This window comes from Cetorhinus maximus, chromosome 5 (assembly GCF_964194155.1).
Source record: "Cetorhinus maximus chromosome 5, sCetMax3.hap1.1, whole genome shotgun sequence".
Classification (NCBI taxonomy): Eukaryota; Metazoa; Chordata; class Chondrichthyes; order Lamniformes; family Cetorhinidae; genus Cetorhinus; species Cetorhinus maximus.
In genome coordinates, this window is record NC_135883.1 from 6,956,159 (window position 1) to 7,444,473 (window position 488,315).

Below are 488,315 nucleotides of genomic sequence, written 5' to 3' on the forward strand. Positions count from 1 at the left end.
TATTCAGCACTATTCTCAGTGCGCGATATTCAGCACTATTCTCAGTGCGCGATATTCAGCACTATTCTCAGTGCGCAATATTCAGCACTATTCTCAGTGCGCAATATTCAGCACTATTCTCAGTGCACAATATTCAGCACTATTCTCAGTGCACAATATTCAGCACTATTCTCAGTGCACAATATTCAGCACTATTCTCAGTGCACGATATTCAGCACTGTTCTCAGTGCGCGATATTCAGCACTATTCTCAGTGCGCGATATTCAGCACTATTCTCAGTGCGCGATATTCAGCACTATTCTCAGTGCGCGATATTCAGCACTATTCTCAGTGCGCAATTTTCAGCACTATTCTCATTGCATGATATTCAGCACTATTCTCAGTGTGCAATATTCAGCACTATTCTCAGTGCGCGATATTCAGCACTATTCTCAGTGCGCGATATTCAGCACTATTCTCAGTGCGCGATATTCAGCACTGTTCTCAGTGCGCGATATTCAGCACTATTCTCTGTGCGATATTCAGCACTATTCTCAGTGCGCGATATTCAGCACTGTTCTCAGTGCGCGATATTCAGCACTATTCTCAGTGCGCGATATTCAGCACTATTCTCTGCACGATATTCAGCACTATTCTCAGGGTGCGATATTCAGCACTATTCTCAGTGCGCGATATTCAGCACCATTCTCAGTGCGCGATATTCAGCACTATTCTCAGTGCGCGATATTCAGCACTATTCTCAGGGTGCGATATTCAGCACTATTCTCAGTGCGCAATATTCAGCACTATTCTCAGTGCACAATATTCAGCACTATTCTCAGTGCACGATATTCAGCACTGTTCTCAGTGCGCGATATTCAGCACTAGTCTCAGTGCGCGATATTCAGCACTATTCTCAGTGCGCGATATTCAGCACTATTCTCAGTGCGCGATATTCAGCACTGTTCTCAGTGCGCGATATTCAGCACTATTCTCAGTGCGCGATATTCAGCACTGTTCTCAGTGCGCGATATTCAGCACTGTTCTCAGTGCGCGATATTCAGCACCATTCTCAGTGCGCGATATTCAGCACTATTCTCAGTGCGCGATATTCAGCACCATTCTCAGTGCGCGATATTCAGCACTATTCTCAGTGCGCGATATTCAGCACTATTCTCAGGGTGCGATATTCAGCACTATTCTCAGTGCGCGATATTCAGCACTATTCTCAGTGCGCGATATTCAGCACTATTCTCAATTCCACAGGTACTGAAGCAGTCCATGTCCATATGTAGCAAGACCTGGACAAATGGCAAGTAACATTTGTGCCACACAAGTGTCAGGCAATGACCATCCCGAACAAGAGAGATTCTAACCATTTCCCCTTGACATTGAATGGCATTACCATCTCTGAATCTCCCACTATCAACATTCTGGGAGTTACTATTAACCAGAAACTGAATGGACCAGCCACATTAATGTTGTGACTACAAGAGAAGGTAAGAGGCTGGGAATTCTGCAGCGAGTAAGTCACCACCTGACTCCCCAAAGACTGTCCATCATCTACGAGGAACGAGTCAGGAATGTTCTGGAATACTCTCCAGCTGCCTGGGTGCATGGGTCTCCAACAACACTCAAGATGTTTGACACCATCCAGGACAAAGTAGCCCACTTGATTGGCACTATCCAACACCTTAAATGTCCACTACCTCCATCACCGACACACAGTGGCAACAGTGAGTATTATATGCAATGCAGCAACTCACCAAGGCTCCTTCGACAGCACCTTCTAAACCTGTGACTCCCTACCACCAAGAAGGACAAGGGCAGCAGACACATGGGAACACCAGCACCTGTAAAGTCCCCTCCAAGCCACACACTATCCTAACTTGGAATTGTATCACCGTTCCTTCACTGTCACTGGATCAAAATCCTGGAACTCCCTAACAGCATTGTGGATATACCTACATTCACTGCAGTGGTTCAAGAAGACGGATGACCACCACTTTCTCAAGGGCACTTAGGGATGGGCAACAAATGCTGACCTTGCCAGCAATGCCCTGATCCCATGAAAGAATAAAAGAAAAATCACTCTTTCTGTGAATCCAAATGGGATCATGACCCATAATTTACACCTGACCTAAAACACCACCTTTTCTACCTAATTTCTTGTCACAGGGCAGCTATTTTAGAGGAATAATGTTAAAGGGTGGAAATACTGAAGAAATAAGAACTTCTAAGAACCTGACGGTGCAATAAGAGCGATGTAGTTTTCAGATAAATACATTTAGTCTTCCTTCAATTTTGTCCATTCAGGGTAGGTAGCAAAAATTTTCAACTTTTTTGACTTTAGTCATGCATGGTGCAGTTGGCTATTTCATTTACTTTGTGTTGTGTTGGCCCGTGTACTTTTGGGGAAAAAAACCTCTCTTTTTGTTGGGTGCTGGTCCCTTTAAGAATTAGGTTTCTCCAGAAGATGATTTTTTGTAAAGGCAACTTGCTTCCAGTAACTAATCATGTGATCAAGCTGTCTGGACGATAAATGTTTCATGTATGAGGAGAGCTGCACTTCTTCAGTGTGTACTCAGTGAGAGCCTTTATTGAACTGACCTAAGATGTCTGCCCCTAAAGACAGGGTGCCTCATGGCCAAGTCACATGACTATGGCAAGACAGTTAGTCAGTGCAGCATTGCATTTCCAAAACCCAAACATCTTCTTTTTCATATAAAAAAGATATAAACATCCCCTTTTTCATATAAAAAAGATATAAACATCCCCTTTTTCATACTAAAAAAAATAGAACACCCCATTTTTCCCAGCAAACAAAAGGCACCTTTGTATGCACAAGCCTATGTGACTGTGAGTTGCCCAAGTTATCCACTATATATCCACCATTTTCATGCATTGACGACTGTTTGGCCAGTAGAGCACATCTCTTGCCTTCCTCAGAGTCGATTCAATTCCTAGATCGCTTGCATGGATGTACATCTCTCCTCTCATCTCCTCAGAGATAATGATTCTATTTCTTTTGTCCTTTTCAGCATGTGTTCCTGGGTTCTCACTGTCTTCTCTGCTCCTTTTGCCGGGTACAAAAATCTATTTTTTTCACTTCTGACACCATATTTCATGCCTGACGACAGTTGTATTACTTCAATGTGTACTCAGTGAGAGCCTTTATTGAACTGACCTAAGATGTCTGCCCCCAGAGGTAGAGTACCTCCTGGCTGAGTCACATGACTATGGCAAGTCAGTTAATCAGGGCAGCATCACATTTCCAAAAGCCACACAGAGTTTAAAAAAAGGGTAAACAAGAAGTTAATTATTTGGTGGGGGGCAAGGAGAATGGGTTCCTGGGTGTGGTTCTCTTTTCAAGAAGTTTAGTTTTAGAGCAAGCTGACTTCAGGGGACATCTCTTTTTTTAAAGTAGAATTCAGTTGAAATTCTGTGCGCTGGCTAATGGGGTTTAAACATTTGATAACAGAAGGACTCTAACTGTGAGTTGGACTTCTGGAATAGCCAAGTTAAGAGAGAGTTATTCCTAGGCGCAAGACTCCAGAGTTAATGCACATTAGAACCAAGGGAGTTCTGACCTGAAGTGGCTACGTTTAAGATGCTAGTGACTCCTGTTGAACTGGGAGTCTGCAACCATGGAACAGTTAGAGGAGATTTGAAGAGAGAGCTTTGATGTAAGTGGAATGCCCAAGAACTCAACTCTTATACAAATCTTTGAAACAGCTCTCTGACCAAATGTTTAATCCTCTGATATGTATCTGACTCAAGTTTTTTTGGAAATATCAGTCAAATGGATGGAGAAGGAAACCTGAGTTAAGAAGTTCGGTTGAGAGTAAAAGTAACTGTTCACTGTACTTTCAATATCCTGAACTCGCTATTTAAAATAATATGTGGTTACTATTATTCAGGTTCTTTGGTTTTTGTGCAGTAAAATTATTTTGTTTAAAACAGTGAACTTTGCGGCTTCATACTTTGAGGATTTCCAAAGATTTTTTCTGCTTTCTACCGAGTGCATAAATGAACGTGGGATTTGAAGTGCTCCTGTTACCTTGCTCCTTCCTTAGTGAATACTTGAAGGAATTAATCATTCAGAATACTTTTATTTTGCCTTGATCTTCAATTCAATTTTAATCCCGTTTGCTTATCTATGCTGTCCTCCTGCTGAATATCTACATTTTCTGTAGTAGATGTTCCTGAGCTAGTGAATGGGTAACATGGACAGTTTTGTGTTGCTGCTGCTTGGCATAAAGCTGCTTGCTGCTGAGCTGCAGGAGGGTTAGCCTCTGGATTTCAAGAGAAGATTCTGCGGGCATTAAAAAGGACCATCTTATTTGAAGGAACTAAGAAAGGTTGTGCTATACTAGTACAGTTAAACAAACTTGAAATTGGGGACAAGCACACTGCAGTAAATTTTCTGAATGTTTTTTTTTTATTCTAGTACTCTTAAGAGATGGCATAAGCAATATATTTCCTGAAACAGCTGAACCAAAGTAAAATTAATTAACTTTGCCAATGAGATGAAAGTTCTAACCAGGTTCAAGGTGCTCAGTACAAATTAATTCCCAAAGGTCATCATTCCCAGAGTTACTGGAAGAGATTCGGGGGCATTAATGATCATTGTAAGGCTGTCACTGGACACAAAGGTATGAATAGACTAGGAACAGGAAAAGGAGGAACAAAACAGACTCAGGTGATCAGACACCCTTTAGGGTAACTTGATTTCAATGAAAAGCAATGGGGATTGACTATAGGGAGTGAACTTGAAAATTATCTACATAATAACTTAGTAAATGTTAGTCAATGCAAGTTCAGAAAGGGAACATTCTGTGTGCTTGAAGTGTAAACCTGGGTGGACTATGATTAAACTCTGACACAAGGTACTCAAAGTTCCATATGAAAAGTTAGTCATTAAATTCCAATCTGTTAGGAGTCAAGAAAGGCATAAGAAATTGTATAAAACAAAAAAAGTTATAAGCTTCCATTTTCTTTCAATTTCCTAAATCAATATAAGTTGACAAGCCTATTTTGGAAATACTGAATGTTCAAAATATATTTCATGTGGATTGGAACAATTCACAAAAGGATGATTGAAAAGTTGTAATTCTTTTCTGCTTGGTATTTTTTGATGCTTGGATAGTATTTGCGAGTTCTGGTATTAGTACAGCTACTCATTGAGTTTCATGTTTTCAGATTAAAAGTACAGTGTAACTGAGAGGAACAGCACCATGCATGATCAACTGTAATTGTATTGTCATTTAAGATAGATTAGCTAAAGATCACTGTAATACTAAACAAATGGATTATTGGATTTATCTAGAAGATACTAGTGAAATGTAAGTGCTGCTCCAAAGACAAAGGGAATGCGGTGAAAAATGCTTGCTGCAGTTTTATACAGATTTGGATAAATGACAAAGGTACAATAAACAACATGCATCAGACTGTCCAGACTGGAACTTGCATAATGCACATGAATGCACAGGTAAACACAGTTCTGGCTTTAGGCCCGGGAACCATCTATTTTCAGATTGTAGCTGAATGTAAGATTGTTAGCCCTGAGTTGCCTTGGGATGTTTTATTATGTTAATGGGGCTATATAAATGCAAGTTGTTGTTGTATATTGCTTATCCCTTGTAAAATGAGCAGGGGTGGAAATGTGAATGCCTAGATTTTTTTTTTACATGATCAAAGTGAGGAAGTGATGAGAAAGGACAATGTTTGGCCCCAAGGCTGACGGGTTGAACAAGTGTGCCTGTGGCTTACATAACATCCAATTAAACTGTAAGGAAGCATTTTGAGAGGTCATCCTATGATAAGGTGCTGTATGAAAGCAAATATTGCTCCTAGTCCTTGACAGTATTTTTCAGAAAAGTGTTAGTAAGAAATAGAGTATTGCTGAAAAAAGAGACATGTCTAAGCTTTTCGTCTTGCACTCGTGAGAATACCAATATAAGGGGGAAAATAACAATTTATACTCTATGCGAAGAGAGTGCTGATTGGTTGGCAAGTGGTACTGTCATGGAGAATGCACCACCAGTGGAATCATCTCCCCATGCTGGATCGAACGCCCACATTGGCATGATTGAATGCTGATGTGTTCCACAACAGCACATAAAAGGGCTGCACTTTGAGGGGAAATCCGCAGTTAGTGCACAGTAATGTTGTGCGGCGTTCATGAGGGCCACCTGTTGGACTTCAAGGTTGAGGTGTGTTGGCGGAGGGTGGGGAGCGCAAGAGCTGCCCTGAAGTTGAAGGTAGTGCACAAGCATGTGCGGTGGCGGGGTGGAGATAGAGGGAAGTGGCCATGCATCAGGGAAACCTTAGATAAAGTGACCATTCCTCTTCACAGCTGAGACAGTTCAGGCACAGCTACATTGATATGCTTGGAGTCGGGCCTCTAGCTTATCTGCCCACTCAGGCAGTGCAGAGGCCTGGATGTGCCACCAAGTGCTCCAGAGCTTTTCACCCCTCGGGCACAGACTGCAAACTAATGAGCGTTTTAGTGGACTGCGGAACAGTTTGACGACTGGGCGCGTTGTACAATCTCCTTGCTAAAGCTGGCCATGGAGCAGCCACTGGTGGAGATGCTCACAGCCCCTTTGCAATGTCACCATCCCAGTTTGGACCAGTCTTCCCCATGGTTCAAGCTAACAGTGCAGCCTTGCAGCGCAGGTTAGGAGAATGACTGTACCTGAGCTGAGAGCACAGCATGCAGTCCAATGGGCAAAGCTGCTGCCAATCGATCAGGTGGAGTGGGCAGAGTTGGTTGGGCAGCCATGCACCACACTAATCTCTGGCCATCCAAGTGGTGGCCAGCACCCTCCAGGATGCTTTAAGAGGCCTTCAGATTTAACCAAGAGAGGTTCTTGGTACACTCAAGCTAACCCAGGCGTCTCTCTCTTTCATCCTGTAGGAGGAGTACATCAGGAGCATGGAGCCTGGTAAATGCACTGTATGCCTCGTGGCATGATGGAGAAGAAAGTGACAGAGGCGCCTGGCTGCATAGAGGGAGGAGCAACACCCTCAGGAAGAAGGGGCTCCCGCACACGCCGCACAAGAGCCACAGCGAGGCATCATTGGTCGGCACCTAGTTAGACCCAGGGTCCATAGACACCGCCTTTCATTCCAGCAGATGACCAACAGCCAGTGTCGCTGAAGGCTCTGCATATCTGGGGAAGTGGCCGGCCACATCTGTCGGCTGCTGCAGGATTTGGTGCCATGCGGACATGGAGGGCATCCACTGCCAGTGGCCGTGAAAGTGACTGCGGCGCTCCATTTTTGTGCCAGCGGCTCCTTTCTGGGCTCCACAGGTGACCTCTGTGGGATTTCACAAGCTTTCACCCACAAATGCATCCATGAGATCACGGATGCCATCTTCATGAGGGCAACACAACTTTGCGCATTTTGCCCGGGACCAAGAGAGCCAGGATGTGATTGGATTTATCCAGATCGCGGGTTTCCCACAGGGGCAGGATGTGGTCGACTGCACTCACGTGGCGCTCAGATCTCCGTCACAGCAAAGGGTCAATTATATCAACCGCAAGGGCTTCCATTCGCTGAATGTGTAGCTGGTAAACAACCACTACAAGCGCATCCTGCAGGTCTGTGCACAGTTCCCAGGGAGTGTCCACGACTCCTACATTCTCAGTCGGTCACAGATTCCTGACATCTTCCTGGACCAACAGAGGCTGCAGGGATGGCTCCTCGGGGACAAGGGCTACCCACAGAGGATGTGGCTGATGACACTTGTGCGGCGGCCTCAGACTGCAGCAGAGCCGAAGGTACAACAAGTCAACTTGGTGGGGCCAAGCATCGCGATGCTGAAAATGAGATTCCAGCGCCTGGAGCCCTACAATATAGTCTATAGAGGGTGTCGTGTCGCGCATCGTCGTCGCCTGCTGTGCCCTTTACAACCTGGTGCTCCAACAAGGAGAGGAGCTGGCTGAGGAGGAGATGGAGGAGCTGGAGGTCTCCTTTGATGAGGAGGATGTCGATGGTGAGGAGGTCCTCGAGGGCAAAGTTGACGGCGATGAGGCCATTGCACTGGCCAGGTGAGGCAGACGTTCTTTGGGAGGACCTCATATCTGCTAGATTTGTGGAGGATGATGACAACATGCAGTGAGGAGACACCATAGATCCTCACATTGCATCAATGAATGTTTGACTCCTGTCTGGCTGATGGCAGCACACATACCCTCTGTGATAAAGCTCCTGTCATTGAGATGCAGTGGAGGCCCTAATAGTTGCTCGATTGCAGGAGGATGATGATGATATGCAGTGAGGACACTCCATAGATCTTCACATGGCCTCTGAGAATGTCTGACTCCTGTCTGGCCAAGGGCAGCTCGCTTGCACTCTGTGATCAGGGTCACAGAGACGCAGCCATGAAACTAGAAGAACCTGATCCTTTGTCAGCCTTCAGCACCTGACCCCTTCAGGAGCACACCATCACTGGTCACAGATGCTGAAGAGATGGGGGCTAGTCCCACCTTAAAGGAGCTGAGAGCACAGAGAGAATGACAGAACTCTGTAACGCCTGCCCACAACATTCTGGCAGCAATAACAAGCCCCATCGAGGTGCAGCCATCACTAATATGTCTCGGAAGAGTGATGCCGGACCATTGCTTTGGTCTGAAAGCTGCACAGAGTACAGGGAAGAGGCCCTGAACTGTGACACCTGCCTTTATCTTGTGCAGAAAGGTTTCACATGAGCGACATGAACACTGCTGGGGAGACAGTGGTGTAGCGGTATTGTCACTGGACTGGTAACCCAAAGACCCAGCACAATGCCCTGGGGATCTGGGTTCGAAACCTGCCACAGCAGATGGTGGAAATTGAATTTAATAAAAATTCTGGAACTAAAAGTCTAATGATGACCATAAATGATTATTGTAAAAACCCATCTGGTTTCAGTTCTGTCCTTTAGGGAAGGAAATCTGCTGTCCTTACCTGGCCTGGTGTACATGTGACTCCAGGCCCACAGCAATGTGGTTGACTCTTAAAATTCCCTCTGAACAAAGGCAATTAATGCTGGCTTAGCCAGGGATGCTCACATCCCATGAACAAATTAAAAAAAAACTTCAGCAGAAGAGAAAGGCTGAAGAGTTCTCTCTCTCTTGGAACGAGTGAATTAACCGGTTCAAGAAGTCAACGTACCAGAAAACTAATAAAGAATCAAGGTCTTGTAAGAATTACATCTTAACTTTCCTAATCCTGCCGCTGTGTCTTGATGCTCCCCGGGCATCCACAGCAGAGGTGGAGGCACCCTGCTGACTGCTATGCCCTGTCTGTGATGACCTTGGCAGGTGTCATCTGGAGGGCCGAGATGTGTGGGGCCCCGGCCTGCTTTTGGGATCCTGCTGTGTGGCAGTGGCTCCCTCCTTGGCCTGTGGAGCTGGAGCTACTGAGGTCACAGGAAGAGAGGATTTGGATGGGCCGAGTACTCCCGGAGTCACCTGGATGGATGGCCCCATGGGGTAAACCTGCTGATCCTTTTCCCTATGGGTGCCCGAGGGCCCCTGGCTGACTCCTAGAGGAGAAGGGGTTATGTGAGATTGGGCTGCCCTTCACCCCTCTCGTGTACACACTGTTGGAGGCCTACTATGGTGTCGGCGATGGAATTCAGCCCGCGCAGCAGTGCAGGAGCGACGTCCTGGACCAAAGTTGCCATGGCGGCTACCATCCTACCAGTGTCGACCTCAGTGTGTTGGCATGCTGTTGCTATCACCTTGGCCTGAAGGTGGACGGACTCCTCCATCATGCCTTGCAATCTGAGGAGTGCAGCGGACATCCCTTCCTGATGTTCCCGAGCTTGCCTTTGCAGCTCCAGCAACTGTGACATGACCGAGTCCAGAGGCTCATCATCTGACTCAGACTCAGCAAATTTTGGCCTCCAGCAGCCCTCCGAGTGCCGGGGACCTGGGAAGTCCCTGCCTCCGCCTGCAGTGGATCAGACAGTGCGATGTGCTCACCAGATTGTGATCCTGAGGCTACCCCTAAAGCTAGGTCTCACCGAGGTGTGTGTCTCTGCGCTGGCGGAGGGTGTGAGTGAGCGCTGTGATGGGACTTCAGGGAGGTTGTCAGTGGATTCCCCTTCTGAGCTTCCTTTGGGACTTGATTGGAGGCCCTGGGTCGTGGACTCTCTTTGCTGTTCCCCAGATGTGCCTGTGAAAGCAAGGAGAGATAATTAGTGCATGGCAGTGGCCAAATTAGAAGCAGCTTTTTGCTGTACTTGCGAGTTACATTGAGAGTGACTAAACCATTTTTACATTGGAGTTTTACACATGGATAGGACAAAGAACTTTGAATATGTTGATGATGTGATCTCCTTGCTGGATCTTTGGTAGCTGCCACTTAATGACAAAGGAGTTGGGTGCTGAAGTAAAGCATTGATAACTGATATCAGTTTCACAAAAACCAAGATCATGCCATAGTAGGAGGAACAGAGGAAGATGATGGAAGACTGAGGAAATCGGATGAAGCAGTCGGGGAATAGAAAGCCGGTTTATACAATTGGGAAATTACATGCCTACTGCATGTAATTTATGATGAATAGATGGAGGTCGGTTTAATTTACTAAAGAAGCCACTCGTAAAGAACTGGAGCCTATGTGGTACGTGAAATGCTGTATATCTGAGGTTTGTCTCCAGATCTATGTGGAACTCGGATGCACACATATTGGAAGATTTTGGAACGTGCAGTTGAAGGGAATTAGCTTTGGGAACAGAAGGAGAAGTTTTAACATGAGTGAGCATGTGTGACATTGAGCATGGGAACAGGTGGGGGCTTAAATTGGGCAAAATTTTGCATGCATCAGGAAGCCAGCTTTAACTTCTGAAGCACATTAGGCTGCATGCCCTCAACCCCCTCTGAAGATGCAGGTTGCCAATTGGGTTATGTTAATCGCTCCATTTGAGTGATATTGACATGGTTTTTTATTATTTGTTTATGGGATGTGGGTGTCCCTGGCCCTTGTTCAGGGGGCATTCAAGAGTCAACCACATTGCTGTGGGTCTGGAGTCCCATGTAGGCCAGGTAAGGATTGCAGATTCCCTTCCCTAAAGGGCATTAGTGAACTTTCTCTGGTACATCGATGATTACTTCGGTGCTGCTTCATGCTCTTGTCTGGACATGGAAAAATATATTAATTTTGCTTCCAATTTCCACCCCTCCATCATTTTCACATGTTCCATCACTGACACTTCCCTTCCCTTCCTTGACCTATCTGTCTCAATTTATGGTGATAGACTGTCCACCAATATCCATTACAAGCCTACCGACTCCCACAGCTACCTCGACTACAGCTCCTCGCACCCCGCTTCCTGTAAGGATTCCATCCCATTCTCTCAGTTTCTTTGCCTCCGTCGCATCTGTTCTGATGATGCCACTTTCAAAAACAGTTCTTCTGTCATATCTTCCTTCTTCCTTAACCGAGGTTTTCCACCCATGGGGGTTGACAGGGCCCTCAACCGTGTCTGGCCCAACTCCCGTGCATCCGCCCTCACACCTTCCTCTCCCTCCCAGAACCATGATAGGGTCCCCCTTGTCCTCGCTTATCACCCCACCAGCCTCCGCATTCAAAGGATCATCCTCCGCCATTTCTGCCAACTCCAGCATGATGCCACCACCAAACACATCTTCCCTTCACCCACCCTGGCGGCATTCCGCAGGGATCGTTCCCTCCGGGACACCCTGGTCCACTCCTCCATCACTCCCTACACCTCAACCCCCTCCCACAGCACCTTCTCATGCAACCGCAGAAGGTGCAACACCTGCCCCTTTACTTTCCCCCTCTTCACCGCCCAAGGGCCCAAACACTCCTTTCAAGTGAAGCAGCATTTCATTTGCACTTTCTTCAATTTAGTCTACTGCATTCGTTGCTCCCAATGCAGTTTCCTCCTCAATGGAGAGACCAAACGCAGACTGGTTGACCGCTTTGCGGAACACCTTCGGTCTGTCCGCAAGCATGACCCAGACCTCCCTGTCGCTTGCCATTTCAACACTCCATCCTGCTCTCATGCCCACATGTCTGTCCTTGGCCTGCTGCAGTGTTCCAGTGAAGCTCAACACAAACTGGAGGAACAGCACCTCATTTTCCAATTAGGCACTTTACAGCCTTCTGGACTTAACATTGAGTTCAACAATTTTAGATCATGAACTCTCTCCTCCATCCTCACCCCCTTTCCGATCCCCTTTTTTCTAATATATTTTTCTTTTCCCACCTATTTCTATTATTATTTTTAAATTTATTTCCACCCATTGATTTATCTCCACCTTTTAGCCTATTTCGATCCCTTCCCTACCCTTCTAGGGCCACCTGTCACTTGCTTATCCTGCTTTCTACCCTTAATGTCACCATTAGCACATCCTTTAGCTAATATCACCATTGTCTACACCCCTTTGTCTATGACATCTTTGGCAATCTCTCTTTTGCCTCCACCTATCACTGGCCCCCTATCCAGCTCCACTTGTCCCACCCCCCCTTAAACAGCTTATATTTCACAACATTTCTATTTCTTTTTAGTTCTAATGAAGAGTCATACGGACTCGAAACGTTAACTGTATTCCTCTCCACAGATGATGTCAGACCTGCTGAGTTTTCCCAGCTATTTTTGTTTTTGCTTCAGATTTCCAGCATCCGCAGTATTTTGCTTTCATCTTAGTGAGCCAGATGGGTTTTTATGATAATCGGCAATGATTTCATGGTCGTTTTCAGACCATGAATTCAGATTTTTAGTGAATTCAAATTTCACCATCTGCCGTGGTGGGATTCGAACCCAGAGCATTACCCTGTGTCTCTGGAATACTAGTCAGCGACAGTACCACTATGCCACTACCTCTCCACCCCCACCCCTTTTACTTTAAGCCCACAGGTTTCCCGGGCTTCCTGGAACTCGCCAATGAAAGCGAGGCAGCAATTGAGGGGACTGAAGACACGGGAATGTGCAATAAGTACTCTGTCCTCAATTCTGCTTTCTTACCTGCTGATGTTGAAGGGTCTGTTAAAACCAACATCACCCTTAATTGTTTTGCCTCTGGATCCTGTAGCCAGGACTCTGATGGATACATTTGTGGGATCTCTCAGTCGGTGGCACACAAGTACATTAGATGGCTAACTGTTGGCTTCTCTGACAGGGATGGCAGTTTTGCGTCATTGATGGAAAAATTGACACTGTCACTGCGTCAAAATCCTGGAACTCCCTTCCTAACAGCACTGTGGGTGGACCTACACCACATGGACTGCAGCGGTTCAAGAAGGCAGCTCACCACCACCTTCTCAAGGGCAACTAGGGATGAGCAATGGATGCTAACCAGCCAGTGAAGCCCACATCCCTTAAATGAATTTATTTTAATATTCATTTAAGTTCATCTTTTTTTTATAGTCAGCACCCAGTACTCCAGCCATTGACATATACCAGTCGCTCATTAACCTCTGAGAACTGCCTAATATCCAGTTTATTCCTCCACTTGCATGGTTTAAACTTGTGTATGTGTCATCCTCAACCTCATACTGAAAGAATATATGAATAGGAATTCAATCCAACTCGTGAATTATTTTACAAATCTCTATCTGGTCACCTTTCAGTCTACACTGCTTTAAAGTGAATAAACTGATTTACGTAAGCCTATCTAAGTAGTTGGAAGTTCCTTAAGCCAGGAACCATTCTTACAGTTCTCCTCTGGACCTTTTCCAAGGTCTGTATATTCATTTTCATTTTTGATTTATTTTCACTGAGTAGCTGCAGCTCCATAACTGGCACCTGCCCACCATCAGCATGCGTCCACGGCTGCAATCAATTTTCTGACCTTTATCAGGGCATGCGCCTGGAGGGATTGGTAGGGCCAGATCGTGGCTGCCAGCCTCTCTGTCTTCAATGGAAGGTATATTTACTTGAAACTTTTGCACAAGCTCGTGCCTTTGATTCTAGGTTTTAATTTTTAAATATCCCTTCTGTTGCCAGAGCAATGCTGGATGCCAGGGATAAACAGGTGCCCGGTTTTGTGGTGCAAATGATGGCACATTAGTTGGTTGATGCACTTCTGTCATTTAAATATGATTGCAATATGGCCAGGGACATTGTTTGCCACATGTCAGTGCTGGGCTGGGAGGACTGTACAAATGGTCAGGGACCCAGCAAAACGTCTTTCCAATCCATTTTCCATCTCACGGCATTCCTCAGTCCCGCTGATAAATTGGTAGCGGGAATGTGGAAAAAAACCGGCCAATGTGTTCATTAAAAAAGGCCATTAATTAATTATGAATTAATAATAGATATATCTTGCAAATTGTAGATGTAATAAAGTAGCAATCCTGGCTCAGCAACCACTGATCCTGTGATCCTGACCACTGTCATTTGAGTAAAGCAGCATTCATAACTGCTTTAATAAGGAAATTAATGTAATTTCTTGGAGAAGGGCAATGGCAAAGACTATGGGAAGCAAATGGAAGTCATATTAGACTAGGTAGTTGGCAGGGAAAAGGCTCCAAAGTATAATGGTAATAGTTCAGTATTGTGACACTGATGACTCTGTGGTTTTTGTATGAAATCCTTCTATTTTTTTTCCCACCTAGCTCTGACTGGGAAACATACCACCTGTAGGACAGAGGACTGCTTTTGGATTTCTGCCAGTCTTCAGCCAGCCACTCGAAAGTAAATGACTTCACCCAGCAATGACTGCCTTTTATCAAAGAAAATCCTTTCCACAAAGATGTGGCTAAGTTCAGTAGCCCAGATATAAAATACATAACGCACTAGACCATTGCGCTTTCACGATTTGTCTCTGAGTAGATCAGTGGTATTGTAAGTTTGGGAACATAAAGTCTAAAAGATGACAAGATGTAAAGGATTAGATGTAGAAAGGACGGGAAATTTGTAACCCAAAGCAAGGTAGGATATTGAGACCAGAGGGCCATTGGAGCATTTTAAGGATGGATGAGAACGAAAGGACGGTAGACTAAATTGAGGAAAGCTAAGCTTGACTGCGTGAGTAGGAAGTAGATACTTGGACCAATTATCAAGTAGAGAACATTATGCTAATCTTCCTGTGAACTTTTACATTTTGAATGGTTTGTCTTTAATTAATTGAAAGCAGCATTATTTGGCATTGACATTCTGAACCTGAAGACACTAACTAGCTTAAAAAAAAAAGTTGGCTTCACTGGATCCTTTCATCTTCTCACTGTTGAGTTTCTAATCTGATTTCGTTTCCTCCAATTAGGTATTGTCATCACAGCCTAGAAATAACTGTTTTACCTGGAGGCAATGTAAAAAAAAAGGTAATATTTTTGGGGATTTTGAGTTCACATGATTGGTGCCTGTTGAATGCCCATCATTTAATTGCTGTAGGACTTCTGTGCTGGCAGTGCACAATACTATGCAATGTTGTTAGGCTTGTTCTTCTTATAAATTTGGGGAGTGTTGGCTGTCGAGGGGAAAAATTGCAAAATTGCTGTCTTTGTGCATCACATCTGCAACGTACTAGTTTTGCCAATGCATACGTGTGTCTGATTGGTAGCTTCTCTCCTATTAGGATATAATGAGTGTCTCACAGGCAGGTTCTCTCCTGGAACCCTGTAAAAATCAGTTTGTGTTGTCAGAAAGTTCATACAAATTGAATTTCTTTTGGTGCTTCTTTAAGGCTTGATTTAATGGAAGAGGCCAAATGTTCTGGCACAGCGGATGGTAAATGCTGAGCTGTTCAAATCCCAGAGGGAAACCTGAAACAACTGCTATAACTATTTTACAATTTGTATTTATTTCAAGATGTGTGTCTTGAATTCAGTAGTAATAAGACCACCGAGTCTTATAGGTTCTTACAATACTAAATTAAACCTTTATTAATTAAAAAAAAATGATTTTAAGCACGTACATAGATTTACAAATTACTACTATGATAACTCCTAGCTCCCCTAGTTAATCTAAGTCTCAGTTACACCTCTGTTAAGACAACAGCAAAAACAAAATAGATCTTAACAGACCCAGGCAAAGCACCACACAATACCTTGGACAGGAATGTTCAAAGTGAGTTTTCTTAACTTCAGTTCTTGCATACAGCAATTTGGGAACAGCAGCTGGAGGCTTTTCACACTGGTTAGATCTTAGAATGCCTTCTTTCCTTACACATAACCTCATCTCTTTTATACAGGTTCCTCCTTTTTTAATGTAAATCCCATTGTCCCAATTTCTATAAATGGTAAAATGGTAGACTGAACTTTGTAGTTCCACAAGGCAGTATAACTGGTTCCACCAGCTAGAGGTTCCTGTCACATGACTCCCGCTTCTCCACATTGTCTTTGACAAAGGGTGTGTATCCCAGTCTGGGTTTCCAAGATAGTTAAATGTTCCAACCATTAAAATTGGAAAGGAAGGTTGCGGGTCCTTTGTCTTAACAGACACACCTGATTGGCCAGGTATAGCTTATGAAATGCAGATGGGCTTTGTAAAGTTCTCTTTGAATTTGGTCTCTGCAGCCCACAGGGATGGTTAATGTCGCTTCAGAGATCATGAGGCACAAGTTCCTGCGATACTGCCATGATAGCTCTTTTGTTCAGGGTCACAGGCAGACGTAGCTTTAGCCTTTTTAAAAAGTCATTGTCCAGTTTTTTATAATTTTAGAAATTAGCATGAGGATATCCATATCTATATTTTATAAAAATATACAGCATGAGGTCTTAGTCCCATTACAAGTCACTTTGGCCACATACCAGCTGCAGCAAAGAGATTGGACAATACAATTCTGTAGCATTACTGGTTTTTTCAAAGCCCACAGCATCACTGCTATTTGGGCTTCTGTGTAAACTCTTTGCTGTATAGGATTAGCTGAAACTTTATTCAATCTCGGCAAAGCCCTGGTATGTGACGTGTAGCACAGAATCATGCACAGCAAATGCAACTCAAATTGGCTGCTGTGTTTGCCTCCAATAAACAACGACTTTAGAAGTAATTTATTGCTTGTGAAGTGCTTTGGAATGTCTAGAGGTTGTGAACAAGGCTTTAAAAATTCAAGTTTTGTTTTTATCCCAGCCCACATTGTTATAACTTCTACTAGCGTACAAACCTTACAAAATTGCGCACAAGTACCATCAATTTCTTTCCCACTATTCTGTGGTCTATAGATAGACCCCCAATATGGTAACCCAGCCTCTCTTAATTCTTAACTCAGACAGACTCTGAACATCAACATCACAAAGTAAACTCCTTCATGGACTGAAATTCAATATCTTTCTAACAGACTCCCCTTGTCACTCTGGGAATTTTCCAGGATCTGAATGTTTGGTCCCAATCTTGCGTGCGGTGGCCTATGTGGGATCTTGTGGGGGTGGGTGGGGTGGGCCTCTGCACATTCCTTAAGCTAGTGGAGCTGGGATTAGGGATCCCTAAGACCTGTGTCCCTGGAGTCAACATAAAAGTCGTTTGTAACCTTTATCCTTCGGATATTTCTAATCCATAGTTTAATTTAACCCTTTTTTTGTTTTAAAACAAAAGATTGCTAGAGTCCATTGCTGGCTCAGTGAAAATTTCCTGCGAATAGCTAAACCAGGCACACATGTTTCTGACTTTGATTTCTGGTGAGAAATCTATGCTGAGTCAGTCGTTCGCAGCTAGAAAAATAGAAGGAGCACCGCACTAAACCTCTGCTCCCAGTGTAAGCAGAGGGAAAGCCAGCCAGGGTTCATGCTTCTCAGTGCTATCTAGCAGCTTCTGCTGGAAATGCATGTGTGGACACAATGGGTAGGCAATCATTTTCCCATGGTCAACAGCTTGCATAAATAATGAACACTTGTAGAACATATTGACAGTTGTAAAAGCAAAGAACTGCTAATGCTGGAAATCCAAAACAGAAATACCTGGAAAAACTCAGCAGGTCTGGCAGCATTGGTGGAGAAGAGCACAGTTGACGTTTCGAGTCCTCATGACCCTTCAACAGAAGGAGGACTCGAAACGTCAACTGTGCTCTTCTCCACCGATGCTGCCAGACCTGCTGAGTTTTTCCAGGTATTTCTGTTTTTGTTTTTACATTGACAGTTATGTTTTGCTATTACTTCAGCAAGATATTGGTATCACCTGAAGGAGAGGGGGCAATAGTGCTGAGACAAAAAAACAATTAAGAAAAACACAAAATTATCCTCGATCATTAGTCCCGCATATAAAGTGTGTATGAAGGAAATGAAAATTGTAATCTGGTTTTGAAGTTCACCTGACATTGACAAACTACATGCGGTTGTCATCTGTTTTGAAATCCTTGGTTGGATTACAACATTGTAACTCATTTGAATATCTTCTGCCTATAAAATGTGTAGCTGTAAACATTGAAGTGAGGGGTAGAATAGTACTGTATATAACAAAATGTATCTGCAAATCATAAGATCACAATTATTAGTTAGCCAGAAATAAAGGGTTTAAGTACATTTGGTGAAAAATTGTCATGTAACAAGTCTTTACATGTGCAGTATTTATGCACAAATCTGCTCATTTGCTGCTAAATCTCTCATCTATGCCTTAAGTCACTTTTTGGCTATTGCTGTGCACTTCTGGCCGACATCCCATGTTCTGTCTTCCGTAAACTTGAGGCCATTCAAAACTCTGCTGCCCCTACCAAGTTCCATTCACCCTTCATTACTGTGCCCACTGATTTATATTGGCTCCCGGTTGTCTGGGTTTTGAAATTCTGACCCTTGTTTTCAAACCCTTATGTGGTGTCACCCCTCCCTATCTCTGTAATCTCCACTAGCTCTATAACCCTTTGAGCTATTTGCACCCCCTCAATTCTGGCCTCTTAAGTATCTCCAATTTTAATTGCTCCATCATTGGTGGACATACTTTCACCTGCCTAGGCCCTAACCCTTGGAGAGTTGGTGGCATAGTGGTATTGTCATTGGACTGGTAGTCTCTGTAATGCTTAGGGGACCTGGGTTCAAATCCCACAATGGCAGATGGTGGAACTTGAATTCAATAAAAATCTGGAATTAAATGACTATGAAACTACTGTCAATTGTCGTAAAAACTCATCTGGTTCGTTAATGTCTTTTAGGGAAGGAAATCTGGCCTACATGTGACTCCAGACCCACAGTAATGTGGTTGACCCTTAAATGTCCTCTGAACAAGGGCAATTAGGGATGGGCAATAAATGCTGGCCTAGCCAGCGACACCCATATCCCATGAATGAATTAAAAAAAAACTCTGCCTCTCTACCTCTCTTTCCTCCTTTAAGATGCTCCTTAAAACCCATCTCTTTGACCAGGTCTCTTCCCTAATATGGTTATGTGGTTAGGTGTCAAATTTTGCTTTGCAATGCTCTGAAACAATGCCCTACTACCTGAGAGGTGTTCTACGAATACTGAAAGGCCTGGATAGAGTGGACGTGGGGAAGATGTTTCCATTAGTAGGAGAGACTAGGACCCGAGGGCACAGCCTCAGAGTAAAGGGAAGGCCTTTTAGAACAGAGATGGGGAGAAACTTCTTTAGCCAGAGAGTGGTGAATCTATGGAATTCATTGCCACAGAAGGCTGTGGAGGCCAGGTCATTGAGTGTATTTAAGACCGAGATAAGATAGGTTCTTGATTGGTAAGGGGATCAAAGGTTACGGGGAGAAGGCGGGAGAATGGGGTTGAGAAACTTATCAGCCATGATTGAATGGCGGAGCAGACTCGATGGGGCAAATGGCCTAATTTCTGCCCCTATGTGTTATGGCCTAAGTTGTTCTTGTTGCAGGAGAATCACAACTCTGGTTTGGGGAACTCATTTCTGTTGCTCTGCAATATTCTTTCGCGCAATTTTCTTTTCTAGCCCCGCTGATGTCACATGAGTCTCCTTGATCAAATAAACCCACCGTGGAATTAGCCGTGAAGAAGCACTTTGTTTTTTTTTTAGGGATATAAGGCTATATCGTGTATCCAGGCATCATTCCATCTCTCCTGCTGTAAGGACTCTAAGTGATATTTACAGGGTGACTGAATAAGCTCCACCATTATCATTTTGTAGCCGAGAAAGATGGTTCTGTTGGGACTTAGCAGTAGTTCGTGCTTCACCTCCAACCACAAGTTGGCCAAATTCTCATCTGTTCTGAAGAAGGTCCAAGTTCAGTAGGATTTTAAATTTCTGTTTTCTTCAGCAAATGTGCCTAAGCGTTACATTTCCTATTGTTTACAGGGATATTTCCTCTTGAGTTTGCAGACGTGCATTTTGAGGAGGATGAAAAACATGCCATCAGAACCATCAGTCTTGGAGTTCCCACTCTGCAAGACTTGAGCACGTAATCATTGCTACATTGCAACAGTGATGACACTTCAATGTGCCATTGACTATCGGGTGCTTTGGGATGTGCTGAGGTTGTGAAAGTTATACATAAATGCAAACTATTGTTGGTGTTACTTGAATAACACCGTACTTAGTTGAGGATTCTGCATTTTTTTTGTGAGAAGGCACCCCTCAGTCACGTTTCAAATTGCTGAGTGAATGCTACAGCAGCATTTTAAAAAAATGTTTAATTTGCCACACTGCTGGGAAATTATTCACTTCTCAGACAGTTATCCTTAAATTATTTTCTTCTATTTCTTTGAAGGGTTTAGAATTTTGTTAGACTTTGTTTGAGTAGTAGTTTTAAAAACGATTAAAGACCATTCAGAACTGAGGGAAAGCATTTCAGGCACGTTTAATTTGAATAAGTGTTATGTTTAAATTGAAACTCTACGCCACTAAATTTAATTCCTGATATGTGCCCTTTGTATGTGTCCTTCATCAGAACTGTGGGTAGGTGGACAGTTTTCTGCTTGTTTGCCTTTTATATCTTCCAGAAAGTAGGTGCTATTTCATTTCTAAATGTAATTTTTAAATGAATATATCTCTGTGTGTGTATATATATATATATATACCAATGCTTAGCACCGGTTTTTAATCTAACTGAAACTGTAGCACCACATATTGTACAAGTCAGCATATATATATATTTTTAATGAATATATCTGTGTGTGTGTGTATATATATATACAAGTCAGCATATATATATATATTTTTAATGAATATATCTGTGTGTGTATATATATACAAGTCAGCATATATATATATTTTTAATGAATATATGTGTGTATATATATATATATATACAACTCAGCATATATATATATATTTTTAATGAATATATCTGTGTGTATATATATACAAGTCAGCATATATATATATTTTTAATGAATATATCTGTGTGTATATATATATACACAACTCAGCATATATATATATATTTTTAATGAATATATCTGTGTGTGTATATATATACACAACTCAGCATATATATATATATATATATTTTTAATGAATATATCTGTGTGTGTGTGTGTATACACACACAGATATATTCATTAAAAATATATATATATGCTGACTTGTACAATATGTGGTGCTACAGTTTCAGTTAGATTAAAAACCGGTGCTAAGCATTGGTGCACAATCACTGAAATAAGTGCAGTTGTGGTGGTCCAGCTTTGAACAATCAAGTCAGTTTTAAGCTTTCCAAAAAAACTATCTGGTGCAGTATTTTTTTTTGAGAAAGGGAGGAAGTAATAACTTCCTCTTTCTGTATCCACCCCCCCTCCCTCCCCTCCCCTCCCCCTTGCATCCTTCGGCGTGCTTGCTACACGCCTGATGCGTGAGTGGCAGCCGCCTCTCCTCTGCCATTTGACAGGAGGCTCTGAAGCTCAGCCCAGCAGCAGCATGACGTTCCCCCTTCGGGTCATGTCCAGTCCATGGTAATGGCTGGGTCCCTGCCTGCCTGCCTGCCTGCCTGTGAGGGACTCGGGAGTCCGGTGTGCTGGTGATTGGGTTTAAAGTGTCGAAGGCATGAAGTGGACGGGAGAGCTGCCGGGCGATAGGGGCAGGCAGGAATAGCCTGGGTTATTGGTACAAGCATCCTGAGAGAGAGGGAGGGAGGAGGAGAGAGGAGAGAGGGAGAGGGGGGTGGAATGCAGAGGGCAACTCAGCCAGCGGAGTCGGAGCTCTCGGTTTGCTGCTTTGCAGGTCAGTTACAACACACTTAACAGATTCCTCCATGTGAAATGTGTTTAATAACCAGGGAAAGCCACTTAACTGAGAGTCCACCTCGAAAGGCAGGTTACCCAGGGCAAGTGGGGAGGATTCCTCACCCCACACACAGAGAGGAGAGAGAGGGAGAGGGAGAGTGAGTGCAATCCCCTTGGCTGCAGCCCTTCCTTAGGCTGTACACATCAGGGAAACTGACCAAACATGTGTCCACTCTCCTTCCTGACTTGATGCAGCTTTTTTTATCCCCCCACCCCGGGTACGCTTCTCCTTCGCTGTTTGCTACGTGCTGTTCGGTGAGAATTTAGCATCCAATGGCTCGAAGGTCGGAGGCTCCTTTTCAGGATTGTTTTTTTTTTTGGCTGGAGCGAAGCGAATGGGCTTTTTGCTGCTTCAGACACCGAGCCCTGGGCTCAGGGGGTGGGGTGTGTGTGTGGGGTGGGGAGAGGAGGATGGTGATATTACAGATCCGTTCTGGCGGACGGATTTTCATCAGTTTCAACACACAAATGATTTTTTTTTTGTTACGTAGGGGGTGGGAGAAAGAGGGCGATTGCTGCTCTATACTTGCTCTATACTGCTCTCTATACTGCTCTATACTGCTGGCACCAGGCTGCTAGAGCGAGAGAGGCACATCATGGTGTGGGTGTTGCGCTAACTCGCCTTTTTCACTCCTATGCCCATTGAATTCGAGAGGTAGCGTCCACTGCAGGGGGCACATTGCCAAGGTGCTGGGTTCCTTGAGGAGGATGTTAAAGGCTGGGTGGTTAATTTGCCATTTCATGGCACTGTAATAACTCTGCTGCTCAGCCTTCTCTCCACATCCGTCAATATCCTTTCAATGTGGAGTGTGCACTTCCTTAACCTAAACTAAAAGCAACATACCGCGGATACTGGAAACCCGAAATAAAAACCCAAAGGGCTATCTATGGAAAAAAAAAACTCAGCAGGTCTGGCAGCATCTGTGGAGAGAGAGAGAGAGAGAAACAAGAGTTTCAGGTCCAATATGACTCTTCTTTGGAACTCAACTTTGTTAACCGTTTGATTTGTAGGGTAAAAAGTTGAACAGGTTTCCCCCCCCCAGTTACCATCTATTCTCCTATCTAAAGTTGAAAATGTTTAACTGTCATAGCTCCTCAGTTAGAAATTCTTTTTCAGTGCAGCAGTTTAGTGCATTAAAATACTTATTCCAAATATTGTGCTTTTTTTTCCCCTCCATGTTATGGTTTGTGTACAAGTATTTAAATGATTACACTAATGATGCCAAAAAGCACAGTTGTATATATGTTGGTAAGCCAGAGGCTCCACTTGCTCAGTGTTCTCTCGAACTACCTTTTGGGGATTTTGTTTCCAAAGTTTTTTTTACTGATAAAGGGAAACATTGGCTGTGGCTGTATCTTTTTTTTCCCGACAACTAGTCCAGCAGCAGGAATCCATGCATCCCTTTTTTAAAAAGGGAACTCTTATCTTGTGCAGCTACATTATGAGACTCCTAGGTAATGACAGGGTATATATGCGGTGCAATACTGGATTTAGTGGTTTGGTAATTAAAATTGGCTGGATTAAAAAGGCAGTTCACTGACCATTAATTTTTGACTTGATTTCACATTACTATGATTTTGCTTCTCCAGCTGCGATGTATAACAGTATTTTTAAAAAAAAACTAATTTGAAGGTTTAGTACCCATTTTTAATCCTTTTCTGTTTCTTGCTGGGCGTCAGGTATTTCGGAAGGATTTAGCTAAATTTTTGGGCCGCACAGTTCATCTTCAGAAATAAACCAGAAGACGCAATGAGTAAAAGACTCCCGTAGTACACTTGTGTTCTGGTTAATTCTTGCCTAAGCTGCATTAATAGAACTTGCTACTAAACGCCCCCTCTATCGTATGACCCTTTACACCCACCGCAAATGTTTAGCTGAACATTGAGGGTATTTTCAATTTGAATCATCTATAATGACAGAGTTGAGCCCAAGAATTCAGATCAAAGACTAATTCTTGGTGCAGTATACCGACGTCTCTTGAAATGGAAACTTCTTTATAAAATGTTACCACGAAGGCAGTGTTCTTTATACTTCACAAAAATTACAGCAGCCGGAAGGCAAGATGTTCGACTTGCTGGCTAGTAGATTATAGGCATTAGTTATTTTTTAAGCTGACGTATGGCTGGGCAATTTTCTTGCAGTTAAGCTGTGTTTTGGTGTGGCATATGTACAGTATCTGTTGGTGAGTGATTATCAGCTTGTTTTCATGTGAATGGGAGCAGGTGACTACAAGTCACTGTGTAAATAGGCACGGTTAGTGTAATTAGGACAATGTGACCTGAAGCTGTGAGGCACCTGTAAATCCTGAACACACAAAGCACACACCTGAGCAATATATACTGCAGTTTTTAACCACAATTTATAACCCACGTTGGCAATATTAGCATTACTAGATAACCATCCTCCAGCACTTCGGAGGTGAATGATGATAAAACTGAGCTGTGTATATTTAAATTGAGTAGGAATATTTGATTGGCATGCTTTTTGTAGTGCAGTGCCACATGGATCAGTTCTGGGGCCAGAGCTATTTATAATCTATATTAATGGCTTGGACGAAGGAACCAAGTGTAATGTATCTAGGTTTGCTGACAATACAAAGGTAGATGGGAAAGTAAGCTGTGCAGAGGACACACAGACTGCAAAGGGATATCATAAGTTAGATGAGTAGGCAAGCAGGTGGTAGATGGACTATGATTTAGGAAATTGAGTTACGTCATTTTGGTAAGAAGAATGGAAAAGCAGAATATTTTTAAATAATGAGAAACTATTAAATGTGAATGTTCAGAGGGATCTGGATGTTCTTGTGCTAGAAAAACAAAGTTAAAGTGCTAGCACAGCAAGCAGTGAGGAAGGCAAATGCTATTTTGTCCTTTGACGAAAGAGGCCTTGCTGCAATTGTTTGGTAAGATCATCCCTGAAGAACTGTGTACAGTTTTGGCCTCTGTACTTAAGGTTCATTGGATTAATTCCTGGAATGCAAGGGGTCCTATGTCCTATGCCAGCATTTATTGCCCATCCCTAAATGCCCTTGAGAAGGTGATGGTGTGCTGCCTTTTAAACCATGGCAGTCCATGTGCTGTAGGAACACCCATAGCAATGTTAGGAAGAGTGTTCCAGAATTTTGACCCAGCGACAGTGAAGGAACGACGATACAGTTCCATGTCAGGGTGGTGTGTGACTTGGGCAGGAACTTGCAGGTGGTGGTGTTCCCATGCAGCTGCTGCCCTTGTCCTTCTTGGTGGTAGGAGTTTGTGGGTTTGGAAAATGAATGGGCTTATTCTGTCTGGAGATTAGCTCATTGGTGAGGTGATCTCACTGAAACACATAAAACTTTGCAAGAGCTTGACAAGGTAAATGCAAAAACATTGTTTCCTCTGGCTGGAGTGTCCAGAACTAAGGGATGTACATCTTCGTGTAAGAGATCAGTCATTTGGAATTGAGATGCGGAGAAATGTCTTCACTTAGAAGGTTGTGAATCCTGGGAATTGTCTACCCCAGAGGTTGTGGATGCTCAGTCATAAAAGGAAATCAAGGAATATGGAGATTGGGCAGGAAAAGGCATTGATTTCAAGGATCAATTATCATCTCAGTGAAATGGCAGAGCAGGCATGAAGGGTCACATGGCCTACTCCCGTTTCTATTTCTTATGTTCTTATTAAGACTTATAAGCCTGAGATTTTCCTTTTTTGGTACAGTTTATGCCAGAAATAGGGTTCATTGCAAGGTTATACAAAGCAAGAGAACTCTATTGTTTGCATCTAATTTACCTATCAGCCTATTAGCATAGTTTTATGTGTGGGTGGTGCATGAGTGATGGGAGCGTAAAATTGCATGCAAGTGAAACTTAAAGGAATAGGTGCAATTAAAGGGTATCTTAAAACTTTGGAACAGCTTCATAAAATTGTACAAGACATCCAGAACTATTAGTAGCCTTTGCTAATGTTGAAGAGGTGAGATTAGATAATTTAACCGAGTCTGGAGAGCTGAATCTAGGATCTCATTGGTGTGCATGGCTCAGCTATTTGTTGCCTGAATCAGCTGTGACTTGTAATTATGTGGATAGTAATTCACATAAATGCTTCCTCCTATGGTGGATTTTGTAATACAAATGTTAGTCACCGCTCATCAGCCCAAACCTGAATGTTGTCCGGGTCTTGCTGCATATGAATACAGATCACTTTAGAACGCAACTCCTCGGATACTAAAGCAGCACCACACAGATGCCAGGCAATTACTATCTTCAACTAGAGACAATCTAACCATCTCCTCTTGAGTTCAAATGGTATTACCATCACTGAATCTTCCATTATCAACATCCTGGGAATTACCATTGACCAGAAACCTAACTGAACCAGCTGTATTAATGCTGTGGCTACAAGAGTAGATCGGAGACAGGCAATTCTGAGAGTACGTAACTCACCACCTGACTCCCCAACGCCTGTCCACTAACTACAAGGCATAGGTCAGGAGTGTGATGGAATACTCTCCACTTGCCTGGATGAGTGCGGCTCAAACAACACTTGGGAAAGAGACCACTTGATTGGCACCCCATCCACCATCTTAAACGTTCACTCCCTCCACCACTGACAGTGGCAACAGTGGGTACCATATACAAGATACAATGCAGCAACCCATCAAGCCTCCTTTGCCAGCATCTTCCAAAAGCCCGACCTCTACTGCCTAGAAGAAGAAGGGCAGCAGATGCATGGAAACACAACCACCTGCAAGTTCTTCTCCAAGCCACACATCATCCTGACTTGGAACTATACTGCTGTTCCTTCACTGTTGCTGGGTCAAATTCTGGAACTCCCTTCATAACAGCACCGTGGGTGTACTTACGCCACATGGACTGCAGCGGTTCAAGATGATAACTCACCACCACCTGTTTGAGGGCAGTTAGTAATGGGCGATTAATGTTGGCATTACCAATGCTGCTCACATCGCATGGAAGCTAGAAGCTACATATATTCACACAGAGGGCCCTGTCCTTTGCAAACAGAAAGAACATGCCCTTGCAGTGTGCCTTTTTTCAACCAAGCAAAAGCTTGGGGTTCAGCCATTCTCTGGTTCATTCCCCATGGCAATGCCTTGACCATTCAGTTAACCTGCCTGGCTTGAATGTAAACAAAAGCTTGGCAGTTAACTGTTCCCTGATGCATTGTCCATGGCAATGCCTCTAGCAATCACCAGTCCACTCCCAAATCAAATAGCACCTTCTTCTCTTGCAGCATAAATTGTTGGTCTTGGTATTCTTGTGAATTTGTCCGGAGGAGTGCAAGACCAAAAGCTTTGACAGCAACACTTAAGTAGGGAAGTTTTGCTACAGTTGTATAGGGCATTAGTGAGACCACATCTGGATGGTGAATACTGATTCATTTTCAACCATTTGAATTACCTGTGGATTATTTTACATACACAAGTAATATGCCAGTGTCTGCCAGAGAAGTTAGTGAAGAAGGTTGCAAGGAAATAGTGCTCAGTAAAGTGCTCAACTATACCATGAATGGCTGATCTAAGGAGTGTGAAGATGAGAAACTGCAGTAGTACTTCACGTGTAGAAAGGAAATGAATGTAGATCAAGGCTGCCACCTATGGATTTTGAGGCACTATTCCTCCAAGGTTCAGAGAGAGATTGTTAAAGGAACTTCATTGAGGGAACATAGGGTTAATTCCTCTAAAAGCAGTAGCAAGAAGCTATTTTTAGTATCCAAAGGCAGAAAGAGCTGTGATGTGTATCTCAGAATGAGAAATGTTCCAACCAAGGTTCCTTTCATTCCATGGTCAAACCCAAGTAAATCTTGGGAGCAAGTACATGTTGATTTCTTTGAAATCAAGGGAAAAAGTACCTTGTTTTGGTCAACAGCTGTAGCAAGCGGATAAATGTTGAACCTTTGCCCAGTACTGCAAGCACTCCAAACTGTTGAGGTTTTGAAAGTTATTTTGCAAGATTTAGGTTGCCAGAGGCTTTGGTGTCAGATATTGGTCCACAGTTTACATCAGAAGAGTCTGAAATATTCCTGAGTAAGAATGGAGCCGTACACACTTTAATACCACCGTGTCACCCTGAATCAAATGGTGCTGCAGAAAGAAGTATAGAAATTGTGAAGAGGTCTTTGCAGAAGTATTTGCTAGGTGACGACAAGCTAGGCAGTAATTTCCATGTTTCTCCCTGATACAGGCTAGACTTACAGAATAACCTCGCAGCCTAAGACAGGTTGCTCACCTTAAACATGCTTCCAGGACAAGACTTAGTTTGCTTAAGCCTGATGTTAATAGTAAACTAAGAGAACAGCAAGTGAGTCATGACACACTGGGCATGAAACAGAGAGTTTAGTGTTGGTCAGAAGGCCATGGTGAAAGACCACTGAGGTGATAAGGAGAAGTATGTGTTTTGAATTATTGTAAAGAGACTAGGCGTATTCACATATCTAGTGAAGATTGGAGAGAGACTTCATTGGTGCCATGTAGATAATTTGCATAAGAGAGGAAACCTGATAAAGGGACAGCATGAGAAACCTCCTACAGTCCAAAGTGAAAGTCTGGAAGAAAGTGAAAGTCACAAAGACACTAAAGTTTGCCAGTATCTCAGAATCTGCCAGTAGAGCAATGTGAGTCAAGAGTCTTTGATTCAGACAAATCTATCCGTGTCATAGACCCAACCATTAAGTGGAATTTGTAGTCAAAGTTCAGATTTGACACAGTCAGAGATGTTGAGAGAACAGAGTCAAGCTAATGGGAAATGGAAGAAGATACCCAGACAGGAAGAGAAAGAAACCAGATAGGTTAATTGAATGTATATAGGAAGGAAGAAGAAAATATTTCTGTTCATTATTTCTTGTCAAATGATATTTTCGTTAAATATATACTGGTGTTAAGGAAATTTTTTTTTAACATCTAAATTACTCTGGCCATTTTGGTCCTATATATGTGTTAGTTGTGGTTGCAGTTAAAAAGAAATATGCAACCCAGCCTGTTAAGTTTCAGGGAATGTTGATGTTGGCTTAGTCATACAGTAGTCTGGAAATTTATGTACATATATTACTTTACATTTTAATGTACATTTTTTGAACTGGGGAGGGAGTGTAGCGTATTGTAATAGCTGAGCATTTTGTTATATTGCTCAAGTTAGTTCATTAATGGCTGCCGACAGTCAAGCATGTTAGTCTGAGTGCAATGCACAACAGCAACTGCCTTTGTCTGTTCTACAATGCAATAACTTAACTAATCTTTAAGCTTCTTTCCCAGGACCTCAATACTTTGGAATTCCTTAAGGTCTAAAGTATTCCCTTCTTTATATAATGTACAGCTTTTTAGAAAGAAAGGTTTGAGGTTAATTAATTACAGCTTCCCCATTTACTTCTCCTCTCCAACTCTTTTGACGATCTCCTAGAGTCTTCAGCCTTCATTTTGGGTTCACTACTTGACAAAAAATAATGCTGATGTAAAATTCTGATGTGATTTTATTGCCAAAAATCAATGTGATGTCAATCTAGATGGACCAAACGTGGTTGTAGCAAATGGAAAAAATATATTTTTTCTCCTCCAGTTTGCTGGAGCATGGTTGGTCATGTGGGCACAGAAGTACCCCATACACGTGACTGTTTCATGAGTTATCCTGGACATTGTGCCATCAGAGTATTGAAATGTAGAAGGCATTGCAGCTGAACATTGTAATGATTGCATCTGACATGCACGTTCCAATCAGAATTTCTATATCAAAAACAGAAATACCTGGAAAAACTCAGCAGGTCTGGCAGCATTGGTGGAGAAGAGTACAGTTGACGTTTCGAGTCCTCATGACCCTTCAACAGAACTAAGTAAAAATAGGAGAGGGGTGAAATATAAGCTGGTTTAAGGTGGGGGGGGGGTCGGTGATTTAAACCAGCTTATATTTCACCCCTCTCCTATTTTTACTTAGTTCTGTTGAAGGGTCATGAGGACTCGAAACGTCAACTGTGCTCTTCTCCGCCGATGCTGCCAGACCTGCTGAGTTTTTCCAGGTATTTCTGTTTTTGTTTTGGATTTCCAGCATCCGCAGTTTTTTGTTTTTATCTCAGAATTTCTATATGTTGAGCCAAGAGTATTTGTGCTCGATCATTTCCCCCTTGTCCTACTTGAGGGGCATGGAGAATGAGCAATTTGTCTTGTGGCTTACCTTGTTTTTAGTGTAGTTTACCAATGTTATTTAGTCCTGGATAAATGAAATGGGAGTTGAACTGAAACAAGTATAGGCATTACCTGTGTATTCAAATTATTCATTTGGTCTTTGGTTTGACCAGCCTCTAACACCATGTTAGTGAGCATGGCGACATTGAGATAAGAGTAGGTTGGCAATAATTGCATCATCTAGAATCATTGCCTATAGGTGATGAACAAGCTTGGATGTGGAGAAAAGTGAAAAAGTTGTGGAAGCCTATTCATTTTTCAAGCTCAAATGCCTCAAAGCACTTTGATTTCTGTAAAAAATGATTTGAATTTTTTGTCTGGAACTGTACATTGCTTTCCTTTATAACTCTTCCTGGCTATAACTAAAGTGCATATAATAAGTGTCATTCCAACCCTTCACTGCAATTTATCTGTAATGTAGCATTTAATTTATGCCGCTGTTAAATATCTAAGCCTAACACTGTTGCTTTTATGAACGGAAAACAGAAATAATTGTTTTTTGCACAGCCTTCCTTAATTCCAGGAAGATGCATTAGTTTTGCTGAATTACAGCCTATGGGGGATTGTATCTACAGGCGAGATTCAGCTGAAAGACTACTTGCTGTTACATTCAATGCCACATGTCCAACCGTCCATCCCGTCACTGTTGCTGAGGAAGTTATGTAGAGAACCCACACCTTTTCTTCTGTACCTGCCGAGTACTGTGAAATCTTTCGGCTCCTGCTAAATATCGCTGTGCAGTGATAAGTATATTTTAATTCCAACGTTGCCACCTTGCAGATGACTGTCCTCCGACGGGCAAACCTCTCCACCCCTGGGTCATTCAGCAAGGAATCAACAGCTGAAATGGACTGAAATATGTCTGTCTTATCTCACTTCAGAGGCCTGGATTGTGCTGGGAAACCTGGTTGCCCCCACTCACTGATAAACCTTTTTGAAACCCCGTTTGAAATTTGCGGTGCTGAAAATTTGCCATATATTTTTTTAGTATCAAAATTCTTTTGATGGTTTCCAACATCCAACAGTGACTGTGCCTGCCACTAAATGATGACCACTCTGCTATGTTACGGTAACTTGGTAAAGCAAATTCTCTCGCGTTGAATCCTGGGATTATTGAGTGCTTTGGGTTTAGCATTCTGCACACCTCTGTTTAGAACTAGCTCCATTGTTTTATGGTGACTGAATAAGCATAAATGTTTATTGCATAGAGTGTGGACATTTTCCATTATTTTCGCTAGGTGTCTGTGATCGCATTCCTTCCATTTTCCTGTAAGAATTGCAAATTATTAGCCTTGATATGCAGAAAGCATTGAAGGAAAGAATTAGCTGAATTACAGCCTATGGGGGATTGTATCTACAGGTGAGATTCAGCTGAAAGACTATTTGCTGTTACATTCAATGGCACATGTCCAACCGTCCATCCCGTCACTGTTGCTGAGGAAGTTATGTAGAGAACCCACACCTTTTCTTTTGTACCTGTCGAGTACTGTGAAATCTCTCCTACCTTTTCTATCCCCGGCCATCCTAAGTTGCCTCCTAATCACTGACGTACTTCCGTGGCTAATTAGTCCACAGCAAGATCTCCCAAATATTAAGATAAATGGCCAGTTAATTCGTTTCAATGATATGGTTGAGGGTGGGGGAGAAGGGGTTGACCAAGAAGGGATTGAGAGAGAATTACATTGACATTACAATACAAAGCAGGCCATTTAGCCAAACCTATCCATGTTGATATTTAACTTCCACGTAAGTACTAGCCTTAATTGCATGTGCCCATACTGCTTCCATATCTCTCCTCTTTGCTTCAGCCACCTACACTTGATTGTTGACGGCCTCTCTGCTTCACTTGCTAACTCTGCTGGTGTGTTACACAGCCTCTGAAACTTCAGCGCATAACAAAGTTGCTCTCCGTGCTAAACCTCTTATATTAAATCTTGTGTTTATGTTTTCAAGCCCTCAAAAATCAGAAACAGCCTGTTTATATCCTGTTCCATTCATTGACAATTTTAAAGACCCATAAATCTCTTGCCCCAATTTCTCAAAAATCTGTCTTCATATTTGCTTCAGAAGTGTTTGAAAATGTAATTTGTTGCGGATATTCCTGCTCTAACCTATTTCTCCTTACGTTTTGTGACCTTTTGGTAGTCACCACCCTTCCTTTTACAATTGCCACTGCTTAAACTCCAATTAAACCACTCTGCTTTGAATTCCCAGTCTAGCCCAATTACTCTTTTTGAAGTACCATTTTCATTCGTTCTTAACTCAGTTACCAGTTGATTTTGTAATGTGTTCTCTGCTTAAACTTGTGTATTCGCACTATTATCTCTACTAGTGGATAATTAATACATGGCAGATTTACAAAGGCAGTTTCCATTATAAATGTGGGTAAAGGAATTTATGATGTGAATATAAATTTAGGAGTAAATTTCATGAATTAAAAATGGGGACTAAATTATGTCTGCGCACTCTGGCTTGCTTTCTCTTGGCCTCTAATCCTGCTTCACTTGAAGATTATGTTTGGCCTTCACTCCCTGTGTGCAGAGCCACCGGATGTTGACTAATATGGTCATATTGCAGTATTTTCACTGAAAATATTTCTGAAGAGCATGACAACAATGGAGAAAGGTAACTCCCAAAAAGACGTTACACATTTGCAACCATGTGTACTGCCTCAAATGCATCGTAGTGCTCTAATCCAGAAAGCAAGTTGGTGAAAGATGGAACTGGAGCCAATCTTGGTTTCCACAATTTGCCGAGTTACACATTAAAAGTGTAGCTCCCAACCTGACAACCACAGTTTTAGTCTGTGTATTTATAAGGGCTCGAGTGAATCCTCAGTTAATGCCCAGCGCCTGCATGCATTTAACATGCATATGCATTTTATTAACAAATCAATAGAAATTTTTGGTATTATTGTGCATCATTATAAATCAAGTGTCCACAATAAACTGCTCAGTTGGCGGGATACCAGGTGTCGTGTTTATGAAGTAATGGATGCTGTAAGTAATTTTCAGTCAGGTCTTCTGGATGTTTATTCTGAAAAATCTTTGTATTGTCAGGAAATCAAAGCTATTTGTTTACCTTTCTTGTATTTGGGCATTTTCAGTTCTTGATCATATATGCTCTTTTAAATTGTGAAATCCTGAAGGGATAAAGCCAATAGTTGAGAACACTACCAGGGTAAGAAGAGTAAATGTGTAAATCAGGAAGTAAAAATTAGGTGATGACAAACTTGGATTTCAAAAGGCTGAAGATTGTAGGAGGAAGGACAGATTTAGGTAGAGGAAGAGAGGTCCAACTTTGAGATCTTAAGAAAGGAGCAGACTGGAGCAAGAGCGTGTGTTAATAGTCTTCAGTACCGTGGGTTTGTAGAAGTTGGAAGAACATGTAAATTTCAAGTTTTGAAGGAACAGGGACAGTTCAGTGAAGCACCAACTATAAAATTATAGTGAAGATTAAAGTGAAGAAGATGGAGTGCAATTGAGAAAAGCAGTGGAGTGCCTCTTCAGATACAGGAGTAATATGGAACTCATTGTGTTCAAGGCTTCATAGAGTGTTTAGAGGAAAAGTAGTGTTTGACACAGAAGACAAAACAGGAGTGGGAGTCTCTTGTCGTTTGAAGTAAATTTTCCAGATCAGTTCTGCCAGGGTAGTTTAACATTCAGCCCGATGCTGATCAGAATGAATTGTACTTCTTGATAGCTGGACTTGAATTTACAGTTGTGTGCCACTAAGTTGATCAAGACCTTAGGTAAACAATTTTCATTGTAAATCATACTTTACTTTGCGCAGGCTATCATAATGTATAACAAATCAAAGAAATTACTCCACTTATAAAATGGGAAGATAGCAATTGTTCTAAGGGAATGAATTTAAAAAATACACCCTCCTCTCAAAAGAAGTCTGTGAAGAGAATATGTTAAAGCAATGTAAAAGATTACTTAACATATGAATTAAAATAATATGCAAAAATATTTATGGCTAAATTGGTGTAAAGCGGGTGTCAGATTGTTTTGTCAGATTGCTAAAAAGAAAGATCAGAAATGCTATATATAATACATTAAATTTTTAACTCTGCTGTGTTGCCATGGTTATGAAACATCGTGTGGCAGCACGGAGGTTAAGATTATAATAATTTTTTTTACCTTTGTAGTAGGAAGGGTGAGATGACTACACAAAAAATTTTCACTTGGAGTGTTTCAACAAATGGAAGACAAATTCTTGAATATTACAGTTCGTGAAGAGCCAGACTGAAAAGGTCTTGATTTTAACATTTATTTTCACCATTTTGTAATTGAAATCAAACCAAAAAAAAAAAAATTTTAGATGCATTTATAAAGTGTAGTGTCCAGGAAAAATCATGTCAACTTGGTAATCATGGGGTTTGGTGGTTTTGTTCAGTTCACCTGTTCAGGAAGCAGTGTTTCTCAGCCTTGCCTACTCATTAAACGTTCAACATTTTAAATGTGGAACGGATGCTTTGCCAACGTGAGCATCCTAGCACATGCAGAGCTTCGTTCCCAAGAGGACAGTTAAATGTTTCAACTAGCCAGGAGTTGAACAGTGGAAACAGGGTGGAACCTGAACCACAGCTGCCTGTCTCAAGAAAATAACTGCACTGTAGGTGGACATGAAGATTGGCTTGAGATAATTCGGGATTGTTCAAAAGGGGGAAAATGTCTCGTGCAATGCCAGTCAGTAGGTGGACGGGCAGTGGGAGAAGGATAAAGTTGACCTCGTTTTGCCTCCCAAGAATGAGTTGATAAACATTGGCGTTCTGTTGATTGTGATAGGTGGGGAATATTGACATAAAAAATGGAAATTGTAATTATGCCAATGAGAATTTCTTAAGCACAGTTTTGGTCATTTTAAAATCCAGCAGCCACATTGTCATGGACCAATAGTCAGGAAGAACAATCTGTTCGGAAATGATTTTTGCAGATCGCTATCTAATTGATGGTGTGTAAAACTGACCTGAAAATATCACCAAGAATCATTGCTTGCAATTGGAGCTTATTTATGATTCCTGCTCTGAGACCAGATGGACAGTGCATGAAGAAATAGGTCTTGCTGTGGGATTGTGCAAGAGCGCCATGTATTGCCACTTGTGCTATATTTGGAGAAGCATTTCTGCAGAATTAGCCAGAGGCACTTGGGTGTGATTGACTCCACTTTGTTTCTATTGTGGGGTGGATTGCACAGCACTGGAACACAACAAAAGCAATTTACAGATTACGTCCATGTAATTGTTTCAAAGCCAGGCTTTGTGATTTTTAACCCCGGTTTTAATCCCTGCATTTGACAGAATAGGGCGAAGAGGGGTAGAGTCCCTGTACTCTGTGTGCACTATTGCCACTATTCCAGCTCCTGAATTTCAGGAGACTTGAAGTCCTCTGCCTCGGCAGTCAGGTCTCATAAGCATAGTCAAAGGTTGGTGTCTGATGATGTCATGTGGACTCCAACATGACTTTAACCTTGGGCTGGGTAAGGTGCACACAGTACTGACCACACCAGGGAATGCTGCTTTGAAACAGATCCAAGGCTGCAAAAGGCCCAGGCAAGTACATTTTTAAATTCTTCTTGGGTTTTCTTTCTGGGATGGTGTAATATAAGGGGTTAACATGGTGTCCCAATACATGCAAGATTGGATCCAGGCACCAGTCGACCCAGTCGACCTAGATGCACAGACATTATCTACTGAAGGGAGTCGGAGCCGCACTGTCAGTTATTGTGAAGGAAGAAAAACAAGTATCATAAACAAACTACCAAGAGTCCTTGAAACAAAGTTAGGAGGTCTGTTATCAGCGCATGAGACAGGCTCTAGTCACGCTATCTGTTGTCTGTTCAGATGACTAATCGCCAGATGGGCTACTCAAGGTTTTTGCGTAATTACTCGGCGAGTAGCACATATATAAGCCTGGAAAGTCCCCAGTTTGATGAGTCTGCTCCGGGTCGAGTTGATCGCCGAGCGTGGGTCACAGGTGACGTTGCCGCGGGACTGACGGCTCCCAGTCCTGATAATTCGCGGAACACGACCATAGTTAAGCACACCAGACCCGTTGTGAGTTCGGACCTGGTCTCTTCCTCTTTTAATCTCAATAAATGATATATTAGTAAGCTAGTCTCTTGTACTTTGTTTCTGCATCAAACTACCCGCCTGCGAACCTGATCCGTGAAATTTCTTGGAACATTTTGGCGTAGTCGGCAGGATCAATCGCAATTGAGGAGGGATTTTGATGCGAAACAATGTTTGGGAAGAGGAATAAGAAACCAGAAGGGCAGGCCGAGGCGGTTGCGGTCCCAGGATGGCAAGGGCCGTGGCATAGTGTAGCGGCCTGTTTGCGGAATGGTGGGGGGCGACCGGAAAACTGGGAGGCCGAAGGCGTAGGAACCACCCCAGGGTCGCTGCTGTCCACCCTGGAGAAAATCCCGGTCCCCTCAAGGAACCCCTTGCCAGGGATCCAGAGGCGGATGTGGGCTTGTGCGGCGGCTTGTAAGCAGCAGTCTGACAGGCGTCAGAAGTTGGAGGCTGAAATAGCAACCCTTAAGCATGAGCAGGGGCTCAGTAACGGGGATGCCTCCGTGTTAAGACAAGAAATTATAAAACTAAAGGCAGAAATAACTGCACTAACGGAATTAGCAGGGCGGGCGATCACATATTTGTCGTCTAGTAAGCGGAAGAGTGAGCGAAAGCGCCCGCGATCCGTGAACCCCACTCAAATAAGGGCGTTTGTGGCGCAGCTAAATAATGGGGCCGGCTGGGATATTGACCACTGGGACGGGAATATATGGGAAAATTCGGATGATAAGAGAGGCAGAGGCGCTAAACGCCGGTGCCGGGCCCCGTCAGGGGAAGATGAGCGAAAAGACCAGTAGGGAATTGGGCCGAGCCCCGAAGTAGACCTACCATGATGACAAAATAGAAGGAGGGATTGAAGTGGAAGGGTATGTGCAAGTGACGAAGGCCCCGGGAGGGGGGGAAGTAGAGTGCGACATGACTAGGTGGTCCGAAATGAGAACCGGCCATACGGCCAATCGGTGGAAGGGAACTTAGAAGAAGGCCCAGACCCTCAAGAGACATGAGCCCGCGTCTTCTCGTTGCCACAGGTCCGGACGATGGCGTGGCTACGACTCCTGAACGTGATATTAACTGCTGGGGTCCTGGTACAATGTACGCCACACCCCCGGTTGACGGACGAAAGCCCGCAATTGGAACCAATGGTTGGCACGGGCGGCACCCCCGAACATATCATACAATGGAAACAAGATAAACAAGAGCGAAAACAGGACAATTTCACATGCCCCCCCCGGACAGGCATGCGATATCATGAATATTACCAGTGACTGTACACTATTTAGATGCTCCAAAAATTGTAATAAATCCGGCCGGGGCACTACGTGTACGGTAGTGGCCCCCAACTGTACGCTAACTATTTATGCCCAGGTGACTATGTGTTATTGGAACAGAGCCGTGAAACGGTGTAATGTGGAGAATGGTACTAAATGGACTACTACTACCACAGATGGAGAAATGTGGATTGTTAATGGGACAACAATCACTGGGAGAGGCCAAATGGCTTGGTTGGTCAAGGGGTGGCCTGGCGTTGCGCCTCCCCGGACAACTGTCCCTGACATACGCCACACCCACTTGGCCCCCATAGCATCGACTTGTCAGACAATGGCCAGCACTGCCGCACGAACCAATGTACATTGGCAAGTCCGACTGCCAGTCATACCCGAATGTAACCCTAAACGACGACGACGAGCATGGTACGATACATTGTTAGGAGGGGCAGGGACAGTAATGGGGATATCCAATGCTATAGACTCTGAAGTAACCCGTACTAAATTATCCAATGCGGGGCAAGCAACTGCACAAGGCCTGTACACTATTGGCCGATGGATGCCGTCGGCCATGATGACACAGAAAGAAACTGCACGAATTTTGCTGCATTCCTTAAAATGGGAATTGGACGTGTGGGATTCGACTCAACAGCTGTTCCAAAATCTTACTGCACAGCTGAACTGGACATTTTGCGGTATCCAAATGCTGCATGCCCATTTGCAAAAGGAACGATTTTTACGAATAGTCACTTCACCTAATGCTCAGGCCTGGAACGTATCTGAGAGATTATGGATGAACACCTATCCGGACAAAACATGGTGTAATGCAACGCTGTGTAAAGGACATTTTGTAACCTTGAATGTAACTGATTTTGTGACTGTGTGCCGATATTATGTATTGCCGGTCATTACCTCTAATGGCAAAACAAAAGGGGATTGGTTCAGTCCGGACACCAATCTTGCAGTGGCAGGTATTGCTGCACCCTTGGAGTATTTCGCTAGAGCGTTTTAAACAGGCCCTCGATCGCTCGGAAGAGCTAAAGCAGATATTGCAACAACATCAAATCAATGTTACCCGGGTGACTGTGTCCACCTTTATACATGGCCAAAGGGTAATACACGCTGCTCGTGTAGTAGAGGTGGAATCCGCCCATCACTGGTGGGATCTGCTCAATGGGCTGTCAACTACGGCACGACGTTCTCTATTTCCTCCGTTGTTCGGTATAATTGGAATTTTAGTGATTCTGACCTGTTGTAATATACTGACCTGTATGTATGTTTGCCATGTACGGCGGCAACTGGAACAAAACATGTACATGTTATAACAATGTATTGCTTATCATTATGTATTTGTATAATCGTTACATGTATTGGGCCAATCAGTGGAATGTAATATAAGGGGTTAACATGGTGTCCCAATACATGCAAGATTGGATCCAGGCACCAGTCGACCCAGTCGACCTAGATGCACAGACATTATCTACTGAAGGGAGTCGGAGCCGCACTGTCAGTTATTGTGAAGGAAGAAAAACAAGTATCATAAACAAACTACCAAGAGTCCTTGAAACAAAGTTAGGAGGTCTGTTATCAGCGCATGAGACAGGCTCTAGTCACGCTATCTGTTGTCTGTTCAGATGACTAATCGCCAGATGGGCTACTCAAGGTTTTTGCGTAATTACTCGGCGAGTAGCACATATATAAGCCTGGAAAGTCCCCAGTTTGATGAGTCTGCTCCGGGTCGAGTTGATCGCCGAGCGTGGGTCACAGGTGACGTTGCCGCGGGACTGACGGCTCCCAGTCCTGATAATTCGCGGAACACGACCATAGTTAAGCACACCAGACCCGTTGTGAGTTCGGACCTGGTCTCTTCCTCTTTTAATCTCAATAAATGATATATTAGTAAGCTAGTCTCTTGTACTTTGTTTCTGCATCAAACTACCCGCCTGCGAACCTGATCCGTGAAATTTCTTGGAACAGATGGGAGGAGCAGGAGTGCTTTTCTGGTCGCCACAAAGAATCTACGGTTATCCAAAAAAAATGGAGACTTCTAACCTAGGTTCCTTACAGCTCTTAAAGAGGAGGTTGTTTCATCCGTTGAGTCTTGTTTGGAAACGCATGCAGGTTCCACTGAAGGAACCTTGTGCTAAACTTGCACAATCTAATCACAGTGAACTCACATTTGTTGTGGGCAGGAGCTGGGAAAGTTTAAATTGTGGAGTTATTTGCTCCAATCAGTAAGTGAGTTTGAAGAAAAGCTACCTTGTCCCCTCAGATTTTTCAGGCGCTGTATTATATAAAGCCATTGTACGCAGTACAAATAGAAAGTCATCTCCAGTTAAGCAAGTAGCTTTATCTCCCAGGAAGTGACCTGCCCTTTGCATAAACTAAAAGATTTCATTCTGTTCACAGCATCTTCATTCAAATGAATACAATCTCAAGGGGTCAAAATACAAATTGGAGTCAGCTACGCACTAATCGATTGATCATTAAGTGCTGTTGTTTTAGAATGTTCATGTCACTGTAAGTGAAGTTGACAACGCTTTGTTCTGTATCCTTTGCTAATATAGGTCCAATATGAGCTATGGAAAGTTGCTGAAGTTACACTGCTTTCACTGAGGGTTCCATTGCAGCATGAAATGAGCCAAACTTAGTACTTTGGCAACACCTGCCAATGCAAATAGTATTGCAGTTCATTGGTGTTCATAGAGTGAAAGTTCAAGGAGGTTGTGCTACAAATATAGTTATAGTCGCCTCACTTATACCAATATGCAAGGAAATTTTCCTCTTGCTCTCCATCTGCCAATTTTCTCCTCATCTCTTCTCTCGTGATGGCATTTTTTGCTGAAGTACGATTTTATGGATGACATTTTTAAAAGCTTTGTAAAACAAGAAATTGTCAACCGAGTCAAACTAGGAGATGAAGAAGGGCCGACAAAGCTTAGTCAGAGGCGGGTTTTAATGAGTGTATCTAAGGAGGAGAGAAAGGAGAAGTGGCAGATGTTTAGAGAGGGTGTCCTACAGTGTATGACAACTGAAGACATACTTGCTAATGGTAAAGCGAAGGAAATGGGGTCTGCAAATGTGGTCAGGATAGAAGGAACAAATAGTTCTTGGAGGGTTGTAGACATTGTTGCCTCCCATTTCCTTTTGCTGTGCACAACCCATTTGTTGTGTTATGTGGCAAGTTTGTCCCCTGTGTGGTATATTCCCGATTGTTGTGCACCTGCCCAACTTAGACCTAACATTTGTTGTAGAACTGCAGAAGGTTACAGAGATAGGGAGGGTGCGGCCATGAAGTGATTTATACAAAAGAATACGAATGTTAAACCAAAGGGATGACGGGACTGGCAGTCTATGTAGTTCAGCGAGCACAGGCTCCGTGGATGAGGGAGATTTGGTATGTGATAGAATGGCAGTGTATTAGATGAGCTGAAGTTTATGGTACTGTCACCGGACTCATATTCCAGAGGCCCAGGTAATGCTCCGGGGACCTGGGTTCAAATCAGATGGTAAAATTTGAATCTGATAAAAAATCTGGAATTAAAAGTCTGAGGGATGACCATGAAACCATTGTCGATTCCAGAGAAGTACTCCTGCTCCACGAATGTCCTTTAGGGAAGGAAATCTGCTGTTCTTCCCTGGTCTGGCCTACATGTGACTCCAGACCCACAGAACAGTGGTTGACTCTTAATTACCCTCATTCAGAGGGCAATTAGGGATGGGCAATAAATACTGGCCTAGCCAGTGATGCCCACATCCCATGAACGAATAAAAAAAAATCATCCCACCTGAGCCCACAGTTGTTGTTAATAATGGATTTGTATAATGGATTTGTCCATCTGCATACATTGTCTTAAACAATGGATTAGTACAAGATGTATTCTTTATCTGAACACCTGTATTACACAAGTGCCTTATTCATTAGGCCCTGTACTTGACTTAATCAAAGACAGTTTGTTTTGATAGGCGTCTTGGCAATATGACGCAGTTTCTTCCCACAGACACTCTCATGGCATGTTTAAAATATGGATAGAAATGTTAGTAGAAAAACAGAAATAAATGTAATCCATCTCTCATCAACTATCTGATTAATTACGTATTGTTCAGTTACAGAGTAATTGAATTGATACTTCTAATAATCATCTGTTGCTGGTCGGTTGCTACTTTACTCATGGTTAATGTAATAAAATATTGCATAGTTTGGCAGCAGGTGTTCAAGTCACAACATGACTTCTTTTAGATAAGGTGTTAGTACAAAATGGTGGCTTGACCTTGTTAGCCTGTCGCAGAATACAGCCTCTTTTTATTTTAAAAAAAGGGCAAGTTAAGCAGGTAAGCAAAGTATATCAGATATTAGCAGCTCTACTAAAATAAAATCTAAAACCTAGGCCTGTTTACAAAGGCCTCTTTCCCAATGCTTAATTGAAGGAAACTGCAGCTCATTTAGGATTGGATATTAGACCAGCAGTCATAATCTAATTAAATGACAGAATAAGCTCAAGGGGCCGAATGCCCTACTCTGCTAGGTCATATGTTTGTATGTACATATATATGTAAGCAATCTGACAAAACTGAGATAGCGGAGGGGAAGAGAGAGTGGTGGAGAGGCAGCTCTGGAATGTGGAACCTGACCTATGTTTTTGATTGGTGGTACCCAAGGAACAGCACGCAGGTCAGGAAAATGAAGGGGACCAAGGATAGATTCTTGGTGGACTTCAAAGCAAGGATCCCACTAAAATGTGGCACCGCACTGAAGGGTTCTCAAAATTCCCACATTTTTCATATCATCAACAAGGATATGACTTTTGGACTTTTATGGCAGAGGACCCAACTGCTGAGTTGGAGGCTAGGCCCATGAAGGCCTGGGACTGGACATGCCCGGGCTTGTTGAGTGCAGTGTGGATTGTTGCCTGATACCAGACAACGAGAGGAGACAGAATACGCGTTCTTCCCTTTGAAACAATCAACCCAGAGAAAGACTTCATCTTACACGAAACTAAAGCCCATCAAAATCTTGCATAAATAATCGCTACTAACTACTAAGGCAGGAAGGCAACAATCAATGCAATTATGCGAACCCATCAATACTCCACATATACAATGGCTTTCAGTTCAAGACTAGTGACGGGGACAGGAAGACAACGATAAACATCATGCGAGCCCATTAAAAACGACGAGACAACAATCACCTGAAGAAGCCCAAATCAGACAAAGAACTAACCTTGATTTGGTTTCAGATAAGAAATTCGAAAAAACAGTATAACTGGGCGACCAGTTACAAAGGTGAAGCTGACACAGGAGGGTGAGCAGTATTTGAGCGGTTGAAGCAGAGTTTAAACAGGGAGAGGGAGCTGAGCCAAGTGGAGGAAGGAGATCTGGAGGTTTGCAGGCCCGCAGGCAACATCACGGCGAGGGGCACGGGGTGACAGGCTCAACCGAAGACAACAAGGCCGCAACCGCAGCCCTCCACGAAGATCGACCACCCACAACCGCGCCCTCCATCCAACTGAAGAACCTTCACAGATTCCACAGACCAGGACCACGTGGGGACGGCAGGCCCCAGAGGACACAAAGAGCGTACCCCAAAACTGCAACCGGCTTACCTGGCTGGATTTCGAACTGTCAAGGAACCCTGGGTTGGTGAGCATGATCCCTGACCTCTCCTAGTTCAATTTAGTTAGGTTTTGGGGGTGGGACAAGGGTAAGGGGATTAGTAGCGTGATTTTTCCTCGTTATTCCGTGTGTTCCCCATTCTTAACTAAGTGTACTTTGTAAGTCTGTATAATCTCAGTGTAATCCTAATGTTATAAGTTCATTTGTGACTTCAATAAACCCAGTTTTTTTTTCCTCTTGCACCAAAACCAGTTGTCTGCTGCACTTTGTCACAACCCCCAAATAAGTCCAAGGTCTAGAACCCAGGGAGTGGGAGTGATTCGGACCGCTCAGAAGTCAGAGATGAAGCTGACACACACGCCACCACCCCCTATGCACAGCAATCTGAAAGGTAGTGTGCAGGCCCTGTTCTGTGACAAGCATGGCCACACAAAAAAATCATGGCGCCATGCACTGGAAAAATTAGGATGCACAGAACGACAATATTTTAAGGGGACGTTGCTTCAGCAGTTACAGTGCAGGTAAGAAGAGAGCCATTGCTGGAGGTGCTTGGATTAGGATAAATGTGCATAAAATATTGCTTTTGGATACCCCATTATAGAAAGGCATTGAGGATATTGAGGTAGAAAGTTGTTTCAGATGGTTGTTTCAAATGATGCAATGCAGGCGGCATTGAATTCCCATTCTGTGCACGATGTTTCCAGGGATGGAAAACTATAGTTACGAGGAGGGATTTGACATTTTAGCCATTTCTTCGCTCATGGAAATTGGCTTAATTGGCTTTAGAGTTTTGAATGTTTACAAAGGGTTTTATTTGAACCAATAATGAAAGACTGTTGCCTCTGTCCTAGAGCCTGGAAGGCCATCAATTAAAATGGTCACTGAGAGTGAGGTGAGATTGGTAGATGTTTATGTTATTCAGAAGATTATTGTAGTATAGAATACTTAACTACAAGATGTAGTTGAGGCCGAGACCATTGCATCTTTTAAGGGAAAGTGGAAGATATGAGGCTCCGAGGAGCATGTGGAACATTGAATTTAGTTTTGAATTATTCTGATAAAGAACCAGCATGCAGACAGTTGGCCGAATGGCCTCCGTGACTGCTTTAAACTTCTGTGGTTCTATCACACTTTGTTAATTCAACAGATCATGGCTGAACAGCAATCTTTATTAAAAAAAATACAGCGACTGAGGGCCAGTTGTTTCCTACTGTTTTTCCCCTCATTTAAAGACAAGTTGACACTCCTCAAGGAGACAAACCAAGAAGCTGTCAATCCAGAGAAAATTGCAATAGCATTCAGTGACCTCAGGATGTGCACATCAAGATCAGTTCACTGCATGAAACACCTGAGCAATGGCCTTAGAGAGCCAGACTGTTTAACAGTTCTATATAACGGCTGTACCCCAGATCACATAGAAATTTACAGCATTGAAGGAGGGCATTCAGCCCATCGTGCCCGTGTTGGTCGACAAGGAGTAATCAAGCCTAATTCCACTTTCTAGCTCTTGGCCCGGAGCTTTGTAGGTTCCGGCACTTCAAGTACTTTTTAAATGTATGAGGGTTCCTGCCTCTACCGCCCATTCAAGCAGTGAGTTCCAGATTCCCACCACCTGAGTGTAAAAATTCCCCTTGAATTCCCTCTAAACTTTCTACCTCTTATCCTAAGCCCATACCCCTGCTTACGGACCCCTCAACCAAAGGATATATAGAGCTTCCCTATCCAATTTATCTCGATTTCTCATGATTTTATGCACTTCAATTAGGTGTGTCCTCAGGCTGCTCTGTTCTAAAGAAACCCACCTTAGCCAATCCAATGTATCCTCATAACTAAAATTCTCCAGTCCAGGCCACATCCTTGCAAATCTCCTCCATATCCTCTCCAGTGCAATCATACCTTTCCTATGACAAGACTTTGTCTCCGGGCGTGATGTCCGGTTGAGGCAAAGGGCCGTAAAGGTGGTGCTAAACGGCACCGGAAAGTCCTCCGAGATAATATCCATATCTTTCCGATAGTGATGTGACCAGAATTGCAGCAGCTATGGCTGCCCCAGTGCTTTATACAGTTCTACATAACTTCCTTGCTCTTATATTCTGTATCTCAGCCATTAAAGGCAAGGATCCCATACGCATTCTTGACCACCTTATCTATCTGTCCAGCCACATTCAGAGACCTGTGAACATGCACTCCAATGGCCCTCTTTTTTTTTCCGTCTTGACAGGTTGCGGGCATCACTGGCAAGGCCAGAATTTGTTGCCCATCCCTAATTTCCCTTGAACTGCGTGGCTTGCTAGGTCATTTCAGAGGGCAGTTTAAGAGTCAACCACATTGCTGTGGGTCTGGAGTCACAGGTAGGCCAGACCAGGTAAGGATAGCAGATTTCCTTCCCTAAAGGAATTTGGGAAAGAGATGGGTTTTTACAAAAATGGATGATAGTTGTCATGGTCACCATTTCTGAGACTAGTTTTGTATTCCAGATTATGTTCCCCTACGCTTTTCAGTATCTGATCATTTATTGTGTATTCCCTTGCCTTGTTTGCTTTCCCCAAATGCATTACCCCGCACGTCTCTGGACGTAACATTTATTTGCTGTATGATTCAGTGAGACTTAATGGTGGGTTGCCTCTTACTAATTAAACCTTTCCAAAACAATTTCAGAAAGTAGCACCATAACCTGACACCCATCTCATGAAAATGACTGAACTGGAAGTTTGTTGAGCACATTGTTTCAGGAATTCAAACAGGTTTTCACAGTCCTTGTTTATTTAGAAAACTGGCTATGAAAGGAATGCACTTGATTTGGAATCTGGAATCAGTAGAAGAAAGTGTCTGAAAAATTGTTCTGGTGCTTCTGTTTCAAATAGAGTGGGAAGAATTTTGAGCAACACAGAGATCTGAAGACTGACACTTGTACTGTGAGTGCTCCACTAGGCAGGCACAGAAATTAACTTGATGATACCATCATTAAGTTAGCAACATTGCACCAGTATCCAGATGGACTCTAAATTGCCTATTATTTGCAAACCAGAAAGTATGCAACATACGAGCGAGTAGTTGCTTTCCATTAATTGTGTGAAGGGCAGCTGTGCTTCCCGAGAATAATTTTGCATCCTGCGTTTCTAACTTTTTATTGCCAACTGCAGGATTCTAGGTTCTCACTTCCAGAGCTGTTAACTGTTGGAAATTGGAACCGTGATTCATTCCTGATTCTCACCACCTGTGCTCACAGAACAGGAATGAAAGTGATTTGCAAGCTTCAGATTAGCTGTCTTCACATCCCAGCGAGACAAAGCTGCGTGGTGAGAACATGGGGGAGTGAAGAAAGTGGCAAGATTTATGCAATAATTACTGAGTAACTTCACATCATCGCTGTCGTTCATTTTAAAAACGTTGTCCGGGAGTGTTGAGCATCCATAAAATGACCAGAGACAGTAACTTATTGCAGACAAAAGTGATTTTAACACTTTTTTTTATCCTTCCAATTTTGAAGTTTAAGTTAACTTAAAAACACGGCTATATTAATCAAGTGTCATGTCTATGTGATAGTCTAGCTTCCTTCTGTTAATAGGATAACTAACGCCTGTCCACTTGTACTATTACGATCCTGTTTGGGACACCTATCGTTTCAAGAAGAAATCTGAATAACCAGCAATTAACTGACAGGACAATGCCACAAGATTTTGCGTTTTTAAACAAAAACACACTTTATTGTATATCAAGAAGAATTAAGCCAAGCACGCTCAACTTAACACTATAGCTTACAAAGATTTAGGCTATAAATTCAATGCTACTTTCTACTTTATCCCACTCACAAGAGTTCCCTTATCTTACAAAATATTGAAGGTTCATTCATGTTTTCTCTGGGACTAAATCTTTTTTTTATTCATTCATGGGATGTGGTCTTCGCTGGCTGGGCCAGCGCTTATTGCCCTTCCCTAGTTGCTCTTGAGAAGGCGGTGGTGAGCTGCCTTCTTGAACCGCTGCAGAACCAAAGGCATGTCACAGCTGTCCAGAACTCAGCTATTCACAAAGGTACAACATTTCCTGGGGGTTCTTCCATTCCATTAGCTTCTGGCTAAGCGATCCTCTAATTTCTTTTCAGAAGTCATGACTCTGGATTCCACAGCTCAAGCATGGGCCTCCCTGCTACTCATATACAGTGGCTTAAAACACCAGTAAATATCCTTGGTTTCCAACGGCCCACTCCACTGCTATTGTTTCAAATGGCAACCAAGCTGATTACTTCCAGAACTCCAACTGCAACAAGGTTAACTGTCTTAATTGAGAGCATTACTATAGATTTCTTCCTTTAGCTTCCAGTTAAACAAATCCAGTTGTTTTTTTTTTCTCCTTACCAACTTTGTCTTATACTGAATACCAACTCCTAATTGTCATGGATGATGCATCGAGCATTTACTCTACTTCAGACATAGGTTTGGCTTAATCTGTCGATTTGCAAGGAGCTGCAAGTTATATAAGACCCAAAGCTGACATGGTCTCTTAGCTGCTTTTCCAAGCACCGACCCGTCATGCCTGTTGGCATTCACAGAGTTAAATTCAAAACAAAGAGTCTCTCTAAGCTCCACCCATCTCCATGGCCTGTTCCCAGACAGAAATGCAAATTAACTACTTTTTAATTACAAAGTTTTCCTTAAGTTTTCCAAAGATTGCGGGTACAAGTGGTGGAAATGAGGTTTCTCCGCAGGGTTGCTAGGTGTACTCTCTGGGACAGGGTGAGGACTTCAGCAATCTGGGAGAGCCTTGGAGTAGAGTCGCTGCTCCTCCGGATCAAGAGGGGCCAGTTGAGGTGGTTCGGGTATTTGATAAGCATGTCCCCTGGTAGGCTCCCACTGGAGCTGTACCGGGCATGGCCCACTGGGCAGAGACCTCGAGGCTGACTCAGGACACGCTGGAGGGATTACACCTCTCAGCTGGCCTGAGAATGCCTGGGAAACCCCAGGACGAGTAGGAATCTGTGGCTGAGGAAAGGGAAGTCTGGTCAACCCTGCTCAGCTTACTGTCACCTCGACCCTCACCAGGAGAAGCGGTGAGAAAATGGATGGATGGGTATATATATGACAATGGACAGTGTGAGGTCTTAGTCCATCACAATATCATCTCGTGAAATTATTATGTAGCTATCTGTAAGCAGACAATTTTGATTCTATTTGCTTCTGGTGCTAAAGGGAGATCTGATAGTGAATCCATATATTTTATTTTCTAAAATGTAAAATGTTTCTGCATTTGGTAAACTGATTTTTGGAAGTTTGAGTTAGTCATAAAGGATGATTATGTAGAAAATTAAGAATTAGATTTAGTAGCAGAGAAAAAATTTCTACTTGATCGTCACCAGTGAGTTGAAAATAAAATTTGTCACCTGAATGTTTCTGTTTTGGATTTATTTGTGTAAACCCAAACTCGGCTCTCCCAATTTAGGCTTAAGTACCTCTTGACTATTTCTTTATTTGTCAAAAACTCTGCACGGTCCGCTCCGCACAGGCAGTTGGTGACCCAATGAGCTGGAGGTTTAATGTGCTGCAGCATGGTTTGGTAGGTTTGAAAACTCGATAAGGAACATATGCTTCCCTACAGGGAATGTGAGAAACTTGGAATACAATTCACCCAGTTCCAATTTCGCAAGTGTAGAGCTTGGAGCAGGATTGCCTGCTTGCCTGTGCTAGCATGGGAAGATAGAGAAGTGGAAGGCAGGATTCATCGTTTGGCTTCTCAGTGCATGACTCCATTTCTTGCCTCTGTTGTAAGAGCATGCAGACCCAAAGAAACACAACGCTATTCTTGGTTCTGTGTGCATGTTGGAATTGTCCTGCATGGTGACAGCAGGATGCACACAATACAAGCTGCATCAGCGGCACCTGACATTTATATATCTTTTCTCACGTAGAGAACAGCAGTTTACAGCATTGATAAAAGGGTTGGGCACTGAACAGCGGAGAAGGTCAAGTGCTGTGGTCTGGGCTGAAATTATTAGCTTTAGGAACAATGGCAGGGTCATGTTTCTCCAATTGATAATGGAAGTTGGCAGATAATTGAATGACCCAGAATTTGACTTTCAATAGTCATGTCCAAGCCATTAGAATGAAGGCAAGTAACATGCAAATGACAAAAGAAGTGCTTTACTCACCAAGAAAAGTAGATGAATGGGTGGACTGTGCAGTCATGTGACATTTTGTGCAGAGCTTTATGCTGCAAAAATCCTGGTGGATATTTAAAAGTTCTACTGCAACTCATTTTGAACTGTACGAAGGATATTGATAAAAAAGACTTGCTTTTTAAAATGAAAAAATGTGTTGAATACAGCGGAAAACTGTAAATGATAGAGCTCTGTACCAAGCAACGTTACCCCATGGCCACGTTTTTTCCAAGCACATGTTAAGCTTACCATTTATAATATGATTGATTTTCTGTTTTTTTCAAGCAATGTTGGTTTGCATACCCTCGTAAGAACATGTTAGCAGTTATGAGAGAAATAAAACTGACCACATTGATCTACAGAGGAATAAAACTCTTGTTTATATTGTGAAATTGCTTCAGTGCTTTAAACTGTCTTATATGCACACAAACCAGCAACATAAAATTCACTTTGTTTTTCCGAACTGACTAACAAAAGAATGGCCAATACTGGCAGGGGCTGCTTGTTTGACTGTGTCAGTGGTGGGCATGGAGTACCACCATTGAGATGGTTTCCTCCATGCAGTTAGAAGCACAAGGAACTAATTTTGATTGCAGTGGTGTAATTTTGCAATATAAGTGTATCATATGTACATTCTGATATTTTTGTCCAATATTTGAAAAGCAAGTTGATGCAGCCTTATACTCTACCAGTTGATTTGCTTATAAAAAGCCTATCAGCACTATCCTATATGACTACGGGAGCTGATTAACTACCTGCAAATGAAATTGATTATTTTGTTTCAAGTATTTTCATCAATCTGTCTATCGAGTAAGCGATTGGTCATGTTGCTGACTGGGAGCTTACAAAGTTTCAAACTCTTTCGAGTTATCAACAGTCACAGATTGCAACTCTTTCGAGTACAATCACAGTTCTTGGTTTTCCGGGAGTGGGTCATAAACCCACAACCCTCTGATTCAAAGGCGAGGGTGCTATGAACTGAGCCACAGCTGACACCAACCTGAACTTCCACTTGAAAGTAGTTAATCAGCATCTCAGAGAGCAAATGCTGATTTTAACTGAGAGCTACAATGGAAAGGACATCCTTTGAATATTGCATACGTTCCCTACTTCAGGGAACAAAGAGATATTAAACCTGTTTTCAAGGCAAAATGCCTGACAAAGATTGTTAACAGTTTGTCAAAATGGGCATCACAAGAACTGTTACCTCCATCAACAACACACACAATGTCCCCTTCCACAGTCATCATTCACGATGATTGGGAACATGATAAGGCAACATTATTTCATGACCAGTTGCACTCCTGCAAAGCTTTCGAAATTTTTTAGTGCTTTAAGTGAAAGTTAATTCGAAAATTATAAGGCCTTGATTAAAAATAGTTTGTTTTCTATTAAATGCTGACTGTAAATGGGGAAAATATTTGTGATGCCAGTGAGGCTATAGTTCTGAGGATGCCCATTTTGACATACCGTTTACAATCTACATTTTACTTTGTGCAAATCTAATATGCCTTTCGCTGTGATAATGTTAATATGGAGCTCACTGCAACAATGTTTGTGGACACCCTTGGGGCACACGTCTGATCCCTGACAGTTTTCGTGTCTGAATAGCTTTGGCTTCTGTTAGGCTCAATGGCAATTGCTTTCCTCCAAATGGAACTGAAAAATAAACAACCCAAGGGTTTTTCTCTGTGATCAGTTTACTTGACAAAGCCACGAATGATATCAGAAGAGCACAATGTCTTCAAGAGCAGTTGCTCATTCCAGAATTAGCAACATTTACTGTCTGCTTAGAGTAGGTTAGTGAGTAATACTACTGGCGTGGAAGTGAATTGAGTCTGACGTGTTAGAAACCAGGGCGAATTTAATCATTTTCTTTCTTTCTTTCTGGTGTAAATGGATGAGAGGTTCTTTGCCTTTTATGAAATCCAACTGAAGCTGTTTCTGTAAATGTGGTGCCCTAGTAATTTCTACAGATCTGTTTACGTTCACAAGATGAAGTGCAATTCATGAGTTACTGAAAACAAAGTTTTTGAAAGATAATCTTTCAGTTTTGTGGTTAGCAATAGTTTATGTGAAATCATCGATATATTCTGTGATGTGGTTTGAGTGGTTTAAAGTACCCAAAATCATTTTCTCATAGTCAAACATGGCAGCTATGATTGTGATGGAGATTGTTTAAAATCAATTGAAAAAAGTCGATGAATAGTGATAGTTTAGGGTGGTGTTGCTATCCAGCAGGAAGGTAATACAGATCACAGGGAGCACAATGCACAATAATATAGCAAGTGGGTATCACATTGCGGGGGAAGAATCTTTATCATAATCTTTCATGGGGCGCCCATCCCCTAATTGCCTTTGAGAAGGTTCCACCTTCTTGAACCGCTGCAATCCATGTGGTGTAGGTACACCCACAGTGCTGTTAGGAAGGGAGCTCCAGGATTTTGACTCAGTGACAGTGAAGGAACAGTGATATACTTGGAGGGGAACTTGCAGTTGGTGGTGTTCCCATGCATCTGCTGCCCTTGTCTTTCTAGGTTGTAGAGGGCGTGGGTTTGGAAGGTGCTGTCGAAGGAAAATGATGCAAATTCTGTAACTTCTTCTGTTCTTTTCATAAGAAACTGACTGCTTTATAAATTTCATTGCAATGCTCCTCTTCAAATAGTGATTTAATGAGCTCTCCAAAACATAACATTTGCAAAATTAGTGGACCTTTACTTTTCATTTAAAATAATGTCGTGCAAACTTTCTATTCTGAACGTATTTCTGAAAAAAGAGACATGTAGAAGCTTTTCATCTTACACTCATGGAGAATGCACCAGTGATGGTGACTGAGTTAACTGTCATGCATTGTTTGAAATTTAAACCAGGCAGCTTCACCTAGATTGGCCAAGGCATTTCCCTGAGGAATGAGTCAGTGAATGGCTGTCACTTAATTTGTTTAGTTGAAACAGGTCTAATGTGTGTACATGTTCTTTGTATCTGCAAAGAACAATGCCCTTACACACATAGCACCCGTTTCAGCTAAACAAAATAAGTGACAGCCATTCACTGACTCATTCCTCAGGGCAATGCCTTGATCAATCAGGGTGAAGCTGCCTGGTTTAAATTTCAAACAATGCATGGCAGTTAATTCTCAGTCACCATCACTGGTGCATTCTCCATGAGCAACGCCTCTACCAATCAGAGTCTACTTGCCAACCAATCAGCACTCTCTTCACCTACAGTATAAATTGTTGCTTTCCCCTTATATTGGTATTCTTACGAAGTGTCCTGATGAGTGTAAGATGAAAAGCTTCGACATATCTCTTTTTTTCAGTAGAATTCAAGTTCTGTAGTGCCAAACGGCTATTCTGAAATAAAAGCAAAATACTGCGGATGCTGGAAATTTGAAATCTATTCTGAAAGAAACCCTCTAGAAGCAGAAATTATACACAATGCAAAGAACTGGCTCAAACAAAGCCTAATATTGTTTAATTGTTCATGAGGTTGGTGGTTATTTTGGCAATTTTTTCCCTTACTCTCCTCCATTCTGCTTAAAATAAGGGCCAATATTGAAAGCTGAAAGCGTCTTAACTTTTCATTGTTCAGAATCTCATTGCAAAGCCATGTTCTTGTTTTGTGAGATTAAATTGGCAAAAGTAAATACCATGGGTAAACCCATATTAGATGGGCCAATTTCAGATCTGATTACTACCACCATGCCCAGAGCAATCAAGGCAACTCAAGAGTTCAACTGAATTCAACCCTGTAAGATATAGGGCAGGAAGGTACCTATCTAGCCATATTCTTTACATGGTTTGGGTCGACGCTGAAGTACTTAAATGATGAAATGTGTATGTACATCAGTGTCTGTAATGTAGGAATGGTGTATTGGTTTGTAATTTTAATATAATTGTAATCTAATATTCTTAGCAACGTCTCGCCCACCAATTCCCTGCTACCTGCTGAATTTGTTTGTCTATTTTTGTTACTGCATGATTGTCGTATGTTTCCCAGTTTTTAACCTCATTACCTAGTTTATATATGATTTTGATGCCAGTCACACTTCAATTCAGCCTTTGCGCTGAGAATATGTCTCTTGAATAAAAGTGCTCTCTGTCTTTTTCTGAAAACTGGATACATTTAACAGACTTCAATATCTGAGAGAGTTGACCTTGCTGTTTCTACTTTGTCTAATTTAAGCACCAGTTCATGTAGAGTGGGATTACAGGCTGCTGCAAGTGTGCTGGAATAGATCTTAAAGGAAAATGCATCAGTGTATCTATCATAAATTTGCACTGAGGTCAGTCCCAAACAATTGTTTTTTTTGGTTTATGCATTTGTGATCTTTTTATTGGTAATTATTTCTATATATTCAGACCACTCTGCTGCTTAGAGAGCAAGCAGTTTGCTACCTGCTATGCACCACTGTTTCATGTTGACCATATACCAAGATGTGACCCAGGCAGAACATCTCATCAGAGTTCAAAAACAAAAATACCTTGAAAAACTCAGCAGGTCTGACAGTATCTGCGGAGAGGGATACAGTTGAAGTTTTGAGTCCGTATGACCCTTCATCAGAACTAAGACATATAGAAATGAGATGAAATATAAGCTGGTAGAGGGGGGTGGGAGGGACAGGTAGAGCTTGATAGAAGGCCAGTGATAGGTGGAGGCCAAGAAGAGACTGCCAAAGATGTCATAGAGAAAAGGACAAAGGGGTGTTGACAGTGGTGATATTATCTAAAGGATGTGCTAATGGGGACATGAAGGGTAGAAAGCAGGATGAGCAAGTGACAGATGGCCCTAGTGGGGGTGGGGTGGGGGGAAGGGATCGAAATGGGCTAAAAGGTGGAGATGAAACAATAGATCGAAATAAATTTAAAAATAGGAGGGAAAAGAAAAATATATTTGTAAAAAAATTATAAATTATTGGAAAAAGGGGGATCGGAAAGGGGGTGGGGATGGAGGAGAGAAGTTCATGAAGTTCACGTTCCTCCTGTGCAAATAACTCTGGCTTCAAACCAGGTCCCCTGTCTTTGTGGTGTGGCTCGGAGCGAGAACTGAATGGAGGGAGTGTTTCAACCTCGAGCCTTTCCGACGTGTGACGCTGTGTATTCAAGCTCCAATGCACAGCGCCTGATCTCAGAGAGACTAAACATACTTGGGTAAGATATACAGGTAAATAAAGAAACCCCAGAATGGAAACTGGAGCTCCTGAGAAACATGTGTAAATTGGAGAGGAATTTGGACCAGGGCGGGTGGCATTCCTCATTTACTGCAATAAAACAAGTTCATCTGGGTAAGAGCTCCTTGTGCTCAACCCAGCAGAAAGCATGCACTTGTTTATGACAATTGTTGAAATTAGCATTGCGTGCTAAAACAGTGAAGTGTATGGTTTCGAATAATTTGAGGAACTAGAAGAATTTGCATGGATTTGACCAACCACTAGAAAATGGTGTGGCAGTTTCAGTGTAAACAAGGGATATGGGCAGCTCCCAGTATTAGACGTGAATTTGCTATTCCATGGCTGATCTGCACCTCAATTCCATTTACCCACCTTATGAGCTATATCACTTGACACCCTTGCCTCATTAAAAAATCTGTCAATCTCGATCTTGAAAATGTTATTTGATTCCGTATCCATTGCCTTTTGTGGTGACAGAATTCCATGTCTCTCCAACTTTTAGATTCCACTCCTTGTTCTGGATTCAGAGGAACTGCTTTTCTATATCCGCTCTATCAAAGCCTTTTATTGTTTTAGACACCGCGATTAGATCACTTTTCACCTTTATAAACTCAAGAGAATACAGCCCAAGTTTATGCAATCAAGCCTAGTAATTTAACTCTTTAAGCTGTGGTATAACTCTGGTGAATATGTGCTGGACTCCCTCCAAGTCCAACATATCCAAGGCTCTGTACAAATGAGACATAACTTCCCGTTGTATTCCAACCCTCTTTAGATAAAGAGCAGCATTCTGTTAGCCTTCTTGATTACGTTTTGTGCTTGTGCATTAGCTTTTAGCAGTTTGTGTACAGGAACACCTAGCGCAAATTTTTTAGCTTGGGGAGGGGGGGGCGGGTGCACGCCAGACCCGCTCGAGTGTAAAATGATGCGCGTTGATGTTGGGTGCGTGTCCTGATGTCAACGCGCAGTCACGCAATATTTCATTTGGTGGGCGTGCGCCGGGGTCGACAACGCGCCCGCTGTCAATTAAAAGGCCTGTTAAGGCAATTAAATGATCAATTAAGTTGAATTTTCCGTTGCCTGTCCAACTTTACAGTTGTTGGGCAGGCGAAAAGGCCAAGCGGCCTTTGCACTTTAAAGGAAACTTCATCCTCGGGGGTGGGATGAGGTTTCCTAAAGCAAATAAAAAATAAAATAAAAATGTTAAAACTTAATTAATAACATGTCCCTGCTCATGTGGTAGTGTCACACGAGGGGACCAGTTTCATTACATTTTTATTTTCTTTAATTTTTATTATATAACTCTTCATCTCCCTGAGGCAGCTCAGGGAGATTGTGAAGCACGCTTGCATGCATGAAGGTCGGACTCGCCCCGCCGAACCAACCCGACATGGGTGAAATTCTGCCCCTAAATCGCTTTGCTTCTCTGTAACTTGTAGTCTCTAACAATTAAGAACATATTCCAGTTTGTCTTTCTCATCCAAATTGGATAACCTTGTACCTTCCCACATTGAACTCCATCTACCACATTTTTGCCCATTCACTTAATCTGACTCAGTCACTTTGTCACTCCCTTCCATCTACATGATTTCCTGCACCTTCTAATTTAGTGTCAGCTGAAGACTTGGGGATACAACATGACTCCTTCATCCAAATCATTGATATGTATGGCCAAAAGCTGGGACAAGTACGGATCCCTAGGGAGCACCGCTGGTCACATTCTGCCAATCAGAGTCCATTTGTTTTATCCTTAATCTCTCTCTTCTGCCTCCCAAAAATTATCCATCCATGTCACAAGCAGAATCCATGATTCTTTTAAAAGTAAATTGGATAGTTGTTTGAAAAAGTAGAATATTGAACATTTACAGGGAGAGTGCAAAGGGGTGGGATTAGTGACTGATGTGAAGAATAACATGAGATGGGTTGAATAGTCTGTTTTGATGCTTCAATATTTTATGATTCTATAATGTGGAAATTGGACTAATTCGAGTTCTGGTCATCCCATTTATTTGAAATTACAGAGCAACAATCACAGAAAAAAGATAACATGTTGTTGGCGATAATGATTGAATTGTGGTGATACATGAGAGTGAAAAAGAGTTAGTATTTAATTAGCATCTTATATGTAAAATTTCTCAGCCCTTCACGCAATGAATTATTTTTAGTTTGCAGCAAGTATGAATGCTCAATTTATTCTTGGATTTACTTGAAGGGTATAATTCATCTTTGTGAAATCAGAAGAGTTCTTCGGTGGAGCCAGAAAAGTAGGCTATAAAGTTGTAAACTAGAGGGCTAGCTATAAAACTTTGCAAAACTCCAAATTTATTGGATAAATCGCTGAATGAGATAGTGAGTGACGTGTTATTTAGTTATTCAGCTGGGAAATTGACAGGCACCTTATTCAGGATAAGGCAATAAGATATAGTGGAAAATAGGATTTTTGTTTTAGTTGTTAGCTATGGTCCTCTCAGATTCTTGCAAACAAATGGGCCAGAATTTAATGTCCCGTCCGGCCGTGAAACAGTGTGAGATGACGTCAGGCGAGCGTCCCGACATCATTGCGCGCGCTTACGCAGTTTCTCGCTTGGCGGGTGCGCTTCCCACAATTAAGTGGGCAACTAAGTCCATTAAACAGGCCAATCGACAGCGATTTTTCGTGGCCCGTCCACTTTTATGGTTGACAGATGGGCCAATTGGCCAGACGGCCTTTTACGTTTTTTGCTCCAAACCTCAATCCAGGGCGGGATGAAATCTTCATGGGGAAATAAAATAAAAAGAGATATCTGGGGGAGCTGTTTGTGTTTTTAATGAGGAAAGCTTTCAGGCGCTTAATTGTGCTGCATGGACATATTTTGCAGCATTTTAAAAAAAATTGTTTTGTCTATTCTGTGGAGGTCTGCAACTTTCTGACTGCAGGGAGTTCACGGGGAAGCACTCACCAGCACCCGCGGGGATGTTGGCGCCCACCCCCCCACCAGCAGGTGCTGGGCCTTTCTAGCATGGGTTTCATGCCGGCTGCCCGTTAATTGGCCAGCCAGCGTGAAATCACAGTCGGAGGTCCGTTTCCCGTCCGCTCCCGGGCCCGCCAATCGAGCGGAAAATCCAGGCCGTGGCGTTTTGTCCCCGCTGGCCAACAGGTGAAAGATCAAGGTCAATGTGCAAGCCACAAGCAAGACGGAAAAATGCAGGAAAGAGAAACAGATAAATCAAAAGGTGATATGTGGATGGCGAGCTTGAGTATTATAGGCTTGTAGATTTGTGGGAAGTTAATAAGTCCCACATTTTTTTTACATCCTGGAAAAGAATGACCTGGAGCAGGAGCCAGATAATGGATTTTGCTTTCAATGCAGTGACGATGGATGGAGGAAGAAGAGCTTAATTTAAATTCCAGTACGTAGGAAAAGGACAAGTTTTCCCAAACCAGATGATTTGTTGACCCACTGAAAATAAATCCAAGTGCAATCCAACTTTGATACCTTATCTGATGTAATCTCTAAGCTTCTGTAATTCTCTGGCATTCAGCTGTTCCCATAAAAGTTAATCTTTTGAAGTCTATTATGAGTTTGGCTGCATGCACGAAGATGATGCACAGAAATGCAATATTTCCGTGTAAGTTTCTGCACTGTCCTGTTGCTCCCTCATTAACATGTGCCAAACAGTTTGAGAATTACACTAGATTTTCCTTTTTTTGTCAAAATTTCACATTCACTAAGAACTGATTCAGACTTTTGTTTGCATTGGCGTAGGATCCAATTACTTCTGAAATAGGAACAACAAAAATTGGGCATTTTAATAGAAGTATCATTCCTAATATTAATCTTTGTATTTGGGTATTTATGCACATGAGGTTAAAGACCTGCATTCATACAATACCTTTCAGGACATCCCAAAGTGCTTCACAGTGAATTAAGTTCTGTTGTAATATTTCAGGCTATTACCTTAAACATTGTAAGTTCTGTTCTGTAGATTTAGTTTTTTTAATATAATGTTTAATTAATTTAGATTTTAAAGTAGGCTCTAAATGCCTGAGATTTTTATCTTCTGTTGGCTTACTGCCAAATTGAAAGCATAACCTGTACATTCTTGCCAGGGTGCACAGGGATTTTCAGGATCCCTGGTTAATAACCTTTACCTCAGCACAAATTATGTGTCATAAATTGTGCATGTCAAAAATCAGCCTACACTTCATCTTTGATAGTTTTCTGAAGATAATAGGAAATGCTTTCCTGTTACTCCCTTCTGTTAAGTTCCAATAGCTGTTCAGAAATGAAGACCACAACTAAGACAGACTCCTTCAGACAGAGTTTTATTGCTCGTCATAAAACTCTCCACAGACAGAACTAGTCTCAACTATTATCCCTTTTGTACAACCAAATGGGTACTTGGTTAAACAAACTAATAATTTAGCAATTGAACTTCTTTAACTGTTTCCTTCCCTACCACCTTGTACCATCAATGCCCACCCTCTGCAATATTTTGTGATATATCAAATAGGTTAATAAAAATAGATACTGTACTGACTGATGTGAAGCCAGTATGCAGTGTGATACGGATATGAGGATCCTGTAACTATAATACAGGGTTCTTGGAAGAAATTTTAAAAACTCTCTGTGGGGGCGAAGTTCTTCCATCCATGTTCTTTCATAAATCTGCAGTAGAAATAGTAGAAACCAACAAACACCAACAGCCTATATATCCTGGCAGGTATCGCTCCCCCTGATATAAGAAAAACGGTAGCCAGCAAGAAAGAGCAACTCCGTCAAACATCAGATGAGAGGCACCCTCTACATGGTCATACAGCTACACCCAGCCGCCTAAAGTCAAGGAAGAGCTTCATGAACAGTGTTGTTCCATTACAATCAACCCCATCTGAAGCCTGCATCGCCTTGTGGAAAGACCGGCTCACCAGTCTCGAACAACCCCCAGCGATGGAAATTCTACCGGATGAAAGCCTTTCCCCAGGAGCTAATTGCAAGTGGGCAACCTGGAAGTGCCTTAACAGACTTAGGACTGGTGTAGGTCGTTCAAAGGTGTCACTAAGCAAATGGGGATATACAACCAGCCCAATAACTTGTGAATGTGGAACTGAGCCACAGACTATGCAACATCTCCTGCCATGCCTACCGCTAGAGGAACTCTGCACTGTTGCAGATCTTGCCAAATTCAACAACAAGGCACAAAAATGTGTCCAGTTTTGGCTGGGCCATGTATAGATTGTCGGTGGACACGATAAGAAGAAGTAGAAGCACTACAATTAGATGCAGCATTTTCTAACTCATCCACAGGCATTGGTTTGCTTTAAACATAGGAAAAGCAGGACTGCAGTAGGCACAAGATCGCCAGGTAATTATGGATGAGAAAAGCCATTTGGCCGATCTTAATATATCTATCCAGCAATACCCTACAGTCTCCATGCCACACTGCAACATTACAGAATTAATTTAATTCTCAGCTGAATCCATGCAGGACTCTGTTCCTTGTGTTGATCAATTTTTGTGTGAAGAAGAATTTCTCGAAATTATCCCTAAATTTGCCTTTTAATAATTTGAAACTTTGTCCCCTTGTTCTATTCACTTTTTTTTTAGCTTTAATTAGTATTCTCGATACATGTTCTCTGTGTTGCTATCTTGTACATCCGCACAACAGTGTCCCTCATACATCGTTTGAAGATGAGAAGCCCAAGTTCCTCCACTCTCTTGTCTCATAACTCAGATCTCGAACACTAAGGATTAACCTCTTCTAAGCACCACCTCCAGTGCTTGAATGTCTGTCTGTCTTGTGTTTCAGCACACGATGTCGTACTCAAGGTTCAGTCTGACTGGAGCGCTGTACACTTTGATCATGATGATATCTGGCTTAACATTAACTGCTTTGGCTATGTAGTTTTACACCCTATTGGGTTTTTGCTGCTGCATTGCATTAATTGGACATGGTTAGTATCTGGCGTCTTTCAGCTTCACCCATAGCCAATTTAACGCTATTCTTTACAGTTTTATAATTTACCTTCGTACGTGCAATATTTTGCAATTGTGTGCATTAAATATAATCTGCCATTGATTTACCCATACAATTTGTCCAAATTAGTTTGTAAATTCTAAGTTGCTTTCAGCTGACCCTCCCTGGTCAGAAGGATCAGTAAATTTGATCACTTTGCATTATGTTTCTGTGCCTTTGTCAGTTATGTAAGTAAGAAACAACAGCGATTCCTGGGAGAGCCACTCGTTACCTTTCTCTGCACTCCCATACTACCCTGTCGTTATCCTCAAAGGAGTCCTCGTTATTGTTTACCCGTCAGCCATTTTTTAATAATTTACTCAAGGTTTATCTCGAATCCTGAGATTGAAGTTCAACTAGTGATCTTTCCTGTGGAACTTTGGAAGTCTTGAAAGAGCTTTTAAATCTGGCGTCAGCCACTTGCTGGGGGAAAATAAAATTTACAGCCAAGTTTCAATTTGTTTATGCTTTATTGCATACAGGCTTTGTTATTTCATAGAAACATCGAAACTAGGAGCAGGATTAGGCCATTCGGCCCTTCGAGCCTGCTCCGCCATTCATTATGATCATGGCTGATCATCCAACTCAATAGCCTGCTCCCGCTTTCTCCCCATACCCTTTGATTCCTTTCACCCCAAGAGCTATATCTAACTCCTTCTTGAAAACATACAATGTTTTGGTCTCAACTACTTTCAGTGGTAGTGAATTCCACAGGCTCACCACTCTCTGGGTGAAGAAATTTCTCCTCATCTCAGTCCTAAATGGTCTACCCCGTATCCTCAGACTGTGAACCCTGGTTCTGGATTCCTCCACCATCGGGAACATCCTTCCTGCATCTACCCTGTCGAATCCTGTTAGAATTTTATAGGTTTCTATGAGACCCTCCCTCATTCTTCTGAACTCCAGCGAATATAATCCTAAAAGACTCAATTTCTCCTCATATGTCAGTCCCGCCATCCCAGGAATCAGTCGGGTAAACCTTTGCTGCACTCCTATAGCAAGAACATCCTTCCTCAGATAAGGAGACCAAAACTGCACACAATATTCCAGGTGTGGTCTCACCAAGGCCCTGTATAATTGCAGCAAGACATCCCTGTTCCTATACTCGAATCCTCTGGCTATGAAGGCCAACATACCATTTGCCTTCTTTACCGCCTGCTGCACCTGCATGCTTACCTTCAGCGACTGGTGTACAAGGACACCCAGGTCTCGTTGCACATTCCCCTCTCTCAATTTATAGCCATTCAGATAATCTGCCTTCCTGTTTTTGCTACCAAATTGGATAACCTCACATTTTTCCACATTATACTGCATCTGCCATGCATTGGCCCACTCACTCAGCTTGTCCAAATCACACTGAAGCATCTCTGCATCCTCCTCACAGCTCACCCTCCCATCCAGCTTTGTGTCATTTGCAAATTTGGAGAAATTGCATTTAATTCCCTCATCTAAATCATTAATATATATATTGTGAATAACTGGGGTCCCAGCACCGATCCCTGCGGTACCCCACTAGTCACTGCCTGCCATTCGGAAAAAGACCCGTTTATTCCTACTCTTTGTTTCCTGTCTGCCAACCAGTTTTCTGTCCATCTCAATATACTACCCCCAATCCCATGCGCTTTAATTTTACACACTAATCTCTTATGTGGACTTTGTCGAAAGCCTTCTGAAAGTCCAAATAAACCACTTCCACTGGCTCCCCCTCATCAATTCTACTAGTTACATCCTTGAAAAATTCCAGTAGATTTGTCAAGCATAATTTCCCTTTCATAAATCCATGCTGACTCTGTCCGATTCTGCCAGTTTTCCATGTGCTCAGCTATTAAATCTTTTATAATGGACTCTAGAATTTTCCCCACTACTGACATCAGGCTGACTGGTCTATAATTCCCTGTTTTCTCTCTGCCTCCCTTTTTAAATAGTGGGGTTACATTAGCTACTCTCCAATCTGTAGGAACTGTTCCAGAGTCTATAGAATCTCGGAAGATGACCACCAATGCATCCACTATTTCTAGGGCCACTTCCTTAAGTACTCTGGGATGAAGATTATCAGGCCCCGAGGATTTATCGGCCTTCAATCCCATCAATTTCTCCAACACCATTTCCCTACTAATACTGATTTCTTTCAGTTCCTCCCTCTCACTAAGCCCTGTGTTCCCCAACATTTCTGGTATATTATTAGTGTCCTCCTTTTTGAAGACAGAACCAAAGTATGTATTTAGTTGGTCAGCCATTTCTTTGTTCCCCATTATAAATTTCCCTGTTTCTGACTGTAAGGGACCTACATTTGTCTTCACCAATCTTTTCCTCTTCACATACCTATAGAAACTTTTACAGTCAGTTTTTATGTTCCCTGCAAGCTTACTCTCGTATACCCCTATGTTCTAACCATATGCCTGGAAGCTCCACTGGCTTTTTATCCTGGAAATCTTCCTAATATCATGGGGAATAAACACTTAAGGGCCCAGAATTATTCGTGCTTTGTGTGACTACAACATTTATTTCCAAATTTTGTTTTCAACACACACAAAAATTACATTCTTCAATTTTTCTAAGAAAGGAACTCTTCAGTCCTGCCCTGCAATGTTGTTGTTTAGAGGTTCCTGGAGGGGAAAAAAACAATTCGCTGGCGAACATCAAATCCCTTATAATGCCAAGTTTGGCCAGCAACTGCCCTTCCAACCTGTATGCCTGCGTCTTTTATTTTCATAGTTATAAAATCAATGATGGAATTTGAGTGACTGGAGGACCGGGAGTCACGAACAGATCAGTCTGGATTCATCTGATTACACTCCCTGTTTGACTCTGGTGTAACTTACTTTTTAAACCACAACATTTAGTTCAGAAAACTGTTGACCACCTAACACTAAGCAAGTCTACTGCCATGATTTGTATTTAAATTAATGAAGTCTGAAATGGGAACCAATTACATGGTCAGTTTTCTGCTTTATTTATTTGTAGCAAATAAAGCTTTGCTCTCGCAGTCTATGTCAGTATAGTTTCGGGCCTGTGGAAATTCGAGCAGTAATGTCACTGGTACACATTGCGATATTGTCACCTTTGCCAACTGTCACTTGAGTCTGAGGACCACCAACAAAGATAAACCCACTCTCGGGTCAGCCATGGCTCAGTTGGGAGCACCCTCGCCTCTGAATCACAGGGTTCTGGGTTCAAGTCCCACTCCAAGGCTTGAGCACAAAGGTCAAAGCTGACAGGCCAGTGCAGTTCTGCGGGAGCGCTGCACTGTCGGAGGTACTGTCTTTTTGTTGAGATGTTAAACGGAGGCCTGATCCATCTGCTCAAGTGTGTTGTAATGGCACGGCGGGTGGTAAATGCTGAGCTGCTCGAATCCAGAGAATCAGTTTTAATGGGCCTCTTATTTCATGACCATAATCAATTCAAATGGACTAAATCCAACAAATTTGTTGGGAGAATCTCTGGTAGTGAATAGTAAGAAATCTAATTCTTTGTCCCAATCCTTTGGGTTTTCATGGCAATAGGTCTTAATCATGGTTTTTGAGAGTCCGATGATATCTCTCTAAAGCTGCCTGTGTCTGTGGGTGGTAGGTGGTAGACTTTAATTGTTTGATATACAAACTGCTGATTATATCCTGGAAAATTTTAGGCATGAAGTTAGAACCTTGGTCAGATTCTATTTTAACTGGTAGGCCATAACGAGTGAAAAACTGAGTTAACTTTTCCACTACCACCTTCACTGTAATTGTCCTTAAAAGAATAGCTTCTGGAAATTGGGTTGTCATATCCATGATTGTCAGGATATGTTGATTTCCTGCTTTTGTTTTGGGCAATGGTCCTACACAATCTACGAATACCTGACTAAATGGTTCTTCAAAAACTGGTATGGGTATTAAAGATGCTGGTTTGATTACATGTTGAGGCTTACCTACTGCCTGACATGTATGACACATTCTACAAAATGGCACTACGTCTTTATGAAGTTTTGGCCAAGTAAAATGCCTGTTTATCGATGCTTGGGATTTCCGTATTCCATGTCCTGCCATGGGAATCTCGTGTGCTACTTGCAATCTCTCCTTATGATATTTGGGCGGTACTGCTATCTGATGAACAACTGCCCATTCCTCATCTGCAGGCCTGTCAGGGTGTCTCCACTTCCTCATCAGAACTCTTTTTAAGGTAATGGCACTCCGGAACTCCTTCAGACTCAACTTCAGTGTGAGCTGACTGTGCTAACTTGTTTAGCTCTGGATCTGCTTTCTGAGCCTCATCTAAGGAAGACATACCAAACACTTCCTTTGAATTATCCTCATCTGTGAATAAAGTTTCGGCTACTCTAACATCTGCTCGTGGTATTTTGTTGACCTCTGGTGAAGGACTTTGTTTAGCCGTTGCTCTGGTCACCACACACGATGGAAACATACCAAGAACTTGTTCTTGTAACTGCTCTGTCTCTTTAGCCTCCTTTGGACTTTGTGATTATGGGTGAAGCTATAACCTTCACTCCTGCCAAATCATTCCCCAGGAGTAAATCAACTCCATCCATGGGTAATTTCTTAACTTTTGTCTGTGTGCTTCAGGGACCAACTCATATTCAGTCAAAATGGCTATTCTCACCACATCATAATCCCTAGAAAACTCCTCTGACAGTGAAGCTTAAATTTCCTGTCAATTTGTTCTGCATGGGCAATGTCCAGTTTGTCTTTGACCAATACATCTGTTTACCTATCTTCTCAAATGAAATAACGAATGCTTCAACATTTCTTTCTTCAAATTTTGGAAGAGCTTGTACAGATGTAAACATTTCCCCACTGGGTTCCGATCTGGACATAAGTCCTGCCTCACCTTCTGGTCTCTCTCTTTTTTAATGGTCAGCTTTTTAAACTGGTATCCCCTTTCTTTATCCTTCTCTCTTGGCTGGAATTCCGCCTGTTCCCTTTGGAATGCCCTTTCTCTTTCTGCTGCCTCCAGTTCCAGTTCTTTTATTTGCAGCTGAATTTGAGCCCATTCCGATGAATCACCCCTTGAAGAACTCTGTCTCCTGGGTAGTCCTTCCAGTTTTAAATGCTGTGCTATCTCTTCGATTATCTCTGCCTTCCTGGCTTTTGGGACCCCTTGTAAAATTGTCAGGGACGTCTCTTCCACTTGCAGGAACGTTTTAGCAGTTTCAAGTGCCCCCTTATTTTTGACAGTGCAAACTTGGTGTTTGCTTTTAGCTTTTATTACTTACTAAATCTACACCCAAATCGTCATTGTCTTTTGTTCCAAAATATCCCAGACCCGAGCTCCCAACGACTTACTGGGGATAGTGCGCTGTAATATTAAGCCCCACTGTTACCCAAGCCGAGGAAATGTGAAAAGTTTGATTAGACCATCAAATTGCCCCAATTCTACCTACCTGTTTAATTTAGGTTAACAGAATACAAGCACCAGGTTTGTAAACTTAACAAGTAAATAACTGTTTATTAAACAACTTGTCCTTAACCAGTGGCAAAAGAAAGAGATATGAACTGTTAACCTTTAATTCTATAACTTAAACTCTACCCCTTCTTAACCCCTATACACAAACACACACACACACATATACACATATAAGACATACAAAACATGGATTTTAAGGGTGAGATAAAACAGTTCAATAGCACTAATCTGGAGTATGGGATTAGATGGATTGATTTTGACTGATGTCTTCCCAAATTCCTCGCGGTTTGTTGTTAATGACATGAGATGGTCTTCCAGCACTTTCAGTCTGTAATTCACAGGTTGAAAACTTGCTTTTCAATGTCTCTACTGGTGATTTTTCCCTTTTTCTCTTGACAGGGGGCTTTTCAGAGAGAGCATGTTACAGAGATTTGAAGAAAAAGCCAGCTAGCTAGCCTTATAGATTTACTGGAATCTTACACACACAGGAGAGAGAGGTTTTAGGTGTGTTCTCTTTGCAGGCTAGGATCTCTCTGCTCACTGCTATCACACAAAACCTTGGCCACCTTACCAGGAGCCAATTAAAATGTTGTTGCTAGGCAGTTCCCCTTTCTGGCACCATTTTGTCCAACCTGGCACACTCTGTTCCAGGAGATAGCAACACTGTATATTCTACATCCTGTTCCAATGAACATGTCTTTCAACTGCAACCATGGTAGTTTTTAAAGCCACAGTCCCACAGAAATAAAAAGAAAAAGATATGTTCCTTAAAAGAGGGAAACTTGAAGCAGATGCCAGAATGTTTTTGCAATTTGTATAGTATGAGGAGCGGTTCTGAAAACAGGAAATGATGTCCTCGAAGACTTGTGATGATTTTGTAGTAAAGTAAACATTTATTAAAAGAATAAAGGAAAATAAAACACAATTACACTTAAACAAAAGAATGGCTTCACACAGTAAACGGTACTTTAAAATAGCTCCACAAATCTTAACTTAACTACCCTCAGAGCTAACCTTTCCCTTTTCTGTTCAGCAACTATCCTTACAGATCTCAAAATCTATAGAAGTCCAGTAATTTTTCCACACGGTGTTTTTTCCTTGAGGCTGACAGCAACTGGGTCTTCAGGTCTGACCTTGTTCACACTGTCTTCTTGGAGTTCTGCCCAGCTATCCTGCTGTCTTCTGGGAGGTCTAAGCAACTACTCCCTCACATAGGCTTCAGTATTTCCTTAATGCGTTCCTTCCCTTTGATCTATTAGCTCAACCAGTCTCTTCAGAAATGCTTTCTTCCCAGAATTGATTAAACTGTTCTTTAATTTAGCTCTTAGACATGTAAAAACTAACTTACCCTATCTTTGCCTTATTTCCTTACAGCTTTTTACAACCTGCATTTATCCACTTTGAACAACAACAACTCCATTCAAAAACACTCCTGTTATTCCTTTATGTAAAACTCTGATTGAAGTTCCTCTTGGTTCATTAACATATCAGAAAAACTTCCTACTGTTGACTTTGGACCCTTGCCATCACTCTAGCTCTTAATCCACTTACAGTACATAAGAAAATATTGCCAGTTATTGCCAGAAGAAAAAATATTACAATTTCTTGTTTTCTTGATTAGTATGTAATTGATTCCATGACACTATCTCAAAGAGGAGCAGAGGAGTTATCCACAATGTGCTGGCCAATATTATCCCTTAATCAACATCACAAAAAACGGATTGTTTCGTCACTATCACTTTGCTGTTGGAGGGAGTTTGCTGTGCACAAATTGGCTGCTGTGTTTCCTCCATTAAACAGTGACTACACTTGAAAAGAAATCCATTGACTGGAAAGTGCTTTGCGATGTCTGCTGGTTATGACAAGTACCATATAAATGCAAGTCTTTTTTTCACCAGACCAGTGCTTTGTTTGCTAAATAGTTTTTTACACTTTGTTTTCCTTATTATTTCCTCCATGAGATATTCACTGTCGCAGTGAGAACTTCAAGCTCATTTTCATGTTCTTTGAATCCTTTCAATGCAAGTACCCAATAAAATTAGCACTGCTTTGCTGAGTTCAAACTTCCTAGTCTGGACACTGCTACGTCTGATCGGAGGTTGTCAGGTCAGCACATACGCATGGTTCCAGTGAGCTGTGTATGTGGATAAGTGAGCTGTCTTGTCAGCTTGTAGCCTGGGTCAGGCCAAATAGAGAGAAAATAGTAACTAAAGATAAAGGAGTAACTAGAATGGGTGACTAAATGCAAAGAGGCATGTCTTAAGGACAAACTTAAAAAGACAGAGGGAGATTGAAAGTCGGAGAGGTTACAGGAGGAATTTCTCTTTGGGGAAACAGTGGGGAAGTGTTGAAAGAATTATCAGACTCATTATCAACCCGTTGAACGGCTTCAGGAATGCTCCTTCCATGGCCAACAAGTTCTGGAATGGGACTTGAACCTGGAGCTTCTGGCTCAGAGGCCGGGGTGCTACCTACTGAGCAAGAAGATCTCCCTCGGGGCAGGGATCGTTAAAGATGATGCCTACCATCTTCTCATTATTTAACTAAATATTATGGAATAAATTTTCATCTTTAGTAGTCTGATAGTATTCATGTTGCGAGCACTAAAGAGGAAAATCAACCCCATTATTTTATCAAGTATAATATAACGTGTCACGCGTTACTGTGATAATCACTGAATCATCTATTTAATTAGTATGAGCTGAACACTAGAAATTATATGACTTACTTTTCTCTTTTGTATATTTCTTTTGTGTTTGATGTTTTGGGGACATTCTTTTGTGTGGAAATGTGAACCATTGTTCAGTCGGAGCCACTATAAAGTGCAGCTTAGGTGTGCTCTCGAGCTGAGGGCAAACTGCTAATTTTTTGTGGTGGGAGGACACTGAATGTTAAAAATCTTTTGTGCGCATTAGTAGGAGCGTGCTTGTGGGATTTGGCTCTGCTTCAGTGTGAGACAGGTTAGTGTGTGTGTGTGTGTAATTGCCGTGCTGTGGGGTGACTGGAGCTGCTTCACTCTTGTGCTATAGATTTCTTCAACCCTGGAGAGGGGAAAGGTGGAACTCAGCGTGTTGTACAGTGGAACATGTTTCCGATAATGCAATAGCATCAATTTGCCCTACCGACAATCTATCCACAATGGTGCTTGGAATTGAAAATCCTGTTTTTTTTTCGAGACTGTCTTGCTGAATGTGCTGTCAAATGCAGCATTTAGTGGTTACAGACCTCATTTTATAGAATGTCATTTGCTATACCTTCAAACTCAATATAAGCTCAATTGAAAGGAATAGGGTTCAGAGCCATTCACAGTGTTAACCTTTCTTGTGGAACACAGTAGTTGCAAATTGCTTCACCAAAATGCCTACTTTTCAAGAGGTATTAATTCCCGCAATGATAGTTGATCTCCCATGATACATAGGATTAAAATAAGGTTAGGGGCTGGGGGATCATTTTGAGTTGGGTTGTGAACGGGGATGTAGTACATGGTGTTGGGGAAGGCTAAGATTGAGCAGAGTTGTAGGCCATGGAAAGAAAATGAAAGAGAGGGTTGTGGGAGGTAAGAGGGAAAGTAAACCTGGGTTAGAGGCTGATCAGCGGAACAGAGTTCCGGATAAAACAGAGTTAAAGATTTGGAGGGGAAGTGGATAATTGGAGCAGGACTACGGTATAGAAGCGAGGGGAGAAATGGAACCAGATCAAAGGCTGTATGGGGAGGGGAAATGGAACAGGGTTACAGGGCTGTTGGAGTGTGTGGGGGAGGAGGGAGAAATGGCTGTCTGTTAAGAGTCTGAGAGGGACACCAATGCCAACGCCCTGAGCAAGCAGCCAAATCACTGCCAATGCATCAGCACAGTATATCTCGCTAGGGTTGGGGAGGACAATGGAGCAATTGATAGGAGGAAGGGGTGGTGGTGGAGGAGAGGGATGTGGCATACGGAAGAGGGAAGGGAATAAAAGAGGTGGATGGATTGATAGTGGAATGGAATGGAAGGGGATGACAGGGAAAGAATGAGGAACAGGAACAAACAGGAAGGGGGAATAGGAGGAAAGGAGAATGGAGAGCAGGAGAGGAACTTGAAGTGGAGAATGGAGAATGAAAAAGGCATGAAGGGGAGCAGAGAGAGGAGCAATGGGACAGGGAGGAGCAGAGCAAGGAGGATGCAGTGGAAGTAAGATGGGGAGGTGGAGTTCTTCCAGAGGAAATTTTTTTTCGCATCTGTGTATGACAATGTCAATTTTTGTAATATCTATCAAAGACTAGGTGAAAAGAGCGTGTACCAGGAACCTCCTTTGGAGTTCTCCTTATTGGCTGCTGTAACTTTAGAAGGTTGGTACAAACGTCAGGCAAATGGGGTATTGAGATTTTTAGAGTTTCAGTACCTATTACAAATCTATCTTTAATCATGTTCCTAATCAACATAGCCCCGTTCATTTTGATTGCAGCACGAACAGCTAGAAATGACAACACAATTCCCCAAAGATGGAGTAGCTCATGTATTTATAGCACCATTATAAACAATTACAATACATGCATTTGAGTGGATGCCAGTTTAACAGATTCAATGGCAGAGAGCTGGATAATTGACTAATTGTCAGAAGAATGTGAAGTTGGCATTTGCTGGTTAAATATGGTCCCTATTTTCTGTGCTGTATGCTAGGGCTTTACATATGTTATATGTGGGGGTCATTGGGGGGTGGGGGGTCATTGGGGGGTGCAGTAGGAAACTATAAAGGCCTGAGGAAAGCTGAATGGAAGCAGGCTGAACAGTAAAATAATGGAAGAGTGGGAAAGGAGCACAGGCTATGTCCAGGATGGCTGATTAAAGCTGTGGTTACACACCTTCTTGTCCAAGGACCTTTAATATCCCTGCTTGACTTGAGTTCTGGAATCGCAGTTGCACTCCAAGTATTCCTGGGAGTGAGTGTCGTGATGCTGTGATTCCAGTCCCATTCAAAAATCTTACAGGCTGTTTACTACATTACGACAAGACATTCAGGTGATGCCCCTGCACAACCGTAATGGGGCAATTGGGTTTCATGGGAAAGGCTAGGGCATGTTGGCATGGTGTCGGGGTGGTGGAGACTAGGTGAGTGTATAAAACAGTGCTTGTGGGAAGCAGTGACAGCGGCTGAAGGCAAGGGAAATTGAAACTCAAAGTAATCAATTTCTCAAGAAAAAAGTTTCGTATTCATTGCTTCCCATGAAGGCGCATAAATATTTCACAACGGGCACCTGGATTTTTTGTGAAGCAGCAAAGGAATGGCTTTTACTGTTCACCTTGCGTCCAGTTGCCCAGAGACTCCTCTCAGGCTCGTAAGCGGAGAATTCTAGTTTTTGGTTTCCGATCCATGGTGGCATCCTGTCCCAGGGGTACCTGGCGCTGGTGAGTGGGGCATGCAGCGGGGAGGCTGGCTAACCAATAAGATTGGAAAAATCCTCCCTGAGACACGCAGGCTGCGATTGAATCTTCTTTTGTGTATCTTTTACTGCTTTCATTTAAAGGTTTTACTTAAAAACTCAAGCCTCTCACAAAAGCCCAGGGATGGAATTGACATTTTTTTCCCCAGTCCTCTGACACTGCTCAATTTGAATTGCGCAGTCTCGGCATCTGTGACCTACCTCGCTTCCCAGCAGGCAGCAGGGTGGTTGAGTCAGCTGCCGACGAAATACGTTTCCTTCGGCTTCCAGCAATGGCGGAGCTGAAGAAATGAAGAAAAAGAGAAAGTAAAAAGAAGAGTGGAAGTTTAATAAGTTGAGAAAACACAGGGTTGGCGGGGGGAGGGGTGCTGCTAGAAGGAACAGAAAGTGTAATGCATAGGTGAAAATGTTCAGAATTGCACTCTTCAGGCAGGGACCAGAGCTATAATTCTATGCTTTCAAGAATGAGGGTTGAAGAATTGGGGCTACAGTGTTGTAGCTTTTATCTCTGCAGCTTCCTCCTAATAGCATGGGATTACAGCATAACTGCTTCAATGCTGAATAATCAAAACTTGAACTTTGGCCTTGAATTATTCTTCTGCACTAAATGTGCACCATATTCTATTTCTCTCAAATAGTGCGTTTCGTCTTCCTAGAGGGGAGACAGAGTTGAGGACACAGAAACCCTCATTGATTTGAAACAAGAAACTGTGCTAAAATTTTTAAGATTGTATGGCTATGCTTAGGATCTGCAATACGACTTCTGTGATGTCTGAAATGGCACAGGAGTGGTTCTTTACTGACACTGGGGTTGATTTATGTTGTTTTCAAATACTTTAGACTGCTGACTATAATTATGCTTCCAAATGGGCAAGAATGCTCAGGAAGTAAATTTACAATTAGGTTATTAATATTCATTCTTCTAACCTCTGCTCTAAGCTGCTAAACTGATTTTTAAAATTTATCACCGTGGTGCTCGTAACTTTGCTCAGCATTAGGGTTAACGTTGTAAATGTATTGTTAACAAAATCTTGTCCCACCTTTTTGGGTAATTACTATATTTACTAAGCACTATAGTTGATGGGAAATATTTTACTCAGTGGTGTTCCTGATTTTATGAGCTAGGTCAATTATTGTCAAAACTTAAGTTTACCAATTGTTGTAACAGCACATTTATCTGACATAAACTCCATGACTGTAAGACTTGGATGTATGTAATAAAAGTTGAGGGCATGGGTGAAATAAAGTCAGTCGAGTAAGATAATTAGATTATGTACCCGCACTGACATGTCTGCAGGGGAATCCTGTTTAGTTGCATTAGTGCTGGTCGTGAGTAATTTTTCAAGCTAACATGACAACATGGAACAAAATTAGCAAAGTATTAAACCAAAGCTCTCATTTTACAGAAATCATACCCTAAAGATCGGCAAGATGTAATTTAGAGATTTTGTATTATACTGCTCCATTAAAAATGTTTTAGTTGTTTGAAGCTTTGAAGGGCCCATACCTGCTATCTGAATCCCTCGGAAACTAGAATGCTCTGCAGATAAATCAATGATTTATTTTACTGAAGCGATGTTGTAGAACAAATGGATCTATGAGACTGATGGTCTGAAGGGAGTTTTCAACTGACAACCAAAAGTTTAATAAGAGAAGTTTAATTAATTTTATTGCTGCTTAATCTAACTGGATGTTTTTTAAGTATATGGCACTCGTGAAGTGAGATAATTCATTCGTACGAGAATTCATTGTTCAGTATGTCCATGAGGAGAAAGGTTGACAAATGTATCTGAATATGATTCAAATGACGGGAGAATAAGAAGGACGTGGAGGTAGATAAACACAGGCAGTGTCTTGAAATCATTCCTGATATGCGTTTTGCCACAGTGATTAACTGTAATAGACACTTGAATAAAATGATTCAATTTAATGCAGAAAATGGTAGAAATACTAAGAGAAAATACATCCTTTGGTTCATCAGGACTTATTCTAATACAAGGTCAAAGATGGGAGAAAGTGAAGGAGTTTTTTTTCAGGAAGGAGGAGGTGAAGGTGCAGAATCCAGGTTGTTGGAGTAACTGCACTGGTAATAGGGGCTTAGGTGGGGGACCGGGTGGTGGAGGGGCTGAAGGGGAAAGAAATGTCCAGGGAGTAGGAGAGAGATGGGTCAAAGTGGGAAGCAGCATCAGCGAAATTTTTCGGAACGAAGTGAAAGCAGGAATCCATACTAAAACCAGCAATGAAATGGAGGAACAGGTCAGGGAGGAGGCCCAAGATAAACTGGAATGTAGCATGTGCCATATATATCCTATAAAAATATAATGACAGCTGGATTGCTTGTGGATTCATTGTGATACTGGAGGCTGTGCATGAAATAAAGAGAATCTGTCCAGAGTGAAACTAGTTTGGTGTTCAAGAGTGAAGTCTAAGGATAAAGCATCATCCTCGTGACCGTTTGAGGTATAAAGGGGATTGTACGGCCGTCTTAATGAGGGGTTAATGGGGCAAAAGAAACTGAAATTGTCAAAGCAATACCAAGAATCGGAATTATTGGAGATGCAGGCGAATAGAATCTGGATGAGGGAGAGAGATTAAAGTTAAGATCAGAGGAAACTAATTTGTTTGGAGATGAGAAAACTGAGATAAGGGATCTTCCAGCTCGGGCAGGCCTGTTTGTAAATCTTGAGAAGATGGCGGGTAGAGAACTACCCAAGCGATTAGGTCTTGGCCATCCGGGAAATTATATTTTGATGTTGGGTTGTGGGATCAGAGACGAGAAAGAAATTGGAAGAGGAGTCAATAGTTGTGTTGCTCAGGTACAGATCATTGCAGCACAGCCCTGTGTATGTCAGCTGACTTCAAAATGATGTTAGGATTGCAACAAATAAAACAGAGATAGAAGTAAAGAGTGTACAGAAATTCAAACAGCTAGTATTGCCATAGTGGTTCTCAACAGAAAGATTGAGAAATGCAATGAGTCCAGAAGAAGAGGATCCAGGGATGTTGTCGATGGGAGAATTGGTTGAATCTGCGAGGGGACCGAAAACAAAGTGATAAAGTTGGCAGACAAAGAGCTTAGTATAAAATAAAACGTTGAGCTCTATATATTTGCAAATTTTTCTTTATGGAGGTGTTGGCATTGAAGCTAATAATTCTGCTGAGACCAGATTCTTCAGGGCCAGAGGGGGGAAGATTGGAAATTATGTTAAACCTTTTTTTTGAAAAGAAGTTCTCCAGAGAGGAGCCAGTGGGAGGCAAAAATGGAATGTGAAGAAAGTGAAGGGGAGGAGAGATCAAAGGATTGTCAGGCACCCAGTAATTGGTTGAGCTTTCCATGTGATGTAAAGGACATTTTTTTTTCCATTCAAATAATGGTGAAGCAAAAAAAAAAGACTAGCATTTATGTAGCAATCTCAAGATATCCTGAAGTGTTTTGAAGCAAATGAAGTACTCTTGAAATGTAGTCATTGTCGTACTGACTGAAACACAGAAGCCAACTTGTGCATAGCAACCTCCCACATACATGAATGATATAAATGACAGATCTTCAGTTTTAGGTGCTTGTTGGGGGCTAAATGTTGGCAACAACATTGGGAGAGTTTTCCTATTCTTTGAATAATAATGTGGTATCTTTTGCATCCACCTGAGGAGCAGAGGCAACTCCAACAGTGCAGCATTCTCTCAGTACTGTACAGAAGTGCAAATTTTCAGTTCCTTGAAGTGGAGCTTAAACCTCCCTGTCGCTTGCCATTTTAACACTCCACTCTGTTCTCTTGCCCACATGTCTGTCCTTGGCTTGCTGCATTGTTCCAGTGAAACCCAACGCAAACTGGAGGAACAGCACCTCATCTTCCGACTAGGCACTTTACAGCCTTCCGGACTGAATATTGAATTCAACAGCTTTAGATCTTGAACTTCCTCCTCCATCCCCACCCCCTTTCCGTTTCTTCCCCCTCCCTTTTGTTTTTTCCAATAATTTATATAGATTTTTCTTTTCCCACCGATTTCCGTTATTTTTAAATCTATACCTGTAATGCCCTGTTAGTCTTTCCACCCCACCCCCACTAGAGCTGTACCTTGAGTGTCCTGCCATCCATTCTTAATTAGCACATTCGTTTAGATAATATCACCACCTTCAACACCTCTATGTTCTTTTGTCTGTGACATCTTTTGATTATCTGCTCCTATCACTGCTTGCTTGTCCCTACAACCACCAACCCCCCCAACTTCTCTCCCCCCACCCCCCCACCTTAAACCAGCTTATATTTCACCCCTCTCCTAATATTATTCAGTTCTGTTGAAGGGTCATGAGGACTCGAAACGTCGACTCTTTTCTTCTCCGCCGATGCTGCCAGACCTGCTGAGTTTTTCCAGGTAATTCTGTTTTTGTCTTAAACCTCCCGCCTTCTGATTTGGAAGCAAGAATGACATCACTGAGTTAATACTGACATTTAAACAGAGGATGCTATGGAACTGCAGAGTAACCAAGGTAGCAATAGTATAGATTGAACTGAAGCTGGTAGTGAGAGGAATTTAGATCATTTGTATCAAGAAGCATGGCAAAGAGGGGTACAATTAATGAATTGGGAAAAAGCGAATAGAGGATTATGATTATCAAATGTAGACCTGAGAGGAAGAGTTTCAGTCAGAATCAGTATAGTGTGAATTGGAGCTGAAAGCAAATGTTGAGAAATATTATCTGTCAGAATGGACTTTGACATACACAGAGTTGCAAAGAAGAAGGTGCAGTAATAACTGATGATGAATACAATGAAGGAGATGAATGGAAATCGTAAATGGAGCCGGCATTTTACAAAGCCCGGAAGAGAAGCGTCAGGGAATTAAACATTAGAAATGGAAAAAAAAAAGCAAAAGCTGGATACCTGAAATGAAAATAGAAAATGTCAGAAACCTTGCACGCCTATTAGCATCTGAACATTACCATCATTTTCTGTTTAATTCAGGTTTTCAGCATTTGCGAGAAAAGGTTAATGTTTCAGATGGTAAGCTGCTTGTCAGAATAGTGCTGATGCTGTTTCAAGTTAACGCTTTCCCAAACGTCTTTCCCAGATGACTGTCTTGTTTGTATTGGAATTTTAAGTAATAAGGACAGATACAAATCAAGATAACCGAATTCTGTGTTGAACACAATAGCTTCTGAGCTGCTAGGAATGACTGAAATGTCATGTTAAGAAAGGCGATTGATCTCGGATGAGGAATACAGAATGTGATATTTCATCTTTACAGAACAGAAGCAGGCCATTTTGCTCACCAGTTCTATTCTGGTGTTTGCTCTCCACACAAACCTCTGCCCATCATTCTGCAGATAACCCCATCAACATATCCTTCTATTCCTTTCTCCTTCATGTATTTACCTGGCTTTCCTATAAATGCATCTACGAATTTGCCGTAGCTACCCACTAAAGTAGCAATTTCCACATTCTAACCAATCTCTGGATAAAGAAGTTTCTCCTGAATTCCCTCTTGAACTTGTTGATGACGATTTTAAATTTATGGCCTCTAGTCCTGATCATCTTGTAATTGAAAACATCTTCTCTACACCCACCCTATCAAACCCTATATCAGGTATCTAAAAGGATTGCAGTGGGTTAACGAGCATTTAATGAATAATGACATGAGTTCAACAAAGAAGCAGATGACAGAAAAGAACATGAAAAAATTAGGATAAATGTCAAAAACAACATTAGGAAGGCAAAGGAAAACTATGAAATTCAGTGATCAAGGAATATAAACAGTAAAGCATTCTACAAACACAGATAACATTTACTTCTCTTACCTGTTCAGGCTTGTTTCTCGCTAGAGTGCTCCTTCTTTTGTTCAGCTTTAAACTTACTGGGTAAGAAAGGAGTCCTGCACACAATGGCCAGAATTTAGTCAGGGCACCAGGGGCCTCTGTGATGGACATGGAAGCTGGGAGTAACCCCACACTGGCTGTTTGTGGGACTCTTGGCTGCATTTTTGCCCCATATGGCAAATAGTTAATTGTTGTCAAGCTCCTGTCCAATTAAATGATGAGAGCCCCCACCCTTCCAAGAGCTGCCAGTGGTGATGGGAAGAGGCTCTTAATTGGTAACCAAAGTGGCTCAATTAGCCTGTGGGCCACCCACCACCTTTTCTGCTGCTGGTAAAATGCCATCATGGGGGGAGGGGAGAAGGTGAAGGGCACTTCACCCCTGCCTTCCCTCACCATCCTACAGGCCCCCTGCCTCCCAGCCTGTCCCTAGAGAGGACTTCAGACTTATTTTCTCCAGATTTCTACCCCACTCTGTGCACCCACCACACTTGCCCATCCCCATGCCCCTCAACTTACAAATTTAAAGTTCAAATGACAGCCCGATATGTCCTTTCTGATAGGATACTGGTTCATGTGGAGCCTGTCCCAGCTGGACATCTCCTTCCTGAACCAGTCTTTCAGCTGCGCTTTCAACTTCCTGATCTCTCCTCTCCCTGAGCTTGTAGTTCATGTGGTAAGCTTGAGATTAATGTCCATGAGGTTTTTAATTCAGTGCCTAACTTCTAACATTCCCTAAGTAAGCCCTCTTCACTTTTCTCCCTTATGTTATTGGTCCCAACATGGACCATGACAATGGGGCCTTCCCCCTCCCTTTCCAATTTCCTCACCAGTTTTTTGTTTTCTTTATTCTTTTCATGAGATGTCGGGTCACTGGAAAGGTCAGCATTTGTTGCCCAACGCCAATTGCTCATGAAATGAACATTTCAGAGGGCAGTTAAAATTCAACCACATTGCTGTGGGTCTGGAGTCACATGTAGGCCAGACCAGGTATTAAGGATGGCAGATTTCCTCTCCTTAAGGACAGTTGTGAACCAGATGGGCTTTTACAGCAAACGATGATAGTTGACATGGCTACCATTACTGAAACTAGCTTTCAATTCCAAATTTATTTATAATTAATATTAATTTAAATTCCACCAGATGCTTTTGTGGGATTTGAACTCATGTCCCAGAGCATTAGCCTGGGCTTTCACATGTCCCAGAGCATTAGCCTGGGCTTTCACATGTCCCAGAGCATTAGCCTGGGCTTTCACATGTCCCAGAGCATTAGCCTGGGCTTTCACATGTCCCAGAGCATTAGCCTGGGCTTTCACATGTCCCAGAGCATTAGCCTGGGCTTTCACAGCTTCAGCTAATATCACCACCGTCAACACCCCTTTGTCCTTTTGTCTATGACATCTTTGGTAATCTCTTCTTTGCCTCCACCTATCACTGGCCCTCTATCCAGCTCCACCTGTCCCACCCCCCATCAACCAGCTTATATTCCACCTCATTTCTATATTTCTTAGTTCTGATGAAGAGTCATACGGACTCGAAACGTTAACTGTATTTCTCTCCGCAGATGCTGTCAGACCTGCTGAGTTTTTCCAGCTATTTTTGTTTTCCTTTCAATTACTAGTCTGTTGGCATTACCGCTGTGCTATCATCTCCCACTTGATCTGAGCTGTCCTTATCTTTGCACCAGTTAGGCAAAACACCCCACTGGACACGTGGTCACAGCTGCAGAGGGCACTATCTCTCTTCCTGATTATCAGGCTCCCGATGACTGCAATCTTTCTATTCTGCTGTTTTCCTTTCTCCACCCCCAAGGCCATCACCCACTTCCTCCCACCCCTCACCCCGCTGCCTCCTACTTAATGGTGCCATGGTTAGTATTCTGTCACCTGAGCCGCAGCCTGGTTTCTTAATTCACAGATAGCAAGCAGAGTATACATCTTGGGCAGAACCAGTTTTTGTGGGACCTCTTTCTATACCTCCCTTACTCCTGCACACTGGCTTGTGACTCCATTTGTGAGAAAATTATGCAAAAAACATAATTCATATATATTATATATGATATATATATATATATTCATAAGTCAAAAAAACATAAAAAACAAACTTATTCCTCTCCCTGTTTAAAATTTGGGAAGGTATGCCTGGGTTTTGCTTGATTTGTCTTTCCAGCGAGGATAAACTCTACAAAACGCTTGCTAAACATCGTAATGATTTGGGCACAATTTGTGTTTGAAGAGTCATTCATGGCCTGTAAAAAGTATCCGGCTTGATGAACCGATTGGTCTTGTTTTACAAATGAAACCAGACAAAGGAGTAGATGCGAAACTATCAAGAGAGCAAGTAGGGATGACCAAAGGTTAGCCCCACTGTAATGCAGTTTGCTTCAATATTCAGAGGCTTAAAGATTACATTTGCAGTAGCACCTTTTTCGTAGAATAAAATAGAGCTATACCACAAATTTAATCTTTAAGCTATTAACTTGAATTAGTAACAAAAACAGAAAATGCTGGAAAAACTCAACAGGCCTGACAACATCTGTGGAGAGAGAAACAGAGTTAACGTTTCGAGTCCGTATGACCCTATGGTGAAATGCCAACTCTGAAAAAAATTTTTGTGGGACCAATCAGCCTCAAACCCTGAAAAAATTCAGGGGTAGGATGGAGTGAATGGCCTCCCTCTGTGCTGTAATTTTCCTTGATTGTTGAAGTGGCTACAAACACAGGGATACTTACTGATGCGAGCTGTTAAGTATTTGGTTAATGTTGTCAAATCTGAAGGACGGCCAGCGGGGATTAATAAATATTGTGTGCTCGAGTAAAGGAAAGCACTCCTGTAGATTTGCAGTATATCTGCTTTTGCCTGAATAGAGTGTTAATACAGTACTTAATGTGCAGAGTACATGAACTCTGGCTGTTTGCCCTGCTGTACTGTCAGAGAAATGACTGTGTTCAGCCCACGAAAAGTTGATGTATGCCCCAGTGTTGGACTGGTTTGATTTAGTGAGTTTCTCTAAAATCTAATGTAGCAAGTAATTCATCTTGTAAGTGATTTGCTTCCTAGTTAATATATGCTTCTCGGGGAGAATGGATTTTTCTCTTTAAATTTGGTGTTTTAGTAAGACCAGTTAAATAGCATATTTTTAAACATTATTTTTTGTTCAAAGGAATTCAGTGTTCATTTGTACTGTTGTGAGTCTTGAACTTGTGACCAGGCATTCACTGTGGCCGCACAGGGACCTGGCCAAATCACCCATGCATCTCAGTCTTTATTGTGTGTGCGATGCTCTGGAATTTTTCACTCCTCTGCACTTGGCGTTGGTGCTTTGCTCTTCAGTTGCTGATTGCAAAAATCGGTAGAGTGTTGCTGTAGTACGATTTGAAAATGTTCTTTCCAACTGTCCTTATTAATTCCAGAAGTCGTAATTTATTGGAGCATAGTGGCTCTTGTCAAAAGGAAAAGAACAGGGAATGTTGGGAATTCAAAACAAAAATAAGTCTGGCAGCACCTGTGAAAGTTCAGTTGACTTTTTCAGGTGTGTACACTTCACCAGTGCTGGAAATAGCTCTTGTTCCATAACTTTCAATGCAGTTTAATTTACTTTTGAACTGTTATTACTAACTTTGGAACCTATCTTTCATTCTGCGACTTGACTAGGTCAGCAGAAATGCCGTGCGTGCTGTACAGGTTTCTGTCCTCTGCAGGTCAAAGGTTATCAGTAGGACTTCTGGGTTGGAGTTATTATTGTGGTCACACTCTCAGCTCAATGCAGGAGCTTTATCGGGTGTGTCGCTTGCTGTTTTCCTTGTCGGTAAGTCGAATGAGACTGAAACATTGTTAGTCGACACACATCTGTAGTGCAGAAGGAAGATGTGTCACCCCAGATATACATTCTCAAAACAATTAGTTCCTAGCTCTTTATAAATAATATAACAATATAACATCCCTCTTTCTTTTAAAAAAAAATATAATGGCTCTATATCAATACAATTGTTCCAATTGTTAATTTTTTTTCTACACTAAAGAAGATTAACAATTGACTTTTAAAAATAAACTAGACACCTTACCAGACTTTTATAGCTTGTTTTTATTTCCCCTCAGTAAATCATTATTCACGGTATGGCTTAAGTGATAGGATGTCATGCCCTATCTTGTAGATTTGGCATTTCCCTTTCTCACTGATGAGTTGGCACGGTGCACAGGCGATGTTGCTGCTGGCATTGTAGGAGTTCTGCTTGATGTTGCCAATGTTGTGTTACTTGCTGGTGACATTGTTGATGCTGTACCACTTGTTGGTGATGCTGGTATTGTTGTCTCACTGGTTAGTGATGTTGTCAGTGTTGTTGATGTTTTTTCTTGCTTTTGTGACAACCGAGATAGGGCATCTGTTAGCACTGTTCCTCTTCCTGGCTTGTATTTCAGAGGGAAATCATAACTCTGAAGCCTCAAGAGTAACCTCTGCATTCTTGCTGGTGCTTTACGCAGATTTTTCTTGTAGAGCTGCTCTGCTGGACGATGATCCACTATGAACTTTCTCCCAAAGAGATATGCATGGAACTTTTCACATCCACACATGACTGCCAAAAGCTCTCTTTCCATCTTGATGTATAAGGTCTCAGCTGAGGTCAGAGCTATGGATGCGAATGTATCCAAAGATTTACCTCTTGTATTGGGGTTTACCCTCTTGTACTCGGGATGCTCCAGTCCTTTTGTAAAAGCATCTATATGCAGTGTGACAGGTTTCTTTCTGTCATAGTATGACAGACTTGCCGCTTGCAACTTGTTTGAGTTTCTTGAATCTCCTCTCGTGTGACTCTGACCACAGGCACTCAGCATCGTCTTTCATCAGCTCTTGTCGGGTTTGTTCTGTGTTCTGACATGTGAGGTATGAAAGAACTCATGGACTGGATCAAGCCAAGGAAACTTCTCAGCTCTTTCTTGTCTCTTGGAGCTTCTATCTCAGAGATGGTTGTGACTTTTTCAGGACTGTCAACGGCGAAGATTTCTAATCAAACTTCACATTCCAGTGGCCGTTTCTGCTATCAGTCTTTGCTGAAAATCTTTGCCCTGCCAGTGCTGGTGTGATTTTTTTTCCAGTTTTGGAATAGGGGAGTGATTCCTCTTTATTGCTTGATTAAGATCTTTGGGATCCAGACAAACGTTAAGCTGCCCATTTGGCCTCACGATGGAATTTACCCCATCTGAAGGCTTGGTGACTCTGGTGATCACCTTTTCTTCCATCTCTTGGAGTTCCCTTCCTTACAGTTCTGTTGGTACTTCACATGGGCGATGAATCACTGGCTTCATCGCGACATTGACAGTGATGTGATACTCAAAATCATCGAAATGTCCACCGTCTCATCAAAACACTGGGTACATTTGTACCAGATTCAGATTTGTGCCAGATTTGTACCTGGTGCAATGAAGAGTGCAGTAGGGCATGTCAAGAGCAGCCCCAGGTATACTTAAAAATAAGGTGTCAATTTGCTAAAGCTACAACACAGGGCTATTTGTGTGCCAAACAGCAGAAGCAGCATGCGATTGGCAGAGCTAAATAATCCCACAATCAACGAATCAGATCTAAGCTCTGCAGACCTGCCACATCCAATCGTGGATGTTTTTTAAAATTCATTCACGATATGTGGGCTTTGCTGGATGGGCCAGTATTTATTGCCCATCCCTAATTGCCCCTTGAGAAGGTGGTGGTGAGCTGCCTCCTTGAACCGCTGCAGTCCATGTGGTGTAGGCACACCCACAGTGCTGTTAGGAATGGAGTTCCAGGATTTTTGACCCAGCGACTGTGAAGGAAAGGTGATATATTTCCAAGTCAGGATGGTAAGTGACTTGGAGGGGAACTGCTGTAACTATGTTGGTGGTGGAAGGTGTGAATGCTTGTTGATGTGGTGCCAATCAAATGGGCTGCTTCGTCCTAGACAGTGTCAAGCTTCAGTGATGGTAATGCCATTGAACATCAAGGGGTGATGGCTAGATTCTCTCTTGTTGGAGATGGTCATTGCCTGGCACTTGTGTGGCGTGAATGTTACTTGCCACTTGTCAGCCCAAGCCTGGATATTGTCCAGAACTTGCTGCATTTGGACATGGACTGCTTGACTTGGACAATATCCAGGCTTGGGCTTAGTGGTGGACAATTAAGCAACTAACTGGAGGAAGAGGCTCAAAAAATACCCCCATCTTCAATGATGGGAGAGCCCAGCACATCAGTACAATAGATGAGCCTGAAGCATTTGCATTCAGTTTAGCCAGAAGTGCCTCGTGGATGATCCTTCTCGGCCTCCCCCTGAAGTTCCCAGCATCACATGCCAGTCATCAACCAATCGAATTTCGCTCCACGTGATATCAAGAAATGGCTGAAGGCACTGGATGCTGCAAAGGGAATGGGTCCTGAAAACATTCCAGCAATAGTACTGAATATTGAGTGTGGAATAACCTGCTCACTGACGCCCAGTTTGGGTTCCGCCAGGGCCATTCAGCTCCTGACCCCATATTACAGCCTTGGTCCAAACATGGACAAAAGGGCCGAACTCCGGAGGTGAGGTGAGAGTGACTGTCCTTGACATCAAAGCAACATCTGACTGAGTGTGGTATCAAGGAGCCCTAGCAAACCTGGAATCGATGGGAATCAGGGGGAAATCTCGTCATTGGTTGGAGTCATACCTAGCACAAAGGAAGATGCTTGTGGTTGTTGGAGGTCAATCATCTCAGTTCCAGGACATCACTGCAGGAGTTCCCCAGGGCAGTGTCTCCGGCCGAACCATCTTCAGCTGCTTCATCAATGATCTTCACTCCATCGTAAGGTCAGAAGTGGGGATGTTCGCTGATAAATCCACAATGTTCAGCACAATCGTGACTCCTCAGATACTGAAGCAATCCATATCCAAATGCAGCAAGACCTGGACAATATCCAGGCTTGGGCTGACAAGCGGCAAGTAACATTCATGCCACACAAGTGCCAGGCAATGACCATCTCCAACAAAAGAGAATCTTACCATCTCCCCATGACATTCAATGGCATTACCATCGCTGAAAACCCCACTATCAACGTTCTGTGTTTACCATTGACTAGAAACTGAACTGGACCAGCCATATAAATACTGTAGCTACAAGAGCAGGGCAGAGGCTGGGAATGTATGGATGCACTTACACCACTTGCACTGTAGCTGTTCAAGAAGGAAGCTCACCACCGCCTCCTCAAGGGCAATTCGGGATGCGCAGTAAATGTTGGCTTAGCCAGAGATGCCCACATCCTGTGAACAAATAAATTAAAAAAAAATTCTTCCTTGCTCCTGATCAGATGTTCTACCTTCAACCATCATTGTCACCTCCTTCACCTCATAGTTGCTGAGATAAGCTGCAGCTCTTCACAAATGCTCAACACAAGATAAAGGTTGTGCGCTTGTTTCTCACTCATCTTCCTGACCTGAATGGTATTGTGAATTTCTTTTCTCTGGGGATTGTTGCAGCCAGCCCTTTTCACGCAGTTGTATGGCTCCAATGATTACTGTGTCCTCAAACTCACGGGGCAACATTTTGAGCTCAGCAGGTGGGCGCGCGTCCCATCCCTTTCGAGCAGAAAGCGACACGCGTTAATGTCGAGCGAGCGCCCTGATGTCAACGTGCTGTTGCGCCGGAGTCAGCAGCGCGCCCGCCAACAATTAGAAGGTCTGCGAAGGCCATTAAATTATCAATTGAGTTAAATTAAAGCAGCCTTTGCTTAATTTTCAGGAAACCTCACGGGCGGGATGAGGTTTCCTAAAGCAAATAAAAATAAAATAAAAAATAAAAATTTAATTAATAACGTGTCCCTGCTCATGTGATTCTGTCACCTGAGCAGGGACTTGTTTTATTACATTATTTATTTCTGTATTAATTTTTTTTAAAAATGCTCCATCGCCCCGAGGCAGCTCTGTGCCTCAGGGAGATATGAAGTGTGCACTTGCGTAAAGTTCACGCTCGCCCTGCTCGCACTCCCTGCCTGCACGGGCAGCGCTGAGCACTGCTGCTCGCGTTTCACACTGAGCGGGTCTTAATCGGCCCGCCAGTGTGAAACTGCCTTCCGGCCTCGCTTCCCGACCTCTCCCACTGAACCCACCCGTCAAGGGGCAAGATTCTGCCCATTATCATCCTCCAGGGTATAAATGTTTTGGTTTTGTTTTACTTTTCGTTCGCCCTGTTGACCTGCCTCTGATAAATCATTTACCATCTTTTTTCTTTGTTCTGCACGTTTTTTTTTTCCCCAGTGATTTGGATTTCCACAAGTTCTGCAGTTTGATCCAAATGCGGGACAATTCCTTCTGTTGATGAACTTGTGGTTGTCCACATCTCTTGCACATGTTTCTGTCTGTCTGGTGTGCATTTTTTTGCTGTTCCTTCACTGCAATAACCCTGCTGCCTTTTCCTTAACTGAAATGAAAGTTAGCCATTCGGGTAGTCAGATGCTTCATTTGTTTATCCATTTGCCTGGTAATTTCCACCACCTGATATTGTGAGTTTGTCCTTTCCGATTAAACCTTTTTTTAAATTTTGAGTGCGCAGAGCCCCAAATGAGCTGACCTAGTAGCATTTCATCTTTGTCCTTGAATTTACATTTTCCGGCTGTATTTTTCTGTCTTGTTAGGAAATTGTCACCAGGCTCACCTGATTCCTGCCTCAGGCTTTGAAATTCACATTGGTAGATTCGATGATTTGACTTCGGCTGAAGAAGTTTGCTGCATTTTTGAAAAAATTGGGTTGCTGCTGTCGTTTTCACTCAGCTCCGAGCTATTAAACGAATTTAACCCTTTCTCTCCACCCAAAAAGGATGTAGCTGACCCTTTGCTCTTCGCTAGTGCCTTTTAGAAAGCCACTGATTGTCAGTCTGCACTTTTGTTTAAACTTTAAATGCCTCTATGACATCAGCAGCATCACAATTCATCGTAGGCTGTAGCTGTGCGATCATTGCTGCTACAGCAGCCATTTCATTTTGGCATGATTCACTCAGTTTTTCCCCTCTCTCTCGAGCACTAATTTGGGTTGCTTTTTCAACCTAATTCAGCATTAAGTACATTTAAAATGTTTGGATTTCTACTTACGGGTTGCTACCATGTTATGTCTTCTGGCTTCCATAAGTTAGAAATAAGCACACTTTAACTTCAAAATGCTGGAACTTCGCCCAGTGTATTTCTTGCTGCTCTTCATGTAGCTGGTGGACTGATAGACTGAGACATTATTACCTGGCACCTGACGGTAGTGCAGCAGTAATATGTGGCACCCCACATGCACATTCTCATAATAATTAGTTCCTAGCTCTTTACAAATAATATAAAAATATAACAAAAGGTTTGAATAGATGAAATGCCCGTCTCCCACCGACGAATAATTGGGTACAATGTTGCTCCTGTATCTCGAGGGGTTTCATGTGTTTTTTCTTTGTGCAAACTCCTACAGATGTTTCTGCACATCCAGAGACCCTCTGCAAAATCAGTTCATACTGGAGACCATTTCTGAACGTTGTTCCCCTGGGATCATGCAAGTATTAGCAAAATTGAATGATCCCTTCTCATTTCCTTGAACAATACTGTCTGTTACCCAGAGGTAAGCAGCAGGAAACTTGCCTTACTTATATTGTATGTCGCAACATAACGTGCCAGTAAATCAGTCAAATCTGAAGGCACTAGGGACCCCCTGTTTGAAGACCAGTTTTGTAACTGGCAATTGGTAAATGAAAATCTAGTCTTGTGGATTTGCAACCAGAAAATCAAAAGGTTAACTGGAGATAGTGGATCTGAAAGTTCTCCAATGCAAGATTAGGATCATGTGTAAACAGAGCAGAAAGTCTTCATGATCTTGCATGTTTTCCTGATGTAAAAACCTGTTCTGTAATCTTCATTTAATGGTATGGAAAACAAAACTTCAGCTGGCAACAGCAGTGTAGTAGTGGCAGTTCCTGGGAGCTGAGATGACAAGTGCTCAGGCTTACGCTTTAAAAGTGAAGCTGTGTATTCAAGGGCACTGTAGGATTTTCTGGAGCATTAACAAGTGATTAAAAGGTAAATCTGACTAACATGGAAAATTTTATTTCAACAATAATCGGGTTAAGGTGTCTGTGCATTCAAAGAACAGTGGCCATGCTTTCTTTGTCAAATAGACTGGCGCCTGGACAATACAGTACCATTTATTATATGCAGTATATGTTTTACATAGTGAAAATTGTTTCTCTTTTGTTCCATACAGCTTGACTACAACCTCACATTTCTGTCCCTGATAATAAGGTGGAGAAGCCAGTGTCTTCTCTGTTGCTGCTATAAAGGCACTCTACAATCATCTGATACCAGGTGCATATTGTGGGAAGGAACTGGTTGCTTATTTCTATGTCTGGATTAAAACATTTTTGCTTCCATAAAATGCTCCACCATGTGGCTTGGTGGAAAATTTGCAATTTTAAATAAATCCAAACTCTTGATTTTCATAAAAAAACAAAACACTGTGGATGCTGGAAATTTGAAATAAAAACAAAATCTGATCTGTTATTATTTATCATGAGTTTCATTACCTTGGAGTTGGAATCCTGTGGTTCCAACCTGAGTGTTCCTGTCTCTATATAGTCTCTGATATAGGTCCGTTGTACTGTACCATGGCTAAATGTATAGAATCAGCTCAAATTCATAGTATCCAGCTTTATGTCTTAAGACTCCACGGAAGTTTGATGCACACTTAAAGAAATGTAAAATTAAAAGTATGTAAACAAGCCTCGGGTTTCTAGGTTTTATTTTAGTTCTCGTGTGAATGGTGAATTGAGGTGTGCAAGTTTGCAGTGAAATTAAAGTTTATTTTTCAAATGCTCTGTGTTGTAAAGAGATTTGACATTCTCCAAAACTCTCCTATAATAGTGAGTGATCACTTACTTTTGCCATAGTCTATGATTAATTGGCCTTAATAAAGGTTCTTCAAATGTTGGTCAGGGAGCTTTGCAGAGCCAATTGTACTGGGATGATCTGAATCTTTTTCTTCATCTGATGACTAAGGTATTGCTGATGGGTCTCTTGAGCTTTTATTTGGTTGTAACTTTGAACCAAGATCCCGGTGCATGACAATATTTGAGAAAAAATATGGGGTTCTCTGGTGGCTTGGCCTCCATTGGTTTGTCAGCCAATACTCTTGAAATAGGTTAACTGGCCTTTCATCTTTGTGCATTTAATGGGCTCACTGTGTGCAAATTGGCTGTTGTAACCATTGGTGGAACTTGAGTTAGTGCAATGCCTTCATCGTTACACCATTACATTACTCCCATTGTATTTGGTAATCCTCTTACCACATGATGCTTTTGTGTTTATTTGAAGTATGCAGTTTTTCATGCTCTGCATCTAATTGCCTATTTGAACTGCAATTACTTTAATTGATGGGGAAAAAAAAACAGTTTTAAAGGCAAAGGCCTGGTGATTTACTGAAATCTCCTCCATCAGGTGATTTCATGTTTTGAACTTGTTGTTTTGAACTTGTTGTTTTGAACTAGGTTGGGAATGACCTGAGAAGGGGTCACATTAATTGTTACAACCAGGATAGGAGGGCTGCGCTGTTTCTCTAGCGCCACCACTCCACAGGTCGCACCATTCGTTTAAAAGTTTAATTCACTCATCAAAATGTCAATTATTTGCCTTCGCTACTGTTAGACCCAGAATAAAAGAGACTTTAACCAGGCTTCTTTCAATAAACTCAGAATGATTGATTTATTATAAAACAAAACATCTTTTTTCAAACAAGTTGCAAGAACTGGTTAACACACGATTGGTAACCTGGAATTGTAATTATCTATCGCGTTTAAAATTCCCAACACACACACACACACACACACACACACACAGGACAACAAATAGGGTCTCTGCAGAGGTTGGTGGTTGAAGAAAAAACTTTATAAAAAGGATAAAGTTCGCAGGGACGCTGTCAATCTGGTGCGCCCTCATGCAAGATGGATCGCTAATCCCAGTCGATGTCTGGAGGTTCTCACCAATGGAATCTCAGCATGGAGGAAAATAGAGCCGAATCAATCCTCCTTTTCTCAGTCTCTGAGCTTTCCAAATATCGACAAGTTCCCCTGAGATGAGTATTGCTAGCTGGATACTAATAACCACACTGTATTTCAAGCAAGGCAAGGAGAGCCTGAGCTGGGCAGCTTTTCCCCTTCTCAGTTCATTCCCAACTCAGTTCAAAACATAAATCTCCTCCATCAGGTGATTTCTAGTAAATTGCCAGGCCTTTGTCTTGACAGCTGTTTTTTTACATCAATTAAAGTAATTGCAGTTCAAATAAGCAAGCAGGCACCCCCACCCGCCCAAGTGCCAAGCTGGTCAGGTTATTTCTTGTAAAAGGCACGCTTGCTCCAGTCCAAGGTGAACTTATGACCTCCTTTTAAAAAAAAACAAGTTAGTTCTCAAGTGTCCAAATAATGCAATGTCCTTCCAAATTTTTAAAGTAAGTACAGCTCTTGCAGATATGGTTCCAACATAATCTTCAATGCTAATAAATATAAAATGTAACTTGGCAATTCAATGTACACTTCCAGTAAGGCGAGCCAGAGGGTTGCTTTCTGAGTTTGCTATGGTAGAGGGAGTAAGGAGGGAGCACCAGATTGACAGCGTCCCTGTGAACTTTATCCTTTTTATAAAGTTTTTTCTTCAACCACCAATCTCTGCAGAGACCCTATTTGTTGTCCCGTGTGTGTGTGTGTGTGTGTGTGTGTGTGTGTTGGGAATTTTAAACGCGATAGATAGTTACAATTCCAGGTTACCAATTGTGTGTTAACCAGTTCTTGCAACTTGTTTGAAAAAAGATGTTTTGTTTTATAATAAATCAATCCATGCTATGGACTAAGAAAGCATGTTAGCACTGTACAACTAAAACAAGGTCTGTCAGCATATGTGAAAAGAGAAGGTGGATGAATGTTTTAGGTTCAAGCCCTTTTGTTGGAATTACTTTCTTTGGTATCTCCAGTTGCTGAGGACCTGATGCTTAATGTCGGGATTTTTCTGTTTTTGATTTATTTTAAGTAAATCACCACGTTGTTAATTTTTCTGCTGTTTGTTAGCTGTCCCAGTGCCTGCCTGAAACGATCAAAACTTCTTATCCATTTTCTTTACTTTGTGAAGTTTTTTTTAAATCCGTGGATTTAATGGAAGTGATGCTATAATTCGGGTCTCTATATCTTTATGTGATGCCATAATAAATAGTTAGATTTTCTCTTTGAGGGTCAAATTTCTTGTGCACTGAGAACACAAATTCTTTGGTCAGCCAAGCCCTTACCATTGCCTATTCATTACTTTGCTGAATATTTTACTCCAATTTTTCTTTATTTTTATTTGTTCACATTAGAGTGGAGTGACAATCCACCGGTGTATTTTCCCAGATCCGATTTTGAGCATTGTGTATAAAGACTCAGCTGCTCCGCTGCTTTTGAATGCAAGAGCTACACAGCACATGTTAATAAGCCTCCAACATTAGAATTCGACAGTACCTGCCATCAGCACCTTCTGTCTTCAGCCTCCGTTACACAAGCTCCAATTTCCTGACTCCATAGCAAGGTCATGATTATATATTTAAGTGGTAACTAAGGTTACACCCCCGCTTCAGAAGCCTGCCAGTGTTCACTGTTGAGGCTTGCACATGAAGAGTAGAGATACGCCATACTCCAGGATGAGCTAGTACCTTCCATTCGTAAGGAGGGAAGAAAATTAGCAGTAAAAAGTGGAAGGAAGAGTGGTTTGATGTTTGTCGTAACAGTTAACTGAACCCTTTTAATTTATAACATTGGATTTTCATCATTCTTTTGGCGTGGTCTGCACTGTACAGTTACTATGCTTATTGAAGAACACAATAGATTATTCTTTTCTGTTTTCTTTTAAACAACTAGCTGTAAGGCACCTTGCTGTTGCCTTTTTATGGGGGTTTGGGATACATGTGTCGGTATCCACTGCATTAATACATCAGCAATTAAGCCAACAAGACACCCGAGTGCAGATTTGTGCATCGGATGTTAGAGTAGAGAAGTGCTAGGGTTTTATTGAAAGTATTTTTTGAAATTTAATTTTGGTGCATTGTATTTGAAAATGAATTGAATAAATTGAGGCCCTGTTTCTCTGACACTGCAAAACATCAAAAGAAGCATACAGTACTTGGAAAGAATGCATGTATCAGCTTAGACAATAACTACAATTATTTTCAACAAAAATGTTGCTTTATCCTTTGGAAGTCGGTTTTTCATTTCTTTTTAAATCAGGTGCAGCTTTAGAGATTGGTTTAATTTGTACATTACATTTTCTCCGTAAAAATGTGTTTTTGACACACTAGCTCTGCATTAAATAAGTATAACCAGATAAGCCTTAGCTCGAGCTATTAAAGCAAAGATATGCCATGGTGCAAGGTCTACCTGTAAGCAGATTTATACTTTTAAATTATAATTAAAATAAGCTTCAAAGCAATAAACTTTACAAGTTTTGAATTGCATGGAAAAGTCCTTTTTATGATCTAATATCCTGAATGGTATTGCGCTGTGGGCCATCAGCAGCAGCTGAATTGTACTTGAACACAATCCATAACCTTATGGCCTGGCATACCCCCCTCTCTACCATTACCCTTGAGCCAAGGGATCAACCCTGGTTCAGTGAAGAGGGCAGGAGGGCATGTGACGAGCAGCTCTAGGCATACCTAAAATGAGGTGTCAACCTGGTGAAGCTATGCCATAGGACTACTTACATGCCAACAGCATAAGCAACAAGTGATAGAGTTAAGCAATCCCACAACCAACGGATCAGATCTAAGCTCTGCAGTCCTGCACACCCAGTCGTGAATGGTGGTGGACAATTAAACAACTCACTGGAGGAGGAGGCTCCACAAATATCCCCATCCTCAATGATGGAGGAGCCCAGCACAGCAATGCAAAAGATAAGGCTGAAGCATTTGATACAATCTTCAGCCTGAAGTGCCGAGTGGATGATCCATCTTGGCCTGTTCCAGAGGTCCCCAGCATCACAGATGCCAGTCTTCAGCCAATTTGATTCACTCCACGTGATATCAAGAAACAGCTGAAGGCACTGGATAGCGCAAAGGCTATGGGCCCTGACAATATTCTGGCAATAGTATGGAAGACTTGTGCTCCGGAACTTGCCGCACCCCTAGACAAGTTGTTCCAGTACAGCTATAACACTGGCATCTACCCGGCTATGTGGAAAATTGCCCAGGTATGCCCTGTACACAAAAGCCAGGACAAATCCAACCCAGCCAATTACCGCCCCATCAGTCTACTCTCCATCATCAGTAAAGTAATGGAAGGGGTCACCAACAGTGCTATCAAATGGCACTTGCTGAGCAATAACCTGCTCACTGATGCCCAGTTGGGTTCCGCCAGGCCACTCAACTCCTGTCCTCATTACAGCCTTGGTTCAAAAGAGCTGAACTCCCAAGGTGAGGTGAGAGTCACTGCCCTTGACATCAAGGCCACATTTGACCGAGTGTGGCATCAAGGAGCCCTAGCAAAACTGGAATCAATGGGAATCAGGGGGAACATTCTCTGCTGGTTTGAGTCATACCTAGCACAAAGAAAGATGGTTTTGGTTGTTGGAGGTCAATCATCTCAGTTCCAGGACATCACTGCAGGAGTCCCTCAGGGTAATGTCCTCAGCCCAACCATCTTCAGCTGCTTCATCGATGACCTTCCTTCCATCATAAGACCAGAGGTGCGATGTTCGCTGATGATTGCATAATGTTCAGCACCATTCACGACTCCCCAGATACTGAAGCAGTCCGTGTCCAAGTGCAGCAAGACCTGGACGATATCCAGGCCTGGGCTGACAAGTGGCAAGTAACATTCGCACCACACAAGGTGTCAGGCAATGACCATCTCCAACAAGAGAAAATCTAACCATCGCCCCTTGAAGTTCAATGGCATTACCATCACTGAATCTCCCACTATCAACATCCTGGGGGGGGGTTACCATTGACCAGAAACTGAACTGGGCTAGCCATATAAATTCTGTGGCTACAAAAGCAGGTCAGAGTTTAGGAATCCTGCAATGGGTTTCTCACCACTTGACTCCCCAAAGACTATCCACCATCTACAAGGCACAAGTCAGGAGTGTGATGAAACACTCCCCACTTGCCTGGATGAGTGCAGCTCCCACAACACTCAAGAAGCTTGACACCGTCCAGGACAAAAACGCCCGCTTGATTGACAACACATCCACAAACATTCACTCCCTACAACACTGACGAACAGTGGCAGCGGTGTGTATCATCTATAAGATGTACTGTAGAACCTCACATAGGATCCTCAGGCAGCACCTTCCAAACCCATGACCACAACATCTAGAAGGACAAGGGCAGCAGATAGATGGGAGCACCACCATCTGGAAGTTCCCCTCCAAGACAATCACCATCCTGACTTGGAAATATATCGCCGTTCCTTCACTGTCACTGGGTCAAAGTTCTGGAACGCCCTCCCTAACAGCGCTGTGTGTGTTGCAGCTTTCTACTTTAATCCCATTTCCTATCCTTTTCTCTGACTTTTAAATGTTTTTTTTTCCTCTTCAAGTGCTCTAATTCCCTCTTAAATGGTACAATTAACTTGGTTTCATTGGCCACTTTCAATGAAGCATTGCCTATTCTAAAAACTTCCCTTTTGTTACTGGGTTACTGATGATAAGAGCTAATCATATTCACCTTCAATGCCCTGAATGTCTCTCTCAGCAGAAAAGGCTAAGTGGAAATCTATAATGAAACTGTACTGTTAATTCAAATGTTTCATGATGGCTATTTCACTTTATTCTTCAAATGATCTTAATGAAGCAATGTTACATCTTTTCCATCTATTCAAAAGCCTTTCTATAATGGCATGTTCAGAACATTCCAATTGTGGTTTCTTGTCTTAAATAGCCATATCATTGCTGGAAACAATGGAAGGAGTCCAAAGAGACTTGGGGGACCATGTACACAGATCATTAAAATGTCATGAACAGAAAATAATCAGAAAGACTAATGGAAGACCTTTATATCTAGAGGAATAGAATACATGTGGGTGGATTCCCATGCTTCAGCTATATAAAACCCTGGTTAGACCACACATGGAGTACTGCGAGCAGTTCTGGGCACCACATCTTAGGAAGGATATATTGCCCTTGGGAGAGGAGTGTAGATTTACTAGAATGATACCTGGGCTCCAAGGGTCAAACAACAAGGAAAGATTAAACAAATTACGGTTGTATTCACTGGAATTTAGAAAGTTAACGGATAATGTGATTGAAGTTTTCACGATATTAAGAGACCAAATAGTATAGATTGGGAAAAACGAATTCCTCTGGCTGGGGAGCCTTTGACAAGGAGGCATTGTCAAAAAATTAGAGCCAAATCTTTTGGGCCTGAAATTAGGAAACACTTCTACATGAGAAGGGTTGTCAATGTTTGGAACTCTCTCCCACAAACGACAATTGATGGTAGATCAATTGGCGATTTTAAAGCTGAGGTTGATAGAACTTTGCCCCCTTATCCTTTGGATACCAAAAGCAGGTATATAGAGTTAGGTCATAGATCTGCCATGATCTTGTTGAATGGTGGAACAGGCTCAAGGAGTTAAATGGCCTACTACTGTTCCTAAGTTCCTATTATCGCCTTGTTTAAGATTCAATGTTAATATTTTTGTCAATTTTAAAACACTCCTATTTACGCAAATGTATTAAAATATGGATAACTTTTATTGCACATGCACGTTGAAAAAATAATTGAATTATAAGTAACAGTCTTCATGAAATTGGGAGAGTATAGATGTGAGGTTGTTATGGTTAGTTTAGTTAGTTTGATCTGCCGCTCAGTTTAGTGAAATGTATGGATGACACATTTCCATGGACTCCCATCCCTTGGGATGACTACAGTGTATGTAATTTCTTGTGTAAACAGTGGCTGATGCATTGTTGTGCTAATCGTAGATCTGGTCAGTCTGATTGTTTCCATTTGAAGTATTTGTTAGGGCAATTTTACCTAGGCTAAGGACAACTGTAAGGCAAAGCTTTGGGTGTTTCTGTCACCAACAGTTCAGCTAGAATGAGCTGCAGTTGTAGATCTGAGTGAAAATAGGATTCACATGAATGGTGAGCATGAAATGATCTTGTTTTTAGAAACTGCTGGTGTGCTCCTTCAAACAGTCATTTCTTTTCTTTCATTAGAATGATTGAGGAGTGTGGAAGAAGAGGGAAGACCATGGCCGAGAAGAGGCAACTATTTATGGATATGAGTGAGTACCTTGCATTTGTAATTCTGAAATAACAGCGCACTAATACTGATGTTCTGTTGATACAGAGCGATGTAGGATGCCCATCAAAACTTGAAACATGAATGTAATCGTTCAAATGGGAACATAAAAACATGCAATTTAAGAAGCCTATTAAACTTTGTAGAGGAAAAAGAAATATATTATTGTGTTGTGCAATGGCAAAATGTACCTTTGCTGTTGCTTCTTAACAGGCAAGTTTTCAAAACTAGCTCCAGCGTTTCTGGGGGTAGGAGAGAGATTGTGAAAATTAGATATTCAGAGGTTTTATTTTCAGGTCACAAAAGGAGAGAAAATGTATACCTTTATGTGGCTGGTTCAAAAGTAGCAGAGAAGTTGCAGCTGGTAACTTTGACAATGGAGTATTGTGTTGAATAGAATAGAACTTTATATAGAAATTGCAAAAAAGACATGAGTTGTTTGGCCTAACCGGTCTATTTTTCAGTTTATCTTCTACTTGAACAGTCAAACTAATCCCACGTACACCCTCTTTTCCCATATCCCGTTCATGACCTTTCCTTCAATTGCTCATCCAATCTATTGTGAAATGTAGAAATGGTCTTTGCTTCAATCACTGACTCTGTGTTCCACAACCTCACGGTCCTCTGAAAGAAATTGTCCTGCTCTCTACTGTAATACTCTCCATTTAATTTTTAATTTAATTCTAAAATGATGTCTCCTTGTTCTAGATCCCCCAACCACTGCAAACAGTATTTTTCTATCTATTCCTTCCCATCTCAACCTAATTTTAAATATCTCTGTCAAATTACCTCTTATTCTCCTTAATCTCCTCTGTTGAAAGCTACCTCAATTTTTCAAGCCTTTCTTTGAATTTGAGTTCCTCCAACCAGGTCAGCATCCTAGTGAAAATATGCTGTACCCTCTTCAGTGTCTTACCATTCTAGCTATAGATTTTATATAGATTCACCATTAAATCTCGACTTGTATGTTCTGTACCACTGAGCTTTGCCCCATTCAAAGAATAATTATTAATTTTTAACCAAAATGTGCTACCTTACATTTGTTGAAATTGATTGCATCTGCCACCTATTTGCTTACATCATCTTATCGACATGCCCTTCCAGTTTCCTTGGATCAGAATGATTTACTGTGCCTCCTATTTTAGTATCACGTACAGATTTAAATGCCACTTCCTCTAGCCCTGTATCCAAATTGTCGATGTGTACAGCAAACAAAAATAGACCCCAAACAAAATGCTACCCACATCCAACCACTCTGAAAAGCTGTCCTTAACTCCTACTCTGTTCCTTTCTTCCTAATCTATTTTTATTTGAGTGTGCTACCTTCACCCAAATTCCATAAGCTTTAATTTTCACCAGTAATATCCAGTGTGGTACCTTTGCAAAGGCTTTTTGAAACCCTGTGTACATGGCATTTCCCCCATCAACCATTCCTGTCACCATCTCCTCAAAGAACTTAGATTAGATTTGTCAAATGCGATCCACCTATCTTAAAAGTTTGTATTGCCTGCTTCTAACTACTTTATCCTGAGCTAGATATTTTGTAATTTCATATTTAATTAAAAATGCAAACATTTTACTAACCGTAAATTTTCAGTTAACTGGCCTATAATTACCCTGTTTATCAATATCTCCAATCCTATGGCATAATCCAATTCCCAGTGGTAACTTTAGTGATGTATCTGAAATTTGTTCTACTTCATAGTTGTGTTACTTTATAGTTGTGGATCTTTTGTCAGTTTCCATGATTATCACAAGTGCAGGTCAAGGATGAATTTCCTGAAATGAATAACCATTTAAACTGTTTGTCATGTTAGTTGAAGGAGAAATACTAGCCAAGATATGAAAATAACTTCCCTGCTCCTCTTCAGATTGTGCCATGGGATGTTTTATGCCCACCCGAGCAGGCTGACATGGACTAAGGTTAAAGCTTCATCTGAAAGGTGCCACCTCCAACAGTGCTGCATTCATGTAGTACTGCACTGGAGTGTCAGACTAGAGGATAGGCCCAAGCACTTGGAATGAGTCTTGAATCCATAAGCTTCTAACAGGAGCTTTTTCTATATGGTTTCTCCTGTTTGTTCATGGGATATGAGTGTCACTCACAAGGTCAGCATTTATTGCCCATCCCTAATGGAGGACAGCAAGAAAAAAAGCTCTCTAGAAAATGGCAATGCGACCACTTGACCAAGACTGACCCCATTTAGTGGGTAGAGGTAAGGAACAGTAGTGATGCAAGAATTTGGTAGGAGTTGTCTGCAGAACACCTGATAGTAGTGATGTAATTGGGAGATGTATAAGTACTGAGACCAAGTAAGCTTATAACAGAAACAATGCAATTATAATGAGAGATTTTGACTTTTACATGGATTGAGAGAAGCAGTACAGATAAATACTAAAGGCAATGTATTTTCCAGAGCACTCTTTTAGAACTGATAAGGAAATGGACTATACTGGTGTTAGCGATGAGCAACAAACCAGGTAACATCTGACAGTGGAGCATTTTCCAAATAGTGAACATATAATGATTAAATATGACACTAAGCTTGAAAGGGAGAAGGAAGAGTCAAAAACAAAACTATTAAAATTAAGTAATGCAAACTTTGAAGGGATGAAAAATATGTTGGTTAAGTCAACTGGGCTGAGCTGTTAATGGGCAAGCGTACAGAAAAACAGTGGGAGATATTCAAAAGATATTTGCTGGAATATGAAACCAATGTACGGCATTAAACGGCAAAAGCGCCACTTGCAGAATTCAGCAACCATAACTAATGCAAGAGGTAAGCGGAGGTTTAGCTGAGTAACAAGCTATAAAAAAAGGCTAACAAAATACAAGGAAAAATGGAAACCTAGCAGATTGGGAGAGCTGTAAAAAAAAAGTAATTGTGTAAAAGGGAATATAAAAACTATTTATGAGTGATATCAAAGGTAACAGCATAAGTTTTATAAATATTTTAAGAGAAGAGATGGGAAAATTGCCGAATTTACTTCCAAAAGGAAGGAGGGTGAAACCAGGTGATGACAGACTTGCCACTTGAAAATTTGTGGAGAATTTTCTAGAATCTATGATCTGAGACAAATTGACTGAGCATTTGGATATGTTTTAGTAGATAAGAGAGAGTAAGTATGGGTTTCTGAAGTGTGGTTAATTCCTGATCAAACCAATTGAACTTTTGGAAGTTATTAGCAATGTGGACTGGGAAGCATCTCCATGGACTTCCAGAAGGTATATGATAAAGTTCTGCACAAGCGATTTATTAGCAAAAATAAGTGTGCCCGGACTAGGATGCAATCTTGTGATATGGGTTGATAATTGGCTAGGAGGGAGGAGGCAGAGAAGGGGATGAAAGGTTTGTTCTCCAATTGACACAATGTGACAAATAGCGATGTCCAAGGATGTGCACTTGGTCCTCTGCTTTTCCTCCATACATATTAATGATTTGGATGAAGGAATAGAGAGTTGTGCAGCCTAATCTCCAGCTGACTCTAGTTCAACAGCATAGTTTATGTGAATGGGAGCAAGATATTGGATTGTGATAAAGGCAGACTGAGTGGGCAAAAGTATAACAGTGGAACTCAGTGAAGGTAGTTGTGAAGTTGTCCACTTTAATTCTGAGTGAGACCAATCAAAATATTTTCTTAGTTGTAAAAAGGCATGGAACTGTGGTTATTTACTCAAGTACTGATTATTTTTACACTCAACTGCATTGAACAACATCTGCCACCTAGCTTTGCTAATTACTTCCATTAACCTAGTTTGGAAAAGATTATTCATGTGGAAATTTTTTACACACGAGTATTCCAATACTTCATCCATTTTTCTCAAGAGTAACAGGAGGGAGGAGAGGCTAGTTTCCCAAGAAACTCAGCAACTCGGCGCATAGGAAGTATTTTAATCAAGATCTGTTAAAAGGCAAAAAATCTTCATCTGAACAAGGCATGTTTTGACATTGATAGCATGCTGAGAAGATTGATGCTGCTATTTGTGATTTTCTGCCAGTTTGATGCCAGTTGAAGTATGCTGTACCTTTGTCTTAAAAAGCTGGTCAGCCAAGGATTTGCTGGTTTTGTCTCAAGTCACTCTCCTCAGAAATGCATCGCAATTACTCTGATGTGAAAATATTTTGTTTAGCCCCTTCACTGTATTAACGAAAGACTATCCAGCATACGACCCTTCTGAAGACTCATGACAACGTTGATATTTACTCTCCTCGTCTTTCCTGAGTTACTTGAACATCAGCTGGGTGGCAATTGAGGCACAATGGTTGATGATGGTGCCCTCCCTCACCCCACCCCTGCTAGGGAATGGGGGAAATCTTCCATGCCTCCGGTTATGTTAAAGAAAAGGAATTGCAAGTAATATGGGGCAGAAGACATTGTTAGGAATGCAATTTTGACATGCTTATTATATTTGGGGGGAATCTTTATTTATGTCAAAGACCATGGCAATCTTAGTAAAAAATTGTGAACAATCGTGGATGGATATGTTTGTGGTAATCGAACTACATTTATGGTAGCCCACAGTCGGTGACGCTGTGTACTGCAGTGTAAAGTTTTGAATTAGCATCATTGGTGGAAAAACCGGGATAGCAAAAAATAGAGACCGCAAAAAGGAGGAATCCGCAAAAAGTATAGAACCTAAATATAAAGCGAGATCATTTAAGCACTTTTTCTTTGTTCTTCACTTATAATGCGATCTGTGACAGTGGTGCAGCCTTAGACATCATTTGTGTTAATCCAGTAATGAAAGCCCTTTGACTGCCACGGATTTAGCACTTTCTCAGCAGTTTTGTGTCTGTCGGTCGATATTGATGACTGACTCTTGTAGTTTATCCTTGGTAAGCGATGAGCAGAATTGTCCATATTGAGACGATGGGAGTGAGTTGCGTGATGGAAAAAAATTTGGCAAACGTGACACATATTTCAAACCCACTTCAACACAAGCAGCTGTCTTTATCTTTTCAAAGTGATGTGCATCAAAGTGTTAGATTTTTAAAACGAAGTAAATGACTGCCTCTGCTAATGAGTGCCACATAACCAGCCTGCCCTCAAGCAATTATTCCACTAAAAGGCAGTTGAAAATTGTTCTCATCTTTGGGTAACTTTTGCACATCTATTGTTACTAGGTATTTATGCAGATCTATCTACTTGTAAATTCTTAGTCTGCTAATGCATGTTTGTTTAAATTTGTTTTTTATTCCAATTCTGCATTCCATTTAGACCTTATTTGTGTTTGTCGGTTAATAGAGGAATGGCAGATTTCAAGGGAAGGATTTTCCCCTTGGGTTTCTGAACCCCGCAGTCAGGCTCAAATGGGGGGGTCAGAAGGCTGGACTGTGTTGGGGTACAGTCACTCGTTTGTGATGTTCCTCGAATTAGTCGATTAGTGGCAAGGGAGTGGGCTTGTTGTTCAGTTAAGGATGGGCGGGTAAGCTCTGGAAGCTGGAGGACCAAAAGAGACCCTTCAGCTCAGAAGCAGCTGCTGGCTTCTCAGGCGATGGAGGGAGAGGACACCTCAAGATGGAGGCACCTTCTCACCGATTTTTTTTTTTAAAGTTTAAAATGAAAAAGATAGAAAATAGAATCAGCAGTTGGGCCACCAATGTGCAGGTTGGGTATGGGTGGGTGGGGTTGGAGGGTGGTGGAACCCCTTCCACAGGGTGGTCTGCAACTGAAGCCAGGCATGTGGGGAGGGCCTCTAAACCTGCTGGGGCATTGTCCCCCCCCTCCCCACCCCCACCCCCAGTCTGCTGCCAGAAGGCCACCTCCGGACACCTGTCTGGCCTCCTGCTGTGTCCGAGGATGTCCTGCCACTCCCCTCCTCTCCTGCCTCCCAAGAAAATGGCCCTGGAGTGGGACGGGAACTGGCACACTGACCATCAGCGCCAAATCCTTTGCCTGCCCACTAGGACCTGGAAACTCAGCTCTGAATGTGGATCCAAGGGAGCGGAAAGCCCCAGATTAATTGGAACAGAATAAACAAGTTCCATTTCAGGAAAAATAACAATCACTGAAATTGTTTTTCAAGTCTCATTATTTTGAAGTGTGGTTTATGTTTTATAATTTTTGAATCTTCCACTTTACCTCCATCTGGTTCTAAATTTCTAACAGATTAAATGTGGCATTTTTAATGATTAACAGCTTACTGTACTATCTTTCAGGAAGAGTGGAGGAATTTGTTAGCAGGATACTAGTCTCCATGTAATTCAGAAATGTAAATGCAAAGTGAGCATAAATAATGAATGCTTCTGTTAGGGAACCTAAATGTTGAAGATTGTATTCTGCCATCCCCAGGCAGATGTGAAAATCAAGGCCCTGGGCATGGGATTTGCTGCATTGCTTGACCATGAATGCCTCAGCTGGGTTGGATTTAATATACTTTACAGCAATTGCCAGCCTGTGGGTTATTCGCTTTTGTTGTGTGTATTACTCAGGGCAAGGGACATTAGCATTGGGAGATTGAATTTTGTTCAATGTTTCAGGCTTCCTGAGTCAGCGCTATGTGCTCCCAGATAATAATGAATAGCACAGGAACAAAATGCACTTTGCCTTGACTTTAAAGCCTCAGCATGGAACTAAACTACAGTTGAACTTGAGGGAACATTACCCATGTTAGTTCTTTGTTGCGAAATTGAGTATGTGTTTGGGGAAAAGTACCATTTCAGGCTCATCAAATGTTCCATTGCAGATAAAAACCACATTTCACGCCTCAAATCTGTTTTGATATTTCTCTGCATTTGAGCCAAGCATTCTTAACCCCACTTCAACGCATTGGGATTGACACCCTGACAAAAATATTCAGCAAGTACATGAAACGAATTTTTAAACCCTTTGCTGTGCCTCCTCATCCGGCAACTGGTCAATGCCTAAATTTTGCCCGTCAAACTGTCTTGTGTCAGCGAGTTAAATTTTATTCACCTTTACATTACCAGACTCCTATCAGAATCTGTAGCTACCAAATGGATTAATTAATACTTTATTACCAATTAGTAAAAAAGTCAGGCAGTAAAGTAATGAACTAACTATTCTGTATTAACCATCAAAACAAAGTTTACAGTGGTGAAGCGGTGTGTATGTAAATAATTAGTAGATTGGGGTAATTGATAAACTAAATCAGTTAGAAAAACTGTTGATTCCTGCCAGAGTAATTCAGCTTTAACTGAGGAATGATTACAAATTTGTAGTTAAGAACAGTGTTTGAGATTAATGTATATATGTGAGATTAATTTAGGATTCAGCTGCTAGGTAGTTGAGAGTCTGGCTAATGTCAACTTTTATTTATATAGCGCCTACAGCATAGGAACATTGTTAAAATTGGACACTGAGACACAAAGAGATGTTAGGACAGATGACCAAAAGTTTAGTTATAGAGATCCCAAAGACTGGTAGGGCTGGAGGAGATTAGAGAGAAAGGAAGGGGGCCAAGCCATGGAGGGAATTGAAAACTAGGATGAGAATTTTAACATGGAGGTGTTAAGCAGTCTGCGAATCAATGTAGGTCAGGGTTGATGGGTGAACAGGATTTGGTGCAAGTTTGGATATGGCAGCAGGATTTTGGTTCAACTCACGTTTACGTAGGCTGGAAGATGGGAGGCTGGCCAGGAGTAGAAATTCTGTTTATGTTAAGGATTCATGGTTTAATTGGAACTAGCCCATCACTTTCCCAGCATTCAGTCTGACTGCCGTTGCAATCCCAGACAAGACCTGCTACGTTGTTATAATCCGGTTAGGGAGCAGTAACTGTTGTTGTAAGGTAGACGAAATTTGAAATCCCGGGTATTTACTGAGAGAATAAAATCACAAGATTTCACAGTTTTAAACAAACAGAAGAAATGTTACTATGCAAAAGTCAACAAAGCAAACAGTCAATACTATCTATCTTATACTCTAACATCCAGAATTAACACGAGGTAGACATGAATTAACAGGCAAACTGTGGTTGAACATACCACAAACTACATAATGAATGGCAGACACCATCAAGACAGGTTCCTCAAATTTTCTCAGCAAACCACCTAGACATCAGCGATCAGTTGCGAGTCACAAAAAATTCTATAAAACTCTGTCTTCCTCACGAGGAATTTCAGCTCCTCTCCTTCAAAGCGCTGGTCTGATGCCCAGCTAACAGCAGTTCTACTCCACCCAAGTTACATGGCTATCATCCTCACCCAAAGGCACGCTATTGCAAATTTCTCTCAGATCTGCTCCTCCATCCAGCCTTCTTGGTCTTCTTTTCCAGATGAACTGATCTACTCCTGAGACTGTTGAACTTTTTGGTTGACATTTCTTTGTTCAGGAGTAATTACAGTATGTCCACTGCTGTCCAGCTGTGTGGCAGATTGGCTAATGCATTCATGGAAGAGCTAGCAAATATTTGAGAGTGAGAGAGAGAGACTAGCTTTGTCACTGAGGAAGGAGAAGATCCCAATCATAGATTCATAGTTCTGTCTTGCACAATGTTTCTGTGTAATGGATTCTTAACTACCAAACAGAATGTGCACATTTTGATAAAGGTAATGCCTCTTTAAAAGACAGAAATTTCCTTAGCTCTCAAAAGTTAGAGATCTTGAGCTTTCAAATAGAAGCAGCAGTCCATTGTTTCAATCGTTATATTGATTGGTTTGACTTCATTCGTCTGCTTCCTCCAGCTGTGGCTCAGTTCATAGTACCCTCGCCTTTGAACCAGAAGGTTGTGGGTTCATGTCCCACTCCCGGAAAGAACTGTGAATGTACTCGAAAGAGTTGAAAAAGACCCTCCACTGCTCAAATTTGGTCAAATCTCTTGGGATTGGCTTAAGGAAATCTATCAAGTTGTTTCAATATCGCCAGAAATTTTCTCTTACCCAGTTAAGTTATTCTCATGATTCGCAAGAAATCAATAGGTATCTTAAGAGAAAAAGAAAAGACTGTGCATAATTATTTGTACTTATTGTGGTTCTGTTGAATTTGTTTGAGAAGAAGTTTGCTTAAAATCATTGATTTTGGAAGATTTATTTCTGTATTAAGAGCATTTATTTTTAACCCATATTGATCCTGTTTCAAAAAGGGTTGAACTTTTTTGATTTATGGGGGACTTTTATCCCACACTTCATCTGCGTTTCTTAAATGAAATATTCTATTTGAATTATTTTTGAAAGTTTGAAGGGGGAACCGATTCTAGTGGGTGTGAGTACTGGGATTTATGAATCTTGGGGGCCTGAGATATTGAAGCAGGAAATGAGTGATTACTCCCCGTGGGGAAACCATTCAACGTTATCCTTCCTCTCTCAGTTGCAAAGCCTGATTAAGCTAAAAAAAAAAGAAAATCATGGGCTAGATTTCGCGGGTGGGCATATTGGTCCTGCCCTACCCCGCCCTGTTGCAAGAGTCGGCCAGCAGCTGACGCACCTAAAGGAAAATCCCGCCCTGCAGCCATAGTGCTGCCAGTCGGCTAAACAGGCTTGACAGTGGGACTTCCTTCCCCAGCCACCCACCCCACCATGGGACAACATCCCACGCTCGAGAGCCGCTGGCCAGCCTGATTGACCGGCAGCTCGAGCTGTTCCAGCAGCAGCAGCAGAACTTGGCAGTGGGCACTACCGGGATTGTCAGCAGGCCCACGCAGAACTTCAGTGGATTCCGGAGTCAGGTAAACCCCTTGCTTTTATGGCTCTGAGGGATTGGGAAGCCTAAGGAGGAAGCAAGGAAAGGTGGATTTTGGAGGCCAGGTGGGGAGGAAAATCGTATTTTGGGAAAGGGGGGTTGCCCCCTCCCCCACCCCCTCCCCTCCAAAGGACATCCTCCCGCTTTCCTTTCGACTTCATAACCACTTAGGTTGAAAAACAGCATTCCCACTTCTGCCCAATTTATTGCATGGGCAGCGCATTCTCGGTAACAAGCACATGGCTTATTTATTTATTTAAAAATGGTTGGTGGGCTGCCGATTCTGACCTCTTCCCACCTCAAGTATTACGGGGGACGGCCCCGGGGTGGGTGGGGAAGGTCGTGGGCTTGCCACCCCTGGTATTTTATGTATACCCCCTGCTGAAAACATGCCCACTGGGGGGTGGGGTGGAAATCCAGCCCCATGTCATTTACAAACGAACTCCAAAAAGCCATCAGAATATTATTGCCTCGCCGTCAAGGGAAAACTCCCACAATGTTTGCTGCCAAAAAGCAATATTTCACTTAATGGAGAAGATTAACTGAGGATTTAATTGAGGTTTCTAAAACTGGTTGGCAAATTGGTAAGAAAGAGGCTTTGAGCATTTTCACTGGAAGAACAAAAGGGGAAGCTTAAAAGAAAAAATGACACATGAGTTATTAGAATGGAATGCATTGCCACAGATGGCTCTTGAGGCAGAAATTCAACAATATTCGAAAGAAAATGGGCAAGCCTTTGAAAAGGAAGAAAATGAGAGGATGCTGGCAAAGGCATCAACATGGATCAGCACTGGCACAGGCAACGTCTAATCTGCAGCCTCCTGCTCAGTCCTCTCTTGGACTTTATGAAAAGGAACCTCGAATATAAAATGCAATTCTAACATCTACCAGAAAAAGAATAAAATAAGCAGAGTTAGAAACTGGGATTTGCTCTTCCTAATTGCTCATCATCTGTTCTTCACTGGTGCAAACGTTAGAACTATGTCCTTGCTCCTGCACTCTATACCACTATTTTCACTGTAGTTTCTTCATGTCTTTACCTAGCTGCACTTGCAGCTAATTATACATTTGAACCTTCGAGTTACTGTTTACTCACAGCATTCAGTATTTTATGTTGAATATGTATTCCCATTCCTATTTGCCACTGAAATTATATGACTTCCCCTTTGTCTAAATGACATTGCATCTTCTCCTTATTTGCTTGTTCTACTAATTTGGTTAGGTCTTTCTAAAATCTTTTACTTGTTCCCCTTGCTTTTACCAATCTTCCGACTTCCATGTAATCAGAAAGTGTTGAGATTCTGTCTCTTGTACACATCCTCTACACATTCTGAGAACAAAATGGCTCTTGCTCAAGCCTGCAGCTGCAAGTGGTTGGCAAACCCTGCATCCAAACATCTGTCCCCCCCAACCGATCACCAAAATGGAATCCTGCTTTATGCCCATTTTGCCTTGTGATCTTTTGTCTTTTTTCTATTCATTTAAGGGATGTGGGGGGTCACTGGGCTGGTTCAGCGTTTATTGCTCATCCCTAATTGCCCCTTGAGAAGGTGGTGGTGAGCTGCCTTCTTGAACCGCTGCAGTCCATGTGGTGTAGGTACACCCACAGTGCTGTTAGGGAGGCAGTTCCAGGACTTTGACCCAGCGACAGTGAAGGAACGGCCGATATATTTCCAAGTCAGGATGCTGAGTGACTTGGAGGGGAACTTCCAAGTGGTGGTGTTCCCATGTATCTGCTGCCCTTGTCCTTCCAGATGGTAGCGGTCGTGGGTTTGGAAGGTGCTGCCTAAGGATCCTTGGTGAGCTCGTGCAATGCATCTTGTAGATGGTACACACTGCTGAAACTGTTTGTCAGTAATGGGGGGGGAATGAATGTTTGTGAATGGGGTGCCAATCAAACGGGCTACTTTGTCCTGGATGGTGTCAAGCTTCTTGAGTTAGAGCTGCACTCATCCAGGCAAGTGGCGAGTATTCCATCACACTCCTGACTTGTGCCTTGTAGACGGTCTTCTCCACCTGAGAGAGCACATGGGGCATTAATTACAAGTTTCATCTGAAAAATGACACCTTCAAGAACGTACCACTGTAATGTCAGTCTAGACGATGTGCTCGAGTCCCTGGAGGGGTTTTGAATTCACAACCTTCCAATTCAGAGTTCAGATTTCTACACCAGAGGCAAGACTGATACTTTTGAGAAGACGTGCAGGTAAAATACAATCTCTGTACGATTCTACCAATGGCAGTCAGTGTTGCGACTGCCCTCAGTTGTTACGTGGCTGACGTCTTCACTTTGCCACTGGGGACACCTTTGACGTTATCTAGTTTGCTGTTCACACATATGCCAAAGAGATCACAAATGCAGTCTTTAGCAATGCCAACAACTTAACTTCTTTGACATTAAGACTCCTCAGACAGCACCTTCCAAACCCACAACCGCTATCATCTAGAAGGGCAAGGGCAGCAGACGCATGGGAGCACCATCGCCTGAAAGTTTCCCTGCAAGCTACACACCATCCTGACTTGGAAATATACCACCATTCCTTTATTGTCGCTGGGTCAAAATCCTGGAACTCCCACCCTAACAACACATGGACTGTCGTGGTTCAAGAAAGCAGCTCACCACCCACCTTCTCAGGGCAATTAGGGATGGATGATAAATGCTGGCCTAGCCAGCGAAGCCCACATCCATGAATGAGTAAAAAAAAAGACAAGTAACAGGGTAGGGAAACTTAATTCTACAGATCCATCACCATGTCCAGAACTCAGGGTATTATCAATAACAAGTGTGCCCATTTGGGCCCCTGTACACCATGTGACCCAAAAAGGGTTTTATTATCTCCATGACCATCTGCTCTCTAACCTCCAGCATAGAATCATACAACTGTGCCCCTGGGAGTCCTCACAATGCCTTAACTTCAAAGCAGGTGCCTCTGCATGCCATAATTTAGAAGTAAAAGAGGGGTGGAAGGATAGTTCCTGAGATACCAAGGGTACCTGCTGCACCCATGGCTTATACCTTTGCATCAACCACGGTTAAAAAAAAACCAGAGGTCATGCTGCAACTGGAATGACAATGGAACATATGCTGGGATCTCAAAGCTCAGTGTCAGGGGTCACCTATGAAGAGCAGCCACTTGGGTCAATGCAGGAGAATGCCTGTGGACCCTTACCACAGCTTTAGACAGTGCTTACATGAGAAAAGGGGGTTGTACAATGTTTAGGTGGATGTAAGTAGGGCTATGACTAGTTTTTTTGAGGTGTATATCTGTGAGTATATGAACATGCATTCTTTCTCTGTTTAAAACAGGCAGAAAGACCACTGCGAACAGTCTTTTCATGTGCACTAAGTTACTGCTGGTTGAAATATTTCACCAGTTGTTTTCTGCTTTTAAACACAAGAGTTAAGATTAATTTATTCCCAAGCAGAGTTAAGAAACTATACAATGGACAAAAGTCAGAATTCTCTTGACGTACCCAATCAGCAATTATTTTCATTGTAAAAAATACGGGGGAGTTTTTTCAAGACATTTAATGCACTTAAAACATTTAAATGTTGTCACTAAGCATTACCGCCTTGGACTGCGTGCTCACAGCACCAGTGTCCTCAAGACATATAGGCCCTGGGAGCTCTGCAGGCAGGTTCTGCACTACTTTACTAAGCTCATGTGAGGTTTAAGGAAGCTGAATTATTGGATTATTGGGTTTAAGATTGCTCTTTGTCTTTTTGAACATCCTTGCTTCTGGCCTGTCATGGTTCTGAGTTGTCATGTATGATGAGTGAACTCGTTCTCTTTCAGGTGAAAGATCTCTATGCTGATTCCTCCAGTCAAGTACATGAAGCTGTAATCTAGAATGAGGGAAAAGGTCGTATGCGTGATTCACGAGGCAAGGTTGTTGGAGAGACAGGGCCCCACGGTTATTTTCCACTGTGCTGATCTTGCGATGAGGGAATTTCCTCCTGTCTGCTCAAGGTTGAACTTTATTTTAAAGGTTCTGCAGACCAGTAATGTGAGATCACAGTGCTTGAAATAAAACAGAAAATGCTAGAAGTACTCAGCATTTTTGGTAGCATCGGTGGAGAGAGAAACAGAATTAACATTCCTGGTCATCAAGGACCTTTTCCCCCAACACAGGTGACGTCAGAAATGCTGAACATTTCTCAGTTTTTATTTCAGATTTCCAGCGCCCACAGCATTTTGCATTTGTTACAGAGTGCTTGATGCAGTTTGCATAGGCCTAAAATCGTGATGCCTTTGATTACAAATGGCATGTATTGTGGCCTTTGTTGGAAGCAATTTAGGTATGAACAGAAAAAGTTCATCAGAAGGAAGATTAAACGGAGAATGTGGGACTGAAATCCCGATCCCGTACCACAAATATGGCCACGCAAAGCCCACGCACTGCTGTTGATCTGAGTGCCTTATGTGAGTAGAGTTCGAGGTTCAGCAATGGGTGCCTTCGTTGCTATTACATAATTCCCACTGGGTAGAGGTTTGGCGAGCACGGTGGAGAGGGATCAAGGGGACGTGGAGGCAACAGAGAAATGCAGTGTTTGCCATCTGTTTGCAGGTGAAGACAGTCTGTAAGCATCTTCACAGATTTGAAATTGTTCCTCTTTTATAAGAGGGCTGATTTCACAGTGACCAAATCATGGGTCTTCAGGTTCTAGGAACACTGCGAGCGTAACTTCATAAATGTACTGTAATTCTGTATTTTAACATTGAGAGGGTTCAGATAATCGTGCCAATGGAAATTTTGGCAGTTAATGCTATCCCACCTCCTTTTAAAGTGTTGGATTATATGACGATGGGCGTCATTACTGCCAGTTCTGCTCGTGAAAGAAATTGCTGTTGCCGTTTCTTCAGGTAACGAGACTCTGTCCTCTCCCGTTTCTCAGCCTTGTCTGTTCATGCTTGCCCCAATTATGCCAGCTGCTTCCCAGACCCTGATAACATTTGTGGTGTGTATATGTGGCAGTATGTTCCTGGGATTATTCCATAAACATAATATCTTTCATTGGCAAATTCTGTAAGTACAAATAATTTTTACAATATTTTTCAAATTCTTTTTACAAATGCAATATCGTACTGACACCATCGTGTTTGTGCGTTTTATTCTGAGGTATTTTATGCTGTGTAATGTATATTTTAATCCATAAGCATTGGCTTTTTAATGCGGAAGGAGATAAATTGTCCCTGGTGATTTAGTATAAGGATCTGCTGCACTAGTTGCTAAACATTATAGAGGTGACATTGAGATGCTGCATGCAGTAGCAGTGGTAAGCCAGTGATTTTTGCATTGATGTAGCGTGCTTTTGTTGCCTTGCTGACACAAAGTTTCATTTTTATTTCCAAGGAAGAGTGGTAAATTCATCACTCTCTTCAGCTTTCCTAGCAGAGCATTCATAAACATTTTTTTCCCAACTGACAGTACACTAGAGAAAACTCTCGTATTTGATTTTAAAATATTGCTAGCCTCCACTTGCGCTATTTAATCTTCTTTCTATCTGTTAATGCCTGTGGCACTTACCTAAAGGATCACGTGATGAACCTCCAAATGAAAATCTGCATGTAGGTACAGGTCATGTTGGCTGAAAAGTTAGACTTGTTGAAGCTGAGGTGCTCCATAACTGGACCTAAAATAGGAGGTGGCTCTCTGTAGGTTTTGCCCATTACTGTTTCAGCCCATTTCCAGATATTGTTTCTACCCAGCCCCATTTTTGTCATTTTAGCCTGTTAATCTGTTGTTGGAAGTGAACTAAAAAAGTGCATCAGATTTGATAGAGCCAAGGACCAGGGTTTCTTAGCAATCTTAATTAGTCTCCATTGCTTCAACTGTTAAGTATTTTCCTTTTTGTTTTCAAAGTTTTATTTTTGTGATTTACAAGTGACAGGAGGATAAAAAGGAGGTATAAGAAAGGCTGGATGTACTTAATGGTAAGTCACCAGAACGGGATGGGATGCACCAAGGATGCTGAGAGAATGCACAAACATACGAACTAGGAGCAGGAGTAAGCCACTCGGCCCTTCAAGCCTGCTCTGCCATTCAATAAGATGATGACTGATTGGATTGTAACCTCCCATCTACCCCCGGTAACCTTTCACCCCCTTGTTAATCAAGAATCTATCTCGCTCTGCCTTAAAAATATTCAAAGACTCTGCTTCCACTGCCTTTTGAGGAAGAGAGTTCCAAAGACTCACCACCCTCTGAGAGAAAAAATTTCTCACCTCTGACTTAAATGAGTTACCACTTGTTTTTAAACCCTGATTCTCCCACAAAAGGAAACATCCTCTCCACATCCACTCTATCAAAACCCCTCAGGATCTTAAAGGTTTAGATTGAGTCACCTCTTGCTCGTCTAAATTCCAGTGGATACAAGCCTAACCTGTCCAATGTTTTAGTAAACCTTCTCTGATCTGCTTCTAAAGCATTTACACCTTTCCTTGCAGTGGGAGACCAATACTGTACACAGTACTCCAGTTATGGTCTCACCAGTGCCCTGTATAACTGAAGCATAACCTCTTGACATTTCTATTCAATTCCCCTCGCAACAAATGACAACATTCTGTTAGCTTTCCTAATTACCTGCTGTACCTGCATATTAGCCTTTTGTGATTCATGCACTAGGACACCCAGATCCCTCTGAATCTCAGAGCTGTGCAATCTTCACCATTTAGATAATATGCTTTTTGATTCTTCCTGCCAAAATGGCCAATTTCCCATTTGCCCACATTATACTCCATTTGCCAGATCTTTTCCCACTCGCTTAACCTATCTGTGTCCCTTTGTAGCCCCCTTACATCTTCCTCACAGCTTCCTTTCCTATCTACCATTGTGGCGTCAGCAAATTAAACAAGCTTACAGTCTGTCTCTTCATCCAAGCCATTCATATAAATTGTAAATGTTGAGGCCCCAGTACAGATCCCAGTTGTGGCACACTACGCGTCACATCCTGCCAACCATGAAAAGACCCGTTATATTATCAAAGCAAAAAACTGCGGATGCTGGAAATCCAAAACAAAAACAAAAATACCTGGAAAAACTCAGCAGGTCTGACAGCATCGGCGGAGAGGAACACAGTTAACGTTTCGAGTCCGTTTGACTCTTCAACAGAATCAAATGAAAAGACCCATTTATGGCTACCCTCTGTTTCCTGTCAGCTAGCCAATCTTCTATCCATGCCAATATATTACCCCCTACACCATGAGCTTTTATTTTCTACAATAACCTTTGATGTGGCTCCTTATCAAATGCCTTCTGGAAATCTAAGTATAGTACACCCAACGGTCCCCCTTTACCTACAGTGCATCTAACCAATAAATTGGTTAAACATGATTTCCTTTTCACAAAGCCATGTTGACTGTGCCTGATTGCCTCAAACTTTTTTAAGTGCCCTGCTATAACATCTTTACTAATAGCTTCTAAGCCAGTGCGGAAATTGTGGAGGAGTTAGTGGTAATATTCCATTCCTCCTTAGATAAAGGGGTGGTGCCAGAGGACTGAAGAATTGCAAATGGTACACCTTTGTTCAAAAAAGGATGTAAGGATAAGCCCAACTACAGTGCAGTCAGTTTACCCTTGGTGGTATGTATGCTTTGAGAACCAATAATCTGGGACAAAATTAACAATCACTTGGACAAGGGTGGATTAACGAGGGAAAGTTAGCAAGGATATGTTCAAGGTAAATTGTGTTTAACTGCGTTGATTAAGCTTTTTGATGAAGCAATAGAGATGGTTGATAAGGATAATGTGGTTTACGTGTATGTGGTCTTCCAAAAGGCGTTTGACAACGTGCCACATAATAGGCTTGTCAGGAAAGCTGAGGCCAATGGAACTAAAGGAGCAGTAGCAGTGTGAGTATGAAGTTGGCAGAGTGACAGGAAACAGAAAGTAGTGATGAACGGTTTTTTGGATTGGAGGATGGTAAACAGTGGTGTTCTCAGGTGTCAGTACTAGGTCCACTAATTTTCATGATATATTTAATGACTTAGACTGGGTGTACAGGGCACAAGTTTACAACTTGCAGATGACACCAAACTTGAAAATATTGTGAACTGTGAGGAGGATAGTGATAGACTTCAAGAGGAAATAGGTTGGTGGAGTGGGTGGACATGTAGCAGATGAAACTTAATCACGTGATACATTTTGTTAGGAAGAATAAGGAGAGGCAATATAAATAGTTCTAGAGGGGCTGCAGGAACAGCCAGACATAAGGGAATATTTGCTGAAATTATTGAAGGTGGCAGGGCAGGTTGAGCAAGTGGTTAAAAGGCAATATGGGAACCTGGGCATAGCGTACAAATGCAAGGAGGTTACGATGAGCCTTTATAAAGCACTGCTTCGGCCTCAACTGGAGTATTGTATCCAATTCTGGGCACCATACTTTTGGAAGGATGTCAAGACTTTAGCGAAGATGCAGAAAAGATTTACCAGAATTGTTCCAGGCATGAGGAACTTCGGTGACATGGATAGACTGGAGAAGCTGGAATTGTTCTCCTTGGAGAAGAGAAGGTTGAGAGGATACTCGATAGAGATTCTCAAAATCCTGAGGGATCTAGACAGAGGAGATAGGCAGAAACTAGTCCCTTTGGTGGAGGGGTTGAGAACCAGAGGACACAGATTTAAAGTGATTGGTAAAAGAACCAAAGGTAACATGAGAAAAAAACTTAGACAGTGTAATTATACATGGAATGCTCTATCTGAGAGGGTGGTGGAGACTGATTCAGTTGTGGGCTTCAGAAGGGAATTGGATAATCACCTGAAGAGGGACTGTTTGCAAGGCTATAGGGAATGGGTGTATCGGAGTTGTTCTTACAGAGAACTGGTGTGGACTTGGACGGAATGGCTTCCTCCTGTGCTGTAACCATTTTATTTGATTCTAAATGTAAAAGCTGTCATTTTTCCATCTTCAGCATCCAGTATTACCATTGAGCAATCTTGGCAGGCACAGTGTGCTCACACACGCCTTTTAGGGATCATGCTGTTTTGCCCCCTACGTGCCCTAACCTGTACACTTATCCTAACTGAACCAGTGTAATGTTCAATTTCATTATAGCCTCTCTAAGGTAATTGACAATCTCCTGCTGAAACCCAAAAGTTAAAGCTACATCATCTGGAAATCTGAAATAAAAACAGGATATGTTGGAAGTACATAGAAAACCCATCAGTATCTGTAAAGAGAAAAGATTGGTAATGATGATTCATGTCTCCATCTTTAATCCTGATTTGTTGTACACTTTGAGGAGTTTCTGTTACTGATGAAGGGGAGCCACTCTAGATGTTCAAATCCACCTTTTCCATTTCCAGATGCTGATTGATCTGCGTATTTTCTGTTCCTTTCTGTTGTCTTTCACCCCATCGGCGTAGTTCAAATTTCAACCAAGGGCGTAACCTCCCGCTCCTGCCAGAGGTGGCAATTGTGGCAGGCAGGGGCACTTCCTTTGGTGTGAATGAAAAAAATCAGTCTCCTGCTGGTGGAAAAATAGTTTGGAATTTTGTTCTTGTGACTTTCAAGGCTGGTCAAGTTTCCTGCTGAGCAATGTGAAGAACCCCATTTGCGTTCATTAGCATCTCATGAATGTTCATTAATAGGTCATCTTGCCAGAATTACATTCCCCCTCCAAGTTAAGTGCCCCACCAGCGGATAATTAAAGTGGCCTGTTTTATGACTGTATATAAGAGGAACACACCTGGCGAGCTTCAGGTCATCCACAACTTAGAGGTCAGTAGACGCTGCTTTTGCCTTCCTTTAAGACTGTCACTGCTACATTTCGGGTGCCTGTAGCACAAGCTGCACCAGGGCTGGGCACAGGGGGCACAACCAGATTGGAAGAGTGAGATGGAGGAGGACTCGGGTGGGGTGGTGGAGGAAAGAACAGAGGGGTAGGATGAGACAGAGGCAGGACTATGGGGGCGGATGACAAGAGGGAAAGGGTGAGATGGAGGCAGGAATAGGCATAGGAACAGTGAGGAACAATGAAAGACTGTCTGTCTGGTTGGTAGAAGTTAAAAGACTGTCTGGGGAAGGTTTAGAGCTGTCCTGGGACTGAGGCCATGCTGTCGGGGGCATATTTAAGAGACTGTCCTGGGGCTGTGTGGGCCATTTTACAGGGCTCTGCCTGGCACACATGTCTTGGTTTCAGTCTTGGATGAGGAAAGGCCTGTCTGGGCAGTGACAGTTGTGCACAGTATGGTGTGCGGGGCATGGTCAGTCACCAAAGGAATTTGGTCCTGGGGGTTTGAGGCATGGTATTGGGAAACAGAAGGCACAGTAACATTCAGGGGAGGCATCTGTATTCTGTATGTTGATAGCTGAAAAGTCATGAGGGGGTGAGTTGTCACAAAGTAAGGGTGCATGTGGCCTTTGGAAGGGGAGGGGTCAGATTACCAAAGGGCATGGGGACATCAACATTTAAGGGATCAGGTGGGGGAACAGGAATATCAGCATGTACAATGATGGAGTCAAGGGTAATGGGGAGGCTGGATACTGACAAGAGGAATGGGAATTAGGAGATGGTGGCTATGGAGGAGGATGGGAGGAACTTGGTGGGTGATAAGCGGGAGGTTGGAAGCTGGTCCCACTTACAGAAGTTAGGAGCAGCATTTTTGCAACTACCGATGTTGGAAAAACAAGCTTGAAAATATTGACAGGGGGAGGGGTCTCGGCATGTAGGAGGAGTTCAGCGCAGCTATCATGGGCTGATTGAAGGGGCGCCTTATTAGTTTCCTGCTCAAACCATGGAGAGCATGGCTCAGCTGAGTGCTGGAGTGCTCCTTTACCGATGGTGCACATTCAAGTGAAAATCCATGAGGTTTTGGTGCTGCAGTGCAGTTTGTCTTAATGGCCATCTGATCCTCACAGAGACATGTGAAAAGGGAAGATGGATCAAACAATCAAGGGCCACGGCTGCTACATAGAAGCTATAAACACTATAAGCTTCAATGTTCCCAGTGCACTGGTCACCATGCTTATAGCCATGGCATAAGTACAAAGCTAGAGTATCAATAGTTACTGTCTAGGCTACTGGAGGCGAGCTCACAATAGCCTGACTGAGGGTCATAGCACATGGGTCTATTGAGCCTAATTAAGACCCTCATCGTGAACGTGCAGTCAGGTCTGAGGGGGAAGCCCAGCCACCTGTGGATATCTAGGATGATGTCAGCCTGCGAGGTTTGACCTGGGGATGCCATGTCTAGATTGACGGGCAGGCTGAGGGTTAGGGTTAGAGACTAGCTTAGGATCCCTGGCTTAGAGGTGGAGGGAGACCATTTGAGGGAAACTGCCATTGATTGCTGAATTGTAACCATTCACAGTCACGAGGAGGAGTGGAGAATGCAGGCTGCAGGCAATGGTGCCTTGTTTATAGCTGTGATTAGAATAAGCAGAAGAAGGGCCCATCACCGATTGGCACAGCTCCGAGAAGACCATCGGCCTGAGGAGCAGGAGCCAGTGGGGCCCCAGAAAGTCCCAGATGCTCCAGAGGAGGGGTAAAATCCACAAAGATGTTTGGCATGGCCAAGGTCTACAGAAGGCAGAGCTCGTACATGGAGATGAGTGAAAGACAGTGCCACAGGCACCTTCGCTTGTCTAAGGATGAGGTAGCTCACATTTGCAATATTTTCCGTGAGGGACCTATGCCACAAGGTCTTGGAGGGCATCCCATGCTGGTTCCTTTTGAAGGTGATCACCACACTGGAACTTTTTTGCCAGCAGATCCTTCCAGGGCTCCACTGGGGACCTTTGTGAAATATCACAATTGGCTGCACACAAATGCACAAGGGAGACGGACCAATGCCCTTCTCAGTAAAGCTGACTGTTATGTCCAGTTCCGCGTGGATGCTGCAAGCCAGGCTTCCAGTGCTGCGACCTCAGGTTTCCTGCAAATCCAGGGTGCCATCGACTGCACACATGTGGCCTTGACAGCTCCCTGGCAACGGCCTTTGAGAGTCACTAATAGAAAAGGATTTCACTCGCTTAACATCCAGCTAATTTGTGATAGAAAAAGCAGATCTTGCATGTTTATGCTAGGTACCCAGGGAGCTCTCACAAGCCTGACATTCCTACTCACTCGCAGGCCCCACAGAACTTTGAGGGTTTGGAGGCGCTTAGCGGGCCGGCTCCTTGGGGACAAAGGGTACCTCCAGATGCCCGTTTGTCGTCCACATAGTGCAGCTGAGGAGAAATGCAATGCAGCATATTCGTCCACAAGGTCCTTAATAGAGCAAACGATTGGCCTTCTGAAGATACGATTGGCCTTCTGAAGATGCGTTTCTGATGTTTGGATCGGTCAGGCGAGGCTCTCCAATATTCACCATGGAGTGTTGTTTGGTATGCACTGCACGACCTTACACTGTAAAGGGGCAATATGTTGCCTGAGGGAGACATTGAGGAGCTAGACCCCTCTGCGGATGAGGAGGATGTTGAAGGGATGGCTCTTAAGAGGGCAAGGAAACAGATGAACCACGTGAGGATGCCATTGCACGGGCGTGACATGGCAGACATGCCCGTGACAACCTTATACCAACAAGATTCCAGGAGGATTTACGTGAATACAAATTGTCACCATTGAAGTTTGCTTCAGCCTTTGACGTGTGGGGCAACATCGTCATTCTCCATTTGAACATCTCCGGAAAAATCCAAAATCTTGCTGATCACGGAAGCAGCATTTGTCACCTTCTACCCTAACGATGAGGTCATCCTTGGAAGGCAGAGTAGCCTTGATGACATGTTCCTGTTGTGAATGTGATTAGCAGTCTCTTAGCGCACATCCTTCAGCAACTCCACATCGTACAGCCCTTTCAACCATGGCACCTCCAAGTCAGTGGGCATGGCAGCTGTTAAGTGGCTGAAAAGCCAAATCACACAGGCATTCTGTCATGTTAGTGTGACACCAGCTTAGTAAGGCGGCCCGAACAGAAATACCATTCTTCAATGGTTTGCGTTTGGACGTTTCAAGAGAGAGCATCATCCAGAGAATTCCATTTCTCCCACTGCCAGCTCTCATTGAAACGCATAGTGCAGAGCCATCATCTTGCTAGTGACCCTCAATCGTCCTTCACACACCTGGACACAGTGACCTTTAACTCTACATTGTGCCGCAAAAGCTGTGAGGGTTGTTTGCATTGCCCTCAGACAGTGAGTTTGATTAGTTCTAAATACTTGGGACCCTGCGATCATCGAAAACCTGGCAAGTTTCTGTCCTGGATGATCTTTGCATTGGTGAGAGACATGACCCAGTTAGTATTGACACAGCAGCCAATGACAACCTTTTCCCTTCATAGGCCCTGCCTTAGGAGATTTGCAAACGCCTCTCTTTGAGAGCATGACAGTCCTTGACATGGACCGGCTCATCACGATGAGCAATTCGCCGGAGCCCAGAGCATGTTTGCCTGAGATTTAAGGCTGGCAATTGTATTAGCCGGTCATCACTGTCACAGATGATGTACATTTCCTGATGACACAGATGTGGAAATAAAGGCTACTCACTGTGGTGGGATTGAGAGAGAATTAATGCAACTGAGGATCCAAATGGGAGTTCGTTGGTTGGTTGGGGGGTGGGGGGGGGAGTTCCTTTTGGTCCCTTAAATGAACGTGGGACATTGAATCAGATTGGATATCCATTGAATCCATGAGACTTGGAGAAGGATTAATGCAACATATTTACAGAGGTGAAGAGTCAAAATAATGAGTGCGCACCTGTGCCACCAGTGTGTATTCAACACTTTTTAATTTTTCATACTGTACCGCTATGTCTAATTACAGCTCCGCTATCTGCAGCTAAGATGGAGGCAGCCTGCTGATTGCTGTGCCCTGTTGTCTGAGATGACTTCAGCGGGTGTCCTCTGGTGGTCCGAGGCCTTGAGGGCCTCGGCCTGCTAAGGGCCTCCTGCTCCAGTGCTGGTGTACTCTCCTCGGCCTGACAAGCCGGATTTGATGGGGTCAATGGCAGAAGGGAGTTAGAGTGGCAGGACAACCTTGGACCGGCCTGGGTGGATGTCCCCATTGTGCCTGCCTGAAGCTCCTCCACCCTTTGGGTGCCCGATGGCCCCTCCCTGACTTCTTGAGGAGAAGGGGCACTTGGTGGGAGGTCAAGGTGCCCTGTCCTCCTTTCACCTAGCCACTGCTGGAATGGGAATTTTGCATTCAGTTTGAGGGAGAGAAGAGTGGGTCCAAGACTAGTATTTTAAACTTAAATAAGGGCAATTATGTGGGCATGAAAGCAGAGCTAAAGTGAACTGGCAAATGAGGTTAAGAGAGAGGTCCATAGAAATGCAGTGGCAGACTTTTGAAGGGATATTTCACAATACACAGAATATATACATTCCAAAGAGAAAAAAACTCCCAAGAGGAGAACTCATCATCCACGGTTAACTAAAAAAGTTAAAGACAGTACAGAAGTAGGGAGGTTAGGCTTCAGTTGTACAGGGCATTGCTGAGGCCACATCTGGAACGCTGTGTACAGTATTGGTCTCTGTATTTAAGGAAAGATATAAATGCTTTGGAAGCAGTTCAGAGAGAGTTTACTAGGCTAATACAGGAATGGGTGGGTTGTCTTATGGGGAAAGGTTGGACAGATTAGGTTTGTACCCACTGGAGTTTAGAAGAGTAAGAGGTGACTTGATTGAAACCTTTAAGACCCTGAGGGGTCTTGACAGGGTGGATGTGGAGAGGATGTTTCCTCTTGTCGGGAGAATCTAGAACTAGGGGTCAGGTTAAAAATAAGAGGCCATTCATTTAAGACCGAGATGAGGTGAAATGTTTTCCCTTGAGGGTCGTGAGTCTTTGGAACTCTCTTCCTCAAAAGGCAGTGGAAGCAGAGTCTTTGAATATTTTTAAGGCAGAGCGAGATAGATTCTTGATTAACAAGGGGGTGAAAGGTTATCGGGTATAGGTGGGAGGTTACAATCAGATTAATTGTGATCTTAATGAAAGGCGGAGCAGCCTTGAAGGGCCGAGTGGCCTACTCCTGCTCCTAGTTTGTATGTATGTATGCATCAATGGCTAAAGTGACGGTGTGCGCATCCAAGTGCAAATCCTGCAGGATCTGGGTCTCCAAGGCGGCTGCCACACTTCGACGGAGACTTTGATGCGCTCACATGCTGGAGCCACAGCACCAGACAGAACATGGACTGACTTCTCTACCCTTCGTTTGCAGTCTGCTGACGTCTGCTAGATCAGCATTTATTCCCCCCCCGCCCCGCCCAAATTGCCCTTGAGAAGGTGGTGGTGAGCTGCCTTCTTGAACCGCTGCAGTCCCTGTGTTGTAGATACACCCACAGTGCTGTTAGGAAGGGAGTTCCAGGATTTTGACCCAACGACAGTGAAGGAGCAGTGACATAGTTCCAAGTCAGCATGGTGTGTGGAGGGGAACTTGCAGGTGGTAGTGTTCCCATGCACCTGCTGCCCTTGTCCTTCTATGTGTGGTCACGGGTTTGGAAGGTGCTGTTGGAAGGAGCCTTGGTGAGTTCTTCACTGATGCCACAGTGCATTGGTGGTTGGGGGGATTGGATGTTGAAGGTGGTGGATGGGGTGCCAATCAAGCGGGCTGCAAGTATTGTTGGAGCTGCATTCATCCAGGTAAGTGGAGATTATTCCATCACAGTCCTGACTTGTGCCTTGTAGATGGTACAGGCTTTGGGGAATGAGGAGGTGAGTTACTCGCCACAGGATCCTTAGCCTCTGACCTGCCCTTGTAGCCACCATATTTCTGTGGCTAGTCCAGTTCAGTTTCTGGTCAATGGTAAACCCCCAGGGTGTTGATAGTGGGGGATTCAGTGATGGTAATGCCATTGAATGTCACGGGGAGATGGTTGAATTCCCTCTTGTTGAAGATGGTTATTGCCTGGCACTTTAGCTGCGTGAATGTTATTTGCCACTTATCAGCCCAAGTCTGAATATGGCCAAGTCTTACTGCATTTGGACATGGACTGCTTCAGTATCTGAGGAGTCGCGAATGGTGCTGAACATTGTGCGATCATCCCCACTTCTGACCTTACGATGGAAGGAAGGTCATTGATGAAGCAGCTGAAGATGGTTGGGCCGAGGGCAGTATCCTGAAGAACTCATGCAGTGATGCCCTGGAACTGAGATGATTGATGGCAAGAACCACAACCATCCTCCTTTCTGCTAGGTATGACTCCAACCAGTGGAGAGCTTTCCATTTATTCCTATTGACTCCAGTTTTGCTAGGGCTCCTTGATGCCACACTCGATCAAATGCTATCTTGATGTCAAAGGCAGTCACACTTACCTCACCTCTTGAGTTCAGCTCTCTTGTCTATATTTGGACCAAGGTTGTAATGAGGTCAGGTGTTAAGTGACATTGGCGGAACCCAAATTGAGCGTCAGTGAGCAGGTTATTGCTGAGTAAGTGCCAATTGATAGCATTATTGACAACACTTTCCAATACTTTACTGATGATCAAGAGTAGACTGATGGAGCGGTAATTGGCCAGGTTGGATTTGTCCTGCTTTTTGTGGACAGGACATATCTGGGCAATTATCCAAATTGTCGGATCAATGTCAGTGTTGCAGCTGTAACTGGAACAGCTTGGCTAGGGGAATGGCTAGTTCTGGAGCACAAATCTTCAGTGCTATTGTCAGAATATTGTCAGGGCCCATAGCCTTCGCAGTATCCAGTGCCATCAGCTGTTTCTTGATCTGATGTGGAGTGAATCGAATTGGCTGAGGGATAGCAACTGTGATCGTGGGATTTCAGGAGGAAGCAAAGATGGATCATCCACTCGACACTTCTGGCTGGAGATTGTACCGACTAATTCAGCCTTACCTTTTGCACTGATGTGCTGGGCTCCCCCATCATTGAGGATGGGGATATTTGTGGAACCGTTACCTCCTGTTAGTTGTTTAATTGTTCACCACCATTCGCGACTGGATGTGGCAGGACAGCAGAGCTTAGATCTGATCTGTTGGTTGTGGGATCACTTAGCTCTGTCTATCACTTGCTGCTTTCACTGTTTGGTACACAAGCAGTCCTGTTTTATAGCTTCACCAGGTTGACACCTCATTTTTAGGTATGCCTGGTGCTGCTCCTGGTATGCTCTCCTGCACTCTTCATTGAACCAGGGTTGATCCCTTGGCTTGATGGTAATGGTAGAATGGGGGATATGCTGGGCCATGAGGTTACAGATTGTGTTTGAGTACAATTCTGCTGCTGCTGATGGCCCACAGCGCCTCATGGATGCCCAGTTTTGAGTTGCTAGGTCCGTTCAAAATCTATCCCATTTAGCACATTATTAGCACCGCTCAACACGATCGAGGGTATCCTCAATGTGAATATGGGACTTCGTCTCCACAAGACTGTGTGGTGGTCAGTTCTTCCAATACTGTCAACACAGATGCATCTGTGACAGGCAGACTGGTGAGGATGAGGTCAAGTTGGTTTTACCCTCTTACTGGTTGCCTCACCACCTGTTGCAGACGGAGCCAAGCAGCTTTGTCCTTTAGGACTTGGCCAGCTCGGTCTGTAGTGGTGCTACCAAGCCGCTCTTGGTGATGGACATTGAAGTCCCCCACCCAGAATACATTCTGTGCCCTTGCCACCCTCAGTGCTTCTTCCACATGGTGTTTAACATGGAGGAGCACTGATTCATCAGCTGAGGGGGTGGCGGGTAGGAGCTCTAGGTGGTAATCAGCAGGAGGTTTCCTTGCCCATGTTTGACCTGATGCCATGAGACTTCATGGAGACCAGAGTCGATGTTGAGAACTCCCAGGGAAACTCCCTCCTGAATGTATCCCACTGTGCTGCCACCACCACCTCTGGTGGATCTGTCCTGTCGGTGGTACAGGATAAACCCAGGGATGGTGAGGTTAAAGTGGCTGCGCTGTAACACATTAAATGTCCCACCTGCTGGTCGTGTGTGACTTCCCTGTGTGCTCTGATGCTTAGACTGCCTGATGCCTTTATGAGCATGTGGGTTTGCAGTGCGTAGAGTTTTCACTTACCCTATTCATCTGTTTGCAGCACTGCAGGGGCCTCTCACCTTTCCTGATAACTTGGAGGCGAATCCCCAGAGAGGTTTCGCTGAACCGTGGTGCAGAGGGCTTGCTCCTCTTTGGTGCCATTGTTTTCCCCTCTACCACAACACCCGGCCTGCAGTGAGCGAATGTCTGTCCGGGTGCCGTTTCAAAATGGCGCCAGGACCTTCAGCCCCGTGAGTTAACGGCAGGGTGGGCAAACCCCTGCTCACCTCACCACGAGGGTCACTCAGCTCCTTGGTGACGCGTGACTAATTAGCTGAAAAGCGAAAGATTGTGTGTGTTCAGCCACCCCACCACCCAGTGGGGATCACACTGACTTCCCCGCCCGCCATCAGACTTAGTCTCCAGAATGGAAAATTTCACCCCAGGCTTCCAGAGGTGAATAAACACTCTGCCTATGAGATGAACATGCATTGTAACCAAGATACAGGCCTCCAAAAAAAATAATGAAGCAAACTCCTCTCCATCCCTTTGACACTTGCGCAAATCTTCGTCTTCATAGCGTTCCATATGCAGAGAAACATACTGATCATGAGCACCTTAACTAATCCTGACCCTGTTGTCAGCCAGCGTCCACACATAAGTACTTGCAGTAAGTATTATCAGATCGTGATTAGAAGCCAGAAATGTTGGTTCTGTTCCAATCTGAAAGATACTGTACTAATTGTAATACCTGATGCTGGCTCAGCTGAGATGAGCTAGTTAAATACACACAAGGGATTGAACCGGGGGCTTTCTTTACACAATTCAAGTTCTCTTAAGGGCTCTACGTACACTTCAATCTTATGGTGGTGTTAAAATATTTTGATAGGATGGGTGGAAACTAGCAGTTCAGGTGCCTCAGCTTGTTTATGTCGCCACATTGGTAGGGTAGATTTTTTATTCATTCATGTGATGTGGGTCTGGAGTCACATGTAGGCCAGACCAGGTAAGGATGGCAGATTTCCCCCCCGTAAAGGGCATTAGTGAACCAGATGGGTTTTTACAACAATTGGCAATGGTTTCACGGTCATCATCAGACTTTTAATTCTAGATTTTTATTGAATTCAAACCCGGGTCCCCAGTGTATTACCCTGGGTCACTGGAATACTAGTCCAGTGACAATACCGCCACACCACCACCTCCCCTGCTGGAGCACTATTTTGCATTTGGTAAATAATTGATTTAGGATATAGGATTAAAACATACCTGTCGGACTATCTAGCCTTGATTCACCCACTGACAGGACTAAATGAAAGCAACAGCCATGGTTTGACTACTAACCTGTTTACTTTTTGTCAGTAATAATAAGGTGCATCTTCTTACAGACTGAACGGAACATATTGTTATGTGGTAGTCAGATTAAAAGCAACAAAGGACAATCCAGCTTTCCACTAAAAATCTCAAAAGCCAGGGAAACATGGCACAGGGCAACTATTGTCTATCTATACCAAAACAATTTGCTCCCTTTTTCTGTTTTTCTAAGTTTGTTCTTTGAAACATCCAGAAAACTAGAGGCTTTGTTGCTGTGCATTATACCAGAAAGTGGGAAAGCAGTGGTTAGATGCAGAAAGTACCAAGGAACACTTGGTTTACCTATTGAAGGGCTGCATAAAATAAACTAAGCTTGTGTGGGTGATAAGCTAGATTTTGCCACATCATTTTTTGTGTTGCTTAATTTTGCCTGATGTTTTGTAGCTGGCTATTCCTATTTTGATTTAAACTGATCATTCTAAGTTTGGCATGGGGTTTTAATTTTTTTTTTGTAAAACGTCTAATTATCTGTGTGCTATAATAATTTGGAAGATTATAAATTAAGTTTGCTATTGTTGTTTAAGAACAAGGATGGATAATTAGCAATGCTAATTAATTTAGGGATATGGGGATGCAATTCTTTTTAACAGAAAAATGGGAATAATTCCTAGAATTCATGAAATTGCAGAAATGTGCCATTTTGAAATGCGATTTCTGATGATTCCAGTTTTAGTGGGTCCTTAATTATAAAGATAAACCTGTTTTTTGTTCAAAGAATTTCAACACTCCAATTTGTTCAATTACTTGAAATTAATATTAAATATTCAACATTTTGTGTCATTATTGAAATGATATTGGAAATATAAAGACATAACATAATGCTTATTTTAATTGTTCCTTATTAGGAAGGAATGTTTTTTATTCATTGTGTTGGCCTGATACTTAAGTAAAATGAAAATAAATAATTGTGAAAGGCTAAGGACCAAGGTCCAAAGGCAGTAAGCTTGATAAAGTACAAGAACAAATGTGGCAAATTCAACAATTGTGGTTAAATGAAGTCAAAACTTAGATGTAAAAGCCTGTTGTACATAGGAAGAAAGTAAGTAACATTAAGGGGGAAAAGTGTTCCAAGATTTTCATGTTTTTGAAGTAATGAGTTAGAGAACTATCCTCACAGTCTGAGGATACGGGGTAGACCATTTAAGACTGAGATGAGGAGAAATTTCTTCACCCAGAGAGCGGTGAGCCTGTGGAATTCGCTAACACAGAAAGTAAAAACAGAATTACCTGGAAAAACTAAGCAGGTCTGGCAGCATCGGCGGAGAAGAAAAGAGTTGACGTTTCGAGTCCTCATGACCCTTCAAGGGTCATGAGGACTCGAAACGTCAACTCTTTTCTTCTCCGCCGATGCTGCCAGACCTGCTGAGTTTTTCCAGGTAATTCTGTTTTTGTCTTGGATTTCCAGCATCCGCAGTAGTTTTGTTTTTGCCACAGAAAGTAGTTGAGGCCAAAACATTGTATGTTTTCAAGAAGGAGTTAGATGTAGCTCTTGGGACAAAAGGGATCAAAGGATGTGGGGAGAAAGTGGGAGCAGCTATTGAGTCGGATATCAGCCATGATCATGATGAATGGCGGAGCAGGCTCGAAGGGCCGAATGGCCTACTCCTGCTCCTGTTTTCTATGTTTTTATGAGAAGAAAAAATCCCAAGGGCATTTCAATTTTCTCCCTCTGGTTTTTTAAGTCTTGTTTTCTCCCAGTTTCTCCACTCTACGTTGCACTGTGCCATGTAGTATATCCTGGGTGATAAATTAGAGAGGTGCCTGTTTTCCAGGATGCCATGTGAACGGCCAATATGGGGTTTATGAGGAACAGTTGAGGCGCATCGTCCCAGTGTTTCCTTTTGTACATCCTACAATTCTCCAATATCCTATGATCTTATTGAAAGGCACTTTAACGTACATTGCTCATTGATAAATGATGAATGAGCAATTAAAAAATCTTAATTCCTCAATATGATGAGTGTTAACTAGTCGAATAAAATTTGCAAAATTTACAATAATTTTATGCGTTTGGCTGTCAAGAGGTTCCAGGGACTGTCCACGTTCACTAAGAACATAATAGGAGCAGGAGTAAGCCTTATGGCCCCTTGACCCTGCTCTGCCATTCAATACCATCATGCCTGATCTGCCTTAATTCCAGTTTCCTGCTTGCTCCCTATAGCGATTGATTCCGTGAGAAATCAAAAGTTACCTGCCTCAGCCTTGAATATATTCAATGATGGAACATTCACAACCATCTGGGGTAGAGAATTCCAAAGCCTCACAACCCTTTAAATGAAGGAATTTCCCCTCACCTCAGACATAAATGATCGACCCTCTATCCTGAAGCTGTGCCCTCATGTTCTCGATTCCCCAGCCAGGGGAAGCAACATCTCAGTGTCCACCCGGTCAAGTTCTTTCAGAATCTTGTATGTTTCATGATATCACCCCTCATTACTCTGAACGCGAGAGATTATCGGCCAAATTTGCTCGGCCTTTCATCAAAGCACAACCCCGTCACCCCATGAATCAATCTAGTGGACCTTCACTTTACCACCTCTTCGGGAAGTATATCCTTCCTCGATGCGGAGACCAAAACACCACACAGTGCTCCAGGTGTAGCCTCACCAAAACCCTGTATGATTGTCGCAAGACTTCTTTATTCTTGTACTCAAATTCTCTTGCTATAAAAGCCAACATGTCATGTACCTTCCTAATTGCGTGCTGTACCTGCATGCTAACTTCCTGTGTTCCACGCACTTTCCGAACATCGTCATTCACAAGCTTTAAGCCTTTTAAAAAAAATTCTGCTTTTCCGTTCTTATTACCAAAGTGAATAACCACACATTTCCCCACATTTAACCCCATCGGCCACCTCGTTTCCCACCCACTTAAACTGTCTTTATCTATTTGCAATCTCTTTGTGACCTCCTCACAGCTTGCATTCCAACCTAGCTTTTAATCATCAGCAAACTTGGATACATTACTCTTGGTCTCTTCGTCTAAGTGATTAATACCATTTAAATTGTGTAAAAGCCAATCTCGTGTAAAAGCCAATCTCATGTAAAAGTTAACCTCATGACTTTGGTGTAAAACAAAATGTAATTTTTCATATGCCTTGTGTAAAAGTTGACCCTAATTTTTCAGGGATCAAACAGTGTTGTGATTATTAATTTCTTACCAGTAATTACTATGGTTCATTAATTTAAAGGTCCCTATGGGAACCTTTGGATTTTCCCTCTGCCAATTCTAGCGGCAATCTCCCAGCCGGTTGACAAGACCAGTATGTACCACGTGACCTATCACAATGCCTTCGGGAAAGTACCTAGCTAAATTTAAGTTGGGGGGGAAAAAAGTGGCAGTAGGAGTTAACGAACATCAGCAAAATGGTCATGTTATCACCCGTGGAACCATCTGACTCTACGCCCTCAGAGAAGCAAAGAAAGATGGTATTTCAGAACTTAAGGCCAGTGTCAGGTGGTGCACAAAATTCATGAAAAGGTGCATCCTAATAGTCTCTGAAAAGGAAAATTTCACAATGTCTGGCATCTGAATTTGACCATAAAATCATCAAATTCCACCTTTTTATCATCGAATATCGAGAAAAGAATGTGAATTGATTAGCCTGCATTGGAAATATGGGTTATGGATAAAACACTGATGAACTGCAACATGCCAGCAAAACAAACACGTTACCAAGATACGGTGAGAAAACTATCCTTGTAAAAACGACCGGCCGTTGAGAAGCCCTAGTTCACAGTGTTTCTATCTCGTATGGTGGATGGCACAAAAATAAAGCCCGTGTGATATTCGAGTGCCAAGCATTCCCCAGAAAGAAATGTCGGAAAGGCATTGTGATCCATGTTCATGAGAAAAGCTGGATGGATGAAGGTGATTGCAAGAAATGAATCAAAGAAGGGTGAAATTTGAGACCAGGAAGGCTGTGCAAAGAAAAAAGTTTGCTCGTCTGGGCATATACAAATCCTACCTTGTTGATGATGTAGTATGTGATTCAAGATCAACCAACACTGACATAGCACTTATTCCTGGCAGTCTTGCAAGTGTTGTTTAGCCCTTGAATGTGTGTATGGATAAACCCCTCAAGTGCAGTGTCCAACACATGTGCAATAATTGGAACTTGGAAGACAAAAGCAGAAATATGCGAGCACCCTCACTTGTAACATTTGTGTCAACGGGTCATAGGCGCTTGATCCCAATGTTGTCAAAAAAAATCATGTCAAAAATGTGGAATATCGAATGCGCTCAATGCTACCGAGGGCAATTACTTGTGGAATGGTGATGCCAAAGCTACCGGTAATACCAATGATCATAATGCCTTTGAAGACGAAGAAGATCCACATGATGATCTTATACGTCCAGGCTATTGGGACAAATTGCTCGGTGATTCAGATAGTCATCAGAGTGAGTTTGACGGATTTCTGAATGAAATGTTGTAGTTAATTTGTTATGATATATTTATATTGTATCGGATGAAATGTATATGCTTTATGTTATAAAATAAATAAATGCTACAGAATTAATATGAATTCTTTAGATCTGTTGGTTTTTAGTTTACTCCACGATGACCGTCTTTATTGAGCCTAAATCAAGCACGCATGTCTACCCCTCAGAAATATTACCCGTGTAAAAGTCGACCCCATGGCTTTTGACCTAAAACAGTTGATCTCTCTCAAATTTGACCTTTGTATGAGTATATATGGTAGCTGAAGTTGCGAAACTCATCCTTGAGGGCCTCTACTAGTTAAGGCTTGCCAACATGAAAATGCACTGTTTATCCCTACTGCCTGATGCCTGTCCTTTAACTAATCCTCCATGCATGCTAAAATATTGCCCCCAACTCCGCGAACCCTCCACTATTTCCCTTTTGTGAAACCAAATTGACTTTGTCTGATCATACTGTGGTTTTCTAATTGTGCTGTTGAAACTTACATCATAATAGATTCCTGATGACAGGCTAACTGCTCCATAATTCTGTTTTTTCTCTCTCTCTTTCCCCTCTCTTGTACAGTGGAGTTACATTTGGTAACTTTCAAACTGTTGAGACCACTCTAGAATCTAGGAAATTTTGCAAAATCATAACCAGTGCATTCACTATCTGTGCAACTACCCCTTTTAGGACCGCAGGATGTAGGCTATCAGGCCCTGGGAATTTGTTGGCTTTTGGTCCCTTAAGTTTCTCTAACATTTTCTTTACTGACATTAATTCCTTTAAACTCCTCATTTATTACCCTCTATTTATGGTCATAACCTCCTTAAACCCCGTCAGTCCTAGTCCAAGACGCTGCAGCCCCTATTTGATAGCACACTATAACTTAGCAAAAAGCCATGTTCAGTCCTGTTGATTTGCATATTGTAAATCCCTTTCCAGCTTTACTATCCACTCTTTATTGCCGTTTGATTGCCATTTTTAAATTTTACAGTAATTCATTATTTTCTTATTTGTGCACCCTTAAAGTTTACTCTCACGCCTTTATTTTATTGCTTCTTCATAACGCAGATTGTTTTGGGGTGTGAGCTTTGTGTGCAACTATACTGATGGAGTTGTGTTTTAGGCATTTTACTATCTACTCTGTGAGGTGTCCCAGATAATTTTGCAACCTACAGGGTCCTGAGTTTGTGGCCTTGCTGGAAATGGTCATATGACCATAAGACCATAAGACATAGGAGCAGAAATTAGGCCATTCGGCCCATCGAGTCTGCTCCGCCATTCAATCATGGCTGATAAGTTTCTCAACCCCATTCTCCTGCCTTCTCCCCGTAACCTTTGATCCCCTTACCAATCAAGAACCTATCTATCTCGGTCTTAAATACACTCAATGACCTGGCCTCCACAGTCTTCTGTGGCAATGAATTCCATAGATTCACCACTCTCTGGCTAAAGAAGTTTCTCCTCATCTCTGTTCTAAAAGGTCTTCCCTTTACTCTGAGGCTGTGCCCTCGGGTCCTAGTCTCTCCTACTAATGGAAACATCTTCCCCACGTCCACTCTATCCAGGCCTTTCAGTATTCTGTAAGTTTCAATCAGATCCCCCCTCATCCTTCTAAGCTCCATCGAGTATAGACCCAGAGTCCTCAAACGTTCCTCATATGTATGGGATCTGTTTGGCTGTTCTCGTGCACCGAGGGGGGTCACTTAAATTGACTTCTGAGGTAAATTTTAAGTATTTGAGATGAAAGAGCAGCTGTCTTGCTAAAGCAAAGAAAAGCTTTTTTTTTGTTGGCACTTGAATTAATTTTGCCATTGTTCAGTTAAGTGGTGCAAACTGACATCTTCTGATGCTTTTCTACTCAGTGTTGCATTATGTAATCCTGGCACACAATCAAAGTCATCTATATGGAAATATTGGATTTTCCATTGTTTTTGCGACAAATTTCAATTGGCTTTGCAATGAAGTACGAGGGGTTACTGGCACAGCTAACACAACGCCAGAAATGGCATGTTCTTTCACCAAATCTGATTGAGTTCAGGGGCAGGATATTGAAGTCGGGGGGTGGGGCCCGCTCGCTGACGGGGGGTGATGTCGGGCAGAACTCCCGACGTCACCCCGCGTCATTTCAATTTTCAGGTTGGCGGGGGCGCAGCTGAATCAGCTGTGCTCCCGCCGACCTGTCAACGGCCTGTTGAGGCCATTTAAGAACTAATTGAAGTAGTTAAAGGACCTGCGACCTTAAGGTTGGCGGACAGGCTGGGAGCCCTGGCGGACTTCAGAAAAAGCATGAAACCTCATCCACGGGCGGGGTGAGGTTTCATGTAGATTTTTAAAAATTTAATTAAAATTGATGGACATGTCCCAACTCATGTCACATGAGGGGACATGTCAGGGAAATTTTATTTTTCTAAATTTAACATTTTTAAATTTGGCGCCGATCTCCCTGAGGCAGCACTTAGCCTCAGGGAGACGAGTGCACGCTATCATGCGCATGCGCGAAAGAGCACACTCCCGGCTGAGGGAATCCCCCCCTCTCTCCCCGCCTGCACAGGGAGCGCATAGCGCTTCCTGGCGGACGTCATGCTGGGCAGGCCTTAATTGGCCCGCTCATGTAAAATGGCGGCGGGCCCCCAATTGGGGGCGTCAATCAGAGGCGCGCTCACACGCGCCTGCTCCTGAACTTCCCCCCACCCCCATCGGTGGGGGGGGGTGGGGGGTGGAATTCTGCCCCAAGTTACCTTCCATATTAAGGACAACTCGACTCCAATAGTAATGGTTGCTGAAATAGTGATTTCTTCACTCTAAACTGTGATGAAGGCAGATCATAAACCCTGCAACATATACTCAAACGCATTTCAGATAAACGCAAAGATTTACATTAAGGTTTTAAAGAAATAGGTCAACCGTTCTTAAGTCCAATGCAAATATTCACATATATTAAAAATATCAATGCAACATAACTTCACATTTTAATAAGGTTTATAACCTTGACTATTGTAAGTTCAAGTAATGCTGCTCTGTACGAAATATCACATTGTTGCACCACTCAACCATTGAAGCAAATTGTGCATGAGTATTAACTATTGCATGTTAAATTTGTGTCTAGTAGAAACTCTTATTTTTACCTATCTATGTGGGAAGGATTCAAGCCAAAAACCAGTGTTATAATCCACCACATCAGGCACACTCCAAAGTAATTTGTTTTTCTAATTCCAATATTTGGCAAAATGAATTTCCAAGTGGGTGTTTTCCATTTAACTGGTAGCAGCCATTAATCCTGTTGGAAGTATCATTAACGTTGTACCGTTAGGCATTGGATCTTTTTAGGGCCGTACATAGGCTGACTGTTGTTTTGTTTTCCTTTCAGGGGCTCAAAATTATGATGTAATCAGGCTTTCAACCTATCGGACAGCATGCAAGCTGCGATTTGTGCAAAAAAGATGCAATCGTAAGTATTAACATAAATTAACATAATCGTAAGTATTAACATAAATTAACATAATCGTAAGTATTAACATAAATTACACCTGTTTTTGAAAGAAAAGAATCGAATTCCTGGGCGGAGGTGAGTTATTAAGGATACAGCGATTGCGAAGTGAAGGGTGGTTTGCTGGGTGTGTGTGGGTCTAATTTCCGATGTATTTGTGCCCAGAGATGCGTGAGCTGATAATGACCTGGAATTTTCAGTCAGTGGTGAAGGGACCTGTGTTTGCCGTTCACTACGCAGACAGCTGCCCACAGAGTTTTCACAGACTCGGAACAGGGTTTTTTCCTGTGAGCTTCTGAACCCCAGCATCAGGCTGGGTCAGAAACCGCACCGTGTGGGGGAAGTTGTCTCTCTTTGATCAGGGCGACCAGCGGCTGGGCCCGTTGTCCAATTCAAGACGGACAGGTCGGCTCTCAAAGTTGGAGGGCCAATTAGAGGCCAACCAGCTCCAAAGGAGCAGCAGGAGGCAATGGAAGGTAAGTGAGGGAAAAGGTGCTTCCAGCCGAAGGTGCTCACTCTGCAAATTTTTTAATTCAAATATAAAATTGGTTTTGTAGCAGGGTCACTGCTGTGGTGGTGGGGGTGGGGGAGGTGCCCCCGCTACAGGATCAGCTGTGGCTGCTGCAGCACCCAGGCGGGGAGGGCTTCTGGACCTGCCCGGAGCACTGGTCTTGCCCTGGCCTGCTACTGGTCGGCTGTCTCCAAGCAAGCAAATTGGCCCCTGCCGCCTCCAGGAACCTGGAGACCAAATGAAGGATCCCAGTTGGCTCCCTTGAATTAACCTAAGTGGCTCTTAATGAGTTGTGTGAGCTACCCAGCACTGCAGGAGGGTCAGCTACCCACCCCTGCTGCCCCTGCATCCCACCGCTGCAAAAATGGCTAGGAGGTGGGGTGAAGCCAGGAAACTAGCACACTTGCCAGCAGAGCAAATTTTAGCTCCTTCCGAACTCCATTCCTGGCCCAGGTGGGGGCTCAAAACTCTGCCTTGCTGCCATTGGATGTTCAATTCAGTGCCATGCTCTCTGTAGGACATCGGTGACTAGGGAAAGCAATAGTGAGGCTCTTCAACCGAGCAGACTGAAGGATCCTTATTGAGGCACACACAATCAAAACTAGGAAGTCATAAATTAGGTTGAAACATTGGACAGAAAGTGAAATGAAGAAAAGGAAATAAAAATGGTATTATGAGTGAGGGATAAAGGAGATGGTCAGTAAAAGTTGAAAAAAATTAGAAAAAATTAATTTGTTTAAAAAATCTCTAATGCTGATAACATTCTGAGAATAAGAGTCCACATTAGAACCTTAGAACACTGCAGCACAGAAAAACAGGCCATTCGGCCCTTCTAGTCTGTGCCGAAATATTATTCTGCTAGTCCCATTGACCTGCACCCAGTCCATAACCCATAGAACCCATAGAACACTACAGCACAGAAAAACAGCACATTGTAACATTACTTTCAGGGTCAGAGATGTTGTGTGGTAGTAATTATGACTTATCACATTGTTATCAATTCACTTTGACCTGAATGCATTCAGCCCTAACGTTTTCTTCCCTGTTTAGTGGTTAAGTGTAACAACTACACACCTTTACATGGATTTCAAGAGATACTGTTATAGTGCAGCTTCTCGGGTAACTTGAAATACGACTTCCAGATTTCTGCATTTAACTGTGCTTGTACAGACTCTGTCCCTTGCTTTCTGACTTTTTCCAAAATAAAGATGTGCACTGATATCCTGCTCGTTATTCTCAACACAATGTCAGGCCAATATCACAGAGAGTGGATTTCCTTAAACAATTACAATGAAGGATTGTAAAATTAACAGCACAATGTGAAGAAATGTACATTAGATTGTGTGAATTCAATGCCAAATCAAGTTAAGAAAGAAAAATGAAGAGGCAAAGAAGAATTGGATTAACAGGAAAAAAGTGGAAAGGAAAAGGTTTTTTGAAAATTCAAAATCTCCACCAATTAAAAATTCTGAAGGAATGAGACTTGAAATCATGATTTTCAGTGCCAGAGGTTGATTGGCTACAGTTGACACTTACAGAATCATTAAACGGGTTTTTAGATTGGAATGTGACGAGTTTTGTTTGTATTTGCTGCTCAAATCCAGCAACTTCATGCCATTCAAGGCATTTCAATGATGAAATGGGTAGCAAGATGTTACTTCAACAAAGCCACTGGTGGAGTGGCACAATTCAGATAGCAACATTTGGATATTCACTCTTGACCACACATCTGCCTTTCAACCTGAAGTTGCTGCACCATTTCCCTGTAGATAATGGTGAGTGACGTCCACCCCACCATTATTTTGACAGGAGAATCTGGGCCAAGGTGATTTTTTTTAAAGCACCAGTTTATTCATCCTCAGTGAAATCCATTATCTTGAAAAGACGTTCATGGCTTCATGGAATCATATTTAAAATTCAAACGCTTCCATGGCTGTGTTTCTGAGCTTGCTGTGCCTAATGTGCATAAATGATGGTTAGATGATTTAAACTTATATTCCCTCCTAAGTATGGAAATCTATGGTGCGAGTTTCTCAGGCCTATTCTAGTGTATGCCAATGAGATTGGCAATAAAAAAAAATAGTGCATGAATGGGTGTAACTTCTGAATAATGCCCTCACAATAAATTTTACTGCTTGTTGCTCACTCTCCACCATCGCTCCAGTTACCTTGAAGTATATTTTCCACCAGAGGATACATCTGTTCGCCTAGAGTAGGATCTTATGCAGAGGTGGGTTGAGGAAGATTGTAGAAAGAATTCGCTGGTCTCGCCAGCGACGGGCATTGCCAACCCACCGTTGGCCGCTCTCCATATTTTCTCGTCCCACCTGAGACAATGCCCCCGCCGCTGGCGAGACCGAAAACCCCCACCCACAATACGCAGCGAATGAAGGACCATCGGATACCAACCTGGAGGGAAAGAATAAACTAAATGAAGCTGTAATCTTTAAAATAAAGTGCTGCCTTTCCGATTGATGACTTATGATTTTTTGCCAGTTGTGATGACTCAGAGAAATTCATGCCACCTTTTATCCTCTAGCACCTAATTATTCCGTGACAGTGTAGCATTTAACAATAGATCCTGTCAAGAGATGAGAAATGTTCCAACCCCAAAGACCTGATTTTAAATGAGCGGAAAAGCGTTCATTTATGAGATGAACTGCTTCGGCAAACATGTTTGGATATAGGTATTGCGAACTCGAGCAAATTGAAATAGGCAGCATATAGTTCATTGCACTTCTCACTCCAGCTATTTCAAATGTAGTTTCAGTCTATTGTGTGTGCCTTATTGTTATGTGCACTTCAGGTTTACACATGAGATTCAAAATCTTTCTCACTTTACTGATTTCACAATGACCTTCCCCGACTGAGATGCAGGTGGAACAATGTGTGACCCTGGTCCATCGTATTGATTATCTAATAGTTTATTTAAAATGTAACCTTGTGCAAGTGGTTCACGTCCCTGATGCTTGGGTCTGGGCACACAAGTCGGCTTACTTCTTGGAAATTCCACTACATGTATATTAAATCTTGTGTGTGTGGGTGCGCCTGGGCGTCTGTGCGTGTAGTTTTATTGTGTTTCCACTATTTAGATTTGTGAAATCAGAAATGTGACCTCAGCCCGGTTCAGAGTTGTGTCATGTGATGGGAAGCTACGATATGATCAGCAATCTGTTGTTCACATTCACTGGAAGCATCTGTAATTCTGTTGCCAAAGATACATATATAACTGGAGGCAATTGCACTTGTCTGAAAATGTTACAAGTTGGTTGCCAGGATCCTGGAGGATATCAGCATGGTTTTCAGAATTGGCCGAAATTTATAAACGCATCAATCTTTCATTGAATGTTCCGATTGATTCTGTGGGATGATGACATTGTGAAATGATTGTGAGGGTGTCGGTTGTTAGAATAAGCGCTGTGTTTTTCTGTTTAAGCCAGGTAACAATTTTAATTGGTTCCTTCATCCTTGTTAAAATTTTGAATGTCCCACCCATTTCGTGATTATTCACACCTTTCTCTTACCTCAGTCAGCAACTTGAATAAGAAATTTGAGTGAAAAAAGAATGCAATTGCATTTTGTCTTTCATGACCTCAGGACATTCCAAAGGGCTTTACAGCCAATGAAACACTTCTCTATTTCATTGGGCAATGCAGTAGTCAATTTGTTCCTGGCAAGGTCCCAGAATCAGCATAAATAATCACTTAACTGTTATGTTCCTTGAGGGATAAAAGTTGGTCAGGTCACTGGCAGAACTTTCCTGTCCCTCTTTGGTTAGGGCCATGGGACCTTAAATATCTGCCTGAGAACGGATGGGGCCTCAGTTTAACATGCCACCCACAAAATAACACCTTTTGCAGTGCAAAACTTTTTCATTGTCACCAAGCTTATGTGCTCAAGTCCTGGTGTGGGATTTGAACACATAATCTATTTACTTAAGTCAATAGTACCACCACTGAGCCAAAGCTGAAGGAGGGGGGAGTTAGGGAGAGGAGAGAAGGAAGGAGGAGGGTAAGAGTAGAAGGAGGTGTAAGAAGAGGATGTGACGAGGGGAGCAGAGAGGAGGGCAGAGATGAGGGAATGAAGCGGGAACAAAGGGGACAGTGGGAGAAGAGTCGGGGAGGACAAGAGGTGCAAGGGGAAAGATGAGGAAAGAGGAAAAGGGAGGTGCAGGAGAAGATAAGGACAAGAACAGGTAGGGGAACAAACTGGAATAGCTGAGGAGGAGTGGATGTGCCTGTATCCTCCTCACTTCCCCTTCATCTACTGTTCTTCCTTTTCTCCTTACCCACATTCCTACTTTCCAACTTCTGCATTATTCCCTGATTTCAGGCAGAATAATGAGGGAACCTCTGCTCTCAGCTAAACAGATTAATGCATATATCACATAAGAACATAGAGAGAGGCAGAAAGAATGGGAAATGAAGGTAAAGTGCCAACATGATTTAGAGAGTGGGAAAGAACAAGCTGTTTGATTTTTCTGCATGCAAAATGCCCCAGGAGATCAACAGCGAAATACCTTGTATGTCACGTAGATGTTTTATTGTTGTGGCAAAGTTGCATATCTTTGGACTCACTACAGGAAGATCGACTACTTATAAAAATCGTGCTTCTAGTATGTGCTTCGTCTGTCTGGCGTCATTCTTTGAGTGTCATTTCTTTGTCTTACTTGGACCTGACTGACTCAAATATCATATTCATAAAACAGCAACAAATCACCACTGAATTGCTGGGGAGTGCATCAGTCATTAAGTAAGAAGTGGGAATGAGTGCTACCCATCTTGAAGGTAACTTTCACAGGAGCTCCTATAACAAAGATATTATTCACTTAACAAATAAAGCATGGCAGAAAGCTCTGGATGGCTTACTGAAGTTTGGAAGGAGGGTTTGAACAAAATGTCTGATTTTAACCATGTTTATTAAAGCACAACCTTTTTGTCAGATCAGTTACAGTTTCAGATATATTTTTTAAGGGAAAAAAATAAAATTCATAGTTTCCGACAGGAGAAAGCAAATTAATATTTTCCTCTGCTTTAGATTTGGTCGTTCTCATCGTAACGCCTCACACCCACAAACAGTTGAGTCAGACTGTCCATTTGATATGGTGGGTAAGCAGCTGTTTTTGACAGGAATCACCACATGCGTTCATGCTACATTTTAACGCCGCCCATTTATTTAACGCAGGGTTACGGGGAAAAGGCAGGAGATTGGCACGAAGTTAAAATGCTCAGAGAGCTGGGGCAGACACGATGGGCCCAATGGCCTCCTCCTGCACTGTAACAATTCTGTGATGATTTAATTTTCAGGAACTAATCAAAAACAATACCCCCGCACACAGTCAAAGAGCAGATTTCCTTCCATCACAATGCAGGCCTCTCTCGCATTGACGACACTGCCATTCTCCAAACTAATTCTAATCCTTTTCCTTTTAAGAAAAACAAAAAGGCAGATCAAAGGCTGGCTTGGAATGTTTCCTCAGTGAAAGAGAAACACACATGGCACATTTTTGTCTGATTTTGGATTTGGTAAAAGATGGCAACCATCTTGATGGAGTTTTCTTCCATAACCTGAACCTTGTTTAAGCTTTGGAAACCCATCCAGTTTGATCGATGCTGCATCGACGTCTTTTTTGTTTAACCAAAATCTCTGTTCTCACAAATTTTACCAGCTCTCCTTCCCTCATAACAGAGCGGGCTGCTCCGAACCTATTTATCACCCTCTTAAATCAGTATTATTTTATTTCCAGCTGTGTATAACATTCACAAAAGCACGGTGTAAGATCAAAGCCGAAAGGAGTTTTAAAAAAAAAAATCAGAGAATTGCTGAAAAAGGAAACAGGCTGTCGAAGGTTTTTGTTTTGCATCTTCAAGAATGTGAGCAGCAGGTGAAACTAGCTGTTTCATGCTGCCACTATGTCATAGCAGCACGAGTGGCAATTTCCACTACTGGGATGCTGCTATTGAGCCAAAAAGCTTCTTTCGATCTGCCGATCACTCAAATGAATAATGTGGTATATGAGTTTTGGTGCTGGTGTGATGTCCGATGCGTAGGTAACACGTCCCCATGAAACAGCACACACTTTTGGTTTTTAGCAGTAGAGCACTGACCATACTCGACTAGCCCATGCTTGCAAAACACGGAGCATAACGTCTAATTTTAGATGTGATTACACGATTGGACATTTGCTGAACAATTCAGAACATGCTAGAAGCTACACTAACAATCAATTTAAGATGATCTGCCTGGCTCACTTAAGCTTACTAAAAAGCTTATTGTATCTTTTAGTAATAACTGGTTGGATATTTCCTATCTCCTTGACGAGTTTGTTTTGGTAGTTCTGCTGCTGTCTAATAATCCAGAGAGCTAAACTGACAATCTGGAGGCATGAATTCAGATCACACTGTGGCAGCTTGTCAGTTTGAATTTAGTTAATCAAATAAATATGGAATTAAGAAAATCTAATATAAGTAATGGTGACCATGAAGCTATCAGATCGATGTAAAAACCCGACTGGTTCACTGATGTTTTTCAGGAAAATAAACCTGTTGCCCTTTAGGAAAGGAAATCTGCTATCTTTACCCAGTCTGGCCTATATTTGACTCTAGATCCAGGGCAATGTGGTTGCCCTCTGAAATGGCCTAGCAAATGACTCAGTTGTACCAAACTGCTACAAAAACGTACAGTAAGAATAAAACTGGATGGATCACCCAGCATCGACCTAGGCAAAGGACTCTGATACAACAAAGGCGCACACAGCCCAGGCGGCTTTGCAAAACCCTCCTCACTACATCTTGGGATTTATGCCAATATTGGGTGAGCTAGTCAAGTAACAGCCTGACATAGCCACGCTCACAGAATCATACCTCTCAGGCAACATCCAGACCCCTTTCATACCATCCCTGGCTATGTCCTTTTTCACTGGCAGGACAGACCCACCAGAGGTGGGGTTTTTTTTAATTCGTTCATGGGATGTGGACGTCACTGGCTAGGCCAGTATTTATTGCCATCCCCTAATTGCCCTTGTTCAGAGGGCATTTAAGAGTCAACCACATTGCTGTGGATCTGGAGTCGCATGGCACAGCAGTATACGTTCTGTACCCTTGATAGCCTTAGTGCTGCTTCCAAGTGGTGCTCAACATGAAGGAATGTTAGTTCGTCAGTTGAGGGAGAGCGATAGATGGCAATCAGCCAGAGATTTCTTTGCCCATGTTTAATCTGAATCCAGGAGGCTTTTTGGGGTCCGGAGTCAATATTAAGGGGTTGCAGCATTATTCCCTTCCGATTGATTTTGCTTCCCTCCTCCTAATAATCTGACACTGAATCACCAACACTCGTGAAATGAGTGGGATCATCATATGCTGCATTTCAGTGGTGTCCACTTGCAGAGTGGATTGGTCTGAAGATCCTGTTCTGATTTCGATGCATGTCAAAGATAAAGTGCAGTGCAGTTGAGGTTAATTTCATGTTGTCTAAGATAGATTTCTATCCTTAGGAATTGCGAGGCAATGTGGGTCTATGTTTTTTGCTTTGACAATTCATCCTCCTTCTCGTCTACAGTCCACCTTGTTGATATATGGAACCTGATTGAAGCTTTTCGGGACAATGGCCTCAACACCCTGGACCATAGCACAGAAATTAATGTATCTCGATTAGAGACCATCATTTCATCTATCTATTACCAGCTAAATAAACGCCTTCCAACCACCCATCAAATCAGCGTGGAACAGTCCATCAGCCTGCTTCTCAACTTCGTCATAGCAGCGTACGACAGGTTAGTGCTCATGTAGCCGTGCACATAAAGGTCGCTGTCAGGTTAGGAGCACTCCATTGTTGTTACGCGTATTTTATTTTTGATGAAGTCACTTTTATCATTCATATGAGAATTCTCAAGTACTCTTTTCCAAATCTTTGATATGATGTCAATTATGTGGAATGTCCCGGAGCAGTTCCATTGTGAGCTGTGCTGGGCCTGAGAAGTCGGATCCAGCTTTGGTTTTCACTCTCTTGACATTTCGCAGCCTGTAGCACACCATCCAGGGTTTGCACTGGAATCGCTCTCCAGCTGGCTTGAAATCTCATCCCACAATGTTTACACTGGAAATACCCTGGGAGTGACTCATGAGGAAGTTCTCCTCCATAATTGACATCATTGAAATGACTGAGCACGGAGGGAGAACCTCTTTGTGAATCTGCGAATTATAGAATGTCACAACACGGGAGGCCATTCAGCCTTTGGTACCGTCCCATCGCTTTAGTAGAGCTATCCAACTTTTCTCACTCCTCTGCTGTTTTCTCATAGCCCTGCAAATTTTTATCAAGTATTTATCAAGTCCACTCTGAGAGCTTTTATTGAATCTGCTTCCCGCACCCTTTCAGGCAGCACATTTCAGATCATCATAACTCGACGTGTAAACAAATGTTTGGCATTGGTCCTTTTGTCAACCACAGAGCCTGTGTCCTCTGGCTGCTGACCTTCCTGCTGCTTAAGCAGCATCTCCTCATTTACTCTAACAAAACTCTTCATGATTTTGAACACCTGAATCACATTTCCCTTTCACCTTCTCTACTCCTGGGATAACAATCCCAGTTTCTTTAGATCGCCACAGAACTGAAGTCTTTTGTCCCTGGTAACATTCTGGTAAATTCCCCTATGACGTCAACATCCCACATGAAGTGTGGTGTGTAGAATTGGCCACAATACTCCAGCTGGTGCCTAACCAGCATTTTATAAAGTTTCCTAGCTTTTCGATTCTGTTTTCCTTTTGATAAAGTCAGGACCCCATACGCCTTTTCATCAACCTTCTCATCCTGTCCTGCCGTCTTCAGAAACTTGTGTATGCCCACCTCTGGGCGTCGTTGTTTGTGTAGCCTTTTTTAAAATTGAACCATTCAGTTCATATTGCTTCACTCATTCCTCCTAGCAAAATGAATCACTGTGCCCATATCTGTATTAAATTTAATCTGTCATGTTCTGTCCATTTCACCAGAAATGGCGCTGACTCATACCGGGGTCCGGTTTCAATAGTGATGGCTACCTTCTGGTTCATCCTTGTTCAAAAAACCAAGAATAAGGACCAAGGCTCACCGAGTTCTCCTGAAGTCTGTTGATATCCTCCTCGCTGTTTACTAAGAGTCTCCATATAGTGCTAAAGTTGACACTTAATCAAAAATGATTGCAGAGAGAAATGTTTTCTTATATGAAATTTGAGTGTATTGAACAAAAGTTGCTTAAGCTTCCCCCATACCCCATAAGATGTTCTGTTCTCCATTAGAATAAAATAATAATAAAACACATAGCAGTAGATTTCTGCTTGCCTCTCTTTGCCCACCTGTTTGACTGTGTGTGTCATAGGTAGATGTTTTTGTGTATATCTGCTTGCATTTTGAAAGCTGCGTAGCAGATTTGGCATCCAAGAAAGATGAAAGACCATGCAAGAGGGAACTTTTTTTCCTTCTATTTTATCACCATTGCTCTTAAAGGCACTGACTCAACCCCACTGGGGTGGGGTTGCAATAGTGTTGGCTGCCCTCTGGTTCATTTTTGTTCAAAAAACCAAAATGAAGAGGCAAAGCTGACTGCTAAAGTTGAAGAGAATAAAGGAGAAGATTGTTAGGAAGTCGTGATTTGGTGGTTCTGAGTTCAATTTAAAACAGCTCAAAATTGTAGAAGAGATAAAAATGAGGATGTTGAGGACCTCCAGAAATGTGAGGACCTTGTGTTGGAGACAGTAAAGTGTGTTTTGATGCAGCAGGTGATGTGTGCCAGGTGGACCAAAGCCACAAGGGAAACCTGGCCACGATATCACAACGTGTGTTGATTATGAGAAGATTTGTGCACTGAATTCAGAAGTAATGAGTCCAGTAACACCTTTAGAAATTTTAAAAATTAAATTAAAACATTTATTAACAAAAGAAAATAATTCAAACACATACATAAGATTATAGTTACTTGATATTATAACAAATCCCAAAATTCCTAATTAACCTGACTCCCAACTACAAACCCCCTTTAAGGCAACAGTCCAACATATAGTTTAAATGTATAAAATCCAATCCAGCAAGGTTACCCCAGCATCCTCTCGACAGTGGAATTCCAAAGGCTTTTTAACACAACTTTAGTTATTGGGGCAGCACTTTTTCTTCAGAGTGGCTAGAGGCTTTTTTCCAAGCCTGTTTCACACAATGTATCTTTTAGATCTTCCATAGCCAACCCCCACATAGCCTTCCATCCTTCTTCATATATGTTTCCCTTTCTTTAATGTGTAAAATCCCATTGTTCTACATGTCTTTGGAAACTTACTTTTCTCATAATATAAAAATCTTTCCTGTCAACATTATGGTCAGCACTTTGTGAAAAATAAAGATACTGCTTTGCTTCACTTGTCTTGTTAGTTGTAAACATTACACCATCCCTTTGAAAATCAAACAACCCCTTCACTTATCTAAAATGCAAATTTCATTCACACCCTACCTGTGAAGCCACATCCTAATTTATCCATCTCCATTTCCAAAATTCCAATCTTGTAATCTAAGCGCCTCTAGTCTAATTAAGTCAGTGACACAGGCAGAATCATCCACGCTCTCACTCACCAGCCTACAATAATATGAAAAATAAGATAGTTTCATGACACCTCCATTCTTATGGAAAAATTAGCCATCATAATTTGAAAAGACGGCTTCATTTTCTCAACCCATCTTACATTTCTTACCATACTTATCTAGTTATACAAACTACTACATTACCAGGTGCATGCATTAACAGAACAATATACAACAAATCCTTTGTATCAACAGAGGTCATTTCAGTCCAGTGTCCAGGTTTTAAATGTCCAGTTTCCTTTGTGCTTTAAACTCTTAACAATGTATCTGCAGTTAGATTTTCTTATACAGGAACATGTATAACCTGTAAATTAAACGGTTGCAATAATAAACTCCAGCTGAACAGTCTTGCAGCTTGGTATCGAAATTTGTCCAGAAATTTGAAAGGATTGTGGTCTGTATAAACAATTGTTTCTGACAAATTGCTTTCAACATAAACCTTGAAATACTGCATTGCTAACACCAGTCCGAGAGTCTCTTCTTTTCAGTGGTCGAATATCTTCTCTGATGTACTTTCAGCCTCTGAGAAAAATATCCCATCGGTTTCTCAAATCCAATTTCATCATCTTATAACATTTCAGCCCCAATACCTACATTACTTGCATCAATCGCCAACTTAAACTGCTTGACATAATTACGTGCTGCCAAAACCGGTGTCGTGGTCAATGCAATTTTTAAACTGTCAAATGCATCCTGACACTCCTGTGTCCATTGAAACTTCTTGTTTTTTTTTTAGTAGTTTAGTCAATGGAGCAACCACACTGCTTTAAAATTTGGTACTAACTTCCGGTAAAACCCACTCATGCCCAACAATCTCAAAACTTCTCGTTTTGCTGTAGACACTGGGAAATTCATGATCGCTTTTACTCCCCATCACTCGGAGCCACCTTACCACACCCAATGGTACGGCTTAAATATGTAATTTGCGTTTTTTGCAAATTCACTCTTAGCCAAGTTCACCACCAAATTAGCTTCTCGCAGTCAATCAAATGGTTCTTTCAGATGTTGCAAATGCTCTTCCCACATTTGACTGAAAACCATCAAGTCGTAGATATAAACAGCACAATTGTTCAGCAATTACTTTGTCAGTCTTTGAAATGTTGCTGGTGTGTTCTTCATACCAAATGGCTTAACTTTAAACTGATACAGCTCATCTGGTGTCACAAAGCCAATATCTCTTTTGCTGTCTCCAATAACAGCACTTGCCAATATCCTCTCAGCAAGTCCATCTTTCTGATAAACTTTGATTGTCCCACTTTCTCAATACAATCTTCCAACCGTGGAATAGGATATGAATCCACTTTTGTCACTGCGTTTAATTTTCGATAATCTACACACAGTCTTTGGGCTGAATTTTGCCGTCGGTGAGCAGGGGGCGGGACCCGCTCGCCGACGCGTAAAATGACGCAGGATGACGTCGGGCGGAACTCCAGACGTCACCGCGCCCCATTTAAATTTTCAGGAAGGCGGGGGGTGTAGCAAAATCAGCTGCGGGCCCGCCGACCTGTCAATGGCCAATTGAGGCCATTGACAGGATCATTTAAGCAATTAAAGGACCTGCCTGTCCAACCTTAAGGTTAGCGGGCAGGCCAGGAGCCCCGGCGGGGAATAGAAAAGACATGAAACCTCATCCACAGGCGGGATGAAGTTTCATGCAGAGTTCTAAAAAGTTTAATCAAGTTATAGTGTAACTTATGAACATGTCCCATCTCATGTGGCATTATCACATGAGGGGGACATGTTAGGGAATTTTTTTTTCTATTTTTAATCTTTTTCAAAGTGGAAGCGATCTCCCTGAGGCTGCACTTAGCCTCAGGGAGATGTGCGCTCTTTCGTGTGTATGCGCGAAAGAGCGCGCACTCGCTTTTAGGGAATCCCCCCGCCCGTACAGGGAGTGCATAGCGCCTCTCGCCGGACATCACGCTGGGCGGGCCTTAATTGGTCCGCCCATGTAAAATGGCGGTGGGGCCCGCTTCTCCGGCGGGGATCAGCTCCCCGCCCACCGGAGATTAGGTCAGGCCCGCCCGCCCGACAGGCAGAAAATTCTGCCCTTTGTGTTCCATCCAGCTTCATAACCATCACAATAGGTAAACTCAAGTTACTGCAACTAGACTCAGTGATGTCATATTGAAGCATGAATTTGTACTTGCTGTAGTTTTATTGGGTTCAATCTATAAGGATGTTGCCTTATTGAAACTGAATCACCCATATCTACATCATGTGTGCCTAGGTTTATCCTCCCCCGTTTATTCCCACAATAGCTTTGTGCGACTGCAGTAGCTTCTCCAAATCACTTTCTCACTTGTCTGGAAGGTAACTCAATATTACATTTAAATTTTGAAGCACCCCCTCATTGTCCAGTTTGATTCGAGAAAAATCAATTTCAGAATCTTTCATTTCCACCTCTTTCTCTTTATCTACCACCACGAATACCTCCTTTTGACTAGCTTCCCTGTCAAAGTACCTTTTAAGCATATTTACATGACACATCTGTTGCTTCTTTTTTCTATCTGGAGTATGTATTAAATAATTTACTTCACTCAGTTTCTTCTCAATCCTGTAAGGTCCACTAAACCTTGCCTTTAATGGTTCACGCAATACTGGTAATAAAAGTAACACTTTTCTTCCAGCAACAAAACTATGAACTGTGGCTCTCTTATCGGCCTTTGCCTTTGCCACCTGCTGTGATACCTTTAAATGTCCTTTAGCTGACTTACTTGCTCTGTTCAATCTTTCTCCTGAAGTTTGTCGCCTAATCCAGGAGATTAATTTCCAAATTCTGATCCACTAACTTCTCCTGAATCAACTTGAGTGCTCCCCTTACTTCATGATCATAGACTAATTCAAAAGGACTAAATCCTGTGGATTCATTAGGAGCATCCCTAGTAGCAAATAACAAGAATGGAATTCCCCCATCCCAATCCTGTGGACAGTCTTGACTATAAGCCCTCATCATAGTTTTCAAAGTTTGATGCCATTTCTCTAAAGCACCTTGTGATTCAGGATGATAAGATGATGACTTAAACCGCTTTTCCCCATGCGGCTCATTACTTCCTTAAACAGCTGTGACTTGAACTCCGAACCCTGATCCGACTGTATTTCTTTCAGTAGCCCGTACCTCGTAGAATAGTTGATTAAATTTCTTACAATTCTCTTTGCTGTAATACTTTGTAAAGGTATCACTCTGGAAACCCAGTAGACACATCCATAATTGTCAGCAAGTCTTGATTTCCACTTTTAGGCTTAGGGAGGGGCCCTACACAATTAATCGGGACCCTGGTAAAAAAGTTCCTCAAATGCTTGAATTGGAACTATAGAGGTGCCAGTTTAATTACTGCTTGAGGTTTTCCTGTCACCTGACATGTGTGACATGTTCTACAGAATTTGACTACATCCTTATGCAATCCAGACCAGTAAAAATGTTTTTGTATTTTCGCTTGTGTTTTCCTAATTTCCACAAGTCCCACTATTTTAATTTCATGAGCTTTCTCAATATCTCATACCTGTATCCAGATGGTATAGCACATGCCCACATGTCCGTCCTTGGCCTGCTGCAATGTTCCAGTGAAGCTCAACGCAAACTGGAGGAACAGCACCTCATCTTCCAATTAGGCACTTTACAGCCTTCCGGACTGAATATTGAGTTCAACAATTTTAGATCTTGAACTCTCTCCTCCATCCCCACCCCCTTTCCGATCCCCCTTTTTTCCATTAATTTATATAGATTTTTCTTTTCCTACCTATTTCCATTATTTTTAAATGTATTTCCATCCATTGTTTTATCTCTACCTTTTAGCCTATTTCGATCCCTTCCCCCCACCCCACCCCGACTGGGGCTATCTGTACCTTGCTTGTCCTGCTTTCTACCCTTAATTAGCACATTCCTTTAGATAATATCACCAACTTCAACACCTCTTTGTCCTTTTGTTTATGACATCTTTTGGTTATCTCCACCTATCACTGGCCCTCTATCCAGCTCTACTTGTCCCACCCCCCCCTGAAACCAGCTTATATTTCACCTCTCTTCTATTTTTCCTTAGTTCTGTTGAAGAGTCATACGGACTCGAAACGTTAACTGTGTTCCTCTCCACAGATGCTGTCAGACCTGCTGAGTTTTTCCAGGTATTTTTATTTTTGTTTTGGATTTCCAGCATCCGCAGTTTTTTTGCTTTTATCCAGCTAATTGAATATTAGCATCTTTTCCTTGCCTTTCAAACTCCTCCTCTCCCTGTTTCAACCTGTGAGTTGTGATCTCATTATTACACAATCTGGAAACAACCCAGGATGTTCTCCCTGCAACATCTCTGTTGAATATGCCTCCATAGGCTGCTCAACCACAGTAGGTGTCACCAATATCTGTGACCCAGCTCTATCATTATCTAAAATAGATTGAACCCCTGTAATAGGCATTTTTTCCACTACTCCAACAATCACCTCACCTGTTTTCAACTTACTTTTTAAATTTACCTTCCACAATGAAATAGGTTTAATGTCTCCACGAATTCCACTTTATTACTACTCTTTCCTGCAACACTCCCTCTGGACAACAAATAGCACTATCCCATAACATTAAGGATTGAATAGCCCCTGTATCCTTTAAAATTTTAATATCTTTGCCTGCTCCACCCTGTACACATGCAAAAACTTTCCCTTCACATAGAAAATCTTTAAACATTTCTGTAACCTGCCCTTCAGCACTCCCTTGGGTAAATTGTGAGCACATTCCTACTTCTTTGCCTATCACTGATTCTTCCTGCTTCACCTGTACACAACCCACTGACTTCTCCTGATTCTGGAGCTCAGAACCCAGAACTTTTATTTCCAAAGCTTTTCTTCTATCCAATTACTGCAATGGGTTTTCCCTGTAGCCTTCAATACATTGAATTCATGTGCCCCACCTTATTACAATGAAAGCACCTCAGTTTACGAGTATTACTTCTATCCTCAGCACCTTCCTTTTTTGGTCTGAAAAGAAACTTCCTGAAAATTTCCAACTGCTCCTCCTCTTCCTTGACCACTTCTATCCCTCTCTGATTTAAAAGGACAAATAAAAGGTTTAGATCTATGAACTAGCTCATAATCATCAGCAACCTCTGCTGCTTGCCTAGCCGTTTAAACCCTCCGTTCCTCCACATGAGTTCTCACTACCAAATCGAATATTTAACTTCTTCCGGAAGAATTACTTCTCCAAGAGCTGCAAATCTTGTCTCTACCTTTCGCCTCCAACTCAAGTTTTTTCATTTGGAAATGAACCTTAGCCAATTCAGCTGACTCACTAGCTTCAGGTATCCCTTCCAATTTCAAATGCTGTGTTATTACTTCAATTATGTCTGCTTTCTTTGCCCCTGTGGTTAAACCGAACTGCAATTTATCCGCCAATTCTGTTAACTTGACCTTAGTTACTTTTTGTAAACCAATCAGAGTTATGCCTTCTACTCCCTGAAAAGCCTTAGCTTGGACAAAGCCATATTTGCAGTCTCACGCCTTTAACATCCCTCAACACCAACTCCCGAGTTCAATATTCTTCTCGTACTCGTAGCATTTAAGATTCACCAACTCCCAGCCAATCAAGGAATTTAAAAGAATTCTGGATGAGCCCCCCCCCAGTTTTGTTATGATGTGGCAGGTGATGTGTCCCAGGTGGTCCAAATCCACCAGGGAAACTTGGCCACGCTATCACAATGGTTTTGCAATTTGTGTGTTTATTGCAAGAAGAATTTTGCATTGAATTCAGAAGTAATGAGTCCACTAACACCTTTATAGCGACTTTAAAAATTAAATTAAAACATGTATTAACAAAATAAAAGAATTCAAATACATACATAAGATTACAGTTACTTGATATTATAACAAATCCCAAAATTCTAGTTAACCTGACTTCCAACTGCACCCCCTCCTTTAAGGCAGCAGTCCAAAATAGATTTTAAATTTATAAAGTCAATCCAGCAAGGCTACCACAGCACCAACTTGACAGTGGAGTTCCAAAGGCTTTTTAACACAACTTTAGTTATTGAAGCAGCACTTAGTGGTTCAGAGAGGCCTTTTTCCAAGTCTGTTTCACATGGTGTATCTTTCAAGATTTTACATGGCACTCTCCCACATAGCCTTCCATCCATCTTTATATATGTTTCTCTCTCTTTAATATGTAAAATCCCATTGTTCTACATGTCTTTGGAAACATACTTTTCCCATAATATAAATATCTTTCATGCCATTATTTTGGTCAGCACTTACTTGAAAAATAAATGTATTGCTTTGCCTCACTTGTCTTGTCAGTTGTAAACATTACATCATCCCTTTGAAAATCAAACAACACTTTCACTTATCTAAAAATGCAGATTTCGTTCACACCCTACCTGTGGGGCCTCATCCTAGTTTATCCATCTCCATTTCAAAAGCTTTGTTACGCCTACATTTTATAATTCCAATCTTGTAGTCTAAGCGCCTCTAGTATAATTGAATCAGTCACATAGAACCACCCACACTCACACCCATCAGCCTACAATAATATGATGAAAAACGTGATATGAAAAATCTTAGTTTCATGACAAGTGAGCCTTTATTTCAACATGGTGTAGGGAGATGGTGTAAGTGGTATATTTGGAAAGTTCACAGGAGTACAATAGAATAGTGAGAGACCAGAAATATTGCAGTGGAGATAGAGTTTGGAAGCAGGAAATGAGGAAGGAGCCAACTGATTCATAACTGGCACTTTCCTGTGTTCTGTCCATGAAAGTCAGCAGAGCCTCCTTAGACATGGAGCAGTATTGAAGTCTTAGAGAAATGTGGGCTTTATAGACATTAAGTGGGGATTTTAAACTCCAGGAGGTGTGGTGATGGGGGACTTAAAATTACAAAAATCATTAAACCCATCTCAATCACGCCCCACTTCCAGATTTACTGGAGGTGGGTTGGGGGGCGTTGACTAATCTGCTCTCCTTAATTTGGTGAAGCTATGTGCCGCTAATTTCACCACAGCTTTAAATTTAAGTGCGGGGATCCAGATTCCCTGGGCTCAGAGGAGATGGCGAGACCAGGTGACTATTCTTCACATATTTATTCTGCCGTGTGTACTGCATTCTTCCACTGTGATGAGCTGGGCATCACGTGGGGGAAAAAAAAAATAATTTCCAGCATCTGCATTATTTTGCTCTTATTATGGTGATTTCTAAATTCCCTTTTGTGCTCTTCCTGGAATGGGAAAAGTGTTTTAAGATTTATTTTACAATGTTGTATTCATATTCTTTCAATAAAAAGTGGAATGGATTATTGAAATTGCATTGCAGTAGAAAATACATGAACAGAACTCTCATGTGCGAGGAGACCTTTAATGTTGTTGGCATGTACGTTCAGTTAATGTTGCTCCAATTCCTGATATGTAACACTAATTAATTCAGTTTTCTTTTACAGTGAGGGTCATGGAAAGTTGACAGTATTCTCAGTTAAAGCTATGCTGGCAACAATGTGTGGAGGAAAGATCCTGGACAAACTGCGGTGTAAGTTTATTTACGATTGCACTCTTCTCCGCTCTGCTCTTTCTGTCCCTCTCACTGGTTGAAGTTTGGTTCGACATGGGCTGGGTGCTCTCCTTGCTCGAGTGGCTGCTGAGACAGTGAGGGCTTGCATGTTTTTATTCGTGGGGGAGCTAAAAGAGTCCAGTTCAATCCTGCTCTCAGCCAATGTCAGTACATGCACGCTTAAAGCAGGAGTCATTGAATAGTAATCAGGAGTGTGAATTCCGGATGGGTTTTTATGGCCTGATTGTTGGGCATTGAGGTGCAAGGTACAGAGACCTTCTTGGTCTCTGGCGCAACTAATTACTGGTCTGAGCTGCTGTGGGAGCCCAGAAAGTGTACACTTCATGGAGGGACACATTTGTGTGTTTTAACTAACTCATCACACTGAGTGCATTAGCTGTTAAAATATATGCAGTGTTACTCTTTATCAGTACAATGCAGAACATGAGCGCTACACGTGGAGATATATTTTCTGCTTGGTTCTTGGAAAAAGAATTGGATTGTTTAGAAGTATGATGGATTAATCAGGGAATTGTTATCGTTTAATATGGCCTCTGCCAGCTTCCTATTGGAGGTTTAACTGATCTTGTTCGGCTTCTAATATCTGCGTGTGCAATCTGTACCTATTGTTTTCATCTAAAATAAAATTGCCATGTTGAGGGAAAATAAACTAAAATAACTTGTTTATATTTAGAAATTAAATCCCTAACCTGCATGAAAGTCTTAAGGGACTATTTTCCCGGATTTGTATTTATCGTGCAAGGCAGCTCTGTATGGATGGTGGAAAGAAAACCCTTGGAAAGATTCCTAGCCACAGATGGCCTGAAAACATCTGCAGTTGGGAGTATAGTGAAGGGCAGTGTCGATTTCAGTCGGTTTGTTTTGTGATTGGCCTGATTCGCTCCATTGTCAGAGCATTGTGCACACATGTGGATTTTGTCTGTATGTTGGCTTTATAAGTTCTGTGTGACATGACTATGGAGAATCTCTGCAGTGTGTTTGGTGGCAGAGATCTGAAGCACAAAACTCTCCCTAAATTGGGCCTAATTGCAGTTCCACTCAAAGGCCGTGGAATGGCTGGCATGGGAAATTGCAAAGTAGATATCTCACTGGTTCAGTTCACATGTCCTCTGAATTTGTTTGCACATCACCCAAAGCTTTTGCTCTAACCTCTGAAGACTTTTGCTGCATTTCAGCTTGTAGAAATGTTAATTTTTAATGCTCACGAATTTTTGAGCGAAACCTTTTACTTTGTCCTCAAATCTTTTATAATATTTTCGAAACTACTACACCCTCGCATCATTGTTTCTCCCAGCTGACTATTTAGATTTTACATTTATGAGTGAGATATTGTCAACGTGCTAAGAGAGATCTATGACCTAGTCTCTCAACTAGGCTGCAGCTAGTTACCAAGCTAATTAAGCTGGACAGCTATAGAAACAAAGAATGGTTGTAGCACAGGAGGAGGCCATGTGGTTGGCCGTCCCATTGCTGGTTGTTTTGCAAGAGCAACTCAGCGAGTCCCACTCCCCATCCTTTCCTTGGAACACTGCAAATTGGCCCCTTAAGGTGCTATTAAATAACTTTTGAAAGCCCCAATTGAATCTGCCTCCAATACACTCTCAGGCAGTGCATTCCAGATCTTAACCACTCGCTGCATAAGAAAGACTTCCTCATGCGCTGTTGCTTCTTTTGCCATTCACCTCATGTTGCTGTTCCCTGGCTTTTGACCCTCTATCAATGGGAATAGCTTCTCTCTGTCTAAACCCCTGATGATTTTGAACACGTTGTAAACTGTGCCTCTCTTTATAAAGTCCTAGATCCCGTATGCCTTTTTAACCACTGTCTCAACCTGCCCTGCCACCTTCAATAATCTGTGCACATATAGCCCCAGGCCTTACTGTTCCTGCACACCTTTCAAATCGCACCTTTTGGTTTATATATTACCTGCCCTCGATTTTCAAATGTACTACTGCCCACTTTTCTGCATTAAATTTTACCTGCAGCCTGTCCATACCCTCTTAAAGTCTATCCATATCCTCCTGCCAGTTCACCAGACTACCAAACTTTATGTAATCTGCGCATTTTGAAATTGCGCCCTGTACACCCTGGAAAAGCAGCAGTCTTAATACGATCCCTAGGAAATCCCACTGCACGCCTTCCTCTCGTCTGAAAAACAGTCATTCACCACTACTCTCTGTTGAATGAAACAGATCCTCATAATTTCAGAAATATTGAGACGAATCCATCCATAAAAAAATACTCAACTATTGCTGTATTTTTTTTTTGATGTAAGTTGTCTTTCTTACAGTTTTTGCACAGTGATTATCTACCTCCTACTTATCCACCAGATGTTTGACATGACCAAGTCTTGCAAGACACACTGGGCGAATGGTCCCAGATTCGCTGTAAGTGCGGTAGTGGGCAGGAAGAAGAATGTTTTGCCCACCAGCCACAGTGGCAGGTTTTTGTACGATATCGTCCCAATCCCGCCTCGTTCGTCATGCATTCCCGGGAAACGCGCCACTTCAATGGCGGGTGGGCTGTCATTTTCCCACCACACCGTCACCTCGCTGCTTCCTCACACCAGGCGCCATATTTAAAGTGCAGCCGCCCGCACACCTCTCAGTGCTTCCAGCCCCCGACTGCTGCACAGAAGACGTGGCCCCGAAAGGCAAGAGGACTGCAGCCACCCCCCCCCCACCCCGATTCAGTGATGCATCCCTGGGACACCTTCTGGAGCCCGCCGCGATGCCCTCTACCCCTGCTCTGGCCGCAGCAGGCACAACAGTGTCACCATTCTGGCTTGGGAGGTGGTCAGTGTCAAAGCTGCACAGAAGTGGTTGGCCATCCAGTGCCAAAAGAGGATGAGTGATCTCATCCGTGCCGCCAGGGTAAGGCACCCATCTCATCACTCGAAACTCACACACTCCCAAGCCTACCGCACATTCCCTGGCATCTCACTGCCAGCTCAAGGGACATCACCGCTCGCTTTCTCTCACACACCGTCACATCTCCATCTGACCTCATCCTCTCTGGAGATTCCCTCCTCTGCCCTCACCCCCTTGAGGCCACTTGCATAGATCAACACGTGTCTCTCTCACACCCTTTCCCCAGTGCAGCCCTCGCCCTGCAGCCTCTTCCCTTGCCTGAGGCCACTTCTTCCCCTTTCCCAAACAAGCCCTAGCCCTGCAGCTGTTGAAAAAACCACCCCCACCTTACGGCTGGTCACGTAAGTAGAGATCTGCCCTTGAGCCCCTCTAAACGTGATGTGAAGCCTGATACTGATGAGCGCGAGTGCTGCCCGATGCAAGGTGGGCAAACAAACCTGGAAATCCTGAGTGAAGTGCAGCTCACCAGGTGCACGTCGCATATGTTCAGTTGTGAAACACGTCGGTGTGCGATCGTGCCAACGTGCCCAGATATATTAAGATGATGTCCCTGATGCCCGGTGGTGGGAAAGGTGGCCCCCATTGATGGGCGGGGGGGTGGATGATCGCAAACTTGTTTCATGACATTGTGAAACCGATTTTCGGCCTTCCTGCCACATTGTCTGCTCATGCCCGCCATGCCGCCCAATGCCAAGGGGCATGAAAAATTCCGCCCATTGCCTTAATGTGAATCTGACTAACTTCAGGGTCTTTCTAACATTAATCAACCACATTACCCAAAAAAGATTAAGTTACATTTATTTGTATTCTTATTTCATTCATGTTGTCATGTGTGTAGGATGAGCATTTGAAAATTCTCAATTATTTAGCAATTCTGATAATGTATCAGCAAAATTCCTCCCCATTACAGTACCAACTGTCCATCATTGTGGATGATGAAGATGCCAAACATTATGTGTTTTCCCAGATTTATTATCATTCAATATGATGCATTGCCTTTGTCCAGATGGTCGTTATCTCCACTATCTGGTATAATGGTGAAGAGCTTCCTCTCACCACCCACCCACAAGAAAAAATGGGCAATAAATAATGGCAAAATAACCGCAGTTCCACGGTGCAGTATTCAGGTTACTTTTATGCAGTACTTGTCTAAAAATGTATTTTGTTAGTCCCAGCACTTTTATTCTCTGCTAGTCATCTTCATTTAATGATTTCAGATCTGAAGGAATTGGAATTTTTAGGAAAAGCTTTCCTTGCTGAGTTTTGTCACTTGCTAATCCCCTTGTTTTCCAGTGCAATGGGCACTGCTATCTTGAACCAACCTCAACACCTACTGATATTCTGATGTGCTTCCCCAGTCATTAGTCTTTGTACATGGCTCAATGTCTATCAATCCTTTGACTGCCCCTGTTGACTGGCACCCCTTCCACAAATATTCACTCCGTCCACCACCAACGCACAGTGGCAGCAGTGTGTACCATCTACAAGATGCACTGCAGGAACTCCCCTTAGACAGCACCTTCCAAACCCACGACTGCTACCACCTAGAAGGACAAGGGCAGCAGATACATGGGAACACCACCACCTAGAAGTTCCCCCCCAAGCCACTCACCATCTTGATTTGGAAATATATCGCTGTTCCTTCACTGTCACTGGGTCAAAATCCTGGAACTCCCTTTCTAACAGCACTGTGGGTGTACCTACACCACATGAACTGCAGCGGTTCAAGAAGGCAGCTCACCTGCGGCCTTGATTCCTTGATTGTGCCTTGACTCTTGCTGACTCTCTCTGTCGATCGATCGACCTACTGATGAATGGATGGATCGATCTGTCTATCTCTCTATCTCTCCATCTGTCTATCTATCCATCTCTCTATCTATCTATCCATCCCCCATCCTTAATCGCCCTGGAGGAGGTGGTGGTGAGCTGCCTTCTTGAACCGCTGCAGCCCATGTGGTGTAGGTACACCCACAGTGCTGTTAGGGAGGGAGTTAAGGGAGGTGGTGGCGTAGTGTTATTGTCATTGAACTAGTAATCCAGAGACCCAGTGTAATGCTTTGGGACCTGGGTTCGAATCCCATCACGGCACATGTTGAGATTTGAAATCAATAAAAGTCTGGAATTATAAGTTTAACGATGACCATAAAAACCCATCTGGTTCACTAATGTCCTTTAGGGAAGGAAATTTGCTGTCCTTACATGTGACTCCAGACTCTGGCTCTTAACTGCCCTCTAAAATAGCCTAGCAAGCCACTCAGTTGTATCAATCTGCTTAAAAGAAAAGTCTCCTCCATATCCTACAAGGTCAGAAGCTCTTGGCCTCAAGCTCTGCAAAGATTAACTCAGATAATCGAGAACATGGATAATGATTGTCCAGGTGACGTTGTAATAATTGAAATATATATTTGGTCACCAATTCGTTCACTTGGCTTTTCTGTTTGGATAGAAATAAACTGTTCAGAACTGATATTATTGATAAAAATACAAATTTGATGCTGCACAAATGGATTTGGATGTCTTTTTGTAAAAGAGAGTCCTGGGGCCTAGAATCTGAGGGATGGGATCTAGACAATTGTGGCGTCAGAGGCATACTTAATGACCAAAAGCGCCACCCTGAGTCCTTCTCTGGCACTTTCCTGCCATGTACACATGAAAACCTTTGACTTGATTCGCCTTTTGAGGGAAGTGGAGGATTTTTCTAAACCCAACTCCCGGCAATATGTTTTCCCTTGGTTGACCTGCACACATTTTTGTACTTTGAAAGCTCTCATTTTAGGGATCGAGTCACTTTTGGGGCCTGATTACCGTGGAGCCCTGGATCCTCAAGCAGGCTCAGGAACATGCCATTTTCCTCGCGTGGCCCTGCCAGGAAATTCCCCAGAACGGCAGAGACTTGGCATAACCAGGTCTTTGCCTTTTTCCTTGTCTTTACACCAATTTTCTTCCAGGAGTTATGGGTGATTGGCAGAACACCCTGACAAATTAAGAGACCTCACTATTGACGTGCTGTAATAAATTCACGTATACAGCCGACACTAAAATCTTAGAGAAAATCAGCATTTTCAGCTGCTTTAAATGGAGTCTAAATAATTTACTGGAAAAAAAACACTCCAATAATTTGGAAAGTGGCTTCTGGACCTTGCAAGATTTCACAGTGATCTTGGATTTCCGTATTAGTCCCGAGTTCATTCACCAAAATCTCACGTTGCAACAATTAGAGAAACAGAATCAATTAGGTTCAGAACTCTATGAAATTACATTTATTTTTTTCCTGTCTATCTCTCTTTTTGCCAGCTCAAAATTAATAACAGTGAAACTAATGCTTGAAGCTAGGGTTGAAATTACATCTGTGAGAATCTATTGTGAGCAGCCCAGTGTATATATTTCTAAACTTTTGTTCACTGGCCTGGTGACTGGTGTTGATAATATTTAATAAACAACACTGAAGAGTTTGCTTCTAATGGATGCCTGTCTTCGATTTGTATCTTTTTGAGTATTCGAGACAACTTCAGCTTCATCCTGTTCAACAGGAACTCGTTTGAGGGCACCATAGCCGTGTTTGCTTGCTCTCTAGTGGCAGTCGTGCGGTAATGCATCTGTGAAACATAGTTTCGAATCATGATGCTTTCATTTTTGCAGCAATTGGGATTCAGCAATAATGTTATGCCGCATGTTGTTTGATCGCATACTATCTGTTTAAGAATCCAGATCTGAGCTTGATGAAACAGACCGGCTTGGATGATTTCACCAAGGCAATGTCGGGGGAAATGCGATTGGCATTGCCAGCTTACCTGGTTCCTGCCCTCCTATTTAACCCTGTTGTAACTGCTGCCGCCTGAAGTTGGCTTTTATGCCCTGGTAGAGGAGGGAAACAATTTCTTAAAAATGTTTACACGTTGACATTCATGTATGAACATATTTAAAAGATGAAATTTTCAACTTTTGGTTTTAATCAAGAGCAGGAATCAAAGCTAAGGAGAATTGGAAAATTTCAGAAATTACTGGAGACAGTGGGTTAGGCGTGACCATGCGGTCAAATGAATTTGGGTTGATGTAACAATGAGCTAATGAAGGCATGTCGGGCTGAATCTTCCAGTGCTGTTAGCTTCTGTAGTTTTTGTGTTCCATGTGGTTCCTCATCTGTAAACACTGCAATCAGTCAATAACTGCAGAGCTGGAATGATGTGGGAAAATATGTTTTTGTTTCCGGTTTTCTTACTTGGCCTTCTGAAGGCACTTAGTCACGCTGTAACATGACCCCACGGAACTGTCTCGCTGTTGTCACCTGTGGACTTAGAGAGAGAGTAGGACCTTTAAATTATTCAGTGCCTCAATCAAAATAGCAGACAAATGAAGTTATACCACTATGTATGCCACTGATCTTTTTGCAAGATAATTTGGAGACCCAAATATTAGCAGGTGATTAAAGTGCAACAGCCTTTAGAGGTGAGTCTGATGATCATCATATGTGAAGTCGATATTTGCGCACTTCACAGCGAGTGTTGCTCAATGTGAGTGCAGCATTCTGACCGCAAAGCTAGGAGTTTCTTGGCTCCTATGACACAATATTGTGTCAGATGATGCATTTGCCCACTAAGCTATTTCTTTCTCGGGAGTGAGTTTAAATGTTTAATCTTTGAGCGTTAATTAGCAGTAAAGATAAAGTGAAATGAGTGAAATATATATAAAAAGTAAAAAACAGGCTCTTGCTCCCAAGTACATTTGTTTTTATTTTTTTTGTAATTTTTCTATCTTCTTGGAGGCGTTGGCTCCTTGTTTGAGCAGGATTATCTTTGCCCAAATAGCTGTTAAAGATTTATGAACCTCAACTGAGTGTGGTGGTCGACTGTTTGACTGCAGAGTCATCACAGCTGAACCTTAACATGCCATCACTAACCCAGAGGCACTGATGCCAGTTTTGGTGCTTCTACTATCGTCCGAGCCAAGGTCAGCTAATTCCATACAAATCAGAGATCCAAACTGGAACATTGCTAATCTGAGCACTTAAGCTTGTTAGAAGTAGTGAATCTTACTTAAAAAAGTGAGAGAGATGTTACAGAAACTCCATGAATGTAGCCGTGGGTTAAAATGCGAGCTTTTCCTTTATCTGTTTGTGTTTTTCCCAAAAGGCTTTGCTTCTTCAGATCCTTCACTGGCTGCCAGGGTGGGAAAATGACCTTTCCTAGACCTCCGCAGTTACTGCCCTTGAAGAATTTGTTGGAGTGTTAAAGAAACGCTGACCAAAATTTTTCCAGATGTTATTTTGTTTTAATAAAATTGAAATAGCTTTTTAAAACATTGACATTTAGTCAAAATGATACTTAAAACATATTGACCTTGATATTTAATCAAATACATTGCGGCACTTGAGGCAATAGATGCTTGAAATTGGAAAGCATTTCTGGTGTTTATCCCTTCGTGGCAGGTTTGGGTGGTACAAGTTGTTTCCTCTGATTCTATAGAAAAAACATGTCATTAATTCTTCTCAGTGGAAGGGGAGGATACAATGCAAGGAATGGAAGAATAAAAGAGAGGAAATTAAACACTTGTTTCAATCATCAAATAGTCAGGGGTAAATTAATGGAATTGAAGCCAGACAACTGTCTAGTCCCAGATGATTTCCACCCGAGGATTTTAAAAGGAAGAAAGCTTGATTCAAAATTTCTAAAGTTCACTGGATTTGGGAAGATGGCTGAAGGGTGACAAGCGATATAATTGCTCCAAATAAAAGGAGAAAGAGACAACCCAAGTAACTGTACCTCCGTTTAAATATTAATGTTGGATCAGTTGCTGGAATCTGTTATCTGGAGCAGAGTAAATGAACACTTGGAATAAGCTGAATAGAGAGAGAGTCAGTTTAGCTCCGTGAATATACGCTTGACATGAGTCAGCTGACGAGGTGGACAGACAAGCATCGGTTGATGTCAAATTCATGGATTTTCAAGAAGGCATTTGATATTACTTATACAAGAGCCTGCAGCCTAAAATTGAAGAACACAGAACAGGGGGTAATCTTGAGGCTTGGATAAGAAGTTAATAGGGAGTAGAGGGGGAGGGGGGACTGGAGATGACAGGGTGATTCAAATTGTTGGGCAGTGTCCTGGTAAATCCCCAGCAATCATTGCTGGGACCCCAGCTTTTTACCTCTCTCTCACACAACTGGCAGACAAGAACGTTGGTGCCTGCTCTATTCCCAAGCCACTGACAGTTTGCCTGTAGCTGACTGCTGGGAAGGATTGCCAGTGTGATGTTCACACCACTGGCTTTTCCTTCCAATGCTGGTTGAAGTTACAGCCTCAGATTGGCACCTGCCCATTGATGGAAGTTCTGAAAGGGAATTGAGTTACGTGGGCCTCAAACTTTGAATCTGCTCTTGCTCCGTGCTATTTCATCATTGTTTCCATTATTAAAATTTAGTAACTTGCTGTTACTCCAGCTTTTCTATTACCGTTCTCTTATTTTTTTTTTCACTATGTTTTACAGATACTTTCTCACAGATATCGGATTCCAATGGAATAATGATGTATATGAAGTTTGACCAGTTCCTCAGGGAGGTGTTGAAGTTACCCACAGCTGTGTTTGAGGGACCATCCTTTGGCTACACAGAACACGCAGTACGAACTTGCTTCCCACAGCAGGTGAGATGTTGGCAGTAATTCAACACTCCATTTTCTAAGAACTCATTGACATCTGACATCAACATTTGCCTGTGCTTCCAACGTAACTATTCTGTGTCTTTATAGTGGAGAATGTTCATATTAAATTGAGTTCTCTGTGGGCTTGGAATTATCAGGATAACACTTTCCAGGTCTTTTGAAAGCTACAGTGTATACAATTGTAGAACAAAATCACACTTGAGTGACCTGCTGGTGCAGTGGGAACCATACTCTTTGTACCTTGATCCACATCTCCTCTGTTGACTGCAAAAACCTGTTGTAAAATTAAATTATGTCGTGTCGATCCTATTTGCCAGTGGTCATCAGTTCACAATAGAATGATCTGAAATTTGACTCAAAAGTTCATAATGGTGGGAAATGGGAAGATCACATCAGTACTTACTTAGCTTTATTCTGCATCTAATCTGGAGTCTAGCTGACTTGAGAAAGCTTATTACAGACACTAGGTAAGTCATGTTGAATATTGAGAACAATGGATTGTGTGCAGCACTCCCAATTCATGTGCGTGGGATTTCTGTAGACGTTTTCCTAACCTATAGGGTTTTTGACCAAAGCTGTAGTAGCAGATTGGCAGAACCGAGGTAAGATTTCCCCCTCCCCCGTTATACCCAAAATGTCATTGAAGTGATGTCACCACATGAAATGTACCTTTTAGGCTATAATTTAAGGCAGTAAGTCACTGTCAGAAGGTAAAGAAATATTTCCATATGTTTTCTTTTGTTCACTAATGTTAATTAAAATGTCAGTGCAAATACAAAGCAGGTTTCTAGAATTATACACATGGCAAATTGTTCTAATGGTTGAATTTGAACAGAAAGGTGTCTCTCCACCAGTTTGGGCAGATATTAAATGTTTGTGCTTGGTCATTCCAAAATAAAACCTGTTCGGAGCTTATTAATGCTTTTTTTCTCTATATTTGTTAAGTGTCTTTCATTACATTTGACAAGTCTACAACATATTGTTCAGTAGGTGAGACCAAGAACTTGCAGCAACTCTATGGTTAAAACAAGAGTGTACTTTGGAAATCCTCCAAACTCTTGATTTATCAATGACTGCATTTACAATATTAACAAATTTTGTAACAGACAACTCAAATCTGTAGAAATGGCCAACAGGATATGCTTATTTTCAGTTTGCTACATTGCCATAGGATCTTATAGACTGAAGTCGAGCGCTGTTCATTTAGATGAAAAGAAACAAGCTGGGCACTTTCTGATAACCTGTGGAGCTAAATACTTTACAGGCACTTAAAAGGAGTACACTCATCTGAATGTGTTCACATACAAAGATCAACTTTTTCAGTGCTGTGGTAATTTAGAAGCCTATTTTTAACTTTGGTAATTTAAAAAAAAACGTTTCTGCGCTTTTAAAGTTCATGACCTGAATTTACACCGTGTGGGCGGGTGCACGATACTCCTAACACTTCACAAAATAATTCACAAATGTGATGAAGTTAGGAGGGGCTCCCGAAGTCATCGCGCCATATCGCAATCTTTCAGGAGGCAAGTGAGTCTGAAAGCATTCAGTCCACCCGACGTCAATTAAAGGGGCAATTGAACTAATTAATAAGGCAATGCAGTTGAAGGCCAGTGAAGGAGAAAGGACCAACGAAGGCGCCATTGCCCTGCTGGCAGAATTCGCCAGGTAAAGTTCTGACCACCTGGACATGACAGAGGTGCAATGCAGAAGAAGAATCCAACTGGAAAGGGAAGACCATACCTCCAGATACAAAACGATAGGCCTTGAGATTGCATCCAGTTGTGTTTGCCTGTCGCACTGAACGTGACTGTGGCCCTAAATTTTTACACATCAGCTTCATTGCAGAGTTCTGTAGGGGAATCTCTGCTGTGTTGTCACAGTCCGTAGCACAGCGCTGCGTAAAGCTTGTCAAGAATGCAAGGATGAATATCTTCATAAATTTCGAAACCAATGAGGATAGCCAGGCAGGGTATTCCAGAGGATCTGGGGCTACTGCTGGCTTCCCAAAGATTCAGGGCACCATTGATTGCACCCGTGGCGATCAAAGCACCTACAGGAAGGCCGGGGGTCCTTTGTGAATCGTAAAGAGTTACTCACTCGGTGTCTAGCTAGTGTGCCATCATCAGCAGTGGATCCTCCAGCTTTGTGGAAGGTATCCTGGGAGTTGCCATGACTCATTTTCTCTGGCACTCCCAGGTTCCAAGGCTTTTCAGCCCCACCCTGCGCGTTTGGATGGCTGGCTGGTGGGGGATAAAGGATGCCCTCCGAAAAGATAGCTGATGACACCGTTCAGACATCCTGAAACTCCTGCTGAAGAGAGGTACAACAAGGAGTCGTGCCTCCATGAGGGCCATCATCGAGGGGACAGTTGGGCTGCTCAAGATGAGGTTGCCTGGACCCAGTCTGGTTCGTTCCAAAATGTACTGGATCACGTGGCACCGCTTGTTGTGTGCTGTGCCCTGCATAATCTGGCTCTTTCTCAGGGAGATCAGATGGAGGAGGAGGTAGACGGGGACGGAGAAGCACAGACGTTCGGTTACGAAGCAAACACAGACTCCACGGATGAACCTGGACAGCCACAGGGCCATGCTGAGGAGTTGAGAGCAGCAGCTTTTGGAAGCCAGGGAGACGAGGGGAGCGCTCATTCAAAAGGGACTTCTAATAGGCTGCCAAAGTCCTCATGCAATGCCATTTCAAAGCTGCAGTTACATCATTGCAAAGACCACAGGAACCCCTCCTAACAACGTCTTGGCACTGTGCCTCCTCCAAAAAATAACAAATGTTAATGCTTAATTACTTAATTACTTAATGGAGTCCTGCAACTCAGTCTCTCAATCTCCAGGCCTGTGAGAGAGCAGGAACAACATGTACTGTGAAATATCCATTAAATTAAATAAAGTGACAGGGAACATCAAAACAGAAATTACATAACTAAATGTATCAGCCATGATCGCCCTGCTGTATTTGGTATGATTAACCTGTTTACGAGTGCTTTGTCTTAGTGCTCGCCCATTCCTGGCAGCTGCATTCGAGACAGGCTTTTGATTCAGACCCTGGTGGCCGTCCTCTGATTGTCAAGAGGCTGTAAGGGCCCCAACTGGGGGAAGGGGCGAGGTGGGGGGCGTGCCTGCACAGTGCCAGGACACTCCTCTGTCGGCGCGGTACCTCCAGACAATGCTGGAGCGGAGGAGCTGCTGAGATCATCATGAGTGCCCTGAGAGGAGTCCCTGGACGTACAGAGCTGCTGCTCATCCGCCAACAGGAGGTTTCCCTGTGCCTCCCTGCTCATCGCAGGTGGACAAGCAGCTCGCAGAGACACCAGGTGCCTCATCCATTGCTGACACCGGCAATGCCCTGAAGTCACTGCCAGTGTGTAGGCTTTCAAGTCTGAACGCAGCCCCAGAAGCCCCTGACTGAGCTGCTGAATCTGGCCCTCCATGAGAGTCGCCAATCTCTCAATGAAGGATGCCGCAGGTTCAGAGCAGAGGGTGACTACAGCGTTCATACCCTGCATGGACTCCCTCCATTGTATAGAACAGGGCAGATCTCCATGTACCTCCCGCTGGACATTCAGCATTTGCCCCCTGATGGATGACTCCAGAGTCTTGTCGTCCGCCTGGGGCTCAGAATCTTTCTGGTCTCCAACACTTTTCTGACAGTCAGAGCCGGTGGAACTCTCTGTTTCTGTCAGCTGTTCAGGCGGTTATGATGTGCTGCGCCCAGTCTGTGCCACTGTCTGCATGGATGCACTCAACCCCACCGAGGTGACGGTAGTTGAGGTGGGGTGAGGATGTGACATGGCAGCATCTGAGGGACCCTCCTCCTCCTCCTCTGATGTCGATGCTGGACCGTCCAGAACCCTGTTTGGTCTGACTGATGGATGAAAAACAGCAGTGAGTATGCATGAGCATTAAGGCTGCAGACTAAATAGCTGTTGCAGAGTACACACGAGCATGGCGCACTTCACAAATATAATGTTGCAGGATATCAAAAAGCCAGTCATCATAATCTTGCACTCCCTGCCCCTGAGCCCTTCATATGTCATGACCTACCCTTCCCCCACCAGTTGAAAGTGCATCCCTTTTACGCTCACCCTCCTCAGAAACCCCTGCCTCTCCTTGACCAGCAGATCTCATCCCCTGCTTGCATGTCAACGCTAGAATGTCCACCTCCCTTCAGTGCCAGTGCTGCTAGATTTGGAACGCATCCACCTGTCTGGCTGTGTTCCAGCGCATTGTGCTGCTGCTGCTTCTCCTGTGAAGTCAAGGGCACAGTAACGACTCCCCTATTCTATATGGCTGAGGTTTACATGCTCCTCCCCAACGTCACTGGTTTATGTGCCCAACACATTGCAAGACTTTTCCCTTCTAGCTGTTTCTGCCATCCTACCTAGTCCTAAACAGCCTCGCTGGGCGCTGATCACTGTTGTTGCTGGAGCTGCTCGTGTTCGACCTTCCAGCTCCATCAAATGCTTGCCCACCCAAATACACTCATTCAAAACGCAAAGTGCCTTTCTTACTCACCTTTTGCAGAGGAGAGAAGGTCATTGACCCTCTTCAGCGCTGCACCCAGATCCCCTGCACACGACCCCACGCCTGTTCTTATTTCCCAGTTTTTACTGTTTCTCCCTTCTGGGTTGGCTCTGCCCTCTGGCCATCAGGCCTCAAATCCCTCAACACGCTGCCTGTGCTGCAGAGATTGGCTGTCGCTGAAGAGGGCCCAGCAACTGCATTCAATTCCACACCACTGGCAGCCCTTTCAAAAACCCCTGCCCACAGCAGCCTCAGTTGGAAGAACATCACCCTGCTCCCCCACACTTGACAGCCCTGGCCCTCTCAGTGAGCACCTTTCCTACTGGCCGGCAGTTAATTGACCAGCTAGTGCATTATTACTGTCAGCAGTCGGTGTTGGGCAGGAGAGGATGTTGCACCCATTTCTGCTCCCGCCAATCCCTACCTGCATGCCAAGCAGAACGTTCAGGCCCATGTGTGAGTAGTACTGGAAAAAATGTCATGGGAGAACGATTTATGTAGTTGCAAGGATGGCAAAAGAGTGTTTCTCTTGACCCACTATGCAAAATGCCGTGGGGAGGTATGTTAATATACACGATCTGTATGCCCAGGGCAACACATCATTTCTCAAGAAGAAAGTGCGTGTGCATTTCCTGTTGTATCTGCTCACATGGTACAAATGATTCCGGCATCTCTACTTGGCTAATAACATCTGAAAATAAGCAATTTGCAGCCGTTTGGCAAGAAGATCCCAGTATCAGGAAAAATACTTCCATGAACAGGCACCTTATCACATCCTTAGACATCCCAAAGCTCTTCACGTCAAGTGGGTTGGCCTTTGAAATTTGCTCTGCAGCCATAATAATCCTAATCAGCAAATGAATGAATAGCCGGGTAATCTACAGAGAGCTGGCATGGGTTCGATGGAATGGCTGGCCCCCCTCCTCTGCCATTATGGTTCTCCAACCTACACCACCAAATAAATCAGGTTAAAATTGATTGTTGACCAGAACATGAAAGGACTTCTTGCTCTTCTTTGAATATTGCCATGGGATCCAGTACCAGATAAGGCAGACTGGACCTGAGTTTACTATTGCATCTGAAAGACAGCACAGGCAACACTGTACTTGTGTATGCAGTCTGGCCCATAATTAATGAACCCACAGCTTTCTGGACTAGAGATTGGTACCCGGCTTATTTGATGGCGCTTTTACCCCCAAGTCAGGAGCTTGTATGAAAAGAAGTAATGCGATAAAGGAACTTTTTTGGAAGGTGTTCAATTTATTTTCTGATATCTCTCAATTAGGGTAGATTCATGTTATCATATTTGGACAGCTCATGGTAGGTTTGGTCCAAAGTGTTTTTAGACGTGGTCACCCCGCAGCTTACGGAAGCGCAGACAGAGAGGGAATGGGTGACCATCAGTCAGAAGAAAGATGTCAGGCAGGTAGTCAGGAAATCCCCAGGGTGCATCTCACTCGAGAACTGTTTTTCTGTGTTGGAAAACAGTGAGAGTGACGGTTCCTCTGGGGAGTGCAGCCACATTCATGGCACTGTGAGTGGCTCAGCTGCACAGGGGGGGAGGAAAAAGAGAGGAAGAGCAATAGTGGTAGGAGACTCAATAGAAAGGGGAACAGACAGGTGTTTCTGCAGCTGTGGATGTGACTCCAGGATGGCATGTTGCCTCCCTGGTGCCAGGGTCAAGGATGTCACTGAACGGCTGCAGGGCATTCTAAAGGGGGAGGGCAAACAGACAGAGATCATGGTACAAATTGGTACCAACAACATAGGTAGAAAGAGGGATGTGGTCCTGCAAGCAGAATTTAGGGAGCTAGGAAATAGATTAAAAAACAGGACCTCAAAGGTAGTAATCTCTGGATTACTTCCGGTGCCACGCGCTAGTGAGTATAGAAATAGGAGGTTAGTCCAGATGAATGCGTGGCTGGAGAGATGGTGCAGGAGGGAGGGCTTTAGATTTCTGGGACATTGGGACCGTTTCTGGGGGCGGTGGGACCTGTACAAGGCGGACGGGTTGCACCTGAGCCGGAATGGGACCAACATCCTTGCGGGGAGGTTTGCTAGTGCTGTTGGGGAGGGTTTAAACTAACTTGGCAGGGAGATGGAAATCCTGAGAGGAGGTTCAGCAGGGGGAGATGTACAGCCAAAATTAGAAGAGAGCAAGTGAGTCTGGAAGGCATAAAAATTATAGGCCAGTTAAGGCACAAGGGAGTTTGGCAAGGTTGGATAGTATTTATTTTAATGCAAGGAGTCTGACGAATAAGGCAGATGAGTTGAGGGCACAAATTAACAGATGGAAGTATGATGTCATTGCTGTCACAGAGACATGGCTGAGAGAGGGGCAGGATTGGCAGCTCAAATTCCAGGATATAGGGTCTTCAGGCGAGACAGGGAAGAAAGTAAAAGAGGAGAGGATATAGCAATATTGATCAAGGAATCAATTACAGCAGTAAGGAGGGATGACATCTTAGAAGGCTCCTCAAATGAAACCATATGGGTAGAACTAAAAAATAAAAAAGGAGCAATCACATTGCTGGGAGTGTACTAAAGGCCCCCAAACAGTCAGAGAGAAATAGAAGAGATATGTAGGCAAATTTCAGAGAAGTGTAAAAATAATAGGGTAGTAATAGTGGGGGATTTCAACTTCCCCAACATTAATTGGGTTAGTCATAGTGTGATAGGTTTAGAGGGAGCGGAATTCTTAAAATATATCCAGGAGAGCTTTTTTAAGCCAGTATGTAGAGGGTCCCACAAGAGAGGGGATGGTCCTGGATTTAATTTTAGGGAATGAAGCCAGGCAAGCAGTAGAGGTATCAGTGGGGGAGCATTTTGCAGATAGTGTTCATAACTCCGTTAGATTCAAGGTTGTTGTGGAAAAGGACAAGGATGGACCAGAAATCAGAGTTCTAAATTGGGGGAAGGCTGATTTTAATAAGATCAGATGTGATTTGGCCAGAGTGGACTGGGAGCAGCTGCTTTTCGGTAAATCTGCGTCAGAGCAGCGGGACTCATTCAAGAAGGAAATAGGGTGAGTACAGGGCCAACATATTCCAGTAAAGACAAGGGGTGGGACCAACAAATCCAGGGAACCCTGGATGTCGAGGGATATACAGGATTGGATAAAGAGAAAAAGGGGAGGCTTATGGCAGATGCCGAGGGCTCAAAACAGCGGAAGCCCTAGAGGAGTATAGAATGTGTAGTTGGGGGGGGAACTTGAAATTAGGAGAGCAAAAAGGGGGCATGAAAAAACATTGGCAGGTAAAATAAAGGAAAATACAAAGTTATTTTACAAGTACATTAAGAGTAAGAGGATAACTAGGGAAAGAGGGCCCATTAAGGACCATAGTGGTAATTTGTGTGTGGAGCCGGAAGACGTAGGTAGGGTTCTAAATGAATACTTTGTGTCGGTGTTCATAAGTGAGAGGGACGACGTGGGTATGGAAATCAGGCAGAAGGACTGTGATATAATTAAAGAAATTAGCATAGAAAGGGAGGAGGTTCCAAGTGGTCTGGCAGGCTTAAAAGTAGATAAATCTCCAGGCCCGGATGAAATGTATCCCAGGCTGTTGAGTGAGGCAAGGGAGGAGATAGCAGGGGCGCTGGCAATAATTTTCAATACCTCTCTGGCCACAGGAGAGGTACCAGAGGACTGGAGGAGACAGTCAATGTGGTACCGTTATTCAAGAAGGGAGGAAGGGATAAACCAGGGACCTACAGGCCAGTCAGTCTAACCTTAGTGGTGGGGAAACTATTGGAAGCAATTCTGAGGGACAGGATTAATCTACACTTGGAGAGGCAGGAATGTATAACAAGTACCTACACTTAAACTGATGTAGCATTTAACATACGTGGACAATAAAGGCATAAAAATAATAGTATAAAAACAAAAAACTACTGCAGATGCTGGAAATCCAAAACAAAAGCAGAATTACCTGGAAAGACTCAGCAGGTCTGGCAGCATCGGTAGAGAAGAAAAGAGTCGACGTTTCGAGTCCCCATGACCCTTCAACAGAACTGAGTGTAGTTAGAAGAGACCTGCCATCCATTCTTAATTAGCACATTTTCTTAGATAATATCACCACCTTCAACACCTCTTTGATCCTTTTGTCTGTGACATCTTTAGATTATCTGCTCCTATCACTGCTTGCTTGTCCCTACAATCACCCCCCCCCACTCAACTTCTCTCTCTCCACCCCCCCCACCTTAAACCAGCTTATATTTCACCCCTCTCCTAACTATACTCAGTTGTGTTGAAGGGTCGTGAGGACTCGAAACGTCGACTATTTTCTTCTCCACCGATGCTGCCAGACCAGCTGAGTTTTTCCAGGTAATTCTGTTTTTGTTATAAAAATAATAGTGTTCATTTATGTTGTGTATATGATGGTAGTAGGTTTGACACACCCAAGCAATATTTAACCTTATTTCAGAATACAAGAGTAAGTTTTTTTTTGCATGATTTGCTCTGTAACATGCTGTCTTGGTTTAAATTTTTTTTTAAACATGTGAAGTATTGAGTGAATGGAAAACAAGTGCAAATAACAAGTTCTTTGTATTTCCACATGAGGGCAATGTTGTCTGTATATTTTTGGACTGCACATATTCAGAAGTCCAGAATTCTCCCTTTTACACCTGCTTTTATAAATCATTTTTGATAATATCTCATCCTTTGCTTCTTGAAGAGGGAGAATTTCATAAATGTCAGCATCAACTTGTCTCTCTGGCCCTAGAGGTGCCAATCATATTTTCAGCCATCTAGGCTTCATGCTTTGGAATTTCCTCACTAACCTCCGTTGCTTCTCCACCTTCCTCTCCTCTGAAATTGTCCTTCAGAACCATTGATTTGGCCACGCTCTCTGCCATCCCTCCTAATATCTCCTCCTTTGACTCCAAGTACATTTTTTAGTTTATGAAGTGCTTTAGAATGTTTTTCAGTGTTAAAATGCTGTATGAATACAAGTTACTGCTCTACTTAATAAATGACAACTGCTTTTTCAGTTTTTTTTTCCCACACTCGATTCTGGCGAGTAAAATCCATGAGGTTGGAAGATAAACGGTTTCCATGTTGGGCTAGACAGTAACTAAATAGGGGGCAGAGTGCGGATGTTACAAATTACTAGAACAGTGTTTTTAGCATTTACTCAAATTATTTGAAGAATCTATTTCCATTTTGGAAACGTACAATTGGTTTGGCAGCATTTTGGATGGAAAAGCAATTCTCTTTTTAATTGCTTTTCCCTTCAGGAACATTTCCAGCTTAACTGTGCAATGTCTGTTTGACTGGATGCAATTCTTACCTCTGCCACTTAGTTTATATGTCTGTAAACACTATACCTAAAAAAAAAATAATGGACAGATTTCAATGAAACAGGTAGGTTATGGCCCAAGGAAGAACTGATTAGTTTTTGGCGAAGATGTGGATCTGGATCCTGGAAATTTTTATAAGATCCATTAACATTGGAAATAGGGCGAATTGACTTTTTAAAAAGAACGCTGTGGGTTATTTCATTTAGAATGTTGTGGATTATCTCAGCTGCTGTGGTGCAATTTGTCAGAACTGTCAAAATGTGAGCAGATTTTTCAGAGCAGTTTGTTGCATGTGATTTTTTTTTTGATTCGTTCATGGGACCTGGGTATTGCTGGTTAGGCCAGCATTTATTGCCCATCCCTAATTGCCCTTGAGAAGGTGGTGGTGAGCTGCCTTCTTGAACAGCTGCAGTCCATCTGGTGTAGGTACACCCACAGTGGTGTTAGGAAGGGAGTTCCAGGATTTTGACCCAGTGACAGTGAAGGAACGGCAATATGTTTCCAAGTCAGGATGGTGAGTGGCTTGGAGGGGAACTTCCAGGTGGTGGTATTCCCATCTGTCTCTGCCCTGTCCTTCTAGATGGTCATGGGTTTGGAGGGGTTGTCTAAGGAGGCTGAATTGGCCTGAAGCCTCCTCAATGAGCTCTTAATAAAAATAATTCTTTTTTCAGCTTTCGAGTTACAGACCATCAACCGGGCAGGGAAAAACCTCGTGGAAGAGTTGAGTAATTGTAATAATGCTGTGTTAACACAGCGTGGCAGACATGTGTGCTCGAGTGAGAGTCCTCTTCACCCTTTCTGTTGTTCCTGTAAATTAGATTCTAATTCAACAACGTAATATAAAAGGAACTGCGCTTATGACTTGTCAGGTCTTCAAACTCTGTCATAAATAGAGTCATATGTGCTGATAAAGTGAAAGATGATAGTCCTGGCGAAATGGAATAGTCCTTCCCTTTGTACTTTGAATATCGAACTCTCCAACGTTGGATAACACAGACGTGAAATGCATTATGCTGCTGAAATAACTCTGTGGAAGCAGACTGCATATTTAAGGAAGTTAATCTGCTTATCAGATGTTGAATTGCGATGTTGCCGAAAACAGGCGTTCAGCAAAGAGGATCATTGTAACACGCACTAAAATAGCTTTACCGTTTTACATTTTCTGTGCATTCGCGTTCTGCTGCAGAAATGTACCCGATAGTCAAACTGAAAAACAGTATTCAGAAAGATTTGTGATAATTGGGTTAACATACATCAATAAGATTTTGATTGCATCGTAAAACAGGAGACTTTTTCCATATATATCCATTAAGTTATAGTTGGGCCCAGAATATGGGATTGTCTGCAACAGTAACCATCAATCAATTGTTGTCAGTGGTATGTGCTGACAGTAGCTAAAGGTTTATGATTGGTAAATAAATCCTGCCAAAAATCATTAAATCCTAGCCTCTTGAAAACTGATTTGATTTTCTGTTTTTTTTTAAACCCAGCGAATTACATCAGAGAGTATTTGAGATTTAAATTAACAGGTTTGATTTTCAGCTGACAGAAAGTCAGGGGGATGTTAATGTTTGGTGGTAAATTTAGTTTCCGCCTCATGATAGCGATTCCCTTCTCCTGAATCCAGTATCAAAGGTCCACCACTGATGCTTGCTGGAGGGGCTAACAATCACATAATTTTGCTATCCAGTTTTTATTGTACATTGCTACTGGAGTTAGTGATGGTTTAGAGCGTAGCTTGCTGTTGTATCTTGAAGCATAATGCTGGCTACCTCAGCAGGTTATCCTGTAGATGTGTCCTGCCTTCAAATTCTTAGGATTTCTTCGGCGCAGTTCTTGGTGCACAGTGTACAAAATGCATCACAGAAAAAAAACCCATAAAGTGGCGCAGGTATCTTTTTTTAACTTGGCATTTTGCCACTGCTGGTAGCTTAAGCACAAAAAGAATAAGAGTTACATTTGTTGTACGTGGGTATGCTTCCTTTTGACAGTGCTCGTTTGATGGTAAAATAATCCTGGACTTTGTGGTAGTAATAATGGTGAGGCTATCAGATGCTCGCTGCTAATTCAGGAATAAGATGCACAGAAACATGTAATATTCACACAGGCTCAGTTGAATGTGCAAATCAGAAATTTGAGGTCCGTTTTTGCACTGCTGCTCTTCAGGCTTCACCACACTCATGGCTTGCTGGGAAACTCGATATTGAAACCTTGGAAGAGCCCGGCTACCCCTAAACAGGCCAGGGCTTGAGCATCCAGACGTAGATGAATTTTTAATGGTGTGATAAGCCTTCACTCCTACCAAGAAACCTCTCTGGCATTGATAACTTAGTTTGAAGAATGCAATTGTGGAGTCTCGTTTCTTTAGATTTTAATCATTTGTTGGAGATTTAAGAAAAATCTATTTTTACGATGCCTTCCACTTAATCCACTTCTTATTTCCATCTAATATTCTCTTTAGCTCTGTATAAGAGTCATACAGACTGAAAACGTTAAGTCTAATCTCTCTCTCTAAAGATGCTGCTGAGTTTTTCCAGCATTTTCTGTTTTTTTTATTTCAGATTTCCAGCATCTGCAGCATTTTGCTTTTATATTGTTATTTCCCCCCCCTGTTTATTTCACGATCTGTACATGATTTTACAATGATTTTAGTATTGTAGCTTACACTTTCTGGTTTAAACTCTGCCTATCTAATTGAAGGTTCTTCAATCTGGACGAGGAGACCCCCTGCTCTTTGTCCTGCTCACATATACCGATGGAAGGCGCTGCACTAAAATAGCTCTCCACTGACCCTAAGTTGCCGTGTAAAAGCCCATGCATAGTCTCCGGGAAGCTGTAAATGTCATGAACAGTGAGTGCCCTTTGTTCACCGCTGACTTCAAACTCGGGCGACAGTGTTAGCCTTAACTCAGTGGTAGTGGTTTTATCCCTGAGGCAGAAAGTTGTAGGCTCAACCACCCCCCTCCGCAACCCCCCCATCAGTCCTGAGATTTGAACAGATCATTTTAGCACTGAGGCACTCTCTGTGGTGTCTTCTTTCAGATATTAAACCAAGACCTCAGTCTGCTTTCTCAGCTGGGTGTAAAAAGAAATTCCACAGCTTTGTTTAAAAACAAAAAAATTGCTGGGCGTTTTCCTGGTATTCCAACCAAGACTTTTCGATTAACACCTTAAAAAATACAGATTATCTGGCCTTTTATCTCATTGCCATAATTCCCTATATTGCAAATGTGACTATACTTGCGAAAATACTTCATTGGTTTTTAGTCAGCCTGAGATCATGACAGGTGCTAGATAAATGCTAGATAAAGGTAAGTCTTTCTCTGGGTGGCAGGAGACTTTTCTGACTGCTACAGACAGGCAATACATCCACTATTGTTGGCCTGAGAGAGAGCTTGGCTTACTGTGCGCATTAGACTATTGGTTCATATTCTGACCTAAGGAATTGGTTAAGCACCAGATAAATCCTCTAAAAATGCTCTGTGGTTTTGTGAATATTAATGCGTAGAAATTGTAAATGTAAAACTGTAATGTACAACGGTTAAGTTTCTTATTTATTAGCGTTTTGAGATATTTTATCCCTGGAAACATTAGATGCTCCCTGCGATTTTCCAGCATTTCCTATTGTGTTACATTGAACAATCTGGTTGGGGATAAGCGTACAGGCGGTGATTTTTTTTAAAAAAAAAGAAATAAATAACCGACCAAGCTCTTTAGAAAAAAAAGCTTATCTGGAGAAAAAGTTGCCCCTATTTCCCAGGTCCTTTTTGGCTAGGACCTCAGCAGTCCCCAGTTCTGTCCCTTGGTTGACCTGCATACTGAACTTACCCTAACTTCTAAGTTGCTGGGTAAACAGGAGACTTGAGCTGAAGATTCATAACACGGGAAATCACATCCTTTGGTTTTCTGATGTCGTGAGCCGTACGTGCGGCAGATGAAGGCTTCACACGGCCATGCCATGTGACCTGGGTCATAGTTTATCAAGGTGCTGCCCAATTTTGGCCAAGTACCATTGTGTCCTAACTGACTAATAATAATAGGCATACACCTGTAACCCGAAGGAAATTTGGAGCTAAACTGTCTGTTAAAGCCGAAATATAATGCACTGATTTGAACAGCACGGGCTAACGATGCCCCTATGTAATAGTTATCGGATTTAATTAATTCTAAATAACTGTTCACTTCAAAAGGACCTGTTAACTACAGATGTTTAAAAAAATTCAAACCAAATGTTTGCATGTGAAAAGTGTGGCTTGCCTATCTTAAAAAAAACTTAGAAACAGAATTGAAGTCAGGTGGGAAAATTGCTCCTTCATTGTTACTGGAAGAATGGAATGGAGTCATTGTTTTGGGCAGGAACCCTGAGAAAGGACATAACCAATATAAGATGACAACATCGCCCGCTTTTAACTGCAATAGGGCCATATATTTCCAGTCTTGTACATAAATATACGTGGTAATAGATAGGTTGCAAGCTATCTTTCGTAGTAAATTACACTTTTCCTGTACTGCATGTCAAATTATCTAGAACTAAACAGTCATATTCTTAATTTTCAGAAAAAAATTACCTTAAATATGTTTTTGGATACAATGATGGCAGACCCCCCTCCACAGTGCCTGGTCTGGTTACCACTTATGCACAGACTTGCCAATGTGGAAAATGGTAAGTTTGAAATATTGTGTGTTAAATAGCAGTATTAATATATTTAGAAATGATTTGCAATGAACATTAGGCTCTGCCTTATCTCAACTTAACCAGTGCTGACCAATGTGTAAAAATGACTAAATAATAAAATACTTCGTAATGTCAGAGCACGAATAGACAAAAATATATGCTGTGCACACGAAAGCAATCCTAGTTACCTTAACACAATGAAACGCATTTTATGGCCATGTCTTAGCACCCAAGGGTGATTTTTGTTTGTCCTTTTGTTCTGTTTTCTTAATGTATTTTTTCAGCTCTTGGATCTCAGCCTTGAGCATATTAATATTATTATAAGCTTTGCAAATAACTGGAAGGTATTGCTGGGGAAAATGTCAATTGCTCAATCAAAAAAAAATGTCCTTGGGGTCAACTCCAAACCTTCAGTGGGCATTAAAATCTCTAGCATATAGTTAGTCATTTGTGGCTGAAAAATATTGTAGTGACCAGAATGGATTTGACTGCTCTTTGACTGCCCTACTGCATGTAAATTGCATTGAGCAATGCTGCCTTAGGGATTTTCCTGCCTCTCTCCTGAACTGCTGCTGATAAAAGAGGGGCAGATATATTTTTGCTGGGGCAGTTGTGGGAAGCCTGCTAATGGCTACAATTGAGGGGGAAGGCCTGGTCGTGGGCACTCCTCCTTCTCGTCTGCCCCAGAACCTAATCAAAATAGTTCATGCCTTGTCCAGAAACAAATTGAGCACATTTTGTTTTGGGGGGAATGGCTGCAGCCCTCCTAATTCTGGTACTCCAACACTTTAATGCATTTTGTCTCGAAACAGAAACAGGCTCCATCTGAGTTATGGAGGTACCTGCCCTGCACCTTCTATAATCCTTGACCCAGGGAAATGAGTCAGGTGATGGATGGAAGGCTTGCCCCTGACTCATCCTCAGTGTGAACTCGTTCTGGAAAGAAATTCATAATCTCACAAGTGAAGTGGGCACTCAGTAGAGCTCATACCTCCACCATGCCGTGTTAACGCAACCCTTCCTTATTGATGCTGTATCTGCAAAGCTAGAAAAAGAAATATTTTTATCAAGAACTTTCATCTCGTTGAGAAGCCTTTGCCGATCTACATCCAACAACCTGCTCTGAAAACTCTGCTCACGTTTTGACAGCTGTGACAGATTGCACCACAGCGGCTGAGACAATCCACAGCATTCTAAAACTATCAATAACATTCTAAATAAATCAATCCATAACATACTTTTTTTAAAAAAAGTCAATTTGTCCTGTCTCCCAATATTCATGGAAATTTATAAACATTCCAGGATCTGGATTTGATCTGCATCTTCAACAAAAACTAATCGGCCCTTCCTTGGAACATATCCTATCTGTGGAAATTTGTCGATTAGTTTTTGAGATATATTGTTACAGACAAACAGACTAATGGGGGGAAAACATTGCACAGAGGTTAAAAAATAGAATCTAGTTAAAAGCGTATGGCATTGTTAAGCTAAAATGTTCATGAAGGGAAAAAAAAATTAAAAAGAGAATTACTTTTTAACCAAACTAATTGTAAATTTCCAAACGAAAATAAATTCTGCAAATGATTTGCAATTCATAACATCCACACGCTGCCGCTTGTTTAGACGGCACAAACAATGCAGTCGAGCCCAACATGGAACTGCTCATCTTCCAGCCTCATGGATTTTACTTGTCGGAATCAAATATGGATAAAATCTGAAAAAGCAGTTGTCATTTATTAGGGCAGCAATAATTTGATTTCATAAAGCATCTTTAACACTGAAAAAACATTCTAAAGCACTTCCTAATCTAAAAATGAACTTGGAGTCAAAGGAGGAAATATTAGGAAGGATGAACATACATATGAACATAGGAATTAGGAGCAGGAGTAGGCCACTCGGCCCCTTGAGCTTGCTCTGCCGTTCAATAAGATCATGGCTGATCTGAATGTATCTACAACCCCACATTCCTGCCCACCCCCGATAACCTTTCACCCCCTTGTTAATCAAGAATCTATCCAGCTCTGCCTTAAAAATATTCAAAGACTCTGCTTCCACCGCCTTTTGAGGAAGAGAGTTCCAAAAACTCTCAACCCTCTGAGAAAAAAAATTTCTCCTCATCTCTGTCTTAAATGAGCGATCCCTTATTTTTAAACAGTGACCCCTAGTTGTAGATTCTCCCACAAGAGGAAACGTTCTCTCTACATCCACCCTGTCAAGACCCTTCAGAATCTTAAAGGTTTCAATTAAATTGCCTCTTACTCTTCTAAATTGCAGTGGACACAAGCCTAACCTTTCCTCATAAGACAACCCACCCATTCTAGATATTCGTCTAGTAAACCTTCTCTGAACTGCTTCTAATGCATTTACATCTTTCTTTAAATAAGGAGACCAGTACTGTACACAATACTCCAGATGTGGTCTCACCATTGCCCTGTGCAACTGAAGCATAACCTCCCTACTTTTGTATTCAATTCCCCTTACAATAAACGATAACATTCTATTAGCTTTCCTAATTACCTGCTGTACCTGCATACTAACCTTTTGTGATTCATGCACTAGGACACCCAGATCCCTCTGAATCTCAGAGCTCTGCAATCTCTCACCATTTAGGTAATAAGCTTCTTTTTTATTCTTCCTGCCAAAATGAACGATTTCACATTTGCCCACATTATACTCCATTTTCCAAATCTTTGCCCACTCTCTTAACCTATCTATGTCACTTTGTAGCCTCCTTTACGTCCTCTTCACAATTTACTTTCCTACTTATTTTTGTGTCATCCGCAAATTTAGCCACCATTCCTTTGGTCCCTTCATCCAAGTCACCTAAATAAATTGTAAAAAGTTGAGGTCCCAGCACTGATCCCTGTGGCACACCACTCGTCACATCCTGCCAACCAGAAAAAGAACCATTTATGTCAACCTTCTGCTTCCTGTTAGCCAACCAATCTTCTATCCATGCCAATATGTTATCCTTACACCATGAGCTTTTATTTTCTGCAATAACCTTTGATGTGGCACTTTATCAAATTCCTTCTGGAAATCTAAGTATAGTACATCCAGCGGTTCCCCTTTATCCACAGCATATGTGACTCCTTCAAAGAACTCCAATAAATTGGCTAAACATGTTTCCCTCTTTACAAAACCATGTTGACTCTGGCTGATTGCTTTGAATTTTTCTAAGTGCCCTGCTATATAACATCTTTAGCAATAGCTTTAGTAATAGGATGGCCAGAGCTTGGTCAAAGAAGTGGTTCTGAAGGACAATTTTAAAGGAGGAGAGGAGGGTGGAGAAGCAAAGGAGGTTAGTGAGGAAATTCCAAAGCATGAAGCCTAGGTGGCTGAAAATATGATTGCTACCAGTAGGCCCAAGTGAGACAAGTAAATGCTGACATTACGAAGTTCTCTCTCCTCAAGAAGCAAAGGTTACAATATTTTCAAAAAAGATATATAAAGAGGTGTAAAAAGAAGGATTCTGGACTTCTGAATATGTGACAAACAGACTAATGGTGGGTGGGTGGGGGGAGGGGGAAATTACCTTTGCCCACATTCAGTGGAGATGGTTATAAGGGAGGAGGAATATGGGGCAGCATTTCCCCCCCGTTGTGGGGGCGGGGTTGTGTGGGAGCAGGTGCGAGTGGGTAGGTTCCCGATCGGCGTCCCTGCTTGGGGGCGCACCGCCATTTTACGTGGGAGGGCCAATTAAGGCCTGCCCGGAAGCTGTGCGCTCCCTGTGCGGGCGGGCGTTGTGGGGGGGGGGAGAATTCCCTGAGCAGGTCTGTGCGCCCTTTCGCGCATGCGCGTGGAAGAGCCCACAGACCCCCCCTAGGGCAAAGTGCTGCCTCAGGGAGATCGGTTGAAGTTTTAAAAATTTATGAAAGGTAAGAAAATATTTTCCTGAGACGTCCCTTCTTGTGACCATGTCACATGAGCAGGGACACGTCCATTTACTTTTACTTAAAAATTTTCCCAACATTTTAAATCCCTCACGAAACCTCATCCCGCCGACGGATGAGGTTTCATGCTTTTTCAGAAGGCCGCCTGGGCTCTTCTCTTCGCCTGCCCCCCCACCAACCTTAAGGTTGGACGAGCAGGTCCATGAATCATTTTAATTACTTTTTTAATGGCCTTAATGGGCCGTTGACAGGTTGGTGGGCGCCCGCTGAACTGAAAACCTAAATGGCATGGGGTGACGTCGGGATGCACGCCCGACATCACCCCGCGTTATTTTACGCGTCGGCAAGCGGGTCCCTGCTTCCCCACTCTCCAACCGGAACGTGCTGCCCGTGATCTTACTGAAGGGCAGGACAGGCCGAATGGCCGAATCCGGCTTTTATCTTCTCGTAATAAATATTAGCTGCACAAACTTAAGTCAACTGATCCTTTAATAGAAACGGGTTGTGGTATCCACCACATTTCGTGCCATCTGTTAGCTGTTAAAGCTGTGAGGAAATCCTCTCCCATCTTTGCATACATATGAGTGACTTGGCATCATCCTCCACAGAAGTACAGTGTATGGTCTGGTTAGCTTTCCTAATGCTTAGTATCCTTTGCATACCCCAGCCAACGCTCATATCTTTTCAACTATCTTTAACCTTATCTCGAAGAATTGGAATTCTTTTTAAAAAAAAAAGTTATAAAACGGTTGAATTCGGAGCATATGGAAAAATATGATTTTCTTTAATCTTATTCCAAAATTTTAACGACTGCTGCAAGCAAATTAAGCTTTGGAAATCTGACTCTGCACACAGGCTTTCAATTAAACACTCATCACGATATTGTGGCTTGTTTTAGTGCACAGTCCTGAATATAATTAAACAATGTTATCACGCAGTTTCAACCCGAGGCAATATGTATTCAAATATACCGTAAAACACCAGCAATTATGTTTCTAAGTTGAGGCCATAATAGTGACCACAACGTGAATCAGTGCTCCTTGAAAAGTCTAATACGGTGAAGCAATTGGGCGGGGGGGAACATTCCGAAGTGCATCAAATACTTCAGTTTTTCCATTTGGCGTAATTTATTTTCCTATTTATTCCTATTTTCCCAGTGTTCCATCCGGTGGAGTGCTCGTACTGTCGCAGCGAGAGTATGATGGGTTTCCGTTACCGTTGCCAGCAATGCCACAACTACCAACTTTGTCAGACTTGCTTTTGGCGGGGTTATGCTAGTGGCTCCCATAGCAACCAGCACCAGATGAAGGAGCACTCCTCCTGGGTGAGTGATAGAATGCACATCGTTTGTAAGAGCATGTTTTGATGTGTAAGTAATTACTTGCATCTCTGGATATCCAAGTTATTCTTTGCAGGAAAGATGCACACTCTGGGCCCACATGGTGTCTTCATCCCCTATTTGCCTTTTCAATTGTACTTACGCATCATGGTAACAGTTTTATATAAATCAGTTTACTGTAGCACCGGATTGTTCCTGCGATCAACATGCTGAATTACTGTTCAATTGAAAATGCTATACCCTTTTGCATTCCCTTCATGATTCATACTTAAGCTACATTTAATCACATGCGCCATCTATTCAATAGTTATGTAGGAAGTTCAGATTCCACTGAACTACATTGTTCCTTGGCTTCCATTTTCTTGTCGTTTACAAATGTGGGAATTTTGATGACTCTAATACTCCTGACACTGCACCCACCACCACCCTGTCTCGTTAATGACCCTTTGTTTTGTGTTTCGAAATATTTTTCTATCTTCCATGGCCCATAATCTCAGCTATTAATCATCGATGTGCAGTTTGTCAAATGATTTCTTGGACTCCAAGCATGATGAGTTGCGTTACCCTGTAAGTAGTATCCCCAGTAGGAGTTAAATACGGCCCCTAATTATTGAATCCATGCTGAGTCCTGTTTTTTTTTCCCAGGGGGATGCAGCGAGAAGCAGAGACAAGTGACATGGCATGTTTGGAGCTTAGATGAGCAAGAGAGGAAAAATTAAGCTAGGTGCATAATAGTACCCAGATTATAGCAAATTTTAATTGCAAATTGGCGGAACTCAGTTGGAGCATGTCTCACTTATGTGTTTGAAAATTCGTTTGGATCAGCACCTGTTTTTATTTTGCAGGGTAAAGGGCATCATAATACAAGGCAATTTTAAAGCTTTTATACTATTATTTGTTTTCTTGGTCAATTTCAGGAATTATTTAAACGTTTCTATGGGTACTCATGAGGAATAGAATTTTCAATGCATTTTAAATTGTTAAGGCCATTAATGTCGATGCAGCGGTTAGTGCAAATTGGCTTTGGCCATAAATGAGAAGATGCACATTACTGCATGGTTTGCCCAATATCAGTTCAAAGACGTTATTCTGATCCAGAATATATTTTGAATGCAAACTCAAGTAGAAATCATTTCACAAAGTCTGCATGTTTTGCCCTGAGATGTGCCAATTAAGGTAAAGTGCTTGGTAGCATCTCACACTGGACGGAGCTGAGGAAATAATCATGTTCATTTGGAAACGTTGGTTCAACTATGGGAAATGCCTTTATTTTTTGTAGTTCAATTTTCAGCTTTGAAAAGGCTGTGAGATTGTATATCAAAAGCAGCGTGCTCCAGAAAGCGCCAATTCTTCTTGTACCATTTGTTGCATGTGAATTTAAGGCACACAAAAAAATTTGGGGCAAGCTTTAGGCTGTTGAGCATCTGTAGAAGTGATGCGTCATGGTCTTTACCATGGGCCAGGTATTTTTCATACAGATCCAGGTTTAAGTTTAGTATTATCATTAGAGTTGATGAAGGATTGCACATTTATTGTTTCTGCACCCAAGGTTAATGTTTGTCTAAAAAGGAAAATAGTGGAAACTGCTTCATTCACTCAATTTTCATCAGCTGCTTCTCTCATTTCCAGGCTAAACCCTGATTGACGAACTGCTTTTTATTCCACTTTGTGGGACTGTGTCATATCTTGTAAGGGTTAAAAATAACAAAACAAAGAAATATTGTTTGACCCCCACACAAAACTGATATTCTGTGTGCAAAATGAGAATTGAATTCGTAGGCCTTCTTTGTAAGAGTGGCCTTTGGTATAGAACATGAAGGAGATATTGAGGTGAGCCCTAAAAAAAAACTAATGGTGTCATTGAAATAGGCCTTTCAGAGTATTTAATTATCAAGTTCTGTGTGTGGCCACATAAATGAAAGAGTCATATCTCAGGTTTGCCTAATGTAAGTTTGTCCTTGCACACTGGGGCGGGGGGGGTGGCGGTGGGGGGGGAACATTTGCATTTTTTTCTCATTCGAGCAATTTTCAGAAAAGTAAGGTTTGGCTCAACAATATACTGAATTTCTAAAAAAAAAGTTGAAGTATTAAGAAAGAAATAATTGCTGAGCAGAAACATAGCAATGACATTGCAATAAATTGTTAAGTTAAAAAAGAGTAATTAATACAAAATGACCAGAGTATGAGAGGGTCAGTGTGTGTCTGTCAGGCTAACTCCCAGTTCAGGATGCTCACCGAGTGAGTGTGTGTGTGTGTGTGTGTGTGTGTGTTAGTGTCTGGTGGTGAACGAGCGAGTGAGAAACCTGAGACTGGGAGTAAGGCAGACACTCTCACTCTCTCACACTCTCTCTCTCTCTCTCTGTCTGTCTCTCTCTCTCTCTCTCTCTCACACACACTCACTCCATCTGCCACATACACACTCACTCACTCCCACACTCCTGCACATGCACACACTTACCCTCTCGCTTCCACATACTCACCATGGCACTGTCTCCTCCCTGATCCCGCTGCAACTAGGCCCTGCAGCCCTCAGCGCATTCACCGCAGCTCATGTTCGCTGCTCCTCCAATCAGAGACTGTCTTACTGGCTGGACAAGCCTGATCTAATGGGTCTTTCTGAATGTTAGATATGTTCAATAATCTAAGATGAACTAAATATCCATCATTGTGTGTAATAATCTTGTGAAATAACTTGCATGACATTAATTAGAGTTTACAATCTACAATTTCTGCACTCCTTGGCAGACCATTTTCAGGTTTTGAGTCACTACTATTGCAAGCCTAACTTCACTGGCCAATAAACACGTTAGGATTCCAACAGCTGCATGCACTAGAAGGGTGGCCTTATTGGCAACCGTATAAATAGGCCTCGAGCCACTTTCTCACTATGCAAGCTTGATGCTGAAACGGGGCGCATTAAAGCTATCCGGTAGGATAATAGCTTCCCTGATCAGACCATTGCTTTCTGCATAATGTGCATACTCATGAATGGGCGCAAGTTTTCAGGTTTTGAGTCAGTAGTGAGCACGTTGGAATTTTGCTGTCATCATCTCGGTCAAAACTTGACGCCAACTCCTTGTTGGCAATGTTGTATTGTTGGTCACCTCGTGAAATACCACACCCTGGAACAGCTTCTCTCGCACATCCAGCAAATGTCATTGCATTTCTGCTCACCACAAGTTCCAAGCATCTTTCATTTCTATCAACCAGTTTCCCATACGATTTTAACTTGGTGCCCAATTGCTTCTGTTTTAAGGTCAAGCACAATGAATAATGCAGAGCTTATACTACTCTGTAAAACTCTTCTTGGTGCCTTGTGCTCATAGCAGCTGATATTTACTTAACTTTGATTGATCAAATCATTAAAAAGACATTTAAAAACAATCTGAAATCCTTGCAGTTTTTCATGGCAAATATTTGGTAGCATGGTCTCTCAAATCGCTTGACATAAATTAATGTTCATTGAATTTCCATTCTGCCTTCCTCAGAGGAGTTAGATGAATATTGACCTGTGACTGTGTATTTCAGGCAAATGGTAGCTGGCTGGAAAGTGGGCTGGGAGCTGAATACACCGGATATTCACCTCTAGTTTAAGTCAGGTCCTGTTTGAGGTAGAACATCTGCATGGCCCAGCCACAGCCCTCTATGTCACAGATTGCACTGGCCTGAAACCTAGCCTGGGGCAGGGTGTGGTTTAGACCAGGGCCTTGGCCAGTTTCCTTTTGAAAACATTGTGCTTTTATTGGCAACAAATCTTTCATATCTGCTCTCTGAGTGAGGGCTGATCAGTCTCAATGGATCAGCTTTACATGGCGTGTGTGTTTATATATATGTTGAAGCTTCTTCATGGTCAGTACTCCACCTATTGGGAACAGCCAAAGGGACCTGCTGTTTGATACGATCCACCAGTCATTGGGACATACAACCTACTCACCTGGCATTGCACCAGCACTGAAATTCATATACCACATTACTCATTTGTATGATAAGCAGAAGGTCTTTTTAGCTTGACGGCAGCACCCTGTTAGTGGCAAATACCACTCGTGTTGCTACTGCATAGTGGCAGCGTGAAACAGCTAGTTTCACCTGTTGTTCAAATTTTTTGAAATACCTTCCCCTTCCAGGGTAATTTGAGGTAGACTGGGCACTTTTAAGGTCCAAGGCAGCAGCCTTGGGCCCATTCATGAGTATGCACATTATGCAGAAAGCAATGGTCTGATCAGGGTAGCTATATCCTGCAGAGTAGCTTTAATGTGCCCCATTTCAGCATCAAGCTTGCATAGTGAGGAAATGGCTCGAGGCCTATTTATACGGTTGCCAATAAGGCCACCCTTCTAGTGCATGCAGCTGTTGGAATCCTAACGTGTTTATTGGCCAGTGAAGTTAGGCTTGCAATAGTAGACAGGAGTAGAAAACCCATTGGCGCACGTCCTTTTGGCTGTTCGCAGTAGGCAGAGTACTGACTGTACTCAACTTGCTTGCCCTTGCAAAACATAGAACATATATATGATTCTGCAATTGGACTCGATGAATAATCACAAGCATGCTAAGAATTACACTTACAACCAATTTAAGATTATCAGTCAGGCTTGCTATGTAGCTCACTTAGACTTACTAGAAGCTGCATATATTCATACACAGGGACCTGCCCTCCACAGGCAAAAGGAACATGTTCAGGCATTGCACCATTTTTGAATTAAATAAAAGCATGGGGGACAATAGTTCCCTGGTGCATTCACCATGGCAACGCCTTGACCAATCAGCACCCTTTTCTCATGCAGTATAAATTGTTGCTCCCTTTGAAATTTGGTGTTCTTGTTTCTGTCCAGACGAGTGCAAGATGAAAAGCTTTGACAGCATGTCTCTTTTTTCAGCAATATCACGTTCTGTGCTACCACTTATATATAAAATATATTTTTTTATTTCATTCCACGTTGAGCATTGTTTTAGACAGTGCTACTCTCATAAAAGGTGGAGGGGGAACTTCAAAAAGAAGTTCAAAATGTGCAATCCCAGTGTAACTGTGGAATTGGAATCATGAAAAATAATCTTGTCCAAATAAACCTGGAAGTGGAACCAGTTTAAAGTTGTTTGTAGTGATAATTGTGCAGTAAACAACTTCAAGGGTCATTTTTTTCTAGGTGGGGTGGGTTTTCTAAAGAGGATCTCTAGGGCTGCGCTGGGAAATCATTTATTGAACATTTATTGGCAACATAAAAGTTGGCAACTATAGTTGCTAAGGGAATGAAGTCATTAACACAGACTTTACAGCTCAATCCTGAGAAGGCACTGTTGTAAAACTTCTGAGCTATTTCTCCAGGATGAAAATTCATGGATGGTACTTAAATTATGTTTCACCCCAATGAAAATGCTATTTGATCTCAGGTTCCCCCATTAGTTCCATTCTCTAGCATCGTCAATCCTCCAAATCCAAGGACACTTACCCTAGCCACCCCAACCTTCACATGCTCTCGCGTGCCAGAACTGTATCGATGGTTCGAGACTGCAGCACTCTCTTGCAGTAATTCCATGTCTCTGTAACCTCATACCCAGTGCTACTGAGATTTGGCTCCTGAGACTTCTGCTCTACAGTGAGAGTGTTGGGTCACCAAACCACCCCTGAAACTGAATACACAGGTAGACAAACACCATTATATCATTGTTAATCAATTACACTGGTGAGCAGTGGTTCTGTCTGCTAATACACTGCCGGCTTTATTTCTCCGGCTGATGTGATATTTTAACATTTAATTAAAGTGTGAGATGGTGGCTTTCATCTTTTGTTGTCTCGTGTGTATTGGATTCTTGGGTTCTCCTAATTTTGTTTTGATAACCTAATAACGTAAACTTCTCTATCAGCATTTAGGTTTCTCCTTAGTTGATTGAACTTTCAGTCAGAAGTATACAGTGAATATTTCTCACTTTCTTCTGTAGTTGGTATAGTTCAATTTATTTTGTATAGTTGGTCCAAGCTACTACTATTCTTTCGCAAATAACCAGTGTGGTTCTTTTGAAATATTGATAATTATTCCTTGTCCTTTTTGAATGAGGTACTGACAGTAATGAAATAATTTACTTCAATGAATGTTTCAATTTCTCAATGAATTTTGTATTCTTACTATAATATGCCTAGTCAAAGATATACGATTTGCTTCAAGGACAAATTCTGGATATTGTACTTTATTCAATAGATTTAATCCAACAGATGGTTTAACTGGCGAATTATAAGGGGCCAATGTATTTGAATGTGATGCTTTCCTTTCAGACCAATATTTAAGATTACATGTTATTTTTGTGCCAAATTTCAGGGAATTGGCTCCAGATGTGTACTGATAAACATGAAGACAAAGAGCACAAATATTTTTCTAAAAGCTGAACCTGGTACATCATTGCTTATGGCTGTGTTACATTTTTGAGCTTATTCATTGGGTAAATCTCTGGTAATTTATAACGGTTCAAGATCTGCACCCACTATCTATATTCTATACTATCAGGAAATTACAGATTGGATTAAATTATTCCTAATGTTTCATCCTGCAACTGGAGCTTTTGTCATCCCATGGGGGAAAGAGGGAGAAGTGTAGTTTTGGGATAGAAGTCGTTTTGATGTAGTCTCCAGGTAGACCTCCTAACGTTTGAAAAGAGATGATGAATGAGGAGAGGTGTTAACATATAAATGGCTTCATTAAGCAGTGAGCTCTCTGCTGCAACAATGCTTTGCTGATGGCTTTACATGTTTCCTTTAATGAATGTAACTTTGGTTCATACCAATCGCTGGTATTCAGTATGCATCTTCCTTCAATGGGCATCCCTTATGTCCTGACCTTTTGGGGAGTTATGGAAAAAGAACATTTATATAGCACCTTTTATGCCCTCAGGATGAACAAAAGTGCTTCACAGGCAATGAATTGTATTTGAAAGGTTGCCTTTCACATTCGCCGGTCAATGTGACAGCCAAACAGCGGTGAGATAAATGACCAGTTAATCTGTTTTATGCGTTGTTGATTGAGGGATAAATGTTGGCTTGGGTATTGAGAGAACTTGGCTGTGTTTCTTTGCATAGCGTCATGGCATCGTTCACGTCCACCTCCACAGGAAGATGAGACTCAGTTTGATGTTTCATCCAAAAATTGGCTCCTCCAGCCAAACAGCACTTATGTCAGCACTGCAGTGAAATGCCAACCTAGATTATGCGCTTAAGCCTCAGAATGAGGAAAAGGAACCCATAACCTTTTGATTTGAAAGGGAGAACTTTTCCACGGGGCCAAGCTGACATACATCGGTTGACGTACATCGAAATCATTGATGTTGCTAGTAATAACATGAGGAACATCGAAAATAAAGCCACAGCAGCAGGTGATGTTCCTATAAAGTAAGCCTGAATGCACGTAACATTATGGGCAGAATCTTCCGGTCGGCGCATATAATGTTGCGCTGTGACGTTGGACGTGCATCCCGACGTCACCACGCGGCATTCCGGTCTTCGGCTCGGCCAGCGCACACCGGAGTCAGCTGCGCGCCTGCTGAACTGTCAAAGGCCTAGTAAGGCCATTTATCAGCTAATTAAAGTAGTTGCCAGGCTGCCCGTCCAACCTTAAGGCTGGCGGCGGGGGGGGCAGGCGGAGAGCCCAGGCGGCCTTCGCATTTTTCATGGAACCTCATCCACAGACGGGATGAGATTTCGTGAAGGGTTTATAACTTTTAACAAAAATTTTATTAAAATTCATAGACGCGCCCCAGCTCATGTGACACTGTTGCACGCGTGAAAGAGCGCAGGCCCCAACTCTCCCTCACCACCCCCCCTCCACCCGCACAGGTAGCGCTGAGCGATTGCAGGTGGCGATCGGCTGCGCTCCCGCCCAGCCCGTCCGACAGGTGGAAAATTCTCCCCTGTATCGAGTTACACATCGCAATGAAATATTGCTGAAAAAAGAGACCTGTCTAAGCTTTTCGCCTTGCACTCATCAGGACACCTTGCAAGAATACCAATATAAGGTATACAATTTATACAGTATGCGAAGAGAGTGCTGATTGGTTGGCAAGTGGTGTTGCCATGGAGAATGCACCAGCGATGGAGACTAATAGTTAACTGCCAAGCATTGTTTGTTTGGCTCAAGGCGTTGCCCTGAGGAATGAGTCAGCTAATGGCTGTCACTTTTTTTAGCTGAAACAGGTGCAATGTGTGTACATGTTCTTTCTGTCTGCAAACAACAGAGCCCCGTGTATTAATATATGTAGCTTCCAGTACACACAAATGTGCCACACAGCGAGCCTGACTGACAATCTTAATTTGGTTGTCAGCGTAATTCTGAGCACATTGAGGAATGTTGAGCAAATGTTGTCTAACTGCGGAATCACATCTAACGTTGGACACTGTGTTTTGAGTCTTGTAAGCCCGGGCTGGTTGGGTATGGTCAATTGTGAATAGTAGCTGGGACATGCTATTTGATACGATCTGCCAGACTTTGGGACGTGCGGCCTACATACCTAGCATCAAACTGGCACTGAAGTTCGTGTATCACTTTACTCATTTGTGTGATAGGCGATTGGACAACATTTGCCAAATAATCCTCAATGTGCGAAATAATCCTCAATGTGCGAAATAATCCTCAGTGTGCTAAATAATCCTCAGTGTGCTAAATAATCCTCAGTGTGCTAAATAATCCCCAGGGTGCTAAATAATCCTCAGGGTGCTAAATAATCCCCAGGGTGCTAAATAATCCCCAGGGTGCTAAATAATCCTCAGGGTGCTAAGAATTACGCTGACAGCCAATTTAAGATTATCAAATGGGCCCGCAGTGTGGTGCATTTGTGTGCGCTGAAAGCTACATATGTTGATACACAGGGCTCTCTTCTTTGCACACAGCAAGAACATGTACATATATTAGACCTGTTTCAGCTAAACAAAGTAAGTGACAGCCATTCGCTGACACATTCCTCAGGGCAGTGCCTTCACCAAACTGGGTCAAGCTGCCTGGTTTAAATTTCAAACCATGCTTGGCAGTTAACTGTCAGTCACCATCACTGGTGCATTCTCCATGGCAACGCCACTTGCCAACCAATCAACACTCCCTTCACATCCATTGTAAGTTGTTGGTTTTCCCCTCACATTCGTATTCTTGTGAGACGTCCTGCTGAGTGAAAGGTGAAAAGCTTCAACTCGTCTTTTTTTCCAGCAATACTCAAGTTCTGTACCACTAAACAACCCAATTAAATAGTAAGTCATGACTACTTAATGAATGCAGCCAGAACATAAGGGCAAATTTTGAGAATTTGATGAAACGTTTCATGGCATTGACTGTTTGAATTTCAAGATTCATTCTGGGTTTTCACCACTAGGTGATGCTGAATAAACAGGAAAATCTGATGAGGAAAGATAGAAAAATGTGAATAGGAAAGAAAGTTTAGATTTCTAAAATGTAGACGTTTAAAGCATCTTCTACTTATTTTGTCTATTAATGTGAGCAGAAAAATCTTGTTCAACATTTTGGAGTTAACTCTATTCCAAACTACATATAATTACATAGAAATTGCTGCCTGAAAAAAGCTGTTTAGTCCACCCAGTTTGTGTATAAGTTTACCCTCCAGAAGATCAATAGTTCCAATCTCAGGTCCCCATGTCGTTCCCATACTTCCCCCTTTACTTCAAAAAAATTGCCTAAGCATTTACAACGATTGTTACAATCGCTATTTTTGGTAGTGATTTTTTCATTTATTTATTTGTTTACGGGACGTGGACATCACTGGCTAGGCCAGCATTTATTGCCCATCCCTAACTGCCCCCCGAAGGTGGTGGAGTGCCGCCTTCCCAAACTGCTGCAGTCCACATGATGTAGGTACACCCACAGAGCTGTTAGAGAGGGACTTCCAGGATTTTGACCCAGCGACAGTGAAGGAATGGTGATATATTTCGAGTCAGGATGGTGATTGGCTTGGAGGGGAACTTCCAGGTGGTGGTGTTTCCAAGTATCAGCTGACCCTGTCCTTCTAGATCATAGGGGGCGGTCACTGGAGTTTGGAAGGTGCTGTCAAAGGAGGCTTGGTGAGTTGTTGCAGGGCATCTTGTAGATGGTACACACTGCTACCACTGTGCGTTGGTGGAGGGAGTGAATGTTTAAGGTGATGGTTGGGGTGCCAGTCAAGTGGGCTGCTTTGTCCTGGATGTTGTCGAGCTTCTAGAGTGTCGTTGGAGCTGCACTCATCCAAGCAAGTGGAAAGTACTCCATCATACTCCTGACTTGTGTCTCATGGATGGTGGACAGGCTTTGAGAATTAGGAGGTGAGTTACTCACCGCAGGATTCCTGTAGCCTCTGTATTTATATGGCTGTTCCAGTTCAGTTTTTGGTCAGTGGTAACCCCCAGGATATTGATACTGGTGGTAATGCCATTGAACGTCAAGGGGAGGTGATTAGATTATCTCTTGTTGGAGATGGTCATTGCCTGGCACTTGGGTGGTGCGAATGCCACTTGTCACTTATCAACCCAAGCCGGAATGTTGTCCAGCTCTTGTTGTATATGGACATGGACTGCTTCAGTATCTGAGGAGGTGTGAATGGTGCTGAACATTGTGCAATCATCAACGAACATCCCCACTTCTGACCTTATGAGGGAGGGAAGGTTATTGATGAAGCAGCTGAAGATGGTTGGGCCAATGATACCACCCTGAGGAACTCCTGCAGCGATGTTAAGGACAATCACTCTCACCTCGCCTCTTGAATTCAGCTCTTTTGTCCATTTTTGGACAAAGGCTGTACTGAGGTCAGGAGCTGAATGCAGAACCCAAACTGAGTATCACTGAGCAGGTTATTGCTGAGCAAGTGCCAGTTGATAACATTATTGACGACCCCTTCCATCACTTTGCTGATGATTGAGGTAGACTGATAAGGTGGTAATTGGCCAGGCTCCTCAATCACTGAGGATGGGGATATTTGTGGAACCTCATCCTCCAGTTAGTTGTTTAATTGTCCACCACCATTCACAACTGGATGTGGCAGGACTGCAGAGCTTAGATCTGATCCGTTGGTTGTGGACCACTTAACTTTGTCTATTACATGCTCCTTTTGCTGTTTGGCATGCAAGTAGTCCTACCTTCACCAGGTTGATGCCTCATTTTTTAGGTACGCCTGGTGCTGCTCCTGGTATGCCCTCCTGCACTCTTCATTGAACCAGGGTTGATCCTTTGATGGTAATGGTAGAGTGAGCCATAAGGTTACAGATTGTGGTTGAATACAGTTGTGCTGCTGCTGATGGCCCACAGCGCCTCATGGATGCCCAGTTTTGAGTTTCTAGATCTGTTTGAAATCTATCCCATTTAGAATGACGGCAGTGCCACACATTGTGATGGAGGGTACCCTCAATGTAAAGACGAGACTTGGTATCCACGAGGACAATGGATCATTTCCACCAATACTGTCATGGACAGATGCATCTGTGACAAGCAGGTTGGTGAGAACGATGTCAAGTAGGTTTGCCCTCTAGTTGGTTCCCTGACCACCTACTGCAAACCCAGGCTAGCAGCTATGGCCTTTAGGACTCGACCAGCTCGGTCAGTAGTGGTGCTACTGAGCCACTCTTGGTGATGGACTTTGAAGTCCCCCACCCAGAGTATATTCTGTGCCCTTGCCCATCCTCAGTGCTTCCTCCAAGTGGTGTTCAACATGGAGGAGCACTGATTCATCAGCTGAGGGCTGGGGGCATAGGTGGTAGTTAGCAGGAGGTTTTCTTGCCCATGTTTGACTTGACGTAATGAGACTTCATGGGGCCTGGGGTCAATGTTAAGGACTCTGGGGCAACTCCGCCCCCCCCCATATCCCCGACTGTATACCACTGTGCCACCACCCCTGTTGGGTCTGTTCTGCCGGTGAGACCGTACATACCCAGGATGGTAATGGTGGTGTCTGGGACATTACCTGTAAGGTATGATTCCATGAGTCTAACTATGTCAGGCTGTTGCTTGACTAGTCTGTGGGCAGCTCTCCCAATTTTGGCACAAGCCCCTGGCTATTACTAAGGAGGACTTTGTAGTCTCACAACCCTCTTGTGGGAAATAAAGTTTCTCCTGCTTTCTGTCCTAGATTGATTGCACTAGTTTTATATCTATGTCCGTCTTATTCTATGCTTTGTAATCTCTAAAAATAGTTTACTTCTATCTACCCTGCCTCATCACTTTATAATTTTAAATAGAGCTGTCAAATCATCCGCTAATCTCCTGTGTTCTCATGAAAACAGCCCTGGTCTTTCTAGTCCGTCTTTCAATTTATATTTTCACATATCAGGCAATTCCTTCATGAATCTGCACTGTACTGCACCATTGCTTCAGCATCTTACAAAATGGAGCCTAAATTGCACTCTGTGTTCCAACTGCAGTCTCACTCAGGTTTTACATATTCACCATTACATCTTGACGTTCTATATTCTATACTTCTTGACACTGAGCCCAGTAGTCCATTAGCTGTTCTACGATCTTATTCGCTTGAGGTGATGCCTTGCGAAACTGAGTTCCCAAATCCCTCTGCTATTTCACATCACCCAGCTTTTCCCCCCTTTAGAAGTATAATTAATTCTTGAACAGTTGAAAATAATATTTTTGCTTATGGGAAACAAGGAGAGTAGGATTAGACTGCATGGCTCATCTGGGGAGAATTGGTGCAGCGCTGTTGGGCTGGATGACCTGTTTCTGTGTGATAACATTTTATGTCAACGAGATTGCAGTTGCAATTCATGCAATTAAATCAAATGTTAAATGGTAGTGAGGGCCAATGTTGTGAAATACCAATGCAAGGAGCAGTATTATGATAACCTGGAAGAAGAGAGTGAGGCAGAAGGAAGGACTAAGTAATTCATTAAGTTAAAGGAAAGCAAAATAATTAGAGAGCCAAGAGAAACATGGGGATGTAAGATTCCTGACAATATCGTAGTATTGCTGCCATTTAGTACCAAATTATAGTGAAGGTTGCGCTGTCAGTTTGTGTTCTTGTTTGTGGATAGCCGCATACAGACATCGAGGCCAGCAGAGAAAAGATGTTCATCCCTTTAATGCTGACTGGGTTTAAACCTGGGTGCACTGCGCTGCCCATTCCTTGGGTGAAAGGCTCCAAGTGCGCTGCACTGGGCAATGTAATGTTGACCAATATACCAGAAGAGGAGTGTCACAGATGGTCACAATCAAACTGCTAATAATGGCAAGGTGGGAACTGATTTGAAAAAGAACAATTGTGAAAAATTGAGAGTAACTCCTGATGGGAGTCTGATTAAAGTGTGAATTTAGTGGTAGTGCGCAGGCATTTAATTAACAATGGGATACATTTATATATATATATAAAAAAATGAGATTGCAAAGTATGGAGTAAATATGCACCATTAAAAAAAATAGACCTCTTCAAGTTTCAGAATGCTGCAGATGAAGCGGGTAGATACAAATTTTAACGAAAGAGATGGGGATGTGGGGCTTAAAGGTATAGTTAAAATGATCAAAGTAAAAAGGAATATGAGTAAATAACAAGGAAGGTTCAGAAAGACACAAGGGAAGCGAAAAGGGAGTATGAAAAAATAGCCACAAAATTACTGAGCTGGGGCCCCTGTGGGAGATAACAGTGAAATATCAGTGGAAGACAGGTGGAAATTGTCGGGGATACTTGACAAACATTTGCTTCGTTGTTTGCAAAAAGATTGTTGGGGAGACCACAAATCCTGAATCGGTGAGAAATGAGATATGAGGACAGATAGAAGCAAAGTATTATGAGGCTAAAGGAGGGCAGAGTTCCTGGGCTTGATGGTATGTACACAAAGACCCCAATAGAAATGAGGGAAGAAATAAAGGAGGCTCTACTGATTATATTTCAGGCGACTATTGGGTGTGGATGTATGCCAGTGGATTGGAGAATGGCCAGTGTAACACCCATTTAGCTCAAAAACCTGTGATTGGAAACATGTTGGAAATGTTAATTAAAGATAAAATTACAATTATTTAGAGTAGATAATGGAAACATCCAAAACAGATTCCAGAAACAAACACCAGTCTTGGCAAACCTGAGTTTATTTTGAGGAGGCAACAGACCTACTGAATAAAAGGAATGCAGCGGACGTGATTTACATGAGATTTCAGAAAACTTGTGACAAGTTATCACTCAGGCAATTACTGGAGAAAAATGATGGGTGTTTAATTTGGGGTGCAGTAGTGAGCGGAATTTTAAAAATGGTTTGAAGGGAGAAAACGGAATGAAGATAGTTGTTAGAGTGGTTGGAGTGTCCCATAGGGTTCATTTCTGGGACTACTTCTGATCACAATGTATGTCATGTTTTGAGTCTAGAAAGAACGGTGCCAAAACTTGTGGATGGTTTGAAGCATTTTGGAACGTTACAGTCCGGGCCTTGGCTGGTATTCCGTAGCTTCCTTCAGGATGATCCTTGGATGTAAACCATTAGGCACGGTGACTACGTTGCTGGGAGTTGAAGTGGAGCAGAACTGTGGGAGACAGTCGGGAGCTGAGGAGCGCCTATAAATACAGACAGGATTCGAGTGAGGCCTACCTTGCTGGAGGTCGGAGCAGAGCGGAGCGGACCTGTGGGGAGACTGAGAAGCGCGACTATGAGGCAGTGGGGTTGGAGGAGTGGGGGGAGGGAAGAAGCAACTGTGACAGGAAGCTAGTGAGTTGATTGGCCGGTAAGCGCTCAGTCTAAGGGACAGTGTGTGAGAAACCAGTTTAGGCCAGGTGTGTTAAGATAGATTTATGGGCAGAACCTTCTGGTCGGCACGCGAGGGCGGGTTCGACACGTTAAATGACGCGCGATGATGTCAGGCGTGTCCTGGCGCCAACGCGATATTTCGTTCAGCGTGCATGCACCGGAGTCGGCTGCGCGCCCGTCAAAGTGTTATGGGCCTATTAAGGCCACTAAGGGGTTAATTAAAGTACGTGTCCAACCTTAAGGTTGGCGGGCAGGCAAAAAGCCCAAGCGGCCTTCGCGTTGTTCAGGATACCTCATCCACTGGCGGGTTGAGGTTTCCTGAAGCGTTTATAAAATAAATAAATACATTTTCCCACCTTTACAAACATGACACCGTCACGTGAGGGGACATGTTTGAATAAATTTTAAATTTGACTCTTTATCTTTTTTAAGATCCATTCAATCTCCCTCATGCGGCTCTGTGCCTCAGGGAGATTGAAGCGCTCTTTCGCGGACAAGAGCACAAGCCCTCACTCTCCCTCCTCCTCCCAACCTGCACAGGTAGCACTGAGCTCTACCGGCCGCGCATTACGCTGGGCGGGCCTGAATTGGCCCGCCTGCATAAAATGGCGGCGCGCAGCCGATTGCGGGCAGCGATCAGCTCCGCACCTGCTCCCGCCCAGCCCACCCGCCATAGGAAAACTCCAGGCCTATAAATAAAAAGAACAACCTTTAAAACAATAAACCAAAATTTGAAAACATTAAAATTAAAATAAAGCAATAAAGATAAAAAAAGCAATAACAATAAACTAACTTAAACAAACATCTAAAACACATACCCTGTAGTTAAGAAGCATATAACCGTCAGCGATACCACCATTCAATAAACACAGTAAATTGTAGCATACGCCGGAAGAAAGTAATTAGAGTAAACAAATTAAATGGCATAAGTTAGAATGGCGGGACAGATGTTATGTTGCAGCTGTGGGATGTGGGAGCTTTTGGACGCCAAGGTGACCCAAGACAAACACAGCTCCAGGAAGTGTAAGCAGCTTGAGGAATTCCGGATCAGGATTATTAATCTGGAAGCTGAAATGCAGACACTGCTCCAACATAAGGGAGGGGGAGAAATACCTGGATACCTTGTTCCAGAAGACACAACTCTCAGAAGAGGGTCATTTGTTTTAGTGAGCAGTGAGGGACAGGAGGATGTGACTGTCAGTGAGGCAGGTAATGGGACCGAGCAGGTAAGAGTGGAGGAACCTCGGACTTGGCAATTGTCAAATCGGTTTGAGGAGCTCACAGCCTGAGGATGAAAGTGAAGTCTGCAAGGTGGATGAGCTGGCTGACCATGGCACTGTGGTACAGGAAGCTATTCAAGTGGGGGGAGCAAAAAGGAACGTAGTGGTAGTAGGGGACAGTATAGTGAGGGGGATTGACACTGTTCTCTGCAGCAAAGAGCGAGAGTCCAGACGGCTGTGTTGCTTGCCCGGTGCCAGGGTTCAGGACATCAGCTCGGGGCTGGAGAGGAACTTGCAGTGGGAGGGGGAGGATCCACTTGTCATGGTCCATGTAGGTACCAATGACTGAGGTAGAACTCAGAAAGAGGTTCTGCAAAGTCAGCATGAGGAGCTAGGTACCAAATTAAGAAGTAGAACCTCACAGGTAATAATCTCTGGATTATTACCTGAGCCATGTGCAAATTTCCATAGGACAAATAAGATTAGAGAGATAAATGCGTGGCTCAAAGACTGGTGTGGGAGAAGTAGGTCCCGGTTTGTGGGGCACTGGTCTCTGTACTGGGGAAAGTGGGGGCTGTACCATTGGGACAGTTTACACCTGAACCATGCTGGGATGAATGTCCTCGCAAATCGCATAACTAGGGAAATGTAGAGAGGGCTTCAAACTAAACAAGAGGGGGGAGGGTACAAACTTGGGTAGAGGTAGCAATTTAAGGTGTAGAGTCAAGACAGGAGGGCAAAATAGTAATATGAGAAATGAGGGTCAGAGCATGTCAGGAAGGGACAGAGAGAAAAAACCTAAGAATACATCAACAGTCAAGACTAGATGTTATAAAGGTAACAAAAGGACAAAACTGAAGGCTCTCTATCTGAATGCACATAGCATTCATAACAAAGCAAATCAATTGATGGCCCACATTGAAGTAAATAAATATGACCTGATAGCAATTACGGAGATGTGGCTGCAGGGCGACAAGGATTGAGTCCTGAATATTGAGGGGTACATGACATACAAGAAGAATAGGAAGCTAGGTAAAGGTGGAGGGGTAGCACTGTTAATCAAAGAGGGCATTGGTGCAATAGTTAGAGATGCCCTTGGTTCAGGAGATCAGGACGTAGAATCGGTTTGGGTGGAGATGAGGAATAGTAGGGTAAAAAGTCACTAGTGGGAGTGGCCTATAGGCCCCCTAACAGTCTCCAGAGTGTAGGAAAAAGTATTCAAGAGAAAATATTGTGTGCTTGTGATAAAGTGACAGCAATGATCATAGGTGATTTTAGACTACACATAAACTGGAAAAATCAGATTGGTAATAATAGCTTGGATGAAGAGTTCTTAGAATGCTTTTGAGATAGCTTCTTAGAACAGCATGTTCTGGAACCAACAGAGAGCAGGTTATATTCGATTTGGGATTGTGTAACATGACAGGATTACTTCATGACCTCAGAGTAAAGACACCACTAGGTGGCAGTGACCACAACATGATTGAATTTTACATTCACTTTTAAAGGGAGAAGATTGGGTCTAAGACTAGTATCTTAAACTTAAATAAGGGCAACTATGTGGGGATGAAAGCTGAGCTAGCTGAAGTGAACTGGGAAACAGGCTAGAGGATAGATCAATAGGGAAGCAGTGGCAGGCGTTTAAGGGGATATTTCAGAGTATTCAGAATAAGTACATTCCTACTATATATAAAAATACTAAGGGGAGGATGCACCATCCATAGCTAACTAAAGAAGTTAAGGAAAGCCTCAGACTTAAGGAAAAAGCAGACAACTCTGCAAAGATGTGTGGCAGGATAGATGATTGGACAGAATATAAAGAACGGCAGAGAATGACTAAAAGGTTAATCAGGAGAAAGAAATTAGAGTATGGGAGGAAGCTAGCTAGAAATGTAAAAATGGATAAAAGGAAAACAGTAGGTTAAGTGGGTGTTGGTCCTCTAGAGAGTGACAGTGGGGAGTTAATGGTAGATAATAAGGAAATGGCAGAAGAAATTAACAAATATTTTGTTTCTGTGTTCACTATAGAGGATACAAAAAAAATTCCAGTAATAGCTGCAAATCACGAGATGAACGGGAGAAAGGAACTTGGTGAAATTGAAATCACTAGGGAAACGGTAAAGAGCAAATTGATGGAGCTGCAGTCTGACAAGTCTCCTGGTCCCTATGGGCTACATCCTAGGGTCTTTAAAAAAGATGGATAATGAGGTAGTCAATGCGCTGGTGTTAATTTTCCAAAATCCGCTAGATTCTGGAAAGGTTCCATTAGATTGGAAAGTAGTAAATATAACCCCTATATTCAAGAAGGGAGGGAGGTAGAAAACAGGAAACTATACGCCAGTTAGCTTGACGTCTGTCGTGGGGAAGTTATTAGAATCAATCATTAAGAAGGTTATAGTTGGGCACTTAGAAGAGCTGAAGGCAATCGGGAAGAGTCAGCATGGTTTTGTGAAAGGAGAATCATGTTTAACCAATTTATTGGAGCTTTTTGAAGGAGTACCATATGCGGTGGATAAGGGGGAGCCTGGAGATGTACTGTACTTGGATTTCCAGAACGTATTTGATAAGGTGCCACATTAAAGGTTATTATGGAAAATAGAAGCGCATGGTGTAGGGAATAACATATTAACATGGGTAGAAGATTGGCTGGCTGGCAGAAAGCAGAGAGTACGCATAAATGGGTCTTTTCCTGATTGGAAGGATGTAATGAGTGGAGTCGCACAGGGGTCTGTACTGGGGCCTCAACGTATTATGATTTACATCAATGATTTAGATGAGGGGAGTGAAGACATGGTAGCTAAATTTGTAGATGAAACAAAGATAGGAAGGAAAGTTTGTTGTGAAGAGGACATGAGGTTGCAGATGGATATAGATAGGTTGAGTGAGTGGGCAAAGATCTGGCAAATGAAGTTTAATGTGGGAAAATGTGAAGTTGTTCACTTTGGCTGGAAGAACAAAAAAGCAGAGTATTACTTAAGTGGAGAACGGCTGCATAATTCTGAGGTGCAGAGGGATCTAGGTGTTCTAGTACATGAGTCACAAAAGGTTAGTATGCAGTTACAACAAGTAATTAGGAAGGCTAATGGAATGTCATCCTTATTACAAGAGGGATTGAACATAAAAGTAAGGATGTTGTGCTTCAGTTATACAGGGCATTGGTGAGACCGCACCTCAAATACTGTGTGCAGTTTTGGTCTCCTTATTTAAGGAAGGATGTAAATGCATGGGAGGCAGTTCAAAGGAGGTTTATTAGATTGATACCTGGAATGAGTGGGTTGTCTTAAGAGGAAAGGTTGGACAGACTGGGCTTGTTTCCACTGTGGTTTAGAAGAATGAGGGGTGATTTGATTGAAGTATACAAGATCCTGAATGGCCTTGACAAGATGGACGTGGAAAGGATGTTTCCTCTTGTGGGTGAATCCAGAACTAGGGGGCACTGTTTTAAAATTAGGGGTCGCCCTTTTAGGACAGAGATGAGGAGAAATCTTTTTCTCAGAGGGTTGTGCGACTTTGGAAATCTCTGCCTCAGAAGGTGGTGGAGGCGGGGTCATTGAATATTTTTAAGGCAGAGGTAGATAGATTCTTATTAGGCAAGGGAATCAAAGGTTATTGGGGTTAGATGGGAATGTGGAACTCAAAACACAAAAAGATCCTCCATGATCTTATTGAATGGCGGAGCAGGCTCGAGAGGCTGAATGGTCTACTCCTGTTCCTATTTCTTATGTTCTAATGTTCTTCTGACTTGCCTGCCTTATGTTGGAGTATTTTGTTCATTACCACCTCTTTGATTAAACTCCCTTACTTGTTACACACAAACCTCTGCTCGTTCTGCAATTTCAACCAATTTCTGAGGAAAACAGTCCTCTACGTTGTGAGTCACCATGCATGTTGCGCAAAAGTCAAAGGGCGGAATTGTCCCAGATTTGTGCTAAGTGCATTAGCACTTAGCGATGTTGTACCCGCTGGCCCTGATGGCAGGTTTTTACTCCATATTGTCCCAATCCCACCACATTAATTATGCATTCCTGGGAAACATGCCGTTTCGATGGTGGGCGGGCTCTCATTCGCCCGCCTGCCATCACCTGACTGCTTCATCACGCTGGGCGCCATATTTAAAGTCCAGACGTGTGCACACATCTCAGCGCTTCCAGACCACGACTACTGCAGGGAGGATGTCCACGAAAGGCAAAAAGACGCAGCCCCCAGGTTCAGCGATGAGTCATTGGAACACCTTTTGGATGGGCAGCAGTGTGACCAACCAGGCTTGGGCGACAGTGGTCAGTGCCAATGCCTTGCAAAAGAGGACAGCCACCCAGTGCCACAGCAGGATGAATGGTCTCATCAGTTCCACCAGGTTAACCAACTCTTCTGGTCACTCTCTCAACTCTCACACTCACAAATCCATCACACATCCACAGGGATCTCACACCTCAAGGGACAACACCACTAACTCCCACACACACCCTCACATCTCCATCAGGCTCCTATCCTCTCGAGATAACATCCTCATTCCTGTCTATGTCTCCGCTCACTACACAAACATTCCATGCAGTGCCTTGTGTCCTGCTCACACTTTCCCCATCTGTTTTCATGCAGGAGAAACCTGCTCACATCAGCAGGGAGAGGCCCCTCACTCACTTTGAGGAGCGTGCCATCATGCTGACTGGTGAGGATGTGGACCCTGCCTGCAGCAACACTGAGGTCGGTAGCAAACACCCACCTGAGGGTCCTGCACCACATCATCCGTCCCTCAGCACAACTGTGAGTGCTCTCTCTCCTGCTTTTGACTCTGTTGCCAAGCACTATTTATCTCTCTTCTGGTTCACAGGGAGCTCTGCCAAGGGACCAACGCCCTCAGCCAGCCAGTCCCTCAGCAGCTCCATCCATGTCCTCATCTGCAGCCAAGAGGACTCCTCCTCCATTGAAGAGGTGGAAATAAGCAGCCTGGAAGACCCGTCACTGCAGGGGAAGTAGCCAGCCCATGAGTGACTCTGGAGGGAAAAGTGTGTGTGTGCGTGTGTGTCTTCGGAGCCTCATTGCAAGCACTGGGTTCGCGTTCAGTTGTCCATCTGAGTTGACCTGCACCCGTGCCTGCCCGATGATCATACTCCCATGCAGCACCTGATCTCGCCAACCACGGCTCTCGTTTCACCTTCGATTTGGACAGCATGGTGCTAATTCAGTTTCAGTTTCGCTCCCCCATCTTTTTCCCCTCCCCCAGTCACCCATTTCCTCTCCCCCATCACAGTTGACACCCCCCCCCAACCCCCACACTCTCAACCCCTGGCATCACCTTCCACCTCTCCTCTGTTACCCACCAGCCACAACCCTTTTCCTTTGGGAATATCCAGGTGAATGTGCACGTTCCCTTCCTGAAAATCCCACCCCCCCTCATCCACATTTGCCTGTCTGACCTCCCCCTCCCCATCCCCAGGGTCTGTGTCCACCTCCGGGTACCCACCAACCACCCTCGTCTTCCCTTCTGTTGCTACCGTCGAATCCTCACCCTCTACCGCCTCACTCTGCCCTTGGTCATTCTCACCAATCCTCCATCCCACGCCCACCCTCAGTTCACTGCCCAGGAGGCAGACCATGGACCTATCCGACCCTTCCCGTGCATGTTCACCTGCACATGTCCTCCTCTGCACCCATGCATACCCTACCAAGCCCCCTCCCCCCTGGGAACTCCTTCCCCACACCCCCCCACCTCCATACCCTTTCCTCCCCCTGGACACCCTCCCCTCTCCGCACTCTTTCCCTTGCACCTTCTACTCCTCTTAGACCTCCCTTCCCAATTGTGTTCTTTTTTCCCCATTACCCCCTCCTCCCCCCCGTTCTCCCTCCCCCACCCCCGGCACCTTCATTCTCCCCCTCCCAACCTCACGCCCCGACGCCTCTTCCTCTCCCAGCCTATCCTAGCCTTTCCTCTCTCACTCCCTCGACCATCGTCTGTTGTGAGCATCAATGGTGACTTTCCAAATTCCGTGAGCTGCTTCTCAGCAGAGCCATGTCCATGAGAATCCACCCAGCATGCCATGGACATTCCTCCAGTGTGCCTATGGTCTCCGGCTCCAGCATCTTCTGCTGCTCACATGCCCCTGATGTGAGCAAAGCCTTGGCGGTAAGTCCTGACTTCTGCACGCCACACTTGTCAAGACATGTTCTTCACCGACATGCTTCCCCGCCAATGTGGGCAGACGATCCAGCGGGAGTGATTCCGCTGGGCAGGCCTAATAACGGTATGCTGACGTATTACAGTGTGGTTCCTGACATCCGATGGCGAGAATGTGGCCCGCCTTTGGCAGGCTGAGCGGACGATCGTGAACTGGCTTCACGCCTTTGTGAAACCGATCGCGCCAGATTGTCCGCTCACACCACCGAACACGCCCGACGCCGGTGGGTGTGGAAAATCCCGGCCGAAGTTGCCGCACGTACACAGCCAAACCAAAAAATGTCAAAGGCTGAGCTCTTAAACAAATCACCAGCTTACTCCAAAAAATAAAAAGGGTACAATGGCGGCTAAGTATTTATCCTAATATTCAAACTATTCTTTCACACTCTTCTACAAGCCCGTTTTCTTTTTATTTCTTATGAAAGAATAATTTCTTCCAGCAATATCTGGTCTATTACTAAAGATGAGAGGTAGGATAGCTTTTGATTGCATTAGCTGACAGTCGTACCCAGGATAATTACATTAGTTTATGAGTTGAGATAATGGCTGGTTTCTGACTTTCCTTCTCCTTGTTGGTCATACATTCAACTAACTGAGAAGTTATACCTCATGATTCCAGCTTCCTCTTTCTGAAGCCGGGGGGATTTCTCTTTCATGTTGTCATTGTGAGATGAGTGAAATCCAAAGCTTGTAGTATTACAGTGTTACCATTATGAGCAAGAAGAAATTCAATAATCATTGGGAGTACTATTGTTAATTGTTACTATCAGCAGGAAAACTGCATTATTCTCCGCATCATGAAGCTATTCTGTTCATCTCAGTTCTATTCCAATTGCAAGGTGGATATTATGAAAACCTTGTGTTTACACCTGCAGATTTTCAGTTGAGTTTTTCCACGATGGTAACATCATCTTGTGTAAGATGGTCATGTATTTTTCTCTCAATACTTGCTGACAATGAATTTGATGCATTTGTCTTTAAGGCCCTTTTATTAGAGGATATTGATGGACCTCATTGAACAGAAATTAATGGATTCATTCTGTAACTTTACAAAAGCATTTTCCATTAAAAAAAAACAGTAGTATCTTGTTACAGAATAAGCAAAAGTTTAAAATGTGACCCTCAATTTCCTGTTCAGCCTTAAGCCCGTCCAGGAAAGGACAATCGGTGTGAGAGGAGCAGCTGCTGACCTCAGTTTTATTTTCATAATCCTGGAGAGCTCCGGGTGTGGGAAACGCTTGGAGCTGGGAGATTGCCAGTAAGTGGTTACAATGGAAAAGCAACTTCAGGAGAGATGCTTTGTGGTTTACACGGCAGCAGCCTTCAGTTTTGAAACATACCGCAAAGTATTTCAGTAGGACACAGCTTGACCCTGTTTTACAATGGATGGAATGATGGAAGAGCGGGGCCCAGGTGGTCTGCTCTGCAGGTTTAAAGAATCGCATGACCTCTAATCGAGGACCTCTACCGAGAATAGGAGGAGATGGAAATGATTGTGAATGATGTAAAGGACACACTGTATGTCGTGGGGCAGTTCATGATTATTCAGGTGCTTTCATGACTTTCCTTGAATTCCTATTCAGTACATTTATCACCACCAGCCTCTCCCAAGAATTGTTCTTTCACTCGCATCCATCGGTGCATTCGTTCCAAAGTAATCACCCCATCCAGTGCAGTTTTACTCTGGTTGCAGAAGAAGACGGCCCACAACAAAAATGAGGGAGTCCTCAATAGGGGAAGGACATTTGAAGCTTAAGGCAGTAACTTCAGATGAAGTGGGACCTTACAAATCCTGAGGAGAGAGGCTGTAGTGAGGGCCAGGGATGGGCAGGCGGGGGGATTTGTCTAAGTTCACAATTCAATCTAAACCTTTCTGTTTTCATCTTATTCTCTCATTTACCCACGACCAACAAACCATATTGAAGCACCTTATCGTGGAATTCCTTGCATTGAAAGCCCGTCTATGAAGGCTTCTGGTAGGACACCATCATAATGTATTTTCCTCTTCTCTCTCTAGGTCACCAGCTAGTTATGGATGAGGGAGGCCATTTGGTACACCTCGGTTTACCTATTCAAAATGATCCTCAAGTTCCCCCCTACCCCCTCCCCCCAAGCATTGAGATATCTAGTTAGTTCTTAAATGATTGAAGGAATTTGGTTTCCACTGCTCTATTTGGGAGCCCATTTGTAGCCAGTTACAACCCATGACTCCTAGTTCAACACTGGTTTAAATTAAAGCCATATTCCAAACTTAGACTCTTTCCTGAGTCCACTAAAATTCTGCTCGGTCTTTTTCAAATTTATCAGATAATGGAATATTTGCCTGGTCTATTTTTCCTTCCTGTGTTTAGAAATTTGCATTTGCTACTTGTGCTGCAGGAATCTCTTCCAGGGTCTAGTGACACTGAACCCTCTAACACTTTACAACACACATTGCTGTTCAGAACAAGCACCAGCTCATGTACATCCACGTGGGGGAGTACAATGGGAGTAACATGGAGCATGGGTTGACAGAAGCAGTGGGAGTACAATGGGAGTAACATGGAGCATGGGTCGAGAGAAGCAGTGGGAGTACAATGGGAGTAACATGGAGCATGGGTCGACAGAAGCAGCTGGTGGAACAGAAACATGTTGTTCAGAGGACCAGATCTTATCAGTCTTTGGCTGATGAGCATAGAGACTTGGACCTCACAGAAGAAGATTACTTGGTGAGCATTATGCATTAATGTCACCATTGGGAACTGTGCCAAGTCGTGTATTGTTGCCTGAAGCAATCTACTGTCCTAATGTATGCAGCTTTTCATTTGCAACACTGCAGCTCATCATTGGAGAATATAATAATTCCAGTTTGACTCATCAGACTTTTGAGGGGCAAAAAGCAGGAACTGATGAGTATGGTGAGTTGAAGCATAATATGAATGAAAGCATATTTGTAGCTAACACAGAAGCAGAGAATGCTGGAAATCTTCACCAGGTCTGGCAGCCTCTATAGAGACACAAACAGAGGGGCAGAATTTAGCCCTCGATGGGCGGGTGGGCCCCACCGGCTCGGCAGCGGGTGGGCAGCCAACCCCTGCCGCCGAAACGGACCCCGCCGCCATTTTGAGTGGGTGGGCCAGTTAAGGCCCGTCCAGCGGTCTGCCCGACAGGAAGCTCTTCCTGTGCGGGGGTGGGGGGGATTCCCCAGCTGTCAAAGTGCGCTCTTTCGCAAAAGCTCACGAAAGAGCGCACAGCTCCCTGAGGCAAAGTCCTGTCTCAGGGAGATTACTGACAGGTAAGAAAAGTCAAAAACTAGATAAATATTAAAATTATTAATGTCCCCCTCATGTGACAATGTCACACGAGATGGGACATGTTAATAAGAAACACACAAAGTTTATTGAATGTTTAAAAAACGGACATGAAACTTCATCCCGCCAGTGGATGAAGTTTCATGAATAACCTGAAGCCTGCTGGGGCTCCTGGCCTGTCCGCCAGCCTTAAGCTTGGCCGGGCAGGGTGTTTAACAAGGTTAATTAGCCTGTCAATGGCCTCAATTGGCCATTGACAGTTCGGAGGGCAGACAGCTGATTTCGCTGTCCGCCCGCCTTCCTGAAGATTTAAAGGGACCGGGATGACGTCAGGGATTCCTCCTGATGTCTTCCCGCGGCATTTTCCCCTCGGTGAGCGGGCCCCGCCCCCAAATCGCCGAGGGGAATATCCTTCAGTGAGTTAATATGTCAGGTCCTGGCCCTAGAACCTTAACTCTGTTTCTCTCTCCACAGTTATCTCTGACCTGCTGAGTACTTCCAGCATTTTCTGTTTTTATCTCAGATATCCAGCCTCTGCAGTATTTTGCTTTCATATTTCTAGCTGGCTGGTGACAATATAGGAGAAGGATGATAGCTTACGGGTGCAATGTTAATGAGTGAAGGAGTTGCACATAAATGAAGAGACTGCAAGGAAGGTTCATGGGAGCAGGTAGCTTCTCTTGATAATTCTGATGAGGTGTTTTACTTTTTCGGACATTGTAAGAGATTTCTGGGAGGTATTTCAAGGAGGCATCATAAAGTGATATTGTGACCCTCCTGTACAAAATTTAGGCTGTATTTTTCATGGTTTTCTGTCCTGTTGCGTAAGTTTGCTAAGATGGTACTTGCTGAGTTGACTGGTGATCTTTTAGTTTGGGTTGCTGTCACCATCACCCAGCTTTCTCCTGTCCTCCAGTGCTGCCAGTTCCTCGTCAATGATGCCTCCCGTTTGTATTTTGTGCCCCCTCCCTCCTATGGCACGTTTAAGATATTGCAATTCAGATTGACATCGACAGCCCGCCTTTCCCACGTTTAGCCCCAAAAATTTGGACACATCCAGGAGTGGAGCATGATGGTGAGTCCTGCTCTGCCTCACTTCTGTTGGAATTTCAGGCCCCATATATCTCACTTTAACTGACACACCTTATAATTATATACCACCTTGTTCTGTAACCCTTAGCTTTACAACTGGCAATTTATTAAAAATTAAATATGTAGTTTAAATAAGTGGCCTTGAGTTTGTATAGTTTTTGCAGAATAATGTAGAGTTGTGGAAGTTGATGTCCAAAGTACCAAGAAAAATTCCAGAATATCATTTAATACACATGGAATTTGATTTATTTAGATAATGTACATCTGTGTTCTCTGCAACATGCAAAAGCACTCCTGTTGTAAAATAGTCCATCCTGTGACTTGCATGTGCAATGTTGCAATGTCGCAGGAGATCTGGGTAGTTCAAAAGCAAAAAACTGCGGATGCTGGAAATCCAAAACAAAAACAAAAATACCTGGAAAAACTCAGCAGTTCTGACAGCATCTGCGGAGAGGAACACAGTTAACGTTTCGAGTCCGCATGACTCTTCAACAAAACTAAGGAAAAATAGAAAAGGGGTGAAATATAAGCTGGTTTAAGGGGGGTGGGACAAGAAGAGCTGGATAGAGGGCCAGTGATAGGTGGAGATAACCAAAAGATGTCACAGACAAAAGGACAAAGAGGTGTTGAAGGTGGTGATATTATCTAAAGGAAGATTGCTCGTCCTGCTTTCTACCCTTAACTAGCACATTCCTTAGATAATATCACCGCCTTCAACACCTCTTTGACCTTTTGTCTGTGACATCTTTTGGTTATCTCCACCTATCACTGGCCCTCTATCCAGCTCTTCTTGTCCCACCCCCCCTTAAACCAGCTTATATTTCACCCCTTTTCTATTTTTCCTGAGTTCTGTTGAAGAGTCATACGGACTCGAAACGTTAACTGTGCTCCTCTCCGCAGATGCTGCCAGACCTGCTGAGTTTTTCCAGGTATTTTTGTTTTTGTTCTGGGTAGTTTAAATTTGGTCTTAACATTAAAAGATTGAAATAGGTAGACATATTGAAATAGGTAGAAATTAAATTGAAGTAGGTAGACCATTGACCTGTTCCCATAATCAAAACCCTGTTTTTCAATTGAGGACTCGGTGTGTTAATTTTGACACTGGTGCAAGGATTTTATTTTAATGCTGAAAGCTGTTCCGAAGAAAAATCAAGGTGCAGACGTCAAGTCATGGCTGTGTTTTCTGCAGCACCAATGAAATGGATCTGTTTTAAATTGTCAGCAGAAATGCGTAGGGGCAAAGCATTCACACACACTCAAGATGTCAGGTTACTGTTGGTTACTGGCTGTCACTGTCTGTTCAGTGCTCTTTCAGTTTGCTTGGTGAACAAATTAAATACTGTATGACAACCTGGGAAATTAATTATTTTTCCAGTTTTGGTGTTGTATAAAATGAATTAATTTAAAATGCAGTGTAGTCGAATTTCTGCACTCACAGGGTAAAGTCTTCTAAACCTCCCAATGCTGAGTTTATGTTCGAAAGGAATTCATAAAACCTTAAGTTACGGGCATGTCAGAATCAGTTTTGATTTGCGCAATATAAGATTTGGAAACCAGGCACTTAATTTGATCAAAATAGAAGATAAGTGGAAATATGCAGCCTCTGAGCCATCAAGGAGGCAGATGAAGGGTATCACCTCAGCGGCCGAGTTGATTTTCTATTCTGATGTTGACTGACCAATTGCGTATTTTGCCTGAACAGTTCTTTCTATCTTAACTCGGTCTTAGTGCATTTAGAATTGGAGAGTTTATTGAAAATAGGCAATACCAAAAGCTCATTTTAAGCAGCTTGCTTGCTGTTAAAATGATCTACTGTATTAGACACTGGTGGATGCTGGGTGTGTGATGCTTCACTGGCAATGGTGACAGTCAACTGATCCTGTGTGAAAGCGAAAGATTCTCGAAGGCTAGATGAGCGTGTTTGCTAATGGAATGTGCTTAACTCCGTAAAATAGATGAATCGCAATTAGAACAATTTTTTTTTCAATTCTCTAGCGTGAATATTGCTGTTGAAAAGGAATTTAAAAAGCCTTCCTTTATGGACCAGTCCATCAGTTTTGATTTAATCAATACAACATTTACATATGATCATGTGACTAAATTACAGCCAATAGAACTGCTGATTACAGAAGCAAATTCATTCTTTGTAAGTAACATATTAGAGTCCCAGATTCAAGGTGAGATATTCCTGTCAGGCCCCAACTTTGTCAGGTGGAACTCCTGCTGTTCCCATGAATGCGCCACTCACCAGAGTTGATTTCCCACATTCCGCTTTATTTGAATGGTTTTGGGGGTGTGATGGGGTTTGGGATATCTCCGCTGCATCAGGAACCTGCTTTGAGGGAGGATGGGGTATTATTGCTGCAGGTTTGGGCACCTGGATGAAATTTATTCTCTAGCTTTAATTTAAACTGTATGTGATATATATATATATAGCATATCGGAAAATGCCGGAAATACTCAGTAGGTCAGATAGCATCTGTGGAGTGAGAAACAAGAGTTAAGGTTTCAGGTCAATGACCTTTCATCAGCACTGGGAAAAGTTAGAAATGTCATCATTTCAAACAAGTGTAAAGGGGGAGGGAGGAAAAAGATGAAAAGGAGAAGTCTGTAATAGTATGGGAGGCAGGAGAGATTAAATGTCAAAACAGCTGGCAGTGAAGGGCCAAATGGAATGGTAAGACCATTAGACGTAGGAGCAGAAGTAGGCCATTCGGCCCATCGAGTCTGCTCTGCCATTCAATGAGATCATGGCTGGTCTGATAATCCTCAACTCCACTTTCCTGATTTTTTTACCCTAACCCTTGATTCCCTTACTGATTAAAAATTTGTCTATCTCAGCCTTGAATATACTTAACAGCCCAGCCTCTACAGCCCTCTGTGGCAGATTGGCTACCCTCTGAGAGAAGAAATTTCTCCTCATCTCTGTCCTAATTGGGCGAACCCTCACTGTGAGATTATGTCCTCTGGTCCTAGACTCTCCACCAGGGGAAACAACCTCTCAGCATCTACCCTGTCAATTCCATAAGAATCTTATATGTTTCAATAAGGTTGCCTCTCATTCTTCTAAACTCCGATGAGCACAGGCCCAACCAACTCGATCTATCTTCATAAGATAATCCCTCCATTACTGGGATCAACCTAGTGAACATTCTCTGGACTGCCTCCAATGCCAGTATATCTTTCCTTAGATAAGGGGACCAAAACTGTTCACAGTATTCTAGGTGTGGTCTAGCTAGTGCCTTGTATAGTTTTAGCAAGGCTTCCCTATTTTTATACTCCATTCCCTTTGAAATAATGGCCAACATTCCATTTGCCTTCCCTATTACCTGCTGAACTTGTACGTTAACTTTTTGTGTTTCATGCACGAGGACCCCCAAATCCCTCTGTGCTGCAGCTTTCTGCAGTCTTTCTCCATTTAAATAATATTCAGCTCTTCTATTCATCCTGCCAAAGTGCATAACCTCACACTTTCCCACATTATATTCCATCTGCCACATTCTTGCCCTCTCACTTAACCTGTCTATACCCCTCTGTAGACTCGTGTCATCTTCATCACTTGCCTTCTCTCATATTTTTGTGTCATCTGCAAACTTGGCGATAGTGCATTCATTTCCCTCATCCAAGTTATTAATATATATTGCAAATAATTGTGGCCTCAGCACTGATCCCTGTGGCACTCCACTAGTTGCAGGTTGCCATCCTGAAAATGCCCCCCATATCCCAAGTCTCTGTCTTCTATTAGTGAGCCAGCCCTCTATCCACGCTAATATATTACTCCCAATGCCATGGACTCTTATCTTATTAAGTAGCCTTATGTGTGGTACCTTATCAAAAGCCTTTTGGAAATCCAAATATATTACATCTACTGGTTCCCCTTTATCTATCCTGCTTATTACCTCCTCAAAGAATTCTAATTAAGTTTGTCAGGCATGATTTCCCCTTCATGAAGCCATGCTGACTCTGTTTGATTAGATTATGTATTTCTAAATGCTCTGCTATTACATCCTTTATAATAGACTCCAACATTTCCCCAATGATGGATGTTACGCTAACTGACCTGTTTTTGTGTCTCCCTCCCTTTTTGAATAAGGGTGTTACATTGGCAGTTTTCCAATCATGGGACTTTTCCAGAATCTAAGGACTCTTCGAAGATTATTACCAGTGCATCCACTATCTCTGCAGCTATTTCTTTAATATCCTCCGATCCAACCCATCAGGTCCAGGTGACTTATCAGCCTTTAGCTCCACTAATTTCCCTAGTACTTTTTCTCTAGTCATAGCTATTGTATTTATTTCCTCCCCCAGTTTTGCCCCATGATTATTTAGCATGTTTTGGTATGCTATTAGTGTCTTCTATCGTGAAGACTGAAGCAAAGTATTTATTCAACTCCTCTGCCATTTCCTGGTTCCCCATTATTATTTCCCTAGTCTCATTCTCTAAGGGGCCTATATTGACTTTGGCCTCTCTCTTCCTTATATATTTAAAGAAGCTCTTACTGTCCGTTTTTATATTACTTGCTAGTTTACCCTCAAAGTTTATTTTCCCCCCTCTTTATTTATTTTTTGGTCATCTTCTGTTGGTTTTTAAAACTTTCCCAATCCCCTGGTTTACTGCTAATCTTTGCCACATTGTATGTTTTTGCTTTCACTTTGATACTATCCTTAACTTCCTTGGTTAACCATGGTTGGTTTATCCCCTTCCTACAATCCTTCTTCCTCACTGGGATATATTTTTGTTGTGTCATGAACTATTTCCTTAAACGCCTGCCATTGCTCATCAACTGTCTTTTTTGCTAAACTCTTTTCCCAGTCCACTCCAGTCAACTCTGCCCTCATTCCTTTGTAATTACCCTTATTTAAGTCTAGCACAGTTATAAGACCATAAGACCATGAGACATAGGAGCAGAAATTAGGCCATTCGGCCCATAGAGTTTGCTCCGCCATTCAATCATGGCTGATCAGTTTCTCAACCCCATTCTCCCGCCTTCTCCCCGTAACCTTTGATCCCCTTACCAATCAAGAACCTATCTATCTCGGTCTTAAATACACTCAATGACCTGGCCTCCACAGCCTTCTGTGGCAATGAATTCCATAGATTCACCACTCTCTGTGCCCTCAGGTCCTAGTCTCTCCTACTAATGGAAACATCTTCCCCACGTCCACTCTATCCAGGCCTTTCAGTATTCTGTAAGTTTCAATCAGATCCCCCCTCATCCTTCTAAACTCCATCGAGTATAGACCCAGAGTCCTCAAACATTCCTCATATGTTAAGCCTTTCATTCCTGGGATCGTTCTCTGAACTCCGACTCACGTTTCTCACTCTCAAACTGAATGCTAAATTCTACTATTTATGGCCACTGTTTCGTGGGGGATCTTTCACTCTGAGATCATTTATTAAACCTGCCTTATTACACATTACCAGATCCAAAATAGCCTGATCCCTGGTTGGATCCACAACATATTGTTCTAGGAAACTGTCCTGAATACACTCTATGAATTCTTGCTCGTGGCTACCTCTGCCAATTTGATTTTCACAATCTACATGGAGATTAAATTCACCCATGATTAATGTGCTGCCTTTTTTATACGACATTATTATTTTCTGATTTATTCTCTGTCCTACAGTATAGCTACTGTCAGGGTGCATATAGGCTACTCCCACCAGTGCCGTCTTCCCCTTGTTATTTCTTACCTCCACCCATATGGATTCCACATCTTCCGATCCAAGATCATTTCTTGCTATCGTACTTATTCCATCTCATACTAACAAAGCTACCCCACCAACCTTTCCTTCCTGCCTGTCCTTTCGAAAAGTCACATACCCCTGAATATTTAGCTCCCAGCTTTGATCTCCTTGTAACCACATCCCGGCAATGGCTATAACATCGAACCCATTAATCTCTATTTGTGCCGTTAATTTATTTATTTTGTTCCAAATACTACATGCATTTAATTAAAGAGACATTAATTTTGCCTTTTCACCATTTTTTCCCCTTTTGACCCTATTTGCTGCTGTTTTCTACATTTGTACATTCTGTCCCTTCCTGTCACACTCTGGGTATCATTACCTGAGTAGCTTGCCCTGCAATGCCACCATATCCTTTTGCTTTGTAAGCCTACATATCCCCTCTCCAGAACCCTCCTCACTCCCCCCTATTTAGTTTAAAGCCCTCTCTACAGCCTTAGTAATTCGGTTCGCCAGGTCACTGGTCCCAGCACGGTTCAAGTGAAGCCCGTCCCACTGGAACAGCTCCCTTCTACCCCAGTACTGGTGCCAGTGCCCCATGAACTGAAACCCATTCCTCCCACACCAATCTTTGACCCACGCATTTAACTCCTTGACTTTATTTACCCTATGCCAGTTTGCCCATTGTTCAGCTGGTAATCCCGAGATTATTACCTTGGAGGTTCTGTTTTTTTAATTTAGCTCCAAGCTGTTCAAATTCTTTCAGCAGAACCTCCTTTCTAGTCCTATCAGTGTCGTTGGTACCAACGTGGATGATGAGAACTGGATCCTTCCCCTCCCACTCCAAGCTCCTCTCCAGCCCTGAGGAGATATCCTTAACCGTGGCACCGGGCAGGCAACACAGCCTTCAGGATTCATGCTCACGGCTGCAGAGAACAGTACCTATCCCCCTAATTATACTGTCCCCTATCAGCACTACATTCCTACTTCCTCCCTTCGCTTGAATGGCTCCCTGTACCATGGTGCTGCGGTCAGTGCGTTCAACCTCCCTGCAGTCCCTGCTCTCGTCCTCACAGCTTGCAAGAACCTCGTAACTGTTGGACAATTTCAGGGTCCAGGCTCGAACGCTACCCCCTGGGCCCCCATACCTGCCTCACCTGTAGTCACACCCTCCTACCCCTGATCACAGGTCAAGTTCGAATGATCTAACCTGTGGGGTGTGACCGCCTCCTGGAGCAAAGTGTCCAGTTAACTTTCCCCCTCCCTGATGTGGTGCAATGTCTGCAGCTCGGTCTCCAGCTCCTTAACTCAGATCTGAAGTTCCTCGAGCTGCAAACACTCACTACAGTTGTTTGCTCCAGATCACCTTGGTGTCCAGCATCCCCACAGGCTGCAGCAGCAACACATCACCCGTCCTGCCATCGCTATCTTCTTTTATTTAATTTATTAATTAATTATCCTCATAGCCCTGCTCTTTATACTTTATTGAAATTAATTATTTACACCAATATCGATCTTATACTTAATGAGCTATTTTTAAGAAAGAGAAAATAAAGATTAAAGATCTAGACACTAACTATAGACCTTAATTTTAATGTAAAGACTAGAAATACTTACCAACCCAACTCACCAATCAGCTGCTCTCTACGCTCTTTTTAAATGAAGCCTCTACGCTCTGTTTTATATAAGGTCCACACGCTCACCCACTCTCTGTTTTAAATAAGGTCCACACGCTCACCCACTCTCTCTTTTAAATAAAATCCACACACTCACCCACTCTCTGTTTTAAATAAACTCCACACACTCACCCACTCTCTGTTTTAAATAAACTCCACACACTCACCCACTCTCTGTTTTAAATAAAGTCCACACGCTCACCCACTCTCTGTTTTAAATAAAATCCACACACTCACCCACTCTATGTTTTAAATAAAATCCACACATTCACCCACTCTCTGTTTTAAATAAACTCCACACACTCACCCACTCTCTGTTTTAAATAAAGTCCACACGCTCACCCACTCTCTGTTTTAAATAAAATCCACACGCTCACCCACTCTCTCTTTTAAATAAAGTCCACACACTCACCCACTCTCTGTTTTAAATAAACTCCACACACTCACCCACTCTCTGTTTTAAATGAAATCCACACACTCACCCACTCTCTGTTTTAAATAAACTCCACACGCTCACCCACTCTCTCTTTTAAATAAAGTCCACACGCTCACCCACTCTCTCTTTTAAATAAACTCCACACACTCACCCACTCTCTGTTTTAAATGAAATCCACACACTCACTTGCTCTCTTCTTAAAAAATGGGAATGGTTAAAGGGAAAAGATGTATCTAGAGGACTTGTGAATGGTAGATTGATGAACAGTTGCCTTCCAAAGGAAAATAAGAGAAAAAATATTTTTTTAAAATAGCCATTGTTTACTACACTAATTGGGAGGTAAACGTGGACCTTCAGGTCTTTATAGCTCAGTGATTTATGATGCAGGAATCACACATGCATTTTAATGTATCTATAAATGTGAAGCAACTTGCATAAGGAAAAAATATAAAAATACAAGCAAAAAATTATAAGCAAAGTCAAGAGATTCTTCTGGGCCTTAAAACTGTGATCATCGACCTTCCAGTTGGATGCTGTGGCTGTATTCCAGGAAGGCTCCTGTAATCCAATTTAATAATTAAATAAGAATCCATAGACGCAAGGCAAAGAGACGCCCAAGATTGCTTTCCAGCAATACATTAGACACATTTGAGGACAGATCTTTTGGAATTGGAATTTAGCTAACTAAATCACGAAATACTTAGACACTGAGAGACATCCATTGTCCTAAGCCTGCTGAGTCATGCACAGTTTCAAGAAGTGAAATGATGTTACACGATCTCTCAGAGAAGATTCTAAAATACAGTATAAGCTGAAAAGGAAAATCACCCAAAAGCATTCAACATCTAAGAGAACACTCGTTAAAGTCAGATTAAACAAAGCAGTTAATCGTGCAGGAAGGACAGGTCAGCAAAGGGGAAAACAGATTGAAATAAATTCTTACGACATACAACTGCCTGAAACAAAGGGAAAACAGAAGCAACAGATAAGGGGTGCATGTGTAAATGAAGGCTAAAATGGGTGAATGAGAGAAATAGCTTCACAAGGCAACAGAAGAGTGAAGTAGAAGTTGGAGTAGGATAGAAGCCTTGAGGTGTTCCTGTAGGATGTTTAGGAAGGGAATGAATAAACAGGTTGATTGATCAGCTAAAGTTTTCAAAAACAATTGGGGGTTTAAAGAGCTATATTCAGGAACTTGCATGGACAGACATCACTAAGCAGTGGCTTTCTGGTGTCAAGTTGGCTACTCCGGATGACATAATTGGCAAGAAAATATTGGAACTCAGTTATTCCAATGTGGCAAACTTAATGCTGTGAAGCAGGCTGGTCTGTCGTAGTCCAGGGCAATGTTGATTGATCTGTCAGCCTGGCACATCAGTTGGCAAGGAGGGATTCCCTTGTCACTTGGAACTGGAATTCTTCCCAGATAATTCTGCAAGTTCATGAGCTAAATGGGTCTTGGCTGGAAAAGCAATAGGAAGCTTACCAGCACTAGCATCATTCACCAACATCGTTTACTCTATTAATCAGGAAATAATTACCAGAATTACAATCTAACATCAAAGGAAATTGTTAAGACTTTTGTGTGTTGCCTGATCTTCAAAATAATTTATTATCTTCAGTTTATGGTGGAGAATCTGCGTCAGAAATCTCTGCAAAGGTTGACTGCTTCCTAAAGACTCGCTCTGTAACTTCTGAAGGAAGACATCACTGACCCAGGCAAAACTCCACTATTATTACAAAACATTATCCAAATATACAGCAACTTGAAAATGTGACAACAAAGATTATTTAAAAAAGTACGTAAGTTTGATGCAAAGGATGAAAGGTCTTGCATTTACGTCACACCATTCGTTCTCCTCGCGATGAACCAAAGCAATTTGCAGCCAATGAAATGGTTTTGAAGTGTAGTCACTGTTGTGTAAGCAAACGTTACAGCTAATCTGCAGAAAATGCTTTAAAAAGAAGCGATGAACTGAACAACCAGGTCACTCATATTGGCTAAAGGATAAATATTGGTCAAAACACCTGGAGAATTCCCCTGCTTTTCCTTGAGTAGCGCCATGGGATCAGGCCTCAGCATAACACTTCACCTGAAAGATGCCACCTCTAACAGGGCAGTATTCCCTCAGCATTGCACGGAAGTGTCAGCCGAGATTAACGGCTGAAGCCCTGGACTGGAGGTGGAACCCACAACCACCTGGCAGAGGTGAGGGTGCTACCTGCAAAGCCCATAGTATCCCTATCTGAAACCCTTGGGGCTAAATTTTCCAAATGAGCAGTGGGCAGAGAAGCCAATTCTAGCAATGGCTGGCTGAGACCTGGCTGATTTTCATGTTGGTGGCAAACTCCTGGTGACAGCATTTCTGCTCTTATTAGGTTGCCAGTCTCCGGTTGGGAAGGGAAAAGGTTGCATGGTTGCGTGTGCCAGCAGAATCAAAGATATATAGCAATTCAAAAACCATCTATCTCTCTCTCTCCTTGTCTAGCGCACTCCTTGTCTAACACTCAAGTGTTAAGTGTATTATTTGCAGTTTTAGGCACCATATTATAGAAAGAACCTTAAAGCAATAGAAAACATGCAACAAAAGATCATCAAAGTGATGCCATGGTTGAAAAAGTATAGTTAGAAGAGACTTAGCATACTGTTTCCAGGAGGGTCAAGAAGATACAAGATGATTGAATGGAGACTTTTTAAGGTAATCAGTAACTGAACTGGACTAGCCACACAAATACTATGACTACAAGAGCAGGTCAGAGGCTGGGAATTTTGTGGTGAATCACTTATTTCCTGACTCCCCAAAGCCTCTCCACAATCTACACAGCATAATTTAGGAGTGTGATGGAATACTCCCCACTTGCCTGGATGAGTGTGGCCCCACCAACACGCAAGAAGCTTGACACCATCCAGGACAAAGCAGCTCCGCTTTACCGGAACCCCATTCACCACCTTAAGCATTTGCTCCTTCCATCACTAACGTGCAGTGACAGCAGTGGGTAATATATACATCTTGCACTACAGCAAGATGCCAATGTGTAAACAGATTTTTGATTGACAAGGGAGTGAAGAGTTTTGGGTGGCAGACAGGAAAGTGAAGTTGAGGCCACAATCAGATGAGCCATGTCACTGCTGGCCCTCTTAAAAAAAAAAGTTGTTTTGTCGGGTGAATTGCAAGCAACTATTTTCTCTGGATAGCGGGTCAATGAATGAGGGTATGAACTTAAAGTTGTCACTGAAATTGAGGAGAAAGGTGAGTTGAAGTTTCTCAGAGTTGTCCAAATGCAGAATTCTTAGTGATTGGGCGGAGTTTGGCTACCTTCTGAGGGAGGGATAGATAAACACTTGAAGCAGAGAACGGTTCACGGTTATGGGAGGAGAGCAGGGCAGGGGTCTTAATTTTGGATTTCTTTAGCAAAGAGCCAACACTGATGAGATGGGCCGAATGGGCTCCCACTGTGCTTTATTGGTCCTGACGTAAATCTACAGTGTCGTTATTTTAATTTGGAGCTTAATAGATCTGACAAAACCATGGTATAACGAGGTGTTGAGCTTCTTTTGAAGTTGAGAAAAATAACATGAAAGCATATAAATAGTACTACAGTGAAAAGTTTTATGTTCATTACGTGTGCTTACTGCAAGTAGATACTAGACAGGTAAAAGTGTACTCCATAAGACATAGGAGCAGAAATTAGGCCATTTGGCCCATCGAGTCTGCTCTGCCATTCAGTCATGGCTGATAAGTTTCTCAACCTCATTCTCCTGCCTTCTCCCCGTAACCTTTGAACCCCTTACCAATCAAGAACCCTATCTACCTCGGTCTTAAATACACTCAATGACCTGGCCTCCACAGCCTTCTGTGGCAATGAATTAATCACTCGAGCTCAAAGGACTCATCTTCTAGATTTGCCTGAGAATTTAAACTCAAAAACATGTCAAGTGTACCCAAAACATGCAACAATTAATTGTATTGACAGCCCCAGAAATACAACTTCCTGGCTGTGTATCTAGGAGTAACTGGAAGGCGCAATGATGCTACATAAAAGGTGAACATCATCACCCAGTCTTCTTGCTTGGAGGAAAGGTATTGAAGACCCAATGAGTGTTAGCTCAGCTTGCATGTATCTAAATTCAGTGGAGTTGAAACTGAGATCATACTTTGGCTAGCAGTTGAACTTGCCTAAGTTTTGGTGTGCTCTGTGGCATGCCCTACCCCAGGAATTACCAATGCATTAGGCTGAATTTTCACCTCTGGGAAGGGGAACAGGAGCCAGGACTGTTTCCAGGTTGTGAACCTGCCGCGGGAGGGAAGCAGTCACGGACTTGGAATTCTGAAGGGTACCCGCTTGATCGGCACAGAGACAGGTTCCCTGTTGAAGTAAGAATGACCCGGTGTTTGGGTGGCTGGGATTCCTCGGAGAAGGGGCACTTGGCCCTGCTGCAATAGCCCAGTAACTATGAGGGAGCTTCCAACTAGAAGTTGCCCTCTCAGCCGCCCTTTAAAACGTTTAAATAAAAGGTGCAGAGATCAACCAGGCCATTGTCGGGGCTGGTGGGATGGAGAGGGGCGGCATCTACAGGGCAGGTGTTGTCTGCACCCCGATCCAGGCATGGAGCTTGTGTTGGGCTGCCTAGAGTACTGGCACCCTGGCCTGCTGCTGGATACCTGCCCCCAGGTAGCTAACCTGTCCCCCATCATATCGGAAAATGGGAGATAAAAGAGAAAATCCCAGTCGTCGACCTTACTCCCTGGTTAGCGAGGCTCTTAACGAGCTTAATTGCCTGGCCACTTCATGGAGGAGAGAGGTCAGGAATCTGGCACCAAATTCCAAAGATATTCCAATTGAGCCAGGCTATCGAGAAGAGCCCATCAAAGACAATTACCTTAGAGGAATGTAAACAACCCAATCTCCTGACCCATTCACAAAACATCCAGTTAATCACCTGTACACTCAACTGTGTGGGGAACAGTTTGTGTGATTGCAAAAGACACACACAGACAGGTTTCCTTCTAAGTTTTTTTTGGTCTGGCCTCATCATTTTCAGGTCCCATCTGCCCCTGTTCCTGATCCAGCTGGGTCTGAAGATTCAGCCCATAGGGTACAGTACAGTGCTGGGTGGCCTCTGCCACCTTGTCTTCATTTCTGAGCCTAAGCAGAGTGTTGGTAGACAAGCCAAGTTTCACAAGGGGAAGGACTCACTGAAATGAAACCTGCTTTCACCTAGTGTCTACATCTGTGCACGTCTTGCAGCGATTGCTTGTCAGAGATAAGGAACAGTAACGCTGTCCAGGTATTTTTCATTTAACCTGAAGCTTTAAGAGCCAATTGCAATGCACCAATCAATGCTTTAGTTGAGGTCAGCTGACTTGGCACATGCCTGGGATTGAATGGGGCTCAACTATTCACTGTCTGACGTAGATATTGTTATGAAGCCATGCTTTATATCGAAAATGGCGTTTATTTATTGGGCTGAAACCACTGGTTGAGTTATAAGAGACTGAACAACAGCATTTCAGTGATTTAAAACAGCAGCTTATAAGATGTCCAAACATTCGCATCACTGTATCTTGCAAATTCCAAAGATATTAAAGTTGAGCCAGGCTATTGAGAAGAACCCATCAAAGACAATTACCTTAGAGGAATGTGAACAACCCAATCTCCTGACCCATTCACAAAACATCCAGTTAATCACCTGTACACTCAACTGTGTGGGGAACAAACCATTAGATGAAATTGCTTTGGACAATGGACCCTGGCTGAGAAAGGAACTTGTCCAACCGTAATCTTATTTTGTCTAAACCATGGACCTGGAATCAATTTGCTATGACTATGGTTAGATAACTGGCCTCTCACTCTCTCTGTCTCTCTCTCTCTCTCTCTCTCTCAAAAAAACTTAGAAGGAAACCTGTCTGTGTGTGTCTTTTGCAATCACACAAACTGTTCCCCACACAGTTGAGTGTACAGGTGATTAACTGGATGTTTTGTGAATGGGTCAGGAGATTGGGTTGTTCACATTCCTCTAAGGTAATTGTCTTTGATGGGCTCTTCTCGATAGCCTGGCTCAGTTGTAATATCTTTGGAATTTGCACGTAAACGGTTAAACACTCATTGAATTGCCAAGCACATCCTTTTTGAAAAACACTGTTACGGTCTAATGATTAGTGGGATGAGAGCCTTTCTCTCGTCACTTGAGTCTAACAACATCCAAACTATCAAATTATGTTCCTTTATAGACTGTTGAAGAAATTAACTGTTCATTGCTGAAATACTGAGTTGGATCAATTGTAAATAGCTATTTTTGTCTATCCATTGTGTACTATGTTGGCTAGGGAAAATAAGTGTGTGATTTTTATAAACCAAATTACAGTATTAATTTGTCTTTACTAATGACACAAATGTAGTCCTATATGACTGTGGCAAAAGTAAACGTTCCCTCCTTGTCCTTCTTGACCTGTCTGCAAGCCCTTGGGTGGAATCGTCCCAGAATTGCAATAAATGTGGCAGCGGGCATGAAAAAAGACTATTTACCCGCCGGCTACGGTGCTGGGTTTTGGCGCTGTGTTCTCCACTTCCCGCCACATTAATAATGCAGCCGCTGGAAACATGCCATCTGGCTGGTGGGTGACCTCTGAATCGCCCCGCCCCCCCAGCGCCACCTCACCGTTTCCTCACTCTGGGTGCAATATTTAAACTGCAGCCACGCACACAGCCCAGGATTGCTCCAGCGCATTGTCTACTCATGCCCGCCATGATGCCAACGGGACTGGAAATATCTGGCCTTTGACCCGGTTGACCACACCATTCTCCTCCAACGGTCATCCCACAGGGAGACTGGTCTCGCCTGGTTCCATGTAGCTGGAGAATCACTTGCATTGGCTTTTCTTCCGGCTCCCACACCATTACCTCTGGTTTACCCCAAGAGCCTATCCTGGGCCCCGTCCTATTTCTCATTTACATTTTGCCCTGCGACGACTTTATCCAAAAGCACAGGGCTAGTTTTCACATCGACGCTGACAGCACCCAGCTTTCCCTCATCACCACCTCACTCGCCTCCTCACTGTTGCTCAATTATCAGAATGCTTGTCTGACATCCAGTACTGGATGAGCAGCAATTTCCTCCATTTAAATATAAGCCATTGCTTTTGGGCCTTGCTCCAAACTTCGTTCCCTAGCTACCGACTCCATCCCCCTCCCTGGCAACCATCTGAAATTAAGCCAGTTTGTTCGTAACCGTGGTGCCACATTTGACCCCAAGATGACCCTCGTATTTATACCATCACCGAGACCACCTATTTTCAGCTCCGTGACATCACCTGACTGCCCTTGTCTCAAATCATCAGCTGAAACCTTCATTCATGCCATTTTTATCTCTGGACCTGACTATTCCACTACAATCCTGACTGGTCTCCCACATTCTACTCACCATAAACTTGAGGTCACCCAAAACTTCTGTCTGTGTCGTAACTCTAATCAATTCCCATTCGCCACTTACCTCTGTTCTTGCTGACCTACATTGGCATCCGGTCAAGTTATGTCTTGATTTTAAAATTCTCATCCTTGCTTTCAAATCCCTCCATGGCCTTATCCCTCCCTATCTCCCTAATCTCCTCCAGCCCCACAACTCTCTGAGATATCTGCACTCCTCCAATTCTGACCTCTTGAGCATCCCCAATTTTAATTGCTCCACCATTGGTGGCTATATCTTCAGCTGCCTAGGCCCCAAGCTCTGGAAAAAAATACTGTGGCTACAAGAGCAGGTCAGAGGCTAAGAATCGTACAACGAGTAACTCACCTCCTGACCCCCTAAAGCCTGTCCACTATCTACAAGGCACAAATCAGGAGCGTGATGGAATACTCCCCACTTGCCTGGATGAGTGCAGCTCCCATAACACTTGAGAAGCTGGACATCGTCCAGGACAAAGCAGCCCACTTGATTGGCACCACATCCACAAACATTCACCCCACCACTGATGCACAGTAGCAGCAGTGTGTACCATCTACAAGATGCACTGCAGGAATTCACCAAGGCTCCTTCAGACAGCACCTTCCAAACCCACGACCACCACCATCTAGAAGGACAAGGGCAGCAGATACATGGGAACAGCACCACCTGGAAGTTCCCCTGCAAGTCTACACCATCCTGACTTGGAAATATATCACCTTTCCTTCACTGTCGCTGGGTCAAAATCCTAGAACTCCCTTCCTAACAGCACTGTGGGTGTACCTACACCACACGAACTGCAGCAGTTTGAGAAGGCAGCTCACCACCACCTTCTCAAGGGCAACTAGGGATGGGCAATAAATGGTGGCCCAGCCAGCGAAGCCCACATCCCTTGAATGAATAAAAAAGAAAAAGTTACATTCCTAAGAAGCAGCAAACTTTGCTGCTGTTAAAGAAGGAAAATCTGGACCGTTAGTATGAGAAATAGGCCCTTATAAAGTGATTTGCATTTCTTTTTGCCAGGCCCTTATACCTTCTCCCGTTCCTTCCCTAAAGCCGTGATTTCTTGAATTTCTGCTACAAACTCTGCCCCCTTGCTGCCAGCTCCATCCCTATCCCTAGCCAATTTCTCAGGTTGAACCAGCCTTTTCAGAGTCTTTGCATTGTTATGTATACCTAATGTCATAGTTCATCCGTTTTAGAGGTATAACCTTGTAGTTTTAGAAATTGAATTTTAAATGTAAGTTCATTGGGAAAAAGCCCTGGTAAACATCGTAGAGGCTGGAAAACCGCACATATTTAAGATAGTTACAATTCAAAAGGTAACTTGTGTTTACGGGGTAAAGTCAGTAAAAAAAGGTGAGAGTCATAAAATGGCAGGCTGTCTTACTTGGTTAAAGATCTGGAGACATGACGTCTGCATTAAGAGATATAGGCTATTCTTGTGGTTTCCCAGAATGAATGAATGCTTTGGAATTAAACGGTAGTTAATTTGCATTTCTACCCGGGAATAGGCTCGATATGCCACATCCCCATGGAGATGGGGGTGGAGCGTCGTGAGGTTCTTTGTTTCGAGTTAACTCTGTGGATTCAGTTTGGGCATAGCCAGCAGGCAAGGTTGTTTGTTTTGAAAAGCAACTAAGTGACTGTGGCCTTATGTAGCTTGTAGCTCCTTGGAAGTCAAGAGATGAAGCCAAAGCTACACTTTAAGTAGAGTAAATTCTAGTTTTATCACCCATGATGCAGCCTGCGATTGGGAGCTGGTATCCAGTGTAAGTCAAAGTTTGAAAGGGGAAAACAACTGGAAGATTTATTTAGCTGGAAGCTAAAGGAAGAAATCTATAATAGTATTCTCAATAAAAGGCAGTTAACCTTGTTCCACTTGGAATTCAAGGGGAGGTGTTGGCAAAGAGGTAATGTCACTGGTGGACTAGTAACCCAGAGGCCCCAGGCTCTGGGGCCATGGGATCACATTTCAGCATGGCTGGTGAAATTTGAATTCAATTAATAAACCTGGAATTAAAAGCTAGTCTAATGGTGACCACAAAACCATTGTCGATTATTGTAAAAACCCATCTGATTCACTGATATCCTTTAATGTCCTTTCCTTCCAGTATCTGCCAGGGGCAGACCTCAGAAGCCGTGCTGGAATGAAATAAAATAAAGTTCTAAATATATGTTACTGACTTGACTTTATAAAAACAAAACACACCCTCATTCATGAAAGCCCATTCAATGTATTTAATTCCCCTCAAATGCTTAATCCCAAATAAAAACAAACATTTGTGTACTTAACCACACATCAAAGACAGCTAATCCTCAAATAACCTCTTTCATCTATCAATCAAACTGTGAACTCACAGCCAACTACCCCGTCCCCCCACTGTGATAATGAAAGGCTGTGGAAAGCAGTCAAGCATTATTAATGCTATCATGGTAGCACTTTGGATTATGTCAACAAACAGCAATTGAAACTACTAGGTCAGATTTTCTTCAACCGTGCAGACGCAGGTTGTTTTCAATTTTGAAAGGGCTCGCCATCTAAATAACTTGACAGCTGACAGTTCTACAGACCTTATCTGCCCTTCATGAGTATTTATGACTTCTCTAAAGATTCGTAGCTTCCACACTGCTGGATAAAGCCCTTGCTCCAGTGAAAGTGGGGTCTGTTTGAACTCAGCACTGAGTTCAAATGGCCCTGCTGAGTCTGGGCTTTTCACGTGTCAGAGTCACGACCCGCCCACTTTCTTCCCCCCCACCTCCCCTGGCGAAAAACGTTTTCTGCTGAATATGGGGGTGAGACTTCGGGATCTGAGGCCCGTCCACCATTTTGGATACGGCTGCAGAGCATCCTGGACCTTGTGAGAATCCAGGCCAGGGTATCTAATGGGATATGACGACATTACTGCTCTTGAGTTGCTTGCCAGGCGCTGATGAGAAGTGTTGATCTGTTGATGGAGAGCCGCCTTATTATCTTGAATAAAATATGATTGACTAGCTGTAATATTTACCTCGTGTCACTTTTGTTTTGTTTATTTTAGAAAGTTTTATTTGTTGCTGTAACAGCTACTTCCAGCAGTTTGAAAGCTTCTATTTAAGCAAGATTATTAACACTCTGAATAGCTGCCTGTGCATTGTGTTTCTATGACAACATTACGATTTTGAACCTTCATTCGGCTTCATGAGCCGGTGGCTTGTAAATTGCTTAGTGAAAATAAATTTCATTTTTTAATCCCAGGTACAAAACGATTTCATTTAATTTTCCTGTTTCCTAGTTATTCCAATCCCTTTTTTTTTAGCTGAGTTTTGGGTTTTTCTACCTCGCTTTCCTTGATATTTTTTGTTAACTTTAAGAATTTTCTTTTACAGAAATCACCGGCAAAGAAGTTGGGCCATGCAATCAGTAAGTCCCTTGGATGTGTACCAAGTCGAGAGCCACCTCATCCTATATACCCTGAGATGCCAGAGAAACCTCTAGATTTGGCCCATATAGTGTGAGTAATGAACTTTTACAGGAAGTCTAGCTGTGAGAACTGGTGCAGCTTTTACTGGGAAGCAAGTTTAATCTTGAAATTGACCCTAAACAGAGTTTTGGCACTGAATCACTGCAGTAAATTGCTCTGCACTTCAATGGCTCATCTTTATTTGTCCCTTTTGTAAAGTGGTAATCCAAGTTTGCCTTAATCGCTCACAGTGTGAGGAACAGCTCTGTAACGATTACCAATAATTTCGAACTGTCTATCCTTTCTTAAGGTTCTGAAAGCTCTGCTATTATTCTAGACACGTTTCTATACCTGGCCATACCAGTGTGAAAAAAGAATCCTTATAAACGGAAAAACAGATGAGAATAAAATCCACACCACAAAAGAACAGGAGTAGGCCATTTAACCTCTCATGCCTCTTCTGCTGTTCAATCAGATCATGGCTAATCTGTGCCTCAACTCCAATTTCCCAACTTTGTTCTTTGACATCCACACCTCACCTAAATATATTGAATGCAGTTGTGAAAATTACAATTCACCAGGATGCCCCAGTTTTTTTTCACATACTACAAAGTAAGCCAAGAAACTTAAACTAGAATTCTTGTTAAACCAACAATGTTATTGGGTAATGCTTTTCAATTTTAGAAACAGGAGTTTTTAATCTTGGAATTTTTCCTTTATTTTACTTGTGATTAATCGTGATTCCAATGACTTCAGCTTTCAATTGGGTGAGTTATAAGTCATTTTATTAGCCTTGCTGGCCAAAACGTGCCCAAATATGATGCATCTCCGGTTATCGTTTTGTGCCTTTCAAGTGGTTTAACAAGCATTTCATGACTTATGTAATGGCCACGTATATTAGCCCAATTTGGGAGAGTGAGAACTCTAGGTAGGTAAGCTAAAGAGCAGAATGTATACAGCTCAGTTCAGTGACGTGGCCATTGTCAGACTTCGGCATTAGAACGAAAGTATTTGCTTTTATGTGCGTAATCAACTTGTTAAGTTTTGAAACCTAAAGTAAATTGCAGTTCAGCTTTTTAAAATTGCTTGTGTGATTCAAACATTCAAACCAGGAGGCTTTGATTTCGAAGCTGGGAATGAAACTTAAGAGTTGAGCAGCACATTGGAGTTCAGTGGTCAAAGTTCAAAGTGTCCCTATATCCAGTTCTTCCAAATGCTTGGTCACTGTTGAGAAGTCACGTGGTTTTGAGGTGGAGATATAGTTTTCTGTGAAGCCAGCAATCCCCAGCAGCTTTTGCCCATCAACAACAGCATTTAACCAGTTCATGCAACAATTGCAGTAAAACGCATTTTGGTACAGCGACTGCCCCAGTGCTTAGGTGCTCTGTTGTTGAATTACTTCAGGTCAACAGATCTGCTTATGTCTGCCTGGGCTTGTCGTTTTTCCCCACCATTCTCTAAAAGCTTGTTAACAAGGCTTTAGCCGGCTTTACCAAAGCAAATGCGAGATTGGTTTTGTAATATGATTGCTGTTGCAATTGTGCCTGTCTGCCTTTTAGTATAATTTTACTGATAATGCTGATTGGTCAATAAGTCTGTAAGTAAATTGTGGTGCGTAAAATTCACTCCTGTTGGGTTCATAATTAGCTGCAATTTATTTCCGGTAAAATAAAGCTAAGAACAGTAATAACATCGTTTAAATATTGAGTAAGCTTTTTTGTTCTTTTTGCTTAACCTGACAAATTGTCTTACAAGATAATGTACAAGGCCGTGTTGTCCCCTAAATGACGCGGTGTTGTTACATTCCCAAGTAGCAGCAAAGTTTGCCGCTATTGAAGAAGGAAAATCTGGACCATTAGCATGAGAAATATGCACTTATAAAGTGATTTGCATTTCTTTTTGCCAGGCCCTTATACCCTCTCCCGTTCCTTCCCCAAAGCTGTGATTTCTTGAATTTCTGCTGCCAGCTCATCTCTATCCCTAGCCAATTTCTCAGGTTGAACCAGCCTTTTAGACGTCTTTACATTGTTATATATACCTAATGTCATAATGAAATCCGGGCAAGTGTAGAGTATTCCATCACACTCCTGAATTGAGCCTTGATGTAAGTTCTTAGGTTGAATAAAAAAGATTTGCATTAAAGATAGGAAGGTGGTTTTATATACATTCTCTGTAGAAATGGTTTACTGAGAAGATGATTTTTTTTATTCATTGAATTTCCTATTAAGCCAGATAGAACTGCAATTTCATTCAAACATATTCGCCCATAGAAGCTGGTTTTCAAATAGTAGAAGTTCAAAGGTTAATTTATTCACGAGTATAAGGACCCAGTATTCTGGATTTCTGGTAACACAGCTTTGAATCTCAGTGATGGCTCATGTGAGCACATAAAGTGTATGATAGGAACAGAGTAGACCATTCAGCTCATCAAGCCTATTCTGCCATTCAATTAAATCATGGCTGATCTGATGAACTGACCTGAATCTGATGAATTGTTGAACTTGTTACCCAGATGATGATGATTCCTATTGTACCTCGTCACCTTGCAAGTTGCAAGTGTTGAGAGAGCAGATGCTTTTGAGCTCATCGCATTGTTTTGTTTGCTATGGGCAAAGTGAAGTATCTTAATAGTGAGAGAACATAACATGCTATATTCTAAATCCTCTTCATTGAGTGAAGGTAGGTTGGCACTGGAAAATTGAAGATGTCTTCCAATTTAGACTGTCAATAACTTAGCATTTCAAATCAGTTGATTTTTGCGAGTTGTATACCAAATAAACCTCCCTTAGCTCTCCAGCAACAGTATCCCCAACAACAAGCAGACCCCAAAACGCACCATTGTGATATATTCCATTTGCCGCATTAGCTCTCCTGTAGCCAGTGTGAATGAGGTTGACAACTGTGTCAAACTAGGGGAAATTTTGTGCTATGGACCCATGCCCAACGGAACTGGACTTCATAACAGACAGGCAAATTTCATCACTCATGATTTCACAGTCCGCCTTTCAATTTACTTTCACTTGATTCAGCTATTAAAGAGGAAGAGATTCTGCCTCTTGGACTGGCGCTGATGACTGTGCAAACACCCTCACCTGTCAGTTAAAAATATTTATAATACTTTGATTTTTAACACCCACTGCCAATTGAAACTGGACATCAGAGAGGAAATCAATGGCATACTTACCTGTGTTCAGTCCTCTGGAACTGCTAGCGCAGCGCATTGAAAGGATGTTGATTGTGTGATAGAGCAAAAACTTTTGAGTTATCCTGGAATGAATTCAAAGAATGGCGCTCGCTTCTGCACAGTTATTGTGTCTAGATAGTCAACAGATTTGAGCTCACAGCTGGAGGAAATCGACCCCTCTACCTCTTCCAGGATGAATCTGATCATAACTGACAGTTCAAAATAAGCTAGTTGCGGTTTAGAAACACTTTGATTTGATTGGCGTGGGCTTTGGTGTTTGCAGTGCTCAGGATAAACTCTGCCCCAAATGTTTTAATTTATTTTATCAGGTTAGATTATGCGTTAGAATTTACTGGTGCGCTCTGCATGAGACTCATGATTTAGTGCAAAGCATTATTAAAGGTGTCTGTTAATTTTTCTGGTGGCGGTGTGATGTGTACCCTCTGCAGAATTCCAGCACTGCTGCACAGCAAGTCTGATGTGGAATGACAAGCCTCTATATAGGTTTCTGCATAATGCAACCTTTCAGGCAAAGTGAGACATTTAATATTAATAAACCATGATGGTAAGACAGACAGTAGAAATGCAGAGGAACACTCACTGGACTCAAAACGTGTTTGCAAATGAGACCAAGTGAAACGCTCGGGAGAGAAATGATATATATATTTTTTACAGGCAGTTTGGAATGAAAAGGAAATCTGTCAGATGAGATAAGCTTTTAAAAAAAAACAATGGTGGTGTTATTTCATCTGTCAGCATTGGTTAAATCAATGAATTAGAATTTTGTTTAGTACCACACAGCTATTTGAGAGTTTTGTTTATTGCTAAGTTAAGTTAGGATTGAGGTCGAAGAGAATAAGTTGCTTGTGCTGAGTATATTTAAAGCTCAGTCTTTTGGGAAACATGCACAGGGTGAAGTTTTGGAATAGTTTAGAGCCCATACAATAAAGAGATAGAATTTTTGGAACACACTGGACATCAGACATATTCTGTGCACTTTGCACTGTAACTTGCTGAAAGTGCGAGCTGGTAATGGCATGGCAAGCGCAGCAAAGTATCTGGGTCCTTAATGAGCAGTGAAATCAACAGTGTATCTCCTTAACCAATGAGAGTTAAGAATCAAGAAAGAATCAAGGGGCTGGCAGGGAAGGATGGTGAATTAGAATCTAATCAGCTGCAGAAAGAGAGAGAAAGAAAGATTGGGGTAATAAAGAAAAAAGAGGCAATTCCATGGTGTGTTAAGTTTGTTGGCCTGTTACCATGGAATAGTATAAAATTGTTTGCAGGATGCCATTGATGAAATGTGATACTGGTAATTATGGTAGTGAATTTAAATGCAGAAAATGAAAACTTTGCCGTCATTATTACTGACAGAATCGTTTAATATTATTTCCACATTCTGTTTTGTAAGTGTGTCTCTCTCGATTGTGATAGATGTGTTTCATTATTTGACCTTTTATTTTGTTTAATTTAATAGCAGAGAGCAAGAGTGTCATTGCAAAATCCAATCATGGTGGAACTATTTACAATGATTTAATTCACGCTGCTCAGTGTTGGATGAAACATGTACGAAGCTGAGCTGTCAATTCACAACGTTAGACTTCGTTCCAGATTTTTAAAATTGAATTCAAATTCCACCATCTGCCATGGTGGGATTTAAACCCGGCTACCCAGAGTATTACCCTGGGTCTCTGGAATACTAGTCTGGTGGCAATACCACTATGCCACCTACTAAGGCAAAATACCAGAGAATAGTTGTGCCTGTGGAATTGTATATCTGTGCTGCTCTAAACTAATCATTGGAACGTGAAACAATGAAAGATATTGCTCGGAACGCAGCAAGTCAATTCTGTGTGTGTGGAGTGAACAGACATTTCTCAAGTACTCAAAGTTCTGAAGTAGGGTCTGCAGCCAGAATGTAAATTTACTCAATTGCTCTAGATATGTCCACTAACCTTCTGTGCATTTCCAGCATTTTCTGCTTTTACTTCAGTTCTCCAACATCTGCAGACTTTGATTTGTTTGGAATCTGTGCATGAACAACCCACTGCTACCCATTGATGACAAGTTAGTAGCTCAAAGTGGAGCTACAATATTCCTTCACATCAATGCCTTGGATTCATACCCCCAGCGCAAATGAGTGAAATTTGCAAGTGATACCAAACTAAGAGGTACATTCAAAAACTGGAATTTAGCGCAATATTGATGTGGACAAACTAATGTTCAGATGAAATGCAATTCAGATGATGCCAAGTGCTGCAAATAGGATAAGTGGAAGTATACTTCGAAGTATACGTCGCATCTGTTCTGATGATACTACCTTCAAAAACAGTTCCTCTGACATGTCCTCCTTCTTCCTTAACCGAGGATTTCCACCCACGGTCGTTGACAGGGCCCTCAACCGTGTCTGGCCCATCTCCCGCGCATCCGCCCTCACGCCTTCTCCTCCCTCCCAGAAACATGATAGGGTCCCCCTTGTCCTCACTTATCACCCCACCAGCCTCCGCATTCAAAGGATCATCCTCCGCCATTTCCGCCAACTCCAGCATGATGCCACCACCAAACACATCTTCTCTTCACCCCCCCGGCGGCATTCCGTAGGGATCGTTCCCTCCGGGACACCCTGATCCGCTCCTCCATCACCCCCTACTCAACCCCCACCTATGGCACCTCCCCATGCCCACGCAGAAGATGCAACACCTGCCCCATCACTTCCTCTCTCCTCACCGTCCAAGGGCCCAAACACTCCTTTCAAGTGAAGCAGCATTTCACTTGCATTTCCCCTAACTTAGTCTACTGCATTCGTTGCTCCCAATGCGGTCTCCACTACATTGGAGAGACCAAACGTAAACTGGGCGACCGCTTTGCAGAACACCTGCGGTCTGTCCGCAAGAAAGACCCAAACCTCCCTGTCGCTTGCCATTTCAACACACCACCATGCCCTCCTGCCCACATGTCTGTCCTTGGCTTGCTGCATTGTTCCAGTGAAGCCCAACGCAAACTGGAGGAACAGCACCTCATCTTCTGACTAGGCACTTTACAGCCTTCCGGACTGAATATTGAATTCAACAACTTTAGATCGTGAACTCCCTCCTCCATCCCCACCCCCTTTCCGTTTCTTCCTGCTCCCTTTTGTTTTTTTCCAATAATTTATATAGATTTTTCTTTTCCCACCTATTTCCATTATTTTTAAATCTATACCTGTAATGCCCTGTTAGTCTTTCCACCCCACCCCCACTAGAGCTGTACCTTGAGTGTCCTGCCATCCATTCTTAATTAGCACATTCTCTTAGACAATATCACCACCTTCAACACCTCTTTGTTCTTTTGTCTGTGACATCTTTTGATTATCTGCTCCTATCACTGCTTGCTTGTCCCTACAACCACCCCCCCCGCCCCACCCAACTTCTCTCCCCCCACCGACCTTAAACCAGCTTATATTTCACCCCTCTCCTAATTTTACTCAGTTCTGTCGAAGGGTCATGAGGACTCGAAACGTCAACTCTTTTCTTCTCCGCCGATGCTGCCAGACCTGCTGAGTTTTTCCAGGTAGTTCTGTTTTTGTTTTGTATACAATGAAAGCTGTTTAAATAGCTAAGGATGAAGCAGAAAGAAACTAAAGAATCTCAAAAGAGTCTCAAATTTTAACCATGCTAAACCAAGACTGAGCAACAAAAACAATAGAATGTTAAGCTACATAACCAAAATATTTAAATGAAAGTAAAGGATCTTGTGATCAACTGAACAGTGATCTGGTCAGACCACATCAGACTGTGTCCAGTCAGATTTGGGCTCTTCAGCCTGGACAGGGGAAATCTGAGAAGTGATCATATTGAAGTAAGGGCATGAAAAAGACAAACCTATAGTATTTTTAAGTAAACAGCAAGGCTAGAACAATGGATAACATGTTTACCTAGTAAAAGGCAAATTTAGGACTGATATTAGGAAGTTCTCCTTTGCATCAATGTGATTAACACAGCGTGAACTTCCAGATATAGAGCAGTGGACATAAAATGCCTGGAATCATTTAAGCAACAATTAGACACATCAGTGGGAGCGCTGTCGGGTTTATCAGAAAGGATGTATTAGGATGTTTCGAGTTGCCTTCCTTTCGAGGAGGAAAAGGACATGTTAAATTAACTTTAGAAAGATCAGAAAATACTGCTAATTTTATTTTCCAAATGCTTTAAGGGCTCTTATTACTTTCCTCTCTATGCTATTTTAATGGTCATTAAAAATATATGGATTATCGCCTCCATTAAAGTTTTACACTGTAGAACTGACGGTCATTTATATCCTACGATTATGTAAGATAAGTACTAAAAGTTACGTTCACAGTGGCAGTTAATGTTACTTTTCTGTTGCCTTGCGCATCATCTATTTGTTCTGTGATATAACAGATTATCCTTTTAAAAATAAGCAACCCTTTCAAATTAGAGAAATTAAACTGTATTATGTTACGCAGCACAGATGATCTGGAAATGTTCTTATAAATGATCAGATAGTGAGATCGTTCCCAGGAAATGCTGTGGACCTCGCTTAATACCAGAGTGCTTCGTCTTCTCTTCGGTGTTAGTCCGTTCCCATCGGAGAAGCAGTTTTTGAAGAAACAAGTCACGTTGCCAAAGCTCTGTATTTTAGAGGTCAGCTAGCTGACTGTTATGCAACAGGAAAATAAGATTTCACAGCGGGCCCACTTAAACGGCAGAAGAAACAAGCAAAGTAATTGCCACTAAAGGCATTGGCAGATGCAGGGCAATCATCGTATAAATTCCGCATTTACTGGAGGCTGGGTAAATTTGTCAAGCGCTCAAGCTGTTTAACACATTGTTGTAGCTTGGACTGCAGTGTTCGGGCTCATGGTTGGCTGAAATTCTCTGGTATTAGAAGTAGAACAGCTTGCATTTATTCTGTAAATTTGGAAGATGACAGCAGCCTGCTTCTCTCCACATCGCATATGTTTCAAAAACTGTTTTAAAATTCCATTAATATTCACAAATGAATATGACCACATAATGCTTTTTACGACTGTCACAGACACAGTTTAAGTGCCAAGTCATTAGTTATAATATCTATTAGGTTCGCCTTCTTGTGGGGTTCCTGATTATTCAGCACTATTATGTTCATCATTTGTTTAAGAGTGAATGTGTGATGCTACCACAGTTCTATTATGTCTGATTTGACAGAAGGTTTAGTTTTAGCACTGTTGTCACAGGTACCTCTGTCACATTGACCTTGTACAGCTATATTACAGATTTTTTTTCAGAGTTATTAAAATGAAGGCAATATTTCAGCAAGTGACATTGACCTTGAGTTCACACCGCAGGACTTGATAAAAACAAAAAACTACCGCGGATGCTGGAAATCCAAAACAAAAACAGAATTACCTGGAAAAACTCAGCAGGCCTGGCAGCATCGGCAGAGAAGAAAAGAGTTGACGTTTCGAGTCCTCATGACCCTTCAACAGAACTGAGTAAAGTTAGGAGAGGGGTGAAATATAAGCTGGTTTAAAGTGGGAGTGCAGGACTTAAGTGCAGGACTTGATGCTGATCTGAGCTTTCTGAAGTTGGAAGTTGTTTCATTCCAAATTGTTGATCTCCTTTACCTTGAAAACACACAAAAAAAGCTCCATCTGCTGGAATCACAGACAACACACACTCTGCCTGTGATATGGTAGGTGTCTTTAATATATATTATATATACATACACTGACCATGAAGTAGAAGGTTAAGTAATTTTAGCAGTTTGAGCATTTTTTTTGTGTTTAAGGTGAAGTGGATCGTCAATTTGCATTCTTCAACATTGTTGACCACACCATTGTCCTCACTTTTGTTATCCAACTCCATCTGGCATTGCTTTATTTCGCTACTGCTTATCTAACCACAGCCAGAGCATCTCTAGCAATGGTTTTCCTTCTTGTACATGCACATGATTACCTGCAAGGTTCCTGAAGGACCTCTCTTTGTTCCCCTTCCCCTAGTTCAGGTACACGCTGCTCTTGAAAGCATCTGTTACCATGGAGTCTGCTTCCACACGTACACCCAGCTTTACCACTACACAGCCTTTCTTGACCCTGAATGACTCCCACACACATAGAGAAATATTGGGTCTCGAGGCAAGTCTTGCTTGTTACTGGATGCAAGTTGCATCCTTGGCAGTGTCCATCACGGCATTATCTTGTGCAAAGTCGTCAACACTTCCATGGAAGGACTAAGGAAAAATTCCAGCACCTGAAAAGGCTGATATAGATCATAGTTGAAGTGGCTTCTCCCTATGTGGATTACATGAGGAAGAAAGTTGATTTATTACTGCCCTCAGGAAGAGGACCTCCTGCTATTTTGTAATCCCAAAAATTATGAGGGGGGGGGGGTCACCAGATGAGGAGTCTTCATGGGCAGAATTTTGAGTTTGGTGGGCGGGTGTGATGAGTGGGCCTGGGAGTGGCCGGGAAAGGTGCCACTGCTCGTAATTGGCCCCCGGCCGCGATTTCACGCTGGTGGGCCAATTAAGGCCTGCCGAGCGTCAACGGGGGCTCCCTAATGGTTGGGGAGGGGCAGGCGGGGGAGGGGGGTCTGTCGGCTGCTGGGTGAGCGACCCGGCAGCCGGTTTAAAACCGGCACGGTCAGGCCCTGGAAGGCTGCCAGTGACAAAGGCGTCTTCGGCGTTGTCATCAGGAGATTATAAATTATGGATTCAAATGCGGCTGCAGACGCCAGGTGGGAGGGCAGGTCAGGTGGGCACTCAGCACCCCCGCCCCAATCCCGGTTTTCTGATGAATGCCTCATGGTCCTCCTGGAGGAGGTGGCTGCCAGGAGGGACACCCTTGTCCCCAGGGATAGGAGGAGGAGGAGGCTACTGCACCTTACAAACAGAGATTGGGAGGAGGTGGCAGTGCTGGTCAGCAGCCAGGATGTTGTGTGGCACACCTGGGTCCAGTGCCGCAAGAGGCTTAACCACCTGCTGCTGTGTTGGCATGGATCAGTGTGTTGTAGTGTTAAGGGCTGGCCGTGCCCCTTGTAGCTTGGGTGTGAGAGTTTGAGTGCCGACTGTCAAAGACTCCAGAGCCGGCCAAGAGGGTGAGCCCTGGCTGAGTCCCTTGTGGCTCGAGGGCCACGACTCAGATATGCCCTGCGAGGTGCTCCTCAGCTGGGGTTGGCCAGGCTGCAATGGCGCTGCAGGTGGAGAGTGGACTCATCAATGCTGCTCTGCCCTTTCAGGAGAAGATGGCCCATAACAAAATTGAAAGGTCGCGGACTGGTGGAGACCCCCCCCAAACCTCCTAACCCTCACCAGATATGAATAGGAGGCCTTGGAACTGGAGAGGCGCCACACACCCCGGCAACCGGCTGCGGAGAGGCTGGGGTGTCAGACAAAAGTGCACTGAGGTGAGAGTTTTGGATGGTGCAAACATTCTTGTGTCATCTCATCATTGATGGGAGCCTCAAAACTGGATTCCCCATTGATCATTGAAAGATGCTGGCACCTTGATGCTGATCTCCATGGTCTCACCAGGGTGCCTGGCATGCACAGTGATAGTGTGATGACTTAAACTAATGACATGTCACTGTTCTCCCTTACGTTTGCCACCACGCACCCAATCACAGGACCCCGGAGACCCAGCCCTGATGCCAGAGGACCGCCAATTCCTGATGCACCTGTGTCACACCCACTCTCTGAACTAGGCACCAGCGCAGATACCAGCACCTTGGTGGGCATTAGATCTTTAGCTAGAGTGTCGGTGCACAGCGCTGAGGGCACTTCGCACTCGCTTGAGGTGCATGTGGAGGCAGAGTGTGCCCAAGTGCCGGCAGTTGGAGGACTGCTGGAGACCAGGACGATGCTGAGTCGAAGGCAGATGATGAGCCTCTGGAGTTGTCCATTAGGCAGCAGATTCTGGATGTGCAGGAGGATCTGGCGATGATCCATGAGGGTCTGCGTGCCATGGTCTCTGTTATGGAGGAGTCCATGCGCAGCATCAGCACTGCATTGACCCACATGGCCAAGCGCACTGAGAGGCAGCTCCAGGAACAGAATCAGGGTTCCAGGGGTTGTGCTCGGACCTGCAAATCCTCACACTGGCACTGACTTCAGGTGGTCAGTGCCAGTGTGGGAGATGGATGGGACACCCAGTATCCCAGCTAGGTGCCCGTCTATCAGTGGTGAGTAGGGAGGTCAATGAGAGTGACCTCACATTGGCGCATGAGCTGCTTGTTGTCTCTGCGGGCTCCTCCCAGGGCGCTCCGGATGAGGGCAGCAGCTCCTCTGCCCCTCTGCCAGTGTCGGTGGCATCTGATGAGGCTGCGGCGACTGGGGAGATGCCAACTGTGGCACTGGCCGCTCCCTCCCAGGCGGGGCCAGCACAGGCTCCACTGGCCAGAGGACGACCACCAAGGTCATCGAGGCCAACAGGACAGAATAGTCAGCAGTCTGTCTCCAATGCCTGTATGAGCAAGGGAAGAGCACCAAGACGCAGCACTCACTAACGTAAGTTTAAGGAATCTTGAGCACAAGAGGTACTGGTCATGGGTGATCTTCTGTTGTGCAATGTTTTGTTTATTTTAACTGGTCTGGGTTGAAGACCAGAGAAGGTTCTGTTAATTTGTTTTGACTGTCAACATGCGATAAATGTTATTTTGTCGTAATGGCCTGAGTATGCTTCACCTTTTTTATTTATTGTGGTGCAGGGTACGCCAGTGTGTAATGCTGGGTGTGGGTGGCTTGAAAATTTATTACACAGGCACTGAGTGGACTTTTGGGTCAAAGGAAAGGGCCATTTCAGACATCCTGGATGGAGGCAGCAGCCCTGGCTTGAGGTGGTAGCGCTTATTTGGCAGCCTAGATGAAGGAGCGTTGGATCACAGAATTGTTACGGTGTAGAAGGAGGCCATTCGGCCCATCATGTCTGCACCGGCTCTCTGATCATTTTAACTTAGTGCCAATGTCCTACCTTTTCCCTGTAACCCTGCACATTGTTTCTGTTTAAATAAACATCCAATGCCCTCTTGAATGCCTCAATTGAACCTACATCCACCACACTTACAGGCAGTGCATTCCAAACCCTAACTACTCGCTGTGTGAAAATGTTTTTTTAACCTCGCTTTTGCTTCTTTTGCAAAACACTTTAAAACTGTGCCCTCTGCTTCCCGGTCCATTTACCAGCGGATACAGTTTCTCCCTTCCTACTTTGTCCAGACCCATCATGATTTTGAAAACTTCTATCCAGTCTCCTCTCCAAGGAAAACGGCCTCAACTTCAACCTTTCCTCATAACTGAAGTGTCTCATTACTGGGACCATTCTCGTAAACCTCCTCCTGTACTCTCTCCAATGCGTTCGCATCTTTCGTATAGGCCAGGATTTTCCATGCGTCAGGTGTGGGCGGGACCGCCTCCCATGATCAGCTTGACACCGCGATTTCACGCGGGTGGGCCTATTAAGGCCTGCCCAGCATGGATCGTGAGTGGTAGCGCTGAGCACTACCTGTGCGGGCGAGGGGAGGAGAGGGAGTTGGGTCCAGCGCTCCCTCGTCCATACTCGGAGCTGCCTCAGGGAGATTGAAGTGCTTTTTAAAGACATTATTCAAAACATTAAAAATATAATGAAACATGTCCCCTCACGTGACACAGTCACACGAGATAGGACATTGTTTTTATTTTCAAAATAAAGTCCTTATATAATCAGTATTAGCTTTAGGAAAACTCATTCCACTTGTGGATGAGGTTTCCTAAAAGACATATAGGCCACTTGGCCTTTTCGTCTGCCCGCCAACCGTTCGGTTGGACGGGCAGCGTAAATTTGGAGTTAGTTAGTACATTAATGACCTTTAATAGGCCTTTCAATTATCGGTGGGTGCGTAGTCGACCCCGGCGCGCGCCCACCGAACGAAATATCGCAAAACAGCGCGATGACGTTGGGACGCACGCCCGATGTCATCGCGCATCATTTAACGTTCCGGCGTGTTGGGCCCGCCCTTGCATGCCGAATGTAAAATTCTGCCCATAGCGTGGCACCCAGAACTGTACACAATACTCCAGCTGAGGTCAAACCAGTGTCTTCCATAAGTTCATCAGAACCTCCCTACTCTTGTACTCTATGCCCCTATTAATGAAGCCTAGAATACTGTATGCTTTAGAAACAGCTACCTCTACCTGTCCTGCCACCTTTAATGACGTATGTACATATACACCCAGGTCTCTCTGCTCCTGCACACCCTTTAGAATAGTACCCTTTATTTTATACTGTCTCTCCATGTTCTTTGTACCAAAGTGTATCACCTCACACTTCTCCACATTGAACTTCATCTGCCGCCTATCTGCCCACTCCACATGTCTTTTTGAAGTTCCACACTGTCCTCACAACTTACAATTCTCCCAAGCTTTGTTTCGTCCACAAACTTTCAAATTGAACAAGGCGTCCCTGGTGTCCCTGCCACCCTGGAGGTTACCGAGGTCTGCCTCCACGCCCTCAGCATTCCCCTCACCGTGCTCCTCTTCTGACTCTCTACTGGATTCATCCTCTGTAGCCTGTAGAGCTGCGTCAAGATCCTCTTCCTCCAGTGGGTCCCCCCTTACAAGTGCCAGATTGGAGATCGCAGCATGCGACCACTATCAGTGACACCTGCTCTGGGGGATATTGTATTGCTCCCCCTGAACAGTCCAGGTATCGGAAGCGAATCTTCAGAAGATCCATGGTTATCTCTACAACAGCCCTTGTGGAGGCGCGACTCCTGTTGTACCGCTGCTTGGTCTCTGCTCTTGGGTGACGGAGAGGCGTCATAAGCCACCTTTTTAATGGACAGCCCTTGTCACCCAGAAGCCATCCATATAGTCGGGCTCGAGAGATGAACAACCTTGGCAACTGGGAGTGTCTGAGGATGTATGAGTCATGGGAGCTGCCTGGGTACCTTGCACAGACTTGTAGAATCTGCATCCTGTGATCACACACTATCTGCACGTTCATGGAGTGGAAGCCCTTCCTGTTGACGAAGGCACCGGGCTCACCTGCTGGCGCCTTGATGGCCACATGTGTACAGTCTATAGCACCCTGGACACGGGGGAAGCCAGCAATGGCCGTGAAGCCTCTGGCTCGCTCTGCCTGGCTGGCCTCATCCATACAGAAATTAATGAAAGTCAATACCCACCTGAACAGAGCTTCTGTCACCAGCTTGATGTAACTGTGGACAGCTGATTGGGAGACTCCACTCAGATCCCCCACTGAGCCCTGGAAAGAGCCAGATGCATAGAAGTTGAAGGTCACTGTGACCTTCAGAGCCACTGGCGTGGGGTATCCACCCACACAGTCAGAGTGGATCTCCGGCCCAATCATCTGACAGAAGGAGGTCACTATCTCCCTTGAGAGGCAGAGCCTCCTTCGGCATTGCCCCTTGGACATATTTAGGTGGCTACATCACTGCCTGTAGGCCCTGGGAGCAGGATAGTGCCGTCTTCTGTGGCCCCTTCCGCCCTGGACTGCTGCTTGGCCCTGCGCCCCTTGTGCCTGCGCCTCTCCTCCCACAGGTCCCTGCCCTGGAAGCTGTGTTGGAACACCTGGCCTCCTCTCCTTTCTGTCCCTCTTTTCCTCCTGAGAGGAGATTCCACCAGTGGAGACCGTAACCACCATTACCAAGGTAAAGGGAAGGCTGCCTGATACCTGGAAGGGTCCACATGGTCTGAATCCTCTGGGGTCCTTGGAAGACACCAAGGAGACTTGAAATGAGGCCTGGAAATGTAACAGTGAAGCCCCAAACAGAGCTGAACCTGCCAAATACCAATAAGCAACCAGCAGCAAATTCTCTCCAAAACTCCTCACTACTCCCACTGGCAATGCTGCTGACCCTTTTTATCCGGCCCGTGGATGAGGTTTTTGAAATTGTCGCCTGGCCGCCTGCCCGTTTTGCCCGTGCGATGAGCACGAAATTTCGCGGGCAACGAAAAATCGGCATCAGTTCCCTTTTTACTTGCCTTAACTGGCCTCTTAATTTATGGCGGGCGTGGCTCTGTCACCCACGCGCGCGCCCACCCACCAAAATATTGCGCGAGTGCTTGATGATGTCAGCACGCTTGCCCGATCTCATTGTCCGCCATTTTACGCTGTAGTGGGGATGGGTGCGCGCCCGCTCTCTCAGTGAAAAATCCTGCCCCGTGGACTTTGAAAGAATGAGAATAACCTTCCCCGAAAGATTATTTCAATTGATTGCTTAATTTGGGTGTTTATAATTCTCTTTGTTTTAAGAAATACAGATTGGAAAAAAATACACACTGCTAAAGTAAACCTGCCTGGACACAATTAACCTACTTATCACTCGGGTGCTGTACCCGTGAAAATAAGGGACAGCAAAAGATGAAAACAGACCTGGTAATGTTTGTTAAGCTTCAATTAAATTCTTAAGGCCTTTGGCTATTGGATGTCACTAACTTCTTTGAACATGAAATAAGATGAACAAACTACTCCTTTTTATTAAGACAACTTCCTTTATTGGCCAAGCGTGTTGAAGGATAGACTATGATTTTCCTCATGCAGTGTGTCCGAATGATCCCCAGGAGCTATTTTCTTCAGAGGAAGCAGACCTACCAAAAGAGGAGCAGCTCCGACATTTTCAGAAACTGGTGCTGATTCCTCATGTAGGAGACAGAAATAGAAGCCGCGCTGAAGCTCCCCTTATAATTTTGAGCTGGTCAGCAGCTGAAATCTTTGTTGGCAGGAATTTCTGACTCTTCATGCGGCCCGATGAATGAACGAGCGTAAAATGACGTCGGGCGAGCGTCCTGACTCACCCGCGCGATATTTCAGTCGGCGGGCACGCGCAGGAGTCGGCAACGCGCCCGCCAACAACGAAGTGGCCTATTAAGGCCCTTAATCAACTAATTGTTTGGAATTTTTTTGCTGCCCGTCCAACCGTTCAGTTGGCCGGGTGGACGAAAAGGCCAAGCGGCCTTTGCATTTTTGGTGAAACCTCATCCATGGGCAGGATGAGGTTTCGTCCAGTGATTTAAAAAAATAAATAAATAAAAGCCTTTTGCACTCATATTTTACACGTCCCTGCTCATGCGACAGAGTCACATGACAGGACATGTTTTCATTATATTAACGTTATTTATATTGAGAAACATCTTCAGCTCCATGAGGTAGCTCTGTGCCTGAGGGAGCTCTTACTGCGCGCACCTGCGCGAACATCAGTGCTCGTGCCCCTCCCACACCCACCCCCCCCACCCCAGTAGCGTGCGATTCACGCTAATTGGCCATGTCGGGGCCCGATCGCAGTCAGCTTCGGGACCGCTCCCGGGGCCTGCCCGCTGCGCCCGCTCGACAAGGGCAAAATTCAGCCCATAGAATCACACGGCACTAAAGAAACCCATTTGCTCGTTCTGTCTCTGCCAGCTCTCTCTTTGAAAGAGGAATCAAATTAGTGCCATTCCCTTGTCCCTGAATCATAACGTGGTAGAGCACCTGGAGAAGGCATAGGACCCCGCGTTCCTCAAGATATTTTGTGGGAGGGTCTGCGGGAATGTGAGGTCTCTCTACTTGTGGAGCAAGAGTTGTGTCCACGTTCTCGCCATTGAGTTGAATTTGTTCAGGGCGGGCGTGGGGCTCCACCAAGGATGTGCCTCGTCACCACCCCTGTTTTGTGATTTTCGTGGACAGGATTATCAAGGTACAGAGAGTATCCAGTTTGGGGCTTGAGAGTGGCATCTCTGCTGTTTGCAGATGATGGTGTGCTGCTCGTCTCCTCCAACTGTGATCTCCGACACGCACGCGAACGTTTCTCTGCCGAGCATGTTTCGACTGAGATGCGGATCAGCACCTCCAAATCTGAGGTCGTGGCTCTCTCCCGGAAAAGAGTGGGTTGCTCTCTCCAGGTGAAGGGGGAACAGCTTTCCTTAGTGGAGGAGTTCGAGTACCTCGGGTCCTTGTTCCCGAGTGATGGCGGCAAGAGTGCAATTGACCAGCGGATCGGTGCGGCGCTGCAGTTCCGCGGGTGCTCTACTGGTCCGTGATAGTGAAGCGTGAGCTGAGTTTTAGGATGAAGCTCTTGGTTTACCGGTTGATCTACGTCCCCATCCTCACCTATGGTCATGAACTATGGGTAATGACGATAGGTCTAAGATTGCGGGTACAAGTGGTGGAAATGAGGTTTCTCCGCAGGGTTGCTAGGCATACTCTCCGGGACAGGGTGAGGAGTTCGGCAATGTGGGAGAGCCTTGGAGTAAAGTCACTGCTCCTCCAGATCAAGAGAGGGCCAGTTGAGGTGGTTTGGGCATTTGATAAGGATGCCCCCTGGTAGGCTCCCACTGGAGCTGTACCGGGCATGGCCCACTGGGCAGAGACCTCGAGGCCAACCCAGGACACGCTGGAGGGATTACACCTCTCAGCTGGTCTGGGAATGCCTGGGAAACCCCAGGAGGAGCTGGAATCTGTGGCTGAGGAAAGGGAAGCCTGGTTGGCCCTGCTCAGCTTACTGTCACCTCGACCCTCACCAGGAGAAGCGGTGAGAAAATGGATGGATGGATCATAGAACACAGAGAGTGGCCATTTAATTTCTGGTATCTTGGCAAAATTTTCTTAGTGTTGGGGAGTGGGTGGAGGCTGGATTTCACAGTGGTTACGTAGATCACTTCTGGGACCTGAGTTAGAACCCAGCTCAATATCTCCTAATGGAAGTCTTCTTTCTCAGCTGACCGGTAAAGACCGATGTGATGTGAGTTTCGATCGCTCTTTGGTACCTGTGAAAGTCATGAATAGTCCCTGTTGTTTCATTAATCTGCATCTCAACAAAAAATTGTCTTGGCAACTTGTAACTTGATGAGATTTTCAACAAACTTGATATGTGACTTCCTACAATTCCATTTTTGATTCATTTAAAAAAAAAATGTAGCTACAGCAAGAAGGCCCAGCCAATTAGCCACACAAGCTGTGCCCATTACAACCTCGAGGGGGAAACCATTGAGAGGTTTGTCATCCAAATTGTCGTGGAGGCTGCTGCAGCCCAGAATATCTTTGGAACTTGTGCCTTCAATTCATGTGTGGTGTCCAAGCGGTAAAATAAATGACATTTCCTCTTTTGGTATGAAGAAAGAGTAGGAACCATTCACGGGAGGCCCGATAGAACAGAATGTCTCTTCCACCATTCGGGTCAGGTGCTTTCATTCTATCCAGCACATCGCTTCTGGGTGTGCCTTAATCAGGGGGAAAATTCTGCCCTATGTATTGAGAACTATTGAGCCTGCCAAATATTCTCATCCAGTAACAGCATTTTGCATATTACAGATTGTTTTGTCAATTTGTATCATTCGATGTTCCAATTTTAATTATTCTGAAATTTACTCACTATTTCCTTCGTACTGCTGACAGTAGTGGTGGGAAACTACCACTGAATACAACAAATAACCCATGAGTATAAAAACAAAAAACTGCGGATGCTGGAAATCCAAAACAAAAACAGAAATACCTGGAAAAGCTCAGCAGGTCTGGCAGCATCGGCGGAGAAGAGCAAAGTTGACGTTTCGAGTCCTCATGACCCTTGAAGGGTCATGAGGACTCGAAACGTCAACTTTGCTCTTCTCCGCCGATGCTGCCAGACCTCCTGAGTTAACCCATGAGTATAAATGTTCTGTCTTCTGTGCATTGATAGTTACATATCCTTCTGTGTCACCAGTTTTATCCCTGGAGAGACTTATGTGAGTCTAGCCCATTTTCTGACAATAGTGGAGTCCTGTATTCTCATTAACATTCCTGGAAACATTCATTGGCATAATTCTATATCTTGCCAACTGCCCGCTACAGTGTGCAGTACCATTACCGTTACCAGTTGGAATATATTATAAGAGATATTAGGAATTCCAATAAACAACACTAAGCTATCATAAGATTGGAATTTATCCAGTTTAGCTGTATCTATGTATGATATTCGGCAGACTTGCCTCATCAAGAACCTGCCAACATAGTCCAATGGATACAATGCCATAAAAGACAGATGCAACTTTGGTAGCACAATACATGACTTCAATTAAATATTGTACCATTATTTTAAGCTTGGCACAAAATTTTGACACTCTTAGAAAATCAGTCTTTGGTCTTTGATACTAGCTCGCCATCCTTGCAGTTAGTGGTCCAGCAAAAATAACTTCTTAATTACGTAGCATGTTAAATGATTTATATAAAAAAATCCAAGGTACATCATAAGTCTTAGTGGGACAAAGCTGAATGTTGAGCCAAAAAAAGATATTCTGAGAGCTGACCAAAAGCTTGGTCAATGAGGTGGGATTTAAAGACTGTCTTAAAGGAAGAGAAAGAGAGGTGGAAAAGTTTCAGGAGAGAATTCTATTGTGTGAGCTAGACAGCTGAAGGGGAGATGGATGCCGAAGAGACCAGAAGTGGATGAATGGAGGCTTTGGGGTTCAAGAATTTGTAGGGCTTGTGGAGGTTACAGGAATAGGGAGAGTAAGGCGATGAAAGGAATTAAACAAAAGGATGATCATTTTTAATTGGAGATGTTGGGTAACCACGAACGAGGACAGAGTGAGCAGAACTTGATGCAGATTTGGATACTGGCTGCTGAGATTTCCATGGCCAGAAGTTTACCTTGCACTGGGGATTGGAGGCCAGTCAGGATATCATTGAATAGTGAAGTCTGAAAGTGAACAAAGCATGGATGAGCTTTTCAGCAGCAAATGAGCTGAGCTGGGGCAGATATGGGTAATCTTATGGAGGTTTAAATAACCAGGCTTTATAATGGCGAGGACATGGGGCTAAATAGGGCAACAAAATGTCTGATTCAACCTGTGACAGTGGCCAAGGAGAGGGGTGTGATTAGGAAGTGGATGCAAAGCTTTTGTTGAGGACTCAAGTTGATGTCTTTGGTCATTCCAATGTATAATTAGAGGAAATCGTGGCTTGTCCAAATCTGAATGTTAGACAAGATGTACGACGGTTGACATGAAGTGGAGGACTCTGGGGAGGTGGTGCTGTAGAATTGGGTGCTGTCATGTAATTGTGGAAGCTGACGCATTGAGGACAGTTTGAACTTAACCCACCCATTGGGAAAGACATGGGTGGTTTTGGTTAAGTAGGATGAGGCCTAATGACACTGGATGTGGTCCAGTAAGTTCTGGCAATGGATGGCTAAACCAGTTGTGCACTAAGATATGCCATAGTCTGCATTCCTTGAACATGATGAAATGAAGGTGGGGGACATATGAGGCGGTGGGGGAGGGTAGTGACAAGGATGGGAGAAAGTAAAGATGGGTACATGCTCATCAAAGGTGGACGTAAGGGGTGGTTTAGTAGATCAAAAGCTGAAGAACTATAGAAGGCTCAAAACTAGGCAGCTTGGAAGGACAGTTCCGTGGCTTGGGGAGTTTTTTTTTCAAGACAGAAGGAAATGGAAGTGATAAGTTATGGGTGATGAGGGACATCAGCTATACTCTCCCAAGTTTATTTGTCAACAAAGTAAACAAATACGTATGTAAAAGGAAAAAGAATCAGAATGGTTTTTATTCATTCATGGGATGTGGGCGTCGCGGGCTAGGCCAGCATTTTTTTGCCCATCCCTAATTTAAGGGCCAACCACGTTACTGTGGGTCTGGACTCACAGCCAGACGAGGTAACCAGATGAGTTTTTTTTCAACGATGGTCACCATTAGTCTTTTAATTCCAGATCTTTGTTGAATTCCAATTTCACCATCTGCTGTGGCGGGATTCGAACCCAGAGCATTATTACCCTGGGTCTCTGGATTGCTAGTCAAGTGACAATACCACAATGCCATCTCCTCACCTCCCCATGAGGCTGAAGTGATATGAAATGGATGCTGGGAAACTTGTGGAACCTTTCAGAAAGAGCCATTAGTCATTGGTGAGCCTTGATGGTAAAAAAGTTAAACTGTGGGAGCACCCTCTCATCAAACCAAACCCTGTCGGGTTTCTCAGGTCAAGTGGAGTGCTCCAGCCCTGAGCAGCTAATATAAAACCGACTGGGTGTTTAACCTGTGATCCTACTGCTTGTACAGCTTAGTTGCTCATTGTCAATGTCTTAGCAGGATTACCCAGTCCTTCAGTGTCATTCTCAAGTTCCTTTCTGACAAAAACCTAGGTTACATTGACTCCAGGTCAAGTTCCGTCTTGATTTTAAAATTCTCAAACTTGTTTTCAAATCCCTCACCCCTCCCAACCTTTGCAATCTCCTCCGAGATAAGGAGCACACGAGTGTTAGGAGCGGAAATTTGTAGGCAAGTGAAACTTAGAGATGGGGACAAGTATGTCACAACGAGGAGGCAAATGTTCTGAAAGCCTTTGGAAGAGCTGATAAAGCACCTCAATGGATTCCTGGCCTTTATTGAGGTTGCAGTGAAAGGGCTGAACACATGGGCCAGGATATTGAGTGCCGGGGGGGGACGGGGCCTGTTCACCAACATGCAAAATGACGCCGGATGACTTTGGGCAGAACTCCCGATGTCAACCAGCGGCATTTCAATTTTCAGGTTGGCGGGGGCGCAGACGAATCAGCTGTGCACCCGCCAACCTGCCATCGGCCAATTGAGGCCATTTAAAAACTAATTGAGCGAGTTAATGGACCTGCCCCGTCCGACCTTAAGGTTGGCGGACAGGCCGGGAGCCTTGGCGGGCTTCAGAAAAAACATCAAACCTCATCCATGAGCAGGATGAGGTTTCATGTAGGTTTTTAAAAATTTAATAAAAGTTTGAATGAAAATGATGGACATGTTCCCAACTCATGTGACAGTGTCACACGAGGCGACGTGTCAGGGAAAGTTTAATTTTGTGCATTGACCATTTTTGAATTTGGCACCGATCTCCCTGAGGCAGCACTTAGCCGCAGGGAGATGAGTGCGATGCGGGCGTGAGAGCGCGCTCGCGGCTGAGGGAATCCCCCCCGTCCCCGCACAGGGAGCGCATAGCACTTCCTGACGGACGCCACGATGGGCGGGTCTTTATTTGGCCCGCCCACATAAAATGGCGGCATGACCCCCGATTGGGGGCGCCGATCGGAGGTGCACCTGCACGCGCCCGCTCCTGCACTCCCTCCCCCCCTCTGCCAACAGGGGGAAAATTCTTCCCATGATGTACAAAATTGAAGGCGTAAACATCCTTTGTGCAAGCGTGAGGTTGCAGGTAGCCTGTTCTGTCACTGCATAATTTTCCCATGCATTTTGATCAGTTGGCATTAAGGCAGAAAGTACAGGTCTCCATCTGGCTCTTGCCACCCTAGGATTCCAGAGCTGGAAGCAGGTGGCTGTGGCAAATATGGTGACTGCAGCCACTCAGATTGGCGATCATCGTCCTGGCGTGTATTCACTAACGCAGAATCTCATTTTGATTCTTCAAATTTACCTCACGATGCTATTCATTACTCCACAACCTTGGATATCCCAGTGACACTGGGTGTTCTTTATCCATTGCTGTAGACAAGGCATTAAACTTGAACTAAGATATTTCAGCAGCGGATGAACTGTGACAGTTGGAAATCGAGTGTTGTTATAGAGGTGGAAGCACGTGATCTAGGGGATGGCGTGGATAAGTGACCTCAAGTTCATCTCAAGGTAAAATGTGATACCAGGGTTGTGAACAATCTGGTTCAACATCAAGCGGTTATCAGGGAGAGTGGTAGAGATGCTAGCTAAACTTGTAGATAACTTTGAATGGACCACACTTGGAGTCCTGTGGACAGTTCTGGTTTCAACATTATTGAAAAGATAGAGAGGCACAGGAAGAAGGTGCAAAAAAAATTCACTAGAAAGATACCAGAGCTGAGAGATGAAAACCTATCTGGAATGGTTGAACAGGCTGGGGCTCTTTTCTGCAGAAAAGAGAAGTCTGAGGGGTGACCTGATGGAGGCCTGTACGATTGAGAGGGTGGGCATAGAAAATATGTTTCCATTTGCAGGCAAGAGCAGAACTAGGGCAATAATTATAATCACTAATAAATTGAATAGGGAACTCGGGAGAAACCTTTTTTCCTAACTCGGAGGATGGTCAATTAGAATGTGGAATTCGCGATCACAAGGATTATTTAAGGTGGATAGCATAGATGGATTTAGGGGGAAGCTAGATAAGTATATGAAGGAGAAAGAAATAGAAGAATATGTTGATGGCTAGACAGAGAAAGAAGAGAGGAAGCTCATGTGGAGCATAAGCACCAGTATGGGCCAATTGGGCTGAATGGCCTGTTTCTGTGATGTAAATATTGTGTTCATAACGCGAACTGAAGACCATACTTAATAGTCAAATGCCTGATTTTAACATTTACATTGAAACAGTTGCAGCTAGCATGGGTTGATTATAATTGCCTGACTATAAAATCTGAACAATTCTTAATGTTCAGTGTGCAGGGCAGAGATCTTTCTGGGGAATTGGAAACCAGCATTCACTGTGCGATGACATAACCCCAGGGCCAATTCTGCTTTAATCTATTGCTGTTTGGTTTCACTTTGAAAAGGGCTCTTAATGTAATCAACAGCAGGCGGTGAAGCCGATTTCATGTCACCATGCTGCATTTTAAGGCATTACTGTTATTGCAATTGGAATGCAATGACTAATGCTTTATAATTATTTCTCCATGCAAAATTAGTTAATTAAAACAATTCACACTGAAAGCAAGAGTTGCTGTTAAAGGAAACCACTTTTCCACCCTGGACATAAGCTACCCATCATAAAATAATTGGATCTGCTTCTGCATTAGAAAGGAAATGGTATTAAAAGCAAATACCTTGCATGTAAAAGCTTACACCCGTGGAATTATTCCATTTTTAACATTTCTCCTGCAATATGAAGGAAACCGAGTTCAAAGTGAAAAGATTTCCCTTTTCGTTTTACTTTGTCTTTCATCAGAGCCTGAAAACACAGTCCCTTGGGCATTTCTGCAGCTATTTTTTTTTTTCCTCTCTGTGAATTGGCAAATGTTTTTCAGATCAGCAATCTTTCAGAGATGTGAGAACACGGAATGTGTGCCTGGAGACCAACAGAGAATTTCCCTTCACCTGAAAGACAATCTTTAATCACAATGATCCCCATTTTCTGGTGTGTAGATATGTGCTGATGATTGCTATGATGAATGAATCAAAACTAGTGGTTATAGTTTAGTGTCTAGGCTGGAGAAGGATTAAAACTCATGGTTGTTGTCTCATACTTGGTTCAAGCCTTTTCAGGATAGACTAACATAGCATTTCCAGTACAGGAGCAGACTACTTGGTCCAACTGGTCTGTGCCAGTATTTGTGTTGCACGTAAGCATCCAACAGTCCTAACTCATCCAGCCCTACCATCATGATGTTCATAATTTTTATCTAGCATCCCTTTAAGTACACACTCCTAAACTATTCAATGTGGCAGCAAGTTCCATAATTACTCTCGAGGTAAAGAAGATTCTCCTGAGTTCCTTATTGGATTTCTTGGTGACTATCTTCTATTTATGAATTATGGATTTCCCACCAGCAGTTAAGAGTCTGTATATTGATGCACTGCAGTTGTTAATGTGGTTTTACGGCTGGTACTCAAGGTGTTTGAAGATGAGGGATTGGGATAGCAATGAGGCTATTGGAATCACTGCTTATTTTTGTTGATGTTTCCACAGGTGGCAGAGTGGTATTGTCACTGAATTAGTGTGCCAGAGACCCAGGGTAATGGGTCAAATGGTGAAATTTGAATTCAATAAAAATTTGAAATTAAAAGCCTGATGACCGGAAAACCATTGCCGATCCTTGTAGGGAAGGAAATCTGCTGTCCTTGCCTGGTCTGGTCTACGTGTAACTCCAGACCCACACCAATGTGGTTGACCCTTAAAATGCCTTGTGAACGAGGGCAGTTAGGGATGGGCAATAAATGCTGGCCTAGCCAGTGAAGCCCTCAAAAATATCATCATTGTCATCATTAAGGACCTAAGTACCATTTAAGCCTGATATTTGAAGCTGTCATACCTTTCAGGATAGTAGTCACATTTTTTCTTACAATTGTCTTTTGATTTGTCACAAAACTGCAAAACGAACATTCTGAGTTACATAGAATAATTTTGAGTTGTAACAAATAATGGATGTGACATCTGCATCCTATATAGAATTGTAACTGTTTAAAAAAAAAATGGCATTAACAGTTACACAGGGTCGGTCCATAGAGGCCTCCACTTAGCTAAAAGGCCCCAGATGCTTTCTCTTTTCTTCTTCTTCACAAAGAATTAGGATCACCAGTCTGTTGATCATAGTTGATCCTTTTACTTAATAGGAACACTTGGTGTTCCAAACACTGTTAGTTTTCCATCCTAACAGGTTCAGAATTGTCACTTGAAAACTAAAAATTATGGGCGGAATTTTCTGCCTGTCGGGCAGGCGGGCCCGACCCAATCTCCGGTGGGCGGGGAGCCGATCCCCGCCAGAGAAGTGGGCCCCGCCGCCATTTTACGTGGGCGGGCCAATTAAGGCCCACCCAGCGTGACGTCCGGCGGGAAGCGCTATGTGCTTCCTGTGCGGGCGGAGGGGGGATTTCCGAAAAGCGAGAGTGGGCTCTTTCGCGCATGCACATGAAAGAGCGCACATCTCCCTGAGGCTAAGTGCAGCCTCAGGGAGATCGTTTCCACTTCGAAAAAGATTAAAAATAGAAGAAAAAAAAATTCACTAACATGTCCCCCTCATGTGATAATGTCACATGAGATGGGACATGTTCATAATTTACACTATAACTTTATTAAAATTTTTTAAAACCTACATGGAACCTCATCCCGCCGGTGGATGAGGTTTCATGTTTTTTCTATTCCCCGCCGGGGCTCCTGGCCTGCCCACCAACCTTAAGGTTGGACGGGCAGGTCCTTTAATTGTTTCAATGATCCTGTCAGTGGCCTCAATTGGCCATTGACAGGTCGGCGGGCCCACTGCTGATTTTGCTGCGCCCCCGCCTTCCTGAAAATTTAGATGGGGCGGGATGACGTCGGGGGTTCCGCCTGACATCATCCCCCGTCATTTTACCTGCCCCCTGCTCGCCAACGGCAAAATTCTGTCCTATATGTCGAGTCATGTGTTGCAGAAGGAGGTTAAAGTTAATTTTTTTTTTTATTCATTCACGGGGTGTGGGCTTCACTGGCTGGGCCAGCATTTATTGCCTATCCCTAGTTGCCCTTGAGAAGGTGGTTGTAAGCTGCTTTCTTGAACCGCTGCAGTCCATGTGGTGTAGGTACACCTACAGTGCTGTTAGGGAGGGAGTTCCAGGATTTTGACAGCGACAGTGAAGGAACGGTGATATATTTCCAAGTCAGGATGGTGAGTGACTTGGAGGGGAACTTCCAGGTGGTGGTGTTCCCATCTATTTGCTGCCCTTGTGCATCTAGATAGTAGTGGTCGTGGGTTTGGAAGGTGCTGTCGAAGGAGCCTTGGTGAATTCCCACAGTGCATCTTGTAGATGGTACACACTGCTGCTATTGTGCGTCGGTGATGGAGGGAGTGAATGTTTGTGGATGTGGTGTCAATCAAGTGGGCTACCTTGTCCTGGATGGTGTCAAACTTCTTGAGTGTTGTGGGAGCTGCACTCATCCAGACAAGTGGAGAATATTCCATCACACTCCTGACTTGTGCCTTGTAGATGGTGGACAGGCTTCAGAGAGTCAGGAGGCAAGTTACTTGTCACATGATTCCTAGCCTCTGACCTGCCCTTGTATCAACAGTGTTTATATGGCTAGTCCAGTTCAGCTTCTAGTCAATGGTAACCCCCAAGATGTTGATCGTGGGGGATTCAATTATGTTAATGACATTGAACATCAAGGGGCAATGGTTGGATTCTCTCTTATTGGAGATGGTCATTATCTGACACTTGTGTGGTGCGAATGTTACTTGCAACTTGTTAACCCAAGCCTGGATATTGTCCAGGTCTTGCTGCATTTGGACATGGACTGGTTCAGTATCTGAGGAGTCGCAAATGGTGCTGAACATTGTGCAATCATCAGCGAACATCCCCACCTCTGACCTTATGATAGAAGGAAGGTCATTGATGAAGCAGCTGAAGATGGTTGGGCTGAGGACACTACCCTGAGAAACTCCTGCAGTAATGTTCCGGATCTGAGGTGACTGACCTGCAACAACCACAACCATCTTCCTTTGTGCTAGGTATGACCCCAACCAGTGGAGAGTTTTCCCCCTGATTCCCATTGACTCCAGTTTTGCTCGGGCTCCTTGACGCTACACTCTGTCAAATGCTGCCTTGATGTCAAGGGACTCATCTCACCTTGGGTGTTCAGCTCTTTTGTTCATGTTTGAATCAAGGCTGTAATCAGGTCAGGAGCTGAGTGACCCTGGCGGAACCCAAACTGGGCTCCAGTGAGCAGGTTAATGCTAAGCAAGTGCCACTTGATAACACTGTTGATGACCCCTTCCATTACTTTACTGATGATTGAGAGTAGACTGATGGGGCGGTAATTTGCTTTTTGTGTACAGGACGTACCTGGACAATTTACCACATAGCCAGGTTGATGCCAGTGTTGTAGCTGGCCTGGAACAACTTGGCTAGGGGCGCGACAAGTTCTGGAGCAGAAGTCTTAAGTACTATTGCTGGAATATTGCCAGGGCTCATAGCCCTTGCAGTATCCAGTGCCTTCAGCCGTTTCTTGATTTCACGTGGAGTGAATCAAATTGGTTGAAGACTGGTATCTGTGATGCTGGGGACCTCTGGAGGAGGCCGAGATGGATCATGCACCTGGCACTTCTGGCTGAAGATTGTAGCAAATGCTTCAGCTTTATCTTTTGCACTGATGTGCTGGGCTCCTCCATCGTTGAGGATGGGGATATTTGTGGAGCCTCTTCCCCCAGTAAGTTGTTTAATTGTCCACCACCATTCACGACTGGATGTGGCAGGACTGCAGAGCTTAGATCTGATCTGTTGGTTGTGGGATCACTTAGCCCACAATGTTATCAGATATGATGGAACCCAGAACTGCTCCCATGAAGGTACTTTTGCAGCACTTAGTACTGTTACCATATGTGCCAATTCTATTTAAGCATGAACAGATATTGCCAAATTATTGCTTCACTTTTATTATGCCATCCTAGCAAGCTTGTCTGTGCATTGTTATATTTTATTTTTACTCATGCATCCAGCATACCTTAATATCAGATTTCCTTCTGTTTTTTTTCTTGTTCTTTCTTTCATATCTGCCTTTTAAACAGGCCTCTCCATAGCTGCATTCCTCCGAGCTTTCTGTTTAAACTGTTCTTCCCTTCACTACGCTTATTTCATGCCTCGCCTTTTTTAATGCTGTTAACATTTTTTCTGACCAAACTGCAAATGGTTAATACAATCCTTCAGGAGGAACGTCCATTGATGAGGACAAGAAAATAAATTGGGAATATATTGGGTTATAACATCTCAACAGGGCTAGGTTGTTTCTTGGTTTGATCAAACAAAATTTATTTACTTGGCTGCTATCGTTACAAAAAAAAGCAGAACCTTTTCTATTTAATGCCGACACTGTCCTGATGAGTGCAAGGTGAAAAGCTTTGACGAATAAAGTCTCTTTTTTCGGCAATACTCAAGTTCTGTACTACCAAGCAACCATCTGTTCTGTTTAGTTCATTGTGATTTAATGTATCCATCCAGTTTACAACGTTGTTTTTCATGCATCTCTCCAGTGGATGAGCAGCATGCTGATCAGGCCAAATAAAAGCTGTTGATTTAAAAAAAAATCACTTCACGCTATTAAAAATTGCTATCACAAGCATGGGGACAAATCACACCCCTGTTAAAAAAAAATTTCCATGTTATCTAAGGTTCACGTTTAGTCCTCACAATGCAATAGTAACAATTAAATTTACAATATAAGCTAAAAAGATGAGAAACAAATTTATTTAAAACTGACCTTTCCCAATGGACAATACCTAAAGCTACTTTTTACCCAGACAGACCTGTTCTCTCTCAGAAATGTACAGCTTGTCTTCTGGGAGCTTGCATTGGTTACCTCCCTTTGCCTTGGGAACTGATTTTTTGGGCTTCAAAAGATGATGCAATCTCAATGGCTCCAGGGGTTGCCAGCCTGTGACTATTGGAAATCTGCCATTTTTATGCCTGGCAAAGAGATCCCACATGCCATTGCTGAAAAATATAGTCATGAAGCACTGTCTCTTACATTCTTCATCTCCTAATTCTGCAATGCCAGAGTACTTCAGGGCCGTTGATTTATTTTTTTGTTCTCTAGCGTGGACAGAAACCTATTTAGGGGAGAGAGTGACAAAAAGAAAACCATAAAAGCATGCTATTCAACAAAGGGCAAAGGGAGACAGCCTCTCTTCAGTCGGGTGGGATATGTACTGGCCAGATACCCTCTTGAGAGGCAAGAGGAGAGAAGCAAACTGTGTTGAGAGGACACCAAATGGAGCCAGCCATACTGCTATCACAGGAAGGGATATTTCCTAACATTTTTTGGGGCTGGTAAGGGTGGTTGCTGTCAGGATTTAACAGACTCAAGGTAATACAGCATATCTCATCAGTATCTACAATAACGTAAGTTTAGTTTTTAGCTTAGAAGGTGGGCAAGTGGCACATTTATTTCCTGAAAGATGTATTCAAAATGAGCAGTGCCCTGTTTAATGTGATGTTACTGTATAAGACATGTCATATACTTTTAATTGAAGAGGAGCAATCCCGTAAATGTACGCAACTACTTAGCTAATTAGTTTAGCAAATAATGGAAAATTATAAATTGTCACTAGCAGCAATGTTTCTTGGCCATCTTTGTTCCCACGTGAAGATTTCACGTAAATTGAAGAATATGTAAGACATCTCCCTGCTAACTGTGTTATAGCTATACATGCTCAAACAGGATTGATGAGTGGGCAAATTTTGCTTGTGGTTGGAAAAGTTAATTATAAACCCTACTTACAGAAAGTAGGTTCTGTTTGCACTCAGATTATGAGTAGTTGGCTGTCATCCAATAAAACTTCCATCTTTTCACCAATATTGAAGTAACTTGATACTCTTGTTGTATTTTTTTAAATTGACAGCTGGAAGTCATATGAGATGAATAAATGAACACCGCTGGTGAGGTAATAAGATAAAAAAGAAAAGTTACAATATAAATCTACCTCAATTTTGTGAATATTCAAACGGCTGGTCTAAAATGGTGTCTGTGACAATGGCGGTAGATTCCTTCAACAGGAAACCTCCCGAGGGAACATATGATTTGACCAAAATCCAAAAATACTGTTAATATATGTATCAGGTTGGGTGGAATTTAAAGACGGAAGATAGAGCTGATGAAGGAGCACACGTGCAACATAAGCCTGTTTTCCCTGTTGGGTAGGGAGATGAAGGACTATTCAAGCCTTCCCTTCTCAATTCTTTAGTAGATTAGTAGGTAACGAACTGTAGAATAGAATGCTAAGATATACCAGATCAGACAGCTTTTGAATCCCAGTACCTCTTGAATTAGTGGATTTCATCTGTGATAGCAAATGGTGGCAAGACTTGGGGTGCTACAGTTCACCTCAATAATGCTGTAAAAGAGATGGAGAAACATTGGGCTTTGAGGTGAGGTACGCCATAGTCAAAGAAGCTGCCAAGTTAATAGGTGGTTGAGGAACCAATGGGCTTCGCACCACTTCAAGGAAGGTCATATGAATAGCTTTTTCAGATGCTCTCAAACTCTAGTGGTCACCTGGTTGGTGATCGACTGCTGTTTTGTGTGCCCTGCAAGAATGCCTATTCTTCATGGTTTAAAAATATTGTGCCTTTATTGGGTAATAATGGAATAGTGTTTCATTTCCAGCAGAAACCCTTGCTGTCAGTATCAGCTCTTAGATGGCTGTGTTTTTATCAGGTTCCTCTGGCATGTCCTTTTATCATTTACATATCGCAGTTTGAGTCACATGGAAGTTACTGCTGACTCCTGATACAATGGTTTCTAACATTTATAAATTGCGCTGCCTTTGATTTAAGTAGTATTTCTCAGAGGATAAGAATAACCTGTTTCATACTATATTTCCCACCTCCACATCAGGTGCTGAATCCATTTATTTAACTCCATGCACTGCATTGATTTGGCAAACAAGTTATAATTGTCTCCTTGACACCCCTTTGTTCCTCTGAAGCTCCTATTCTCACACCATTAAGAAAAGATGCCAATTGGTATTTATCAGATCCAAAGTGGATGACCTCACTCAAATCCACATTGAGCTCCATCTGCCATAGTTTCAACCACTCACTTAGTTTGTCTATGTTTCTCTTGTTCCTTTTGTAACTTTTCAATCTCATCTACACAACCTCCAACCATTTTTTTCAATTACCATCTTTTGTGTTTCATTATACTACATCTGATGTCACTTTAGGCTGACAATGCCAGGGGATCAGAGATAGGAATCCAGTGGAATGGGTCCCTGGCCAATTTTCAAATGATCATCTGTGGGGAGGATTCCCATTGTAGGCTTATGTGTGGTGAAGTTGTAAAAATGTTTGATTTGGCTGAACACAATGAAGAAATCTCCCCTATTGTTGGCTGCCACAGAATACATTTCAACGGCTGCAGTTGTTCATTTGTCAAGTTCCCTGTTGTCAGAAGAGTCCAAAGACAGAACAGAATAATTCACTGGAAACCATTGTGGAAAAAGAAAACTAGTATCCATGGGGGGCTCACCTACTCTGAAGGGAAAACGCAAGGGGGAAGAAAGCACAAGGGCATATGTTGTTTTAGTTATAAAATGTCCTGACGAAAGAATGGACCTTTCATTTCAACTGTTGCAGTTCAAGTATGTGAATGTAAATTGTGCAAAGTTAATGTCTTTGAACCAGCTGCAGTCTCTAATGTGACTGAAATCAAGTCATTGGAATGATAAACAAGAAGGCAGTAAATGGAATTGAACAGGTGTCAGGGTGATAGAATATTGAACAGTGTAAAAATATCTCCCCTGAAAATTGAGTTCTGCACATGCTATAAAAATGTTAAATATTGCCATAATTTACTATGTGTGTCTTAATTCTCTATCACCACTTAAGTACAAGAATGTTGTTTTCTGTAAATGAGTGATACCCCAAACCTAAACATTCACTCCCTCCACAGCTATGCACAGTGGCAGCAGTGTGTGTACTAGATACAAGATGCACTGCAGCAAAGTTCCTTCAACAACACCTTCCAAGCCTGCAACATCTACCACCTAGAAGGACAAGGGCCTCAGACCCTTGGGAACACCACCACCTGCAAGCTTCCCTTCAACTCACAGACCACCCTGACTTTGGATCAAAATCCTGGAACTCCCTAACAGCGCTGTGGGTGCACCTACACCACATGGACTGCAGCGGTTCAAGAAGGCAGCTCACCACCACCTTATCAGGGGTAACTTGGGATGAGCAACAAATACCAGCCTTGCCAGCGACGTTCACATCCTGTGAAAGAATATAAAAAAATATTTTTTGGGATGGTCACCATTTCAATAATGCATCTGATTTTTCCAGTAATTTGTACCTTATTTTCATTTCAAGGTTAAAAAAAAAATCATTGGGTCCTTTACTACTCACACACCCTTGACATCAGAATTGAAACTTTTGATTTGAATATGACAAAAATGTTGGCTCTACAGGGCTCTATAGCAGAATACCTGATGTGGAAGTGACTATTGATGCCCAAGTTTTTCTGTTTAAGCTTTGAATTTTTTTAATCCAATCATGGAATCATTGGCAAACATCCCCACTTCTGATCTTACGATGGAATGAAGATCATTGATGAAGCAGCTGAAGATGGTTGACACCAGGATACTACCCTGAGGAACTCCTGCAGTGATCTCCTGGAACTGAGAGGATTGACCCCTTTCGTGCTAGGTCACTCTTGCTGCCCATTCCTAATTTCTCTAGAGGTATCGGTGAGCTGCTGTTTTGAACCATTACAGACCGTGCGGTGAAGGTGCTCCCGCAGTGCTGTTGGCTGGGATTTTATTGACAGGGATGAAGTTCTGATGTCAGAAGTCAATGCAGGTCCGGGGGCTTGCAGCAGTAATCTTCTCGGGGTGACAACCTTTGAATTGCCTGCCGCTGGGCTTGGGTGGCGGGTTGGTTCTCCATGTTGCCAGCCCTGTCAGAAGGCTGGCAGCTCTGCAGTCTTGACAATGCCACCGAGGGAGGTGGTTGTTGCTCAGGCCGGAAGGAGAACAAGAGAGCGCCTCCATTTTGAGGTGTCATTGCAGGAAAATTGGGAAAAAAATTCTCTGCTCGCGGCCAGGCAGGTAGGCAGGTATGTCTTTGGGCATCAAGGGGAGATAGTTAGGCTCTCTCTTGTTGGAGATAGCCATTGCCTGACACTTAAGTGTCATGACTGTTGCTTGTCACTTGTCAGTACAAGCCTGAATGTTATTGCTGTTGGGACAGACTGCTATTATCTGAGGAGTTCCGAGTGGTGCAGAATACTCTGCAATCATTGGCAAACATCCCCACTTCTGATCTTACGATGAAATGAAGATCACTAATGAAGCAGCTGAAGATGGTTGACACCAGGATACTACCCTGAGGAACTCCTGCAGTGATCTCCTGGAACTGAGAGGATTGACCCCTTTCATGCTAGGTAAACAGTGGAGGGTTTTCCCCTGATTCCCATTGACTTCGGTATCACTAGGACTCCTTTATTCCACACTCCACATGCTGTCTTGAATAAGCAGTGCTGTCAAAATGTTCAGATGATTATAAGAAAAATAATGGCACGTAGTTCACACTTCCACATTGGATAGTCCTAAAGTTGAGCCTGAGGAATATTTTTCCTTCACTTTCTTTTTCCTCTGCTTCTCTGAAGGCAGCCACTCGGGCAATGCTGGTTTGATTTGCATCCTCCAGGGAGACTGCGGCTGTTTATAGTGCCTCTAATAAAACCCGGCCAAGAACATGTTACTTGGCATACACTGGAGATTGAGCACAAGACTACCTTGGCTGAATGGCTCAGGTGCTCACCGGGCAAGCTTGCTAAGACATCAGGGGAGATCAGTTGCGATACCTTTGATAATGTTCAGAGCTGTTTACAAGCTGTGGCTTGCTCTAGTGTCAGATCAGTTGACCAGAGCACACGTTCCAAAGCCTCCAACATATGCATTTCCATGCCATGGGTTGTAATGGATCAGTGTTCTTTTCTTTCCTGTCGACCATGTTTAGGATTGCTATAACACTAGGGGTCTAATACTGCCACTGACACTTTTTCAAAAGCCAAACTGAGAGAGGTTATTTTCTTTCCTTGTGAACAGTTCCATGTGACCCTTCAGCAGTTTGATGCTTCACTGGGTTTAGTAAATAAGTTTTTTTTTATATTCATTCATGGGATGTGGGCTTCGCTGGCTGGGCCAGCATTTATTGCCCATCCCTAGTCACCACCTTCTCAAGGGCAACTAGGGATGGGCAATAAATGCTGGTCCAGTCAGCGAAGCCCACATCCCGTGAATGAATAAAAAAAGTTTACGTTACCTTTTTTTCTAAGTCCAGTGAAGCATCACTTCTATACAGATAAGAAATCAGTCATGAACTTCACTTATAATTTATGAATATTGCCTGTGGATTCTGAACTTGAACTGATTGGTAAAATAAATATCCCCCACTTGTAGATCCAGCTATCTCCTTTCCACCACCGGAAAGACTTTATTCCATGCCAATAAAATGCAGTGCACCTTCCCCATCTTTCATTGACCTGGAATGTAAGATGTGTTTAAATACATGAACGTATTGACCTGTCAGGTTATAGACACATGAGGCTGGCATTCCTGTCAAGTATATATCGGGTACTTTGGAATTTATAGGATCAACATCCACACAAATGGACAGAAATAAAACCTCTGAAGATCGGTGACTTTTTGTGATTGCTTTTGCATTCTTCAGACCATTCCCGGCAGTATTTCTGTGGAAATGTCAACAAGGAGATTGTCATTACACCATTCGCGAGAAACACTGACAGGGTGAACAACAAATGATGGCAAGTTCCCAGTGCATGCATGGAGCACAATCCCCTAACTCCTGGATGGCTGATCAGCTTCCTACTGATGGGATTGTGTTGACGAGGCTTAGAGGTCCCTCTCAGCCACTAGAATAGGGGTATAAGTGACCACCTTAAGTTTAATGAGATTTTTTCTTTTTAAAGTATTTAAAATATACTGCTCTTGTTCAAGGTCACCTCTGATGTAGTCCAGCCAACATTTGTGGGCAAGGGCTCGCAATATTTTACTCCATAATTATTCAGTGAGAGAACAAGTTCAGTGGGAGAACAAGTTCAGCCAGACAGAGGAGAGTAGTGGTGTGATTGGAGATTGTTCGGGCCTCTGTTCAAGGAAGAAGTGGAGAGCCCTCAGACCATCCTGGTGGGGGATGGAGGTGTCGAGGGATTGGACGTCCATGGTGAAGAGGAGGCGGTTAGAGCCAGGGAACTGGAAATTGTTGATATGACGTAGGGCATCAGAGGAATCGCGGATATAGGTGGGAAGAGACTGGACAATTTTTTGTATTTTAACTAGAATTTTCATCATGCCAGTTCATTTCCAGCAAATAGATTAGACCATTTATATATGTGTGCATTTTCAAATTGAATCCTAGCTATATAAATAATGGCACTGGGTGCAGACATTAAATATTCAATTATTGTATCCGACTTCAGTGATTGTTAAAGCAGAAGGTCACATTGTGGATAAGTATTGCCATTGTGAATCAATCATCTTCAACATCATTTGATTTTCTTTTTCAATTTGAATTTCTGCATGATCTTTATAGAATCCTCCTAAGCCTGTTTCTCTGTGATGTATAGGGAGCAGATGTGTAGAGGTTACCTTGACCAGAGCATCTCCTTCAGCATGTCTGCTCCACATGGACTACTTGAGGTGGAACTTTATATAGAAGAGCCTTTCAAATAGTTAATAGTAAAACTCCAATTGCAAAGTATGATTTGGTGCCTCTGCTGGAGTTGTTTTTTGGTTGACTCATTGCTATTTTGTCACTCATGCATTCTATTTAGCTGGGAGTTGAATATTCAGCACAAGTCACAAAAACTTCAGCTAAACAATTGAGGAAAAAAAAAGGCAATTGGGCAGATATCGCTAAGCCATGTGGCATCGACTGTAATTTTGCTACAACAATTATTTTCTCTAGATATCACACCTTTTTACCTTCAGGAGTATTGGATATCCAATTCATACTACATTTGTACTCCAATTATTTTTCTTGCAAATTTGTTTTTGAAGGTGCTTTGACAGGGATGCTATAGTGTGCTCTGCTGCTGAAGAATAGTATTCCACATGAAAAGGATTTTGGAAGCAGAGTGCTTATCCTTTAACTCTTCCCTCATAGTGATATATTTTTTTAAAACTCCGATTCTTCTGCACAGCAGCATGAGTTAATGTTGGGTCCAAATGAAAAGGCTGTTGATCTTCATCCCATTAATCCAGTCACACACCGGTTCTGTTTGTCGCTGATGTCGATTGAGTGGCAATCAGTGCTTCCAACCATAAGAAAAGGTCAATTTTCTAAAGGAATGCATGACGGGATTAAAAATGATTCCAAGAACACTTTTTTTTTTGCAACTAGATCAATACATGTGGAAGGTACAAGAGGAAATAATTTACTTAGTAAGTACTCGACAATCAGTAATATTCTCTATTGAGTGATGACTAGTTTTAGTTATTTAAAATGTATTCTAAATTTCACTGGCTACAATTACTTAGGCTGGAATTTTCCAGCCCCTCTCGCTGGCGGGATCTTCCGGTCCTGCCAGTGTGAGCGGAGATTTCAATGGCTCGATGGCCCCGCCGTGGGGAAACCTGCCACAGAGGGGCTGGGAAATTCCAGCCTTATTGTATTTCTTTATTAGGAATTAATCAGAACCATCCATAGAATAAAGCAAATTACCTGCCAAACAATAGGTGCTGATTTCTTCTTTCCTACCATGGCAAAGGAAGCATTTGCCTTTTCATCTCCAAACCGTTTGTCGATATTACAACAATTCTTACTGCGTTTTCACTGTTTTATCGAAATATTTATTCACTGATTATCATATGCCTGTCTTGAAGGAACCGTTAATATAATTGAGGACTGTGAAGTTCGAGAATGTACTTCTAGAGTTGGTGATTGAAACAGAGACCGTATCACCATTTAAGAATAAGTTAGGTAGATGGATGAAGGAAAGGAGAACAATGGGACTTGGGACCAGGGCAAAATACACAGGATTAGGACTCCTGGCCATGTGGAGGATGAAGGTGGACTGGTTGGGTCAAATGGCCTGTTTGCACATTGTAATTTTATATAATCAAATGTAATAAAATTGAAACCAATTGTTTCTTGAACTGAGGAAATGAAGTCTCTCCCACGTCCATGGGACGTAGATGTACCATTAAGTTCTATATTGAGGTTAATGACCCCAGAGAATTTACCTGGGTCTCTGGATTACTAGCCCAACAACATTACCACTACGCTACCGCCTCCTCACATTTTTGTTTAAATGTATAAAAGGGACATGTTTAAATGTCCCTTGGTTTAAATGCCACTTTGACAAGCTACAGAGAAAAGGTAAGTGGGTGATTGGGAGGGGTCAGGTGATCAGGGTGTAAGGGGGGGTGTCGGTTGGAGTATTCGGGGAATCGGGGGTAGTCAAGGGGTTGGGAGGTAGTTGAGGATGGATGGCAGTTGGGTGATCTTGGGGGAGGTTAGTCAGGGGGATAGTCGAGGATGGATGGCAGTTGGGGGGGCATTGGGTTAGCCTTGGTACCCAAGAGTTTCAACTAGTTTTAACCCTTCCAACTGTTCCTCGATGACTATTCTGCTAACCGTCCAAAGTCTCCTACCCTAACTCAGTTTCAGAGGGTTCCAGACACAGTGTAATTGCCCAATGGAAGGTGAAACTCCCTGGGCAATTCCCGTGCAATCCTTGTGTGGGGTTTTCAGAGGGGTCCCCCAATGCATCTTCCAGGGTACAACTCTCTGAAAATGGAATCATTAATTGCAATTGGATTTAAAATTTCTTAAAGTACGAAAGCATAGTGAAAAACTAAAATGCAGCGATGCTTTTGATTCTGAATTTTTATTTTGGAAATAGTTTTGCCACGTGTTCTTTTTAAACATCGACTTGGAATTTCCCATGTCATTGCTCATGGAGAGTCAGAGGATCTACTGTCTATAACAATCACAGTGATTACATTATTGTATTGATGCTTACATCAAGGTCATAGATTTAGAGACTAAGGCAGATTTAATTTTTATTATATGATATGGGATTGAATTCCCAGAGTCTGCCCATGCCATAGGAAATGGATGCAAAGGTTATTTCCTTTCTTACCAATTTTGAAACTCAGAATAAACAGCAAGATGATACGCAAGGTGTACAAGTTGCAGTTATATATGAGGTGAGAAATCCTGTCTCATTTCCAATATAACCTTAACAAGGAAAAGAAATGGGGTGACACCCAATGTTGTCAAACAACTGCACCACCCTGGGGAGGATCTGCAATTCCGATGAGGAGTGGGTATGTAAAATGTGCAGAAAGAAACATCCACCTCTCCTCTTGTAACTCCGCAATTGGACGCAGAACTGCTGCACTGCTGAATTCACCAGGAAATCTTGCCAGTTCTGCCTAGCGTACGGCCAATTGTAATTCACTTGTGTGACATCAGCATAATTTCTGTACAATGGCCAAAGGTGGGGCATATAATGCTGTATCCCATAGCTCACAGTTGCTGTTTTCAAAGTGGCACAAGGCACAAGTGAGATGAAAATCACAACATTAAGAAGCAACACATGCCCCTTCCCCTAACTCCCAGGATGGCAACAGTATCCCCCTTGTCCTTACCTACCGCCCCACCAGCCTCCATGTTCAGTGAACCATCTTCTGCTGTCTCTACGACTTCCAGTGTGATGCGATCGCCGAATGAATCTTGCCCTGAACACAACTGTACCCGAACACCTCCAGGCTGAGACTGATAAGCAGCAAGCAATATTTGCCCTGCACAGCACTTCCAAACCATCTCCCCCTGATTTTCAACCATGACACCATGGCTGAGTCCCTCACAGTCACCAGCCCGAGGATCAGCATTGAACAGAGTTTTAACTGTACTAGCTATATCAACAGCATGGCTATAAGAACAGTGCAGTGGCTAGGCACTCTAGGTGGTACACATACTGACCCTTCAAAGCTTCTCCACCATCTACAAGCTTTAAGTCAAGAATATGATAGAATAGTCACCACTCGCCTTCAATGATGCAGCTAGAACAGCAGCCAAGAAGCTCAACACTACCCAGAGCAACACTACATGCTTGATTGACGTTTTGTCGCTGAACTTTAATGCACCTCCTCTACCATTGGAACATTATAGCTTTGGTATGATCTCCAGAATGCACTGCAGCAACTATGCATTTCACTTCAATCACACCACCTAGCCCTGTGACCCCTCTGCTACAGAGCAAAAGCAGCAAGATCATGGGAACACCATTACCTCCAAGTCAAGCCCATTCTGACTTGGACATATACCACCATTTCTTCATTGTCACTTGATCAATATCTGAATATCTGCGCGAATGTATTGCTTTATAATGTCCACAAGATATTCTAAGATACTTCACAATAAATAAATTAGGTTTGAAGTCCATACACTGTTTATGTAGAGAGTAGTCATGGTCTGGATATCTATATGCACACACATACAAGTTTTGACTTCAGAAACCCCAGGAAACTGTAATTTGCTGTTTTTGCTGTAGGGTCATTTTGATTTTTGCTTCCCAACTATAAGAGTGTAATTAAGATGCAAGGCAGGAAGAAGTTTAATATCAGCGGAGTAGGCACCTTATGCTGTCTACTCCCCTTGGCTCTTCCCTGCGCCATATCTATGACACTCTTTCACTGAGTACCTTAAGGGTGTTGAGAAGCCAGAAGTGAAAGAAGCCTCTGTTGGAGCAGTGCAGAGGTACCACTGCAGTCAGCCTCTGGCTCCTGAGCTTGCAGTCTTAGATCTTTGTGCTCCTTTCCTAAAAATAAGGATATTAGAATGAGCACCATACTCACGTAGTCATTGAGGCTCACCTTGGAGGACCTGATAGAGGACACTGGACGTATGCGATCCTCAGTGGCAATACCCAGGCACTACCTGGAGTAAGTGACAGTGTCAGGACATTCATATCTAACTCCTTTCCCCCAACCCCAACCAGGCAGAGCTCTCCAGGTCAGTCAATTAATACTTCCAGGATGCTTTGACTATGTCTTCATGCCTTGAGGGACCATCTGGAGAGAGATTTAGAAATATTTAGGCCATTATCTCCCAAGACTGTATAGGCCCTAAATGGTTCTACAAGGGCTGCCATCCTGTCAGTACATGTGCACTCAAACCCAGGACCCAGCACAAGTGTTGTGGCTGCAGAATGCCTTATTGCTGCCTTTGGGTCTCCTAATTACAGCTTACTTTTCTAGCCAACCCTCCAGATGCCTGCTCTTCAAGGCAGGATACAAAACCAAGTTGCCCAAAGACCAGCGATGGTGACACATCTACAAGGCTAGCGATCATGAGACAGGGAACCACATTGATCAAGACGTATTCATGATATCACAGCCTATTTGTATATCTGCAATGAAGAAATTCAATCTGTTGTGTTTCTGTAAGAGCTGTAAATTGAACTAACCTTCATTTACAGTTGTTGTGGCTGTGCCAGATTTGAGACTTTGTCCAGTTTCAATCCATAAGAAATTCTAGATTTTACCTTTTCAGAAAACTTTGTAACCAGGTGAAGTAATGGAAGAAAGTTAAAACTGTATTTCTGTTATCAACGTGTCTTGATGTATAAGGAAGAACCAGATCTGTTATCGATAATGGATGTCTCGCCAATGGATTCAAATCTAATCAAACTTCAATCCTTAGCCATTGACTCCATCCCTCTTCTTGGCAAATGTTTGTGTTTGAACCAGACTCTTTACAACCTTTGTGATTTATTTGACCTCAAGGTGGGCTTCTGACCACATATCCGCATTGTCATTAAGACTACCTGTTTTGCCCTCTTGACGACATCGTCCAACTCTGCCCTCGCCTCAACTTACCTGCTGCTGAAACTCTCACCTGTGCCTTTGTTACCTCTAGACTCTTCTAACACTCCTGGGCAGCATCCCATCTTCCATCCTCTGTAAACTTAAGCCATCCAAAACACCGACGCCTTATCCTCACTCGTACTAAGTCCGATTCCCCCCATCACCTCCCTGCTCACCTTGACTTTGAAGTTTTACTCCTGGTTTTTAAGTCCCTCCATGGCTTTGTCCCTCCCTATCTTTGTAAGCTCCTGCAGTCTTGTAACCATGTGAGATACCTGCACTCCTCCAATTTTGATCTGTTGTGCATTGCTAATTTCAATCACTCCACCATTGGGTGCAATGCCTTCAGCTGCCAAAGCCCTAAGCTTTGGGTTTCCTTTCCTAAACCTCTCTGCCATTCTACCTCCCTTTTCTCCTTTAAGACGCTGATCAAAACCTGCCATTTTGACCAAGGTTTTTGTCGTCTGACCTCGTATCTTCTTATATGACATGGTGTCATATTTTGTTTAATAACATTCCTGTGAAGTGCCTTGGGATGTTTTACTACATACAAGGTACGATATAGATACACGTTGTGTAGTAATTTAAACCCTGTCTGGCTAGGTTGTGTTTGTTGATGTTTATATCTGTAATTCCATTTGTCCCATTCCATTTGTCCCATTGGTACAAGTGACACCACTTTGATTAACTGTGAAAGGATACATCCACTTCTCATCATGTCTTCTTTGGACATTGAAGAAAAGAGAGATGTGCAATAAGACTAGAGCCCAAAATTACCATAATTTTCAATATTATTGTTGTGTTAAATGAACTCGAAGCTAATACACACTCCATGGGCTCATGCCCAAAAGTTGCTGAAGAAGGCTTCTGATGTTTCAGAACTTTTGTTGTTTTGGAACAGATGATGTAAAGTTTTTTTCCCTTTTTTGATTTATTGATTTGTCTCCTTTGGTCATCCAGTATCCATCTGTAATAGTCAATATGCTATAGATACAGTAGGTGTTAATGCAATTTGTCCACTGTATGAATTGGCCGATAGAACCCTACTGGGTTGCTTTATGTGGAGAGTTTCTTAACAGATTCTCATATAAATAGCAGCTTAATGAGGTGCAAAGAGTTTGTAAAACAGTTGCTGAAAGGCCTAAGTTTGCCTGAAATCAGCAGAGCTTTTAAATTGGTAAATACAGTAGATTAAGTAATTAAGGTAATTGCACATTAAGAAGATGCAAGGAGCCTATCTAACAGTTGAGCTTGCCTGAAATAGCCAGCATTAATTTGTTGTAGATGCAACTTTTATAATTGACTTCTATGATGTTGATGAATGGTAAATTGCCTGATATAGTCAGGTGCCTAGTGCAAGTGTGGATGAAATAAGTGATGGGGAATGTACATGTGACTTTTTATTTATATATGTATATATATATATATATACACACACTTGCTAAGTTTTTTTTAGTTTGAAACATGCGCACTGAATAATGTATTTTACATTGATTTGGAGGAAACTAGGAGGCATGTTGGGCAAGCTGTACTATTTCTAACATATATGTCAGTGGCATAGGATTGTTTGTTCACTCCGCAGCTTGCAAATCTTGCATATTTTAAGTAGAAGGTCAGATTTGGCCCATTGGAAGCATAAGGCTTTCCTGGAGAACCTAACCTTTTACTTTGAAAATGAATAAGAAGAATTGCACAAGAGTGTGATGCTGGCACTGGATTTCTTCGGTAGTTGTTGAAGGTTTCCTACATTACGGCTTTCATACTTTCCTGTTAGACTGAGTGATGCATTGACTTGATGTTTAATTGACCACACCCATTGAGAATTTTTAAGTCAAGATTAAGATCTGTCAAAATTAAATTTAACAGTTGTATCAATATTAACATTCCTTATGTACTAGATGAATAGTTTAGGTAATGTTCAAGCAAGTAAAGATCACTGTACATGTGAGCCACTGCTCTGGGTGTACAGTAGTTCACTCTGAGAACACAATGCCTTGCTCCTGTCTTAGTCTTACTTATCTGTCTTTTCAGGTTATCACAATGCTTCTTCAGCTCCCAGTCTACCACTCCCAAAACCGTGCTATTGTGTAACAGGAACGGCCTGTGAAGGCTAACTTCCCTCTCTCTCTAGGGAAGCCACAAACCCTAAAGATAACTTTACAAAATTCAATGACTATGTTCAAAAAAAGCTCTTTGATGAACTGCAACTTAAAATGATGTTTCCACAACCAGTAAAGGAATAAATTCTGGTTTCAATTGTGTGACCGATATGAGCACAGTTACGCAGTTAAATGAACAGTCAGAACGAGTGTTGCCCGGAGAGCTTCGTCAGAATTCCATTTGTAATTGGAATCTGCCGATGTTTGGAGATAGAGTTCCTTCTACCATCTGCTAATGTTTGAATTTTTCTTGGAAGGCAAGTGGGAGAGTTGCTCTTGTATATGTCAATAGATGCAGCACTGTTAAACATTGTTCATATGTCTGCAGAATGTCCTGGCCATTGGCCTAAAATATTTGAAAAATTTTGCAATATTTGCATTACAGTCCTAGATGTGATTGAGTGGCCATTCTCATCGTTTGCTTACTTATGTTTCAACGTCATACATCAATGACATAAAAATACTTCAGTTCGTATCAATAGCCTGTGCCTTCATTTAAAAAAAAAAGATCCAATCTAAAGCATAACCATCTTAACATGTTGAAAATGAGCTGCGTATATTATTCTCAATTACCCTGATAATAAATTTAAGCCACGAATTTCTATCTCTAGTAAAACTTAGAAATATCCTAATTGCACACTCAATGGTAAGTGGTATTAGCTAATTACCATCTCTAATTGCTCTCAGATTTTCATTTTTTAATATGGTAAAATTGCAATTGTTTGTATGAATCAGCCTTAGACATTAATGCATTCAGGTTTAACATTATAGTACGTCTAGTCTCAAATACCTTTTTTTAGTTGCGCAATATAACAGAAGTGCCAGATGGCAAAAGAAAAACAGCTGTCATATCTGGCATTTAACAATTTTCAGGTCATTGGCCTTATAAGTATTTAGGCTCTGGGTTTTACTGCCAGGCCTTTGAACAGCAGTTGGTAGCTCTGCTACTGTACTGTTCTGCAGCTCACCAGCTCTGTCCTAGCAGAGATAGAACGCACATTGGCATGTAAGAGTCAGCACATTTTAAAGGTAAAAAGCATTCATTCACTCATATGCACACACACAAATAGAGTAGCTGGCAAAGACTGATTACTGCTGGAGGGCTGTAACGTTCTTTGCTATACCAGCACTATATCAACAGCCAGGCAGGCGATGATAGGTTATCACATGACCCGCACTCGAATGAATCTCTAAGGTTTGTTCTGCTTGCAGCCAATGGGAAGTAGAGACTTTCATTTACAAGAAGCTGGAACCAAGCCTCTTTCATAGTTGTCTGCTTCTTTCCGATCTCTACAAACTGCATGCATGTAATTGCCTACCTGCATAAATTCCAGCCAGATTTTACTTGAACGAATTATTTACTTTGTTGTCTGGCAGGCTTAAGGGAAGCAGCGGTGAGTTTTACGTTACCCAAACTCCAGCTTTATCTTGTAGTTAATTTTTTTATGTGCTCTTTGTAATTAATGACTAATGCAGGTTACTAGAGGTCAGCGTTTGGAGCTCTGCTCGGAACAGGAATTCTGTTTTGGTACAAGTTCCGTGACAGTGCCGGCAGTGAATACTGTGTTTTAGAAACAGACTCCTGTACTGTGTGCAAACTGATGAGGGAAGTCTATAATTTCTGTGAAGGATTAGGAAAGATGGAGCGGGAAGTACTGGGGTTCACCTGTAACAACTTTTTCAGGTGTGGCAGGACCTTAACCTTTTGGAAAGGTTATTTGGTGATTTTTTTAAAAATCACACACTGCAGAAGTCGGCTGTTAACAGCCTTGCCATTTTTTTAAAAATAGCAAATCTTGATGTTACATTGTTTGGCTTATTTTAGTTATTTAGTGTTACTGACCTTCAAATACTTTAGCAATGCAATGCTAAGATCAATAACTAAGAGACTATTTGAGTTCATAGCAGTTCACTCTCTTTTCCTTGCACCCCTCCCTCTCCACCCGCGCACCGCTTAAAAAAATAGATCTAGATTAAAATACGTGTAGAATGAATTAACTCTTAAGAACATAATGAAAGCAGAAAATAGACATTGGAAAGTATTAGGAAGTACGGAAGTTTTTAATACTGTAGTTACAAATGTTTAGAAAATAAATCATAGATGAAATTCATAGTTAATACTTTACAAAATGAATTTAACTGCAGATCCAGTAATAGTTTTTTGATATTTGAGTTGGATTTTTACCCTCTTTTGCTTATTGCTGATACAATGGGGAGTGAATTTGGGAAGATAAGTAATTGGGAGAGTTCTGAAGCTCAAAGAAGAAAAACAAGTCTATGTGACAGAATCAAATCAGTTTCTTCAGACCGTTTAATGAAAATTTGCTGGAAATACAGAGCACCTAAATCCACATCTTAAAGGAGAAAAAAAATGTGTAAATGGCTTGGATAGAGAGCTGTAATCAGATGAAGGTTCTGGTGAAGGGTGTACAGTCAGCATTACCACACTCTTCAGATGTTGAAGACCTGCTGTCTATTTCTTGCACTTCATGTTTTTGTTTCAGATTTTCAGCACTGTTTCAAAAAAAAAATGCACCAACTGCTAGTGTTGGTGCCAAATACATTGGCTGCTGGTTGGCATCTGTTGCTGCCATGGTTTCACTTGACATGCACTGTCACAAAGAGTTCCTTTACAGTTACAGAGATAAGGCCTGACAGTTCGTTTTTTATTCTTGCTTTTTCTTTACCTGCAAAGTGTTCCTTGTGAAAGTAATTGCTGATCTTCCCCATTACTAGATGTGAATCTATGGTAATTTGTCAACAACTGATTTGGTTTAAAGAAAGACTTGCATTCATAAGTTTAAGTTTCTATGCAGGCAGGCAAAAAGAAAATTAGAGTAATCTTTATCACGCCGTCAATTCTAAGGATGTTGAGTCATAATTGGTACGACGCCAAAGGTGCAGACAGGCCAGTGCTCCTTCATCCAAGTGTCCATTGGCAGCTTAAGAAAGTGCTGTTTTTTCTTTTTTTTTTAATTCATTTACAGGATGTGGACATCGCTGGCAAGGCCAGCATTTATTGCCCATCCCTAATTGCTCTTGAGAAGATGGTGGTGAGCTGCCTTCTTGAACCACTGCAGTCTCTGTGGTGTAGGCACACCCACAGTGATGTTAGGGAGGGAGTTCCAGGATTTTGACCCAGCCACAGTGAAGGAACAGCGATATATTTCCAAGACAAGACGGTAGGTGGCTTGGAGAGGAACTTCCAGGTGGTGGTGTTCCCATGTATCTGCTGCCCTTGTCCTTCTAGATGGTAATGGTCGTGGTTTTGGAAGGTGCTGCTTAAGGAGCCATTTGTAGAATGTGGGCATCACTGCCAAGGTCAGCATTTTTTGCCCATCCTTGATTGTTTTTGAGAAGGGGGTGTTGAGCTACCTTCTTGAAACATTGCACTCCATGTGGTGTAGTTAACCCACAGATCTACTCGTAAGGGAGTTCCAGATTTTTGGCCCCGTAACAGTGAAGGTAATAGTGATATCCAGGTCATGATAGTGTGTGACATTGAGGAGAACATGCAGATGGTGGCATGACCATGTGTCTGCTGCTTTTGTCCTTCTGTATGGTAGAGATTGTGGGTTTGGAAGGTGCTGTCAAAGAAGCCATGATGTGTTTGCTGCAGTGCATTTTGTAGATGGTGCACACTGCTGCCATATGTGTCAATGGTGGAGGGAGTGAATGATGAAGTTGGTGGATGGTGTGCCGATCAAGTGGACTGCATTATACTCTCTCCGCCATCTTGTCCCTGGATCCGCTCGGGCAGGAAACTGCCCTTTCCTGGGACAAGCAGCAGCGCAATGGCCGAGGAATGCATAACTGCAGGCGGTGTCGTGGATGTTAACGCTGTACTTCAGGAAGTGCACACATCCACAATAGCTTGTGCTGTGGCCTCGGGGAAGCTGTCAAGGTGCTGGACAAGCGACAGGCTCACTTGTGTGTCCTGGCAGGCAATTGTGATGAGGCACAGTATGTTAAGTTGGTTGAGGCACTGTGTGCTGAGCATCATATCAACCTGATTCAGGTTGATGACAACATGGTGAATGGGTAGGCCTGTGCAAAATAGACCAAGAAGGGAAACGTCACAAGACTTCGTAGGCTGCAGTTGTGTTGTTGTCAAGGTTTATGGCAAAGACTCACAAGCCAAGGATGTCATTGACAGCTATTTCAGAGGAAAGTGATATGTTTCATAAATGAAAACAAAAACAAAAAAAAATACTGGATGGTGTTGAGCTTCGTGAGTGTTGCTGAAGCTGCACTCATTCAATTAAGTGGAGAGTATTCCATCACACTCCTGACTTGTGCCTTGTAGATGGTGGACGGGCTTTGGGGAGTCAGGAGGTGAGCTACTCACTGCAGAATTCCCAGCCTCTGACCTGCTCTTGTAGCCACAGTATTTATATGGCTGGTTCAGTAAGGTTTTTGGTCAACGGTGACCCCCAGGATGTTGATCATGTGGGATTCAGCAATGGTGGTTGACCAGTTCTTCCACATTTACGCTTCCGTGCAGGGTTACTGATTTCTTTTTTCTTCTTATGAAGCACGAGGCAACTGAAACTAACTGGAGTAATTCCGACCACTGTGCCTGCTGACTAGTAGCTCAACTTAGAACAGGCATCAAATCTGGAACCTTCCTGATTGAAATGGTTCAGTGCCACATCACAATGAGCATTTAGTCATTGAACCATCATTTTTCAGTTATTAAGCTTTCATTCACTTCCCCTGATTGTATCTGTGTTGAAAGAGCTGTTAGTCGAACATTGTGAACTGGACACAGGCAACTCTGCAAGCCCGTTGATATCATTTATTCCGAGGTCTGTAGAAATCCAACAAATTCCTCACCAGAATTATTATCGCGCCATTCCTTTTGCACTTCCTTACGCTCGCTGCCAAAGCTCCACTCTCTTATTTTTAGTATTTCACTAGAATACGTTTGCAGTTTGGGAAGCATTCCTGTTGCATTTTATTCTGATTTTTTTCACTGGAGAATATTTTCAGTTGAATGTAAAATGTGAACTGATGGATGTTGCTTGTCGGGATGCCTGTGTGCAGTGGATAGGCCTATATGCACAGCATTCTCAGCCATCTTTAAACTGCCTTGTGATTAGTTAATAGAAGCAAGCAATTCAATGCTGCATCTGTATTACTCAAATCATACACATTCATTACAGATGTCACAAAGAAAATGTAACCTTTCAATCAGATGGAGACAAAACATAATGAGTATTTATGGAGTATATTATGAAACAATTATGGGGCATGTGGAAATATCAACATCTAATTCCACTGATGAAGTTTTTTAAAGCATTAACTTTTCTTTTGAAAATGGCAAAGATGATTGATTTTTTTTAGAGAGAGAGAGAGAGAAAAACCAACCCAATATGAGACTATCGAATTCAAGCTCCATTCTGTGGAGTAGGCATGCTGAAGAGCTATACTAACCCCTCTTCCTGATATTTGCACAGCATATCTATGGGAGAACCATTTCTCAAATGGATGTTTAGAATGCTGAATCTACATCTGAGGATTGACTTAAGGAAATATTTTAAATTAAAAAAATAAAAGACCTTCATGAGTAAATGCCAATCCCCAATAATAATTTAGCCTTATAGTTGCCCTAGTTAGTATTAAAAAATGGAATTGTTTTAAGTAAGTCATTAAAATAATGATAGGATATGGATTTCCTGAATTTCAGGTGGCATGTGTACAGTAACATTCTAACAGTACAACAGAGAGTCAGATCTTTTCAACTCGTGCCAGTTTGGAGCCTGGAATGTGCATAATTTGTTTTAGTCCCCACATTTATCCAGACAGATTAACACTGTATTTTGATAACACACAGTTTTAAACAACATTTTACCAGAAATGTGCTTAATTTATAGTTTCCATTCTGCGTGATTAAGGGAATTAAAAAGAATGGGGTCTCACTGAACCTCATGACTGACGCAGCGTAATGTGACAGCTGGTCACAGCGCCAAAGCAACATCGTGGCATTTAGTTGAGATCGTCTCAAAAATGTAATTCAAATTTTGGATTCATTTATCCCATAATTATGTATTATTAAACACTCTGCTACATATATATACCATTACATTTTCTCTTTTATTTTTAGAATGAATGGCAATCACTATACAATTTTTTTTTAATTCATTCACGGGATGTGGGCTTCACTGGCTGGGCCAGCATTTATTGCCCATCCCTAATTGCCCTAGAGAAGGTGGTGGTGAGCTGCCTTCTTGAACCGCTGCAGTCCCTGTGGTGTAGGTACACCCACAGTGCTGTTAGGGAGGGAGTTCCAGGGTTTTGACCCAGCGACAGCGAAGGAACGGCGATATATTTCGAAGTCAGGGTGGTAAGTGACTTGGGAGGGGATCTTCCAGATGGTGGTGTTCCCATCTATCTGCTGCCCTTGTCCTTCTAGGTGGTAGTGGTCGTGGGTTTGGCAGTTACTGTCTGAAGGAGCCCTGGTGTGTTCCAAGTAGATGGTACACACTGCTGCTACTGTGCGTCGGTGGTGGAGAGAGTGAATGTTTGTGGATGTGGTGCCAATCAAGCAGGCTGCTTTGTCCTTGATGGTGTCAAGCTTCTTGAGTGTTGTGGGAGCTGCACTCACCCAGGCAAGTGGGGAGTATTCCATCACACTCCTGACTTGTGCCTTGTAGATGGTGGACAGGCTTTGGGGAGTTAGAAGGCAAGTTACTTGTCGCATTATTCCTAGCCTCTGACCTGCTTTTGTAGCCACAGTGTTTATGTGGCTTGTCCAGTTCAGTCTCTGGTCAATGGTAACCCCCAGGATGTTGATAGTGGGGGGGATTCAGTGATGGTAATGCCATTGAACATCAAAGGGCGATGGTTAGGTTCTCTCTTGTTGGAGATGGTCCAATCAGACCCCGAACGCCACTTCACGCTGGCTGGCCAATTAAGGGCCGGCCAGCGTGAAACACGCCCGGACGTTGGCGATGCGCTGGCAGAGGGGCAGGAGTGTGGTGAGTGTCAGGTCCCTGGCATTTAAAACCAGCAGAAGCAGCTCCCTGGAGGCTGCCTGGGGGGGTTTTGAGGAGCCTCAGGGAGTTGTCTTGGAGAGACTTCTGAAATTTGCACAAGTTATGGCATTTGCTTTGTTAGCTTTGTTTTGAGGGCGCTTTTGATTTGTCAACCCTCGGATCACGGAGAGGGAGGGGTGCCGGAGGAAGGTAAGAGTCGAGGCGGCAGTGGGCAGCTGAGGGGGTTGTTCGGCCCGACTGTCTGCCTCTCTTCCATGGTGACATTTGTGCCTCGGTGCCCTTGGGAGGGAGCACGCAGTGCCCACCTGTACGTTAGAAGCCTTCCGCGACTGGTGGGCACCACAGGGGCCAATACCCATCATCACCCGGAAATAACATTTTAATTCAATGTGTTTCCTTTAAAACTTTTGTTTTTTTTGTGACACTGCTCTGTTAATTAGTTACTTCATTTATATTTTGTTTATTGGTTCAAAAGAGACACTGGTGGAGCATTGTAGGGTAAGTTGTTATCCATTTTTAATGTCTCACTTTCAGAATCAATGTCAAACTGAGTGAAGACTGACGTTGGTCTCTTCCTTCACCCACTGCTTATAAGAAATTTAACGTGTGTTGAACAGAAGTTTGACAGAAGTTGGGCAAAATAAGTAAACAAAAAATGGAAGGTGGATCTAAATATGATTAATTGTAAGACATTTAAAAGGAAACCTAAAAAATGTGTACACTGGATGGTGTAAAGTTGTATCTAGGTGGATCATTGAAAATAAGTTACTGTAAAAAAAGAGCATTTCAGTGATGCCTTTCACACAGTTGAATCTTTGTGCAATGGTTCTTGCTGTTATGATACAAAACACATTGGCAACTGTACACTGTCATACATTACAATAACAGTTATTTTAGTTCCTACCAGTGCATCATAACTTACGAATATAACTTGCCTATGTTTATCTGATTATGCTCACGTTAAGTGCTTTGACCTGTTTTATTACATGATAGGCACAATATAAATGCAAGTTGTTGTATAAGCCTGTCTGCCCTTTTGTTTTAGCTATTATAATACATCCAGCATTAAAGTAGATTCCCTATGAATAAATAGTCAGAGTATACTTTCAAATTTGGGATGATTAAATGAACAGCAAAGACTTGTGCAGTTGCCAGAAACATATCAATCCAAATTTATACCATATCTGAGATCAGACATGACATCCTGGCTTGTCTCTTGCATGTGGTAACTGCCTTGCCTTGCTGACTACATGCCTAAGTTCAGTCAAGTTAATTCAAACTCCTTGTATTTGCTATCTCGATCTCATAACACAATTATCTTCAGCCTTAGATTTCATCATGATTTAATAATCGCAGTAGACAGCAAAATCACTGGACAGCCCTATTGTACAAATCATGACATCTCCAGGTCAATGTATAAAATACAATAAACAAAAATGTAAGATCAAGGATTTTCCAGATGCCATCTCCAATGTATTTAACTAATTGTTGATACTGCTATTTCAGGTAGATTTATTTCGCTTAGTCAGTTAATATGGGCCAAATTCTCTTCAGGCAAGCCCATTATTAACACACTTTTCAGTTATAAGTAGTCATATTTATAACTTTATTCAGCATTCGTAAAGTACTAGGGTGCATTTGAGGGTAATTTTATTTGATTTGAATTATTCTGTGATGAGGCAATATTTGGAACACTGTGCACAGTTTGGGTTACCCTACCTTCAAAGTGTATTGCAATTCAGAGAAAAGCAACAGGGATTTTTTGTTCTAACATTTTAAACCCCAGGTATAGAGCCAATCTCTGAAACAGCAAAAAAAAAATCAATCGGGAAATAGTGATTATTTGATGCAAAATCTTTAAAAAGTTAATGTCTGAAAAAGTGCAATTTGAGGTCAGGGGGAAAAATGACTTAGAGTAGGAAATTGTGCATTGATTCTGGATTTCAACCTGAGCAGGAACAACATGTGGGATAATACATTTGAAAATTTAGAGGCCCATGAAAAGAAAGGTTAGAGAAACCCTGATGAGGCTCATATTGATTAAACAGGTAGGAAAGACTGGTAGAGGGTGTTATTTGAGCCTTAAGATTGGGAAGGGACTGCCTGTCAGATGTCAAACATTTTCTTGCATGAAGTCCAAGGCTCTGAGAAAGAAGGGCCTTGCTAGCTCTGGAATTATTAATCATGAAAGCAATGTGTTTAAAAGTGATTCCAGGACTTAAAACTACGTTCTGTGAAATAGGTGAAAGAATTCTATTTCTTTTCAATACAATGCAAAGTTTTGATGAATACAGTAGCGTTGTAATCACACTCTTTTCATCATTTTTGGCAACTGCGGCTTTGCATTTAAAACACCTTTTTGGAACCCATCATATCTTTATTCAAGACCATTCATTGTTTCTGATTTGCCATATTGGATTGTGTGAGCAGAAATGTCCTCCAATTAAATATTGGCAAATGCATACCACAGACTGTATTCACTATAGCACCAACTCCAGCACTCTCCCTGGCCACTGTCTAAAGCTGAACCAGACCATTTGTCTTCCTGGCAGCCTATTTGTCTTTAGGATGAGCTTCTGACCCAGATCCTTGCCAGCAAGATTGCCTGCTTGCACCTCCACAACATTGCCTATTTCTGCCCCTGATCATTTCCTGAAAACATCATACATGCCGATATCATCTCTCATCTCAACTATTCCAATGCTCACTTTGCTGGTCTCCAACCTTGCACCCTCCATAAACTTGAGCTTCCCTAAACTCTGTGGCACATATCGTTACTCACACCCATCACCCTTGTGCTCGCTAACCTACATTAGTTCTCAGTCTACCAATACCTCGATTTTAAGATGCTCACTTTTATGTTCAAATCCCTCCTTAACCTGGTCCCTCCCTATTTCTATAACCTTCTCCAGCCTTACAAGCCTCAAACATCCCTGCACTTCAACTCTGGCCATTTGTGCATTCTTGATTTATACTGGTCCCCCATTAATTGCTGGGCCTTTAGTTGTCTAGGCCCTAAGATACTTTTTTGCAACCTTATTTGACAGCATCCCAAACGAGCAACATCTGCTAAAATACAACGACACCAAAAGATCTCTATTCACCACCTAAGCACTGGGATGCCCTAAACCTCTCTGTCTCTACCTCTCCGTCTCTACCTCTCCCTCCTTCCTTCTGGTGCTCCTTAAAAACTGGTCTTCGACCAAGTTTTTGGTCACTTATCCTAATACTCAGTGTCAAATTTTGATTGATAGTGCTCCAGTGAAGCGCCTTTTTTGGGACATTTTTCTATATTAAAGATGCTATATAAATGCCAATTATTGTTCGTCTAGTATTTGCTGTGCATAAATTGGCTGCCCTGTTCCTACATTAATTGCAGCAGTTACCGTACTTTGAAAGGACTTCATTGGTTGCAAAGTTCTTTAGGACATCCTGACGTTGCAAAAGGGGGTACAGGCCGTAGAAATAAGACTCTTTCCTCCTCTTTTCCTACAATCAAGCATCAGCCTGGATTATGGGCCAAGCCGGTAGCAGGGATTGAAACCAGAATTAGTTGAATTGAAGACAAGAGCGGTATCACTGATCCCAGTTGGCGGTCATTTAGTTGAAGCAAGCCATCTTCTGGTAGTTTGAATGTGATCACGTAACTTACAGGTACATATAAATTTGTCTCATTCTTGGATGATGAATAGAGAGATCATTTGGTGTCGTTGTACTTTAGCAGAGGTTGCTTGTTTGAAATGCTGTAGAATCCAGCAAAGTGAGCAAGGTCAGATAATGCTCCGCTGCGCCATTACAATTGGCGATGAGGAAGGAGTAGACAGGTTTCGTCAAGAAACAGCTAAACTTTATTACAGAGGGATTTACAGGTGCTTTCACGCTCGACCAGGACTCTCGTCAGGAAGCTTCCCCCCCCCAGCCCCGATTGCCTACGCTTAAAGCTCACTGGTCGGAACCTCCGTTGTACATCATGTGACCCCCCCCAATTGATAGAAAGGAGGGACTATACCCCCCGTTACTACATTTCCTCCCCCTTTAGCTTTTTTACAATTTCTAAGTTCAGGAAAACATTTGAACAATCCAGCAAACAAATATACAATTTCAGGTGATTATAAATCAAGTCTCTAAGGTGCTCTTCTTATACGGCGAGAGCGGTGTAGCTCTACCACTGGAGGTTCCTGAACGGGATCGACAGGATCTGGAACTGCAGTATGAGACACATCATCAGAACGTGGCAGTTCAGGATTTGACAACTCTTCAGAGACATTTGGCATGTCTATTCTAGGTCGGTCAGACACCTCAGGAATTGACGGTTCGACGTTAATTACAGGTGGATCAGTTGATTGTTGGAATGTCTCTCTGGCACGTATATGATCTACATGCTTTCGGAGTGTTCTATCTCCCACTTGTACTTGGTAAGATAGTGGACCAGTCTCTGAGATATTGGCTCCAGGAGGCCAACAGGGTCCATTGCTGAAATTCCATATGTATCTCGTGTCACCTATACTGAAAGTGTGAGCTTTACAGTGTATGTCATGGTTAAACTTCAGATTACTCTGGTTCTGCACCACCTTCCCCTCTAAATTTGTAAACACGAGATGTAGGCGTGTACGCAGATGGCGTTTCATTAATAGCTCCGACCGTGTTGAACCTGTAATCGGCATTGACGATAAGTGAAAAGAAACCGGGAAAGTCAAGATTCCAGAGTGCCTCCCGATAGCTTTTACATAGCAGACTTAAAAGTTTGTACTGCCTTCTAGGCTAGGCCATTTGATGAGGGGATGGTAAGGGGCTGTTTTAATTTGACGGATTTCATTCAGATCCATAAATTTCTGAAACTCTGTGCTGGTGAAAGCGGTGCCATTATCTGAAACGACAGTTTCATGTAGACCATGTATACTGAAACTGTGACGTAGCTTCTCCATAGTTGCATTTGACGTTGGCGACTTGACTTCATCTACATCCATCCATTTGGAATGTGCATCTACAATTAACAAGAACATGGTACCCAGGAATGGTCCTACGTGATCAATATGTAATTGAACCCAGGGTTGACCAGGCCACACCCATGGATGGAGGGGAGTCAGGAGGTGAGTTACTCGTCGCACGATTCCTAGCCTCTGACCTGCTCTTATAGCCACAGTATTTATATGGCTAGCTCAATTCAGTTTCTGGTCAATGGTAACCCCCAGGATGTTGATAGTGGGGAACTCAGTGATGGTAATGCCATTGAACATCAAGGGCGATGGTTAGATTCTCTCTTGTTGGAGATGGTCATTGCCTGGCACTTGTGTGGCGCGACTGTTACTTGCCACTTGTCAGCCCAAGCCTGGATATTGTCCAGGTCTTGCTGCATTTGGACATGGACTGCTTTAGTATCTGAGGAGTCACGAATGGTGCTGAACATTGTGCAATCATCAGCGAACATCCCCACCTCTGACCTTATGATGGAAGGAAGGTCGTTGATGAAGCAGCTGAAGATGGTTGGGCCGAGGACACTACCCTGAGGGACTCCAGCAGTGATGTCCTGGAGCTGATATGACTGACCTCCAACAACCACAACCACCTCTGACTGTCTGTCTGACATGGAATGGTCTCAATTCTTCAAATACAGGCAAGTTTGGTCATCCTTTTAAGACAAAGTCTCTGACTTTCGATAATGTTGGATCTCTGCTCGTCCAATTTCTAATTTGTTTCGTGCACATGGGCGAATCTAAGAAATTCAATAATAGCACTACTTCATGCGGAAGCATGCAGTGAACAGTGCCTCAGAGGAGTGTGGTCAAGGGACACAACCCAAGTGAATGAAAGTCAGGTAAACCGCAAGAACAGGAAAGCTGTAATGCTGGGAGGTTCTATAATTAGGGATGATCCACCTTTTTTTTAATAGTCAAGACCCAAATGGTATGTTGCCATCATTGAAATGGGTGGAAAAATGTCTGGAAAGGCAGTGAAAGCTGGAAAAAGTCATGGTCCATGTTAGAAACAATATCGGTGTGTCTGAGATCTTGCCGAGAATGTGTACGGAGTTAGATTCAAAAACAAGACCTCAAAGGTGGTCGTATCTCCCAATTACTTTCTGCCACACACATTGTACAGGTTAAGGAGAGAAGGATTAAAAAGGTCAACATGTGACTGCAGGTCTAGTGCAGGAGAGAATTATGCAAATTCTTAGGATACTAGAGTGACTTTTTTGGAAGGATAAAAGGATATATCCAATGACATGGCTTCACCTGATCTGAAACAATATCAGTTTTCCTTGCAGACACAATAAATAAAGCAATAGGGAACAGTTTGAGTTAATATTGCAGACGAGTAAGGAAAGTCCAAGCCTGAGACTAGATAGGGCAGAAGAATTATTGAAATGACTGGAATAAAAGCTGAAATTTTGACTGAAGTAGTGAGAAGACTATCAGAGGAGAAAGGGAAAGAGACAGGCTATGAGGTGGCAGTGAGAGACTGAAAGAAAGAAGTGTCCTAGAAGGGGCAAGGGACATCAATAAAGACACAAGAAAAGCAGGAAAAAGAACAAGGGTCTACTTAAAAAAAAATGGAATCAGGATTGAGTGGAATATATACTAATTCGTAAAGCATTCAAATAAATTGGAGAGTTAGAAGCATTTCATAACTGAGGAAGGATATATACTCTAGTACCTTTTAATGGCCATTTACAGAGTGAGCAAGAGTTTGTTGTTGGGCTGCCCCACATCTCACTCCTCATTCCAAGTGATCAAAAATTACTGGCAGCCCAAAGACAGAAAACAATTATCTGGGGGCATTGAAGGTTAGAAAATCATATAATACAAGATATTGGGGTGTAAACTATGAATGTTAACTTTCTGTCAGGGAAACCTGTGTTAGCAATTTATATACTGTGGGTTGCAGTTGCTTATATAATTTCTGCTGATTGGAAAAGCCATGTGTTTATTTAATATTTGAGCTTCAGTGGGCATAATGGCCTTTCTTCATCCTTGACCTTTCTTATGAACACATTCATGGGACTATACCATCTAAGAATAGCATAAGGCATCTGTGATACTTCAAAACCTGTTTTAAAATACCATATATTTTATGGGTCAATACATTTTATGGAAAACAAAAATGTTATTAAGCCTCACGCTTGCAAAAATAGTCACCAAACCCAATGAACATGATGGGATCTCGGACTCATTTGGAGTTTTTAACTGGCAGAGCCTGATACAGATTGCATTGCTTGACTTTATACTGGTATTACTGTCATGAGATTTGATTTGCTAAAATCTACAAGTGGTCAAATCTCTCTCAAATACTGGAACACTGCATTTTGAAAAAAATTAAAACATTTTGTGTACAGAGAAACCATTGGGTCATCTTGAATTCGCCATCCCAGCCTGCTGATGAAATGAATTGTGATTTTTGACACTTCACTTGAACGTTTGTTGTCTTATTGATTGTGGAATGTCCTTTGCGCTACAAAGAGGATAACGCCTCTCTGTGAATTCACTGGCTTATGTTTATCATCCAGATGTCCAAATGGGGTCAGTCCCATAAATCTGTTTGGTCTCTGCCATTGTCAAATATATTGTGTGAGAGGTTTAAAGATGATTTCAAATAATAAATAACATTAGAGTTTTGCGCACTGTTCTGGTATCTCAAACCTGTTGTTATTTGCCATCTGAAGATGAAAATGCTTGTTTGTGACAAGGGATATTGATGTTTATAGTGACGATATATTCAGCAGATAATGGAGGACCTGCAACATTCCCCATATTTTACTTTTACAGTGGACAGTAAGATTGCTTGCTTTGTAAATGTATTTTTAAAGATTAGGTATGACATTGTAGCTTTAAACCTTGTTACTGGGATTTGCCACCCAGGGCCAAATTTTCATGGTGACGGAAGTGCTTTGCGCCGAAGCCAAAATGGCGCTGGAGCCCTGAATCTGGAAGTTCCACCCCCGAACCCGGCGTCCGCCATTTTCGGTGGCAGGGGAAATGGGGCTGGGTCGTGCTTTGGACCCGCGCAGTTCATGGAGGCAGCTGCATATATGAAAGTGCAGCTACCTTCAGTTGGGCGCGAATTTTACCACCCAGGTTTTGGAAACGCAACTCGTGGGCTTTACACTTTTGAGGGGATGGTCTAAACGTATCAGAGTTCTTTGGAGAGATAGGGAACCCTTTTGGAGAGGTCAGGTGCCCTTTGGATAGCTTCAAAAAGTTTCACCAAGTGCCGCAGATCTTCCCGCAAATTAAATCACAAGTGTGTGGCTGACAGTGAAGGGAGTTGGAGGGGGGACCAGTGGCCTTGGAAGGGCAGATATTTTTGCCCTTTGTGACTTGGGCACCCAGGTGGCAGGAAGGAGAGTCTGCCAGAGAAAGGAAGAGTGCAAATCGTGACAACGAAATTGCAAAATGGAGATGATACCTTCATGCATTCAGGCCATAGAGGAACGTGAGCGTGATCGGTGTGAGGCCAGAGGGAGGGCACCAGGCCAGGAGTTAGAGGCAGTGCAGCACCCAACAGGCAGGAGGAGGAGGAGGAGGAGAGCCAAGTTTTACCCTGAGGTAAGGGTCCACCAACTGTGGAGGTCATATCTCAATAAGACTGAGAGGTAATGCAGAAGACTGCTCAGGGTAAGCCAGGAATTGGTCACCTACATATGTGCCATGCTCCAGCAGAATCTTGAACCACAGTAAGTTGATCCTTATGCCCTGCCCGTGGCTCTGAAGGTCACCATGTTTCTGAATTATTATGCAGCCAGCTCTTTCGAGTGCGCAGCAGGAGAACTCTGCAGAATATCTCAGTCAGCCGCACACGGATGTTTCATGGCAGTCACTGATGCCCTCTTTGTTCATGTAGGGGGAGCACATTTGGATGTGGTGTCACAGATACAGAGAGCCACAGGGTTTGCAGGATTAGCAGGTGCAGGGAGCTATCGCCTGCATGCATGTCACCATAAGGGCACCAACGCATCAACCTGACACCTTCACGATCAGAAAATTCTTCTACTCCATGAATATGCAGGTAGTGTGTGACCACACCAAGGCTTTCCTGCACATCTGTGCCTGGTACCATGGAAGCTGCTATGACTCATTAATCCTGTGGAATTCTCAACTGCCTCAGCTTTTGCAAACACTGTTCCTGTCACTGCTGGATAGTATGTTGTCCCAAGCAGTAATTCTATCCAACTGGCTTGCTCCCACTGAGAGTCACACTGTTGTGCCATGCGATTGTGCAGCTGTGAGGGTCCTGGTCAAGGGTCTATTGAATGGACGCACCCTGAGAGCTGGGTGGCAGGAGGGTAGGTGGAAGGGCAAAGAATCATGTTGAAGCATGATAGTAACCTGAGTCAGGACAGAATATCATGAGCATCTGATGGTGCTGAGATGCTGCCATCTCCATCGCTGTGTCTAGTCATGATTTTCCAACCTTAAATTGGCAAGTGAGCTCTTCATTATAAAGTAAATAGGCAGCATCAATGATTATATTATCTTATGGAAAGCCCAGGATGGGCCATCTGTTCCAGTCGCAGGAACCAGTTGGACAACTATTGCAGTTTGCACTCACCTAACTGCTCAATGACATCTCTTCCGGACATAAGCAGCAGCTGCATCTACCTCCTGCCTCTCAGTAGGAACTCCTCAGCAGCCCCACCTTTTAAACCCGACTGAGTTGCCCCACCCACACTGAGCCCGCCTCTGCCCTTACAATACCCGCGGGGGTGGTGGGTTTGGCTCATGTTCGCCCCTGCCACACACACACACCCCGCCCCCCCATCCCAGAGCGAAAATCAGAACTCCAGGGCATGTTTTCCTGAGTCGGGTTTTGTGGAGCCTTTTTCCGACTCTGAGAGCAAAAACATTTCTCAATCCAGGGAGAACCTGTATTTACTGTTATGATCCCTATAGAGACCAGTAACTTATAGAAAGAGATGAGTTTCCAAATGACGAATGGAAATAACCAAAGGACAAGATTTCACATTTTAAGACTTCTACTGGAGCAAACAAACTAAAATCAACATAAATCAAACAGGCAACTAATACTCCAAACTAAAGAAAAGGCACGCTCGTATAAACTAACTGATGCAATGGAGAAATGTCTTAGAACCACTTTCGCTGTGCACTGCACTGCTGACAGACGTGTAGCATTACAAGAACAAGTCCAATCTTCCACCTGGATCTCCAGAAGGCTGATCACTTACTCCCTTCCAGTGTCCTTCAAAAGCCATTCCACTCAGTCCAAGTCTTCCAGATCCAAGTTCCACTCCGGACAAGGCCCAGCTCATTAACCCCTTGTTCCTTAAATCTCCAAAAGTTCCAACTGTTCTGTTTCCTTCCTTTCGAACAGAAAACAAATTCTTACAAGCATCCTGCTTCATGGAAGTTGTACCTGCGTTGTTCTTCCACACAGCAGTATCTGCATTGTCCTTCCACACAGCAGTATCTGCATTGTCCTTCCACACAACAGTACCTGCGTTGTTCTTCCACACAACCGTACCTGCGTTGTTCTTCCACACAGCAGTATCTGCGTTGTCCTTCCACACAACAGTACCTGCATTATCCTTCCACACAGCAGTATCTGCATTGTCTTGCTCTGCCTCTGTCTCACAAAAGCAGCTGTCCCTTTGCTGTGAATTACTCTGGAAAGGTGTGAAAACTGTCACTTGATTTCAGGAGGTTCCTGTTCAAGTTTCACCCCTCCACCCCCATGGCAACCAGACCACATCGGCCTGTCTCCAAACTGGGTGTTTTCAGAATTCTCAATTTTACCTTGTGTTAAAAGATACATTTTAAAACATAACCATCTTGTAAAGTCCAGCATTCGTAACTCTACAGATAAAATGGTGGGTTTGGTTCTTTATTTTTCTAACAATGTCATTTGGATATGTAATGTGAAGAGAATTGAGGTTGCAAGAGAGAGTGTCCGTACACTTTGTAACTGTACACTTTGAGCTGACGGCCTAATTTGGACTTGAAAATGTATTATAGTGCTGCATAGCTTGACTACTTAACACACGACTATTTGAGGAGGAATTGATAATATTTGATCATGATTGGATTAGTATATACAAGGGGGATTAACAACTCTTGGAACATGAAGCAGTAGAAATTCGCTCAGGCTAGAAGGTGAAAAAGCCTTTGCCTTACGGTCAAGGCATTAGTGTGAGTGAAGGGCATTAAATAATGTTGCTTTAGGGGTGCTGCCTGATGACACTGGCTGGACAAAATTACATGCACTTTGTAGAATGTGGAGCACCAGTGCTTATGTGCTGATGCATTAAGTATTCTTCTTACATCTGCACGTGCACTGTTTTGCTCTGAGGTTTTGAAAAAAACTGGAGCAATAAAATATAATCTGGCTACATGCACTATATAGATAACTACCAGAACATCATCTGATAACCTGTCAGGTTAGATTAAGGCTGGTAAGCACAAGACAGCACCAGAGTGTATTGTGATATTATGTCCTGCAGTGCATTTGAATATGCGCTAATGGATAAGCCTGGCACAGCGAGAACTGCTTCAGATTTTGTGGTTTTGTACTGGGATTCTTGCACTGAATTGAAGATCCTGCGAGTAGCATCACAACAATGGCATTCCAGTGTGCTTTAATTCCAGTTTGAAGAAAGTGGCCTCTATATACCATTACCCCTCTTACTGGGTTCGTTTCTTGGTGCCAGCTTATGATGTCCTCAATTCCTGTAGGACAAGTCACTGATGCTGGAATGTAGAAAATTGTGGAGGTGGCACTTGTCTGTGCCATGGACACCAGTCTGATGAACCTACAGTCTCACTGTTGCTACATAACTATTTCCAGAGACCTCTAGTCTCACTGTTGCTGCTCAGCTTCTTCCACAGAGACTGGCATTGTTATGATCGATGCAGTTGATAAAGCTGAGTTATTTAAAAATCCCGGAGAGAAACTTTAAACAACTGTCGTAACCTATAATTTTAAGTGTTATGTTTGAGATGCGACTCTAAATTGAGGAATCAGACCACCAGTTCTTGAGGTTTTACATTAAACTAAATGAAACATTTTATTAATTTACACAGATTAAAATATATATACACGTAGCTACAAATTACTACTATCATAACTTTTAACAAATTGCTAAGCTAATCTCCATTAAGGCAACAGCAACCCATAGACTTAACCTGACACCAAAGCATTTTCACCTTACGAGTTCAAAATGAGGTTCTTTTCACTTTGGTTCCTGTGGAGCCAGCTGCCTTTTGATCTCGCATTGCCTCTGCCCTGCACACCCAAAAACTGCTGGGCCTGAATTTATCCCGTGTCGGGCGGGCTCGGCGGGAGCGGGCGTGGGTGGTCGCAGGGCCGACTGCAACGTGCTCAGCTCCGTGCCGCCATTTTACGTGGGCGAGCCAATTAAGGCCCGCCAGCATCATGCATGAGCGGTAGTGCCCTCAGCGCAACCTGTGCAGGCTGGGGGAGGAGGAGGGAGAGCCAGGGCCAGCGCTGTTTCGCGCACGCACGGAGCTGCTTCAGGGAGACTGAATCGCTTTTGAAAATAATAAATAAAATCAATAAAAATTTCATGAAACATGTCCCCTCATGTGACTGTGTCACATAAGATGGGACATGTTTTTATTTTTCAGGAACACTTTTCATTTCATTCATTAAAAGCTTTAGGAAACCTCATACCGCCCGTGGATGAGGTTTCCTAAAAAAATGTAAAGGCCGCTTGGCCTTTTCGCCTGCCCGGCAACAGTGCCAATGGGCACTGTTAACTTGACATTAATTCGTTAATGGCCTTAATAGGCCTAGCAATTATCGGCGGGCGCACAGCCGACTCTGGTGCGTGCCCGCCGAACAAAACATCGCAAGACAGCGCGATGATGTCGGGATGCACGCCAACATGCGTTACACGCATGTTACACGCCGGCGTGTTGGTCCCGCCCCTGCACACCGACTGAGAAATCCTGGCCCTGATGTTATACCTACCACGACTGATTGAATGAATGTAAATTGTCATTGCATCACCAGCCACTTCGAACTTCACCTTTTAACAATGAAACCCCTTTCATCGTACCAATTTTATTAGTAAAATAAACATATTGCTTGGTGGCTGCTGGATAGGTGTCATTTTTCACTCCACTTCTTGAATGCTCTGTTCAAAAAATGCAAATGCACTCTTGACCTCTCTGTTTACATCTGAAAACTAGTTTATATCAAAGCGCCCAGACTAGCTGGCTTTAATCCAATTAAGACACACCCACAGACTAAACCTCTATTTTAAAAGAAAAATATTTTCCAAAATATTATATACAATAATAGCTTCATGACAGGCATACACTCAAAGATGGCATTAAAAGCCCGAGCTTCATTTGCGATCATTCAAACTTGGATTTTATTCAGAAAAGACTCCTTCATAATTAATAAGACACTCAAATCAGTGCAATATTTGCTCTTAGCGCATTGATAAATTAGTAATGCAACTTTTGAGCTTCTCGATGGATCTACTGACTGTATCAGTCAATACCCGAGCCATCGGGATCTGGAAGTGGAAAGTTCAGCTCAGTGTGGTGTAGAACAAGGAGGGTCGTGCATTTCATGTACTGTATATGGATGTTAGCAAGGCTTTTGATAAGGTGCAACACGGCAGACAGATCAGGAAAGTAAATGCCCCTGAAATCCAAAGCAAAGTGGTAAGTCGGATCCAAGAATGGGCTCAGAGACAGAAAGCAAAGGGCAGTGATTGTTGGGGTGCTTTGAGACTGGAAGGCTATTTACAGTGGGATTCCACAGGACTCCGTACTAGGCCCCTTGCTTTTTTAAAATTCATTTACGGGATATAGGCTTCACTGGCTGGGCCAGCATTTATTGCCCATCCCTAGTTGCCCTTGAGAAGGTGGTGGTGAGCTGCCTTCTTTAACCGCTGCAGTCCATGTGGTGTAGGTACACCCACAGTGCTGTTAGGGTGGGAGTTCCAGGATTTTGACCCAGCGACAGTGAAGGAACGGCGATATATTTCCAAGTCAGGATGGTGAGTGACTTCGAGGGGAACTTCTAGGTGGTGGTGTTCCCATGTGTCTGCTGCCCTTGTCCTTCTAGATGGTAGTAGTTGTGGGTTTGGAAGGTGCTGTCGAAGGAGCCTTGGTGAATTCCTGCTCTGCATCCTGTAGATGGTACACACTGCTGCCACTGTGCGTTGGTGGTGGAGGGAGTGAATGTTTGTGGATGTGGTACCAATTAAGTGGGCTGCTTTATCCTGGATGGTGTCCAGCTTCTTGAGTGTTGTGGGAGCTGCATTCATCCAGGCAAGTGGGGAGTATTCCATCACACTCCTGGCTTGTGCCTTGTAGATGGTGGACAGGCTTTATTGAGTCAGGAGGTGAGATACTCGCCACAGAATTCCTAGCCTCTGACCTGCTCTTGTAGCCACAGTATTTATATGGTTGGTCCAGTTCAGTTTCTGGTCAAGGGTGATCCCCAGGATATTGATAGTGGGGGATTCAGTGATGGTAATGCCATTGAATGTCAAGGGGCGATGGTTAGATTCTCTCTTGTTGGAGATGGTCATTGCTTGACATTTGTGTCACACGAATGTTATTTTCTACTTGTCAGCCCAAGCCTGGATGTTGTCCAGACCTTGCTGCATTTGGACATGGTCTGCTTCAGTACTTGAGGAGTCGCGAATGGTGTTGAAATTGTGCAATCATCAGCGAACATCCCCACTTCTGACCTTTTGATGGAAGGAAGATCACTGACGAAGCAGCTGAAGATGGTTGGACTGAGGACACTACCCTGCGCAACTCCTGAAGTGATGTCCTGGAGCTAAGATGATTGATCTCCAACAGCCACAACCATCCTCCTTTGTGCTAAGTTTGACTCCAACCAGCAGACAATTTTCCCCCTGATTCCCATTGACCCCAATTTTGCTCGGGCTCCTTGATGCCACACTCGCTCAAATGTAGCCTTGATGTCAAGGGCAGTCACTCTCTGCTCTTTTGTCTATTTTTGAACTAGGCTGTAATTGGATACACGCTTGAAGTACAGTAACCTTACAGGCCTATGGACCAGAACCAGCCAGTGGGATTAGGCTGGATTGCTCTTTGTCAGCTAGCCCAATGGCCTCCAGCTGCACTTTAAATATCTGTGATTATATGAATGAAGAGCTTTCACATTGCAGTATTATTTTTGCTGCTAAATGATTGATGTCAAGTGAGTGTGAATGTAATTTTACTAACCATCAGTCCACAACCACAAAATTGTCCTATTTGCAGTATTCTCTGGGGTAAAGCACACAATCTAAATGTAATCTTATTTTGGGTGCAACTATTAAAGTTCTGATCCACGTGATCAGAATACCCCAGGAATAAATAGTTTTATAATGAATAATTTTGTAATATCCCTGACGTTACTAGGTCTATCCAAAAATATCCCAGGTTTGATGACTGCTCTGAGCTGAACGGCTGAAGCAATGGTTGGGCTATAATTGTCATCAGTCTCTCAGCGAGACACCTTGTGAGGACAAGATCGGCAGAGCTATGATGCATCTCTCATATCCCCCTCCCCTGCCGCCCCAATCGAGTACGCTTGTGACTCTCGTTTCAAGGCTCACATATGAGCACTGGCTACAGTTCAAGAAAACTTTGCATGGAGCTAAGTCTCTAGTTCAGCAGGGCCAGGGAAAAATATTGGTAGGAAAATAATTAAATAAAAAGCCTAATATGCCGTAAATACCAGACTGCAGTCGAGAGTTTCTGATGTTTTACGTGAACATTAAAATGCTTAAAATGTGGAACAGCCTTTCTCTTTCGGGTGCTCACTAACCTGCAAACTTGTGGCGTTTTCTGTATTCATTTCAGTTTTTTAGCATTTATGGTTTTCCTTTTTATCCCAACATTCTACTGTATAAACATTCAAACATCCTCCAAACATGAATTCAAGTTGAAGCTTTCATCTCACTCCAGCTTCCTTTTATGGCACCCACTAAGTCCATGTATAATATTTTTCGGTTATTTTATTTCTACCTTATTTTTGTACGTGCCCTAAAACTTATCATTTCATGAGAAGTTTCTTTGATTCTTGGGCTGAATCATGTTGACAGACAATTAATTAACAAATCATAATTTAGCATAGTGATTGATTGGTAAATATATGTTATGTACAGGAGACTAATTTAACTAAGGGGAGTTTGAACAGTTTCTTGCCATCAACAGACCTGTAAGAATGCAAGCAAACAGTAGATCAGTGCTGAACAAAAACAGAGTTACCTGGAAAAACTCAGCAGATCTGGCAGCATCGGCGGAGAAGAAAAGAGTTGACGTTTCGAGTCCTCAAAGGTCATGAGGACTCGAAACGTCAACTCTTTTCTTCTCCGCCGATGCTGCCAGACCTGCTGAGTTTTTCCAGGTAATTCTGTTTTTGTTTTGGATTTCCAGCATCCACAGTAGTTTTTTGTTTTTATCAATGGATCAGTGCTGGCCTTTTATTGTCATTATTTAGAATTATGGTGTAAAATAAATTTGCTTCCATCTTTTCATTTTGTGCTACAGCTAGTTAAAAGTTAGAAGTGGTGTGCTGCAGATTTAGAATAATCTCAGGTTTATAGGGTTTAAAAGTATATGTTAACAGATAACAAATGCTGTCAGTAAGTTTGTTTAGCTCTTAACTGCCTGTAAATAAACTGCTCAGTATTTATCATTTTATACAGTATACTAAATACAGTTCAGTCTCTGAAAAAAATCCCCCATTTCTATATTTCCAGGGCTGTACGATATTTATTGAGACCTTTTTTTTCAAAGAGTTAGACAAAATACTTAGCCTGACCAGTTCTGACAATGTAACTTTGTAACATTAAATTTGTCAAGAAAACGATTATGATTATATCTTAGAAGTTTTTAAGTGGGTACGAGACCAGGAAAGTATGTCTGCACCTTCAGAAAGGCCCATAGTCTCAAAATATACAGCAAACTTGATGCCATAAAATGCATTAAAACAAATCATCGTTTTATTGGTCACTGTGGCAAAGAATATGTATTGCTTTTCAAAGGACAAATCTATATAAAAAAAAAATGCAGTTAATATTCCTATCCTGAGCATTTATTGAAGCTTTCTTATTTTTTTTTTAAAAAAGCCACTTCATAATTTCCCACAACTACTCATGCGTTTTTTAAAAAAAAAATTAACTGGATTCTGAAAAGATTTTCTTGTCCACAAAAGCCCCTGCACCTGAAGGGCTCTGTGGTGTGTCAGGTTAATGGCTGTTTATAGGTAGCATGCTAATATTTCCCTGGGTAGTGCATGATACAGCCTGTCATTGTCAAGATTACTTTATTACGTTTCCTGTGCGCCCAACCTCCTCAAAAATGCGCACAGAAACAAAGAATGAGCCAAGCGTTGGCTGGGCTGTCATGTGACTTAGAGATCTCCTTGTCTGTATTATAATTCTGTTTCCGTGGAGACAGCAGCAGGATGCATTAGAATTTACATTCATCAGTGCTGAGGGAGGAAAAGAGAGCGAGAGACACCTACCAGTGACTTAGAAGAAAGGTTGGATCTGTGTGACCAGCTTCATTTTTACATTCAATTCCATAAGGTTGGTGATATTCAAAGCACGGCTTTTCTTCTTTTAGTCCTTCACGCCATTTCATGCCATCACTAAGGGTGATCAGGTTTCTGTTTAAGTTTATTTTGTAAACAATGTGCTCAACATCTTTTCTCTCATACCTGAGTTCTAGAATACTAGACGGAGGGTAGATACTACACTGTAGAAACATGCCTGTCCAAGCGACTTCCTTTTCCATTTCTTGTTTTATTTCTTTAGTATTCTGTCTCGTTTTCCTATTTCGTTTAATTAATAGTGAATAATTTTGAGCTGTGAGAATTCTCTGCTTCAGACAGAGAAGCGATCTTTGCAGTAGCAATTTATCTTAGGAGCCATACTTTTCTGTAATTTGTCAAATCGAATACGTGCTGTAAAATTGTAAATGTTCTCAAATTAATATCGGCCACTATAATGGTTGCTTGCATGTATAATTATCCCAGCTCTGTTTTACACACACCTGTATAGATCTGAAATGAATGTGCATGTATATTACTATGGTTTTTATAGCATGTAAAATTGTGTATTTATAAAATATCTGTTGGTACACATTTCGAAACGTTCATGATCATTTTGAAAAGGTGTTACATGATAACTTGAACAAATAGTGTAGGTAAAGTAAGCTTGAGCTGTGGATAAATTCCCAACAACATTGATTGAATTCAGAATAACTGGCCGCAGATTGTGTAAAAGGTGGAAATGAATAGCCTGGTTAAGTTCCATTGGGCAGTCCTCTCACTTGGATGCTGAGGGCAGTATTGAACAGACACACGGGTCTGGGTCTAGCTGGTTTATGTAGGTTGCTTAACTCTTTTGATAATTTGAGCCACGTTAGGTTTGTCTTCACAGATTGTGCTTGTTTCAATTCAGTTTTGTTTTCTTCCACAGTTTATTTTTTAAAAAAAATTAAGTTTCAAGATTTTCTTTACTATATGACATTTTGAGAATTTTTTTGATGTGCCTTTTTTACACTGTATTTCAATTTGAAGGTTTTAAAAGTAATTTAATGAACGATTTCAAAATATCCTATTTCTTCCTGTAAATGAGGTCAATGACATTGTTAGGCATACCCAAATATATGGCTTACAATTAACATGATTATTTATTGCCTAACTGCTGTATCAAAAGATTGGTGAGACTGAATATTGGTGATGAAACGATGGAACAGCAGAGAGTTGAACCTTAATAACAGATGTAGTGCAGTTTAAATAATACCACTCTCCTTTCAAAATAAATAGTTGTATGCTTGTTAGTTAATTGTATCAGTTCATTTCACTGAATTTTGTTGTGGCACTTAGAAGCAGGAGTTTGTTGAGACCGAACTGAGAACTATTTTAAAATATAGAACGATTCTCACAACCCACTTGCAGTTTCCTAGAAGGAATTGTTCTTGATTTCATTTGTGGATGGCTGGGATTGTGGTGTGGGAGTCACGGGTATGCAGGCAGAGAATGATGTGAGTATCACCTGGAATCATTGCAAGCTCGGGTGATTTATGCTGTGCTCTGGTCACTTGGCTCCTGAATTCAAAACAAAAACAAAAACAGAAATACCTGGAAAAACTCAGCAGGTCTGGCAGCATCTGCGGAGAGGAGCACAGTTAACGTTTCGAGTCCGAATGACCCTTCAACAGAACATAACTGTCTGAATTCAATTAGTTTGTGTCAAGGACATTTGTGTAATTGTGTGCCTCTTCTCAAAGCAAATTCTATAAGGCTCTTTGGGTGCAAGGATTCTAATAGCAGTTTCTATAAAGCAAAAGGCTAAGTGGAAAGCTGCTGGTCATGTCTTTAGAAGAAGTGCTGTAAAGAAAGTGATTCCTGAGTAACAAAAGCAGTCTGGCTTTATTTCTGTGGGCTTGTTACCCTTTCATTTTCTTTTCACTTGCGCTCTCCTTGGGCCATGGTCAAAACCGCAATTTGTTGTGTGACCTGCCTCTCAACCCCTGGCTGCTGTTGGTGTGTTGGAATGGATTGGATTGGTATTAGCTCTCCGAGCTCCCTGTGAGGAATTGCCTCCTCAGGAGAACTCAGCAGAGTTGGGGTTTGATCCTCCTGTTTTATGATGCCCTTCATATCTTAGGTTTCTGAATCTTTGTGGTTCCTGAGCTCTTCCTGATTGATTTCAGCAGTAGCTCAGCACGGTGTTTTCACGTTGCACTCATTGGTGAATTTGTTTCTTAATGGCTCAGACGTAACTGAAGAGCTGTATAGAATTTGCTTTGAGAAGTGGAACACAATTACACAAATGTCCTTGACACAAACTAATTGAATTCAGACAATTATGTTCTGTTGAAGGGTCATTCAGACTCGAAACGTTAACTGTGCTCCTCTCTGCAGATGCTGCCAGACCTGCTGAGTCTTTCCAGGTATTTTTGTTTTTGTTTTGAATTCAGACAACCCAGGTTACACTGAGTCACACTGGCATTGGAGTTACTGAGTCCACAGCCAGCCCACACCTTCAGTTCCTTTGTTTAATTTTCTTTTTTAGTGGTACCAATTTCTGTGCCCATCTTTCTCCCCATGGACAGTTCCTCCCACCACAAGTTAAAGGTCTGCTTTCAAGGCCATTTGTAATATTACCGTGTTACAGGGAACTGGGAAGTTTGCAAACACGGCCCAGGGTGATTCAGCCTCTTGCAAGGGAAATGTCCTTGGCCTCTGGTCTTCATTTTCCATTAATGACTTAGCCAAGTTTAGAAACTTGCGATGTGGAAAATCACAAGCCCTGTTTCTGAATTAATAATTGACCCCCCGCCCCCCCGCCATGAACAACAACAAAACTACTTACTGCAGTAAGTCACTCCTTGCTACTCTACTCTGTTCTGCATACAGAAGTTGTAAAACCAGGCAACAGTACTAATTATAGCCTTATTTCACCGTCAGGATGCACTCCTACATTATGACCGTTTGATGATCCACACCATTTGCTTTAGGATGTTGTTTGTCAAACCTGCTGGAGTATTGGCAGTGGTGAGACTGCACTGCTGCTGTTCTTTGAGCTGTGAGAAAAGACTTTCAGAAACTCCTTTGTGCATTTAGCAGTCGAGTTTTGGGGCTTTTATACTCATGGACATTTGCTGTCACTGGAACAATATGTCTGTATCTAATAACTTGGTGTGCTGCTACTGAGTAATTCAGATTAATTATCTAGCAAACAGCAATACAAGTGCAGCAGTGGCACAGGTACACACTAACCTAACAACATCAGCAGCAATAAACTTGCACCTTTTAATGTAATAAAATGTCCCAAGGGCATGTTACAGGAGTCTTTTGGAGAAAAAATTGGCACTGAATCACATTACGAGATAGTCGGACAGATGACCAAAGACTTGGGCTCGGGGGCAGGTTTTAAGGAGTGTCTTAAAGGAGGGAAAAAAATGCGAACAGGCACAGTGAGTGAATTTAGGAACGAGTTTAGGAGTCAAGCAGCTGGAGGCACAGTAATAATGGTGGAATGATTAAAATTGGATACACACAAGAAGCTAGCGTTGGAGCACAGTGCTCCCAGAGGGTTGGAGGAGATTGCACAGATCAGGAGGAGTGAGACACATAAGTACATAAAAGTCTGAAAGGAGATAGGTAATAAAGTTACAAAATTTATCCTCCCCAGCCTGAAAAGATTCACTTTAAAATTTTATTGGTAACTTTTCTGGCATTTGGAAGTATTTGAACTATACTTTGCATCTTAAAAAGGAAAAGGACATTTGCTCTATGTTTTTCAAAAAACAACACTGTGGGCTGAATTTTACCACCCCCCCCACCCCACCCACTAGCGTATTTGAAGGCAAGCGGGGACTCATAAAATCCTCCCTGCCCACCTCCAACCTGTCTCCCTTATTAAGGTTGGTGGGTCAGGACACTTAAGGACTTCATTCTGTCTCAGCCACTATAATATGTGCGGCAGGGGGGGAGGCAGGAAGCAAGGTGGGCATCTTAGCAGCTTTCACTGCCTGGATTGCTGTCGGGCACGAGGAGGATGGGTACCCCGTTTGGAGGGGAGGGGGTCCCCTATGTCCATCGGAGGCACCCCCCCCCCCCCCCCCCAAAGATTGTGTCTTCCCTTTCAGCCTCCCTCCCCCCCGCTGCCTCTAAAACATGTCGTCGTCGTCATCGTTGTTTTTCCCCCCCCCACCACCGCCCCCCCTCGCTGGGGTCTGCCAGGCAAACTCGCTCAAAATCCCTGCATTTCACTGAAGTCCAGGGTGCATCAGTTGTCGTCTTCAGATGCTGCTTGTAGTTCCAGCAGTGGCCACTACTCAATTCCGGGGCTGTGAGACTACGGAGCTGCTGGCCAATTGGATAGTCCGGCAGAACTTCAGGGCGGGACTTCCTCCCAAATGGGCGAATGGCAGATCCCTCTCAGACTCAATTAAGGCTGTCTGTCCCCGCTGTAATATCGATGCGGGGCAGCCAGTTAGGTGGACAGGTCAAACTTTTCGGTTGGGGAGGAGCCTCCACCCCTCCACCCCCACCATAAAATCCACCCCCTTTGTCTGGAATGAATCATTTATCTCATGGTTTTACAATGTTTTTTTTTCCCCAGGTAACAGCAGCTGATTTATTACACGGAGAGAGGGGGTGGTGTTGTGAGGTAGCGGTGGAGTGATGTGAGAGAGAGGAGTTTTAATTGCCTAATAGCAAACAAGGAGTTTGAACCTTGCCCGTTGACCATGGCACTATTGCAGTCAGAGCGACAGGCAGCAAACTTAGATTGTGCACACTTCCTCCAAACGCTGCCACTGTCACACCCCAAATCTATAGTGCACGGTGGGTTTAATGCGAAAAAGGTGCATTCTGCTTATACTGTAACTCTTGCATCTATATTGTGAGCTGGCTCCGGTGCCTTACAAACTTGGAGAACAACAACTTGGACAGAGACATGAGGCTGGCTTAGCTGCGATGACCGATGCATCTGGGCAATGCGGAATTTACAGCCTTTGGTTATTCAGCGCACTCCAGAAATGTCTACATGCTTCTTGCCTCCTGTGTGCAGGTGACATTTTGCTTGGCTGCAGTGTATAATCTATTGATTGCTTCTCTGCATATCCTGTGGGTATAAATCAATATCAACCCAGTTTTCAGTGTGATTGTCAGACGGCTTCATAAGTTTGAAAGCGAGGATGAATCTCATTTATTTAATTTATTATATCAAGAGGCCCGGGGAGAGCTGATTGCTTAAAAAAAAACTCAGTGCCTTTTATAGAATTAATAGCATAAACGTTGAAATATTGTTAGCTGTTGTCAAGTCAGACTAAAGTTATAGCAAATAGATACAAGTTAAATTTTGAAAAATAGAATAATAAATATTGATGTTTTTGAAAGAATATGTTCATGGGACGTGAGCATTGCTGGCAAGGCCAACATTTGCTGCCCGTCTCTAATTGCCCTCAAGAATGTGGTGTTGAGCCACTGCCTTGAACTGCTGCAGTGAGGTTAACCTTATTTTGCATAATTTTGATTCAACTGAGTGACTTGCTGGCCTACTTCAGAGGGCAGTTAAGAATCAACCGCATTGCCCTGAGTCTGGTGTCACGTATAGGCCGGTCTGGGTACGAACGGCAGATTTCCTTCCTTGAAGGATATTAGTGAACCATGTGGGTTTTTACGGCAATCTGGTGGTTTATGGGGTCGCTATTACCGAGACCAGGTTTTCGTTCCAGATTTTTATTAATTAATTAAATGTACATTTTCACCAAGGTGGGATTTGAACTTCTGTCTCTGGACATTAGTCCATGCCTCTGGCTTATTAATCCAGTAACATTACCACGACACTGCTATTCAGTGTGTTTAGGCCCTTTCCAGCTGCACTGATTTCCCTGCTCCGGATTTATTCCTCCAAAGGTAATAACCTCCTACTTGGTTCCTAATCTAAATCAATCATTAAGGCAATGATGACAATTTGGTCCAAAAGTAACAATTACAGGCTGTATTTTTTAAAAAAATCTTCTCCGTGTAATTATCTCTCGTATCATCCTCGTAAATCAACGCCGCTTTTTTCGTGGCTCCGGTATACCTTCTATTATGGGGCACCAAGGCCTCAGTTACCTCAGTAATCCTTCCCTTACAAACTGGAGTCACGTAAATTGACTAATAAACATTGGAAATAAAATTTCCTTCAATTCCTAGGCAGCAAAGAGATGGAATGCTTGAAGCCGAGAGTGAGTTCACAACAGTTCCGTCTATCCCAACGTGCGCAAAGACATCCTGGTATAATTTGGCCCAGATTCTTGTGAGGTATTTTTTTTAGAAAAACTTTTCAGCACACCTCCAATTTTCTCCCTTCCTATCCCAGGGACACTTACTCCGGCTATGGTATAGTTCCACGGACACCACTGGTGCTTTGATACCTCATCCAAGTAGCCGGAGTTGTTTTGTTTAATGAGGGCAGCTTATATTTGTAAAATTATGCAAAATAAGGTTAACACAGTATTACCCTCACCAACCCCACCCCGCCAACACTCCCTCCAACTCTTTGCTGGACCATCTTACTCCAAGAGAGTAATCCCTCTGCATCCTATCCTGTAGCCCAAGGAATCACCTTCTCTTCTGTCTCCTGCCTTTTTATGGTCTTCTGCAGCCTGCCTCTGCACTGTAAAAACTCAGCAGGTCTGGCAGCATCGGTGGAGAAGAAAAGAGTTGACGTTTCGAGTCCTCTTTTCTTCAAAGTCAACTCTTTTATTCTCCGCCGATGCTGCCAGACCTGCTGAGTTTTTCCAGGTAATTCTGTTTTTCTTTTGGGTTTCCAGCATCCGCAGTAGTTTTTTGTTTTTATGCCTTTGCACTGTGTTGTGTCCAAAAGTGTGATTGATTTCCTTGGTGCCCAAGGTCTGAAAACCTTCTCTCTCATTGTCCAAAAAACCTGGCCGTCTTGTAGACCGACAGACATCAAAGAGTTTTTCGACACAGTGGTGAGGCAAACTAATGATTAACTAGGTGCTTCTGTTGTATTTTTAAATTTGTGGCAATTCACATTTCTTGTAACCGGTAATAAATTCTTATGGAAAATGTGTTCACAAAATACAGAAACTTGACAAAGTGTTGGAAAAATTGAATTAGATGAATGGATGTAATGAGGTGTAGTAAATAGAATTTCATGTAGAAGAATGTTTACCGCTGCTATTGGTATTGGTAGAGGAATAATGAAAGTAACTAAATGTGTGAAGAAGTAGCAGATGTTCCTTAGCAAAAATACTTAAGTGTGCTTGTTAACCAATCGATGAACTGTCCAATCAATTTTAAGTTGCTATCAACCCAGATGTATTTGTTGTGAGGTGTTGGGCATAGTTCAGTAGGTCCTATGAAGATAATCCTAGGTAGTTCAACAGCAAATATTTATTACGTACAGTACAGGTCCAAGCTAGGAACTATTCCTATGCTTCCTTCTACACAGTTCTGTTCAACACTACACTGACTCCTAGGTGTGGATCATGTGTTCTCTTACATCACTGTGTGGGTGGTACTATATTCAGACACTTTATGTGCCAGACCCTTATACTACAACGTTCCTTAGCAAAAAGATTTAAGTGTGCTTGCTAACCATTCAGTGAACTACCCAATCAATTTTAAGCTGCTAACAACCTGATTGCATTGTATTGTATTGTATTGTAATATGACTTGGGGCCTTTTGATTGCAGTTCAAACATTGTGTAGATAATTTGTGAGATCACATTTGGAACATTTCATGCAGTTCTAGGCATCCCATCTTCAAAGGGTCATTGATGATTTAGAGAAGGTGCAGAAATTTGTGACAGTGATGATTCTGAGATTCGATACTTTAATTTATGAAGAGAGACTCTCCGTTGAATCTGTTTGTGTTGGGGAGAAGGTTGTGCCAAAATGTCAGTTAGGTAAATGAAAAGATTAGAAGAGAGTTTTTCCCCACAACGTAGCAGATATTAAGAATGGTCTCCCAACAAAAAGCAACTAAATGACTGAAGAACAGAAATGAAGGGTGTAGGATAGATACAGTTGATCAACTTCTATAAATAATTTAATCCTTTGTGTGCTGCATCTTATGTAGTAAGGATATTAGTAAAAGATTAATGTATAGGTTGCATGAAAACACTTATAATGATTATTTTGCCAAATACAAACTGAAAATGCTGAAAATACTCAGCAGGTCTAGCAGCATCTGTGATTAGAAAAACAGAGTTAACTTTTAAGATCTCTGACCTTTCGTCATAGCCTAAGGTGCATTACCACTTTCAGGCTACTCTGGGAAAGGTTTATTGCTGATTTTGTATGAGTTGGGCCTATACTCATTAAAGTTTAAAAGAATGAGAGGTGAACTTATTGAAACATATGAAATTCTGAGAGGGAATTGACAGAGTAGATGCTGATAGGATGTTTCTACCTGTGGGGAAATCCAGAAATAGGGAGCACAGCTTATAAGTAATTAAAAATGTCAGTTTACATGGGCAGTTCACACTCTAAGTGTGGACATTGGAATTTAGAAATTGGAATTTAGATAAATTGGCTCAAAACGTCTCACAAAAGCCAACAGGAAACTGAGTTGTGCAGACAGGAAGTATGTGCAGATATAATGGTCTGGGTTACAGGCTGAGGGCAGGCTCCTCACATCCCGATGTAAATGTCAGGGGAGAGCCCACCCCTGCTTTGTAGCCTCGCCCTGCTCTAATTTTCTGGGCTGCTGCCCTTTAATTCGTATGAGGTGAGACTTCCACCCATCTCCAGGAGGAAGCCCCGCCTCATAGAGCTGCTGGCAATCGAAGGCCATCGGCTCTGTGCACCAGCAGTGCCAGTAGCAGCGGTGGTCACTGCTGGTGCTACAGGTAGGCCAAGGACGTGGCATTCAATGATGGACTCAGACATTCAAGTATGTCCAGGATTTTGCTGGAGGGTTTGGGGTGGGGGGGTGCATGTTGGGTAGGACAGGGTGGGGTGGGGAGGCAGAATTGTGGGAGAGGGGCTTCTGATCGACACAGGGGGCCCAGGATGGAGGCATCACCCCCTTTCACTGAACGGCAGCCCGCAAGGTTAATCAGTTCACAAGGTTATATTGGAGCGGTGGTGGGATGAGGACCTTAACTCGGCATCAATTCCCCACTTAAGGACCTCAAATGAGCGATGGGCAGGCGATCCATCCTGATAAGATGGTGGTGGGGCGGGCCACTGCTGATGGTACCTTAATTTATGGGTTCAACTGCTAGCTTTCTTGCCCAAAGGGGACCCATAAAATTCAGCCCAATATTTTAATAAGACACATTAATAGTTGGCTATATATTTTATATATAAACATCACAGTGGATTTTGGCATCTGGGGAATCATTTCTGGTTTAATGCCGTGTGAATTGATGGACAATAATATTGAGATAAGAACTCTGCGGTTTTCATTTTTCACTCAGCGAGTCTGTTGAAAAGCAATTCAGAAATATACTTATCTCGAAATATGAGGGCATTTATATGCAGCTCATCTCCACCTTATTTTCTTTCCAAGTTAATGGAATTCCACATCTGCTCAAGCCCTTTCAGTTGTTTTATGTTGTTGTGGAAGAGACGGACGACTTTTTGTCACTGTTTATAGAAGGGCTGGGCACATTTTTGTAAGGAATCAAGCCCAATCTGGCTCTGGACAGATTGTCACTGAAACTTACTAACACTTAAAACGACTGAAGTACATAAGCTGATAGTCGTGCCACAGAACAATTCTTTTCTTCCTGATTTGTTCATGGGGTGTGGGCATCACCGGCAAGTCCAGCGTTTATTGCCCATCCGTAAGTTCCCCTGAGAAGGTTGGTGGTGAGCCGCCTTCTTGAGCTGCTGCATCTGTTTGATGTCGGTACGCCCACAGTGCCGGTAGGAAGGGAGTTCCAGCATTCTGACCCAGCGACAGTGAAGGAACGATGATATAGTTTCAAGTCAGGATGGTGTTTGACTTGGAAGAGAACTTGCAGGTGGTGATATACTCATGAGTCTCCTGTCCCTGTACTTCCAGATGGTAGAGGTTGCTGGCTGAGAGGTGCTGTCAAAGAATGCTTGGCAAGTGGCTGCAGTGCCTCTTGTAGCGGGTACACACTCCAGCCATGGTGTGCCAACGGCGAAGGGAGTAAATGTTTAAACTAGAGGGTGGGCAGCTTTGACCTGGATGGTCTCAAGCTCTTAAGCTTCTTGTGTGCTGTTGGAGCTGCACTCATCCAGGAAAGTGGAGGCTATTCCATCAAACTCCTGACTTCTGCCTTGTAGATGGAAAGGCATTGGGGAGTCATGGGATGAGTTACTTGCTGCAGAAGACACTGGCTCTGACCCACTTGTGCACAGTATTTCTATGGCTGGCCCACTTAAGTTTCTGGTCCATGGTGACCCCCCAAGATGGTGAAGGATTCAATGATAGTCATGCAGTTAAATGTCATGGGGAGATGGTTAGATTCTCTCTTGTCGGAGATTGTCATTGTCTGGCACTTGGGTGATGTGAATGTTACTTGCCGCCTATCAGCCCAAGCCTGAATGTTGTCCAGGTTGCTGTCTGCGGGCAGGGACTGCTACATTATCTGAGGAGTTGTACATGAAACTGAATATTATGAATCATCAGTGAACATCTCTATGAAGAAGCAGCTGAAGATGATTGGGCCTAAGATAGTCTTACTGGGGCTTCTTGATGCCACACTCGATCAAACGCTTCCCTGATGTCAAGGGCAGTCACTCTCACCTCACTTCTGGAATGGCTCTTTCGTCCATGTCTGTAACAAGACTGAAATGATGTCTGGAGCTGAGTAGCCCTGGCAGAGCCCAAACTGAGTGTCAGTGAGCAGGTTATTGCTGAGTAAGTGCTGCTTGATAGCACTGCTGGCAACACCTTCCTTCAGTTTGCTAATCATTCTGAGAAAGGGTATTAATTGGTTGATTGGATTTGTCCTGCTTTATGTGGATGGGACATAACTGGACAATTTTCGACTTTGTCAGGTAGATGCCTGTGTGGTCACTATATTGAAACAACTTGGTTAGGGGCACGGCTAGTTCTGGAGCACAAGCCTTCAGCATTACAGCAGGGATATCATATAGAGGGAATTGAATGGGCTGATGACAGACCTCAGTGATTGTGGGCACAGGAAGAGGAGGCTTGGATAAATCATCCATTCCCCACTTCAGGCTGAGGATAGTTGTGAAAGCTTCAGCCCTGTCTTTTGCATTCACATGCGAGGCTCTGCCATCATTAAAGATGGAGATGTTTGTGGAGCCGCCTCCTCATCCTCCGATTAGTTTAATCATCCAGCACCATTCACAACTGGGTACGGCAAGACTGCAGAAATCAATCTGATCCTTTGCTTGTTGCTTAGCTGTTTATAACATGACACTGTTTATGCATCTGTTGTAGCTTCATCAGGTTCTACCCAATTTTTAGATAGGACAGGTGCTGCTCCTGACACGCTCTTGTATACTTTTGATTGAACCACCGTTCATATGTAGGGAATATGCCGGGCTCTGAGGTTACACGTTGTGGTTGAATATAAATCTGCTACTGTTGATGGCTCACTGGATGGCCAGATTTAAACTGCTATACCTGGATACATCTGTCCCATTTAGCATGGTGGGAGTGCCACACATCATGTTAGACAGTGTCCTCAGTGTGAAGACTGGACTTCTTCGCCTCACGCAGTGGTCACTTCAACCAATACTATCATGGACAGATGCAAGTGTAACAGGTAGATTGGTGAGATTGAGGTTCAATAGGTTTTCTCCTCACTTAGGTTCTCTCACCACAGGCCCAGTCTGGCAGATACGAGCTTTGGGACTTGGTCAGCTCAGTCAGTAATGGTTCTATGATGCTGTGCTGATGGGCATTGAAGCCCCCCCACCAGCTGGAGTACATTCTGTGCTTTTTTTTTTACCCCCAATGCTTCTTCCACTTGGTATTCAACATGGAGGAGTACTGATTCATCTGTTGAGGGAGGGCGGATTTTGGGGGAGAATCTTCGGCTCGGCGAGCGGGGGCGGGGCCTGCTCGCTGAGGCATAAAATGACGCGGGGTGACATTGGGCGTGTGTCCTGACGTCACCGCGCATCACTTAGATTTTCAGTTCAGCTTGGCTGCGCGCCTGCCGAACTGTCAAAGGCCTATTAAGGCCATTTAATTAACAATTAAAATAATTAACGGAGCTGCCCATCCAACCTTAAGGTTGGCGGGGGGGCAGGTGAAGAGCCCAGGCGGCCTTCGCATTTTTCATGGAACCTCATCCACGGGCGGGATGAGGTTTCATGAATGATTTAAAATTTTCTCAAAAATTTTTATTGAAATGAATGCACGTGTACCAGCTCACGTGACTGTTTCACATGAGGGGACATGTCATCAAAATTTTTTCAACACTTTATTGAACTGTTAAAACTTAAAATTAATCTCCCTGAGGTACCTCTGTGCCTCAGGGGGATTCCTGCACTCTTTCGCGTTGCATGCACTCCCGACTCAGGGAACATCCCCCCTGCCCAGAGAGTGGTGAACCTGTGGAACTCGCTACCACAGAAAGTAGTTAAGGCCAAAACATTGTGTGTTTTCAGGAAGGAGTTAGATATAGCTCTTTGGGCAAAAGGGATCAAAGGGTATGGGGAGAAAGCAGGAGCAGGCTATTGAGTTGGATGATCAGCCATGATCATAATGAATGGCGGAGCAGGCTCGAAGGGCCGAATGGCCTACTCCTGCTCCTATTTTCTATGTTTCTGTGCCCGCACAGGGAGTGCGCAGCGCTTCTGGGTGTGCATCACGCTGGGCGGACCTTAATTGGCCCACCCACGTAAAGTGGTGCGCACCCAATTGGGTCCACGCCTGCCCCCACACATCTCCCCTTACAGGGGGAAAATTCTACCCTTGGTAATCAGCACGAGGTTTCCTTGCCCATGTTTGACTTAATAGCATGAGACTTCATGGGCTCCAAAGTCAGCGTTGAGGACTCCCAGGGCCTCTCCATCCTGACTGCATACCAAGGCGCCGCTAACTCTGCAGGGACAGGAACATAGATAGGAAATGGTGATGGAGGAGCCTGGAAAATGAGCTGAAAGGTTTGATTCTCTGCTAATGCCTATGTCAGGGGGGGGTTGCTCGATTTGTCTGTGGGATAGCTCTCCCAGTTTTGGCAAATGTCCCCAGATGTGAGAATTTGAGAGTCTTTCCTGAGGGTAAACTAAAGTTCTCCTTGCTAAGACAGTACCACCAACTCGAATAGAGAAAAGTAGTCTGCAGTCTGATGTATTTAAAAATTATTTGCATTTAAGATTGAACCAACAAATTTAATTAGGTAATTTTGCTCTTAACTGACTAACTTGGGCCTTCTGTTTATTGTCATTTGGCTCCAACTAAACATTGAGTATATAAAAATTTCTGGACTTTGTATAGTAATATTTTGTAAATTAATACAGTTTAGATATTTCTGTCTATTCTTGAACATGAATATGTTTAGATGAACCCTTCTATTTTACAATCTTGTGGTGCTCTTAAATGACAGCTATCGATTTGAGACCGCTCCCTGCTTTGAGTGATGCAGGGCTATCAGGCTTGATCATGGTGTCTGCTTTGATGTTTCTCTCTTGTGAACCAAAGTGGAGCTCTGTGCATGAATACTTCAGCATGAATGTCAGAGGATCATAAGAAGCTGTGTGTATTTTTTTTTTGCCAACGTACACCATTAAAATGAAGCTTAGGAATCCCCATAAACTCCAATTTGCCACCTGACAGTTTTATTTAATTTGCTTTGTACATTTATAGTTACATGTGCACCAAAAGGGTTTTCAATCCCGAGTGATATTACGGCCTCGAGTTTTTGTTAGTTTGTACTGGTTTTTCTAGTGCAATTGGCTGGAAATTGGCCAAACCAACGTAAAAGATTGAGGAATTTTAAGTTCAATGTGTGTTGAGCAGAAGTCAAGTTTCCAGGACCTCTAGTGTTGGTTTAAAAAAAACATGACATTCAAAGGCTGAGGTCAAAATAATGAGCATGGCAAGTTTCTGTCAAGAACCTTCTTCAAATTAAACTTTCTTTTTTAGGTGCATGGGCACTTAGTAGGCGTATTTTAAATGTTTCTAAGAAACTGACTAGTACTCCAGTGAAATTAGTAAATGGTTCGGTATAATCTTTTAAAGTAATTTTCAGTGATTTCAAATCAAGTTACTGGTGAGTGGCGGGTTAGAAGCTCATTAAAAATGCTTGTGTTTTGTGATAAACCTATTTTCATTTGTATTTGTAAAACACCACCAGATTACTACTCTTAAATTCATCAAAGGATACTTTTTAATTCAAGGGAAGAACAATAATATTCTATTACACCGCCCACTCGTGTTGGTTCATGGATGATTTTATGTCTATGCAAATGGATTTGAGCAGAAACCATAACTTCACTTTGGGAAAAGTAGCAAAATTTCAAAGTCTAAATTGGTCGACATTGGCACAGCTTGTGTCATATAGCAGGTCTGTTAAAGATCTTTTGTCTGTGCGGGATACCAATGATTCTTCCTTGGACATTTATTAGGGAACAACTTGTACATTAATGCTTAAGTCACCAGCTGGTTAATAGAGACCAACTTTTAGTGTATAACTGCAAGAGGCTTCTTCCTTAAATGTATTTTTATTTTGTTCTTTGTAGCCCCCAGCAACGATCTTTGCCAAACATGAATGATACTGTGGTGTCCCACTCAGTCTTGTCCTCTGGAGCACCTACCCCTACTAAAAGGTATGTCAGGAATTGCCTTTCAGTAATTCTTTTATATCATTGTGAAAGCTGTGTAATATTGTTAGGAGAAAGGAATTTATGCATCAATAATAGCTCTTGTCACATAAAACACTTTGCTTCTTTTGCCTCCATGTTTAGCCGCTGGTAAAACTCTGTTTTTGTTTTGAGCATAAGCTTACCACAATATCAGGATTGACCTGCTGATTGGGTGTTCTGACTTGAACCCATTGTGAGGACTAATTAGTCTGTTGAAGCAAATAAATTATTTCTATTGAGGATGTGAAAATTCTTAACCAGCACTTGTAAAGAGTTTTGTACACAAGACTCTTTCATTTTAAAGGAGTACTTTTCAAATTCTGTACACACTGTATCCTGTCTGGCAGCCCCATGTAACTTTTACAAATTTTAAGCAACTGTCTTTATGGCTTTTGATTGTGCGTTTGTAAGCAATATTATAGGAATTGAACACACAGCTTTCTGAAGATCCAAGTTCATCAGCCTCATTTTCTCACCTCTTGCCCAAGCTGTTCCCTCCCTTATACCTTGTTCTGAATTGATTACATTGGAAAATCCCTGAATTCAGAATTAGATTGAGTCTAGTGGATTGTTAAGGTGTCTTCAGTCAAAAAAAAAACTCTGCAACATTTCAGTTTGCAACATTTCAGTTTCTGCACTATCTGAATGACTATATCGACAAGATTGTGTCTTTACATCTCTTTTGACAGGTTGTTTTCCTGTTGTGTAAGTTGTATAATTCTAAACAGTCTGTTTGTATAGCGTAACACATTTTGTTAAATGATCTCTATAAGGACATTGTCTGCCAGAAAGCGTATTTGTTTTTTCAGTAATTTGGCTTCGTAAGGAGAAATCTGGAGAAAAATTCTCATGTTTTCCTATACATAAATTGTGGACACTGCCAATATATCTCATCAGAGGCATTTCCAGCTATCTGTCACAGATCATTTGAAAAGATATAATCGCTATATTACAGTTTGTTGCATAACAAGTAAAGCTGAGACAAAGCTAGGAGAACTATGATTTTGATTTTCACCAAACTTAAAGACCATCTCAGAAAATTGTGAATACGATTTCAACAGAGTGTTTTCAAGTATACATACCTCTGTTCTGCTCATGTTGTATTCGTCTCAACCTGTGCGTTGCCAGAACTCTCCAGCTGCGTGGAACAAACTTTGTTAAATGCTGAGGTTGCAGCCTGATCAACCCACCACCTTGCAAGTCATAATAGGGAAGTATCACAAATGATAACTTGAGTATTGCTGATAAAAGAGACATGCTGTCAAAGCTTTTTGTCTTGCACTCATCGGGACAGATTTGCAAGAATAGCAAATCCCAAAAGGTACAACAATTTAAAATGCATGAGAAGAGGGGCTGATTGGTGGGTAAGTGGACTCTGATTGGTAGAGGCATTGCCATGGAGAAATCACCAGGGAACAGTTAACCGCCAAGCTTTTGTTTAAATTCAAACCAGGCAGGTCGACTTTGGTTATAATCTGATTGCCACAATCAGGAATTTAGTAAACGTCTGGAGTTAGCAGCCTCCTGTCCTGTAAGAGCAAGGTTATCAGCTGCATGCTTACCTTAATGGCTGAGTTGCTAGCCGCTTATTTTCCTGCCTTTATAGAAAAATGGTACAGTTATATTCAGAATGAGGCATATCATCATTCGTTGGCCTTGTCACATACGCATTGACTTAGATTCACTGTACCTGTGAAAACACAATTCTGCGGGTTGCTATGTGCTACCAGTCGAAAACAGTTATTTGTTGGACTGCCAAGCACTCAGGTTTCAGAAGCGTAGGACAAAAAATTGTCATGGCGGAGCATGTTGTGATAAAGCGTGATTTGAAACCATGTTGCACAATATTTAGGCTGGTGTACCTTAAAAGAAGTTCACCTTACTTTGTGTTGCTTCTCCTTGTCACACTGCAGGATGTTTATCATGAATTAATGGTAAAGATTAGACTCCTTCAAAGGCCAATTCCTGACAGGAAGAGAGGTTAAATAATTACTTCTCGCCACAATAAATGAGTGTTCATTTCCTTTTACAAACAAGAAAATCAATATTAGGTTATAATGGTTTCAGAACAGAGTTGGGAACATGAGAAAGCCTGGAACAAGAAAAGGCGATTTATCCTATCAAGCTCAATTCTTCCAACCACCATGTACAATTTGCCCTTTCATGAACTTTTATGGTGCTCTAGATGGCACTTGCTCCCAAAATCTGAGCTCCAGTTGGACAGGACCATTCCAACCCTGTGGAGTACTGGAGCTGTGGCCTTATATCTACCATGTGTGAATGTCTAAATTGAAGATGTACACGTGAGGAGACATTTTCTGGAAATGGCATTTGGCTATTCCCAGAAGGATCTTAAATGATTCACGGACAACAGGCCTCAAAATCAATTTGTCCTAAATTTGATTTAGCACATTGCACGCTTGCATTAAAATAAGTACAATTTGGAACATAGATAATGAAAGTGAGCAGCTCATTGACATATCGAGCAAGGAATCTTAATAGTTCATATAAACTTGTACCTTTGTGCCCTGCATTTTATTTCTGAAAGCGGTTGACTTTATGGGCAGAATTTTACGGTCCCCCCGCTGGCGGTTTGCAGGCGGGGGAGGGGTGGGAGTCCGTAAAATTCCCCAGGTGGCCCTCCTGTCGCCCTCCCACACCCACCCAACCTATCCGCAATTTTACATAGGTCGTGCAAGGCCATTGGCAGCCTGCCCGACCTCTTCCCCAACTGAGGCAATTATTAGACACTTAAGGACCATTTCCCATGGCCTCAATTTTGAGACCGGTAGGAGAAGCTCAGGGACAAAGCCTGGCAGGTTACCCTGCTCGGCTCTTGGGCAGGAAGGGGGTGGCGCCTACTTCAGGAACTCCCTCTCCACATCGGGTGCTCCCCCCCAAGATCTGTACTCTGTGGGCAACCCCCACTCCCCACTCCAGCCTCTCCATCAAGACTCCCAACCCCGTCTCTCCTACCCTCTCCGGTCTCTCCTTCCCTCCTTGGGACGCCCCGACCTTATTTAGTCCTGGCCTCTAGGATTTAGAATCTGGGGATAGCTTGTAGTCCCAGTCCTGGCTACTGCATCACAATCGGATTTGCTGGCGTCTCTCTGAGATGGGATCTACGCCCGAGTGAGGGTTGCGTTCCCCACGGACTCTTTGGGTGGTGGGGAGGGAATAAAACCTTTCCATCCAAAAAGTCCTGCCCTATGTACATACAAGATCCTTAAAAGTGGAGGTTACTAATTGGATCAGTAGTCTTAATTGTTGAGGCTAACCATCAATTTCCAAAGATAACCTGAAAGCTTCTAGACATTATATGAACAAGACAATACTTCAGCAAAGTACTGTGTGGATAAATGTAGTGTTTACACAAAGGAATAAGCAGCAGAACTAGCTAACTATGAATTATAAGAGGCCAGACTATATATCCATTGTGAACAATGGAATATACAACTAAACAATAGATTCACCTCCCGGATTTTATGACCAACAATAATAAGGATTGTATACATCCAGAGTTTGCTGCAGATTCAAGAGTTCTATTTTTAGATTTAAACCAATTTTTCCTCTTTTCCTATTCAGTTATAGCCACAAATGATTTCACCTGTAATGAAAAGGTATAAAGTGATATTTACTTCTGTCAGCTATACTGTTATCTGAGTAGCATTAAAATAAATTTTGGGTACAAATTCTTAATTTGCACCATTTAAGACACAGACAAAACAAATTATTTACGTTGCGATTTCTTGAGTTTCGTGCGTCAAGTTTCAGGATAAGGGCTGATCGTTTAGGACTGAGATGAAAAGGAAATTTCTTCACTCAAAGGGTTGTGAATATTTGGAATTCTCTACTCCAGAGGGTTGTTGATGCTCCATCGCTGAATACATGTAAGGCTGGGATAGATAGAATTTTGACCCCCCGGGGAATCAGGGGATATGGGGATTGGGTGGGAAAATGGGGTTGAATCCCAAGATCAACCATGATCATGTTGAATGGTGGAACAGGCGTGATGGGCGGTATGGTCTTCTCCTGCAACTATTGCTCGTGTACTTGCGTCCCAAAGTGCTTTTCAGCCAACAAAGTACTCAAGCGTGGACATTATTGTAACATAGTGAAGTACAAAGATATTTTTTGACGAATAAGCACAAGAGCATTTGAAATAGACAGAAGTTACATTTTCTGTTGCTTCAAATTATGCAGACTGGTTTTATTTTGTGACTGAGAAGAATGTAGCCAAGCATGCATTCTTCTATACGTCTCTTTTTTAATCGCTTGTCTTATCATCTCTAAGACGCATTTCAGCTTTTACCATGTGTCGAAGGGCTCATGAGCTTTCTTTCTTTCTCTAACTGTAGTTTTGCTTAATATTCGAGGTATAACTTGTAAGAGCAATGATATGTACGTTAGGCAGCATGATTAAGAATTACATTTTTGACTGATATAATACTGCTTTGAAGGGTTTTTGCATGCAGTTAAAATCAAAAACCACCACTTGAACATGCCATTCGGAGTTTAGTTTTGGAAAAATCGCTAGACGACTGGACAGCAAGTTTACTCTTTCTGAAATATCACTCATCACCTCAAGAGATTCTGCTTAAAGTGTTCTGGATGAGCAGGGTGTCCATCTACACAAATCTTTAAAGGTGGCAGGCCAGGTGATAAGGTGGTTTAAAAATCATGAAGGTTTACCTGGTTTTATAAATACAGGAATCGAATATAAAAACAATAAGATCATGCTGGAACTTCACAAATCACTGGTTGGACCTCAGTTGGATTTTTGTGGGTCATTCTGGGCAACGCACTTCAGGGAAGATGTAAAGGCTTTGGAAAGGACTCATAATCACAGAATTGTTACGGTGAAGAAGGAGGCCATTTGGCCCATCGTGTCTGCACCAGCTCTCTGAGCATTTTAACTTAGTGCCAATCTCCTGCCTTTTCCCCGTAACCCTGCACATTGTTTCTATTTAGATAATCATCAAATTCCCTCTTGAATGCCTCAATTGAACCGGCCTCCACCACACTTCCAGGCAGTGCATTCCAAACCCTAACTACTCGCTGTGTGAAAAAGCTTTTTCTCATCTTGCATTTTCTTCTTTTGCAAAACACTTTAAAACTGTGCCCCCTGATTCTTGATCCATGTACAGTGGGAACAGTTTCTCCCTATCTACTCTGTCCAGACCCCTCATGATTTTGAAAACTTCTATCAAGTCTCCTCTTAGCCTTCTCCTCTCCTAGGAAAACAGTCCTAACTTCTCCAATCTTTCCTCATGACTGAAGTGTCTCATCCCTGAAAACATACTTGTAAACCTCTTCTGCACTCTCTCCAATGCACTCACATCCTTCCCATAGTGTGGCGCCCAGAACTGTACGTAATACTCCAGCTGAAGTCTAACCAGTGTCTTATATAAGTTCATCATAGCCTCCCTGCTCTTGTACTCTGTGCCCCTATTAATGACGCCTAGAATATTGCATGCTTTAGAAACAGCTCCCTCTAACTGTCCTGCCACCTTCAATGACTTATGTACATATACCCAGGTCTCTCTGCTCCTGCATGCCCTTTAGAATAGTACCCTTCATTTTATACTGTCTCTCCATGTTCTTTGTATCAAAGTGCATCACCTCACATTTTTCTGCATTGAACTTCATCTGCCACCTATCTGCCCACTCCACCAATGTGTCAATGTCCTTTTGAAGTTCTACACTGTCCTCCTCACAGTTTACAATTCTCCCAAGTTTTGTGTCAAGGGTCCCAATACTGACCCTTGGCGAACTCCACGACAAACCTTCTTTCAGCTTGAAAAATACCCATTAAACATTACTTTCTGTTTCCTATCCCTCAGTCAATTTTGTATCCACATTGCTACTGTCCCTTTAATTCTATGACCTATAACTTTCCTCACCAGTCTGTTGTGTGACACTGTATCGAAAGCCTTTTGGAAGTCTATATACACCACATCAATGGCCTTGCCCTCATCAACCATCTCTGTTACCTCTTCAAAAAACTCCATCAAATTAGTTACACACAATTTTCCTTTAACAAATCCATGCTGACTCTTCCAAATCAACCCAAATATTTCCATGTGACCATGAATTCTATCCCGAATAATTGTTTCTAGAAGTTTCCCCACCACCAAAGTTAAACTGACTGGTCTGTAATTGCAGGGCAGATCTTTACAACCTTTTTTGAACAAGGGCATAATGTTTGCAATTCTCCAGTCCTCTGGCACCTCCCCCAAATCCAGGGAACATTGAAAGATTATTGTCAGTGCCTCTGCAATTTTCACTCTCACTTCCTTCAATATTCTTGGATGCATTTCATCCGGTCCCAGAAGCCTTATCAACTTTAAATACCGGCAGCTTATCCAATACCTCCTCCTTATAAATTTTAAACCCTTCTAACGACTGAGTTTCCTCCTCTGTCACCATGGCCTGGGTAGCATCTGCCTCGTAGGTAAAGACAGATGCAAAGTATTCATTTAACACCTCAGCCTTGCCTCTTGCCTCTATGTGTAAATTCACTTTTTGGCCCCTAATCGGCCCTACTCCTCCTTTTACCACCCTTTACTATTGATGTGCTTATAGAATACTTTGGGATTTCCTTCTATGTTAGCCGCCAGTCTTTTTGCATAATCCCTCTTTGCTTCTCATATTCGCTTTCTCACATCCCTTCTGAATCTTCTGTATTCAGCTTGGTTCTCAATTGTATTTGCTACCTGACACTTGTAAGCACACTTTTTCTTCTTTAACAATTTGTATCTCCTTTGTCATCCAGGGAGCTCTGGATTTGTTTGTCCTACCCTTCCCTTTTGAGGGAACATACCTTGACTGTGCCCAAATAGCACAGCTACAGCTCAGCTACTGTTTTTCCCACCAACCATTGGTTCCAGTCCAACCAGCCCAGCTCCATTCTTGCCCTATTGAAGTCCACTCTCCGCAGTTGATTATACTTACACTGGATTGACCAATGTCATTTTTCTTTATCATCCTAAACCTTATGATACAATGATCACTGTCCCCTAAATGTTCCCCCCACTGTCACTTGATGGACTTGGTCCATCTCAGAACCAGGTCTAGCAGCGCCTCCTTCCTTGTTGGACTGGACACATACTGCTGTAGGAAATTCTCCTGAACACAATCTAGGAACACTTGTCCCTCACTGCCCCTTACACCACGACTACCCCAGTCTATATTCGGGTAATTAAAGTCCCCCATTATAACTACCCTATGATGTTGACATCTCTTTGTAATTTCCTTGCAGATTTTTCCTCTCTATCCTTCCCACTAGCTGGTGGGTCTATGCATTATACCGAGCAATGTAATTGCACCCTTCTTATTCCTTAGCTCTAGCCAAATCGATTCTGTCCTTGAATCCTCTGACACATCCTCTTTCTCCAGTACTGCAATACTTTCCTTAACCAAAAACGGCACCCCTCTTTTTTTCCCTTTCCTATCTTTTCTGAAGACCTTGTAACCAGGAATATTTAACACCCAGACCTGCCCTTCCTTAAGTCAGGCCTCCAATATCGCCACAGCATCATAATCCCACTTGGCAATCTGTGCCTGTAACTCCCCAATTTTATTAACTATACTCTGTGCATTCACACACATGTAGCGTAACCCTGAATTAGACTTCATTACTTGTTCCCTCACTCTGACTCTATTTATTAACTTACTATTCTCTACTTTAGTGCTATCTGCCTCTCCCAGCATTATGTGCACCCTGGTATTAGTTTTTAATATTCTCTCCTGGTTCCCATACCCCTGCTGAGTTAGCTTAAATGCTCCCCAAAAGCACTAGCAAAACGCCTCGCAAGGGACTCGGTACCGACTTTGCTCAGATGCAACCTGTCCTGCTTGTACAGGTGCCATTTCCTCCAGAGCCAGTCTAGAATCCCAGAAATCTAAAGCCCTCCCTCCTGCACCATCTTTCCAGCCACGCATTCATCTGCCTTATCTTCCTATTTCTGTACTCACTGGCACCTGGCCCTGGGCGTAATCTGGAGATCACTACTTTAGAGGTCCTGCTTACTAATTTTCTACCTAGCTCCTTAAATTCCGATTGCAGGACCACATCCCTCTTCCTACCTATGTCATTAGTACCAATGTGGACCACCACCTCTGGCTGTTCGTCCTCCCCCACAAGAATGTCCTGCAGCCGTTCTGTGACATCCTTGACCCTAGCACCAGGGAGGCAACAAACCATTCTGGAGTCACATTGACAGCTGCAGAAACCCCTGTCTGCTCCCCTAACTAAAGAATCCCCTATCAGTACTGCCCTTCTGCTCTTCTTCCCCCTCTCCTGTGCAGCTGGGCCACCCCTGGTGCCACAGGCTTGGCTCTTGCTGCACTCCTCCAAAGGGTCCATCGTCCTCACCGATACCCAGAATGGAAACTGGTTAATGAGCGGGACCTCTAGGGGCTCCTGCACAATCTGCCTGGCGGTCACCCATTCCCTATCTGCCTGTTTACCCCAAACCTGCGGTGTGACCACCTCTCTGAACGAAGCACCACAGTGACTCCAGCCGCTGCTCTAGCTCTGAAACGTGGAGCTCAGGTTTGCGCAGCCGGTGACACTTGCTGCACAAGGGCTCATCTGGGTCACGAGAAGTGTCCACGACTTCCCACATGCCACAGGATGGGCATTCCACTTGGCTGAGCTGTCCTGCCATACTTAACCTTAAACTTTTAAATCACTTTACTTTAACTTTAGTTACTTTTACATACTTTAACCTTACTCTTGTACAATTAACTTTAAACTGTAGATGAGTAGAAATTCTCACCCTGACTCACAAATCAGCTCCCTCTCCTGCGCCTATAAATTCTTACTTTCCCCGTGTTTGTTTAGAAATTTGCATTTTCCAAAATTACTGGGGTTGAAACACAGTCCCCACCAGCAGCTGCTCAAGAGCCAAACAGCTCCCGACTTTCCTGTGATGTCACTTACGCTTTTTTCAAATCCACCGAGCAGCTCAGGAAAGGTGCTCCCAAACAGGTCCAACTCCTCTCGCCCCCTGGAAAGCAAGACTGCCTCTCCTCTGGCGCTGTTTTCAATCACCCGATTGTGCCTCTCCTCTTGCGCTGTTTTCAATCTCCCGACAGCCTCTCCTCTCATGTTGTTTTCAATCTCCCCGCAAAGGAGCTTTAGCAGGATGTTACCAGAGATGAGGCACCTCAGCTGTGTAGAGAGGTTGGAGAGGTTAGGACTGTTCTCTTTGGAACAGAGAAGTTTAAAAGGTGACCTAATAAATTTCTTGATGAAAAATGCATCCCCCTGGCAAATGGGTCAATAACCTAGATGCTATCGATTTAAAATCATTGGCAAAAGAACTAGAGGGAGGTGAGAATTTTTTTCACTGAGATGTCAGGATCTGGAATGCTTTAACTGGAAAGCTGGTGGAAGCTGACTCCATAAACCATTTAAAAAGTGAGTTGGACGGGTATTTGACAAACAGGAACTTACAGGATTATGAAGCAGAAGCAGTGATGTGGGACTAAACACAACTGCTTGTTGAAAGAGCCAGCACAAACACAGTGAGATGAACAGCTGCCCTTCTGTGCTGTAAGTTTCTGAGATTCTATGATTGACAAAATTGCTGGTGTGTATTTTAGGATCAAAACAGTCAATGCTGAGTCCTGGTTTATAATGTTCAAGTTGTGAATTTACACCCTTGGGGGAAAAAAGACAGATGGGGCAAAGGTGAAACGCTAAGGATTCGTTTAATAGCTAAGCTGAAACGGTTGGATATTTTGATACTATAAACATCAGAAAAGTTGGTAGTATTCTGGAGTTTGCTGATTAAGATTAAAGGTTTCAATTGTTTTGGTTTAGAATGGTAATAACAGTTTTTTATTAGTCATAACCTAAGCGACAATACCAAGCATACACTTCACCTTCACTCATCCATATTCCAGCTCTCTTACTGATTTATAATAAATTAATTGCTGCAGTCCTAATTGATGCGGATCTACCAAAAATAAAGATTTTAAACTTCATCCAGATGCACCCTGTGGAACGGTGCTGTTATAAGAAACAGTGCCTGTTTTTCCCTCTCCGCAGATGCTGTCAGACCTGCTGAGTTTTTCCAGCCATTTTTGGTTTTGCCTGTTTTCGTGCTGGCTTTGTCATGATGCAAAATCAGGACAAAACCTCAAGGGTAGCTTGGCGTTAGGGTCAGGAGGCTGCATCAAAAGCGAGCAGAACGTGACCTGCCTTCAGGTGGACTCTATGTCCGCTCTCTCTTTTCAAAAAGATTCAAAATGACCACCTCAGCAGTATTTGGAAACCGGTGACAAGCTCTGCACACAGGTTTAAGGACCCGACGTGGAGTGCTCCAGTTGTTTCTGGACAAAAGAGTTGTGTGACCCAGCAGCAGGACACAAATCTGCTGATCCTGTGGCACTTCAGAGATGACTGCTTGAAAACGGTATTCATAATACAACCGATCCCTTATATTGGGGCGAGACGAGAAAAAGAAAACAGAGCCTAGCTAGCCTGACCAGGCTTAGTTGCTTCAGTTGACACAGCTCGGCTTCAGAGTGACATAATTGCTCGCTGCAGTTCAGGCAACTCTTGATAAATGCATTTCAGATCCAGGCATGGTGTTATAATCCTTACTGAATTCTAATTGTAGTGGATCCCCAACCCAAACTGAAATGTTGCTCGCTTAATGCATTGTTTTGAAACTCTGCATTCTAAACATAACAAATTCACTGCTAAGTATCACCTAGAAACAGCATCACAGAAATCTAATTACTGGTGCGTTAAACATGTTTTTGTTTAAGCTAAATTAATGACCACATGGGCTGTGACACACAAACTTGCAAATTGGTTGATTTTAACTGTTTATAGGTATTCTGATCCAAGCAGAAAATTTCTTAGCAAAAGCATTATCTGTGGCTCATCTCCACACGCAGATGTATCCTGAATTAAAACACAATACGGTCGGTTTTTCTGTATAATTGACACTGTCAGATCTCCCAACAAAGCAGCAATGTTATAATTATCCTGAGCTAGAATTTGCCTTTTCACTTTTACTAACCAAACTAAAGTCACAACATGCTATTTTAAAATTGCACTGTTGCTGTGTATTCCTGCCTCTTCTTTATCCCCCTGCACTAATGACCAGCAGGGTGGATGATGCCTGACAGTTCATGCCGAGCAACAGGTACTAGAGACCTTCCAAAACAAGGCTGTGTTAAATGTTTATTTTACCGGGGAAAGCTGATGAAATGCTTATTATCCCCTGTCTTCAGAGAAACAACTTCAAGGCCTAGCTTATTTTTTTTTAAGAGAAAAGAACTTCGCTGCAAGAGTACAATACTAAAATATAACTCTTCAAATCATATTTCCATGGAGAAATGGTCAAGAAATCCTGAAAAATAACTAAAATTGATATGAAACCATAAAATTACAGCAGTTAAGTGGCCAACACATGGACATTTGGGACCCTCTGTGTCATTGGCAATGACAGATTGAATTTTAAAAAAATAAACGTAACCCACCAAATAAATGTTTGTTGAAAGACAAATAGTCATTTTTGTTTTGGTCGATAAATTTCCATGTTTCATCTTTCATTTTTGTCTGTAAGCATCTACAAAATATCTCACTGAAGTAGTATTGGACATTACTATGGAGTTGTGGGAAACTATTGCCTATTAAGATGAGCTATTAACTCTTTGAACTTGTCTAATTTAGTGACTGATTCAGTCTTGCAGACTAAAGGGCACTTGTCTATCTCGAGGTCATCCTGGATTTTGGAGATTTACTGTAATTGGAATAAGTTTACAAACAACTAAACTTGTATTTAACAGTGCCAGATCAATGGAAGGGGAAGAGAAGAATTTATATATGGAACAAACTTTCTGCTCTTTGACTTGAAGTAGAGCAGCAGTTAGCTATTGTATGAGAGGAACCAAAGAATCAGTTTCTGAGTTTGTTTGGTGTGTAATGGTTCGCTTTAGATTGAACTAATGATGCATTTTAACATAAAACGTTAATTCTTATGTGAACAGTTTTCCCTCTGGCATTCATACTTCAACAGCTATTCAAGATGATTTCAATGTTTTGGGAGAGATTAAACAGATAGATCGTGCTCTGAAGAAGGGTCATACGGATTCAGAGTGTTAACTCTGCTTCTGTCTCCACAGAGGCCGCTAGACCTGCTGAGTTTTTCCAGCATTTTCTGTTTTTGTTACAGATTTCCAGCATCCGCGTTATTTTGCTTTTATCTTTGAACAAATAGATATTCAATATATGATTGGATCCTCATTCTTCAGGAAAGAACAGCACTAACTTGATTTGACTGACTAAACTGTGCATAATTTCCAGCTGCTTGGCTTGTGTCTTATATCGTGTTGTAATAGAGCCGTAGATGAGAGACAGGGAACCTAGCCAAATGTAACATAAATATTCATTCCTCCCATAGTATGTTAACGTTAATTTCACCTCCGCTCAAACTCCTTGATTGGTTCTGTTAAGATTAAAAGTTTGCATCCATAAAGATGTTCATTTATTTGATGCACTGTCCTCCATGGACTTGCACTGAAATACCTTGGACAGAATCATCCTAGATTTGCACCAAGTGTGGTTGGCTTCTCACGTCGCATCACCTCAAACCCGCCACGTTAATAACGCATTCTTGGGAAACTCGCCAGTTTGATGGCGGGTGCAGCAGGTGACGACGATGTGTCACACCCTCTGCGGACTCTATTGCAGGGCTCCACCAGACCGATCCAGGCACCGAAACCTCATTTTCAGCATCCTGATAGTTTGTTCCACCAGGTTGCAGCATGAGCCTCGTTATACCTTCGCTCTCCTGCAGTCTGAGGCCACCACATGGGTGTCATCAGCCACGGCCTCTGCGGGTAACCCTTGTCCCCGAGGAGCCAACCCTGCAGCATCTGTGGACCCTGGAAGACATCAGGGATCTGTGACTGACTGAGAATGTAGGAGTGCGCCAACCTGCAGGATGCGTTTGTGGTGGTCACACACCAGCTGCACATTCAGCGAATGGATGCCCTCATGGGTGACATAACTGACCCCCTGTTGCGACAGCGATCCGAGCACCATGTGAGTGCAGTCGATTGTACCCTGCACCTGTGGGAAACCCGAAATCTCAGCAGATCCAATCGCTCTTGCACCCTGGCTCTCTTGGTCCCGGACAAAATGCACAAAGTTGTGTGTCCTCGCAAAGGTGGCATCCGTGACCTCATGGATGCTTTTGTAGGTGGAGAATTGTGATATCTCAGAGATCACAGGAGCCACTGGCATAAAAATTCAGCGCCATGGTCACTTTCCTGGCCACTGGCAGTGGATGCCCTCCATGTCCCCGTGGTGCCAAATTTTGCATTAGCTGGCTGACGTAACCGATCAGTTCATTAGACATATGCAGTCTTTGGCGACACTGGTTCTCTGTCATCTGCAGTAATGAAAGGCGGCCTCTATAGACCCTGGGTCTAGCGAGGGGCAGATCAGTGACAGCTCGCTGTGGTTCTTTGACAGCGTGTGCAGGAGTTTCCGCCGCCCCTTCTTCCTGAGAGTGCTGCTCCTCCCCCTGCACAGCCAAGCGCCTCTGTCACTCTCCTCTCCACCGTCTGCACTCTCTGTAAGCCACGAGGTATACAGCTAGGTCACTAGGCTCCATGCTCCTGATGTTGTTCTCCTGCAGGATGAAAGAGAGGGATGCGTGGATTAGCTTGGGTGTACTAAGAACCTGTCTTGGTTAAGTCTCAAGACCCCTTAACGCATCGCGGAGAGTGCTGGCCACCACTTGGATGGCCAGAGTTTAGTGCGCTGCATGGCTGCCCGAAACCCCACCCACCTCCGCCCCACTCCACCCGACTGATTGGCAGCAGCTTTGCCCATTGGACTGCATGCTGTGCTCTCAGCTCAAACACAGGCATTCTCCTAACTCGCGCTGCAAAGCTGTGCTGTTAGTTTGACCCAAGGGCAGACTGGTTCAAACCGGGATGATGACATTGCACAGGGGCTGTGAGCGCCTCCACCAGTGACTGCTCCATGCCCAGCTTTAGCAAGGAGATTGTACAACGTGCCCAGTCGTCCAACTGTTCTGCAGTCTACTAAAATGCTCATTAGTTTGCAGTCCGTGCACAAGGGATAAAAAGCTCTGGAGCACTTGGTGGCAATTTCATGCCACTGCGTTGCTTGAGTGGCAGAGAAGCTAGAGACCGATTCCACTGTGTTAGCGGCTGCATCTCAACTGTCTTGGCTGCAGAGGAATGGTCACTTTATACAAGGTTTCCCTAATGCGTGGCCACTTCCCTCCACCCCCTTTTGAATTACAGTCACATAATGTAATCAGTAATCACACCTCTTGCACCATCTTAATTAATATGCTTATTGTGCTAAATTTTGAGCACCAGCATGCATTGCTTTCAAATTCTCAATCTCAAGTGCTATTTTCCATTCAGCCATTCGGTTTCTTGTGGAATGTTTTGGGGATGGGCAAAGTTTCCTTTTAACATGAAAATAAAGTTTATGATTTCACTACCCCGGCACGCAAGAAACCATTTGCCATTGTTATCAACCAAGAAACTATCTTTTTACTTGGCATCCTTATTCCCATTGTGAACAGGAAGTATTCCAGCTGGTGAGCTGGGCTACTCTCCTGATCACAATTTGCTCAATTTGAACTATTACCATAAACTGGTCCTGATGGCTTAACACTGAGCTGAATGGCCTAGATAATTCCATGTTTGATCCCCATTGTGTGCAGGGTTAACTGCTCTTAGCCAGGGAACTATTACCTATTAGTTCCTTACAAGGGATATTATCCGGTGCCTTCTTCAATTACAATGGCTAACATGAGCAAACGAAAGCCAAAATTTGTTACCTCATCAGAGAGTGAACAACTTGTTCTGAGCTACCTGTTTTTTCACAAAACTCATATTATTCTTGGATTTATTGTCCTTATTCTTCCTAGATGTTTTTGGCTTGCTTAGTTTAGAACAGGAGCCAATATTTTATCTATTATACCAGTCGAGACCCATAATTCTCAGATGCATATTTTTTTTCTTCTTTTAAATGTCGGAATAAATTAACCATTTACCAGTCTTTGTCCGATTGTTCAATAAGTTTTGCCAAACTTGTGCAAAAACTGCTCTGCATCCGCACCTATTTCTTCAGTGCATCCTTTTTGGACAAACGTCATCTAGAAAATATCAGCCCTTGATGATAAAGTTATAATCTGAATTCTTAGCAGCAAGCTAACAACCTGGGGGACTTAAATCGCTGATTGCAAAGCACACAGGTTCAAAGACTGTAAAATAGCAAAGTCATTGAAGGAGAAAAGGAAAGAGAATAATGCAATACAATGAAAGGATCACATGGGATTAGTTTTCCCTCAATTAATTCTCATCCACCTTGTGCAAATTGCTGTAGTAATATTCACCTTTCAAAGAAGATCACTTTGTGGTTCATTCATTCACAAAGACTGTATTCATTTTGTCAGTGTGCTAGCAACAGATTTAGACATTGGTAATATAGGAGGGGGGGGGAGGAAGGAGAAGAAGCTCACTGGACTAGCAAATATTGCACTATAAAAGAAAAGGCAGTTGTTTGCTACTGATTTAGCTGCCCTCAACCTGGTGGGGCATTGCACCTGGCCTCAACACCACTTAAGAGGGGAAAAAAAAAAGCCAGGGTTGCTGATTTAACTGATCTAATCACTGGAAAATAGATACATGTTAATATTGGGTGAGGACTGGACTGGGCTCAGCGGTGATGCCACCGTGGTTGAATAATTGATGCAACGACCAGGCTTTCAAAGTAGGAATGGCTGACTTATGAGGTACTTTAGGGCAACCATTGGAGACACGTTACAGCGTAAATCAGCACGTGGTGAAAGTAAGGGAGAAAGTTGGGGCGGGGGGAGGACGAGGCAGAAGTTTATGCCTCGGTAAGATACTTTTGCTCACAGAGGCATACGAAAGCTTTCTTTCAGAGTTTGCAAGCGGAATCTGAGTTTGATGATCAGCCTCAGATTTTTCTTTACGCTTCAAGATTACTGACTGAAAGATTGATGTGGGTTTTTGCTCAGAGTGTTTTATTCCTCATTTACACTCAGGAGTTGAAGAAAATTAAATTTCCCCCCCCTTTTTAAAAAAAACTGCTAGAAAGAAAATAAATTCTGCTTTAGCTCCATTCGATGGCTCTAACCTGTTCTCACACGGCTTACAGTCTTTGCTCTGCCATTTGCTTTTGCTCATTGTCAGTCTACTCACAAGCTCCTCCCTCGCATCACAACCATTTGCCCAGCTGGATGCCTACGACGAGGTAACATTGAACAATCCTTTGTCTCCCTTTAAAAAGGTTAAATCATTTCTCGCTTTCCATATTGGACCACAGCTCTGTATTAGTAAATGACATTAATGGGTACCATAGGCTGGTGTATTGGTTATTTTATTGGCCTAATAATCAGAGGATGTGAGCTGACAGCGTCTTGCCATGGCAGGTTGAGAATTCCGGTTGAATTTGGATTTAAAAAATCTTTGGGAATAAAAACTGTCACCAGTGAGAGGGACGGACCATCAGGCTCTTGTATTTAACAAGTCCGGCCGATATATATGACTCCAGAGTTGAATCTTCGCCGCCCTCTGAAGTGGTCTTGCAAGTCATTCACTTGTACCAAACTGTGACAAAATTTGCAGCAGCTCAGGAAGGTCGGCGATCACCTGGAGGAGGCTGGAGATGGACAGTGTTGCCAGAGGTCACCGGTAACGGTTATTGGCTTGGTACAAAGAGGAGAAGCGTCAATTCTCTCTTAACTCTAAATTCGCTTTATACACGTCGTTAGATCATCTCCATATAGTTTATACGTTTGGTTAAATATAGACACGCAGTTTACAGCAGGTTATATAGTTTTATACCCAAAACTAGGATCTAAACGCACACCCACTAGGTTTCTCTGACACTCCCTGAGTGGTCACAGAATATAAAAGCTAATACCCGAAAAGGAGAGCTGACGCTGGCCAGGCGTTCCGTTCTCTCTCTCTCGCGTCTCTACGTTGCTGACGTAGGTCCTTCTGCTTCTGCGATGTCGGTCTCTGGAGTCTCACTGCCCCATGCCTGAAATCCTTTCAGTCTTTTACTGAACCTTCTCTTTTCAAGCTGTGCTGCCTCTCTTCCCGTTGGTTTAGGCCTGCTTGCCTGGTCTGTGGCATCTTCTCATTGGCTCTGTTCCAAGACTCGCAGGATCACCTCGTTCCTCCTTTTCTAAATAAGGACTCATCACATTTCCTTTGTCTTCAAGACACTCGGCTAATCTCAAAACCGGATCCAGCCAACTGAGACCAGTGACTGGACTCAGGTTACTTCAGGTCAAAAGTTGCTATTGCCTGTGTCAGCAGTTCAGCTGCAGCCCCCTGGCCAACAACAGTAACTATCTTTCCTGTCAATACTATGCAGATCTTGAGAATGAGGGAAAAGCCTCTGTAATGTAGTTTGCTCAGTTTGAGTTTATTTCCCCCATCAAGCTGATTTGTGTAACTCAGTCACGGGGTGGGATTTTCCGTGCCCGCTGCTATCGGGCGTGCTCGGCGGCATGGTGCAGTTAACATGGCGAGAAGGCCAGAAATCGGTTTCACAACGTCGTGAAACCAGTTTGCGATCGTCCATTCAGCCCGTCGATGGTGGGCTGCGCTCCCCGCAATTGCATGTCGGGAACCTCATTGTAAATACACCTGCATATCATTATGCTGGAATCATCGCGCTCCTTCTGGATCGTCTGATGGGTTTCACAACAGCATCCAAAAGTTGTGCACTTGGTGGGCTGTACTTTGAGGGGAACTCGGAGGTGAGGGCACAGTAACGTTACGGAGTGCTCACTTGGTTCACCTGTTGGACTGCAAGGTTGAGGCGCTTTGAGGGTGGGGGGCAAGGGCTGCCCTGTGGTTGAGGCACATTGGGGGGAGAGGGGTGCAAGGGCCTGGATGATGACATTGCAAAGAGCGCCTCCCATCAATGACTGCTCCATGGCCAGTTTTAGTGAGGAGATTGTGCAACGTTCCCAGTCGTTCAACTGTTCTGCAGTCCACTGAAACACTAGTTTGCGGACGGACCTCTGTGACGCCTGCCCACTACATTCTGGCAGCAATGACAAGAAACGTCGAGGAGCAGGCATCAGTAATGTGTCCAGGGAGCGTGAGGCCAGACCATCACTTCGGACTGAAGGCTGGAAGAGGCCCTGGACTGAGACACCTGCCTTTATCTTGTGCAGAAAGGTTTCAAATCTGAATGACACAAACACTGCTCATCAGAACAAGGAGCCATAGGCAGGGAGACATTCTTGGGAGTTTATTTGCAGCACTGAACATTGTGTACAACTGATTAACACCCATGCCCAGGCTATGCACATACATCTCCTTAACTTTCCTAACCCTGCCGTGATGTCTTGCTGCTCCCCGGACATGCACAGCGGAGGTGGAGGCAGCCTGCTGACTGCTACACTTTGTTGTCTGTGATGACCTTGGCGCAGCGAGGGCCTTGGCCTGAGACCTCGTGGGCCCTGGCATGCTTTCAGGGTCCTTCTGTGTAGCACTGGCACCCTCCACGGCCTGTCGAGTTGGAGCTGCTGAGGTCACAGGAAGAGGGGATTTGGATGGGCCGGACACTCCCAGAGTCACCTAGACGGGTGGCCCTGGAGGGTACACCTGCTGATCCTCCTCCCTATGGGTGCCCAAGGGGCCCTTGGCTGGTTCCTTGAGGAGAAGGGGTAGCTGTAGTGAGATTGAGCTGCCCTGCACCTGTCTCATGTACACATCGTTGGAGGTTAACTATAGCATTGGCAATGGAGTTCAGCCCACACAGTGGTGCAGGAGCGATGCCCTGGACCAAGGTTTCCATAGCAGCCTATCAGTGTTGACCTCGGTGCACTGGCATGCTGGCGCTATCACCTCAGACTGAAGGCAGACGGACTTCTCCATTGTGCTTTGCAATCTGAGGAGTGCAGCGGACATCCCTTCCCGATGTTCCCGAGCTTCCCTTTGTAGCACCAGCAACTGTGACATGACCAAGTCCAGGGGCTCATCATGTGACACTTAGCCAACAAAGTTCTGGTCTCCAGCAGCCCTCCGAGTGCCGGGGACCTGGGAAGCCCCTGCTGCTGCCTGCTGTGGATCAGACAGTGCGATGTGCTCACCAGACTGAGATTCTGAGGTTATTCTAAAGCTAGGTCCCACTGAGCTGTGTGTCTCTGCGCTGGTGGAGGCTGTGGGTGAGCGCTGTGACAGGTCTTCAGGGAGGTTTTCAGTGGATTCCTCTTCTGAAGTTCCTTCGGGACTTGATTGGAGGCCCTGGGTCATGGACTCTGTCGGCTGTTTCCCAGATGTGCCTGCGAAAGCAAGGAGAGATAATTAGTGCATGGCAGTGGCCTGTGAAACAGGACACATCACTCACAGCATGGTTGTCTGATGGATGTTGCACTGCTGGACCCTCACTTGGTAGAGCAGCGCCAACCGCACCATCAGCACAGGACCGGTCCAGATCCTCACCGGCCAGCTGGATGGCTCTGTTTTCAAAGCCCGCAAGGACCTTGATTTCAGGCATTCCTCCATCAGTCTGCAACCTCTCCCTCTTGTGTGCCAGCTTGTCCTGCATGAATAGAGATGAAGAGAGTGTAAGCAGGACACCTGCCAGGCCAGATGATAAGTATGCCTGGCATGTGTAGGGAGTGAGTGGTCCCATGGTCAGGATGAGGACGATGAAGGTGTGTGTGAGAGAGTGAATGGTGATGTCCCTTGAACTGGCAGCGAGTGAGGGCCCTGTGGGTGTGTGATGGGTTTGTGAGTGTGTGAGTTGAGAGCGATGAGAAGAGTGACTTACCCAGGCAGAACGGAGATCATTCATCCTCTTTTGGCACTGGGTGACTGTCCTGTTTTGCAGGGTGTTGGCGCTGACCACCACTGCCATCACCTCCCAAGCCGGATTGGTGATGTTGCTGTCCACACTTTGGCCAGTGTGAGGGGTACAGGACATGACAGCGGGCTTCCACTGTGTCTAAAAGGTGCTCGAGGGATGCCTCACTGAACCTGGGGGCTGCGGCCTTTTTGCCTTTCAGGGCCATGTCTTCCATGCAGCAGTTGGGCCGGAAGCACTGAGAGTTGTTCTAGCAGCTGCACTTTAAATATAGCGCCCGGTGTGATGAAACAGTGAGATGATGGTGTGACTGGCGAATGAGAGCCCACCCGCCATGGAAACGGCCTGTTTTCCCAGAATGCATAATTAATGCGGCAGGTTTGAGATGATACGGCGTGAAAAGCTACCATTGCGGACAACGAGTGAAACATTTGACCCGCCTGCTACCACACTTCGTGAAAATCTGGTACAGTTCCGTCCATCGTGTTATGTTCCCAGCTGATGTTACTACTGGACAATTCAGATCTTCCTCCCCCTGGAGTCCTTCTGCTCTCCTCACTGCTTCCTCCCCCCCAGAATCCTCCCTCCCCCTGCACACCTTCCCCTCTCTGGACTCCTTTCCCCCCTCCAAACTCCTTCCCTTACATCTTCCTCCCCACTTACACCTGCCTCCCCAGTTGCCGTCTTCTCCCCTGTTACTCCCGCCTCCCCCAAAGCCCCTCCCCCCTCTCCCAACCTCACCCCCCCACCCCCCACGACACCTTCGTTCCCCCACCTTCCCAACCTCATCTCCCCCCGACACCCCTTCCTCTCCCTGTCGATCCTAGACCTTCCTCTCCCACTCCCCAGTACATCCCCCTTTCCCAAACACATCTGGACCTCCCTCTCCACCCCCTCCACCATCATCTGTTGTGAGCAGACATTCAACGGTGACTTTACACCTTCCGTGAGCTGCTTCGCAGCAGAGCCATGTCTGAGAGAATCCACCCTGCATGCCATGGACATTCCTCCAGGGTCCTGTTGCTGTCGGGTCCCAGCATCTTCTGCTGCTCGGATGTCCGCAATGTGAGCAAGGCCCTGGGGGTAAGTCCCGACTTCTGCATGTCACACCTGTCAAGACGTGTTCTGCACCGGCGTGTAATCACGACGATGTGGATGGACAGTCCAGCAGCAGGGGATGATTCCAGCGGGCTTAGCTTATAATAGTGTGCGTATGTATTACAACGAGGTTCCCGACACCCAATGCCAGGGAACGCGGCTCACCATTGAAGGGCAGAGCGGAAGGTTGCAAACTGGTTTCATGACATTGTGAAACCGATTTTTGGCCTTCTCGCCATATTGTCCGCTGATGCAACCGAACACGCCCGACGCCAATCTGATTTTTCCTGTTTAATGTAAATTTAAAATCACCCATGATTATTGCCGTCCCTTTATCACAAGCACCCAATATTTCTTCTTATATACGTTGTCCTACATTGTGATTACTGTTAGGCGTCCAGTAGGCCACTCACTAGTGACATTTTTCCCCTACTATTCCTCATCTCCACCCTAACCTATTCGATACCCTGATCTCCTGAACCAAGGGCATCTCTAACTATTGAACCAATGCCCTCTTTGATTAACAGTGCTACCCCTCCACCTTTACCTAGCTTCCTATTCTTCTTGAATGTCATGTACCCCTCAATATTCAGGACTCAATCCTTGTCGCCCTGCAGCCACATCTCCGTAATTGCTATCAGATCATATTTATTTACTTCAATGTGCGCTGTCAATTCATTTACTTTGTTATGAATGCTACATGCATTCAGATACAGAGCCTTCAGTTTTGTCTTTTTGTTACCTTTGTAACACCCAGTCTTAACTGTTGATGTATTCTTAGGTTTTTTTTCTCTCTGTACCTTCCTGCCATTCTCTGACCCTCATTTCTCATATTACTATTTTGCTCTCCTGTCTTGACTCTACCCCTTGATTTGCTATATCTACCCAAGCTTGATGTCTCACCCTTCTTGCCTAGTTTAAAGCCCTCTCTACTTCCCTGGTTATGCGATTTGCGAGAACACTCATCCCAGCACGGTTCAGGTGTAGACCGTCCCAGTGGGTACAACCTGACCTTCCCCAGTATTGATGCCAGTGCCCCACAAACTGGAACCCATTTTCGCACACCAGATCTGAATAATGACTTGGATGAAGGGACAGGCTGTATTGTCGGCAAATTTGCTGATGGTACAAAGATAGGTAGGAGAGTAACCTGTGAGGAAGAAACAAAGAATCTGAAAAGAGCTATCAGTAGTTTAAGTGAGTAGGCAAAATGGAGTATAATGTGGGAAAATGTGAAGTTGTCTACTTTGGCAGGAAGAATAGATAAGCAGAATATTATTTAAACTGAAATCTGCAGAATTCTGTGGTACAGAGGGATCTGGTTGTCCTGGTACACGAATCACAAGTTATATAACGTCCCGCTGTTTGTGGGGATTATGTTCCCACAAAATCTTGCAAACAGCGAAATTGTAAAGGAAGAACATGCTTTTGAATGTAATGTCTCCAAATTTGCAGATGACACAAAGCTGGGTGGGAGGGTGAGCTGTGAGGAGGATGCAGAGATGCTTCAGTGTGATTTGGACAAGCTGAGTGAGTGGGCAAATGCATGGCAGATGCAGTACAATGTGGACAAATGTGAGCTTATTCACTTTGGTGGCAGAAACAGGAAGGCAGATTATTACCTGAATGGCTATAAATTGAGAGAGGGGAATATGCAAAAAGACCTGGGTGTCCTTGTACACCAGTCGCTGAAGGTAAGCATGCAGGTACAGCAGGCGGTAAAGAAGGCAAATGGTATGTTGGCCTTCATAGCCAGAGGATTCGAGTACAGGAACAGGGATGTCTTGCTGCAATTGTACAGGGCCTTGGTGAGACCACACCTGGAATATTGTGTGTAGTTTTGGTCTCCTTATCTGAGGAAGGGCATTCTTGCTATAGAGGGAGTGCAGCAAAGGTTTACCCGACTTATTCTTGGGATGGCGGGACTGACATATGAGGAGGGATTGATTTGGTTAGGATTATATTTGCTGGAGTTCAGAAGAATGAAGGGGGATCTCATAGAAACCTATAAAATTCTAACAGGACTAGACAGGGTAGATGCAGGAAGGATGTTCCCGATGGTGGGGGAGTCCAGAACCAGGGGTCACAGTCTGAGGATACAGAGTAGACCATTTAGGACTGAGATGAGAAGTTTCTTCGCCCAGAGAGTGGTGAGCCTGTAGAATTCGTTACCACAGAAAGTAGTTGAGGCCAAAACATTGTATGTTTTCAAGAAGGAGTTAGATGTAGCTCTTGGGGCGAAAGGGATCAAAGGATATGGGGAGAAAGCAGGAGCAGGCTATTAAGTTGGATGATCAGCCATGATCATAATGAATGGCGGAGCAGGCTCGAAGGGCCGAATGGGCTACTCCTGCTCCTAGTTTGTATGTTTCTATGGATGGGACTCAATTAGATAGGTTCCAGTCATGCAAGGGCAGCGTTGATGTTAGGATTGAAGCTGTTAGGCCTGCCATGTATACTCCACATTTTTGCTTTTTGTTTCCGATTTCCAGCAGTTTTATTTGCAACTCATTTAAAAATCACCGTCAGTGAAAAAGCAAAAAACCCAAGGTCAACAAGAGATAAAATATATCCTGGAAAATTCCCCTCCAATTTCCCCCTCAGGTTGCTGATACCAGCCAAAGAGGTGACATCAACCAAGGATTACAAAGGTTCATAAAGACACTTATTCTGTATGATGTGATTTCAGTCCTCGGCAATAACTTGTCCAGTTCCCTCTGAAAATATTCCAAGTCAGCACCTACCACACCAGCCTGTATTATGTTCCAGAGTTTCACCACTCCCTGAGAAAAGACCTATCACCTAATGTCCAGCTTCTTCCCACTCTCTCAAAGTTTAAACTCATGTTCTCACAAATCCATTAACCTGGAATAAGCTATAAAATTACATGGTGAGACAAATCTGATTTGCGCATTTGCAAAAGGCTATTGTAAAATATAAGATCTTTTGGATAATTCACATTTCAAACGCGGATAAGGGAACATCGCTCAGGCGCTGGGCGATGCGGTGTACAAAGTACAAAGCGCGGGTAAGTGAAAATGTGAACAGGGAAGTTGTGAAGGGTGGGACTTTACTGTTGTGTGCATCTACAACATGTGATTGGGAAGGTAAATGGAACGTTGGCCTTTCTTGTAGCAGGGAATGGAGTATAAAAGTAGGGAAGTCTTGCTACAGCTGATTGCACCTGGAGTACTGTGCACAGTTTTAGCCTCCTTACTTAAGGAGGGATATACTTGCATTGGTAGCAGTTCAGAGAAGGTTCACTAGGCTAATTCTTGGGATGAAGGGGTTGTCTTGTGAGGAAAGGTTGAGCAGGTTGAGACTATACTCATTGGAGTTTGGAAGAATGAGAGGCAATTTTATTGCAACATATAAATTTCTGAGGAGGCGAGACAGGACAGATGCTGGGAGCAAAAATAAAAATACCTGGAAAAACTCAGCAGGTCTGACAGCATCTGCGGAGAGGAACACAGGTGCTGTCAGACCTGCTGAGTTTTTCCAGGTATTTTTGTTTTTGCTTTGGATCTCCAGCATCCGCAGTTTTTTGCTTTTATCATAGATGCTGGGAGGATGTTTCCTCTCCTGGGGGAATCTAGAACTAGGGGGCACAGTTTGAAAATAAGGGATCTCCCATTTAAATTGGTAATGAGGAGAAATGTCTTCTCTGTGGGCCGTTAGAGTTTGGAGTTCCCTTCCACAGAGAGCAGTAGAGGCTGGGCTGTTGAATATATTCAAGGCTGAGTTAGACGGGATTTTGATCAATGAAGAAAGCAAGGATTAAGAGGACACGGAGGAAAGTAGAATTAAGGCCACAATCAGATCAGCCATGATCCTCTCGAATGGCAGAGGAGGTTCAGTGAGCCACATAGCCTATCCCTGCTCCTGTTTCTCATCATCTTATAAACGTTTTGCTCCTAATTGCGATCCAACTACACTTAACATGTTTCCAACTTGTGCCACTCACTTGTAGCGAGAATTCTAATTCGAGAAATGAAGATGCTGATATTTATCTGACTTACAATTAATTGATGAAAAACCGCTGAGTCAAATTTACACCAATCTCAGGCTTTTATTACGATACCAGGTTTATAAGAGTGCACTTCCATACTTTCCGAAAAGTAGTTTAATTAATACAATATTGTAATCCAATTAATGATAAATATTGTTTTAGAAATTTGTAGAGATTAATTTAAGCACATTAGAGAAAAATGCTTTTCTGTCACGGGAGTTCTTTCAACTCTGACATGACATCAGCTGCCTTTTCACGATAGATTATTGTTATTTTATGATACAATATTACAGACAAACAGTAGTTTCCAATCACATTGAAGTGAATCACAATTGTTATCATTCCCATCTTTAATTGGTTCGAGTGCCCATCCTGTCATGATTGAATTCTAACCAAATATATCCCGTTTTGATTCAAGTATTGTGAATTAAAGGCCAGTTTCAGAAATTAAAATTAATTACTATTCCTTAATTGTTCAGGCTAATATAGTAGACAATGGAAATAAAGTGGTGGACTGACTAAAACTATTTAGATTTATTACATTTTTTTTTTTTCAATGGGTCATCAGCTCTCTCATGCTACAGATTAACCCCATATACATGAGTGATGTATCATCAAGTGAGAGTTTTTATGATGGTTTGCTGCAGTGTGCACCTTTTTTTTTTCAATCGAAGATTCAATTCTGTAGGCTACAGATAATAACATTGTGACCCAGTTTGGAAGTAGATAAATTCCAACAAATGATCTGAGTGATCTGTTATTGAAGTTAAACGTTTTCGCTCGCTGTTTGACTAGTGGCGCCGTCATGACTACTGATGCCTGGACTGCTTGGCTTGGATCTTCTAGTGGCAACAGGATATCACGGCTGTAAATAAACTCCTAACCAATCTTAAAATGTGAGTGTGATCATAGGAAATCATGTGCTGCTTAAAATACACTCTCTGGAGCGATTTTAACCCTGTCACCCTGTTGGAAACTGATCACCTGGGCAGTTCATACCACCAGGAAATGTTACCCCGTGAAATCCCCTCTCTTCCTGGTGTCTTCAATTTCAACCTGCTCTTTGGAGAAGGCGTATCTCCCTTTAAATGTGTAGGTTAGTATCTGATGGTGTCATCAGGGCTTGACAGTTATTTTCGCAGTGGGTTTGAGAGTGTTAACACTTGTAGCTTCCAGCAATGTCATGCTACTGGGAAGAGAAGCTGGGGTCAGAAGAGGCTCAACCATCTTCAGCTGCTTCATCAATGACCTTCCCTCCATCATAAGGTCAGAAATGGGGATGATCAGCACCATTTGCGACTTCTCAAGTACTGAAGCAGTCCATGTCCATGCAGCAAAACCTGGACAATATCCAGGCTTGGGTTGACAAGTGTCAAGTAATATTCGCACCACACAAGTACTAGGCAATGACCATCTCCAACAAGAGAGAATCTACCCATCGCCCTCGACATTCAATGGCATTACCATTGCTGAATCCACCACTATCAACACCCTGGGGGATACCATTGACCAGAAACTGAACTGGACTAGCCATATAAATACTGTGGCTACAAGAGCAAGTCGGAAGCTAGGAATCTTGCAGCGAGTATCTCACATCCTGATTCCCCAAAGCCTGTCCACCATCTACAAGGCACAAGTCAGGAGTGTGATTGAATATCCCCCGCTTACCTGGATGAGTGCAGCTCCAACAACACTCAAGAAGCTTGACATCATCCAGGACAAAGCTTGATTGGCACCACATCCACAAACATTCACTCCCTCCACCACCAACACACAGTAGCAGCAGTGTGTACCATCTACAAGATGCACTGCAGGAATTCACCAAGTCTCCTTAGACAGTACCTTCCAAACCAATGACCACTAACATCTAGAAAGACAAGGGCAGCAGATGCATGGGAACACCACCACCTGGAAGTTCCACTCCAAGCCACTCACCATGCTGACTTGGAAATATATCGCCATTCCTTCAGTGTCGCTGGGTCAAAATCCTGGAACTCCCTCCCTAACAGCACTGTGGGTGTACCTACACCACATGGACTGCAGCGGTTCAAGAATGCAGCTCACCACCACCTTCTCAAGGGCAATTAGGGATGGGCAATAAATGCTGGCCCAGCCAGCGAAGCCCACATCCCTTGAATGAATTAAAAAAAAAATCTTTTTTTTAACTTTACTTAGGGGCAGGAGGGGCATGAGTGCTCCTCTGGCTGCCTGGGGACAATTCAAGCTTCCACTGTTCCCGTGTTCCCCTGCTTGGAACCACCACCTCCCCAGCCCCCAGTTTGCAAGCCCTTCTGCAATCTCCATCTCACCGGCCTTCCAGGAACTAACTGTTCTTTTGGTCCTTTGCAGTTGCCTCCTACTAGCTAACATTACACTCCTTGCTGGACAGCTGCCACTTTTCTCAAGTATCAGGTGGATAACTACCCAATGACATGCGTTAATACCCAGGTGTTAAAATTGCCCGGGCCTCATGCTGCTGAGGTCAGGAGAGTTTGTCTCCCAACTCGGCCTCTGCCTATTAATTCCCGCCCTGAGTTAAAATCTGGGCTTTTAAGTTAAGGGACCAGATGTTCCAGAGATTTTGGAGGCCAAGTCACTGAATAGATTTAAGAAGGAAACAGATTTCTGGACTCTAAAGGCATCAAGGGGAATGGGGAGAGAGCGGGAGTACGGTGTTGAGATAAAGGATCAGCCATGATCATATTGAATGGCGAAGCAGGCTCAAAGGGCCGAATGATCTACTCCTGCTCCTATTTTCTCTGTTTCTATGTTCCCCCTTTGATAAAAATGGAAGAAATGTTATTCTCTTCATACCGAATGGGCTGCCAAATCAATGATTGGAATATGTGACTTGAAGGCATTCACTCCTTGAAAACGCAAATTTGTTACAGGCAAGGAATAGCTAACAGCCAATTGTAATGCCTTTATGATCATCATCCTTTGAAGCATCTTGTACATTTGCTGAACCACTTACAAACGTGTGACAAAGAAAGGAGAAAGCCACCCTTGACCCTGGGAGAGCCAAAAGCAATGGCCAATTTAGGAGATTTCTCTCTGACCCACTGAGGCATTTAGGCAAACTCTCAGTTACTGTTGCAGCTCGTTAGTTTCTTGGTACTCTACTGGCCTCCAACTTGAAATGTCTTCCTCTGTCAGGAACCTGCCCAGCTCCATTCTAAAGCAGGTCGGAAAATCCATACACACATGCACACTACAGTAATCTGTTCCAGAGGGCTTTGACTCTGGGAAGAATAGCTGCCCCAGATCTGGCCTGACCTTTTGCTTAAATATTTTATAAATATTCCTCTTAGTTTCTCCACCCTCCATCAATCCCATATATCCTGTGCAACTGAACATCCATTCTTTTAAAACTGCAGTTAATCTTCCTTTTTCTGAAATGCGTGATAATGTAGAGCCCTAACGCTGGGTGGTTATTTTGTGTAAGTGGAAGTCATTTTTATCCCGACCTTCCACAGAGCCTCGATGCATGGGCATCATAATTGGACACTATCCTCGCCTGCTACCAGTCTAAGCCTGCTTAATTTTATTTTGTACCGTCTTAATACAACCTAAAAATCTGTATTTGCCCTTGTCTCACAGCCTGGAGTTCCTCAGCGATTTATCAGCTGTGACTGTCAGGCACATTCCATACCCTGTTACCTTTGACAGATCTCCCCTATGCCCCCTCCCCTGCACCTCATTCTATAAACATGCTTCTGATTCCCTGGACTCAAATGTAAATATCCGTTTTAAAAGAAATATTCACGCACAAATGCCCATTTTGCAAACCTGTCACAATCATGTGCCCTGTTTATTTGATCTAAATTTTTAGCTCCCATACTCATTTTTGTTATCTGCAAACCCTTACGTGGAATAATTATTGACAGTTCATAATACAGCTGATATTATGAAGATTAATATAAAAAGTTCGTGGTATATCAAACAGATATATTGTGTAATTGTGGGATAGAAAAATTAAGAAACTTGGTGAGTAGAAAAGATGTGAGATTAGCTTATTCAGACAAATCAAATAGCACCATTGCTAGTTGGATCGCATGATTAGTTGAATTTGTTTGATTCCCTGGTCCTGACCTTTCTTCTACTGTTCAGTGTTGCTCTGTTTTTTTAATATATTGCATTTTATTGCCATTGGCGTTTTTTTTGATCTGGTTTTCCCATTCAAATTCTGCTCAGCCTATCTCAATATTTGCAATAGTCGAGATCTCATGATAGTTTCCAGTTGGCAGGCTCCTGAAGTACTTGCATTTACAGCAACTGTCACAGCACTGAAAGGAGCACAAACTTTTCTTTATTTAAGTTGAATTTGATTTTATACAATCTACTCAAATGGTGCCTGTTACTACATTAGCAATCACAGTAGGTGTTGGAACTGATATGAAGCATATGCCACAGCAATAATATCAATCTGTTTCTGTGAATGTGTTGTGGCATTTGCAGGCTTGACTGAATAGTGTTACAAGCCTCCCTCTTTCATTAACATTTGCATGTCTGCTTGGTATTCATAGCTGCTCTTTGTTCAACAACATACACAATGTTATTTCTATTTTAAGAGAAATGCTTTTATTGTATGAGACATGTCGATGCTATAAAATTAAACGTTGCAATTTTATACTTAAAGGTTTTAAAAGTTATATGTACTGTGAAAAAAAAGGATATTCTACCTTTACTCTGAAGTGGTGATTGTACACCACATTTTGGTTTACCTTTGCAAGTTAATTCAAAACATTTCTTTGGTTTAAAACTCCTTTGATCATCAAGATAGCGGGATCGAGGATCAGCAAATCCTTTTATGCCGGACTGTATGACGTGAAGCCCACGGACAGCACGGCCTCCCAGTCCTTCCTGTCCTCTATCACGGAGGTCTTAGACCACAGTACGCGGGAGAGCCTAGACAAACCGCTAACTCCTGATGAACTGACTAAGGCCCTTGAGTCCTTGGAGAAGAGTAAAACTCCCGGAAGCGACGGCTTGCCGGCGGAGTTGTATTCGGCTCTGTGGGACTTGATCGGCCCAGACCTGCTAGGAGTGTACGAGAGTATGCTCCTGGCCGGTAGTATGTCAGAATCCATGAGGAAAGGCATCATCACCCTCATCTACAAGCACAAGGGGGAAAGGGAGGAAATTAGAAATTGGCGACCCATTTCACTGTTGAATGTGGACTATAAGATTCTGTCCAAGGTCATCGCCAACCGGGTCAAATCCGCTCTGGAATTGGTGATTCACCCTGACCAGACCTGCTCTGTGCCAGGCAGGAAGATCTCTGACAGCCTGGCGCTGCTCAGGGATACGATTGCCTATGTACAGGACAGGGGTGTGGATACCTGCCTCATCAGCTTGGATCAGGAGAAGGCCTTTGACAGAATATCGCACACCTACATGGGGGATGTGCTCTCCAAAATGGGGTTTGGGGAGGGAATTCGAAATTGGATCCAACTGCTCTACACTAACATCAGTAGCGCAGTCTCAGTCAATGGGTGGGAAACAGATAGCTTTCCGATTAAATCTGGAGTCAGGCAGGGCTGTCCTCTCTCGCCTGTCCTTTTCGTGTGCTGCATAGAACCCTTTGCCGAGACCATCAGGAAGGATCCGGGCATAAGAGGAGTGACGATCCCAGGCAGTGGAGGCACTCAGGTAAAAGCCTCCCTGTACATGGACGACGTCGCCGTCTTCTGCTCGGATCCGCTGTCGGTGCGCAGACTGATGCACATCTGCGACCAGTTCGAACTGGCCTCGGGAGCCAAGGTAAATCGTGGGAAGAGCGAGGCCATGTTCTTTGGGAACTGGGCTGACCGATCCTTTGTCCCCTTCACTGTCAGGGCTGACGGCCTGAAGGTGCTGGGGATATGGTTCGGAGGGACCGGGGTATGCGTTAGAAACTGGAAGGAGCGAGTGGCTATGGTGAAAAGGAAACTGGGCATGTGGGAGCGACGCTCCCTCTCCATTGCGGGTAAGAACCTGGTCATCAGGTGTGAGGTACTCTCGCTGTTGCTGTACGTGGCGCAGGTCTGGCCCATTCCAGACTCCTGCGCGACGGCGATCACTCGAGCCATCTTCCGCTTTATCTGGAGGTCGAAAATGGATCGTGTCCGCAGGGACGCGATGTACAAGCCTCTAGATAAAGGGGGAAAAAACGTGCCCAACATCGCCCTCATACTGATGGCCACCTTTGTGTGCGGCTGCATCAAGCGGTGCGTAGACCCTCAGTACGCAAACACCAAGTGTCACTACGTGCTGAGGTTCTACCTGTCCCCGGTGTTGCGAAGGATGGGTCTGGCCACGCTGCCGCGGAACGCTCCAAGTAGTTGGACCGTGCCGTACCACCTGTCCCGGGTGGAAAAATTTATGCAGAAAAACACCTTTGACCACAAGTCCATCAGGCAGTGGTCAGCACGTAACGTCCTAGAGGCCCTGAGGGAAAAGGAGAGGGTGGACCCTGTGGGATGGTTCCCCGAGCAGACTGTCAAAGTCATTTGGCAGAATGCCTCATCGCCAGAACTTTCCAACAAGCACCAAGACGTAGCTTGGCTGGTGGTGAGAAAGGCCCTCCCCGTCAGATCCTTCCTACACGCCAGGAGTCTCACCCCCTCTGCACGTTGCCCTCGAGGTGGCTGTGGTGGGGAAGAGACCGTTGTCCACCTCCTTGTGGATTGTGCCTTTGCAAAGAAAGTCTGGAGAGAGATGCAGTGGTTGCTGTCGAGGTTCATCCCGAGCAGTTCTGTGACACAGGACTCTGTGCTCTACGGGCTGTTCCCAGGGACACACACCGAGACAAACATCAACTGCAGCTGGAGGATCATCAACTCGGTGAAAGACGCGCTTTGGTCTGCCCGAAACTTGTTGGTCTTCCAGCACAAAGAGTTGTCCCCGACCGATTGTTGCGGACTGGCACAATCCAAAGTCCAGGACTACGTGCTGAGGGACGCACTAAAGCTTGGGGCAGCTGCCGCAAAGGCGCAATGGGGAAGGGTCGCTGTCTAAGACCTTTCTACCACAGCGCACCGAGAGACTGGGAACTGTTTAGAGCCCCTCGGGCTGTACAGCTCAAAATGAAAGGCTGTAAATGATTGTAATATTGTTTGTACTGATGCACCTGGTGATACATCTTGTAAAAGTGTAACCTGGATTGTACCCTTGTAATGTTGTTTTTGAAATGGTTTGGAATGTGATTGAAGATATTTTATGAATAAAGTATATTTTTACAAAAAAAAAAAAAAATCAAGATAGCGGGATCGCTTCTCGGCCTTTTGGCTAAGATCAAGTGTTGCAGGGGCGACACCATGGTCCTGCCAAGGCAAGGTTGGGATGGAAGGGCGATAACCAATCGCAATCCAAATCCATACCGTGGATTACCTATCACCGTCCGAGTCACGGTGAACCACAGCGAAGGAGGATCACCTATGGATCGGGGCTTCTTCACCAGGAGGATCCTGTTGAAGGCGTGCGGCTTCCAAGCTACGGAGATCTTCACCCTGCATGACTCCCGCAAAGGTGGTTATTTTGACGTGACGTTCAAGCGGGTGGCAGACTGCGTCCGGCTCCTGAGGGTGTTCGAGGAGAAGAGAGACCTGCCGGAGATGAAGATCCTGACGGCGGAGCCGCACTTTTCTCTGCCGTTGCAACGGGAACGTGAGGTGATGGTGCATGTGTACAACCCCTTCGTCCCTGTCGCCGACGTGGTCACCTTCCTCACCAGGTACTTCGATAAGGTGGGGAGCGGCACCGAGATTCGAGACGACTTGGGGATCTGGACAGGCAAACGCCTGTTTAAGGTCACGCTAAAGACCGATGGTAAGGGAGCCATTTTCCACCCTCCTTCCAGTTTCGCTATCGGGGGAAACCGTGGCTACCTGGTCTACGCTGGGCAACCCAAGCATTGTCGCTCATGCGGCAAGGCTGGTCATGTGGCGGCCAACTGCAGCGCCTCCCTCTGCAAGATCTGCAAACAGGAAGGGCACCAGACAAAAGACTGCAAACAGGCCAAGTGCTGCAACCTGTGTGGCGAGGCAAGTCACCTCTACAGGACCTGCCCCAAACGCTGCCGTACTTACGCACAGGCAGCCAAAGCCGACCAGGGGGAAGCAGAAGAAATGTTCCGTGTCACTCCAACCACCAAGGCCCCCAGGGAGCTCAACGGGACAAAGGAGGACACAGAGAGAGACAAGGTGGAGAAAGAGATTGAGGCAACAGAGAGCCAATCAGTAGCACTACCCCCTGAACCTCCCAGTCCTCAGGACAGCGAATCAATGGAGGAGGAGGCAGCAGTGGGAAAGCAGCAGGGGGAGTGGCGGACGGTGAAGAAGAAGAAAAGTAAGAGGGAGCGAAGAAGAAGCAAAGGCGTTTCCCAGAGAAGCGGCAAGAGGCGTCTCCCATCCGACACGGATGACAAGGGCAGCAGCTCTTCGGATGATGAAGTGCCAGGGCGGCACCGACAGAAGAGGCGGCAAAGCTCCAGGGCGTTGGAGGACGAGACACCCGAGCTCCAGAAAATTGGAGACAACAAGGAGACCAGCACACCCCAACTTTGCCTGCAACCTGAGGAGGCCAGTGCACCACAGCCCCTGGAATCTGGGAGCAGTGAGGCAATCATCGCACCCCAGCTCCAGGAAGCCGGGAACAGCAACACCCCAGAGGGGGTGAGTTTTGGAGAAGCTTCTCCAGCAAAGGTCATCTCAAAACCCGATCTCTACGTGAACCTCCAGATGCCACCGGAGCAGAACACGGCCAAGGAGATCTACCTCAGCCCATCCAAAGTGAAGGAATTTGAGCTCACTACGGGTATGAAGGAGCAGACTAAAGGTCTGGGACTCTCAGAGACAGTGGGTTTGGTAGGAGAATAAATGCTTTAAAATGGGTTTAAAGATTGTATCCATAAATGTGCGTAGCATTAAATCTACTACGCGATGTGTTGCGACCTTGGACTACCTAGCCAAGGTCAAAGCTGACCTGTTGTTTCTGCAGGAGTGTGCGATACCGCACCTCAGCTCCTACAGGCAATGGTCACGATGGTGGTCCCACGGGCCATCGATCTGGTCGGGCGGAAACGACTCTCGTTCCTCCGGCCTGGGTATTCTGCTGCGGGGAGGCAACTTCACCGTCTCCGAGGTCAAGGAGGTGGTGGGCGGGCGACTCCTCGTAGCAGACGTAATGTACAAGAACGCTCCACTCCGGTTAATTAACGTGTATGGCCCGGCACAAGGGGCTGAGCGGCTGGAGGTTTTTCAGCAGCTCCCACTGCTGCTGGCGACCTCCAGGCCGGTCATTCTGGGCGGGGACTTCAACTGCATCATCGATGCGGCTGGACGATCCGGCAGGGCCGGCAGCAGATTGGACGCTACGTCCAGATCCCTGATGGAAACAGTTAAGGATGCCAAGCTGCACGACGTCTTCAGCAACCCTGCAGACGGAGCGCAGCGTAGATACACCTGGTCGCGGCCAGACGGGTCCATTCGTTCCAGGATAGACTTCCTGTTTGTGTCCCGTGCATTCACAGTCAGATCCACCGAGGTCAAGCCGGTGTTCTTCTCTGACCACTGCCTCCTACTGGCGGACTGCCACTTGGAGAAGGACCTGAGGGTGGGCAGGGGGGCATGGAAGCTAAATGTGCAACTGCTGACCCCAGAGAACATTGAGGAGCTCAAGAGGGATTACAAAGGTTGGAGAACCGTGAAACCCCTCTTTGAGTCCCTGACACACTGGTGGGAAGCGATCAAGGGAAGCATCAAGAGGTTTTTCATCCGCAAAGGCACCCAGAAAGCTAGAAAGGAACAGAGGGAAATGTCCCGACTCCAGAAAAAGATGCAGAATCTGCTCCGGCTGCAGTCGATGGGGGTCGATGTCAAGGAGGAGCTCCAAGAGGTGAAGGGCCAGCAAGCCTCGCACTTTGCCTCGGAGGCCTCCAAGATCATCTTCCGTTCCAGGGTCCGCTCCGTGGAGCAGGATGAGACGTGCTCACGTTTCTTCTTCCAAAAGGTACACAGAGAGCGCTCTGTGATCAGCAGCCTGAAGGAAGAAGACGGCTCAGTAAAGTCATCACGGTCCGACATTCTGAGGATCAGCAAATCCTTTTATGCCGGACTGTATGACGTGAAGCCCACGGACAGCACGGCCTCCCAGTCCTTCCTGTCCTCTATCACGGAGGTCTTAGACCACAGTACGCGGGAGAGCCTAGACAAACCGCTAACTCCTGATGAACTGACTAAGGCCCTTGAGTCCTTGGAGAAGAGTAAAACTCCCGGAAGCGACGGCTTGCCGGCGGAGTTGTATTCGGCTCTGTGGGACTTGATCGGCCCAGACCTGCTAGGAGTGTACGAGAGTATGCTCCTGGCCGGTAGTATGTCAGAATCCATGAGGAAAGGCATCATCACCCTCATCTACAAGCACAAGGGGGAAAGGGAGGAAATTAGAAATTGGCGACCCATTTCACTGTTGAATATGGACTATAAGATTCTGTCCAAGGTCATCGCCAATCGGGTCAAATCCGCTCTGGAATTGGTGATTCACCCTGACCAGACCTGCTCTGTGCCAGGCAGGAAGATCTCTGACAGCCTGGCGCTGCTCAGGGATACGATTGCCTATGTACAGGACAGGGGTGTGGATACCTGCCTCATCAGCTTGGATCAGGAGAAGGCCTTTGACAGAATATCGCACACCTACATGGGGGATGTGCTCTCCAAAATGGGGTTTGGGGAGGGAATTCGAAATTGGATCCAACTGCTCTACACTAACATCAGTAGCGCAGTCTCAATCAATGGATGGGAAACAGATAGCTTTCCGATTAAATCTGGAGTCAGGCAGGGCTGTCCTCTCTCGCCTGTCCTTTTCGTGTGCTGCATAGAACCCTTTGCCGAGTCCATCAGGAAGGATCCGGGCATAAGAGGAGTGACGATCCCAGGCAGTGGAGGCACTCAGGTAAAAGCCTCCCTGTACATGGACGACGTCGCCGTCTTCTGCTCGGATCCGCTGTCGGTGCGCAGATTGATGCACATCTGCGACCAGTTCGAACTGGCCTCGGGAGCCAAGGTAAATCGTGGGAAGAGCGAGGCCATGTTCTTTGGGAACTGGGCTGACCGATCCTTTGTCCCCTTCACTGTCAGGGCTGACGGCCTGAAGGTGCTGGGGATATGGTTCGGAGGGACCGGGGCATGCGTTAGAAACTGGAAGGAGCGAGTGGCTATGGTGAAGAGGAAACTGGGCATGTGGGAGCGACGCTCCCTCTCCATTGCGGGTAAGAACCTGGTCATCAGGTGTGAGGTACTCTCGCTGTTGCTGTACGTGGCGCAGGTCTGGCCCATTCCAGACTCCTGCGCGACGGCGATCACTCGAGCCATCTTCCGCTTTATCTGGAGGTCGAAAATGGATCGTGTCCGCAGGGACGCGATGTACAAGCCTCTAGATAAAGGGGGAAAAAACGTGCCCAACATCGCCCTCATACTGATGGCCACCTTTGTGTGCGGCTGCATCAAGCGGTGCGTAGACCCTCAGTACGCAAACACCAAGTGTCACTACGTGCTGAGGTTCTACCTGTCCTCGGTGTTGCGAAGGATGGGTCTGGCCACGCTGCCGCGGAACGCTCCAAGTAGTTGGACCGTGCCGTACCACCTGTCCCTGGGGGAAAAATTTATGCAGAAAAACACCTTTGACCACAAGTCCATCAGGCAGTGGTCAGCACGTAACGTCCTAGAGGCCCTGAGGGAAAAGGAGAGGGTGGACCCTGTGGGATGGTTCCCCGAGCAGACTGTCAAAGTCATTTGGCAGAATGCCTCATCGCCAGAACTTTCCAACAAGCACCAAGACGTAGCTTGGCTGGTGGTGAGAAAGGCCCTCCCCGTCAGATCCTTCCTACACGCCAGGAAGCTCACCCCCTCTGCACGTTGCCCTCGAGGTGGCTGTGGTGGGGAAGAGACCGTTGTCCACCTCCTTGTGGATTGTGCCTTTGCAAAGAAAGTCTGGAGAGAGATGCAGTGGTTGCTGTCGAGGTTCATCCCGAGCAGTTCTGTGACACAGGACTCTGTGCTCTACGGGCTGTTCCCAGGGACACACACCGAGACAAACATCAACTGCAGCTGGAGGATCATCAACTCGGTGAAAGACGCGCTTTGGTCTGCCCGAAACTTGTTGGTCTTCCAGCACAAAGAGTTGTCCCCGACCGATTGTTGCGGACTGGCACAATCCAAAGTCCAGGACTACGTGCTGAGGGACGCACTAAAGCTTGGGGCAGCTGCCGCAAAGGCGCAATGGGGAAGGGTCGCTGTCTAAGACCTTTCTACCACAGCGCACCGAGAGACTGGGAACTGTTTAGAGCCCCTCGGGCTGTACAGATCAAAATGAAAGGCTGTAAATGATTGTAATATTGTTTGTACTGATGCACCTGGTGATACATTTTGTAAAAGTTTAACCTGGATTGTACCCTTGTAATGTTGTTTTTGAAATGGTTTGGAATGTGATTGAAGATATTTTATGAATAAAGTATATTTTTACAAAAAAAAAAAATCAAGATAGCGGGAACGTTTCTTCTTCCAAAAGGTACACAGAGAGCGCTCTGTGATCAGCAGCCTGAAGGAAGAAGACGGCTCAGTAAAGTCATCACGGTCCGACATTCTGAGGATCAGCAAATCCTTTTATGCCGGATTGTATGACGTGAAGCCCACGGACAGCACGGCCTCCCAGTCCTTCCTGTCCTCTATCACGGAGGTCTTAGACCACAGTACGCGGGAGAGCCTGGACAAACCGCTAACTCCTGATGAACTGACTAAGGCCCTTGAGTCCTTGGAGAAGAGTAAAACTCCCGGAAGCGACGGCTTGCCGGCGGAGTTGTATTCGGCTCTGTGGGACTTGATCGGCCCAGACCTGCTAGGAGTGTACAAGAGTATGCTCCTGGCCGGTAGTATGTCAGAATCCATGAGGAAAGGCATCATCACCCTCATCTACAAGCACAAGGGGGAAAGGGAGGAAATTAGAAATTGGCGACCCATTTCACTGTTGAATGTGGACTATAAGATTCTGTCCAAGGTCATCGCCAATCGGGTCAAATCCGCTCTGGAATTGGTGATTCACCCTGACCAGACCTGCTCTGTGCCAGGCAGGAAGATCTCTGACAGCCTGGCGCTGCTCGGGGATACGATTGCCTATGTACAGGACAGGGGTGTGGATACCTGCCTCATCAGCTTGGATCAGGAGAAGGCCTTTGACAGAATATCGCACACCTACATGGGGGATGTGCTCTCCAAAATGGGGTTTGGGGAGGGAATTCGAAATTGGATCCAACTGCTCTACACTAACATCAGTAGCGCAGTCTCAATCAATGGGTGGGAAACAGATAGCTTTCCGATTAAATCTGGAGTCAGGCAGGGCTGTCCTCTCTCGCCTGTCCTTTTCGTGTGTTGCATAGAACCCTTTGCCGAGTCCATCAGGAAGGATCCGGGCATAAGAGGAGTGACGATCCCAGGCAGGGGAGGCACTCAGGTAAAAGCCTCCCTGTACATGGACGACGTCGCCGTCTTCTGCTCGGATCCGCTGTCGGTGCGCAGACTGATGCACATCTGCGACCAGTTCGAACTGGCCTCGGGAGCCAAGGTAAATCGTGGGAAGAGCGAGGCCATGTTCTTTGGGAACTGGGCTGACCGATCCTTTGTCCCCTTCACTGTCAGGGCTGACGGCCTGAAGGTGCTGGGGATATGGTTCGGAGGGACCGGGGTATGCGTTAGAAACTGGAAGGAGCGAGTGGCTATGGTGAAAAGGAAACTGGGCATGTGGGAGCGACGCTCCCCCTCCGTTGCGGGTAAGAACCTGGTCATCAGGTGTGAGGTACTCTCGCTGTTGCTGTACGTGGCGCAGGTCTGGCCCATTCCAGACTCCTGCGCGACGGCGATCACTCGAGCCATCTTCCGCTTTATCTGGAGGTCGAAAATGGATCGTGTCCGCAGGGACGCGATGTACAAGCCTCTAGATAAAGGGGGAAAAAACGTGCCCAACATCGCCCTCATTCTGATGGCCACCTTTGTGTGCGGCTGCATCAAGCGGTGCGTAGACCCTCAGTACGCAAACACCAAGTGTCACTACGTGCTGAGGTTCTACCTGTCCCCGGTGTTGCGAAGGATGGGTCTGGCCACGCTGCCGCGGAACGCTCCAAGTAGTTGGACCGTGCCGTACCACCTGTCCCTGGGGGAAAAATTTACGCAGAGAAACACCTTTGACCACAAGTCCATCAGGCAGTGGTCAGCACGTAACGTCCTAGAGGCCCTGAGGGAAAAGGAAAGGGTGGATCCTGTGGGATGGTTCCCCGAGCAGACTGTCAAAGTCATTTGGCAGAATGCCTCATCGCCAGAACTTTCCAACAAGCACCAAGACGTGGCTTGGCTGGTGGTGAGAAAGGCCCTCCCCGTCAGATCCTTCCTACACGCCAGGAGTCTCACCCCCTCTGCACGTTGCCCTCGAGGTGGCTGTGGTGGGGAAGAGACCGTTGTTCACCTCCTTGTGGATTGTGCCTTTGCAAAGAAAGTCTGGAGAGAGATGCAGTGGTTGCTGTCGAGGTTCATCCCGAGCAGTTCTGTGACACAGGACTCTGTGCTCTACGGGCTGTTCCCAGGGACACACACCGAGACAAACATCAGCTGGAGGATCATCAACTCGGTGAAAGACGCGCTTTGGTCTGCCCGAAACTTGTTGGTCTTCCAGCACAAAGAGTTGTCCCCGACCGATTGTTGCGGACTGGCACAATCCAAAGTCCAGGACTACGTGCTGAGGGACGCACTAAAGCTTGGGGCAGCTGCCGCAAAGGCGCAATGGGGAAGGGTCGCTGTCTAAGACCTTTCTGCCACAGCGCATCGAGAGACTGGGAACTGTTTAGAGCCCCTCGGGCTGTACAGCTCAAAATGAAAGGCTGTAAATGATTGTAATATTGTTTGTACTGATGCACCTGGTGATACATTTTGTAAAAGTTTAACCTGGATTGTACCCTTGTAATGGTGTTTTTGAAATGGTTTGGAATGTGTTGAAGATATTTTATGAATAAAGTATATTTTTGCAAAAAAAAAAAAATCAAGATAGCTCATGACTGACATTGTTTCGTCAGGTGTACAATCAAGGTCCATCGATTCTGCTGAAAATATTGCCTTCGTTCTAGTTCAGAATAACATTTCCATTTCACACACCGGCCAGAATGTTTTTCATTATACAGGGAAATAATGAATAATCTGGGAATAAAAACAAGGCGGGTGATCCAATCAGATGGCACTATAAAATGTGAGAAAGAAACTTGAACAGTTTACAGCAATTATCGGAGCGCTAGGCTGTTGAAATCATCTTGAGACATCAGTTTTATATTTATACTTAATTATGTTTGTGATCTGTTATTATACGGCAGTGAGTGCCAGTAGAGAAGCTGAGTGTGATGTCATTCATTCACAAAGATTACAGTTTATGGTCATAAGATGGCTACAAGAGCATAGTGGTTATGTTTATGAATTAGGAATCCATTTCGGAGCACTGCCAACTAGTTCCCACTTAGTTCAGATGCCGTGCACTCTTCCTATCCTTGCCTTTGACTCAAAGTTTAAAAAACCTAGTTGCGTATTTGTAATTTGTGGTCATGCTGTGTCCTGTAATGATTCTCTTAACATGGATGTAGTCTGATTACTCCAACAGTTATATAACATAACGCACAAGAGATTGGTAGTTCGTAAGAGTGCTGTAAGTTAATTCCAGTATTGGTTTGCTGTTTTCATTTTCTTCAAAACACAGCAGACTTTTGTTTTCTGGTAAATAAGCACTCAAAATTCTATTTTTTTTTATTAAGTTCCCTTGCCAATGTTCTTTTTCCTGAAGGTGTCTTCTGATGCATAGTCCCAGTTGATTATCCAACTTAGTGAGGCATCACACCTTATGTTATCCCATTAGCACGCGCACATGCACTTTCACCAGAGGTCACTGGATATTGGTCACAAGTGGAAACCCTGCAGTTTTTTCCGTACCTAACGCAGAGATACTGAGGCCAGTGGGAGCACCTTGTTGTTAGTCTAACTGAGGTTAGTTAACTCATAGAGTCTGATAATTCAACCTAAGATCATCTTGTCTGTGTGCAACTTAGCTCCCGTTAAATAAATGTGTGGACCCATTGAGAGAACCGCCAGTACACTTCAAAAAAAAGGGTGTTATTTTCTCCAAGTACTGTGTACACGTCTGGGCACCGCACTTTAGGAAGGATACAGTGGCCTTGGAAAGAGTGCAGTGCAGATTGACCAGAAAGCTACAATGGCTCTGAAGGTTAAATTTGATGCTTGTATTCCCTGGAATATAAAAGGTTAAAGGATAATTTAAGGTGTTTAGGAGTTTGGAAAATAATGAGAGATTGGACAGAGAGAGACTTTCTTTCTGTAAGTGGAGGAGCCGAGGACAAGGGATCATAACTTTAAAATCAGAACCAAGCTATTCAGGAGAGAAGTGCATTCACACACAGGTTGATAAAAGTCTGGAACTCTCCCACAAAAAGCAGTGGGTGCTAATTCAATGTGAGATTGATAGATTTTTCCTAGGCAAGAGTATTGAGGAATATGTCATAGAGGTCTACAGCACAGAAAAAGGCCCTTCGGCCCATCAAGTCTGCGCCGGTCAAACAAGTACCTAACTACTCTAATCCCATTTTCCAGCACTAGGCCCATTGCCTTGTATGCCATGGCATCGCAAGTGCACATCCAAATACTTCTTAAATGTTATGAGAGTTTCTGCCTCTACCACCCTTTCAGGCAGTGAGTTCCAGTGGCTAAGGTTGGTAGATGGAGTTAAGATTACAGATCAGTCATGATCTTTCTGAATGGTAGAAGAGGTTCAGTGTGCTGAATGACCTACTCCTGTTCCTATGTTCCTCATTGACAACCCATGATGAAAGCTGTACATTGCAGTAATTGTTTTATCATATTTTAAATTGTAGAGAAAATGGGGATCCTGAAATACTAATTGAACAATTTCAGACCCTATTTGCCATTGAGAAACAGCTGTAAAAGTACTAAACCTCATATCATTGTTACACAGCTGTGCATGGCCTGTGTGGATGTTGTCCCTTTGCTGCATGGGGATGTCAAAATGCACACTTAGTTAACCATAAAATAATAGTGTAATGCAGTACGGTGGGAAGGCATTTATCCCATCGTGCCAATGCCTGCCCTTTGAAAGATCTAATAACAAGCAGTTTTAAATTCAGTCTTCCCACTTATCCCATAATAGTTCTTTCACAAAACATTCTGCACCATGTTATACTTTACCACTAACTCCATTTAGACACTTCAACATTAAGCAGATTTCAATTTTACTTCTGGCCAAAGATGCAAGACTGGATAACACCAGCTGACTTACAATTTTAGTGGTAAATAAGGCCACGCAGTTAGTAATATGTACTTTTGCATCCTTTGATCTTGACTTAACTGTATAGAACAACTATTAAAGCGAGATTTCCTTAGTGAGTTGTCACATCTCTCACAAGTCAATAATGTATTGATGATCTCGTGGCTGTATTGCACTTCCAGCTGTCAGTTTTTCCATTATAAATTTCAATGCCACATTTGATATTGGAAAATATCTAGCCCAGCATGTCACACTTTAACTGCATCCTTCTGCTCAGGGAAATGGTGCAGAATGGCCACTGGTGGGACGGCAGAAGTGGACAAATGCACATGGGCGGATTCAATTATAAGTGCAGACATAAGACTTTGAAATGCACCTGTAAAATAGGCACAAAGTGCATGAATTTTAAAATGAAGCCTAAATTGAGGCATGATAAGGCCCTATATAAAAGTTCCAGTTCTCTCGAAAACTATATACATCCAATATCCAGTGTTGCCTGGTGCCCGTCTCCATCAAAATGCCTGGCAATCCATTGAATGATTATCTACTGTCCAAAAACAGCCTATTATAAGTTGGAAATTTCCAATTTGGAGGAGCCAAATAATGGAGCCACTTAAACCCTTGTTTAGATAAATTCACCTTTGTCATGAACGCCCAGGCAAAAATCAATGTGAAGTATTTTAGCACAGACTTGGCGTACTCATTAGGCAAAAACTATATTTTTAAATCTTTTTGTTTGACGGGAATTCTCTTAATACTTTTGATTTATTTTTTTATGGCGATGTGTTTGTTTTATTATCCTGGAATGTGAATCATGTATGCTTTTATTTTATTTCTTCAGTTCTACTTTTTACTTTATTTACCTCCATTGTCACTAGGTTACAGTACGGCCTGGACTCTGCTGATCAGCTGGCAGATGAGCACGATCTGATCGCAGTCTATGTGAGCCGACTGCAGAACGGCACACGGTTAGTGTTTGTTGAGTTCCACATAGAGCTGTACTGGGGAAATAAGCCTCTGAAATGTTTTTAAACATTACCTGTGCAATCCTCTTGGAATGACTGGAATGCCTCGCTCAGGGTGGGGCGGTGCGGGGAGGATGAGAAAACTATCTGAGTTCACCTTGTGCCCTGTAAGTTCTGGGACTGTTGCATTCCTGATTAAGAATCCATGGTGTGCTAGTACCATTGGTATAGGAGTTCTTTACTGTATTTTTTTTTGTATGTAAACAGGGTGCTACTAGAAAATTTTGATCAGGGCAAAAATCTCTCTACGTTGAGGCTGGTAGTTGCTAAGGCCTTGCTTTTTGATTGCGCTGCTCCAAAATGCACGTCTTGTCAGTCACAATGGCTTATTGATCAATTTTATGAGGTTCTGTGTAAGGAGCCCTAAAATCATCCATCACCTCGCAAGATATTCATAAATTATTCTTGTTTCTTATTTAGGACTCTCAAAATTCCACAACCCTCCAATGTGATGTCTAAACCTTCTAGGGAGATGTTGCATTAAGTGTATTTTTGAGTCAGGTTCATTGGCACTTAATCTTTCCCAGCATCAACAAATGGACATCAGCACTTGTTCTGTTTTAGACGCTTGATCTTATTTTCAGCCTTGCAATGCCATGCTGGAGAATAATGATGGGTGTGTTACAGAAGGGTTCTCAGAACTGGTTGATTAAGTCATTTATCAGCCATTTTTAGAGCTTCTTCACAAGAGTGCATGGAGTTCAAATAATACTCAGTCCTTCAGACATAAAATAGACAGTATCAGCAAAATGACTCTACAACACATGCTAGTTTCCTTCAATAAAAATTTCACCACTTTTTAGCTGTCTTGTTTGTTTTTCAATCTAGTTGCTGTTTTCCATTTTTGAAATCAAACAAAGCTTTTAGTGGTATCACACTACATGTTCACCATGTCCTGCTCCCTATGTGAGAACCAGAAGTGATGCTGACTTTTTGTTGCATTTGTTACACTAGAGCAGTGTGGTTCAAGTGAGAGGTTCATTAAACACCATTTCATAGGGTGTTTGTGGAAAATGATGCTTTGGTTTCCTGTGATAATATGAGGGACTCTGCACATGCACAAGGAGAGCAGGCAATTCAGCATGTACAGACTGTTTTAATCCAGATGTTCATATTTTAACTCTACATAGCAGCGCAAATGTATCAGCCAGTGGGGGGAGGAAAAGGATTGGACTTTTGCTGGCATGTAAGTCAGTTTGTCTTCATGATGATGTTAACTTCTAGCCCCAGTTGTTAAATTAGAGGCAGCACACTAATACATCAGTGTCTGTCTGTATATTAAAGGCGGGTGAACCTCATTGGGGAATGGGATATACATGTTTGATACGATGAATTTCACTCACATTGATGCTGCTACAGTGCTTCAGCTCCACTTCAGCAATCAACACACCAAATAGAATGTGGAACTCTATAGCCAACAGAGTGGAATATAAATTCGAGGAAGTGGGGAAGCCAGCTTCATGGTACTCTGGCTAGATAACATTTTGTGTACTCTGACCACAAGACTGATCCCGAGCGTACTGGAGGTCTGATGTATGGAGGATACACAGGAGAAATTTTTGCTTTTTGTCCAAGACATGGTGATCTTCCGGAGACATATATGATGGTTATGGAAATAATAAACCTGAAATATTACTTCAAAATGATTTGCAGAAGTATAAAACAAAGGTACATAGGTTCAAATAAATAAATGACAATGTTAGGGTTAATATCAGCAAAGTTTCATTCACACAAAGCTTAATTCATGTGCAGATTAGCACGTTGGCTGCAGGAACCCCGGAATTATTTCAGAGACAGTTGGGCCTGGCAGTGGATGTTAAACTTCTTATAACCAGTTGGTGAAGGAAGAGACCAGAAGTCAATCTTTAGACCTCAGTTTTAGATTTATTCACGGTGAGACATTACAAATGCCTTGCTCCTAACCCCAACAAGCCATCACCAGTGCCAGTAAGTGTCTCTTTACATGTGCACAAGTCATTATTCAATGAGTGCCCTCACCTGCAGTCACTTAGCTGTAATTTATACAAATATGATTCCCTTTTTTTCAAACGCAGCTTAAATAATATTTACAAACAATATTTTAAAACAAATCAAAGAAGAAAAAATGATTTTCCATGTCCTCTGTAAGGCATTACATTACAGGATAATCTTTGGTACACGCATTCCTTTTCATGAAACAATTAATTGATTTCTTGCATCAAGCCACTTTATCTTGAAGATTTTCTTTTATTTTGAGACATTTGTTTCACGCTTGAAAGATCAATCCTTAATTTTTTTTCACTTATACTTTTTATAGAGTGAATGGTATCCCACAAGCAACAACTATCTATGTAACATTCAGCGGGCAAACTGTTCTCCGTACACCCTTGGTATAGAATTTCCCTTAAAATATTTGGCAAATAGAATCCTGTGTTCACTGCTTCCACAGAAGCCAGTGTTTCTGCATCTAAAGTATTTTTAATAATCCTTTTAATTCTCTTAGCTTCTCAGGCTAAAGGGCAACATTTCCTATTTTCACCCATCAAAAATATTATAAAATCCACTGCACTCGAATATCAATCAGGGAGATTGGCATGAGAAGCATCACTAAAAATAACTAATCTCATGTCCTTTGGGTCACCCAAGGATGAAAACTTAAGTACACATTTCTCCATATTTATTTTCCTCCATCTTTATTTTTTGTCTTATTTGCCCTTAAAACACCCTCGACTTTTGGTTGCTTCATCATAGTTCCAATCCATCAAAACCAGCGTCCAGTCTTGTCTGGGTGCATAATCCATTCAACTGACCAATCCAAGCTTCAGAACTGCTCTGTTTCTTCTTTAGATGTGATATCATCTTTCTATGATGACCCTGCATGATTAACAGGGATGGACACTTTCTAAGTAGGATTGCTGATTCAAATATACTCCAGACCTATTCTGCTTAAAGGCTAACCAATGTATTTAAAAGCACCTGAAGCTTGACTTTAAATTTCACGTTAATCTTATTAATAACACACTTCTCAAAATCCACAGCACTACCCCATAAGAAATCATCAGCATGCACTATGAAGGTGCCTGGAACTTTCCCTTTTGGATACCGTAAAACATTGCGTGATTTGCTGCTCTTAGTTAAACACAGCCTATTTTCAGCAAAACAAATCTCACTGAAAAATACCACACACGAGGCATCATTCAGGCCATAAAAGCATTTATTTAGTTTCCATAATTTCCCTTCTGCATCGCTTGCCTCTTTCAGGCCGTTTCAGAAACACTTTCCTCTGAAATTTTTCACCCTGCAGAATGTGGCTTTTATGTCAATTGATCTACACTCCCGCAAATATACGGCCACCAGACTTTCAGGATCACTTTTCCTGCTGTGGGCAAATTGACTCTAACATCTTTATCGCCCAGTTGCTCTTCAGAACCTCGAGTAATTAGCCTCGCTTTAACCTTAAGTCCTATCTGTATGGACCTATTCCATGCAAATCCATCTATGCAACAAGGCTGGTTGTCCCCTTTCAGTACTTTGCAATTTGCCCCTGTCTGTGATGCATACAGGAGGACAGGTAGCACTGCAGCCCTGTAAATCATAAGCTTGGGGCCAGGTTTGAGGTCTTTGTCACCAAACACTCCTTTCCTGAGATGGCCAAAGGCTGTCCAGGCACACTGGAGGTCATGCTGAATTTCATCACTGATGTCTGTCCTTGCTGGGAGGAGTCTTCTAAGGTATGAGAAATGACCAACGTTGTCCAATGGCTGATCGTGGATCTTGATAGTCAGGGGTGGGGGCAGGGTTGCGTAGCTGGAGCAGGCAGGTAGAGGATACTTATCTTCCGGAGGCTTAGCCTACGGCCCATTCTTTCATCCGCCTCCATGAATGCATCGATGATAGAGGTGGAGCTCTGCCTCTGAGTGTGCGCATACCCAAACATCATCAGCGTACTGCAGCTCAGTGACAGAGGTTGGGGTGATCCTGGTTCTGGGATGGAGGCATCATCATTGAGTAGTTTCCTGCTTGTCCTGTAGAGTAGCACCACTGTGGCGGGGAGCCTCAAGGAGATAGGGTGGACTGTTGAAGGAAAAGAACATTGGTGTGATGACACAACCTTGCTTGACCCCAGTTTGTATTCATATTGGGTCTGTGGCATATTTTGTTAGTAAGGCTCACATCTTGCATGTCTTCATGGTCAGAATCTTCAGGTCGGCGAGCAACCTTAAGGCTGGTGGGCAGGTGAAGAGCCCAGGCGGCCTTCACATTTGTCATGAAACCTCATCCGCGGGCACCCGCTCCTGCCCCCGCCCAACATCCCCGACAGGGAGAAAATTCTCCCCTTTAAACCCCTGGAGAAACATCACCAGCAATGCCTCCGCCAAATCCTGCAAATTCAATGGTAGGATAGGCGCTGCAGTATCCGTGTCCTCCCTCAGGCCTACGTCCTCAGTATCGAGTCACTGGTTATGGTTAATCAGCTACATTGGGCGGGCCCCGTCATCCGCATGCCTGACACAAAACTCCCAAAACAAGCCCTATACTTCCAGCTTCATCACAGCAAGCATTACTGGGTGGGCAGAGGAATCGTTTCAGGGACATCCTCAAGGTCTCCCTGAAAAAAATGCAACATCCCTACCGGTTTGTGGGAACCTCTTGTTTGAGACCACCCCAACTGGAGAAGAAACATTTGCGAAGCTTCCAACCATTTCGAACATCTCCAATAGGCCCAGTTGGAGGTCACACACAAACATTAGACAACAGAGGTTGGGGTGATCCTGGTCCTGGGATGGAGGCATCCTAGGTTGAGTAGTTTCCTGCTTGTCCTGTAGAGCAGCACCACTCTGGCGGGGAGCCTCAAGGAGATAGGGTGGACTGTTGAAGGAAAAGAACGTTGGTGTGATGACACAACCTTGCTTGACCCCAGTTTGCATTCATATTGGGTCTGTGGCATATCTGTTGGTAAGGATCACAGCTTGCATGTAGACACCTTGGCCAGAATCTTCAGGTCGGTGGGCAGGTGAAGAGCGAGGGCGGCCTTCACATTTGTCATGAAACCTCATCCGCGGGCGCCCGCTCCCGCCCCCGCCCAACATCCCCGACAGGGAGAAAATTCTCCCCTTTAAACCCCTGGAGAAACAGGGAGGAGCGTACCAAAACCCGAGCATCCAACCCACCCGCCTCATCAAACACTAGCTGCCCTGCCTTGGCAACATGTGTGGATTCAGCATTGGACTCTTTAGTCACCTCAGGACCTACAGTCCCATCGTGGAAGAAATTCATCCTCGCTCCTAAGGGACTGCCTAAGAAGAAGATGTCAACTTTGGAATAAACAGCAAATTCCTTTCAACTATATAAGCAAAAACTTCTGTTTTGCTTTGCTTATTAGTTTGCCCTCTAGTTTATTGACAGCCACCAAAACTTCACGGTCACAAGGACTTCTGCTTCTAGTCCTATCTTAAGATTGCTCTGTACTCTCCTTTCATTGTACAACCCTTCGAGCTGTGACCTCTGCTTGCACTTCAGTGATGTTCAGTACTAGGTTTTGTTAATTGGGGTACAATAATGCCTTGATTGTGTAAGCTGCAGATTCACTGACTTTCCAAAAGCAATTGCTTTACCATGCTCCATGTCCAGTTTCATTTGTGCTCTTTTGATGGAAGGCATGCTTAACAGGAAAGGTATCGCGCTAGAGACTACATTCAGTACTAATAAAGTGGCTTATTCCAGCTATTTTGCACAGAATCATCACTTTTTAATGACCTCAATGTGTTGTCATCCCCGAACCGACAACAAGTAGAATTTTCACACTCTCTGACCTTACATTGATCCTCACTACTGAGTGAATCTAATAACATTTTAGCCAATCTCTTCCACACACTGTTGAGATGCAACCACAATCTAACACTGCACAGCTAAATGAATCCACAACTAATACACTCATCACCGGGTTAAGCTTCTTGTGACTAGTACAATTGCTTCAGACTAATCATTACCATCCTCTTCAGCCTCTGAATTCTGTGTCGTGCATCACTGAGAGAACTCTGCTGTTCCACTTCATCACATCCTGATATTTTGAGTCAGACCTGAAGAACCTATTAACTGTTCCCCAGACATTCCTGGGGTTCCTTCACCCATTGTCGCTGCTTTAATCCTGCCCATCTGCTGTGGTGCCAGATATGCTAAAAGTGCCTTCATCCTCACTCCTTCTGTCTGTAACTCCTCCTTTTATACTGGGGCCTGCAACCAGTATCTGTACAATCTCGAAATGCCGTAATCCTCGAGTCCTCCATCCTTTGTGAGACTGCAGAATATCCCATTTGTGTCAGCAAGGCTGCAGGAAATGACTGCTTCCCCAGGAATATTTCCAAGGCTGCAGACATCTGCTGCGAAAGGGAATCTCTTTCTGAGAACCGAACCCCAGTTAAGACCAGGAGCCTGTCCATATGCACAATCCATTAATTTAAATTGAAGCGCTGAACGAAGAATCTCCAGATTGAACTTCTGCTACCTTATATAAAGTTTGTTAAAGTCCATGATATATTCCTTCATAGAATGACTGTCCGTCTTTGAAAATCTATCAAAGTTTGACTATCCCTTGTGGGCATCTGAAAGATCATCTCTCTGGTAAATTTCATCCATTAAACTAAAGAAAAGAGCCAGAACCTTCCTCAATATCCAACAGATGGGATTCCAGCTCACAAAATACTTAGCTTCTGATTTTGCTTTTGTAAGGAAACAACAATGCCAAGGCCGTACCTTGGAGTGGGTTTTACGTTAACCCCCCAGCAACTTTTAACGTGGGGGGTGGTGGGAAGGGGATGGAAGTGGGGGGTGGGACCCTCGTAAAATTCAGCACCTTGTTTCTTCTTTTGTAGGGATGTAACCAGTGTCCACAGTCCTACTTCAAACTTGCATTGGTCGTAAGATTCAGACTCTGATGACACTGGCAGGCAATCGTACCTTGACAATTTAATTTTGCTCCCAGCCATTCTGCACAAAAGCTACTCTGATTGTAATCTTCTGTCTTAAAAAAAAAATGGTTAGTTTCCAATCGTCATCTTTAGGTAATCATTCTCTGCTACCATGTTCAACTTCTTATAGCCACAAAGTGAAGGAGGAAACCAGAAGTCAAAATTTTTACTCAGTTTTAGATTGTTCACAAGGTGAGTCTCGCTCCTAACCCTATGATCCCCACCAGTGTCATAAGTGTCTTTTGATACTCTTTTGAGTGTACTAAATGAACAAATTAAACTAATTAACAGATGAGCCACCCTTTAAAGGGGAGTGTCTCTTTATAACTCTTGTAGAGTTAAAACAATAGTGTCTCTTTATATATGCACAAATCATTATCCAATGAGTGCCCCCCCCCCCCATCTGTAGACACTTGACCTTAATTTATACAATTAACAGTGGAGAGACTTGGAAATCTTTGTAGATAGGTGGATTTAGATGCATCAAACAGCCTGCTTCGTCTGTAATCATCCTGTGATCTTGTGCTGCAGGTAGTGTGAAGTATTCCATTCCATATAATCTGCCCCATCCCCTTCTCCTAGTCACTCATTGCCACCACGTTCCATATTGTCTCTATCAGTCATTTTCTTGAATGCAAAATACTGTGTGGATGAAAGAAGTCTGATATAGCAACAGAAAATGCTGGAAATACTTTCAGGTCTAGCCACATATATGGAGAGGCAAACAGTGTCAAGGCTTCAGGTTGATGATGACCTGAAACATTAATTCTGTTTGTTTCTCCACAGACGCTACTAGACCTGCTGAGTGTTTCCAACATTTTCTGTTCATAAACCAGTTTTTAAGTGATTTTTCTGCACTGGTAATTTCAGCAGAAAACTCCGCAGTGAAGTGTTGTATTCTATTTATTAATCAATAAAAGGTTATGTGATCTGTTTCTGAGACTCCTTTTACTAGCATTCAGTATGAGCTCTGAGGGAAAACAAGGAGATTTCATTTCACCACAGTAGTTTAAAAATTAATTCTGACACCTCACGTCACAAAAAAAACGTGTGTTTTGTTCATTCGTGGCGTGTTTACTTTCTGTTGGACGTTTGAGACGTTTAGAGACGCACATTTCTTATTTGGTGTGAAATTCCTGCTCAACAGTGGCTGTGGTACCTTTCAGCCGGCAGAAAATAATCGTGGTTTATGTAGTTAAAAACAACAGCAAAATCTTTAATTTAAAAAAAAAAGCCACCAGCTACTTCAGTTCTTACACAGCAATTCAAAAGGTCTCATTAAATCATGTGAACTGTGGCGGGATTATAGCAGTTTCAGAGGCAGGAGTCGGCACTCATTTCAAGCATGATTAATTGAGGCTTCCAGACGTGCAGCGGAATTAAAATAAAGAAAAAAATATTCGATTTAAATCCCACTTTTTCTGCCAATGTTTGTTCTTCTTGAATGAATAAATAGATTCCAAAGAATACTTGGTACCAGCTCAGCTGAGCTGAAGAAACAGGCCATCAGATTTATGTAACATCGAGATGTATTTTAAAAGGTACCTTATATTTGCAATGCACAACAGAACGGCACACAATTTATAACAATTTAAAGATGGTAATATATGAAAATATGCATAGCCATTATGGCTTTTGCAGCATAGAGTGTTTTTTGTGAAGTTTGCTGGGTCTTTTTTACCATGAGGTTTTACATTATTTGTTGCAAACAGTATCCTTGATTTTTAACAATTCTACCTAAATTGCGTTTGATTTATCGTGACATGACATGGACAGAAATCAAAATGGTTGTTCTCGCTCTGTGGAGTTGGGGCCCTGAGAAAATATATTAGCATTAGATGAGGAAGGATGAGTTGAGTACAGACTGGTTAGGGTGTGTGGCCTGCTTCTGCGCTGTATATTCAACATAATCTGTGTATATTCTGACTGAATTTGAGTAGGTACAAGCGGGAATGACACTTGAGCAATCAATGAACGAAAAGTAAAAGCAGCAGTCTTTGTAAAGACATTAACAAATAATAATGGCAGTATGGATGTGGAACTCCATTTGGCCTAACTTAGCTTATCAGTGTAGAAAAAAATCTACAGTCCCCACCCCACCCCCATTCAATGACTTTTAAATGACACAACCACTCTTATTTCCACTACCTTACCTGGCAATGTTATCACTTTGTGTGTTGAAGAGCTTCATCCTGTCACATTTGCCCTACTCAAGTTCACTATGGTGTGGTGTTCCGGAATTTCAATATATGAGGAATGATGTTCAGGGAAGGAAGGAGACAGAGAGGGCAGGAGAAGGGATTGGGGAGTGCTGCAGACCAATGGGTCACAGGTACATTGTGGGCAGTATGTTTTAGTTGGCAGGTGGTCGGAGGGTGGGATCTGATTGACAGCTCCTGTCTCTCAGTAACAAATGAGAGGAGATGAGACCAAGGGCAGCATGTGGCAGGAAGAAATGGGGGAGTGGTGGGAAAGCACTGATGCTCACAGTGACGAGGATCGCACACGATCGGAGGGACAGGTGGGTGCATCGGTAAACACCTCATACCTGTTGTGTTTCAGACACCCAGCAGTAAATGTCTGGCCTAGATTTTGTCTGTTTGTGAACACAGGCAAGGAAAAGATAGGGACAGGGGGATACACAATTGATCAGGGTTTGAAAAAGAAGGCTTGACCCAAGCTCAGAAGGAGAATGCAAAAGGCAATTAGCGGTTGCTTTGTCAAGCTAGACGTCCCATTGATGTGAGGAAGCAAAGTGTGCTCATTATTTTGTATCATTGCATGAAAGCAAGTTTTAGGATTGAGTTATGACACTGATTGCTGCTCCAAAGTTAAGTTACCAAAGTTTTGAGGATAATATTTTCTCGCAAGCAGACATAAATGTGAAAGGTCTTACCATCTTTATATGAGTTGCTATGAACTGATGTACGTAATTCATATTCTTCCTCATCTTAACAGTACAATTTTGGTTTAGTTAATATTGGTTTGCTGCAGGATGATGTTGCGCATCAAGTGCAGTTATATGATCCACTGCCACTGGCTAGCTTACTGCGAAGAGGGAGCCAAGTCCATAAGTCTATCCTGCCAATACACACCCACTGCATCACCAAGACCCCCTGTATTGCCTTCTCACGGTGACACATGGCAACTAGCACCGAGCCCTAGGCTGAACTGCAGGGGATCTCGGAGGAACCTTGGCCTCCAGAGACGAGTTATGTAAGCCCACCAGTGTGTGGACACCCAGGCATTCATCCATCAGGTTCTGGCTATGGGTCAAATAATAACCACTGCCGTGTGGATCAAAATCAAGAGGGTCAGAGGCACTGGAGCAGGGTCCTGTAGATGGCCGATGATCCTTTAAGAAAGAATGTTCTGCCAATTTCTGCAACCAAGTGGGGCTCCTGCTGGATTCAGACTGTAAGGTTGAGAGGGAGATGTAGATGCTGGGCAAGTCTGAATCTCCTGCCCTGGCTATGCAGCCAGTAAACAAATTGAGAGGGCAGTTCACCATTAATAAAAAGTGAAAAAGCACTCAATTAAGGCAAGTGTGAAACACCAGCTGAGTCTTGATGCAACAGTGACACTGGCTGTGGGCAGAGGTTACCACCATGATGACAGTGTTGTTTCAGAAGCTCCAATGCAGACCCCAGCCCTGCAAACAAGAGATTATCCTGCACCACCGGCAAGGGACGACTACATACGTGGCACTTGTGGTTGACTTTGCCTTCCCAGAATCTGCTTGTTGAGCCATCAAAAGAAGTGCAGCAGATGATCTCGTCTGACCTCACCAAAGTTCTGAAACTGCATCCCCCATCATCTCTCACAGATGGAAGGACACCAATAACCAGTTAAAAATGTTGTGTTTATCACTGCATGAATCTCCATTTACCTCTTATTTTTATGTAAGATCCAACCCATTTTGTTCAATATGATCAAATGCATAACTTCCCTTCTTAAATTGACTCCCATTTATTTGTTTGTTTAAATTGTTGAATGTGGCTGCAGTCTGCCACCAGTCAGGTATTTGAATAAGTGAGGGAGAACATTAAATCATTGTCTGGTGCAAACTCTCTATTAAGCTGAACAAATAAAGCTCCCTCCCTTTCCTGCCCTTGGATCACTTTCTGACAGTGCAATATGCAATATTCTTTGCTTTGCTGCTATATTTTTGTTCCTTTCTCGCCTAGTTCTTAGAATGGAAATATAATTAACTGCATGGCCTTATATAGAACAAGGGAAGAAAGAGCATGTGATCAATGTTCCCTCTAAGCTTCATGAAGCTACCACACAAACCACTCACACTCGTCCCCTTTAAGATGCTGTGTGTGCATAGCTGTGCAGAAACATTTAAACATACTGCTGCTAAAATAAACAGGGTGCGCACAACAAAGAAAATTTAGGGACATGATTGCATCTAATGTTGGTGACTTCAGGTAATGGACCTCTTGGTGTTCACCCCCTCCATTACCTATATTGGGTATGTGGAAGTTGAATTACTTTCAAATAATAAAAACAAGCAATTTAATATTTCAGAATGAATAAGGAAATTAAGTTATTTACATATGTTGCCTTTTCTTTTGTTCATAAATATACCCCAATTTGTGACGATCCGAGAAAGAGTGGACCGATTTTGTGGTAAAAATAATGGTGAGACAATCAGCACTCACTGTTACTAAAGAGTAAATCAGACAGCAACCCCAGCATCTGCTTATGCGCAGTTAAACGCAGAAAGTAGGAAGTTGCTGTTTGAATTTCCCTGCTTCCTGCCAAGCTTCACTGCACTGATCGCCCACTAAGAGATTTGGCATTCACGCACATGAACGGTGTGAAATCTCTGCACCTTACCCTCCGAGCACACCAGGAAATGTTGAAGCTTACCCATTCAGGCACAAGTGAATTTTTTATGGTGTGTGATGGGTCTTAATTACTTTCAAACAACCTCACTGGCACTGAACATTTACTTTCAAAAGTTTGATGTCATTCCTTCAAATCTTAATTATTCTGAGGGATTAAAAATGTTTTTTTTTTAACTTGTTTCATTTCTTTATTTCTCATTCTTAATCCCATCTTTATTTCACTCCTTTTATTTAATTTTCTGTATATGATTTGGCATTGAAAAAAAGTATTCTAACTTATACTTTCTGGTTAGACTGTCTCTATAAGGGTTCTTCAACCTGATTTATTGGTGGGACACACCGTTGCTTACCCTGTTCACACGGGTCCCAGTTGTTTGCCACAAGTTGCAGGGTAGAAGCCCAAAGGCTTGTGGAGAAGTGGAAGTGAAATGAAAGATGAGAGACATTTGTTCACCACTAACAAATTATGAACTATTATCATAGAGATTGTTCATTTTAACACAGTTACAGTGCTCGTATATGTGTCTTAATGTGTGATTCAGTGAAAGTTACTGTACTGTTAAGCTCCCCTGAGTCCACAATTACCCTGTTTGAAATGAGCATATCATTCATTCTATTTTTCCATGAAATTAATTCATCACCAGGTTTGGTTTGCTCAAGAGTAAAGAACAGAGACTTTATCAGATATGGGAGTGAAAAAAGGCTTGTATTTCTCTAGTGCCTTTCACAACCACAAGACATCTTGGAACACTTTACAGCTAATTAAGTACATTTGAAGTGTAGTTAATGTTATGTAGAAAACATGGCAGAAGACTTGCGCACAGCAAGCTCCCACAAAGAGCAATCTGATCATGACCAGATCATCTGTTTTTTTCAGTGTTGATTGAGCAAAAATATTGGTCAGGACAGCTCCCCTGATCTTCAATATAGTGTCATGGGATCTTTTAAATCCACCCTGAGAGAACAGATGGAGCTCGGTTTAACATCTTATTTGAAAGACGGCACCTCTAACAGTGCATCACTCCCTCAGTATTGCAGTGGGATGTCAGCCTGGATTTTTTTGTTCAAGTCTCTGGAGTGGGACTTGAACCTGCAGATTTCTGACTTTGGGGCAAGAGAGTTACCAACTGAGCCATGCTTGACACCTAAGGAGAAAGGTTAAGCATAGAAAGGTAGAGTAATACAATCTGGGATACTGCCTTCTCCTGATTGAAATAGCAGCTCAGGTTTCGTTCAAAGAGCACAGATGTTTGTGAGCTCAGTCTTGCCATCGAGCTTGTCCGTTCAGGATCAGTGGATGGTTTCAAGTGATGAGCGTGTTTCTAATTCAGGTGAATGTTGCTGAATACCTTCAGTGTCCTTTCTGAGGGACATTGAACCTTGAAGGATAGGATGTTTTGAGGTAAGCTGTTCTATTCGAGGATCAATCTTAGGGAAGCTTTAAAAAGGCAGCCCCCAAGTTTCATTAACCTTGCTTCACCTCTGCTTGACCGTGAGTTGCACCCCACCATGTACCACTGTGGTCCAGGGCATGTATATATTTGGGTGGGCACTTGTGGTACATCTGGGAGCCCTGTTTAAGTGGGGCTGAGGAACGAGGTTACAGAGAGAGAGAGAGAGAGCGAGGGGCAAGGCCACAGTTAGATTTAAACACTCCGATTAAAATTAAAACTGTTAACTTGGAGGACAGGAGCAGAGTCAATCAGCAAGAAGAGGGTTGATGAACATGTGCAGGGCTAGGATTAAGGCAGCAGAGTTTGAGCAACAAGATGAACTGAAATTTTTAGATGATGGAGCAGAGGGTAGAGCAGGGTTTTTCGAACATGCGGCCCACAGTCCACAATCCTGCCTGCCGTACCTCTCCATTGTGCTGATGGAGCCAGGGTTCAAAATGCAGGTCAGTGAAGTGAAGGATTCTGCAAGCAGCAGCCTCTCCAATCACAGGCTGCTTCTCCCCCGTGCTTGCTGCTGATAGGCTCAGCAAATCAAAATCGTTTTCATTAAAGCTATGCGTTATTCCTTGCATTTTTGCTGTAGTATTTGAAACAGTGGCTTTAGTCTTGACTCAAGTGGAATGAAGGGGAAGGCTTGTCTTTTGTTAGAGCAGAGAATGGGGCTAGGAACAGAGGAAGATATGGACATGGTGGACCTACAGCTTTGAGGTGCTGAGAGGGGGACCTGGAGTGAGATGCAAAGTAGATATTAAAGTTGTTGAGAGTGATAGTAGAAGAGCCTGGGTCCCAAGACTAGGTACAGGTAGAAGTTTAGCTGTGAATGAAATGGGGAACTTCATGACTGACTTTCCACAACAGAAAATATTATAGATTGAGAGGGGTTGCTTTTGTGATTACATTAATAAAAAAAACACCATTTGGCACTTGGTGGTGGGGGGAGATTTCTTTTGCACATGAAGCATAACAGAATTGTAATTGGGTTCTTTGTATGTTTATGATGTTACTAAACATTGTGTGCAAATAAAATATTCTCACATTTTTCAAAAAAAACTAACAAATATTATCAAAAAGTTCTGTCAGCATAGTTGTGTTAACTTACTACTTTAGCACACCAGGGAAGAGGATTCCCTTTGAGGGAAGTTAAGCATGCTCTCAATGGGCGGAATCTTGGAGAAGCAGGGGTCTCCAAGACCCCCTCTTCAGGAAGGCTCTCTGCATCTTGTGCCACTTAGGCACTTAAGGACCCCAGGAGCGGAAGGCCTGCCTGCTGAGAGTTGCCAGCCAGTCAGAGGCCAGCAGTTCTATTGAACAGCAGTGCTTCTGGTGAGGTGGTGGCTGTGGCTGGTATAGTACCCACCCAAGGCCTCAAGATTGTTGCTGAATCCCAGGCCTGAGCTGTGTGATGGCGGGGAGTGTGTCACGGGGGGTGGGGGGGTGGTCACAGGGGAGGGGAATGAGGATACTCAACAGCAGGGACAGGATGTGGCTCTCAGCAGGCCCCCACCTCTTCCTGATGCTGAGTCCCATCAGGCATCGAATGCCTTTGAACGTGGGACTCCGCCCTCCCCAGGAAGCCCGCAAAGCAAACACGCCAGGGTTTTGCTTGTTGTGCTACCCGCTTGGCGAGTTCCCTGCCCACCACTGGGTTAATCCCAACAGCGGTGGGATGAGTTCCTTAATTGGTCATTAATTGGCCACTTAAGGACCTGAATTGGTGATGGGGTGGAAATGCCATCCATGGGCCTGCTCACCACGGACTTAATTGGGGTGGAGGCAGGAAGGCAGTGGGGGTCCCCCCACCTGGCACACTTTCCCCTGATTAAATGCTCCCCTGGCACCAAACACGCCATGGGGATGGCACAAGATTCCGCCCAACATTCCACACTCTCAGTCTATTCATACAAGTTTATTAGTCAGAGCTGCAATGAGAATATCCAGCTTTATAAGGTGGATGCAGAGGACTTTATTTCATTGTTTTCATTGCTGTCCTTTGGAAATTAAGAAACACAAAAATCTCCTCTTTTTGTCTTCAACTCTAGATTGTGATGGTACAAGATCACCCTATGTACACCTTTGAGAGCCTTGCGAATGGATACAGATAATAGTTTTAAAAATGGCTTTATTTTCTCAAAAAAATATTGGAGCATTGGACAGCGACGTGTTCATAAATTGGGCAAAACGTCTGATTTTTGCTTTTCGTGCTTCCGCAAAATTGATGATTTTTGCCGTTAGATTTGGATCAAACAGGACCAAGCCCCCCCCCAGCCTTGCATGTGGTTGGATGTTGGGTGAGTGTCTCACCTCCTTTGGAGTTTGGCGGGTTTGCAATGTTGCAATTTCTGATTTGAAATGAGTAACTAATAATGGAGCTCCAATACTATTGGATCTCATTTGGTAGCACGGCGACAGTACAGTTTTTTTCAGCGATACTATTGAACCTCTAGACCTAACAAACAGGTCCCGCTCCCATTTACTCTGGTGGTGGGGGGGGAAGATCCACTGCCTAAAAATAAAGGTTAATTTCTGAACGATTCTTGTTTATCTGTGTGTACAGTGTCTTGGACAGTCCGAGCAGACTGGATGAGGAACACAGGCTGATTGCTAGGTATGCTGCCAGACTAGCTGCAGAAGCTGGAAACACAGTAAGTACCTCAGCCTTCCTTATTCTATTTCATCACTTCTTTCAGGCCTTGGGCTTGGTAGCTGACATCCAGTAAATGACAGCTATTTAGTTCAAAAGATGTGGCTGGCAAGGTTTCTGTAAGATGTACAATAATGGACCTTTGCCTTGATTTTAGGGCATTCATCTGATAAAAGGGTTTCAAACAATGCTTATGAATCCTAGGAGTGAATTGAGTGGCTTATAATGGTTGTCTGAACCAAAGGTAGCATTAAAGCCTTGAAATGCCCCCAGAGCATCACATCTACATAAGACTATCGCAAGCATAAGACTATATGCTTTATGTTTTAAGTTGGTTATCTGTTAGAAGCTGTCTGTTTGATCTGCGCTCTCTGTTACATGCCATGCAATTATACCCACTGAGTGACTGATAAATGTGCATGTTCAATCCAGCTGTTCTATAAATTGTGCCTATTGTCACAATCATGAGTTTATAAGATTATATTTTGGGTCTGTAGCTTTAAATTTAGAGCAAATGAAGGGGGTCGTGTGATTTGTTCTGCAGGCTCCTTGACAGTAAGCCTGGGTGATTTGATTGTCAAAAGATCAAAGGGAGGTTTAGATTGTTTTACCGAGTAGACGGTACAAGATATTTACGCTTGGAGGTAAAGACAGCTGTCTCTGGGAGACTCAAGGTCTACTCATTGTAAACTCAAAGTCCTAGAAAGGTGTTGTAGGTATCAGGTTGCAAACAGTTATGCTGTAAACTGTCCATTTACTTCTAAGATGAAAGCAAGTTGGGGCCAAGTATAGCTAATTCTCATTTTCTACCTGAATGGAAGGTTAATGTGTTTCACGTTGCCATGGGGAAGAGGAGAGAGGAAGCCATTTTTGAGACCAGGTTACAGGCTTCCCTACAAATCAATGAATATGTCAGATAGGCAGCAGTTTTGTGTGGTCAACAGGTAGAAGAAGTAGTTTGGCTTTTGCACGCTACTACAGCTGGATGCAGAGGGAGATGATCTCTAGTCGAAGAGAGACACCCTGCAACGATCTAAGGATTCCGGAAAATTCACCCTGGCATGACCAGCCGAAGAAGAATCGTCAGAACAGGTTTTCCTGCTGGTAGTGGATTTAAGAACCTCTTCAAAATGGAGGAAAGTGCCTGGAGAAGGCCACTCAAAGTTACTACTGAGAGAAATGGGGATATGGAAACCTGTTGGAAGCTGGGAGCAAGGTTATGGCTTGCTCTAAGGACTTTAATTCCATGGGGAGTGTGATGTGTGATAAGTATAAAAGTGGAATGTTCCTCTCTGTAGTTTAAAGTATAAGTTGCCTACAAAAAGAAAACCATGTTCAATTAATAGTCTTTTTTAGTCATTTGTTGTAGTAAAAGTTTTAAAACATAGAATCTTGCCTTGTCACTCTTTCAGCTAGTAACTGGAAGTTTGAATCTCTTTTTAAAAGCTATCGATCTCTGCAGAGATTGTAACAATATTAGGCTGCTGCAATCTTCTTTATAAACATTATCTGAGAGATGCATTGGAGGGAAAGTGCTTTTGATCAGTTAGATAACAAGAGTAAAAGATGTACTTAGCTGGTAGCAGTTTGGCTCTGCTTTGCTCATTGTCAAGAAACAGCCACCCCATTACATCTGTTACACTAGGTCCATCTTATCTCACAGCCAGAGCTTGAATCAAAGCATGCCCTGACAAGCTAAAATCAAATGGCCTTTACTTTCACAATCCTTCCAATACAAGTTACTGAACACTTTGTAGGGTTTTTTCCATTGACAGCGTATTTGTGGCTTAAAACTAACTATTTAAGGCATAGCATGGAGAATCGTTTACAATGCATTGATTGAAAATCCTTGGAAATTCATCTGTGCAGTACGGCTTTATTAATGCAGGTCGTAAGTCTGAATTAATGTCACTGAATTTTGTTTGATTGCCTTTGGGAGACAGGGATAAATTGCTCTCGAGATTTATCTTGGGGTTTACCTGTGGCTGTGCAATGCCCTCAGGAGATTGAGTAGGTTGTGTAGGGTGTATGGGCTGTCAAGGGAATTAACTTTAATGAACAAATTGCGTTTCTATCTTCTCTTGTTTCTTAAGTTTTTGTCTTCACGAGGAAGAACAGCCACGGTTGATTTTGCATTAAGTGCAGTTGGGGCAACTGAAACAATTTACATAATCGCTCATTTGGAAATTAATAAAAATGATTTGCCATTTTTTTCATGATGCTAGTCTTGGCCAGGCTTCTTTTCACAGGCACCAGAATGTGGCAGAAATTAATTCAAATGAAATTATTCATATTCCATTGCAGCATTAACCTCTGTCACAATGCTGAAAAAAATAGTACTCAGCAGTATTAAAACATATACAGTGGTTTGGAATAAGTATTGAAAACAACAGTAAAGGATCTCATTTATCACAATTCCTATGTCACATTTCACATCCTTCCCCAGGATCCCTGGATATTTTAACCACTGTTGTTTCCAGCAATTATTACAGGGATTTTTTTTTGGTGAACAAACCTAACACTAGATTTCCTTCCCCTCCTCTGTCTTGGCTTAAATATGATTTGTGACAGAGAGCATAATATTGGGACCTGATCCATTTGTAAGCTGAGAAAGGGTCAGAGTCGTATACTCTCTCCCCTCCCCTTTGAATTTACTGTCTCCGTGTGGGCGAGATGACTTGCATGTCAGTTGAGTACTTGCAGTAGCGAGGTCATAATTGGGAGCCTGGTTGCACAGGGATCAAATAGTCATTAAGAATGAGCAGGTTAGAGGTAAGAAGGAAAATTGGGTTGAAATTTCTTCCTATACAAATGGTTATGGACGTGTGGAGCAAGTGACAGGGAGAACTCTTGAGGCAGATGGGATCAAAGGCCCAAGTAAAGGAACATTTGAGATATATGATAAGATGCTGAGTAGACTGTGAATCTGTCAAAAGCAAATGAAATTGTTGGGCCTCTTGGTCCTTATCTGTTTGTGAATATTCTCTGTTCAGATCAGAATCCATTCCGGTGGAGTCAAATTTCTTGTGATATTTTAAATCTGTATGCACACTGAGCATGAGTAAATGCTTACTTATATCTTGTGAGCTCATTTGTACTTGGAGTAAATGCATACACTTGTAAGTTAGCATATCTGTGTGCTGTTCTGTTATTCTACAAACAGCTCTACCTGATGGAAGTTAAAGGCTACGTTTTAAAGGCTACTTGCTCTCTGAAGGTATATGCATAACATTGTATCTAACACCCATGTGCAATTGTGAGGTAGGGTATTGGACTAATGCAATAATCTTCAACTTCCGTCACTAACACATATTTCTGGTCCCTGATTCTACACCCTCCCCAACCACTGTTTCACATTGAACTTGTTTGCAACCTGAGTTGGGCTTCTGATCCGAGATCCTGTCAATGACAATGATCATCTATTGCTACCTCTGTAACATCACCTGTTGCTGAAACCATTACTCCTGCTTTTGTCACTTCCAGACTCAGCTATGCCATTTCCCTTCTGGCTCACCTCCCATCCTCCACCTTCATAAACTTCAGCTCTATGAACTCTGCTGCCTACATCTTATGCCACATCAAACCCTGCTTGCCCATCACCCCTATCCTCAGTGACTTCTGCTGGCACCTCACTCCCCCAACATCTCAGATTTAAAATTCTCAACATTGAATTTAAATTTCTCCGGGGCCCAGCTCATTGTCACCTCTGTCACCTCTTCCAGATCCTCAATCCGCCCTCAACTCTCTATTCCTCTTCCTCTGGCCTCTTAAAAATAAAAATAGGTTTATATTAGGTTTCTGGGCCCTCACTGGGATTCTCTGAGTCTTTGCTGTTTCACTACCCTAAGTTCAGTTTGTGTGTGAACAGGATGTTTGCTTAAGTTATGACGCCAATATATGACATCAATATTTAAAAAGTGAATTCAGATTCTCCAGGACTCTCTAACATTGACCAGTTTTACAGGGGGAAGCTGAACTAGCTGATGCTTGGAAGGTATAAGATGGGAAGCTTTTCCATGGAGGTATAACTTGTCCAGGAAGATGCATTGAGGCCTGAATCAGTTGTAGCTTTGAATTTTAAAGTTGAATTTATTACAAATGTTATTAATACCACAGACTGAGTGTGGGTGGAGATCACTTTTACCTTGTCACAAAAGTTATTTCAGTCCTCTAGGCTTCGTGATATATACGAACCAAACTTTTTAGGAATAACTCTGCTTAGAGAGTATTTTAGTCATTCCTGCCCTGCTGATACTTTGCTGCAACTTAGCAATTATGAAAATGTTACCAATCCCTTTAAGAATTAGTTGAGGAAATTTGAGTGAAAACAAAGGAGGCTATCATATACGTGGCAACTCGATTTATTTACTGGAATTACAATTTTTAAGGCTCATGGTGTTCCAAGAGTACCTTAATTATAGCCTGGCCAACAGTTCATGTGACAAGCCTTTCTGCTGGACCATTTTATGAGACAAATCGCCAGAGAGTGATCTAAAGATAGAAGGGGAAAAAATAGAAATCTGAAATAGAAAGGCAAAGTTATTATTACAACTCAGATAAGCAGGCAGTGAAAGTGAAATGGAACCTAGTCTTTATACGCTTAGAAGCTTTTTTTTTTACAGAGATAAGAATTACACATCAAGCACCACTGATCCAACAACCACAGTGAAACACAGTTAAACACCCAATTAACGTACACTTGACAATTCTCAGTAGGTGCAGGAGCCTTGGTTACATGTGAAAATAGAGAAGATGAGCGAATATCTCATGTAGAGAACCTTCATCAAACCTTAAGTCAAAGAGGAAGTTGGGAAGAATTTTAACATGATGTTATTTCACAATGGCGTGACGATTAACATTGATTGTGCCCTGAGCTGCTTAAGGCTTATGGGGGAATAAAAGATATATGCACAACTACATCTCCTGCTCAGTGACATTGGTTCTGAGGCACATGGTGCCATTCATGGATCAATCTAGTCAGCCGGAGAAGAACATTACATTGCTGAGGAGAGAAGATGGCAGGAAAATACAATAAAATTAGCTGCTGAATATGCGTTTGTTGTTAAAATGTTTTATTTGCTATTTTAGCAGCGTTCAACATCAGAACTGGCTTTCAACTTCGATGCCAACAAGCAGCAGCGACAATTAATTGCAGAACTGGAAAATAAAAATAGGTAAGAAAGATCACACTACGTGCCCTGGCAATGACGCCACAGGAGCTCTGATTCTAGCATTGCTTTGTACTGAGGGCAAAGTTCGTAAAACAACCTTGCTCTCTGGTTCTTCAAATAGTCACTTATCAGCGGGCAAAAAAAAAGGTAGTAAGAGCTACAAAGAGGGAATATGAATAAAAACTTGCAAGCGAAATCCAGATGAACACATTAAGTTTTTACACTTGCGTTCAAAAATAAGTCAAGAGTAATGTGGCCCTTTAAAAACAGATGTGGGTGATATTGCAAATTAAAATAAGGAAATAGCAGAATTTTTGAATAATTACTTCGTGTCAGTCAGAGAAAGATGATGAAAATCTGGCATTCCAGAGAAACTAATAATGGAACAAGGACTGAAAACTCACTAAAGTTAACATAAGCATGAAAATGGTATTAGAAAAAGTAACAGCACCCAAGACTGACAGAATCCAGGATCTGATGGTTTCCATTCCATGGCTTTGTGGGTTTAGTGTGTCACCTGCAACGCGAGATGGCCACCGATACCTGTCTGTGCATGCGCAGAACTCAAGCGACATCACTCCACTGCGCCCAGTCTGCCAGAAAGCTTTCTTGCCAAGGGGCAAAATGCTATGGAACGGTTTGATTGACAGGGGTATCAACCATTGGGCAGGCTAGCGGGGATGGGTGGAGTGGGGAGCCAGGGGAAGGGATCAAGCTCCCAAGCTTGTCCTCAGTCATTAAGTTGTCCTGATCCAAGGTTTATTTTTTGAAAAAACACTGAGGCGGTAGGTCTCATCATGACGTGGGTCACCAGGGATGTGCAGCCATCCTTCCGCCCCCGGTAACAGGTTAGTTTGAGGGCCTCAGGTGAACTTCACTCTAGGGCAGACGGTGCTGAAGGTGGGCCTGGGGGTGGAGGGTGGGAGGGAGGCAGAGGCTTCTCCACAAGGAGGACAAAGAGAGGAGGAACATTCCAGTATCCTGACCTTCGTTTCCCTAAATAAGCCAAGTAAAAGGACAGCCATGTTGCTCGTCGTTTATTTATGACCATTGCCTACTCTGTCACCCACAATAACTTAATGGGGTAAAACACGAGAACTGCGTGTGCGTGGCATTGGTAACAAGCACAGCCCTTATGGATTAGGTGAGCAAATTGAAGATGCTTTGGCTATAATCTTCCAAAGTTTCCTCAATTCAGGAATTGTCCCTTCAGATTGAAAAATTGCGGCCATAATTCCATGATCTAAGAAGAAGCCAGGATATTAAAGATTTGTTGGTCAAACGTGTTTTGAGAGAAAGTCATTGGAATTCATAATTAGGGCTAGAATGACTGAGCACTCGAGAAATTTGAGCTGATTAGAGAGAGTGAACATAGATCTGTAAAGGGTAGGATATATCTAACAATACTAATTGAGTATTTTGAGGAAACAACTAAAGTAATAGACAAGTCGGTCGATGTAGTTTATGTGGATTTCCAAAAGTCATTTGATAAGGTTCCGCATATACTGTTGAGTAAAATTGATACTTAAGAAATAGAAGGCAAATAAATGATCTTGTTCGGAGATTTGCTAGGTGATAAGTAAGGACAATAAGTATGTACTTGAATTGGAAGAAAGTAACTAGTGTGTCCCATAAGAATCTGAGCTGGGGCCCCGACAATAAAAGGATAGACATGAGCACTTTTTAAATGGCGGAAAGCTAGAATAGAGGAGGTTCATGTACAGAAATCACTAAAATGTTGTGGTCAGGTACAAAGCTTAACCAAAAAGCTTCATGAAATATTAGGGTTATGGAAATGCTGCGTACAGTTCTGGGCACACACACTTTAGAAAGGATATATTGGTCTTGGAAGGAGTACAGCAGAGATTCACCGGAAGGTTACTAGGACTCTGAGTTAATTGATGAGGCAAGATTACATAAACTAGGTTTGTGTTCCCTGCAATATAGAAGATTAAGTAGTGATTTAACAGAGGTTTTAAGGATTTTGAAAGCAATCTCTGCAGCAGGGTAGAGAGAGAAACCTTTTTCCTTTTGTCAGGGAGCCTAAGACAAAGGGACATAAACTTAAAATCAGAGCCAGGTTACGTAGACGAGAAGTTAGGATACAATTCTACCTGCAAATGGTGATAGAAGTGTGGAACTCTCTCTCATAAAAAAGCTTTAGATGCTAGCTCAGTTACTAATAGAGATCAATCTGAGATCAATAGATTTTTGTTAGCTGAGAGTATTATGGGATATGGAGCCAAGGTGGGTAAATTGAATTACAATATGGATTAGCCATGATCTCATTGAATGGCAGAACAGATCTGAGGGGCTGAATGGCCTTCTGCTGTTCCTCAGTTCCTATACGCACCTCCTTAGAAATCTAGGGCAGAATTTAATGTTGGGGACAGGGGTCTCACCTGCCAGCTGGAGAACTGGAGGGAACCCCACGTCACCTCTGTTGAGGAAGGCCCATCAGAACTAAGCGTCCGTGAGGCACTTAACTGGGCAGTATTGGGTCTTCCCTGGGATTTAGGACCCTGGGGGGGGGGCAGAAAACCAGCCGGCCAAGAGCTGCCAACCAGTCAAAGACCAACATTTCTCCGTTGTCCGTCAGTGCTACCAGAAGCGGTGGCTGCCAGCAGTAATGTACCCAGCAGAGGCCTAGGATCAACGAGGGACCCAGGTCCACAACCTGGTGGGAGCGAGGGTGGGATGGGAGTTACGGGGCGGGGTGTCACAGGCTAGGGGCGGGGTGAGGGTCAGAATAAAGCACACAGCTGGTTCTCAGCGAGGCCCCCGCCCTTACTTGATGCTGGGTCCCTCTATCAGGCTCTGTATACCTTTGAACACAGCCTCCCCTGCAAGTAAACCCAACAGGGCTTGCTTTTTGGATTCACTGTGTGGCAACTCTCTTGCCCACCAGTGGCACAGGATGAGACCCTTAAGTGGGCATTAACTATTCACTTAAAGACCTCAATTAGCGTACGGCTGTCCACGAACCTTCCCACTCCAGACTTAATCAGGCATCCCCGCCCTGCAGACCCCGGCCAGATTAAATGCCCTCTCGCCTCTAAATCTGCTTCTGGGAGACATTAAACTCCACTCCTGGTGTTTATATCACCTCCCTGCAACATGTTTTTTACAGCTTTTAAATAATGTGCACAACGTACGGGACAATTTAAAAGGTTCTCAATTTATCAAACAGAGCAATTTTATACCGATTCTACATTCTGTATAAATGACAGAAACAATAATATCACAATACTTTTTTGTTTAGAATTAGGTTGTTAACTAGTGACTTCCTGATGTTCTTTGTAATCACCAAAGCAGACTTCATAGTGGCACAGTGTACAGTATAACTCTGGCCAAACAGATGCGAAATCCAGGATTCAGCTTAGGCTATGAAACCACTTCGTGGTGCTTTCTTCCACTGTTCCGGTTTCACGTTAGCTGCTGTATAGCAGTGTGCAGTGAAATTTATAAAGTTAAGTTATAAAATTTTCCAGGCATCCCAGCTCTGCATTTCTGTTGTTGGTTAAGAGCCAACAGCGCATTTCACTCTTTACTGACTTTAGCAATTCCACCAAAGTGAGCGTTGAGCTCTGCTCTTCTCCAGTTTAGGAGTGACACAGTGATCGTGCTATAACCCAGATCTCCCCATAATGAAAGCAGGTATTTTGTTTTATAAAACTCCGGTGAAGCGCCTTGGGATGTTCCATTCTGTTAAAAGCGCTATAGAAACATAAGTTTTCGTTGCTGTTGTTTTCCAAAGACAGATTCAACCACCAGAGACCTTAAAGCATAAAACACTGAAGCCTTAAGTTTAGTGAATGTGGACTTGGGTTTAAAAACTAAGTTACTCTGGTGACATCAAACTCTACCCCTCCTAACCTCCCTTGACCCCCACCCTGCACCACCTCTGTGCTGTCAAATAACTTAATGACTTGTCTATCATCCAGAATTGCATGAGTCATGATTGTTTTCTGGTTGGGAACATCAAAACCCTCAGCTCCAGCCCCTGTCACAAACGGCATACCCTTGCCTCACTAATCCTATCCCTGCTCCCTGTCCTGGGTGAATCAGACCATCTGCAACCTTATTTTCCTATTCAGTAAAAGCATTAACTCCTGACCTCATATTCTTTCCATCACAAAAACCCGACTACCATCTCTAACATCTACCTTTATCCCTGCCTGAACACCCTGCAGCTGAAATCCTTATCCATGCCTTTCCCGCCTCCAGACTTGACGATTCCAATACTCTCATGGTCAACCTGCCTCCTTTCTATACACTCTATAATCTTCAGCCTATCCAAAACTCTACTGCCCATGTCCCATCCTGCACCAACTCCCTGCTTCCTCATCACTCCTACTCTTGTTGAGGTACATTGGCTCCCTCTCCCCAATGCCTTCAGTTTAAAATTCTTATCCTCATTTCATGGCCTCACTCCTTCCATATTTGTAAACTTTTCTAGCCATACAAATCTCCCTTCTCCCCAGAACTCTTTGTCCTGTAGAATCTATTTCGTTCCCCTGTCGCCCTACGTGGCCATCATCCTTCCAGACACTTAGGGCTGAACCGTCCGGTCCTGTGGGCAGCAGGTATCATGGTGGGCATGAGCGGACCATGGTGGGCATGAGCGAACCATGGTGGGCAGTGGGCATGAACGGACCATGGTGGGCATGAGCGAACCATGGTGGGCATGAGCGGACCATGGTGGGCATGAGCTGACCATGGTGGGCATGAGCGGACCATGGCAGGCATGAGCAGACCATGGTGGGCATGAGCGGACCATGGTGGGCATGAACGGACCATGGTGGGCATGAGCAGACAATATAGCAAGAAGGCCAAAAATCGGTTTTATGCCATCGTAAAACAAGTTTGCGATCGCCCACTCAACCCATCAATGGTGGGCCGCATTCCCCACCAGGAACCGAATTTCAATACTTTAGCTTCTCATTATAAGCCCTGCTGGCTGGAATCATCGCCCCCCCCCCCCGCCCCCCACGCTGGATCATCTGGGCATGATCACTCTGAAGTGTTTCACAACTGGACATAAGCAACGTGCGCCTGGCGACCTGCACTTCACTCAGGACTTCGTGGTTTGTTTACCTACCTTGCTTCGGTCAGCGCTCACGGTCATCAGCGCCAAGCTTTGCAGGCACCACCACATTACTTTTAGGGGGGGCTCATGGGCAGGTCTCTACCCACCAGACAAGCCGCAAGACAGGAGTGGCTTTTCAACGGCTGCAGAGAGATGGGAACACCACCACCTGGAAGCTCCTCTCCAAGTCACTCACCATCCTGACCTGGAAATACATCACCGTTCCTTCTCTGTCGCTGGGTCAAAACCCTGGAACTCCCTCCCTAACAGCACTGTGGTTGTACCTACACCACATGGACTGCAGCGGTTCAAGAAGGCAGCTCACCACCACCTTCTCAAGGGCAACTAGGGATGGGCAATAAATGCTGGCCCAGCCAGTGAAGCCCACATCGCATGAATGTATTTTAAAAATGGCTAGGGCTTGCTTGGGGAAGGGGGAGAAGTGGCCTCAGGCAAGGGAAGAGACTGCAGGACGAGGGCTGTACTGGGGAAGGGGGATATCCCAGGGTGTGTGTGGGGGCACATTTTGACCTGTGTAAGTGGCCTCCAGAGAGTCAGGGCTGAGGAGGGTGTCTCCAGAGGAGATGAGGCCAGATGGAGATGTAGGATGTGTGTGAGAGAGTGCGTGGCGATGTCCCTTGAACTAGCAGCGAGTGAGATGCCAGTGAATGTGGGATGGCTGGTGTGTGTGAGTTTTGATGAGATGGGTGCCTTACCCTGATCATTCACCCTCATTCTGCACTGAATGGCCCACCACTTCTGTGCAGTATCGGCACTGACCACCACTGCCACCGCCTCCCAAGCTGGAGTAGTCACCCTGATGGGCCTCCTGCAGCCAGAGCAGGGGTGGAGGACATCACGGTGGGCCTCCAAAAGGCATTCCACTGACAGGCCACCGAACTCTTCTTGGCTTTCACTGGGCTGCGAGCATGGAGAACTGTGTGCGGAGCTACAGTTTAGACATGGCAGCCGGAGTGAGGAAACGATGAGGTAACAGCGCGGAGGTGATTCAGAGGCTGCTCACCAGCGAGATGGCGCGTTTCCTGCAGCTGCATAATTAATGAGGCGGGAAGCAGATGATACAGTCAAAAACCCGCCATTGCAGCAGCAGGTAAAACGTCGTTTCTCACGGCCGCTACCACACTTAGTGCAAATCTGGGATGATTCCATCCTTAGACCCTAAATCCCTCCAACTATTCCAGCCCCCTCTCCTCCATTTAAGGTCCTCCTGAAAACCCACCCCTTTGACTCGTTTTAATATCTTCTTCTTTGGCTCAGCTTGATTTATCTGATTATGTCTCTGAAGCACCTTGGGTTGTTTTTCCTATGTACGAGCTGCTAAATAAATGCAATTTGTTGTTGTTGTTGGATACCTAACACTGTGTTTTCCTCATATTACTGTCTGCAACAATAACTGGAATATATTTGAAATAGATAAGGCAAGGGATACCATTTTTAAAAAGGGTTAATTTTCTTTCGTTATTGTTTAGAATTAGGTCAAGGTGGTGGGAAGAATAGGGAAGTAACTTATTACTTGGAAGGTGTGAGTCTAGATGGGGTAGAGGAACAATGGGATTTCAGAGCGCATATATACCAGTCACCAAAGGTGGGGCCACAGGTTAGCGAGGCCATTAAAAAAGCGTACCAAGCACTAGGCTTTATTCCTAGAGGGGTACAATTGAAAGGTAGAGAAGTTATGCTGATCCTTCAGAGAACCTTGGTTAGGCTTCACTTTGAGTACTGCGTGCAGTTCTGTCGCCACATTATAAAATGGATATAAAGGCTCTGGAGGTGGTGAAGAGAAGATTGACAAGGATAATACCAGAAATAGATGGTTATACACTTCAGCAAAGGATTGACAGGCCTGGCCTCCTTTTCTCTTGTAAAAAAAGAAAGCTCAGGGGTGAGCTAACAGAGGTCTTGAAAATTACAAAACGTTTTGATAGAGTGGGACACAGAGCGAATGTTTCCTCTTGTGGGGAAGAGCACAACTGGAGGCCATCAATATAAGAAAATCACTAAGGAACCCAATGTGGAACTCGCTACCACAATGAGTGCTTGAAGTGAATAGGTGTGGATGTATTTAAGGGGAAGCTAGGCAAGCATTTGAGGGAGAAGGGAATAGACGGTTATGATGATGGATTTAGATGAGGCTTGAGTGGAGCATAAACACCGGCATGATCTAGTCGGGCCAAATGGCCTGTTTCTGTGCTGCATTTTCTATCCAATCTTATGTAAGTTTGTTCATGGGACAGTTATGAAGCATTCCACATTTACAATTAATCTTAATTTAAGGATAGCAAATAATTCCTCTTCATATTGGCTAGTAATTGTCTTTGTAGATTTTTGGAGAAATTACAAAACCTTGCGTTACCGGCGTGATTACTTGTGGAATTATTATTTTACCTCTCAGGCTAACTCGTCCATCTCTCTGCTCTTGGTTTCAGGGAAATCCTTCAAGAGATCCAACGTCTCCGATTAGAACACGAGCAGGCCTCGCAACCCACCCCAGAGAAAGCGCAGCAGAATCCTACCCTATTGGCTGAACTGAGGCTACTTAGGTAAGGTTAGACCAATGTCAGGTCAGACATTTTGCCACATAACAATTGTCTAGTTAACAAAGTATCGACTCCTGCAAAGCGCAGTAAAGTTTATAATTACTTCAATTTTGACAAAAGCAAAGGGGCAAGTCTCCCAGTCCGCATTGAAAGCCCTGGACAGAATCTTCTGGCTGACGGGCGGGTGGCGGAGCCCGCACGCCAGCGCTTAAAATGTCACGCGAGCGTCCCGACGTCAGCGCGCAGCATTGCGATATTTCGGTCGGCGGGTCGCGCGCTATGCAGCGGGACACGCGCCCGCCATTAATTAAAGGCCTCGTTAAGGCCCTTAACTTGCCAATCGTTGACGATTTTGAGGGACCCCGTGCAAACTTCGGCTCGGCGCACGGGCCCAGGCGGGGAGGTGATGTTTTTTAACAAACCTCATCCAGTGACCGGGACGAGGTTTGATTTCGGATTTTAAAAAGTTTAATGAAGTTTTTTGTTTATTTGATTAACATGTCCCATTCTGCCCCCTGTGTCTGACGCTGATCTGACAGAAAACTACCCACTTACCTGGGTACGATTTTTATGTTCAAACTTCCGATGGAGGATGCTGTAGAATTCCCTCAGCGCAGGAATACACAGAGGCAGCAGCAAAGGGAAACTGCGTGGAAGCCACACTCCCTTTTTAAGGCACCAGTTACCACATTCTGATAAGCGTTTAAAGGTCCCCAAGCTTCTCTGTGTCGTTAGTGACTGGGTGAGGGGTTAGGATGGGTTGGGGGTTAGCGTGGCCAGGGAGCTCGGGTGGACAGAGGGGTGGGGTGTTGTCGGGTGATTGGAGGGTTGTCTGGGGTGCAGTCAGGAGGTGAGGGGTTGTCGGTCGGGGGGATAGTTGGGGGCTGTCGGGTGGTGGGGGGAGTGATCGGGTGGGGGTTAGTCAGGGAGTGGAGGGGTAGTCGGGGGTCCAGTGGGGAGTGGTGGGGGTTCGGGAATTAGAAGTGGTCTTAATCCTTCTAACGTTTCCTGAGTAGCCATTCCACCAAGTGAGTTGGAACCATAATAAGTCTCCAACTTTACATCAGAGATTCAGAGGGTTCCAGGCGCAGGGCAATTGCCCAATGGAAGTTGAAAGTATCCAGACAATCCCCGCGCAGTCCTTGCGTGGGAACCTTTGAGGGCTTCTGGACCGCATTTTCCGGGGAATGACCCTCCAGAAAATGGAAGATCCATATTTTCTTTTAATCGTTTGGTAGCACAGAACTTGAGTATTGCTCAAAAAAGAGATTTTATTGAAGCTTTTGTCTTTTTTTCAGCAATACTCACATTTTCTTTTCATAGAATACGAATTAGGAGCAGGAGTAGGCCACTCGGCCCCTCGAGCCTGCTCTGCCGTTCAATAAGATCATGGCTGATCTGAATGTATCCTCAACCCCACATTCCTGCCCACCCCTGATAACCTTTCATCCCCTTGTTAGTCAAGAATCTATCCAGCTGTGCCTTAAAAATATTCAAAGTCTCTGCTTCCACTGCCTTTTGAGGAAAAGAATTCCAAAAGACTCTCAACCCTCTGAGAGAAAAAATTTCTCCTCATCTCTGTCTTAAATGTGCGACCCCTTATTTTTAAACAGTGACCCCTAGTTCGAGGTTCTCCCACAAGAGGAAAATTGTCTCCACATTCACCCTGTCAAGACCCCTCAAGGTCTTAAAGGTTTCAATTAAGTCACCTCTTACTCTTCTAAATTCCAATGGATACAAGCCTAACCTGTCCAGCCTTTCCTTATAAGACAACCCGCCCATTCCTGGTATTAGTCTAGTAAACCTTCCCTGAACTGTTTCTAATGTATTTACATCTTTCTTTAAATAAGGAGACCAGTACTGTACACAGTACTCCAGATGTGGTCTCACCATTGCCCTGTACAACTGAAGTGTAACTTCCCTACTTTTGTATTCAATTCCCCTCACAATAAATGATATCATTCTATTAGCTTTCCTAATTACCTGCTGTAGCTGCATACTAACCTTTTGTGATTCATGCACTGCGGTACCCAGATCCCTCTGAGTCTCAGAGCCCTGGTATCTCTCACCGTTTAGATCATAAGCTTTTTTTATTCTTCCTGCCAAAATGAACGATTTCACATTTGTCCACATTATACTCCATTTGCTAGATCTTTGCCCACTCACTTAACCTATGACACTTTGTAACCTCCTCACGTCCTCTTCACAATTTACTTTCCCACCTATCTTTGTGTCATCAGCAAATTTAGCCACCATTCCTTCAGTCCCTTCATTCAAGTCATTTATATAATTTGTAAAAAGTTGAGGTCACAGCACTGATCCCCGTGGCACACCACAGATGGTGGGCCCTCCCTTTGCAATTTTTCTTTCTCATTGAAATGTATATATTCTGTGTATTCTGAAATATCCCTTTAAATGTCTGCCACTGAGCTTCTATTGACCTATCCCTTAACCTCATTTTCCAGTTCACTTTAGCTAACTCTGCTTTCGTGCCCTCATAATTAACCTTATTTAAGCTTAAAATACTAGTCTTGGATGCACTCGTTTCTTCCTCAAAATGAATGTAAAATTCAATCATATTATGATCACTGCTACCTAGGGGAGCCTTCACTAGGAGGTTATCAATTAATCCTATCTCGTTGCTCAATACCATGTCTAGTATAGCCTGCTCTCTGGTTGACTCCAGAACATGCTGTTCTTAGAAACTATCCCGAAAAAATTCTATTCACTCCCCATCTATGCTACCTTTGCCCATCAGATTTCTCCAGTCTATATGTAGATTAAAATCCCCCATGATTATTGCTGTACCTTTCTGGCAAGCTCCCATTATCCCTTCTTTTATACTCTGTCCGACTGTGTAGTTACAATTAGGGGGCCTGTACACCACTCCCACAAGTGACTTCTTGCCTTTATCATTCCTCATCTCAACCCAAACCGCTTCTACATCCTGGTTTCCTGAACTTAGGTCATCCCTCTCTAATGTGTTAATACCATTGTTAATTAACAGAGCTACCCCTCCACCTTTTCCTAACTTCCTGTCCTTCCTAAATGTCACGTACCTTTTAATATTCAGGTCCCAACCTATGTCATCTGTAGCCATGCCACTGTAATGATGCACAAAATAATGTAGCACAGAAGGAATCCATTTGGCCCATTGTGCCATTACTTATTTGGTATCTGCAGTCAAACACAATTCAGAAGTTTTTTTCTAACCTAAATGAATGCTTTGTTCTCATTGCTGGGGTCCTTGGCTCAAATCCCTCCGTTGTTCAATGCTGGAACATCAGTTAAATATCAGGTGAATTTTCAGTTGTCAATTGAACCACAAGGTGGCATGAGGCACCACTAAGAGTGCCCACCTCATCTTAATCAAGCCACCTGCTGGTTGACTTAGCCCCCCTCCTCCCAGGCTGAATGAAAGACATTAACATTTACAGAGTGCTGACTGGAATGCAGGTATGGATAAGTATTGAGCAGAAAAGAACAGCACTGAAGAGTTGAACTTATCCAAAATATTTGACTAAAAACTGTTCCTCAAGAAAAGAACGATTCCCTGGGATGTGACGGTGCTGGTTTCAATTTCGTCAACCGAGGAGGTAACCGGATTGAGCAGATTGTCCAGCCATTTGAAATTAACATGATAAAATAACCAAGTGGATTATATAATCCACCAGGGTACACTCTTGCCCCACCCCACTCATTCCCAGACAGTGAAGTAGAAACCAACCTCATGCGTCATTTACAGAGAATTCTACAAGGGAAAAGAATTGGATTGCTAAAGCATATTTAATTCGAACCCTTCCTTGCACATTAATAAGTTCTGGGTTATTTTTACCTGGAATGTATCCTGAGAGAAAATAAATTCCCTTTAAACTTTGGGAAAGAGGTAATCGCCAGTACAGACAATGAAACCAAGAAAACGTCTCTGTCTCAAGTCAAGCATTTTGATGAACAGCACATTCTATTCCCGGGACTGTACAGATATAGTACATCAGCGATCAGCAATATTAGAAAAGATGATTATGATTTTAATAATTGCTCTGCCTGCCCACTGATTGCACTTAGATTCAAGCATTCAAATTTGGAGAGGTTCTTCAAATCCAGCGCACAGGAGATTAAGGTCACACGGCAGCCAGAAGCCCTCCCTGCCTTTCAATTGACCTGTTTCTCTTTAACCCAGCTGTAAACCAGAGGTGAGTGTGGAACTAGAGAAAAGGAGCCAAGCATAAATTGAATTTCTTGCTCACCACCCCAAAACAGAAAAGACATAACTATTTTGAATTAATTTCTATGAATAATTATACAGAATTAAACCCAATTCAATGATTTCAAAATTAGAAGCATCTTTGCCCCTTTTCCTAGGGGCACACAAGGGCAGCAAAGCATTCCATGGCACCAGAGCAGTTCCATTTGCCATGTCCTGTTAGCTGTTTTCTTCTCATGGATTAGTCAGCTTTGTGGCCGATGACAGAGCATGATGGCTAATTGAAAAAGAAAATAAAACTGCAAATGCTAGGAACCTTCAGTAAAACAGGAAATACTGGAAATTATACATAGCTGAACATCTGAAAAGGAAAGTAAAAGGTAGGCTAATATTTTGGACTGAACTTTTTCCTCAAAGCTAGAAATTGGAACTTCAACAAACTGCTAAACAGCATGGACAAAATAAAGGAGAAGGAAGAAGAACGGATTAAAACACGGGGCAGAATGTTCTGTGCCCGCTGGCGTCGGGCGTGTTCGGTGTCGTGAGCGGACAATATGGCGAGAAGGACAGGAATCAGTTTCACGACATCGTGAAACCAATTTGTGATGTTCCGCTCAGCCCGCCTATGAATCGACCCTCACACTGGATCGTCCGTCCACATTGGCGGGAAAACACGCCAGGGCAGAACACGCTTTGACAAGTGTGACATGCAAAAGGCGGGATTTACCACCAGGGCCCTGCTGTGAGCAGACCTCCAAGGAGCAGAAGATACTGGAGCCTGGCAGCAATGGGACCCTGGAGGAACGTCCATGACACGCTGGGTGGATTCTCATGGACATGGATCTGCTGCGAAGCAGCTCACAGAAGTTGGAAAGTCACCTTTGAGGGTCTGGTCACAACTGATGATGGTCGAGGGGGGTGGAGAGGAAGGCCCAGAGGTTGAGGCGGGTGGGGGAGTTTATTTTATTCATTCGTGGGATGTGGTCTTCGCTGGCTGGGTCAGCATTTATTGCCCATCCCTAGTTGCCCTTGAGAAGGTGGTGGTGAGCTGCCTTCTTGAACCACTGCAGTCCATGTGGTGTAGCTACACCCGCAGTACTGTTAGGAAGGGAGTTCCAAGATTGTGACAGTGGGAGGAAGGGGGCAATAGGGAGAAGATGGCAACTGGAGAGGTAGGCGTTAGGAGGTTGGAAGGTGGAAAGGAAGGAGTTCAGAAGGGCAGGAGTGCGGAGAGGGGAGGTAGTGCAGGGGGAGAAGGAGTACAGAGAGGGAAGGAGTGCAGAGAGGGAAGTTGATGTAGTTTATATGGATTTCAGCAAAGCCTTTGACAAGGTCCCACATGGGAGACTTATAAAGAAGGCAAATGCACATGGGATACAGGGTAATTTGATAAGGTGGATTCAAAATTGGGTTAGTTGTAGGAGGCAGAGGGTGATGACAGAAGGATGCTTTAGTGACTGGAAGCCAGTGTCCAGTGGCGTACCACAGGGATCTGTGCTGGGTCCCTTATTATTTGTCATTTATATAAACGACGTAGATGACACTGTGGGGGGTAGGATTAGTAAGTTTGGGGACGACACACAGATTGGCCGGGTGGTTAACAGTGAGGTTGAGTGTCTTGGGCTACAGGAAGATATAGACGGGATGGTCAAATGGGCAGATAAGTGGCAGATGGAATTTAACCCTGAAAAGTGTGAGATGATACACTTTGGAAGGAGTAATTTGACAAGGAAGTATTCAATGAACTGCATGACACTAGGAAGTTCTGAGGAACAAAGGGACCTTGGCGTGTGTGTCCATAGATCTCTGAAGGTGGAGGGGCATGTTAGTGGGGTGGTGAAAAAGGCATATGGGACACTTGCCTTTATCAATCGAGGCATAGATTACAAAAGTAGGGAGGTCATGTTGGAGTTGTATAGAACCTTGGTGAGGCCACAGCTGGAGTACTGTGTGCAGTTCTGGTCGCCACATTATAGGAAGGATGTGATTGCACTGGAGGGGGTGCAGAGGAGATTCACCAGGATGTTGTCTGGGATGAAACATTTAAGTTATGAAGAGAAGTTGGATAGACTTGGTTGTTTTTGTTGGAGCAGGGAAGACTGAGGGGCGACCTGATCAAGGTGTACAAGATTATGAGGGGCATGGACAGGGTGGATAGGGAGTAGCTGTTCCCCTTAGTTGAACGGTCAGTCAGGAGGGGACATAAGTTCAAGTTGAGGGGCAGGAGGTTTAGGGGGATGTAAGGAAAAACTTTTTTACCCAGAGGGTGATGACGGTCTGGAATGCGCTGCCTGGGAGGGTGGTGGAGGCGGGTTGCCTCATATCCTTTAAAAAGTACCTGGATGAGCACTTGGCACGTCATAACATTCAAGACTATGGGCCAAGTGCTGGTAAATGGGATTAGGTCGGTAGGTCAGGCATTTCTCATGTATCGGTGCACACTCGATAGGCCGAAGGGCCTCTTTTGCACTGTGAGATTCTGTGGGTAAGGTTGGAGGAAGGAGTCAGGAAGGGGGAAGGACTAATGCGGGGAATGGGGTTCCAAGGAGGGGAGAGGTTCCAAGGGGGGAAGGGTTCAGGAGGGGGCGATGTCCAGGTGAACATACAAGGGAGGGCTCAGATGAGTCCATGACTGCCTCCTGTGGAGCGAACTGAGGGTGGGCGCGGAATGAGGGAATGGTGATGATGACCAAGGGCAGAGTGAGGCGGTAGGGTGGGAGGATGAGGTTTCGATGGTATCGATAGAAGGGCTGGCAAGGGAGGTTGGTGAGGCTTGGGAGGCAGACAGGGACCCTGGGAGTGGGAAAGAGGAGGTTGGGGAGGTTAATGTGGATGGGGGGTGGGATTTTCAGGAAGGAAGGGAATGTGCACACTCACCTGGACATCCCCGAAAGGAAAGGGTTGTGGCTGGTAGGTCACGGAGGGGAGGTGGAAGGTGATGCCGGGGGGGTCAACGATGATGGAGGAAAGGAAATGGGTGACTGGGGGAGGGGAAAGGATGGGGGAGCGAAAGTAAAACCGAATTAGCACCATGCTGTCCAAATCGAAGGTGAAACGAGAGTCGTGGTGGGTGAGATCAGGTGCTGCATGGGACTGTGATCATTGGGTGGGTGGAGATGCAGGTCAGGCTCAGATGGACAACTGAAAGTGAACCCCAGCAGGCAGCATTGAAAATGCTCAGGACATTGAGGTGAGTGTGATACGGGAAGGATCTGCATGTTTGGGAGAGTACTGGCACGAGGCTCCGAAAGGTCCTGCCACACACACACTTCTCCCTCCAGAGTCACTGGTGGGCGCCGGCTGCTCCCTCTGCAGTGACAGAGGGTGAGGTTGAGGGGGTCACAGGCAAAGGGGACTCGGAGGGAGAGGACAGCCTCTGAGATTACTCTGTGTATGACCCAGGGGTGTCCAGTTGCTGCCCCTCCTATTCTCAGGTACCCAGGGGTCTCGGCCTGACTCCTTGAGGGGAATGAGCACCTGGAGGGATGTCGAGGTGCCCCGTTTCCCTCTCGTGTTGCGACAGCAGGAACTCACCCGTGACTCCCACGACGGAGTGCAGGTCTACGCGCATCTCTGCATTCTGCTGGACCAGGGTCTTCCTGGCGTCCACCATCCTTCCCGTGGAGACCTCCATACCCGCACATGTGGACACCACTTCATCAGAGAGCAGGCGGACACACTCCTCCAACTCGTGTGCCACTCTGCTGAGGGCTTCCAACAGCCCTGCGTGATGTTCCTACAGCTTCTGCCGATTCTTCAGGATGAGTTGGAAGGCCGAATCCAGAGATTTGTCATCGGACTCGGACCTCACAAAGTGCCTCTTCCCCAGCAGCCCTCCCGAGTGCTTGGGTGCTCAACCACATCTGCTTCCTCCTGCTGTGGACATGTATCTGTGTGGTGACCACTAGATTGTGAACCCGAGCCTGCTCTAGGTCTAGGTTCCACTGAGGTGTGGGCCTCTGCTCTGATGGTGAATGTGGGTAAACACTGTGACGAGTCTTCCAGGCTGCTTATTTCCAGCTCTTCAATGGAGGAAGTGTCCCCTTGGCTGGAGGTGAGGACCTGGATGGAGCTGAGGGACTGACTGGCTGAGGGTGTCAGTCGCTTGGCAGAGCTCCCTGTGAACCAAAGTAGAGATAATTTGTGCCTGGCAGCAGAGTCAAAAGCAGGAGAGAGAGCAATTTGCATTGAGGGAGGGATGATGTGATGCAGAATCCTCTCGAGGGTGTTCGCCACCGACCTCACCGTCACCTTCGGCGCAGTCCACATCCTCAGCAGTCAGCGCGATGGCACACTCCTCACACTGAGTGAGGGGCGTAAGGTGGGCCACTCCACCCCCTGTCTGGGACCTCTCCCTGCTGTTGTGAGCAGGCTTCTCCTAGACGGAGAGAGTGTGAGCAAGACACATGGCGCTGCATGGAATGTTTGTGTGTTCTCTCTGGAGAGCAGAGCTATGGACAGGATGAGGACGGGAGCTCCGGAGGGTATGAGCCTGATGGGGATGTGAGGGTGTGAGGGAGTTAGTGATGTTGCCCCTTGAGGTGCGGGATCCCTGTGGATGTGTGATGGGTTTGTGAGTATGTGAGTTGAGAGCGATGAGAAGAGTGAGTTACCCTGGTGGAACGGATGAGATCATTCATCCTTTTGCGGCACTAGGTGGCTGTCCTCTTTTGCAGGGCATTGGCGCTGACCACTGCTGCCACCACCTCCCATGCTGGATTAGTGATGCTGCTGCATCACCAATGATGTGGAGGGTGAACAGCCAGAGGCCGTGGTCCACATTGTTACTAACGACATAGGTAGGAAAGGGGATGTGATCCTGCAATCGGAATTTAGGGAGCTAGGTAGAAAATTAGCAAGCAGGACCTCCAAAGTAGTGATCTCCAGATTACTCCCAGTGCCACATGTAAGTGAGTACAGAAATAGGAAGATAAGACAGATTAATGCAAGTGGTGCAGCAGGGAGGGCTTTAGATTCCTGGGACTCTGGGACTGGCTGGGGGGGAGATGGCGCCTGTACAAGCCGGACAGGTTGCATCTGAACAGAGCTGGGACTGAGTTCCTTGTGGGGCATTTTGCTAGTGCTGTTGGGGAGGGTTTAAGCTAATTCAGCAGGGGTGTGGGAACCAGGAGAGAATAATAGAAAGTAACACCAGGGTGCACGGAATGCTGGGAGAGGCAGATAGCACTAAAATAGAGAATAGTAAGTTAATAGATGGAGTCGGAGTAAGGGAGCAAGTAATGAAGTCTAAATCAGGGTTACACTGCATGTATGTGAATGCACGGAGTATAGTTAATAAAATTGGGGAGTTACAGGCACAGATTGCCTTGTGGGATTATGATGTTGTGGCAATAGCGGAGACTTTTCTTAAGGAAGGGCAGATCTGGGGGGTTAAATATTCCTGTTACAAGATGTTCAGAAAAGATAGGAAAGAGAAAAAAGGAGGAGGGGTGGCGTTTTTGGTTAAGGAGAGTATTGCAGTACTGGAGAAAGAGGACGTGTCAGAGGATTCAAGGACAGAATCAATTTGCAGATGACACAGTGCTTGGGAGAATTGTCAACTGTGAGTGGGTGGTGTAGAACTTCAAAAGGACATTGACACATGGGTGGAGTGAGCAGATAGGCGGCAGATGAAGTTCAATGCGGAGAAGTGTGAGGCGATACACTTTGGTACAAAGAACATGGAGACAGAGTATAAAATAAAGGGTATTATTCTAAAGGGTGTGCAGGAGCAGAGAGACCTCTGTGCATATGTTCATAAGTCATCAAAGATGGCAGGACAGGTAGAGAGAGCTGTTTCTAAAGCATACAGTATTCTAGGCTTATTAATAGGGGCATAGAGTACAAGAGCAGGGAGGTTACGATGAACTTATACAAGATACTGGTTAGACCTCAGCTGGAATATTGTGCACAGTTCTGGGCGCCACACTATAGGAAGGGTCTAAACGCATTGGAGACAATGCAGAAGAGATTTACGAGACTGGCTCCAAGGATGAGACACTTCAGTTATGAGGAAAGATTGGAGAAGTTGGGACTGTTTACATTGGAGAGGAGAAGGCTGAGAGGAAACTTGATAGAAGTTTTCAAAATAATGAGGGGCCTGGACAGAGTAGATAGGGAGAAACTGTCCCCGCTTATAAATGGATGGAGAAGCAGAGGGCACAGCTTTAAAGAAGCAAATGTAAGATGAGAAAAAACTTTTTCACACAGTGTGTAGTTAGGGTTTGGAATGCACGACCTGGAAGTGTGGTGGAGGCAGGTTCAATTGAGGCATTCAAGAGGGCATTGGATGACTATTGAAATAGAAACAATGTGCAGGGTTACGGGGAAAAGGCAGGAGATTGGCACTGGTAAAATGCTCAGACAGCCAGTGCAGACACGATGGACCGAATGGCCTCCTTCTGCACCGTAACAATTCTGCGATACAGGCTTTGTGGCTTTGCCTCAGAGCTACCATTCACTAAGTGAATCACTTGGCCACATTAAGCTCAAGAATTAAGTCAGATCAGCCATAGAACATAAAAAGTTCTGATGTGAAAATGCTTCCGTGACAACATGAAGAGAGTCCGTTTCTAAGAACACATTAGCTGCAGACAATCTTGCTCATTTGTTACCAATGCATATCTGAGAATCTCAATCTGTGATTTGCCAATTATGTGCTGGCAACAAGCGAGGTTCCTCATTGCCAGTGCATACTTAGAAAATCTAGGCTAAAACGTCATAGTTTGGGAGGATCCAATGGCAGAACTAATTCTTGTTCCAAGCTGCTTAGTGGTAGGTAGTGCCCTTAATTCGCTCTTCCACCAAGTGTTGCAAGATCAAGATACCTGTACCATCATAGAAAGGTGCAAAAAAAGCACTTTTGAATAAGGGAAACAATGATGAGTTCAGTAGTTCAGGGCTGTTCCCCTAGTTAGGGTTGATATAATAGGTGTTTTTATGCTCATGGAGTGCTGGGTTATGTACAGTACTCCTACCATTGACCAGAATGTACAACACAGAAACAAGCCATTCGTCTCAAATGGTCCATATCGTTGTTTATGCTCCATTCAAACACTATAGTACAAGGGAGCCAACTTCCAGAGACCCATGCTCTCTTTTATTTCGCATTCATCAAGGTAAGGAATGCTAATGCGCAGGAATGCAATTCTTCCCATATCAGGTGATCAATATCAGTATAAAGCACTCCAAGTCAAGTATGGCGCAGTGAGATGCAAAGTAAATCTTCATTCACTCTGCCCAACAACGTGCTTCAGCACAAACCTCAGAATGCCATCCCGACAGAACCAGTGCGATATCTACTTTGCAATTTCCCATGCCAGCCATTCCACGACCTTTGAGTGGAACTGCAATTAGGCCCAATTTAGGGAGAGTTTTGTGCTTCAGATCTCTGCCACCAAACACACTGCAGAGATTCTCCATAGTCATGTCACATAGAACTTATAAAGCCAACATACAGACAAAATCCACATGTGTGCACAATGCTCTGACAATGGAGCGAATCAGGCCAATCACAAAACAAACCGACTGAAATCGACACTGCCCTTCACTATACTCCCAACTGCAGATGTTTTCAGGCCACCTGTGGCTAGGAATCTTTCCAAGGGTTTTCTTTCCACCATCCATACAGAGCTGCCTTGCACGATAAATACAAATCCGGGAAAATAGTCCCTTAAGACTTTCATGCAGGTTAGGGATTTAATTTCTAAATATAAACAAGTTATTTTAGTTTATTTTCCCTCAACATGGCAATTTTATTTTAGATGAAAACAATAGGTACAGATTGCACACGCAGATATTAGAAGCCGAACAAGATCAGTTAAACCTCCAATAGGAAGCTGGCAGAGGCCATATTAAACGATAACAATTCCCTGATTAATCCATCATACATCTAAACAATCCAATTCTTTTTCCAAGAACCAAGCAGAAAATATATCTCCACGTGTCGCGTTCACGTTCCGCATTGTACTGATAAAGAGTAACACTGCATACATTTTAACAGCTAATGCACTCAGTGTGTTGAAATACTGAGTTTAGAGTTAGTTAAAACACATAAATGTGTCCATCCATGAAGTGTACACTTTCTGGGCTCCCACAGCAGCTCAGACCAGTAATTAGTTGCGCCAGAGACCAAGAAGGTCTCTGTACCTTGCACCTCAATGCCCATCAATCAGGCCATAAAAACCCATCCGGAATTCACACTCCTGATTACTATTCAATGACTCCTGCTTTAAGCGTGCATGTACTGACATTGGCTGAGAGCAGGATTGAACTGGACTCTTTTAGCTCCCCCACGCATTAAAACATGCAAGCCCTCACTGTCTCAGCAGCCACTCGAGCAAGGAGAGCACCCAGCCCATGTCGAACCAAACTTCAACCAGTGAGAGGGACAGAAAGAGCAGAGCGGAGAAGAGTGCAATCGTAAATAAACTTACATCTGAATTTTGTTTCTACTCAACGCCGTAGTTTGTCCAGGATCTTTCCTCCACACGTTGTTGCCAGCATAGCTTTGACTGAGAATACGGGTCAACTTTCCATGACCCTCACTGTAAAAGAAAACTGAATTAATTAGTGTTACATATCAGGAATTGGAGCAATGTTAACTGGACGTGCATGCCGACAACATTAAAGGTCTCCTCGCACATGAGAGTTCTGCTGGGCCAGATGGCCTCTTCCTACATAGTGACAATTCTGTGAGTCCACTAAGGCAGGCGGAAGCCTAATGGTAGTGGAGAAGTCATGGCCTGAGGGCATCACCTATTTCTACTGAAAATGAGTGTGAGGCATATCTGGTGACACACCTGGCAGGAGTGACCAGATAGAGGTTGAGATTTTCCTTTTTTTGAATTCTCTGGATGTTATACCTGAGTGCCAGGAGGAGCAGGAGTATCTTCCCTGCAAAGTGGATCTGCCCTCTTTCCTCCTTTTTCTCCTCTATCCGACATTGGCCCTGTAGCAAAACCACTCTGGCATTTGCTTTATGCTGGTGAAAATTCCTGTATGGCTCGTGCTCCAATTCCTGCTTCCACCCACTGGCTTGATGTCATTCACGCCTATCGATTAAAACTTTAAAACTTGTCTACTTCTACCCTAACTAACCCTGTAAACTGTAAATAGTTTAGCTTATTCATAGGTTTATGGATTGCAGTCTCACTGTTTTATTTCAAAGGGCTTTTATTGCAAACTTACATCTGCAGTAAACACATGCTTGGATTCATTGGTGTCAGGCATTCCCATAAGTGGCTCCCGTGTCCTTTATGGTCCATGTGTTGTCACACTTCCCAATATCTACTTATACAAGAGCGAATCAGGTGATGCAATAATGCAGTCCTTTGACATCAAAATTGAATATTGTGTCTTTCAGATGTGCTCTCACATGTGCTCCTCCAATCTTTCAGTGGGCGAACTTGTTAGAGTTTAGGGGATAAAAACAGAAAATTTTCGAAAAACTCAGCAGGTCTGACAGCATCTGTGGAGAGAGAAACAGAGCAAGTGTTTGGAGTCGTCTCTCCTGCCCTCTATCCTATCCCTGACCTTCCTTTTTTTGTTCTACATGACACCCCCCTTTTTTCAACAGCACAAAACCCATCATATTTCTACCTCTCTTCAGTTGTGAAGAAGAGTCATAATGGACTCGAAACGCTAACTCTGTTTCTCTCTCTGCAGATGCTGCCAGACCTGCCGAGTTTTTCCATAACGTTCTGTTTTTGTTTCAGATTTCCAGCATCCGCAGTATTTTGCTTAAACTTTCGGAGACACGGCTCTGGAAAAAAAATATTTTATTTCTCAGACAGAAAGTGGACATGCAGAGCAGAGTTATTGTCAGACGCCGTTCAATCAGCGCAACTTGGCTCCATCTAACAATACAAAACAACGAATGCACTCCTCCTCCTCAACATCAGTGGATGTCCTTAACATAAAATAGCTTCAAACTTCTACAGTTTAACGTTAAGCCTAGTGAAAGCCTAAACTGACAAGTTCTGTTTGAATGCCTCAATACCAATGAATGTTCTTAGCCATTTGTCTATCTGTGTTTACACCGAGAAAGGAAAACCATTGACAGATTATATCCACCAAGCAACTTCGGCCAGGGATCCACCCAACTCAAATGGGTGTGAAGTGTTTATAATTTATTGAGAAAGGCCAACAAGTTGGGTGTTGGTTCTGGACTTTGGAAAAATTGCTTAAAGGCCCAGCTCATAGCATTTCATCCACTTTTCATCTCAATGCTTTATCCTAACTTTGTATTTTCCTTTAACAAGTCAACGTTTCAGTTTTATTCTCTTCCGAGGTCTTTTCATGAAAATCAGTTTAAGTTCAGGCACCTTTCAAAAATTGCCTATTTAACTTGCCCTTTTCACGGCAAAAGCATTCTGTGCTCATTCCCATTATGATCAAGTACTTTATAGAAGACGCTGATAGGCCTTTCCTTCTCCTGTTCGTGAAGATGAACCTTGATTCTTAAACTGAAGCCATCGGGCTGAATTTTTGTCTGGCTGTGAAGGCTTGTGTCTGTGCCCGAATGGCCACGTGTTTATTTCTTTGGAGGATATCTCATTTTCCTCCGTATTCCTGACCCCACGCAATTTTCCTCTTGGCTTTTTGTGGGTCAGGAATGCCTGGTGTGTAAAACACACACCTGGCCCCGATGAGGAAAATTTCCCCATTTTAAATGGGGAAACAAAAATTGGATTTCCTCCCGCACACCATTTTTATCTGGCGGTGTGGGGTTTTGGAAGCCCATTAAAAGAATGTCAGGTTTGAGAGTTTGTGAAGAAAATAGGAAGCTTGCTGAGGAGTCTGGAACATTCTGAAAGGTAAGTGTATAATGTTTTCACCCCTTCAAATATCACTATTAGGTGCTGTATTTTAATGTAGATGTGTTTTTAATGCAGCAATTCAGCATTGGGATCTGTCCTGGAAAGCTAAGTTGCCCCTTACATTGATCAGCATTGTGTAATCGCTCCCGTGCATTATAGTACTTCTGCAAGGGAGAAAGTACCATAATGCAGTGAAAAATGTAAAATGATGCTGTCATGATTTTTGTGCCTTGATTTAATTGGACTGCCAGATCTGGCTGTGTTTTTTTTTAAAAAAAAACAAATCTGCTTCTGAAGGTTGAAAAAAATTATTGATTGACGGGCACTCTGCTTTGAAATGGAAACAGATATCTGCTCTGTGAATGGAGGTGGAAGCTTTTTTAATGCAGCTGCCTCATTGTGAATGTTTGGTTGGGTTTCAAAAGCTTCAGCTCAGTAAGAAACTCTTGAAACTGTTAGGGTGCCTATAATAACAGAATATGTTTTTGATATGGTTTCTTGTTTGTTTACAAACCTAGTAGGCATTTAAAGATAAGCTATTTTCCCTTTGGGTTTTTTTGTTCATGACAGTGTGTTTGCATTCAGGGTTTTCTTAGATTGCTAGAGGTTTAATGTTTTTCAATGATTTTAAAATAATTCCTATTGCTATTGCATGGCTGCTGAAGAATGTACATAGTGCATACTGTGTGAGTGGCTATGGGGGCATAGAGGTGGCATGGGTGATCTGAAGTGGCATAGATGATACATGGGGGTATGAAGGGGGTATGTGGCATTGGCAGTTTTGAGGGGGCATGGGAGTGGGTGGGGATTGTGGGAGGTGAGGGATGAGGTTTAGGGGGCCTTTAAACCATGTTGGAACTTGGCTGCTGTGTTCGGGAACCGAGGTAGGCCTCATGCACAGGCTTTATGCACACACAAACACAAAATGGCATGCAAAGTCACACATTGGTCGGGCGTGCAGTTTTCATGACTGGAAAACCCGCTGGTTGGGGTTACCCGATCTCAGCAAAGATTCAACCCATGGAGTTGAACAGGAAATCTATTGCTTAGAATTGATACAAACACAGGTGTAATCAGCAGCAATTAGACCTTTAGTTTGGTTAGGAATTTATAATTTTCCTGGCGTTGCAGTTGGAGCATAAACCTATTTTTTTTATGCTTGTCCCTTAATTCTAACATTTCAAACCAAGATCTTTCTCAATTTATGCAAAATTGTGGTCTACTGATTTGGGAGAAGCTGTGATGGCCTTAATGCAAGTGGTTTTGTGTTGACCTGAATGGGTGAGGTGTGTGGATTGCTTTGAAATGCTGCAGGAAAGTGATGAGTTCCATCGGTATTTTATTATCGAGAAAAGGTGAGACACAAGCAAAGAGCCAGCATTTGTGAGTGAGAGCAATATATACACAAACACAACTAGACTGGCAGAAATAATCTTCACTGCAACCTGGCATGAATCCAGTTTGTTAATATATCTATTCTTTCTAACCGTTCACAATTTAAAATGCAGCATAAAGGACTTATTGCAACAATATTTACTTTATCCCTTTTGTAATGAAAAACAGTTCACGATTCAATTAAATTTTTGCTTGTCACTATTGTTCTATCGGTCTAAAATAAGTGGCCGTTTTTAAAATAAATTTTGAATTTAGTGGTTTTCAGAGAAATTTTGAGAGGAGTGGGCTACATGTCTCCCAACTCTGCTAATTGGCTCTCAATTAGGGTCTGTTTTCCGATCCACACTCCAGACAATTTGGTTTATGACAGCAGATTTTTATCAGCAGTATCTGTCCTCATGAATAAGTAACCAACCAGCTAGTTCTTCACGAGCTGAAATCCGCTGGTATTTGTGGGAGAAAGCCTTCATTTCTTTTCATTGCGTCAACTGTTATTTGTATTCTTCTTGCTAAAGGAGTTTATTTTCAAAGATAATCTTCACCTGCACACCTACAATATGCTACCCCTTATGCTCACAAAGCATCATAAAAGAGATGTTACTTTTGGTTACCATTATACAGGCATTAATAAGATGTGCGATTTTTTTAATCCCAATTTATTGACGCCGTCTAAAGTGTGAAGAGCATTTTAAAACAGTGCACATAATTTTTTTTGGTACAATTCATCTTTAATGAATGAATTGTCATCTAACATTATAGCTGTATTGACGAGAGGCATTATGTTTGTTCGCCTTGCAGTGGAGTGCTGAAGCTGCTTTTGATACACAGTGTGGTACTGAACCAGACAGTCTGAGTGCTTGAATTCCCCAGTGTTTTTTGAGAGAGACGGGGCTTAATTTCTTTGTCTGTTCATTCAACAGGCAAAGAAAAGACGAGTTGGAGCAGCGGATGTCAGCCTTACAAGAGAGTCGTCGTGAGCTGATGGTGCAGCTTGAAGGACTAATGAAGCTGCTGAAGGTAAGAATTGTTCCCTGCTGCAACATAGACTGAATCCTTCATCTCCTGTGTGGATAGTGGATTTTATTCCCCTGCTTTATTGTTCCAGCTTGGCTTTGTTCTTGGCACTCACGTACTTCATTTACCGATTTGCTGTTCACATTATTAATTCATTACATTATAATTGCAAAAATAATGATGCAGGCCTTTTTAGATTTGTGTTTTTGTGGTCTTCCCTGCAACGAAGTGAACTCTTCAGCTAACCAGGGACGGTTTCCTTCTGAGGAATTGTGATGAAACACTGTCTCGTGAAATGGTGAGACAATATTCATACTGGGAGTCAAACTCACACCCCGATGCAGCGAGCTTGCAAAACGCAGTTATGCAGTCATCAAGCAGTGTAGAGAGGAGGTCTGACAGCACCTGTTAGAGGGTGCAACCCTATGGTCCTTTTGCAAGTCTCCCAGCAGTTCGGTGAAGAGTGAAATTAGCAGAGCAACTAGAAGAAAAAACACAGAAATAGCTTCAAAATTGGGGAATTTTACATCATTGCCTGAACAAACACCGATAGCTCATCTTCATACATTTTCTGAACCTTAGTTTACAACATTTCAGCTTCCTTCTCAGTTGTCTGCACACAGCCATGTTTTCTATTAAGAATGTGCAATATTGATGTCAGGTTTTTGACCTACATCAAATCAGATGTAATTGGAAGTTTTATAAATGCACAGAACTCCAGCGTTGGTGTGTTAATGGCCCTGAAATTCTGCGGTGATTCTCTCAGTGTAGCTCCAGCTGAAACTGTGTCCCCTGGGATTCGGCTGAGCTCTTCTACAGATTTACAGTGGGAACCCCCACAGAATATCACAGCCAACATTTTCTTTGGAAAACCTGCAATGAAAACCTTTCAGGTAAACGCTTGGAGAATTGTCCTGGCTAAAAGGTCTCTATTGCCAAGAATGATCCTTTAAACGAGTTTCGATTGGAATTGCCAGCAATAATCTCTATAAAGGTGTTTATTTCTTTCTGCTGTGGATTTTCATTTCACAGATCTGTGAAATTATTAATTACTCCAGTGAGTGAAGCTGCAATTATGCTCACCTTTGTATAGCCCTTAACATCTTGTCCTTCTGCATTTGTTCTTAGGATACTGGTGATTCAGATAAGGCAATATTCATTGCCTCTCCCTAGGTGCCCTGAGAAGGTTGTAGTGGGTCTTCTTGAACCATTGCAGTCCTTGTTATGATGGTGATTCCATAACAGTGTTAGGTAGGGATTTTGATCTGGAAACAATGATGGAATAACAACGCTGCTTCAATTCTAGGCACTGTGTGACTTAGAGGCAATGTTCCCTTTATTCCGCGTGGCAATCTGACAGTCCCCATGTGCAGAAATTGGCCCCTTTAAATTACTGTGTGTGTGTGGCTCTGCAAAATAAATTAAAGGGGCCATGTACTTAAATAAATCACCCATGCACTCAAAAAAAAAGAACCACAGTGAACGTATTTTGGAGGGGAAATTAGAACTAATGTTATCCCATGAGCTTGCTGTTGCTCTCCTTCTCAGTGGTAAAATTCAAAGGACTGGGCAGTGCTTTCGAAGTACGGTTGCAATATATTGTTCAGATGTTACTTAGTTCAGCCACAGTGCACTGACAATGGAGAATATTAAATCAAAGAGCAAAGGCAATGAACAACATCCATTGTGGATGGTGTTTAAGTTTCTTGACTGGTGGATTTTCCATCACAACCCCTGACTTGAGTTTTTTAAGCGGTAGAAAAGCTTTGAGGGATCATGAGATGAACCATTTGTTGCAGAGCACCCAGACTCTGCCCTGCCTGTGTAGCTATGATTTTGATATCAGTAGTCCCATTAAACTTCTGGTTAGTTTTTAATTATGAAGATGTTAACCATGACGATGCTAATGATAGGGGACTTTGCAATGGTGGTTTTATTACAGGGCAGAGGGAGGTGGTTGGGCAGTAATGGAATGAACCGCAATTTGCTCTCGTTAAACATTGGGAAGACTGAAGTCATTGCCTTCAGCCCTCGTCACCCATTCCATCTTACTCCTTGGTCAGTAAATCAGGTTGATCCAGACTGTTAGCAGTTCGGCACAATTCGGCATCCTGTTTGAACTGGAGCTGAGCTTTCCATCCCTGTGCACTCTCCATCAGAAAGGCTGCCTACTTCGACCTCTAACGTCAGCCGTCTCTATCGCAGTTCAGTCCATCTGCAGCTGAAACGCCTTAGTTCTCCTGCTTCCTTCCCTGCTGCATTTACAAACTGCAACATTGGATGGGATCATCGAAAAGAACCCAGACCCTGATGTTGAAATTTTTTACACTGTCACGAATTGGAATTCATTTTTCAGAATATACGTTGAAAGTCAGGTTTGTTTACCGTGGCTTCAACAATGTTATCATGGTGTAAGATACTTGCCATTGTTAAGGTTGCTTGTTGTCTTGGAGACAAATGGCATTGGTGCCAGGACTGCTTTCCTTGTTAAAATACAAATAAACAGTGAACAATGTGATTGAGCTATGTTAAGGGCCACAGAACTCAAAACTGATTATAAGGTTGGATTTTGTTATGATGTGCAGGTAGTATGTGCCAAGCTGACCAAATCCCAGAGGGAAACTTGGCCATGCTACAACAACAGTTTTACAATTTGTATTTATTACAAGAAGGTTTGTGCACTGAAGTCAGAATTAACAAGTCCTCTATTACTTTTAGAGATTTTAAAGATTAAATTAAACATTTATTAACATAATAAAAGAAAAAGGTTACACACACGCAAGATTACAATTACACAGTTATTTAGTCTTATAACAGTTCCTACAATTTCTACTTAACTAGACTCCCAACTACACACCCCTTTCAGCTAACAGCTCAAAATAGATTCTTAATCTATAAAACATCCAGCAAGATTACCACGAGCACCCACTGTTTCTATAAGGGAGGTATGTCATAGTTTCTTTCTCCCTCTCACTTGGTAATGAAACACCAAGGCTTTTAACACAACCTTCGTTACTGGAACTGCAAACTTCTCCAGAGTGGCTAGAGGCTGTTTTTACAGCCTGTTTCACACAGTGCACCTTTCAAGGTCTCACATGGCCACACCACATACAGCTTTCCATCTTTCTTTAAATATATTTTCTCCCTTTTTGATTCTGTAAATCCCATTGTATTCACCTGACTTTGGAACGTGCTTTTCCCAGAATATAAAAATCTTTTATGGCCAACGTTTTTGGGAAAAATAAACATAATTACTTTGAATTATTTATCTTGTTAGTTGTAAACATCTTACTGTGTCCCTTTAAAAAGCTAACAACCTCTCCCCCCTTATCTAAAAATGCAAATTCCATTTTACTTAGCTTGTCCATTAGCATTTCAAATACCTGTTTTTTTTTATGCTTAACCCCTTTGATGATTCAAACCTTGCAGTCTAACAATCTGCAGTTTACTTACATTATTCACACACGCAGAAACATACACACAAATATAAGCCTGTTTTAAAGTATCCCACAGTAATATCTGGAAAAATGTGGTAGTTGCTTTACAGTGGTGCTTTACAGGTGCACCAGCTTCAGAAAAGGAAAAGAAAGAACAGGAAAACAAAATAAATTATCAGAATCTGGCTGATAGCTTATTCCTTGATCATTATTGATTTATTCATGGCACACGTGTTAAAGTGAATGTATTTTAAAGCACTCTGTAATCCTATCAGTTTTAAAGATTATAAGGCATTCCCCCTCACTTTTATATTTTCTGGGCTGCTAAACTATCAGCAAACAGTGGGCAGATGACTTAAAATCAAAAAGTATGGAGGTAGCTTTCTATCTTAAATTGGTGGAATCTTGCTGTGAGACATACATGAATATATGCATCCACACAGCAAGATGATGTGCTCATGGACCTGTGTGTCATTTCACCGAGGTATGTACATATTTAAATCTCAGCATTACAAATGATTCAAACAAAACAGTGTAAATCTGTCTAAAAGTGCCTGAGGGATTTTAAAAGAGAATTACTTTGCAGGACATACATAGATTTTATATGTTCAGTGCAAATGGCATTTCAACAGACTGTGCTTTAAAGACCTGAAAATCATATTATGACCATTCAGTAAATTCCAACCTTCTCTTGGAGGGTGAGGTTGGAATCCAATTAGTTCCTCCAGTAGTACTCTTTCGATATTGAAGCAAAAAGCCAGGAAGTATCATAACCACCACGAGATATTAGAAATTGATGCTGTTTAAATATATGCATATGTGTATTTAACAAAGGCACACATATTTAACTTAATTAAAACATCACCCAAAAAAAATTACATACTGGGATTTCAAGGTTTTACACTTTTGGCACCCTCTTATCAGCATCACGTTCCTGCTCATGATTAAATACACAGGAAAGAGCCTATATTCTTGCCCTCAACAACCTCAGAAGAACTTCCCTTATTGTAGCATTCTGATTAATCTTTCCATTTCCCACACCCTGTGGCATCTCTGAATCAGATTGCTGACTTAATGTTGAGAGCCCATACCTAATGAATCAGCTGGAAATCATTTCACATAAGACCCAACAGAGGGGAATTTTATTCATCATTCAGTTTAGGACTGGTTTTGAATCTTGGTCCAAGAATAAAAGCATAGCACAGTGGACCATCCAGTTGTCTTCGTTATTTTTCCAGCATTCCAAACACAAAATGTTCCTTTTATTCTTTATCTATTGTAGAATGGGGTATGCCAAGCCAAGGGTGTGTGTTGTTGATGAAAAGGTAACAAATGAAACATGTTAAATTAAATAAATGGCTTTGCACAATCTGCTAATGTGCATAGGTTTTCAGTAATGCATTAGTATTAAGTAAACTGTAATCTGTATGCTCATTCTTCTAGTTATACTCCCGAAACATTTCTTTAAAGTCTGCCTCTTTGACCAAGATTTTGATCACTTGTGATATTATTTCCCTAGGTGGCTCTATTGAAATGTTTTACTACATTAAAGGCGCGATATAAATGCATGTTTTTTTTATTACGTCCTTATGATTGTACAGTCCTGTTTTCCAGCTTTTCTCCTTTATCTCTTGAAGACACTATAGCCTTTGCTCAGCACTGTTCATGAAGCCAACAACCCTTCACTATGGCAGTCAATGACCATTCTTCACACCCAAGCTTCATCTTTTCCTGACTCGTCGTTCACACAGAATTTACAGCATGTGTCATTGAAAGTGATTGGGAGAACGAATCCAATCTCTCTTCTGCACCCACCACCATCACCACCCCCCTACTCCCAAACTCCCCTCTTGCCTCATTGCTTGGTACAAATCCTCAGATGGTTTTATTTAAAGCAAGTGGTTTTGACTGAGTGTAATTTTAGTTTTATTAGTGTGCTTAAAAAGTTTAGTCACTTTGTGGACTTAGTTAAATTCTTTAGATGTGTCCAGAGATCCTCCTTTAACTGATTTATACAAGGTGCTAGTCAGCCCTTATGACATTGTTGACTATATTTTTTCAGAAAAGCAGCATTGCAGAGAAACCCTCAATAATGTGAAATTCAGTGTTTTTTTTGTGTTTACTTTTTAATTCTCCAAAAATTGGAATATTCAGTTTGAGAATTAGCAGCTTATTGTAAACTCTTTCTACTTTCACTCAACAACATTGGCAACTTATGAGCTTTGATTTGTAAATCGTTGACCATGATATATCCGCCCTTTTCTGTAATATAGCTTTCTTCCTGCCCTTATATTCATCATTAACCTTTTTATATTGTTCTTCCATTGAGTTCTAAAAAATTGATTGAGTGTTTCTGTTCTGGTGCCTCATCCCATCTTCATATAAAATGCAGTGACATTTACAGGAACACCTATCACCCGCTGATAGATAATCTTCACAAGTTAACAGAATGATTAGCCTCTTGTAAGTATGGTGATGTTGATCATCTGGCAGGCTCACCCTATCTTTAATACTCTTTCTGTGTTGCTTTCAGAATTATTTTCGCATGTGAAAACTTAGCACATTGCAGGTCAGCTTGCTGGCTGACAACGCTCTGCATGACACTGGCAAGTTTGCTCCCTGCATCGGATTAATTTGGTCGATCGCTCTTGGTTTCCCCTATCCAGGCCCCAAGTTAAATAAATGAGCTTTGTCCCCAATCTATGAACGATGCCTCATAAACCATTAAAGTATATTTTGTTCTGCTATCGGTGAGATGAGAAGGGGAAGGCCATTTATCCAGCAGGATAAGGATTGTGACAAAGAGAACCAGCTGCAATAGAGCAAAGTCAAGTTTTGAATACAATTATATTTTAAATGGTAAATATTCCAGTTCTTTCAGAAGAGGCAACTGGATAGTGATGAGGAAAGAAAGTACGAGGGATGAATAAATATTGGCCACGACACTGGGGAGAATGCCACTGTGCTTCTTTGGAATAGTGCCATGGGATTTTTTATGTCCACACAAGGTGCAAATGGGACCTTGGTTTCAGAATTTTCAGAATTACTGAATTTTAACAGTACAGAAGGAGGCCATTCGGCCCATCGTGCCTGCACTGACTCTCCAAATGAGCATTATGACCTAGTGCCATTGCCCTGCCTTTTCCCCGTACCCCATGCACATTGTTTCTATTCAAATAATCATCTAATGCCCTCTTGAATGCCTCGATTGAACCTGCCTCCACCACACTTCCAGGCAGTGCATTCCAGACCCGAACCACTCGTTGTGTGAAGGAGTTTTTTCTCACATTTGCTTCTTTTGCAAATCACTTTAAATTTGTGCTCCCTCATTTTTGACACTTTTATGAGTGGGAACAGCTTCTCCCTATCTACTCTGTCCAGCCCCCTCATGATTTTGAACATCTCTATCAAATCTCCTCTTAGCCTTCTTCTCTCCAAGGAGAACAGTCCCAACCTTTCCAATCTATCCTCATAGATGAAGTTTCTCTTCCCTGGAACCATTCTTGTAAACCTCTTCTGCACTCTCTCCAATGTGTTCACACCCTTCTCAACTGTACACAATCCTCCAGCTGAGGCTTAACAAGTGTCTTATTTAAATTCAGCATAACCTCCTTGCTCTTGTACTCTATGCCCCTATTAATAAAGCCCAGGATACTATATGCTTTATTAACTGCCCTCTCCATCTGTCCTGCCACCTTCAATGATCTATGCACATATACACCCAGGTCTTTCTGCTCCTGAACCCCTTTCAAAATTTCACCCCTTATTTTATATTGCCTCTCCATGTTCTTCCTACCAAAATGCATCTCCTCACATTTCTCTGCATTGAACTTCATCTGCCACCTATCTGCTCACTCCACCAACTTGTCTATGTCCTTTTGAAGTTCTACGCTGTCCTTCTCACGGGTTACAACACTCCTAATCTTCGTATCATCTGCAAACTTCGAAATTGTCCCCTGCACACCAAGATCTAGATCATTAATATATATCAGGAAAAGCAAGGGTCCCAATATTGACTCCTGGGGAACTCCACTACAAACTTTCCCCCAGCCCAAAAAATATCCATTGACCATTATTCTCTGCTTTCTATTTTTCAGCCAATTTTGTACCCACGTTGCTACTGTCCCTTTTATTCCATGAGCAATAACTTTTCTCACAAGTCTGTTGTGTGGCACTGTGTCAAATGCCTTTTGAAAGTCCATGTACACCACATCAATGGCATTACCCTCATTAACTTTTTCTGTTACCTCTTCAAAATACTCCAGCAAGTTAGTTAAACATGATTTCCCCTTTAGAAATTCATGCTGGCTCTTTTGCCATGTGACTGCTAACTCTATCCCAAATAATTGTTTCTAGAATCCTGACCACTACTGAAGTTAAACTGACTGGCCAGGGCTTATTCTTTTTTGAACAAGGGCATAATGTTTGCGATTCCCCAGTCCTCTGGCACCTCCCCTGAGTCTAGGAAAGACTGAAAAATTATGGCCAGTGCTCCTGTAATTTCTACTCTCACTTCCTTCAATATCCTTGAATGCATCTCATCCGGTCCCGGTGCCTTGTCAACTTTAAGAACCGACAGACTGTTCAACACTTTCTCCTTATCAATTTTGAATCCTTCTAGTGACAGAGTTTCTTCATCTGTCACCATGGCCTGGGTAGCATCTACCTCCTTGGCAAAGACAGATGCAAAGTATTCATTTAATACCTCAGCCATGGCCCCTTCGTCTATGTGTAAATTCCCTTTTAGGTCCCTAATTGGCCCTACTCCTCCTTTTACCACCCTTTTACTATTCATATGCCTATAGAAGACTTTGGGATTCCCCTTTATATTGGCTACTAGTCTTTTCTCCGTTTCTCTAATATGCTTTTCCATCTACCCTCTGAACCCTCTGTATTCCTCTTGGCTCTCAATTGTATTTTCTACCGGACACCTGTCATAAGCACACTTCTTTTTTTATCTTAATTTCTACATCCTTTTTCATCCAGGTAGCTCAGGATTTGTTTGCCCTGCCTTTCCCTTTCGATGAACTTGACAGTGCTCGAGCCAATTCTTTCTTGAAAGTAGCCCATTGTTCAGCTACAATTTTTCTCGCCGATCTTTCGTTCCAGTCTAACTGGCCCAGCTCTGTTCTTGCCCCATCGAAGTCGGCTCTCGTCCAGTTAATTATTCTCACTCTGGATGTCCTATTGTCCTTTTCTGTCATCACCCTAAAATATACAGTGCAATGATCACTGTCTCCTAAATGTTCCCCCATTGACACTTAATCTACCTGGCACACCTCATTTCCAAGAACCAAGCCCAACAGTGCATCTTTTCTTGTTTAATTGGACACATACTGCTGTATAAAAGTTTCCTGAGTTTCAAGCCACATTGGAAAGACACCACTTTTGATTGTGTAGTGCTCCCACAGTATTGCAGTAGAGTGTCATTCGATTATGTGCTGGATTCTCCGGAGTGGGACTTGAACCCATAACCTTCTGAGTTAGAGATGGGAGTGTTGCCACTGAGCCACAAGGCAGGACCCTGGCTGATATTTTCCTTCCTTAGCCTAGGGCAGCTGAGGCCAATTGTAATTGATAAGTTACTGCCCCAGCTGAGATAGGCGGGGTCAGCGAACATCAGGAATGAAAGCTGGTGCACTTCCGGGTTTCTTGCCGCACGGGCATGAAGACGCAAATTTATCAGCTTCCCCATTAGGTGAGCTAGTGCTTCAGTCCTTGAAGAAGCGACTTAAGGAATATAGGACGGTGTGGAACAATGTCTACCATCATGCCTCTTCACTGTACCAACACCAAATACTGCAAATGCTGGAGATCTGAAACCAAAAATAGAAAGTACCAGCAATGCTCATCAGCTCAAGAGAAACAGAGTTTACATTCCAGCTCGATGTTCTGATGATAGGTCATCAACCTGAAGCATTAATTTTATCTTCCTTCCCACAGATGCTGCTTGACCTCCTGAGCATGTCCACCATTTTCTGTTTTTATGCTTTTTTCAGTGTAACTGTTAGTCAGACTATTGAACAATTGGAAGGAAGGAAATTCTGACTCTGTGAAAATCCTCTTAGTCCTTCAGAGAAGAAGAATTTTGTCATAAATAACATAGGCCAAAAATTGAATGGTCGTGGGTAGAGTTCAAATTTTCTTTTCGGATAGCATGCTCATATAGTATCAACATTTGGAATGCGCATTGAAAGGTTTCGAAGGGCTGAAATCAGTTATTGAATAATCACTCATTAAGGAGACATTATTGCATATATCACAGCAATATTGTTACTTTTCAAAAATATTGTTCCAGTTTTAATTTTGGGATATATAAGTGTACTTCAAAAGTTTTTTTTCTTAGTTATCCGAAGAACACTGCGAGCAATGTTTTCACGTTCTCATTGAGAGGTCGGAATGCAGGCTTTAACCACTATAGTCCTGTGATTGTGCCTGTAACACTTCTTCACAGGGAGAGAAGGAAAGCAAGAAATGGATAACTTTGGACTTCTCTTGTGTATCTCCTTGCAGCTGTATCAAAAACCGCATAGGTAGATGTCAGGGAGCAAAATGCATGCTTTCTCAGGACCTTAAAAAGGCAAAGAAGTTAACATTGTGCCGAGCAGTTTGTGGCTTGGAGCTTTGGTGACAGGGCAAGAGGATAGGAGATTGTGTGAAGGTGGGGATGGGCGTGGCAGAGGAGGCTAATGGTCCTTAAAGCAAAAGAATATTGCTCAAGTTCCGAAAGGATATGTAAATGATGCTACAAGCTGCCTTATTTAATCAGTAGTTCTTACCTTGTGCACTGATCTGTGCCTGAGCCTAGTACAAAGTCCGACTGCATACCCTTCTTTACCTTTTACAACTGCTGACACCTTTCTAATGTCTAATAATCTGTCTTCTCTTTTTTTTTCTTCTTTTTCCTTTTCCAAATGCTGACTTATGTAGGACGAGGAACAGAAGCAGGCAGTAAGTTGAACTCAATCTAATGTTGCTGAGGATTTTATTTTAGTGCATGGAGATAAAACATGAGAGGCCTTTCTGGGGATGCTTGGGGAAGGGAGTTGGTGTAAATATTGCAAATAAAGTATCAGGAACTTGTGATATCTATACTCAATGTAGCACAACTTGGCGATTCATTGTCCATCAAACGCAACATTCCAATAAATGGAAATGGTGTTTTGCTTGTCATTTTTTTTAAGTGGATGAATACTCTTAAGCTGTATACAACTGACATTTTAGCCACAAGCAACATGATTTTGAACATTCATTCCTCAAGTTGACTGTGTGGTTAACCCATTAACTCAGAAGGAGGCCATTTAGCCCATTGTGTCTGTGACACCCTTTGAAAGAACCATGTGATTAGCCTCACTGCCCTGCTCTTTCTCCATGGCCCTGTAAAACTTTCCTTTTCAAATATATACAATACTTTATATGAAATGATATTCTTATATACTAGGCCTTCTTCAGGACTGAATGTAGCAATGTTATGGATTGGCCAGGTGTGGCTCCTGGCCCACTGTTGCATGTCAGGCCCACTTGACCATCTAAAATGGGATTGATGTTGTTATCTCCTAAAGATTTGGTCACAATTTTTTTTTCATTTTTAAAACTGCCCTGTTTTATAAGGGGAATTGATGGAATTTATAGCTTTCTTCTAGGGGAGACCCAACACATGTTCACCCCTAGTTTTGTGATGCCATTTTAATCTTGGAACCTCACCCTTAATACACAAATCTTGGCTGGGGTTAGTGGAAAGATCCTGGGGAGGCACATCCCTGTACTTGCATTACCCCTGTTTTGCTGCTGTGATTTTGGGTCCTGAAAGATGCATTGCCCTGCAAGTGATAAGGTAAAGAACATAACCAAGTGGGTGGAAAGTGCTTGTGCAAAGTAAAGAAATCATCCAAAAATGTTGGTTCATATTGTAACCATTCACATTGGAAAAACCAGATTAGAGATCTTGAAAAAGAAGTTTGAGTTAACTTCTGCAAAACCTCAGGTAGTCATCTCAGGATAGTCGAGAGGGGAGTGCTTCAGATTCCTGGGCCACTGGGGAAAGTTCTGGGGCAGGAACCTGCTGTGTAGCTGGGGTAGGCTTCACCTGAAACAGACCATTTCCAACTCAACTCTACTTGCAGAGAAAGTAAACAAGGCAGTGTGGAAGAATTGAAACGTGCAAGGCAGGGAGAAGGTGAGGCGAACAAAGCAGCCTTTTATGGAAAAAAAAAGCGGAATATAGATTGATGATGGTAGAAGTGAGACTGAAGCTGGATGTTATGGTCGGGAACTATTAGATGATGCCTCAAGGGCAAACGCGGCAGATAAATGTGTAGAACAAAAGAATATGAAGACACAAGGAAATAATGATGGGATACATAATCACAGTGTAGAGAGTGCCTGAGATGATCACCTCAAAGTTCTGTATATGAATTCTTGGAGTTGTTTGAATGAAGTGGGTGATCTGGAAGTGCTTTCTGGAGAGAAAGGATGTGATACCATAGCCATCACAAAGACCTGGTTCAACAGTGGCACAGGTTGGGTAAATTCTCAGGAACACTGGTTAATTCATGGAGATAGAATGTTCAAACTAGAAGAGACTAGAGACTTATACTTTACAGATGGACCTATCTGGTGCAGCTGCAGATAAAGTGGGAACCTTGCCACTTGGAATAAGTAAAGTGAGGGGAAAGAAACTAACCGTGGCTTTCATTATATGGTCAGGAGGAGAAATCTTTTACGAGGACAATTTTTTATAGGTGATGTCAACTTGCCAGAGATAGATTGAAAATTTTACAAAAGGATACAAAGGGAGTGAAAATGTAACCCTGCTCACTTTATTGAATTGTCACCTGGAACAATTGGCCAAGGAACCCAAGTAAGCAGGGTTGCAATTGGACCTTCTATCAAGCAGAAACCCAGGAAATACTAGAACGTGTCAGATTCAAAGAACATTCTGGTCATTACTAAATGCTGCATTTTCAGGTTAAGCTTATGATGAAAGAGAAAATGGAAACATTCAACTTTAAAAGGCAGATTGTGAGGGGTAAGGTAAAGAAGTTATATTCAACAGCACAGTTAGAAGGTAAAAGCATGGAATGTAAATGAATAATGTTTGGAAATCCTGCGCACTAACAGACGTAGACCACTAGGGATAACAGGTAACTGGGTTAAGACTAAAGGAAGAATGTGAGGAATAAGGGCAGAAAAAGAGATCTTTACTATAAAGCTTATAAAGGTAATATTGTGAACTAAAATGAATTTACCACAATAATGAGCTTAAGTTAGTTGGAGAATTTAATTAGAAAATGAGGTTAAAATACCAGGGAATATTAAAGACACATCAAACGTTTCTCTGAACCTATTTGAAGCAAGCAGCTGGTAAAAGAAATGGTACGGTAACTGAAAGATGATATGCCAAGTGATTTGCAAATGTATTAATTTAGTTGTTTTATTTGCTCATGCATGGAACTTGAATTTCCTGGGGGAAATGGAAGAAGTAACCAAAAAACATTAGTTTTAGATTAGAAGTGATGGATAGGCTGAGGAAGTTGAAGTAAAACAAGGTCACAGGCCCGGCTCGACTTCATACGAAGTGACTTAACCAAGTTACGAGCAGAATTGGTCATGTGCTTCTAATTTTAGGGATTAGTTGAGACAGCAAGTAATGGTAAGAATTAGAGATTAGTCAACATAATGCCAACCTTTAAAAGGAGGGGGGGGTTACAATTCACCCATCCATTTACAGCCCTGTCAACTTAACAATTTGTATTAATAAAACAGTCAGTATCACAAAAGTGGGCAGGAGGGGTCAATAAAGTGCTTAGATAGTTTCAGTATGATAGGCAGGAATTGATGAGGGTATTGAAGGGGCAGGTCCTGCATAGTGAACTCATTAGTTTTTTGAGGAACTAAGTGAACATGCTAACAATTGAAGTCCTCTAAGTGTGAAATATTTAGATCTCAACAAGTCTTTCGATACCATGGCGTAGAAGTGATTCATCCACAGTCAGAAGGCAGCCTTCTGGCGTGGGATGAAAATTGACTAAACCATCAGAAGCAACTGCTGGGTTATGAATAAAGTTATGTCAACATAGCTAGAGTGCTGCAGATAACAGTGAAATCATGGCAATGCATATGGATGATTTGAAACAAGGGAGAGCAACAAAGCTGTATTTGTTTGGTGCACCATATAGAATCAGACTATCTCAGCCTTACACATCCAGCATCTAAGTGGACCTTCCAAGATCTCTCTCAGGACCTGCGTCTTGAGGGGTACTTCTTCAATAATGCAGTTTTAGAGGAGCTCTGTTGCTGCACCCAGGTCTGCCATGAAACTCCACCACATCGACAGCTCTGACTGCGCCAAATAAAATCACCACAGCTTTCAATTTCTACATCCAGGCTCCACAAGATCACAAGATCAGCCAGTTCGCTACACATTCCTATATAAGGCAAACCACCAATGCTGCCTTTTGCAGGTCAACTCAGTTTCTACACCTTGTCAGGGAGCCCGGTAATATGACTGAGAGGGCAATAAGTAGAGACAAGGCTTGTGTGGGATGAGAAAAAGCTGCTGTGGAGCATAAATGCCAACGTTGACCAGTTAGGTTGAATGACCAGTTTCTGTGCTGCATACACACTGTAACTCGACATAAGCTTTTACAAAATTGCCCGATTCTGCAGAATTGCAAGTGTTTTTGGTTGTTTGCAGGTGTTTTTGGCAGCCCTAAATGTTGACCCTCATGTTTATATGACACGTAAAGGCTTCCGTTCTTCTGAAATTGCAGCTGATTTGAAAAGCAGAGTTCCTGTACATGAGTTCCCAATATGATGGAAGCCTATTCCAACCTCTGTGACACATTGCCCAACTCCAGCCCTGTCTCTGTTCATCTGCCATTGAAACTCCCCTCCATGCCTTTATCCCCTCCAGACTTGCATATTTCAGTTCACTCCTGGCTGGCTTCACTCCTGGCTGGCTTCCCACATTCTACCCTCCATAAACTTAAGGTCATCCAAAACTCTGCACGTGTCCTAATTCGCATCAGGTCCTGTTTACAAATCATCCCATTGCTCACTGACCCATGTTGGCTCCTGGTTAAGCAATGCCTCAATTTTAAAATTCTCATCTTTTTTTTTCAAATCCCTCCATGGCCTTATCCCTCCCTATCTCTGTAATCTCCTCCAGCCCCGCTATCCACCAAGGCAGCAGTGCTGCTCCAATTTTGGCCTTTTGAGTATCCCTGATTTTAATCGCTCCACAATTGGTAGTCGTGCCTTCAGCTGCCTGGATCCCAAGCTCTGGAATTTCCTCACCACATCTCTCTGCCTTTCTTTACTCCTTTATGGCACTTTGTAAAATCTACCCCTTTGGCCAAGCATTTAATCATCTTCTTTAAAATCTCCACATGTGGTTTGGTGTCAAATTTTGTTTGATAGCGCTCCAGTGAAGAGCCTTGGGAGGTCTTAGTACTTTAAAGGTGCTGTATAAAAGTAAGTTGTTGACATTGTCATGGTGCTTTTATTACTTCATCAGTTCAGTGTCCCCCAGCCCATTTCAATATATAGAGGAATGGAAGTATTGGAAGGTTTGCAGATTCTTCTGCAGCTGCCATTTCTCCAGGATAAAGTGCAGTCAACCTACTTCAGATGCTGGTGAACAGCAATGTACTAGACGTCATTACTACCCTAACCCTCTGCCACACATCTTGTATAACCGTCATATGAGTTTAATGCTCTTCGAATATCCTTTATTTAATGACATGACCTTAAGATCATCATCCATATGCTCTATAACCAGCAGCTGACATTTCTTAAGGCTCCACTCAGCTGCGTCAAGCTCCATTTACACATCAGTGTCCCTTAACTTCCTGTGCTCTATGTCTCACCACATATCAATTCCTCAGTTGGATTCTCTCCCTCAAGTGCCTGTCTCTGAGCTGCTGAATTCAACAGGGTGTGTGGATGCCAGTGTTGCCAGAGGTAGAGGGAATGCTGTCACTTGGTATTATTTTTCTTGTCTGTTTCTTGGTATGCCGTCTCTAGGGTGAAAAAACATTCTGTTACCAGAATGATGCTCATTCAGACCCTCGTTTTTAACAAATAGTTCGTGGATTTTTTATGAGCCTTGAGTAGCTGACAGAGAGAATGGAGAAAAAGACTGAAGCGTTATATAAGAAATTTGGATATGCTCATGAACCCACGGAAGGCATATTGACTCCCATATTTCCATCCTCAACTGGCAAGCCAGCTGATTCCAATGACTGTTGCTGCTTCTTCTTCATATAATGTGCAAATATCTTCAATTCCTTCCCCAGTGGGCTCCTCCTTATGGCTCATAAGAAATAGAAGCAGGAATAGGCCATTCAGCCCCTCCAGCCTGCTCTGCCGTTCAGTATGGTCATGGCTGATCTGATTGTGGCCTCAACTTCACTTTCCTGCCTAGCCCCTATAACCCTTGATTCCCGTGAGGATATAAAACCCGTCTAACTCAGCTTTGGATATGTTTAATGATCCAGCCTCCCCTGCTCTCTGGAGTAGGGAATTCCACAGAATAACGACCTTCAGAAAGAAGAAATTCCTCCTGATCTCCGTCCTAAATGGGGAACTCCTTAGTTTTAAATTGTGCCCCTTCGTTCTAGATTCCCACTTTTATATTCCATTCCCCTTTCAATAAAGGGCAATATTCCATTTGACTTCTGAATTCCTGCTTGTACCTGCGTATTAACTTTTTGTGATTTGTGTACAAGGGTACCCAAATCCATCTGTATCACAGCATTCTGTAGTCTCTGCATTTAAATAATATTTTGCTTTTCGATTCTTCCCACCAAAGTGGATAACCTTACATTTTCCTACTTTATACTCCATCTGCCAATTTTTTGGCCACTCACTTAACCTACCTATATCCCTTTGCAGACTATTTAAATACAGCTTAAGCTGTATTTTCATGTCGACAGGAATACTTCGCAGACCTTTAAAAATGGTGGGTGGGACCCGGCTGCAAAAGTCCCACCCCCCATTTCTAAAATCCCATTTTTGTTGACGGGGGAAGAGGTCGGAACGTGATTCGCATGGGCGGGAAACCCAAACTCAGCAGGGCCATTTGAACTTGGTGTCGAGTTCAAACAGACCCCATTTGGCTGTTCCAAGCACCTTAACTCACCGTGTGGGAGCCACAAATTGTTGAAGTAGACAGAAATGCTCTTGATAGGTGGATAAGGTCCTTTCAAGTGTCATGATCTGATATTTTTTAAATCACAGACTCTCTAAACAGCTGAAGCTGTCATTAAGAGTTAAAAGAAACCTCTGCTGGACTGCTTTGATTGACAGGCCATCTGTTGTAGGTTAGAAAAAAACTGTTCATACAGTTTCAATAGAGGTCTTTGTTGACATTTCTCAGAGGCTATTATTATGTCATTATGAGTGCAAGGCTGACATTCAAAAGCTATTTTCTTCCCAGTATAGGATTCTGAGTTCACAGTTTGACAGTTTAAAGGGGCTGTTAAAGGATTAGCTGTCTTTGATGTAACTACGGAATAGAAACTTGTTTTGATGAGAGATTAACCACTTGAGAGTTAAAAGCTCTGAATAGCTTTCATGGGTGGGAGTTTTTTCACTATCAAATGTGTAGTTGCTGAGAGCTGTATTAGAGTGTTAGTTTTCTTTTCATCCCCGCATGGCTCCTGAGGTCTGCCCATGATGGATGTTGGGTGTATGGTGTGGAGGTGGCATGGGGGTGTGAGGGGGTATGGGAAGATGCAGGGACACAAGTTGACATGGAGGTGGCATGGGATATGAGGGGGCATGGGGAGGCAAGTAACTGGGATTTAGTCCCAGAGAACTGATGCAGGTGTTCTAACCAGCCCGCCTGCTCCTGTGGCCACCGACGATCTGCATCCAAAGTTGGCAGGGCTGACTCTATCCCACTCTTACCTTCCCGGAGTAAAAGTTGGCTTTCGTGGAAACCTTTGAACCGAGGCAGGTCGGCCGGGTCGAGAATTTTCCAGTTTCGAACTATCCACCTCAGTAGTGACAGTCTAACCCTTTATGTCCTTCTCACAAGTTGCTTTCCCACTTATCTTTGTAATATTGGTTAATTTGGCTACAATACACTCTATCCCTTCATCCAAGTCATTAATATTGATTGTGAATAGTTGAGGTCCCAGGACTGATCCCTGTGGTACCCCACTAGTTACAGTTTTCCAACCTGAAAATGAACCAATTATCTCGACTCTGTTTTCTTTTAGTTAACCAGTCCTCTATCCATGCTAATATATCATCCCCAACACTGTGAGCTCTTACCTTGTGAAGTAACCTCTTATGTGGCGCCTTATGGAATGTCTCTTGGATATCCACACTATGTCTATTCATTCCCCTTTATTCATCCTGTTTGTTACATCCTCAAAGAACTCTTAATACATTTGTCAAATACAATATCCCTTTTATAAAACTATATTGACTCTGCTTGATTGTATTATGCTTTTCCAGATGTCCTGCTACTACTTCCGTACTATTGGATTCCAGCATTTTCCCAATGTCAGATATTAGGTTAAGTGACCTATGGTTTCCTCCTTTCTGCTTGCTCTTATCTTGAACAGGGGTGTTACGTTTGTGGTTTTCCAGTTTGCTGGAATCTTCCCAGAATCTAGGGAATTTTGGAAGATTACAACCAATACACCCACTCTTTCTGCAGTCACTTCTTTTATGTACCTAGGATGCAGACCATCAGGCTCAGGGGAGTTGTTAGCCTTTAGCCCCATTAGTTTCCCTCATACTTTTTCTCCCACGGCAAAGTTCCTTCAATTGTTTTAAATTCCTTTTCTTTTGCTCCTTGGATTTTCCACTATTATTGGGATGCTTTTCGTGTCTTCTACCATGAAGACAGAGAAAATATTTGTTCAAAGTCTCTACCATTTCCTTCTTTCCTATTATGAATTCCCCAGTCTCATCATCTAATAGCCCAATATTTACTTCAGTTATTCTCTTTTCATATACACACAGAAGCTCTTACTGTCTGCTTATATATTTCTTGTTAGTTTACTCTCATCTAATTTCCTGTTTTCTTTTTAGACATTGTTACAATCAGGTGAGAAGGGGTAGAATGGCTCTTATCGCACTCCACGTTTAGCCACAACAGGCTTTTCAACAATGTTTTACTATTTATGTGCTGTGACTGCAAAATACACACACCCAGACAGGTTACCTTGTAAGTTTTGTTAAAGAAAAGAGAATAGTATTTATTATGCTTAACATCCAATCTAAATACAAATTATAAAAATGCTCCAACTCTCTGGCACACATGCATTCAAGGGCACGCACGTGCACGCGCACATACACATATATACACACACATGTATACACACACACATATATATACACACACACATACATATACACACACACATACATATACACACACACATATATACACACATACATATATATACACACACACACACCACAAACACACACAAGATACAAAGTGAGAGGATGGGTTCAGTAGATTGATGCCTTTGATGGTTTCAGACTGGACTTGATGGTCTTTTGGATTATGTGTTGAGACAATTGAATGATGTTGACAGCTGATTTATATCTTTTCTTCTGGAGCCAGCAGCTGCTGGGTTGATTCTTAAAACGCTGCCTGTGGTATGTTGATAGTAAAACAACAGGCAGGGCACGAGCTTATAGCCTAGAGGGAAAGAGAGAGAGACAGTACCTACTCAGGATCCTGCTTCTTCTTGTCTCTGGCCTGGAGAAAAACAATTTCTTAAACAAATAAAAGAGGGTTAGTTGCTTATCACATGATCTCTGCTCAGCAACTGACCAGTTACCCAAACATGATCATAGCGAATGGATTCCAGGTCCATGGTTTAGACATGATTAGATTAGGATGAGTTCCTTTCTCAACCAGATCCATTGTCCAAAGTGATTGTATCTAATGGCTTGTTCCCCATCTAGTTGACTACATAAGTACTGCCTGGATTTTTTTGAATGTGTCAGGAGATGGGGTCATTCACATTCCCCTAAGATGACTATCTTTGATGGTTTCTACTGGACAGCCTGACCCCATTTTAATGGCGTTGGAATTTGTAAGATACAATTAAGCAAATGTTTGGCCATATCTGAAGCTGTTGTATTAAGTTACTGAAATGCTGTTTTTCAGTCTTTTAACACTCAACTGGTGGTTTCAACCCAATAAATAAATAGTCAATTTTGATATGAAGTATAGCTATATAACAGTCGCCCCTAGGTTTCTAAATTTTTTCCAATTTTCTGGGCTGCCAGTAATCTTTACACAACGTATGTGTTTTGTTTCAATTTGATACCATCCTTAACTTCCTTAGTTAGCCACAAGTGTTTCATCCTTCTCGTAGAGTCTTTATTTCTCAATGAAATATTTCTTGGATGTGAGATAACCTATTTTCAAAATCCACTTTACCTTATCCTGTATTCATACCTATGTACTTGCCTCTATTTAAGTCGAAGACATCAATATTAGACCCAATTTTCTCAGCCTCAAACTGAATGTGACATTCTATCATGCTATGATCACTCTTGCATAGTGTATCCTTAACTATGAGGTCACTAATTAATCCTGTCACATTACATATCACCAAGTCCACTATAGCCAGTTCCCTGGTAGGTTCCAGAATGTATTGTTCTAAAAAGGACTTTCCTGATTACACTCTACACTCTATACCCAGCCTTAGTCACCTTGCAACTATGTCTCTGTAATAGCTATATCTTACCCATTTATTTCTATTTGTGATATCGATTCATCTATCTTTTAACAAGTGCTGCGTACATTAAGATAAAGAATGTTAATGTTCTTTTTATCATTTTACCTACTCTGACTCTATTTGCTGGTACACTCTTGTTTGTATGCTCTGTCCCTTCCTGTCACATTATGGTTATCATTACCATTTTATCTCAACCCTCCACTATTGCCTTGTCCTTTCTCTTTAATTTTCCAATTTCCCCATACCAACTATTTAGTTTAAAGCCCTCTCTACAGCCCTAGTTATTCAATTCGCCAGTACATTGGTTCCAGTGCAGTTCAAGTAACACCCATCCCAATGGAACAGTTCCCTCTTTCCCCAGCACTGGTGCTGGTATCCCACGAATTGAAACCTATTTCTCCCACACCAGTTTTTGAGCCACACATTCAGCTGTCTGATTGTATTTACCCTGCGGCAATTTGCTCATTACTTAGGTAGTAATCCAGAGATTATTACCTTTGTGGTTCTATCTACTTTTGTAGTTATGCGCAGTAAGCAAGAACCATCTTGCGACACTTTTCTTCATTAAAGCTATTATATAAATGCAAGTTGTTGCATTCAAAGAGACATCGTGGCATTACAGTGAATTTACTTTTTTTGTTATTGCAACATTACCATTGTTATTAGGAAAAACTGCTTGTAAATAAGATACAAAAGCGTATCAGAGTTGATGTTTCAGGTCGATGACCTTCCATCAGAGCTCATGTCATTTCCTCACTTGGGTTATCTGTATCCCTCCTCCAAGTGCCTGCCTCTGAGCTGAGTTCTGATGAAATGTCATTGACCTGAAATGTTAATTCTGTATCACTTTCCACAGAACCTGCCAGACCTGCTGAGCACTTGCAGCATTTTCTGTTTTTATTTCAGATTTCTAATATCCACATTATTTGGCTTGGTTTTGAAAGCCTTATCCGATTTGCCTGGCACTTGATTTGTGGCCTTGCACCTATATTGTTTGCAGTGGTTATATATAGGAAATGTCATAGATTATACTTCTGGTCAAGTTAGGTTTATCATCTCTTTTTACAGCTTAGTTTTTTTTTGGTTTATTAAAATTTTTAATTTTTATTTACAGTGCTGCCTGTGATCTTCCTGGTGCTAAAAGATTGATGCTGAGCCTGGCTATGTTTCGCTGATGGGCTTGACTCGTCATAGCGTTATTTAGAAAATATTTATTAAAACTGAAGTGCCTCATAATCCGCAAGATTTTTTTTTTGCAGTATTTTTCTTTATGTAAACGTGTACCTGTGGTGCACGCTATAAATGCCTTTTGGCCAGTGTATTCCTGATTACAGCCCCGTCACTTTCCCTATGTTCTACGGGCTACAACTGTAAATGTGTTTCTTTTGCTGTCAGATGTTCTTCTCCTCCAGCCAAATAAGTGGTAGAATGTGAGCACAGACTTCTTCATGGCCAGTTGTTTAAACTAGCAGTCCACAAAAGAATCATGAAATGCCTCTATTTTCTCCCTCTCAAGGTGGAAAGCTTCACTGACATGGCACTTTACATCTACACACCTGAGAACTGAGACAGTCTTGAACTGGCCTGGGAATCAGCAATTATTATCCTCCAAAAATGATATTCCTCTTTATTTTATGACACCAGCTTAGAATTTGCAGCTTTATAACTTTTAAGTTCCTTGTTATCTTCTGATTGGATTTCCATTCATTTTTAAGTGTCTGCCGGCATTTTTCTACCCTTCTTTAACTCTCTGAAATTCGGTTTCCTAGCATCCTTAGCTTCCCATTTCCAGTTTCTACTCTTTCAACCCTAACCATCTTTTGAGTTTCAGTTTGAAATGTCTTTGTGGATGTTGTCAGTTCTTTCACGCTTTTTATGTTTCTGTTTTTGTTTTAATTTTCATTTCCTAATTCTCAATTTTTTTTTTTGCATTGCTGCTCACATGACATGCTTGTTTGGATAAATGAATAAGTCAGTTACTTTTTGGGTTCCATTGCATTTTTAGCAGTATTATCAAAAGTAAGAATTCCCATAATAGGAGGTAAAAATTGATCAAGGAAGCAAAGGATATCTATAATTGAGAAACTTTGTAGGCTGGCAGAACTTTTTGTGGGACACACCATCCCGACTTGGAATTATATCGTTGTTCCTTCATTGTGTCTTGGTCGAAATCCTGGAACTCCCTCCCCTACAGCACCACATGGGCTACAGCCACTCAAGAAGGCAGCTCCCACCATCTTCTCCAGGGCAATTGGGATGGGCAATAAATGCTGACTGCATCAGTTTCGTTCTGGTCCCACAAATGAATGAAAAGGAAACTTGTTTGTCTTAATTATCTTAATACTTAATGATTTGGATGATGTTACTGACAAATAAAGTCTCCAAGTTTGCATTAATGCAAAGAGGCAGGGAAAATCAGGAACAATGCTGCCAGATTCAGAAGTATTTACATGATTTGGGTAATTTAGCCAATTGTTGGAACGTGCATTTAGTGTAAAAATAATTGCAGTATGGGAGCAAGACACCATAAGGGAGGATGCATTTATCATGTCAGGAGTGCACAAATGTGTTTTCCCCATGTGCGTATTTGCATACCAAGGGTTACACATACACTTCGAATTAAATTTGCTGTAAAATTCTTGCCTTTTTCACTACATTCCATTTAATTTATTTTAACTTGTGTGTTTCCTCTTCCTTGATCTTTTTTGCCTATTAACTGTTTTTACACAAAAAATTCGTAATACATCAGTCAGCTGCAAGTGTTTACAGATCCATCTAAAACAACCCACATTATCTAAACCTGTATAAATCCATAGCCTATTGGGGTGAATTTATTCTTTTGTTCCTCCACACTATCACTGCTTTGGCTGGCAAACTGAAAGTAATCATTACAGCAACCTACTCTACTTGCATAAAATTAGAAGCTATCCAAGTATTGGTAATGATAATTTTGTTACTTGTTTAATTGAAAAGCACGCTATAATAAAAAAAAGTGGGTTATTAGTGTTTAGCATTCCAACATTAATTAAGTCTCATCGTTGTTTGCAGCAAGTTTGGGAAGTGTACAGCAGAAATTGTGAATGAGCCACAAGTGAACAAAAGCCCAAGTGAGCACAGCACATGGCTACTGTTCATATCAATGAACAAGTAATGAGAAGCAGCATGCACACCCAGCTGTGCTGTTGCTATGCCATCCTAGGCAACAGAATGCCACACACATTGATGAAGGAAATGTGCCTAACTGTTAGGTAAATGAACTATCCACACGTTAAGACCACTGTGAGTGACAGCCACTTTGACTTCATGCGATAGCCCAGTTAGCTTTTGCAAAATCACTTGTCCAGCAATGGAAAACCAAGTGCGCAGAGGCACTTTGCAGCTGAGAGCGTATAAACCACAGCTCGATCAACCCTGTGTTACGGATGAGGAACTTGATCTCAGGATTATAGTGGTTCCACCTATGAAACTCTAATCATTGTATTTAATGGCAATAGAAAGTAACTAGAGGAGGTAATCGATTATTTAGTAAAAGGACAGACGGCAAATGAAGAGGTTTCAGTAGGGCAGATGTTGGAAATTTGAAATAAAAACAGAAAATGCTTGAAATACTCAGCACACCTGGAGAGGGAAAGAGAATTAATATTTCAGATCAATGACCTTTAATCGGAATAGGCCAATTCTGACCAAATGTCATTGCCTGAAATGTTGGGATGAATTTAGTGCTGGTGACTAAGGCCTGAAAGCAGTCAGAGAAACCAGGGCTGCATCTTGTCAGCAACAGCCAATTAATTATTAAGGAACTGCCACCCATGGACAGCCAATTAATTATTAAGGAAGGCTGCCTGTCCCTAAGAGCTGCCAACCAGTCAGAAGGTTAGGAGCTCAGCAGCCTTAGCAATGCCAGAGCACTCATCGATGGAGTAAGTAAGTGGATAAGTGGGGTGTAGGGATGCTGGGGGCAGCCAGGCAGGCCCCACAAGGGTTGATGAGAGCATCTAGTGCCATTGCCAATGGGGGGGGGACGCAGCCATTGACAATGGGAAGCGCCAAAGAATGCCCAGAAAGGACGTATCCCTCCCCACCCCCAGAGTCCGCCGGACTCCCCATGTGGTGAAGCCCCACCCCCACCCTCCCCCTGCAGCTGCTGGTAACTTGCTAGCAGACGTGGGAGGAGGCACTTAAGTGGCTCAGTTGGGCTCTGGGCAGGATCATCTGCCACCTTCCCCACCACTGGCAAGGTGGGATGGCAGTGGGAAGAAGATGAGGGACAGACCACCCTTTGCCTTCCCGCACCATTTTACAGGCCTTCTGCCCACCTCCAAGCCCTCCCCACTGCCACAGCCAATCTCCGAAAGGCTGGTAAAATTCAGCTTGTTAACTGTGTTTCTGTCTCCACCGATGCGGTCAGATCTACTGAGTATTTCCAGCATTTCCTGTGTTTATTGTTGCATTGCCCAAACCTCGTCTGGGGTAGTGTATCTAGCTCTGGTCACCTAATAATATGAGGGTACAGAAGAAAGTAATGAACATACCTTATGTTCTCAGAAATTTAACAGAAAGGAACAGATGTTAATGAAGTGTAGCTGTTCTCTTTTGCAAAAGAGAGACTTCAATGTGACCAAATTGAAATCTTCAAGATAATGAATGGAAATGATCAAATTATCTATGACAATTGTTTACTAATGTAGAGAGTTCAAATACCAGGAAACTTAAGTTAAACGTTAGGAAAAGAACACCGTTAATCACAGTCTTGGAATTAGTTACTTGACCAGGTTACGTGACAGATGGTATTATAAAGAATCATGTTTCTTCTGTTGGAAGGATATGATGAGAAGGAGGCTTATCTGTTGTGAAGGGTGTAGCTTAGTTGTTTAGTTTTATGAAATGTTCCTATTCTTAAGAATTCTGCTAACTAATGTTAACTTGGGCAACTTTATATGACTTAGTGTAAGCCCCTGGTTTTTATTTGCTCACTAGTGTTTCTTTATTTACATTAAAACCACAGGTTATACTCTGTTGTATTTCATCATAATGTTCTTTCTTTCTCTGCAACGTACAGTAGGATGTTATTGGAATAATATCTAAGAGGCCTGGACAAATCCAACCATGGCAGCCAAGTGAACTTAAATTCAAATGAATAAATCTTAAATAAAAAGTTATTATAAGTGACCATGGAATTACCAGGCTGCCAGGTTAAAAAAAAAACATTTAGAATTTAACATTAAGGAAGGAAAACTGCTGACCTTAACTGGCCTGACCTATGTGTAACTCCACACCCACGGCAATGTGGTTGACTCTGAAATGGCCTCGGAAGCCACTCAGTTCTGTTCAGATGGGCAATAAATGTTGGCCTTGCTAGTGACACCCACATCCTGTGAATGTTTTTTTTTTAAGTGTGCACTAGTGCAGTCTCATTGTGGATCTTCCTTTACAAATCTTCCACTTCCTCACAATGTTGTGATTCCTGGCACTTACAACGTTCAATTTGCTTTCAGCCTATCCTACATCTAATGAATTTGAATAAAACATTGATTGCCTGAACTAGCAGACATAATACTACATTGTGGCGTGTCTCATAAGGGAGCAAATATACGTCAAATGATAACTATGGGTTTTATCAAAGTAATTGAGGAGGGTTCTATATTTAATTGAACTTTGTGTCGACCAAAAGTTTTTGTGCTGGATTAATTTCATTTTGAGTATCTACAAAATGGAGGAGAGGAAAATAAACTAAGATGTACAGGTGGATACTTTTGAATTTCTCAACACTGAGCACTTATTGAGCAATTCCGTTGTATAAAATTGCAGGAGTTAATGTTTACTTTTATTTCAGTCCAACGTGCTTATTCTTCCATACAAGAATATATGGAATTTCTCTGGTCAGAGCAGCTTATTTGTAGCTGGTGAAGCAGTCACGTGATTCACTTAATTAAGCAGGAGCACTCTATTTGGTATGCTGAAATGCTGTTCATTATTGCAAATGCTCTCTTCACATCCTTACCTCCAACCGGCACAATTAGGAAGAGGGCAGCTGATAGCTGTGCGAACTGTCCTGAACTCATCTCCAAAATCCTATTTTCCTCGCCTCTCCACAACTCCCTAGATGTGCTTTTGGTATAGAACCGATGGAATATCAGCATCCCTGCCGCGTCACTCCCTCGCCTCCTTCCTCTACCCCCACCGCATATGTTCACTGAAGTGATGTTCCATCAAGTACTGATGAAACCCATTACACGTATTCATTTATAGGTTTGAGTGTTGATTGCCAAGCTGGACTTAGTTCAACTGTAGCAGGAAGAAACAAGTGTTCTGACAACTAGGCTCTCCCTCCATTATGAAGGAACATTAGTCTCATGTGAGAACAAAGAAACAAAGTATAAAGTGGAGCAAATGTCTTGCTATTGAATCAAAGCCAAGCATGGTGATGGCACAATTAATGTTCCAGTTTATGCCAGATCCATCTCTGATGATTGCTTTCCACCTAGTATCAACTTGCATTTTACCTTAGCCCTTCAATTTTTCTCCAAGTTCAGTAAACAAGTTGTGAAAACTGTGCTGATAGTTTAAGTGTCTTAAATAATGTGAACTGACACAAAATAAGACCTTAATCTTTTAGTACCTGAAATCATTTAAGAAATTTCCATCAACAACGATTACTTTGAATTCATTATTCTGTTTTCACTTGTGCTGCTTCCTAGGAGAATATTTGTTTGTGTCTGTCAGTGTATGGGGGAGATGGGAGTAAAAATTCAGGCCTCAAAAACCCCTGTGGTTTTGTCATATTCCCTTACCACCAGTTAAGCTAGAATTTAGGTCAGGCCCTGAATGGAACCTGATGTCAGGGATTACGAAAGGTGTAGTGAACGAAAGATCTTACAGCAGTTTGTTCCGGGATTATCTGCACCAGAGGTGGTGGGTTGGAGGGTAGGGAGCGTCCCATAATGGAGTTCCCACAACCCAAGCACTCAATAGATCCGCCATTTGGTGTGGCGGTGTGCCTGGTGAGACCCGGTGTACATACCAGCCGGCTTGGACTACAATGCTGCAACCTCAGCCTGTTTTTGAAAAGACTTGTTTTGAAAAAGAAGCCTTGAAATATTTTTAATGAATTAGTCAGTTGCTGCACATTGACAGCCCTCCAAGGAGGACTCTGCATTCTGCACCCCCCTGGCCAGTCACTTTCACAGGAAAACGCCTTTTGGGCAGACATGACCCCCAGACATGTCCATAGTAGAGTGGGCACCCACCATTGGAACACAAAGAAAAGATCTCCCTTGACCTCATAAACTTTAGTGGTGGAAATCACAGGCGGTGCATCTGGGCAGTTCACTTCCCCCACCCCCCACCCCCACTCTTCTCCTTGTTCCCCATGGATTTCTGAGACACAGTAATTGGCCTACGATCTATTTTGGAACCAATTAAAAGATCCAGTCCTTTTTTAACATTTGGCCCATGTTTCCAAAGCGTAACTCCAGACTGGGTCATAAGCTGTCGATTTTAAAAATGTGGAAATCTTTTGTTTCATGTTGTTTTGTTTTTGTTTTTGCTATTGTTTAACCGTGGTCAGAATTGTATTTGTGTTAAACCTGTGCACTTGTTAGTTTTTTTTGGGGGGGGAATAAAATGGGATTTCAATTGGAATTTTTTTCTATTATTTTCATTTTACTGTTTGTTAATTGTATCTTATAATGGACTGAACTTTGTTCACCAAATGGCAGCTGATGCATATCAAGATATATGTATTAAAATCACAAACAAATAAAAAGAAAAAATTCTAATAAATCTCCTGCTTTAAACACTCATTTCTTATGGAGCAAATTAAATTGTGGAAGAATAACATAACGTTAGCAAATGAGTGTTAATGAATCTTTGCCCACACTTGTTTGCTAAAGAGACCTATTTGTCCTTGATGATGACCAAGTATGGCATCTCCTCTTCACCTGTAGGTCAGCTGAGTGTCAGACTCTAGATGGAGCTATTGTTCTGACATGAGGGCAAAGCATTTTATTTAGGGACTCCCTTTCTGGCTGTTGCGATGTGCAGAAAACAGCAACAGCTTAACCATATCTGTTGAGTTTTTGTTACCTGTACAGGGATTATACATTATACCTACAATATGCCCAATATCTAACTCAAATGTGTTTATATCACTTGTGGCAATGTTTTATTGTTTTGCTACCAAATTTGACTACAAAATAGGCTGCCATATTTGCCTACAAAACATCAGTGTCTATACTTCGAAAGCCATGAATTGATGATGAAGACTTTGGAATATCCTGGTAATGTGAAACATACAGGATAAATTCTTTCTTAACCACCCTATCTTAATACTCAGTGGAGGCTTATTCAGAAGACTACTTAAAACATCGACAGTGTATCTTGAGGTAACATTCCACACTATTGTGTTTAATAATAACATAGCTAATGTTTCCATTAGTAGGAGAGACTAGGACCCGAGGGCACAACCTCAGAGTAAAGGGAAGACCTTTTAGAACAGAGATGAGGAGAAACTTCTTTAGCCAGAGAGTGGTGAATCTATGGAATTCATTGCCACAGAAGGCTCATTGAGTGTATTTAAGACCGAGATAGATAGGTTCTTGATTGGCAAGGGGATGAAAGGTTACGGGGAGAAGGCGGGAGAATGGGGTTGAGAAACTTTTCAGCCATGATTGAATGGCGGAGCAGACGCGATGGGCCAAATGGCTTAATTTCTGCTCCTATGTCTTATGGTCTATGGTCTTATAACCGTTGAGTTGCAGCTATATTTAATCATTGCTCAAAATTGAAAATTCTTTTTAAAAAGCCACTTAAAATTAAGTGCTCAATAGAATTTTTTTTCAATCATCTTATCAAGCTGGTAAGCTTAAGTCCTTGAAAGTAATTTTATCAGCAGGTAAGTACTTTGCTTTGTGAATTTCTCTTTAAATTAGCTGCAATTTGTGGGACAAGGAATAAGTTGCACCATATGTGTGCATGATTACCTCAATGCCAGGAGGAAGAAAATATCTGGAATTAGTCAGCTTCTCTCCTTCTCATAAAGAAAATGCAGCATAATGTAACATTCAAATGTGATTGTTTCCACCTGTACTTCTGTCAGCACTACTATGATTCTTAAAGAAACAACGTCATAGTCCCTCTGGGTGGTGTGAAAAAATAATCTGTTTTGCAGTTCGACAAGATGCAGCTTCAATCTTCTACCCTCTTAGGTGTGGTTCCACTGGGGTTGGATGCTCTCTCTGGTTCCTCACCCAAGTGGCCATCGTTCAAGGCTTGTGCTTTAGCAATCAGTTTCAGCAGGCTGATGTATCATAAAGAACACCATTGCCATGTCTGTCCTACCGATATATGGCGCCCACATGTGCATTTTGAGCAGGAGTGGGAACCTTTGCCAGCTTCACTCTTGCACACACCAGCATTGGCACTCGTCATCTTGAAGTGTGTGGAGTTGGCTCAAAATCAAACTCGGGATGCCTGAGCATGTAGACCAGAATTTAAGTAATGAATTATTGACCGTGGTTCTGTGGAAGATAATAGACCGGTATCAATGTGATCAGTGTACTCTTTGAGATTCTATGCGTGCATTGCTAGTGCAATGGGATAACAGGAACAGTCTGGCTCATCAAAGTAGTAAACATAGCAGCTGAGCCCACTTAATCATAGTGGTGGCTCTTGGATTTAATGGTGGCCACATGGCTTTCCTCCACCCTCAGGAGGCAGCCCAGCAAGCACTGTCGGGTTTACCAGCAGCCTTCCCAATAGAGGGTCCTTCATAGCCAGGCACTCTGTGCCCAATTGAGGGCCACAGCATCAGGCAGGGGTGGGTGTAGTCATTGAAAGCCACACCACTGCCCTTGCTTCTGACCCCCACTGTGTGCCCCTCTTCTGCTCCCCTCACCCTGCGATGTTCATCCTGCCCATACTCACCTGGGGTCTGGGGTCCTACAATGATCCTGGGCATCTGGCGGGTGCATTGCCACCAGCAGCCGCTGCTCCTGTTGGCGCCAGTGGCATGAGCAGCTTCCAGCCTCTGATTGGCTCTGGGCAGGTATGATTTCCACCTTCTGGGACCTTAACTGCAGGGAAGGCTTGATGGTAGCCACTTGATTGTGCCAGGCCTCCCTGAAGATCCCCATCGGGCCTCCAGCCAGTGGGCGCGATCCCCTTTGGTCTGACAAAATTTCGGCCAATGATATGGACGAATCATATCGGCCATATGATATGATATATATTCAAGTAGCTCTATTAGCTCATAAAACATGTCCTACTTGATTTTTTTGTGCTGCCTGATGAGACATTTTCTTCACCTTCAGGTCTTTGCATGACTGATTCCATATTTTCTAATGGATGAAATACTGATCCTATAATCACTATTCAGTTTTTTAAGCCTCACCTATCTTGGGGATGGGATTAATACATCCCTGTTTGAAGGAAATGATTAAAGGGGCCAAATTTTCAGCACTCTGCTGGTCCTGAAGTGAGGTAATTCTATAGAATTTTGGAATAACATTAACTTCTGGCAGGTGGCATTCACTCTGAAGTAGTTGCTGACAATAAGAGTGGAATAGACTGCATTAAGTGCATGATTTTAGTCTACAACTGTTTTGGAGTGGATGCAGCCAATGAGGAACTAGTGCCCGTACATTGAGCTACTCCTTAATACTATGGCCTTCAGGGTAAGATTTTCATGGGAGTTGCACAGTGTGGTACTTAGTATTTATGTTCATTTTCTTCAAGTAATAAAGGTCTGTTGCACTAAATGTATTTCGCATTGTCTCAAAACCTTGCTTCTGCCAACATAGAAGAGCAACTGGCATGATCCTTAAATGCTGTTCATGCACTACTAAAGAAAGAACATGCATTAAAATAGCATCTTCATGTCCTCAGCCTATTCCAAAGTGCTTTGAATCCAATGAATTATATTTTGAAGTGCAGTGATTGTAGGGAAACACAACAGAAAGCATTACATGACCAGTCAACCTGTTATAAATATTGACCAGGTCACTGAGAGGAGCATTTTCCTTAGCACATACGACTGTTTTACTTTTAAGACGGTTGTAAGACCGACCATAAGTTTGGGAGGATTTAAACTAAATGGGCAGGAGGTCAGCATATAGAAGAAGAAAAGATGAATAAGATGCACAAAATAAGTGTGTTGGACAGTACTAGAGAAAGAAACAGTACCCTATTGGATTGGAACAGACTAAGAAGCACGACAAGGAATACAAAGACAGGTTTCAAATGCATGTACACACAAAATGTGATGAATAAGATTGGTGAACTGCAAGTACAAATAGTTGCATGGGAATGTGATGTAATGGCAATAACGCAGACATAGCTTAAAAATGGTGAGGGCTGGGCGCTTAATATTCACTTATACAAAGTGTTCAGAAAACATAGGGAAGAAAAAAGGGAGGTGGGTTGGCAGAACTGATTAGGGAGGACATTGTAGCGTTGGAAAGAGGGGATGTCCCCGAGAGGGAAAGAACAGAATCTATTTGGTTAGAGTTGAGAAATAAAAAGGGTATGATACCACTACTGGGGGTATTCTATAGGCTCTCAATAGTGTACTAGAATGAGTGAATCAAATCTGCTGGGAAATCACAGAGTTGTTCAAGAACTAGAGTGTTGATATTGGAGGCCTTTAATTACCCAAATATTGATTGGGATAATGTTAACGTAAAAGGTAAGAAGGGGTAGGAATTTCTGAAATGTGTACGCAAGAACTTCTATCACTAGTATATTCGCAATCCAACTATGAAGGAGACATTGCTGGATCTGGTGCTGGGGAATGAGGTGGGCCAAATGATCTAAGTGTGTGTGGGGGAAACACTTGGATAAGAATGATCATTGTATCATAAAGTTTAGATTAATAATGGAAAAGAGCAAGGAACAATCTAAAGTAGAACTTCTAAATTGGAACAATGGGATGAGAGGGGAATGAGCCAGGGTAAAATGGAACCAAAGACTGATAGGAAAATTGGTAACAGAACAATGGATGATCTTCAAGGTGGAGATGCTTCAGGTAAAGACTAGGTACATTCTAAAAGGGTGAAAGGTGCAAAAACCAAAGCCAGGGCTCCCTGGATGGCAAGGGAGAAAGAAAATATGACGAAACAAAAGAAGATGGTGCATGTCAGGTGAATTCTTCCAAGTGATAAACAGGTCAAATGCAATGGACCAGTGTCACCAGGAACAGATGTGGGTGCGATTTAAAAATCATGTTCCCAGAGGGCTTCTGCTTTCCAGAGGCACTTGGCACCAGACTCACTTCCTACCCAATTAAGACATTTACATTTTAAAATAGTTTTGAGAGGTCAGGACCTAGAAATTTTCTGGGTGTTAGGTCCTCAACCCTGCTTGGAAATTCAGCCCAATGAGTTGAGAGTGGACATGAAGAGGAAAATATGGGAATAGATTAGCAGTTAACATAAAAGGTGACCCAAAAACTTTTGACAAGAGTGTAAGTAGCAAGCAAGTAATAAGAGGCAGGGTGGGGCCTATTAGGGACAAAGAGGGTGATATTTGCTTAGAGACACAGAGCAAGGTTAGAATACTTAATGGGCAGAATTTTACGAGTTGGTGAGTGGGAGCAGGGAGTTCGAAACTCCCAACGTCACCACACCCGATTTAAATTTTCAGGAAGGCGGGAGTGCAGCAAAATCAGCTGCGCGCCCGCCAACCTGTCAATGGTCAATTGAGGCCATTGACAGGGTCAATTAAGTAATTAACCATAACCTCAACCCTAAGGTTGGCGGGCAGGCCAGGAGCCCCAGCGGGAACTTGAAAAAACATGAAACCTCATCCACGGCCGGGATGAGGTTTCATGTAGGCTTTAAAACATTTTAATAAAGATTTTGTAAAAATTATGGACATGTCCCAACTTGTGATATCGTCACATGAGGGGACATGTAAGCGAAATTTTATTTTTCTATTTTTATCTTTTTTACATGTAGAGCCGATCTCCCTGAGGCAGCACTTAGCCTCAGGGGGATGAGTGCGCTCTCTCGTGCGCATGCGTGAAAGAGCACACTCTCAATTTAGGGATTCCCCCCGCCGCATAGGGAGCACATAGCGCTTCTGTACGGACGTCACGCTGGGCGGGCCTTAATTGGCCCGCCCACGTAAAATGGCGGCGCGCCTCCGATCGGGGGTGCTGATCGGAAGCGAGCTTATGTGCGCCCGCCCATCAACTCCCCCCCCCCCTCCCCCCCCAAATGGGGGGGAAAGTTCAGCCCAATGAGTGCTTTGTATCAGTGTTTACTAAGGAAAAGGTGCTGCCAAAATATCAGTAGATGCGAAGATAGTAGAGGGAATGAATGGGGTGAAAATTGATAGGCAGGATATACTGAAAAGGCTGGGATGATGATTATTATTCTTCAAATTAATAAGTCGCTTGGTCTGGATGCTTGCAGTCCAGGTTGCTAAAGGAAGTGGGAGTGAAGAAAGTAGATGGGTTTGCCATAATCTTCCAATCTTCCCTAGACTCAGGGGAGGTGCCGGAGTACTGGAGAATGGAAAATTGACACCTTTTTTTCAAGAAAGGGTGTAATGGACATTCCTGGTAACTACAGGCTGGTCAGTTTAACATTAATGGCAGGTAAGGCTTTGGAAACAATAATTGGGGGGTGCGGTGGGCGATGGGAGATCAGCAGACACTTGGAGAAGTTTGAGTTAATCAAGGAGAGCCAGTAAGGATTTGTAAAACACATATCGTGCTTGACTCATGTAATTCAATTTTACAATGAAGTAACAGAGAAGGTTGATGAAGAGATTTCAATAGATGTTGCTTATATGAATTTTAAGAAAGTGTTTGACAAAGTACTGAATAAAAGACTGGTTAACAAAATTGAGGCTTATGAAATAGGAAGATCAGTGTCAGTTTGGATAAAAAAATTGGCTGGATAATAGACAGTGGTATTCTCCAAGGATCAATGTTAGGCCCAATGCCTTTTGATATATATCAATGACTTGGATATTGGAATGCGGAGTAAAATTTCAGAATTTGCTGATGATACCAAACTTGGAGGTGTGTCAGGGAGTGAGGATAATACCAATCAATTGCAACAGGACATAGATAGGGTGGCAGAATAAGCAGGCAGATAGAATTTAATACAAGAAGTGTGAGGCGATGCATTTTGGCAGAAGGGATAGGAACAGTCAACAGAGACTTAATGGCACAGCTCTGAAGAGTGAAGGGACAGAGGGACCTTGAGGTTCATTTGCACAGATGCTTGAAGGTGGCAGGACTTATTGAGAGAACAGTTAGCAAAACATGTGGGATCATGGGCTCCATAAGTAAAGGTATTAAGTACAAGAGCAGGCAAATTGTACTGAGCCTTTATAAAGCTTTGACTTGGCCACAGCTAGAGTGTTATTTTCTGTCCGGGTCACCACCCTTTGGAAAGAATGTGAGAGTCCTTAAAGAGGGTGCTAGGAAGACTGACCAGAATAGTTCCAGGGTCAAAGGATTTTAGCTACAAGATTAGGTGGGAGAAGCTGGGGTTCAGGGGAGATATGATAGAGATATACAAGATTGTGACAGACCTAGATAAAACAGACAAAGAACAGCTGTTCACACTAGCTGACCATGCAAAGACATGGGGACATAGATTTAAGGTTTTGGCCAAGAGATGCAGGGGTATAGGAGGAAGAACTTTTTTTATGCAGGAAGTGGGAATGACCTGGAGCTTACTGCCTACGAGGGTGGTGGAAGAGGAGATGATCAATGCTTTCAAAAGGAATTTGAATGGGAACTTGAGGGAACTAAACTTGCAGAGCTATGGTGGTGAATGGAACTGACTGGAGCTAGAATGGGGAATGGATCTGACTGGATTGCTCTACAGAGAACTGACATAGACTCAATGGGCCAAATAGCCCCCTGCTGTGCTATAATGACTCTGACTATTAGGCACTTGCAGAACTCTGAATGGGGAAAAACACAGAGATACTGTTAATCACACCCCCTCTTCCCCCCCACCTCCCAACCCCCAACCATTGCTATAATCACATCTTTTAGCTATGCTTGATCTAAAACATAATAAGGATACAGAAGTAGATTGTTGTCTTATGAATAACAGGCTAAATTAAAGGCTGCACAAAGCAGTTACTATTTAATAAAGCAACTGTTTTTTATTAAGGTTACCATGGTTTAAAACTTTTAATCATTGAAATGTTTTGATTGTCTAAATGTTGTCATATTTTTCATGGATGATGACCTCAAGCAGTATCGTCCAAAACAAATGGGTCTTGCTAATGAATTGAGAAACAGAAAATAACCCCCAAATCGTTCTGATGTCAATGTTCAAACCAATGTTGAAATAATGTGATTCTCACGCTACCCAAGCTGCAGTATTTTTCCTGTTTCGTGATTAACTATTTTAAATGGCGGAATTTATGATGCTGTAAAAACTTCAGTGATGTTTGAGATTTTTCTCTTGAGTTCCTCACTGAATCCTCTCTGTAGGCCACGTTGTTTTCATTTACTACTCATTAAACTTGTTAAAACTATCCATTCATTGAAGGAATGGAAGACCAAAAAGCAGCGCTACCCTGCAGAGATAACTAAAGTGTTGTCTACAGGTCAAAACCCAGTTTTAACTACCACCTACCCATTTACTCATTTACCTTACAGGCCATCAGTAATCCCTTTGATGTTTGGAGTTCCATTTTTTATTTGGAAATATAAAGCTGTTTCTGTAAGAAGAAGCTGTGTAATGATATTTTAAATGCCCAGTTCCCTCCAATTAACAGAACATAAAAAAAGAACAGTGCCTTATTGACGATTCCAACCCACTCCTGGCCAGCCTCCCATCTTCTACTCTACATAAACTTGAGCTCATCCAAAACCGTATCTCACACCAAGGGCTGTTCCCCTAAGACCCCTCTGCTCACTGACCGATTGGGCCCCTGGTCTGGCAATGCCTCAATTTTAAAATTCTCATCCTCGTTTTCAAATCGCTTCATGGTCTCGTTCTTCCCTATCTCTAACTTCCTCCGGCCTACAAGGCTCTGTGATCTCTGCACTCCTCCGATTCTGGTTTTTTGCATAGCCCCAATTTTAATCGCTCCACCATTGGCTGCCCATGCCTTCAGCTGCCTAGGCGCTAAGTGCTGGGTTTCCCTTCCTAAACTGCTTCACTTATCTACCTCTCTCTCCTCCTTTAAAATGCTTCTTAAAACGTACCTCTTTGACCATGTTTTTGGTCATCTGCCCTAATATTTCCTTAAATGGGCCATTCCAAATTTTGTTTGATAGTGCTTCTGTGAAGCGCCTTAAGATGTTTTACTATGTTAAAGCTACTATATAAGTACAAATTATGGTTGTTCTATTAACTCTTCAAATTCTGTAATATCCTCTCGACGTGTTTCCCATTCTTTCACTCTCGAATTTGGATTATTTTGTATGTTTTTCTCCCCCCAACCCCCCTCTCCACGTGGCACCAACATTTTAAAATTCTCCTAAATGTTTCCAAATTTCTGTATTTCTCCCCGCCTTCCAAACCTCCACGTTTGGCACTGGGATCCTCAAAGAGCTCAATGATAGCAATCGTTAGACATTCACAAACCCATGTGGTCATCCATGTTCAAAATACTAACCTCGAATAATTCCAGTCATACCATTTCTGCACAGAAACATAGTTAGTGATCATAGACTGTTGATAGATGATCATGGACTCTTAATATTAGCACTTCTAAAAGCCAATCCTGGTTAGAGGTATATTCTTCAAAGTTTGAATGGGGATAAGTCTCTAGGCCTCTCTTACTTGTCCAGTGCAACCTTGACAGAGAAACCATGGAATCTCTGCAAAAAAAAAATGGCAGATGTGGGAGAATCCTCATGGAAATTCAGCTCCGGCCTTCCACCCCCCCCGCCATTGTCTATAAAAATTTCAAAGGAAGTAACAACAATGTCTTCAAATTTCACGTGTTGTGTTGGTCCAATATTTGCTGATATTGCAAAGTTAACTGGAGATAGGTGCCTGCATGTTCACTGCTATCAACTGAGGAAAGAGAAGAATGACAACTTGAGATATTTATTTCCCGGTTAAGCTCCCCCTGAAATGCGTGGATTTATAAATAATGCATGAAATGATACAGCTTAGTTACAAAAACAAAAGGGAAGCGAATCATACCTTAGCGTTCGTGCCATGAACATATCCCCCTGTAAAAGTAAATCTGGTAATTTGGACAATTGCTGCATAAAGTTCACACAACAGCAGGTCACTGTGCAACAGACATTAAAGTTCGGGTGACTTCACGTTTGTGTTCAGAATGTAATCGGAGCAGATCTGCACCCATAAAAAGAGCTGGTTTTGATTTAAGATGTGAAGGGCTTCAAGATGTCAAATTTAAGAGTTGGCAATGTTGGGCTCTTTTTGTTTACACCATCTGACTTGCCTTGACAGTTAGATTGAGTACTGCAGCCTGTAACCAATTAACTTGATAATGAAAGTGTGAAAATCTGAGTTGATATTCTGGTTGAGTTGATCAATCTAAGATCTTTCTGGTAGAAGAAAACCTAATTTTTCTGAGTCATCATTGCTTGCTTAGGCAGGAAGTTCTGTGTTAACAAAAGCGTATCTCGAAATAATGCAGAAAAACCTTATTATTTTGGAGGGAGGTTATTGATGTTTGAGATGGTAAGCCTACACAATTCATGCGTAACATGAAAAACTTTAGAATTTACAGTGCAAGCAATAAAAGTATAACATAAAGAAGGAATCACAGAAAAATGTCACATCAAAAATACATATGCTGCAGTTTCTTTTTCAACTTATTTTCTTGGGAAATGTTAAACTTAAAAAAATTACTCTGGAAGTCTTTATATCTTTCAAGATAGTAAAGTAATGAGTTACAGTAAAAGTGCCGATTTCCATTTATAAAGTGCCTCCTTAAATAATATTTCTGGGTCTAACTGTTTTCCACTCTTTAAAGTTCATAATTTTCCACTTCTGCATGGGAATCAACTAGTGCTAGAAATTCTATTTGTGGAGCCACAGTACAAATGACGTAGATGGTGGATCACTTTGAATTCAAATACTTGATAACTGACCCTCAACCATGTCCAAATAGTCCCTCAGTAAAGTGCCTTATAAAATGTTTTGTAATGTTAAAGGATGTTCAATAAATTTAAGAAAGATTGGCATTTCTGTAGCACTTTATTCTTTTATATTTTTGTTCGAGGTGAAGTGACCATGTTCTTCATCTGGGTTGTTAAGTAGGGTTCCGGTGGGTATGTAGATGACTACTAAGACGGATCTGCACCCTGAAGGTTCTGCTGCAGGTAGAACAGGATATTGGAGATGATTGCGTTTTGGAAGAGTGGCAGGCTTGGGATTTCCTCTCCTTGCATTTTCTCTTTGCCTCTCTACGTTTGCTTTCGAATGAAGCTCCACCATTTTTTATTTGGTTGCGCCAGGGTCAGTGATCCTGGGTGATCCACTCCCAGGACTCAAAGTTGATATCAAAACTCCTAAGTGAAGCCCTCAGAGTGTCCTTGTAGCACTTCCTTTGACCACCATGAGAACGCACCCCAGACTCAAGCTCTGTATAGATTTGCTTTGATAAGCAAGTGTCAGATATTCTGGCTACATGACCGGCCCAGCTCAGTTGCGACTGTCTCAATACGGTGTGGATGTTTGGCATGCCAGCTCAGATTAGCTCCCCCCGTGTTTGGTATTTTGTCCTGCCATCTTATTACATACCGCTTCCCATGCCATGAATTATTTTGAAGTGCGATCATTGTTATTACGTAGGCAAATGTGGCACCCATGAAACAACAATATTTGTACAAACACTAATGAGATGAATGAACCAGTTGAAAACTGCTTTCAATGGTGTTGGTTGAAGAAAAATGTTGGCTAAGGCACCAGGAGAATACCTGCTCTCCTTCAGATTGTACTTTGGGATCTTTAATATCGATCTAAGCCACTGGAATAGTAGACCAGGGCCTTGATTTAACATCTCATCTGGGGAATGGCAGGCCAAATGATTCAGTGCAACTTCGGTCCTGCATTGGTTTATCAACCTAATGCTAAAACCCTGGAGTGCAGCCTGAATAACCACGAACTAATGTAAGCTCCCATCACTTAATCTTTAAGTCAGTAGATACAAATTACTACCATGTTGGAAAAAGTGAGTTCTTCAGCACTAGCCAATCTCCAGTACTTCATCTGAACAGCTCATTCTTCGTTTTCTTTTAATTCGTTTGTAGGATGTGGACTTCGCTGGCTAAGCCAGCATTTATTGCCCATCCCTAACTGTCCCTTTAGAAGATGGTAGTGCGCTACCTTCTTGAACCGCTGCATTGCACATGGTGTAGGCACATTCACAGTACCGTTAGGGAGAGAGTTCCAGGATATTGACCCAATGACAGTGAAGGAACGGCAATATATTTCCAAGTTAGGATGGTGTGTGACTTGGAAGGGAAGTTACAGGATGTGGGATTCTTAATCAGTGAGAGTCAACATGTTATTTGTTATGGGGAGGCAGGCATCACAACTAATTCCCATGATTGAACATTTCAGCCAGAGATAGCTAACGTGAGCAGAAATCCTGATTGATTTTTATTTTTGCATCTTGACCTGAAGAACTGTGATCAATTGTAGTGCCATCCCACTGCCCTGATAGAAATCAGCATGCCAATTATTGCACAGATTGTGTCTCGCACTGAAAATTAGATAAGAAGTAATGGATACCTAAGAGTGATTATGGGTTCAACTGCAAGATTCAGATGATCTATAAACAAAGCTTAAACAGTTCAAGCTGAAATACTATCTGAAGCGCCTCATGTAGATTACAGGCTCCAACGTTCACTTGATTATTCATGTTAGAATATTCAGCTTATTGCGTGCAGATATGTTGTAAATTGTTTTTGATTGTTTTATATTAGCTATGCAACCACTGCTGCTACATCCTCTGTTCCTTGGTGCAGTAACTTTCTACAAGGGAAACTAATGCTTTCCAAAGTCTTTAATCCAGATTATTGAGAAGTAGTCCCCAGTTGATTCTGGAAAGTTTTTCAGTGCAGTCGTTAGGACTGCACTTTATAAACAACCATTTACTTCACATCAGAGCAGTTGGTTTACACTTTTCTTTTCAAATGTAATGTTCCATTTGAACGGAGGACTAACATGACGTGTTTTCAGCAGTAACTCACCCTTAGTGTAAAGTGATTGGGGCTTGCTATAAGTGATTACCGTACTATAGATGGTTTTCAGCAGCTTTGCGGAAGATGCATATCTCTCTTTTATGGTACAGACGTGCTACCACGACCCCTAAGAATTATTAATAACCAGATCATTTAAGACAGTAGGTCACCTCTGTTTATTCCTTAAAAGCCCTCTGCAAATTGTGGCCATCTCACGACAAACAGTCCAATCAGCAACAGTGTTTAGCAGCAACAAGTAACCGTTAAGTCTGTCAGTACTCACGGTGAAAGGTGAGCAGAATTATTAGCTATTCCTTTTCAGCCTGCCACAGCAAAATGAGACTAATTGTACCCGCTAGCCATCTGCTACCTGGCCTATTTCCACATGCCTGAGGCAGAGAATATATTGACAAAGTAGGTCTTTCAGGCCGTTGCCATGAGACAGCCCTGCAATCGCTTTTTCTGTGGTTCTATTAATGCCTAAGAAAGGCTATTAGCCTGGTTCCACAAACAGAATTAATGGACTTCTTAGCTCTGATGTTTGTGCTTCAAATGCTAAAGAGTAACAAAACCCTACTGCACCAGAACATTAAAATGTGAGGCCAAAAGAGGGAGATGGGTGCCAGAATTACAAAAGGCAAGGTTTTCCTAACGTTTTACTGGAATATGGGCTATTTTGTTTGGAGGTGTTTGGCATGAAAACATGATTAGTGAAACTGGTTTTTATCGTGAGTCATCAATATGTAGCAACACAAATCAGGTGGCTGACCTTTCTTGAATTTAGGGGTCTCAAGCTCCACTTGCGGAATGGTGCTCATTCAAATGAGTGATGCTGTTGGAAGGAGAAGCAGTCTCTACATTTTTGCTGAATCTGTGTTTCTGCAAGTCAGACTAAATAAACATCCACAATGATAGCGCACCTCTCATCATACTTGTTACAAAATACATCTTTTGCACTTTTGTACACCAAGAATATTGAGAACTAATGACAAGCAATGTCTGACAAGCTCTGTCATGTCACTTTTATGAGTCCAGTTGGGTTGAAGGATGAAAACGGTCATCATGTATTGTGCTTTATTTGCAGTGCCGTTGGATGAACTTTCGGTGAATTGTTTTAGGGAAGGGTGACATATCTTCTTGTATTTTATTGATCAAATGTTACAAACTGGCTCTGAAATGGACACTGTTCTATATTCCCATTGTGCAGGCTCAAGCAGCTGGCTCTCCTCGTTCATCGCCTAGCCACAGTGCAAGTCGTCCCATGCCAATGCCCGTTAGGTCAACTTCTGCTTGCTCCACACCAACCCATGGCCCTCAAGACTCTTTGTCTGGGGTTGGAGGAGATGTGCAGGAAGCTTTCGCACAGGGTAAGTGGTAGTCTTGCCAAATCTTAGCTGCCTATATATGTTTACTTTGTCCTATCATTATTCCATATGTATATACTTTCCTATGAAGAATTCAGAATTGTGTTTTTCATACTGTATATTTTAATTGATGATTATAAGGAGACAATCTTTTAGATAATATCTATAAAAATAAAAAACCTGCCAAAGCCAGTTATATTTGGAAAAAGGAGAATTTGTGACTGCAAATATATCTTAGCTGTGATCTTGCAACAGGATTACCAATGTGCAAGAATGTACCACAAAAGCAGTTTAATTCTGATTTAAGAAATGTTTTTGACATACCAGAGTCCTAAAAGGGAGCAATAAATGTAATGCTGTCAAAGATTGTCCAGTGTATTTGCATTATCACTTGGGTGTGATGTGGTCTGACAGTCCCTATAGCAAGGCACTGTTTAATTGTTGACTCATGGGCCTTAACAGCCATCAGTCAGAGAAAACCATTACTTTTCTTGGAGTGGCTTAGACTTGGTCTATAGAGGTGGAGGGAAGAATGACTGTAACTGAAACTACAGTTGATATCTTGAAGTCTGACCAGGATATATAACAGCTGACTTTACACAAAATCACTACTTCCTTCTCTTACTACATTATGCTTTCCATGCAACCTGTTAGAAGTGATAAATACTCATATTAGCTATTTTGTATCAAGATGTTTTCTTAAATTTGTCCTTAGGAAGTGGGCAATGCTGCATTTATTTCCCACCTCTCCTTGCCCTGGAAATGTAGTGGTGGTCTTTCATCCTGAACTACTGCAGTCCTCGGTGTGATAGTGCTTCCACAACGGTGTTATGTAGGAAATTCCAGGAAACTAGCTGAAGGAGCAATGAAAGAATAACAATATATTTCAAAGTCAGGATGGTGTGTGACATGGGGTAAACTTGAGTGTGATGGTGTTCTCATGATATCACTGCTCTTATCATTTATGGTGGAAGAGGTTGCAAGATGCTTTTAAATCTTGGCGAGTCGCTGTAGCATGTTCTGTAGATTATACATATGGCAACCAAAATGCACCAATTCTGCATGAAATTGAGCTTTTTGAGTGTTGAAGCTACACACATCCCAGCAAGTGATAAATATTCAATCACACCCCTGACTTCAGCATTGTAGAGGATGAGTACACCACTTAGACACCAGACCAAAACAGAATTATCTGGAAAAACTCATCAGGTCTGGCAGCATCGGCAGAGAAGAACAAAGTTGACGTTTCGAGTCCTCATGACCCTTCAACAGAACAGACCACCCAGCCTGTGCCTTGATCTAATGGCCGCAGTGTTGATATTGCTTGTACAGTTTACCTTCTGATTATTGCTGGTCCTCAAGATCTTGAATTTGGGGAACTCAGCAATACTCATACTGTGAACGGTCTAGGAGCTGTGGCTGAGCTTTGTATTATTTGACTTGCTTCCAACAACAGAACTATCTTCCTTGGTGTGACTCCAGCCACTGGAGGGTTTTACCCTTTGGCTCTATTCAGCTCACTTCTGCTAATGTTCCTTGGTGGCATACTCAGTCGAAAATTCCCTTGATGTTGAAGGCAGCAATTATCACCTTTCCTCTGACATTCAGCATCATGTCCATGTTTTGAGTCAGCCTCGAACAGAGTGAATCTAGCAGAACCTGCAGTGACCATTGATAAGCAGGTGCTTGGTTAGTAGATGTTGTTTAATGGCAATTTTGATAAGACCCTCCAGCACTTTGGAGTTTCAGAAAAAGCTTGTGGGGCAGAAATTGGTCCGGTTACATTTATCCTGTTGTCAGATATGTTCTGGTGCACGTGAAAACAAAACCCACATTTCAGTGGATCAATATCTCCCATGATATTGAAGACTCGCGACACGTCATGTTAAATGTCACATAACATACAGCAGTATAAATCTGTGGCTTTTAAATTCGAGAATTTTTTACTTCTTCAACTTGTCACACCAGTGAGCTCGATCAATGGAATATTTCACAAATTTTTCTTCCGATACCCTTTTTCATTTCATGTTGGCATATTTTGGTTCTTTCTTTTTCTGGGGTTATTTTATTTTAACTGGAGAAAATAACATTACAGACATTGTCCAGACCTTTAAAATGCTGAGTGGCAAAAGGGTCTATTGTTTTAATGTGACAATTAGTGGAAAGCTCTGTCTCCATGGTTCTCAAAAGAATAAGAACATTTAAAAGAGAAATACTGAAAAAGGCAAACCAATAAAAAGGAATGGAAAGAAGCAGAAATTAATCCATTAATGCAGCATCTGCTTTGATCAATATGATGGACAGTTTGCCAATTTGTAATTTATGCTTTTGATGTGAATGGATGCTGTAGTATATAATTCATTGCAAAAAATATTATCCTTAGAATGTAGTTCTAAGCAATTTAGACCAGTCCAGTTCCTTGGCTGTGCTTGGAAAAAGCATCTGGAAAACTACCGTTTGTTCCCTGAGCTTAGAAGGTAAGGAACAAAAATCAGCCAAAGTTCTTGGTCTTAATCACGAGTCAGTTCCTCCTGCTGCAAATTTTGTGAGTGAGTACAGGAATGAGGTTCGATTGCATCATTTTACCAGCAAGTGTCTGTACCAACTCAGTGAACTTAACAACTGAGCCACCAGGAGAACTTAAATTGACCATTTCAGTTGTTAATTGATTTTTGATTTGGAAGTGTTAATGTAGGGAGAGTGTTTATTCCAACATCAGTAATTATTTTAAGTTCATAGCATTATCCGTATCCCCTCCATACCTTATCCTATTACAACAACAACTTGCACTTCTATAGCAGCTTTGCAGTAAAAAGAACCCAAGATGCTTTATTAGGAGTGTGCTATGGAACAAAATTTGACACCGTGCCACAGAGGGAGGCATTAGGTCAAAAGCTTGATCAAAGGGATTGGATTATAGAGCACATTAAATGAAGAAGGGGAGGCAGAGAGAGATAGGGAGGAAATTCCAGATCTTAAGGCCAAGGCAGCTGAAGGTGCAGCGAGTGATGGGGCAGTTAAAATTGGAGATGTACGAGAGGGGATAATTGGCAGAGTGCTGAGATCCAATGGTTTGGAGGGCTGTAGTAGACTACAGAGACAGAGAGAGAGATGAGGCTATGGATGGGTTTCAAAGCAAATATGACAATTTTAAAGTTGAGGCATTGCTTGACCAGGTGGAATGTAGGCCAGTGAGCATAAGGGTGATGGGTGAATGGGACTTGGTGCGAGTTAGGACACTGTTGGCAGAGTTTTGAATGACTTCAAGTTTATGAAAGGAAGTAGTACATGGGAGGCCAGCCAGCAGTGTGATGGAATATTAAAGTCTAGAGGTAACAAAGGCAGGACAAGAGTTTCAGCAGCAAATATAGATTGAGGCAAAGATAAAGTTAGGCAATGTAACAGAGATGGAAACAGACAGTCTTAGGGATGGTGTGGATGTGTTGCAGGAAACTCATCTCGGGATCAAATATAATGTCAAGGTTAGAAACAGCCTCAGACAGTTACCAGGGAGAAGGCTGGAGTCAGTGACAGGGGGACAGAGTTTGTGACTGGGACCAAAGACAGTAGCTTTGATCTTCCTAATATTTAACATTAGGAAATTTCTGCTTATCCATTAGTGGATATCAAAAGATTTAGAGACAGAGGAGGGATCAAGATATGTGGAGAAGAGGTAGAACTGGGTATTGCCAGCATACAGTTGGAAATCAATGCCATGATTTTGGATGATTTCACTGAGGAGCAGAATGTAAATGAGAAATAGGGGAGCAAAGGATAGATCCTTATAGGACACCGGTGGTAACAATGTAGGAGTGGGATGACAAGCCATTGTAGGTAGTTCTTTGGCTGCAACAGGATAGATAAGAATGGAATCAGGAAAGTGCAGTCCCACCCAGCGAGACGATGATGGAGAGGCATTGGAGCAGAATTTTGTGGTCCACTGTGTCAAAGGCTGCAAACAGGCTGAGGAGACAAAGAGGAACACCTTTACCACAGTCAACTAGGCTGTCATTTGTGTCTTTGGTCAGAACTGTTTTTGATACTATGATGGGGTGGAAACCTGATTAGAGCGATTCAAACAAGAGATCCTGAAAAAGATAGGCACGGATCTGGGGTCAACAATAGGTTCACAAGTTTAGGAAATGAAAAGGAGATTTGAGCTGGGGTGTTAGTCTGCAAGGACAGAGATGTCAATGGTGATTTCTATGCGGAGAGGGTGATAATGGCAGGTATGAAGGAGCGGGGGTCGGTACTTGAGAAGAAAGAACTGTTAATAATGTCAGCCTACATCGGAACCAGGAAGGAGTAGCCAGCAGCTTAGTAGCAATGGGGTCCAGAGAGCAAGAGGTGGATCTCATGGACAGGATGAGCTTGGAGAGGCTATCTGGGAAGATAGAAGGGAATCTGGAGAAAGATGCAAATTTAGAGATAGGGCAAGGGTACGGCGGCTTAAGTAAACAGAGGCTCCTGAATGAATGGTCTCAATCTTTTAACATAAAAATCCATGAGCTTGAACGCACTTATTATTGGAGATGATGGTGGAGAAGGAGGTGAGAGTGGTTTAAGAGGAATGTTCACGATTTAGAAGAGAAGCCGGGTGTGGATTTGGGACAGGAGGGGGGAATGTAGGTAGAGCACAATACAAGAAAATGATCAGAGATGACTTTATGACTGGTAGTAACAATAGGGGTAGTGAGGCCACATGAGAAGATCAGATCAAGGTTATAGAGCAATGCAGTGGAAGTGTATTTATGTTGTGAGTATAACAAAAAGAGCTGGGGCTGTAGTTGTTGTAGGTCAGGGATTTCAGAACTGCTCCTTTGGTTTGGTTTGACTTTTAGACACAAGGGGCTGGATTTGCCTCCAGGGTGTGACACTCACTGCAAGACACATCATTAGAGGATAGCAACACCTGCAGATGGTGAGGCGGAGGGAATGACTGCCAATCCGTGTTATTTATATTTTACAGAAAACATGGTCTCCAGAGGCAGACCCTCCAGGGGTTAGGCATAAGGTCGCAATGCCCATTGCTGGGTTCTATCCTTTTGAAAATGGCTTTAGCAGGCTTTTTTACAGCTGCCCCAGCATCTACTGCCACTCGATGATAGCTGAGGTTAGTGGTATTGAGGCAAGAGGCAGGGAAATCGGCTGGCTTCCCAGACCAAACTCCCCAATCATGTTCATGCCATGTGGCCGTCAGTGTTTCAGTGACTAAGTTCATTGGGGGATGGGGGGAGGGAAGAAGATTACCGGCAGCGCTTTCATCAGCGTGAATTCAGGGAGTGGTCCCCCCACCCCATTTTCTCTATTGTTTTCTCCCACTACACCATCCCATCTTGGGAAATCCAACCCAAAGTCTTCAGGTAATATCCTGCAGAAACTCTGAAGGTAATCTCCGACTGCGCAGAAAGTCCTATTAGTGATGTAGGTTGTACACCAGCCTGAACCTGCAGATCTTTTTTCATTTTGTACAGGAGCCCGCAGAAACCTCCGAAATGATTTGCTGGTGGCAGCTGACTCCATTACAAACACAATGTCCTCGTTGGTCAAGGAGCTCCATTCAGGTAGGAGCATAGGTTGAAACTGACCATGGAACCTGGGCTAATTCTCCAGCTAACTTGAAGAGTTAACTAAATGCTAAATGCTACGTTTGTGGACTTTATCTTCAGTTGAATTAGTATTTTTTTTTTGAAAAATGAAAAGTCGATTGCAGATTGTGATCCCCCCCCCACCCCCCTCAATGCAAGTCTCTAAATTGTTGAGGAACATTGATGTGTCTCCCTACTCCGCTGGTAGGGGAAATAGATGTTTAGCCATTCCTTGTAATGAAACACAGCTGTTTAATCTTCCAACCTGTCAACACAGATGGATACCCACACTAAACCACTTGGAATCAGATTCCTCTCACAAAACACATGTTTAAAAACAAAGCTCCCAACACATGACAGGATATACCCAGCGGCTGCACACATAAAGGTACATCCTTACTGTCTATACTTAGCTATGAACTCTTGTTCTAAAAGGATATGGCACTCTGACAGTCGTCTCAATTAAGCCAAATTAAGATATTAGGGAATGAATTCAAACTGGCCCCAGCACTTCTTGAAAATATTAAGCAGCTGGAGATAAACTTGCAACAATATAGCAACAAAATGGGTTTACAAATTTAGCTTGGCACTATCTATTCTAGAACTAATACCATGCTAGCATTCCATTTACAGGCTGTCTAACACAGATTTGCTTTGAGTCTGATTTTGCACATGAAGTAAACTGATCTACTAGCCTATAATACTAGCCTATCGTACTTGCTTTGCAAAGCCATGAAGCATACCTTGTTGTTATCTTGCTATTGCGTAAATAGCACTGATTGCCTAAGCTCAATGAAACCCTCCATGAAGTATTCTTCCATTGAGAGATGCTTTTGCTGCCAACTTCTCTACAGGCTTTTAGGGTAAACCACACTTGCAATGTTTGAGTTTGTTGTATAAGTATACGTGTTGCATATGAAACCATATCATCAAAACAGTACAAACACATTTGCACTGTTAGGGCAGCAGGAAAACCATTTTTGTCATTTAAGTAGAATCCTTTCTTGGAGTAACAATGGCCTGGACGGCACTCGCTGCCGATTCTCGAAGAAAGCTGCTCAGAAAGATCTAGCGGCTCTGTGCTGTCAATTTCCCCTGTTATTGCATCAATTTTATTCTGCCAGTATCTAAAGGGGATCTTGGGCATCCAAGAACAGTGAAGCCTTCAAACAGGTTGAGCAACCAATCAGATTGAAGAAATCTCACAGATGAAAAAGCAGGAAGTGAAGAGCGCAGATTATCATTACCATATCACGATAGGTGAAATAAACATTGGGACATGCTAACGAGAAGGTGAAATAGAATAAACTTCAAGAAAAATTGAGATAAACATTATATTTTATTGTTTTAAAAATCTATGGAATTTTCATCATGGAATGGAGGGAATGACACTCCAGATTTCAATGCCAGAAAGTAACATGACTTTAGTCGAATGTTAAAAACTGAATTGTACCATATTCAGCTAGGCTTAACTTTTTAATGGTTTTAATGAGAATTGTGCACAAAAATTTGAAGTTGAAGTCAAACCACTGATTTTCTATTGATTGTAACTGCAGTGGCATATCCTGTGAAGGAACATCGTATTACTGACAGCAATCTCTGCTTTTAACAGCGCATGTTGGAACCCCAGATGTTGCTGTCAATTTTACAGAGTAATGACGGCGAAAGCTGACAATTTGACCAACATTGCAACTGCATATTTGAGGCTATTAGCTCCAGCCCCATTAGCGGTCAGTTAGGGTGGCGTAGTGGTATTGTCGCTAGACTAGTAATCCAATGCCCTGGGGATCCTGTTCGAACACGGCAAATGGCGGAATTTGAATTGAATTAAAAGTCTAATGGTGACCATGAAACAACCATTGTCGATTGTTGTGAAAACACATCTGGTTCACTAATGCCCTTTAGGGAAGGAAACCTGCCATCCTTACCAGGTCTGGCCGACATGTGACTCCAGACCCACAGCAATGTGGTAGACTCTTAAATTACCTCTAGACTAGGGTAATTAGGGATGCGCTATAGCCAGCGATGCCCAGATCCCATGAATGAATTTAAAAAAAATACCCATTTTGCATTGCCTCGGAAAATATTGGATCATTACCTTTCAGCGCCTCACTGGACCACTCTGATCAACTTCATCAACCTTCATGCACCACTGTAATTGAGATACATTGTCCCTTCTTGTAAAGGATAATAGATACTAAATAAACATGATTCAAGATGTCCACAGCATTTGTGATAATCAAGTACAGTGTCTCCCTCAATTCATCTCCAAAGGATTGCTCCTGCATGTCCCACTCCTACCTGTTGTAATAGTCTGTGCCTATCCCATAATGGTTTCTCCACATGGTCATTTCTAGACATTTCAAGGATTCATACTTCAGCTGTCTCAGCTCTCCACTTTGGGACTTTCTCTCTGTCCCTTCTGCTTTAAAAGCCAGCATGAAATTGTTTGCTTTAACAAAGTTGTCAGTCAGCTCTCCTCACCCTGCCACAGAGGTCAAGCACCAGACTCTTTACTTTTAGTGAAACAATTTTCGACTGTGTGTCAAAGACTTTGTTACTGTTGCTATTGTAACGTCCGATTCCAGTGAATTTCAATGGACTCTCTCGAGGTGTTTTGATGAGAAATACTTAAAAGCACTCCAAGTTAATAAATTATGGCAGTGATGTTGCCAAGTTTTATTTTCAGATATTCTCCCCAATGATGGCCTTTGTCTGTATTTTAATGTGTACTGAAATTATTGATAAGCGTGATCATTCGTAACAATGTTGGAATCCATGTCTCGGTTAAAATTCAGATTCCAGCCTCTAGAATGAAAGCAAAAATTTGATGGCAATTACAAATAAATCTGGCATCCAGACTATGCCAGTCTCTCAGCTGAAGGAGGAAGTGGCAATGGGAAACAGCTGTGCAGAAAAATAAAAAATTCGGAAATTAATTGGACTTCCTCTTGTTAGCCTATGAGTTTATTTTAGAAAAGAACATACTGGGAACCAAAGCGCAGCCACCCACATGCCCCAATAACCTTTCCCTGCATCTTATTTTGCCTTCCTGGCTATGTGTGCACTGCAGACATTGAATTGCCATGTCAGTGTCAAGAACGCATTATGACCAGACCTGACAAAGCAACTCGCTATCATTACAATAATAGACCCTTTTTGAAAATTGGCACATTGGAAAATTGAATACTCATCTACAAACACTGAAATGTCATCTGACAGATATCAACAGATTCGAGGTGTTCAACGGGTTTCCTGAAACTTCGTATTGTGGCTTGACATCCATATCCATAAATCTAGGCAGGTGTCAGTTTAAGGCAGCAGTGGTATCAAATTGCCAATAATCCGCATTGTGTGTCAGTTTTAGAGGTCAATGCTTCTGCATGACAAAAAATGTTATGGTCCAGTTACGATATGAAAGCATCAAGGGTTTCACATCATTGGCACAAAAACTGCAGTGTAACTAAACATTAAAATCTCTAATCTGATGATAAATTCTAGCAAGTGGTATGAGATTCAGAAGCTACCTGCTAGAGTTTCACACTGCACTACTTTTTCATCTACTGCAATATAATTGCAACCAGTGTGGAACCACCTTCGTAGTTTCTCCAGGAAGGTTAATTTTTTGCATTAGCAACGAATTGACTAAGTGAAAAAGGTAACCAGCGTTTGAACACGCGATCAGAGTTCAGTGGAGACATGTTTACTTGCATGTGTAAAATCCTGCTTTGCCTCAATAAAAATAGCAAAGTCTACAATAAAACAGTGTGCTGTTTGAAAACAGGTGTTAGTGCCAAACCAGCAACTGGATCATTTGTTTCAAAAATATTCATTTTTTTAATACTAGTCTAAAACTAGCAGTTCTATGGCACTGTCTTCAAATTATTTTTAAAGAATATTTTCCTTCGTGTTTTTTAAAAAGTTTGTTCAGTTAATGAAAGTGACGACTATAAGCGAATCATACTGTAATTTAACATTGTACTGCATATACACATATATTTGGGGAGGCAGTGTCTTGTAAAGATGTTCGTCAAATCCTTTTATTTTGGTTTGGAAATGGAAGGGGAAATCTCAAAAGCCTCATATCAGCTCAATCATGATGACATGTCATGTCTGTAACTTGCTCTTGTGTTCCAACATGATTGATGTGATGCTGTTGCTCATTTGATAACACTTGAAGTGTAATACTCCCAATATTTGTTACCTTCGTACGAGCTGAAATGAATTAGTCATTCAGTAAGTTTGTCATGCTGTGAAGGTGATGTTTCAATCATGCTAATTAAGCACCATTTACATCTGCATCCAGAGTGACCCCATTTAAACTCGCTCTGAATGTTGTTTGCATTAAAGATCGAGCCGCTCTATTGCTCCTTGAAGCGGACCCGGTCTAAATGCTCTTAGCAGCTGATTCCATTTCTGTCCAGCTTCAATTTCCAAAAATATATCCTGTATGAATAGAGTGACATCAGGTTGCTAGGCAATTTCAAAGCCTTTCAGGATATATGTTTGACGGCCTTATTAGCTAGCTGTTTATATTTACTCGGCTGTAAACCCAAAGCGAGATGAAAGCCTCTTGGGAGTAGCATGTTTTCTTGTTGTTTTGCATCCAGCTGATGTTTGGCCTTTGAAACTGTTTATCTTCTAGTTTCTACGCAGAATTAAGAATTATAAAAACCCACTTCGTCATGCAGCAAGTCTGACAGCTTCTTAACTTAAAAGTATCCTTGACTTTTTTTATTTATTCATGGGGTGTGGAAATCACTGGTAAGGCCAGCATTTATTGATCAACCGCAATTGCCCTGGAGAAGGTGGTGGTTTGCTGGACTTTTTCAGAGGGGATTTAAGAGTCAACCACATTGCTGTCGGTCTAGAGTCATAGATATATATATATAGGTCCAGGTAAGGGAGGCAGATTTACTTTCCCAAAGATCTAGAGTGAACCAGATTTTTTTTAACGACAATTCAGTAGTTACATGGGGCAGAATTTTCCCGCGGGCGTGTGGGGGCGGGACCCGCACGCCAACGCATAAAACGACACACAGCGGCGTTGGGCGAGTGTCCTGATGTCACCGTGCGCCATCGCGATATTTCATTGGGCAGGCGTGCGATGATATCTGATGCGCGCCCGCCATTAATTAACGGGCCACTTAAGGCCCTTGAGGCGCCAATTGATGACGATTTTTCGGTGCCCGTGCGATCTCCGGGTCGTCGCACGGGCGCAACGGGCAGGCGGGTAGGACATATTTGTATAAACCTCATCCACGGGTGGGATAAGAGGGCTCAGTGGGGTCGAGAGTGTGGCACAGTCAAATATTGATTTCTCAAACTTACTGATACTTGCCTGTGTGATCTGCAATACTTCAAAACGCACACCAGCTGCTTGGTCTGGACTCACAACCTTCAGGTCAGCACTCTGCAGTGAGGAATTGACTTTCGGGCTGCAGGTTTCAGGAAACCTTCCCATAGCCTGGGAATGGGAGCTGAACTCTCCACTAGAGACGCCTCCTCTGAGGAGGAAGGGAGGGCTAGAAGGAGGAGGAGGCCAGGAGTGCACATTCAGCCTCCAGGGGAGCTACCTTTGGGAGGAGAGGCGCAGGCAAAAGGGGTGCAGGGCCAAGAGGTAGTCCAAGGCGGAAGGGGCCGCAGAAGACGCCACTATCCTGCTGCCAGGGTTTACAGGTGGTGAAGCAGTTACCTCAGTATGTCAGAGGTGCAGTGCCAAAGGAGACTCCATCTCTCAAGGGAGACAGTCAGCTATATCTGTCAGATGATTGGCCCTGAGATCCCCTCTAACTGTGTGGGTGGACACCCAATGCCAGTGGCTCTGAAGGTCACAGCTGCCCTCAACTTCTATGCCTCTGTCACCTTCCAGGGCTCGGTGGGTGATCTTTGCGGTGTCTCCCAATCAGCTGTCCACACTTGTGTCAAGCAGGTTACAGACGCTCTGTTCAGATGGTCATTGACCTTCATCCACTACCACTGGGACCAGGCAAGCCAGACACAGCGAGCCAGAGGCTTCGCGGCCATTGCTGGCTTCCCCCGTGTCCAGGGTGCTATAGACTGTACACATGTGGCCATCAAGGCGCCAGCAGGTGAGCCCGGTGCCTTCGTCAACAGGAAGGGCTTCCACTCCATGAACGTGCAGATAGTGTGTGATCACAGGATGCTGGTTCTACAAGTCTGTGCAAGGTACCCAGGCAGCTCCCACGACGCCTACATCCTCAGACACTCCCAGGTGCCGGGTCTCTTCAGTGCTCCAGCCCGGCTGGATGGATGGCTGCTGGGTGACAAGGGCTATCCCCTCAGAAGGTGGCTCATGACGCCTATCCGCCATCCAAGAACAGAAGCTGAGCAGCGGTACAATAGGAGCCACGGCACCACAAGGGCTGTGGTGGAGAGAACCATCGGTCTTCTCAAGATGCGCTTCCGATGCCTGGACCGTTCAGTGAGCGCACTCCAGTACCCCCCAGATCGTGTCTCAGTGACAGTGGTTGCATGCTGCGCTCTGCACCATCTTGCGCTGGAAAGGGGGGACGCAGTGGACGATGAAGACATCGACGCAGTGGCTGTGACTGCACACGCTGAGTCCAGCAGTGAGTCCGAGGATGAGCACGCACAGGGGAATGCTGAGGGGGTAGATGCTGATCCAGGCATACTCCAGGGAGGCAGGGATACCTGGGAGGCTTTAATCCAAGGAACCTTCGTATGGACCTCCAGGACAAGCCTGGGCTGCAGGCTCAATACTCGATACCTGAGTGCAAAATCTGCCTGGATAGGAATATTAACTAAGGGCCTTTTTAATAAAGCTGAATGTTCCACAAATCACTCATAACATTATTGGAAACCATCCACCTGCAGAAGAAAAGAGGCACCCTCACCCTGAGCATGTGCCTAGTCTCCCGCAGTCCTTCGACTGCTGGCACCATGGGCATTCTCTGTCTCTGCCAGCTCCTCCAGCGACTGTGAAGTGCCCTCACCGCTGTGCCCCGGGACACTAGCCGATGATCTAATTCCCACCGAGGTGCTAGTATCTGCGCCGGTGCCTGCCTGGCAGAGATGGTGTGACGCTGGTGAGTCCGAGACGTCAGGTCCCTCAGGCGCGGACCCGATCGGGTGCGGTGATCAGGCCTGCACCCACTCCCGCTCTGCCCGCCCACCAGCCACAAAATCCTGCCCCTGAGACCATAACTGAGACTAGGTTTTTATTCCAGATTTATTTAGTTAATTGAATTGAAATTTCCCAGTTGCCATGGTGGGAACTCTGGATCATTAGGTCACTAGGGGAGACAGTGGCGTAGTGGTCATGTCACTGGTCTCGTAATCCAGAGCCAAGGCTAATGCTCTGGGGACATGGGTTCAGCCAACCAGTCCATCCCAATCTTTATACTCTACTCAAGCCTCCTCCCATCTTTCCACATCTAAATCTACGATTGTAACCATCTATTCCCCTCACCCTCATATGCTTGTTTAGCTTCTCCTCAAATGCATCATCCTATCGGCTTCAACTACTTGCACCAGCCTGAGAAAAGAAGCTCTGGAAGTAGAAAAGCGGAGAGGTGTGATTGGCCATAATGGCTTGTGTGGAGAGAAGGGAAGGAGGTGATTTGTGGAGGATAACTGAGAGGCTTTAGTGTAAGAGGGCAATAGGTTGAGTGTGAGTGTTCATATGCAGACATGAGGAGGTGCCTGCAGAGAGAGGAATGAGTCGAACTGCAAGGTGCATAGAGCTGAAGAGTGCTGTGCAGGAGAATGCTGGGAAAGCCAGATTGTGGGGCTTGGCGCCTGAAAGTGTCAAGCCTCTCTTGTTTCCTGCCCTCTTGAGGTTATTAATCCTTTTGGCCCAGGTCGGAGGGACTATGCTGCTGCTGCTGATTTGCTTCAGCCACTTCCCCCCCATGCCTGCTTGGTTGGAGAGGTTTCCCCTTCCTCCTGTCCTTGGGCGCGCTCATCTCACTGCCGCCCCTCAGATCCTGCAGCCGGACCTCCAGAGGGAGAGAGCTGAGGCGCAGCCTTCTCAGAATCCTCCGCACGATTTCTGCAGCCTCAGAAATACAAGTGCTGGTGAGCTTTTCTTAACCCTTCGCAGTGACCCATTTAATTGGAAATTCTTCCTCGAACAGAATGGATGTGTCATCCCACACCCACCTCTCCCCACCGCCCAATTCCACAGACAGCAGGCCAGGAAATAAAACACCGATTGTAGTTCTATGGAAGCAGAAATATTCTAAGCTGCTTAAAAATAAACCACAGAATTTTTATCTTAATGGAAAAACATAATAGTGCACAAATATAAAATTTGTTTTCCAAGGCCAGAGAGATTCTTCAGCCGTGGTTGTGACTTAGTATGACATTAACAATGGCCTACTAAGTCACCTCGACAAGACATAGATTTTTCAGGTAGTTTTAACAGCCGTATTGCAGTATAAGCGTGATGTCCTCATCAGTTCAGTCATTTCTAGACGATCGCTGTCTGCTGGGAATCTAACAGTTGCCTCCGAGGAGGAGCAGGAAATCACGAGAGAGCAATGCCTGAGTTTACGCATTTAAATGCGTGTGCGCACACACCGGAAGTTGTCATTAGTTTCCCGTTTGTAGTGATGGCAAATGCTGACCATTTTTCCCATCGTTACAGCTGCAAAATCTGGGCCTGTGGGTGGAATCATCCCATATTTACACTACGTGCGGTAGCAGGCGGGTAAGTTTTACCCGCTGGCCGCAATGGCTGGCGTCTCACGCCCGTATCGTCCCCTACCCGCCGCACAAATTACGCATTCCCGGGAAACACGCAGTTTCAGTGGTGGGCGGGCTCTCGCTTGCCCGTCACGCCGTCACCCCGCAGCTACATCACGCCGGGCACCACGTTTAAAGTACAGCCGCACGCACACCTCTTCATGTTTCCAGCCCAGGACCGCCGCCATTAAGACGTGGCACCGAAAGGCAAGGAGACTGCAGTCCCCAAGTTTAGTAATGTGTCCCTCAAACACCTTTTGGACGCTATTGAGGCCCGCTGTGATGTCCTCTATCCCTGCTCTGACCGCAGGAGGGGAAGCAACAATTCCACTCTGGCTTGGTAGACGATGGCAGTGGTGACCTGTGCCAATGCTGCACAGAAGAGGTTGGCCATCCAATGCAGATAGAGGATGAATGACCTCATCCATGCTGCCAGGGTAAGGCACTATCTCATCACTCTAACCTCACACACTCAAGCCCATCACGCATTCACTGGTACCTCACTCACCAGTTCAAGGGACATCACCACTCACTCTCTCACACATACCCTCGCATCTTCTTCTAGCCTCATCTGCTCTGGAGTCTGCCTCCTCAGCCCTCAACATCTTGAGGCCACTTGCATAGATCAACTTGTGCCCAGCACAAACACTGGGATATCCTCCTTCCCCAGTGCAGCCCACAACCTGCAGCCTCTTCACTTGCCTGAGGCCACTTCTCCCCCTTCCCCCAAGCAAGCCCTAGCCCTGCAGCTGTACAAAGCCATCCCCGCCTTCTGGCTGGTCTGGTAGGTAGAGAACTGCCCTTGAGCCCCCCTAAAAGTGATGTGGTGCTGTCTGCGCAGCCTGGTGCTGATGACTGCAAGTGTTGCCCAAAGCAAGATAGGCAAACAAACCTCGAATTCCCAAGCGAAGTGCAGCTCACCAGGTGCACATCGCTTATGTGCTGTTGTGAAACACTTTGGCATCCTTTAACTCTTTGAAGAAACTGCCTGGAGTGTTAAAAATTATTGCTTGCTATTTCACCTTGTTAGTTGACATAAACCTTAGGGCTACCATTACTGGATTAGTGCTGCATGACTGATTTCACAACAGTCTGTTATCACAGTAGGGGGTCTCCTTTTTCACAGTTTGATCGACAGCTCCAAGTGGATATGGACTCTATGAAGCGGGACTATGAATTCCAATTCTTATTTTTATAAGGAATTATGCAGTTGAATAAACTGTTTGTAGTTATAAGGGATAATCTAGTTGATGAAATGTAAACGTAATGAATGAGTTTTTTTTGTGATTGAGAGTATTTTTTTTCAAAAAAGTAGTCTTCAGAAGACACTTGGAACATTATTTTATTTAATCTCAGCATGGATCCTGAGGGCTGCCCATGGTTGATGCTTGGTGAGTTGGCATGGTAGATGTAAGAGCAAAGAGTGATGGGTGGAGGGAATGTGTTGGCACTAAGTTGACATTAGGGCTGTAAAGGGTCATGGGGGTGGGCTTCGCGGGGAATAGGTTGGTCTGGAGGATACCCGGGTGGGCAAAGGGGCCTACGTTGGCATGGAGAGTATGAGGGCATTGGGGTATGGGTAGAAGTTATAGGTTGGCATTGGAGGGTATGAAGGGCCGTGGGGGATTGGGCAGAGGGACATAGGTTGGCATGGATGGGACATAGAGAGTGTGAGGGCTGTTTTATGTTTTTCTGTTTTTTTTTTAAACTTTGACACATTGCCAATGCACAATTGGCAGGTCCTTCCACCAAGCCAGCCTCCATTCTCGGCAGCCTTCACACTTCTTAAAATTCATTTATGGGAAGCAGGTGTCGATGGCCAGGCCAGCATTTGTTGCCCATCCCTTGAGAAGGTGGTGGTGAGCTGCCTTCTTGAACCGCTGCTGTCCATGTGATGTAGGTACACCTACAGTGCTGTTAGGGAGGGAGCTCAAGGATTTTCACCCAGCAAGAGTGAAAGAACGACGATGTATTTCCAAATCAGGATGGTGAGTGGGGTGGAGGGGAACTTCCAGGTGGTGGTGTTCCCATGTGTCTGCTGCCCTTGTCCTTCCAGATGGTAGTGGTCGTGGGTTTGGAAGGTGCTGTCTGTGGAAGCTTGGTAAGTTTCTGCAGCGCATCTTGTAGATGGTACACACTGCTGCCACTGTGCATCGGTGGTGGAGGGAGTGAATGTTTGTGGAAGGCGGGGGGACAATCATGTGGGCTGCTTTGTACTGGATGGTGTCAAGCTTCTTGAGTGTTGTTGGAGCTGCACTCACCCAGGCAAGTGGAGAGTATTCCATCACACTCCTGACTTGTGCCTTGTAGATGATGGTCAGACCTTGGACAGTCAGGAGGTGAGTCACTCACCACAGGATTCCTAGCCTCTGACCTGCTCCTGTAGCCACAGTATTTATATGGCTGGTCCAGTTCAATTTCTGGTCAATGGTAATCCCAGGATGTTGATAGTGGGGGATTCAGTGATGGTAATGCCATTGAATGTCAAGGGGCGATGGTTAGATTCTCTTTTGTTGGAGATGGTCATTGCCTGGCACTTGTGTGGCATGACTGTTAATTGTCACTTGTCAGCCCAAGCCTGGATATTGTCCAGGTCTTGCTGCATCTGCACACGGACTGCTTCAGTATCTGAGGAGTCGCAAATGGTGCTGAACATTGTGCAATCATCAGTGAACATCCCCACTTCTAACCTTATGATGGAAGGAAGGTCATTGATGAAGCAACTGAAGATGGTTGGGCCGAGGACACTACCCTGAGGAAAGTGATGTCCTGGAGCTGAGATGATTGACCTTCAACAACCACAACCATCTTCCTTTGTGCTAGGTATGACTCCAACCAGCGGAGAGTTTTCCCACCTGATTTCTACTGACTCCAGTTTTGCTAGGGCTCCTTGATGCCACACTCGGTCAAATGCTGCCTTGATGTCAAGGGCAGCCACTCTCACCTCACCTCTGGAGTTCTGGGGTCCCGGGTCCACCTGGCCCGACTTCTAATATGTAGCCCGTCACCTAGGAACAAAAATCTGACATTTGAACGTATGTTTTTTGAAGTCAGGTTGGTGGAGCTGGGGAATCCTCCTGAACCTGCACATCCGATGCACGGACGAAAATCTAGGCCTGAGAGTTACTTTCAACAGGCATATATATATGGAACTGTTTTCTAGTTCGATTGAGTGACAGCGGTTAGCTCCTCAGTGATTTTCAAAAAAAAACCTTTCAAAACGTTTCGAAACCTTTCGAAAAGTTACCAGCTTAATTTTTGGAACCTCCTCAAGGTCCTGCAAGTCAGAGCAATTAGTGGAAACTCCCAGTGCTGATTAACTCATCTGGGACGTGGCCAGTTTTGTGGGTGGGCCCTGCATCTCGTGCACTGTTTTTAAAAACCAGCACAAAAAGATTGTAGAAACTCAAGTTGCTGTCATCGAAATTTGTGCTTAAAAGTCCGGCGATCGTTTGCACTGCGTGCGCTGATGTCTGAGGAACTGCACCGAGGGGACCATCACCATCGAGCCGAAACGCCGGGCCAATACATTCACCTCACTCTGCTCCCGTGAGAAACTCAATATTTTCGGCTATCGAGCTGTAAGTCTGGTGAATTTTAATTGTTCGTTCCCCCTAATTAACAATTTTATGCTAAAATTCTTCATTGGCTTTCCATCCATCCATAACCACTAATTGTTGAAAAGGTACTAGATTTGATGAGTGACTTCCTTTCAACAAAATCTGGCTTACCTCAAGCAGACTGGAGTTGTGCCAATTGAGGCAGCTCACTAATTTGTTTTTTGTTTCCTTTTGTTCTGTGATTTTTTGTTGTTGTTGTATTTCCCCCATTCCTCTTAAGTCGTTGCCTTTCCTTTTCTGTTTACTTAAGCCCTTTCCTATTTTCTATTTATATTTGCTTTTGTACTCCTCCTCCTTTACCATTCCTGTGTTCTTTGACTTTAATTTTCTTGTTGGCTTTGCTTTGTCAATAGCTCTTAATTTAATTGGCTCTGCCCGTGATTTCCCCGTGATTTCTACTCCTTTTCGCTCTAACCTGACACACGGGCGTCTTTTTCTGCTTCTCTTCCAAGTTATCGTCACTCTGGAGTGTTGCGGGTAACTTGGTAGCTCTGAAATGATACAGTGGCCGATGCACTCCCAGCGTGACTTGGCATTGGATTTTATATATTAAAGAGAACTTTTGAGAATGGATTAAAGAGTTCATACCTGTCGCTAAGCCCAGCACTCGGTTTCAGCCAGGTGGAATATTGAGTTACAAGCAAAAATGTGTTTTTTTTTTTAGCTGATTCTCTTGCACCTAATGGGACACATGTTGTTGCAGATTCTGCTGGCATCGCACTGAGTAACTGACCCAGATTGATTGGGAAGGTTCCAGCTCAAATCTCCCAATCTATAATGAGTTCATTGATCTCAGCCTGAGTGCTTCTGGTGGTGCTCTGTACTTGTCTTCGTTGCCCCAGTTTAAGGAGGGAGTTGTTCCCTGTCCGGGTGGCAGTCCAGTGATTCCAACCTGAAGCACAGATATCTGAATGCTGAGTGAGGACGGCATTGGACCATGCTGTGATGCCCCTGTGGGCAAATAGCTCACCAATACTTAAGGCTCAAGCTTGGATAATGGCTGCACTGGCACCAATAATAATGCACTTGGCACCCATGTGATTGTACCCCAAAAGGAGTTCGACGAAGATGATTGGCAAGAGGAAAACAAAAAAAATAAATAACACGTTACACGGTCACCAAATCAGCTTGTTCACCTGACGTACCACGGCCAGTATTTTCTATTTGGCGTGCAGGGGCGGGCCCCGCACGCCGACGCGTAACATGACGCACGGTAATGTCGGGCGTGCATCCCAACGTCACCACACGTCATTCCGATCTTTCATTTGGCGGGCGTGCACTGGAGTCGACTGCACGCCCGCCAAACTGTCAAAGGCCTGTTAAGGCCATTTACAACCCATTAATCCTATTGAGAAAGCTGCCTGACCAACCCAGGCGGCCTTCACATTTTTCATGAAATCTCATTCACGGGCGGGGGATGAGGTTTCATGAAGGTTTTATTAAATTAATGAATATTTTTCACACGATTCATAAACACTGTCACATGCGGGGACAGGTCTAAATAATTTTATTCTTTCTTTATTTGAAACTTTCATTTTCAACTTAATCTCCCTGAGGCAGCTCCGTGCCTCAGAGAGATTTCTGCGCTCTTTCGCGGGCACAGGCCCCAACTCCCTCTCCTCCCCCCCCCCCCGCCCACACAGGGAGTGCTGAGCGCTACCTCAATTGGCCCGCCCACATGAAATGGCGGCGCGCAGCTGATCGACCAGCCCGCCCAACGGGGAGAAAATTCTCCCCCATATGTTATATTGGGCAGGTCCAGTCTGCGTTGTACTCAATCGTTTTTTTTTTCTTTCAAGGGATGCGAGTATCACTGGCAAGGCCAGCATTTATTGCCTATCCCAAACTGCCCTCGAGAGATGGCGGTGAGCTGCCTTTTTCAACCGCTGCAGTCCATCAGATGCTGGTATATCCACAGTGCTGTTAGGAAGGGAATTGCCGGATTTTGACCCAGCAACAGTAAAGGAACGGCGATATATTTTCAAGTCAGGATGGCGAGTTCCTTGGAGGGGAACTTGCAGGTGGTGGCGTTTCCATGCATCTGCTGCCCTTGTCCTTTGAGGTAGCAGAGGTTGTGGTTTGGGGAGTGCTGTCGAAGGATGCTTGGTGAGTCACTGCAGCGCATCTTGTAGATGGTGCACTGATCTGATTGTCAATTCAGCCTTAAGGATTTCCATATGTAGAATGTAGAGAAAATTGAAAATAACTTTACATTTTGGGATATTTTTCTCGTTCACATTCGATGCACTTCACACTCGGGATGTGCCTCACTGTTCAAGGATGGGAGAAATTCTATTCTCTTGCTACTGACTCCCTGGCCATTGCCTGAGTCTGAAGCAGACTTCTAGTCATCTTCGCGGTCTAATTGACCCTGAGATGAGCTTTCGACTCTTATCAGCTCCGTCACCAAGACTGTCTACTTCCAGCTCTGTAACATCGCTCGTCTGCATCCTTGTCTCAGCTCATCTGCTGCTGAAACCATCATCCATGCCTTTAGATTTGACTATTTGCCGGCTCTCCTGGCTGACCTCCTATCTTCCATAAACTTGAGCTCATCTAAAACTCTGCTACCTGTGTCCTAACGCAGTCCCCTTCATTCATCACCCCTGTGCTGGCTAACCTACATTGGCTCCTGGTCCAGCAAGTGCTTCATTTTAAAATTCTCATCCTTGTCCTCAGATCCCTCCATGGCACCATCCTGCCCTGTTTCTGTGACCTCCTCCAGTCCAAGAACTCAAGCTCCTGGCGCTCCCCCAATTCTGGTTTCTTGCACATCCCAGATTGGAAAACCATTAGGGTTAGGGTTAGGTTTCAGCTGTCTAGGCCCTAAAATCAGGAATATCTGCCCTAACCCTCTCTATCTTTCCTCATCAAAGAAACTCCTTAAAACTTACTTCTTTGACTAAGCTTTTAGCCACCGTGGGCAGAATCTTCTGTTCGGCGAGCGGGGGCGGGCCCCACACTCTGACGTGTGGTGAAGTCGGGCGTGCGTCCTGATATCACCGTGCGTCATTCCAATATTTAGTTCGGCAGGTGCGCAGCCGAACTGTCCAAAGGCCTGTTAAGGCCGTTAATAAACTCGTTAAAGTAATTGTCAGGGCCGCCCATCCAACCTTAAGGTTGGCGGGGGGGCAGGTGAAGAGCCCAGGCAGCCTTCACATTTTTCATGAAACCTCATCCTGCCTGTGGATGAGGTTTTATAAATTAAAGAAAATTTTTAATGAAAATTCATAAACATGTCTGGGCTCATGTAGCACTGTCACATAAGGGGACATGCCTGAATAATCCTTTAAAAACATTTTTTTCCAACATTAACGCTGAAGTTAATCTCCCCTGAGGCAGCTCCATGCCTCAGGGAGGTTTCTACGCTCTTTAGCACACAGGCTCCGATTCTCCTGCCCACACAGGTTGGGCGCTGCCGGGTATGCGTCACGCTGGGCGGGCCTTAATTGGCCCGCCCACGTAAAATGGCGGCGCGCAGCCAATCACAGGCAGCGATCTGCTCCACACCTGCTCCCGACTGGACTGCCCAATGGGAAGAAAATTCTCCCCCATGTCTCCCTATGTAGTTCAATGCCAACTGTTGATGGATAGTGCCTATGTGAAGCACTACGAGGCATTTTACTACATTAGAGGGACGATATAAATGCAAGTACTTGTTATTGTTGGAAGAGAGGGTGAATTGGGAGCTACATTTCACATGGAAGGGCATATAGCCCAAGGATGAACTGCTTTCCTATTAAAACAACAGAAGCGCTATAACTACATTAAACTCTCTTCAATTTAACCATTTTATAGCAAAGTGAGGCCATGCGAAGGATATAGTCTGATAGCACTTGAACCTTGGTGGATGAACCATCTAATTTCTTCTTAAACTCCCTAGAGGATGGTTATAGTTTGGGCTATCTATTGCACTTTTGATTGGTGTTCGTGACATAAAAGTCGTTTCCATAAGCAGGCAGAGTCTCCTGTGAACCCAGACGTGCATTCTTTGTAGTGAATGGCACAGCTTGTCAATAAATGAATAATTATCCCTTAATTATGTTGTTGTGCACTGGAAATCATTAAATGTCTTGTTTTCAAAAAAATGGCAAATGCTGCACCGTCAGAGCACTGTACAGAGACTAAAAATAGTAGTCTGATTTGTTTTGCAAGTAAAATAATATGTTGAAGCTGCAAGGCAGCAAGATACTGATACCACAGTTCATAAAAGCAATGAAGCTAGAATCAGTTCAGATGAGTTAAAAATAATCACAAAGGATGCTCAGCAGATCAATCAGCGTCTGTGCAGAGAACTAACAAAGTTGACATTTTGGGTCTGCGCCTTTTGTCAAAATTTTTACGATTGCAATTCCTTTCTCAACATGTATTTCTCACACAGCTTGAAAATTGACAGGACTTTTGGATCAAACATCCTTTCATGATGTTTGGATCTCCAATTAAACTTGAAGATGTGAAAGTTTTCTCTGGACAAAGAGTTAAAAGCCTTTGAAGCTGGATCTGTTGATCATCCTTGATTAATGAAATAATATTGTGCATCCTATTCATGTGCAGATGCTCACATATTTCCCCTATCTGTTCATGTTTTGGCTGTACATTAGCACCAAGAATAAAACTGCTGTATATTAACTGATTTACAGAACAACACCTTGTCTGCAGCGTCCAAGTTTCGGGCTCCATTTTGAAATTTGATAAGTTTTCATTTTCCCTCTTGCTGTTATAAAACAGCGCAAAATGAAATCCAGAAATGCCTGTTTTTCACAGAATTAAAACTCTGTTTTAATCATAAGGCCAAAGATCTTTTCTGATATCCCTCTTATCACTGGCAGTAAATGGTGATCTGTGTTTAAATATACATATACATGGCCCTGCTTTCTATAATTAGAGAGCAGTACAAGGTAAGCGTGCTAAATCTACACTATACGCTTGCAATACTCCAGAAATAGTACCAGTATTAGCACTTCAAAAATATATATATATATATATATATTGAAAAACCCAATGAAGGGTTAGGGCCCTTGTAGCAGGATGCAGCCAAGAAATATAAGAATCAAACCTACAATCTTCTAATCCATTGTCAGACACGCTATGCACTGTGCCATTGGCATTGTGACAAGTGAAACTGTGCCATTGTATGTGTGAAATCTGGCAGTAATGACTGTGTTGAAAATAGGGCAACAATTATGTTCGAATACATGTTTTGCATTACTAAAGAAAATTATTAAATAGTTGCTATCCTTGATAAATAGTAAATCACACACACAGACATATAAGGAAAAAAAGTAGTGATGCAGCAGTGTGACTGTTGTCAGTCAATATTAAAATGTTGTATGACATAATTGTGCACTAGCCTGTGTTTCTTTGCAGATTAATGTTTTCCTTATTTCTGAAGTGGCAGCTGAGCCAAATTAGGGAAGAGAAACTAGCAGCTTTAATCAGAAGCAGATTTTGGTTTGGAGACTTGAGGTACCCAGTCATTTTTTTTTTATATATCTAATACTACATGGCTTTTCCTACCTGGCCAGTGCCCAAGAAATAAATTTATTTGCATGTGTAGAAAATGAGCGATTTAATCAAGGAATTATTTGAAGGAGACTAAAATAATCTAGGCTGTATAAATCTGTTCCAGCATATTTTCCATTCTGCTCTGCGCTTTATCTAACTCTTAAGGTATCTGTGTCAAAAACTGAAGCATTTCGTATAGGTTATGTCATTGTTTTGGCTTCGTACTCGCGTTGCAGTAAATAATGATTAGAAATACGCATCACTCACAATAAAAAAAGCTGAAGCCTGTTTAAATCTACCTGTCGCAGGATTATTCATCTTTCTGAACCAGGGCAGTTTTTTCCCTGCGGGCTCCGGGAACCCAATGTCAGGATCAAATGGGAGTCAGAAGCCTGCACTATGCGGGAAGCAGTCGGCCGGCTGGGATTGTCACTGAATTAGCCAATTAGTGGCTGGACGTTGGGCCTGCCATGAAGGGCATTCTAAGCCGGAGGACCAGTAGGAGGCCTTCCTTCCAGCACTGAGGGCACAGAAGCTTGCCTTTCCAAGCAAGAAAGAGAGAGATCGCCTCAAGATGAGGGTGTCCTCTCCCCAGCCATCGGTATCTGAGGAATCGCAAATGGTGCAATCACCAGCAACATCCACACTCCTGACCTTATGATGGAGGGAATGCCATTGATGAAACAGGTGAAGATAGTTGGGCCTTGGACACTGCCCTGAGGAACTCCTGCAGCGATGTCCTGGGACTGAGATGATTGGCCTTCAAAAATCCACAACCTTTGTGATAGGTATGACTCCAACCAGTGGAGAGTTTTCCACTTGACCCCCATTGACACCAGTTTTGCTAGGGCTCCTTGATGCCACACTCGGTCGAATGCTGCTTTCATGTCAAGGGCAGTCACTCTCATCTCACCTCTGGAGTTCAGCTCTTTGTCCATGTTTGCACCAAGGCTGTAATGAGGTCAGGAGCTTAGTAGCCCTGGCAGAATCCAAACTGAACATCAATGAGCAAGTTACTGTTGAGTAAGTGCTCTTGATAGCACTGTCGTTGACACCTTCCATCACTTTGCTGATGATCGAGAGTAAACTGATGGGGTGGTAACTGACCAGGTTGCATTATTCTTGCTTTTTGTGGAGAGGACATACCTGGGCAGGACTGCAGAGCATAGACCTGATCCATTGGTTGTGGGATTGCTTAGCTCTGTCTATCCCATGCTGCTTCTGCTGTTTAGCATGCAAGGAGTCCTGCGTTGTAGCTTCACCAGGTTGACACCACATTTTTGGGTATGCCTGGTGCTGCTCCTGGCATGCCCTCCTGCACTCTTCATTGAACCAGGATTGGTCCCCCGGCTTGATGGTAATGGTAGAGTGGAGGATATGCCAGGAGGTTACAGATTGTGGTTGTATACAATTCTGCTGCTGGTGGTGGCCCGCAGTGCCTCATGGATACCCAGTTTGGAGTTGTTCTCTGTTCGAAATCTATCCCGTTTAGCACGGTGGTAGTGCCACACAACACGATGGAGGGTATCCTCAGTGTGAAGTCGGGACTTCGTCTTCACAAGGGCTTTGTGGTGGTCACTCCTGCCAATACTGTCATGGACAGATGCATCTGCGACAGGTAGATCGGTGAGAACTATGTCAAGTAGATTTTTCTCTCTCGTTGTTTACCTCACCATCTGCCACAGACCCAGTCTAGCAGCTATGTCCTTTAGGTCTCGGCCAGCTCGGTCAGCAGTGGTGTTCCTGAGCCACTCTTGGTGATGGACATTGAAGTCCCAACCTAGAGTCCATTCTGTGCCCTTACCACTCCCAGTGCTTCTTCCAAGTTGTGTTCAAAATAGAGGAGGACTGATTCATCAGCTGAGTTGGGGGGTGTGGGGGATGCAATAGGTGGTAATCGGCAGGAGGTCTCTTTGCCCATGTTTGCCCTAATGCTGGAAGACTTCATGGGGTTCGGCGTCAACGTTGAGGACACCCAGAGCAAGTCCCTCCTAACTGTATACCACAGTGCTGCCACCTTCGCTGGGTCTGTCCCACCAGCAGGACAGGACATACCCAGGGATGTGATGGAGGAGTTTGGGACATTGTCTGGAACGTAAGATTCTGAGTCTGGCTAGGCTGTTGCTTGATTAGTCTATGCGATAGCACTCCCAATTTTGGCACAGGCCCCCAGATGTTAGTAAGGAGGACTGCAGGGTCGACAGGGCTCGATGTGCAGTTGTCGTTTCTGGTGTTTAGGTCAATGTCAGTTGATCCATCCAGTTTCTTTCCTATTGACTTTTCTATATTGGCTTGATACAACTGAGTGGCTTGCTAGGCCATTTCAGAGGCCTTTAAAAGTCGACCACATTGCTGTGAGTCTGGAGTCACATGTAGGCCAGACCAGGTAAGGACAGCAGAGGATTTCCTTCACTAGAGGACATTAGACGACTTGAGGACATCTACCCAGATGGATTTTTACAGCAATCGACAATGGTTTCATGCTCACCATTACTGAGATGAGCATTTAAATTCCAGATTTATGAAATTAATTTAAATTTCGCAAGCTGTCATGGTGGGATTTGAACCCGTGCCCCCCAGAGAATTAGCCTAGGACCCTGGATTGCTAATCTGTGTCATTACCACCCCTCCACCTCTTGTAATAGTTGCACTGTTCCTGAAATTGGTGTTGGCCAAAATCCAAGTTTTAATTGCTTCAGCTCTCTCTCCCCCACCGTCGCACCATTCCTCCAAAAAGCAGAGTATCCAACCCAACCGACACTGGAATTTTTATTATTCAAACTTTGCATGCTTGTCAACGCAATAACTAAACTGCGTTACATTAGACTCGTCAGAGTAAGTTATGAAAAGTGGGATAAACCTCCCTCTTTGGGATGAATGCTTCTTGTTGTTACTGTTTGTGGTGCAATATCCAAACTAGATTAATTCATACTGTGCACACTCAGCGTTGCTATAGAAACACTATGTGGATTGTTGGCCAAGTTCTAACACATACTGTAAACCTTTCAGTACTACATGACATAGTGGGAAATATCCTCGGTTCCTTAGGTGTAGCGCAATAGTAAATGCACTTGTTTCAAAACATTGTTACAACTGAGCTCCACCTACCACAGAAGAGGAAACTTTCTCCCCTGCTCCACAAACTGTTGCTGAATCAACGTTGAGAAATGCTTAACTTTAGCTTAAAAACTTTGCCAATTTTAATGGTTTTATTAAACAACTTAAAAGTATCTCAGCGCAGAACCTATTTGAAGAAATAGACGGATTGTTGCCCTGCCTTTGATCACTTGGCTCCCTGTTCAATATGACTGGGCAGGGCTGTTTTCACTGTATAGGCAACTTGCGCAAAGCACTGTCATTTACCGGGCCTATTTCTTTCAGCAGACGAAGGATGTGAGGATGAGGAAGAAGCAGACAAACTGCAGAACGGAAAAGAAAGGAGTAAGTGCATTTAAACTTATGGAATTGGTCTGTGCTTGAGGCTTTTGCATGAATAATTGTTTTTAAAATGTTTTATTAGCTTGGTGTTATGTGGAAACGTTGACAATCAATAAATGAAACCAGTCTGCACTAACGAGCAGGCACCGGCAGGGGAAAGATGAATAATGCCTAACCATATCTGGGGTTGCTTGGTTGAAGCCAAGAGAAATTATCAGCACAGAAAGAGGCCATCCAGCCAATCTCAGCTGTGCCAACTCTTTGCTGGAGCATAAATGCAAAAGGCAAATGCCGAAGTGTCTGTACCCATCTTCAATCAGAAGTACTGAGTTGGATCATCCTCCTGAGGTCCCCGTATCATATGAATGAATGAAAAAATAACCAAATTAATCCTACTACTTTGTTTCATTCCCATAATATGATGGGCGGAATTTTCCATGCCCACTGGCGTCAGGTGTGGTCGGTGGCAATATGGCGAGAAGGCCAAAATTGGTTTCGCAACGTCATGACACCAGTTTGCGATCATCCGCTCAGCCCATCGATGGCGGGCTGCGTTTCTGTCATCGGACATCGGGAACCTCGTTGTAATACATCTGCCTAGCACTATAAGGCCAGCCCATGGGAATCATTCCCCCCAAAGCCGGATCGTCCGCCCACATTGGTGTGATTGCACACTTGGTGGGCTGCACTTTGAGGGGAACTCGGAGGTGAGTACACAGTAACGCTGTGGAGGCACATTGGGGGGTGGTGGTGCGTAAGGGCTGCCCAGCAGTTGAAGATAATGTACAAGCGCGTGCTGGATGTGGGGGAGGTAAGTGGCCATGCATTAGGGAAACCTTGTATAAAATGACCATTCCTCTGCAGCCGAGACAGTTCAGGCGCAGCCACATTGACATGCGTGGAGTCGGGGGTCTAGCTTATCTGCCCCCTCAAGCAACAAAATGCAAAATGGCATGAAATTGCCAGGAAGTGCACCAGAGCTTTTCACCCCTCGGGCACAGTATGCAAAGTCATGAGCATTTTAGTGGACTGCAGAATAGTTGGACGACTGGGCACGTTGTACAATCTCCTTGCTAAAGCTGGTCATGGAGCAGTCACTGGTGGAGGTGTCACAGCCCCTTTGCAATGTCATCATCCCGGTTTGGACCAGTCTCCCCCATGGTTCAAGCTATCAGTGCAGCCTTGCAGTGCGGGTTAGGAGAATGCCTGTGCCTGAGCTGAGAGCACAGCATGCAGTCCAGTGGACAAAACTGCTGCCAATCGATCAGGTGGAGTGGGGCGGAGGTGGTTGAGGTGTCGGGCAGCACATTGAACTCCAGCCATGCAAGTGTTGGCCAGCACTGTCGGGATACGTTAAGGGGCCTTCAGATTTAACCAGAAGAGTTCTTGGTATACCCAAGCTAACCCACGCGTCTCTCTCTTTCATCCTGCAGCAGGAGTAGTTCAGGAGCATGGAGCCTGGTGAACTAGCTGTTTGGCTTGTGGCGTACAGAGAGCAGAGAGCGATGGAGGCACCTGACTGCGCAGAGGGAGGAGCAGCACCCTCAGGAAGAAGGGGTGGCTGGGGCACGCGCACACGCTGCTGAAAACCACAGCGAGCTGTGGTTGGTCGGCGCCCAGGTAGACCCAGGGTCTATAGACACCGTCTTTCATTCCTGCAAATGACCAACAACCAGTGTCTCCAAAGACTGCACATGTCTGGGGAACTGGTCAGTCACAATTGCCACTTACTGCAGGACTTGATGCCAAGGGGACATGGAGGGTATCCACTGCCAGTGGCTGTGAAAGTGACTGTGGTGCTCAATTTCTTCACCAGTGGCTCCTTTTAGGGCTCCATAGGTGATCTCTGTGGGATATCACAATCCACCACCCACAAGTGCATCCATGAGGTCACGGATGCCATCTTCACGAGGGCACAAAACTTTGTCCATTTTGCCCAGGACCAGGAGGGCCAGGATCCAAGAGTGATTGGATTTGCCCAGATTGCTGGTTTCCCACAGGTGCAGGGTACGATCGACTGCACTCACGTGGTGCTCAGCTCAGATCTCCATTGCAACACGGGGTCAATTATGTCAACCACAAGGGCTTCCCCTTGCTGAATGTGCAGCTGGTGTGCGACCACCACAAACGCATCCTGCAGGTCTGCGCACAGTTTCCAGGGACTGTCCATGACCCCTACATTCTCAGTCGGTCACAGATCCCTGAATTCCAGGGTCCACAGAAGCTCTAGGGTTGGCTCCTCGGGAACAAGGGCTACCCGCCGAGGCCATGGCTGATGACACCCATGCGGTGGCCTCAGACTGCAGCAGAGTGAAGGTGTAACGAGGCTCCTGCTGCAACTCACAACTTGGTGGAGCAAACCATCAGGATGCTGAAAATGAGGTTCCGGTGCCTGGACCGGTCTGGTGGAGCCCTGCAATACAGTCCGCAGAGGGTGTCACACATCATCGTCACCTGCCGTGCCCTTTACAACCTGGCGCTGCAACGGGGAGAGGAGCTGGCTGAGGAGGAGGTGCAGGAGCTGCAGGTCTCTTCTGATGAGAAGGATGTCGACAGTGCTGAGGGTGAGGAGGTCCTCGACAACGATGATGACAGCAATGAGGCCCTCGCAGGTGCACTCGGGAGGCCTACATAGTTGTTAGATTTGTGGAGGATGATGACAACATGCAGTGAGGTGTCCCCGAAGATCGTCACATCGCAGTTGTGAACATTTGACTCTCCAGTTTTACGGCAAGGCCAATAGCCTCTGTGAGAATGCTCCTGTCATGGAGATGCAGGGGAGGCCCTAATAGTCGCTCAATCGTAGCAGGATGATGATGACATCCAGTGAGAACACTCCATAGACCTTCACACAGCCTCTGAGAATGTCTGACTTCTGTCTGGCCGAGGACAGCTCGCTTGCGCTCTGTGATCAGGGTCATATCACAGAGACGCAGCCATGAAACTTTAAAAACATCTGATCCGTTGTCTACCTTCAGCACCTGAGTCCTTCAGGAGCACAGCATCACTGGTCACAGATGCTGAAGAGATGGGGCCAGCCCCACCTTAAAGGTGTTGAGAGCCCACAGAGAGAATGAGGGAACTCTGTGACGAGCCATAGGCAGGGAGACATTCTTGGGAGTTTATTGACAATAGTGAACATTATGTACAAGTGATTCGGGGCCATGTCTTCCATATGGCAGTCGTGGGCTGGAAACACTGAGAGGTGTGCACGCGGCTGCACTTTAAATGTGGTGCCTGATGTGATGAAGCAGCGAGGTGATGGCATGGCGGGCGATTGAGAGCTCACCTGCCATGGAAACCAGCCGGGATTGCATAATTAATGCGGCTGGTTTGGGATGATACGGCGTGAGAAGCGGTCAGAGCGGCCAGTGAATAAAACATCGTTTTACCCGCCCGCTACCACACTTAATGCAAATCTGGGACTACTCCACCCAACGTTTCTCCACATCAAATGTTGATCAAATTTTTCTTCAAGGATGCAATGGTCTTTATCCCTACTGACCTCTGTGGTAAAATATTCCTTGCTTTTATACTCTGTGTAAAGAATTTTCGACCAAATGCTGTCCACACACTTCAAGACAATTTTGTGTGAATGACTCTTTTTCATTGACTTCCCAATTAGACTAAATATACGTACCGTCAAAATTCATAATTTCAAAAGAAAATAAATCTCCCCTTAATCTTACCTGTGCTGGTAGAAATAGACCCAAATCTCTCCTTATAAAAAAAAACGTCTTCTCTCTGGTATGTTCTTTCTAGAAGCTCTATGGCTTCTGGGCTGCAGACTGCACACAAGAAACAAGCTGTGGCCTAAATATTTCTTTTAGAAATGTGTGAGCTTTTTGAACTTGTATTCCAAACCCCTATTTATAAGCCATTAAAATGCTATTGAATATTATTGTGGTCTGATTCACATTTCCTAGAAATGTATAGTGTCACACCCACGTTTCAGACCTAAAACTGATGCCGAGGGGTTCACTGTGGCTGGTGGTGGTGTGTGTGCACCCTTGGTCCACACCAGAACTGTGCTGTTTGCCAGAGCTGGAATGATTCAGGAAGCTTGTCATAACATTTAACCCACCCTGGCTGTAGGACTCTTTTGTGAAATTGCTCTGTCCCAGCGCCTGACTCCAACATCTTCAAGCAATGTTTGCCTTCCCTGCACTGTTTGAGAGGACTCCTGCAGTACCCCATAACCAAGGGCATAATTTAAGGGTCCCTGACAGCAGATTTGAATTCCAGAAAGCAGAAATTTTATTCAAACAACTCACTTCATATTTGAATGACTGACAATCAGATTAATCAAGAATTGCCCCTTTGTGATCCCTCAAGCCTTTCACATTTGCTCACACATCTCTCCTGGTACACCACCGTGGTATTCCCATGAAGTATATCCCCAGTAGCCAAGCTGAGAAGGTTGCTGAACTTCCATTAACAACACTTCAGAGACCGTGTGGATGAACTCGAGCTGCTCTGGGCTGCCTGAGTGTCCAGTGACCTGACGCAGACAATCTAATCCAACTGGTGTGTGAGGAGCCAGGCCCTGGAGGGATTTGAAAACAAAGATGGGAATCTTAAAGTAGAGGTGTTGCTTGACCAGGAGCCAGTTCAGATCAGTGAGCAAAGGGGAAATGAGTGAGTGGGACTGGGTGTGAGTTAGGACATAGGCAGCAGGGTTTTGCACAGCCTCGAGTTTGTGGAGCGTAGAACATGGAGCGTACATCAGTAGCGTGTTGGAATAACTAAATCTAGCAATACCGAAGACATGGCTGACGGTTTCAATAGTACATAAACTGAGCCAGGGGCAGAAACAATAGGAACACAGGTTAATTTGGTGGCAATAGCAGAACTGCTTTGTAATAGACAAAGCAACCAGTTTTAAACTGTTGCAGGTATCATTGGTTCTTTTGTAAAATTTCACTGGATTGACCCACGGTGTAATCCCTCATGTTCAGAAATGTCAATGTGTCTTTCTGCTCCATCTAATTCTGCAGCATTGAAATCTTCTCCCCAATAGAATTTGAATCCTCCTGAATTTCTTAAAAGATTTTTCTCCATCATTTTTAGAACCTGCCCCGAAATCTCTGAGTAAACACTGCTTTCTCAGTGAGAATCTCGTGACTGAGCGAGAGGCAATCAATCTGTCCAATCTGATTTCCACAGAAACACTTGAACAGAAACCTGCCTTGTTCCTGAGTGACAGGTTGCTCCAGCTGGTCCACTTGCCCAAATGCTTCTCAATGACCAGAAGTTGCCCGTTCAACACCAGGTCTGGATTAATGGAGATTATTTCAGCTGAAAGAGGCTTGCACTCGAAATGTGCTTGTTTGTTTTATATTTGTGTTAATTGACGGCCATCATTGTCTTTCTGACAAGATGGCATGTTTTGGTGGACCCCTTGGAGCCTTTTCATTGACCTCTTGTTTGTCATATTAAGAGTCTAGGGTTAGGTAAAAGTAAGACGGGGAAAAGACTACGGTGGGGAGAATGTTCTGACTGTCGGGCAAGGCCAATCAGGAGCAGCGCGGAGCCGATCGGTTGCGCGCCGCCATTTTACGTGGGTGGGCCAATTAAGGCCTGCCCGGCGAGACGCGCGGCCGGTAGCGCTCAGTGCGGGCGGGGAGGAGGAGGGAGAGTCGGGGCCTGTGCTCTTTTGTGCATGCGCGCGAAAGAGCGCAGAAATCTCCCCGAGGCACGGAGCTGCTTCAGGGTTCAGATTGAAATTTTTAAATAAAGACGGATAAAAATGACTGACACGTGTCCCCTCCTGTGACAGTGCCACATAAGCTGGGAAATGTTTGTCAATTCATCACAATTAATTAATTTATTCAATGAAACCTTCAGGAAACCTCATCCCTTCCGTGGATGAGGTGTCCTGAAAAACGTGAAGGCCGCGTGGGCTCTGTGCCTGCCCCCCCGCCAACCTTAAGGTTGGACGGGCAGCATTGATAAGTGCTTTAATTGTTTTTTTAATGGGCCATTGACAGTTCGGCGGGCACACAGCCACCTCCGGTGCACGCCTGCCGAACGTAATACCTAAATGACGCACGCTGATGTCGGGACGCACGCCCCCACACGCTGACGTCCAAATTCTGGCCACTGTGACTATCATTTACTCTCTCCCCACGATCTCCTGTATATCTACTTGGTGGGGAAGGGGCATACAGATGGCTTCTAGATTACCCGGTTGCCGACTGTTGCCTCATTTTTTGTGTTAAAGTAAAAGTAAGGTCTTTTAGTTTGTGTTTAGGTCTCTAGTCTCTTTTTCTTAAAAATAGCTTGTTAAGTATGAGATTGTTACTTGTGTAAAAAAAATTAATTACAGTAGTGTAAGGAGCGGGGGATTCTTCAAGTGTGAAGAGCAGGGATACTAGAGTAATTAATTAAATAAAATGTGATAGTGATGGCAGGATGGGTGATGTGTTGCTGCTGCAGCATGTGGGCTCTGCTGGACACCAAGGTGATCCAGAGTGAACACATCTGTAGTGAGCGTTTGCAGCCTGAGCAACTTCGGATCTGAGTTGAGGAGCTGGAGTCCGAGCTGCAGACATTGCGCCACATCAGGGAGGGGGGAAGTTACCTGGACACTTTGCTTCAGGAGGTGGTCACACCTCTCAGATTAGGTAATTCAAATTTGGTCTGTGATCAGGGGCAGGAGAGTGAGGCTGCAGGTGAGGCAGGTATGGGGACCCGGGGGTAGCGTTTGAGGAGCCTTGACCCCTGCAATTGTCTACGAGTTACGAAGTTCTTGCGAGCTGTGTGGACAAGAGCAGAGGCTGCAGGGAGGATGAGCGAACTGACCATGGAGCCATTCAAGTAGGGGGAGGTAGTAGGAACGTAATAGTGGTAGAGGACAGTATAATTAGGTGCAAAATTAGGTGCATCAGTGCAAAAGATAAGGCTGAAGCATTCGCAGTAATCTTCAGCCAGAAGTGGCGAGTGGATGATCCATCTCGGCCTCCTCTGGAGGTCCCCAGCATCACAGATGCCAGTCTTCAGCCAAATCGATTCACTCCATGTGATATCAAGAAACAGCTGAAGGCACTGGATACTGCAAAGTCTATGGGCCCTGATAATATTCTGGCAATAGTACTGAAGGTTTGTGCTCCAGGACTTGCTGTGCCCCTAGCAAAGCTGTTTCAGTACAGCTACAACACTGGCATCTACCCAGCAAAATGGAAAATTGCTCAGGTATGTCCTGTACAGAAAAAGCAGGACAAATCCAACCCAGCCAATTACCGCCTCATCAGCCTACTCTCGATCATCTGTGAAGCGATGGAAGGGGTCATCAACAGTGCTATCAATCGGCACTTGCTGAGCAATAACCTGCTCACTGACGCCCAGTTTGGGTTCTGCCAGGGCCATTTAGCTCCTGACCTCATTACAGCCTTGATTCAAACATGGACAAAAGAGCTGAACTTTCCAGAGGTGAGGTGACAGTGACTACCCTTGACATCAAGGCAGCATTTGACCGTGTGTGGCATCAAGGAGCCCTAGCAAAACTGGAGTCAATGTGTATCAGGAGGAAAACTCTCTACTGGTCGGAGTCATACCTAGCACAAAGGAAGATGGCTGTGGTTGTTGGAAGTCAGTCATCTCAGTTCCAGGACATCACCACAGGAGTTCCTCAGGATAGTGTCCTCAGTTCAACCATCTTCAGCTGCTTCATCAGTGACCTTCCTTCCGTCATAAGGTCAGAAGTGGGGATGTTCACTGAAGATTGCACAATGTTCACCACCACTCGTGACTCCACAGATACTGAAGCAGTCCAGGTCCAAATACAGCAAGACCTGGACAATATCCAGGCTTGGGCTGACAAGTGGCAAGTAACATTCATGCCACACAAGTATCAGACAATGACCATCTCTAACAAGAGGGAATCCAACCACCACCCTTTGATATTCAATGGCATTACCATCACTGAATCCCCCACTATCAACAGCCTGAGGGTTACCATTGACCAGAAACTGAACTGGACTAGCCATAAAAATACTGTGACTACAAGAGCAGGTCAGAGGCTAGGAATTGTGCAATGAGTAACTCACCTCCTGACTCCCCAAAGCCTGACCACCATCTACAAGGCACAAGTCAGGAGTGTGATGGAATACTCCCCACTTGCCTGGATGAGTGCAGCTCATACAACACTGAAGAAGCTTGACACCATCCAGGATGAAGCAGCCCGCTTGATTGGCACCAAATCCACAAACATCCACTCCCACCTCCACCGACGCACAGTATCAGCAGTGTGTACCATCTACAAGATGCACTGCAGGAATTCACCAAGGCTTCTTAGGCAGCACCTTCCAAACCCACAACCACTACCACCTAGAAGGACAAGGGCAGCAGATGGATGGGAACACCACCACCTGGAAGTTCCCCTCCAAGCCACTCACCATCCTGACTTAGAAATATATCGCCACTCCTTCACTGTCGCTGGGTCAAAATCCTGGAACTTCCTCCCTCACAGCACTGTGGGTCTACCTACACCATATGGACTGTAGCGGTTCAAGAAGACAGCTCACCACCACCTTCTCAAGGACAACTAGGGATGGGAAATAAATGCTGGCCCAGCCAGCGAAGCTCACATCGCATGAATGAAAAAAAGATACTGTTCTCTGCAGCCATGAGTGTGAGTCCCAAAGGCTGTGTTGCCTGCCCAATGCCAGGGTTAAGGACATCTCCTCAGGACTACAGAGGAACTTGGAGTGGGAGGGGAAGGATCCAGTTGTCGTCGTCCCCCACGTTGGTACCAACGACGTTGATAGGACTAGAAAGGAGGCTCTGCTGAAAGAATTTGAACAGGAGCTAAACTGAAAGCAGAACCTCCAAGGTAATAATCTCGGGATTGCTACCTCAGCCATGGACAAACTGGCATAGAGTAAATTAAGTCATTGAGTTAAATGCGTGGCTCAAAGATTGGTATGGGAGGAATGGGTTTCAGTTCAAGGGGCACTGGCACCAGTACTGGGGTAGAAGGGAGCTGTTCCGGTGGGGCGGGCTTCACTTGAACCGTGCTGGGACCAGTGTCCTGGTGAATCGAATAACTAGAGCTGTAGAGAGGGCTTTAAACTAAATAGAGGGAATGAAGGTTCTGGAGAGGGAATACCTAGGCTTACCAAGCAAAAGGTTATGGCAGCCTTTAGGGCAGCTATTTGGGTATTGATACCCAGAAAATGACTGGAAGAGACAGAGTGTACAAACATATAAAAAAAGCGTCAAATGGGGAAAAAATGGTTAAAAAAAAGGCAAAATAATGGCTCTTTACTTAAATGCGCGTGGTATTCGGAACAAAATAAATGAATTAACGGCACAAATAGAGATTAATGGGTTTGATCTTATAGACATTACGGAGACATGGTTACAAGCAGATCAAAGCTGGGAACTAAATATTCAGAGGCATGTGACTTTTAGGAGGAAAGGGTGGTGGGGTAGCTTTGTTAGTATGAGATGGAATAAGTACAATGGCAACAAATGATCTTGGATCGGAAGATGTAGAAGCCATATGGGAGGAGGTAAAAAATAACAAGGGGAAGAAGACACTGGTGGAAGTAGTCTATAGGCCCTCAAAAAGTAGCAATACTGTAGGACAGAGAATAAATTGGGAGATAATTAGGGCATGTAAAAAAAGGCAGTATATTAATCATGGGTGACTTTAATCTTCATGTAGCTTGGGAAAATCAAATTGGCAGAGGTCGCCACGAGTAAGAATTCATAGAGTCTATTCAGGACAGTTTCCTAGAATATGTTGTGGATCCAACCAGGGATCAGGCTTTTTTTGAGCTGGTGATGTGTAATGAGGCAGGTTTAGTAAATTATCTCAGAGTAAAAGGAAACAGTAACCATAACATGGTAGAATTTAGCATTCAGTTTGAGAGTGAGAAACTTGTGTCGGAAACAACTGTGCTAAACTTAAATAAGGGTAATTACAAAGGAATGAGGGCAGAGTTGGCTGAAGTGGACTGGGAAAGGAGTTTAGCAGAAAAGACAGTTGATGAGCAATAATAGACATTTAAGAAAACAGTTCATGACTCACAACAAAAATATGTCCTAGTGAGGAAGAAGGATTCAAGGAAGGGGATAAACCAACCATGGTTAACCAAGGAAGTTAAGGATAGTATCAAATTGAAAGAAAAAAACATACAATGTGGCAAAGATTAGTGGTAACCCAGAGGATTGGGAAAGTTTTAAAAACGAACAAAAGATGACCAAAAAAAAATAAAGAGGGAGATAATAAACTTTGAGGGTAAACTAGCAAGTATTATAAAAATGGACAGTAAGAGCTTCTTTAAATATATAAAAAGAAAGAGAGAGGCCAAAGTGAACATAGGCCCCTTAGAGAATGAGGCTGGGGTAATAATAATGTGGAACCAGGAAACAGCAGAGGAGTTGAATAAATACTTTGCATCAAACTTCACGGTAGAAGACATAGCATTCCAAAAATACTAAATAATCAAGGGGCAAAAGTTGAGGGTGGAGGAGGAAATAAATACAATAATGATCACTAGAGAAAAAGTACTATAGAAACTAATGGGGCTAAAGGCCAATAAGTCCCCTAGACCTGATGGGTTCCAGCCTAGGATATTAAAGGAAGTAACTACAGAGATAGTGGATGCACTGGTAGTAATCTTCTAAGAATCCTTAGATTCTGTAAAAGTCCCAGAGGATTGGAAAACTGCCAATGTAACACCCTTTTTCAAAAACGGAGGAAGACAAAAAACAGGCAACTATAGGCCAGTTAACTTAACATCCATCATTGGGAAAATATTAGAGAGTCTATTATAAAAGATTTAATGGCAGAGCGTTTAGAAATGCATAATATAATCAAGCAGAGTCAGCACGGCTTCAGGAAGGGGAAATCATGCCTGACCCCAAATTTATTAGACTTCTTTGAGGAAGCAACAAGCAGGATAGATAAAGGGGAAGCAGTAGATGTAATATATTTGGATTTCCAAAAGGTGTTCGATAAAGTACCGCACATAAGGCTACTTAATAAGATAAGAGCTCATAGTGTTGGGGGTAGTTTATTAGCATGGGTAGGGGATTGGTTAACTAATAGAAGACAGAGGTGGGATAAGAGGGACATTTTCAGGATGCAACCTGTAACCAGTGGAGTGCCACAGGGATCAGTGCTGGAGCCACAATTATTTACAATATATAGTAATGACTTGGATGAGGGAAGTGAATGTACAATCGCCAAGTTTGCGGATGACACAAAAATAGGTGGGGAGGCAAGCGGTGAAAGTGACACAAAGAGCCTACAGAGGGATATAGACAGGTTAAGTGAGTGGGCAAAAACTTGGCAGATGGAATATAATGTGGGAAAACGTGAGGTTATGCACTTTAGCAGGAAGAATAAAGGAGCTGAATATTATTTAAATGGAGAAAGACTGCAGAAAGCTGTAATACAGAGGGATTTGGGGGTCCTCATGCATGAAACACAAAAAGCTAGCATACAAGTTGAACAGGTAATAGGAAAGGCAAGTGGAATGTTGGCCTTTATTTCAAAGGGAATGGAATATAAAAATATCCAAGTCTTGCTAAAACTATACAAGGCACTAGTTAGACCACACCTAGAATACTGTGAATAGTTTTGGTCCCCTTATCTAAGGAAAGATATACTGGCATTGGAGGCAGTCCAGAGAAAGTTCACTAGGTTGATCCGAAGGTGTGGGGAGATTTTCTTGAGGAGAGGTTGAGTAGGTTGAGCCTGCACTCATTGGAGTTTAGAATAATGAGAACCATAAGACGTAGGAGCCAGAAGTAGGCCATTTGGCCCATCAAGCCTGCTCTGCCATTCAATGAGATCATGGTTGATCTGATAATCCTCAACTCCACTTTCCTGCCTTTTCCCCGTAACCCTTGATTCCCTTACTGATTAAAAATCTGTCAATCTCTGCCTTGAATATGCTTAACGACCCAGCCTTTACAGCCCTCTGCGGTTAAGAATTCCACGGAATAATTATCCTCTGAGAGAAGAAATTCCTCCTTATTTCTGTCTTGAATGAGTACCCCTTAATCTGAGATTATGCCCTCTATTCCCAGACTCTCCCACAAGGGAGAAACAACCTCTCACTATCTACCCTGTTAAGCCACCTAAGAATCTTACATGTTTCAATAAGGTCGCCACTCATCCTTCTAAACTGCAGTGAGTACTGACCCAACCTACTCAACCTCTCCTCATAAGAAAATCCTTCAAGCCTGGGATCAACCTAGTGAACCTTCTCTGGACTGCCTCCAATGCCAGTATATCTTTCCTTAGATAAGGGAACCAAAACTATTCACAGTATTCTAGGTGTGGTCTAACTAGTGCCTTGTATAGTTTTAGCAAGACTTGGATATTTTTATACTCCATTCCCTTTGAAATAAAGGCCAACATTCCATTTGCCTTCACTATTACCTGTTGAACTTGTATGCTAGCTTTTTGGGATTCATGCACGAGGACTCCCAAATCCCTCTGTGCTGCAGCTTTCTGCAGTCTTTCTCCATTTAAATAATATTCAGCTCCTCTGTTCTTCCTGCCAAAGTTAACATAACCTCACACTTTCCTACGTTATATTCTATCTGCCATGTTTTTGCCCAGTCACTTAACCTGTCTATGTCCCTCTTTAGCCCCTTTGTGTCATCCTCACCACTTGCCTTCCCACTTATTTTTGTGTCATCCACAAACTTGGCGACCTTATTGAAACGGATAAAATTCTTTGGGGGCTTGACAGGGTAGATGCTGAGAGGTTGTTTCCCCTTGTGCAAGAGTCTAGGTCCAGACGCATAATCTCAGAGTAAAGGGTCACCCATTTACGCAGAGATGAGGAGGAATTTCTTCTCTCAGAGGGTAATCAATCTGTAGAATTCTTTACTGCAGAGGGCAATAGAGGCTGGGTCGTTAAGTATATTCAAGGCTGAGATAGACAGATTTTTAATCAGTGAGAGAATCAAGGGTTATGGGGAAAAGGCAGGAAAGTGGAGTTGAAGATTATCAGATCAGCCATGATCTCATTGAATGGTGCAGCAGACTCGATGGGCCGAATGGCCTACTTCTGCTCCTACATCTTATCGTCTTATCTTCACCTGCAAGAAAGGATGGTGTGTGCAGCTCTCAGTCTTGATAACTGTTTTAGAGAGTGTGCCTACCATGGTAAATTATATGCGCCATATATGAGGTGTGGGAAAGTGAGAGTAGGAGGTATATTTTGTGTGAGTAGGAGGGGATGGAGGTGGAATGATGTCTGACAGTGAAGGGAAATGGGCAAGGGGAACGTCATGAGCAACGCGGCTGCAAATGGTGCAGGCAATAGGAGCGAATGGTTAAGGTGAGAGACAAGAATCTTATCTGGACAACTCTGGTGCAGTCGTTGAATGTTTTTCGATATTACAGCCTGATCTGGGAGCTAAACTCTTTGTACTGACCTTGTCAGCTGCCTCTTCCCAATGGTGACCGAGTTGCTGCCTGGAGGGCCTCCTGATCGCCCTGGATAGAACAGGATCTCCATCCTTCTAAAACCATACAAAGCAGTACCAGAGAACCCAGAGTTTCAGTCTACAGCTCTCGCAACCATTCCTGTCTGCAGCTACAATGTGGTTCTCACTCAAGCAGTGTTAGCTACCTTTGAGTGGCCTCAAAGAGGCCTGATTTCTCTCCCCCAAACAGGTGCACAGCCAGAAGCCCGAGCTGGTAACACAGCCGCATGCCTGACCCCGTTATAATGAGCTGCCAGCACCAGTTTCACAGTGTACCTGTACCTGCGTGAACAGACACTTGCAGCACACACCTCAGCCCCTGTGTTCTTGCTCTAAGGTGCATTCGAATTCCTAAGCTAATGTATTTGCACCCTTCAGTCTCTGTTCTTCCAGATATTTCAGCATCTTTTGATTGAGCGTATACTCCCATTCTTTGTTTTCCTTTCAAAATGCATCATGTTACACTTCTTCACCTTAAATTACACTTACCATATAACCTCCCCATGATATCTTTTACAGTCTACCCTAGTTTGCAAACCCCTATACTCTTGTGTCATCATCAAATTTTGCTATGATGTTCCTTATCACTTGTGCATACCAAGAACAAAATTGGACCCAGCACTGACATTCTAGGTATATCACTACCAATCCATTAATCCTGGACCTTTGGTTTTAATATCATATTAAAATGTACCGTTACATTTCCTCTTCCACCAAATGCCTAAATTTTAGTAGCAACCCTGCAGGTCAAATGCCTCCTAAAATACATATACTACACTCCCTTTATATGGTAAGTTGGTTCTTAAAAATACTTTTAGACGTGTGAAACAAATTTTGTCTTGATTAATTTTTTGGTGGCAGTCCTTGACAATAGGTTCATAGAATCTTACAGCCTAATGGGAGATGATTTGACCCATCCTGCCTGTGCCAGTTCTTTGAATAAGCTGCCCAATCAAGTCCCGCCGTGCTTTTCGAGATTAGTCGTCTTCAAGTTATCTCATGCAGTTCTAAACGTTCACTCGTTTGACCCCGAATCATGTATTCTAAGAAATTGGCCAGTAATAGTTTATTCACCAAACCTGTTGGTTTATTACAAATTTTGTTTCCTAAAAACAAATGAGTTAAATGATATGAACATCACATACCTATTTATCCATACCTTCTTTACTGGTGTGGCTGAATCGCCGAGCTGGCGCAGAATCACAAATCCAAAGTGGTGCAAATATATTTTTCAGTGTAAATCCCTAATAAGAAATGTAATAATATCTAAAATTAAATAAGATCAACTTCTAATGTCGCTATTGATACCAGGCGTGTGCATTTTTGAGAGGCTCCATCATGGTATTGTGTCCAGGCTGCTGATGCCTCAATATTGTTGGAACCTTTACTATTGTTTTATGTTGCTCCGTTCTCTTGATCATTAATTAGCTTGTTCCTTATATGATCTCACTTCATTAGAATTCCCAATTTATGTTCTCATAATGTGGTGCATTAGTGTAAGAGGCAGCCACAGAAGAGGTGAACACCATTAAAGGTGCAAAAGGGCTACAAACTGAAGATGAGCACGTTGTAGTAAATATTCTGAATGCCTACTTTCTCAGTATTCACAAGGGAAGACGTGAGTTAACACGCGGTCTCCAAATAAAGATATCACAAATATCATCAATCACCACACCATAAATAGGACAGGCTAAAAGGGTTCAAAACAAATAAATCCCCAAGGCTCGGTGGTATTTATTCAAGAGTGCTGAGAGCAACAAGGGGTCATCTGCTTGAGATCTGAGCAGCTCTCTTTATAATATCACTTAAACTGGGATCAGCAGATAAGCGTCAGTGATGACAATCTGTTCAACAAGGTTGAACTTGTGCCTTTATATTATTTGGGTCTGTAAATAACCTGCAACGAGGGCGATAAGATTTTCGTGTAAGCTGGAGCAGAGCTGGTCAGCTTTCTGAACAGGACAAGGAAATTTGTCTGAAAAAGAGAGATCTTAACCATGCAGAGTTTTGTCAACATCCTTTATCTTGTTACAGGTTAAAGTGGAATATGGAAGGTGTAAAATAACTCAAGTAAGTAAGTTAATCATTGTCAACTTTCTCTATTTTTAATAATGTTAAGTTATAGTATGTAAAGTATTAAGATAATCATCAGTAATTAACTTCATTGGTTTGTGACCGAAAATAGACTTTCAAACTAGCAAAGCTACAGATGTTGCATTTTGGTTTTTATATATACGGATATACAATTTCGATTTCAAGACATATTTTCAGACAGGCTTTGAACTTCACACATTTTCATCAACATGTTCTATATGATTTACGATAAGTCTATATTGATATTAATTCCACAATCAATACAGAGGTTTGATCGCTCCTTGGCCTAATTTTGACCTCTTTTCATATTTTCTGTCCTCCTTTGTTTGATTCCTTATTGATCTGTGAATCCTGGGGTACCAGACACCTCCTGGTATCTTGACCAATGACCACTATTCGTGCCTCAGCCTTCAAAATGACAGGCCCATGAATTCAACCGCAGTTTCTATTTTCCAAGCACTAACTGACCTGCCTAACCTCCAGGAAGGAAGCATGTGCGCATTCTGACTGAAGGTGCGCTTGCCCACCACATTGGGAAGAAAAACACCAGACAGCCAGAGCCACAACTGAAACAGGCGTTGGGCTCTTTGCATATGCAAACAAAGAGCCTAATACTTTGTTTGAGGCCTTGTTTCAAGACTGGTTCTCCTGAGGCAGCCTGTGCCAACACCAGTTGCACTGTAAAATCAGACCCTGCTCCCTTGCAGGGTAAATTTGTCACATTTACTTGCCAGAACCGGGAGCCGGGAGAAGTGGGAATTCTGCGGTTCAACCCACATTTAACAAAAGCTCGCTACCGTTCCGGTCCCTTGATCTGCTCTCCTCCCCCTTGCATCCTCAGCCTCCAATCCTAACACCCAATTGTCTCCTCACTCCAAGCTTACTCCCCGGATCCACAGCCACCAATCCTTCTCACCACTTCCCCCAGCCTGCTAATCTTTCCCTGGCCTCTGTTCCGGACACCCTACCCCCCCCGCACCACTGAAGTGAATTCACCCTTTATCACCATCACCTCTGGCTAAGATCAGCTAAGTCAGCAGAGAATGGGGATCTCATTTGGGGCTTTCCTGGTGTAAAGAAGTCAGGCACTCACTGGATAAGCTCAGGGCATTTGACACCATTTCATGCTTTGAGATTTGTAGAACTGTCAAATGTCAGGTTTCTACCATCCTGGAAGACAATTCCATAATTGTAATAATCCATGTTTACAATTGCAATATTATCATATATCAAGGTAACTATTGACCAATGCTTTTTGTTTTTTCTTGGCTCCTTCTCCCCACCATTATATATTGCAGGCACAGTGACTATACAAAGAAACCAATCATACTTGACTTTTGTTCATCCATTTGAACCACACTTCTTTCAGCTGTTGAAGACACCATTATGTGAATGTAAAAAGACAGCAAAAACTGAAACAGCCTTTTGCTGAAAAATAAACTCTCTTGTTCTGCTCATTGAAGGGCTTTGGCACAGGAACACATTCATATTTGTCTTCTAGATCTGTGCATGCTTTTTATTTTCATCTTGAGCAAATTCTTACTGTTTTCATCATTACAAATTTGTTGTAAGACTTGTGATATTGTTTTTTGTTATGTATAAAAATGAAAGCTTTGCCAACTCAGTGCTGGCAACTTAAGTAAATTAACTACTGAAACAGTGGTATTAATATTGTGTCCTTCGCTGCTATATTTTTCATATCTGTCCTCTGACAAATTATACTTTGAATTTGCCCTTTAACGCTTGGTATGCAAGATGGGTATTTTTTTTTTAATTTAAGAATGATGAGGACATATATTAAGGGAATTCTTTTGAGCATTACCTAAGCCAACTGGTAACATTTATTTCCTTAGCAGTGTTGCCCTCGCCATCTCATAAGTTCTGAGTTTGGAATTCAAATCCGTTTCTATGAAAATGCTTCCTTCCATTGATGTCTTAATCCATTACTCAGTGAAAGTCAGCCCTAAGCATGAACCTTCCTGAATTCATTTGTTTCCGTGCTCAGAGACTGAGAGTGGAGGATGTAGAGTGCACAAGTGTCAGACTTGGAAAGTGCTAAAAGTACTTGCTGTTCATGAGAAATTCTTTGTCATTGTCAAAACTAAATTAAGTGATTTGGACTTCGACCAGATAAGGATAATAGCCAGACTACACCTTGAACAAAACAGTTACTAAAATAGGATAGAGACTCGAAAGATCCTGTTATGTAGCAAGCATTGTGGAAGAGAAAACCAAACCAGATTGGAAATGGAGAAATTCTCTTGAAAAAACATAAACAAATGTTAAAATGCCATTTGGACCATCAAGTCCACTTCCACAGACAGTGTACAATCCTCTTTATATAGACTCTGTCCAACTGTTATAATCTATAAGAACATAAGGAATAGGAGCAGGAGAAGACCATACTGCCCGTCGAGCTTGCTCGGCCATTCACTATGACCATGGCTGATCTCACGCTTCAATTCCATTTTCCCACCCGTTTCCTATATCTCCCTGACTCTCCGAGACCCCAAAAATCTCTCGGCCTTAAAAACGTTCGATTATGACGCATCCACAACCCTCTCAAGTAGAGAATGCCAAAGACTTACAAACCGTTGAGTGAAGGAATTTCTCCTCATCTCAGCCCAAAGTGACTGGTCCCTTATCCTTAAACTGCTGTGCCCCCTTGCTCTAGAATCCCTAGTCAGAGGGGGAAATAACATCCCTGTCAAGCCCCTTCATATTCTTGAATGCTTCACCTCACATTCTTCTAAACACTAGGGGCTGAATCTTCGGCTCGCCGAGGTGTAAAATGACGCAGGGTGACATTGGGCCTGCGTCCCGACATCACCACGCGTCATTTAGACTCTCAGTTCAGCGGGCGCACAGCCAAGTCAGCTGCACGCCCGCCGACCTGTCAAAGGCCTGTTAAGGCCATTAATGAACTAATTAAGCCTATTGGGAAAGCTGCCCATCCAATCTTAAGGTTGGCAGGAGGGCAGGCGAAGAGCCCAGGCGGCCTTCGCATTTATCATGAAACCTCATCCAAGGGCGGGATGAGGTTTCCTGAAGGGCTTATAAATTAAATAAACTTTTTCATTAAAGCTCATTGACGTGTCCCAGCTCATGTGACACTGTCACACGAGGGGACGTGTCTTAAATTTTTTTTTTCTTTATTAAAATTTTTGGGACTTAAACTGATCTCCCTGAGGCAGCTCTGTGCCTCAGGGAGATTCCTGCTCTCTTTTGCACGATTGCGCGAATGAGCACAGGCCCCGACTCAGGGAAACCCTCCCCCCCCCCTCCTCCCACCCGCACAGGGAGCGCTCAGCGCTTCCGGGCGTGTGTCACACTGACAGGGCTTTGATCGGCCCTCCCACATAAAATGCTGCGGACCCCAATCGGGGGCGCCGGCCGGGTCCGCGCCCACCCCCGCACAACCCCCCCCCTCAAAGGGGGGGGGGAATTCCACCCCAGAGAATATTGACCAAATTTATTCACTATTGACTCAATATTGGCCCAATTCAACTACTCACTCACTCAGCCACCCACCTAATCAACCCTCACCCAACCACCCACTCTCTCATTCACCCAATCACCCTACCACCCACCCACCTTTAAAAAAAACTGACCTGAATACAGTTCAGCAGCCACTGTTGTGAAACGGGCGCGTGCCCTGTCTTTACCCGCCTTGTCTTGCCCTCGACAGCCTTCTCTGCGGATGTCCGCACCAACTCATCAACGCTTCAGCCAGGATTGGAAGCCTGACTGAAAAATTGCCAAACAGTTGGGTTGCGGAAATTTACAGGGGCAGGGTCAGTGCACAGCGGCGTCAATGCTGATCAGTAGACCCGGGCCAATGGTTTTCTTTTATTCATTCACGGGATGTGGGCCTGTGTTGCACACGGCAGTCAGATTTTACTGTCTAAAATTTTGTCTTTAAACGCCCCAAGTCCCATTCCAAGTCAGATGTTCACTCAAGTCATTTTAAAGCTGTAATTGAAACATTACTTGATGATTCAACTGGCAGCCCTTTCCGCAGATTCATAACTTTGTCGGGAAAGACGTCTTTTAATCTGAAATTTTGGCTGAGACTTGTTAATTTGACACTCGTACTCTCAAATTCTGTGCTCATTGTCCAGATTCAATAGCATGCTAATTTCTATGTTTGGTTTTCAAGTTCCATACTTAAGAGATAAACAGTTTTCAAAGCCTAAAGCTGAATTTTTGGGAGCAACGTTGCCACTGAACTGCCTCCTAATCGATCAACACTATGTAATGGATAGCATTGGCTACCCAGGACCCTGAAATGTGGAATCTTGTTGCATAGTTTTGTTTGAAATGTCCAGTCAAATAGCTGAATTTCTTACTTTTCCTGTTCTGTGCTACATTTCCACCATTTTCCCCAACCCTTCTCTTGCCCCTGTGTTGTCAGACTCTTTCTCCAGTATCCAATTGTGGATGAACAGTAGTTTCGTCAGAAAGACGAAGGGCATCAATTCCAACCCCATTCCTGGGCACTGTTTCAGGCTAAGCCCTGAACTGAGATTCCGATCTGTGTACTCTCCTTCACAAAACCTGCCTCTTCCCTTCCCGAGACCATTTGCTCCTGAAATCCTCGTCCATGCCTTTGTCACCTCCAGACTCAAATGTTCTAACATTCACCTGGCCGGCCTTCCAATTTTCATCCTCTGTAAACTTCAGCTCATCCAAACTCTGCTGCCCAAATTCTATTTCGCCCTATCACCCATGCTCTTGCTAACCTGTTGACCTGTGTTGGCTCCTAGTCACCCCACATGTCCAATTTAAATTTATATTCCCTCTTTATTCATATTCTTGCCACTCTCTACAACTATAGTGTCTTCCAGCCCTCCAACCCCACGCCCCCCCACCTCCCCCGCCCGAACACTCTCATTTGACTGCCATTTTATGCATCCCTCCCTTAGTTCCATCATTGCAGGCTATACCTTCAGTCGTCCAGGCCCTAAAACCCTGAAATTCCCCCCCCCCCCCACCGCCCAAAACATCCCTTTCTTCCTAAAAGGCCCACATTAAAACGTGTCTCTTTGACCAAGCTTTTGGTCAGCCATCCTAATACCTTCTTTATTTCCTGGTCTGTATTTTTTGCCCAATTACAGCTCTGTGAACCAACTTGGGACATTTTTTTCAATGTTAGCGGTGCTATATAAATGCAATAGCTTTCGATCTAAAGCACCTAATTTGATCGGGTCCCTAATGTACGGTTTCCACACCATCGGGTCAGCTCACTGTCACTGACAGTGGTGCTGTGCGCCCTTCACCCAACACAGTATAACAAATGTTCCAACTTTAACGAGCACTTAAGAAACATGAGTATTAAAAACAAAGTGCATTCCAAGGGCTGAAGGTTGTCAGGACAGGTTGAAGGAAGCATGATAAATGTTACTGTATTCTCAAACCTGCATGAATTATTGTTGCAAGGGTTCCTATCTCTATCAAATGCTTTCTTTCTCTCCAGTTTAGCTCAGATGTTCCTCTGCAAGCAGAGGGGCTTTAAAAACACAGAGAGAGTTAGGCAGTGCTGTAGTTAGTTCAGTATTGTTAATAGAAAATGAATAATTTTAGAGGGGATTCATATATTTTAAAGCAGCTAGAAAATCTGTATAATAGTATTGTCATGTGAGGTCACCCTTCACATTGGAATCAGCCACATTGTATAATATGTTGCTCTAAGTTAATTTGTATAGTATCTTAATGTTTTACGAGTTTGAATTCATGGTGCCTGACTATGGTTTAGCTAGTTTTGTGCAACCCACAGTTGCCATCTGTGAAAGGTGTCTTAATGTTATGCTATATTACATTACAGTGTACGAGGTGTTTTCTGCCCCGATTGCAAAGAACTAATCCTGATGCAAAACAGAAGCAGCATTAAAGAGCCAGAGAAATGTCTTTAAAAGAAAAAAAATTGATACATTCGATTTTACTTTTGGAATTGATTACTTCAATTTCCTATTTATTATGTTGTGGTGCTGATAATAGTGGTGCAGGAAATATATACCGAGTCCTTATTCTTGGTTCAATCACAAATAAAACCGAATTACATATTTGAAAGCCAGTGCTTCATAGAGTTTAATGTGTGAAAGAGTGGCATCCATATTTAACTTGAAGCAGGGATATAGAGAGTGGTCCGCTTTAAGTCCACAATCCCTCTGAATTAGGTTTCTGTGCAATTCCACTTTACAATAATAGTTCAAAGAAAATCTAGGATAATGCTATACTTCACCTGTATGCCTGTACTTCATTCCTCAAGAATTGACCTGTAAATTGTTTAAAGTAATTATTTAAAAATCATGGCTCTTTTGCCTTTAACAATGCTTCCCTGTTTACCAAGCTTAAATATAGGGTTACCGCCTTTTGCTCAGTCCAAAAAACAGTGCAGAAATAGGAAAGGATTAGCATGTGAATTCTGAGTTTGCTTTCCTGGTGATGAAAATTAATTACTACTGAATAAATAGCGCACCCATATCATAAGACATAGAAGGAAATAGAAAAAAAATTAACTTTTTTTGGGCTGTAAACTTGTAAAATGTAAACCAGTCAAAAACTGGACAACATAAGGAATGACAGCGCTTTGAAAACGTGGAATTTGAAAGCCCTTCATGGCCTATTTATCAAGACTGAAGAGCAGAGGTTGTTCTGAGGCTATCAACAATTATAACAAAATCCCAGCATTTCGGACATTTTATTTTTGGAAAAAGTAATTTAACAATGCTCCTTTCAGGCAAATAATTAATGAGGATGTTTATGTAAAACTGGTGTGGAACCATATTCTGGAGTGTTTATACCA

At 43.3% G+C, this 488,315-nt stretch overlaps 1 protein-coding gene and 1 pseudogene across 6 annotated transcripts; both read left to right on the plus strand.

Moving 5' to 3' along the window:
* The first annotated feature begins 21,711 nt into the window (after positions 1-21,711).
* On the plus strand, positions 21,712-483,179 carry dtnba (dystrobrevin, beta a). Of its 6 annotated transcripts, none has more exons than XM_078541481.1 (21): positions 21,712-21,998; positions 95,328-95,395; positions 132,140-132,220; positions 140,328-140,541; positions 150,780-150,865; positions 160,261-160,415; positions 174,824-174,929; positions 179,992-180,158; positions 225,245-225,369; positions 307,772-307,858; positions 351,111-351,200; positions 367,069-367,156; positions 372,244-372,329; positions 379,863-379,976; positions 397,313-397,409; positions 407,774-407,794; positions 438,921-439,080; positions 444,552-444,641; positions 465,905-465,961; positions 481,451-481,486; positions 482,809-483,179. In XM_078541481.1, the coding sequence occupies exons 2-20, from the start codon at positions 95,329-95,331 to the stop codon at positions 481,453-481,455; spliced, it is 1,896 nt and encodes a 631-aa protein (XP_078397607.1). In that variant the 5' UTR covers positions 21,712-21,998; position 95,328; the 3' UTR covers positions 481,456-481,486; positions 482,809-483,179. The 6 variants fall into 6 exon arrangements, with proteins under 6 accessions (XP_078397607.1, XP_078397602.1, XP_078397608.1 ...); XM_078541476.1 differs by lacking the exon at positions 21,712-21,998 and adding an exon at positions 69,994-70,068 and having other exon boundaries at positions 481,451-481,490; XM_078541478.1 differs by lacking the exons at positions 21,712-21,998; positions 407,774-407,794 and adding an exon at positions 69,997-70,068 and having other exon boundaries at positions 465,902-465,961; positions 481,451-481,490; positions 482,809-482,996.
* Positions 272,366-272,812, plus strand: LOC144680479 (small ribosomal subunit protein eS12 pseudogene; annotated as a pseudogene).
* Positions 483,180-488,315: the final 5,136 nt, after the last annotated feature.

Excerpts from the sequence above, each read along its gene's own strand:
- dtnba (XM_078541476.1), top strand. The coding sequence starts at position 70,004 with ATGAAGGGGAGCAGAGAGAGGAGCAATGGGACAGGGAGGAGCAGAGCA. Across the intron at positions 225,370-307,771 it reads CTAGATTTGGCCCATATAGT|CCCCCAGCAACGATCTTTGC; the intron begins GTGAGTAATGAA and ends TGTTCTTTGTAG. Across the intron at positions 379,977-397,312 it reads GCTGAACTGAGGCTACTTAG|GCAAAGAAAAGACGAGTTGG; the intron begins GTAAGGTTAGAC and ends TTCATTCAACAG.